Source organism: Brachyhypopomus gauderio, chromosome 12 (assembly GCF_052324685.1).
Source record: "Brachyhypopomus gauderio isolate BG-103 chromosome 12, BGAUD_0.2, whole genome shotgun sequence".
Classification (NCBI taxonomy): domain Eukaryota; kingdom Metazoa; phylum Chordata; class Actinopteri; order Gymnotiformes; family Hypopomidae; genus Brachyhypopomus; species Brachyhypopomus gauderio.
Window position 1 is genome coordinate 14,923,514 of NC_135222.1, and position 576,716 is coordinate 15,500,229.

The following is a 576,716-nucleotide window of genomic DNA, read 5'->3' on the forward strand; positions in this document are numbered from 1 at the left end:
CTCCCTCTCCGTTCTCCCAACAACCACAACCATTTTAGGAGCTTCTAATTAGCCTGCAGTGTGTGGGTGTTGTGGCCCTATGGGTGTGGGGTTTGTGTTCAGAGAATGCGGGTGTCAAACGTCAGCCAGGTTCTGAGCTGGCTTTGATCACTGCCAGTGAGTCCCAGTGTGTTTCGTTAAACGAGCCCTCTGGCCTCTAAATCCCCCCCCCCCCCGCACCCCCACACACTCCCTTTCCTATCTCTCATTTTTCTTCTCCCTCCCTCCCTCGCTCTTTCTCTCCATTTTTCTCTCATTCCCCTACCCTCCCTCTCAATCTTCTCAGTCCACCATACCACTGAATGTGGAAAAAGGATGATTTTATTTATTTATTTTTTCCTTATTAGCACAGAGTGATGAAGAACAGGTAGTACGGCAGGAGGAGGGGGGAGGGGGGGTTCTGCTGGCTCACCTGACCCAGCGCCGTTGTCAGGACTGCGTCTAACGCCCAGCCCTGGGAAGACGGGAGTGGGACCGTCTGATGAATAATGATCGACTGACTCCAAAAGACCTGCGTTGGTCATGGCAGCAGCTTTCTGAACTGAGCTGCAGGCAATTACTTTGTATTATATTAAAAAAAGAGAGAGCAAGAGAAAGGGAGGGGGAGAGAGAGAGAGACAGACAGAGGGGCTATGAGTAAAAAGTAGAAAGAGGGAAAGATAACACTGCCATCTAGTGGACGCCAGCTGTAGTATTTTGCATTCTGAGCTTTATCTAGGAGTTTGGGAACACACACTATGTGGGGTCCTGCTGGCATGAAGTCATTTTTCAGAATTGACAACTTTGATTATACCTTGATGGCTACTGCCCTGGGTTAGGCAGCCATTTTGTTATAATGGCTCCAAGTTGAATAGGAAATTCTGACACAGGTGAAAAAGACAATTTGTCACCTCCCTGTCAGAGGTTAATAATCCCTCACCTTCCTGTCAGAGGTTAATAATCTCTCACCTCTCTGTCAGTGGTTAATAATCTTGCACCTCCCTGTCAGTGGTTAATAATCTCTCACCTCTCTGTTGGAGGTTAATAATCTCTCACCTCCCTGTCGGAGGTTAATAATCTCTCACCTCTCTGTTGGAGGTTAATATGAGGCCAGGCATGTCTAAGAGTGTTATACTGTAGTTTGATTATCTCCATCTGCTGGGACTAATGGCAGTGGTCCTGAGGTTGAGTTGTGCAAGTGTTAGGGTTAGGATTAGGGACAGGTTTAGTGTTAGGATTAGGGTTAGGACTAGGATTATCACATACATCACAATGGTTGTGGTATGGAGCTTCAGTGATGCTGTCAGGCTGGAACCTTCCATGAGTTCTTCTGCCAGCTGCTGTCAACAATCCTACAGCTTCCAGTCACCATGCACTCAATATATCAAACACACACTCACATTCACACATACTCACTCACACACACACACCCTGCATCAGTAGCTCTGGGTATCACAACTACTTACATACATCAAAACATACACATACACACATGCATACATATACATGTACTCACACACACACACAAACACAAACACAGCTTTATGTACCATCCTTGTACACATTCACAGCATTCTGGGTGTTGGATTAGACACTCTGTCTGTGTCTGTGTCTGTCATTATGCTTCTATACATATTCATGTATTCATATTCATGTATTCATCAACACTATTTTTCCATAGGAATGTAATTTATTCCACCTCCTTTAAGGGTGTCTTATTCCGTATCTCAAACTGGGGCCCAGTCCGAAGTGAGGTAGACCTGAGTAAGCTTATCTCTCAGCCACATATACACAGGAACAGGCATGTCTCATGGAAGATTAGAGCTTTTCTGGGGGTTGTGTGTGTGTGTGTGTGTGTGTGTGTGTGTGTGTGTGTGTGTGTGTGTGTGTGTGTGTGTGTGTGTGTGTGTCTGAGTTTGTGTCTGAGTTTGTGTCTGAGTTTGTGTCTGAGTGTGTGTCTGAGTGTGTGTCTGTACAGCGTAGTTGAGTCAGCATAACTCTGTCACTAGTGCTCAGTGTAGTTTAATACAGCAGTGAGCATGATACACAACATCTACCCATAAGCCCTTGTGATGTCAGTAACAGACCCCTAACTCTAGCCCTATGCACCAGACAAGGAATGGACAATGCCACCTGGTTTATACCATCTGAGAATTAGAGCTGGGCTGCAGTCAGACTTACTGGAATACTATCACATCCATCACTAGTAAATTGTAAAACTACTCTGTGAACAGCTAGCAAGACAGACATGACATCAGAGAGATAGAGAGTAGCTGAATAGACACTATAATAAAAACACAATATCAAAGAGGGATTGTGGAGAGTGTGTATACACTTGCACACATACACACACAAACATAAATATATACTCAGTTGTACATGGGCTCACAATTCCTCAGTGCTTTGTGACATCAGTATTTGTTGGTCTGGGGAGATTGTGAAGTCCAGGGAGAACAAACACAAATCAACCGATAGACAAATCAGCTGATGGACAGACTGATGGCCTGCCACTCAGCCGATGGGCAGACTCATGGCCAGCCACTCACCTGATGGGACAGACTGAAGGCCTGTCACTCACCTGATGGGACAGACTGAAGGCCTGTCGCTCACCTGATGGACAGACTCACGGCCTGCCACTCAGCTGATGGGCAGACTCACGGCCTGCCACTCACCTGAGGGGCAGACTCACTGCCTGCCACTCACCTGAGGGCATTCACCTGAAAGGAGATATGCCTCAACAGCCCAAAATAAGATTTGGTGTGTGCAGCTCCCTTAATTACAACCCATTTTTTTATTAATGTAACAATAGTTTGATGAACTAATCACAGTGTCAGTCCCAATTATTATGAATCTTCAGAGACACAAACAGACGAAAGGAAGAAAACCCCTTCCTGTAAATAAAAGGATCAATAAATCACAAACTAACAAAAAAGGTGTCATTACTATATCACTGCACTATTTATGCTTGAAGCACATTCCCAGTTGGAAGTAATGTGACACTAATTAAAGGTTTGTGTATTGTGCAATGCAAAACAAAGGAACAGACCAAGCGGTTGTCAGGGAGAAAGGCGTTTATAGCTGCGTCTAAACATGGAGATTCTTTTTTCACTCGTCACATCTATTGTCATCTCTTCTCCTTTTTAATTAACAGTGATTTAAATGGTGTTTATGTGTCAGTCATGAGTGTGTACTGAAGAACAGGCTCAATGAAGCCACGCCAGTGATTCATTCGCAGACAGCTGTAGTGGCCTCTCCTCTCCATAATGAAGAGGAGGATGTTGAACTGCTTCATCGTTAGTGCTGCTCCTTTGACTTCTGCTGCTGCACACCTCCGGCTGCTTGTGGAGGAGACGTGAAGTAAATGAGCCCCTTTCGTCCAGATCTGAAACAGAAGACAGAGGATAGGATGATCAGGACCTTGGAGAGCGGCTGAGAGCTGATGTCGCACTGCTTAGACACCACATCGAGCTGTGAGCGGTAAAAGCACGCCTCCCTCTTCTTGTTAGTTTAATGCACTGGCATGGCGGCGTGTCATGCTGAGGCGTTTGTGAACTTTGCCTGCAAATCCCCTAGCAAATCTTCACTCAAAATAGCTTTTAGATAAGGAACTTCCCAGAAAAGCCACGGTTACAGACTCAACCCTTCTCTCCTTGACTGACGACACTTCTGTTCACTTAAAACTCTCGGAAAGAGGCGGCTCTTATCACGGGGCCGAGTTTTACGTCTTGGAATCCTGTCGCTGTCTGACTTTAGGCATTCATCCTCTCGTGCCTTCTCCATCCCTGTTATCTCCGGGGAGCTTGGCAGCCAACCAGAGTTCTCTCTTGTGAAGGATTTGAGAAAAGGGGATAAATGAATGATTGGGCACTCACTCAAAGGAAAGCAATTAAAGGCTCTGTTCACGTCTCAGAGGGCCTGATTCTCTCCAGTGTTTATGATCATTCTCCAATACTTTAAATCATTATTCCTGAATAACACAAAGTAACTTTTTTTTATTTACTACCAAATACCGCGCATTTGGTTTTGCATCTAAAAGAAATACAAAACAGTCAGACTGCAGTTTGGAGAGGTCTGCAAGGCATCGTAAATCTGTTCAAGTAGATGATGAGAAAACCGAGTTAATAATAAATAACAATAATTATACTAAATTAGCCCCTTTCAGTTACAAAAATAGAAGAGAGTTCAGTCTAAGCTGGATGTGATGACGGCATGCTGCTGGACCCCAGCGGCTTCATAGGAAAGCACACGGCAGAGATGAGTGATGAATCACTGTCATAGTCAAATATTTTAAATATGGGTCAAAGGTTAGATAAGCTAGATACGATTCGATAAGAGGACTCCAAGGTGTTGTACAACAATAAAGGGGCTGTCAGAGTATTCTGAGATACCAATGATCATACATTTGTTCTCTTAGCATTTTGATTTTAGAAAATTAGTAATAAACCAGTATTTTAACTCCTGAAAACAGTGTGGTGGATGGAAATGACTCTATGGGATTGGTGTGAAGGTATGAATATCATCAGAAAAGCAGTGACATTTGAGGTGCTTCCAAGTGGCAGAATGTAAATGATAAACAACTAAGGGTTAAGAAGAGAATCTTGGGGAACACCCTGAGAAACATGAGTGGAAGATGTGTGTCACCAACTGAATCCAAATCAACACCTGTTATATGGGGTCTAATACCAGACAATGCAGTACCAGTAAGGCCAGTAATGGAATGTCGAGCTGTGAGTGTAATGACTATGTTGATCATTGAGCTAAGGTAAAGAGAAAAACATTGAAGCTGAATGAGATCAAGAGGAGAGAAATTATCATTTAGCACACATTCAAGCACCTCAGTGCTGTGGTGAGTGAAAAATAGACTGAAGAAGTTATGAGCAATATGGCTAGGTCACTGTAAACCTCTAAAAATCTATAGTGAGGTTAGAAATTAGAATTTAGAAATTTTCCTGAATTACTGAACTGACAAGATCCAGTTTCTTTATAAAGGGGCAGCTGTTTTCACAGCATTAAGAGGATGGTTAGATGTAAGCAAGAGGTTGATGAGATGAGAGAAGTCGAAATATCAGATACAGAGAGTTTTAATAGTCAGGTGGGGGCAGAGTCAAGTTGACGTGACCAAAGCTGATGCTCTCAGAGATGATCTCAGAGATGTAGTAGTACTCAACAGGGTAAAAGTCAGAGAAGCTGCTGTCCTGGAGAATCAATGATTTTACCTTGAAAGTATTTGGGGAAAGCAGTAAATTTTTCAGGAGACTTCGAGAATGCTTGAGTAGAAGGCTGAAGAAATTTGCTGACAGCATTGGAAAGTTGTTTGGGGTTGGGACCAGAGTCACTAATTACAGTAGAGGAACAGAATGAGGAGCATTTAGAGCAACATTAAGTTGAGCATGTGATGTAATAAGGTGAGGGAACATATAATCCAGTTTTTTAGAAAGATTCTCAAAACATCAGGTGGTGGTTTTCATCACACAGAGTTCAGGAATCATCCAAGGGGAACAGAGAGAGCAGGACAGTTCTGCTCATCAGGAGAGCTAGAAAGCAAAGGGTAACAGAGACCGGCTCATTTTAGATAGAGAGAGCATCAGCAGAAGAGGAATGCATGTTGACCACAGAGATAGAATAGGAAAGGGCAGAGAAAGACATAGGCTCTATAGCAGAATGTTCCTGAAAAGAGGGAAGTTTCAGAGGCTCTATAGCAGAATGTTCCTGAAAGAGAGGGAAGTTTCAGAGGCTCTATAGCAGAATGCTCAGAGGCTCCAGAGTAGAATGTTCCAGAAAAAGGGTAAAGTTTCAGAAGCTCTATAATAGAAAGTTCCAGAAATAGACTGGCATTTTAGACGCCATACAGTAGAAAGTTCCAGAAAGAGAGCTCTATAATAGAAAGTTCCAGAAAGAGAGTGAAGTTCCAGAGGCTCTATAGCAGAATGTTCCAGAATGAAAGTGATGTTTTAGTATGGGTCGTAGAGTTGTGAAGAACAAAAAAACAGCTGAGTTAGGTTTATGATCTAAGATATCAATATAAAGGCCAGACACAGCTTTACTTTACAACCGAAACAGCTGAGCAATGATATTAAATCAACAGATATGGCAGAAACAGAGCCCAGATGAATGTGAGTCACCAAGTACAAGAAGAGATTGGAACATGGAGCTAGCAAGAGTGACCAACTCAATTCAACTCAACTTGCTCAATTCAGACAAAAAGTCAGGGAAGGAATGTTTTGGAAGCAGATGTGACAAAAACATTTAGCATTGTTTAGCACTGTGCTAAGAACTGTACCCACTGTTGACCACCCAACACACTGCTATGCACTAAATACACTATAAATCTCCACAAATAAATAACCTCCACACTACTCATCTCCAGAGTAGGATGCTCATAACACCGAGATCAAGGGTTCAGTTGTCATGGGAGTACATGTTTTTTATAATATTGATAAACCAGTCTTTGGTCTAGTCATTGGTCTGAAGTTTTATTCTACTGTTTCCATCACAGAATGATACATTACATCACAGGCAACAATGAGTCATGGTAGAACTATTATAGACCTGTAACAAAGTCACAGAGGGAACAGCTTGGAATACAGAAGCATCTGACAGGGGGTTGAGCAGACAGATGAGTTTATCGAAGAAGGTAATGAGGCCTTTGAATCCTCCATCCTCCTATCAGGACCCCAGCCATGTGGGTGCGGCAGAAGAGTCAGTTTAGAGAGTCGTCATTGCACAGCTGCTGTGTGGATAACAGCAAGGATGACAATGAGTCTAACGAGACACACATTATTGCAACAGGGAACATCAAGGCAAAGAGAACTGAGCGCTCCATGGTGTATATCGTTGTAAATCAATAGGTGTTGTGTAAACAGGAAATTAGTTTAGAGCCAATAGATGAATTGTTCTTAACCTTATGACACCACACACAGGGATGGTGATTATTAGAGTCAGGCCTGGTGATAAAAGATTAAAGTTCTAAAGGCTTGCATTTGCTAAGATTCAAATAGTTGTATTGCACTGTGAAAAAGCAATATTTTAGCAATTTAACACACCTCTATCTACCACATCTGTAAAGTATAGCTGTTTGCAACAAAGAACAATTCTGATGCATTTCCCTGATAGTACAAAGGACTAGAAAGCCTACTGAGTCAAAACACACTCAAGACACATTAATTAATTATTGTATTAAATATTTCTTATTGCCTATGGTAATTGACAATCTGATAAACTGCTCTAGTATATGGTTTACAGTTCCTGGCAGTAACCTGGTGTTTATGCTATTGCATCTGGCTTTGTAATGTAACTAAAGAGGAACACTTTAATATTAATACTACTTAAATTGAAAAGTGCTAATATGAGTGATCTTGAGTCTAGGACAAACTTAATAAGGGAAGCAAAAGAACATGTATAAAAGGTTCCTACCAAACATCTGCTTTCAGAAGAGGCTGCAGGATTTGCTTGACTTCAGCTCATGTTTTAAAGGATTCCTTATGTGTGCAGTGCATCTAAGAGACAAGAAGACATCCTGCCTGTGAGAGCAGTTTGTCTCTAGTACTGATAATCTTGAAACTTACACTGCATAGCAGAACCAAACATACTGATGTCACAACCCCGCGAACATCCCGCCTGCATAATCAAGTGTCTTTCTGCCAGCAAGCATGAGCTGCATGCAAATGAAGCCAGCAGCATCCAATCACAAGCAAGCTGTTCCTGCCTGAGACAGATATATGTATTACTTATTGGAGAGATGTCATACTTATTGGACATATGGCCACAAATCGAAGTTTATGAGATCTGTATCTGGAAAATGTCTTTAAGGAACTTTCTTTGGATTGTAAAGTTAGGTGAAGGAAAGTTAATATGAATGCTTTGTCCATCTGACCTTGCTGTTAGGGTTTACTATAGTCCTTAGGTTTAGGATTAGGGTACATTATACACACACACACACACACACACACACACACACACACACACAGAATCTTTGAACCCCATCGCCAAGAAACACTTTGAACATCTTGGGCAAGAACTCTGTAACTCCATCACTAAGGACCCTCAAACAACAATGAATACTTGAATACCATTGCTGAAAACCCTTAAATCATAAAGACACAATGACCAAGAGCTCATAAACACCACAACCAAGAACTTAAGACTCAATAACCAAAGACTCACAGACACCATTACCAACAGCTCATAGACACCATGACCAAGAACTCATAGACTCCATTACCAAGAGCTCATATACACCATGACCAAGAACTCATACACACCATGACCAAGAACTCATAAAGTCTATGATCAAGAAGCTGTTGGAAACAATGTGTATGAGATGGATCTGTGAGATGTGCAGGTTGCTCAGTGAGAGTGGTGGACATCTGGACGTATTACAACAGTCCACCTGGTGGACCTCTCCACCTGGAGGTAGTGCTTCACCTGGTGTAGCTCTCTCTTTCTTGGTGAAAACATCAGAATGCTTAGGGGGGTCTTCAAAAAGACTCAAGGAAGTAGTGGTCTGATGGAAGGAGTGCCCAAACACAAGTTTCTCTTTGTTGACAATAATGTTGCTAACAATCTCAATTTGTCACTTCAGATCAGAACCAGGTCCTCTCTCATATAATCAAAACAAGGTTCTCTCTCATAGAATCAGAACAAAGTCCTTTCACTATTAGGAAAATAGAATGTTTGAACCTTGTCTGTCTGGCACAGGGTTTTGGGGATTTTTCCAAATAAGTCAATTTGTGTTAAAAGCTATGCACTTGATGATTCTAGGAGGCCTTTCCAACTTCTGCAGACCATTTGCCTGCTGTGCTTCTGCAAAGTTTTTTTAGCCCCAAGTGATATTAGAGTGAACACACATTTATACAAAAAGGTACAAAAGGTTAGAAGCTTTTGTAAAAGCCATTAGTGAATATTTCACCTTTTCACCTCATATTTCACCTCATATTTCATCTTTCAATGTAACAGTTCATATAAAAGTTCATATGAACCCTGGGAGGTATTAGCATTGTGTCTACATGATTCAGCGAGTCATGATTCAGTGATTCATGATTCAGTGAGTGTGTCCAGACTTGAGTTCACAGCAAATGTGATTTGGAATGGAGAGCTTTAACGTCCTCAGCTGGATACGAGTCCTGGTCTCAGCCAGAGTTCAGCCACTCCTCCACGTCCATCCCCACTTTATCAGACTACAGCAGAACTATGTGTGTGTAAGAATAATCTGGAGCTTTAAGTCCCCAGGTTTGGAAGTCTAGCCAGTGTATTATCTGGTTGAATAAACTGATTTATTGCAGTTTACAGTGCAATAAACACTGTCCTTGGGTATACTGGAAGAATTAGAATCAGTACGTTATTCAGCTCTAATTCTGAAGAGGTGAATAGCATTTAAGTGTGTGTGTGTGCGTGCGTGCGTGCGTGCGTGTGTGTGTGTGTGTGTGTGTGTGTGTGTGTTTGTGAGTGTGTGCATGCACGTGTGGGCACATATTCAGAATATAATTAATTGTTTTTCTGCTAATAATCTTTTGAAATTTGGAAGAATGACTTTATTCATTTTTAAGGCTGAGGTGTTGGGTTTTGTTTGTTAAATTAATTTCATGTGCAAACCATCTCCTGTCGGTTATCTCCGCACAGTCATTACACTGTAATAAATGTGTTCAGTCAGCACTTCTGCACAGTGATGTGCTGGATATCCATAAACAGTGTGTGTTCTTCCAGCCTGCACTGGTTCAAGCTCGCCCTTCCGCTGAGTGGCCGACCTCCAGGAGTCAAATGGTACGATTTGTTCCCAGTAACGTTGGTGCACTGAGACAGTCGAGCAGTACAGGTGCTCTGGGTTTATTATCAACACTGCACGCAAAACTCTGGAATGGATCTACTAGAGTGTAACATATGCGTCCGGTGCAGGGCACAGAGAAGCAGACATTCTACATAGTGCAGAACCAAACACAAGGTGGATGAAGGTGCATTTCTCATTTAGCCCAACCAGAAGAAGCAGCTTTTCTCCATTTTTTGACCATCCTGTTGTAGAAGAGAGTTGTAGAGTATAGAGTTATAGAGTCACCTGCACTGTCTAATGTCCGAGGACCCACCTCAGTGGGACAGAGGGAGACTCACTTCTCTCTAGCATGGCCACCAAACGCATGTGATTTCTTCACTGCAGCTGATCCTCCGCCTTCAGCCACAGGTCTCAGATCAGCTACCTACTATTAATATCAGATCAGTGTCTGCCTTCAGCCACAGGCCTCAGATCAGCCTTCTGCTGCTGACATGAGATAAGCAGTTGGGGAAGATCTGTTACTCTGCCAAGATCTGTCAGAGAGAGACGGACTGTGTTATACTCCCTCTGTTAGGTAGAGGGCAGGACACTGGTCTTTATTTTACTCTGTGAGCATGAATGGATAACACAGCTAGCTTGCATTACGAAGTCACTGGCACAGCGTCAGGCTGATGGGAGGAAGTCGGGTTGGAGTAATCCTTCACGTGCCTTCCTCCTGCTCCCTCCTCCTCTTCCTCAGGAGTGGTGGGTAGGTCTCCTGCATTTGTCTGCCTCTCCCAAACACCATAGTTTTCGCCTCGCACTCACTGATTAGATATTGATCAAACTCTACTCCCTGTCTGTGACTGTTCAGTGTTCCTGAAGTGCAGTGAGAGTTCTTTCTGCAGAAGATAAACAGTGAAAATATTCTCCCTTTCACACACACACACACACACACACACACACACACACACACACACACACACACACACACACACACACACACACACACACAAACACACACACACAAACACACACACACCCTCATGACACACAGTCATCATTCATAAAATGCCTGTAGGGGGCTATGAAAAGAGGGTGTTGGCACCTCCTGTTGGTAGGAAGATGAAGCTACCAGCAATTAGGAGTTCTCTGTTTTCTGCTGAGTCATGTTGGAGCTATAAAATTCAAGTGGCACACGCAAATATATTATTTTAGATATAGGAACAATAATAAAAAAAAACTCGAAAAGGCTTTTCAGTTTTTATTTAAGATTGTAGAAATTATGAAAGAACAATAACGTGAGGAGTGCTACACACAAATAATAGTAAACAAGTAATAGTAAACATAAATAATAAAGTAAACAAATAGGAATGAGGCATTATCAACAGACAAATAACAATTAACTAGCAATGATACATAGTTATTTGTGACATCACAAATAATTCTAAGTTATTAATTTACATTACTTAATTAATTAATTAATTACCAGTCATTAAGGAATTAACTAACAATCCCCTCTATCTTGTCCACGCATTATGGCAACATGTTTCTTATGCCCCTGTAGGAATTGTGTCAGCTATCACCAGTAGATCAGATCCTCGGAGTCTCAAGGTGTACAGAAAAGCCAAATGAGCGTGTTACAACATTTCATCAGTCACTTCCATGTAACAAATCACGGGGCGGGTGTGACGCAAACGCTAGGATTCAAATGATTTATTAAATAAATGAAACAAAACACTAAACAAAGCAGAGCAAACAAGCAAGGAGGCAAGCAGACAAGGGAGAACATGCAAAGGACTAGACAGAAAACCTATCAACCAAACCAACCGGGACAGAATAACAATACCGCGACAGACACCTAAGATAACGCAAACGTAATATAAACAGGATAGACCTACGCACAAACACAAGAGCTAAGACACTCGAGCATGAAACACCAACAACACCAGGAAGCTTACGAACTAGTAACGTATTGAATCATATATGTGGATCTGAGGTAAATAAACTGGATATTTTTTTTCGGCGTGAGATATCGGAAGTGTGGCGTGAGAGCGTGTGAAAACGGTCAAATGCGTGTGTCTCACGCTCAATGCGTGAGAGTTGGCAACCCTGCCACTAAGGTGATACATACTAACATAGGGGTAATACGCAAGAAGAAATAACAGAACGAACCACAAAGCGAAACGAGAATCAAAAAACCAGAAGAAGAAACGGAGACAACCAGGACAGCATGCAGAGGGAGCAACAGGTAGGAACAGGCTACTAACAGAGAGGGGAAACTGGCTCGGGGCGAAGAGGACACATAGGAAACACAATGACCGACAAAGGGGAGTAAAATTGAGGGGAATATATACACTGAACTAGGAGAACAAACGAGACGCAGGTGAAAACATTTAGACAGGGGCGTGACAAACAGAAAGTAAACCAAGGTAACAGGAGAAACAGGGTGGGGCTAGGGCAGACGACACAAGACTGGGAAGGAGGGCGGAGCTGGACGTGACATTCCATGAGTTAGTTAGGCAGTTAAGGCCTACTTGACCACTGTGGTGTTTTTAATTCTTTCTGTGTGATTCCAGGGGTAATATTGTTCTACAAATTCTGCTTATCTAAAGTGGTGTTATTTGAGTCATGTTTCCAGTCTGTCTGGAGTAGTCATTAGCACGTCAGTAGTCATTAGCATGTTGGGATTCATTAGCATGTCTGGAGTCATTAGCATGTAGGGAGTCATTAGCATGTCTGGAGTCATTAGCATGTCTGAGGCAATTATCATGTCATTAGCAAGTCATTAGCATGTCCAGAGTCATTAGCATGTGAACCGGACGTCCAGCATCAGCAAGTGCACTGCAGGGGTCTTTTCCCAGCTGGCCACCAACGTCACCAGACGTTGATTTTTGGTTGACTGTTGGTCATGACGTCGGATGACAAAAAATTAACGTCAGGATAACGTCTAATATTAACGTCAATTTGACGTAGAATTGTGACGACATATGATGCTGATATTTTGTTGGTTTTAAGTCATGATGTTATCTAACCTAAATCCCGCGTCTTCCAAACATCATATCCTGATGTGAAATTGACGTAAAATACCAACAATTAGTTGTGGGTTATGTTAACCAAAACCCAGCGTCTGGTAAACGTCGGAATCTTAACGTCTACTCGACGTTACATTCTAACATCATTAGACGCTGGTATTTTGTTGTTTTTGTGTCGTAATGATACGTAACCAAAATCCAACGTCACTCAAACATTGCATTCTTATGTCAAATTTATGTTAAATACAAACAATTAGTTGTGGGTTATGTTAACCAAAACCCAGCGTCTGGTAAACGTCGGAATCTTAACGTCTACTCGACGTTACATTCTAACATCATTAGACGCTGGTATTTTGTTGTTTTTGTGTCGTAATGATACGTAACCAAAATCCAACGTCACTCAAACATTGCATTCTTATGTCAAATTTATGTTAAATACAAACAATTAGTTGTGGGTTATGTTAACCAAAACCCAACGTCTGGTAAACGTCGGAATCATAACTTCTGCTAGACGTGACATTTTAACATTATCAAATACTGATATTAATATGAGTATGTATAAGATTATAAATGATATAAGATTGATATAATATTATTATACTTGACTTGGACGTTTGACATCTAATTTAAAACATTTGAAAGCAATGTCAGTTGTCAGGCAACAGAACTAGTCCCTCCACTCTGAAGTGATGCGGCGGAAAGATACAGGACTAAGGTGCACCTGTCGGACTTCACGCACAGTTCACGGTAGCGAGTTTGAGTTTGTGGACGGTGAAGGTGAACGAAGGTGAGGAAAATATATAAATTCATTTTGGTATTGGTTTTTTATTTTATGGGACATGGCTGTTGAGCTCGCGTTTTATGTGTTACTTTAGTTCTCAGCAGTTGCTTTTTGGTTAACTGGCGCCATTCATAGCCTAAAATAGCTATAGCTATTAGTGAATATATTAGCTAGCTAAAGTTTGACTTCATGGTATTGCAAAGCTTGCATAAGAATAATGTAAAATTTGGTCGGGTGTAGTTTGTAAAATCAACAATAGGAATAAATTCACTGTGGCTTTTGCCAGAGTTCTCATATTGCTCAAGACAAAATAACAGAAGCCTCCGTGAATGGTGTAAATTGCGTTATGGAAGGTGGGATGTGGTAGTTAAAATGAAAGAAAAGAAAAAGTGTGAATTGTGCTATAAAGTTCATTCAAATTTGTTAGTATTGAGTGATGCTGTGGGTAGCTTTAAGTTGTTAACTTGGCGGTGGGTAAGTTCAAATACTTTCGCGCGTTTTGCATTGACCGAGTCTCTGTACAGCCAGGGCAGCAACCATTTTTCCCAACAGCGTCAGGCCGTAGAGCTCATTTCCCGCCAAAATGTATGAAGCGTAGTTTTTATCAGAGTGCCTCTCAACTTTGCGCCGGGCGTATTGCAAATGGCGTGTTCAATGGATTTGATTTTCTTTGTACAGTATGTCCATTGTACTACAGGTTTTTGTTTTTCTATTTCTTGTAATACAAAATGTACTTAATCCTTATGAAAGCTGTTAAAAACGGATTGGTGTTGGTTTATTTGAGTAAAGTAAAAGTATTAATAAACACTACTTATTGCTGTCAACGTAATTGATTATGTCGCCAAATTGCAGCAGCCTTATGTCTTATGTCTTTGAATAGATATGGACTTTCAAATGCTGTTACTGGTAGTTAAGGGTAAATATTCTCATAAAAGAAATTAACCTGTTTACATTTTATGGGTTTGTTGGTTAAATTAACACTTGAATTCTGAAACTAGTTTTATTGTAGACCTAACTACTGGATTTGTCATTTTTGTAGAAAATGGCATGTCTTATCTGAGGCGCTGGCGAAAAATTCGATCAGAAGCTGCAGCAATTGCCCTGGAATGTAGCAGTGAAGATGATTGCCCTGAAAATGTAGATTTCAATCAGTGTGATGTAGAAAATGAAGTTTTAACACCAGAGGGAAACGGTACCTCAAATGAAACGGTTGAACCTGGTGATGCAGATTCAGATTTTGGATATAGAGCAAATGTGTCAACTGATTCTGAAGAACACACTCAATCTGCCAAAGAAGATGAGGTAACCTTTCAGGAAAAGCTTGCTTCTTGGGCTACAAGAAGTACATGTGGAAGAAGCCAAATTGATGAACTGCTGGGTATTTTGAGGGATGAAGGTTTAGAAGTACCAAAGGATTCTAGGACATTATTGAAAACACCCCGCCGAATCCAGACTGAGGACAAATGTGGTGGACAGTATGTTTACTTGGGGATTGAATGCTCTGTTGTAAAAATTCTTTCCCAGAACAAATCATTTTTGAAACGTTCAAACTTTGTGGATCTATTGGTGAACATTGATGGAGTTCCTCTTTTCAAATCATCCAATGCCCAGTTATGGCCAATCCTCTGTTGTTTTGGTGATTTTGAACCATTTGTAGTGGCAGTTTTTTATGGCAGATCAAAACCTAGCTCTGTTGATGATTTTCTTGAAGACTTCTTAGCGGAATATGCAGAACTGCAGAGAAAGCAAATCACAGTAGATAGCAAAATAATCCATGTGCGGATCAAAGCTTTTGTGTGTGATGCTCCTGCTCGAGCATACTTAAAATGTGTAAAAGGACACACTGGCTACCATTGCTGTGAAAGATGTACAATTAAGGGAGAGTATAATAACAAAAGAGTTGTGTTCTTGGGAGAATACCCATTAAGAACTGATAGAGATTTCTCTAAAAGACTTTATGTTGATCATCAGGTTGGAGTGACCCCTTTACTTAATGTAGGAATTAGGTGTGTCAGAGATTTTCCTCTGGACTATATGCATTTAGTATGTCTTGGGGTTGTGAAAAGACTGCTGTGCTTTTTAAAACAAGGACCACCTGAATGTAGACTGTCAGTTAGACAAGTAGGTGAGATTTCAACTCTTCTTGTGTCTCTATCTGGAAAGCTGCCAATTGAATTTGCTCGGCAACCCAGACCACTAACAGAACTAGATCGATGGAAAGCTACAGAGTTTAGGCAATTCCTTCTCTATACTGGACCTGTAGTTTTGAAAAAGGTGTTGCACAGCAATGTATATGAGCATTTTTTGTGCCTAACAGTAGCTGTATCGATTCTTCTGGACTCCTGTGAGAGGAAGCGTGCTGCTTACATGGACTATGCTCAACAGCTATTAAACTATTTTGTAGACAACTGCAAGCATATATACACAACATCATTTTTGGTGTATAATGTTCATAACTTGAAACATCTGTCAGATGACACTAGACATTTCCAGTGTTCTCTCAATGACATATCTGCATTTCCTTTTGAAAATTATCTACACAGTCTGAAGAAATTAGTAAGAAATGCCAAGAATCCCATCAGTCAAGTTGCAAAGAGACTTTTTGAACTCGAGAGGGCAGAAAGCCACACACAGAAGATGACAAACAAAAGTTGGCATTTTGTTTCAGTAAAAAAGAGAAATGGATGTTTCCTCTTACACAATGAAGACTTCGCATTTGTAAAAGAAAAACGTGATGATGGCAGCTTGTTATGCGAGATCATTTCACAAAAGAGCCTGGAAAGCTTTTTTACTGTACCTTGTGACTCCAAGCTTATTAATGTTGTGTTCGTCAGAAACTTGGAGAGAGTACAGAAACATCGCAGGCTTCTTAAGGTTGAAGAAATGAACCGTAAAGTGGCTTGTCTTCCCTATCAAACAGGATACGTGCTTATGCCTTTACTGCACAGCATGGAGAGAAAAGAATAAAAGGGTATTTACTGATTCATTTGTAGTAATAATACTACTACAATCTAAAATGCATTTTTGGTTCATGTACCTATTTGTCATTCAACAACTTAATCGTAAAATATATATTACTTCCCCTGTGATTAACAACATAAGTGTTTGGTTTCCCCAAGGCTCTGCATTGGTGTCTTTATCTGGAACTATACATACCACTTATGGTTTTTAGGGCCATAGCCAAAAATGTAGTGGCACGACACAAAATAGGTGGGGAAAAAAAGAATAGGCGGTATTTAGACTGCCGAATTGTGCTGTAAATACGTGAAAACAACACTGTGCTCACTTTAGTTTCTCAGCATCGTCTGTTGAACGGATGTTGGCACTTCTGCATATCAGTATCACTGGTCAGTTTAAGTGTCCTCCATGAATTGCATGGCCACAATTGACTTAACTGGGCATTTTCATCAGATATAATGCGTACACAGAGGTGAAATTGTGATGATGCCATGTTTTGTAACTTCTTTTTTTTGCCAGTGCATCCACTGTGCTCCCACAGACTTTTGGGTGCTGGGTAGTTTGATATATCCCTAGTATTTTTTATGTAAAAAGTTGTTTATATTTTTGTTTTATGGGAAGTGACATAGATTAGCCTGTTTTTGAGAAACTGTAATGGCAGTATTATTTTCTTAGCAACAAAGGATGTTTGCTTTGAGTTATCTATACATTTATTTCTGTTTTTAAATGCATGTTTTAATTTATGCCAGTTTGTGGTGTTTCAGGATGGCTTGGGTTAGGGCAGTGTGGCAAGAGAAGAAAAGGCAAGAAGAAGGAACAGTGCCAGACAGCTGGGTAGACACACAAAACATGTTACTGTACTGGCCAAATGCTGCAAATGCAACAAGGTATCGGAATGACCGTCGCAAACCATCTGATGGTTGGAGAAAGTTTCCCCTTCTAAAAGAGAAGATGAGATCTGGTAGGTACAGTTACATGTTAACAGGGCCTAAGTTTTACAAAAAATAACATTCTTTAGTCAGAGTTACAAGATTTGCCTCTACAGCCCACCTTAAATGATGTGGTAGTTACAAAAAAATCTGAAACAACGAGTGGTGTGAACTGTAAAAAAAAAAAAAAAACACACAGGCACATGGCTAACGAAAACAAGAGAGACTAGAAACAAAACATGGACAGGATTAGGGAACAGGGAGACACGAAGGGAAAACCTGGAATGGAGGCGGGACAGGAGGGCATTCATGACAGGGAAAAAATAATTTCAGCCCCTGTTTATGCCTGTTACATGCTTTGTCACAAGATACACCTGCCATATCAGTGTTATGCATTAACAGACTTGTTGCTTTGCTGTTTGTTCTTATTTGTGACTTATAGATGACTTCAACGAATGTGACAATTGTGACTTCACGAGTAGTGCAGAAGTTGAAGAAAGTCCTGAAGCAAAGCGAAGAAGAAAAACTAAGACGTTTGAGGATTGTTTGACAGGTAGGTTTTTTTTGCATCCATCTATGCATACATGTATCTCTCGCTGTCTTATCTGTCATCCTCTACAACGGTATCTATCAATTTCTAGTAGTTATCTTCCTGATCTTTAACTTTGCCTTATTTATTTGACATCTTACATTTTTTTGCGTTGTGAGCAGTGGTATTTCCTTCATAAATTGCATATAATCTTTTCCGTAATTTGTCTATTGAATTAGATGATGCTTCTGACAGTGAGGTAGAATTTGATGATGTTTATCAAGGAAATGGTCAACATCCCAAGAGTAATAAAGGTTAGTTATTTTTAGGTGTCATAAGAGCATATAAATGAAAACAACAAAAAATGTGACAGTTACAATTACATACATATTGCCTTTGTTTTTGTTTGACAATACATCAATTGAGAAATAAGATTTTTTGTTAACAGAGCTAGAACTTCCTGCTCCTCCAAGGAAACTGGAACCTCTTCAAGAGAGAAAATCTACACTATACTCCAAAAAGGCAAACTCGTCGTCATCATCATCAAGTTCTGGCTCTCCATTTACACCCATTAGGAGGAAACAGACTTCAAGTGAACAGGGTTCTCCTTCTTCCTCACCTCACCTTAGATCAAGGGATTCTTCAGGTCTGTATCTTAAATTGAATTTTAGAAATATTTGGTCTTAAAGTGATTATCTGGGTTCATATACATAGAGTTGTATATGCAAGTGAGATGCACAAACACAACAACACATTAATTTGAGATTCAGTGTTTGATTCTAGCCTCAGTTTGCTAATATGTGTAACAGTTTTGTTACTGTCACTACACAGTAGTTCCCCTCAGAGCTGTGTGTTTGCATTTAGTGGGTAAATACTGAAATTAATGACCAGTAAGCAAAAGAGCATTGGGTTGCTGCTCAGAGTACAGCATATACTTCATTTTGGAGAATGAGTATTGCTCTTACTACAAGGAAAAAGAAAATTGACTTTTATTTACCTGCAATGGTATTTTGTGTTAGAGAAATAAGTTATCCATAAATGAGTCCTAAAATGAAAAAGTATTTGTCTGTTATTAAATTTCCTCTATGATTCTATTAGCTCCTCTGCAAATTCAGGAGCCCACCTCAGAAATGGAGACTAGATCATCTTGCCATGGAGGCCAGTCTCAGAAAAAAGAACAAAGAAGATCAAAATCACCTTTTGTTCAGCAGTCTACAGAAGCAACATGCTCTGTACAGCAGACTCCATCAGCACAGAAAAAACACGTCCCATACCCAATGCCAGAAGCAAGTAAGTGGATAGCTGACTTTGCATTTTTGTAAAATGCAAAAAATGTTAAATTAAGTACTATTTTAAAAATAAAATGTAAAAATAATACTCCAGTAAAGTACAGATACAGCATTTTAGTACTTAAGTACAGTAGCAAAGTAGTTCTACTTTGTTACTATACATCTCTGCTGAGCACTGAATGGCAGCACAAGACTGTGCCTTGATAATATTTCTAATTTTGATCAATTTTTTTTCAATGCATTAGAATTTCAGAGAAAAGTCATGGAGCTGCTTGTTGATATCCGTGAGGAAGTCCGCAATTTGAAGACACAGTCTGGAGTTGCACAAAGGTGCGAAGACTCAAAGATTCCTGCACAGGCTTCAACACTTGAGGCCCTAAACCTCCTTGAGAAATCTCTTGAATCCCTTGAGGAAAAGCAGAAACTGGTAAGACCATACTTACTGTAGTGTAAATAAATAAATGTAAATAAATATTATAATCAGTGGCGGACTTAGCAATTTGGGGGCCCATCAACATTAATATGCGAGAAATAAGTTAGCTAATCAGGGGGCCCCTACAGTGGGCTGCAGTGGGAGGGGCCCAAGGCAATTGCCTAGCCACGCCTCTATGCAAAGACCGCCTCTGATTATAATGATTATTTCTATTGTTCATTGTTTGTCACTGTGTGTTAATGGGGATATACTATTTTTGATTTTTATTCCTCTAATTTCAGATTAATGGCTTGTCCAAGGTGGGAGGAGTACACTTGAAAGACAATGTGAAGAGGGTTATGGAGAAGTAAGCTTTTATTTCATTGTCAATTAAATGTCAGTTACAGTACATAACAAAACCTGTTGACTTTTGATGACATTCACCATTTTGATTGTTAAATGCTGCCTTTTTCTGTCCATAGGTTGATGACAAATGAGGTCATGGCCAATTTCAACATGAAGGGGGGGAAAGGCAAACATGCCTTTACCAAGCTTCGTCTCTTCACTGTTGTCACAGGTGAAAAGCATATATCCTTTTCTTAGTATAAACATGCGGATACTAGAAAAACCCGATTACATTCTTTGTTATCTTGAAAAAAGGAAGCTGCTGGCATTCACATAATTATGCCTAAATTTAGCCAGCTGGACTAAGAATTAGTTTTAATTAATACATTAGAATGTATTAAATGTGAATGGCCACCAACAACGTCTACAACTTGGTGATTTACTGCTTACTGTATTCTGTATTACTCAAAGATTTACAAATGCAATTCATTCTTACAGAAAGTGTCCAGAGGACCACGGATGCAACGGAGGCAAACATTGCAGCGGCTGTGTCCTTTTGTTTAAAGTATGCCCCAGATAGAGTGGGTGGAGGCGGCAGAAAAAAAAAAACTTAAAGAAAGACTGCTGTGGAGTTTGTGTAATTTCTGTTGGTGGTGGAGTTCTGATAGTTATTTTGAATACTGTTTTTGAATACTAAACTTTGTTTTGGGAATATACTGCTTAAAAACAAGCATATCATTTCAATAAAAGGGTTTTGATATCCTGTTGTATATGCCATTTAATCCACACATTAGTAAAGGTTAACTTCTCTGCTTAAAATTAATAACTCAGGTTTATATTGTTAATTAAATTAACATCCAGTTTTCATTTCCAACCATTATTCAACATCTGTCTAACATTGGAGCTTGATGAAAACCTGACATCGGTTTTCGACAAATATCTGACTTTGATTTCCAACTGAAATTCAATGTCTATCTATTCTTAGAGTTTAATGTCAAGATAACTTTGGGGTGTAACGTTAGCTTGACTTATTTCCAACTTAAGTCAAATGTCTAAATAACATTAAAAACATTGATGGTTTTTGACTGATAATCCAACTTTTGTTTCTAACTAAAAATGAACATCTGTCCAGTAGTGAAGTTTGAGGTCAACCTAACTGACTGATAACCAACCCTAATTTTATGTCTCCATAACGTTAGATCTTGATGTCAACCTGACGTTGGGTTTTGACGTCAACCCGATTTTCATTTTCAACTAAAATGTAACGTTTATATAACGTTGGAGCTTGAGCAATAACTGACTGATAACCAACCCGAATTCAACGTCTCCTCAACGTTGGATGTTGATGTTAATATGACGTCGGGTTTTGACGTCAACCCGATTTTCATTTTCAACTAAATTTAAACGTCTGACCAACGTTGGAGGCCAACGTCTGGCTGACATCGAAGTGACGTCCTGTGCCTGCTGGGTTGTGTGTGCTCTTCTGGATTATATAGCCTTTATCTGGAACAAAAGTGTCAGGGTAAAGCTCAGACCTACAGTTCCACAAATCACAATCTCTGACAATACCAAGAACTCTTATCACAGAAGAGAACATAAAAGCACACATTCTCTCCACCTCCTCCTGTCTTTGTATAGCACTTTCCACACACTTGTTTGCTATTATTTATTTTGCAGCCAAATGCCACGTACTTCCAAGCTTGTGTTTGAAATACCAACGTCCCACCCCTCGCATCACCTGTGTGCAATGAGACAAGGTGCCATCGGTATACACCCCAGAGTATAAACCCTTAAGTAAACAAAACACATCTAAACAAATCACTGCCTTTCTCATTATAGTTTTACTGTTTCTCCTCTGTCTTCCACAGTGGGACATCGTAAGAGACGCACTCCAGTGGTGAAACAGAACATGTTGCGATTTCGGGTGGCAGACGCCACAAAGGCCCGGCACTTCGGCATAGCAAGGGCACGAGCTGAATGAGTAAACCGCGGCGAAACGCTCCACCGAGCAGAATCACTTTCACTCAAGCCACTAAGGAAAGGGATGGAAAGAGAAAAAGGGGTGAGCTGGGTGTCTTTGTGTCGGGTTAAGCCCAGCATCTCCTCCTTATCCCACGCTAATTTGCGGCTTCGCAGGAAGGCAAGAGGACACAGGACGTTAAAATCAGAGCATGGGGCATTAGAACAGGTTATAATCTCATGATTCCTTCACAAGGCTCACCGGAGTCAGACTGTTGCAGTTTAACAGGAGAAGAATCAGTGACAGATTACTGTACCCCACAGTAATCAACAAAGACAAAGCAAAGACAAATGCAGTTAGGCAGTCTCTATTCATAACGCAAAGACAGATGGTCCTATTAATGTAACACACACCTACAAACACGTACCCAGTGACACATCCCCAGTGCTGTGATCTTCCTTCCAGCTCGTGTGCCTGGAAAGCACACATAACCAAGAGCATCCAGTCGGGCTGATCTGCATTACGCAGTTTGCAGCTGTGATGTTCGCAATTTTCTCTTCAAGCATCAGAAAAGCAAAACAGCTGAACATGTGTGGTTATGTTTATATGTTAAAGCGCTGTGTCTGAACATGTGTGGATATGCTTAGATGTTAAAGCACTATGTCAGAATGTGTAGTTATGTTTATATATTCAAACCACTGTGTCTGAGCATGTGTGGATATGTTTATATGCAGGGGTGCACATAACTTTTTTAGTGAGTTACTCATGTGAGTACCAGCAAATAGTGTTTGGTACTCACCTCATCTGTGATAAGTCTTAAAAGACTAACCCTAACCCTCCGCAAATGACGACATGGGACGGGTGTGTTTCGCTTTATGGAAAGCAAGGAGAAAAACGTTAAAAAGGGCTTACCTTTGTTGATCAGTAAGCTTGTCTCGCCATCTGCTAAGTGGACGACTTGCTATGTCTTCTCAGCTAGCTTGTTTATTAGCAATGGCTTGCGCCACAGTGGCATGTTCCTTGCTCTTTTCGTGTTTGTTAAATAACGGATGATTGAAATTCTTCGACCCTTTATAAAATGCACCTGTTTTGTCTGCTAGCTGTGGATGGGCACGGCAAATCTTGCACCACATTTCTGTTCGCTCATCATTAGCCTCAAGCCACGGCACTTCTTGCAGCCACTTCTCCGAAAAAAGTCTTTTCTTCTGCTCTGGCTCCAGTTGCTGTTTCTTAGTTGGGGGCGAAACTCCAAAGAAACTGCTTACTGTTGTCTGTTTCTTCTTAGACATGTTTGACTATAATTACCAACATTTACCGACATACACTGGCGACTTGAGCAGTCATGTGAAATATTTCAGGAGGGATCGTCAGTACGCAAGAGCGCGGTAGTGACCCAAGTGGCAGTACGCGTTGCTAATTTTTGTCGCGCATGCGTACCTACGTACCAGTTATGTGCATCCCTGTTTATATGTTAAAGCACTGTGCCTGGACATGTGTGGTTATGTTTACATGTTAAAGCACTGTGTCTGAACATGTGTAATTACATTTATTGCTTATTTTATGTGTCTGATATATGTTTATATGATATATGATTATTGCATCTGTATCTTCATTTTGTATAAGGTGGCAGAGGTGGAGTGGCTGGGAAGAGGTGGGAGGAGCTGAATGAGAGTGGGAGTGGCTGGGTAAAGGTGAGAGTGGATGACTGAGAGTGGGTATGGCTGGGTGAGAATGGGAGTGGGTGCATAATAGTTGTAGTAGCTGGGTGAGACTGGAGTGGTTGAATGAAAGTGGGAGGGGTTGAGTGAGAGTGGGAGTGGCTGGGTAAGGGTGGGAGTGTCTGGGTGAGAGCGGAGTGGCTCGGTAAAGGTGGGAGTGGCTGGGTGAGAGTGAGTGTGGCTGGGTAAAGGTGGGAGTGGATGGGTGAGAGTGGAATGGCTCAGTGAGAGTGGGAGTGGCTGGATGAGACTTGATGTGGCTGGGTGAGAGTGGGTGTGGCTGGGTGAGAGAGTGGGTGTGGCTGGGTGAGAGTGGGTGTGGCTGGGAGAGGGGTTAGTTTAGCAAGAGAGGGTGTGTCTGGATGACAGTGGTATTGCAGAGAAACACCAGACAAGATGAATAATGTAAGCATTTGATATTTTGATGGAAAATACATTCTAATTCAAGTTAAAAATATTAATTGCACATAGCAAAACAAGTTGTGAGAAGAATTGGGCTGCAGTACTTGTGGTGAAGTATGACTCATAATATTCCAAATCCACTGAAAACAGTCATTGTAAAAAAAGTCAATGGATAGCACTGGTATAAGAGGAAACATTATTTGTAGACACCAGAGCATGTGCACAGTGTCTGAACATGCCCTCCATCTGAACCCTCATTCGGCTGAACCCGGATTCAGCAGAACCTGACTAGTTGTTGTGAATGTTCCCCATGCTGTAGTGAGAAGATCCAGCACTGCTCTTGGGTGTCATCACCACTGCAGCTAGCGGTCCATTAGCACTGCTGTCAGCTCTCCCGCTACATTGTGTTTAGCTGTGTACCATGCGTGCTCCAAATAGAACTACTAATTGGTTGTCACTGAATAATCTTAGTGTCTACCTTTACTAGGTTCATAATTTACTGCCATAAGATCTATACCAAGTAAACACAAAAAAGCAACTTTATTCATGTTATTTTGCCACCCTGTGTGCACCAGAGGAGGACAGGTTACCCTACAGAGCCACGCTTCCTCAGGGTTTCTTTAGCTTTGTGTGTGACCATGGGATTTGTTTCTTGTGGACTTGAGATTTGTTTATCACAATCACAGGAAGGGAGTGCTCTTTTGTGTTTGATGTAGATGAATTGCATTTTACTGGTGTTCAAACTCTCATTTTTCTCATGTAAACAGTCACTATCAGGTCATAAACTCCTGCATATATCTCATGATAATGCATGGAAAGATTAGCGAGGATAACAGGATATTTGTGTGCAGTCTTTAACAACAGAGCAAAATCAGAAGACATCAGCTTCTCTATGTGACGGGCACGGAGCGCGAAATAAAAAGGAAGCGATCGCGCCAAGTCTCAGGGGAAAAGGATGAATCACTGAGAAAAGTGCACAAACCAAAAACCCGTGACTCAATCCAAATTAAGGATATAATGACCAGCGGTCAACTGGTGCAAAGACAAAATATATAAACAAACAAACTACCCTCAGGTGAGACGGATCGCGGGCCCCGCCCACCCGAGGGACGTACACAACAACCACAACAACAACAACAACTGCCGCTGTGGACGGAGGCAACCAGTAGGTAGGCCGCCGTACCGTGACAATCTAGGTTCCAATGGCAGGGATTTAGTTTGATCTCCCCTTATACTTCCCTTATACTCCTTATACAGTAGCAGGAATCTGGCTCTCTTAAACCTCAGTGGAACCTGAAGATTACATCAGAACGTAAAATGGACATAAATTAAGTGTTATATCGCGATCTATCGCTCGCCGGTGGTTGGGGCCAGAGCGAACTAGTAACTCATTGAATCATAGATATGGATCAGAGGTAAATAAACTATATATTTTTTTCTGCCGAGAGATATCGGAAGTGTAGCATGAGAGCGTGTGAAAACGGTCAAATGCGTGTGTCTCACACTCAATGCGTGAGAGTTGGCAACCCTGCATTAAGCTGCAGTCACGTTACAGCCCCTGACCCCTCCCCTTTGGGCGTGTTTATGTTGTCTACGTCTAGTCGTCTGCGTCTGTGGATCTCCGTGGGTGTGGTTGTGTCTGAGTGTGTTCATCGGTCTCACCTGTGGCTCGTCTCGTGAACACTTGGGGCTTATGTGGTTTGTCTATTTAATGTGCGTTCGCGCAGATCCCGTGCTTGTCTTTGTCAGAGTCACACGTGTTAGTGTGTGATTGTTATATGTGCGTCGTCTGCGCTATTTTTGTAAAATAAAAGTTACGTTAGTGTGTGCAAGACTGGACTCGTGCCTCGTCCTTCTCCCAGCGCCTAGTGTCACAGCTGCTAGCATGCTAGCATGCTAACACAAGTGAATTGCTACACACATTTAGCATTCACACTAGCAAACAACACTACAGGTAGAACAGTCCATTCTACAAGATAACAATAGTTTCCTGCTGTAACCTTCTTAGATTTCTCTACCATCTTCACCTCTCAATTACTAAAACATGAACTATAAAATAAATATAATTGAATTAATGAACTTATTTATTTATTTTGACAGGGTTACAGAAAGTAAACTTTTAAAGCTTTTTATCAAGAGGCCAACAGTAAGTGTGTGTGTGTGTGTGTGTGTGTGTGTCTGTGTGTGTGTGTGTGTGTGTGTGTGTGTGTGTGTGTGTGTGTGTGTGTGTGTGTGTGTGTGTGCATATATACATGCGTGTGTGCATGCATGCATGCTTGTGTGTGTGTGTGTGTGGGAAGCCTTCATTTTTGTATCTGGCTCCGAGGTTGCCTTCTTCAGAAATGGCCACAGACAAGGCCAAGGTTTCAAATCCATTCCAAGACTTTACAGAGTCTAAAGCCATGTGTGAAGGATACTTCCGCCCTCTGAGCAAAACGGATCTGAGCGATAAATGGCTTCTATAGTCCATGCGCTCTTTTAAGGTTGTCATGGAGATTTTTCTGCTTCTCTGAAAAGTGCATTAACAGATAAATAAATAGCTACTGCTATAAAAAAAGATTTCACTGAAATCCCATCATCTTTTCAGAAGGCACTACAGAAAGTTGGTTGAAACTCCATCCTCTGAATTAGTAATTTATGGTGAATTATGGTTCCTTTAACACACCGATGCAGCTCGTGGAAGACGAATCAGATGCTATAGATTTGAATAGGTCCTCATTACATTTGCAGAAGGTTTAATAAGACCAAGAGCAGACAAAGCACATGTTGTTAGAATCGATGTTACGGCATTTACTGATTTCAAGGAATGTTCGACTAACCCGAACCCTAGTTCACAGAAAAACTGATGTTCACCAGTTTGACTACATGATGCCATAATTTCTAACAAAATGAGAGCTGTGCTTTTATCTTAATAAACTATATAAGATTCTTTATGGCACGTTGCAGTACATAATTTCTCTTCAAAAGCAGTTCCCCGGGAAGAATGTGGTCAACATCATCTTCTGCAACAGGAGACCTGTACATCTCCCCAAATATTTTCCCCAAATACGCTAACTCAGAGATTTTCCTCACAATAATAATCACGCTCACCCTCATCATCACCCTCATAACCCTCATCATCACCCTCTTCATCACCCTCATAACCCTCATCATCACTCTCATCATCACCCTCTTCATCATCCTCATAACCCTCATCATCACTCTCATCATCACCCTCTTCATCACCTTCATAATCCTCATCATCACCCTCATCATCACCCTCTTCATCACCCTCATTATCACCCTCCAGTCTGGAGTCCTTCATGTCTGTATTAACACTTTGTCTCCTCTCTCATCTGGGGTTTTTCCTGTTAAATTTTATTTTATCTTTTCACAGTTTCCTTTTTCCTTCCACTACAGGATTACAATGCTGACTGGGTCTTGTTGGTTAGGTTTGGACCAGGTCTTAATAATACAGGCTACAGGCACTTAAGTCTGTGTCTGTGTGTGTAGGTGTGTGTGTATATGTGTGTGTCTGTGTGTGTGTCTGTGTGTGTAGGTGTGTGTGTGTGAGCGAGTGAGTGAGTGAGTGAGCGAGTGAATGAGCGAGTGAGTGAGCGAGTGAGTGAGCGAGTGAGTGTCTGTGTGTATAGGTGTGTGTGTGTGTGTGTCTGTGTGTGTTTAGGTGTGTGTGTGTGTGTGTGAATTCATGCACATGAGTGGCATGTCACACTCAGATCAGAGGGGCCTTGCAAACATAGGCATAACATGTGTGTGTGTGTCTGTGTATGTGTGTGTAGGTGTGTGTATATGTGTGTGTCTGTGTGTGTGTCTGTGTGTGTAGGTGTGTGTGTGTGAGCGAGTGAGTGAGTGAGTGAGCGAGTGAGTGAGCGAGTGAGTGTCTGTGTCTGTAGGTGTGTGTGTGTGTGTGTCTGTGTGTGTTTAGGTGTGTGTGTGTGTGTGTGTGAATTCATGCACATAAGTGGCATGTCACACTCAGATCAGAGGGGCCTTGCAAACATAGGCATAACATGTGTGTGTGTGTGTATATGTGTGTGTCTGTGTGTGTGTCTGTGTGTGTAGGTGTGTGTGTGTGAGCGAGTGAGTGAGTGAGTGAGCGAGTGAGTGAGCGAGTGAGTGAGCGAGTGAGTGTCTGTGTGTATAGGTGTGTGTGTGTGTGTGTCTGTGTGTGTTTAGGTGTGTGTGTGTGTGTGTGTTTAGGTGTCTGTATAGGTGTGCGTGTGTGAGAGAGCGTGTGTGTGTGTGTGTGTGTGTGTGTGTAGGTGTGTGTCTGTGGGTGTGTGTGTGTGTGTGTCTGTGTGTGTAGGTGTGTGTGTGAGTGTGTGTGTGTCTGTGTGTGTAGGTGTGTGTAGGTGTGTGTGTGTGAGTGTGTATGGGGATGTTTTCTGTCTCATAGATGAATATATTCTGAATACCCATTCACTTCCTGTGATGGTCACGCTTGACCGGCAACAACACAGATGTAAAACGTTGGTTTAAAACACTCAAAATTCAATGAAAAAGATGATCATCACTTTTATATGTTCCAGTGCATAGTGTGGAGGATGGCATAAGGCCTTGCAGCAATCAGATGTAAAACACAATATTTATCAGTGGTTCAAGTTGTAAATCGGTCAGATTTGACCCGAACACGACAGGAGGGTTAACACCTCTCCCAAGACTCTCTGGTTGAAAGCCTCTGCTGTGAATTAGCATGACAGCTGGAATGACTATTCTGGGTCTAGCTGGACCTGGGTGCTCAAGAGCTCTTGGTTCAAGAGCGAGAAAATTGTGGACTAAAACATGTGTGCTCATGGGGTATCAAATATGTATTTTAATTATTCTATATTGAGAATAATCAAGTATCACAAAATCACAAATGATTTTTTTTATTATCAACTCTAAAAAGAGGTTTTATCCATGTTAATATTGTTTATATACGTATCGTAACTTCACTTATTTAATATTGTATTCATGTGTATAAAGAGAGGTGGACTGACTTAGCTCTGCAGACAGAACAAAGGCATAATTGCATTATCTGAAGTTGGGTTAGCCAAAAAATAATTAGGGTTATGGATGGACTGGCTCTGTTGGGTTTAGGATTAATGCACTAGGGATGGGGTTAATGCACTAGGGTTAGGATTAATGCACTAGGGAAGGGGTTGATGCACTAGGGTTAGGATTAATGCCTTAGAGTTGGGGTTAATGCACTGTGGTTTGGGTTCATGCCTTAGGGTTGGGGTTAATGCACTATGGTTTGAGTTCATGCCTTAGGGTTTGGGTTAATGCCCTATGGTTTGGGTTCATGCCTTAGGGTTAGAGTTAATGCACTGGGGTTAACATGTGGCAATGGCCAACCATTATTAAGCACTAGGGGACGTGACCCCCAAACTGGGAGAATGGCTCCAATAAAAAAAATTATAAAATGATCTGCTGATATTGTAAAGGAATCAGGATTTCTGTTATCATCCATCTTTCCTCATTTATCCCCCTATTGGCCTTCTGAAGCCACCTTTAATATCTGAACTCTATTCAAATCAAATCAAATCAAATTTTATTTATATAGTGCTTTTTACAACAGTTGTTGTCACAAAGCAGCATTACAAGTGTCTGAGTCCAAGCCCCCAGTGAGCAAGCCAAGGCATTCGAAGCCCAGGCATCCCAAGGTCACATCGGCAGGAAGTTGAAGTGATACCTTCGTTGGCAGGAAGTTGAGAACTTCTACAGGCGATAACTGTGGATGAGGCAAGAGGGAGAAGAAAACAGCCGGAGGTCAAAATGGGCATACGGGGTGTGTGTGTGTGTGTGTGGGGGGGGGGGGGGGGGGGGGGGGGGATAGACACTGGCCTCGTACCCCTCCTCCACTCTCCTCCTGCACTGGATGGTGTGGCTGATGCCTATTACTCAGCCTGCGCTATTTTGGCAGCTTGCATCTTTAACCGCTGCACTGATTAAGGTCATCAGAGCAGTTCAGCAGAAGCTGTATCACATTACGGGAGACTTATGAGGTGGAAATTACATTTTGCTGCAGGCTTGCAGACTCTAGGGAGGTCGGGCATGAGGAGGTGGATGCCCACCACTGACTTCCTGTTGCTTTTTCCCCCACACCTTGGGCCATTTTAGCACAGCAGGACAAGCATTATCATCCAATAATGTGCACTAGCTCCTAAGCAGACCAGCGCACACCAGTTATAGGTCAATAGTGATTGGTCTACACACTAAACGTCTCTGTTGAGTAAGTGTCCTTTGCTCTGTGTTAAAATACCAGAGATTCAGTCAAAATGTTATGAGAGCTGTGGTCCTTCAGCTCTGCCTGTGTATGATGGATTTTGGTGGGTTTATCTATAATCGTCTAGTTTGACCTAGCCATTGTATAGGTCCAAGTGTGTGTTTGCTGACCTTGGACACGGGATTACAGTGCAACGTTTTACCACAATGCACTGGACTGTGTGTGTATGTATGTGGGTGTGTATGTATGTATGTGTGTGTGTGTGTGTGTGTGTGTGTGTGTGTGTGTGTGTGTGTGTGTGTGTGTGTGAGTGTGTGAGTGTGTGTGTGTGTGTGTGTGTGTGTGTGTGTGTGTGTGTGTGTGTGTGTGTGTGTGTGTGTGTGTGTGTGTTCAGCACTGTGGCTAATTTAAGGTTGTTATTAGAGCCACAGCATTCTTATCTGAGTGATGGGGGAGAGCCTCTCCAACAACACAGATACAGGCCTCCCACAGTGGTTGTCATGGTGATGACAGCTCACTTAATATCTCCCGATCAGTGTTTTTCAAAAACATTTTACAACTGGAGGTTTAAGCAGAAGATGGAAAAATTACCCACTCGGTTCAGTTCCACTGCAAGTTTGAAAAATCTCTTTAGATCTCTTTATCTAGTCATTCATTAACCTGTTAACCTGATCATTCATCTGGTTATTCATCTGTTAACTGATCATTAATTTGATAATCGGGTCATTCATTCATTAACATCATTCAAACTTAACAGCTTAGTCACACATGTGGAAAAATTTATTTTTTTTGTGAGGGAGAGTATAATGTCAGTAGCCACCTCTCCATCACATTGGGCAATGGAACAAACCTTCATAAGAACACATTAACACTAGTCAGATTATTAGAAGAAGAAGAGTAGTGTTTCTCTGCTATTAGAAAAAATGCACCGAGGCTGCAGTCAGTGTGGTAATGACTGTCCTGGCTCAGAATGATCCAATCCCTCACACTTATAACGATGTAATATAAGCCACAAAATCCAATCAGGAAACTACCTACATATCTCAACTCCCCCTAGTTATCTCAACTCACCACAGTTATCACCACTCTCTCTAGTTATCATAACTCCCCCTAGTTATCTCAACTCCCCCTACATATCTCAATTCACCACAGTTATCACCACTCCCTCTAGTTATCATAACTCCCCCTAGTTATCTCAACTCCCCCTACATATCTCAATTCACCACAGTTATCACCACTCCCTCTAGTTATCATAACTCCCCCTAGTTATTTCAAATATCTTGGAACTTATTTCACATTTTATGTGGAAATACAATGAAAAATTTTATTGAACTTATTGCAGTAGGATCATTTAATTCACTTCATTTTTTAAGTTTGCATATTTAAGTTGCTCATCTTTGAACATTAATCTGATTTTTGGCTTGAAACATTACATCATATTTATTTATTGACAGTATTATTTTTCTTTCAGTAAATAGCTTGGGATTTGGTGATTTTGAAGTCTGAAATAGGCTTCTTAATGCAACTAACATACAAATCAATGTGTTAAGTTTGGTAACACTGCAGTATGGATGAAGAATGTGGAGTTAACTATGCTAATTAAGCTAATTAAGTTGATTAGGGGGAATATTTACCATTGAGCCTACACACATAATTCTGACTCTGTTGTATCTAAACACAGCCATCATCTCACTCTGTAACTGAGAAGTTTATAATGAACTTCCCTCCCCTTCGCCTGATGTAAGGTGGAACCATATGGCATATGGCACTTTATAAAAATGCTTTGATTTTAATACACAATTCAAAACATAATTATGCATTCAGGTGATGCTGTCCATTGCTTTGAAAGTGAATAAGAGATAGTCTGAAGTCACTCAGATAGTGTCACTCCTCACATCTTTCATTCATCTCTAACATGCGTCAGAATAGCTCTCTGGTGCTGGGGGAAGACCCAATCCCAGTAACAAGGAAGAAGTATTCCCCAGGAGAATGTGAGATTGCATCATGAAACAGCATCAGAATCGTCAGTGTGTTGCCACCACTCCAAACACGCCAAGCCAGGAGCACCCGCATCTGTCAGTGGAGTTCAGGAGTTCATCATCTGTGCTTCATGACAAGCAGAGGCAACATTTACCAAAAGAAAAACCTTCAAGTGTCAGTGGGTGTAGGCTTCTTGTCAAGTCCGAGGTCCCAGTTCTCTACTGATTAGGTACAAACACTCAGCTGACATCTGGATTCAAATGGTGCTTTAGATATAAAAACGAAACTCCTAACAGTTTTTGTAGGGTGTTTATGAACAACAGGAACTTCCTGACAAGAATCTGATAGGCTAGTGATATAGGAATGTAGGATCTTTGGAATGTAGGACCTTTTGTGGAAATTTGTTTTGCCTTTTGAACATAAAAAAAATATATTACTTCAGAGAGCAGAGTTCATTGTCATACTGGGGTAGATGGTGGTGTTGATAGGGTATTGGGATGATGGTGTGGGTGTCTGTGGGTTTGGTGTGAATGATGATGTTGGGGGTTCAGGGAATGATGGTTGGAGTGTTGTGCATACCAATGATGATGGTGATGTTTGTGGGGTTGATGGTAAATATTTAGTCATATTTCAAAGCAAGCCTGGTTCTAGACTAGAAATTTTAATCTTTGTGTCTCATGATGGCTTTTTCCATATTTGGTTAAGCTTTCAGCACTCAGCACTGAGACTAAGAGGCATTCAGCACCCAACAGTGGCTGCAAAGCTAAGAGGCCAACATATCTGCCCCAGAGATTTGCCCCAGTACTGTTCATATAAAACCAGACACATGTGAATCATATTATATATATTTTTTTTCATTAAAAACAGCAATATCAAACAAAATGCATAGTTCAAAGACTTTGTAAATCAATATGGAGGTGCTTTTGAAGTAATAATATCCTGACATTTGGAGTCAGTTCTGTAGGAGACCTATAATCAGATTCATTCCAAGTCCTACAAATTCCACTAGCACATACTCAAACTCAAACTGTCATTATAATTCCAGAACACGTGCACTTGGTCTGTAATGTTTGGTCAGATTTTCAGGACGGGTTATGTGTGAACATGGATGAATCTGTGTCTAATGTAACAATGTGCAATTTTTTAGGTTATTAATTATTAAATTGTTATTTTGTTTTAAATTGTCATTTTTATTACGTTCACTTGTTTTAATGTGCAGATTTAGTCAGGTAAAGGCAATGGAGATGGAACAGTGGTTTGAGGATAACAGCTTCCCATCTTAATATAACATGGGTAGAACATGTGTCCCAAATCACTGGTCTGTGGAGACTGGTCAAAGGACTGCTCCAGTCATTCTGGAACCTTCTCCAGTCATTCTCTGGAAAGACGCACTGAAACATGGAAGCTTTATGGTGTCATGCTCAGAACATACAATCCCTCCTTCTCACCTGCAAGCCTAGGGGCAGTCATGGCCTGGTGGTAGGGAACTGGTCTTGTGACCGGAGGGTCGTGGGTTTGACCCTTGACCCTTGACCAGACCTGAGGTCATGACTGAGGTGCCCTTGAGCAAGGCACCTAATCCCAACTGCTCCCCGGGCTAGGGCTGCCCACCGCTCTGGGTACGTGTGATCCACAGCCCCCTAGTTATCACTACTGTGTGTGTGTGTGTGTGTGTGTGTGTTCTAACTGCACAGATGGGTTAAAAGCGGAGGACAAATTTCGATTGCGATGTAAAAATCACAATTGACAAAATACAGCACATTTACATTTACAAATGGTGCCCAAAGCTTTTTCATCCACCCTTCTGGTGTCCTCATTTAGAATGTTCTAGAATCACTAAACAATGCCATGCTAAGTCCAACGCACCCTTCAGCTCAAAGAGGACATTATGTTGCTTCCTCCTCTGGGATCTCTCGGCAGTTCGGAATGATGGGTGTGCCGATCCTGGTGAGCTGGAGCTCTGAAATGCTGTGGTCTAGAGAAGGCCTCTTCAGCTCCATCCTTGAATCCTGGCACACATCCTTCTCAAGCTATGCGATCAGACAGGGGCATTTTTTTTGCTTAATTACAAGGCTTCAACATTTCTCCCATAGCTAACAGCTCACTGTGGGACTCCAGTAGTGGGTGTTCTGTAAATGCTTTCTCTTCATCGTTTTCTTCATTGTTGTGTTCTCCCTTTTTCTGTCTGTTTGCCTCTTTCCCTGTCTGCATGTCGTTCTGTCTGTGCATCATTCTGTCTGCCTCTGACACTTTTTCTCTCCACACGTGCACACACAGAAGAGATTCTTTGTGTATATTCCAATCTCTGCACCACTCTCTTGATAACCTGCACACAATCAACTTGTGAGATGTGAACGTGTGCCTGCACAGTAGCAGAAGTCCCTGATGAACACGTGTTTGCAGGGCCCAGATTGACATAGTGTGGTTTGTGGTTTTGTTCTAAGCACTGTGGAGTGTGCCAACATCAACAACAGGTATGGCTCCATAAAAACCACTCACACACACACACACACACACACACACACACACACACACACAAACACACATGCACACACACACACGGACACACATACATACACAAATACACATACACATGCACACATATTCAAACACATACCAAATTGCATATGCACAGATACATACATACACATACATGCATACACACACACAAACATACTACACTGAGCAGTTTTGTTACTGAGAACATTATTGCCAAAAAGCACAGATATTGGAATATCTGTGAAGGTGGAATGTTTATGTAAAATGTTTTTGTAAAATGTTTTTGTAAAATGTTTTTTAGTACACTTCAGTTCATTATCAATTACCTGAGTATAATAGCTCTGCTTTTTAAAAAGCTGTAATAGCACCACCACCACTATCAACACCATGTTGGTGATGGTGATGATAGTGGTGATGATGACAATGACAATGATGATGAAGATGATGGTGATAGTGATAATGATGATGATGATGGAGATGATGGTGAAAAAATTCATTTTTATCCTAAACTTGGCCTGTAACACCACAGTATTACATCAATCAATCAATCAAATTTTATTTATATAGCGCTTTTTACAACAGTTGTTGTCACAAAGCAGCTTTACAAGTGCCGAGTCCTAGCCCCCAGTGAGCAAGCCAAAGGCGACAGTGGCAAGGAAAAACTCCCTAGTTTTTTGCATGATGAAGAAACCTTGAGAGGAACCAAGACTCAGGGGGGGAGCCCATCCTCCTCTGGCCGACACCGGTCACCATGACAACAACAACAATATAGACAGAATGTAGACAGAATGAAAAGATGCAATAATGTCAATTTAGACAGAATATAAAAGATGTAATAATGTCCATCATGGTGTAGGCATCCGGTTAGGCAGGAGGTGGCCGGCCCAGGATGGATCGCTTGTCTCTCCTCATCTCATTATTCCTCAAGCAGGCGGGCAGCCATGTGGGAAAATTAGCTCTGTATGAGGACATATACAGGACAGGTAAAATTATAAACATTTCTGGAGTGTGGCAGCAACTCCGGCACTAAGTTAAATTATTACAGCCTAGCTAAAAAAGGCAGAACCAGAAGGTAACATAGGCTTGGGGGCATTCTGAGACAATGGCATCCGTCCACTGCACTGTCAACAAACTTGAGTGACCACGAGCAGTGACAGGATGACAGCACCAGCACCCCAGTCTACCATAAAACCCTTCGTCTATGAACCCCTGGATCTGTACCTTTATCTAAGGGGGATATTAATTATCAAACGCTAGACTAAATAAGTGGGTTTTCAACCTAGATTTAAAGATTGTGACTGTGTCAGAGTCCCGGACAGATTTAGGAAGATTATTCCAAAGCTGGGGGGCCTTATAAGAAAAGGCTCTTCCCCCTGCTGTTACCTTGTTAACATGCATTAACTCATGCTCCTAGTACAGTGCAGACTAATCCAGGCATCCCAAGTTGCAAAAGTTGATTTCAGGGAGGTTACCCCCCCGGAGTTTAGGTTGTTGAGCGGGGGGGGGGGGGGGTTGGCGAGTGAAAGTTGTTGAGCGTTGGGGTGGCGGCAAATGTAAGTAAGTTGTTGAGCGGAGAACAGGCCAATCAGAACCTCCTCTCTCCTTCCCACTCGCGATTAGAGGGAAAAAAAAGTCTGTCGCCTGTGTGCGCGTTTGTGTGGGGCACTCGTTCTGAATTCCGGGAGATTATATGTGACTCGCAGTCGCGGGTATCAGGGAGCCACTACCAAAATGCGGGAGACTCCCGCAGCTTCCGGGAGACTTGGGATGTCTTGGGATGCTAATCTATGTATTAATATTTGATAAGAAGTTTTTCAATAGTTTTAAACACAATTACAATTCAGGAGCTCATCTAAATGTTCACAGTGGACTGCTGAAGATAAGATCCGAAAATAAGCTTTGAGAGGCGGAAATGTATTCATTTGCAAGTTGTGTAATATAATTACAGTAATGAACAAAGGGTAGTCCAGGCACTGTATTGAGAAACAAGCAGTGGTCAGTAACAGCACAGACAAGAGCTGAGATTAACAAATCAGGCAGTCATGGTCTGGTGGTTAGGGAACCGGTCTTGTGACTGGAGGGTCATGTGGGTTCGATTCCCAGGCCTGAGGCCATGAATGAGGTGCCCTTAAGCAAGGCACCTAACCCCAACTGCTCCCCGGGTGCTGTGCTAGGGCTACCCACCGCTCTGGGCACCACTCTAGTAATCATGTGTGTGTTCTAACTGGATAAATGTGGAGAACAAATTTCGATCAAGGTGATAATCACAATTGACAAATATAGCAGGAACACATTCGTTGAAGTATATTCAAAGAATGCTCAGAATCATTTGACAGGCAACACTGTATACTGTATATATATATATATATATATATATATATATATATATATATATATATATATATATATATATATATGTATATATATATATATATATATATATATATACACCGTATAGTTTATATATGTTATATATGTTTTCACATATAGTTTGTGAGTTAAATTCAGTGCAGCAGTTACCAGGTACCTTGCAGGTACCTTGACACCACAGGAGACAGAACAGAAAAAGAAAAAAGAAAAGAAAACCAGAGAAACTAAAAGGAGACAAATGACAAAATAACCTTCATCCTGCTAGAACAAATACAAGACAGAGAAGTGTACGATATAGAAGAATAAATACAACAGTGAGAGAGGTGTACGATATAGGAGAATAAATACAATAGTGAGAGAATTGTACGATAAAGGAGATTAGACAACAAATTAAAAGAGCATATGAAGCACAAGGAGACAAAACCAGCAGCACCAAACCTGCACCAGTACTGGGTTCTGCACACAGCCCAATAATATACTGTTTAAGGAAACAACCCCACTTCTTTACCTTGCTACGTTGGCTAACTAATTTTACTAAATTTAGCTTGCTAGCTCTCCTCTCTCGCTATCCTTCTCCTACTCTAACTTTTCTATTTCCTCTCTCAATCCTGCTCTCTCTCCATCTCTCTATGCTTCCATTTAGTCTATTGTTGTTGTTTCTATTGTTGTTTATATTCTTAGTTTATCTCAGTTGTCAGTCTTTGTATTTTGTAATAATGCCTTGTCGTACCTGTGCACTCCATGTTGGCTAACGCAGTTCAGCTAAAGGAGACTATTAACACCCTGGTTAATAAACCTAGTGTTCGCCTCCTAACTCCCCACTGCTTCACTATCTTTCTCTCTCTTCTCTCTCTATCCTCACTCTATCCATCTCTCCCTCTCCTTCTCTCTATATCCTTCTCTTTCTCTCTGCTCTTTCTATCATTCTATCTCTCCTTCTCTACCTCTCTTATTCTCTCTCTCCTGCTCTCTCTCCTTCTCTCCAGAGATGTATAATGTAGTGACCTTGGGATGTACATACCTCTGTGGTGGTGTAGGGTGGTGCCTCTCGTGAGTTCATTCTGTGCTTCAGAATGTATTCATCAAACAGGACCTATTCATCAAACAGGGCATATTTATCAAACAGGACGTATTCATGCATTAGAGAGCTACATATAATATCAGGAGTGACAGTAGTAAATCTCCAATTTACCGAAGTCTAACATTTTCATCCCATTGGTCCCCACTATACTACCACAAAACCCATATTGTTTGTCAGTGTTTTTTGACACCTTTTGGAGAGTCCACTCAGGTGAAGTTGTGGACGAACAACAGTGCTTTGAATTTCATATTCAATATCACATCATCAGATCTAGATCCAGCCTTTCATTCATCATCAGATCTCGATCTAGCCTTTCATTCATCATCAGATCTAGATCCAGTCATTTGTGCGTAGAATCTTCAGTGCTAGTGTAGAAGGACTCTGCACAGGTCCATATGATTATACATGAGAGTGTGTATATGCTGAAACGTCATGAGAGATGTAGGCAGGCAGGTAGACCAAACTTTTCATTCACTCTGAATAAAAATTTTTCATTGTTTAACAGCTAGGACATTCATTTATTATCAAAGTACTTTATTTATTGATCTACTCCATCTTTAATTTGAAGGAAGATAAAATAAAAGTCCTTAATCTTGGGCCGCATAATCTCTCTAATGAAAAGATTATAATATGCACAATTATATAATACAAGTATTAGAATTCTAATAATACTATTCATCAGATAAACAAAAATAAAATAAACCTGTTGCGCACTATAAGCACCACTAGAGGGAGTAGTGCACACAGTACATCGCTGTAGAGACCAGGTGTTGCACTAAATGTGCCATATGTTACATTACGTGTCCCAGTTGGTCTTAAGTACATTTTGCTTTTTAACTGAAAGCAGAGGCTGACTGTCCTCATTTCAAACAGCTGCCCAAATTATTTGGATTCAAGGGTGTAGCAAATGATAGTAAATCAAACTTTTTGGTTCACATTTTGTTACATGCAATAAACAGTTGTAGCTACATATAGTCTATTGTATTCATTTTACATTAGACGAAATAGTAGGCTTAATGCAAAAACTGAACGACCGAATTCCTAATCGTCACACTAAGAGTATGATTTAATGAGTGTATTGTTACTCTTACATTAGCCATAAAGTACAAAAACTGGATAAAACAAGTCTGGTGAGTTGTTCGGCGTATTATTAGTAATAGTTGTAGTAGTTGTAGAAATAGCAGCAGTATTATTTATATTATAGATTGTAGACTAGACATGATTCAGGTCGTTACACATCTTACAGGGTACCAAACTCGACGCGTGTTATTTTTCAGACGCAGACCCACTTCAGCTTCACCGTCCGGACGCCTGCGGCACTTTTCTGGCACAGGGAGTGAAAGCGCGGCTCGCTGAGCCAATGAGCCGGGACCGGATACGTTATATCCTCTGGGACAACAACTACTCTGTTCCCCCCCTTCCACATGACGCCATTTACAGCATAGACCCGACCTTCTCTCCGGAAAGGAAAAAAAACAAGACGAGAAAAACTTGAAAGCACCACAGTGTGCGACGCAGCCAGACGCCCAAAAAGACACAGCGACGTTTTTTTTGCGAACCGTCCAGCACGCGGTTAAAACTCGCAACAGTTTCGATGCGCTGTTTATTATTGCAAAAATAGTGCCGCGGCTCTTTGAGGCATCGGCGCATTTTTTCCTCGCGTAAAGTGAATAACAACATAGCACTTAAGACTTGGCTTTAACCTGTTGGCTTTTACTCGCTTGGTTCTGACGTGAGATTTTGTTGTGCGAAACGTTTTGGAACCGTCAAGTTTTGAGATTTTGTGAATGGGTTCCCGAGGAAAGTGAGGTCTGAACTTTTTTTTAAAGGCGATTCTCAACACTGGATACTGGGGTACTTTACCAAACAAGTAGGGATTCAAAGCAGTGAAATCACGGTAAGTTTTGTAGGTGCTATACAGGGATATCGCACCATTAAGAACTCGCAAATGCGCGTGGCTCGTTGGTGCACGAGAGCTGATATTTGTTTGCTCTCCAAGTTCCCGGATTTGTCCCACAGTGACTTTTCCCCGGCGCACGCGTGCCTGCCCCGCGCCATTCCTGCAGCTACAGAATGGAGTTTTGCTGTATATTTCTCTTCCTCGCCATGTTATGTCACTGCACGTTTATTTTGGCCTACTCCTCAGGTCAGCAGCTGTGCGCTTAATAGTTTTGAGATCAAAACAATAGCGTTCCTTAAATCCACAAAGTGCACTTTGCTGCTCTGAACATTGCACGAGCAGGCTGATCACTTCATATTTATAACCGAATTATTTCTTAATGATTAAAACGGTCCTCAGTTTTATGGTCATTGATGTTATTAGTTAGCGTGATGATACTGTTCCTTAGTTAGAGATATTCGGCATCTTACAAAATTACAACTTTTACTTTAAAAATCATTAAAGTCCATCATTAACTCAAGATGAATACTTCTGTCAAAGACCCACCCTAGTCATTTCTCTCTCTCTCTCTCTCTCTCTCTCTCTCTCTCTCTCTCTCTCTCTCTCTCTCTCTCTGTCTTTCTCAGTGATTTTACTTCTTGCAAAAAAAGAATATGGTTATCACCTATTTTTGCATGCGGAAGTATTTTTTCTGAATTTTCTATCACATTTTTGTTACAGTATACTCATATGTCATGTAAAGCACAGAAAATTGTTACCAAGGAGACCGGATCCCCTCCGTGTTGGCAGACTACTGCTGGCCACTGAGGAGGGACCTTCCTGAACACATACATTGTACATTTTAGAATTTTAGTTTGTATGAATTTTAATTGTAACAAAATCAATATTTGCGAGAAATATACACTGTATATTTTGATGTTGCTTTCAAGAGCACCTTCAAAAGCCTTTCAGGACGATCTTTTAAAATAATTATTTTAAACATGGCACTGGGCTAAAGTGCATTGAATGTACCTCATGCAGAGGTGAGTCAGAGTCAAATCAGTGTCAGACATAGGGAAGTTCACTCCCCTACCTGGACGGAGGAGAGAGTGGGACAGGGATGAGTCTTGATGCAGAAGCCTGTCTTCTTTGTGACTTGAGAGATGGTGTTTGAGGTAGAGCCGTACTCTGGGCTAAAAGGGAATGTGGTGCAGAATGGGTTCCTAATCCTAGTTTAACCATAACATTGGTTTAACCATAACCCTGGTTTAAGCCTAACCCTAACCTTGGTTTACGCTTAACCTTGGTTTAACCCTAAACTTCTTAAGATGAGCAGTCCAGGTCTGGTGAAGCAGACACTAGTCTTCTGCTGCAGCTGTTTCAGACTGTGATGACAAAAGCTGTAATCCAAGGCCCATCACCCATGAGTCCTGGGAGACTGTGAGCTCGGGGAAACTGTGAGCACATGCAGTGAAAGGATTCAGCACACATATTACACCACTAGTAATATGAATAATTTTGAACACAAATCTTCAAACTTTGTATGAATTATAGCTCACAAATATGAATTATAACGAAAATCTATATATGAATTAAAGCACATATATTAATTAGTGAGAACCCCAGAGGCCAGTGGGATCATAAGTAAATGTTGCTTCACTATTTGTCATGGGTGCAGATACTGTGGAAAATAAGAGACACAGTATGAATGTCAGACTGTTTGGTGGCTGTCGTGGCTGTTCAGGTCATGTCTAACCTGTCCCAGCTGATGACAAATGCATGTTGGGTGATGACACACACATGTTGACAGAAAATACAAGAGAAATGTTTGTATCTTTAATTAATGGAGGTGCACCTGAGTGGAAATAAAGTAATTAAAGGAGGTGTTCTAGAGTGGAAACAGTAATTAAAGGAGGTGCTCTACAGAGACGTCACAGAGTAACAGTAATTAAAAGTGTTCTAGAGAGGAAACAGTAATTAAAGGAGGTGCTCTAGAGTGTAAAGAGTATATAAAATAGGTGCTCTACAGAGAGTACACAGAGTAACAGTAATTAAAAGTGTTCTAGAGAGGAAACACAGTCATTAGATGTGTGAGCCACAGATGCCAAATGCTAACCACTTTGATGATCAGATCAGGCATGCAGGGGTTTATTAGACAAAGGAGAGAGTGAGATTGTGTGTGTGGGTGTGGTGGAGGTTGTGAGGGTATTTGCATGGGTATGTTTAATCAGCATTTCTGTTGGCTGTGCCTGTCAGTGTTTTGCATGTGGGAACATTTTTAACGTCCTCTCTCTCTCCTGCAGGACTTCAGATGTGGTCCAGCCGTGTGGGAGACGTCCACCTTCAGAGCACCGATGGAGACGAGAGCTCAGAGCGGGAGAGGGGAGGTGCTGCCACCTGGTGGACACGGCGTCTCAAACGACGAGGGCAGTGAGACGCAGACCCCCGTTGTGCTCTCACTGCACCAGATCTGCGCAGCCCACATCAGCAACGAGTACACGCAGGGTCCCGCGCTCTCCGAACAGCCCCGCAACCACCCCGCAGGGCAGGACCGGGCCCTGGCGAGCGGCACTGACGGGATGGTGTACACGTCGCCCCGGAGTACCATCAGCAGGTCGACGAGTGGCACGAGTGACACCTCCCTCACTACAGCCCGCATCAGCACTGACAGCGCCTCTTCGGACCAGAGGCTCCTGGGAAATGTAGGCAGGACGGGTGAGAGGCCAGTGGTGCGGGCGCAGCCCAAGTGCAGCGAGGTGCAGCGGGAGGAGTTGAAACCGCCACGTGAGGGGATCGGGGCGGGGGGGAAGCACGCGAACCGCTGCGGCCGTTGCGGCCGGTGCAGGTGCCGTGAGTGCACGGAGCCCCGCCCCCTCCCCTCCTGCTGGCTGTGTGGCCGCCGCTGCGTGTGCTCCCCCGAGGCAGCGGTGGACCACGCCACGTGCGTGTGCTGCCTGAAGGCACTCTTCTACCACTGCTCCAGCGACGACGAGGACGTGTGCGCCGACAAGCCCTTCTCCTGCCACCAGCCCCACTGCTGCGTGCGCTGGGCGGCGGTCGGCACCCTCTCCCTGCTCCTGCCCTGCCTGCTGTGTTACCTCCCCGCACGCGGATGCCTGGCATTGTGCCAAGCCTGCCACGACCGTGCCCACAGGCCGGGGTGTCGCTGCCACGGCATCCACCTGACCCGCTGCAAAAGCATTAATGTGTAATCATCAGGAGGCGGTGCCGACACGGGGCTCTTGTAGGGGTCGTTGTAGTTTTGGCACTGTGGTTAACCCTCTACACTGACTGGCGTAGTCGTCAGTGACTTTGGGGGGGGTTGGGTTTGGTTCTTGTGTAGATCATCTCTGTTCTCTCTCGTTCTTAATCCGAGGAATGTTGCCAACACTGGCGTTCAGTACATGACCGGCGCTGTCCACGTTTCTGTGACTAACCTTCGTGCCTGTAGAATCCACAGAGTTTTGGAAATTAGCGAGCTGATTCTTTTTCTCAGATGTTTTATTTTTGTATATAATATTCCAACTGTGAAAAGCCTTGTGCCAGTTAAGGCACCTTGATAGATCTTTTGATATAAAACATTTATCATGCATATATAGTGCTGTGCATTCACTCTGAATGTATGTCAATCATTTTTTTAATATTTTTGCCTTACAGAATTCTCCATACATGAATTATCCCTACATCTTGTAAAATTGTACAGTGACCCTCAGAAAAACTTTATTTTCTAATTTCAACACATTGTTTAGTGTAAAAATATTTATTTTAAGTTTTATTATTTTATTAAAAAATATTTATTTGAAAAAGCATCCTATAAACATCACCATGACTGAGATAAAAAAAAATATTGTTACAAAACCTGAAAAACTGATGCAAAAGGGTGTTGTGTGTCATGCATTTGTTCACTATAAATTAGAAAATATATTCACATTTCTGAAACAGAGTGGTGTGGTTTGTCTGTATCTCTCTGTCCTGCCGCAGATCTCTCTGCTGTGGAACCGCTCCACACAAAAGGCCCGTTGTGGGTGGGGGGGGGGGGGGCTTTGTTTCCCATGAACCCTTTGTTCTTCAGTATAGTTGTGTTTCACCGCTGGTCGAAAACACACACACACAGCTCGGCACGCTGGCATGGCTGGTAGGAAGTAAAACAGTGAAACAGGCTGGTGAGATGCTTCGGTTTGGGAAATGTAGTTTTTGGAGGGCGACGTTGTTTTTTAGATCCAAAGGTGAATATTTGCAGAAGCTTCTTGGTGCTACCTGTGAACTTTTGGGCTCTTCTGTCCTCATATTGGAACATTTATTCTATTTTATTTTGAAGATTTGTTTTTGGTGAGCACACCTGCCTCTGTAGCAGTCTCTCACATCCAGAGGTTCCGTCTGTTTGAAACCTGTCTGCAGTAAGATGACCTCTAAAATGACCTCCAACAGATCAGAAACTCCCACGTGTTGTGGCTTTGGTATAGTTCAAGTCACATATGTAAAAGCCATATATATAGGCTACTGTGTTTTAAAGAGCATGGTGCTCTTAAAAATCAGTAATAAAGTTATTTTCACTTATGGATGCAAACACAGCCTTTAAGCTCTTAGGGTTGGTCCAGTTAGGGTTAAATCAGTTAGGGTTATTCCAGGTTATGGGAAGAGGGTTAGGGTTAGATCAGTCAGGATTAGTCCGATTATGATTACATCAGTTAGGGTTAGATCAGTTACTGTCAGTCCAGTTAGGATTTGTCTGGTCATGCACACTAAAACAGCTGGATACATCAATTGACACGCAACACAAATTTTCGTCATGACTACTTAATTTTGTAGGAAAAATCTGAAAAAAATTGACTTATTTATTTTGCATGCTTAGTTGAAAAATGAAGACAAAAGCTGATTTACAATTGTGTGCATGATACAGCAGTATATACCTAGAACAGCGAGATACATCAATTGATGCAGTTGAAGATTATAGCGTGCAGATTGAAGACGTTGTAGCTTGCTTTGCGCTGTTTTGCAGGCTGACGCGACTGTGACTAGTCACAACGTCTGCAGCTGCAGTATGATAGCAAGTAGTCTAGTGAGTGTGGATGAACTGCACCAGAGTAATAGGCCTACAGTATCCTTGACTGGCCTGAGTATATACAGACTCACTTCGCTTCTCACGCTGCTGAATATTAGTAGCCTACTGTAAACAAACACTGCTAGCACACCTAGCTAAAAAGATGGACGTAATATATCTAAACAATTTACTCTGCTGCAGTGTGACAGTAGCATGTAGTATCGGTGGAGTGACAACTGATGCAAGCTGCCATTAGTGGTAGATCAAAACAGCCATTGTTTAGTGTTAATCTATTGTGTTTGGTCTGTTGTATTTGGTCTGTGGTGTTTGCATCCGTTGTGTTTAGCCTGTGGTGTTTGTGACCATTGTGTTTGGCCTGTGGTGTTTCTGACTGGTGGTTGGCCTGCTGTGTCCAGGCTGCTGTTTATAGTGTGTGCTGTAGTGTGTCTCTGCTGTAGTGTTTGTGTTGTAGTGTGTCTGCTGTAGGCTGCCTGTGCTGTTGCGTGTCTGTGCTTTAGTGTTTGTGCTGTAGTGTGTCTGCTGTAGAGGGTCTGTACTGTAGTGTGTTTGAGCTGTAGTGTTTGGGCTGTAGTGTCTGTGCTGTAGTGTGTCTGTGATGTAGTGTGTGTGCTGTAGTGTGTCTGCTGTAGGGTGTCTGTGCTGTAGTGTGATTGTGCTTTAGTGTTTGGGCTGTAGTGTCTGTATTGTAGTGTGCCTGTGCTGTAGTGTTTGTGCTGTAGTGTATTTGTCAAATCAAATTTTACAACACATGTTGTCACAAAGCAGCTTTACAATCGTATGGGTCCAGATCCCTAATGATCAAGCCAGAAGCGAAAGTGGCAAGGAAAACTCCCTGTGACGGTGGGGATTAGGAAGAAACCTCGGAAGGACCAAGACGTGATGTAGTGCTTGTGATGTAGCGTGTCTGCTGTAGGGTGTCTGTACTGTAGTGTGTTTGTGATGTAGTGTCTATTGTAGTGTTTGTGCTGTAGTGTGTTTGCTGTGGTGTATCTGTGCTGTAGTGTGTATGTGCTGTAGTGTATTTGTGCTGTAGTGTCTGTACTGTAGTGTCTCTGTGCTGTAGTTTGTCTGTTGGTTTAGACAACAGTCCTTCCACTTTTCACAGAATTAGAAGGAATTACTGAGGAACGAAGGAAGAAGCCCATTCAATGGACACCAGGGCCAGGCAATCAAATAGAGAGAGAGAGAGAGAGAGAGAGAGAGAGAGAGAGAGAGAGAGAGAGGGGGAGAGAGAGAGTGTGTCAGGGAAAGCCTGAGAAGTCCCGAGGAAGGCACAAAGAGAGGGAAGAAGAGTTTTGTTTTTTTTATGAGGCTCTGGGGTAGTTTATTCACACACAATTAACACTGTAAAGACCAATATGATTACAGTAATAACCTTCGTTTCCTTTAAGCATATATGCACCAAATATTTATTTCCCTTAAGACTTATTTTTGACTGTGAAAAACAAATTAAATATATTTTAAACTTAAAACATAAAACTTAAATGTTCCAAATGAAGTAACTGAACAGAGCATGTGGGTGATGTGTTGTGTTGTATAGTTTCCTTTAGCTGCAGGAAAGGAATCTTTCCCTTTCTCCTCTGTGTGTGTGTGTGTGTGTGTGTGGGTTTGGGTTGGTTTTCTTTCGTGAATGAGGCAGCAGCTCCCTGAAGGCTGTGGCAGATTAAGTTTCTGAATGAAAGAAGGATGAAAGTCCATAATTGTGAAACTTTCTCTCTCCTACACCTCTCTCTCTCTTCTACCTCTCTCCTATACCTCTCTCTTCTCTACCTCTCTCTCATACAACTCTCCTCCATCTCTCAATTATGTCTTTCTCCACCCCTTTCTTCTCTATTTCTCCTATACCTTCTGCCCCACCTCCCTTTCCTCCACCCATCTCTCATTCTCCCTCACCTCTCCCCTAGAGTTATGGTTAGAGTGACCCTTGTCCTACCCTGAACCCTCCTGTTACAGTCCTACATGCTGTCCCTACCCTGAACCCTCTCCTCTGCACTGGCATAATGCATTTTTGCTTCGTATAGTCACTTGCTGATATTTCAGAAAGGTTTGAATTGATATTTCAACAGAATCTGTGTTTACAATTAGAATCCAAAGCTTGTGTGTTGTGATCATGTCATAGCTTCTCCAAACATAATATTACACATGTTCTTACAGGAAGAAGCTATAAAAACATAATACCAAGAAATACAGGTAGCTGCAAATAACTAGGTCTTCTCTTACACACACACACACACACACACACACACACACACACACATACAGGATATGGCCATGAGTCGCTGTAAGCAGCTTCAAAACGGCTCATACTCTCACGCACATAAACACACACACACACTCACACACGCCTGTGCATGTGTACACACGTTTCTGCGAACTGTGTATGCTGCTTCCTGTGGAAACTAACCACAACACTGATACGCACACACACACACACACACACACACACACACACAGACAGTTTGACTGAGAAGATCCTTGCATTTCACAGACTTTCATGCATTCTCAGTGCCATGACATGTCCGTCCTCACAAACACGAACCGCACGTAATGTGCTGTGTCTGTCTATATGGTTCACTGTAGTATCAGCAAAACAGAAACACCACCAATCGTGTCCAGTACACAGTTTTAAAAAGACTAGTGAGAACTGTTGGGTAAGGAATACTGTTGAGTAGCTGCACATCCTACACCTCCCCACTCCAACCACCCCCCCCCTCCAACCACGCCCCCCACTCCAACCACGCCCCCAGGCATGTTTAGATCCTATGTCATTAGCAGGTTTAAAAAAAAAAGGATCTTCTCACAACTCTTCTCAAAAGAGTTAGACATTGTAAAATGATCTTTGAAAAACTATTTTACCCCCACTCAAAACAATCTGTTAGATCTAACTTTGATTCTGTCATTTCAAGCCTATATATCTGACCTTCTACTTTTGATTAATATACTACAGTAAAATATATTTCCAGTTTAAAGATTTTAAAAATTCAATGAAAATCAAATCATTTAAACATGTATTTTGCTTATGATTTGCATTTGTTGTGTTTGTGTTTTTGTCTTGGTATCTTTATGAGAGATAAATTATTTTCAACAATAATAAACTTTAATATTCTGAGTTCGCTGGACTACTTGACTGTAGGACACTGATTGTAATCTTGGAATTGTGATTAGGTTGTACAGAGTAAACAGAGTATTACAGATTAAACAGAGTATTACAGAGTAAACAGCAGGACCTGCCACATGGGCTCTGTCTGCAGCCTGGGGGACTCATCTCATCGTTAAGGTTAGTGTCACACCTCATACATGGACACTGTCTCATCTGAGCATCTGCGTTAGGGTTATTGTCTCACCTCACACATGGACACTGTCTCATCTGTGCATCTGTGTTAGGGTTAGTGTCTCACCTCACACATGGACACTGTCTCGTCTGTGCATCTGCATTAGGGTTAGTGTCTCATCTCACGTCTGCATTATGGTTAGCATCTCATCTGCACATCTGCGTTAGGGTTAGTGTCTCACCTCACACATGGACACTGTCTCATCTGTGCATCTGCATTAGGGTTAGTGTCTCACCTCACACAGGGACACTGTCTCATCTGCATGGTCCGCTTCATTCAGCACGAAGAAACAAAACCATCCTCACAGGACCCTGATACGGAATCATCCACATGCATTTGCCTGTATGCAAATCTACTGGGAGAACCAGACAAACTGTGGATTTGACAGACTGATCTGTGTCCCATATTCTGAAAGTCCAGTGAAAACATGTCTGATGAAGGGATTAAACTCACTCTTACCAGTAGTGAAATGTTACCTGAACAGAGCTTCCATTATGAACAGCAGAGGCAAGTAACATAGAAATAAACACATTTGCACATGCACACACATGCATGTGTCTACACACACACACACACACACACACACATTTTGCTTCGCTGTATTCTCTGAACATGAAAACTAATACATGTGAAAATACCCTCTTTCACACACACAGACTGCACCAATACTAGCATGTACTGCACTACTACAGGTTTATATCAGACTAATACAGGTGTATACTACAAGTGTATACTACACTAATACAGGTGTATACTACACTGCTGCAGGTGCATACTACACTACCACTACTAATACTGCACTATGTTTTTCCACTATTGTCCAGTGTTGGTGAGTCTGTAGCCCTATTGCCTGTTCGTAGTTGACTGGAGTGGCACGTGATGTTCTGCTGCTGTAGCTCAGCTGCTTGGAGAACTGGCATCTTCATTCAGACATGCTCTTTTATTGTGGTTATTTGAATTACAACAGTCTCAGATGTAACGAGTGGTTGTTTGAGTTACAGCTGTTTTTCTGTCAGCTCAAACCAGCCTGGCCATTCATCTCTGACCTCTGGCAATAGCAAGGCATATTTGCCTCACTACCATTCACTGGATTGGTTGTCTTTTTGATTCGTTCTCCCTAGAGAAACCCTAGAGATGGTTGTGTGTGAAAATCCCAGTAGATCAGCAGTTCTGTAAATACTCAGAACAGCCTATCTAGCACCAACAACCATGACATATTCAAAGTCACTGACATCTTCCTTCATCTCAGTTCTATTACTCAGTTTGAACCTTGAGAGGTCACCTTGACCACGTCTACATGCCTAAATGTTCATCAGATCATTTTATTATAAAAATTGGGATATTTAAATCAGAACATTAACTTCACAAGTTTCTGCAGTTCAGAGAGCGAAGAACAGTTTTCTTTTAGTTTCCAAAGTTCATTGCTGCCATAGCAACAACTGGCTATACAAACAGATATGCCATTAATACAATGTTCATTAGTATTAAAATGCCAAATTTCTACACTGGATATGACATATGCAATAATTCTGATGATCTGAAGGTGTTCAAAAAAACTGATTAGCAAGTCTTCTCTTCTCTACACTGGTTTCTCCAGTGTACACCTGATTACATCTCTGGCAGGTAAAACATACAGTATAATGCCTGGGAAGAAGAGTAGAATGACAACTGATTTCTTCTTGCTTGTTATTTTAGTGGCCGTGTTAATATATTTGAATGTGTATATGAAGAGCAGTTGCAGACTGTATCATAGACCTCTGTACCATAAACCTATGTACCATAGACCTCTGTAGTGTGGACCTCTGTGTCGTAGACCTCTATACCATAGACCTATGTACCCTGAGTGCACTACACCAGAGCCATAGACCTCTGTATCACAGACCACTGTATCATAGATCTCTATATCCTGAGTGTCCTATACCTACTCCGTAGATCTCTGTACCGTAGACCTTTGTACTGTAGACCCCTGTATCATAGACTAATGTACCATAGACCTTTGTACCATAGATCTCTGTACCCTGAGTGTCCTATACAAGCACATTAGACCTCTAAACCCAATGTCCTATACCACTACCATAGACCTGTGACCCTGATTGTCCAATACAAGCACCATAGACCTCAGTACCATAGACCCTCTGTACCTTGAGTGCCCTGTAACCGTACTTTAGTGCTGCACTATAGTAGACTACTGTACCATAGACTTCTGTACCTTAGACCACTGTACCATAAACCTCTGTACCTTAGACCTATGTACCCTGAGTGCCCTATAGCAGCACTATAGTCCTCTGTACCATAGACTTCTGTACCCTGAGTGTCCAATAGCAGCACTGTAGTCCTATGTACCATAGACCTCTGTATCGTAGACCTCTGTACTGTAGTAGCACCGTAGACCTTTGCACCATGTTTGTTGTACTCCCTCCAACAGTGATCATCTAGGTGTCCCCCCACCACACTATAGTGTCCATCACAGCATTCAGTCAGGATTGCTGAAATTTGCAGAAAATGCAAGGCAGACATTTCAGCTGAGCATGTGTGTGTGTGTGGATGTGTGAGTATTGTGTGTGTGTGTGTGTGTACCTCATTCTCATCAACACCTGAGGACAGAAATTTGAGAATGCTATGAAAGGTGGTGGACATGCTTGAAATTCCTCCTCGTCCCTGGTGAGGCCATGTTGAGGGGGGGATGTCCTGCCAAAGGCATTGTCTGTGTAAATTAACACAGGTATATGATTTGACTGTGTAAATTAAAATATAAAACCTGTGTAAATTTCCATAGACAAATCCCTGTGATGATTGTCTGTGTAAATTAACACAGGTGTGATGTTTTGTCTGTGTCTGTTAACACAGGTGTGATGTTTTTTCATCATCTGTGGAAATTTGTTTCTCCGCGTTTCACCACATAATAATTCAACTGACTGATTTTAAGATCAGCACTTATTTATGTATAAATGTCACCACATAGCTGGAGTTACCTTGTCATCATGGAGTTACCTGGTCATTCTGGAGTTACCTGGTCAGCCTGGAGCTAATCTCATAGACCTGTCTCTCCATTTACTTCAAATAGGTAGAATATATTGTGAAGATACAACAAAAACTTTCATAGGAATAACATTTTACCTAAAATAGTGGGGGTGGGGGGAACCCCCTGCTATTTACCATTCCCTCCATCCTGAATGTGCAGTGGGATGAACCTAACAAAGCTTACTGATCACTTCAGTTACATAGAATACCAGCACCTTTATGAATGCTAGCTATTCAGGACCTTGAAAACAAGAAGCTGCTGGTCTATATCTTAGTAGTAACAGCAGTGTAAACAGTACATGTATCTATAGTGTAAACAGCACATGTATCTATAGTGTAATCACCACATGTATCTATAGTGTAAACAGCACATGTATCTATAGTGTAAATACGTGTATCTATAGTGTAAACAGCACATGTATCTATAGTGTAAACAGCACGTGTATCAATAGTGTAAACAGCACATTTATCTTTGCTGAAAGACTGCCGTAAGGGTTGATGAAATGCAACAAATATTTTAAATACAGGCAACAAGCAGAGGACAGAACTTTATGCAAATATTTTTCAGAATTTTAGTAGGGGCAATGGTGGGAGTGTTCAGAGGTTATTAGCTTTAAAACCCTGGAAGTTCCCAACTAATCTCACTCTGTCTCTGTGTTTCTGTTGTCTCAGACCCAACACAGCCCTACAAAATACTAGTGACTCTTAACCAAAACCCATGAGTTAGTATGTAGGTCTCAAAGCAAATGGGATCTTCACTGAAGAGACCAAACATATTTACTCTCTTCTCTGTCCTCTGGCTCTATTCCCTTAGTGCCGCCCCTACCTCGGCCCCTCCCCTTGCTTTGCAAGCCTGTCCTCACTTAGGAAGTGGCATGGCTGTCAAGGTGCCAAGATCCTGCACTTGAATAGAGAGACTGCTGCTGGGGTAGAACATGCCCAGAATGTTAGCAAGAACACGCCACTCACACAGCAAGAACACGCCACTCACACAGCAAAAGCATGCTACGCACACAGCAAGAACATTCTACTCACACAGCAAAAGCATGCTACGCACACAGCAAGAACATGCTACTCACACAGCAAGAACACGCCACTCACAATAGCAAGAATATGCAATTCACACAGCAAGAACACGCTACTCACATAGCAAGAACACACTATTTGCACAGCAAGAACATGCCATTCACACTCCAAGAACACGCCACCCACAAAGCAAGAACACGCTACTCACACAGCAATAAAAAGCTACTCACACAGCAACAACATACTACTTATACAGCAAGAACACACCGTTCACACAACTAGAACATGCTACTCACACAGCAACAACACACCACACACAGCAAGAACACACCACTCATACAGCAAGAACACGGCACTCACACAGCAAGACCATGCTACTCGCACATCAAGAACACGCCATTCACACAGCAACAACATGCTACTTGCACAGCAAGAACCCACTACTCAGCTCACAGCAAGAACATGCTAACCATACAGCAAGAACAGCAACGACACGCAACTCACACAGCAAGCATATGTATTTATACAGAGAAACACATTATTCACACAGCAAGGACAGGTTATTAATAAAGTAAGCACACATTATTCATCCAACAGAGTTGGGGGAGAAAGTGAGGGAGAGAAGTGAAGTCCACACCAGGCATCACGTTCATGGCGTTCAGGCCATGGCCTACTGGGTACAGGACAAAATGGCTGCACATTTCTTTTCACTCTTAATGCTCACAATGATCTGTTTCTTTCTCTACATATACACACACACACACCCATTTGACAGGGGTTGTTTTTCCTCTCTGTTTCAGGATGGGATGGATGTAGTGTTGAGGGAGAAACAGAGCCAGCTCTGTCTGTTTCGAATCTAGCCATGCCAAGGCCTCAGCTGGCCAGGGAGTGTGTATGGGTGTGTGTGTGTGTGTGTGTGTGTGTGTGTGTGTGTGTGTGTGTGTGTGTGTGTGTGTGTGTGTGTGTGTGTGTGTGAATGAGCAAGAGAGAGAGACAGATCCTGAAGAGTAGGGAAGTTAGGTCGGGCATGAGAGAGAGAGAGAATAGAGGGAAGAAGGGATTAACAGAGGAGGAGAGGAGATGTAACAGGAGGGTAGGTAACAGCAGGAGAGGTGACAGGAGGGGAAGAGAGGTAACAGGAGGAGGAGCAGTAACAGGAGGAGAGCTGACAGGAGGAGAGGTAACAGGAGGAGGAGCAGTAACAGGAGGAGAGGTAACAGGAGGGGAAGAGAGGTAACAGGAGGAGGAGCAGTAACAGGAGGAGAGGTGACAGGAGGGGAAGAGAGGTAACAGGAGGAGGAGCAGTAACAGGAGGAGAGGTAACAGGAGGGGAAGAGAGGTAACAGGAGGAGGAGCAGTAACAGGAGGAGAGGTGACAGGAGGGGAAGAGAGGTAACAGGAGGAGGAGCAGTAACAGGAGGAGAGGTGACAGGAGGGGAGGAGAGGTAACAGGGTGAAGAGCTCGAATAGATGAAGCTCTGCAGAGCTACAGAATGCCATATTGTTCGAGCCAACAGACAGCTGAACAATTCCAGCTTTGTATCCAGTGTTGGCAACAGACAAGTCACCTCTCTCACTCCCCATTACACTCTCCTCCTTTTCTCTCTCTCTTCCCCTCCCCATTACACTCCTCCTTTTCTCTCTCACTCCCCCTCCCCATTACACTCCCCCTTCTCTCTCTTACTCCCCGTCCCCATTACACTCCTCCTTTTCTCTCTCTCCCCCTTCCCACTACACTCCCCATTTTCTCTCTCTCACTCTCCCTCCCCATTTCACTCTCCCCCTTTTCTCTCTCTTCCCCTCCCCATTACACTCCTCCTTTTCTCTCACTCCCCCTCCCCATTACACTCCCTTTTCTCTCTCTCATTCCCCCTCCCCATTACACTCCCCCTTTTCTCTCTCTCATTCCCCCTCCCATTACACTCCCCCTATTCTTTCTTTCCCCCCTCTCTCTGTCTTTACCCTCTCTCTCCCTGCCCCCCTTTTCCCCACTCTCTCCTTCTCACTCCATCTCCTGCACTCATCTGCCTGTTCTCTCTCATTCTTGTTCTCTTAACGAAGCCTCTCTTCTTCTTTCCACTGTCTGTGTGTGTTTCATCTTCCAGTTATGCCTGTGCATAGGACAATATTTTATGTCCTAAATTGAAAAGTCAAACAAAAATGTGCAAAAGTCAAAGAACAAAAAGAAAACTAAATATTAGCTATGCCATGGCCAATATTTCACTGTTATTGTAAATATTAATTCCCAATAAGTAAAAACAATCAAATCAGCATCCATTCTGCAGAAAGTCAACCTGCCCTGTCACAGTTCAGTGGACCTGTTACAGTTTCCCGCCTCACACTGAGCCGCACTGTGATCGCAAGCGTCATATGCAAATGACAAGCGAAACGCTACCTTCTCCCTGTGAGGCTTTGCATGGGGCATAACATTACACAAAAGCTCCTCACTGGCATCCCGGAAACCGCTCGGACGCATGCAAATGAACGTTACTCCCCATGAAGATGGATTTGCATGAGCGTCAGTGTGGATGTTGTTCTCTTCCTATTCATTCATCTCGTGCTCACAGAATGAAAACGTGTTTCCAGAAAAATCTAGCTTCATCAAGTGACCTGTTGCCTGGCTTCCCAAGTTTTATACTACAAGGTTCCCTGATGGTCACAGGAAGGAATGAGAGATAACTGTTACTCTTACAACATTCAACTTACAACTGTGACTGTTACAACCTTCAGCACTGCAAACCTCTGACCTCAGGAAAAACATGCTGGGAACAGGATCCAGCTGAGGAAAAGGGAGAAGGGAAGGAGGAGAAAGGACATACACACACCGGCCCCTTTATTAGGTACACCAGTCCAACTGATCATTAACGCAAATGTCAAATCAACCAATCACATGGCAACAACTCAAGACAAGGCCAATAAAATCTGCTGCAGTTCAAACCGAGCATCAGAATGGGGAAGAAAGGTGACTTCAGTGACTATGAACATGGCATGGATGTTGTATTTTAGAAACTGTTGACCTACTGGGATTTTCACACACAACCATCTCTAAGGTTTACAGAAAATGGTCCGAAAAAGAGAAAGTATCCATTGAGCGTCAGTTACGTGGGTGTAAATGCTTTGTTGATGCCAGAGGTCAGAGAAGAATGGCCAGACTGGTTTGAGCTGATAGAACGGCAACAGTAACTCAAATAACCAGTTGTTACAACCGAGGCATGCAGAAGAGCATCTCTGAATGTTCAACATGTCGAACCTTGAGGCGGATGGGCTACAGCAGCAGTAGACCACACCGGGTGCCACTCCTGTCAGCTAAGAACAGGAAGCTGAGGCTACAATTTGCACAGGCTCATCAAAACTGGACAATAGAAGATTGGAAATCTGTTGCCTGGTCTGATGAGTCTCGATTTTGGCTGCGGCATTCAGATGGCAGGGTCAGAAACAGGAGGGTGGAACAGGAGGTTCACATCATGGACATGCAGCCGACAAATCTGCAGAAACCGCGTGATGCTATCATGTCAATATGGACCAGAGTCTCTGAGGAATGTTTCCAGTACCTTGTTGAATCTATCCGACAAAGAATTTAGTCAGTTCTGAAGGCAAAAGGGGGTCTGTGGGACTGTGATAGGTTTGTGAAGTTCATGGTATCTCATAATTTCAAGTAACTCAAGAGTTTTGCATAAAGCAGTTATACATAAGAGATGTCACAGCCCGTTTGCCAATGAGTTGTGAGAAAAGTTGAACAAATGGACAAACATGAAATTAACAAATTATATAAAAAGGGTTAATTTAATATTTACTTTTCAGTATTTAATCTACTGAAATATAATTCAATGAAGTTGAAAATATAAATTACAGCATTGTGACACTGGGGTATCCAAGTGGAATTAACGATGTAGTTATCAAGGCATCTGGGTGTTAATCTGGATATTATTTGCATCATTTTCTGTGCATGAATGGGGTGATTGGTTTTTATTTAAAAATAGAGGATGAAATGAGATGGAGAGGGAGTGGTGACAGGCAGGGGGATAACAGATTACACACACATACTCACACTCACATTTACACACGTGTGCACTCAAACACACGCACTCACACACACTAACACACACATGCTCGTGCACGGTGTAGCTGTTCTTTTTACTTACTGAGTACATCAGGCAGCTTCTCATTACTAACAGTGACCCTAGCACTAAAGATCTACCAATTACCTTTAAAACGGTCTTCTCTGAGCAGCACAGGGCCACAATGTAGATGTTACACTCATCTTTTATACAAATTCAAATTAGGATTAAATAAATATCAATTTAAATAGATCTCATATTTAATTAATAAATGTAATTATTAAATAGCTAAACTTAAAAGCTGAAACACATCGCTAGCATTACCATACAAGAAATCAGAAAGCAAGTAGCAGAGATCACTAAGCACATTTCGAACTTTATTGGCATTTTGCAAGACGAGAATTAAACGCACAGCACACAATCTTCGAGGAGGAAACTACATTTACCCCAAACAATCATCTGCGAAGAAAAAACAGGCTTGTCGTTTTATGAATACTTAATAAGAATTGCTTTTTGTCCTCTCAGGCTTTATTGGTGTCATTATTATTACTATTATTATTATTATTATCATCATTATGATTATTTTAATCACAGCAGCCAACTGATTCATGCTCATACATTATGGAACGGGTGATATTGCTGAACAGGCTGCTATGTTATCGATTAGATACGTGGTCAGACGGTTCATGGCAACTCGTTCATCATGACCGACCACCAGATCATCACAGATATTTTAAAAAGTAAATAAACAAAACAATCAACAGATTGGAAACCATAGTAGTTCAGAATTGCACTTCCAGTCTTCCACATTTTAAAGCTACCTACTTACTAACCAGTAAGATTAAACTAGCGACTAGCAAACTTAAGAAGGAACCGAGAAAATTCTTAGCAAATGTGCAAAAACATTATGTTACATTGGCGCAAGTTTGACCATTCATTTTAAATAATCAAATCATTAGTCTAAGACTTAACACTGCAGTGCAATACAACATGCCAAGGTCCTGATTCCAGAGAGTGTGTCGACTGATCTGTGTGCACCGCTGCCTTAGTTCAAAACAGAATTGCATAAGACGTCTTGGCTGCATATTTCAGTTCATTTCCGTTTTCTGTTCTTTACATTTTTTTTATAGATCCATATAATAAATTATGTTATGCGCGTGCAGTTAATAGAACATACTTCAAAATAAAAGTCCCGTCACCCCCCCCCCCCCCCCCCCCCCCCCGACTAATCATATTAGAAATAAAATGACTGTGCAAATAAAAAAAAGATGCGAAGATGAAATGTTAACTTGAAGTGCCAAATGTCTGGACTGTTTGGCAAAGCTGACACACTGCTTCTATCTTCCTGGAACTCCGGCCACGCCAGAGAAATCCAGCTCACCTGCCAGCCGACAGACCGCTAGGAAACGTCATATGACAAATGTGTGGGGAAGCAAATCCTAGAAAGAGAAAAAGAGAATGAGCATCTGACAATTGACAGGATTGAGAGGGAGAACAAGTGTGAAAGAGAAAAGATGAAAAAAGAGTGAGAGGAAATTAGTGTGTGAATAAACATGAGTGAGGTGATATTAATTAGGTGATATTAATGAAATAGTGTGAAGATGGCAATATGAGACAAATGTGAAGGAAAAGGAGATATACATGAGTGTACAAATGAGTGTAAAGAAGGCGATATAAATGAGACAGTGTGAAAGAAGAGATATAAAGGAGACAGTGTGAAGGTGGCGATATAAAAATTAGAATGTATAAATATGAGTGTGAAGAAAGCGATATAAAATTGAGTGTATAAATGAGACAGTGTGAAGGCGATTCAGTAGAGTCTATATGTGCCCCTTTCTGAGTATCTGTATATACTCGCCCCCTAATAGGAAGCGTGTTCTCTGTGTATGTAGTGTGTGTGTGTGTACATTCACCCCAATTGAGGAAAAACCGTGTTCTGTGTTTAGTATGTAGTGTGTTTGTGTGTGTATGTGTGTACACTCATACCCAATACAGAAATAGGAAGCAGGTTATTTGTGTAGTGTGTAGTATGTAGTGTGTGTGTGTGTGTACACTCACCCCTAATATAGGAAGAAGAAGCGTGTTCTGTGTGTAGCTGCCATACTCTCAGACATGTTTCGCACCTTCAGGTAATTAACAAAGCCTCTGAAGAACAGCAGCAGACCTGTACACACAAACATACATACACATGTGTTTACATTAGCAAATATAACCATTATCCAGTGTTAGCATTAGCCAATATATCATTAACCAACATTAGCATTAGTCAGTGTGAACATTAACCAAAATTAGTCTTAGCCAATATGAGCAACAACCATAAGGAATTGTCAATGACAATTGTCATATACAGTAATATAGACTAATGTTAGCATTAGCCCATATTAGCAGAGGACCAACCAAGCAATAGCGCACATCCCGTATTATCCCATCTTATTTTAGCCCACATTAGTACATCCAAAGTTGTACAGGAACACCGTTCATTATGCAAAACATTTTCCGTGAATTGTGAACTTTGAATTGTTCACTTTACAAAGAATGAATGTGAATGTGAGTGCTCATATTTTATGGCAGTTTCACTGCACGCCGCATGGTGCTTCCGTAAACACAGCCTATGTCCATTGCTAGTGTAAAAGATGTAACTGCTGATGCAGGTTTGTTTGAGCATTTAAATACATTTTATGAACACACGTGTGGACACGTTTTTATGCAAATTGTGCCCACTCAGTCTGAGAAAACAAGTACGGACATCGGACACATCGGCATCAAATTTAAAACGACATTTAGTGTTGACATCACGGTCATCTTGTGGAATACATGCAACTTAATGAGTACAAGAAATTAAGAACTACGATGCACCAACCACAAAGTTCATTCACCCAAATGAAGCTCACAGCATTGTGCACAGGACCTGCTACCTTCATTTACCAACAAGATGTCAACAAGCTTGTACTGGATTACATTGTGGGCGATCTGCAGTGTTTTAAAAAATGAACTATGAACGTAAACAAGTTAATTTTCATTAATATGAACTGAACTTTGAACGAACTCATTTTTAGTCCGAACTGGCACATGACTGAGCACATCTGTCCAAGTAGGTGCAAGTGACTACAGTAATGTCTGCGACAGTCTCTCCGTGACAACAGTAATGTCTGGGACACAGTCTCTCTACAATACAGCTCTATTTCTTTGACGTTTTCGCAGCTGAAATCATTAATGCCTGTCTTGGCAGATGTCATTACACTACAGCTAGATCTCTACACGAGTCTATTATTAGCTCTCTACACCTTTGGCTACTGTTAGATTTCTATAAATTAGGCTATGAGCCCAACAACAGTGTTTTATTCGACCTACAGTCTGAATTAGGCAAGTCCCCTTTAACCAGAGTAAACAAGCCCCCATTCACTTACCAAGGACCAAGAATATCCACCAAAGCCAGTACTGCCCATTGAAGTATCCAGTGAAATACTCTGAAAACTGAAACACACACCCACAGTAAGCCAGTGCTCCTTAACAATAACTAACAGCTACTTCTGCATAGATATGCATTTTTTCTCATTCTCTCTCTCTCTCTCTCTCTCACACACACACACACACACACACACACACTAATATTCATATGCAGAAGTAATTTCTAATAATTTCAAATGAAGCACTCTAAAAACAGGAATTAGGTTTCTATTTCATTTATCTTCAGTTTTCTTCCTGTGTGTGTGTGTGTGTGTGTGTGTGTGTGTGTGTGTGTGTGTGTGTGTGTGTGTGTGTGTGTGCGCGCGCGCGAGCACACGTGTCCATGTCCTCACCCTCACAATGAGGATCCACTTGATGAGAGACAGACCAAAGCCACAGATGGCCCCATAGCGGCCTGCGATGGTGTTGGTCAGACAGAAGGACAGACAGAAGCCAATCCAGTTGAACAAGAAGGCCACTGCAGTGAAATGAGGTAAAACTCAGATCAGTCTCAAGCTAACCCAGATGCTCACTCGGATCAGACCCACATTAACCCAGACGCTCACTCAGATCAAACCCACACTATCCCAGTGAGTAAATAATAACTTGGCCATAACGCACAAACTGTTAGTGTTACTAATACTCAGTGTTGGGAACGTTACTTTAAAAAAGTAATTAGTTATAGTTACTCACTACTTGTTCAAAAAAGTAACTGAGTTAGTAACTGAATTACTCTATAATAAAAGTAACTCGTTACCAGGGAAAGTAACTATTTGCGTTACAGTTAAAAAAAGGTTATATGCCAATTAATTAAGTTTTTTTTAAAGCAGTTTTCACAGTCAGTTGAAATGAGTAGATCAGAAAATTGTTTAACTTTTGATATTTATTGCACATCCACAGACCAGTGCAGGATAAAATCGACTCTGACCTATCATTTGATAAATACATAGATAATACTACTAGGATAGCTTTTCTACATCTCCGCAACATTGCCAAGTTAAGAAATGCATTATCACAGGATGATGCAGAAAAATTGGTGCACGCCTTTGTTAGCTCCAGATTAGATTACTGTAACTCACTACTGTCAGGATGTTCAAATAGGAATTTAAATAAACTTCAAATAGTTCAAAATGCCGCAGCCAGGGTTCTGACCAGAACTAGAAAATTTCAGCATATCAGTCCAGTCCTATCAGCCCTGCATTGGCTCCCAGTTAAATTCCGTATTGACTTTAAAATCCTTTTAATAACTTATAAAGCATTGCATGGGCTTGCTCCTGAATACCTTCAGGAACTTATTTCCTATTATGAACCCCCACGTCCACTAAGATCACAGGGTGCTGGTCTTTTATTAGTTCCAAAAATTAACAAGGTAACAGCAGGGGGAAGAGCCTTTTCTTGTAAGGCCCCCCAGCTTTGGAATGATCTTCCAAAATGCATCCGGGACTCTGACACAGTAACAATCTTTAAGTCTAGGTTGAAAACCCACTTATTTAGTTTAGCGTTTGATAATTAATATCCCCCCTTAGATAAAGGTACAGATCCAGGGGTTCACAGGCAAAGGGTTTTACGGTAGACTGGGACGCAGGTGCTGTCATCCTGTCACTGCTCGAGGTCACTCAAGTTTGTTGACAGTGCAGTGGACGGATGCCATTGTCTCAGGATGCCCCCAAGCCTATGTTACCTTCTGGTTCTGCCTTTTTTTAGCTAGGCTGTAATAGTTTAACTTAATGCCGGAGTTGCTGCCACACTCCAGAAATGTTTATAATTTCACCTGTCCTGTATATGTCCCCATGCAGCGCTAATTTTCCCTGTTTCATTTCTCCACATGGCTGCCCGCCTGCTTGAGGAATAATGAGATGAGGAGACCAGCGATCCATCCTGGGCCAGCCACCTCCTGCCTAACCGGATGCCTACACCATGATGGACATTATTATATCTTTTTCCTTTTCTTTCTCTTCTTTCTGTATAAATTGTTGTTGTCATGGTGACCGGTGTCGGCCAGAGGAGGATGGGTTCCCCCCCTGAGTCTTGGTTCCTCTCAAGGTTTCTTCCTCATGCAAAAAAACTAGGGAGTTTTTCCTTGCCACTGTCGCCTTTGGCTTGCTCACTGGGGGCTAAGACTCGGCACTTGTAAGGCTGCTTTGTGACAACAACTGTTGTAAAAAGCGCTATATAAATAAAATTTGATTGATTGATTGATTGATTGATATCTGAATTCCTGATCAAGACCAGGTGAAATATTCACTCCACAGGTGCTCATACAGACTCACAGCTGCTCGCCCAGCAATCAATCGCATTTATGATAGACAAATATTTATATAGAAATGTCGCCACCTGGTGGATGAATTCTGAAATCCATCCCAGTTGCATATACCTTTACCAAGTGTTAATGAATTCTAATTATCAGCCACACAATATAATAACATTACAGATAAATCAACCCCTCCACCATATAGGCACTCATACACCCATGCATGAGTGCTCTCAAACACACAGTCAAACTCACTGAAGAAGGCCAGCATGAAGATGCCATCGTTTCCCACCCTCATCTGATCACCGTCACTGAAATCACTCCTCAGTGGAAAATCATCGTCCTGAACGTCCGCCAAGAGAGAGATAGAGAGAGATAGGGAGAAAGAGAGAGATACAAGCAACAATCAGATATAGAGATACAGTCATGGACATATACCAGACTGAGTCAGACAGAGTTCGAGATAAACAGAGTAAGAGAGAGAAAGACAGAGAAAAAGAGAGACAGAGAAAGATAGAGAGAGAGAGAGAGAGAGAGAGAGAGAGAGAGAGAGAGAGAGAGAGAGAGAGCGCTAACAGATCTGATAAGCTGACAGCATCAGTCTCTACCATCACAGCCTGTTTTGGCATTGTGTCTAATAAACATGTCACTCTGGATAAATCCAGCAGGTACAGTGCTGGAGATGCAAGATGCTGTGTACAAGGCAAACACACTTCAGTCCATGTTTATGTCAGGGTAGTTTTGCAAAAAAAAAAAAAGTGTAGTGTATACGTGTTTCTTACACGTGGCATGGTATCCACACATACGTGTACGTGAGGGTGTGTGTGTGTCTTACACGTGGCATGGTGTCCACTGCAGAGGCTGCCATCTCTGCAGCTTTGGCTTTCTCCACTTCATCGTAGGTGGGCAGTGACGTGGCCACACTGTAGGGGGGAGGCACAGGGAAGTCCTCGGGGAAGGTGTGCTCTGCATGTACACACACACACATCTCTCTGAGACCTTCTTTCATCTGAAGTAGGCCAGCATATTTCCCAAGGCACCTTATTTTTCTGATGTAAGGACACATGGCATCTAACAGGACCTCAGGGCCCAGTCCCTAGCCCTTGTTTTCAAGTGTCATCTGGACCTTTACAGCCAAGAAGGGTTGTGGTTGAAATCTTCCCCTGCAAAATGGGGCAACCCTTCAAGAACCTGACATGTCATCAATAGTCAGCGATGGCAACGTTATGGAAAGATTCACAAAGTGTTGTTACCAGAAGTGTCTGATCAGCTGTGGAGATCCTTCTTCCGTGCTCCCTTTGTGCTCATCAACTGTTGTCATTCACAATTTCAAGTGTCAATCGGTCACCATATAAAGATCACTGCTTTGTTGCTGGGTCGGCAGCCCTGCCTATCTGCAGTGATGGGCTGTCAGGAGCAGCATAGTTCAGGGACCTCTCTGCTTCATTTCAGTTACATTTTAGGCATTAAAATCTTTCAAACTGGGGCAGTGCATCATAAAAAAAATGCAAAATACAGGACTGTCCTACACAGATCTGCAATAACAATGCAATGTTAGCAAGCTGATGCATCTCCTTTTTCAAGGGAGTCTTGAATAAAACTGAATATCTTACCAAAAGAAACACAGAGCTACAGAGAACACATAGAGCCCATGCAGTAGCTGGGGATAAAATGCTCTAAGCAGCAAAGTCCTGTTCTGCAGACCTGTTCTCCACAGGCTTCTCTGTCTTCACTGCCGTATCTCATGAACTTATTTGTTAACTGGCTGGTGAACTGACTGCAGATAGGAAACATTTCTCTACAGAGGCACTGCTTTACAGAAGCCCTGCAGGTCACAGAGGGTGGGAGATGATGCCAGAGGTCAAGAGATAGAGCCACAAGCCTCCCCTGGGTGCCTCTTTGTTTATGATGATGCTCTCTGCCTCTTCTCGCCACTTTTTTAACTGATTTCTTTCTACAGCTTGTGAAGCCAACAGTCAGACAGAGAATGTTTTCACCACGTTTCATTTTCCTACATTTAGAAAGAAAGAGTTTAGTCATAACACCTTTCAGTGGAAGGAGGGCTGTGTGCCACCTTTCAGAACCAAATCAACCATCGCCTTAAGCAAAAACTATACTGGAGTAAACTGCGTCAGTACCAAGACCTGAAAAGACAACGGTTATGTTGCAAACTGCATACCTTGGGCAGTAGCTCCTAAAGGAACACTGGTATAGGGAGGGGGCGGAGCCTCAGCATCCGTTGATGCGGAGACAGGGTTGCTAGCAGCAACCACAGAGGCGGCAGCCTGGGTGGAGGTGGACGGCTCTTCGGCAGAGGCTGCGTCATACGGGTCGTCCTCATTGTGCAACTACAAAGAACAACCAAAGATGTGAACCATCAGCATTGGCCAATCAGACGAAAGCCAACCAATCTACTGCTCACGCCATGACAACACTCAAGCACCTGACAGCGGTACTCTGGCGTCAAGATAGCAACATCACGGAATAGAACCTGACTTCATGGCGATGACGCAAGCAGCAACAACGGCAGCGTTTGCTGCCACGGTGACTAGCCACAATGGCTGGTTTATTTAGGACTGTACCTTACAGTGACTGCATCCATATTCAAAAATGTCCTCCTTATAAGGTTTAATTTACAAATTTTCATTCCTTTTTTTTTTAAAGTATGTAAAAATATTATTTTTATCGTGTCAGCTAATTGAACCTAGTCATGCCTAATGAAGGCCATTACTGAATAACTGAAGGTCATTACTGAATAACTTCAAGGTTCTGAGGCCTTGAAGTAGGTTTTATGGCTTATAGTCAGAATTCACCACAAATGGTGAGTTTTCCACACACATTCCAGTACAGGTAAGTAAGATAAAAATAAAATAAAAAGGATCCAGTGCAAAACCCCCCTAACTGCCACTGACTGACCACACACACAAATGGGAGGAAGACTCAACTCAACAGCTGTTCATAAAATACATCAGCATCAACAGCATCACTGTTCGTAAAACACTTGAGCATCACTGTTCCTAAAACGCCATCAACATCACTGTTCCGGAAACACCATGCTACCAGCCCTGCTGGAACTGGACAGCTTTACAAATAAAAATGTTTTTATCTTAGAAAATTGTGTGTGTTAACCATCAACAGCAACATTGGATCTGAGTCTGAGGCAGAAAAAGGCCCAGCAAAAACAGAAATCATAATGTAGGTTGTCACTGAAATAAAGGCAACTTCTCAGACAAAGCTGTTCTGATGTGCTGAGGTTTGGCTGGGTACCACAGAGCAACCTCCAAAGTCCACCAGCCCCTCCCAAACACAGAGGTTCACGCTGTATAAGAGGGCATCACAGAGGGGCTAACAGCAGTTTACCATCTTTATCATGACAATATGCAGTTGTTGTGTAGTGAAGGCCAAATTTATTTTATTCTGCTCACATACCGTCAAGCGAATGGTAAAGTGATATGGCTGTTAAACAGCACGTCACTGCTACATGAATGAATATGGTTTAGGCTACTTGCCATGGTAACATTGCTATGTTAACACTTCCTCCCAGTAAAGGGAAATTTTGAAGCTTACACTCGCATCTGGTTTTGTAAGCGAGCTCAGACGGACACGTGTGCTTGGCTTGTTCTCGTGAATGTTTTCTGAGTGCTCCACGATGCTTGTAGGATGCCACAAGGATGTGGATTTGGGATATCTCAACAGCTGATATACTGTGGAAAAGCAGCAATCCACATTTCTAGGGAATAGGCCCTACCATGCCAGTTTTAACTGTGTTAATAAGATTCTTGCATTTATTTATTTTAATTGTTCTTGGAAAAGTTCCTGTTGACTAAAAACCTGCAAAGTTTGTTGTGTAAATATTCCCTTTTATCCCCATTATGAATACAGAAAGGGTAAACAGTACAAAACTGTGATGAACCAGCACACACCCATACACACCTCACTGCTACCACACACACACGCCTCTCACACGAACAGCTTCAGGCCACCAAAACTTAGGCTGCTTAGGAAAAACAACAGAGACTTTCCTAAACAAGCAGCCATGCACGGTGTGGAGCAATGTTGATCTCAGAACAAAACGGCATTCACACACAGACCCCCATTAAAAATAGCCAAGGAATTATTTCGCAACACCCTGCACACATGAGGTCTAACTGGGGCACTGATGTAGTACAGATGTGATTCAGGGCAGTGCTCAGGGTTGAAGAGTCCCTATATGCAGTTCATTGGTATTTATAATAATGAGACCGAACCAGGCCATATAAAAGATGGGGTGGAGTCATGAAATGCCAAGGAATGCAAAACCACAGTAACGTAAAATAGAAAGCTCCTCCATGACACAAGCAGAGAGCCCTACTTTGCAGTTGTTGCATAGCAACAGCCTACCATGAAGAAGACATCCAGAGATGTAATTGACTGTTTCTTCACATCCACAAACACAAAAACATACAGCAAGAACCATGTCAAATTAGCTCTAACCCTGAAACACTGACTCTACAAGTCTGAAGATTCAAAATAAAGATCAAAAGAAAATGTTACATGTCATCAAATATGTAGTATATACAGCCCTGTGTGCCTGTTGTACTATATCTCATGTTCAGCTGGCCTGATTAGGCTGTGTCTGTGGTCACTTCAGCTGCAGTATGCTACAGTACAGAAAGGCTATATCTATATACTGGCTATGTAAATAAATAAATCCTACCAAAACACACACTATATATATATATCACACACACTCCCAATATGTTTTTTCACCACATACATTTTCCATATATTCATATTCCTTTGACTGATAATAGTTGCAGCTGTTATTTACAATAATTTTCAAGAGCATGATCGCATTTATTTTCTGCTCCAAACTTTATCACCTCCTATGTGGTTCTCGAGCTGACACTTTGGCTCAGTTGATTATTGTTAATAATTAAGTTAGTAATTATTATGAACTTCGCCTTGTCACATTTAATGACAAATCTTTGTAAGAAAGAAATAGCCTAGCTTGGGTTGCCCTTCCTTCCTACCCTACCTGGTCGGTGTTATTAGTTGCCCACATTCATTTCCACTCGTCTTACGTCAACATCTCTATGCTAATGCTAATGCTACCGACATACTTCAATATGGCGAAACGCAAACGAACGGTTTAACTAACTAGCCACTTGGCTAACTAGCTTGCCACCTAACTGATTAGGCACGAGCGCCGAAACGCCGCCGTCATCAAGACGTTATCGGACCCGTTACGGTTATTTTAGCCTTTTTAATCCTCTCCGCTTCTCACCCATCGGCTTTAAGGCCGCACGCGCTAACGCGGAAGTAACGTCCGGCTGCCTAGAAACGCCGCCACGGATCAGCGCGCGTGTTGGACGTGTGTTTTTAACACACGCGCTTCTTCACAACATGGTTGCGTGTCGGCTTCTGAAGTTGGACACACATCTGTCGCTCCACCACGGCTTAGTAAACCTAATAACTTGATAACGTACCACTCGGTAGCGACTCCCCGCCTGGTCCATCGCAGCGGTTACAGTCGGTGTGATAAAACAAAAAACGCAGCACACGTTTAGTCGTCGATATTCAGAGAGTTCAAATCATGTGTCTGTTGTGAATGGAGAGCAGGTACTTTCCCCATTTATATGAAGCCAGAGTGTAGATAAATGTTTTCCTCGCTACACGGGCCAGGACGAGTGGGCTGTTATTTCTGTGACGTACCCGCTACGCACCACCAGGAGGGGCAAAAGAAAAACAGTGCAGAAAAAAAATCTCAAAAACCAAACAATTCAGTCGTGACGATTATGATGATATTAATGCATGAATAATAATAAACGATCAAATGCACTCACCCCTTAATTAGAAACAACGGTGTTGTAGTTACACCCCCTACCATGCAACCCTGAATCCACTAACCCCGGCCCCCATTCAATGGACAGATTCTGACCACACCACTGCTATGGTATAATACTTCTCAAAACCCTCTCAACCCACTTGCGATACTGACAAATACAAAAACTTCAGCGCCGCCGTGTCTGATGCGGTTGATCAACTATCAATCTATATAACGGGCGACTCGCAATGACAGTGGGCTGCCACCAGAGGGAGACATTTGACTGTTTTTGTGACTGGGTGATTGCTCGCCTGTGAGCCTATCCCAATTGGTTGGGTAAGCATCCTTCCTCCATTTATGTGTCCACCAAGCACTCTCCACATCTTCTATGTAACTCGTGCTCTGACCTGGATTTTAATTTATTTTGCCTCCCACCTCACCAGGGACCTCATGTACAAAGACTTGTATCAAACCGTGTGTACGCCGGAATCCACGCACATTTCTTTTGTACATCCCAATCAACGTGGAATTGAGCGCAAATGGTGACACGCCCCCTTATAAATATGCAAATCCATTTAAATTTGCCCTGCACCGGAGAAGTTTCCTCTCTGATCTATCACAAACCATGTCTAAACAGGGAAAGAAAAGGAACTTCACCGAATGTGAAAGTGGAAACGCTCCTGAATAAGGTAGAGGCGCGGAAAAAGTGTTTGGCACGTTGTGGCATTATGGCAAAGCGCAAAAGGTCTGAGTGGGACAGTGTGTGTGAAGCTTTAAATGTTGTGGGGTCAGAACAACGAACACTGGGAGAATAATACAATTCACCTAAAAAATATCAGTGATACGCTCACTAGCATCAGCGACTCAATAAAAGAATTGGTTAAAATTTGAATGCTGTCTCTTACCTTTTTATATTTTAGCTATGATTTGTTGACTTGCTTGTATGGCACATAGATTAGGCTGCGCAGGACCCCACATGCCCTCACAATACGACACACCTTCTCTGGCCGATACAAGAGCATTCCCCCGGTCCTGTCCAGCCAGCGTCACCGGCTTTTCAGCTGCCCAATCGCCCTCCACGACTGACCAGGTGTGAGAATGGAGAGAATTGTAACTCCTCTCCCGGTCAGTCTGTGGATTACAAAGGGTCGTCAGCCACATCTTGATGGCGTAGCCGCTGTTTCCCAAGTAATGTAACAATTACCCATGTTTTAAATTAATTATTCTAAGCTGGAAATGTCAAATGCTTTTATTTAAATGCTTAAAATGTGTTGCTTACCAAGAAGCCACCCGTCCGATTATATTAGGGAAACCGGCTATCGCTGCAAATTGCGCTTTAATGTTTGCCTGGTCAACCGCATCATATGGGAACTTTATATAACTAGCTGACATGCAGATGATCCCATCCAAAACAGCTAGCATGGCCCGGCTCAAAGATGACTGGGATATCCCCAGTTCTCTTTGAAACGAGCCAGGCGCCAGGAAGCTAAGCGTTGTCAGCACCTGTAAAGGAACTGGCAATGCGCGGCGACTCGTCGTTTCTCTCTTCAAAACTGGACCCAACTCAGCACAAGAGGACAGCTCTTGGAAATCTGAAATGGCTTATAAGCCACTCATCATCATCGGCCAAAAAATCATAATGGTCATGGAAAATGCACTCTCGGTGAATTCAGCCATTAGCAATATCTTCCAGTAATGCCAAAGCTGCCATCTCCCAAGAACTCCAGTGCAACATTTAATGCATGTTTATATAATCTAGACTAAGTGGAAACACGTTGAATGATTATTTCAGTAAGGTAATGACATTGTCTGATTAATTTACTATTTAATTGTCTGATTAATTTACTTTATTTTACCTAATAAGGGCTTACTACAATGTGTGCATGAAGGATATCTTAATAGTTGTAATTTCAATGCATCACCTCTAAGTGTTGCTAATTCACGAAAATACATTAGAAACATGCGTACGCCTGAGGTGAAAGTGTCGTGGGTGTACACACTTTCTCACGTTCAAATCACATTTACATCTGACCGTTTGCGTGAAACATAGCGTACGCAATGTTTTTGTGCATACGCACCGTTCGTACATGAGGCCCCTGGGGTGTACTCTGTCTGGGTTCTTCACTCCTGATCACCCTGAGACCCCTGCTGGCCCATTACACAACATCCATAACTATGTGAGACAAGGTCAAAGGTATTTAACAAAAATCAAATCCAGACCTGGGTTGTCCTAATTAGTAGAGGTAGTCAACTTACCTGCTGGGCCACCAGATTTTTTTTTTTTTGCTAAAAAATTTGCTAAATTTCCTTCGGGATCAATAAAGTATCTACCTACCTACCTACCTACCTACCTACCTACCTATCTACCTGACTCCTAGTTTCAGAGAGAAAACTACAACATAATGCAACACTACAATATAATACAATAGTTAATAAGAAAATCTAAAAAATACTAAAAATAAAATATGAATATATTAACTATTAGATTCCTAATAGTTCAATATGATGTTGGTGCAGCTTGAAGAACTCTTCTGGGAAGGCTGTCCACAAGGTTTAGAGTGTTTAAGGGAATGTTTGACCATTCTTCCAAAACACATTTGTGAGATCACATACTGATGTTGGATGAGAAGGCCTGACTCTCAGTCTCCGCTCTAAGTAATCTCAAAGGTGATTTTAACACAGTAGCCCCCCATAACTTGGTAGAGAAGCTCAGCAACCTTTGATTAACCACCACAATCTTCTCATGGATCCTGACTTTCTCACTAACACACACCAACGCACATTGTTCACTCTCACACACAACACAGGAGTCTGGTCCTAAGGACCAATGAAACAAAGGAGAATGACACTTCCCCCCTCAGCATGAATGTTGAGGACATAGAGAGGGTCAGCGACACCACATTTTTGGGATTCCACATCACAGTGGATCTGCTGTGGGCTGTTAACACCTCATCACCTTTGGTGATGAAAGCTTGATAATATAGATGCTTTTCTTCTTCAATAATAATAATAAGCTTAACTAAGTCAAACTTCTATCTCAGCTCTTAGAGAATGTCAGCAGGAGCACGACAGAGAGCATTCTGTAGTACTGTGTCATGGTGTGGTACACTATTTCCACTGCAATAACACAGAGACACCTGGAGATCTGGCCCAGATAGTTAAAATAGTTGTGGGAGCCAAGCTCCCAAATCTGGGCACAATTTATGCTTGCTGCATACATAGCAGGGCTAGCATCATTATCAAAGACTCAGATCACCCAGGTCACAGACTGTTTGCCTCCATTCCATCATGTAAAGATACGGGACCATCAGGTCACACACTAACAGACTGAGGATCAGCTTCTACCCTAGCCTCTATTAAAGTTGTAGCCTCTATTAGAACTGTAGCCTCTCCTGTCTTCTCCACACCATATACAAATATCCAAAGCTCCTAAAGACTGAATACAGCAAACAAATCAGACTGTGTCACCCCCAATGCTAATGAATTAACACTTTTCATCCAGGACTATAATACAAGTATTCTGTAGAATAGTATAGAATAGTATAATATCTATTGCCCACTGCTGACTGTGAAATACCTGTTCACATCTCATTGTTTGCACTTACCGTGTGCACTGCATACTTATGTTACACTTAATTGTTTCACTATCCAAGTTCACTGTTTATGTAGGGGCATGGTGCTGTGGTAGGGAACTGGTCTTGTGACCGGAGGGTCGTGGGTTTGATTCCCAGGCCTAAGGCCATGACTGAGGTGCCCTTGAGCAAGGCTCCTAACCCCAAATGCTCCCCGGGCGCCGGGATAGGGCTGCCCACTGCTCTGGGCATGTGTGCACCACAGTCCCCTAGTAATCACTAGTGTGTGTGTGTGCTTGTGTGTGTGCACTAATTGCACAGATGGGTAAATGTGGAGGACAAATTTTGATTGTGGTGACATCACAATTGACAAATATGGCACTTTTCACATGTATGTTTTTAATTAACTTTTATCATTTTATTATTGTTTTATTTCTGCTTACTTCTCTGGGAGCTAAGTTTAATTTTACAACATCATCAAAAAGTCTTATTGTCATGTTATAGCCCCGGATGCCTCCCCTTGAGCGTGGGTAGGAGTAGTCTATGTCTGGTTATGTTCATATGTCTATTTCCTTGGGTGTGGTTCAATGTGAGTGTGTTCATCCATCTCACCTGTGGCTCGTCTAGTCATCACGTCATCATCTTATTTAGTTAACCTCTATAATGTTCGTTTACACAGTGTCCTGTTTAGTCTTGCGTATATTAACCCTGGGTTTGGTCTTTTGCTGTTCATTGTTTGTACTAAAGCCCTTTTGTCAAGTCTGTGAGTTGTTCCTATTTGAGTGATTAGGTTTGTTCTTTTTATTATCATGTTTAACTCTTTGTCGGATTTGACCCAAGCCTGTCTTTATGACCCTTTTTATGGAATGCCCTTTAATAAATCTTGCTCCTCTCAGTGTGTCCGCCTTATCCCTCCTTGACGCCTAGTGTTTTACCCATGGAATGTGATCATGTCAGTTCCTGTCACACCTGCATGATTACCAAAGTTTGCTCAATGGCATGAGACATTTCAATGCAATGTAATCAAACAAGTCTTGAAGTCAAGAATCAGCAGGTTGCCACCATAGAGTAAGGCCCTTAACCCTCCACTGCTCAAATTGCACTTGGTCACAATTATAGTTAGATAAGAATTTCTGCTAGATGCCATAAACATCTAAAAAAGTTAAAAAATACCTGAGCCTTACCTGACTAATATATGGTATTATCAGTACAACAACTTGACCCCCCCCCACCCCCAAATTTCTGAATTTTCAGATGATACATGACCATCAAAAGCACACACATCTATAAAAAAGATAAAACCTTCCACTTAAACAGGATCTGTTTCTTGGATTTTGAGCAGTCTTTAGTTGGTGGGTCAGGGTCAAAATGGACACTTTTGGACTTTTGGGGAGTGACCAATGACATCCACCATACCACCATTTTCCAGCCAATCGTTTTCCAGCCAATCATGTTTTACAGTCACCCATGAAATGTGATCATGTCTGTTCCTGTCACACCTGCATGATTACCAAAGTTTGCTCAATGGCATGATACATGTCAATGCAATGTAATCAAACAAGTCTTGTTACAGTAGCAGGAAACAAGAATCAGCAGGTTGCCACCATAGAGTAAGGCCCTTAATCCTCCACTGCTCAAACTGCACTTGGTCACAATTATAGTTATATAAAAATTTCAGCTAGATACCATAAACATAAAAATACCTGAGCTTTAACTGACTAATATATGGTATTAACATACCATTACCCCCCTCCCCACCCTCCCACAATTTCAGAATTTTCAGATACATGACCATCAAAAGCACAAGCATCTATAAAAAGATAAAAGATTCCACTTAAACAGGATCTGTTTCCTGGCTTTTTGAGCAGTCTTTGGTTGGTGGGTCGGGGTCAAAATGGAGAATTTTTTTGGACTTTTTGGAGTGACCAATCACGTCTGCCGTGCCATTTTCCAGCCAATCATCACTAACAGTTTCTCCTTCCCCATCGTGACAGGTGAAACGCGGCGGCTCACTCGTATCTCGTACCCGGGTATTTTAAACCAACGAATACCAACGGCGAAATGGTGAGTGTTTAAGATTTTATTCAATTCACTACTATACAGATAGACACAATTATTGTAGTTTTTATTCATAAAATGTTTCGTGTTGTCAAACCGAGTTAATGCATGCATGGCGTTCTCATCAGAGATAGTTTTATCCTTTATGTTTAGATAGTTAGCAAGTTAGCTACCTCGATGTGTGTACTGATGCATATTTATATTAACCTATAAAGGTAGTCCATGAATGTTACGAATTGACCAGGCGGAGAGGAATCCAAATGCGGAAGTAGGTCGCTTTTATTTACATAATTCACATACACAGAGAATGACCAGTAAATTCGCTAGCATAACGCTTAGCAGTGGTAACGTTCTCTTGGGGTGGTCAGGACGGTCCAGGGTTGTAACGGGAGAGCAGAGTCCAGGAGGCACAGAAGGGCTAAGCAGGAGACGATGTCTAGGGAGTGAACAAGGGTCAGAACACGGTAGATCAAACGGGAGAGAGAAACGCTCGGTATGTGGCATGTGTCAACAATACTTCGCGACTGAGACGTGCTGGAGAAGTGCTTAAGTAAGACTGAAGGGGGCGTGGTAATGAGGGGCAGGTGAGGCTGTTTAGGGAAGACCAGGTGGCATTCCTTACAATGAATATAGCTTATAAAGTAATATGCAATGTTACATCCTGGCCGGTTGTAATTCCATGTTTATAACACATTTATCCCTGAGCAACATACCCAAATAACGACAAACATCAGGTCAGATAATGGAGACCAGTATTAGCAGCTGGTGGCTATTTAGCAAGCTAGCTTTGCCCTAGATGGCTGACAACATTAAAATACTTCTAAGTAGTTATTTGACAAATTTATTTGTTCCATAACAACAGTAAATCTTGTTCTGTTATATCAGTACATGCAGGATAAAAAAAGAACGACATTGTGTTTTTCACCATTGTGGTTACTTTTCCCATTAATTTTTTAGATGCAAAAATATTCACTGTTACGTTTATGTAGTTAAATTAAATATCTACTTAGTCTAAAGGCAGGTCTTCCAAGGGTCACAAGGCGATGGCGGACTCCAAGTGGGTTTGCAGACTGATGTAACAACTTAGACTCGCAAAAACCGGAGGGCGAACATAATTGCGAAGAGAGCTTACTTTTATTCAGTACACAAGGGGTTAAACTCTCCGTAACAACGGAGAGAGACGAATAACCCACACGAACACTTGACGAACCCTTCCGGGATCGACGAGGCATGATTAACCCAATATACAGCAACAAACAATCCTAGAAATCACACACACGCACAACTCACAATCAAAATATACACATGTACAACATCATAGCAATTCTAATACAAACGGACACCAATTGAACAATACACTAGACACAGGCATAAAGAATACGGCTACATAACTGAATCAATCTGACCAAGTGCATCAGGCAAGACAACTATCAAAAGAACACTCAACACGATTACTTAAGCAACATAGGGATCACACAGAACACTTATATTTACAACAATTACAAACAGTCACTCTTTAAACAAGAGCAACAGGACGAGAGTAACTGAAGACTTCTCAATCACATAACACCGCGACTCAAAACAACTCCGATACACAAACAATTCCAACAGAGGACATGAAAAAACACCGATTACTTCAAAGAGACAAAACATAAACGACCAAATGACAAAAACCATCAAATATAACTAGACAAGAGCGTGACTAGGATCAGGTTAATCTTAGCAGATTTTCATCAGTAATTCTTACGTGAACACAGACGTACATACATGGCCAAGACGAAATAACAGACAACAATGGAGAAACGCGAGAGAACTAAATAGAAGAACGACACAGAATTAAATGCAACACAGGTGAAAGTAATAACAACCCAAATTAAATGAAAGGCATGGAAAACCAAGGAAAAACAAAAGAGGCAGACACAGGGAGGGGCTACTCGTTACATAGCCTCCCCTCAATGCGCGCACTCCGGGCGCGCAACAACAAAACACCAAGAACACCCCTGGAAACACCCCTAAAAAATTCAAAGGGCAAAAAGTACCAGGAATTAGAGGCCAAAAAACCCACACCACACCAGAAGATAAATGTAGAGCCCCAGCATAAAGCAGCTCCAACTAGGAGCAGGCACAGGAACCCTAGAAATGGAAAAAAAAAATCATAGGGCAAACACAGATGTCGACATCACGTCCGGGTCACGTACGGACGTGAAAGACAGCGAAGCTGAAATCACAGGACCTGGATCAGGCGAAGGAACAAAACTAGATAAAGCAGGGAGAGAACTCGACAGAGACCTAGATACAGAACGAAAGCCCCTCTGAGGCATTAAACAGGGGTACGTTGAAAACCTATCAAAGGTACATCGACAGCCAGAACAGGATGAAACGTGAGCAAAACCATTCACTACAGACCTACAAGAGGCAGAGACCAAACACAAGGGATGACCAGCACAAGAACACACCGGGGGGACATGACATGACAAAGATCCAGTAGGCGACAATTGAGCGAGAGGTGATGTCAGAGATGCTGGATCAGAGTCAGGCACCAAAGCCGACCCCAGAGGCCTAGAATCAGATGGAACAGTACTCCCACTCAGAGAGAGAGAGGCTGCAACAATCGGACTAGAGACATCAGACATAGACACCGATTCAGATGCAAAATGAGATGGATCAAGGTCAACATTAGAAGATAACACAGTAATACAAATCTTTACAATAACCGACATATGTACAGGAACCATATAAACAACAGTATAAGGGACTACCGCAGACAAAGACACATTCACAAGAACAGGGACAAAAATAAACCCAGGTACAGGAGACAAAAACATAGGCAACGACATGGCACTCATACAACCAAGAAGTCCATCAACATTCTTAGACAATGTCAAAAAACCAGTGTCCGAAGTAGGTAATACTGTTTGTGAAACACAGTCCTTAACCTGATCTGTCCCTTGAACAGGACCTGCCTGGAATTCAGGAACTTGTGTTAGGTTGGCTTCAGATACACAGTCCTGTGGAGACTCAGAGGTCTGAGCAGACAGCAACCCCTCCTGAATCGCACAAGAGAACGATGACCCCTTCTGAGTCTCATGTATCGTTGCCGAGCCAAGTTGCGAATCAGAAGGTAACAGAATCTCTGACTGTGGAACAAGGCACCGACGAACGGCTGACAAAACCCCGGGTAGCATGATGGTCGACAAGGGGACGCCTGGAAGCACTGGGATCGACGGAGGGACGCCCGGAGGGGCCTCGCCGACCGGGCGGGCGTCGGAGAGCAGAGCGACGCCCGGAGGGGCCCCGCCGACCGGGCAGGCGTCAGGAGACGCGGCAGCAGCAGGAACGGCGTCGGGAGACGCGGCAGCAGCAGGAACGGCGTCGGGAGACGCGGCAGCAGCAGGAACGGCGTCGGGAGACGCGGCACCTTGGGGGGGGACAACTGTAGAAATGGCACCCAGGGGGGCGACAACTGCAGAAACGGCCAAAACATCCACTGGTAGCACAGTCTCAGAAGTCCAGTTCCTCGAAGAGACATGTTCTCCGAATGAGGTAGATGTCGGAGAAAAAAGATTTCCAATCCGTCTCCTTAACCTCAGTATCCTCCCTACATGTCCCATGGGATCAACAGTATGAGCACAAAAAAAAGAAGGTCGAGGTACCCCCACAAACCCAGATAAAGGCTCAAACCGTTTCAACATTTCATCTAAAAACAACTGTAACGTCAGTTTCACACCAGGAGTCCGTTTCACAAAGTCCTCTGCCCACAAAAGGGCCTTACCAGTAAGAAATTGGCATAGGAACTTTATTTTCACACTCGCTGGCGGCTCAGAACATGACAGGGACAAGAAAAAAAAATCCGCTTGTCGGACGAATTCTATAGCTGACCCTTCACCAGAATAAACCTTCGGGGGGTCAAACGTCCCATGCAGCATTAAAGGTTCCTCTATATTGAAAACACTCTCGCTATGTTCTGATTGAGGTCTGTTATTCTGTAACAACTTAGACTCACAAAAACCGGAGGGCGAACATAATTGCGAAGAGAGCTTACTTTTATTCAGTACACAAGGGGTTAAACTCTCCGTAACAACGGAGAGAGACGAATAACCCACACGAACACTTGACGAACCCTTCCGGGATCGACGAGGCATGATTAACCCAATATACAGCAACAAACAATCCTAGAAATCACACACTCGCACAACTCACAATCAAAATATACACATGTACAACATCATAGCAATTCTAATACAAACGGACACCAATTGAACAATACACTAGACACAGGCATAAAGAATACGGCTACATAACTGAATCAATCTGACCAAGTGCATCAGGCAAGACAACTATCAAAAGAACACTCAACACGATTACTTAAGCAACATAGGGATCACACAGAACACTTATATTTACAACAATTACAAACAGTCACTCTTTAAACAAGAGCAACAGGACGAGAGTAACTGAAGACTTCTCAATCACATAACACCGCGACTCAAAACAACTCCGATACACATAAACAATTCCAACAGAGGACATGAAAAAACACCGATTACTTCAAAGAGACAAAACATAAACGACCAAATGACAAAAACCATCAAATATAACTAGACAAGAGCGTGACTAGGATCAGGTTAATCTTAGCAGATTTTCATCAGTAATTCTTACGTGAACACAGACGTACATACATGGCCAAGACGAAATAACAGACAACAATGGAGAAACGCAAGAGAACTAAATAGAAGAACGACACAGAATTAAATGCAACACAGGTGAAAGTAATAACAACCCAAATTAAATGAAAGGCATGGAAAACCAAGGAAAAACAAAAGAGGCAGACACAGGGAGGGGCTACTCGTTACAACTGAGAAGCTTTGCCAGCACTTCTGCTCCAAGGCAGAAGAAGTGGCACGAGTTATATCAAGGAGTATATACACCACACACTGTATGTTTTGACTGTATTACGCATTTGTTTGCTTAGATCACTTGCAAGTATCTTGGTAAAGTTCGTTTCACGTTTGCATATTCGGAATTATTTCTTCAATACCTTTAAGTTAAAAGTGCCAAAATATGCAAATTCTTTTCGCTCACCCTGCCCGTCACAAATTAAAGACGTTGATGACATAACTTGCACTTTACTTTGTTTGATTCATGTTTATGTTTGATTTATCTTTATAAGTTTTTTAGTAGCCATTATAATCTCGGCAGATTCTGACTCCTGTAGCGTGTTCAGCTCCACTTGTTTGGATTGTGCAACTGCAGGGTGTGATTTATTAATGTGTAGTAAGCAAGATGCCTATTGGTAATGCGCAAACATCATTTTTAAATATTTATTAACAGAAATTAGGATGATTTTATTTGACAAAAGTCTATATATAACGAAAAACAAAAGACATTTCATGTAACAACTAATGCTTAGCTGCATCCTTGGGCACCCCCATGCAGTTAAAATGGTACATTCGACTATGACGTTCATAGTCGACTAGGGGGTATAGCCGACTATAGTCGAATCAGCGACTATTGCAGGTCACCCCTAATTTTAAATATACTCCTGTCAACGCTGCAACGTCTAAAGCACCATCTACAAATGACTTTAACATGGACGCAAGTGGCGGTCGTAAAGGCCCCAGAGCACTGTGTACACTGTTTTTTGCAATAATTTCAATAGCTTTTAAACTGTCCATCTAAGACCACCAAATAAGTTGGATTACATTAAGTTTATCTTTAATAACAACCTACAACTAAAAGATGGGTATTTATACCTTGCACCAATTTGTGGTGGTCAGTTTTTGTCAAATATTTCAATAGCTTTTAAACGGGCCATCATAATTCCATAAAACAAGGTTGTTAATTGGGATGCGCTTAATGTACTATAACTTGTTTTATGCTCTTATGATGGACATTTTAAAAGCTATTGAAACATTTTTTTGTCAAAATGTGCACTTAATATTTATACAAATTGTTTTTATCTTATGAAGAATCGTTTAAAAATTATTTAAATCTTTGCAGAAGAACAGAGTGCGCAGTTCTCTGGGGCCTTTACGACCGCCACTTTCGTCCATGTTAAGGTCATTTGTAGACGGTAACAGTAGTAATTCCGAATACACGAACATGAAACTACAGTTACAAGGAAGAGAAAGACATCAATCATGTTAGACAACAGATATCCTAAATAACAGCTGACCTGATGTGAGTGCTTATTAGTTTATATTATGGCACCCAGAACAAGTTATTGGTGCCTGATTTTTTCCTTTTAGGACCTACTGACTTATTGAGTATTTTTTTTGTCTGTAGCCCAGCATGCGAACCATCTTGTTGCCATGGTAACCACCAATTGTTTACCCTTTTAATTTGTTCTAACATTTGTACTGTATAAAACTGGGTCGCGACTTAATGACAATGAGAAAATGTGGGTCCTCGGGCTGAGACCAGTTGAGAACCCCTGAATTAAATGATCAATTATGACAGAGGCTGCGGGCTGGTGGAAATTTGAACACTGACTGCATTTGGCCTCCAGGCCGGAGTTTGGACATGCCTTAACTAGACCTAAATTAACACAATAGCTCAAGTGGATGACAACTTGGTGACAACTGTCATATTAATAGTCCACATCTGATCACATATCCTTTGTATACAACTGCATGTAACAACTTAAACCTTATACTCAACTGTGTGAAGGGTTTCTATGCATCCTTGCATTCAAGTCAACTTTCTCACCTGAAGTGACATTTTCTTCCACAGTCCTGTTCCAGAAACAGTCAAGCTTTAAAAGGGACTACCCTTATAATAATTTAATGTATTCCATGGCATCTATCTATGTTGGAGCAACTAAGAAGCAACAAACATTTAAACAAACTAAATTTTAATCTAAAAAGATTAAATGCTGGACTTGTTCATTTTCATGTGCATTAAATGGTTTTTTTGTCACCATTACTACGCTCGTCATGCCTTCTCCTTCGTGCATAACATAATTAAACTGAAGGTGCTGGAAAATGGTGCTGAAAATGGATCTTGAAAGTTCCGTACAAGTGCTTGAATTCCACCTTGTAAAGGTGTATGAACACTGCAAACAATATACATACATACTATATTTCTATATATACACAATTTATTTACATAGTTATATTGAAATATAAATATATATAAATTTTATAAATATATATTTCATAATACATGGCTGTATTACACACATATAATGTAATTTTACCATAATCTTTGGTTGCTAATGCTAAATCCAACTGTAATAATTATTAAATGTATGGAAAAGTTTCCATTTTTGTCACGTAGGGCTTCCCCTCGTCTGCCACGCCCATGTCGTTATTGTCTTCACCTTATTCTAGTCCAGTCCTATGTATTTATAGTCTGGATTGTTATTTTATAAAAAATAAATAAATAAAAACTTTTTGAAGCATATTGCATGGTTTGGCTTCTGTTTTTGCTTCTTTTGTCTAATTGTTACAACTTACCAGAGGTGGGTAGAATATTCAACAATTTTACTCAAGTAAAAGTACTTTTACTTGAACCAAATGTTACTCAAGTAAAAGTAAAAGTATGTATCCAAAAATTTACTTGAGTAAAAGTGTAACGTTCAGCTCGACTGGAAGGACGAGACAAGAATCCTCTCGATGATATAAACGTCACTTTATTTTCACAAATAAACACAGCGCAGACAGCGCAAAAAAAAACTGCTTTCACACTTGGACATGAAAGACTCAGACAACGACGAGCACAAGACGAACGCACATTAAATAGACAGACCACATAAACCCCACGTGATGACGAGACGAGCCACAGGTGAGACCGTAATGTGACAAAAAGTAAAAAAGTACTTTGATTAAAAGCTACTCAAGTAGTGAGTAAATGCATGAGTACTGTCTCGTGTCAATAAATTACATCATGCGAAATTGTATTACTGGAAACAATGACTTTTAATAATAACAACAATAATGTATTATAAATAAATATAATATATAAAAAATTATTTATAATAAATAATATGTATTTTTTAGTTGTGGGACTTTAACGTCTTAATTTCGATTAATTAATTACAAGAAAATTTACGAACTAAAAAAATTAACGCATTTAACTCACGAGACACTTTTGCACCGTGGAATGTTTCTCAGTGCACGAGTTCCAGGCAGACAGATTATATGGACGCACAATAAGATGAGCATGATGGAGATGACTGAAGAGGCTACGCTGGTGGATGAGACATTTAAATATAAGAAACTTCCAGATGGAAGTACAAACAAAAATAATGTTATTTGCATTTTATGTAGGAAAGAGTTCGCTTATCACAGGAGCACTTCCACCCTTCGTTACCACCTCAACGCAAAACATGTTGGTGCTAATGTGCAGGTCAGTAATGATAACTTAGTTGCTAAATGTATTCCTAGTGCAAGCAAACAGTGTCGCCAGTCAACACTCGACCACATGTCGGGGTTCAAATTAAGAAACAAAATGTCAAAGTCCACGTCAGACAAATTGACCAATTCACTGGTTGATTGCTGTGTACTGTAGACCGCTCTCTGTGGTCGAAGGCTTAAGTAAGACGCAGCAAGTTTAAACGAGGTTCACGCAAGGTGTGCGGAGTTGTGCGCTACGGTCACTCGTGAAAGTATAATCCAGGCTTTTATCTATTATCTATTTACCTATATATTCAGGGTTGCCAACTTTTCAAGATCGCTTGGAGTAAGATTTGAACCTGGAGGGGGTGGCGAACGTTAATTGTTGATGGGGGGGCGGGGTTAGCGAACGTAAGTTGTTGCTGGGCGGCCTGTAAAATGGACACAAATTAAGTATTATATCGAGATCGATCGCCAGTGGTTGGCGCCAGAGCGAACTAGTAACTCATAGATATGGATCAGAGATAAATAAACTTTATCTCTGACTTTAAACTTTATCTCAGTTTAAAGTTTAAACTTAGAAACTTTATCTCAAACCCTCACCGCTTGCGTGCGCTGCAGTGACTTCGCGGGCTACCGTTGCATTGTGGGGAATGTAGTGTTTGTGCATGCAAAACACCATCGGGCAGCTGTGGCCTGCGGGCCGGTTCTAATAGTAATTAAATATCATCCAGGGGGCCATAGATAATCAATTCGCGGGTCGGATCTGGCCCGCGGGCCTTAACTTTGACATATGTGCTCTATGTGGTATGAAATAGTTTGGGCAGGAATGATCCCTCTCAAGATTTTGTATGCCCCGCCCCTTGAAACACAGGTCTTGGGACCTTCTTGAAATGATGATCCCTCGAAGTGCAACAGCTCGGTGGCAGAAATGGACTTTCCGTCTCTTAAAAGACTATGAAGTGGATGGGCTGGTGCTAGAAATGTTAAACTTGTTGGAAATACATGTATGAACCTATCGTTGTGAAACAATAAAACACTGAAAACAAAAAAAAAACAGTTTATCCCCGCTTTCATGTAGTGTACCGATCTTTTTGTCGTTATTTTGATCGCTCATGCTGCTTTCAGTCTGGTCTGATCCTCTTGAACGTATATATGGAAGTAAGGCGGGAGTTTGTCGACGTCACATCAAGACGACATCAGCGATTGGTCAAATTTGCGGGAAAGTTGCGGTGATTGGCTGAAGTTGCAACACTGCCCTGAATCACGAATTCAGGGCAGTGTTGCAACTTCAGCCAAGGGTTTGAATCCGTGTATCATTCGTTCATTTGATATTCAACTGAAAATCAAAATCGGAAAATCAAAAAACCATTCATTATTTTGTTTTTCGTTTTGAATATAAAAACAAAAAAACAAACCAGGCTTGTATTTTTCAGTTTTTTATTTGATGATCCAAACAAAAATAGCAAAATAAAAAAACGGGTTCGGAGCCGAACTTGATTTTGATTTTTTAACTTGACCCATTTGTGTGCCCCGGAAGTTACTGATATGTTTATTCTTCGTGGTCTTCGTTTGTGCGGGAGTGCGCTGCAGTGTTACTTGTTCTACTCTGAGCCTAGACATTGGAACATAGTCTATATTGGTATAGACAACGTGACCATATTGGAACCACATTCTAGATTAATTAAATATTTATTTGAAGGTGGTAAGACGCATGCAGAGATTTCGTGCACGTTGCAGCAAATGGATATCCAGTGATGATCCGGTGTTAATATTTGTCATTGTGTTTTGTAGTGTTCGTTTACTTTAGTCTCTGCTGTGTTTTCTGTGCCTTGTATTATTTGTATAAACGTGTTTTCCTTTCATAATCGCTGTGGTCCTTTATATTCCTTCGTGAGTGTTTCTGTGAAGTGTGTTCTGTATGCCTCGTAAGTTGCGCACTCTCCGTGTGGGCGCGGTTCACTTAGAGCTAGGGTGACCAGACGTCCTCTTTTTCCCGGACATGTCCTACTTTTGAGACCTAAAAAATGTCCGGGGGGAATTTGTTCGACTGCCTCAAACAGAATACATGTACAGTGCAAAAGTGTTTACAAGCGAAAGCACGTGTGTCCGCCGGTTCTACGGCGATGAAACGAAAGTGTACGTTTACGGAGGAGTTAAAGAGAAAAAACATTCGACACACACACACCATCCACCTAAATCATTCACCGATACACCGATGACCCCCACCCAGCACAAAAGGTGTCCTCCTTTTCAGAAACCCAACTCTGGTCACCCTACTAGAGGAGACTAGCTCCGTTAAAGTATGTGCCAGCCCTTTATCGCGATTGTGTCCAACCCACCACGTTACACAGATATTGGTATATTATTTATTTCAGTAATTCCATTCAAAAGGTGAAACTTGTATATTATACTCATTCGTTGCACACCGACTGATATATTTAAGAAAATTTGAATATTGTGAAAAGGTTCAATATTGAAGACAATATTAAATAGCTAATGAACTAAAACTGGTCTCTCAGTCTAGTTCTGTATGCTACACAGTCATGGGGAAGAAAAACAAGTAGTTATATATATTAAGTGCATCCTAAACAACAACCTACAACTCTTACATGGGTATTTACAGGTGCTGTTCATAAAATAAGAATATTATGAAAAGCTATTGAAATAATTAGATAAAAACTCACCACCACTATTAGGTAAGAGGTAGAAATACTCATATCTGAGTTGTAGGTTGCTGGTCATCATGGGCTTAATGTAATACAACTTGTTTGGTGCTGTTCTGATGGACCGTTAAAAAACTATTTTAATTAAAAGATAAAAACTCACCACCACTATTAGGTAAGAGGTAGAAATACCCATATCTGACTTATAGGTTGTTGCTTAGGATTGCGCTTAATATATAATAGCTTGTTTTATGATCTTATGATGCACCATTTAAATTGACATAATTAGACAAAAACTGACCTCCACAAATTGGTGCAAGGTAGAAATACCCATATAAATGTGCCATATTTTGTCAATTGTGATTTTTTTTCACCGCGATCGAAATTTGTCCTCCACTTTTTACCCATCTGTGCAGTTAGAACACACACACACTAGTGATTACTAGGGGGCTGTGGTGCACATGTGTCCAGAGCAGTGGGCAGCCCGGCACCCGGGGAGCAGTTGGGGTTAGGTGCCTTGCTCAAGGGCACCTCAGTCATGGTCTCAAGCCTGGGAATCAAACCCACGACCCTCTGGTCACAAGACCAGTTCCCTACAATCAGGCCATGACTGCCCGTTGTATTACACAAAGTGCATCCTATATACTATATACTTTGTGTAAAACAACTTGTTTGGTGGTCTTATGATGGACCATTGAAAAGATATTGAAATTATTGAAAAAAAAAAACCAGAGTGCGCAGTGCTCTGGGGCCTTTACTACCGCCACTTGCGTCCGTGTTAACCGTGTTAATGTAATTTGTAGACGGTGCCTTAGACGTCGTAGCGGTCACAATAGTACATTTTAAATAAAATGTTGTATACAACTTAAATATGTATCTTCCTGGCGTAAACAAAGTTGTAGATATTTATTTTGCACATTTGGGCACTTATTATTGAAGAAAGAATTCCGAATATGCAAACGTGAAACCAACTTTACCGCAGTCAAACGAAGACCACGAAGAACAACTTCCGGGGCACACAAATGGGTCGAGTTAAAAAATCAAAATCAAGTTCGGCTCCGAATCCGATTTTTAATTTAGCTATTTTTGTTTGGATCATCAAATAAAAAACAGAAAAATACAAGCCTGATTTGTTTTTTTTGTTTTTATATTCAAAACGAAAAACAAAATAATGAACTGTTTTTTTGATTTTCCGATTTTGATTTTCAGTTGAATATCAAATGAACGAATGATACACGGATTGGTTTGCTTGAAGTTGCGTTAAAGTTGCAAATCGCAACATCGCGACTTTCTGGAGGGTCTGATGAATGGAAGATCCAGTCATATGCTTTGAATATGCAGAAGACCACTTCTAGACACTATGGAGATGCCTGTGGCAGAGGTCTGGGAAATTAAAGAAAGTCTACCATCTAAAATGGTATTAAAAACATCTTCTGATTTACTTCAGTTCTTCCTATTCTTCCAATATCTTGAGCAAAACTCATTTTTGGTCAGAATTTCCAGCGTTCTGAAAACTGTTTGCTGTTTTCTGCACTCATCTATTGGTCTGTGTAGTAGACTGATGGAAAAATAAACAAGATGTTAAAGTTTATGATTATGTTCATTGATTCATTCATCATTCATCCATCCATTATCCGAATCCCACTAGCCGGGGTCACGGGGGGGCTGGAGCCAATCCCAGCATCTCCGGTACACCATGGGCAGGTCGCCAGTCCACCGCATGGCCAACGCACACACACCTACGGGCAATTCAGAGCGACCAATCAACCTAACACACGTCTTTGGACTGTGGGAGGAAAACGGAGTACCCGGAGAAAACCCACACAGGCACAGGGAGAACATGCAAACTCCACACAGAGCAGCCCAGACAGAGAATCAAACCCAGACTGCCTTGCTGTGAGGTGACAGTGCTAACCACCACACCACCATTCATCATTCAAACTTAAATTAATATTTCTCATGTTAAATAATGAAATGTGATTAAAATGCAATTGATTTCGTTTAATTAATTACAAAGCTTCAAATTAATTCGATACATTTTTTTATCGCTTCCCACCCCTAGTATTTTTGTTTGTTCCTAATTATTAGGCCTGTGTAACTTTAATGTGTTCCATGAAGACACTAACTGATGAGACTGTCAGCCAATACGTGTACATACAACTTGACGCCAACTGAATCAATTTGTAGCAAACTTAATCATCGTATATTGCTAGTGTGTACACTCAGAGTGTGAACTGGTTTTTAGTATTACACTGCGTTACATTTAATAATTACATCATACAAACGTTATCAGAGATATAGCATTACACAAAATTATACATACGGCAAACTTATCGCATCGTGTTTCCTCAAATTTGATGTCGAGTTCTTGTAGACTGATATGTCCACACGTTGGCAGACACAACTGACCGCGCATTATATAACTGTCCTTTTTACACATTTGTAACATTGGCTGTATGTGAGGCCAGGGATGCTCAGTAGGTTTTTCTGTCACCATACTTTCTTGCTACAGTGGAGAAAGTTTGAGTATGTGATCACGTGACTGACCGGCTTCATTTGATTGGTCACTCATACTCAGGTGACAAGACGTTGGTCAGTCTTCTCACTGAAAATATGAATTATTTACAAAACTAAAGTAACGGTAGCGCATGGCTCAAATCCGATTGTAACAGAGTAAAAGTCGCGTTTTTCTCAGCATACATTTACTCAAATAAAAGTAGAAGTCTTTCATATTAAAACTACTGTTAAAAGTACATTTTTGTCCAAAATTCACAATTGACAAATATGGCACATTTCTTTTTTTTTTTTTTTTTTTTGTGGGGTTGTAACAAAGGAACACCATGTATTTGACATCAACTCATGGTGGCTGTGACATTTGAATTGAGGTTTGAATTGGTGCCGTTTGTAGTAAACAAATGTGTGTATTTTGTATAAAAGTTTGAGAACTCTAGCTCAAAAATTCAGTGAGTTACAGGCGCTGAAGCAAAAAGTGTTACAACCATACCCGGCCTCCCCCCTACTTTAAATATTTTAATTCATAGTTTAGATTGTTAGTATACATGTCTCTCCCCTCAGAGACAACAACGCCATGGCCCTGCAGGCAGAGAAGACCAAGAATAAAAATGAGTGTGACGGGCAGGGAGTGCAAAATAAAATGGAAGCGATCACTCCAAGTGGAGAAAGTGCGCAAACCAAAAACCTGTGGGAGGTTACCTCCCTGGGGCGCGGCTACACCACCCAGTAACCGCTCCCGTATCCACCTCTCGACTTGGGGTGCCATGACCCTGGGCAATCCTAACCGGCCAGGGAGAACGCCCCTCATGAGGAAGTTCATAGCATGGACTCCTCCACCCCTCCTGAGGTTCCAGGGGGGAAGCACTCTTTCCCAACCATGGCCGGTCACATTCTAAGGCCTTCCTCCTGGTCACCCAAACCTGAGGGGGAATATCTATCGCACACTGTCCAGGAGAGCCGCCACTCGCCTCCAGGGGCCTGTACACAACAGATCTACACAACACAAACGTATGCGTGTGTGCGGGCTACCTCCTTGTGGAGCGGCTATATGCCTCACAAACCTACCTCTCATCTCGGAGCACCATGACCCTGGGCAACCCTAACCGGCCAGGGAGACTGCCCCTCACGGGGAAGTACATAGCAAGGTGGACTCCTCCACCCCACCAGAGGTTCCAGGGGGGAAACACTCCTACCCTGCGGGGGCCAGCTACACCCCAAGACCTCCTGGTCACACCAAGCATGAGGGGGGGACCTCTGTCTTCAGCAGGAGCTCTTCAGACAGGAGCCCTCAGGTCCCCACACATCTGGAGAGCCCTCACCCTCCAGGGGGGGCTCTTTAAGACCGGGCTCCTGTCACCCCATCACATAAGGGGGCTCCTGCCTACTTGGGAGATTCCACAAGGTCCAGCAGGGCTGCTATCCACTGCCAGGGAGAAGCACCAGCACATAACACACAAACACACACCAACACAAAACACATACGCACACATACCCTGATCCCCCTACCATGGGGGAGGGGTCTCCATCTCAGCAGAGGACGTCCACTGGCTCAGGAGAATCCCCCACGTTCCTGGTCAGGGCCTCCCTCAGGAGCTGCGCCCTCCATACCACACTTCGTGGCACGGGACCACCACTGGTCCACTCCCAACACACATTCAAGGGGGAGGAGCATGTGTGGAATTACACCAAAACAATTCACGCAACACACTAGGACAAAACAAACACGCATGAGACCAGTGTTGCGAATAACGCCGTTAAAAATAACGGCGTTAGGTAACGTCGTCATTTTGTCAGTAACGGGATAATATAATTAGTTACTTTTCCTGTCGTTACAACGCCGTTGACGTTACTGGTCATTAAAAGCGGTGCGTTACTATATATTGATATACTAATGCGAGCGGACCGCTGCCCAGGCTAGTGAGGAGTAACAGATCCCGATAGGTCACAGTTCTCGGTGTAACACCTGTTTAACTTAACAAGTCAGTAAGCGATTGCCAGCGTTATGATAGCCAATCAGAGCCAGTGTTTTTACACGCGCGCCGAAGCACGCGAGTGACACGACACAAACGGAGAAGAGGCCGAAATGGCGTCAGGTGCAAGCCGAAGAAAACTAGAACTTTCAAGGCGAAATATACATTATTTTATGAAAATACTTGAAGTTCCTGAATGTCTACCAGACTGGGTATTTGATTTATTTAATTAAGAATAGAGGTTTTATTGTTAAGTTTACTTCTGTTGTAAACAAACCAGTTGTCTCAGGTTGAGAGAATTTAATTTAATTTCATAGATGTAAATGCACTTTATATAGTGTAACTGTTTACTTTTGCTTTTTTTTTCTCAAAGATTTGGGATTTTAAGGGATTTTATCCTGCACTGGTCTGTGAATGTGCAATAAATATCAAAAGTTAAACACCTTTATGATCTACTCATTTCAACTGACTGTGAAAACTGCTTTTAAAAAAAACTTAATTAATTGGCATAGGCCTATAACCTTTTTTTAACTGTAACGCAAATAGTTACTTTCCCTGGTAACGAGTTACTTTTATTTTAGAGTAATTCAGTTACTAACTCAGTTACTTTTTTGAACAAGTAGTGAGTAACTATAACGAATTACTTTTTTAAAGTAACGTTCCCAACACTGCATGAGACAGACAACACGCATGTGCAAACAATGGACAGGACCCCCACAGCCAAACTCCCGCTTGCTTCAGTCCTATCGTCACATTCATATATCGTCACAAGACATATATAGACAAACAAACAACCCTCAGGTGAAACGGATCGCAGGCCCCACCCACCTGAGGGATGAACACAACACAACAACAACCAGACAACTGCCGCTGTGTACGGAGGTGACCAGTAGGAGGCCCAGCGTACCGTGACAGAGACAACCACAGAAAAAACAATAAATTTATAAGATTTAATCCATATGAATAAACCATATTTAATCTATATAAATAAAACATCAAATAAATAAGATATAATCCATATAAATAAAACACATCAAATGAATATTATATAATAAGGCTAAATAAAACACATAAATAAATCTAGAGAAATGTTTGGGAGTATCATGGGTACAGTTGCCTGAAGAGCCCCCTGATCATGGGCTGAAGTGCTGGGATGAACCCCAACTGCTCACAAAAGCTGGATCACAAAAGTTGCGTCTTAAACCACATGGGGTGGACCAAACCACTATAGACAGGTGGGACAGCAGTCTACTGTTTGATGAACATGAAAATGTTCATGTTTAAATGAATGGCTCTACATGAGACAATGAACCACACCTCCTTTTCATTTAACCTGGTATGAGCTCCAGGTATGAAGAAATATCTTGTCTAGCTGGTTTTCTATTGACAAAGACATTGTATTTTCCATTCCTTCCTAATTATAAGAATTGTCAGTACTCAGTTGCAGATTAAGTCATTGTTGGTTAGACAACCTGTGTTTCTTTCCCCCACTTCTAATAATCTCCTGACTGAACCCAGAGGAAAAGCTTACACGTCTTTCGGGTATTTGATCCATACTTTTTCAGTATTGTTTATTTATGTTGTGTTTATTAAGACAAGAGATTTGTGTTTATTTACTAAACAAGAGAGATTTATGAATGGAAATGAAATTCTTATTGTATTTTACTGTTTAAAATGAAGTGAAGAAGTAAATACATGAAAAATGCAAATGAGAAAAATGAATAATAATTCCCTATTTACACCCTTTTACAATATTGAAATGGGGAATGGGGAATTATTATTAATTCACTTAGAATATGGAACCAAATGGAGTCAGAATTATTTTTGTTTAACTATGTCAGGGTGAGTGTACCTATAACCTTCTAAACAAACTGTACAGGTCCACAGTGTACTCATAAATATTTAAATAGGGAAAATAAATAACCGCGAGTCTTAACGCAGGATGCCATGCTGAGAGCGTCTTTTAGTTTCAATGTAGTCACGAAATGCATGTAGCGACATACACATGCACAGTGACACAAAGGCAAACAAAGACTAACAAAGAACGTTGAGCGCACATTTGAGCGATACAGACGAACAAGACAGATCATATATGCAGAGGTGGGTAGAGTATTCAATAATTTTAAAATAAAAGTACTGTTACTTGAACCAAATTTTACTCAAATAAAAGTAAAAGTATGCATCCAAAAATGTACTTGAGTAAAGTAAGCCTAACAGGTGATAAATCAGTCTACAGAAAAGTACTTTATACTTTCATTTAGTACAAGTAGTGAGCAAATGCAGTGTACTGTCTCATGTCAGTAAATTACATCATGGAAAACATGATGTAATTTAGAAAACAATGCCTTTTAATGATAACAAAAATAATTTATTATAAATAAATATAATATATACATATAAATATAATTTATTATAAATATGTATTTTTGTTTGTTCCTAATTATTAGGCCTGTATAACTTCCAGTGGCAAACCGTACTTACTGGCCATGGTCCTTCACTAGACATAGCCAAAAGAAAAAATTACCGTAGTATTAAAACACATCCACAACACTGTTGTCATCATCGGATCTACTATGTGCAATGTACTTACACAACGTCTGCATCATTTAACCACCAAATGTAATAGAGTAAATGTAATGTGTTCCTACCTACCTCTGCATATATGTAAGCATGCGCATAACGTTGCTTTGAAAAGTGCTGGGGGCAAAAATGCAGAAAGGATGCAGCACAACACAGAGACAAACATACAGCGACGAGCATCAATAACAATTACCCGACCACACAAAGGGTGTGACGCTCGCAGGAAGGAGGCACGACGAGCGTCGCAAGGTACAACACACAACGTTTATTACGTAAAAACACAAAGCCCAGCACAGACGGGGCAAGCACGCTGACGCGGATGCTTACACGGATGCTTACACGGGCATGAACTTTAGACAAAGACGAGCACAAGACACTGCGCGAACGCACATTAAATAGGTGATTAACACATACCCTCGTGATCTCGAGACAAGGCACAGGTGCGACTACGAACACGCTCACGAACGACCCACACCCACGGAACTACAAATATGGACATAACGACACGCAGACAACGTAGTGGCACGCCCACAGGGAAGGGTCCGGAGCCGTGACCGTGACAGAACCCTCCACCAGGGGCTCGCTACTCCCGGAGCGTCCCGCGTAGCTGGAAAGCCCCGAACCAACACCAACGGGCAGGTCCAGAGCCGTCGGGTTCACGAGCCTCCGAGAGCCGTCTCCCCCGATGGTGGGAACCGCCGCGAACAGCTCTAGGTCACCCTCCCTGGGAAGACAGGGGAACATACATTAAACAATGGCACGTTAACAAACACACACACAGGTACAAGAAACTTGAAAGGCACAAAAGGGTAAAGGAGATTAGGGAAGAACAACGGGACAGACAAACAGACAGGTACAGGCAGCCATGGGACCGCTCTCCCTGCTAACAGGCTTGCAGTCAGCAGCGCAAACCCCTCTGGGGTAGCAGGACCGACAGGAGGCGGAATCCCTCCGGTCAGGATGGATCCCCCAGCGCACGCAGCGCTGGGTGTTGCTCCGGGCGCACCTGCACCCCCCTGCTGCGATCGCAGCGGCTCTGCCGCTCCTCCGGGCGCCACCGGTGGACCCTTCTTTCGCCGCGCGCTTGCTGCTGTACGAGGCGGCGCTGTTGCCGCTCTTCTGGGCACCACCGGAGGTCAGATCTGTCGCCTTTCCTGGCTGCTGTACGCGGCGGCGCTTTTGCCGCTCCTCTGGGCGCCACTGGAGGTCGTGTCTTTCGCCGCGTACCGGTGGCTGTTCGAGGCGCCTCTGTCGGAGCCCTGAACCCCCGCTTCTGGCCGCTGGCAAAGCCAGTGTCCCCGCATGCCTTTCGGGGGTAGCGACCTCTCGTCCTCTGACGTCTCCATCCCTTCTTCCTCTGAGAGCTCCTGGTCCAGAGCCATCGGCTCCTCGGAGTCTGGATAGCGCGATCAGCTCATCTCACTCACCTCCCAGGGAGCACAAGGGACCTCCTCTCTGTCCGAGTGCCCCTTCTCCGACCTAACGGTCTCCTCAGAGCAGACAGAGAGGCTCTCCTCCTCTTTGCCTCTGCTGTCGTGCACGGAGGGAAAAGGACTAACGGGCAGAGGAGAACTGTCATCTTCCTCTTTCCCGCCGTAGCAGATGGTGGGGGCGGAATACTCCGACGGCGGAGGGCTGTCGTCATCCTCGCCGTAGAAGACGCTGGGAGCAGAGTACTCTGACGGCGGAGGGCTGACGTCTTCCTCTTTCCCACCGTAGCAGACGGTGGGGGCGGAATACTCCGACGGCGGAGGGCTGTCATCTTCCTCGCCGTAGAAGATGCTGGGAGCGGAGTACTCTGACGGCGGAGGGCTGACGTCTTCCTCTCTCCCGCCGTAGCAGACGGTGGGAGCGGAGTACAACAACGGCATACAACTGGCTCTGTCATCCGTCTTTTCCTCTCCCGACTCTTCACTCCCTGAGTTGAGCTCGGGAGGGGTTGCAGCCGCCATTCCAGCGCACACCACTAGGGGGTCCTCTTCGCCCTCATCACCGCTTGCCAGGGGGGAGGACTCCCTTCTCATCGCGCGGAGACCCTCTCTCCACGCAGCCTCAAAGAAGGGGTCTTCTCTCCACTCCTCCTCAGGATACGCCGGGGGTGCGTATCAGTGCCTCTCTCTCCACACACTCTGTGCGGCCAGCCGGAAACATTCAGCCCCTTCCTCCGTTTCGGCCGCCAGAGCCTGACGCAGCAGGTACGCACTGACAGGCTCCTGCTGCTTCACCCCTACTGGGACGGGGGTGTCGCGGTGGCGTGCAGGGGAAGAGGAGTGGTGGTGTTTCGCCCTCTTCTTCCCCTTCTTACGCGCAGACGTGTAACCCGGCATCTTGTTGGCTCGTCTTTCTGTGACGCTCGCAGGAAGGAGGCACGACGAGCGTCGCAAGGTACAAATATAACTTCACTGCCAATGAGATTGGAGCAGTCATACATATATGCAACATCAATTTAGAAAAATATAAACTACACCCACCTCCTATAACTTCAAAAGCACTGGTGATGAAGGAACTCCATAATGTCCTGTCTCTCTAGAAAGATTGTGAATATAGTATGATCTTTGTGACTGTGATTTAGAATAAGGAGTAGAGAATAACATTCAGAATAGAATTTGTTTCTATTTTTATTTTACAAGATAGCAATCTAATTCTGTATTTCATAATGTGACGAGACGGAATTCCAAACAGCATGTGTACCCAAGTAGCCCTAGGTACTAGGACTGTGCTGAGCTGTGTGTGTGTGGGGGCATTGGGAATTTATGGAATTTGTCTGAGTGTGTATGTGTGTAAACACGTGTGTGTGTGTGTGTGGGGGGGGGGGATGCATTGGGATTGTGCTGAGTTATTTGTGTATATGTATGTGTATGTATGTATATGTATTTGTCTATGTTTGGAAGTGTGCTTGGTTTGTGTGTGTGGGGGGGGCATTGTGAGAGTGCTGAGTTTGTGTGTGTGTGTGTGTGTGTGTGTGTGTGTGTGTGTGTGTGTGTGAGTGGGTATTGGGGCTGTGTTAAATATGTGTGTAAGTGTGGAGGGCCGGTGTTGTGACTGATTTAGTTCCCCCTCCAATTCATGTTTCTGGTGTGAGTGAAACATTTATTTACTGATAATTAAAACAAACTTTGATTCATTCCAGTGAGTGCAAGAGACCTGCCTCTGTGGGGGGGTGAGGGGGAGTCGACACACAAGAGACCAGCTTCTGTAAGGGGGGGTATTTTTAGACAGGTGGAAAATCTCTCCCATACAAAGCGCAGAAAAGTATTTTTCAATACACGTAGTAAGGGTAAACGTGTACCTTTTAATCAGTACAACAAATTATTGACATTTTTACATTCAAATACATGCTGTGCATACGTAGTCTTTATCCAGTGGTGGATTTTTCACACAGCTAGTATGGTATGGTACCTTCCACATCTGTCACAAGCAATCTGTGTAGGATATTCATTTGTTGAAAGTCATGTTCAAAATAACACATCATGCCAATTCTTTGATATGTCTGACATTATTATTACTTACAGTTTCTGCAGTTGACTCATCATGTGCTTCCATCTCCCCACAGAAGTGACATAGGTTGCTAATGTCATCTAATGAAATAAACTTTAATACCCATATATATTTACAACACAATTATTTTTTAATTGTTAATAGTTTAATGTGATTTATTTAAACTATATTTAAACATGTGGATATGAATGTGCATGAAACATAAACTATATTTAAACATTGCACATTATGCCAGTGTCACGGTACAGCCCCTGACCCCTCCACTTTGTGCATGTGTTTGTCGTCTATGTCTGGACGTCTGCGTCTGTGTATCTTCGTGGTTGTGGTTGTGTCCGAGTGTGTGCATCAGTCTCACCTGTGCCTCATCTCGTCATCACTCGGGACTTATGTGGTTTGTCTATTTTATGTGCGTTCGCGTAGTGTCCTGTGCTCATCTTTGTTTGAGTCATTCACGCGTGTGTGAGTTGTATGTTCTATGTGCGCTGTATGTGCTTTGGTAAATAAACAGACGAGTTGAGTCTACATTCTGTGCCACCTCATTTCATTGACGCGCATGCAGCGTCACAGCCAGGTTATTAAAAATGTGTACATGTAATTCCTTCGCCCTAGTAGTAATTGAAAATACATTTAACTGTGTACCAATTTACCACCACATACCAGACTCACGCAGCAGTGTGGTTGCCATGTCCCATTTACTGCATTTACTGAGTTGCATTCAGATGGAAACACCATTGGCTTTGCAACCAGTACTTGCTCTGCAAACTAAATGAATTTAATGAGAATATAGGCACATTACTTTAATAAAAGTGACAAAACTGATTTGAATTCATCCAAAAAAGTCAATTATTGTTTAACTCAATAATCTATCAACACATTAATGAGTAACAAATAATTATTACTCTTCCTTTAGTTAATCTTTGTTCAATTACTTACATTTTTCTTAAATAAGAAACCTACATTTTTAAGTCAATTGTAGTTGTTGAAAGCAATATTACAACTTTTCAAACGATGGTAATTAATTTAACAACAAAACAATTTTGGTAAATTAGCAGAAAATACAAGAAATACCTTCAGTGCAAAAACGCCACACGATGTGCCATCTTGTTGGAGACGGTGGGGGATCGTTGCGCACGTCCACCTTGAGACTCACATGCTTTGTTGTTCTCATGAAGACTCGTAAATTATATAAATATATACTGCTCAAAAACACATCATAGATCTCAATGAATAAAATATTCCAGTTGAAAATCTTTATTTATTGTATAGTGGAACAAAAAAAAACTAACAAAAAATTATCAATGTAAATCAAATCATCCCATGGAGGTCCAGATTTGGAATCATACTCAAAATCAAATGACAGGCTGATCCAACTTCAATCGTGTCTCAGTATTGTGTGTGGCCTCCACGTGCCTGTATGACCTCCCTATAATGCCTGGGCATGCTCCTGATGAGGTAGTGGATGTTCTCCTGAGGAATATCTCCCCAGACCTGTATTAAAGTGTTCATCAACTCCTGTGGACAGTCTGTGGTGCAACGTGCCATTGGTGGATTGAATGAGACATGATGTCCCAGATGTGCTTGATTGGATTCAGGTCTGGGGAACGGGTAGGCCAGTCCATAGCATCAATGCCTTCATCATGCAGGAACACACATGTGCTGACACACATTATCCACATGAGGCCCAGCAATGTCATGCATCAAAAGGAACACAGGGCCCACTGCACCAGCATATAATATCACAATCTGAGTCTGAGGATCTCATCTCGGTACCTAATGGTGGCTGTGCGCACTTTGTAAATATGTAAATAGATATGTCACTCCTGTGGGCAGATGGAAGCACACGATGAGTCAACTGCAGAAACTTTGTGGGTGTAACGTATTGACCAGACAGAGAGGGATCCAACTGCGGAAGTAAACTGCGGAGTCACGTTTACAGAAAACGGCACGAGTATCACTAGCGCTAGATGTAGTAGCAACAATAGCAATTTCTTGGGACGGTCAGGACGGTCCAGGGTCATAACAAGAGGGCAGAATCCGGGAGGTACAGGAGGGCTAGACAGGAGGCGAGGTCTGAGGAGAAAGCAAGGGTCAGAGCACAGGAGATCGAACAGGCAATGGAAACGCTTGGTATGCTGCATGGAAACGGCAATACTTCGCGACGAGGAAGTGGTAGGAAGGTGTATATATGTGACTGAAAAGGGGGCGTGGTGATTAGTAGCAGGTGAAGCTAGGAGGGACATATCAGACAGCATTCCTTATAGCAGTGGTTCCCAAAGTGGGGGGCGCGCCCCCTAGGTGGGGCGCAGAGCTATTGCAGGGGGGGCGCGGAGCTTGGAAGTGTCGCCCTTGGCTTGCTCACTGGGGGCTTGGACTCGGCACTTGTAAAGCTGCTTTGTGACAACAACTGTTGTAAAAAGCGCTATATAAATAAAATTTGATTGATTGATTGAAGTAAAACGTGCACATGTGTCAATATTAAGAGGAGAGGTGAATCACTGACTCGTACTCGCGCTGGTGGTATTCCACTTAGTCCGTTTATTTGCTGGTTGACCAAAATAAACCTGGGCTCTAGCACTACTTGACTGTTCATACATGAACTGGTGAGTTGTCCAAAGCTCATTTAATGCATTACTTACAGAAATAAAATAAAGAGCAGTGGTCTGACTCGGTCTACGGCAGAAAGCTAAAAAAAACAACAATATTCCATACGCACGCTCAACTCGCTCCCTTAAAGAGACAGTACACATATTTCTGGCTGTTACATGCTTTGTGCTCTGCGTGATGTCTGCGCTTGCAAACTAGCCACATATGTATTGTTGTTTCTCTTATTTCATCTCCTTATTTATTTTAAATTATATTTAGAATTCTTGAACTATTTAAAAGGTTTCTTGCAGTTTATTTTTTTCATGTTTGACCAAAGTTGTGAACCTATTGTTTTTGTAAGTTTCAGGTTCTTTGGTATTATTTATTTTACATTCAATTTTATATTCATAATTGCACTGACTGAACAAATGCAAGTTGTGTTGTTTTTACATATTTATATGTGTGTTTAAGTGTGCTATACTGGTGCAGAGTTTTCAATAAACTTGTAATTCAGTATGTCTGTGTTTAAAAAAAATGTTTTAAGTCGATTCAGCACTGTTTTAGATTTTCAGATTGGTATCGGATATCTGAATACTCAGATATCTGAATCGGTATCGGATTCGGATTTGCAAGTGCAAAGCGTGAATCGGTGCATCCCTAGTCAATATGGGGGGGGGGGGGCCGCAAAAATATTCTCATCTACTAAAGGGGGGCACGGCAGAAAAAGTTTGGGAACCACTGCCTTATAGTACCCTCCTCTACGACGAGCCGGGGGTCGACCGCGGTGTCGGGGCGCAGGAAAGTTAGGGTGTGCAGCGTGGAAGTCCGCGATCATAGTGGGGCAGAGAACATCCCTCGCCGGGATCCAGGCACGTTCCTCGGGGCCATATCCTTCCCAGTCGACCAGGTATTGGAGACCCCCACGTCGGCGTCGGGATTCCAACAATTCCCAGACTATTTAGGCAGGACGACCATCGATGTCCAGAGGGTCGGGAGGCCTGGCAGATACGGGAGGAGTGGTGAATGGGCTGTAGTGAACCGGCTTCAAGAGAGAGACGTGGAAGACAGGGTGAATGCGGTAGTGTGTAGGTAAGATGAGTTTATATGTGACTGCGTTGACTCTGCTGAGTATCTTAAATGGTCCGATGTAACGCGGGCTGAGTTTTTTGCTCCGGTGTTTCAGATTAAGGTCCCGTGTCGATAGCCATACCCTCTGTCCCGGGTGATAGATCAAAGCAGGAAGACGACGGCGGTCTGCGTTGAGCCAGCACGTATGTAGGGCGCGACGTAAATGAACATGTGCCATCTCCCAGGTGTGGGCACTGCGCTTCAACCACTCGTCCAAAGCCGGAACTTCAGCAGGTGTCTTGTCCCAGGGAAAGAACGCAGGTTGGTAACCATAAACACATTGAAAAGGTGTAAGTTTAGTGGCGGAGTGCACAATAGAATTCCGGGCGTACTCTGCCTATGGGAGGTACTTGTGCAAGTCGTGTTGGGAGACGCAATACTGTCGTAGAAACCTCCCTAACTCTTGGTTGTACCGCTCTACTTCACCATTGGATTGGGGGTGGTAACCCGAGGTTAAACTGACTGTGATACCAAGAAGCTTGCAAAACTGTTTCCAAACTCGGGAGTTAAACTGCGTCCCTCTATCAGAGACAATATCTTCAGGTAAGCCGTATCTACGAAAGACATAATTAAACAGATCAAGAGCTGTTTCCATGGCTGTAGGTAGCTTCGGGCGTGGAATTAGATGACACATCTTAGAGAAACGGTCTACGATCACAATTATCACTGTGTTACCTCCTGATGTGGGCAGATCAGTGACGAAGTTGATCGCGAGGTGTGTCCATGGTCGGAGAGGAATGGGCAGAGGAAGAAGTTGTCCCGCGGGAAGAGTACGAGGAGTACGGGACTGGGCACAAACAGAGCATGCCAGCACGTAATCATGTATGTCATCCTCCCAGGACGGCCACCAGTAACGTTGTGAAATAAGATGTCGTGTGCGTGTGATACCTGGATGGCCTATGCCTGCTGTGTCGTGGGCGAGTTGGAGTAAACGCCCCCGGAGGGAGACAGGCACATACTGCTTACCCTCAGGACATTCGTCTGGACTAGGATCAGTGCGTAGAGCTTCGTCCAGTTCTTTTTGTACGTCCCATCGTATGGCTGCGAGGAAGCAGGAATCTTGCAGAATACGCTCAGGTACTTTGACTGCCTCGTCCTTCTCGTAGATCCGTGAGAGTGCGTCTGCCTTGACATTCTTAGACCCAGGTCTGTAAGATACAGTGAAGCGAAAATGGGAAAAAAACAGTGCCCACCTGGCTTGTCGTGGATTCAGGCATCTGGCTGACTTCATGTACTCAAGATTCTTGTGGTCAGTATAAACTATAAAGGGATGTTCCGCTCCTTCTAACCAGTGACGCCATTGTTCGAGGGCGAGTTTGATAGCCAGGAGTTCTCGGTTACCAACATCATAATTCATCTCAGCGGGTGATAATTTCCTGGAAAAGTAGGCGCAGGGGTATAAATTAGGTGGGTTCCCCTGCCGTTGAGAGAGAACAGTGCCCACTCCTACTTCAGAGGCATCTACCTCCACGATGAACTGGAGCTGTGGGTCGGGAAGATGCAGATTGGGGGCGGACGTGAAAGCTTTTTTGAGGAGTGAGAACGCTCGGTCCTCTTCGGCTGTCCAGGTGAAGCGCCGATTTCTCCCACCCTTCAAGAGATTAGTTAGAGGGGCTGCCAACTCACCAAAACCACGGATGAAACGGTGACAGAAGTTTGCAAACCCCAGGAATCTTTGTAGTTCTTTCATGGAGCGGGGCGTCGGCAACTTCGTGACAGCCTCCACCTTTCCCGAATCCATGGAGATCCGACCAGGGGAAAGAGTACATCCCAGGAACGTCATCGAGGAGCGATGAAACTCGCACTTCTCTGCCTTTACATAGAGATTATGTTCTCGTAGGTGTTGTAGTACCGCAGAGACGTGTCGGACGTGTTCCAAGACAGAAGGGGAGTAAATCAGGATGTCGTCAATATAAACAATTACAAATTTATCAATCATGTCGCGGAAGATCTCATCCATGAATGCTTGGAATACGGAGGGGCTGTTTGTCAGTCCATATGGCATTACTAAGTACTCGTAGTGCCCTCTGGCGGTAACAAAGGCAGTCTTCCACTCATCGCCCTCTCTGATACGGATCAGGTTGTAAGCACTCCGTAAATCCAGCTTTGTGAACACGTTAGCTCCCATAAGGCGTTCCTGTGACACGGCGATAAAAGGGAGAGGGTACGCATACTTGGATGTAACGGCGTTCAGGGCACGGTAATCGATACAAGGACGCAATCCCCCATCCTTCTTTTCAACGAAGAAGAAACAGGCCGCTACTGGAAAGGTGGAGTGTCGAATAAACCCTTTCTGTAGAGCTTCAGTGACATAGGACTCCATCGCCAGATCTTCAGGATGTGACAGAGGGTAAGGTTTTGTCTTGCGAGGTAAGGGGGCTCCAGGTAGAAGGTCTATTGCGCAATCACAGGGACGATGGGGAGGCAGACGACAGGCGCTGTCTTTGTTGAAAACGTCAGCGAAGCTTCGATACTGCACCGGGACGACGTCAGACAGAGGAGTCGGGGCTTTCCACCGAGGAGGACCGGATGTGACTGAAAAGGGGGCGTGGTGATTAGTAGCAGGTGAAGCTAGGAGGGACATATCAGACGGAATTCCTTACAGTGGGTAAGTAATAATGTCAGACATATCAAAATGATTGGCGTGATGTTTTATTTCACTTGTTCCTTATCTTGTTATTGTGTTGTGGTGCACCTGCATGGTTTCGTCAGTTGTTTGACTTGTCATGTAACTTTAGTGTGCATGTCTGGTCTTCGTTTAAGTGCAATCATTGTTACTATAAATAAATCTAACATTTAGGTTCATGCTTTCATCCCAGTGTCCTGCTCTCACCTCCACACTATTACAAATACCACGCACAGCATGTCAAATAAATCATTTTACTATTTTAAAATAGTTGGCTGCATGCAAGGGAACTGACTTTAATCTTCAAACGTTTCTTTACATCCAAACTTAGTCTGTAGTGACACTTTAGCCAAAATTTATTAAGATTAACTGCAGATTAAATATACTTTCAGCATATATTTGATGTAAAAATTTACATAAATGTATGTGATGGGTAGTCAAGATCTGTGGACTTTCTGCATTTTGCCCAATCTGCACCTCTTCTGGTAATGTGTTTTATTACTGTATGACAAAGCAATTTAAAGGACCTGTTTGTCAAGAAAGGAAAGAACTTGTTGCTACTTGAAAATCATGAGCTGCTCATCCAAATTGTAAGCCCAGTGGAAGAAACAGATGCAGAAAAAAACACACAAAATAACATTTAATGCCTCCAGCTCCAGATGAGCACATGTTGTCTGGTAGATCGTTCACCTACCAAAGGTATTCCCAGGAAACATGTGATGTCATATTTTGAAATATGTCTCTATGGATATGAGTAAAAGCACTTGATGTACTTGTTTCTTTATTGCAGGACTGAAGCAAATTCTTCACCATGCAGCAGAATATCCACCTGTTTGTACTAGCATTAGTGGGATGTGTGGTGGTTTGGTATGTAACTGCAGCGTTAATGTTTCCTTCAAAACATTTGCTAAATGCATCTTTAGTCTAAAAACTCCTAAAGGTATGCTATTGTTAGCCTACACAATTATTATGGTATCAAGAACTGAAATAATATTGATTCCTTTCAAAAATCCATCCACATTTTTTCAAACTGTAATGAACCATGAGCAGAGGCAGGACTCAAGAGATGAGTGCATTTTCTTCTGTTTAAAAAGTTAGAAACCCCTACGATTCAGATAAAGCAAGAAGATTCAGATAAAGACAAAAAACTAGACTATGTTATGACAGAAAGAAGGAAGAACTACAGTCCCTGACATAAGTTCTGTCGCTTATACATGTTGTGGAAACAAAAGCTTATAACCTGACTTTAAATTCATCTATTGGTTTTAGAAATGACTCATATGAAAACTGAAACCCTCCCAAATGAGATTTAATTCACGAAAATAAAATTGCTTCACTGCAGAAATATTGATAATTTAATTAACACAGAAAAGTTAGATTTTGGCAAGACAAAAAAAAAATTTTCGCCCACAGAACGTAAGGTGAAAATCAAACAAATAATTCACTTGATATACAAATATATGCAGAGGTGGGTAGGAACGCGTTACATTTACTCCGTTACATTTACTCAAGTAGCTTTTTGGACAAAAATGTACTTGTAAGAGTAGTTTTAATATGAAAGACTTCTACTTTTACTTGAGTAAATATGAGCTGAGAAAAACGTTACTTTTACTCCGTTACAATCGGATTACTGTTACTTTAGTTTTGTAAATAATTCGTCTTTTCAGTGAGAAGACTGACCAACGTCTTGTCATCTGAGTATGAGTGACCAATCAAATGAAGCCGGTCAGTCACGTGTTCACATACGCAAACTTTCTCCACTGCGCTGTCAGTTGTCTCTGCCAAAATGTGTGGACATTTCAGCCTACAAGAACTCAACATCAAATTTGAGGAAACACGATGCGATAAGTTTGCCGTATGTATAATTTTGTGTAATGCTATATCTCTGAGGCAAATGTTTGTATGATGTAATTATTAAATGTAACGCAGTGCAATACTAAAAACCAGTTCAAACTCTTGTGTACACACTAGCAATATATGATTAAGTTGAACCAAAGTTTGCTACAAATTGATTCAGTTGGCATCAAGTTGTATCTACACATATTGGCTGACATTCTCCTCAGTTAGTCCCTTTGTGGAACACATTGAAATTACACAGGCCTAATAATTAGGAACAAACTAAATTCCATATTATTTATAATAAATAATTTTTATATATTATATTTATTTATAATAAATTATTATTTTTTTTTTTTTACTTTTCATCACTAAAAGTCATTGTTTCCAGTAATTCAATTTCCCAAGATGTAATTTTGTGACGGGCAGGTGTGAGCAACAAAAAGGAAGCGATCACGCCAAGTCTCAGGGAAAAAGGGTGGTTTAATATAAAGCGTGCAAACCTAAAACCCGTGCAATAGATCCAAATTAAGGATATAATGACCAGCGGTCAACTGGTACAAAGACAAGACATATATAGACAGACAAACGACCATCAGGTGGGAACGGATCACGGGCTCCGCCCACCTGAGGGGCGTACACGACGTCACAAAAACAACAACAACACAGCCGCTGTGGACAGAGGCGGCCGGTAGGGGGCCGCCTCACCGTGACAGACCCCCCCACCAAGCCGCACTCCCCTCCACTGGGTGTGTGGCACACAGCGGCTGCACAACAACACGAAGGGGCAGGAAGGCAAGGACAGGCAGGGACACACCTCCTGCAGTCCACGAGCTGAAACACAAAACACATAACATTAGTCAGCTCACCTCCCTGGGCGGGACCCTGGACCGACCGGGCCGTTAACAACACAAAACCACGCCCCAGTCGGTCACAGGGCCCTCACGCCCTAACCGGCATTCCGCTGGTAAGCCCCATGAGTGTGAGGACGAGGGGCTACGGCTCCTCTCTCGTCCCTCGTGTGTGTGTGGGTGTGCAGGCTACCTCTCCAAGGCGTGGCTACTTCACCTCCTGGACCTACCTCCTCCCAGAGCTGACCCCTGCCTTCTGCTAGGGGTCACCCCAGCCTCCTGGGGAGCCAACCCCTCCCGGGGCCTCTCATCTCAAGGTGGACTCCTCCACCCAACCCAGGAGCGCCAGAGACCGAGGCCCAGAGCACCCCCGACGCGGGCTAGGGAGCAGCCCCAAGGGCCTCCTGGTCACCCCGGGCAGGAGGGAGGATCTCCATCCCCAGCAGGAGCTTTTCAGACCGGAGCCCCATGGTCCCCAAACATCCGGGGGCCCCAGCCCTCTGGGGAGGGGCTCTTCACGACCGGGCTCCGGTCACCCCACAACACAAGGGGGCTCCTGCCAGGTGGAGACCCCCACAAGGTCCAGGAACACTGCCAAGGAGAAGCACCTGCACAAAGAACACACCCTCACACACACACACACACACACACATACAAACACAAAACACAAACGCGCCTTACCCTATTCAGGGCCTCCCTTGGGAGAGACGCCCTCCGTGCCACACCCCATGGCACGGGACCACAGCCGGTCCCCCCCCAAACACACATTCAGGGGGAGGAGCATGCGTGGAATTACACGCAAACATTAGACAACACGTTAGGACACAACACACACGCAAAGACTAGACAAGCAAACAAAAAACGGCGTACACACAAACAGACGGGACCCACAAACGCGCGCTCTCCATAAACAGACACAGTGACGCGCCGCTCACGTTCGCAGTCGCTCCCCACATGAAACACAAGACAACACGGGGAGCGAGGCGACGGTGAGGAGCGGCACCAGCGTCACACACAGAACATGTAACATATAACACAACGAGCGCGCATATCGATCGACACGTCCGTTCACGCATACACACATTCACAACAACACGAAGAGTTATCGCCAGGAAGACATTCCTGGTCTTCGCCGTGCCACGGACACAACACGAAAACACGGCGGAACTCTTCACACACACAAACAAACAACAAACACGAAGAGTATTTCCAGGGCGAGAGCCCTGTCCCTCGCCGTGCCACAAACAACACAAAAGCACGGCGGATCTCTTCAATCAGACACCACGCAGACAAACACTTACCACGAGACATGACCACGAACGAAGGAGAAAGAAAAAGAGACTCGGCGGCTTCCGAAGGGTGGCTGGTCATTCTGTGACGGGCAGGTGTGAGCAACAAAAAGGAAGCGATCACGCCAAGTCTCAGGGAAAAAGGGTGGTTTAATATAAAGCGTGCAAACCTAAAACCCGTGCAATAGATCCAAATTAAGGATATAATGACCAGCGGTCAACTAGTACAAAGACAAGACATATATAGACAGACAAACGACCATCAGGTGGGAACGGATCACGGGCTCCGCCCACCTGAGGGGCGTACACGACGTCACAAAAACAACAACAACACAGCCGCTGTGGACAGAGGCGGCCGGTAGGGGGCCGCCTCACCGTGACAAATTTATTGACACGAGACAGTACTCATGCATTTACTCACTACTTGAGTAGCTTTTAATCAAAGTACTTTTTTACTTTTACTTAATTAAATTTGTGGATGCATACATTTACTTTTACTTGAGTAACATTTGGTTCAAGTAACAGTACTTTTACTTAAAATTGTTGAATACTCTACCCACCTCTGAATATATGCTTCATAACACTAGTGAATGACGTTGTAGAGCCATATTTAATATTTTGTGTGACTTCCACAAGCTTGAAGGACTGCATCTATGCGATTCGACAATGATTGATACAATTTATTGGAGAAGTCATCAGGAATAGCAAAGAATGCAGTCTTACATGCCTCCCAGAGTTTATTAAAATTCTTTGGTTTTGTCTTCCAAGCTTCCTCTTTCATCCTACCCCAAACATGTTCAATGATGTTCATGTCAGCAAGAGCTGGGGTGGAAGATGACTCACAGGTGGATAACACAGTTACGGACTTTGGAACGGACATGACTACAAGAAGTGGGAGCATAGAGGCAGGCATGGTGGTAGGTGAAAAGGCACTGCAGACTTGTTTGTGTGGGTGGCGCAAGGTCACGTCAGTGAGAGGGCTGAGGATTCACCAAGGGAAGATGAAATGCTTGAGTGAAGGAGTGCAGGGGCCCCGCATTGAACAATACTTTTCACAGAATTGTTAGAGTCAGTCGGCTGAAGTCTAGCGGCAGGTTATATACCACAGTCCGCAGGATATCAACACTTTTGTTACAATGGAGGCCAACTCAAGCACAGGAGGTGGAGAGGAGGATAGCGGTGATGGGCCAGGGGTTAGTGGAAAGCAAAAGAGAAGAGAGAAAGGGTTAGGGCACATATCGAAGGTTAAATGGCCAGGGGCAGGTGATAAAATGCTGTGGAGGAGTGTTAATGATGATTTGAAAGGGATGTTGGAAGGGTTGAAGGGAACAGCGGAAAGTAAGTTGAACAGGCAAGGTAAAGTTATCTTTGATTATGGTGTGGCAAGATTTGGTGTTGTGCAGAAGAAAGGAATGAGTAAGGATGTTTGTAAATCAAGTAGGCAGGTAGAAATAGGAAAACTTGTCAAGGAGTCAAGGTTATTGAGGAAGCGGTGGAAGCGGGGTAATGAGCGGGAAAGAGAGGGCATTGAGTTACTGCAGGACGAGTTGAAAAGTAAGTTAGGGAAATTGCGGAGAGCAGAAGCTATGAGGAAAAGAAGGAAGAAGAAAGAGCATGCTAGGGAGGTATTCTTTAAAGATCCGTTTAGATTTGTTAAAACGTAGTTTAGTCAGGAGAAGTCAGGGAGCCTAAAGGTAGGAAAGAAGGAGCTTGGATGTTAATCCCCTTAAGTGGAGTGAGGTACAAGATGTAGTGCGGTGCGCAAAAGCAGGTTCAGCACCAGAGCCTAATGGAGTTCCATATAGATTATATAAAAGTGCGCCAGATGTTTTGAAGTTTATATGGAAGTTGATGATTATAGTGTGGAAGAAAGGGATTATCCAAAAGGACTGGCGAAGGGCAGGTGGTGTTCTTATTCCGAAAGAGAAGGATTCTGTAGCCATAGAGCAGTTTCGTCCCATAAGCTTGCTTAATGTGGAGGGTAAAATATTCTTTAGTGTAGTTGCACGTAGGCTGGCAGCGTTTCTGAAAAAAATAAGTGCAAGAACATGCAAACTCCACACAGAGCAGCCCAGACCGACAACCGAACCCAGACCACCTCGCTGTGAGGCGACAGTGCTAACCACCACACTACCATGCCGCCATTACGAGGCTAGTTAAAGCATATTTTGGAGTTTGTTACATCTTGGCAATGTCTGGGAGTAGGTATAATGGCAGGGTGTACAGTCTCACAATTAGCATTTAAAATGGCAATGGAGGTGATTATTAGGGCTTCTAAGTGGGTTGTAGGTGGGGAGAAGTTGCATAATGGCACCTGGCTCCCACCGATTAGGGCATACATGGATGGACATGTAGTCATGGACATGACTACATTAACAACTACTGTTCCATGTACTCGACGGCTATTGGAAAAGTTAAGTGATAATCTTAGGCTGGCTAGGATGAAGGTTAAACCCAGTAAGTCTAGGAGTGTTTCAATTGTGAAAGGGAAGTTGACACAAGAAAAGTATGTGCTGGAGGGAGAAGTAATACCATCTATTCTGGAGAAATCAGTTAAGAGTCTAGGTAGGTGGTACACCGCAGCCCTGAACGACAAAGAGCAGGTTGTAGAAATAAGGAAGGAAATGGGTGAGGCTATTAATAGTATCAATAAGTCCTTTTTGCCAGGTAAATTAAAGTTGTGGTGTTTGCAGTTTGGATTGTTGCCTCGTCTAAGGTGGCTACTGACAGTGTATGATATTCTGATGACTGAAGTTGAGAGGCTAGAAAGGATTGTTAATAAGGCTGTAAGAAAATGGCTTGGGGTTCCACATTGTCTTAGTAGTGTGGAATGGTTTGGTAGAGGAGTGCTAGAACTGCCACTAACAAGCTTAGTTGAGGAGTTTAAATGTGCCAAGGTAGGCCGAGAAATGTTGTTAATAGAGTCGAAAGATGCACTGATCAAAGCAGTGGCACCAGTGACACATACAGGAAGAAAGTGGAATTCCCAAGAGGCTACTCAGGCAGCAAAGAGGGCATTGGAGCATAGAGAAGTTTTAGGGCAGGTGCAAAATGGGAGGGCAGGACTAGGGTCAGGTGATACATGGAGGGCTTTTAGCAAGGCCACATCACCTGAGAGAAGGCGAATGGTGACTGGTTTTATTCGAGAGCAGGAGGAGGAAGTAAGACGGGCAAAAGCTGCAGGACAGAGTAAGCAGGAACAGTGGATAAAATGGGAAAGTGTGGAGAAGAGGAGAATCACCTGGCCAGAGTTATGGGCATTGGATGCAAGCCATATAAAATTTCTTGTGGGAGCTACCTATGATGTGCTTCCAACTCCACAAAACCTTGAGCAGTGGTTTGGTGAGGATCCAACTTGTAAGCTATGTGCAGGAAGTGGTACATTGAAGCACATCCTGTCGGCATGTAAGGTGAGTTTGTCACAGGGACGTTACACATGGAGGCATAATCAGGTACTCAAATCATTGGCAGGTGCACTTGATAAGAGGCGGTTGGAAGTTAATGGCATGCCAGCTGCTAGTTCCAATAGAGTAATTAGGTTTGTGTGTAAGGGGCAGCATAGCAAGGAGCCAGCACAGTCTTCAAAAGTTGGCGGTAAGTGGGTTGATGCAAGAGATTGGAAGCTGTTGGTTGATGTAGGCTGTAAATTACAGGTCCTAGAGTGTATTGTAGTCACAACCTTGAGGACAGATGTTGTGTTGTAAGCGGATAGTGTATTTCATAGAGCTAACTGTTCCATTTGAAGACGAAGTTGATGCAGCATATGAAAGGAAAAGGTTGAAGTATGCAGATTTGGTGGCTGAGGTAAGAGAGAGGGGCTGGGAAGCATATATTAGACCTGTAGAGGTAGGGGCTAGGGGTTTTTTGGCAAAGTCTGCCACAAGACTGCTGGCTGAGTTTGGATTTAGAGGCTGTGTGATGAGAGCAGTGGTAAAGGAGTTGTCAGCGGTAGCTGAGAGATCTACTCAGTGGGTGTGGCTAAGAAGGGCTGAGGTTAGGTGGGGTAAGGATAGTACTTGAAGAGATAAATTGTTTGGTGTGTGTGATGTTGGGATATGGGTAGCAAGGTTGTTAGCAAAATCTTGTGATGGGGTACATTGTGAGCTTGGAGGGGGGTCGGTCTGGGACGCCAGACTCCACTGATGAGCCTTCTGGAGGTGTTGGGGGCTCAATTCATCAAAACACCAACGAAGGGAGGTGCCTTCCTGATGACCCCAATGAAAAGTTTGCAAGGTATTTTGTGTGTCCTTGTCACTTTGTTTTAAAGGTCAGTACAGGTTTGTGTGGTGGTCTGAGTACTTGGCAATTGAGGCAATGGACCATGAACATAGAACGCTTTCCTTCTGGATCCTTGTCGAGCCAATATCAGATTGTAGCTGCTGCTGTGTTCTGTTCAAGCAACTAGTGTGTGCATAGGGTGTGTGAAATCTATCTTGTCATCGCAGTGGTTTCTTAGTAGTATTGGGTAGTTGAGACGATGGGTCATGAGCATTGTAGTAGGTTATTATTAAATCATAGTCGTTGGTTGGTTAATACATCCTAGCCAAGCCTTTTGTGTGACTGGATTGTGCAGGATGCAGGATTTTATCATTTTCCTGTATTATGTTACTCTGGTGACTGGGCTGGCCAGTCCTGGAGCACCTTTATCTTCTTTGCCTTGAGGAACTTTGATGTAGAGATGGATGTATGAGATGGAGCACCATCCTGCTGCAAAATTTGACCCCTTTTATGATTGGGAATGTAAGACGTAGCTAATACTTCTTGATATTTTAGGCTATTGATATTGCCTTCCACCTTGCAAATGTTTTGCACACCCCCATACTGAATGTAACCCCAGACCATGATCTTCCCACCACCATACTTGACTTTTTTCTGGGTGAATCTTGGATCCATACTGAAGATTCATCTGAGAAATCCACCTTCTGCCACTTTTCCAGCTTCCATCCATTTAGCAGGCTGTGGGCCTTTTGTTTAGTGCTGGCTTCTGGGCACTGATTCGACCATGGAGGCCATTTCAAGACAGAATCCTACAAACTGTTCGAGTTGACACAGGGACTTGAGGTGACCAGGCCTGATGGAGCTATGCTGCAGTGGAAGAGGGACTGGCTTTGGATTTTCTAACCAACAAACATTCCTCCCGAGCAATTGTCTTGTGGGGTCTGCTGGACCCGGGCTTGTCAAAAACATCTCCAGTCTCTTCAAATATTTTTTTTAATTCTTTGTACTTGATGCTGAGACACATTAAAGGTGCCTGCCACCTCTGCAGTGGATTTTGTTCTTCAGCGTCTTGATAATCAAGGCTTTGGTCGCAGGATGGATTTTTGGCATGTTGTCAGAGGTCAAGTTGCAGTGCAAGTGAAGGTCTGAGGTGCTGGAGTTCTTTTTATACACACCCACTAATTAACCAATCAATTAGTGAGCACAGATGAGGCTGTAAACTAGGATTGGGTGCATTATATGACAAGGTGACAAAACTTTTGTCTTGCCAAAATCTGACCTTTCTGTGTTTCTTAAATTATCAGTATTTCTGCAGTGAAGCAAATTTATTTTCGTAAATTAAATCTCATTTGGGAGGGTTTCAGCTTTCATATGAGTCATTTCTAAAACCAATTGATGAATTTAAAGTCAGGTTATAAGCTTTTGTTTCCACAACATGGATAAGCGACAGAACTTATGTCAGGAACTGTATGACAAAAATAGAACCTAATAAATAAAGAAACTCATTTGTAACCCATAATTGTTTGATAATTATTGTTGTTATTATTTTATTATTAAGCTGTAACACAGTGATAGCAAGGTGGGCACAAATGCTGAGAGAACAGATTTAGTAAAATCCAATCCACAGAGGCTTTGAAAAAAAACAAAGGCAATACAGTCTGGGACAAAACTGACAAAACAGAATTGTCAGGGCATATACAGAGTCATGAGGGAACAAACAAGAAATAAGGTAGAAGGCAAGAAAAAGGAGGGGGGGTGACTAAGAACCAAAACAAAAAGCACATGGAGAACGAAAACAAGGAAGTGAATGACAGATAGTTAGGGGAGCAATCGGGGGAGGGGACATTATCAGGGCTCTCAAGTTTTGACATTCATGTCAGAGTGTGAGAGTTGTTGACGGGGTGGCGAACGTTAATTGTTGAGCGGGGGGGGGGGGGTGGCAAACGTAAGATGTTGAGCGGGGTGGGGGTTTGTATATCGCGATCGATCGCCAGTTGAGTGCGACATAGATATGGATCGGAGGTAAATAAACTAGATTTTTTTTCTCGCCGTGTGAAATCGGAAGTGTGGCGTGTGAGCGTGTGAAGACGGTCAAATGCGTGTGTCACACGCTCAATGCGTGAGACTTGAGAGCCCTGGACATTATATAATGTTGTTCTAATATTATATAACAGCTCTTTGTAAATGTTTAAATGTAGCTCTTTACAGATTGTTGTTCAATATCTAATCTGTGTTTAATGTTCACAGTATTTTCATCCTTGTTGTGATGCTGGTGCATAGTGGAACAATATTTAAGGTGTACACATATGCTGAAAAGAGTGAGATTTATTCAGGGCAAATCCATAATAAGAGTCGTCAGAATGGTCCAGGGTCATAATGGGAGAGCAGTCAAAAACAGACACATGTCCAACACAAAGATATGGCATAAACAAAAATACAATATTCAGCAAACATGAAATGAAACCAAAGAACAATCCAGTGAGAAGACAAATGTGTAAAAACACCCCAAATAACAACCTTCCAAGTAATATAATCATCATGAAAAAAATAGCAAATCCAAAATCTCAGATTGAATAACCGGTAATGACCAAGACAAAACAAGGGGTATATAAACACTGGGGATAATGAGCAGACAAACTAAGAACAGGTGACAGCAATGACATGAGGTGTGCTATCAAGTGATAAGCATGAACAACCAAATGAAAACACAAGCGCACAGAAAAAACAAATACAAGCACGTGGAAAAGCAAAACAAGAGACATGATTTACAGGTGGGGATGGGACCAGATGTGACACATGCTTTAATGATGCAGTTTCAATCAGTATCTGTCTGTATCAATATACTGTTACATTTCAGCTGGAATTGATCTGTTTTGTTTGTCAGGGTTATTTTCTTAGGATTTACACCTGCCTGGATAAGGTAAGTGATAAATGGTACCAGACACGTCAGTACACACACTTGTTTTAATATGCATTCTTTGTAATAAGAGTCCAATGCAAAGGCACATACAAATATACAGAGTGTCTGTGTTTGTGTGTGTGAGAGAGAGAAAGCTTCTTTATTAATTATTCCGTTTTCAGCCTAAATGAACAACTGGAGAAACGCATGCTAGCACACTCAAGGAACTGCGACATGTAAGTACTTATGTTAAGAACACACGGTGGAATTGATCTGTGTGGCACACACTCAGGATGTTCAGACGTGGTAGCCTCAGTTAAATTAAAATTAACCCTCATGTGATTGCTCTGTTAGTGTGGCTCGTTAAAGTAAGTGCGAATGCTTCCTTTCGAAATCATATAAGTGGATTGGGACTGGCCAAAAAGGGGGATCTCTGTCCATTTCTAAATGAATTCTGGTGTTCTGGTGTCACATTCTTTTGAAGTATGAACATCATATAAACCAAATGCATGTAAATGAACCAAACACAGGTTATGATGTCACAACATGGGACACTGAATTCACTGTGAGAATAGAGAGCACAATTTAAACAAAAAATTAAAAGAGGATAATTCTGGGGTACTGAGGACTAAAAATACCTCATTAACATTTGGAATTTCTTGTGCTGTTTTGTTGTGTTTCCAGATAAATCACCAGATATACACAACCCTGATTAGTGGATTAAAATCAATGTGGTGCATTTACCACTGACTTGCAATATATTTGCAATATATTGGTCATAAATGGGCAGGGACGGCACAACCCTTTATGGGGCTCTAAGCAGAATCTCATCTGGGGGGCTGCCATACCTCCACCTCAGCACCAAATGCTTACATAATTAATAAACTCATCATAAGAGGACAAATTTCGATTGCGGTGTAAAAATCACAATTGACAAAATACGGCACATTTACATTTACAAAGATCTGAACTAAATTAGCTTAGCTTAAAAAAATACTTTACCATAAAGCATGGCCAGTGGTGACCTGGCTAACAAACACTAGCAATGTACTACTATACATAGGACAGCATGGGAGAGTTTGTGAAATTTATGGGAGAGTTTGTGAAATTTCCTCACTTCTAAATATTCCACTGTCAGCTGTAGGCCTATTATAAAAAAAGCTATGAAGTTGTAGACAGTATGCGCTGTTAAGGTTTCTGAAATCATCTTTAGACGTAGATTAAAACCATCAGGATTCATAATCAAGATTATAAATTTGTTCAGCCCTCAGTGTTCCGTAGCTGGTACCAGGAGAACAGATTTAGAACACATGGGTGTCAGGAAAGAGTTCTAAAGTTTAATGATAATACATGTAGTTAAATACAAAATGAAGAAGATGTGTCAACACAAATGAGTAAGAATAATAAAACAAATGTACGATTGCTGTTCTAATCAGGAGAGGAGGTACAGTAAACGGGATCTAGGGGTAGTGGAAAAGTACAAGGAGATACAGAGAGAGAGAGAGAAAGAGATTGGGGGAGGAGGAGAGAAGTTCTAATTGAGGACCAGTCACAAGGAAGTGAACTGAATGTGAGTGTTTTGATTGAGGGCCACAGACAGTAAATCACAAAATCCCTTACATGCACAACATGCAAGTATAAACTACAGGTCTGAGATGCATGAAGGACTGTATGAATAGGACAGTAATACTGGAGTGTAAAGTACAGTACAGTGCAGTGAGTGCAATGATTTAAATATAATTGGTTATTTGAAACTTATTTTCGTTTGCATTTTGACAAGTTTTTGGTTCCATTGTTTTTGTTTTTTTGGATTTTCCCAGTAAGGTATTTTGCTTCTGGAATCTCTCTTTGCTTCTGCTTCGTTCTTTGCTTCTGACTTTTGGAACACATTTCATGTGTGGGAGGGTCTTAGATGAAGGCGTTCCTCTGCAATCTCCATTGGTCACTGATTCCGGACTGACACAGAGCTCTGAAACCGCCTCTGGGACCAAGCCACGCCCATGACTGCCCCCAAACATTGGACGTTTCACGATTTAGCACATCATCCTGTCACAGGAGCCATGTAAATCTACTCTGTATTCGTCACTGTATATGTGCTGCTGTAAGGCGCACAAAATTTGGGCATGGCGTGGGCGTGGCTTGGTCCCAGAGGCGGTTTCAGAGCTTTGTGTCAGTCCAGAATCAGTGAATCTAAGCCCCTCCCACACAGAAGCAAAAAACGAAGCAGAAGCAAAATACCTTACTGGGAAAATCCAAAAAAACAAAAACAATGGAACCAAAAACTTGTCAAAATGCAAACAAAAATAAGTTTCAAATAACCAATTATATTTAAAATATATACTTTTGATATATTTTTTTCTGTTTTGCATTCATAACATATACTTTCTGCTCTTGGATTTACGTTTGCTTCTGTGGAACTATTGAAACAAAAATCACTCCATAGAAGGCTACTAAAACACCTACCAGAAGGGAGACGTCTGTGTCTTGGTTAGCTTGAGTCTGTGGGTAGGATGAGAAGTGTCCTTGATGATGACAAATGGGGCTGTGTAAAGGAGAACTCCCCATATCTTATATTCAAATGTAACCCTTGTCCTTAAATAAGATTACTTCATTAGTAATAAACATTTGCATACAGACCACTGAAATAACTGCTTATTGGATTTTCACTTTGGGTATAATTGTATTTGTTTGATTTTGTTTTAGGCCGTTGTACAGTCCAAGTTTTCTGGAGGGGTACGTAAAGCATACACACCAATGGGTCTCTTACTGATTAGATCATTTTCAGTGTTCTCATCAGAAATGTTTGTAAGTGCAATACTGGGCATGTGTTTGCACACTTTTACACTTTTACTGCATCAACCAGTCTCTCTTTGTATGGGTCTGTCTTGGTTTGTCCATTAGCCGCAAGGACGTTGTTACAGTGACACCATGGCTGGCTCCAGTTGTGTGGGAAGGCACATTTGACAAGGATCTCCTTGACACCATCTATAAACCAAAGAACATCACTGTGGCTATGACTGTGTTTGCTGTGGGCAAGTATGTGATCACCACATTTTAATATGTAAAGCAGAACAGACTTAACGTTCTTTATGAAGTTATATTTGAACTTCGTATAGGTTATACAATAGTCAAAATATTGCAAGAAAAAAATGTCTGATCAGATTGTTGGCCAAAAAGTTTGTCTCAGCAGCTAAGAATGTTAAAATACAGACAGCAAAATTGCATATTGAAAGCCTGAAGAAAGGAAAAAGCCTGTTATGAATTTTATTTAATTCCTCTTTCCACCTTTCTCTTATGTGTCTTGTATGCCCCCACCCTTGATTACATTCAGGTGTTCCTTCAGTTAATCTATGTATTTAAACCCATGGTGTATCAGACTCACTGTGACGATGAAGGTGTTGTGTAAATCAAAATGTGGATGCTGAGAAAGGCGTTTTATTTATTCTGTGAGATATATCAGATAAATAAATAAATCAGATAAATTAAACATTTCCTATCCCATCTACTTGAATACTGAATTTCATTCATCTACATGTAGCCGATAGTGAGAAATCCAGTTTGTAATTTCTTGTTGTTAACACATGGACCACATGGGTCTCTTTAAATGTCTGTTTAAAGGGCAGGTTTACTATGCAAGATGACCATGTTTTGTCACCTGAAATTTATTTACTATCAAAGCATCAGTATCATACTTTTAAAAAGTGCATAAATACATTGGTAAATACCTTTATTTGCTTTCTCACTTCATCACAAAAAAATTGCATAATCCTCTCCTTTGCTGAGAACAAACAATTCTCGACCTATCAGTGACCACACAGTGTTTTTCTCAAATTGCAAAGCTGTCTGCTCTTGAGAACTGTCTCTTGATTTCCTTTGGTTTTATTGGACTAGAGTAGTGGTAGCTTTGAATGACAGCGTTTCACACCTCTGCCTGGCAAGGTGTGAATGGGGAAGGGGTAGTGGACCAACCAAGTAATTGCAAAAGTGACAAGCTTCAAAGTGACTGATACCTGTTCTAACCAATATTTCTCTCAAAGCTGAAAAGATTAACACCTCTCTTGCCATGATTTGTGCCATGATTTTTTATCTTTGAGAAAGACGTGCAATACAGCAAGACAGCTGGGTTGTAAACATGGAAACCTAAGCTAGGCTAAGCTAAGATAAGCTAAGCTCACTCTGTTTGGCGAAACTGAAACAGTCATGGACTGGGTTGCCAACTTTTGACGTTCACTTGGAGTGAGATTTTAACCTGGAGGAGGTGGCGAGTGTAAGTTGTTGAGCGGGGGGTGGTTAAGTGTTATATCGCGATTTGTCGATCGCCGGTGGTTGGCGCCAGAGCGAACTAGAAACTCATTGAATCATAGATGTGGATCAGAGGTAAATAAACTAGATTTTTTTTCGGCGTGAGATATCGGAAGTGTGGCGTGACAGCGTGTGAAAACGGTCAAATGCGTGTGTCTCATGCTCAATGCGTGAGAGTTGGCAACCCTGGTCATGGATAATTTTGTTAGTTGATATTTTGATTGTGTATACTGTACTTTTGGACATCATAGAAAAGAAAAGGCTTACTTTGGCTGGGGTTTATGTCGAGCTGTTTGTGTGCAATGTTGACTCAGAAGTTAGCATGGACAACAAGAACTTGGCTACGAAGTTCTACGAAGGGCTCGTTTGTGTTTGTGAGCATCAATAAAAAATTGAGCATAAGAGAAGTCGTAGTAAATATCACCTAAAAATTAGATGATGAACAGTATTAGAACATGTAAGTACTGTAGTGCTTCCTCAGCATCGTGTAGTGTCTTAGCTATTGAAATTCCAAAGTAAACAGATGTAGCTTCGCAATTCGGGAACAGGGGTATTCCAAAAATTCCAGTTTAACAAACTCTAAACTTAACCCTGAAGTCTGAGTATGTCAGTTCGGGGTAAGACAACTCAGAGTTTTCGGTTCCAAAATGGCTGATCGGAGTTAAAGTAATCAGGGTCGCTCAACTCTGAGTAGGTTCACCCAGACAAATAAGACAAATAAGATTTATCATGGACTTAAATACAAAAATCAGCCAAGCATTGGATTTCACACCATATGCAGATTGTTTAGATATTATTAAATGTAAATGTAATACTGCCGTAGCTGCTAGAGAAAGGCAGTCAGCATGTCAAAAAATTGCCAACAGAGTTAATGCGTGACTGAAAATGATATTTTTATATTTAGCAGAAGGGATACTGCTTCTGCTACATACTTTTTGGACAGACCGACATACAGCAGCTTTGCTAACAGGACTTGCATCTCCTACACTATAAAGAAAACTTGAATGAGCGATGTATAAAAATCTGGAGAAAATTAAGGGCTGATCCGCGATGTGTAATATTTGAAATGTGACACTTAATAATGTTACTAATGTAAGTAATGGATTGTGGTGAAAAATGATAATGTTCATTAACACTAGTCCCCCGACAGCCGCGGAAAATGTCGCAAGGCTTCGTAAGGTCCATGTAGCCCACTCCCGTGCTGTGAAGGGATTAACGCCCATTGTCCATTGGCTCATACGCCTGCCAAAGCACAAGCGGCTCACCCCCAAGCTCATACGACCAAACGTGATACAACTTCATGAAAAACTTGAAGTTACAAGCAGACTGTATATGTTACCGATCCTACAACAAACAGCGAAAAATTTGTAGACTCGTGTTTCAAAAGTTAAAATTCAAGCGCACGTAGAGACGACGTTAATTAGAGTTTCTCTAATGAGTCCCGTCAAACAATAAAAATAAATAAATAAAATTGTTTGAATCTTGCTCTTTGTATATTTCCTATACTACAGTACTATATAATATTTGTTGTAATCGAACACTTTCTGTTTCCGCGTTTGAATTCGCATTTGAAAAGCTAAGAAATGATATGGCGCAATTAGCTTGATGCTAATGTTATCAAACTAATTATGGGAAATCCCATATGATTGATAGCGGAAATTAGCATGATCGCGTTGCATCACTGCATCACTGATAAATGTTTGTGATCTAAACAGCAGGCTGGAAAAGGAGAGGAAAAGACAGGAAAAAACTAATTCATGTGCTGCAAAACAACTTTATTCTGATCAAATATGGATGTCTATTCCGGCTGTCGTAAAGTGCGACTCTGGAACAGAACGAGAAGAGATTATTGGAGATTATAATAAGAGATTATAGTGTGTATGTGTGCCTCTTGTGCTCGCAGTGTTTTTGAACTTTCCTTTCCATGATGTCGACAGGTGTAAGTGCCTCTTGTGCTCGGGTATTTGAACATTCTGGTCCATGATGGCAATGCCACACTGAAGAACAATTCAAAGTACACCTTACATTTTGAATAAGATCTTTCAGAAGACAAAAAAATACGTACCACCACATATACTTATCAACGTACCTTCATGTAGTTCCGCCAGGGACCCTCTCTCTTACACACATGTTGATGCTGTGGTTGCGGTTGCAGTGTGACTGCACCTGACACTGGGTCTTCTTTCCAGGAGATGGCGAAGAACGTGGCGTTTTCTTCAACTCCTTTTCCTGTAGATAATGATGACGAAGATCCCCAGCAAGAGCACATAGAAAAATACTCCTGCTCTCTGTGGACCCTGTGCATGCTGTGTACAAAACATGCGCGTTCATCGCTGCCAGGTCAAGTAGGTTGTAGAAAACTGCAACTGGCCACCGGCGTGTTCCTGCGCGCACTGTGTATGCATGCACCTTCTGGTCCATGATGTCAACGGCGCACTGCAAAGAACAATTACAAAGAAGTACATTTTATATTTTGAACGAATTCATTCATGTAATAATTGATTTAGCAATGCCAACACACATGCATACCTTCATCCGTTTGTAGTCTGTCATGGTGTTTGGCTTCTTTTTTCTGTTGTCGGCAATCCTCACGTGCATGTGCATAGTGCTGAGAACGCAGACGGCTTTATTAGCCTTGGGGGCATACACCATCAGCAGCGCATCGTGTGACCTGTACACCACCGTTGAACACTTGTCATGTCCCTTGGTGTTTTTAGCTTCTGAGGGAATTTCCTGTCGAATCTTATTCATCGTCCCAAGCAGAGTTGTGTTGCATTCCAGCAGCTTTTTAGCCAGTGACAGAGATGTGAAGAAATTGTCTGTGGCTACAGTTCTGCCCTTGCCCAGGTATGGCTTCATGAGTTTCATCACCACATTCTCTGACACTCTTTCACCCTTGGGATGATCGGGGTCATTTCCCAGATATGGAATGGAGTTGCACATGAACTTGGTCTTCAGGTCTGAAGCAACCCAAAACTTTATTCCGAATTTGTCCGGCTTAGACGCAATGTACTGTGTGAATGGACAGCGAACCTTGGTAGGGAACAGCTAGTCGACTGTAAGATTTTGACCGGGGGTGTAACACAGGTTGCAATTCTTCACAAATCGCTGCCAGATGTCCGAGATCGCAGCAAACTTGTTGCTCTTCGTACGCTCCGCACGGGTGTCCTTGTCATCAAACCGCAGGTACCGCATAATTTCCTGGTAGCGGTCCTGCGGCATTGTCTCCTTGATTGAAGGCACAGTGAACATTGCCGACCAACACTCCATCATCGCTCCAATAGGACAGAGGACTGCTCATAGAAAAAGGATTGCTACGAACGCCGTCAATTCACTGACCGAATAACTCCAGGTGCGGTCTGTTCTGCAGGCTTCAAGGACTGTGCAGTCAGTGATGATTCTCAGCATCTCAATGTTGAGCAAACACAGGAAACTCTGCAGTCTACTTGTGATCCTACGCTGTATGAGTAAAAATAAATAAATGACGCAAGGTTAATTACACGTACGAAATATCAGTCAAACACAAGCATAAACACTGCAAAAAATATTACGTTACTATACCTTTGCATGCTCTGTAGGCCCAGCTGGCTCAACGAATGTTGAATTGGGCAAGCGGCTGGCACGAGAGCGTTTGATGCCAACCTTCTCCTAAACAGTTCCGTCTTTTGCCCGTACGCTTGGTGCAGGTGTGGTGTCGGCCTGTGTTGCATCGCTTGGTCCAGGTGTGGTGTCGGCCTGTGTTGCATTGCTTGGTCCAGGTGTGGTGTCGGCCTGTGTAGAAGCGCTTGGTCCAGGTGTGGTGTCAGCCTGTGTACGATGCCTCTTTCTTGGAGGGCTCTGCTTTTCCGATGAAAAGTTTGTGTCTTCATCCGATGAATCGCTGTTAAAACTACAGGAAGAAATTTCCTCTCCCCCATCGGACTCACAGCAGTCCACGTTTGTAAGGATAGTCACAAGTTCTTTAGCAATGTACCTCCTCTGGCGTGCCATAGTGCTTTCCGTCTACTCCACACAGGATAGTAAGGAAAATGTAAGTCACCTGCATTTGTGTTTCTGCTTTTATCATGACTCTGAAGAACACACCCACAGCAGCTCACACAAATGTAAATCTGGGATGTTTCTTACATAACGCCGAAACCACGCTAATGACATGCATACACGGGACCCGTGATAATGGTTCAAATATGTAAATATGTGGTGCTAATGAAGTGCATACACAAAAAAATCTGGGACGCTTCATATATAACGCCGAAACCACGCTAATGACATGCATACACGGGACCTGTGATAATGGTTCAAATATGTAAATGTGTGGTGATACTGTGAATTGTGTAGATCCATTGACTCAGATGGAGAAGAAAAAACCCTGGCCTCCCCTTGGGGTAGGAGTGCAAAAAGTACCATCTTTATAAGTTAAAATTGCTCAAGAATATTATTCTATTTTAAGTAGCTGAGGATTTTTTTGTATAAATTTATGTAAACATATCTTTACCTAGTGGCAGTTTTTCAAAAGACAAAAACTATTTAAAATAAGGTAAAAAAAAAATCAGAGCTATTTTGACTGATGAAAATGCCACTTATAAGCCACTATAATTCAAATATTATGTTTGTGTCAATTTCACATTATTTCAACCTTTCACAAATCAAATCTCAAACATATCCTGAGATGACCAGACTTCTTGCAAGAGAGCAAGAATGAGGCAGCCAAAGGTGTGTATTGAATGATGTGTCAACAGCAATCACCCACAGCTGACACATGCCTCATTTACATAACACTGGAGGCAAGAAGGGCTTATCACTCCTGCCAAGAGAGCAAGAGAAATATGTCATTTGACATAAGTTGGGAGTCTAGTTGGGAGTCTGTCAAAAGCAGGAGGTTTGGTAGTTCTAGTGTTACAAAGCCAAAAATGGACAGGCCCCATGCTTAAACTCCATGCTTAAAGTCTCATGGAAGACAAAGCTCCAGACTATTCTCCGTCCTGGCTCCAAGATGGTGGAACGATCTTCCATTAGCTGCCAGGACTGCAGAGTCTATTGCTATCTTCAAGCGTAGACTGAAGACTCACCTGTTTGTGGAGTTCTTACCAGAGTACTAACTCAGCTGATACCACTTGCTTTTGTTCTTAAATTGTATTGTATTTGTGCTTCTTGGCAAATGTCTAACTTGCAAAACACTAGGTAATGATATTGACTCCTGTAGTTTAGTAGTAGTCCGACTCAATGGTGTCTTGAATTCTGGCCTATCTGTACTATTACCTAGGATGTATTCTGTGATCAGAAGCAAAGCACTTTGTAAGTCGCTCTGGATAAGAGCTTCTGCTAAATGCCCTAAATGTAAATGTACCCACAGACAGCAGCTTATACTAACTGAACATACCCCTAACTGAAAAGAAAAAAATCAATCAATCAATCAATCAATCTATCTATCTATTGGTGCCATTTTATATTTAATAATTTATGCTCATATTTAGGTATTCCTGGGATGTATATAGTATTTGTATAGTTTAGAATATTTATGATTGCAGTATAATTATATTAGTGTTTATCATTTATATTTAGTTCAATCTGCATTCATGTGTAGAATTTTCTAGAATGGATAGGAACTGATGCTGAGCAATGACGTTTCTGGAGCTCGCGCATCTATCAAATGTAAAACGGTTTTTTTGTTCTTGTTATGTTTTAATCTTCAATAAAGACGGGGCGAGCTCACTGTTTTCTACCGTCGTTCAAACTTTAACACGCGTAGACTCGTTCATTCCGTCTGACTGAGTGGTTATTTGTAGGAATAATAAGAAAGAAATTGACAACAATTTAAGAACAAACATTTAGCCACTACATTAAGTAGAAAACAGTCGCCGAGTGCGAGAGAAGATTCGCGGAAAACTGACGGCTAAGGAGGACTGAACGCGGTGTACACCATCGGATCTCCAGATGACTTCAGTGATGCTGGATGAGTACAAACACGTTACGATTGAATGAACAATTAAGCTGTCATACATGACGGTGGAGAAACGTGCTATTGTTATCAAGTCATATCAGCGTAGAAGAAGCTCACGTTTGCTTCTGGAAATAAAGCCTTAAATCTTATTTTGGAAAACTACGTGTTTTTAAGATTAAAGGAAAGCTTATTTTGGTTTTCAGAGGTTCATAAGAGTTTGCTGAGACTTATCTAACATAAATAGCTATCCAAATGTCTGAAGAGGGAAATAAGACGGAGGGCAATGTCGAGCTAGACACTAAAAGGAGGATCAAGATAACTCCAAAGGCACTACAAGAGAAACTTGATAAGCAAATTACTTTAAGAAAACGTTGTTTAGCACGCCTTGTCTCCAAAGCAGAGGAAATTGAAAATTTAATGACAAATCATTCCAATGCTCATGTAGTAGAGAAGGATCATCTGCGAGAATACTCAAAATTACTTAATGATTTTATTGAAGTGAATAATACAGTAAGTGAACTGTTGTCAGAAGAAGAAAGAAAAGCTGACCAGCTGTATTGGAGTGAGCCTAATCTCACCAAGTATGAGAACTTCTTGACCACATTGGAGCAGTGGATAATAGAAGTAAGACAGCAAGCACAGGACGTAGTGTCACAGCGTGCTGTTGAAGAGCCTGCTGCTGAAGAAGTGCATCCGGAAGACAGTGCGTCCATGGTGCAACAGAAGCATGCTTCAGTCTCAGCACAAAGTGTAAGCAGTAGACACTCAAAGGGATCCAATGTGTCATCTCGTGCCTCATCTATGCGTAGGAAAGAGGAAGCTCATCGAGCAGCTTTACTGGCGCGTGCAGCCGCAATTGATAAAAAGGAAGCACTGCAGTTGCAAGAGGCTCAAATGGAAGCACAGCTAGCTGCACAGCTGAAGTTTCAGAAAATTCAGATTAAAACTCAAATGGAGAAGCTAGATTTCGAGACTGCTCTTGCAGAGTCCACAGCAAAGCTACAGGTGCTGGAAGAGCATGAGAACATGGAAGATGGGACGCATTCATACCTGAACAAGAACATGCATGCAGCAACAGCCATCCCACGTCATGGTCCAGACACTAGACCAAAACCAACTAGCTATCCTCGAGTGATCCCAGATAACAGTGCGTTTTATGTTCCAGCTAGGCATGTGTCTCATGTGCACATCAAGACAGAAAACGAAGATGTTGCAGGTACATGTCCTGGTGCAAGGCAAGTTGAACTCGGTGAAGTGGTATTGAAACAGAAGGATATCACTGAAATGTTAGTCACACAACAAAGACTAGCCAACTTACCTCAGCGAAAAGTTCCTGAATTCAGTGGCGATCCTCTTGAGTTTCTGCCGTTCCTGAGGGCATTCGAGCACATCATTCACAATCGGACAGATAATGATGCAGATAGTTTGTATTACTTAGAACAATTCACCACAGGTGAGCCAAGAGAACTGGTGAGAAGTTGCCAACACATGAGTGCACAACAGGGTTACGGGGAGGCAAGAAAGCTTTTGGCTTATCACTATGGCAACGAACAGAGAATAGCTGCGGCCTACGTCGACAAGGTTGTCAAATGGCCTCAAATCAAAGCAGAAGATGCTAAGTCACTTCACAGCTTCTCTATCTTTCTCACTGGATGCAACAACGTGATAAACAACTTGGAGTACCTAGAGGAAATGAACAGCCCGAGCAACCTTCGAATCATTGTACACAAGTTGCCCTTCAGGCTTCGCGAAAGATGGAGAGTCGTAGCTTTTGACGTCCAAGAGAAAGAAAGAAGAAGAGCAAACTTTGCAGATCTGGTGAGGTACATTAACAGACAAGCTAAGATAGCTTCAGATCCAGTGTTTGGTGATGTCAAAGACCCATCTGATGCAAAGGAAAAGTCTAAGCCCAGCATTAAACCTGCAACAGGTTTGCTGAAAAGAACCACTGGCCTAGCAACAAGCGTAATGCCAGTAGATGATTCATCTGAATCAAGAAAGACCAAGCAGACTAGCAATGCATTTAAAGAGCCATGTCTGTACTGCAACAAGAAACATGCTCTGAGTGCATGCAACGAAATTAGAAGTATGCAGAATAAAGAAAGAATCGAGTTCCTTAAAGGAAAAGGCCTTTGCTTCGGGTGTCTGACTCAAGGGCACATGGGAAAAGATTGCAAAAGGAAGGCAACGTGTGACATTTGCAGTAAGAAACACCCTACTCTGCTCCACATGAAAAGAGAGGAAGAGGCCAACCAAGCAATTGCCAAGCCTAAGAAATCAAGTGAAGGCTTTGCCAGTGAACACTCAACTCCACAAGAGCAAGTGTTATCCAAGAGTGAACTCTCAGCAGTCACCGAGGCCGGAGGCAGTGACTGTATCCTTTCCATTGTGCCAGTGCGCATCAAATCTAAGAAGAGCAACAACACTGTAGAAGTGTATGCGTTCATGGACTCAGGAAGTTCAGCAACGTTTTGCTCCGAAAGATTGATGAGGCGACTTGGTGTCAATGGTAAGAGGACTCAAGTGCTACTCCGTACCATGGGCCAGGAGAAGCCTCTGTCCTGCTTCGTCCTTTCTGATCTAGAGGTGTGCGGTTTGACAGAGAGCAAGTACATCAGCCTGCCAGATGTGTACACCCACACGGACATACCTGTAACAAAGGAGAATGTTCCAGTAGAAAAGGACTTAGAAAGATGGCCGTATTTGCATAAAGAAGTGCAGCTACCACAGATTGACGCAGATGTGGAGATGCTCATCGGAATGAATGCTCACTCTGCAATGGAGCCATGGAAAATAATCCACAGTCAAAATGATGGGCCTTATGCCATAAAGACAACCCTTGGCTGGGTAGTAAATGGCCCTCTGAAGAAAGTCAATGAGCACAAGTCAAACCACTTCAGCCATGGTGCTTTGGTCAACAGAGTGTCAGTCAGCAGTGTGGACAGCATGCTCTTGTGGCAGTACAATCACGACTTTCCAGAGCAAGCCTGCGAAGAGAAGTCAGAAATGTCGCGAGAAGACATCCAATTCATGCAGCGTGTGACTGAGACGACCAAGAAAATCGATGGACACTACTGCATTGGTATGCCTCTAAAAAACAAAGACGTGGTGTTGCCGAACAACAAGTGTGTTGCTGAGCAACGAGCATCGAACCTGAAAAGAAAACTCAGTAAGAACTCCAGCTTTCATGATGACTACACAGCCTTCGTGTCAGACCTGCTGAGCAAAGGATATGCTGTGGAAGTCCCTGCCAACGAGCGCAACCGCAACGATGGCCGAGTATGGTATATTCCCCATCATGGCGTGATCCATCCGCAGAAAGGGAAGTTGCGGGTTGTTTTTGATTGCGCCTCTTCTTTCCAAGGGAAGTCGCTGAACGAGGAGCTGTTACAGGGGCCGGACCTCACAAACAGTCTGGTTGGAGTTCTGACAAGATTTCGCCATGATCGCGTCGCACTCATCTCCGACATTGAAGCGATGTACCACCAGGTGAGAGTCCCTGATGAAGATTCCGATCTTCTGCGATTCCTCTGGTGGCCAGAGGGAGATCTGAACCAGCCTCTGCGTGAGTACAAGATGGTTGTTCACTTGTTCGGAGCCAAGTCAAGCCCGAGCTGTGCCAACTACGCTTTGAGGCGGACAGCAGAGGACGGGAAACATGTGTCATCGCCTGAGGCAATAACTGCAGTTTATGAGCATTTCTATGTCGACGACTGTCTTGTCTCAGTGTCTGATGAGAAGGAGGCTATTTCCTTGACTAAAGATCTCATTGCACTCTGTGTGAGTGGAGGATTCCATTTGGCTAAATGGTCTAGCAACAGCCGTGAAGTATTGGCATCACTTCCAGAACATGAGTGTGCAAAGGAGATCAAGAATTTAGATCTGGACAAGGATGAGCTACCCATGGAGATTCCTTCAAGTTCCGCATCCTCGTGAAGAACATGCCTGTCACCAGAAGGGGTATCCTATCAGTCGTAAGCTCGATTTATGACCCCCTTGGCTTCCTGTCGCCGTTCATTCTTCTCGCTAAGACCATCGTGCAGGATCTGTGTCGAACGAAACTTACCTGGGATGATGAGATTCCTGAAGATATAGTAAACAGATGGTTTGCCTGGCTGTCCGACTTGAGCCAGTTCGCCAGCTTTTCTGTGAAGAGGTGCATCAAACCTGAGGGATTTGGTCCAGTAGCATCAGCACAGCTGCACCATTTCTCTGACGCTAGTGAGAAGGGCTACGGAGTTGTCAGCTACTTTCGCATCGAGAACAGCCACAGTCAAGTCTATTGCTCGTTTCTTCTTGGAAAATCCAGAGTGACACCGCTTAAGCCAGTCACTGTGCCACGTCTAGAGCTGACAGCTGCTACCATCGCGGTGAAAATGGACAAGCTCATGAAGCGAGAACTTCGGATGGACCTCAAAGAGTCTGTGCTATGGACAGATAGCACCACTGTCCTCCGATACATACACAATGACGGTGCTCGCTTTAAAACCTTTGTGGCGAATAGAGTGTCAATAATCAGAGAGAACACAAGGCCAGCACAGTGGAGATATCTCAACACTTCTTCTAATCCAGCTGACCACGCATCACGAGGAATGAGGGCAGAGCACTTCATGAGGTGTCAGAGTTGGATGGAAGGACCTGACTTCCTTGCCAAGGATGAGTCTCACTGGCCAGTTCTTTCAGAGTTCTCAAGAAATATAAATGATGATGATGTTGAGGTGAAGCGCAAGGTCACAGTGAACATCGTCAAAGCCATCAAGTCAAGCACAGATCCTCTCTTCAAGCTGATTCATCATTACTCCAACTGGCACAGTCTGAGGAAGGCTGTCACTTGGATGTTGAGGCTGAAGGAGTTGCTTAAAAATCTGTGTGAACAAAGGAATATCTTTGAGTCTCAAACCCAGTCTCTAGACAGTCAAAATGTGAAATCCAAGATCATTGAAGACCACATGCAGAAGTGGAAATCTGGCCTAAAAGGAGCTCGTTTGACTGTCCAGGACATCAGGAGAGCAGAGACTGCCATCATTCAGTTCAGCCAAAGGCAAACCTTTCATGAGGAGCTTTGTGCACTGCAGAAGGGTAATAAGATCAAGAGAAGCAGCTTCATCGTAAGATTGGATCCTTTCCTCCAAGAAGGTGTCCTCCGGGTTGGTGGAAGACTGCACCAGGCAGCCTTACCGGAACACACAAGGCATCCGGCTATTCTAGCCAAGAGTCATTACGTTACAACCTTGGTCATAAGAAATGGACATGAGGAGACAGGACATGGAGGGAGGAACCGTACTCTCGCTCGGCTGAGACAAAGAGTGTGGATATGCAAAGGGAACGCAGCGGTGAGAAGTGTGCTTTCAAAGTGTGTGAAATGCCGAAGGAGTCGAGCTGCTGTTGGTGAACAGAAGATGGCGAATCTACCGCCAGATCGTCTTCAGCCAGATCACCCACCGTTCACTAACGTCGGCGTAGACTATTTTGGTCCCTTTGAAGTCAAGCAAGGACGAGCGCGAGTCAAGCGTTATGGAGTGTTGTTTACTTGCCTTACAATCAGAGCCGTCCACATTGAAATCGCACACTCACTGGACACAGGCTCTTGTATAAACGCAGTGAGACGTTTCATTGCGAGACGAGGACAAGTAGAAGTTATGAGGTCTGATAACGGTACTAACCTGGTAGCTGCAGAACACGAGCTCCGTAAGGCAATGAAGGAATGGAATCAGTCCCAGATTTCTGAAGCTCTGCTGCAAAAGGGAGTTACCTGGATCTTTAACCCACCAGCTGGATCGCACCACGGTGGGATTTGGGAGCGTCAAATAAGAACAGTGCGCAAAGTGCTTACTAGTGTTCTGAAGCTCCAGTCTGTTGATGATGATTGTCTGCACACTGTGATGTGCGAAGTGGAAGCAGTGATCAACAGTAGACCCCTTACCAAGTCATCGGATGATGTCGACGACCTCGAGCCACTGACGCCGAACCATCTCCTTCTGCTCAAGGGAAAGCCGGCACTCCCTCCGGGCACATTTCGGAAGGAAGATTTGTACTGCAAACGGAGATGGAGGCAGGTGCAGTATATCTCTGACATCTTTTGGAAACGTTGGTCTAGAGAATACTTGCCCCTCCTACAAGAAAGGCAGAAGTGGCTGGAAAGGAAGAGAAACGTGAAAGAGGGTGACGTCGTACTCATTGTAGATGAAAGAGCTCCAAGAGGATCCTGGTTGATGGGAAAAGTGGAGAAGACTATTCCCGATGCCCAAGGGTTTGTTCGTCGGGTCCTTGTGAAAACAAAGACCAACACCCTTGATAGGCCCATCGACAAGTTGTGTCTATTGTTGGAGATGGAAGAATCTCATGGACAATGAAAGACATTTTCATTCAGTTAATTATTTGCTGAATAGTGTGATTTAAGTTAGTTCATGTTTTAGACCTTAATACAAGTATGTAATGGGATTAGAGTATAGAAAATAGCTCTTCAGTTTGTTTAAGTTTGTTTAGTGTAATTGTCATCCCTATGATGAGCAATTAGGGGCCGGAAATATTGGTGCCATTTTATATTTAATAATTTATGCTCATATTTAGGTATTCCTGGGATGTATATAGTATTTGTATAGTTTAGAATATTTATGATTGCAGTATAATTATATTAGTGTTTATCATTTATATTTAGTTCAATCTGCATTCATGTGTAGAATTTTCTAGAATGGATAGGAACTGATGCTGAGCAATGACGTTTCTGGAGCTCGCGCATCTATCAAATGTAAAACGGTTTTTTTGTTCTTGTTATGTTTTAATCTTCAATAAAGACGGGGCGAGCTCACTGTTTTCTACCGTCGTTCAAACTTTAACACGCGTAGACTCGTTCATTCCGTCTGACTGAGTGGTTATTTGTAGGAATAATAAGAAAGAAATTGACAACAATTTAAGAACAAACATTTAGCCACTACACTATCTATCTATCTATCTATCTATCTATCTATCTATCTATCTATCTATCTATCTATCTATCTCAAGCGCACGTAGCAGCAGACATAGAGATGACTGTTTCTCTAACAACAGCTTGAGGCTAATGTTATATTGGAAATCCCATAGCATTGCTAGCGGAAATTAGCATTATGATCTAGACAGAATATACCCAATAAAGACAATGAGAGGATCAAACAAATACATGTGCTATACTTTATTTACAGATATACAACAAAAATTCAGCAGTATATAATATATTTACAGAGGATATCAAATCAAATCTATTTGTATAGCGCTTTTCACAACACATGTTGTCACAAAGCGCTTTACAGGATTTACAAGGTTAACAATACTATGGGTCCAAATCCCTAATGAGCAAGCCAAAGGCGACAGTGGCAAGGAAAAAACTCCCTATGATGGTGGGGAATAGGAAGAAACCTTGGGAGGACCAAGACTCAAAAGGGAACCCATCCTCCATTGGGCGGCCCATTAACACACAAATTACACAAAAACAAATTATACAGATGAATACACAAGTTACAAACAAATCACACAATCAGACTAAGTCCAAGGTAACTAGAATGAAAGTTCTGGGTGTTGATATTGTCAATGTAAATGTCTTGTGATGAACACCAGGTTTTTATTCCGTGTCTGAGTGATGATACTGTATTGTAGGCTCCAACTGCAGTGTTACTCCCCAGGTGAACCTCGGAGAAGAAAGATATGTGATGTGGTAAATATGTAACAGATTAATCAAAGGCCAAAGTAAACAGATGAGTCTTTAGTCTAGATTTAAACATTGAGACTTTGTCTGAGTCCCGAATAGAGGCAGGAAGATTATTCCACAGTTGTGGAGCTTTAAAAAAAAAGGCTCTTCCAACTGCTGTGATCTTTTTGATCCTAGGAACAGTTAATAACCCTGCGTCCTGCGAACGAAGTGAACGTGCTGGGTTGTAATGATCTCACTTCATGTTGATTATTTTATTTAATTTTAATTAGATTTTTAAAACATATCGCCCTGTTATTCCTATATCTGCCATGGTTAACAGGCACTGTCTCTGGTTTGGTAGGTAGGGAAGTAAGTTCTACTTAGCTGGGTAGGGAAGTAAGTTCTACTTAGCGAATGGTCGTTGGAAACCGTTTTTTTTTTTTTTTTTCATTTTTGGGTGATGTTGTCCTTAACCGTCTGTTTGTCTGTTGTCAGTTGTATGTATCGGCACTGTTATTTTGTTGTTTTTGTTGTTTTGTTAGCGCTTGCTAACACATTAATATTGCTAACAACTGTCCGGTCGCTGCTACTCTGTTGCCGTTATTATTAGTACTGCTAGTAGTAGTACTGCAGGGTATTAGTAGCAGTAGTAAACTGCAGTAGACTGCTGCCTCAGTCTTGCTCTGTGAATTAACATAATAAAGGGTGATGTTTGGTCTTGCTAATTGCTGGCAAGACAGAGGGGAAGGAGGGGTGATGTCCTGACAATCTTGAAATTTCAGGGGGACTAGTGTTAAAAAATAATCAGAAAATGATAGTAGGCCTATGTCTATTCGGGGTTTTATGAGGCGTTCCCGATGAAGAGCTCGGCGAATAAACTGAGCTTCAATATCCACAGGATCCTCGAGGAAAGGACACATCATGAAGAAGTGTTTGCAACTCGGGTTTAGGTTCAAGATAACCTGCCAGCGAGCAGGTTAGCTTCAGAGCATAAGTTGCTATAGTAACTGACTCAGGTTCTCTCTAAGCTAGGTTTCTGGAATGGAAAACCTTGAGTTTTTGTTAACTCTGAGATTACTTACCCGGTTCCGTCACTTAACCCGCTTTCTGGAATACCCCTCTGATTACGAAAAAAATGACTGCGATGTTGCTGATAGGTCGAGAATTGTTTGTTGCTCTCAGCAAAGGAGAGGATTACACGTTTGTATAAGATGTTGTGAGCAAGCAAATAAAGGTATTTACCAACATTCTATATGGTGTTTGATGCTGTGTGATACTGATGCTTCGATAGTACAGTGGTACCTCGAGATACGAGCTGCTCTATATACGAGCGATCCAAGATACGAGCACCGAGACGAGCAAAATTTCTGTTCGACACCCGAGTGCACGCTCGAGATACGAGCATGAACCGGTCATCACAGCCATTCGCACGTGTGCTTTGCAACGAGTAACAGTACATACGGTGTATACAGTACAGTATTTCAATACTACAAATGTTTTTTTTTGCATTATGGCTCCAAAGAAAGGCTCTAGTAGTGGAAAGTCCAGTGAGAAGAGAATGATAACTATAGAAACTAAGCAGGAGATTATTCACCTGCATGAGAAAGGCACTCGTGTAGCCGAACTCGCTCGTCTGTTCGGCCGGAGTACATCCACCATTAGCACTATCCTGAAGCAGAAGGACAACTTAAAAAGTGCAAACACGGCGAAAGGCTTGACGATATTGTCCCAACTTCGGACACCGGTTCATGCCTTTATTAATAAAGATCATGTCTTTTTTTCCACATTTACGCTAGTTTTGTGACTTTTTTAAGAACCGGAACCAATTACAATACTTACAATACAAAACGAGTAGTTCGAGATACGAGCACGGGTCTGGAACGGATTAAACTCGTATCTCGAGGTACCACTGTAAATAATTTTAGGTGACAAAACATGGCCATCTTACTTTGTAGACTTTTTAAAAGGACAATTTAAAGGATGAATCAAGTTGCACATGTAAACCACATGATGTAAACACGCTGTGTTCATAACATGATTTCTCGTGAACAGTTACTTGTAGATGGCTGAAAATTGGTATGCAGGCAGTTATACTAGTTTTAAAAATACATTTAGTGTGATGGACTTTTTAAATTTTATTTAATTAGTTCTTTTTATGCAGAAAAACAGCATGCAAATAAACAAAAAAACCATACTCAGACTCTTAGGCATCAGATTAAGTAGAGACTAAAACCATGAACATAAACTTTACAGAGACCATGACAAAGACTTAATTCGTGGCATAGACCATGTAACACAAACCAAGAAGCAACACTTAACCCTTATATGGTCCAAGGGTCTGTGGGACCCATTTTGAAAAAATCAGCTTAAAAAAATTCTACAATTTTTTTTTTTTCAAACTGAGATTCATTGGTCCTTGGCTCATTTTCCGTGAGCAACATAAGTCAGAAAATATTTTCAATGACCACCCCCCCGTACCCCCCCCTTCACATTTGTATTACATACAGGGTCCAGGGTCCACTGGGCCCTGGGCTAGTCAAAGTGGGCAATCAACATTGGGTTGGGTAGTTGATAGTCGTCTGTATGACTTTAAAGGATATACAAACAAAGGACAGAGGTGTTTGGCATGCAAGGGTGGGCAACCATCAACACTTTTGATGGTTGTCACATCAGGGGTTGATTGCATATTGTCAGACAGTGGACGAAGAATCTCTATAGAGACAAAGGGGTGAGATCTGAAAGAAGCATCTTTTCTCTCAGCCCTCATTATCCCTCCCTCCTCTCTGGACCTGTATGTTTGTGTATGTATGTGTGTGTATGTGTGTGTGTGTGTGTATGTGTGTGTTTGTGTGTGTTTCACCCAATCATGGGGACATGATGCTAAAAATGCTAAAAATGCTATAAAAGATGGCAAAGCAATTCTCAGTTCAGACTGCCTTACAGCTGATATTGGAAGAGACAGAGGATTTTGATGATGATTCAGAAGAGGAAATTTCAGGATCACATTTCTGAAATATCAGAGTCTGATACTGATAATGAAAAGGAGGATGAGCAGCAGCCAGCTCCGTTAGCACCAGCCCGTGAGCAGCTAGCCATAGGACCAGCCTGTCAGCCAGCATGATTTATGATTGATTTCCTTATTGTGTTACATTTTAATAAAAAAGTAACTAATAAATAAATAAGAGAGCAAACTAATTTAACATATGTATTGTTTATTTTACTTGCAATTGGGCTGAATCTGCTGATTATTTTAACAAAAATTGCAATGGGTCCCCCACACCCAGCTGGACCCCAAGAATGTAGACCACGCCTGGATCTCATCAGGGTTAATATTTAGTCACAAGATATGGCCAAAGGCTAGACAGACAATACACAACCTGAAACCAATACCACGACGCAACACTGAAGATAAGTAATGAACCCTGAGGGTGAACTCCAGATTGCAGCTATTTATCCCAGTTTAGCTAGAGTCTTAACAAGCTGCAGCTGGAGTATTTATGCCTAGGGGCATGTTCATAAACCCTAAACTGGGGAAAGACCAAGATGACCAAATCTGAGGATGCGGGGCTAAATGTGACACTCACTGAGTGTTCATTGAACAAGTGTTATTGCAAGACTAAAGCATAACAAGTTATGTTTCCCATTTATTTCTTAATATTATTCTTTATACATTAAAGCTTTTGTAAACCAAGAGATCACAAACTTACCAAGTGTAGTGTGGTGGCTAAGCAGAGGTGAAACGGGTGAGCCACCACAGAGTTTTAGGTAGATTGCACCCAAATGGAATGATAGGACCCTGATTTGACTTGCAATTAGGAGCGAGAACAAAAGGGACAAAAGGAAACAGCTTGCTTAGCCCCTCGGTTCCCTTTGGTGGCCGGTGATTGTATGGTGCTGGGTCCAACATTTACACCAAGACATGCGTGTGTGACTAGAGAAGTCTTAATCAGGGAAAGTGCAGTCGAAATGCTGCCGAAGCTCTTTGGACCTGTTTACTGTTGGTTTAATTTGATAAGAGGAAATACCACCATCTCACCTATGTGAGATCCAAAAAGCTGAAGAGTGAAGAACATTCACCACTGTCGCTCTAATGGGACAAAAATATATGATTTCAAAAATAAGATGAATTTTAAGAATCTGCATTAAAACAGCAATGTTGGCTTTGCAAATGATGCTAACTTTACTGAAGCTTTGTACTGACCATTGACTGAAATACTGTAAACCATAACTGTTGTTTTCTCACCACCTCAGATATGTGCAGTTCCTGAAGGACTTCCTGGAGTCAGCAGAGAGCTACTTTATGCTGGGTTACCGTGTGCATTATTACGTCTTTACAGATCAGCCAGAGGCCGTTCCTATGGTAACGCTGGGTTCTGATCGTAGATTAACTAAAGTTAAAATCCCAGGCTCCAACCGCTGGCAGGAGATCACTCTAGGCAGGATGGAGAGGATTGAGAACTTCATTGAGACCCAACTAATCAATCAAGCTGATTACATTTTCTGCCTCGATGTCGATACAAAATTCTACGGTCACTGGGGGGCAGAGACTCTGAGTCGCACTGTTGCAGCCGTACATTTTGGCTTCTTCACTAGATCACGTGACGCTTTCACATACGAGCGGCGCCCTGAGTCCCAGGCCTACATCCCATATGGAGAGGGGGATTATTATTATGGTGGGGCAATGATTGCAGGGCTTGTGGAAGAGGTGTATAAAGTCACTAAAACCTGCCGTATGTGGCTGGAAATTGACAAGGTTAATTCCATTGAGGCAGTGTGGCAGGAAGAATCCCATTTGAACAAATACTTTCTTTACAACAAACCCACCAAGTTGTTATCACCTGAGTACCTGTGGCATGGCACATATCACACGGACGTGGTGAAAATCGTCCGTTTCACACAGGTGTGGAAAGATGTTAGTAAGGTGCGGCCAAACTAGTCTTGCAAACACTATACACTTCTACACTTCACTTTCCTTAAAGAGCTTTGGGATCAGTCAAATCAACAGTGGCTGAAGCCTTTTAATTTAAATAATGTTAGGCTGTTTCATAATATAAATGTGTTTTCTAAGGTTTCATTAATAAAAGCTGTTGAGTTCTGCTTTTTAAATGTTTTCACTTGTATAGTCAAAGTCAGTTTTATTTACTCAGTGCTTTTTCCAACATATGTTGTCTCAAAGCAGAATTACAAACACATGGGTCCAGATCCCTAAAGAGCAAGCCAGGTGTTACAATGACAAGAGAAAACTGTCTGGGCAGGGATGAGGAATAAACTCTGGGAGGACCAAGACTCTAAAGGGAACCCATCCTTCATTGGGTGGCTCAGCTAGTAGCGGTCCATATTTATAGTTCTATTTCTAGACTGAGCAGTACCTCCAGTGTTGATGTTGGGCCACAGGTAGGTGGCAGCATTGGTGCTGCTGGTAAACTGTAGCATTTTCTAGGTGCCTTGTGGCATTGTATTTGAATAAACATGTAAGCAGAAAACAAAATGCAGGTTAAATATGTAGAGATAAGCGTTGCATGAACCATCCACATATATAGCTAAACGATGGGGTCATAAGCGAGGGACACAAACTTTATAGAGAGCAGGGTTTATGACTAGTAACACACCCCTGCTCAACTAGGGTTACTGTACCGACATGAAGGGCATGATAAACACATGGCAGAGACACCAAGGTAAGTATGTTAGGAACAAATCTTGATACATTTACTGGAACAGACAGTTGACAGCAGAAACATAATGACAATGGTACACAAAAACAACCTACATTGAATGAACCTGGATAACATACACAGGCTGACAAACAAAAACGGATAACCGCCCAAATACAACATAACAGCGCAAAAAATAATGGGGAGAAACAAACACGAGTAGCACACAACACGGCTGAATAGGAACTAGAGAAAAGACAATAACGCAGGGGTGCCCACACCTTTTCAGCTTCCGAGCTGCTTATAAGATGACCAAGTCAAAATGATCTACCTACAATAAAAATGCAAAACAAATGTATTTCTTCTATATTATCATTATTTAAGTTATTATTATTATTACTATTTAATATTGTGTACTCTTTCTTTCATTTTACTTTTAGGATAAATAAGGTATTTTATTTATTTATATTTATAAAGTATTTTAAAGTATTGCTAATTGTAGTGTGAAACACTCACAGTCCGTAATATCCTTCCATATTTGCTGGGTCAAATCCTTGGTCATATGGTTTCAGAGCGCCGTGTGACTGTATTCCTCGATAGCTGGAGAGCTTTGACTGAAGATAATATTTCAGATTTGTTTTTAAAGTCTTAGAACAAGGAATCAAAAGACAACCGTCAGTGCAGATGAATGATAGCCTGTCATTCATCTCTTTTTTGTCATTCATCCCTTACTTTTTAATGTCATGCGATCTACCCACACTTCCTTCGTGAACGACCAGTAGATCGTGATCGCCGTATTGGGCACCCCTGCAATAAAGCAAAGTGACTAAAGACAGACACTAAAACATAAGCAAAAACACAAGATAGGGGATTACTGACCAGGAGAACACAGACAGAAACGGACTTCACGAAACGGATAACACTACTACAAGATGAAGACACTAATGACTTGCCAGGGAAGACTGGGGAACCAGACACTATATACAGATTCACTGAGTAACAGGAACAAGGACCAGCTGAAAACAGTTACAGATGACATGAATCGACTGAGGGAAAAAACCATGGGAACTGAATACAAGGTGGGGCTAAGGGGAAAAAGGAAACAAGATAGACTGGTCTAGCAGAGCCAGATGTGACAATAGTACACGTGCCAGTGATTAGCATGTGGCTCTGACAGACTTATCTATGCCAGCATATCTAAAGGGAGGGGCCTAGAGGTGACCACAGTCCACTGCTTTCCCAACCAAATTATTATCACAAACGCCAGACTACATTTGCATCCAAATATCCAGCATGGAACAGCAGGAAGAAATTGAGTTATACTCAACAATTTATTTTATTAACTGTAGAACGTTGAAGGGGGCTTGCTATTTTGACACTGCAGCTACCATATGAATAAAATAAATTTACTGCATCGGAAAAACTCTATATGGGTGCTTCCTATAGCAGCTGGAACAAATAATATTTTTTTCTGATACAGGCCAAATAGATAAGCGTGGAAAATGGTCACTTGCCTATACAATTAAATTACTTTAAGAGATGTTTTAATATGGGTGTCACGGCACAGAGGCCCCCTGCTGGCCGCCTTAGTATGCAGCAGCAGTATTTTATGTTGTCCTGTTGTTACGTTGTATTCGTCCCTCAGGTGGGCGTGGCCTATTAGGATTCCAGACACCCGAGGGTCATTTGTCTATTTGTGACGGGCAGGGAGTGCGAAATAAAAATGGAAGTGATCACGCTTCAAGTCTCAGGGAAAATTGATGGTTTAATGGAGAAAGTGCACAAACCAAAAACCCGTGACATGCTCCGAATCAAAAATACAATGTCCAGCGGTCAACCAGCGGTGAGACGGATTGCAGGCTCCGCCCACCTGAGGGACGAACACAACATTAACAAAAACAACGAAAACTGCCGCTGTGGATGGAGGTGACTGGTAGGGGGCCGCCGTACCATGACGGACCCCCCCACCAAGCCACACTCCCCTCCACTGGGCGTGTGGCACACAGCGGCAGCACACGAAACAAAGGGACGGGAGGGCGGGGACAAGGCAGGGACCTGCTCCCTGCGGTCCAGGAGCTGTAACACAAACACACACAGATAAGTTAGCTCCCCCTCATTGGGCGGGGCCCTGGACCGACTGGGCCATCAATGAGATGACAACCACGCCCCAGGAACAGGAACATCGCACCCTAGCGGGATCTGACCGCTTAGCCCCCCCCATGGTGTGCGGATGGAGAGCAACAGCTCCCCACTCATCCGTGGTGCCTAAGTGCGCAGGGTGCCTCCCTGGGGCGCGGCTACTCCACCCACTAACCGCTCCCGGCTACCTTACCTCTCAGAGCTGAGAGGTGGCCCCTTTGCTAGGGGCCACCCCAGGCTCCTGGGGAGTCAACCCCTCCTGGGGCCACTCATCGCAAGGTGGACTCCTCCACCCAACCCAGGAGCACCAGAGACCAGGGCCCTGGGGAATCCGCCACAGGAACACCCTGGTCACCCCGAGCTCGAAGGGAAGGGTCTCCTTTAGGAGAACCCCACGCTGTCCGGGAGATCTGCCTCTCGCCACCAGGAACCTGCACACAAAGCACTACACAACCATGAGTACACATATAGGTGCCAAAGCGTGAGGATGGGTAGCAATGGGTCACCACGCGTCCAACCAAACTATACACACACAAAACACGTAGGCGCATAACCCTGACCATTTTAACCCCACTACACAGGGGGGAGGACTCCTTCTCAGCAGGAGGTTACACCCTATTCCACAAACCCCCAGGCATACCTTGCCTACTTAATAGGGTTTTGCACTCCTTGCCCATCACAATGTGTTTTAAGAGCTTTTGGGAAGTGCATTGTTTAGTTTTTATGGTTTCTGCCTGTTTCATTATTAATGCAACAATGGTGTAGCAATATTGATTAATTATGAATAATAAGGGGGCACCACCCTGAAATTTCAGGGAAATTTTTATAACTGGATAAATCAGTCTTATTAGTGAAGGTGAAGCTCAGAGACCCAATACCACTGGTTGAAATATATTTGCAACAGTAATTGGTTTATGAACAAATGCCAATTTTATTGATCAATAGATATCAACAGTTTATTGTTATAAACCAATGATAACCAACCCAACAGCTACGATGACTAAAGTAAATGAAAATGGAGGAAAATGCTACTATTAACTGGAAGATACTGCCGTCTTATATCTAAAATTAGATAAAAAGGTAGGTCTGGGATGCAAGCAAAGAACTGGCTGAAATGTATGCATCAAGCTACTTTGGTCAGAGAAGTTATTTCTATATAGTGAGTACAAACAATAAGAGCAAACAAGTCTGGCATCAAAGTGGCATGATGAATGAAGGCACCTTACCATACCTGTGATGTCTCCTGTTTTGACCGGGAAACTACTGTATTTTCCATCTTTACCTATTTACCTATTTTCTCGTAAATTTCCCCTATTGTAATATAATTAGGGGTGGGCGTAGATACATTTTTAAAATCTAAATTAATCTCACTGAAATCTTGAAATTAATCTATATTAAAATGGCTCATATGCGTGCTACCCAAGTAATGACTAATGGCGCATTTCCACTAGGGCCTGCTTGGCGCGGCACAGTTCGATACGGATCGATTTGCAACGGAACGGTACGGTCGCGTTGTGTTTCCATTACAATGGTGGACCACCACAATGTGGGTGGAGTCGCTGTTGGTGCGTGGGTTGTAGTGTCGTGACATCATTTGTATGCGACCACAACACCGGTCGATGCCCCTTAACACATACCATTATTGTATCTTATTTATCTTTATCTTCATTATTGTATGTGGTTGCTCTAATTATTGATAATAATTTGGTATTACTCAAACAGGCTGAACACACCCTGCATAAAAAGCATCAGTCATACAATCAAATGAAATCAAACTTTATTATGAAATATAGATATTTAAAGTACAAAATATGTAAATAATATAGTTATAGTTAAAAAAAGTGCAAAAAGCAAATTACCTAAAAATAACGTATAGCTTTATATGAAATAAATATTTATAGTACTACAAGCAACATTTTGTGTGCTTTTACTGGCGTCTGTCTCGCATGGTGTTCACAAGTTCGCCAAGCACCCAGAGGAAAGCCCGGTTGAAGGAAACATTTTCCACCAACTCCGCTCGCCTCGTCAGTGGAAGGGGAATCTTGAACGTAAAAAATAACAAATATTAAACACAAGTATTCCCGTGAAAGCAACAACAATATAGCGCAGGGGTCTCCAACACGTCGCTCGCGAGCTACCAGTAGCTCGCCACCCCTTTCCGAGTAGCTCGCCAAAGGTCCAATGAATTACATATAAATTTGTAAACCTAATTGGTCCTATCGAGAAATCTACTTAAATTTATGTCCAATCAAAATTCACAGTTGTCAGGGTTCATACACTTTTTTGATAATTAATTTCCATGACTTTTCCATGACTTTTCCATGACTTTCAGACAAATTTCAATGACTATACATTCTCTAAACATATGTGTAGACATGAAAAATAAGAAAAAATTCAGGCCAAAATTCCACAGTATATCATAAATTAATGAAAAGCCACGTGGTTTAATTGAAAAAAATAAACATTTACCGTATTTTCAATATCAATATAAGTCGCATCTACAAAGCTGGTGAGTCCCCGCTTAACGACGGGTCTGGTTAACGACGGACCAGAGTTACCACCAACTTTTCTTAATTTCGCGCGGAGGTGCAGTGGCAGCACTGTTGAGTGTTGTGGAGTGTAGTGGAGTGTTGTGTACGATAAACTGAGGCAGCGCGATCGCTCTTTCTCATGCTGTATGCACAAGAACATTGTTAGTTTTTTCTATACTGTATTTAGGGATTAAAGTGTATCTAAATCTAGAGTCACGCTTAACAACGAAAACTGCTTTACGACGGACATTTCAGTCTCTAACCCCATCGTTAACAATTGGTTAACCACACAGTGCACATTTTGCACGCGTCCTTGTCTTTCACAAGCCACAGCTTGTATTTGTCCAACTGAAGCAGCCATAGTTGAATCGGCATTTACCAGCATTACGCTGATTTACATGTCATCAAAGTACAATCTACAGCTCCGCTTGGAGTCCGACGCTAACGCAGTGAACTAATGTGTGAAGTTACGTTAGTGGTCCGCACAATGAAAAAAAAAATGGCTATATTATATATATTTATTTTTTCTTCTGGTTATTGGAACGACATACATTTATTGTGTCAAAAAAATTTCCATGACTTTTCCAAAACATTTGAGTATTTTTAGTTTTTCCAAAACTTTTCCAGGCCTGGAAATTGCTATTTTCAAATTCCATAACTTTTCCAGGTTTTTCATGACCGTACGAACCCTGAGTTGTCCATCCCCTTCTAACACTAAATGATTATTCGCCAATTATACAACAGTTAGTTCACAATCCGACTGTTTGAGAAGTGTTCTAACCCTGCAGATATGTGTGATAACAGCACGGTACTCTCATTCTCTGTATCATTCCGCGGACGCGTTGTCAAGTAACGGCATGTAGCTACATATATTCACAATAACGCACTCCCTCTCGTGTTCTATTGCTCAATTAGCTGTCAATCAAGTTAGGCTGCAGTCAACCACCCCCCCCGCTCAACAACTTTCGTTTGCCCCCCCCCCGCTCAACAGCTTTTGTTCGACGACACCCCCCCCGTAGCCCTCCGCAATAACTGGTATCCAAGAAGTAGCTCCCAGTTCTAAAAAGGTTGGAGACCCCTGATATAGCGTAACTGCACAAAATGTGTAGCACGTCATCGCTGCTCATGCTTTGTTTATGGCTACTGCTAACTAGCAACTAGCAAGGCTAAGAGCTAGCTATTGTACAGTAGTGACTGTAGTGGTAACATTAACTACAAACACAGCTCTAAATTCCTGCGTTTACAATAGATGCGTTCATATTACGTTCATATTACGTCTTTTACGAGCCTAGTAAAACTGAAATCACAATACACTCACCATTCTCCGTGGCCTCCCGCACCGACATTGTCGTGTCCAGCACGTTTTCTCTTCCGTTACTGGCTGGCCGGTGACGTATATGGCATCCATTTGCTGGAACCATTCCAGCTGTAACACAGTCTTTGCGGTTTGCTCTGCTGCGTCCGTTATGGTCCTTCACCGCCCGGTAATCGCTTTTAAGCGATTTTAGCTTGGACCGACTGGCACTGCTGAACGGACCGCTGGTAGCCATGAGTGGCCATTAGCGCGGAAATCTTGCTAAAAACCTTTACATTTATAGTGGCCCCGTCCAGATCACCCTGGATTTTTTGATTGCTGATTATTAACAGAAAGGCTTGTACCTCTGCGTTTGACCAGGGAACAGACTTCGCTCCTTGGGTTTTAAAAATGGCTGTGGAGTCCATAGCGGAGGAGTCGCTCTTGTTGGGAATTTTCTTCTCCGACCCAGACGGGCCCCAACACCGCCCCGATGAACCGACTGGTTTTTGACTGAGTGGTCCAAGCAAAGTCTTGACAACAAAAGTTCTTTTAAAATGATTTATATAGAATATTAATGAATGCAATATAATAGAAGTATTCGTGGTACAAACTCTTCAGTGCACTGGTGCTAGTTGCCTAGGAATCTACCTAACCCAAGTGGATCTCAGCAGTGTCCAAGCGAAAAGCCTCTCGTGCTGGGCGATGTCCTTTCTTTCATACTCTCTGTCCATAAGTTTCGATTTGTTAAGTTTCGATAACTCCCCAATCCTGGCTGCTCTCCATGGAAATTCACCTGCTCCTCTTCTCCCAGCCTGTGTGCCTGGTTATCTAAAAACTGCTTGCTACACATCCTGCACTGAATAGGCCCCTTCTGTTCTCCTCAAGGCCACTGAGACCTCCTTACTCCTGCTTTCCCACAGTCTTCCTGAAAAACACTAAATTGACACATCAAGTTATTAGCCTTTAATTTTCTTTTTTCCAACATTCCCCCTTTTAGACCAAAACATTGGTCTAACTCTAATCTAATACTAAAATCTATCTAGCCCAGTGCACTTATTAAAAGAAAGACAATCATAAAAATCCCTAAATGTGTATACATTCATAGTGTGACTATGTCAGTTAGTACAACGTCTATGTGTTCTTTTATGTGATTGGTGGGTTCTGGATCACTCCCCAGTCGTGGGCCGAGACCTTTCAGACTATTCGGAGATGCCCCCCTTCATCTCCCACGGTCTCGTGACTTGACGTTGTCCCCGAGACCCAGGTCCCGCCTGGTGGGAGATCACCTCGACCCGTTCTATTAATGTGCCCATGTGTCATGCATATTACTTTTAAACTAGTGAATCAGCTTTCATGTGCTGTTGGTTGTGCTCTAATGTGTGGTGCGTCTTCATTCTTCATCAGTCGCAGACGCTGCCAATACCTACAAAGCAAGCATAATTAATCAAAAACAACAAGTTTTTCACACAGAATCGTCTTCTTCAGATGATATGTCATCATCATCCTCCGCCATCAGTGGCATAGTGTATGGTGGTGGGTTCTTTGCGTCCCCCTTCTCAATCGCGGCTGTGATCAACCTTTGGGTGAGAGATCTAATACATGGTATACAACAACATCCACAAATAACAACAATTGCAATAAACACTGCTACTGACATAAACAAGGACATAATTAGTGCCTTCCATTTCCCAAACACCTTCGTGAACCACTCCTCCATGGGGTTACTGATACCTGAGGCCTCCTGCATCTCCTTAGATAAGGCCTTCAGTCCGTCCAGAGCTCTGGTCACCGACCCGTCCGGTGCGGTGTTATTGGGAATGAAGGTACAACAGTTGTCGCCAAACATGAAACATACACCCCCTTTTTCCGCCAGGAGCATATCTAGAGCCATTCTGTTTTGTACGGCCATCAGTGTGGTAGCTCTCAGTTGTTCGCTCAGCCCCTCTATTGCGTCTCTCGTTAGGTTGGTTAATCTCAGCACATTGTAATGGACAAAGTTGATCCTATCTACATTCTTGTTCGGTGTTACTGGAAACAAGGCTGATATAATTGGAATGTTCTCAAAGCCCGTAGCTATTTGATCAACTAGCTTGTATTAATTGGGAACCCCCCGAGGCACTCCTATGGAGTCGATGTACGTTGGGGATCCTATGGACAAATCAAAGGCATCACGCTTCTTTCTCCCTTGGGCTGTAGCAGGCTGCGGTGTGATTTCCCTCAGCCCTATCATTGTTATTGGTGTAATTAGTCTAACCATAGCACAGATTCCTTTAGCTTTTCCTGGTATTAATGCCAACAGAGTGTGTCCTCCGCAGTACCACCAGATCCCTGCCCGGGCTACTCTCCCTATCCCCGGGACCTTCGTTGTGGCGTTACACCAATCTGGTTCAATTTCTCCCACACTCATGATTGCGTCTTTCTCGGTCAAGTTAAAACATTGGTACTGTCCTTTAAGTTTCACTGGCACGAAAGGAGCGTTACCTCCTTCCAAATTTTTGACATACGGAAAAATACTGTCCAGGTTGGAACAATTTGAGGTCGTAATACTTTTCACCTTAGTTAAATTCAACATACACTGATATCCTACTGGATCTGTTTCAGGATTCAGTGGGGCTGGTGAGGTCATTAACGCGGGTCGGGCCGCTGCACAGGCCACACAACCTTCTAACCCATTTTCTCTACTGTTTTGTTCTAGCCATGACAACCACAAATTCGAGCCGCTGTAACCGGTTGCTAATTCTATTAACTGCTGGGACGATAATTTAGTGAAATCTGTGGTTAGAGTGAACTTGTCTGCTGAATCCTCCATCTTCTCTATTTTTGCCTCAGGTTTTGCTGGGCTGAGTGGCTTGGGTTTGGCTAAATAGCTGAGTTTAATTATTCCCCATATGTCACGTCCTGATTGCTCCACCCCCAGGGTGAAGTACAACGGTCTGTTATTACCCCATATCTGCCCATTCCATTTGACAGAAAAAGTTACTGGATTTTGGGACACGTGATAATCTCGCTGAAACGACACATCGACCCACCATTTGCTCAAAGAGGTCGTGGAAGGGTTACCTTTCTTATCTCCTAATGTCGGTTTCCATCTCCCCGAGTACTTTATCACCGACCCCCAACCAGGACACCAGTCTGCACTATAGAAACTTCCCCTTCCTTGACAGCCCGCATTAACTTGATTGGTCCAACATATGTACAAATCACATCCTCTGTATGAGGCATTGGCTCCCCCGCAGTCCACTACCTCACATAAGTCAAAAGTCCAGCTCGAGGCTGTACCATCTCTATAACTCAATTCCACACCTCCGTATGTCTGTACACACCGGTCCTTGGACTGTCCTACTGGCCTGGTTCCAGCTTCTCTTGGTTTTCTTACTTTAAAGTCTATTTTCTCTGGTTTGGTCGCGTTTACTAGCGGGTTAGGGCTGTGGATCTCATCGGGCCTCACCTCTTTGCAGGCAGTGTGATTGTCGTCCCACCGACATAAAGTCACGTTCACGTTATTGGATTGTTTCTGATTTCCTACACTAAATATCACCACCGCTCCTATTATCACCGCGGCTAGAAATGTTCCCCCCCATAGCCAAGTCCATGTTCTCAAAGTTAATCTCCCTACTCTAACATATTGTTGGTACTGAGCCTCATCTGGACGTCCCACACGTCCCGACAACATGTCTCTTATTTCCCACAGTTCCATCCTAGGATGGAAGATGATGCACCACCACCTTGGTACCGGTTGGTTTAAGTAAAGTTTTAATGATCGGTTTCACAGTCCTCCAGTCTAATCCGTCTAGTCCACAACCCAGCTTCGGTATGGCTAGAGTGTTAATGTTCAATGATATTAACAATGTGGCCAGGTGTTGTATGCTTGAAATCAGATCTCCTAATTCTGGCTTCTCCCTGTAGTATCTTTTGGTCACTAAATGGAATATAATGTGTGTCTGTGTGGTTTGTGTGGCACACTTGCCTATGGGCACCTTGGCTATACCTGTAGTGCCAAACGCTTGTCTGATCTGCAGAGCCACTCCAGCTCCCAGGTTCAGGTCCGCACTCACACAGTGTGCTATAGCCTCACAGTCAGTCTCCAACAGGTCTCCTTCACCTTCCTCCCACCAGTCCTCGGCTGTGATGTATTCTCTGTAAAAAGCTACACTGGGGTCGGTACTCACCACCAACTCCTTCCCTGGGGCTTTTCCTGTCTCCTCCAGGTGTGTCTTGATCTCTCCTGTGGTTCTTGTTGGTTCTTTTGCTGCAACACAGTGTGAAATGTGGTACCAGGTCTTACCTTTATCTTTCCTCACTTTCACTGAGTGCTCGTTGGCACCTTCGACCTCCCACGGGCCTGTCCACCGTGGCTCGTTCCACTTCCTCTTGTGCACCTTGATCCTTACCCAATCCCCTGGCTTCACCTTCACCTTGGGTGATTCCAGGTCTTCTTTTCCTTTTTCCTGTTGAACAGACTTATTGATTTCACAAAGCAACTTGGTTAATTCTCTCATGTACTCTGACATCTCCTGTTCCTGGACTTCCAAAGCTGGTCCCTCAATCCTCGGTCGAGGGCACCCTGGCATGGGTCGTCCTGTCATGAGCTGGTGTGGTGAGAGATTGTATTCTCCCGTGGGGGTTGCTCTCATGGACATCAACACTAGTGGCAGCGCCTGAACCCAGTCCATGTCTCCTGCTGCGCACACCTTGGCCAGTTTAGTCTTAATGGTCTGGTTGGCTCTTTCCACCAACCCCTGTGACTGCGGGTGGTAGACAGTGCCAAACTTGTGGGTTAGGCCCAGCTTTTGTTCTACTTCTGCCAAGTGTTTGTTATCAAAGTGGGACCCATTGTCACTTCTAATCACTTTTGGTAGGCCGTACCTGGGAATCAACTCATTTTGCAACCATTTTATGACTGATTTTGAATCTTCCTTTTTGGTGGGTATAGCTTCTACCCACTTGGTGAATCTGTCTACCATGACCAGCAGGTACCTGTACCCCCTTACCCTGTTGTCTGGCCCCATGTCTGTGTAATCGATCACAATCTCCTCAAATGGCCCCGTGGGCACTGGGTATCCTCCAATTCTCACCCGGTATGGTTTCTTCACATTGTATGACTGACAGATATCGCATTCGCTCACGTATTGCTTCACGTGGTCTCTGAGGTATGGATGCCACCATAAACATTCTAATTTGGTCACCATGGCCGACACTCCGGAGTGAGTAGGCCCATGTGCTTCGCATAGTATCAATTTCATCTTCTCTAAGGGCAAAACTACTCTCCCTTCTGGACTCCTCCAGAGTCCTTTAGTGACTGTGGCTCCCCGGTCTATCCACAATTGCTTCTCATAGACCGTGGCTTGTTCTTGGATCTGTGCCAGGTGGCTCTCCGTCAACTCAGGCATGTTATGAGTTTCCAGCAACAACAAGCTCTGTGGGTTGTACCCTCCAGCAGCTTTGGCTGCTCTGTCAGCAGCTTCATTACCTCTAGAAACAAAACTGTCATTACCCTGATGTCCTCTTACCTTTATCACTGCCACTTCTTTGGGTAACATGATAGCTTCACTCAACTCATGTACTGCTCTCAAATGTTTGATTGGCTGTCCTGTGGCGTTAGTGTACCCATTATCCATCCACCTGACTAGTTCATGGTGGATGACCCCGTGCACGTATGCTGAATCTGTGTAAATGTTCACAATCTGACCTGACGCGTGTTCCAGTGCTCTAGTGAGTGCGACCATTTCTGCCAGCTGAGCTGAAGCTGGTTGTGGAACCACTCCTGATTCCACCTCCTCCCACTCTTCCCCACATGCTTGTACCACAGCGTAAGAGGCCTTCAGTTCGTTACCTTGTCTCCAACAACTCCCATCTGAACAGAGTTCCCATGCTCCTGGTTTAGTAATTCTGACCTTGTGCAGTTCTGGTCTGAGCTGAATGTATCTTTCTGTGGCGTCAACGCAGTCATGTGGTGTCGCATCTTCGGCTACTTCAATGTTATCAGTCAGATTCACAAGTTTTGACGCAGTGTTGTACGTGATGTGTGGCTGTGTGAGTATGGCTTTTATCTTGTTCTGTCGTGCTCTTGACAAAGAAAAGGCTTGTGAGTTTATGAACGCCATTACTCCGTGATTGGTGCTGACTATTAGTGGGTGACACATTACCAAGTGTGCTGTCTTCTCTATCGCTGTGGTGAGTCCTGCCATGTATGTTGTGCATGGTCCTGTTCCTATCACTGGTTGATCTAATTTGGAACTGTGAAAAAATAAAATGTTCCTTCCTTCACTCTCCCCCTTCTGAAAGAGACAAGCATGAACATGATTGTCTCTTACAGAAACATTTAAATGAAAAGGTTGTGTGTAGTCTGGTGCTGCTAATTCAGTAGCGCTAGCAAGTGCTTGTTTCAGAGTTATAAAATCCCTCTCTGCCTCAACCGTCCAGTCAAGCTCCACCTTCCCGTTACACAGACCTTTTGACACTGCGAGTTTTCTGAGGCTGTGAGCTAAATCACTGTAGTTAGGTATGTAGTTGCGGCAGTAGCCTGTCAGGCCTAAAAATGACATCATTTGGGACACTGTAGTGGGCTTTGGAAATGACAGTATTGACTGTCTCTGATTTGGAGTCAGGGTGTGACCTTTGTGTGAGATGTTTCTCCCCAGAAAGGTGACCATCGGCCTGGCCACCTGGAGTTTTGACTTGTTCACTTTGTAACCTAATTCAGCTAACAAGGTTAGAATGGTTATGGTGTCTCTAAGGCACTTATCGGGTGAAGTACTAGCTATTAACAAATCGTCCACGAACTGTATTAGTACGGTGTTAGAGTCAATCAAATCATTGTCAGTTAATCTAGACAGATCTTTCAACAGACATTGATTGAAGATGCCTGGTGAGTCTTTGTAGCCTTGAGGTAGCCTGTTGTATGTGTACTGTTGACCTTTAAAGGTAAACGCAAAAATGTCTTTCACATTCTCATCAATTGGTATAGAAAAGAAAGCATTAGCTAAATCTATGCATGAAAAGCTGCAGTGTTCAGTCGTTAGGTTCTGCAAAGATCGATAGGGGTCAGGTACTGGTATGTTCTCAGTTACAGTGACATCATTAATGCGCCTCAAATCATGCACCATACGATACTCATCTTTTCCAGGTTTTTTAACAGGTAGTATGGGCGTGTTCCACGGTGACGTCGTGGGTTTCAGAACTCCAACTTTGATTAAATCTGCAATGGTGTCTGTAATACCTGCCATGGCTTCTGGCTTGATTCGGTACTGTGGCTGATGAACGACTGTTTCTCCTGGCTTTAACCTAATAGGAGCCATGTGGTGTGATGCACATCCTACATCTACCTTTGTCGTGGTCCACAAGTTGGCTGGGACCGTCTCTAGTTGTTCTTTGGCCTGGGGGTGATCCAACAGTGCTCTGCCGTGTGTGGCTGTCAGGGGCTGGTTACAGAAGTACGCCAAGTCACTGGTGTCACATGCGACTCTCCAGTACTTACCATCCGACGTACCCTCTACCCCTGGCAGACAGGTTGGGCGAAACTGTTCCTTCATGGCAGTGGCCAGCATGGGGCCCAGCTCACGAGGTTCGTGTCCAGCCGAGACCAACAGCGAGACATGTGGTAGTGAATCCTGCTGGTCCGGGTTTCTCCAGTACGTCATCTGTTCTCCTGTTAACACAACTAGTGCAGCCACACCTTCAGGTCCAACAATCATTGATTCACAAATTATATTTTGTAATTGACCTTCAATGTTATTCCACAGCTGTCCATAAACCCCATCCTCCCCTCTGATGTAATTAAAAGTGCAGTGTGTGCTGTCTATTGGTGGGGTCATACTCTGAAGTGACAGGAACCATGGTTTCCATAAATTAAACGTGTAAAGCAAATTTTTAGCAGTTGCTTGTTCCTCAGGATGTTGTAATGTGGCCCAGTAAATGTGAGCTGGGCCGTCTGCTGCTTGTTGATTAAGTATTCTGAGGCGCTCATCGTGGTTGGTGACAGAGACAGCTAATTTACCTTCACTCGGTGTGCATTCAATAATGGCTGAAAATTGACACAACAAATCTCTACCTAACAAATTAATTGGGCACTGTTCTGAAAACAAAAATGTGTGCTCGACCTGTGGGCCTGAGCCCACTGACACCTTCAAGGGCACAGTCAGTGGCTGCAGTGTAGTTTTTCCCAGAAATCCAGTAGTGGATAGTGACATCTTCGACAAGTAGCCTTTCCACTTCCTGTCTGTTAAGACTGACGTGGTGGCTCCCGTGTCGACTAAGAACTCCACTGGCTCCCCCTCCACCAATAGACATACAACTGGTTCACTGCATGTGGGGGAACTGGACATCGGGCAGCTTCATTGGCCACCAGGTGGCGCTGGCATGTATTGCATGCCAGGAGGCACAACCTGTTGTCCTTGTGTGAGTGCGGGTTTCTGCTGGTAATTTACGTTTTGGGGTTGCTGGTACTGTATTGGCTGTTGATACTGTACTGGTTGTTGCTGCTGATACTGCATTGGTTGCTGGTATGCTGGCTGTTGCTGCATCGGCTGCTGGTACAGCATTGGCTGCTGCTGCTGCGTCATCGGACAATCTCTTGCCCAGTGGCCCATCTGGCCACAACCAAAACAGCCGTTGCTTTGTGTGGTTTGGAAGTTCCCTGCTCTGCCTCCCCTGAATCTACCTTTGGACCTACCTCTGCCTCGGTATGGGCCTGCCTGGGCGTAGTAACCAGGCTGTTGTGGCGCCGCCCAGCTGTTGACCTGTTGTGGCATAACATAAGGTTGCATCATGGGTTGTATGGGTTGCATCACTGGTTGCGCGGGTGGCTGTACGGCCGCTACCTGTACTGGAGTGTCTTCCTTTGACACTAATTGCTTTTTAGGCTTTGAATTGTCCTTCTCCCTCAACAATTTGAGTAATGCATCCTTCATTAACTTATCAGTGTTTTCGCCCTTCTCTGCCTCACGCTTCATATGGTGTGTAATTACAGCTTCCCATTCACCTTCTTCCTTTTGATCCAGCGCGACCACATCTTTTAGTTTCGTTTGCACTCCCTCAGATAAACTCGCCACGACCGCTGCTCTGTACATAGCCCGCACTGGGATTGATTTATCATGCCTAACGCCAGTTTTAGCTTGCCAGATTTCTTTGCACCTATCTAAGTACGACATCGGGTCTTCATCTTCTTTAGGTTTAACCCCTGATAAGGCTGCCGTGTCAAACGTGTCCTGATTTTGCAATCTCAGCTGTCCCCACAAAGCACTTCTTATTCTACCGAACGGGGCCTCATCAGCCAGATGCTCTGTTCCAGCCGCCTTCTCGGCTGTAGACAACATACTCAAAACTCCCATGGCTTTAAACAATGTTCTTATGTCTCCCAAACCCAACATGTCCCCAGCCGTGTACTGTTCAAATTTAGACAAGAAATACTGAACGCCCTTTTTAGGATTGGGTAATTTATCTATCATAGTGTGCAAGTCTCTGTGTGTCCACGGTGCGTATGTGTGTGCGTAACTGCTCCCTGGTACTGCCATTAGCGGATAATGGCCACCAGGGGTCGACGTGTTCTTGGCTTTTGATCGCGTGACCACACCGTGCCTGTCATAGTAGGCGGGCACTCTCACCCATTGCTCGGATTCAGTCAGGTTTATACATTCATCTCCCACCTCGCTCTCCTCTGAAGAGGGAGTTTTCACTCGTCTGTTCGCCACACCCTCGTCATTCTCCACTTCCCATTCTAAATTTTCACCAGTCACAATCAATGTATCTCTTCTGTCAGGTGCACCTCTATCTCTCCTCCTATCATCCGCAGCGCATTCCTCTAGCTGTCTCGCATGCTCTTTTTCCAACTTAGCTTCTTCTTGCCTGATGGCTTTCTCCACATCACAGACCACTTTCTCTGCTCTGTTCAACGTCTGTTCGAACCGTGTGGGGGCACTCAGACTCAAACTCTCAGCCATTCGCTGTTCAATTCTTTGCAATGCATCACTTATCTCTGTTTCTCCAGTTTTCTCACGATCACGGTCTTCGAGCCTCGCTAGTCTACTCTCTATTTTATCCATAGCCACATCACTGACAACCTCCATTACCACTTGTCTCCCCTCATCACATTCACGCTCTCTCACTGATTTTGGACGTGCAGAAGCCCCGTCCACATCAACGTCACTCATTTCACTCACAGACACAGGCGCCATCAGCGCTGCACGCGGACATTGAGGAGCACTGGGTTCACACGCTTTTTCTGCATAGGGAGGGGGCACAGGGAGTTCTGTCTTTTTGGTTTCAACTCGTTCTTTATCATTAATCTTCTGACAAATTTTCCGAAATGTTCTCACATACGACAAATAAGTTTCAGCTTCTTCCAGCTGGATTTTACGCTTTTGCTTAGTTAGGGCTCCGCTAGCCTCTAATCTTTTTTTCTCTTTATTAACCTGTGTGACCCAATGCTTCTCGATGTGCTCCCAATCAACCTGATACACACCACGGTCGTCCGGGTCTGGCCACAACCCTTCGGATCGCATCTTTTCAAAACATTTTTTCACATACATCACTGTGTCAGACCTCATTCTCGGCACAGCACGTTTCTCCATAGTATCAACCAAATAATCCTCCAAACCCTTAATGTTATCCATGATATAACTCTGATTTTTAAACTACTTCCAAATTACTTTTGCTTCGATTCAGTAAATTTTAAAACTTTTTCGTTGTACTCACTAGCACTTTAATACCCCCAAATTAATTCAGTAAACTTTATCACTTTATCGTCGTGTTCGCAAGCGCTTTGATTCGCCAGCGCGCACCCCAAGGGCAGACAGACACAAGTTAATATCTCCACACTCCAAATAACTCCAGCTCAACACAGCTCGCGCGAGTTTCACTTCCAGCACTTAAATCGTACGTCTACGGAGCGTCATAAACCAAATTATAATTTCATGCATGAAAAAAATATATAATAATTTTTGTTTTACACTTTAACCTCTTATGAAATGTTTCTCTTGTGCTTGTGTACACAATGACGAACGTCTTTCTTGGGGGCTCATGCAATTTACTCAGGGGTTCAAATGTCCTCTCATAAGAGGCTCATGGATTTATGGGCGTGGGTTTGTAAGTCCCCCAATGAAAGGCTCTCAAGTTTTATTATAGCACGTATGCTCAAACAATTTATACAGGTCTTTATTCAACATAAAACCACACGGTACATGAAAACCAACCCAACACTGCAAATTTGCAAACACGCATACACAGATACAGCTGTAGTTTCACCAATCACGCACGCAATTTCAACAAAACACACGGGGGCCCCCCAAAACCGGCTGAGCGCGTCCTCCGGGATTTCTTTTGAATAATCTGTTATTTTTGAAATCCCAGGCTACCTACTCATTCATTTAACCGTGACCGAGCGCGTCCTCCACCGTTCTCTTTTTTTTTTTTTGAACAATAGTTCCCTTTTTTTGAACGTGGGCTACCTACTCGTCACCTGAGCGCGTCCTCCACCGTTCTTTTTTTAGAACCAAAGTTCTTTTTAAGAACGTGGGCTACCTGCTCTTTCTCTGGGCACGTCCTCCACCGTTCTCTTTTAGAACCAAGGTTCTTTTTAGAACGTGGGCTGCCTACTCTTCAACCGTTTACTGCAGTTTACAGGGCGTCCTCCTCCCGACTTTATGAGTCGTAGGGCAATCCTCCTGTCTATATATCGAGTTTGTAACACGTATACAATTTCAATACTAAATTTACAGAGAGTATTTCGCCTCGACCATTTAGTGACTGAACTTTAATTTAGCCTATGACGTAGTAACATCAGCCAATAGGAGAGAATGGCTCCTTACCTTTTTTCAGACCGCGCGGTTTAGTTCAGTCACCTCACGGACGGATTGACCTCCTCTCTTGTCCTAATTGCAGAATTCGACTCCAGCCAAAAACCATCCTCTGCTACCAATTTGTTGGGAATTTTCTTCTCCGACCCAGACGGGCCCCAACACCGCCCCGATGAACCGACTGGTTTTTGACTGAGTGGTCCAAGCAAAGTCTTGACAACAAAAGTTCTTTTAAAATGATTTATATAGAATATTAATGAATGCAATATAATAGAAGTATTCGTGGTACAAACTCTTCAGTGCACTGGTGCTAGTTGCCTAGGAATCTACCTAACCCAAGTGGATCTCAGCAGTGTCCAAGCGAAAAGCCTCTCGTGCTGGGCGATGTCCTTTCTTTCATACTCTCTGTCCATAAGTTTCGATTTGTTAAGTTTCGATAACTCCCCAATCCTGGCTGCTCTCCATGGAAATTCACCTGCTCCTCTTCTCCCAGCCTGTGTGCCTGGTTATCTAAAAACTGCTTGCTACACATCCTGCACTGAATAGGCCCCTTCTGTTCTCCTCAAGGCCACTGAGACCTCCTTACTCCTGCTTTCCCACAGTCTTCCTGAAAAACACTAAATTGACACATCAAGTTATTAGCCTTTAATTTTCTTTTTTCCAACACTCTCCTGTCGCAACCTGTGACGACACTCCCTGGCCAATCAGTGTCATGCTGTTCTTCCACGTCACAGAACTGTACCGCTTTGGAACGGTTAGAACCTCGAGCGAGTAGATACGAAAAAAGTACCCGAAAGTACCGGCAAACTGGGACCTGGTACTAATGGAAACACTCACAAACCGTCGCGAATCGAACCATACCGCGCCAAGCAGGCCCTAGTGGAAATGGGCCATAAAAGTCAGTCATTGAGATAGGGTTTCTTAATACAGAGGGTGCATTAGACCAGGGGCTCATCTCCTGTTTCCAAAATGCATCAATGACTGCTTGAGGAAGCTTTTCTACTTTGATACTTGAAGAAAAAAAAACATGCTCAAAAAATGTAGGCTACTCGTGTTCAACGGTTTATTCAGTTAAACATGAATTTGTAAGCCTACATACTGTAGCCTACATTAAAAGGGGTTGATAACATGTTTATTCAGCTAAACATGATATTTGAAATGTAAGCCAACATTTAGTACATTTAACCTCACGGACGTAATTTGGACATAATTACGTCCATGAGGTTAAATATACACTTGTTCAAAAGCCGGTTTTGGTCCTCTGCAGTTTTAACGGTTAAAAAGAAATATTTAAATATTTAGCGACAAATCTAGCGCTAGGACCATGCAGAAAATGACCGCTGCGAGCTCCGCTCCGGTAACATTTTACGTTCCTAAAAATGAATTTTCCATGAAGCAAACCTGGCGACTTCGTGGCTGCATCCATGTAAACACACTTACGATTTGTAACTGACAGGTTTGAAAACACATTTTCGCCCCTACTGTGTAATTTGGTTAGGAATACACCCGAACTAAACTATCAAGTTGAAAGTCATAGTTTGCTTATCCATTTTGACCCAGTTCCCAACCCAACTTTAAGAATAGATTAACGGCGATAATTTTTATATTGTGTTGTGATTTTCATCTTAATCCCTTCATAGTTTGTTTACATTACAGTATTAAATCAACAGCTTATCATAATTTATATATTTTGAATAGTCATAAAGTATGAATCAAATCTCTGATATTAATCATTATATGTTTTGCATACATTATATTAAGGATCAAGTTGCTTGTTAGTAAGAATGTCAGTGTAAGCGCTTGTGTGCCACTTCCAATACACCATGCGTTTGCAGTAGGCTAAAAATGGAATGTGTGTAAGAGAAGGCTCAATGTTCAAAAGTATCCACAATCCGCATAAAAACGAACAAAATAATCCATGGCTGCTTGAGTTTCGCCGAACAGTGTGTTCTGGGGAGCTTAGCTTAGGTTAGCAAAGGGTTAGCTTAAGTTGCTATGCTAGCGGCCGAAATTGGAAATGAAGCGCCAGTTTCCGAGGGCTCAATTTAAAAATATACTTGACCAATCATGTCATATGAGGGCTGGTTAGCTTCGGAAGGAAGTAAACTATTGGTTAGAACAGCTTTCAATCACTTCTGAGGCTCCAGCTTGTCTCTGTGGGCTTATTGGTTCACCCTCCCCCCCTCCCCTTCGCACATCGCCGTGGGAGAGGTTGTAAAACCTGTCATTCAAAGTCACTACCCCACTTTAGACCAATAAAAACCACTCAAATCAAAGCAGATCCGCTGCAGCTTTGTAATGAGGGGTCAAATCAGCGTTAAGAATGCTTCTGTGACGCTTAGGGGGCAGATTTGTCGGAGTGTCTCATTCAGGAAGCGGATTTCGGAAAATTTTGCAGTGAGGTGAGCAAGCTTTTTAAGGTACTTAACCACAACAGATTTACGCTGTTAAGGTCTTAAATTAAAGCCTTATTAGTAACATAAATATGTTTTGTAAACAGATATGTCGGGAGACCCCCTCGCGGGGTGCACTTTTGTGGTCAACTTCAAAGCCGGATATCTCGCGATCGGCTGCACGTAGACGGCTGAAACTCGGTAGGCATGTAGATGGGATAGGAAATTTTGATTTAAGTGCTTTTGTTCGGAGATTCATTAATGTTTAATATGTTTTATATCACCGTAAAGGAGCTGGGCCCGGGTTTGCTTTCATAGGACTGAAACAGTGTCATTGCTTCAGTGATGCTCTTTAGAGGTTGCCAAGGCTTCAGTTGTCCACCAGATGTCAATGTCACTGAAGCCTTGAAGCTTTGTATCTTACTTAAGCAGTAGGCACTAGATTCCAATGCAGTACGTTCTGCTCAGCCTTTAAAGCAGTGCATTCTTTTAGTAGGTGAATGGGCAGTTTTCATAACCTCGGGCATACTACGTCCGCCATTTTACCTTTATGATATGGCATATGACATCACACTACTACATTTTCTACAGTTAGATCGCTATTCATTAAAAGCGCCATTCCATATTTTTATGTTTTATATTTTCGCAACATTTACCTCGTTTGGTCATGGATTTAGAATCAGCATCAAGGTGTCGTCGAGGAGTTACAATAACCATTAACCTCAATTTAGCCTTAATAATCCCAAAGCTAGATATATTTATATTTGCAAGGGTTTAGCATTTCACTAACATTACTGACGAGGTGAGGTGAATCCCCCAACTTTGTTATATCAGCATGACAATTAGGCAAACAAATCAAATCAAATATATTTGTATAGCGCTTTTCACAACACATGTTGTCACAAAGCGCTTTACAGGATTTACAAGGTTAACAATACTATGGGTCCAAATCCCTAATGAGCAAGCCAAAGGTGACAGTCGCAAGGAAAAACTCCCTAGATGGTGGGGAATCGGAAGAAACCTTGGAAGGACCAAGACTCAAAAGGGAACACATCCTCCATTGGGCGGCCCGTTAACACACAAATTACACAAAAACAAATTATACAGACGAATACACAAGTTACAAACAAGTCACACAATCAGGCTAAGTATAAGGTAACTAGAATGAAAGTTCTTGTTCTTGAAAGTTTGGTGTTGATATTGTCAATGTATATGTCTTATGATGAACGCCAGGTTTTCATTCCATGTCGGAGCGATGATACTGGTATTGTAAGCTCCAACTGCAGTGTTACTCCCCAAGTGAACCTCGGAGAAGAAATATATGTGATGTGGTAAATATGTAACAGATTATTCAAAGGCCAAACTAAACAGATAAGTCTGTAGTCGAGTTTTAAACATTGAGACTGTGTCTGAGTCCCGAATAAAGGCAGGAAGATTATTCCACAGTTGTGGAGCTTTAAAATAAAAGGCTCTTCCACCTGCTGTGAACTTTTTGATCCTAAGAGCAGTTAATAAGCCTGCGTCCTGTGAACGAAGTGAATGTGCTGGGTTGTAATGATCAATAAGTTCACTAAGATACTCTGGAGCTAAGCCATGCAGTGTTTTATATGTTAATAAAAGGAATCTAACTGACAGCCAATGTAATAATGATAGTACAGGACTAATGTGATCAAATTTTTTAGTTTTTGTTAAAACTTGCACTGCTGCGTTCTGAACCAGCTGGAGTTTGTTTATCGATTTACCAGAACATCCAGCTAGAAGACTATTGCAATAATTTAGGCGAGAGGATATGAATGCATGGATTATTTTAGCAATGTTGCGTAAGTGAAAGAACGCTACCCTAGTTATAATATTAATGTGTGAATCGAATGAGAGATCTGGGTCTATTGTGACACCTAAGTTCTTTACCTCTGCGCTGGGGGTTATAGTAAAGGCATTATTAGCTCTATTTTATCTGGATTTAGTGCTAGAAAGTTACACAGCATCCAATGTTTTATCTCTTCTACACACTTCTCGATTTTATTGTTTACACCTAAATCATCGGGTTTAGCCGATAAATATAGTTGGGTGTCGTCTGCGTAGGAGTGGAAACTGATGTCGTGCTTATGCATAATCTAGCCTAAGGGTAACATGTAAAGTGTAAATAGAAGTAGTCCTAGGACTGTCCCTTGTTGAACACCATATTTAACCTGAACAGATTTAGATGTTTTATTATTAACACTTACACATTGGAAGCGGTCGGTCAGATATGATCTAAACCAGGAGAGTGCAACTCCTTTAATACCTATCGTGTTTTCTAGTCAATCCAGCAAAATGTTGTGGTCTACATTATCAAAAGCTGCGCTAAGATCTAACAGTATAAGGAACGAGATGAGCCCATTATCGGACGATATTAGTACATCATTCACTACCCTGAGTAAAGCTGTATCAGTGCTGTGGTTCGGTCTAAATCCTGATTGGAACTTTTCATGGATACTATTTGATTGGAGATAATGGTTTAACTGATTGGAAACTGCTTTTTCTAGAATTTTAGAGATAAATGGGAGATTAGAAATTGGTTTATAGTTGAGATTCTGTTTTTTAATCAAGGGTCTAATTACGGTGCATTTGAACTGTTTGGGCACATACCCTAGGTTAAGGGAGGAGTTAATCATATTAAGTAAGGGCGAATACATGGGCGGGCGTGACGCAAAAGCAAGCAATATTAATATTTAATAAATCAAACAAACACCAGAGCAGAACAAGAGAGAACAACTACAGAAAAGAGACTACACGTAGGGAGAGTATACTAGAGACAACACAACCACCACGTAAAACACTAAAGAAAACCACTTTACACACGTAACTGATTATACTCTAACACGTTACTGGAAGGATCGGTAGACTGCAATGACGGACATCCTAACAACCATGAACACAAGACAAGTACTACTTAGACCAGACAGTAAAACTAAACGAACCAGAAGATAGAAGCATACAGGGCAAAACATACACAACCTAGACAAGAGAGACGAACATACATCTAAACCAGATTGCATGGGGATAATATACTGACAGGGAAATCTCGAAACATTGAAGCGGGGAAACAACACGCAAAGGAAACACGCATAACAAGAACCGACTATATTAACTACAGGGAGAAACGGAAAACACAGGAGAGAAAGGGAGAAAACAGAAGCAAAGCGAAACGAGAACCAAACAGGACCGGTGTATGGGAGAAGCGAAGGGAAGCACAAGAAACAGAACGCGTAGGCAAGAAACACGAGAACCTCACAAACACAATGACCGACAACGAGTGGATAAGACAGCGGGGAATAAATACCTGGGAACAGGGAGGAGAAACGAGACACAGGGAGGAGAAACGAGACACAGGTGTGGGCACTGAAGACAGGGGTGTGACAGACAGAAGGGAAACAACAGAAACGGGGAAACTGGGCTGGACCAGGGAGGAGGGCGGAGCTGGACGTAACAGATTCTAAACACTTCTAGTGAGGTGGATCTCCATTTGCACTCTGCTGCTTGAGCTGCCTGTTTTAGAAGACGAGTGTGGTCGTCATACCATGGTGCAAGCTTTTTCTCCCTAATTAATTTTGTTTTAACTGGAGCTACACTGTCTAAGGTATTGCTGAGTGTGGAATAAAACTGTTGTGTTGCCTGTTCTAATTCATTGGGCTGCAGTGGCATAGTGCTCGGTAGCTCTGGTTGTATGTTTATAAATGTTGCTGCGGTGTCGGATATGATGGTGCGTGTGGTTTTTATATGGCGCATCTGATGTAAATCGTATAAAGCTATTTTATATATCAGTAAGGAATGATCTGAGATGGCGTCATTTTGGGGGATAATTGCCAAATGTTCTATGTTTAACCCGTAAGTAAGTATTAAGTCTAAGGTGTGTTTACTAAGGTGTGAGTAGGTCCTGTGACATTTTGGGCTATACCTACTGAGTCTAGTATGGAATCAAACGCGGTTTTCAGTGGGTCTGATTTATTTTCATAATAATTGAAATCACCCACAATTACAAATCTTTCAATTGTTAGGACTAATTCCGAAAGAAACTCAGCAAATTCCTTAAGAAATTCTGAGTAAGGACCCGGTGGTCGATAGATGGTCACTAATTTAAGCTTTGTTTTATTGCCTATGAGATTATTTCCCATTTCACCTATCAAAGCTTTGAATGAGTTAATAGAGGTGGTTGGTTTTACAGTAAAACCTATATCTGTGTCATATATTGTGACTACTCCACCTCCACGCCCTGTGATACGGGGCTGATGAACATAACTGTATCCAGGAGGAGCTGCTTCATTAAAACTTACATATTTGTTTACTCTAGCCCATGTCTCTGTTAAACAGAGTGCATTTAGTCTGTTATCTGAGATTATTTCATTTACTATCACAGCTTTTGATGCAAGCGATCTAATGTTTAGAAGTCCTAGCCTTAGCTTAATATTGCTCACTTCATGTTGATTATTTAATTTAATTTTAATTCGATTTTTAAAACATATCGCCCTGTTATTCCTATATCTGCCACGGTTAACAGACATAGTCTCAATGGTTTGGTAGGTAGGGAAGCAAGTTCTACTTAGCGAATGGCCATTGGAAACCGTTTTTTTTTTTCATTTTTGGGTGATGTTGTCCTTATAGATATCATAGTCTTTACAATGAACCATTTCACACCAAACTATTCTGAATATTTACATGTCAAACACTGAATTATGGAGGGAATTTGAAAACATATGGAATTCTTTATTAACATTAAGGAGGAAAAGGTTATAGTAACGTTCTCATGAATGGATTACTACAACCTTTAAACATTCCCACATTTAAGCAATTTTTTCAACTTCCATTCACAATGAGAACCTACCACGAAGAGATGTAATTATGGCTTCATCATCAATTTCCAATCTGGCTGTCTTTGGTCGATGACTAACCAGGATTTCATCTTCAAAGAGCTGCAACAGATGACGTACCATATTAATTACATGACAATTTATTATGAACATCCAGAGAATAGCAAAATATATTGTACCACAAATAAAAACATTACATCACTCTTGCTCCAAAAGCATATCTGGTCTTCATTATCTGGTTTTAGGACTTCTCATTTAATTGAATATTTTTGTCCCATATCCAAAGCAACTTTAATCTGAAATGCAATATATTTTACTATTCACCTGGAGTCTCTCTACATTTGTATAAAAACCCTTACCTTTCTCTGACTTGATGCAGCATATGGGCCATGGAATTCATCAGGATCACAATAATCTTCATGCTTAAAAACAGAGGGAACTGAAAGTTGCTCACAGAGAAAAAGATAAATTGACAAAGTGAACAGAATGGAATAAATGTATAAAACATTGTACATTTTCAGACAGACCTTTCTGCTCAAATATGTCAATATCTGTGTCAACATCTGTCTCAGAACTATCTTGTGTGGATGTCAGGGGCTTTTTTGACTAAGGGTAGTCTTCAGAGTCTGCATCACTTGAGCTGTTGCTGCCTGTGTAAGCTTTGCATTCTTTGTCTAAAGAAGATAAAAGGAAAAACTCTCACTCACACTCTGCACATTTATTTTTTAGGTGTTGTTTTTTTAGGTGTTGTTTAGGTGTTCTTGTGGGTGTGGTTTTGTGTATGTGTTCACTCGTCTTGTCACCTTAATCAGACCCTCCAGAAAGTCGCGATGTTGCGATTTGCAACTTCAAGCAAACCCAGCGAATTCAGGGCGGTGTTGCAACTTCAACCAATCACCGCAACTTTCCCGCAAATTTGACCAATCACTGATGTCGTCTTGATGTGACGTCGACAAACTCCCGCCTTACTTCCGTATATACGTTCAAGAGGAGCAGACTGAAAGCAGCATGAGTGACGAAAATAACGGCAAAAAGATCGGGAAAAGCAGTATCCCGGTACACTACATGAAAGCGGGGATAAACTGTCCAGATCCGACCCACGAATTGATTATCTATGCCCCCCTGGATGATATTTAATTACTATTAGAACCGGCCCACAGGCCACAGCCGCGCGATGGTGTTTTGCACGCACAAACACTACATTCCCCACAATGCAACGGTAGCCCGTGAAGTCACTGCAGCGCACGCAAGCGGCGAGGGTCTGAGATAAAGTTTATAAGTTTAAACTTTAAACTGAGATAAAGTTTAGTCAGAGATAAAGTTTATTTATCTCTGATCCATATCTATGAGTTACTAGTTCGCTCTGGCGCCAACCACTGGCGTTCGATCTCGATATAATACTTAATTTGTGTCCATTTTACAGGCCGCCCGGTAACAACTTACGTTCGCTAACCCCCCTCCAGGTTCAAATCTCACTCCAAGCGATCTTGAAAAGTTGGCAACCCTGAATAAATAGGTAAATAGATAATTAAAATGGAGTACTAAATAGAGGAAACCATACAACATTTACTCCCTATTGTAATGTACTCACAAAAAAGCAAAAACACACCGCAACTTCCATCGCAATTTTTTTGAAAAACACCCGCAACATCAAACATTTTAGCCCACAACAATCACAAAAAAGGCCCGCAAAATCCTGGTGGGACTGATATATTGTGACTACTCCACCTCCATGCCCTGTAATACGGGGCTGATGAACATAACTATCCAGGAGGAACTGCTTCATTAAAACTTACATTTGTTTACTCTAGCCCATGTCTCTGTTAAACAGTGAGCATTTAGTCTGTTATCTGAGATTATTTCGGTTACTATCACAGCTTTTGATGCAAGCGATCTAATGTTTAGAAGTCCTAGCCTTAGCTTAATATTGCTGTTTACTTCATGTTGATTATTTAATTAAATTTTAATTAGATTTTTTAAACATATCACCCTGTTGTTCCTATACCTCCCACGGCTAACAGGCACAGTCTCAATGGTTTGGTAGGTAGGGAAGTAAGTTCTACTTAGATGATTTGCGTGGTTTGTTGTGGCTGGTCAGGCCTGGCGTAGCACGTCCTCGATGTTCCTGGAGAGGACTGCCAAGCCTAGGCGACTGGGGTGAAGTCCATCTCGGCGGTAGAATGATGGACGCTCCCGGAAACTCTCCCAGTTGTCGACGTAGTTCACGCTCACGCTGCCACAGGTGTCCCGGAGCCAGCTGCCCTTACGAAAAAGAAGTTTATTTAAGTGTTGCTATTAGTATACTTCTTTTAAACTAAAAATAAGCAAGTATGCTTTTCGTTTACTCTTTATGCACTTATCAGTGATGTACTTAACACAGTTATACTTAAGTATACTTGATTTATACTGACAAGTATACAGAATAGTTCAAGTATATGTGGCCTTTAGTTGTACTTAAATCTTTGATCAATATATACTTAAGAAAAGTATAATTAAGTATTCTTGCCTTATACAGAAGTATACTTGACTTGTAGTTTGGGGTGGAATAGCTTAGAGTAAATAGTACATGGGCGGAAGTGAATCAGATCTTTATGTACACAGAGTTATTAACCAGTACAGAAACAGATAAACAATTGGCTAATTCTATTGATGTCACGTTGTGGGGGGGCCCCCTGCCGGTCGCCCCCGTTTACAGCGACAGATGTCCTGTTTTTGGTCACGTGATGTTCGTCCCTCAGGTGGGCGGGACCCGTGATCCGTCTCACCTGAGGGTCGTTTGTTCGTCTATATATGTCTTGTCTTTGTACCAGTTGACTGCTGGTTATTATTTCCTTCATTTGGAACAATGCACGGGTTTTTGGTTTGCACACTTTCTATTAAACCATCCTCTTTCCCTGAGACTTGACGTGATCGTTTCCTTTTGAGTTGCTCACCCTGCCCGTCACAATTGACAGTAGTTTTCCAAGGTTTGAGAGGATTTTAACAAGCTCGATTCATATTATAATACATAACATTATACACATGCACACACATATATAAAACATATTTTTGTAAGCTCATCACAAAACATTAAGCCAAACAGCAGTACGTATCTTAAAGTAATACAGTGGCTACAACACTCAATTTTTGATTAAACTCATGACTGCTCTTTTAGTCCCGTTCATGGCGATTTGGCAAAGGTGTAATGTACAATTTGTCAACTGTCAACTGTTGTCAACAACACATTTCATTGTTATCATGTCTGGCCATATAGCACTGACATTTCCAGTCTTCCTCACCTCATGTGTAAAAGTACACTGTACATTTATTTGTGAATCTTTACACAATGGCCTGCTAGATGTAGCAAGTACCTCAACTAATACACAGCAATGTTTGGTACATGCACAATTTGCAGGGCTTTGATGTGCACAGTGTTGTTTAAAAATGACTAAGTCATTAATTAAACACAATGTACCATCTTTCAAGTATACAGCACTGTTATACCTTTTCTATAGCCTCTCATATTTTTGACTCCATCAACCAAAAAACGGCTGAAAGACCAGAAGCAATTACTTAGATTTCCACATAACTTGGTGATGGCAAGCCTATACGAAGCTGTGATGTTTTCTTTCAATGGGGGATGTCCAAAACCCTTGACACTTTCATTTAGTATTTCACATTTTTCGCTTATTAAAGGGAAGTTCTTCCACAAATGACCGAACCTTTGCATTTGTGATAGTATGCTTGGTCTTTTTTGGCAATTCTCTCCACAGCAGAAATTTTCTAGCCATTTGTGAAGGGATATACTGTGTTCCATGACAATACTTAAGTAGAGTGCCCATATTGGATTCAAACACGAATGTTGACGTAGCCCATAATGGCCCCCAGTTTTTTACACTTTGAGTAACGTGTGAGTAAGTGTATGCTGAAAGTCATGTGATGTTTCCCGTACAATCTTTGAAATTCAATGACAATTTTTTTAAGAGCCAGTTCTGACATCAAGATGCTTCTAGTTTTGATCTTATCCTGAAGCAATGTATATATACCAAACACCAAAAGGAACAAATGATTCCAAAATCTGGCAGGGAGTATGCCTTTCAAGACAGGCAGAGCATAGAAAAGAAGAAATGCTCGCCATTCTGAAGCTTTCCAGAACTCCCGTTCACTCATTGACCTTGGTGTCCTGGTTATCTCAACAGGAGATTTTATTTTTATAAGTCGCAAATCAACCTCTTCGATCTGTTTGCCAATGTACCAGGCAGCTTCACTGTTTGCTGTATCAAACCACAGTGTGGACAGTTGCCGAGTGACTCCAAGACACACATTGTGTTGATATTCAGGAATAAAACCATTTATCATTTGGAAGTGGCAAAGCTTCATTAACGGAGATGGCCCTTTGACGCCAAACACTGGCTCATTATCTGAAGCTGAGATCGCATGACTAAAATGATCTCTCTCATTTCGAAGCGGGGGTTCAGGTCGATCATATGGATAGGATTTACCACCTTTATGATAACAAAAATCACATCCATAAAAACCATTGAACTGCTTTGTGTTACGAAGCAATGGACGAGCCATCGAATCAGAGCTACAAACCAGCACAAACACTTTAGAAACATGAGAGTTCCCTTGTATGTCTTGCCACTCGATACCTGCAGTCTCTAATAAAGAGGCTTCTTTAACAAAGGGTGTTAGTAATGTTAACATGGATGGTTTACTTGGTCCAAACCATAACGCTGACATCAAAATGTGCTTTTTTCTCACTTCTGGTTTCAGTTCAATTACCTAACACTGAATAGGCCAAATGCTGCATTTAGAACTTTTGAACACTGGTGCGCCATCAAAATTCCAAATTAGTGACAAGTCATCTTTTCCAAGAACTCCACTGTCATGTAATGTTTGATACTCTTTGCCAGACTGTATGTCAGAGAGAACCCCAGAGGTTCTAGTTTTTTCATTAGGACTGACAATGTGTTCTTGCAGTAGTTGCTGAATTTGTGCATACAGGGGCAACACAAGAAAATAGAAGCCATTCTTTAGATTTGCACTGGCGTCAAATACCGTGTTGCAAGAGTCACACTGAAAGGGACACTCTGCTCTAATGCCAAGGTATTTTGAACAGCTTTCACAGTAAAAGTGAACTTCAAAATTGGATGAACTTCCAAATTCTCTGTGGAAAAGGTAATGTGAAGATGGGATAAGACCTGGAAACATTATGTTAAACATTTCCAGTAAGTGAGTAAACGCTTCACCGGTTAAATTATGCCACAACAAATAGGACATCAGCATCAATATACTTTCTCCTTTAGAAAGAGGTGCCCCAGGATACAAGGGCTTGTCACCAGCATCAGCTCTATCTTCGTTGCGCTAAAGAGAAAGAAAGGGAGACAAAAGATGTAAAAATGTGAGCAGCTACAGAACAAAGCAGGAATATTAGTCCAGCATGTTTTCTTCTATTTTATCAAATGTAATTTTCTAGAAATGCTTACCCTAGGCTATCACAAAATTAATGATAATTTCATCATATTATAAAAATCTACAAACCCAATAGAAGGAGTAGCGACCTGTATGTGTACCTGTATGCTCAACTTTAGTAGAGTCTTCGTTTATATAATTACTCAGGCATACTATGAGTCCTAAAATATCCTTCGTAGTTTATTTGTGAAAAGTGGATCATGCAAATATAAATAATAAGTCACGTTTATTTTTTATTGTGTAATTACAATTATTTTGCTATCACTTCTGCTGAATGGTGGCATAAGGCTGCTATTTTTGTCACGTTGAGGACCCCGGCCCCTCCCTTTTGGGCGTGTGTATACGTAGTCCACGTGCTTTGTCTGCGTCAGTGGGACTTCATGGTGAGGGCTATGTCGTGTGAATAATGTGTCTCACCTGTGAATCGTCTCGTAATCATGTGGGGCTAATGTGGTCTGTCTATTTAATGTGCGCTCGCGCAGTGTCCTGTGCTCGTCGTTGTCTGAGTCTGAATGTTCTCTGTGAACGTTGTCTACGTTAAGTCTTTAAACGTGCGCATACTGCGCTATTTTGTGTCGCAATAAACGTGACGTCTGTGACCAAGCCGGGATTTGTGTCTCATCCTTCACGCTGCACCCGACGTCACAGAACGACGAGCCGTGTGAGACACCATGCCGGGCTACGCCACCCGACCGAAGAGGGGCAATCGAGCCAGCAAGCGGCGCCATCGCGCCTCTTCTCCTGGACAGCACTGCCAAGCCACCGCCAACCCCGAGCTCATGGAGCAGGACCCGCTATGCGCCTATATGCTGCGCATGGCTCGGGAATCCTCCGTCCCCGAGATAGCAGACAACTTCCTCGAGCAGGCACGGCGGATATGGCGAGAGCGACACCCCTCTCCTTCCCGCGAACCCTCGCCTCTGAGGATGGGTGCGTTCTAGGGATGCACCGAAATGAAAATTCTTAGCCGAAACCGAAAACCGAAAATGAGGAAACCAAGGCCGAAAGCCGAAAACCGAAACACCGAAATACATAAAGCACTTTGAGTTACATGTATGTATGAAAGGTGCTATACAAATAAAGATTATTATTATTATTATTATTATTATTATTATGCCAATTATTAGTAACATTGGATTTATGGCTAACCTCACTAAAATCAAGGCATTGCTATTCAAAGAATAAATCAACTACAAAATCTGATTTGTATATATTTATTTAGCACTGACATTACAGTAATGCATATTATAAAATAAAATTAGTGGTGGGCCGTTAACGGCGATACCGCTGACAACGGCCGACCACTAATTAAATTAAACTCGCTTGCAGACCGTTTTTATCTGAGAGGATAAATATATGTATTTTATACGAGTTACATTTAGTTATAACTGACTGGCCTGAAAGATAAATATAAATTCTCTCATAAAAACGTGACGTGAGTTGCAACAACATTAAACAGCTCAGGTAAACACACTTCTGAGAAATGTCGTCTGCTCGGCAAAACATAACGGGGCTCAATGTGCTCTATTAGCCTACGAAATCCCTACGACAGAGAACGGCTGAACGTCTCAAGCTGGGCGTACACTGTGCGATTTTTGGCCCATTTTCAGCCGATTTTTCACTCGTGCGACTATTTTTGCAATCGGGCAGAGTTTCGGCTTAATCGCGTGTCGTGCATCGTATAGTTTACACAGGTAAACGAGGAGCGATTCACACCTCACGACCAACTCCCGATCAGAAATCGCAGCGTCGCAAGAATATCAAACATGTTTAAAATTCAAATCGCTCCTCGTGAGATCGCATGAGAGCGTCGGGTCGTATAGTGTGAGTATATGAGTCGTGAGCTGTGAACTTTTAAACCCTGCGATTTAGTCGTACAGTTTGAGCTGGAGCGGAGTACACGATTTAAAATATCGTACAGTGTATGCCCAGCTTTAGGCAACGAGTTCCATAATTTTTGGTGTAATGTCTTTTGCCTCGGCGCCATCACTGGAAAACTTTTTTGCTAGCTTTATCCAAATAAGCGCGTGCAGGTGGCGATTTTTGCTTGCGTCATCACAACACATCGTTTCGGCCGTGTTGTTTCGGTGATGAAAGTATTTCGGCCGAAAACCGAAAATGCAAATTTAAGCCATTTCGGCCGAAAATTTTCGGTGGCCGAATTTTCGGTGCATCCCTAGTGCGTTCGTGCTTTGCTCTACGGAGAGCACTCCAGAGAGCTAGTTTGGGGAGGAGGATTCGCCAAGCGAGGGGGAGGAGGAGGAGGACTATCCTCCGTCTGAGGACTCCACCTCCACTGTGGACTACGGTGGGAGGGAGGAGGAGGAGGACTATCCTCCGTCTGAGGATTCTGCCTCCACCGTGGACTACGGTGGGAGGGAGGAGGACTATCTTCCGTCTGAGGATTCCGCCTCCACCGTGGACTACGGTGGGAGGGAGGAGGAGGAAGACTACCCTCCGTCTGAGGACTCCGCCTCCACCGTGGACTACGATGGGAGGGAGGAGGAGGAGGACTACCCTTCGTCCTTGTGCTCGGGTGGCTCCGGGCGCACGGATGATGGGTCCTACACGGAGGAGGAAGAGGAGGAGAGTCCACCCCCTTCGGAGCTCTCCACCGGGACGGTGAAGGGGAGGAGGAGTCCGGAGGCGGGCTCATTCCCCGAGAGCTCCCCAGGAAGCGATATGGACCGTTCCCGGGGTGGTAGCCCGGAGCAGCCCATGAGCTGGAGCCGTGGCAGCGAAGAGGCTATGGAGGAGGACACTCCCACCGCCGGGACCAGAGGGCGATCGCGGGGCGGGGACGGACTCCCATATGGCCCACCGAGGGGAGGAACTAGCCGCGCTGCACCCGGCACGTCGGCCAACCGCGCTGCACCCGGCGCGTCAGCCAACCGCGCTGCACCCGGTGGAGGGTTTGCAGCAAAGGCAGGAGGAGCACCGCAGCACCTGCAGCAGCAGTAGCTCCCGGTCTCTCTCCCCTAATCGCCCTCCTCCTGGCGCGCAGCCTGGCGCCTGTTTCATGTGTGTGTGTGCCAGTGTTCGTAAGTCTGCCCGTATGTTTACCAAACCCCCTCTTCCCATTTGTGCCTATGTGTGTAAGCGTGCCTGTTTGTGTGTTTGTATCTGTTCCGTTGTGTTTGTCTAACGTCTTTTCCCCTGTATTCTCAGGGAGGGTGTTCTAGGCGGTCCGTGGCGGACGCTTCCCCGAGGGCGGTCACCTCCCAGACGCAGGACTGAGCGTGTCGGATCCGCCCATCGCCGTGGGTTCGGGGCACTCGGTCCTGTTGGCACCCCGGGACGAGTAGTGCCCTTGGAGGGGGCGTCTGTCACGTTGAGGACCCCGGCCCCTCCCTTTTGGGCGTGTGTATACGTAGTCCACGTGCTTTGTCTGCGTCAGTGGGACTTCGTGGTGAGGGCTATGTCGTGTGAATAATGTGTCTCACCTGTGAATCGTCTCGTAATCACGTGGGGCTAATGTGGTCTGTCTATTTAATGTGCGCTCGCGCAGTGTCCTGTGCTCGTCGTTGTCTGAGTCTGAATGTTCTCTGTGAACGTTGTCTACGTTAAGTCTTTAAACGTGCGCATACTGCGCTATTTTGTGTCGCAATAAACGTGACGTCTGTGACCAAGCCGGGATTTGTGTCTCATCCTTCGCGCTGCACCCGACGTCACAATTTTGGCATAATCCATATTGCTGTCTTTTATTGTCCATTATGTTCATATGCTAAAAGTGTTACTTTGAGACTGTGCAATGAAAGTGAATAAACAGAAACACTGCAGTGATAAAACAATTAATTGATATTTCACAACTATGTACACTCAAATTGCGACCAAACCCAAAACACTACCAAAATTCAATTCTGTTCGATTCTGATCTACACAAGCAATTATCTACTTCCCTCACAAGCCCACACAGTGCAGGAGTAATGCCACATTGCTGTATAGATATTTAACAATTTAACTCATGACTCTGTAACACCTTAAGCAAGTTTTATTTTGTCTCTATTTTGAAATAGTCTGATATTCAGAATGCCTTGCACTACTACCTGCCTCCTCAACTCCACCTCACACAACTTAAATATAAAGCATCATGTCAGGACAAAAACTCCAAAAAACAGCTGCTACAGTCAGTCATAGCTATTTTATATTGTCTACATTACACTCATTTTACAAACTGATCTTCTTTACATGAGTTATTAAACTTAATTACTAGCACTTTGTCATTCAACCATTTACTACATACCACTGAAAATTCTGAGGTGCTTCCTCCACCAATATTGTCCTCCATCAAATCTTCACTGTCCCCATCATTTCCAGCTTCACTCCTGGTAGCATGAAGCATGCTTCCTTCAGAATCTGACAGGTCTTCCCCATACTACAGGTTAAAGAATATCAATATAAATGTCTAAAAGGTATAAAACTGTGTGATGTATAATTATTTATGTACCTCTTGAATGTCAGCACCAATCAGGCTACTTGTGGAGGAGTTTTCATTGTCCACTTCACCATCATCATCTTCACTGCTGGATGCATTGCTCATGTCATCTTCAATGTTGTTCTAAAGATTAACAAGGGAAAAAGAATAAACAACTGAATTAATGGCAAAATATTGTTGAATTTATGAAGGCCCTCTGCTGCCACTGGCTTGGTGCATGTTGGGAGGAAATAAGTAGTGGAATGAATGAAGAATGGAGTTTGTCATTTAGCCATAATAAAGTGGAATCTTTCTGTAAGGGGGATAAATGCTCTCACCAACTATCACAGCAATCCACTAACTACAAGTAATATCTTGTGTGGAGTTAGCCCAGCATATTTTAAGATTTGTTGTTGGAGCAATGAGTTGGATGAAAAGAAATAACAATGCCAGTAGACAAAACTTGTGTATGTACCTCTTGAATGTCAGTACCCATAAGGCTAGTTGTGGAGGAGTTTTCATTGTCCACTTCACTGCTGGATACAGTACTCCTATCATCTTCTGGGTTTAATGTCCTCAATGTCTAAAGGCTAACAAGGGAAAAACATGAAAAGTAAATTGTTAAGTAACATAAAAAAACACCAGACCTTTATTGTACCACAAATAATCGATACTAGAACTGGGCCGTGTTTGTTAATCACTAATGGGTGACAGATACTGTTTATGTGAAGGACAAACAGAAGTAATGTAAAAGTTTATTTGACAACTCAGACATATAAAGTGGAAGTCATGAAAACAAATCATGTAGTACAGTATGAAGAACATTACTACTGCTGTAAAAAGAGATGCTCTCCATGGGCAATATGGACAAAATTAAGTATCACAGTATGTCTGACTGAACACCTTAGTATCGATATTATAATAACACTGTAGGGAATAATAGTGTTAATACCTCTTGAATGTTAATACCTCTCTTCTCAAAGTGCTAATTTCCAATTTTTTCATCTTCACTGTTGGAAGTGTTACTACTGTCATCTCCAGTATTTCTTGGACCATTTTTATTGTAGTTCTACTTGTAGACAAGGAAAGATAGAATGTTTAAAAGTTAGGGAAAAAAAGATAGTAATTTCTTTCCCCATGGTTAATATTATTGATTAAATCCTTGGTTTCCAACCTGGGGTCTGCGCCCCCCCAGGGAGGGCACTAGAGATCACAGGGGGTCCGCGGAGCTCTACCTGATTTGAGGTTATAAAATATTTTTGAGCATTTTTTAATACACACATTGAATAATATTTAGCTATTTATGACAAACAACTTTTTCACCTCTGAACCTCAGATTTGCGAACTAAATAAGCTAGGGCTGCGGCACCGCATCACGCAGACATGCACTTTCTGCCAGCAGCACTAAATATGGCCGAGAAACGTAAACGTGTAGACGAGTCCTCCTCGTCATCAAAAAAGACAAGGCAATACCTTGATGGCTACCTGGACTTAGGGTTTATGGAGGGACAGGACAAAACTAAACCAGAATGTGTCATTTGTGGTGAGAAGCTAGCCAATGACAGCATGAAGCCGAGCAAATTAAAATGACATCGTAAACGAGTTTACGCGCCATATGAGCCTTCTGCGAGATGAGATTCAAAGCCGCTTCGCTGACATCGATGAGTATTTATCCAGAGAAGGATGGGTGTTGGACCCACGCAATAAGAAAAGTTATTCTCCCATTTAGCACTACGTACCTGTCGTAGTCAGCTTTCAGCGCTCTGGTAACAATAAAAACAAAAGCAAGAAACAGACTCGATGTCCACCAGGACTTTAGACTGGCTGTCACAACCATCAAACCAAACATCGCATCCCTGGTCAAAGATATGTAAGCCCAAGGTGCCCATTAGTTTATAAATGAACTGAAGTGGGGAAATTTTGTACGTAACGAACGTAAGTTGTTGACGGGGGATAGCAAACGTAAATTGTTCAAAAATAGACACAAATTAACTATTATATCGCGATCGATCGATCGCCGGTGGTTGGCGCCAGATCAAACTAGTAACTCATTGAATCATAGATGTGGATCAGACGTAAATAAACTAGATATTTTTTCAGCGTGAGAAATCGGATGTGTGGCGTGAGAGCGTGTGAAGACGGTCAAATGCGTGTGTCTCACGCTCATTGCGTGAGAGTTGGCAACCCTGTAATGAAACAGTTTTGAAGTTCAAATGTTACATTTTTTTTCATTGTACACCTGTTGTAAATGGTACACTTGTTGCCCTTTATTCTTTATTGTTATATAAATAAATGTTAATTTCTAATCCCTTTAGTCTTTTGACATGTTTGTGTAGGCTGGGGTTAGGTGGGGGGGCTGGCTTTTTTTGGACTTGAGTAGGGGGGGCTCCAAGGAAAAAAGGTTGGGAACCACTGGATTAAATCATAAGAAATAACTTATGCTGTGCGGCATGTCATAAATAACACATTTTAATTCATTACGTCTGTCTAAAGGCATGTGTGTAGTATTTTAATGTCTTATAATAAACGTTACTTACTTTTGCATTCCATCTGAACTTGGTTCGCCTTGGGATTCTTTCTGTGTTGTTCTCCAAGTATCGTTTGTAAGGTCCTGAACGTTTCGCCATTTTTCGCTTGTTGCACAGAAGCTAGAGAACACGCAGAGATATGTGTTTGGAGAATCTCCTGCTTCCCGCAATTCTTTTCGTCGCAGTCACGAATATCTCGCGAGAGCAGGCCATTTGATCTGTTCGCCAGTGTTGCCAACTTAGCGACTTTGTCGCTATATTTAGCGACTTTTCAGACCCTCTAGCGACTTTTTATAGTAAAAAGCGACTAGCGACAAATCTAGCGACTTTTTGTGGTGTTATTGGATACTTTTGGAGACTGAACAAACACGCTCTTTAGTTGCTGTCCTCTGGGCCGTGAGCCCCGGCGGCTGCTGCCGTGAGCCCCGCCCACAACACTCACACTCTCAACACTCACAGTCTCACACTCAGAGCAGACCCTCACCGCTCCACGTCCACACTGCACATGAACTGCGCATGCCCAAAGCTGCCGCCGACGGGGGATGTAAATATAAATGGTTTAGTCTTCAGTGAGACATGAAAAGAAAATCACTGCATTTAACTCACACAGTCTCAGTCATTCTTCACCTCATTCACGTAGCCGGTCACTCAAATCGTCCACAGTGCATCTCTGTGAAAGCTAAACATCTAGCTTAAACATTTAGCTATCTCTCCACAGTATGTGCGTCTGTGTGAAAGCTTAACATCTAGCTAACTTGCTCATCATGTCTCACTCTAAACCAGGGGTACTCAACTGGCGGACCGCAGTCTGGATCCGGACCCGAACGCAGTCCTGTCCGGACCCAATCTCATTCCTGATTAACTGGATACGGACCAAAAAAAAACCGGAGCATTTATTTCAGGGCTATTGAAAAAACACTCCGTCACGAGTGTAACGTTTGCCACCCCCGCTCAACAACTTACGTTCGCCACCAACCCCCCCGCTCAACAACTTACATTCGCCACCCCCGCCTCACCGGACCTCAGGTCACAGGTATCTGCCAAAATTGGACCGCGGACAAATTTAGTTGAGTACCCCTGCTCTAAACTCTATTCTCAAAAATACAGGAAAGAGTGGGAATCAAATCCTGAATTTAAAGGCTGGCTGAAGCCGTGTATTGGAGATGATACACGGGCATACTGCCTGTATTGTAAGGTTGATTTCTATGCCAACTAGTTCCTGCTAACTGCTACTTGTATACTAACATTTAACAACACAGCAAAAAAACTATTTATGTAATTTACGTAAAAATTATTTATACAAAGCATTAAAGTCATGTAGTTCTTTTGAGAAGTGACTGCCTATTTCAAAGGCAACAGATGTTGTTCATTAGTAGTTCTAACATATTTAGGGTGTTTTTTACTCATTTTCTTCTCTCCCAACGTTATTCCTTTAGCCTACAGCAGAGGTCACCAACAGGCGGACACCGAACGCAGTCCTGTCCGGACCCAGTCTCATTCCTGATTAACTGGATACGGACCCAAATGCCATCCCATCCGGACCCAGAATAAATTGTTAAAAATATTTCGTAATTTTGACGGGAGAATTAATTTTAAACCAGAGCATTTATTTCAGCGCTATCCACCTTTTTCCTGGAATCCCAATGGGGGTTGCCATGACGTCTCACTATTTCCGTTCCCCGGTTTATTAGTTCCGGTCTCGCTAGCGTTTCAGCATCGCTAACCAAAACATTGCTAGTGAGACGAATAAAACTGGCTTTGATACCGATTACGTGCTTCAAGTATGAGCTCAGGCTCGACATGTTCCCTTGTCGGGTGCCATAACAACTCAAAAAATTGAAGTTGTTGTTGGAAAGTATATGCTTTGAACACCAGCAGCTTCGTAAACACTGTCCGCGTCCGGCTCCTTTTGTAGTAACTTGGATATTTTTTTCAACATTACTTAATCACATTTAAAATAATTTTATTAGATGCAGTACAATATAACAAAAAAGATGCCTTAATTGTCAAATTTGATCAAGCCAGTCCAAAAATATTCAAATTTAAATCGTCTGTATTTTTTAATGCAATTAACCTACATCTTGTGATCAAGAAATGTGCGCTAGTTTTACCATGTGGCTAGTGCCCGCCGTGATCATGGTTCATCGGACCAACACGTTGTCTTGGGACCCTTAAAAACTACCTTAAACTGTACAGACTGGGATGAAACGTCAGGAAACAATAAACAAGAATATAATGTAACGGTCCACGTATCTATTAATATCTTTTGAACAGTCCCACAATGTTTTTGAATGGTCCAAATGCGAAGTTAAAATTCAAGCAGGCTCAAAAAGAAACAGGAGCACGAAATGCGAGTTCTTCTAACGGGATGAGAGAAAGTGGACATTCAATTATGTCATATTACCAAAACTCTGGGAAGAACCTCCTACAAACCGATTAAAACAGCGATTTATTTACAGCGCGCTTGCGATCACTGACCTCGCTTATGCCCGGTTCACACTACACGATCTTAGGCTGGTTTTTCAGTCGCCGACTGTTTTTTGTTGATCGCCGACAGAAACTGTGGTCGGAGGCAAATCGGCGATCACTCGTCGCTCGCTCAGTTCTGTAGTGTGAACTGCTGAAAGACGCTCGCCGAGCCATCGCCGACTCATCGCAGACGACCGGCAGATATCTAGCATGTTTAATATCTAGCCCGGTCGGCGACTGAGAGTCTTTGTGAGCCCGCGTCGCCGATCAGTCATGTAGTGTGAAAGCCACAACAACTGAAAGACTCGCGATTACAGCACAACCAGTCATGTAGTGCGAACGGCACAAAAACCTGACGACTGAAAAGTCGTGTAGTGTGAACCTGGCATTAGACAGCGCGACCGGAGAAAAATGTCCGCGGCTCAATCATGATCATGCGGGGATATCCAAGTAACTACATTTTGCTTTGCATTCCATACCGAAGGGAAGGAGCCTAGCGTGGCTTGCAGTTTTAAAACTGAAATACCATCCGAAGAGGATATATGTTTGCTCGTTTCACTTTGTTGAAAAGAAGCCTATAGGCTGTATACAGAGCTGTATACAGAGCTGCATCCTGACCCGGAGCTGTATTTGGGTTACGATAGACCACCCCAAAAGAAGAGACGAATAGTTCGCATGAGCCAAACGGATCTACAAACAGTTATAGTAAAAGTAAAACTACAAACAAACGAGATATTATACATATAATTTATTGTTTTTCAATGTTTCACAACATACGTTCTGCAATGCACGAGTAACCCACTGTCTCCACTACTCCACTCTCCCTCAGCATTACCCACGCCTGATGTTTACCTCGGCTCACGGTCTCACTTGGCTCTACCTCAGCTTAAAAAAAATGAAATCACCATGTTTTTTATACAATACATTTCCTATTTTGTTGCTATAAAGGTAGTTGTATGCCTCTGTTCTTTTATAATTCCGTAGCTCTTCGCCATCTACGCCTTCGGGAAAGACGAAGTAATTGACTATATCAATATCGCTAACTTCAGGCCACAGCTTCATGTTATCAACCCACTCTGAGAGCGTGGAGGGGTGGGGCACTGTTAAAACACAGTCACCACAACTTTTTAAATCGCTCGTACTGTGCAGCCACCTAGTATTCTTGGCCATGTTTTATTAATAAATCCGCAACGAACGTCCACTTTCTGATTCACTCTTAACGTAAACACTACAACCGGAAACCAACAACCGGTTTCAGCTACGAATCATGGGAAAGGTTAAAGTTCAGGAAAATCGTGGATAGAAAAAAACATTCCGTCACGAGTGTTACGTACAACCCCCCCCACCCCCCGCTCAACAACTTAGGTTCGCCACCCCCCCCTCCCGTCCCCCGGACCGCTGGTCAGAGCTATCTGCCAAATTTGGCCCACGGAACAATATAGTTGATTACCCCTGGCCTACAACGTCAAAAAACATGTATTATGCAAATAAGGTGATGACATCATTTAGCGACTTCTAGCGACTTTTAGGACAACCAATAGCGACTTTCCTTACTGAGGAGTTGGCAACAGTGCTGTTCGCGCGCTCATTAGACCGTTGAGCATCTTCTGCCGTTAACATATACGAACAATATAAAACAGACGACCGCAGTATAACAGTATTGTGTGTCACAATGGCATTTGCCATATATTACTTTAAGGACAAGACCGTGGAAGTTGGGAAAACTGATTGGTTGAGTACTGAAGACCAGCAATGTACATCTTCAGAAATGATCACACAGTGCCCCAGACTCGATGATGAAGATGGATGGATAAATGTAAAGTGGAACAAAGGCAGAAAAAAGAAAGATGGTTCAGCCTTTTTTCCTGCAAAGGTTTTAATGTTCAGTGGTAAGTTACTTTCTAAGTTCTGTATTTGAATTTGGCTACATCGACATTACGCTTTAGTTTTAAAACGCATCAATTTTGCTACGTTTACTCCTGGCCTCCATATTACTCCGGAGTTTTCCAGCCTTTACAGAGACTTTTGGCGCCATAAGGTTTGAAAACTCTGGTGTTCCGGTCAACAGTGAGAAACAGATTAAACATTATCAGACGTTACATATCCAACATTGTACGTTACTTTTGGCCAGTTGATGTTTTATTATTTGTAAGGACAGCAAATTCATATTTAGTTTTCTATGTGGAGGTCGCTAATGTAGTGTAGTCACATAGTCCTGGGTGTGGTATGCTAGCTTAAGAGTTTCACCCTGAGCAAAGCTCTCTTTAAAAACCTTCACAGTAAAAATAAGAATAAAACTGGAAAGTTATGTTCTAAGTGCTACTGAAGTAGAGATTTCTGACTCAGTGTATGAGAAAAGACAAAGTAGATAAAGTGTAGTAAGAGTATGAAGAATTCTATAAGGTTATGATAGCGTAGTGACAGCATTACCACTACGTTGTTACAACATTGTGACAACTTTCTGAGAAATTACATTTCAACATTGTGGGCACTAAAGCAATAGATTGTTACAATGTTGTCACATCATAACTGTGTTTGCAGGGAAGTGTAGTGTGTTAGGTTGCCACCAATGAGTATGTTAGGGAGAGTGCAAAGATCACACATAGCTTGATGACCCATTTGGCATTTTATTTTGCTCAGTGTACACAAAACTTTTTCACACAGACAACTACAGTGACCTTTGCCATAAGAGAGAGGAATTCATAAAGGGTGTGGACATCTGGAACCAGTCACACAAGAGGAAGACCAAGCCAGCAGGTGGATGAGGGATGTGGAAGAGGCGGACGAAAGACCAGTAAAACAGGTAATTACATTCATACAGTTAAGGAACAGTAGAATTAAATGCCATCTTTTCCCTTATGTCTATCCAACAACATTTAAATCCAGACAGAGGCAGTAAGTGAAGAACACAGTGGAGGAGATGGAGTTGAGGAGTCTGTGCTGCACTAGTTTAGAGGATATCAGGAGAGAAAGATACAATCAGAACATCACAGTAGATGTTAGACGTGATGTTGGTGTGATGAATAGAGATTTGAACTGAACTGAAAAATGAGCTGCTATTGAGCAGCAGATATAAGGACCTCCAAGAAAACAAACCACAACATACAGAAGTGTTGAGCTACAACTTGTGTGTTGACGGTTGGTGGACCTCGAATCCGAGGAGCATCACAACGTCTGTGGTTTGGTTTTCTTTTACTGTCCTGTGGATTAGCCAGCAACACAAACTCAACTCCGCCCCTTTCATCATTAACGTTACGGTTTTAAATCTATCACCAGTGTTCACCCACAGATCAACTGTTCACTGTTCAATACTCACTTTTATCGCATGAGGGTGAAGTCAACTTTTTATTCCTGTTGTCCCTTTCCACCTTAAATATTGTGGCAGTTAGCCAAAATTTTGGCTTCTGCTGCACTATTTAAGGTGGAACAGGAAAACTGGTGTATGAACTGCTTCACCCTCGTTTGGTCAGTAGGAGTGAGTATTGTATAGTGAACAGTTGATTTGTGGGTGATGTGACAGGTCACTGTTCATTTTGGTATCTTGGTTAAATTTATTTAAATTTAAATAAATGACCTAAACTCCCCTAAAGGGCAGTCATGGTGTAGTGGTAGGGAACCCTGCTCCCATGACCGGAGGGTTGTGGGTTTGATTCCCAGCTAGGCCATGACTGAAGTGCCCTTGAGCAAGGCACTTAACCCATACTGCTCCCTGGGTGCCAGGCCTAAGGCTGTCCACCGCTTTGGGCACGTGTGTACTCACAGCCCCCCTAGTGTTCGTTCACTGGTGTGTATGTGTGTGTTTCACTGCACGGATGGGTTAAATGCAGAGGACAATTTTCAATGTGATGAAAAGTCACATTGACAAAAAATAAGCACATTTTACCTTTTTTTTTTTTTTTTGAACCATAGATGTGGAAAATCACTTCCGGCCCTCAGTCTGCAGTTCGCACCATAGCGATGTGGTTGGGTGACATCAATGACTGACAATCCATACTGTTTATTTATGTGCAAAAAAGCAAAACTGAAAAGCAAATTATCTTTCCACACATTTTTGTGACTACTCTTAATCTTAGTTTTTTAAGAAATAAATCCTGAATTTTTGTCAGACATGAATGTAGCCCACTTAGAAAAGCAGTCCACATTGCCTCAATGTTTAAAATTTGCACTAATTCATATTACTTCAAATTGTTTCACTTTTTTCCATTAAGAGTGGGACAGAACTGTTCATCATTAAATTGTAATCACTGTCAAACATCTTAAAAATTTGACTGTTTTTCAATAAAGAAATCAAGTGATTATCTGCCTATACCATAACTCCAGCAATCATGTCAGTGGTATGGAAATATTTCACAATTTCAGACAAAGACACATTTTGCATCATCAAAACCTTTTAGACCTTCAATGATGAGTGTCATTGCTGGCATGGCTGTTTGAGTACTTGGTGGTTTCCTTATTTTTATTTTTTGTTTTGCCCAAACATTTTCACTTAGGTACTTCCCTAAGCTGATGTTTAGTAAAAATGTTATTGTTTTTGTAAATCCTGTACTGGTCATTGAACAATAACTTTGTCTCACTATCAGGGCCAATTTGGGTAAATGCTATGTGATTGTCTTTCGCTGAGTGTCTGAAAGCCTGGTGAATAGGAACATACACTGCATATTATTTTTTGGGAGACCTAAGTGACTAAAGATAGTTACGTAAAGACAAAGTTCCCTGATTGCAAACTGATTATTTTGGTAAACTGTAGAAATCAGACCTATCTGTAGTATAGCTGATTCTTATAATACACCCATGCTATTGAAAAACTTTTTTTTTTTTTACAGCAAAAGAGCAAAAAGGCACCCAGTACTTCAAAAGAGGCAGCAGATCAAATAATTGAAAAACTGAAGAAGGAGTTGATGGCAAAGCAAGCATATTTAGAGGTAAATTATTTACACAGTTTGGAGTTTAAGTTATGTGTTTAAAGGAGCAGTGTGTGACCCATAGCGAAACCCCACTTACCCACCCCTCCCTTTCCAAAGCCTATAGTCACCTGTCCTGATTTCATTTCACTTTTACATGTTTTCGCTTGTTTTGGTGGCAAGCATTCACAATTTCTTGCTTTTTCTTGTACTAAATAAAAAGTATAATCCTTCTTTTATGTTGTAACCTCCATCACCTGTCTTCTAACAATGTATCCTACTGAGCATGCTCATATCATAGTACACCGTAGCAACTCAGTCTTTTACACATTTAATTGTGTTTTTAATGTTAATTTAGGTTAGACTTAGTTTAATAATCACTGCTACCTCACTGATAAACTTGCTTACACCAGCAAACATCCTAATTATTCTTTTAATGCTGGTACTTTCTTTTAATTTCCTGATAAGAAAATAAGCTTCTTTAAGGTGGAAGAGGAAAATTCAGAGATTTGGGGATAAGGAGATTTAAGCTATCAAGATATGCCACCTGCAATTTTATGTGAACTCATACCTATAAATATGCACTACAGTCTGAAATTCTGAGAAGGATTCTGCTTTTGCCACATCTTCCAGCCGGTGCTATAGCGCGACAAATTCCAGCTTCCACTTCAACATAAAAGCACAAAAGGCACTCTTTACAGCCAGTGTGTGGTTTGTCCTTTCTGGGCTACTGTAGAAACATAGTGGTGCTACACTGTTGGAAAATGAGCCGCTCCTAATATTGGTTCCGAACCTATTTAAAGCCAGAGAGCTGAATGTCTGTAGAACAGATTTTATACATACAATACTGGATTGCATCCCATCACTATATATATATATATATATATATATATATATATATATATATATATATATATATATATATAAAGGCTCATTCTAAACACAACACTCCCTAATGACTTTATAATTATATGCTAATGAAAATGATGATGATTTTCTTTTGGTGTAGTTATCTACCGAAAAAGAGGACTCATCAGATGAGGACTTACCGCCTAGGAACTGGAGTAAGGCGCAGCAGAAAATAAAGGAGCTTAAAAGGACAAGAGGCTGAAAGAAGGCAACGCTAAAGAGATACTAGGTGCCTTGAGAGGTGATATTTTTTATTTGAAATAATTAAATTAAATCAGTACCCCATTTGTATGCAACCTCACAATGTAGCAAAATAAATCAACATAAATGAATGTCGCAACCCTTACCAGATCACACTGAAACGATGTGGACTCATAAACTGCAGTACAGAAACATGAAAAATATATAAGCCTCGCTGGAAGGCAGAGCGTAAGAATGGCAGTTTCGGTTGGTCCTTCTGTCCATCAACACTTAACTTCAATACATTAACTTCAGGGTTCATAGAGGTCCCCCTAAGTTTCACGAGAATCTAAAAAATCCATCTGTTCTCACTCGCCTTATCTTTTGAATGTTACTTATATTGTGTTGGGGTCAATTTTGACCCATTTTCAAAGTTCAGGTGTGTAAAAAGTACTGTTTGCTTTTTTGTATTGGAATAGGATTTCATGAGATCTTCAGAAACAGCTATTTTAACACAATAAAGGTTTAACACAATAAAGGCATTTGTATAATTTTAATAAATTTTAAAATGTCTCAAATTCAAAAGTACCCTTCATGGTGTTACGGGTCACCACTGACCCGGCATAGAATACTTGCTGTTGCTCCCATCACATAAAAGGTGTGACTCACCGCACACACCCAAACACCCACCCACACAAACACACACCCATCCACACTCCCACACAAACACACACCCATTCCAGATGGAGAGGGCTTGCTGTGCTTGTCTATGGCAGGGAAACACTGTCTCATTCTAGTTTGACAGGGAGACAATCAGGGGCACACAAAGACGTGGAATCAAAGCCACAACTTGATAACACAAAACTTGATGCTATAATAGGTAACTGCATTTAAATAAAATAACATTTTATTCTAAAATAAATTTCTACACATTATGTTTGTATAGTTTTTAACAAAGTGACTGGAATGTTTCATTTTGGAAGTGACCACGATTTAGTTACTGTCACCTCGCACATGGAACAAAAATGGAAAGTTCCAAACAATGATTCAATGTTGAGTTAAATTGTCACGTAGGGCTTCGCCCCCTCTCGTAGCTGTCACTCTGGGTTCCCTCATGTCTGTATTCCCCGCCTGTTCATCCCGCCCTGCTCGTTGTCTCTGTGATTTCCCATTGCCTGCCATGCCCCTGTCGTCATTGTTTGCACCTGATCCTTGTTTAGTTCAGTGTATATATAGTCCTTGTATTGCCCTTGTCGGTATCGGTCTTTTTGTCAAATCCTGTTCGTTGTGAGTATTGTTTCCGCTGCAAGTATTCCTGCCTGTTCCGTGTTTCCCCCGTCGTGTTTGGTTTATCTGTCCGAGTATGTCTCTTGTTATTTCATGTCCTGATTGCCCTCCAGTTATGACCCGTGCCCGTTATATCGACGCTGCTTTTGGAATTCCCTGTAATAAATCTCGCTCTCCTCAGCGTTTGTGTCCACCTCCCTGTTCTGCGCTACGCAGATTGTTACATAAATCTCTCTGTATGTAACTGTAATCTGGGATCATCAGTTTATATTTGTGAATGTGGCAAAAAACATTGCTGCAAACAAAAGAACCTAAAAATGAACTTTAATTTATGTGAAGGAAGACCTTTAAAGGACATTTTCAATTATTTGTAGGTAAACGTAGTAATTTTGCCAATTGCATTAGTCCTCAGATACTTGCCTGATAAAACTGAATTTCACATTGTAGAGACATACTGCTTTGACTGTTTTACTATGTTAATTCTGGATGTTGATCATGGTGTGATAGAAAGTAATGAGGTTTTTTTGTTTTGTTTCTGTGTGTCCCAGGCCATGCCCTGTCAAAGTTTCCTGACATCAGCATCCAAGATGTGAGACGCATTATAAGAAAAAAATGCAACAACGAAAGCTATACAAGGCAAGTCACTGCAAAGAAGACCATGTGAAAAGAACATTCTTTCAATTTTGTTTAACACTTTTTGGTTGGATTTGTGGTTCCTCTGCCTCTGGATGACCATTTATCAGGGCAAAAACCTGCTTGTGGGCAGCCAGGGAGTGATTTCAGAAAGGCTGCATGATAAAGTTTCTAATACCAAACATTTCTAAAGACTTTGTGTTTCTGTCTTGTCCTAAACTGGTGTTAATTTGAATTATGTTCTTAATTTGGCATCCAGTGTTATTTGTTATATTTATTTGTTACATTTTGATATATAAAGAAATATGTTCTTAACCATGAGTATGTCTTGTTTATTTTTATGTATGTAATCCACTGGTAAGTCTACTTAAAGTACAGTTAAAGGTATATTTAAAGTGTAAAAAAATTGAAAGTAAATTGAAATTATTGTATACTTAAAACATATAAGTGGTAAACTATAATTATTATGTTAAGTTCAAAAGTAAGCTTATTTGTATACTGTTAGTTTACTAGTTATATACTTATATCCCACTTTTAAGTGTATGAAAGTACCCTTTTAAGAATACTCTTAGTAAACTAGCAGTATACAAATAAGTTTACTTTTAGTATATTAACAGTACAAAATAAAACCTGTAAACTAGTTGTGTACTCAAAGTTTACTATTCTTACGCTTAAAGTATAGGCCTACTTAACAGTGTACTTTCATAAACTAAAAACTAGACTAGAAGTATATAACTAGTAAACTAACAGTATACCTGTAAGTTTACTTTTAGTATAGTTGTAGTACAAAATAAAACTTGGATATAAACTAGTTGTGCACTCAAAGTTTACTACTCTCTCACCTAAAGTATACTTAAAAGTATACTTTTATAAACTAAAAAGTGGGCCAATTTAGTCCCAAGAAGTATTGAATTAGTAAACTTACCAGTATACCATTAGTACATTGATATTAGTATACTTACTACATAAAGTATACTTGAGAAATATACTTAAGTTTACTTAAAAAAAGTAACCTTTAAGTATACTTTTTTTGGTAAGGGTGTGGAGACAGAAGAGACGACTAAATGACTCGCAGCCTCGCGGGAACGTTGGAAGCGGCCCGGAGATGACGAGTCTGGCCGACGTCTTCTTCCGTGCGGTGTCCAGAAGCGAGCGGTAGTGCTCCTAGAGGATCTCACTGCGCCGGGCGAAGGTGTCGACTAGAGCTGGGCAATATGGCCCTCCAAAAAAATCTTCGATTAATTTTTTTTTATCTGATTTTCGATTTTATAGATTTATAGATTTTATAGAATAGATTTATTTTCCTCTACTAAAAAACTACAGATGATAAAGGAATGGTTAATAAATGTTTTCATTTATTTTTCACTTAAATTTCCCCTTTGGGGTTAAAGTGCAACCAAAAACAAGCAAAACAATTGTAAACAAGTGAGAACTGTCACATTGTGGGGGGGGCCCTGCCGGTCGCCCCTGTTTACAGTGGCAGATGTCCTGTTTTTGGTCACGTGATGTTCGTCCCTCAGGTGGGCGGGACCCGTGATCCGTCTCACCTGAGGGTCGTTTGTTCGTCTATATATATCTTGTCTTTGTACCAGTTGACTGCTGGTTATTATATCCTTAATTCGGACTATTACACGGGTTTTTGGTTTGCGCACTTCTTCATTAAACCATCCTTTTTCCCTGAGACTTGGCGTGATCGCTTCCTTTTTGTTCGCACCCCCTGCCCATCACAAGAACATTCAGTAACTTTTAGAAGGCTTTCTCCAACATAGTTTAAGCACTGACACAATGCAACCTCAAACTTAACATAAATAAATAAAACACACCCTCAAAAAATAAATAGATATAAATAATTTGGCGCCCTTTTTAATAAAATGGAAAACAAATACAATTTAACAATTGTTGCATGTTGTGTACTGACAGTCACGCTGTCTACATTCTGATTAAGAACAGGGCTGCCCTCACTTTAGCCTAAATTCCAGCACTTTTCAAACCTGGAATACAATGCAACATTAAAATTCGTCAGGTAAATGTTCCTTCCCCTGTTTTTGAGGGGTGTTTCTTTATACTACCATAGTTGCCAGGTTCGCGGTTTCACACCAAATTGGGCTTGTTTGAAAATCCAGCCGTGGGTAAAAATTCTGGGTTTTTTGGGCTACTTTTGAGTTGGGCCATGCGGGAGTTACAAGTCAACACTAAGAATGGATCGCGATATAATTAATCTGTCTCGATTTTACACACTCACCCCCCCCCCCCCAACCCAACCCCCCCCCCCCCCCCCCCCCCCGCCCCCGTCGGGTTTTACCCTGATTTTGTGCGGGATATTTTTGTAGCACCTGGCAACCCTGCCTCCACCGAGGTGTGCGGAGCCACGCGCTACGGTCACTCGCGAAAGTTTAATCCATTGAAGTGGGTTCGGTAACTGAGGCAGAAACTGCTTAATCCAAAATATCCCGTGGAGGGAAACTTTATTCACAACGCAACTGAACAATAGTACCCTTCCAGGACACAAGCACCTGGAAAACAGGACCCAGTGGGGTTTCTTTTTGTGCCTGGCACATTTATTTTATAGATAAGATGACAAGATGTCCCATTAATTTTACACCACACACTGAATACCTGTCATGTTGCGGTCCCCGAACCCTCCTTCTGGGCGTGTGTTTGCGTCGTCTGCGTCTACTCGTCTGCGTCTGTGGATCTCCGTGGGTGTGGTTGTGTCTTGTAATAATCCGTCTCACCTGTGGCTCGTATCGTCATCACATGGGGTTTATGTGGTTCGTCTACTTAATGTGCGTTCGCGCAGTGTCTTGTGCTCGTCGTTGTTTGAGTCAACGTGTGTCTGAGTGTTCTATGTGCGCTGTCTGTGCTTATTTGTACGTTTAAATAAAAGTGACGTGTGCCTAAGCCGAGGATTACCGTCTCGTCCTTCGCCGCGCTATAAACATCACAATACCAAAAGAAAGAAAAAATGTAATAATTTACATCAACACAAAGTTTGGTTCTGAGAAGTTGCGATTTCTTCAAGTATTGAGTTTTGATTTGAAGATATCCTGGTGAGTTTTAAGCTAATTGAATACATTGTTCATTAAAAAAAAAAAAAACTAGCTATTCTATTCAGAATACCTACAAATGAGAAATTTACCAGTCACAACATATTTTAATTTTTTTTTATGCATACTGTGGCATGGTGCGGGAGAAAAAAGCTGCAGACAAGTCCATTCTCAAACAGAACAGAACACGGACATGAGGGAACCCAGAGTGACAGCTACGAGAGGGGGCGTTGCCCTACGTGACAGGTTTTATTCTTCTTTGCAATAAAACTGGCACTCACAGGCACAATCTGTATGACTCGAGGCGTAAATTAGGTACACCTTGCACATGCAAAATTTCATAATGTTAACAGGTACACAGGCAGGGACATATTTGCATAAACAAATATGTTTCCACTCAAGGTATAAAGGTGTCATGCAATGTGAGAAAAATCTGGTTGAGCTGGTTTTCTCTTTCTAAAGAGATCATTTGTGTATTTCCCAAATGTACTTAATCTTCAGAAGCTTCAGTACTCAGTTGGAGATTAAGTTATTGTTGGTTACAACAATCTGTGTTTGCTTCCCCTACCTCAGAACTAATAGTGTTGATCCTGATGAACTCCTGACTGAACCCAGAGAAAAAGCTGACACATCTTTCAGGTATTTGATCTATACTTTTTCAGTAATGTTTAGTGTTTATTAATGTAGTGTTTACACAGATGCACTAAGCCTTGGTACTGCAGAAAAGTGTAACCCTAGAGAAAGAAGACTGAAAAGTTTTAGTTAAAGATATCTGAATTTGATTAAATAAGGTGAAAGAAAGAAATTTTTAGGTTTTAGAGGTTGCTAAACCAGAGAGGTTAATGAATGGAAATTGTTACTGTATTTTACTGTTTAAAATGGATTTTAGTTTAAGTAACTACATAAAAAATGCAAATTAACTTGAAGGATGAACAATGTCTTGATATATTTAACATGAAAAGTGAAACGTCTCAATTGTCAAAGGGTGTAAATGGGAATTTATTACTAATTTGTTTAGAATATGAAACCAAATGGAATCAGAATAGTTTTGTTTAGACATTTTAGGGTGAGTATACTGTTACATTCCTCCTCTAAAGGCAACCAAAGTAGTTATTTAAAAAGTGTACACGAACCAACACAAGGGTTTTCTTAATCTATACTGTATTTACCTATATAATATACAAATATAATATAATATGTACAGCAAGCCATCTCTCCAGGGGTAAGCCAGGCCAAAATAACAAACAAACCAAAGAAAATCCCACTCTACTTCCAAGTACAAAACTAGCTGCCCTAAATAAGGAAAAAGAAAACAACCAAAGAACAGGTGACTACACTTACTCCCTAACTCACACAAAAAAAAAAACAGGAGAAACAAGACATTTACCCCAAAGAAAATGGCACTTACCCCCTTCTGGCATTATACAATAAACTAAGACACACTGTTTAACCCTGAACCACACACACAGAAAACTCGGGTTACAAGAGTCACACCATCTACACACAACTGCCAAACAATTCTCAAAAAAAAAAAACTCGCTCCCTCTTCCTCTCTCTCTCTTTCTGGCTTCTTGCCATGTCTTTTGGGGATTGGGACATGGAGAAACAACAGACAAGCAAATACAACAAACATCCAGACAGCAAGAACACAGAGCACAGTCGTAATATTACCTATAACTTACTAAATAAACGAAGGAAAAGAAGGGGAAACACACAGTCGGAATAGGGAGTAGGGAATAGTAGGGATTGTGCTGAGTTAATATGTGTATATATGTGTGTGTTTGTGTATGTTTGGGTTTGGTGTGCTGTGTTTGTGTGTGTTGGCATTGGGAGTGGGCTGAGTAGTGCTATTTCCTATCATAGAGAGATGAGGGAAACACTTTCCAAAGAGCCAGTGGTTTGTTTATAGATCCAGACTCTTTGTGATATGTTAATAATGTTTTTTAAAAATAATGCTGTGTTCTGCATTTGACCTGAACCACAACTGGAGATGGGAGAAATCTCTCCATCACCAATGAGAGACAAGCAATATAGCCTTTTTAGAATATGGCTGTTAAGATACACAGCTCGAATGTCATTAGGCTAATTAAGTAACTTTAGATGGAGTTGGGAAGGAGTTTGAGATGAAGACTATCCATAAAGTCCTCCCACTTTAACCCCGATTCACCCCCACACGTGTTTTGTTTCACCTGTTCCTTTGTGTTTGTGTGTGTTTATGCGTCTTTCACCTATTCCTTGTCTTGTTATTGCTCTTGTCCTGGCGTTCTGCTCCCACCTCTGCACCATTACAAATACCATGCACAGCATGTGATATAAATATATAACATATTGCAGGTTAAATGTATTTTCAGTTATGAAAAGTAAAAAAATATATTACATACACTACATGTACAAAGACTGAGTTACAACATGGCAAGAAATGTATGATGGCTAGTCAAGATCTGCAAGTTTAAAACTGGACTTTCTGCATTTTGCTTATTTTGTACCTCTTCGGGGAGATGTGTTTCATTACTATATGATAAAGCACTTCAAATGACCTGTTTGTCAAGAAAGAAAATAACTTGTTGCTACTTGAAAATCCTGCTCATCCAAAGCATGGTGGAAGAAACAGATGCAGAAAAAACACATGAAACAATAGCTTCAGTGTCTCCTGCTCCAGATGAGCAAGAGACATGTTATCTGGTAGATTGTTCCCTACCAGAGGTCATGGTCTGTATTCCCAGGAAACATGTGTTGTCATATTTGTAAATATGCCTCTGTGGAAATGAGGTAAAGCACTTGATGTACTTGCTCCTTTGTTGCAGGATTGGAGCAAATTCTTCACCATGCAGCCGATTATCCACCTGTTTGTACTGGTGTTGGTGGGATTTGTGGTGGTTTGGTATGTAACTGCAGCATTAATGATTCCTTCAAAACATTTGCTAAATTAATCTTTTTTTTTTCTAAAGGCTCCTAAAGGTATGCTATTGTTGTACTACACAATTGTTATGGTATCAAGAACAGAAATAATATCAATTATTTTCAAAACCCATCCAGTTTATTTCTGACTGTAATTAACCATAAGCTGAGGCAGGACTCTCAAGTGCTGACATGAGTGAATGTTTTTCTGGTCATAGAGTCAGAAAGCCAAATGATTTAGATAAAGCCAGGTGATTCACATAAAGCCAAAAGAATCAGATTAAGCCAGAAGATTTAGATAAAGACACACAACTAGAATATGTGATGACAGAAAGGAGGAACAACTCTGAGAAAAAATAGAACATAATAAATAAAGAAACTAATTTGTATCCCATAATGGTTTGTTGGTTTGTTTTTATTAGCATTTTATTATTATTTATTATTAAGCTGTAACACTGATAGCGAGGTGGACACAAATGCTGAGAGGAGTGAGATTTATTAAGGTCAAATCCACAGTCTTAGAAAAATCAAAGGCAATACAGAGGCTGAAACAAAACTGACCAGTGACAGGGAATTGAAAACAGAGCATAAACAGTGTCATGAGGGAACAAACAAGAAATAAAGGAGAACAATAACGAGGGGGCATGACTAAGAATCAAAACAAAATGTACATGGAGAACGAAAACAATGAAGTGCATGACATAGCTAGGGTAAGGGGGCAATCAGGGGAGGGGGTAATGTTTGTTTTAACATTATATTACAGCTCTGTGTAAATGTTTAGCTCTTTACAGATTGTGTAGCTGTCACGTAGGGCTATGCCCCCCTCTCCTTGCTGTCACTCCGGTGTCTCTGTTCCCCATGTCTGTGTTGTTCCTTGCCTGTTAGTCCCGCCCTGCTTGTCTGTTGCCCCGGTTTCCGTCTGTTTGCCACGCCCGTGTTCTCAGTGTTATCAGCTGTGTATTGTTAGTTCCATGTACTTATAGTCCCTGTGTTTCCCTTGCCCCTTGTCTGTTATTCGTTCTCTCATGGATCGTTCATTGTGGTAATTACTGTCTTCGTGTTTGCACCTCGTTTCGTGTTTCCCTGCTTTGCTGTATTATCGTTTTTGTCATGCCCTTGTATTTGTCAAACCTGGATGGCTCACCCGTTAAGACCCCTGCCTGTTTGTATGACTTTGACTATGGAATTCCCCCTATTAAATCTCGCTCTTCTCAACGTTTGTGTCTGCCTCCTTGCTCCACAGCGCAAGCTGCGTTACAGTAGCTCTTTACAGATTGTTGTTCAATAGCTAATTTGATGTTTACAGTATTTTCATCCTTGTTGTGATGCGGGTGCATCATGAGTGAGATTTATTCATAATAAGAGTCGTCAGAATGGTACAGGTACAGACACTTGTCCAGCACTTAGACTTTTATGTGGCATAACGAAAAAGAAAATATTAAACATGAAATCAAACCAAACAAACAAACCAGGAAGACACTAGAACACTCCAGATTGTAACGAATCAAGGGGTTAGGCGTGATGCAAATGCAAGTTCTTAGGTAGTTTGACGAGAACTACAAAGCACAGGAGAATGTACGCAACAGAACACCACGTAACACACACAACCAACAAGATGACAACAGAACCAGTAAGAGACAAAACTAATCATGATAAACTACGAAGACACACACATACCATACGACAGAACTAGAAACCACGAAGTACCAAACAATTAGCTACAAACGCTCAGGGTACGAATCAGAGGTGGGGACTCGAATCACATGACTTGGACTCGAGTCAGACTAGAGTCATTAATATTAAGACTGTTGACTTGGAAAAATATTCAGAGACTTAGACTTGACTTGGACTTTTACTCCAATAACTTGGGACTTGAATTGGACTTGAACCTGTTTGCTTTGCAAAGACTTGATTTTTTTTAACCCAAATCTAAATTTTAAAACGCATATTAATATTTATAAAGTGCGCCCCATTAATTAATTTCATTTCCGTCCTTCTGACGCAGACCGGCGTTACACCAGATTCTGTGGCCTTCGAGTTTTGTGACCACAGGGGGCGCTATTTCACAGTTTCTGTTCAGAGGCACAAACGCTTTACGAATGCTACGTAAACTACGCTGATGCACTTTCTTTACTCGTTTTGTTGGTGTCCACGAGCCAAAATATGACAGATGTTTATATTTACATTTATCATCTCAATTACATAAATGTACTTAAACAAGATTTACCATCCCCTCACCATTGCAGCCAACAAAGAAATCATGAATGGGATGTACAGGTGAGCCAGGTGAGAAAAACTGCTACTAGGTAAAGATATTTTTACATAAATGTATACAAAAAACCCCTCAGCTACTTGAAATAGAATAATAATCTTGAGCAATTTTAACTTATCAAGATGGTACTTTTTACAGTGTGTCTCAATAACACAACAGCCATAACCAGTAAACAAAAAAGGACATTTATTAAATCTTACCAGAAGAGTTTTCAGAGTCACTACTGATAGCCAGGATGATTTCTTCTCCCTCAGAGTCACTGGGGTTGACATCGTTGAGGATTATCTCCAAAACCTGCTGTGACTTTTAGAACTTTGCTTCTCAGTCAAGAGTTAGTGAAATGAGTGGTAAAATGAGTGGTTACATGGATTTTTATCCACATGTGGGCGGATACATACATAATTATGTATGTATCACCATCGTTCACTCTATCACCCATCACGGCCATCCCTTTTCATCACTGCAAAAGGTGATACGCTGATTGGTCAAAATAGCTAAAGTTCAGATTTTTTTTTTTTTGTTCTCCATCTGAGTCAATGCATCGTCACCCTATCACCCATTACCAAGTGGCTGCATGTGCATAACAAAGAATGGGGGCCATACAGGACAGGATAGAAATGAGGGGGAGAGAAAAGTAATTTTTTTAACCTTATTTTCAGTAGTTTTTAGCACATGCATGTATGTATGAAAGGTGCTATAGAAATAAAGATTATTTATATTATAAAAAGGGAAGGGCAGAAAAAACACAGCTCAAATGACCACTGCAATGCTTCACCAACTGCTGCTACATTGGACATCCATATTCATCCAAACACAAAGACAATCTCTCTCAATCTCCCCAAGGGGAGGCCAGAGTTTTCTCTTCTCTATCCGAGTCAGTGAACACATCCAGCAGAACAATGAACTGATGGTTCACACCATCACCCCCCCCCCCTCCACCCACTCCCCGTCTACCTATAATGGCTGCATGTGCATAACAAAGGGTGGCCTAATGGGATGCAAATGTCCCCAGAACTGCCCCCTGGTGGAGGCCAGGTAGAAAAGTTTGGAATTAAAATGGTGGTAGTCCTAGTGTTAACTGGGGTCACCAATTCTGACGGCAGCCACTGAATCTCCAGGTAACAATAGTAGCCTACACCGTGACCCCACAATAACAGAAAACAATGAAAAAATAACCCTAACCTTTTATTAGTCTATATTTAAACATTTTATCCAAATGTTTAGAATAACCATTCGTAATGACAGCATCTTGCCTACGATGAAGCTTGCTATTTTCGTGTAAAATGATGTAACGAAACATTCTTGTTTAAGTACATTTATGTAATTAAGAGAAGATACAATGTAAATGATCTGTCATCTTTTGGCTGGCGGACACCAACAAAACGAGTAAAGAAACGCATCAGCGTAGCATTCGTAAACCGTTGGTGCCTGTAAAAAAAAGTCCTCGAAAGGACTTGAAATTCCAAGTTTCAGACTTGGGACTTGACGGTTGCTTGTCTTGACTCGAGACTTGAGGATAAAGACTTGGACTTACTTGAGACTTGCAAAACACTGACTTGGTCCCACCTCTGGTACGAATACAAAACAACTGTAAAATCAAACAGACTGCATCTACTGATAAATGGTGAACATGACAAGAAAGACAAAGCTAAAAGACTAACTAAACACAGAAGCAAACACTGGCAGATGAAACAAAAACACTGAAGGGAACTACTGAACACAGGGAGACGGAACAGGAGGCCAGAAACAGACACAGAGCACAACTAGAACATTAGCAGAAAGGAGAACCAACTCAGGAAAGGGGGAAAATGGAACTAGACCAAAGAGTACTCACAAAACACAATGACCGACACGGAGGACTGAAACAGATGGGATGATATAAAATGAACAGGGGAGTGAAACGGGATTCAGGTGTGGGCACTCACGACGGGGGCGGGGCAGACACGAGGGAAAGCACAGAAACAGGGAAACTAGGCGGGACCAGGGAGGAGGGCGGAGCTGGACATAACACAGATATTATACCAATCTAAGTAATGCAATCATCATGAAGCAACAACCAATCCAAAGACAAAACACAGGTTATATAAACACTGAGGATAATGAGCACACAAACTAAGAACAGATTGACAGATGGGGGCGGGACCAGATGTCACACTTGTGCTGTAATGATGCAGTTTCATTTAGCGTCTATCTGTCTGTATCATATAGCCTACTATTACATTTCAGTTAGAATTCATCTGTTCTGTTTGTCAGGTTCCTTTACTTAGGATTTGCCCCTGCCTGGATGAGGTAAGTGATAAATGATACCAGACACATACAAACATATAAATTGTGTGTGTGTGTGTGTGTGTGTGTGTAAGAGAGAGAGAGAGAGAGAGAGAGAGAGAGAGAGAGAGAGAGAGAGAGAGAGAGAGAGAGAAAAGAGACTGAGAGAGAGAGAGTATCATTAACTGTTCTGTTTTCAGCCTAAATGTCCAACTGGAGAAAAACATGCTAACACACTCAAGGCACTGTGACATGTAAGTACTTATGTTCAGAACAAACAGTGGAATTGATCTGTGTGGCACATGTCACAGGTGGGTGGGATGTTCAGATGTGGTAGCTTCAGTTAAATTATAACGAACGATAATGTGATAACTGTTATCGTTTGAATAAGTGTGAACGCTTCCAAATAATATAAGTGGACCGAGACCACCCAAAGAGGTCGGTCTAGGTCCATTTCTAAATGAATTCTGGTGTTCTGGTGTCACATTCTTTTAAAGTACGAACACAATATGAACCAAAGGCATGTAAATGAACCAAACACAGGTTATGATGTCACAATATGGAGCACTAAATGCACAGTCAGAATAGAGAGCACAATATAAAGAAAATAATGAAAAGAAGATTATTGTGGTGTACTGAGGACTAAAAATACCTCATTAACATTTGGAATTTCGTGTGCTGTTTTGACTTCTTTTCCTTTCTTTTTGGAACATTCTTATTCCATATCTAATGTATTGCCTTTTGTTGTGTTTCCAGATAAATCACTAGATATACACAACCAGGGCCAGCACAAGCCTTTATGGGGCTCTAAGCAAAATTGTATTTGGGGGGCCGCCATACCACCACTTCAGCACCAAATGCTTACGTAATTAATAGGCTCATCATGATATCTTGGTGCTCTTGGGGGCCCTCAGTGTGAATGCTAGGCAAACCAGGACTAAATTGTTACAATCTTTTTCCTGTTTATTTGAGACCAAAGGAACCAATCTACATGCATGAACACATGATCAAAGATCTGTACTAAATTAGCTTTTAAAAAGTACTTTACCATAAAGCATGGGCAATGTTGGCCAGGCTAGCAAACACAGAGAAGCGCACAGAGAAGCGCATGCTCAAGCGCACAAGAGAAAATGTGTTTGAGAATATCTACACATACATAAGTATAGAGAATAATACACAGCAGCATGTCCAGTAGTGTTGAAGACAGTATGCACTGTTAAGGTTTCTGAAATCTTCTTTAGACGTAGATTAAAACCATGTGGATTATAAATTTGTTCAGCCCTCAATGTTCCGTAGCTGGAACCAGGAGAACAGATTTACAACACATTGGTGTCAGGAAAGAGTTCAGTTTAAGGAAGATGTGTCTTGACACAATTGGGTAAGAATAATAAAACATATGTAAAATGGGTGTTCTCCTCATTAGGAGAGGAGGTACAGTAGACTTTATCTAGGGGTAGTGGAAAAGTACAGAGAGACACAGAGACATAGGTTCTAACTGAGGAGCAGATACACAGATAAGGGAGTGAACTGAGTGTCAGTGTATTCTGATAGAGGGCAACAAACAGTAAATCACAAATTCCCTTACATGCACAACTTGCAAGTATAAACTACAAGTCTGAGATGCATGAAGGACTGTATGAATAGGGCAGTAATACTGGACTGTAAAGTACAGTGCAGTGCAGTGAGTGCAAAGATGTGTTAAAGTGACGGTGTGGAGTTCAGCAGGGTCACTGTCTCATGAGTGAGGCTCTTCATGAGTCTGCTGGTGTGGGAGTGAAGGCTACTAAAACACTTACCAGATGGGAGATGTCTGTGTCTTGGTTAGAGTGAGTCTGTGGGTAGGGTGAGAAGTGTCCTTGATGATGACAAATGGGGCTGTGTAAAGAAGGAGAACTCCCCATATCTTATATTCAAATGTAACCCTTATCCTTAAATAAGATTACTTCATTAGTAACTTTTGCAAGTAGTTTTGCATTATTTTATTTACTACTGAAACAACTGCTAATTGTATTTTCACTTTGTGCATAATTGTATTTGTTTGATTTTGTTTTAGGCCGTTGTACAGTCCGAGTTTTCTGGAGGGGTACGTAAAGTATACACACCAATGGGTCTCTTACCGATTAGATCATTTTCAGTGTTCCCCTCAGAAATGTTTGTAAGTGCAATACTGGGCATGTGATTGTGTGTAAGATTACTGCATCAATCAGTCTCTCTTTGTATGGGTCTTTGATTGCCCATTAGCCGCAAGGACGTTGTTACAGTAACACCATGGCTGGCTCCAGTTGTGTGGGAAGGCACGTTTGACACAAATCTCCTTGATGCCATCTATAAACCAAAGAACATCACTGTGGCTATGACTGTTTTTGCTGTTGGCAAGTATGTGATCACCACATTTTCATATGTAAAGCAGAACAGACTAAACATTCTTTATGAAGTTATATTTGAACTTCTTGAGGTTAATAGTCAAAACATTGCACATAAGATATGACCAAAGGCTAGGCAGACGATACACAAACAGAAACCAATACCATGAAACAACACTGCAGATAGATATTGAACCCCGAGGGTTAACTCCAGACTGCAGCTATTTATCCCAGTTTAGCTACAATCTTAACAAGGTGGAGTATTTATGCTTAGGGGCGTGGCCATAAACCTTCAACTGGAGAAAGACCAAGATGACCAAATCTGAAGACGCAGGGCTAAATGTGACATTCACTGAGTCTTCATTGAAAAAGTGTTTTTGCAAGACTAAAGCATGACTAGTTATGTTTCCCAATTATTTCTTAATATTATTCTGACATTAAAACTTTTGCAAACTTTTTACAAACTTACCAAGTGTAATGTGATGGCTAGCCAGAGGTGAACTGGGTGAGCCACCACAGGGTTTTAGGTAGATAGCACCCAAATGGAACAATAGGACCCCGAGTTGACTTGTAATTGGGAGCAGGAACAAAAAGGGACAAAAGGAAACCGCTGAGAAAAAGGAAATAGGCAAAATCCCTGAAAGGTTCAAGCAGGAAAAAAAAACAATAAAGGACAACAGGGGAAGGACTGGCTCTCTCATACAGTGAGGCAAAAACTGAAATAAACTTTCCAACAATAAAAATTGCCAAATGCAGTTGAGCAAACTTGTTCTTTTGGTTTTAAAGAACATACACCTCTTACTGTTGCTTTAATGGGACAAAAATATATGATTCCAAAAATAGGAAAAAATTTAAAAATGTGAATCATTAAAACAGCAATGTTGGCTTTGCAAATGATGCTAAATTTACTAATACTTTGTGCTGACTGTTGATTGAATTACTGTAAACCATAAATGTTGTTTTCTCACCACCTCAGATATGTGCAGTTCCTGAAGGACTTCCTGGAGTCAGCAGAGAGCTACTTTATGCTGGGTTACCGTGTGCATTATTACGTCTTTACAGATCAGCCAGAGGCAGTTCCTATGGTAATGCTGGGTTCTGATCGTAGATTAACTAATATTAAAATCCCAGGCTCCAACCGCTGGCAGGAGATCTCTCTAGGCAGGATGGAGAGGATTGAGAACTTCATTGAGACCCAACTAATCAATCAAGCTGATTACATTTTCTGCCTCGATGTTGATACAAAATTCTACGGTCACTGGGGGGTGGAGACTCTGAGTAGCCTTGTTGCAGCCATTCATTTTGATTTCTTCACTAAATCACGTGATACTTTCACATATGAGCGGCGTCGTGAGTCCCAGGCCTACATCCCATATGGAGAGGGGGATTATTATTATGGTGGGGCAATGATTGGAGGGCTTGTGGAAGAGGTGTATAACGTCACTAAAACCTGCCGTATGTGGCTAGAAATTGACAAGGGTAATTCCATTGAGGCAGTGTGGCAGGAAGAATCCCATCTGAACAAATACTTTCTTTACAACAAACCCACCAAGTTGTTATCACCTGAGTACCTGTGGTATCCCACATATCACAATGATGTGTTGAAAATCATCCGTTTCTCTCAGGTATTGAAAGATTATAGTAAGGTGCGGCCGAACTAGTCTTGCAAATACTTTGTACTATTCTACACTTCACTTTCCTTTGGGATCAGTCAAATCAACAGTGGATGAAGCCTCTTAATTCAAATAATGTTAGGCTGTTTCATAATATAAATGTGTTTTCTAAGGTTTCATTAATAAAAGCTGTTGAGTTCTTCTTTTTAAATGTTTTCACTTGTATAGTCAAAGTCAGTTTTATTTACTCAGTGCTTGTTGCAACCATATGTTGTCTCAAAGCAGCTTTACAAACACATGGGTCCAGATCCCTAAAGAGCAAGTCAGGTGTTACAGTGACAAGGGAAAACTCTCTAGGCAGGGATGAGAGAGAAACCTTGGGAGGACCAAGACTCTAAAGGGAACCCATCCTTCACTGGATGCCCCAGCTAGTAGCAGTCCATATTTATAGTTCTATTTCTAGACTGAGCAGTACCTCCAATGTGGATGTTGGGCCACAGGTAGGTGGCAGCATTGGTGCATCTGCATCTTGCATCTTGTAGCATTGTATTTGTATAAACATGTAAGCAGAAATCAAAATGCAGGTTAAATATGTAGAGATAAGCATTGCATGAACCATCCACATATATAGTTAAACGATGGGGTCATAGGCAAGGGACACAAACTTTATAGAGGGCAGGGTTTACAACTAGATAGTAACACACCCCTGCTCAAGTTGGGTTACTGTGCCGACATGGAGGGCATGATAAACATATGGCAGAGACACTAAGGTAAGTATGTTAGGAACAAATCTTGATACATTTACTGGAACAGACAGTTGACAGCAGAAACATAATGACAATGGTACACAAAAACAACATACATTGAATGAACCTGGATAACATACACAGGCTGACAAACGAAAACAGATAACTGCCAGAATACAAGATAATGGTGCAAAAAATAATGGGGAGGAACACACTCGAGTAGCACATAACATGGGTGAATAGGACCTACAGAAAACTCATACTAAACAGGAGACAGAAATGGACTTCACTAAACAGATAACGCTACTAAAGGTTGAAGACACTAATGACTTGCCAGGGAAGACTGGAGAACCAGACACTATATACAGATTCACTGAGCAACAGAAACAAGAGGAAGGAACAAACCAACTGAAGTTAAACTATGAAACAGAAAACTCCACTGACCATTTAAACCAATGTTAACCAACCCAACAACCACGATGACTAAAGTAAATGAAAACGAAATTATATCTATGGTAAAATGAGATAAAAGTTACACAGCAAATGTGCCAGTGTTAATTTTTCTGTGTTGGTGTAAATTAACAGGGGTTACTAGTAATTTTACTCGGAATTGATCAATATTAACTCCCGCTGGAGTTAGCCCCCATAGTGTCAGAGTTAATATCTGTCGTTATGAGGATCACTCTGAATTTACACTGTGGCTCGTTAAATTGGCCACACCCAGCCTGCCGGAGCATTACCTGGGACACTGTCACTCAGCAGCAGCAGCAGTCATACTTCGTCGTGAAAATCTCTCCTTTCTATGGTAAGTTAAGTTTTGGTTGATAAAATTATCCCTTTGGGATTGATATTACCGTTTTGTGGTTGATTTTGGCTGCTAGGTAGCTAAGCGCATTAGGCTAACTAATGAACGTTAGCTTAGCTTGCTAGCGCTGGCCAACACTGCACTGGACCAGGGTTTAGCAAACAATCCCTCAAATGGAGTCAGAAAATAAATCAGGGTACCACAGGCCGAGGATGAGTACAGTTACTCCCAGTTTTTGCAAGCAGGTACCTGTTAGGCTAATTTGACTGTCATGTTTATTTGTGCTTTTAAAGGGGCACAATGTAGGATTACAAGCGTTTTCTCTGTGGAAATGCACTCTATAAAACATTAAAGGGGCATTATGTAGGATTAGAAGTTTAACTAGAGTGCATTTATTGGAAACTACAGATGAAAATGATATTTCCTGCTAACTCCAGTGTATGTATAGTCCACCAGCTTTGCTCAATGCATGTTTGTCGCTCCCAAACCTTGCTTATCCACAGTATCTTGTGTTTCAGTGCTGGCAAAATTCAATTCGGCAGATTCTGCTTCTTTGAGGCTGAAGGATTCATCTAATGTTGAAGTGGGTTCAGACATATTTGATGAACTTTTAAAGTCATGAGGTGTGTTTTTCAAGGCAGAGGAATGTTATGGTAAGTGACTGCAGGCTTGTTTTTGATTAATTAATTCTTGAGTTTGTTTTACACAAAAGGTAAATTGAGCTGTAACTCATTTCCTGTCTCAAGTTCAGGAAGCGGTAGATGTGTATAGCCAATTGTCATTTACAATGTAATGCTATGTGTTTTCTTAGGTACCCATACTGAGGTGACGTTCTTGGAGGGCTCATCTTCATCAGACTGGTCACCATCACCATCATGTGCATCCCAAGGGTCATCATCAGGTTCTGACTCAACACTGATACTGGAATCTACAAAGACTCTGAGAAGACAGCCGATTGAAGGACCCCTGGCTGGCAACGTTGCAAGAGATGTAAGTTAGCCAAATGCTATTGACCCTGAGGTCAATTAGACCAATGTCAAACTTTACAGGGTATCTGCACATTTTTAAATCTCAAATTCAATGACTTTTAAGACCTTTTTAATACCTCTCACAAGAAAAAATAATACTATTACTGGGGATGCAGGTGTGTTCCACATCGTTGACGCGGGGGGGGGGGGGTTGGCAAACGAAAATTGTTGACGTTGTTGAGTGAGGCCGTATACTCCAACGCTAGAAATCTAGCACTAGGACCCTGGAGCGGTTATTTTCTGCATTAGCGCTAGATTCGGCAAAGTTCACATCGCGCCAGAACAACTGAACAACACACACTTATAATAATTTAATGCCTCCCCTCATAAAATTCCAGACATTTTAAGACATTTTTAGGCCTTGAATATGGAAAACTAAATTTAAGACATTTTAAGACTTTTTAAGGACCCGCGGGTACCCTGCTTTAATATAAAGTTTCACAATAAGTATATTAGTACTGTAACTTCAGTAGGTGTTGAACTGAAAATGCAGAGCTTTGCTATGATAGCTAATTCTCATTTATCATGCCAAATAACTGTTACATCAGCTGAAATACACACTTGCAGTGTGATTGATATGCAATTGTTGTTTCAGAATGTTAGAGCTGCTCTGTGTTCAAAGCCTGGTGGAAAAGGAATACTAGAAGAGTACGAGAAAACAAGCACCATCAGTGATATAACAGTGAATAATGTAAGACAGGAAACCAGGAGCAAACTCAAGTTCAGGAAGTAGCGGATGTGTGAATATAGCCCACTAATTAGTAGATACAGTAGATTACTCATGCCTTCAGTGCAAAAAGAAAAGAGGACATTGTTGTGTTCTCTCATGTTTTTGTCCCCATTACTACAAATTACATACTGCGTCTTACTGCTAACCATATTCAGTCCATCATGTAATTAAAGAAAACTTAACTGTAACTGTGTGTCACTTCTATTTCTGCAGTCTGGCATTCTGAGGAGTGGGATTCTGAGATGGCTGCCATCCTGCTTCTGCTTCAACTCTTGCCTCCAACAGTTAAAGGCAAGAAGGGTGGCAAGATGAGTGCATCAGAGGCTACTCGACGCCTGATCAAGTTCATGAAGGTATTTTCTTAGGACTGTACATCACTGATGCAAGGTTTTCAGGAGCCAATATGGCATTGTAATTCTTGGGGTGCAGTTAAATAGTTTTCAAAAAGTAATAAATCCATTTATCACACAAAAATAAATGAATATTGTGTACATTCATAGATCCATGCCCTGAATTCATCAATAATTCATCAAGTGTATTGCTCACATCCATTCATACATTCATTTGCACGTGAATTAAAATGACTTGAGTAAAAACATTTCATCACTCACACTCACTTTTCCACTCACAGGTGGGAACAAGCATGGAGACCTTCCTTAAAGAAACTGGCCCCAATCAGCCCTTCCTGCTCGGTGTCGGAGAAAGAAGCAACATCATCCAGGACTTCTACATCATCCTGGACCAGAAGGCCATTCCCTGCAGGATGCAGACCCCGGTTGCAGCCTTTGATGAGCTCTTCAAGGCGCATTATGCTTTTGCTGTGTCGTATGATGATGCCCTGTCCATCTTCTTCATCTTCATCCAATCCACTGTTTATGGCATTGACGTTGGCAAAGTGAAAGAAAGTCCTAGGGTAAAAGAAATCTGAGCAAGGCTTCTTCACCGTGAGGTTTGAAGATGGGTACATTTTGACCAGAAATGTACACATGTTACTTTTGTAAACTACACCACACCAGTTGTTCAATGTTGTTTAGACATTTGAAGTTTGAGCATGGATTGTATCCCGCAAAGTCTCTGCGATTGAACTGTGGAGAACCTGGTTGTTTGAACACCTTTTGTACATATTCTGGTTATCAACGTCACCTTTCTCGAGTGCATAAAGACTGTTTTGATCCAGATCCTGCCAGCAATTTTGAATTTGAGGCTGTGGCTGGACCTTCCACACCAGTGAATGTGGATCCTCCTGTGAAGGTCACTACACATGTTCCAGTTGAAAAGAAACATATTTGGGACATATGCAGCTCCGTTATTGCTCAGGTTCAAGCCTCAGGTGTTCCAGAGAGCACTGTGCAGTGTCTAGTTGATTCAATGGAGGAACTGGTTAATGATGTTCATGCTCACACAAAGGAAGCTGTTAATTGTTTGTCTTCTGATGCATCAAGAGAAACTTTGGAGAGAGTTGAGAGTTGTTTTGATGAACTAGAAAACCCATTTTCGTGTCTGAACACAGAATCTAAAAGGATGAGGCATTTTTGAAAAGAAATTGAATATAGTAGAACCTGTAGAGCATGTTCTGGGTGTCCGTTTTGATGTAAGAAGAGACAGAATAACGGGCACATATAGGCAAGTTCCAGTCAATGATAAATTCATGTATGTGCCTATCCGTGGGTCTCTCTCATCAATGTTTAGTAACAATGAAGTCTGTAACAGTTTCAAAGAAGTAAAACCACACCAGGAGGGATTATACAGAGATATAAGTGATGGGTCCTACTTTAAAAATCATAGTTTATTTTCTCACCATGAACATGCTCTTCAGATCCAACTCTACTATGACGATTTTGAAACTGCTAACCCATTGGGATCAAAAAAGGGAGTGCACAAACTTGGATGTGTTTATTTTGTTTTGAGGAATTTATGACCAAAGCTCAATTCCGTGTTATATATATGAATATTCACCTTGTCGCTCTTTTTCACTCAGAGGATCTTAAGAAATATGGGTTTGAGCCAATTCTGAAGCCACTTATTGATAATCTGAAGATTTTGGAGAATGAAGGAATACAGTTGCCCTTTTTAGCTACACCTGTGAAACGTTCAGTCATTCAGGTCACAGGAGACAACTTAGCTCTACATGCACTCTTTGGTTTTGTCGAATCGTTCAGTGCGACATACTGCTGTAGGTAATGTTTAAAAGTAACTGATAAAAGTGAATATCAGTCAGTTTTCAGTGAAGATCACCCAGGTTTAACCCTATGTACAAAATACCTTCATATAGAGCATGTTCGTGTTATCCAGGAAAATCCTGCTTTGAAATCAACATTTGGTGTCAAACGAGACTGTCCACTCAATTCCCTTCAGTTTTTCCATTCGTCAAACAATTATGCTGTAGACATAATGCATGACCTGCTAGAGCAGGGGTCACCAACGTGGTGCCCGCGGGCACCATGTCGCCCGCGAGGACGTTATGAGTCGCCCGCGGGCTTGTTTTAAAAACAGCTCACTATATCGCCATGCACCAAAGCGCTGCATCGTTTGTTTTTGCTGCTATTAGCGATTGTCCGCGGTTGCTAGCGTTCTTCCCGCTTAGCAATTGACACGCGCACATGAACCCAATTCCCCCCCGCTCAACAACTTTCGTTCGCCACCCCCCCCCGCTCAACAACTTTTTTTTTGGTAGCCCTCCGCAATAATTGGTTAGCTCCCAACTTCAAAAAGGTTGGTGACCCCTGTGCTAGAGGGAGTGGTGCAATATGAGTTAAAGCTTGTGTTTCAGTATCTGATCAAGAAGTCAATATCCCTGAGTTCGTTGTCTTAAAGAAAACAGCAAAGATCTTGGACTCAATGCTATCCAGTCTTGGTGCCTTCTCCGCAATGCCCCACTGATATTTGGAGATTTGGTTGAAAGAGAGGATACCTGTTGGCAATTGTTACTCCTTTTAATTCAGATTGTAAACATTGTGTTTTCACCCACTGTATCTCATGGAATGACTTGTTATTTGAAACATCTCATTTTTGAACATCACACCCTTTTTAAATCCATCTTCCCAGAGCACAATCTCATTCCAAAACATCACCATATGATCCACTACCCTAGCACGATTAGAAGAATTGGGCCACTAATACACATTTGGTGTATGCGGTTTGAAGGGAAGCACAATTTTTTCAAGAAATCTGTAAATAACTTCAAAAATATTGCTAAGACTCTAGTTAAGAAACATCAGACTCAGTTGGCATTTCATTTTGAGAACTTTTATTTTCAGAGATTACAGTTTGGTCCTATCTTAGAAGTCCCAGTCAGCAGTATAGAGGGTGGAGAGGTGCTGAATGAAGCGTTTGATGAGTCATCAGTTTCTACCACTTCCTGGGTCAAAAACTATGGCACAGACTATCAAATTGGGATGTATGTGATTACTGGAGTTGAAAATGAGATGCCTTTGTTCAACAGGATTGACAGTATCATTGTTAAAGACAAAAATGCCTATCTGTAACGATTCACGGGGCGGGGAGATAGCAAGAGTGACGCAAGTGCAAGATAGAAAGTTTAATAAAATAAACAAGGAACAGACTAGACAGAAAAGACTAACAGGTACACGAACACCAGCGTAACAGAACGTCAAACAACAAGACGGCAAAACAGAACCACAACACGACAGAACACTCTAGACTTAATACAAAACTCAAACACTCGTAACTGTAAGACAAAACAAAACCCACAGGGGACTGACTAACAAAGACTCAGGGTTAACCACACAGGAACAGCTAACAACTCTAACGTGAAGTGTTTGGCTACAGACAGTAACATAACACAAGGACACCACCGACTATAAACTGAACAACAATACAGAGGAGAAAACTACTAAGTACAAAGAGACCAAACGGGAAACTGAAACAGACACAGAGAACACGTACGGCAGGTAAAACAGCACGGGCAAGGAAGACAGAGGGATGCACTTACTAACAATGACCGACACGGGAGCAAAACACTAGGGGGGTTTTATACACTGGAAACAAGACGGTGAAACGAGACTCAGGTGTGTGTGACCATTGACGAGGGCGTGACAGACAGAGGGAGGGACAAATGGGAGCGGGGAGCTAGGCGGGACCAGGGAGGAGGGAGGGGCTGGACGTGACACTATCTTTTGATTTGTAAAGTCTCAAATATTTTTTTTGATGATCATTTAAATGCATTTGGTATTGAGGAGAAAAATGAGGTTTTCACAGTGATCTCTGAAAATGATCTGGTATATTACAGACCTTGTGATAGGCAATTTTCATATGACACCGATGATCAAGTGTACCTTGTTCCATATTGTAATTATATGTGAATCCATGCAAACTGTTAATTGTTAATGTGGTGTGGTTGCCATTTAATAAGAGAATTCTTCTAAAGAAGTGTTTGCCTTGTGTATTTTTGAGATGGGTTTACTGGGTGGTTGTGTTGGTTAAAGGTGGGTGGTTTATTAGTAGTCAAATTTTACACCCATTGGTCTGAATGCATTGGAAGTCAGTGTAGCATTTTCATCCGCAGTAGTGTAACATTTTATTAAAATGACACTAGTGGAAAGTACTAGTGACACTAGGAGGTGTTAGATTTTAACTCCCTACAGTGTTGAAATTGCTAGATTTAAGTGTAAAAATATACTAGTGTGGTGTAAAATTAACACTTAACAAGTGTTAATTTTAACTCCTTAAAGTGTTAAAATAACTATATCTGAGTGTAAAAATATTAACACGGACACTAGACATACGTTAGTCAGTGTTAATTTTTTACTTCCTACAGTGTTAAAAAATAACTGAGTGTAAAAATATTAACACTAGTGTTAGTGTTAAATTAACACTGAAAAGAGTGGACGCATATACACACTTTTTCAGTGTTAAATTTAACACTCTCAGAGTTGATTTAACACTGGCATTTTTGCTGTGTAGGTCTGAGATGCAAGCAAAGAACTGGCTGAAACGTATGCATCAAGCTACTTTGGTCAGAGAAGTTAATCCTATATAGTGAGTATAAATACTAGCAGCAAACAAGTTGATGACATTCGAAGCTTTTTCTCTTTGCGCTTCATTGCTTCAAAATGTTTTGAATCTTTTCATTGTCACTCCTCCAATGAGCAATTGCTATCAGACACGTAGGCTGTTGGGAGACACGGCTTACCTGTCTCTGTGTGTATCCAGACTCCCCCACCATTTTGCACCCACCTTTTGCCCATCTCTGTTTTTCTTTCACTGTGGCTTGTGTTTGTATTTCTTTGGTTGTTAGGGGTGTGTCTTCTCTGTTACTGTGATCCATTAGCATCATTTGTGTGTGTGGAGCCTGCAAAGCTGTGTTGGGCTGTGGCATCTGTGAAGGCATTGCCTTTTGCTACTGTGTCGCCTGTTCTGGTGTGTGCGGCACATTTGATTATTGCAATTTGTGAAGGCGGTAGCACGGCCTCCAACAGTTGTGAGATTAGTTGGTGGTTAATCTTTGACCCTGAGCTGATAAGGAACAGTGAGCTCAGCTGCTTGGGCAAAATAACGTGTCGGGAGTGATATCGTTTCCAAATACCTTTGTGGACAAATGTGCTACTTTCTGGTCCTGTAAAAAATTGAGAAACTGCATTCTTGACCAGAAGTGTGAGTTGGGCGTACCTCACTATGTCTCTGGATGCTACCAATGCCTTTTCTGCAGCTGCTATCGCATCTAGTTTTCCTGAGAAGTAGGCTACCGGTCTCTGTCACCGTGAGCTTGTGTCAAAACACTTGTCATGTAGGCTCCCTTAACGTCAACACTCCCCACACACATACGAACACCGCATTCTATTTCAGAATTCAAAAACTGCTCTTAAGTCTCATTTGTTTAAACTTGCTCATTCAACAAATGTTATATAAAATGTTAAATAGGCAAAAGACCTATAAAAATATTATACTGACACCCATACACACACACACACGTTGAACAAACCTAGCTAATCTGTGGTTATTGTACTTATTTTATTGCTTAATTTACTGTATGGAGACTTGTATAATCTATAAACATTTATTTTATGTGATTATAGTGGTGTGGACTATGTCACCATAGTGTTTGGACCCTAAAGCTGCCAGTATCATGTTAACAATTCATAATGTACACTGGTACACAGGCAGGGCCATATTTGCATAAACAAATTTATTAGACAGGCTCATTCAGCTCCACGTATGAAGGTGTCATGCAATGTGAGAAAAATCTGGTTGAGCTGGTTTTCTCTTTCTAAAGAGATTATTATTGTATTTTCCAAATGTACTTTATCTTCAGAAGCTTCAGTACTCGGTTGGAGAGTAACTAATGTTGGTTACACAATCTGTGATACTTTCCCTACGTCAGAACTAATAGTCTTGATCCTGATGAACTCCTGACTGAACCCAGAGAAAAAGCTGACACATGTTTCAGGTATTTGATCTATACTTTTTCAGTATTGTTTAGTGTTTATTAATGTAGTGTAGTTAGCTAATGTACCAATGTAGTTGCTAAACCAGAGAGGTTTATGAATGGGAATTGTTACTGTACTTTACTGTTTAAAATGGAGTTTAGTTTAAGTAACTAAGAATTGTTTTGTTTAGCCATGTCAGGGTGAGTGTACCTATAACTAAACAAACAAATGTAAAGAAGGGAAACACACAGTCAGAATAGGGAGTAGGGAATAGTAGGAATTGTGCTGAGTTAATGTGTGTATACGTGTGTGTGTGTGTTTGGGTTTGGTGTGCTGAGTTTGTGTGTGTGTGTGTGTCAGCATTGGGGGTGTGCTGAGTTGTCCTATTTCCTATCATAGAGAGGTGAGGGAAAAACCTAGCCACTAGGGTGCACACACCAGTGTATTTTAGCGCCGGTCCCAAGCCCGGATAAATAGGGAGGGTTGTGTCAGGAAGGGCATCCGGTGTAAAAACTGTGCCAAATCAAATGATGTGGATCAAAAATAGAAATTCCATACTGGATTGGTCGAGGCCCGGCTTAACAACGACCGCCACTGGTGCTGTTGTCCAACAGGGCATTAGTGGAAATTGGACTACTGTTGGGACAAGGTGGAGGAGGAGGAGGAGATGGGAGAAGAGGGTTCTGAAGCTGAAGGAGAGGAGGCAGAGCAGGAAGGTGGAGGTTAGAGTTGGTACGTTGAATGTGGGCTCTATGACAGGTAAGGGGAGAGAGCTAGCTGATGCGATTGAGAGGAGGAAGATAGATCTGGATTCTTAAAACCCTACATAGCACAGAAACAGCACTGATCAGGGTTTTTAACGATATCCTCTTGGCCAATGATTCGGGTGACCACGCAGTCCTTATCCTGTTGGATTTAACATCCCGTTGACCATAACATTTTAGTCTCTCTGCTACAGCACCTGGTGGGCATTTCTGGTAGTGCTTTGAAATGATTTAGATTAAGCTTATCACGATACTAAGAATTATGATACTTAAAAAAATATTGAAATTCAATACCATTTTCGATACCAAAGTCAGATACTGTGCTCATTTCCGTTTCAAAGCCTTTTAATTTTTTTTAATAAACAAACAAATGAATATTGTATTTCGTTTCACAAATGTAAAATAAATAAAAGGTGTAGTCCTTACCACATTAAAACAGAAAAATTTGTAATTGCACATTAATATAAATTAACATAAATAATAGTAGTGCACTCTGGAATTCACATTTAGAAGTCTAGGCTAGTGCAAAAAGGCTAGTGCAAAAAGTATTTAAGTATACTTTAAACAACTTTAAGTAACTTTAACTTCAGTATTAGAGTCGAGTTCAGTATTCATAGATCAGTGTTTCTCAACCAGGGTGCCGTCTGTCTTCATCGGGGGTGCCTTCAAAATATTCTGATGTGAAATAAAAAAACTATAGTTTTAAAAATTGAAGTTATTATACGCTATAAAAATCATTAAAATTAATTTCATCTGACCAGATCTCTCAAGTTTGATGGGCGTGGGCTTTTTTCAGGCGGGGGGGATTGGAATCTGTCGCGATGGTTAGTGTAGCGGGTGTGTGTGTCTGTGTGTGTGTGTGTGTGTGTGTGTGGTTGGGGAGCGGGCTGGCTAAAGTTTACCAAGCAACAGCACGATCTATATTCTGATTGGTTCAACCTGTTATAATATACAACCGATGGATTGGCTGAATATGCTGCGGTGTGCGGCGATTAGATTATTTAAAAATAAATAAATAAATAATAATAATAATAATATTCAAGCGTGAGAAATTCCATGTGTGGTGTGAGAGCATGTGAAATCGCTAAAATGCGTAAGTGTCACGCTCAAAGCGTGCATATGACCTGCATATGACCCTTACCAAGGTCAGCACGTGATTACGCAGGTTTCCCACTGACTGTAAGTTATTTACCTCTGATCCATATCTATGATTCAATGAGTTACTAGTTCGCTCTGGCACCAACCACCAACGATCGATAGATCGCAATATAATACTTAATTTGTGTCCATTTTACAACCCCCCCCCCCCCCCCATCGACAACTTACGTTTGACCCCCCCCCCTTGGACACTTGGGTGCCTTAAAATTTTGCTTGCATATAAAGGGTGCCACAACTGAAAAAAGGTTGAGAAACACTCATAGATGATTGATCCATTGTAGTATGATCACTCTTTTTTTCTCTTTGTATGCTGTCGCAATTACGGCTCTTAAACCAAGAATATAACTAACATTTGCTAGCATACCATAATCGGACATATAATCTTGTATGCTGTAATAATACTAGAAATGGGAATAATCACCAACCTCTTGAAATTCTTTGTACAAATCTGCATGCTGGTCCTTCAGGTGTTTGGCCAGATTCGTTGTGTTAACCTAAGATCACCCAGGTTTAACCCTATGTACAAAATACCTTCATATAGAGCATGTTCATGTTATCCAGGAAAATCCTGCTTTGAAATCAACATTTGGTGTCAAACGAGACTGTCCACTCAATTCCCTTCAGTTTTTCCATTCGTCAAACAATTATGCTGTAGACATAATGCATGACCTGCTAGAGGGAGTGGTGCAATATGAGTTAAAGCTTGTGTTTCAGTATCTGATCAAGAAGTCAATATCCCTGAGTTCGTTGTCTGAAAGAAAACAGCAAAGATCTTGGACTCAATGCTATCCAGTCTTGGTGCCTTCTCCGCAATGCCCCACTGATATTTGGAGATTTGGTTGAAAGAGAGGATACCTGTTGGCAATTGTTACTCCTTTTAATTCAGATTGTAAACATTGTGTTTTCACCCACTGTATCTCATGGAATGACTTGTTATTTGAAACATCTCATTTTTGAACATCACACCCTTTTTAAATCCATCTTCCCAGAGCACAATCTCATTCCAAAACATCACCATATGATCCACTATCCTAGCACGATTAGAAGAATTGGGCCACTAATACACATTTGGTGTATGCGGTTTGAAGGGAAGCACAATTTTTTCAAGAAATCTGTAAATAACTTCAAAAATATTGCTAAGACTCTAGTTAAGAAACATCAGACTCAGTTGGCATTTCATTTTGAGAACTTTTATTTTCAGAGATTACAGTTTGGTCCTATCTTAGAAGTCCCAGTCAGCAGTATAGAGGGTGGAGAGGTGCTGAATGAAGCCTTTGATGAGTCATCAGTTTCCACCACTTCCTGGGTCAAAAACTATGGCACAGACTATCAAACTGGGATGTATGTGATTACTGGAGTTGAAAATGAGATGCCTTTGTTCAACAGGATTGACAGTATCATTGTTAAAGACAAAAATGCCTATCTTTTGATTTGTAAAGTCTCAAATATTTTTTTTGATGATCATTTAAATGCATTTGGTATTGAGGAGAAAAATGAGGTTTTCACAGTGATCTCTGAAAATGATCTGGTATATTACAGACCTTGTGATAGGCAATTTTCATATGACACCAATGATCAAGTGTACCTTGTTCCATATTGTAATTATATGTGAATCCATGCAAACTGTTAATTGTTAATGTGGTGTGGTGGCCATTTAATAAGAGAATTCTTCTAAAGAAGTGTTTGCCTTGTGTATTTTTGAGATGGGTTTACTGGGTGGTTGTGTTGGTTAAAGGTGGGTGGTTTATTAGTAGTCAAATTTTACACCCATTGGTCTGAATGCATTGGAAGTCAGTGTAGCATTTTCATCTGCAGTAGTGTAACATTTTATTAAAATGACACTAGTGGAAAGTACTAGTGACACTAGGAGGTGTTAGATTTTAACTCCCTACAGTGTTGAAATTGCTAGATTTAAGTGTAAAAATATACTAGTGTGGTGTAAAATTAACAGTTAACAAGTGTTAATTTTAACTCCTTAAAGTGTTAAAATAACTATATCTGAGTGTAAAAATATTAACACGGACACTAGACATACGTTAGTCAGTGTTAATTTTTTACTTCCTACAGTGTTAAAAAAATAACTATCTGAGTGTAAAAATATTAACACTAGTGTTAGTGTTAAATTAACACTGAAAAGAGTGGACGCATATACACACTTTTTCAGTGTTAAATTTAACACTCTCAGAGTTGATTTAACACTGGCATTTTTGCTGTGTAGGTCTGAGATGCAAGCAAAGAACTGGCTGAAACGTATGCATCAAGCTACTTTGGTCAGAGAAGTTAATCCTATATAGTGAGTATAAATACTAGCAGCAAACAAGTTGATGACATTCGAAGCTTTTTCTCTTTGCGCTTCATTGCTTCAAAATGTTTTGAATCTTTTCATTGTCACTCCTCCAATGAGCAATTGCTATCAGACACGTAGGCTGTTGGGAGACACGGCTTACCTGTCTCTGTGTGTATCCAGACTCCCCCACCATTTTGCACCCACCTTTTGCCCATCTCTGTTTTTCTTTCACTGTGGCTTGTGTTTGTATTTCTTTGGTTGTTAGGGGTGTGTCTTCTCTGTTACTGTGATCCATTAGCATCATTTGTGTGTGTGGAGCCTGCAAAGCTGTGTGTTGGGCTGTGGCATCTGTGAAGGCATTGCCTTTTGCTACTGTGTCGCCTGTTCTGGTGTGTGCGGCACATTTGATTATTGCAATTTGTGAAGGCGGTAGCACGGCCTCCAACAGTTGTGAGATTAGTTGGTGGTTAATCTTTGACCCTGAGCTGATAAGGAACAGTGAGCTCAGCTGCTTGGGCAAAATAACGTGTCGGGAGTGATATCGTTTCCAAATACCTTTGTGGACAAATGTGCTACTTTCTGGTCCTGTAAAAAATTGAGAAACTGCATTCTTGACCAGAAGTGTGAGTTGGGCGTACCTCACTATGTCTCTGGATGCTACCAATGACTTTTCTGCAGCTGCTATCGCATCTAGTTTTCCTGAGAAGTAGGCTACCGGTCTCTGTCACCGTGAGCTTGTGTCAAAACACTTGTCATGTAGGCTCCCTTAACGTCAACACTCCCCACACACATACGAACACCGCATTCTATTTCAGAATTCAAAAACTGCTCTTATGTCTCATTTGTTTAAACTTGCTCATTCAACAAATGTTATATAAAATGTTAAATAGGCAAAAGACCTATAAAAATATTATACTGACACCCATACACACACACACACGTTGAACAAACCTAGCTAATCTGTGGTTATTGTACTTATTTTATTGCTTAATTTACTGTATGGAGACTTGTATACTCTATAAACATTTATTTTATGTGATTATAGTGGTGTGGACTATGTCACCATAGTGTTTGGACCCTAAAGCTGCCAGTATCATGTTAACAATTCATAATGTACACTGGTACACAGGCAGGGCCATATTTGCATAAACAAATTTATTAGACAGGCTCATTCAGCTCCACGTATGAAGGTGTCATGCAATGTGAGAAAAATCTGGTTGAGCTGGTTTTCTCTTTCTAAAGAGATTATTATTGTATTTTCCAAATGTACTTTATCTTCAGAAGCTTCAGTACTCGGTTGGAGAGTAGCTAATGTTGGTTACACAATCTGTGATACTTCCCCTACGTCAGAACTAATAGTCTTGATCCTGATGAACTCCTGACTGAACCCAGAGAAAAAGCTGACACATGTTTCAGGTATTTGATCTATACTTTTTCAGTATTGTTTAGTGTTTATTAATGTAGTGTAGTTAGCTAATGTACCAATGTAGTTGCTAAACCAGAGAGGTTTATGAATGGGAATTGTTACTGTACTTTACTGTTTAAAATGGAGTTTAGTTTAAGTAACTAAGAATTGTTTTGTTTAGCCATGTCAGGGTGAGTGTACCTATAACTAAACAAACAAATGAAAAGAAGGGAAACACACAGTCAGAATAGGGAGTAGGGAATAGTAGGAATTGTGCTGAGTTAATGTGTGTATACGTGTGTGTGTGTGTTTGGGTTTGGTGTGCTGAGTTTGTGTGTGTGTGTGTGTCAGCATTGGGGGTGTGCTGAGTTGTCCTATTTCCTATCATAGAGAGGTGAGGGAAAAACCTAGCCACTAGGGTGCACACACCAGTGTATTTTAGTGCCGGTCCCAAGCCCGGATAAATAGGGAGGGTTGTGTCAGGAAGGGCATCCGGTGTAAAAACTGTGCCAAATCAAATGATGTGGATCAAAAATAGAAATTCCATACTGGATTGGTCGAGGCCCGGCTTAACAACGACCGCCACTGGTGCTGTTGTCCAACAGGGCATTAGTGGAAATTGGACTACTGTTGGGACAAGGTGGAGGAGGAGGAGGAGATGGGAGAAGAGGGTTCTGAAGCTGAAGGAGAGGAGGCAGAGCAGGAAGGTGGAGGTTAGAGTTGGTACGTTGAATGTGGGCTCTATGACAGGTAAGGGGAGAGAGCTAGCTGATGCGATTGAGAGGAGGAAGATAGATCTGGATTCTTAAAACCCTACATAGCACAGAAACAGCACTGATCAGGGTTTTTAACGATATCCTCTTGGCCAATGATTCGGGTGACCACGCAGTCCTTATCCTGTTGGATTTAACATCCCGTTGACCATAACATTTTAGTCTCTCTGCTACAGCACCTGGTGGGCATTTCTGGTAGTGCTTTGAAATGATTTAGATTAAGCTTGTCACGATACTAAGAATTATGATACTTAAAAAAATATTGAAATTCGATACCATTTTCGATACCAAAGTCAGATACTGTGCTCATTTCCGTTTCAAAGCCTTTTAATTTTTTTTAATAAACAAACAAATGAATATTGTATTTCGTTTCACAAATGTAAAATAAATAAAAGGTGTAGTCCTTACCACATTAAAACAGAAAAATTTGTAATTGCACATTAATATAAATTAACATAAATAATAGTAGTGCACTCTGGAATTCACATTTAGAAGTCTAGGCTAGTGCAAAAAGGCTAGTGCAAAAAGTATTTAAGTATACTTTAAACAACTTTAAGTAACTTTAACTTCAGTATTAGAGTCGAGTTCAGTATTCATAGATCAGTGTTTCTCAACCAGGGTGCCGTCTGTCTTCATCGGGGGTGCCTTCAAAATATTCTGATGTGAAATAAAAAAACTATAGTTTTAAAAATTGAAGTTATTATACGCTTTAAAAATCATTAAAATTAATTCATCTGACCAGATCTCTCAAGTTTGATGGGCGTGGGCTTTTTTCAGGCGGGGGGGATTGGAATCTGTCGCGATGGTTAGTGTAGCGGGTGTGTGTGTGTGTGTGTGTGTGTGTGTGTGTGTGTGTGTGGTTGGGGAGCGGGCTGGCTAAAGTTTACCAAGCAACAGCACGATCTATATTCTGATTGGTTCAACCTGTTATAATATACAACCGATGGATTGGCTGAATATGCTGCGGTGTGCGGCGATTAGATTATTTAAAAATAAATAAATAAATAATAATAATAATAATATTCAAGCGTGAGAAATTCCATGTGTGGTGTGAGAGCATGTGAAATCGCTAAAATGCGTAAGTGTCACGCTCAAAGCGTGCATATGACCTGCATATGACCCTTACCAAGGTCAGCACGTGATTACGCAGGTTTCCCACTGACTGTAAGTTATTTACCTCTGATCCATATCTATGATTCAATGAGTTACTAGTTCGCTCTGGCACCAACCACCAACGATCGATAGATCGCAATATAATACTTAATTTGTGTCCATTTTACAACCCCCCCATCGACAACTTACGTTTGACACCCCCCCCCCCCCCCCTTGGACACTTGGGTGCCTTAAAATTTTGCTTGCATATAAAGGGTGCCACAACTGAAAAAAGGTTGAGAAACACTCATAGATGATTGATCCATTGTAGTATGATCACTCTTTTTTTCTCTTTGTATGCTGTCGCAATTACGGCTCTTAAACCAAGAATATAACTAACATTTGCTAGCATACCATAATCGGACATATAATCTTGTATGCTGTAATAATACTAGAAATGGGAATAATCACCAACCTCTTGAAATTCTTTGTACAAATCTGCGTGCTGGTCCTTCAGGTGTTTTGCCAGATTCGTTGTGTTAAGCTAGATTTATATGTAACGGGGTGTCAAGCCCCGTTTTGTGGGGGTAGTAGCAGCAACCTCACCTTGGACGACGGGAGAGCGGAAGGATCTGGGTCCCCAACCTCCAGTACAATTAGCCTCGGTGCTTATTTGTTTAAGTATGGATAGCCTGCCCTGTTCTACACTATGGCTTCTAACTTCCCCAATAAATAGATGTAAGGTGAGCCATTGCCTGAAATGGTGAGGTGGGCTTCGGTAGACCCTGACACGGTGGCGACCCGAAGGATTGGTGTTAACCACACTGTGAATGGCTACAGGTTTGTTAACCCCCCTTTCCCCCTCCCTAGATCAGGACAGGACAGGTGAGACGCCCCCACTCCAAGGTAGGTATATCAGTAACACAGTAAATACCCTGTTGGGCATCCAACACATACACACAATATAACTCAAACAGTGACTATACTTAAACAACTATAATTTGAACAATTATTAGCATAGTTTATTCATTTAAAACATATATAAATCTGGGTGTTCCTCTGAAATTAAATAAAACAAATGACAATGACAGCAGTAAATAATCCACAATATTATTTCTGCACTCCCACTCTGGGTGTATTTGGCAGTCCACGGTTTGAGAGAAAGAGTCTACGAACGGTCACGTGGATCTCAATCTCTGATCACAGTCTCTGATCACGAGGCAAAATACTCTTTCTTAACGTAGCCTCATAAATAAAATACCCAGGAAAGACAAACAAATACAAAATAAATCACTTCCCTTCAACTGAGGAGGCGAACTGCTGAGAGGATGTCGTCTGGATGGCAGGGTACAAGGCAACAGTCTGACACGGAGAAACAGTCTCTGAAGACCGGGAACACGCTGAGTCTCTGTGTGGCGCTTCCCCGCTGCCGCCGGACGGTAGACGCGGTCGCAATCCCTCGCGTTGTGCGTGAATACGGCTCCTGCTCAACTTGTAGCTAACGCTAGCCTAAACGTGCGCACACGGACACGTAGGAAAGTGTACAAAAAAATAAACCAACAGCCTTCCCCTGCGGCAACGCCGTATCCTCCACCACATGCACGTTGCAGAAAGGGCCTCACGCGCTCTTCTTGCTACACGAAGGTGGGCACGTCCGCCATTTCGTGCGCTACGCAACAGCTGAATTTTCCCCGAGGCCAGTCCTGACTCAATACGCACCGGAGTCTAGTTTAAAGAGCCCTCAGACCTGCTCGTCTCGCTCTCAACGCTGGTGCTCACAAAGACATACTTTCTCTCGTTTGAAAACACGTAAATACTCATTTGTTCTCTCTATATGGCTGGAGAGCAAGCATACACGTTTACTGCTCTTAACCCACCGTTCACTTTCGATTCCCTTGACCCGCCCCCAAAGTGATACTGGGACCTCACATTCATCTTCGGACAATACTTTTAACCCTTGCATGCCCCGGTACACACAGTACATTGTTGGAGATTGCAGAAAAGTAACTAAAGCATCATAAATATTTGTGTACTCCACATTCCCCCCTGCTAAACCCTGCCATACCAGCGACCATCCTCCAGCAGGCCTCATCTCTGAAATACAAACAAAACAGATAGATGTGAACAATAGTTACACTTCAGGTGTGGAAGCCATAACTTCAAACATTTTTATTTTTATTTTTTTTTACATTCAAACAACAAACTCGTTTTCTTCAACCAAGAATATCGTACATTTAACATCATTTATTTCAAAACATAATCGTTCCTGTACCTCCAAGGAAGCGTGCCCCTGCCCTGCCTGTCTGAGCGCCTCAACGTGCCAACATGGTCACTCCCTGTATCTGACTCATCAGCATCTTCAGATCCCCCTTCTGTCCCTGTATCTGCATCTACATCCCCAGCTGAATGGGGTCCCTCTAGTGCTACTCCCTGTCAGGTGTCTGCCTAGTTCCTGGTATGTAAATAACATTGGCGTGATCTGAATCGGAATGTTCAGAATCCCTATGGAATGGAATGTGCAGTGCCTGAGTTGATCCCTATGAACGACTTTAGTGGGCCCTCCCTTTTCAGGCTGTATGGTAAACACTGGTGTATCTGTGTGATTTTGCTTCAAGACAATGTATGGCTATGCTTCGCATTTATCCTGTATCTTATTTCTGCCCCTAGGTTTGTGGTTCCTCAGGAGCACCCGGTCACCGGGTCTGACAAGGGCACCGTAAGACCTACGATTGTACGCTCTCTTTCGCCTTTTAGAGGCTCCCTGTGTGGCCGCTCTTGCAACCTCTACAGCAGTCCTCATCCGCTCATGGTGATCCTTTACCCAGTCATCCAGATTGTCAATGTCACTATTTTCTAAATCCTTTCCTCCAAGCACATCCAAGGGCAACCTTGCATCTCTCCCAAACATGAGGTAGAAAGGCGAATAACCCGTGGAGGAATGGACATGACTGTTATATGCCATTACTAATTCGGGAAGATGTTCTTTCCAATCCCTCTTCTTTTCCGGAGGCAAGGTCCGTAACATGTCATGCATCGTCCGGTTGAATCTCTCGCACTGAGAGTTCCCTTGTGGATGATACGGGCTTGTACGGCTCTTCGCTATACCATAAACGCCACAAATTTCCTTGATTAAGCTGGACTCAAAATTCCGTCCCTGGTCTGAGTGTAATCGAGCAGGGCAGCCATAATGAACAAACCAGTGCTTCAGGAGGGCTTTAGCTGTTGTGTGGGCTGTTTGGTTCTTGGTTGGTACTGCAATGGTAAATCTGGTGAACATATCTGTGAGCACCAACACATTCTCATAACCACCTTTGGATCTCTCCAGCAGGGTGTAATCCATTGCAAGCACTTCCAGTGGAACACTGACTTTACTACACGTCATGGGTGCACGAATCCTTGGAAATACATCCTTTGCCAGTGCACATCTCCTGCACTGTGTGATCCAGCGCTGGACGTCCAAAGTCATGGTTGGCCAGTAGTAACTCTGTCTCATCATTTGCAGGGTACTCCTCTCACCGAAGTGCCCGCCATGTTCGTGATGACTTTCGTAAACCCTTCTTTGCAATGACTCTGGTACAATCAATTGCCATACATCCTCTCCATCTCTTGGGTGGCATATACAACGAAACAACACCCCTTGGCGCAGTCTCAACCTGTCAAACTGTCTACACAGTTTCTTCTGTTTCAAGCTCATAGCGCGTTGTTCAGTAGGGCTAGGCTTCTTCTCACTCAGCACAGCACCATAGATTAGTTGGATGACAGGGTCTTCTCTTTGCAGTTCTTCGATCTCACTCCAGCTATATCCACAGGCCCCCCTCTTAACTGAAGCTTTAACGGCAGCCTGTACAGCGGACTCATTCCTCATCCCCTCTGTGGCAGGCCATAAACATGCACGCACTTCCTCTGTCTTAATCTGTATGAAGTCTTTGTCCACATCAGTCACTTCAGGCTCTTCTTGGGAAGGAATCCTCGACAGGGCATCGGCGTTGGTGTTTTGCCTCCCTGGTTTATAGTGAACATCAAAATCATACTCTGCCAACTGAGCTACCTATCTCTGCTCGACAGCCCCCAAATTGGCCGTCCCCAAATATCGTAGTGGATTGTGATCTGTGACGACAGTGAACTTTGTGAACATCAGGTAGTCCCTGAATTTCTCCGTTATGGCCCACTTAAGTGCTAGCAACTCTAATTTGAATGCACTATAGTTTTTGTCATTCTTTTCTGACCCCCGTTGGCCCCGGCTTGCGTAGGCTATTACCCGCTCTGTCCACCCCTGCTTTTGGCTAAGCACAGCCCCTATGCCCTGTAGGCTCCCATCAGTGGTAAGTGTGAAAGGTAGTGTTAAGTCTGGGTAGGCAAGCACTGGTGGAGACATTAGGCACTGCTTGAGACTCTCAAATGCTCTCTGGCATTCCCCACTCCAGGTGATTGGTCCAGGAGCTCTCTCCCTGGCCTTCACTCCTCCCAACAAGCCATACAATGGCCTGGCTAAATGTGAAAAATTGGGTACAAAGCGTCTATAATAGCCCATGAACCCTAGCACCTGTCTCACTTCCTTCACTGTCCTTGGAGTAGGCCATGTGTGCAGGGCCCTGACCTTTTCATCATCTACTTGGACCCCTTCGGCAGAAATCACATGCCCCAGGAACTTCACTTCTGAGCGGAAGAGGAAGCACTTGCTAGGTTTCAGCTTCAACCCATGGTGCCTTAGACGAGTGAGTACAAGTTCTAGTCGCTCACAGTGACTTTCAAAGTCCTTTGAAAAAATGATGAAGTCATCAAGGTACACCAGTAATATGTCAAAAGCAAGGTCAACCAGCACCACCCCCATAAGTCGTTAGAAAGTGGCTGGGGCATTGCAGAGTCCAAACGGCATACGACACCACTCAAAGAGCCCAAATGGTGTTGCAACAGCAGTCTTCTCTCTGTCTTCCTCACAAACTGCCACCTGGAAATATCCTGCTGTCAGATCCAGTGTCGAGAACAGCTGAGCATTTCCTAGGGCGTCGAGTGACTCCTCCACTCGTGGAAGGGGGTATGCGTCTTTACATGTGACCAAATTCAGCCTTCTATAATCACAACAGAATCGTACTGTCCCGTCCTTTTTGACAACTATAACTGCGGGGGATGCCCATGGACTGGAACTCTCTCTCAGGACCCCCTGATCAACAAGGCTTTGCACATGCTTCTTAAATTCCTGGAACACGTGAGGTGGGACCCGCCGGTGCTTCTGTTTAATGGGTGGGGCATCACCTGTGGGAATACTATGCATCACAGCCGTAGTATAACCGTAGTCGTGGTCACCTTTCGAGAACACATCCTTGTACTTCTCAAGCAAGTTTAAAAGTTCCTTATACTGCAATGGAGTAAGGGCATCGGAGTTCACCTGGACTGGAATAGGCATGTGATTTGCATCACACTCCTGGGGGTGACCGTCACCCTCTTCAACCACCTTTACATGTAAAGCCCCGTTGCTCTCCTCAAGCTCCACCATTCGTCTTGGTAGCACCTCCTGTGGTTTATGTACTGATGCCACCATGGCCCTGGGTTTTAATCTTATGGGCCTCTCACTCGAGTTCAACACTCTCACAGGCACTCTGCCCCCTTCTGTCTTGGCTAACACGTTTGCGACCATAAGCCCCTTCGGAATACCTGCTCTAGGTGTAGGCTCCACCAATACTTGGCACTTTACCTTGGGTGGCACTCTGCAGCGGCCTTCTAGTACCTTCTCACTAAAGGGTGGAATAGTAACTGCATCTCTTCCAGCCACTCTAACAAAGCCAATCTTGCCACCAGGGCCAATAATCTGCGATTCTTTTTCAACTCTGGCGAGCACATGTCGTACACTCGCCTCCCCCGTGTGTCGGCTATGCTTATCCATCGGCTTTAATCCATCTCCTGTAATGAAAAGGTCTCGAAGTCCACTTATCACATTCATTCCAATGATGCCAGAGAGCCCCTTCATGTCTGCTACATCTGGACTGGTGTCTGTTAGCACAAACACACACTTCCCATAAAGCGTCCTCCCCATGCACTCAATGTCTGCCTCCAGGCATCCAAGAACAGGTATGTCTAACCCATTTGCGGCGGTAAGCTTTACCCAGCTAGCTGATGACAGCATCAGTTCCTCTCCTTCAAAATGTCGTTTGAAGTGAGACTCTGTTATTGTAGTGACCTCTGATCCAGTGTCTAAGAGGCAGTTTGTCTTCACACCAGCTATCTTAACCTCAATGGTTAAGCAGTCCCCAAATGCATTTTCTCTAAGCGTGCTAGGCACTTCCTGTGAGACTGTCTTACCTGTCCTACTCCAGACTACTGAAGAGTCTTGACTGTTCTGTCTAACTTGCGGGCTCCTGACTGCAGCTTCACCTGTTGCTTCCCCCTGTTTAGTTTGGGCAGCATGATTTTTTACTTATTCGCTACGGGGGCAGTAACGACTGGTATGGCCTGGCTCTCTGCATGTATAGCAAACATACCTTCCTTCGCTATCTTTCAGAGGCAGCTTCCTTGGCCTCTTTTGCTGAAGCTTTGCTTTCTCTTGGCTGTGAACAACTTCGTACAACTCTTTCTGATGTGCAGCTATCTTTTCTATAGCCTCATGTAGCATCTCAAGGGTTAGTGTTGGGGAAGCACCTGCAGTTGCTGCAGCAGCATTCACAACGCCTCTAGAACGGGAGCTACTCCTTGTGCCACTTGATGCTGGCACCTCCTCCTCCTCAAACCAGGTGATAGCGGCTTGCATCAGTTGGGCAAAAGTTAAATCTTCCTCGTCCTTTACCCTCCTTTTCATCTCACGCCTCAAGAAGTCATCCCGTAAGCCCAGTACCAGTTGTTCTTTGAGCACAGCATCAGCATCAGGTACATGCTTGGAATCCCTACTGAGGACTCGACTAAGCTTCTCTTGCAGATCGTATGCGTAAGAGCGGATAGTCTCACCAGGCATCTGTATCCGATCATAGAACTCCTTCAGTCTTGTGCCTATAGGCACCTTGTCCCCATAAGCTTTCAAAAGGGTGGAGAATATTTCATCAACACTCTCCTCCTCTCCTTTCAGCATAAACTTCACTGTCATTTTGGCTTCATCCTTTAATTGCTGCCTGACTAGTTCAATACAATCCACATCTGTAACCTTCATGACTTTAAATGCAGACTTCATCGCTGCCACCCATTCCTCAATGCTCATGTCACCTGGCTTTGTCAAGCTCCCACTAAACTCTGGCAGCTTGCGATCCCGAGGGATATACACAGCAGTTGGACTCCTCTGGGCAGCAGCTTGCTGATCTATAACAGCCTTGGCCAGGGAGAGTGCCTCTCTCTGCTCCTCTCTAGCTTGCTGCAAAGCTCCAGACTGCTCAGCCAGCCTTCGCTGCATCTCCTCAAACTCTCTCTTTAACTGTTCCAGCTCAGCCATCTTAAGATTGACAGATCTGTAACCAACAGCTACAGCCTACTTGAAATGCACCTACTGACTATCCTGTTCGTGACGCCAATTGTAACGGGGTGTCAAGCCCCGTTTTGTGGGGGTAGTAGCAGCAACCTCACCTTGGACGACGGGAGAGCGGAAGGATCTGGGTCCCCACCCTCCAGTACAATTAGCCTCGGTGCTTATTTGTTTAAGTATGGATAGCCTGCCCTGTTCTACACTATGGCTTCTAACTTCCCCAATAAATAGATGTAAGGTGAGCCACTGCCTGAAATGGTGAGGTGGGCTTCGGTAGACCCTGACACGGTGGCGACCCGAAGGATTGGTGTTAACCACACTGTGAATGGCTACAGGTTTGTTAACCCCCCTTTCCCCCTCCCTAGATCAGGACAGGACAGGTGAGACGCCCCCACTCCAAGGTAGGTATATCAGTAACACAGTAAATACCCTGTTGGGCATCCAACACATACACACAATATAACTCAAACAGTGACTATACTTAAACAACTATAATTTGAACAATTATTAGCATAGTTTATTCATTTAAAACATATATAAATCTGGGTGTTCCTCTGAAATTAAATAAAACAAATGACAATGACAGCAGTAAATAATCCACAATATTATTTCTGCACTCCCACTCTGGGTGTATTTGGCAGTCCATGGTTTGAGAGAAAGAGTCTACGAACGGTCACGTGGATCTCAGTCTCTGATCACAATCTCTGATCACGAGGCAAAATACTCTTTCTTAACGTAGCCTCATAAATAAAATACCCAGGAAAGACAAACAAATACAAAATAAATCACTTCCCTTCAACTGAGGAGGCGAACTGCTGAGAGGATGTCGTCTGGATGGCAGGGTACACGGCAACAGTCTGACACGGAGAAACAGTCTCTGAAGACCGGGAACACGCTGAGTCTCTGTGTGGCGCTTCCCCGCTGCCGCCAGACGGTAGACGCGGTCGCAATCCCTCGCGTTGTGCGTGAATACGGCTCCTGCTCAACTTGTAGCTAACGCTAGCCTAAACGTGCGCACACGGACACATAGGAAAGTGTACAAAAAAATAAACCAACAGCCTTCCCCTGCGGCAACGCCGTATCCTCCGCCACATGCACGTTGCAGAAAGGGCCTCACGCGCTCTTCTTGCTACACGAAGGTGGGCACGTCCGCCATTTCGTGCGCTACGCAACAGCTGAATTTTCCCCGAGGCCAGTCCTGACTCAATACGCACCGGAGTCTAGTTTAAAGAGCCCTCAGACCTGCTCGTCTCACTCTCAACGCTGGTGCTCACAAAGACATACTTTCTCTCGTTTGAAAACACGTAAATACTCATTTGTTCTCTCTATATGGCTGGAGAGCAAGCATACACGTTTACTGCTCTTAACCCACCGTTCACTTTCGATTCCCTTGACCCGCCCCCAAAGCGATACTGGGACCTCACATTCATCTTCGGACAATACTTTTAACGCTTGCATGCCCCGGTACACACAGTACATTGTTGGAGATTGCAGAAAAGTAATTAAAGCATCATAAATATTTGTGTACTCCACATATACTTTCGCGAGTGACAGTAGCGATTCGACCCTGTGCGAACCGCGGAGGCGTTTATATTCTTTGCAGTCTCACATTCTTTGCAGTGTTGTCCGAAACGATATGTGGTAGTATAAAGAAACACCCCTCAAAAACAGGGGAAGGAACATTTACCTGACCAATTTTAATGTTGCTTTGTGTTTCAGGTTTGAAAAGTGCTGGAATTTAGGCTAAAGTACTTGAAAATGCTTGAAATTGTAACTACTTCATTTCACAACAAATATCTATCTGACTGAACAGTTCTCTTGTATTACGTTAACAAATACTCTTGTAATTCCAGGACGAAACATGAGAGAACGTGAAGACGTTAAGATTGGGCGTTTTGAAAATAAACAATCATTAAATAATGTGATAAAAAGCGAATTATTTCGAGTATATGTATTTAACTTATTTAAGTTTAACGTGCTGGGAAATATTGAAATGGACCTTGAAAGTGACGTACAGGTGCTTTAATTCCACCTCATTAAGGCGTATGAACCCTGCAAACATTGTTCATTGCGCTGAGGTGAACGCGCGCGAAGTTACAAAATTTGAGAGGTGCACGACCTTACGAAGCGCGCAAGACCACCACGATTACGTCATTTTCGCCGCGCGGACCCTCGAGACGCTCGCAGCGCGTCAAGTATAAACCAGGTTGTAGCACCCTTCGTTGAAATGTTCCGAAAGCACCGCTTGGTTTTCCATCTGTATCTGCTTCGAATCCAATGTATTTCCACACAGCACTTCAGCTTCTACTTCGATTTTTTGACAACACTAGTTTAGATCATATCTATCAGACAGAACTTGGTGTGTTAGTTTTGCTGGCTCAGAATCTTCCACAGCTTCATTGTCATGTGGGGTTCCCCAGGGCTCAATTTTAGGACCCCTCCTCTTCTCACTCTATCTGCTCCCACTGGGTTCAATTCTGAGAAAACATGGCATCTCATTTCATTGTTATGCTGATGATAGTCAGATTTATGTCCCTCTGAAAATGAAAGATGCCTACTCCATCAAACCACTTCTGTTATGCCTTAAAGAAATTAAAGAATGGATGGCCTTAAACTTTTTAAATTTTAATGAACAGAAAACAGAAGTGATGGTGTTGGTGGTGGTCCTAGTGGTTTTTGTGATGTCTCCTCTGTTGATTTGGGCCCCTTGGCACTATATTTGAAACCAATCATTTCAAATCTGGGTTTTAAGATGGACAGTGATTTTAAATTGGATTGCCAGATTGGTGCTGTAGTCAAGTCCAGCTTCTTCCACCTGAGGCAGCTGGCAAAAACAAAGTATTTTTTATCACGTAAGCATTTTGAAACAGTAATCCATGCCTTCATTACGTCTCGGCTGGATTACTGTAGTGCTCTATATTTTGGAGTCAGCCAGTCCTCCCTCAAGCGCCTTCAGTTGGTGCAAAATGCTGCTGCCCATCTTTAAACAGGTTCACACAAGAGGGAACACATTACTCCAATCCTGGCCTCCCTCCACTGGCTACCTGTACATTTTAGAGTTCATTTTAAGATTCTTTTATTTGTTTTTAAATCTTTAAATGGACATGCGCCTCCATATCTCACCGAGCTACTTCACCCTCACACCACCACTCGGTGTCTTAGGTCAGCTGATCAGCTGCTCCTGGAGGTGCCATGGTCAAAGCGTAAGCTTAGAGGAGATAAAGCCTTTTCAGTCACGGCTCTTAAATGATGGAATAGCCTACCACTTGACATCAGACAGGCCTCTTCACTGTCCACTTTTAAAACTTAAAAGTTCAGATTAAAGACGTATTTTTATTCATTGGCGCTCGAAAATACGTGAGCCTCTGCTCCTCTTGTTTTATTGTTTTAATATTTACTTATCTAACATGTATTTATTCTATCTAATATCTATTTACCTATTGTACCTATTGTACTTGTGTGTTTTATAATTTTATAATATATATATATATATATATATATATATATATATATATATATATATATTAGGGGTGGGACGCGATTAAAAAAATTAATCGAATTAATCGGAAGCTTTGTAATTAATTAATCGAAATTAATCACATTTTAATCGCATTTCAGTATTTAACATGAGAAATATTAATTTAAGTTTGAATGATGAATGAATCAATGAACATAATCAAACTTCAACATCTTGTTTATTTTTCCACCAGTCTACTACACAGACCAATATATGTGTGGTGTGCAGAAAACAGTTCAGAACATTGGAAATTCTGACCAAAAATGTTGTTTAATTTTGGGAGTTTTGCTCAGGATATTGGAAGAATTGAAGTAAATCAGAAGATGTTTTTTAATACCATTTTAGATGGTATACTTTTCTTAAATTTCCCAGGCCTCTGCCACAGGCATCTCCATAGTGCCTAGAAGTGGTCTTCTGCATGCTCAAAGCAAATGACTGGATCTTCCATTCATCATCTATAATATGAGCTGTCACACCAAGATCATTCTTGTTGCTAACAGAGGTCCAGTGATCCCCAGTCAGAGCCACATTTGTGGCGCTCTTCACAATAACCTGTTTTACTTCCCTTTCACAATAACCTGTTTTTTTTCCCTTGTTCTTACGTACGAGGTTAAGAAGTACTTGGTGCTAAGAACGTTTTGGGAAACTCACCCCTGGACAGTAGTTCATAACTTGCATCAGTTGACGCAATGTGCAGCGCTTCTTGTAAGCCTTTCTTCGACCACAGAGAGCGAACAACACAAATAATATGACTCGTCATGTATAAACTCGCGAAAGTTTAATCCAGTCTTAATGGTCCAATGAAGGTACTTTAAAAACCAGGACATTTCCTCACTTTTAAAAAAACCCGGGACGACCGGGACAGGATGTGAAATGCGGACGTTTAGGTCACCCTATCGTACTAGGAATACATTTAGCAGCTAAAGCTGGGCGTACACTGTGCGATTTTTGGCCCATTTTCAGCCGATTTTTCACTCGTGCGACTATTTTTCGATCGGGCCGAGTTTCGGCTCAATCGCGTGTCGTGCATCGTATAGTTTACACAGGTAAACGAGGAGCGATTTACACCTCACGACCAACTCCCGATCAGAAATCGCAGCGTCGCAAGAATATCAAACATGTTTGAAATTCAAATCGCTCCTCGTGAGATCGCATGAGAGCGTCGGGTCGTATAGTGTGAGTATATGAATCGTGAGCTGTGAACTTTTAAACCCTGCGATTTAGTCGTACAGTTTGAGCTGGAGCTGAGTACACGATTTAAAATATCGTACAGTGTACGCCCAGCTTAAGTTATCATTACTGACCTGTGCGTTAAGCTGGGCGTACACTGTGCGATTTTTGGCCCATTTTCAGCCGATTTTTCACTCGTTTCGGCTCAATCGCGTGTCGTGCATCGTATAGTTTACACAGGTAAACGAGGAGCGATTCACACCTCACGACCAACTCCCGATCAGAAATCGCAGCGTCGCAAGAATATCAAACATGTTTGAAAATCAAATCGCTCCTCGTGAGAGTATCGCACTGTTGAAGCAGCTCCACGAGCCGACTCTCCGCAACGAGTTAGTCGTACAGTTTGAGCTGGAGCTGAGTACACGATTTAAAATATCGTACAGTGTACGCCCAGCTTTAGCTGCAACATGTTTTGCGTTGAGGTGGTAACGAAGGGTGGAAGTGCTCCTGTGATAAGCGAACTCCTTCCTACATAAAGTGTAAATAACACTATTTTTGTTTGAACTTCCATCTGGAAGTTTCTTATATTTAAATTTCCCATCCACCAGCGTAGCCTCTTTAGTCATCTGCATCATGCTCATCTTATCGTGCGTCCATATAATCTGTACGCCTGGAACTCGTGCACTGAGAAACATTCCACGATGCAAAAGTGTATCGTGCGTTAAAATGCGTAAATTTTTTTAGTGCATTAATTTTCCTGTAATTAATTAATCGAAATTAACGCATTAAAGTCCCACCACTAATATATATATATATATATATATATATATATATATATATATATATATATATATATATTTTTTTTTTTTACTTATTTTATTTTTTTTATTGTTTTGGTGTGATTGCCTTCCTTACATATTGTACAGCATTTTGTGTCAGCTATGGTTGTTTTAAAGTGCTCTATAAATAAAGTTGAAGTTGAAGTTGATATGCTGTGTGTACAGGAGTCGAAGGGGAGCAAGGCCAGGAGCATTGGTGGTGGCTTCAAACTCTTCTATCATGGTGTAGACAGGAAGAGAAATGGAGTAGGGGTAATCCTGAAGGATGAGTTTAGTAAGAGTGTAGTGGAGGTAAAGAGTGATGGGGTGATGATGGATGTCATCAGTGCTTATGCTCCTCAGGTAGGATGTGATTTGGAGGAGAAAGAGGAATTCTGCAGAGAGTTAGATTAAATTGTTTTGCAGGTTCCTAAAGAAGAGAGAGTGTTTATTGGAGCAGATTTAAATGGACATGTTGGTGGAGGGAACAGTGGTGATGAGGTGTTGGGTAGATATGGTGTTAATGAAAGGAATACGGAAAGACAAATGGTGGTAGATTTTGGTAAAAAGATACAGATGGCTGTAGTTAACACTAAGAAATAGGAAGAGCACAGGGTAACATATAAGAGTGGGGGAAGATGCACACAGGTCGAATATGTCCTCTGTAGGAGACGAAACCTGAAATAGGTTAGTGATTGCAAGGTGTTACCAGGGGAGAGTGTAGCTAAACAGCATAGGATAGTGATATGTAGGTAGGTTTTGGAGGTGAAGAAGAGGACGAGAATGAGAGCGGAACCTAAGATCAGGTGGTGGAAGTTAAAGGATGAGGACTGTGGTGTAAAATTCAGGGATGAGGTGAGGCAGGTACTGGGTAATGGTGGTGGTGTTCTGGATACATGGGATGAGACTTCAAATGCAGTGAGGAATGTGGCTAGGAAGGTACTTGGTGTGACCTCAGGACAGAGGAAGATATACAAGGAGTCATGGTGGTGGAATGAGGAAGTTCAGGAAAGTTTGAGAGGAAAGCAGTTGGCTAAAAAGAATTGAGATTTTCAGTGAGATGAAGACAGTAGACAGAGGTACAAGGAGATTGGTCGTAAGGCAAAGAGAGCAGTGGCAGAAGCTAAAGAGAAGGCATATACAAATATATTTGATATAGAAAGCTGTATGAGAAGTTAGACACTAAGGAAGGGGAAAAGATCTGTACAGATTGGCCAGACAGAGAAACCGTGATGGGCAGGATGTGCAGCAGGTTAGGATGATAAAGGCCCTGAGTCCCAGGCCTACATCCCATATGGAGAGGGGCATTATTATTATGGTGGGGCAATGATTGGAGGGCTTGTGGAAGAGGTGTATAAAGTCACTAAAACCTGCCGTATGTGGCTGGAAATTGACAAGACTAATTCCATTGAGACAATATGGGAGGAAGAATCCCATCTGAACAAATACTTTCTTTACAACAAACCCACCAAGTTGTTATCACCTGAGTACCTGTGGCATGGCACATATCACACTGACGTGGTGACAGCTAGTAGCAGCCCATATTTGTAGTTCTATTTCTAGACTGAGCAGTACCTCCAATGTGGATGTTGGGCCACAGGTAAGTGGCAGCATTGGTGCATCTGCTGGTAAACGAGCATTTTCTAGGTGTTTTGTGGCATTGTGTTTGTATAAATGTATGCAGAAAACAAAATGCAGGTTTAATATGTAGAGATAAGCATTGCATCACCATCCACATATATAGTTAATCAATGGTGTCATAGGGGAGGGACACAAACTTTATAGAGGGCAGGGTTTATGACTAGTAACACACCCCTGATCAACTAGGGTTACTGTGCTGACATGGAGGGCATGATAAACACATGACCGAGACACTAAGGTAAGTATGTTAGGAACAAATCTTGATACATTTACTGGAACAGACAGTTGACAGCAGAAACATAATGTTGCACAAAAACAACCTAAATTGAATGAACATGGATAACATACACAGTCTGAAACATGTAAACGGAAACTGCCTGAATACAAGATAACGGTGCAAATAATAATGGGGAGGAACACACACAAGTAGCACACAAAATGGGTGAATAAGAACTAGAGAAAAGACTACAATAAAGGAAAGTGACTAAAGACAGACACTAAAACATAAGCAAAAACTCAAGATAGGGGATTACTGAACAGGAGAACACAGACAGAAACGGACTTTGCAAAACTAATGACTTGACAGGGAAGACTGGGGAACCAGACACTATATACAGATTCACTGACCAATAGAAACAAGGAACAGCTGAAAACAGTTACAGAGGGCGTGACTAGACTAAGGGAAAAACCATGGGATCTGAATACAAGGTGGGGCTAAGGGAAAAAGGAAACAAGACAGACTGGTCTGGTGAAGCCATATGCGACAATACTACACGTGCCAGTGATTAGCATGTGGCTCCGGCAGACTTATCTATACCAGCATAACTAAAGGGAGGGGCCTAGAGTTGACCACAGCCCACTGCTTTCCACCCAAATCATCCTCACAAACTAGAGTGAATGCACAATGTGGGTGGATGCTGGATTGATGATCACACAAAAATCATCAATGGAAATCAAATGTATTAACCAATGGAGGACTGGATTTGGAGCCACACACAAAATTATAGGCTGATCCAACTTTGATGTAATGTCCTTAAAACAAGTCAAAATGAGGCTCAGTATTGTGTGTGGCCCCCATGTGCCTGTATGACCTCCCTACAATGCCTGGGCATGCTCCTGATGAGGTGGCGGATGGTCTCCTGATGGATCTCCTCCCAGATCTGGACTAAAGCATCCACCAACTCCTGGACAGTCTGTGGTGCAACGTGATGTTGGTGGATGGAGCGAGACATGAGTCCCAGATGTGCTCAATCGGATTCAGGTCTGGGGAACGGGCGGGCCAGTCCATAGCTTCAATGCCATCATCTTGTAGGAACTGCTGACACACTCCAGCCACATGAGGTCTAGCATTGTCCTGCATTAGGAGGAACCAAGGGCCAACCGCACCAGCATATGGTCTCGCAAGTGGTCTAAGGATCTCATCTCGGTACCTAATGGCAGTCAGGCTACCTCTGGTGAGCACATGGAGGGCTGTGCGGCCCTCCAAAGAAATGCCACCCCACACCATTACTGACCCACTGCCAAACCGGTCATGCTGAAGGATGTTGCAGGCAGCAGATCGCTCTCCATGACGTCTCCAGACTCTGTGACGTCCGTCACATGTGCTCAGTGTGAACCTGCTTTCATCTGTGAAGAGCACAAGGCGCCAGTGGCGAATTTGCCAATCCTGGTGTTCTCTGGCAAATGCCAAGCGTCCTGCACGGTGTTGGGCTGTGAGCACAACCCCCATCTGTGGACGTCAGGCCCTCATGCCATCCTCATACCATCCTAACCGTTTGTGCAGACACATGCACATTTAAGGCCTGCTGGAAGTCATTTTGCAGGGCCCTGGCAGTGCTCCTCCTGTTCCTTCTTGCACAAAGGCGGAAGTATTGGTCCTGCTGCTGGGTTGTTGCCCTCCTACGGCCTCCTCCACGTCTCCTGGTGAACTGGCCTGTCTCCTGGTAGCGCCTCCAGCCTCTGGACACTACGCTGACAGACACAGCAAACCTTTTTGCCACAGCTCGCATTGATGTGCCATCCTGGATGAGCTGCACTACCTGAGCCACTTGTGTGGGTTGTAGAGTCCGTCTCATGCTACCACGAGTGTGAAAGGACCACCAACATTCAAAAGTGACCAAAACATCAGCCAGAAAGCATAGGTACTGAGAAGTGGTCTGTGGTCCCCACCTGCAGAACCACTCCTTTACAGGGGGGGTCTTGCTAATTGCCTCTCATTTCTACCTGTTGTCTATTCCATTTGCACAACAGCAGGTGAAATTAATTCACAATCAGTGTTGCTTCCTAACTGAACAGGTTGGTTTCACAGAAGTGTGGTTGACTTGGAGTTATATTGTGTTGTTTAAGTGTTCCCTTTATTTTTTTGAGCAGTGTATTTACTACATTGGCAAATCCTATATAGGATCATCCTAGAGCAGCTGGAACAACCACAATATTTTTTCTGCTACAGGCAAAATAGATATGCATGGAAAATGGTCACTTGCCTTTACAATTAAATTGCTTTAAGATATCTTTTAACAGAGGTGGGACCAAGTCAGTGTTTTGCAAGTCTCAAGTAAGTGCAAGTCTTTATACCTCAAATCCCGAGTCAAGTCTCAAGCAAAGACACTCAAGTCAAGTCAAGTCTCGAGTCAAGACAGGCAATAGTCAAGTCAAGTCCCAAGTCTGAAACTTGGAATTTCAAGTCCTTTCGAGTCTTTTTTTTTTTTACCAATGTTGCAGGTATATTTTAAATGTAAATAACAGACATGCGTTCTTTTTAAAATCTGTATTCTCCTCAAATCTTGATAAAACATGTGCAACTGAAAACACGAAGTATAAAAAAAATTAAAATTACACCTCTTTATTGCACAGTTCAATTTGTTAAACTTAGCTGCAAAAATATTCATACTTTAAACTACAATTTTCCAGAAATAAATATTCTGTGAAAAAGTCATAAGTAGAACTCCATGTTCAAATAAAAAGTGCTGATATTTTCACAGTACAATACAAAGAACCATAACAGCATTTTCCCTCTCTTCTCTTATCTGGTTTCTTGGAGAACATGTGTGAGTGACACAAGACAAACAAATATAAGAACTGAACAATTAACAGGAATCTGCAACTTTAGACATTTCAGTAAACTATTCTGCATTGCATTTGCTGGCCAAAAGTCTGTATGTCATTTGTGCACGATGAATGATGTCCCCATAGCTGAAAACTCGCTCCACTTTTGTCAATATATTTTTTTCTCGACGTAGATGTCTTCAAATACACAATCCATGCTGAGATAGAACTGGATATTATGATGGTGACAGAGAGAGGCTCTCTTCCCCGAGTTCAGATACAGAACACAGGGTTGCCAACTCTCACGCATTGAGCGTGAGACACACGCATTTGACCGTCTTCACACGCTCTCACGCCACACATCCGATTTCTCACGCCGGAAAAAAATCTAGTTTATTTACCTCTGTTCCACATCTATGATTCAATGAGTTACTAGTTCGCTCTGGCACCAACCATATGTGTTTTAAAGTTTAGATTTGGGGTAAAAAAAAAACAAGTCTTTGCAAGTAAACAGGTTCAAGTCCAATTCAAGTCCCAAGTTATTGGTGTAAAAGTCCAAGTCAAGTCTAAGTCTCTGAATATTTTTTCAAGTCAAGTCAAAAGTCTTAATATTAATGACTCGAGTCCAAGTCATGTGACTCGAGTCCCCACCTCTGTCTTTTAATATGGGTGTCACGGCACAGAGGCCCCCTGCCGGCCGCCTCTGCCTGCAGTAGCAATATTTCATGTTGTCCTGTTGCATTGTGTTCGTCCCTCAGGTGGGCGGGGCCTATTAGTATCCCCGACACCTGAGGGTCATTTGTCTATCTACATATGTCTTGTCTTTGTACTAGTTGACTGCTGGTTATTGTATCTTTAATTTGGACCATGTCATGGGTTTTGTGTTTGTGTGCTCCATTAAACCCCCCCCCCCCCCTTTTCCTCGAGACTGGCATGATCGCTTCCTTTTAATTTTTGCACTCCTTGCTCATCACAATGTGTTTTAAGAGCTTTTATTGGGAAGTCTATTGTTTAGTTTTTAAGGTTTCTGCCTGCTTCATTATTAATGCAAAAATGATGTAGCAATATTGATTACTTATGAATAATAAGGGGACACAATCCTGAAATAACAGGGACATTTTTATAACTGGAATAGATGAAATGGTGATATCAGTCTCCAGACATGTGAACAAGTCATTAAGTTGCAAGTAACAAGTAAGTCTCAAGTCTTCACAATCAAGTATCGAGTCAAGTCCCAAGTCAATACAATCAAGTCTCGAGTCAAGTCCAAGTCAATACAAGCGAGTCTCGAGTCAAGTCCCAAGTCTTAAACTTCAAGTCCTAGTCACGTCACCAGATGTAATTTCAATATTTAACACAATTGATGCAATTGATTAGTAGTATATTAAGGTAGTCAGACTAGCTTTTACAAGGGTCCACATGAGCAACTTGACTTGTATCAGCGGTCCGCACCAACAATAATTCGAAAGCGGGGGGACGGATGGACGGACGGACAGAAGAAAATTACTGAGGCGAACGGGGGGTGGGGGGGTGGCGGGTGAATAGGTGATGACGACGACAACTCACTCAAGCGAACCGAATCACTCAAATGCCTAACGTTAGTTCATTTCCGACCCCTGAGTTATCACATCCCAGCTAGCTAGCTAACCGTTATAGCATTATGTGAAATATACATAGCAGAGACTTACTTTTGATTGTGCAGCCTCAAATGTCAAACACAGTTTGAAGTGGTTGCATCTCCATCTCTTATGCTGACTCCACATGTCTTGCATGTCACAGTTCTTCTTTTATTCACAACAGCAGTCTTTATAATTGAACAGGATAATTTTTGGGAGCATGTTGCTTGTCCTCTCCGCACAAATTCAAAGCTGCTGCCCGCTCCCCCGATCGGTTACGGATAAACTGAGATGAGCAGTTCACATTTTACGACACCATTTAATACAAAATGATCCAGTTATGTGATTCTACACATTACATATTCATCTACATATTACTTATTTATTATGTTAAAATAAGGATTTCAAGTCTTTTCAAGTCTTAAAGCTCAAGTCCGATTCCAAGTCCAAGTCAGTAAAGGTAAAGTCTAAGTCAAGTCGCAAGTCTTCAGTGATGTTGTCGAGTCAAGTCACAAGTCATCAGTTTAGTGACTCGAGTCGGACTCGAGTCCAAGTCATGTGACTCGAGTCCACACTGTGTCACGGTGACAGCTCCGGACCCTTCCCTGTGGGCGTGCCGCTATGTTGTCTGCATGCAGTTATGTCCATGTTTGTAGTCCCGTGGGTGTGGATTGTCCTTGAGCGTGTTCGTAGTCTCACCTGTGCCTTGTCTCGTCATCACGATGGTATGTGTGGATCACCTATTTAATGTGCGCTCGCGCAATGTCTTGTGCTCGTCTTTGTCTAAAGTTTGTGCCTGTGTGAGTTCTCCTGAAAGTGCTTGTGCTCTCGTGCTGAACTTAATGTCCTTTCTTTTTTGTTTAATAAACGTTCGGTGTTGCACTGCATTATTCGTCGTCGTGCCTCCTCCTCCACGTTACACTATGAAACAGAAAACCACAGACCATTTAAACCAATGTTAACCAACCCAACAGCTACGATGACTAAAGTAAATGAAAATGGAAGAAAATGCCTTATGGATGAAACTATTAACTGGAAGATACTGCCGTGTCTTACATCTATGCTAAAATTAGATAAAAGGTAGGTCTGAGATACAAACAAAAAACTGGCTGAAATGTATGCATCACGCTACTTTGGTCAGAGAAGCGAATCCTATAGTGTGTATAAATAATATCAGCAAACAAATCTGGCATCAAAGCAGCATGATGAATGAAGGCGCCTTACTCAGGACGAGAGTCTTCCTGGTTCGGATGGTTGTCCTCTGGTGCCGGCAGGAATACATGGTGTTATATCACAGTGAATGCTTTTGGCAATGTAATGTTAGGCAAAGTGAACCTTATCAAACACATCTAACTAAATTGTCAGTTATTTACTGAGCAAAGTTGTCCAGCTTGTGAATGTGTAAAATTAAGTGGTTCTTAAGATTAGTAATCAGTTACAAGATCTTTAGTGTAACAAGGGCAAGAGGCTTGAGGATGCGGAGATGAGTAGCGCGAGTATACAAAGAGGTTTATTCGGATCACTGAACAAAGTGCTATTAGTGTACAGCAGGAACATGTAACAAATACCCAGACTCCAAGAAGAGTGCCGGAGGATACGAACACACACAATTTATACACCGACTGTAACAAGCACTTCGTGCAGCACATTACACTAACAAGATGAATGAACATGCACACAAACAGCCACACCCACGGAAATACATATTAAGACATGGAAATGAAAATGAAATGAAATGTGCCATATTTTGTCAATTGTGATTTTTTACACCCCAATCGAAATTTGTCCTCTGCTTTTAACCCATCTGTGCAGTCAGAACACACACACACACACACTAGTGGTTACTAGGGGGCTGTGGATCACACGTGCCCAGAGCGGTGGGCAGCCCTAGCCCTGGCGCCCGGGGAGCAGTTGGGGTTACAGTGGGGAAAATAAGTATTTAGTCAGTCACCAATTGTGCAAGTTCTCCCACTTAAAAGGATGAGAGAGGCCGGTAATTGACATCATAGGTAGACCTCAACTATGAGAGACAAAATGTGAAAACAAAAATTGAGAAAATCATTTTGTCTGACTTTTAAATAATTTATTTGCAAATAATGGTGGAAAATAAGTATTTGGTCAATAACAAAAGTTCATCTCAATACTTTGTTGTATATCCTCTGTTGGCAATGACAGAGGTCAAACGTTTTCTGTAAGTCTTCACAAGGTTGGCACACACTGTTGCTGGTATGTTGGCCCATTCCTCCATGCAGATCTCCTCTAGAGCACTGATGTTTTGGGGCTGTTGGCGGGCAACACAGACTTTTAACTCCCTCCAAGACTGGCTAGGCCACTCCAGGACTTTGAAATGTTTCTTACGAAGCCACTCCTTTGTTGCCCTGGCAGTGTGCTTGGGATCATTGTCATGCTGAAAGACCCAGCCACGTTTCATCTTCATTGCCCTTGCTGATGGAAGGAGGTTTGCACCCAAAATCTCACAATACATGGCCCCATTCATTCTTTCATGTACACGGACCAGTCGTCCTGGTCCCTTTGCAGAGAAACAGCCCCAAAGCATGATGTTGTCACCCCCATGTTTGACAGTTGGTATGGTGTTCTTTGGATGCAACTCAGCATTCACTGTCCTACAAACACGACGAGTTGTGTTTTTACCAAATAGTTCTACTTTGGTTTCATCTGACCATATGTCATTCTTCCAATACTCTTCTGGAACATCCAAATGCTCTCTAGCAAACTTCAGACGTGCCTGGATATGGACTGGCTTAAGCAGGGGGACACGTCTGGCACTGCAAGATCTGAGTCCCTGGCGTCGTAGTGTGTTGCTGATGGTAGCCTTTGTAACGTTGGTCCCAGCTTTTTGCAGGTCATTCACTAGATCCCCCTTGTGGTTCTGGGATTTTTCCTCACCGTTCTTGTGATCATTTTGACCCCACGGGCTGAGATCTTGCGTGGAGCCCCAGATCGAGGGAGATTAGTAGTGGTCTTGTAGGTCTTCCATTTTCTGATTATTGCTCCCACAGTAGATTTCTTCACACCAAGCTGCTTGCCTATTGCAGATTCAGTCTTCCCAGCCTGGTGCAGGTCTACAATTCGGTTTCTGGAGTCCTCCGACAGCTCTTTCGTCTTCACCATAGTGGAGTTTGGAGTGTGACTGTTTAAGGTTGTGGGCAGGTGTCTTTTATACTGTTAACGACTTCAAATAGGTGCCATTAATACAGGTAATGAGTGGGGGAAAGAGGAGCCTCTTAAAAAAGAAGTTACAGGTCTGTGACAGCCAGAAATCTTGCTTGTTTGTAGGTGACCAAATACTTATTTTCCACCATTATTTGCAAATAAATTCTTTAAAAGTCAGACAAAATGATTTTCTCAATTTTTTTTCACATTTTGTCTCTCATAGTTGAGGTCTACCTATGATGTCATTTACAGGCCTCTCTCATATTTTTAAGTGGGAGAACTTGCACAATTGGTGACTGACTAAATACTTATTTTCCCCACTGTAGGTGCCTTGCTCAAGGGCACCTCAGCCAGGGCCTGTCTGGGAATCGAACCCACGACCCTCTGGTCACAAGACCAGTTCCCTAACCGCCAGACCATGACTGCCAGGCCATGTAATGGACTACGTTAACACACTTGTAAGGTGAGGTCCGGGGCTGTATCGTGACATTTAGCAGTAATTACTAAATAACATTCTTTTAATTTGATGAAAATGTATTTCTGAAAGCTCAATGCCCTTTTAAAATGGCTTAAACTCTTTTTGTCCTAGTGAGATTGTATCAGGGTGGCATATCATTGCTGTTCTTTATTCTGTCACTTAACAACACTCTGTACATGCTCAGATATGCAGGTGTGTCTACAGATGGTCATACTCCGAGGCTTGTCAGAACGGTGTTCTAAATGTGGTTATACCTGTATTACCAAGAGGAAAAAAAAAATCTCTGCATGGCCTTGGTGAATTCTCCCAGTCCGCCGATCTGAAGCACTATCTCTCATCACTCGGGTTAGCTTGTGTCCCCCACTTCGCCCCCAAAAAATAGCACTCTACCTGGTAATCCTTGGACTCCAAAAATAAAAAAAATAAATTGCAGTCTCTAAAGTCTTGTGGTTAGGCTAAACACTCTTATTCATTTATGTTTTCTACATGACAGAAACATGATGGTCAAGAGGTTCACAGCACACACTAAGTGATCTCTGAGTCTATCGGCCTGCATACCCCAATGCTGAAATGGCACAAGGGCTACACTTAAAACAACAATACAACTGACAATGTACTTTAAAATTTAAGTAGAATGCATATAAAGATATTAGAGTACATTTATTCAGTGTCACTGTCCTGGAAAATAAATACTGTAAATGTATTTAAATATAGTGCAGATCAAAGAAATAACTATAATATCCACACTCCCCTCTCCACTGACATTTTTTCAGTAACTGAGGGGCTTTAAAGGAGAAGGTTTTGCCTCTCGCAGGAATTAAGAGAAGCCCTGCATGTTGAGAGCACAGCAGGGTTATGGAATGGAATGAGTTAATTCAGATTTTGCTGTAGCAGTATACTTGTTGAATGACATCAGGGGGGGCAATAGGCAAAAGACCTATAAAAAATATTATACTGACATTCACACACAGACATGTTGAACACACCTAGCTAAACTGTGGTTATCATATTTATTTTATTGCTTATTTTACTGTATGGAGACTTGTATAATCTATATACATTTATTTTAAGTAATTATAGTGCTGTGGACTATTTTACTGTGTCTACTTCCCAGTTTCATTGTTGTCTGCTTATGTGATATTGCGTGATGTCAGCATAGCACCATGTGATGGAGAAACTACATTTCAGTTCATCAGCAAAACTGAGACTGACTTCAAGTGTTTGGACCCTAAAGCTGCCATTATCATGTTAACAAATCATAATGTACACTGGTACACAGGCAGGGCTATATTTGTGTAAACATATATGTTAGACAGTCTCATTCAGCTCCAGGTATGAAGGTGTCATGCACTGTGAGAAAAATCTGATCGAGCTGGTTTTCTTTTTCTAAAGAGATTATTAATGTATTTTCCAAATGTACTTAATCGTCAGAAGCATTAGTAGTCGGTTGGATTTTAATTTAATGTTGGTTACACAATCTGTGTTTGTTTCCCCTACCTCAGAACTAATATCCTGATGAACTCCTGACTGAACCCAGAGAATTACCTGACGCATATTCCAGGTATTTGATCTATACTTTTCAGTATTTTTTAGTGTTTATTAATGTAGTGTTTACACAAATGCACTAAGCCTTGGTACTGCGGAAAAGTGTAACCCTAGAGAAAGAAGACTATGAATAGTTTTAGTTAAATATATCTGAATTTGATTAAATAAGGTGAAAGAAAGAAATCAACACAGTTTTAAAGGTTGCTAAACCAGAGAGGTTTATGAATGGAAATTGTTAATGTCTTTTACTGTTTAAAATGAAGTTTATTTTAAGTAACTAAATGAAAAATGCATGTGAACTCGAAAGATGAATGTCTTGAAATATTTAACAAGAAAAGTGAAACATGTCTCAATTGTCAAAGGGTGAAAATAGAGAATTATTACTAATTCATTTACAATATGAAACCAAATGGAATCAGAATTGTTTTGTTTAGCCATGTCAGGGTGAGTACCTATAACTTACTAAACAAACCATACAGGTCCACAGTGTAGTCAAATATTTAAATACTGAATAAGGAAAATAATTAAAAAAACGTGAGGCTTAAAGGAGAATACCACATAGTGACATACACATGCACAGTAGGGGTGACCTGCAATAGTCGCTGATTCGACTATAGTCAACTATACCCCCTAGTCGACTATGAACGTCATAGACGAATGTACCATTCTAACTGCATGGGGGTGCCCAAGGATGCAGCTAAGCATTAGTTGTTACATGAAATGTCTTTGTTTTCGTTATATATATATATATATATATATATATATATATATATATATATATATATATATATATATATATATATATCCTATATATATGTAATGGCTAGTCAAGATATGTGAGTTTAAACTGGACTTTTTGCATTTTGCTTATTCTGTACCTTTTCTGGGAGATGTGTTTCATTACTATATGATAAAGCACTTCAAATGACCTGTTTGTCAAGGAAGGAAATAACTTGTTGCCACTTGAAAATCCTGAGTTGCTCATCCAAAGCTTGGTGGAAGAAACAGATGCAGAAATAACACATGAAACAATAGCTTCAGACTGTAACGAGGTCGAATCACGAGGCTCGTTGGGATCCGTGTGCAGGTTTTAATAAAGGAGGGCGAATCTAGAAAAAACGTAGTGGTACAATAGCAAAGGTCAAAAATCCAAATATCCAAAATAATTCAGAGGCAATAGAAGGTCTAGGCAAAGACAAGGTCGATAGAACAAGGCAGAGATCATACACTAAGAAACGGAATCAGAATAAACGCTCGGTATGCAAACTCAGAAGGAATGGCAATACTTCACAGTGTGCATGAGGACTGGGCAGGTTTAAGTATGCATGTCAATCATACTAATGGAAAACAGCTGGGCTGTCTAGAACTCTGGAGAGTTGGACCTCTGGTGGCAAGAATTGGGAGTGCAGGACCTGACACAGATGAGCAAGAGACATGTTGTCTGGAAGTTTGTTCCCTACCAGAGGTCATGGCCTGTGTTCCCAGGAAACATGTGATGTCATATTTTTTAATATGCCTCTATGAATATGAGTAAAATCACTTGATGTACTTGTTCCTTTATTGCAGGACTGAAGCAAATTCTTTGCCATGAAAATTCACCTGTTTGTACTGATGTTGGTGGGATGTGTGGTGGTTTGGTATGTAACTGCAGCGTTAATGATTCCATCATACCATTTGTTAAATTAATTTTTTTTTCCAAAAGACTCCTAAAGGTATGCTATTGATATCATACACAGTTATGGTATCAAGAACAGAAATAATATCAATTATTTTCAAAACCCATCCAGTTTATTTCTGACCGTAGTAAACCATAAGCTGAGGCAGGACTCTCAAGTGCTGACATGAGTGAATGTTTTTCTGGGCATAGAGTCAGAAAGCCAAAAGATTCAGATAAAGCCAGGTGATTCACATAAAGGCAAAAGAATCAAATTAATCCAGAAGTTTTAGATAAAGATACAAAACTAGAATATATGATAACAGAAAGGAGGAACAACTCTGAGAAAAAATAGAACACAATAAAGAAACTCATTTGGATCCCATAATGGTTTGTTGGTTCGTTTTTGTTAGTATTTTATTATATATTATTAAGCTGTAACACTGATAGCAAGGTGGACACAAATGCTGAGAGGAGATTAATTAAGGTCAAATCCACAGAGTCTTAGAAAAAACGAAGGCAATACAAAGGCTGGAACATAACTGACCGGTGACAGGGAATTGAAAACAGAGCATAAATAGAGTCATGAGGGAACAAACAAGGAATAAGGAGAACAATAATGAGGGGGCGTGACTAAAAACCAAACAAAAAGTATGACAGATAGCTAGGGAAAGGGGACAATCAGGGGAGGGGACAATGTTTGTTTTAACACTATATAACAGCTCTGTGTAAATGTTTAAATGTAGCTCTTTACAGATCGTTGTTCAATATCTAATCTGTGTTTAATGTTTACAGTATTTTCATCCTTGTTGTGATGCTGGTGCATTGTGGAACAATATTTAAGGTGTACACATATGCTGAGAAGAGTGAGATTTATTCAGGGCAAATCCATAATAAGAGTTATCAGAATGGTCCAGGGTTATAACAGGAGAGCAGTCAGAAACAGACACTTGTCCAAAATGAAGACTTTTGTGTGGCATAATGAAAAAGAAAAAGAAAATAAAGAAAGTATTAAACATGAAATGAAACCAAAGAACAAACAAACCAGGAAGAAGACACTAGAACACTCGAGATATCATAACCAATTTGATGATTGCATTGAGTAATGTAATCATCATGAAACAACAATCGATCCAAAATCTCATATGGAATAACCGGTAATGACCAAGACAAAACATGGGTTATATAAACACTGAGGATAATGAGCAAAAAAACAATGGCATATGTTGTGGTATCAAATGACAAGCATGAACAACCATATGAAAACACAAGCGCATTGAAAACAAAATATAAGCATGTGGAAAAGCAAAACAAAAGACATGATTGACAGCTGGGGGCGGGGCCAGACGTGACACTTGTGTTGTAATAATGCAGTTTCATTTAGTGTTGTAATGATGCAGTTTCATTTAGTGTCTATCTGTCTGAATCAATATATGTTACATTTCAGTTAGAATTCATCTGTTCTGATTGTCAGGTTCCTTTACTTAGGATTCACCCCTGACTGGATGAGGTAAGTGATAAATGATACCAGACACAATGTCAGTACATACACCTGTTTTAATATGCATTCTTTGTAATTAGAGTCCAATGCTAAGAGCCCATGCACATACAAACATATAAATTGTGTGTGTGTGTGTGTGAGAGAGAGAGAGAGAAAGAAAGAAAGAAATGCAGAGAGATTGAGCATCATTAACTGCTATGTTTTCAGCCTGAATGTCCAACTGGAGAAACACATGCTAGCACACTCAAGGAACTGTGACATGTAAGTACTTATGTTAAGAACACACAGTGGAATTGATCTGTGTGGCACATGTCACACTCAGGGTGTTCAGACATGGTAGCTTCAGTTAAATTATAATGAACCCTAATGTGATTGCTGTTAGTGCAGTTCGTTTCAAAACGTGTGAATGCTTCCAAATTACAATCCGGATTCCAAAAAAGTTGTGACACTAAACTAATTGTGAATAAAAACTGAATGCAATGATGTGGAGGTGCAATCATCTAATATTTTATTCAGAATAGAACAAAAATCACAGATCAAAAGTTAAAACTGAGAGAATGTATCATTTTAAGGGAAAATATGTTGTTTCAAAATTTCATGGCGTCAACAAATCCCAAAAAAGTTGGGACAAAGCCATTTTTGCCACTGTGTGGCATCCCACTTCTTCTGTGGATCATGTCTGATACAGGCCTCTAAATGTTCAATCATCTTGGGCCTTCTTTGTCGCACCTTCCTCTTTATGATGTGCCAAATGTTCTCTATAGGTGAAAGATCTGGACTGCAGGCTGGACATTTCAGTACCCGGATCCTTCTCAAATCAAATCAAATCAAATCAAATATATTTGTATAGCGCTTTTCACAACACATGTTGTCACAAAGCACTTTATGTGATTGCTGCAGAATGTGGTCTGGCATTATCTTGTTGAAAAATGCAGGGTCTTCCCTGAAAGAGATGATGTCTAGATGGGAGCATATGTTGTTCTAGAACCTGAACACAGTTCTCTGCATTAATGGTGCCTTTCCAGACATGCAAACTGCCCATGCCAAAAGCACTCATGCAACCCCATACCATCAGTGATGCAGGCTTCTGAACGGAGCATTGATAACAACTTGGGTTATCCTTGTCCTCTCTGGTCCGGATGACATGGCCTCCCAGTGTTCCATAAAGAACTTCAAATCGTGACTCATCTGACCACAGAACAGTCTTCCATCTTGCCACACTCCATTTTAAATTACCCTGGCCCAGTGCAAACGTCTGAGCTTGTGGAGCTTGCTTAGAAATGGGTTCCTCTTTGCACTGTAAAAGTTTCAGCTGGCAACGGCAGATGGCACTGTGGATTGTGTTCACGATCACGATTGATGATGATAACTTAAAATCCTCTTGGCTTCAGAGAGACACTTACACTCTGAGAAGCTTTTTTTATACCCATTCAAGCTGTCAATTGACCTAATTAGTGTTAATTTGTCTTCCAGCTCTTCGTTATATGCTCAGTTTCCTTTTTCCAGCCACTTATTGCAACTTTTTTTGGATTTGTTGACACTGTGAAATTTTGAATTAACATATTTTTCCTTTTTCCATGTTACATTAACTCAGATTAAACTTTTGATCTGTCATCTATGCTCTATTACAAATAAAATTTAAATAAAAATCTCCACATCATTGCATTCAGTTTTTATTCACAATTTGTTTAGTGACCCAACTTTTTTGGATTTCAGTTTGTATATAAGTGGACTGAGACTGCCTGAACAGGTCGGTCTAGGTTTATTTCAAAATGAATTCTGGTGTTCTGTCACATTTGTGACGTTGCAGGCAGGGTGACGGACGAGGCACGGAGTCCAAGGTTACAGCACAACGACACTTTATTGTCAGACACGAAAAAGCGGATACAGCGCACGTTTAACATTAAGACATGAAACGTTGACAGACTCAAAGAAAGACGAGCATGGGACACTGCGCGAACGCACACTAAATAGACAGACCACATAATCCCCGCGTGATGACGAGACGAGCCACAGGTGAAACTGATTAACACACAGACACAACCACACCCACGAAGATACACAGACGTAGACGACTAGACATAGACAACATAAACACACGACCAAAGGGGAGGGGTCAGGGGCTGTACCGTAACAACATTCTTTTGAAGTATGAACACAATATAAACCAAATGCATGTAAATGAACCAAACACAGGTTATGATGTCACAACATGGGCCACGAAATCAGAGGTGTCAATTCCAGGTTCAAAAAGTAAAAGTCCTCACCAGGATTTTGCTCAAGCTTGCTAGATTTTCTAATTAGTGCAATCCAGGTAAAATTAGTGGAATCAATACAATCCAGGAAGCCTGAGCAAAATCCTGGTGAGGACTTTTATTTTCTGAACCTGGAATTGACACCTCTGCACAACATGCACCGTGAGAATAGAGAGCACAATGTAAACAAAAAAAAAAAAAAAAGAAATAATAATTCTGGTGTACTGTAAAATGCCTCATTAACATTTGGAATTTCTTGTGCTGTTTTGACATTCTTATTATTTATCCATTTTGTTGCCTTTTCTTGTGTTTCCAGATAAATCACCAAATATACACAACTCTGATATGTATAGTAAAACCAATGTGGTGCATTTACCACTGGCTTGAAATATATTGGTCAGAAATGGGCAGGGCCGACACAAGCCTTTAAGGGGCTCTAAGCAGAATTTCATTTAGGGGGCTGCCATACCACCACCTCAGCACCAAATGCTTACGTAATTAATAGGCTCATCATGATATCTTGGTGCTCCCTCTCGTGGCATGGGGGCCCTAATGGCCATGTAATTTGAGTAATTCAACTTCATAAATGGGTCATAGTTTTGTTTTACTTATGGTTCAACTGTAAATTTGTGAGTGTGAATGCTATGCAAACAATGATTTTCCTGTTTCGTTGGGACCAATAGAACCAATCTACAAGCATAAACACATGATCAAAGTTCTGTACCAAATTAGCTTTTAAAAAAAATCCTTTACCATAAAGCGTGGCCAGTGTTGGCCAGGCAAACAAACACTTACAAACAAATGTACACACATACTACACATAGGACAGCCTGGGGGAGGTGCCAGTCTAGTTTTTGTCATGGCAAAAGGAGTTCAATTGTACTCAATGCTTCCTTCTCTCTCTATTTAACAGTGAGGAAAGTTAACATATTTGCAAAATGAATTACACTAGTGTGGTGTGGAATGAAGTCCAGAGAGAGATGATGTAGCCTCTGTTGGAGACCTAAACTTGTCGTGAACAAACAGAAGTGTGTAAAGAAGGAGAACTCCCCTGTGATGATGCCAAATGAGCAGAAGTATATTCTAAAAATAGAAGGCTAGAGACTTTTAAACATAGGAGCAGCGTCACAATTCACAAGCAACAACTAACATCAGCACAACACACAATTAAGTACACAGAAGACAATGAGTAACACCTGCAGCACATTACCAAAAAGAAGAGACACACACATAACTCTAGCGAACACACACATATGGAGCACACACGAATGTACATATATGGACATGGATGAACATAACCACACAGACAGGCCCACAAAGGCAGGGGTCCAGGGCTGTACCGTGGAATCCTCACCTCTTAAAATCAAATGTAACCATTTTCCTTAAATGAAATATTGATTCATTAGTAACCTTTGTAATTAGTTTTGCATTATCTTATTTACATTTGCGTACAACCTCGTGAAAGAGCTGCTTATTGGTTTTTCATTTTGTGCATAATTGCATTTGTTTGGTTTTGCTTTAGGCCTTTGTACAGTCCAAGTTTTCTTGAGGGGTAAGTAAAGCATATACATCAGTGGTTCTCTTACTGATAAGATTATTTTCAATAATTCCCATAAGAAGTGTGTGTAAGTACAGGATTGGGCACATGGTTGTGTTTGCACACTTTTAAGATTCAACAACCAGATTCACCAGATTTAAGATTCATCAACCAGTCTCTTTGTATGGGTGTTTCTTGGCCATTAGCCGTAAGGACGTTGTTACAGTGACACCATGGCTGGCTCCAGTTGTGTGGGAAGGCACGTTTGACACAAATCTTCTTGATGCCATCTATAAACCAAAGAACATCACTGTGGCTACCACTGTGTTTGCTGTGGGCAAGTATGTGATCACCACATTTTAATATGTAAAGCAGAACAGAGCTAACATTCTTTATGAAGTTATATTTCATAAGTAATATTTTAACTTCCTGGTTAAACATTAGCCAAAACATGACATGAAAAAGATGTCTGGCCAGATTCCTGGAGAAATATTAGTGTAAGTTTGTCTCGGTAGCTAAAAATGTTAAAATTCAGACAGCAAAATTGCATAATAAAAGCCTGAAGAAATGAAAGAGGTTGTGAATTTATACAATTAAAACACATTGAAATATTTTTTTATTCCTTTCTCTACCTTTCTCTTATGTGTCTTGTATGTCCCCACATTTGATTGCTATCAGATATTTCTAGTTTCTGTTGATCTGTGTATTTAAACCCATGGTACATCAGACTCACTGCGTATTAATTGAATATGAAGTCTTTTTTTAATAACTGCAAGACTAAAGCATAGCTAGTTAGGTTTCCCAATTATTTGTTTTTTATTGTAATGCTTTTGAAAACCAGGAGATCACAAACTTACCCAAACATGCTTGTGTGACTAGAGTAGTCATAATCAGGGAAGTCAGCTGATGAAGTGCCCCTGAAGCACGTTGGACCTGTTTTCTTTTGGCTTAATTTGAGAAGAGAAAATACTACCATGTGATTATTTTTCCCAGTGTTTGTGCATGTACTATGTGAGATCCAGTTGAAGACTGAAGAACATACTGTAACTCTAATAGGACAAAAATATATGATTCCAAAATTAAGTCTATTTTTAGCAATCAGCATTAAAACAGCAATGTTGGCTTTGCAAATAATGAGGCTAAATTTACTAAAGCTTTGTGCTGACTGTTCATTGAATTAATGTAAACTATAAATTTTTTATCTCATCACACTAGATACGTGCAATTCCTGAAGGACTTCCTGGAGTCAGCAGAGAGCTACTTTATGCTGGGTTACCGTGTGCATTATTACGTCTTCACAGATCAGCCAGAGGCAGTTCCTATGGTAACACTGGGTTCTGAACGTAGATTGACTAATATTAAAATCCCAGGCTCCAACCGCTGGCAGGAGATCTCTCTACGCAGGATGGAGATAATTGAGAATCTCATTGAGACCCAACTAATCAATCAATCTGATTACATGTTTTGCCTCGATGTTGACACAAAATTTTATGGTCACTGGGGGGCGGAGACTCTGAGTCGCCTTGTTGCCGCTGTACATTTCGGCTTCTTTCGTGCGTCACGTGACGGTTTCACATACGAGCGGCGCCATGAGTCCCAGGCCTACATCCCATATGGAGAGGGGGATTATTATTATGGTGGGGCAATGATTGGAGGGCTTGTGGAAGAGGTGTATAAAGTCACTAAAACCTGCCGTATGTGGCTGGAAATTGACAAGGCTAATTCCATTGAGGCAGTGTGGCAAGAGGAGTCCCATCTGAACAAGTACTTTCTTTACAACAAACCTACCAAGTTGTTATCACCTGAGTACCTGTGGCAGGGCACATATCACACTGATGAGGTGAAAGTAATTCGTTACTCACATGTGTGGAAAGATGCTAGTCAGGTGCGGCCAAACTAACCTTGCAAATATCTGTCTGTCTGTCTATCTAAGGATAGGGATCAAAATTATGATTAGGGTTATGATATAGAGATGAAAACCTGGGTTACAGTCTGGATATAAGGATGAAAACCAATGTGCTTATGATGAATGGCTGCAATTTTTGACAAGAAGGTGATAGAGACTTTCAGAAAAAAAGGGTACTCTTTCCAATTATGCCATCACCAAGTCTCTCTGATGCATGAAAGTGGCAAAAAACAATTGTAAACAAGTGAGAACATTCAGTAACTTTTAGAAGGCTTTCTCCAACATAGTTTAAGCACTTAAACAATGCACCCTCAAACTTAAAATAAATAAATAAAACACACCCTCAAAAAAGAAATAGATAAAAATAATTTGGTGCCCTTTTTAATAAAATGGAAAACAAATACAATTTAACAATTGTTGCATGTTGCGTACTGACAGTCACGCTGTCTACATTCTGATTAAGAACAGGGCTCCCCTCACTTTAGCCTAAATTCACTTTTCAAACCTGGAATACAAAGCAACATTAAAATTCGTCAGGTAAATGTTCCTTCCCCTGTTTTTGAGGGGTGTTTCTTTATACTACCACATATTGTTTCGGACGCCTCCACCCATAGTTGCCAGGTTCGCGGTTTTCACACCAAATTGGGCTTGTTTGAAAATCCAGCCGCGAGTAAAAATTTTGAGGTCGCGGGGTGCGGTTTTTTGGGCTACTTTTGAGTTGGGCTACCGTGGGAGTTACAAGTCAACACTAAGAATGGATCGCGATATAATACTTAATTTGTCTCCATTTTACACACTCGCCACCGCCACCCTGCCCCCCCGTCGACAACTTTGGGCTAGTTTAGGCTTCTGAAGGGCGGGTTTTACACTGATTTTGTGCGGGATATTTTTGTAGGACCTGGCAACCCTGCGGTGTGCGGAGCCGCGCTCTACGGTCACTCGCGAAAGTATAAACCATTGAAGTGGGTTCGGTAACCGAGGCAGAAACTGCTTAATCCAAAATATCCCGCGGAGGGAAACTTTATTCACAACGCAACTGAATAGTACTCTTCGCTCTCTCCCTCTATCGGTTTCAAACACACCTTACAGCAAGGACTTGTTTGGTCTACGTCTGACTGTGCGTTCACACCGAAAGCGATAAAATCGCTCTCCGTCGCCGAGTCGCCAGCATCGCGTCGCGTGGGGTCCAACATCGCCGGCATGCAGCACGTGACAGATATGCAAATCACATTTTTAAAGCAGGACGCAGTATTTATTTTAATCTATTGATGACAGGACACACGATTATAAAGGAGTGCGTGTATAAAACATAGTGTGTGTATAAAACACATATAGTATATAAACCAAAAATATTTATGTAATTTTTTTACTTTTTACCCCAGACCCGAAGATCAAACAGGAATAAAAAAATCATAACCAATAATAGGGTATATGCTAATTTATTGCAGATGTTTTTTAACAAATGAACAGTATTCCCTCCAAAAATAAACATTTTGTACTGTAAATAAACATTGACACCTCGTAAAGTGCGGGACATCCAGAGACAGCCACTATCAATCTCTCCTCCATTTTGCAATCGGAACAAATAATCAGTAGGAACCAAAGTCAGAGGTGCGGTTTCGGAGTAGGGTGCAAATATACTTTCTGATTGGTAGTCGCCGCCGCGCGTCACTGCTCATTTGCATAAAGTTGAGCCGAGCTCAACTTGTTTGCGTCGCTCAATTCGCGTCGCGTTGCTCACGGTCGCGTCGCTCACGGTCGCGTCGCGTTGCTGGCTGTCGCTCACTCTCATTGAAAATGAATGACTTCCCGTCGCCGTGTCGCTCTCGTCGCTTTCGGTGTGAACGCACAGTGACGCCGCAAAACCGAACCAACTCCAGATCACGGAGCTAGTTGCTCTTTTCTTGGGCACAAGCTCTGCCGTCATGTTTATGTGTGTGTTATGGAACAGCTCCGGACCCTTCCCTGTGGGCATGCCGCTACGTTGTCTGCGTGTCGTTATGTCCATGTTTGTACTTCCGTGGGCGTGGGTTGTCTGTGAGCGTGTTCGTTTGTTACACCTGTGCCTTGTCTCGAGGTCACGTGGGTCTGTGTAATTCACCTATTTAATGTGCGTTCGCGCATCGTCTTGTGCTCGTCTTTGTCTAAAGTTTCGTGTCTGTGTGAGTGTGGGAATCGCCACGTTCATCCTCCGCACGGAGCTCACATCATTGTCCATTAAAAGTGTTGTCTGTTCACCGCAAGACGTTCGTCGTGCCTCCTCCTTCCAGCACCACAGCGTCACAGTGTGTGTGTGTGTGTGTTGAGGGTGGATGGGTGGGAGGTGCTAAACTCACTGAACTACGGGAGCCTACAGTGCAGCGTCGGTGGTAAAAATTTAAACTCAGAAAATCCATTTTCTTAAAAACACATCATCCTTAACTGTAAATTCGAATTAATAGATAATATTGATTAATCGCCCAGCTCTACTCTCAGCATGTTCAAGGCTCAATTAGTTTTTCTCAATTGCCAAGACACATGCATCTATTTCTCCAAATTGTAATCACAAAACCCAATTCACACACTAAATTCACAAAAAGTCTGACTCTGACTACGGAACCAAACTTTTGTCTCAAAACAGTTCAAGCAGTGCTCCAAACCAAACAATGTTGTCAAATCAGGCTTTGTTTCAATCAAAATGAAAAACAGCACTTAAGAGTTATTACACACAACACCGAAAAAAGGAAGCTGTAAAAATAATCTTTATTTTCCAAAAAGGAAAATGCTGTTTCAAAACAAAACTCTTGTTTAGCAAATATGAGTAATTATGTACTGTGTAAAAATATATATATTATATATTTCACACTGTGTGATTGCATTGTTCTGATGGGCCATGTCATCAATGAGGGTCTCTTGGCTTCAACATAGACGTCCTCTCCTCCTGTCTTTAAGGAGTTTTTCCTTGCCACTGTCGCCTTTGGCTTGCTCACTGGGGGCTAGGACCCGGCACTTGTAAAGCTGCTTTGTGACAACAACTGTTGTAAAAAGCGCTATATAAATAAAATTTGATTGATTGATTGATTGATACTACAAAAGTACACACCATTACAAAATAGTACAGCAGCACTAAGCCTACAAATGTTTTAGGAAATTCATGTAATGAAACACCTTTTTACAGATCTGTATTGAGTCATACTATAAGCATGTATGAAATGAATACACCAATTACCAGGTCTCCTCTTTGAATGTTCGGACTATGGTAGACATGGTGAATCTACTCAGGTTGGGCTGAACTCGAAGTCCTGCTTCCCTCATAGTCAATCAATGGACAAGAATGTGGTCAATGATGGTTGCACGTAACTCAACTGAAATTATCATTCTTTGTCATGTCACTCCTCTTATTCCTCCTCTTCCATCTTACTCTTACCCTTACTCTGCCTCTCTGACTGTTTCTATCCATAGTGAAATTTTTACAACCAGGCCTCCTTGCACTTATATTGGTTTCTTCACATCATTTGTCATATGTGTGATCAATTTAGAGTGGCTGTATTTAAGTTGTAAGACAAGTGCTTTATTTGAGTTTCACTTTTGCTACCTGTGCTTACCATTATGCAAAAAACACAGTGCAATATGTGTTTTAGTGGGTGAAAATGTGTTTGCAAACTGTGTCTTAATAGGTGAAAAGTGCTTAAGGTTTTGCCAAAAGGGTGAACCTGTTGTGACTAACTAGGTGAAATGTGCTTATGGTTCTGCCAAATGGGCAACAATTTCAATAAATGGGTTTAGGGCACCAACAATTTGCTTCAGTGAACAGAGTTTTGTGTTTATTTGCAACTGACAAAAACTTTAAAAACCCATCTATTTACTCAACATTTTCTCACAATGTCTTCAACTTAGATCTGTTCTATGGGATTTCTGTTTTTCTTTGTGTTTTTGTTGTTTTTTTTGTTGATTCTTTTTTGTATTTCTCTGTAAAGCGTCCTTGGGTACTTTGAAAGGCGCTATATAAGTGGAAATAATAATTATTAATATTACTTCAAGGGTCTGTATGCAAAGAAACAATAAACGGTCAATGAAGACAACATGTACAGAGAGTGTTTTCTATACAGGCGAGCTGTCGGCAGACACACTCATGCATTGAAGCCTACATCTCCCACCTTCTCTCAGCTTGTAACCCACAAACTGAGTTACTATTCTTTTTAAAGACAATGTACACAGTTCCCTTCAGACTAGGGGAATGCAATAACATTTAACACACATAAAATATCATTGATACAAATCAGTCCCACCAGGATTTCGCGGGCCTTTTTTTGTGATTGTTGCGAGCTAAAATGTTTGATGTTGCGGGTGTTTTTAAAAAAAATTGAGATGGAAGTTGCGGTATGTTTTTGCTTTTTTGTGAGTTCATTGCAATAGGGAGTAAATGTTGTATGGTTGCCTCTATTTAGTAGTCCATTTTAATTATCTATTTACCTATTGTTGAGGGCTTTAAACTTCTATCAACCACTATAGCCCAGCACGTTCATTTGATGGGAAGGAGATAGCAAGAACAACCATACCAAAATTATAGCAATACCAAAAAGGCATTTATTAAAACAGAGATATCTCTGGGGATCTCACATCCTAACATTTACATCAGAGAGACCCAACAAGTGTTTGTACATGCCGTCTTTATATATGATTTCTCCGCCCCCAAACGCTCAGCTCTTCCATACCTTGAACTTGAACTTTCCGTCTCTTAAAAGACTATGAAAAATCACTTAGAGTGGATGGGCTGGTGCTAGAAATGTTAAACTTGTTGGAAATACATGTATGAACCCATCGTTGTGAAACAATAAAACACTGAAAACAAAAAAAAAACAGTTTATCCCCGCTTTCATGTAGTGTACCGGGATACTGTTTTTCTCGATCTTTTAGCCGTTATTTTCGTCGCTCATGCTGCTTTCAGTCTGGTCCTCGTGAACGTATATAAGGAAGTAAGTTGGGAGTTTGTTGACGTCACATCAAGACGACATCAGTGATTGGTCAAATTTGCGGGAAAGTTGCGGTGACTGGCTGAAGTTGCAACACCGCCCTGAATTTGCGGGGTTTGCTTGAAGTTGTGTTGAAGTTGCAAATCGGAACATCGCGACTTTCTGGAGGGTCTGACAAATACCCAACTAACAGTGTTACATGCACACACTACAACTAGCATTTGTTAGGCAACAATAGATGGATAGAAACTGTTAGTCAGTCTTGTAGTCCTGGACTTCACACTCCTGTATCGCCTGCCTGAGGGTAAGAGTGTGAAGAGCAGGGCTCTCAAGTCTCACGCATTGAGCGTGTGACACACGCATTTGACCGTCTTCACACGCTCACACGCCACACTTCCGATTTCACACGGCGAGAAAAAAAATCTAGTTTATTTACCTCCGATCCATATCTATGTCGCCCTCCACTGGCGATCAATCCCCCACCCCGCTCAACAACTTAGGTTCGCCACCAACCCCCCCCCGCTCAACAACTCACGTTCGCCACCCCCACGTCAACAACTCTCACACTCTGACAGTGCTGGGTGTGTGTGCTGTGCTTATTGATGTTGTGGGACCTCCTGATCACTCAAAAGTACAATAGAGTATAAATGTTCTGTAGTGATGTGAATGTCCTGAGATGGACTGGGCAGTTTTGATGACATGCTGGGGAGCTTTTCTGTCCTGCGCAGTGCAGTTTCCACACCAGACCGTGATGGAGCTGGTAAGAACACTCTAGATCAGACATACTCAACTGGCGGACCTAGGTCCGGATGCGGACCCAAACACAATGTCATTCAGACCGACAGAGTTGGTCAGTGATGAGTTATGAGTTATATTTTTGGCAAACAGAAATAAACACTGGCATGCTCTAAACTGGAAAAGAAATGAAAGGTGGATTCAGAAAACCGAGAGTTTAAGGTGGGAGCTATCCCCATAACACCGAGGTGGGAACCAGAAAAATAAATCAAACACAAGAATCATATCAAGCGTCAAAAACTGTGTAAGGTCAGCAACCCAGCAAGAGCGCATGACTGAAGCACCACTGCGAGTGGCATGGGTCTTAGGCAAGCACAAAAAACCATTCACTGACGCCAAAGTTGTCAAAGAAAGTATGAACGAGATAGCGGCCGCTCTGTATGAGGGAACCAACCCTGGAGGGAACCCAATTTAAAGATGACATCACTCAAAAAATAAGCCAAATATCCCTCTCTGATTCAACTGCAGCGAGACGAACCGAAATGCTTGCCAATGATTTTCTGCACCAAATGAAAACTGCGGTGAAAAATGCTAGTTGCATTTCATTGGCTTTGGACGAATCCACTGACAATACAGATAATGCCCAACTTATGGTGTTTGTCAGATTTTTTGATGCAGAAAAGGGGAAATTATGTCATAATCTTCAGAAATTCTGTCAACAGTGTTGAAGCTCATTAACTTTTTGAGGATGTCCTCTGCTTTGCAGCATCGCCTGCTATGGTCATTCCTCACAGAGGTGGATGCAGAATTTGATAATTTACTTCTCCACAATAATTTCAGATGGCTTAGTAAGGGAAAGGAGTTAGAAACATTTCTACTGAATCAGACCAGTCCCAAGCAGGGCTGGACTGGGACAAAAAATCAGCCCTGGCATTTTTGGTTTAGACCGGCCCCTCATAATTAGTGGAGAACAACCGACTTGTAATTTATGTATGTGGGGTACGACAGCTCAGTTCTAATTCTTCAGGTTAAAGGTGCTCCCTCCTTTAAACAGCTATAACATGTATTTGTATCCAGCTACAAACAAAGCTGCTTTATGAATTCATGCAACACAAACATGTCTTAAAAGCATTTGACACCGTTTTACTCTTATTCAGTGTGGGCATATCTTTTGCTAATTTTACTTTTAGATTTTTTTACACTTACTGTAGTCATGCTTAAATTGCATAGCTTTTATACATTTATAAGTTTTAAAATCTATAATTTTACTTGTTTGAGTGCTTTTTAAAACATGTTGAACCACAGCATAGATGCTACAAATTCAAACGTCTATGCAGCCTTTCAACACACCTAAATATCTAAAATGCTATGATGGCCTAAAATGGACTCTTGCTGCTTATCCAATACTTCTCAGTCTTGACCATTTGCTATTTTATCAGAATAAGGGCGCGTGGCTGCAGGATTTTGGGAAGTATGCAAATACCTATTAGTATTGATACTAATCAATCGCCATTGCTCATCATTCTCATGTAATAAAGTCCCTGTTTTATCCTAACATTACTATCTGGTACCACACTTTCCTGTTCAGTCTGTCCCTAGGTTTCTCTTTCACAAGCCTGCATCTCTGACTGCTGCTCTCCATCTGCTGCTGCTGTCTTCACCTACAGAGGACGCGGAGGCTACAGCAGCGAACATGTCTGTGATTTTTACACATTTTGTAGCATCTACATTGAGTCTTCAATTTCCTCTCGCGTAACTTCTCTGCACCCCCTTTCTGCCACTTCTGTTGCTCCATGCTGCCTCTCCTTTAACGACATGCTCAACACTGAATGTAGCGTGAGTTACAGCGGACCACGCAAAGAAAGGGTGGGGCCGCTTTCGTCCTAAATCCTGATTGGTTCAGTCTACAGTCTATATTGAAGATGGGCCAATGGGCCGCCCCCTCTAAATTGTGGGCCGGTCTCTTAGAAAAAAAAGGCCATCTGCCCCTGAGGACTGTCAGCTCACCGGGCAAATGCCCGGTATGCCAGATTACCAGTCCAACCCTGGTCCCAAGGCTAAACCATTTGTAGAATTTCTCCTAAACAATGAAAATATGGAAATTGCTGCATTTCTGACAGACATCACTTACTACCTCAATAATTTGAATTTGAAGCTCCAGGGTAAAAATAACACTGTGTGCAGCCCAGTGGGGAACCGTCAGGGCCCTCTACGCCCTCTCAGAGGGCTTAAAATATTCTTAAAACATAAATATATATATAATTTATTCAATTTTTTTATCTACAGTTTGACAATCAACATCTAAACAATTACAAAAATATAAGCAAATAAATTATTCACCCGTGTCTGTTCAATCTGTGTTGGAAGGTGAGGGGTTAACTGGAAGCCTGTGAGTCTGTGCCTCCGCCTATCAGGACTGTGATGCCCGCTGTTCGTTTACAGAGGGCCTGGCAGTTATAATTCAGCGCAATACCAGTTTCAAATGACAGTAAAATTGACCAATCATATATTCCCTCTTAGTGGGCGGGCTTAACTGAATGATAATTTCTGCCCGCTGTGGCGACGCTAGCTGGTGTTAGCGTACCACCGCTAGGTAGTTTCGATTCAGGTTTTTGATGCCCTCGTGTGCGTCGTTTACATATTCCGCTTCCGAGGAACATGGAGCTGTGAACCTTATTTTGTTGGAACCTTGTTTTGCTTAAGAAGTTATCTAGTACAGATATTATTGTTTATTGCATTTCTAAAGCTGTACTGTCGTCTAAGTTTTTAAATGTATTTATTTATTGCAGTTAATTTGGAAAGGAACACAAATTTTCGGGACGGACCCAGGTTTAATGGTCATGGTTTGCTACTGAGACAAGATAAGAAAAAAGCTATTCCTTTATTAATCCCTCACTGGGAACATTCAGTGTTTACAGCAGCAGAGAGACACAAGTGCACTCAGTAGTAAATTCTAAGAAAAAGAGAAGCAATAAACAATATAAAATAAAAAATGAACAACAATGAAGAGTTTTCAGATGATTTACAATAATCAAAAAATAATTCCTTGCTATGAAAACTATGTTTTATTACAAAAACCCCATTTGCACCGCATTTCAGTCCATAAAATGACTTATTAACACAATTTCTGTGATTTTCTCATAACCTCAGTGAGAAATGTTAATCAGGTAGAGGCAGCTGATATCACTCTCTCATGCTGATTAAATTCTAATAGCAGACTGGTTGCTTCAAAGGTGGCTGGTGCTTGAAAGTATTGTCTTCTTCTGTTACCCATGGTTATCTCCAAGGAAACATTGTTTTTCATATTTTTACTTGGTTACATTAGTTCTAATAAAGGCCTTATGTACATTTTAGACATATATACAGTGTTCTTCACTAAAAACACTTTACGAAGCACTTGATTCTTCTTGCTCAAACACATGTCTACACATGTGTTTGTAGAGGAGTGTGTGTAGGTTGATTTTGGACACAAGAAGTTATTCTATCTTACACAGACATACTGAGGATTCACAATCACAAATCCAAAACCCTGCATAGAGGGGCTCAGTGAATGTGGAGTTGAATGTGTGTAAGAGGGTCAGTGTGGGTGTGTGAGAGGAAATGCTGTAGAAGGATAGAATGCCAGCTGGCCAGTCCAGATACACCCCTACTCTGTTGGACCTGGAGGAGGGGGCTGATATGGCCGTGCATGTTTCATTATGCCAAACAGAGAATCTGTTATGAGAGCTGAAGAGCATCCAGGACTTTATATTCCGTCCAAAGCCACTGTGTCTACCGCCTCCTTTCCTCTGGATACCTTTATATGTCACTGCAATAGCAGCCCTCTCCCCAGTCCACTCAGCCTCCCAGTAACAGTGTCCACACAGACTCTCTTTACAAAGAACCTGCTGCCAGGCATCAAACCTCTCTGGATAATCAGGATATGACTTCCTCTCCACACAAGTCACCTTTCTGTTCCCCTCAGACAGTGAGAGCCTAGCGTGTGCTGTGTCTGGGTCCAGCGTCAACTCCCATGCATCTGCACACAAGTAGAGACATTAGAGGAGAGGACAGAAACACAGTCCATGTGTGTATTCACGAGTCCATGACATTTAACACTGACTGTATTCATGTGTATGTTCATAACATTTAACAAACTGAATGCTGCTCACATTTCCTTGGGCCCGGGTTGATTCTGATCTTCCCTGCATGCTTCATTCTAAAGGAAATAAATAAAAGACACACAAACTCATTTAAGGTACCCATAAAAAAATCAACCATCGAGCCTTCAGTATAGTAGTAGGAAAGGGTTGTACTGGTTTGTATTGACATTTAATATCAGTGTTAAGACAATGAGGACCTCAAAGAGGGCATTTCATTGTATGAGATGGAACTGAAAGTCACTCTATGCTGGGTAGAATCATGACATACACACACACACAGGAACAACAGCTCAGCACATATAAAATGTCTAATTTATTAATTAAATTCCTCTTGGTCTCTCTGTTTTATTTCTCACTCACACGCAAACATCATTTGTTCACATATGTGAAGAAGTAAAGCAAACTAATGTTGGGGACACTCCAAACTGAGACTGAAGAACAAACACTAACTAATGTTGAGGACTCTGCAAACTGAGACCGAAGAACAAACACTAATTAATGCTGGGACCATAACAAACAAGCACTGAAGTAGAGGTCTGCACTCCCGCAGTAATCCCGCGGGACCCGACAGAATATCTTGCGGCGCGGGACAGAATTTAATTGTTATTGGCGGGAGCGGGAGTTGAATTAGTCCAGGCGATGCGGGAGCGGGACCACATATACATGTAGAAAAATCCCGCAAATTAATAGTCTAGAAAATTATAATAATAACAATGCAATGATTTCCATGCATAAGGAACAGGACGAAAACAACTAATCATTCAGTAAGTAAGCAATAAACTAATTCAAAATATTGGCTAAGCAACTGATCACGTGAACATGAAGTGGGCGTCATTTTGTCAATTTGATACAGAAATGGCAGAGACTGTAGTAGACGGTCAACCAGTTTCAGCTGTGGAAAATTCAATTAAAACAGGCGAATACCCCACAATTAAGCCAACTTGTAACGATCTGCGAAGCGCAGAACAGGGAGGCGGACACAAACGCTGAGGAGAGCGAGATTTATTCAAGGAAATTCCGTAATCAGGGTCGTAATAACTGGCGCAGGTCATATTGGGAGGGCAGTCCATACACGAAATGTACAAAGGCATGATACAAACACGGGAAACAACAAGGCTGACTAATAACGGGAGAACAGGCAAAACACACGGAAGACAAATAACACGGAGGCGCAAACTTACGAGCAGGCATAAACAAAGGCAACGAACAGGTTGGAACAAAAAGACCAATACGGACATGGGAGACACAGGGACTTTTATACACAGAACTAAACTAGGGACAGGTGATGACAATGACACAGGGGCATGGTAACAAACGAGGAATCATCAAAACCAACGAGCAGGGCGGGACCAACAGGCAGGGAACACGGACATGAGGGAACCCAGAGTGACAGCTACGAGAGGGGGCGTTGCCCAACGTGACACAACTACAGGAAAGTGATGTATGGAAGTCATATTCCGTTGTAATTATTGGAGAGGGAAATCGGCTTGTTGTGACTGATATCAGAAAGTGTTGGTGTACGTCACCTGACGGCATGTGTTTGGACTGTGGTAAGAAATGGGACAGCGCGATCCATCGTTATATTGCTGTTTTAATAAATACATAAGAAAATTTCAAGTACTAAATCTAATTAATTCAATTCATATTAGGATTGCGGGCGTGGGCGACAGAAATGTGTATGTGGCGGGCGGGTGCGGGATTAAAACAATCGATTTTTTGGCCGGTGCGGGCAGGAGCGGGACTAAAACAAACAGGTGCGGGCGGTAGCGGGATTAAAACAAGCAATTTTTTGGCGGGAGCGGGCGGGAGCGGCTCTAAAACAAGCGGGAGCAGGCGGGAGCGGGATTAAAAAAGCAGTCCCGTGCAGACCTCTACACTGAAGAACACTACCTCTAATTGACACTTGGTGGCAGCAAACAGCAGTTCAATTAAATCCCTCAGCTCAATCTAATCCCAACCACTAGAAAAGAATGGTGTAAGCATACTACTGCCATTAATGGTCTAAAACAGTTTCAAAACTCTGCCTCTATCACACACACAATACACACGGGAAAAGAATAACATAAGACACACAAACACAATAATAATACACACAAACACAATAACAGTAGACACAAACAATACACACAGACACAATAACACAATACACACACACACACAATAACACAATACACACAAATACAATAACCTGACAAAGTTTGCACAGACTCCCTTCAGTCTATTTTTGTTATTATTCTTGTTCCTTCTTAAATATTTTGTTTGTTTATTACTGATTTTACTGAATTTTAGCCAGATTCCTACAATTCTGTCAGGGCAAATAGAGGAGAACTGATTTGAATTAACATCTAGGAGAAAAAAACCAGAGAGAGTTCTACACAGGTCTACATACCTGAGGTTGGAACGATCCTCCAGTCTAGCAGAGAGCAGCTTCACTCCCAACTCTCCTGGGTGGTTGTAGGTCAGATCCAGTTCTTTCAGGTGTGAGGGATTTGAGTCCAGAGCTGAAGCCAGAGAAGAACAGCCTTTGTCTGTTATCATACAACCTGACAATCTGCAGGAAGGAGGAAAAAGGAGGGAAAATATGTCATGTCCAGTGCAGAGATACATGTCCAGTGCAGCCAACATGGGACAGCTAAAAAGGCCGAAATGAAAGATTCACCATGGGTTTTAAAATAAACAAAGTTTAGTCTCATATACATTCCTCACCTATGAATTTATAACATCAAATGCCCCTCAACATTAATAAAGGTCTAATAATAATCTAATAATAATCTAATAATAATCCACATTAAGTTCTATAACAACAGTGCTATACACTTTTATATCCAATAATAACCTAAGCAGAAGTTCTGTAGTGTGTGCTCAACACAGCAGCTTGTTTATTCATTCATGTCTCATGTCTTTATTTCCAAAGACAAAACTTAGAAGCTACTAATGGTGGTGGAAGCTTTTTGCTATTTCTTAAACAACTGACACAGACAGGGCGGTTCCCCCATTCTTCGGTCATGATTTTACAGCAACAAACTCCTATCTAAAATGTTAATAATTAAAAAATAAACACCAAATTATCACAGCAATATTTATTTATTGTAGCCTATGCCAGTGTTTGTCATCAACAATTCATATGTTGGCATTGACATATCACTCTATATTACACTAAGAAATGCCTTCTTCAAAAGCACATCTTATGAGTACTGTCATGTCCACACAGCAAGCTTGCATGCCAATTCCAACCAACTCCATTTGTCTACAGGCATGGCAGGGTACTGGCAGTGTAATATAGGCAGTGTAACATGGCAGTTTTTTAGTACAATCTGGAGAATAATTAATTTGCAGACTTTTCAATGTATAGCTATAAATGCAAAATAGTGTTAGAAAGTATTTTAAAGATTGATATATATTGGACTTTTCGGATATTCAAGGTGAATTAGACATTGAGTTTGTGTGTGTGTGTGTGTGTGTGAGTGTGTGTGTGTTGACATTAGTGTGGCTCAATAATGTGATTAAAGTATTATGCATACTGATGAAATTGTGGACAAATAATGTTTTACTGATTGCTGTATCATGTCACATTTCCCAATGACGGTGTAGTGGAATCAGCCTGCTCATTTCTTTGGGACTAATTGTCCCTCTCCCACTCTTCAACAACTGTCCAAGTTTAATAGAAATTGGGGACACTCCCAGTTCCATTATGTCTAGTACCCACCATAAATAAGGACGGAAGCCTGAAACACAGCAACACTTTTTAGAATGGTCCTTTTAAACACTGGCAAGACTGAAATTTCAGGATCTCCAGGACAGGATTTTCACAAGGCAAACCAGACACTGACTAGCCCATTTTATACATTTCATACGCATTTCATGCTTACTTCATTGCACTAAAGAATAAACAATGCATTTGCGGTCCGTGTAGTGCGATGGCAAATTCACAGAATTCACAGAATCTTGCTGCAGAGAAAACAAATATACATTTGGAATCCACCTCGCTACAAACTTAAAATTTAGAAGTTATTTGTTTTTACTATCCAAGTGTAATCTAAAATTAAGTAAAAAACGAAATTGATCAGTACAAATTATATATATTCTATCCGTATCTAGATATTTAGACAGAATCAAATGTAGTCATTGTATGTATGTTATTTCTGCGATTCTGCTGTTATGAAACAGCACTAATTTACAGGTAGAATGTATATATATAATTTGCACTGCTACATAGAGAGGAAACACCATAAAATAATCTCAGAAATATCATAAAAATTATATATATTCTATCTGTATTTAGAGAAAATCAAATGTAGTCATTGTATATGTTATGTGTTATTCTGCTTTTATAAAACAGCACTACTTATATAAGAATTCTAACCATATCTATTTAGTTTTTTTTTTTTTTTAACCTAATTCCAGATTGTACTTTGATAGTATATAACAGAGGTGGGACCAAGTCAGTGTTTTGCAAGTCTCAAGTAAGTCCAAGTCTTTATCCTCAAGTCCCGAGTCAAGTCTCAAGCAAAGACAGTCAACTCAAGTCAAGTCTCGAGTCAAGACAAGCAACCGTCAAGTCAAGTCCCAAGTCTGAAACTTGGAATTTCAAGTCCTTTCGAGTCTTTTTTTTTTTACAGGCACCAACGCTTTACGAATGCTACGCTGATGCGTTTCTTTACTCGTTTTGTTGGTGTCCGCCAGCCAAAAGATGACAGATCATTTACATTTTATCTTCTCTTAATTACATAAATGTACTTAAACAAGAATGTTTCGTTACATCAATTTACACGAAAATAGCAAGCTTCATCGTAAGCAAGATGCTGTCATTATGAATGGTTATTCTAAAGGCTAATATTGTTACCTGGAGATTCAGTGGGGTCACATATTCTGATGGCTACCGTCAGAATTGGTGACCCCAGTTAAAAAGGCTCACCTGTACATCCCATTCATGATTTCTTTGTTGGCTGCAATGGTGAGGGGATGGTAAATCTTGTTTAAGTACATTTATGTAATTAAGAGACGATAAATGTAAATATAAACATCTGTCATATTTTGGCTCGTGGACACCAACAAAACGAGTAAAGAAAGTGCATCAGCGTAGTTTACATAGCATTCGTAAAGCGTTTGTGCCTCTGAACAGAAACTGTGAAATAGCGCCCCCTGTGGTCACAAAACTCGACGGTCACAGAATCTGGTGTAACGCCGGTCTGCGTCAGAAGGACGGAAATGAAATTAATGGGGCGCACTTTATAAATATTAATATGCGTTTTAAAATTTAGATTTGGGGTAAAAAAAAAATCAAGTCTTTGCAAGTAAACAGGTTCAAGTCCAATTCAAGTCCCAAGTTATTGGTGTAAAAGTCCAAGTCAAGTCTAAGTCTCTGAATATTTTTTCAAGTCAAGTCAAAAGTCTTAATATTAATGACTCGAGTCTGACTCGAGTCCAAGTCATGTGACTCGAGTCCCCACCTCTGGTATATAACAATTAAATTTGATTAGAGACTGACTGACTATTCAACCATTCATACTTATATTCATCCATCTGATATAAAGAAATGGAAATGCGGTAGTATCGGTTAGCGTGTGATTAGCGGGTATCGATATGCATGTCATTAGCGCCTTTGCATCTGCCGACGTGAAGGTCCACAATTTACACTTGTTGAAGATGGGTGGGGTGTGGTCTTCTCCCAGCTGGGATAAAAACGGACACACAAACACAGATGAATCATTTCAAGTATTGTGGATAATACATTTACAAGTATTATGATTACAGTTAGTTTTAATATATAAAATATTTAATAAATATTTTGTGTTGGATTATTAGGACATACATTTTGTGCTTTTGTTCATGTATTACACCTTACGCCGTAAGGCGGCCATGATGAACCAGATCGTTTGCATACACGTCAATTTCTTCATGTAATGTACACGATACTTAACAGTAGCTGCCACTATTCATAACTGTTTATATGTGAACAAAATTTAAAATAATGATATTCTATATATAGAATATATATAGAATATCATATATATGATATAAACCTATAAATATGTTTTAGTTGCAGAGCTTTCTGCGTTTGATCGACATAGAGATGCTGAGGACAATCACACACTGCATGGTCCATGAAGCCCACAGAGCAGATCAGAGCTGGAAACTGTCTGTCAACGAGTTGATGGCTTTCATCGCAGTGCTTTTTCTGCGGGCAATACTCTGCCCGGTTGGAGCCATTGCCGATTGTTGGTCTAAGAATTATGCTGTGCCCGCAATCAAGGACACGATGTTGCATGACCGCTACAAAGAAATCATGCATGTCATTACTTTGCTGGTAACAAATGTGTGAAATGTAGTTTTTGATCACTGCAAGTATTTTACTTTTTTAATATTATTAGGCTTTTTAAGCTTTCGTGGGCCACACGACGCTACAGGACACATTTGGCACGCGGGCCTTGAGTATGACACCTGTGATTTAGAGTATCTGTTACATAGTCATGAATACATTTTTGGATTTTGGGTACAGTCACAGTCAAGTTTGCTCAAAAGTGGAATAATTCAAAGGTAGACAGACCTCAAACTGATCAGACCTCAAACCAACCCAAAATTATCTTCAACCCAAAACTTTCTCCTTACCATAACCATATTGCTAATTTCAAGACAAAAGCTAATAATAACCATCATCCTGCCCTTAACCTTGACTCTAATCCTAATCATGACCTTAACATCATTCAGTTGAATTCATCAGAGCACTCTGATGGCATTAGTTAAAATAATTATTTGTAACTTTGTGGGTGGTTTTCCAATTCAGTTGATCAGTTGTTACACTCTGACTACTTGAGACAAAAATAAAATCAAATAAACTTAGTACAAATTATTATTTAAATATTATTCTGCTACAATGGCGATTTCATGTTGAGCACAAAGAGTAAATGTGACGACATAGATCTTTCTGTATTTCTGCTCCATTGTTTGAGAATTAGCGTTACTACTATTTGGCCAAAATATGCCCAGTGAATTTCATTATACACATTGATTTGATATGAAGGTAATTATTGTTTAATGTTACCTGACTATTTCCAGTTTACAGTGTGAACTCTGCAGTCCACCACAAAGCAGCTTCACTCCTGAATCCTGGATCTCGTTGTCACTGAGATCTAGTTCTCTCAGGGGAGACGTTTCCTGTTTTAAAGCTGATCCCAGAATTTCACATGTCTTGTCATTAAGATGACAGCTAGCTAGCCTGCAAATAGATATACAAGATATTACAATATACTCTTTGCAATACTTTACATGCATTATTCATTCTTCGCCCCTTGATAAACACAATGTTTAGTAAGGTACCTACATAAATATATACATATACATATAAAGACACAATATATATATACACAGAAACATGCAGCTCTGTACTTATCTACAGACCTTAATGTGTGCAGTTTGCAATTTGGATCAGAGAGCAACTTGACTCCTAAGTCTCCTGGCTGGTTGTAGTTCATATCTAGCTTTTTGAGGTGTGAGTCGTATGAACTCAGCACTGAAGCCAGATGCACACAGCCTTGCTCTTCAATCGAACAACCAGACAATCTGTAGAAAGGAGGGGAACACAGACTGAAATGCATTTACATGCTTCAAAAGGTTGCTTGTCCCATCGCAATGGCAACAAAATTTTATGACCTACACAGGAACAGTGATAAGAACAAAAGTCACTGAAATGTTAATTATAAAATGTAGACACACATCCACAGACAGGCGAACACATACCAAGACTCAAACACAGACGCATAAACAGACAAACAAATGTGCATACACATCAGTGGCGATTGCTCTAAGACTGCAAGGGAAGCTCAGCTTCCCCTAAAATGTCAAAAAATAAGTGATCAAACATATACTGTTGTGTGTACATGTCATTGATTAAATATGCGCTACAACGCGCTCAACTTTTGTTCAGAATCAGCTTCTTATCACTGGTAACGACGCGGCTTTCCTCTCACTCAGTCCCGCAGCTTCACAGTGCTTTAAACGGTGTGGACGCTGAGCGTCTACAGAGTTCAATAGCGAAGCAAAGAGTGCAGCAAAACAAGATGAGCCATTGGATAAATGCTGGGCTTTGTCCCGCCCATCAGACGCTCAGCGTCTCTGGGGGTCTATGGGGCAGTGAGCCTGCCTCGGCTGGCCCGGACGCTCAGCTTCTGCATGATGATTGGATGATCTGTCTGAGGCTGAATCCCTTTTTGATTGACAGCGAAATGAGCGAATCAGCTATCTTTTGGCGTAAACCTCCACGGGAGTGTTTAATTTAATACTTTTTTTTTCATTCTGTTCTGAGTTGAACCGGAGATTTTCCTAATCCCCTTAGAGGAATTTTCGTCATTAAAAACGACTAGCGACAAATCGAGCTTATATTTCTGGTGGTTTTTGTTGTAGTTGCTTGTGTTTGCAGACTGAGTTCTATCACTCAAGCCGAAATTGAGCTTCCCCTCCTTGAAAAACCAGCATCCGCCACTGAGACGCATACATACACCAAGATGCATACACACAACTAGACACACACAGAGGCAAAACACACACAAAGACGCATACATACACCTAGATGCATACACACAGACGCACAAACGGAAATGATAAAACACCAAGACACACAACAATTAAGCAATTACTTTTACGACATGTAGGCTATTGTCTTAGATATAATTAATTGTATGAATGACCATGTGTGAAAGATAGAAATTTGTGGTTTTAGTATCAAGTATGTTTAATAAAAGTAATTATTAAATTATTAAAATACATTTAATAACGGTCTACATAAAAAGAACAGCAAAACATGTATGAAATCCAAAATACTATTAGATGTCAGCAAATAACCTGTAACGATTCAAGGGGCGGGTGTGACGGAAATGCAGATATTTATGATTTATTAAAGAAAAGTAAACAAAACAGTAAACATAGGAGGGTTAACAGGGTAAGGAATCAGACGAATGACTAAACCAGACTACACAAACGAAACTAGGGATATGTACGGGGACAGAGAAACTAACAAACAATACAAGTTTAAACCAGGACAGACTACGCGGAGCTGGGAGGCACGGCAACGAGGAGAACAACGTAAATAACTAAAACTAGAATGGAGACAGATAACAAGAACAAGAAACATGGTAGCAGGGATTTCAAAATCAGGAGCAGGAAAACAGGAAGATACTCACACTACAAGACACACAATGACCGACACGGGAGTGAAACTCCACGGGGATTATATACACAGAACTCAGAACTAGACAGTGAAACGAGACTCAGGTGTGTGCACTAACGACAAGGGCGTGACAGACAGAGGGAGAAACAATGGGAACGGGGAAGCTAGGCGGGACCAGGGAGGAGGGAGGGGCTGGACGTGACATAACCTCTACGTGTCAACAATGAGTGTATTTAAAGGTCACCTGAGTGTCTCCAGCTGTGAACTTTTTAGTTCACTAGAGAGCAATCTCACTCCTAAATCATGAAGCTTGTTGTAACTGAGGTCCAGTTCTCTCAGGGAGGAGTTTGCCAGTTGTTTTAAAGATGATGCCAAAATTTGGAAAATTTTGCATACAGATATTCTGCAAAGGCAGAGAAAAATATTTTATAAAATAACAGTGACGATTGAATAGATTAATAGAATAATTTATTCAGATATAATATATTTTATTCATACATTTGCAATTTTAGCAGATGTAGAAAAATTATTTTCTATATTGCACATTTATGTTTAGTTTTTTTTTTCGTTAAACTTTTCAGTTGCATTGTCTTCCCCTTCTTTTACTTATCTGCCTGTAATAATCACGAGATTAGTGCCAGATCCACATGTCATAGTTTCTGCTCCCTCCATGAAATGACATTCTATTATCACAGTGATGTGCGTTTGCTGTTGTCAACATGCCAACTAAGTAGTCAGTCCAATTTATTCCCATGACGTGTCCCAATGTCAATTCTCAGCTTCGATAGTAAACGTGACAATGTGTGTGTGTGTGTGTATTAGACATCATATTGAAAATCAAATGGAATTCTGCATCATATAGGAATACATTTACAGACAGCCTACCTGAGGATTTTCAGTTTACAGTGTGGATTATTCAGTGCAGAAGAGAGGTTCTCCACTCCTGAATCCTGTAGATCATTGTTACTGATATCCAGTTCTTCCAGATTATTTTCAGATGTCAAAACAGAGTGGAGTGATTGACTGGATTTTATGGTGAGATTACAGTTAGCTAATCTGCAAATTAGAAGAAATAAAATAGCAGATGACAGTTAAAAGAGGGCATGTGGACCAAGTCATCCAGAGATCAACTCAACAGGCTGAGCAGGAAAATAAGTAACAAAAAAACTCAGTACTAGAGTAAAATGTAAGATTTCTAGGCATTCTTGCCATAATATTTTGGCTCCTACAGTTCAACAAGCCTGTTGGCTGCAAACATGGCTTATCTTAAATATGAAAAGCAAAATGGAATTTGCCTGTTGAATGATCAACACTAAACTGCTCACTTTTACATTAGCTACACACGTACAGGTTAAGTAGGGTTTTTTAAGTGATAATACAGCACTTAGGAATATGAATTGAATCCAACTGAAAGTAAACAACATGTTATGAGGAAATCAGATAAGATTGCGAAAACATCCAACTCATCATATTATAAGAAACAAATTTAAAATCCATCTCCTAAGCGAATGTAGACCCAAGTTCATGGATCCAGAAGACCTTTTATAATAATCTTGTCTTGGTCTGCCTTTTTTCTTTACATTATGACCCCCTCACCTTCATATTATGTCCGGCAAACATTAAAAAAAATGTTTTTAAACATTTTTATCGACACTAATTCAAAGAAAACACACCCGAGTTTCTCCAGTTTACAATGTGAACTCTTCAGTGCTGTACTGAGATTCTCCACTCCTAAATCCTGAAAGTCATTGTGACTTAGGTCCAGTTCTTTCAACTGGGAGTTTTCTGATTCCAAAGCAGAACTGAGAGGTTTACTGCAGACTGGTGTGAGATTACAGTCAGCTAACCTGCAAAGTCAAAGAAAATAAATGTCACAATATGAAGCATTTTTCGTTCAAACTCCCTGCCAGTCACAATAAAGTACAAACTCAAGTTTCAATAGGACATATTGAAACAAATAACAGAGAAAGAGTTCAAGCTCAGGAAGAAAAGAAAACAAAAAATATATACAATACCTAATATTCAAGATTAAATGTTATCCTGAGGCACAATGTTTAACACTAGAGCTCCTAGAGAAGCGAAAAATTTTCACAGGGCTTGGTAAGGTCCATGTAGCCCACTCCCTTGCTGTGAAGGGATTAACGCCCATTGTCTTGGTAATGCGGTGGAAGCGGCTCACCCCAAGCTCATACGCCTGCCAAAGCACAAGCTGGCTCACCCCCAAGCTCATATGACCAAAACACCAAACGTGATACTTCACGAAAAAGTTGAAGTTACAAGCAGACTGTTACCAATCCTACAACAAACAGCGGAAAATTTGTAGACTCGTGTTTCAAAAGTTACAATTCAATCGCACGTAGAGACGACAGTTTCTCTAATGAGTCCCGTCAAACAATAAAAATAAATAAAATTGTTTGAATCTTGCTCTTTGTATATTTCATATACTATACTATATAATATTTGTTGTAATCAAGCACTTTCTGTTTCCGTGTTTGAATTCGCGTTTGAAAAGCTAAGAAATTATATGGCGCAATTAGCTCGATGCTAATGTTATATAGGAAATCCCATATCATTGCTAGCGAAAATTAGCATGGTCGCGTTGCATCACTGCATCACTGATAAATGTTGTGATCTAAACAGTAGGCTGGAAAAGGAGAGGAAAAGACAGGAAAACAAATTCATGTGCTCTCTATCTATCTATCTATCTATCTATCTATCTATCTATCTATCTATCTATATTTGTGTTAGAAGCATTTGATAGAAGCATTTGTGTTTCTGCTTGTTTGTGATCTAAACAGCAGGCTTGAATCTTGCTCTTTGTACATTTCTTATACTACCTCTCTATCTATCTATCTATCTATCTATCTATCTATCTATCTATCTATCTATCTATCTATCTATCTATATTTGTGTTAGAAGCATTTGATAGAAGCATTTGTGTTTCTGCTTGTTTGTGATCTAAACAGCAGGCTTGAATCTTGCTCTTTGTACATTTCTTATACTACCTCTCTATCTATCTATCTATCTATCTATCTATCTATCTATCTATCTATCTATCTATCTATCTATCTCTATATTTGTGTTAGAAGCATTTGTGTTTCTGCTTGTTTGTGATCTAAACAGCAGGCTTGAATCTTGCTATTTGTACATTTCTTATACTACCTCTCTCTCTATCTATCTATCTATCTATCTATCTATCTATCTATCTATCTATCTATCTATCTATCTATTTGTGTTAGAAGCATTTGAAAGAAGCATTTGTGTTTCTGCTTGTTTGTGATCTGCCTGTTTGACTTTCTAAGTGCATCAGTCTTGCTCTGTGAATTAACATAATAAAGGGGGATGTTTGGCTTTACTAATTGTTGGCAAGAAGGAGAAGAAGGAGGGGTGATGTCCTGGGAAACCTGAATTCTCAGGAGCTCTAGTGTTAAAATAAACAGTCTGTTAATTTTTCTGCTGTCATCACATCTTGGTTAGATTTTTTTTAATTCAGGCATGAATTTACACAAAGCCCACCTGAGAATCTCCAGTTTACAATGTGAGATTTTCAGCCCTTCAGATAGCTTCTTCACTCCTAAATCCCGAAAGTCATTGTTACTGAGGTCCAGTTCTTTCAGGTGGGAGTTCTCTGATGTCAGAGCATTGTAGATAGTTTCACTTAATCTTGTGGTGACATTACAGCCAGCTAATCTGTAGGGTCAGAGAAAATAAAGTTCAGAGTTGAAATATTCAATTATAAAAGTTACAAAGGTGAGAGATGACAGTGGTAAAAAAGTAAGGTTTGCTTTATGTTTGTGGTGGGGTGTCATGGGATCTTTATTGTTAAAGTCTCATCTAGACAAAATTTTACTTTAGTTTTCCATCTAGCTGGATAGCAACTGAATGTCTAGCAAATGGTTAGTTTATGCTAACACACCACCCAGGAAATAGATGTTGTAGGGAGATTGATAGTTGAAATTGAAAACAGGTAACTTCGATGTAACAATTGAGATCACACTAGTATTCCGGTGAGGTGGACCTCTGGTGGCTAGAAGTGGTAATGCTGACACCTAGAAATAAATCCCTGTATCTTTGAATATTGTGCAATACTACTGTTTAATCAGTACACTATAATAATGTATTATAGATATTACATTAGTTTCATCACTCACAGTGCCTTTCTGCAGTTTGCTATAAGTGGTAACAATCTCCGATAGCCCTCTTCTGATGTGTTGAATTTCTTCAGTTCCAGCTTATCCAGCACCTTCTCTGACATCTGCAGCATGTAGGCAATGGCTGAGCAGTGTGCTGCAGAGAGCCATTTTTCTGACTGTTTCTCTGATTTTAAATACTCCTGAATCTCTATGAATAGTGACTTATCTCTCATTTCAGTCAGACAGAGGAACAGGTTGATTGATCTCTCAGTGGGGAGGTCCTTTGTTTTTATTTGTTTTATGATGTACTTCACTGTCATGTTGATGCTCTCTAAGCTGTTCAGTGTGTATGGCAGTAGTCCATATAGGAGTCTCTGATTGGACTCCAGTGAGATGCCCAACAGGAAACGAAGGAAAAGGTCCAGGTGTCCATTCTGGATCTTTACGGCTTTATCCACTGCGCACACCAGCAGATCATGCAGTGTGTCATCCTTAGTCCACACATTGGGGCTGGACCTCGTGTACTTTTGCCAGCGAAGTGGAATAAAATCTTTGACATGCTCCAAATTCTTATTTAGATAGCAGTGAAACAAATAGAATGCTGCCAGGAACTCCTGAAAGCTCAGATGTACAAAACAGTAGACCTTCCTCAGGCAATGTACAGATTCCTCCCTAAAGATCTCAGTGAATATCCCAGAGTACACTGAGGCATCAGTGACGTCAATCCCGCACTCTTCCAGGTCCTCTTCAGAGAACATCGCATTTATTTTTAATAGCTGTTTGAAAGCCAGTTCAGCCAGTTTCAGAATCAGGGATCTGTGGGATTGTGGAAGCTTTATTCGATCTTTCTCACTCTTCATGTCATATTTCTCATTCATTATATTTGTCTGAATGCACAGAAAGTGTAAGTACATCTCAGTCAGAGTTTTAGGGATTTCTGTTTGCTTGGTTTGTTTCATGATTTGCTGAAGCACAGTAGCTGAGATCCAACAGAACACTGGTATGTGGCACATGATGTGGAGGCTGCTTGCTGTCTTTATGTGTGAGATGATTTTCTTAGCTTTATCTTGGTCATTGATTGTCTTCTGGAAGTACTCCTCCTTCTGTGGGTCATTGAATCCCTGAATTTCTGTCACACGGTTGATGTACTGAGGATGGATTTGATTGGCTGCTGCTGGTCTGGAGGTTATCCAGATGAGAGCAGAGGGAAGCAGCTCTCCTTTGATGAGGTTTGTCATCAACACGCCCACTGATGATGTCATGGTTATGTTGGACACTTTCTCAGTCAAAAGGTTCAGGGAAATTTTGCTTTCATCCAGACCATCAAATATGATCACAACTTTGCATGAGTTCAATTTTTCTGGGTCCAAATCTTTTATTTCATGATGTATGTCACACAGAAGTTCATAAAAACTGGACTGCTTATCTTTAATTAAGTTCAGCTGCCGGAATGGAAACACAAACATGAAGTCTACATCTTGATTGGTTTTTCCCTCTGCCCAGTCCAGAATGAACTTCTGCACAGAGACAGTTTTCCCAATTCCACAAATTCCTTTAGTCAACACAACTCTGATTTTCGCTTCTTCTGTTTCTCGTTCAGGACTTTGTACATGTTTAAAGATGTCTGAACAATTAATTTGAGAGTCTTTCATTCTGTGTTTTTTGGGTATTTTCTCCATCTTTATAACCTCATGTTCTTCATTCACTCTTTCACTCTCTCCCTCTGTGATGTAGAGCTCCGTGTAAACCGTGTTCAGGAGGGTTTTATTCTCTGATATTTTGATTCCTTCATATAAGCTCTCATACTTGTTCTTCATGCTGGTTTTGTGTGTTTGTGAGACTTTGTGCAGGACGCCAGTATCCACTGATGTGTAAGAGGATGGATCCTCTATGAAGTGCTGCCTGATGGGGGTCAAACACCAAAACACAAACACCATTAACACAAATGGCCATGGAAAACTTCTCAGAATGTAATTGACCAAAACAATAAATTGTTACATCTCTTAATGTTTTGACTTTTCAAAAAGTCAAATAATTTGTCAAATCATTTGTTTAATGGTAACATTATTTTTGTTTTTGATGCTTTTTCTTCCATCAGATATGAATGCACTGATTTAAAGCAGAATATTTTTCTGACTGAAACACTTCACTTACTGAATCAGACCTTTCCCACAAGTTCTGTACAGTATATTTATCTACAATACTAACAAATGCAGGATAGAATGAGCATAGGGATTTCATACTAGCATATATAATAACATGCATATAAACTAGTGGTGGGACTTTAACGCGTTAATTTTGATTAATTAATTACAGGGAAATTAATAAACTAGTATTTTTACATTGTTAAAAGAAACCCTGCACAGGCTAGTTTAAATCGATTTCGCTCGTATCTCTGTAATATTGCCGTCATCGCCTACACTTCAAGACTGTGAATCTCTGTGATTGCGGCGCGGCTACACAGTTTGAGTGGAAACTCTGCTTGGGCCATCGAACAGCAACATAGCTTGCTTGAAAGCTTGGTTTGGGCGCAACACAGTTTGCTTGAAGGCTCGGTTTTGGTGTTTGAACGGTTGCAAAGTGCATATAAAAAATGGCACGGAGAGTGATTTTCACCTCAAAGCAAGTACTGGATCTGAATCTTGAATCTGATTTAGAATCGGACTCTGAAACTGAGTGTGGTGGTGACTCTTTTCAGGCCAAAGATGGTACGGTATGGTTTGAACAAACTGCTGGCAAACCTCGGCGTAGAGCACAAGAGTGCAATATTGTGAGAGAAACCCCAGGGCCTACGTGTTATTGCAAGGACAAAATTAAAAGTCCACTGACCAGCTTACTGTGTTTGATTGACACAGAAATGTGGGGCACAATTCTGAAATACACAGAGGCAGAGGCTGAACGAAATAATGCTCAGTTCAAACTACTAGCGAACAGTGATCATTAAACCTGGGCCCGCTACCCCCCCCCCCACCCACCCCCCGAAAAAAAAATGTTCCTCTCCTAACAAACTGCAATAAAGAATAAAGAAAAAATCGAGATGACAGTATAGCTTTAGAAACGCAATAAACAATAACATTTGTACTAGATATCTTGTTAAGCAAAATAAGTTTCCAAACAAAATAAGGTTTCACAGCTCCGGTTCGCGGAAGCGGGATATGTAAATGAGGACGTCAAAGGACTGAATCGAAACTAGCTAGCGGCGGTAGGCTAACGACAGCTAGCGTCGCCACAGCGGGCGGAAATTATCATACAGTTAAGACCGCCCACTAAGAGCGAAGATATGATTGGTCAATTTTACTGTCATTTGAAACTGGTATTGTGCTGAATTATAACTGCCAGGCCCTCTGTAAACGAACAGCGGGCATCACAGTCCTGATAGGGGGAGATGCAGGCTCACAGGCTTCCTCTTAACCCCTCACCTTCCAACACAGATTGAATAGACACGGTTGAATAATTTATTTGCTTATATTTTTATAAGTGTTTAGATGTCGATTGTAAAACTGTACGTAGATAAAATAAAATTGGATAATTATATATATAATGTTTTAAGAATATTTTAGGCCCTCTGAGAGGGCGTAGAGGGCCCTGACGGTTCCCCACTGGTTCAAACTAACAGCTGACGAACTGACAGCATTTGTGGGTCTCGTTTATTTGAGAGGTATAACAGCCTGAAAAAAGCATGAAACTTGATGAATACTGGTCTGCTGACTTGGGAAATCCCATTTTCAAAGAGACAATGTCTAGACAGACATTCAGAGATATCATGCGCTATCTGCGCTTTGATGACAAGAGCACAAGGGCTGCCCACCTTGCGACTGATAAATTTGCTATGATCTCGGAGATATTTGATAAATTTGTGAAAAACAGTATTGCTTCTTACCAGCCCGGTGAGAACATAACTGTTGATGAGCAACTGTTCCCAACTAAAGCTCGCTGTCATTTCACTCAGTACATCGCCAATAAACCTGATAAATTTGGGATGAAGTTCTGGGTGGCGCTGATATTGAAACAAAATATATGTTGAACGCAATTCTCTATTTAGGGAAAGATGAAAGCAGGCTGGCTGGTCAACGGTTGTCTGAAAATATTGTGTTGCGTTTGATGGAGCCTTTCACGGGTAAAGGAAATTGTAACGACTGACAATTTCTTCATTTCATTGCCACTTGCAAACACCCTTTTGGCGAACAAAACCACTATTGTTGGTACGATGAATAAAATCAGACATAAGATGCCCCCATGTACCAGTGGTGGACGAAGTACACCAATTATGTACTTGAGTAAAAGTACAGTTACCTTGCATTGAATATTACTCAAGTAAAAGTAAAAGTATTCACCTCATTTTTTTACTTGAGTAGAAGTACAAAAGTATCTGCCTTCAAAAAATACTAAAGTATTAAAAGTAAAAGTAAAAACATTTTTTTTCTTAGCGTCACATCAAAACCCCTAGGCCTACTCAATCAACAGGTGAACAGGAAACAGTGCCTTACATTTGCCTAGCAAACACAAAATACACAAAACTAGCCTGTATTATCCTCACGACATTCATTTCCAAACTTTATCCATATTAATAATTCACACTAGAAAGGTAGACAAGTAGATAAACCGTTTAATATGAAAACATAATTCACCACCAAACAGAACAATAATTTCGAACCGGCCACTTCGGACCTAGCTTGGGGGACTTTTTCTGAGGTTCTACGTTGTCCACCACATGGCGGGACAGGGAAGCTAGAAGCTCTAGCACCTAGAACTAGAACTGTGTGCAGCCCAACCAACTGAACTCATAATGTTAAACTTGGCCAAATAATTAATAATAATTAATAATCAGGGTTGCCAACTCTCACGCAATGAGCGTGAGACACACGCATTGACTGTCTTTACCAGAGACCGTCTTCACACGCTCACACGACATACATCCGATTTCTCACACTGAAAAAAAATTTGTTTATTTACCTCTTGATCTACATCTATGATTCAATGAGTTACTAGTTCGCTCTGACGCCAACCACTGGCGATCGATCGATCGCGATATAACCATTGACCGTATACAGTCAATGGATATTAGAGGTGTGCCAAAAAATCGATTCATATATCAAAAATCGATTCTCATTTACTACGATTCAGAATCAATTTTAAATGTCCCAAAATCGATTCTAAGTCGCGTTACATAATTACAAAATTACGCGAGACTTTACGCAACAGGTTCTGGGACACACTCGTGTGCGGAAAGGTTTCAAGACAGATGGAGGAAAGAGATGTTCAACCTGTTCCATCTTCATTTAAGGCAAAAATATGGGTTCATTTTGGTATTTACGAATGCCAGGGAAGACCGAACTTGACACAATGTAGCTCGTGTGCAAGGCGTGTGTAACGCGGTGAGCACGGGAACGTACACACAGCGTGAAATAATATAGAGAAGGATGGACACGAGTGCCGGCTCGCAAAAGCAATACGTTTGACACTCGTCACATGTATTAGCAAGAGGGAAACGCGCACAGCAACCCAGAACGAACAAACAAAACAACATGGGAGACTCAACGCGCAAGCGAATAGAAACCAAAACCGTGAGGGCATGGAGCAAATAGAAACAAAAAACAACATGCAAAATACAATGCGGGAAAACTCACAGTTAACCGTAGTGAGACGGGAGAAAGAAACAAAATAACAACAGTAACTAAAAAACAGCGCGGATAAATGCAACGCGAAAATGAAACCAAGGACACCAGAAGAAGTAACTGGCAAAAAACGCAGCAGCAAAATAAAACCCTTCCCAAAAATAAAGGCAAAACGGATAGGAAGAAATGCAGGATTGGGAAAACTTGAGATAGGTCAGGAAGCGACGCAGGAGATAGATACTCGAATAAGTAAAGAGAAAGCATAACAGAGAGGTGGCGAGACACCTTCAAACGAGAAGCAACCACAGAGAAAGCAGAGACTGGCTGAGAACGTATGGTTACGCCACCTATAGTCTGGGACTGACTCTGGTGCCCCTAGCCACGGCTGGGGGAACAGCATCCGAGCCAGCCCTGACAGCTTGTAAAATGAAGCTCAAGAATTTTGGTAACAACAAAAAGCATTTTATTTTACCAAAGCACATAATTTTTGTTAATTAAATGTGAAAGACACTTTGTTTTCTGTATTTGTCATTCTGTCTTGCAAAGCAGACTGTAGTAGATCATGCAGATTTTATAGACTTAAGCAGAAATTTTTATAAATCAAATCGTTTTTTGAATCGAAAATCGTTGAAACTCAGTTTATTCACTGAGTTCTTCGTCGGTAACGCCTTATAAAACCCCGAATAGACATAGGCCTACTATCATTTTCGGATTATTTTTTTAATGAACGTTATCGTTTTCAGCACAATCCATTACTTACATCAATAACTTTATTATTATAATAACATTTCAAATATTACACATTGCAGATCAGCCCTAAATTCTCTCCAGGTTGTTATATATCGGTCTTCGTTTTTTGCTAGTGGAAGTTTTCTTTATAGTGTAGGAGATTAAAATGACTAGTGCATTAAAATGACTAGTGCCTGGTTTTGTGGTGTTTCCTGGGCTTAAGCCAGTTATGGACATCAAAGAGGAATTCCATAGCATCATTGGTTTGTCTTTAATTCACACGGACAATAAAGAAATTAAGCAAAGGAGAGGCAACTGTTTTCTCCCTGTTTCTTTCTTTCTCCCTCTGTTTTGTCTCCCCTGATTTTCATGGCTACCGCTAAGGAACGGGCTCTCGTCAAGCTCGGCTCGGAGCTGGACAAGTTGGGTCGGCAGATCCAGCGTCTTCTGGAGAAGCAAGCGGAGCTCACCCAGGAGAAGACCAGGCTCGAGGCCGCCCGCAACGCTGCCTACTCGGCCGTCTCCACTCCCTCCCCACGGCGGCTCAGCGCGACCGCCATCTTGACCCAGGCACCAGGCTGGGAGCACCAGTGAGGACGCGGAAGGCAGCCGGTATTGTGACCCCTACCTCAGCCGGACTTCTCCTCTGCTAACCCATTCGAGGTGCTCAGCTCCGGGTCCTCCACATCGCCCTCACCCCTTGCTTCCGACACCACCTTCACCGCCACCGGCACCGAAAAAGAATAAGGGTGGTATCCTTGTTATCGGCGACTCGATAACAGGACACTTAAAGATTAACCTGCCAGGCGCAAAAAGAACCCCCACTGTGTCCTGTTTTCCAGGTGCTCGTGTCCTGGATGTGGCCAGGCGGCTTCCCTCGGTGCTGAAGCAGAGAGACGACTTTGGCACCGTCGTCCTTCACGTGGGGGCTGTCGACACCTTCGCCCGGTGCAGCGAGATCCTCAAGGAGCACTACCACTCGCTTCTGGACACCGCACGGAAGAAGACGTCGGCCAGACTCGTCGTCTCCGGGCCGCTTCCAACGTTCCGGCGAGGTTGCGAGTCATACAGTCATCTTTTCTGTCTCCACAGTTGGCTCCGGGACACCTGTGGCAGCGTCGGCGTGGACTACGTTGACAATTGGGAGACTTTCCGAGAACGTCCATCACTCTACCGCCGAGATGGACTTCACCCCAGTCGCCTAGGCTCGGCAGTCCTCTCCAGGAACATCGAGGACGTGCTACGCCGGGCCTGACCAGCCACAACAAACCACGCAAATCAGCTAAGTAGAACTTACTTCCCTAACTACCAAATCATTGAGACTGTGTCTGTTAGCCGTGGCAGGTATAGGAATAACAGGGCAATATGTTTTAAAAATTTAATTAAAATTAAATTAAATAATCAACATGAAGTGAGCAGCAATATTAAGCTAAAGCTAGGACTTCTAAACATTAGATCGTTTGCATCAAAAGTTGTGATAGTGAACGAAATAATCTCAGATAACAGACTAAATGCACTCTGTTTAACAGAGACATGGGCTAGAGTAGACGAATATGTAAGTTTTAATGAAGCAGCTCCTCCTGGATACAGTTATGTACATCAGCCCCGTATCACAGGGCGTGGAGGTGGAGTAGCCACAATATATGACACAGATATAGGTTTTACTGTAAAACCAACAACCTCTATTAACTCATTCGAGACTTTGATAGGTGAAATAGGCAATAAAACAAAGCTTAAATTAGTGACCATCTATCGACCACCGGGTCCCTACTCAGAATTTCTTCAGGAATTTGCTGAGTTTCTTTCGGAACTAGTCTTAACCATCAAGAGATTCCCATCCCATTCCCAACCATCGCGTTCGATTCCATCCCATTTATCTCTAAAATTCTAGAAAAAGCAGTTTACAATCACTTAAACCACTATCTCCAATCAAATAGTATCAATGAAAAGGTCCAATCAGGATTTAGACCAAACCACAGCACTGAAACAGCTTTACTCAGGGTAGTGAATCATTTACTAATATCGGCCGATAATGGGCTCGTCTCGTTCCTTATACTGTTAGATCTTAGTGCAGCTTTTGATACTGTAGACCACAACATTTTGCTGGATAGACTAGAAAACATGGTAGGTATTAAAGGAGTTGCACTCTCCTGGTTTGGATCATATTTGACCGACCGCTTCCAATGTGTATGTGTTAATATTAAATATGGTGTCCCGCAAGGGACAGTCCTAGGACCACTTCTATTCACACTGTACATGTTGCCCTTAAGCTGGGCGTACACTGTGCGATTTTTGGCCCATTTTCAGCCGATTTTTCACTCATGCGACTATTTTTGCGATCGGGCCGAGTTTCGGCTCAATCGCGTGTCGTGCATCGTATAGTTTACACAGGTAAACGAGGAGCGATTCACACCTCACGACCAACTCCCGATCAGAAATCGCAACGTCGCAAGAATATCAAACATGTTTGAAATTCAAATCGCTCCTCGTGAGATCGCATGAGAGCGTCGGGTTATATAGTGTGAGTATATGAATCGTGAGCTGTGAACTTTTAAACCCTGTGATTTAGTCGTACAGTTTGAGCTGGAGCTGAGTACACGATTTAAAATATCGTACAGTGTACGCCCAGCTTTAGGCGAGATTATGCATAAGCACGACATCAGTTTCCACTCCTACGCAGACGACACTCCCGATGATTTAGGCGTAAACAGCAAAATTGAGAAATGTGTAGAAGAGATAAAACATTGGATGGCATTTAACTTTCTAGCACTAAATCCCGATAAAACAGAACTAATAATAGTTGGGTCTATGGCTGCGAGAGACAAGATACGTAATGTACCATTGAATCTACATTCTTTTACTATAACCCCCAGTGCAGAGGTAAAGAACTTAGGCGTCACAATAGACCCAGATCTCTCGTTCAATACACACATTAATAATATAACTAGGGTTGCGTTCTTTTACTTGCACAACAATGCTAAAATGTATTAGTATTTAATATAGAAACATATTAAATACTAGTGATGCGGAAAAACTAATCCATGCATTCATATCCTCTCGTTTAGATTATTGCAACAGTCTCCTAGCTGGATGTTCTGGTAAATCGATAAACAAACTCCAGCTGGTTCAGAACGCAGCAGCACGAGTTTTAACAAAAACTAAAAAGTTTGATCACATTAGTCCCGTACTATCGTCACTACACTATCGTCACTACACTTTTATTAACATATAAAACACTGCACAACTTAGCTCCAGACTATCTTAGTGAACTTATTGAACAATATAACCCAGCACGTTCACTTCGCTCGCAGGACGCAGGGTTATTAATTGTTCCTAGGATCAAAAAGATCACAGCAGGTGGAAGAGCCTTTTCTTTTAAAGCTCCACAATTGTGGAATAATCTTCCTGCCTCTATTCGGGACTCAGACACGGTCTCAATGTTTAAATCTCGACTAAAAACCTATCTGTTTACTTTGGCCTTTGATTAATCTGTTACATATTCACCACATCATGTATCTTTTCTCCAAGGTTCACCTGTGGAGTATCACTGCAGTCGGAGCCTACAATACCAGCATAACTGCTCCGACACGGAATGAAAGCCTGGCGTTCATCAACAGACATTTACAGTGACAATATCAAAGCCAAGAACTTTAATTTTTACCTTTACTTAGTCTGATTGTGTGATTTGTGTGTGACTTGTGTATTTGTCTGTATTTTGTGTAATTTGTGTGTTAACGGGCCGCCCAATGGAGGATGGGTTCCCTTTTGAGTCTTGGTTCCCCCGAGGTTTCTTCCTTTTCCCCACCATCATAGGGAGTTTTTCCTCGCCACTGTCGCCTTTGGCTTGCTCATTAGGGTTCTGGACCCATAGTATTGTTAACCCTGTAAAGCGCTTTGTGACAACATGTGTTATGAAAAGCGTTAAGCACTTTGGTTCGGCTGATGCTGTTTTGTAAAGTGCTATATAAATAAAGTTGAGTTGAGTTGAGTTGAATTAAATAGACAGACCACATAAGCCCCGAGCATTGTTGGGAACGTTACTTTAAAAAAGTTATTAGTTATAGTTACTCACTACTTGTTAAAAAAAGTAACTGAGTTAGTAACTGAATTACTCTATAATAAAAGTAACTCGTTACCAGGGAAAGTAACTATTTGCATTAGTCCTACAGTTAAAAAAAAGTTATATGCCAATGAATAAGGATGTTTTGAAAAAGCAGTTTTCACAGTCAGTTGAAATGAGTAGATCAGAAAGGTGTTTAATTTTGATATTTATTGCACATCAACAGACCAGTGCAGGATAAAATCCTTTAAAATCCCAAATCTTTGTAAAAAAAAAAAAAAAAAAAGCAAAAGTAAACAGTTACACTATATAAAGTGCATTTACATATATCAAATTAAATTAAATTCTCTCAACCTAAGTCAACTGGTTTGTTCACAACAGAAATAAACTTAACAATAAAACCTCTATTCTTAATTAAATAAATCAAATACCCAGTTTGGTAGACATCCAGGAACTTCAAGTATTTTCTTAAATAATGTTTATATCGCCACCTTGAAAATGCAAATTTTTCTTCGACTCGCTATTTCTGCCTCTTCTGTGGCTGTGTTCGAAATAGACTACTACATACTGCATACTGGACTCAGTATATACTGGATACTGCATACTGGTCCTCGTAGTGGTATGCAGTACAGTTTCCAGTATGCGACAAAAGCAAAGCCCACTATGGGGTCACGTGAACGTAGCTTTGCATGATGGGATGCAGTACACCACGAAGATAGCTCTGTTCGCGTACTGGAATATTTTGCGGAAGTAGTAGGTCATCCGGGTATGTTTCGCATACTGGAAATTTTCATTTTGGTCACATACTGCATACGACATACTGATTTGGGGCTCGATCAGTATGCCAGTAGTATGTAGTAGGCTATTTCGAACACAGCCTCCGTTTGTGTTGTGTGTCACTAGAGTGTTTCGGCGCGCGTGTAAAAACACTGGCTCTGATTGGCTACCATAACGCTGCCTTAGCCAATCGCTTACTGACATGTTAAGTTAAACAGGTGTTACACCAAGAACTGTGACCTATCGAGATCTGTTACTCCTCACTAGCCTGGGCAGCGGTCCGTTCGCATTACTGTTAGTATATCAATATATAGTAACGCACCGCTTTTAATGACCAGTAACGTCAACGGCGTTATAACGACAGGAAAAGTAATTAATTATATTATCCCGTAACTGACAAAATGACGCCGTTACCTAACGCCGTTATTTTTAACTGTGTTATTCGCAACACTGGCCCCGAGTGATGACGAGATGAGCCACAGGTGAGACGAATGAACACGTTCAGAAACAACCACACCCACGAAGATCCACAGACGCAGACGACTAGACATAGACGACATAAACACATGCCCAAAGGAGAGGGGTCAGGGGCTGCACTGTGACATCTCCGTTATAACATTTTTTGTTCCTGAGCAATCAGAATGGTGCCCTGTTCATAATCCATAAATAACCAGTGTATTTGCTACAGTTTCATATCCTAGAATCCATTTTAATTTCTCTATCTTTCATTGTCTGAGTCTGTAATGTGTCACCCACCTTAGGTCAGAACGTGTGGATCCACTGCTGAATGTAAGAGGCTCCTTTTTGAAGATGTCACTCTGCATAGACACACAGCTGGGCACTGGAGATGCTGCTCTCTGGGTTTCAGTCCTGCTATATTTCCTAAAACAAGGCAAATAAAGGGTTTTCTTTCAAACCTTTATTATGTGATATATAAAATATGCAATGTAGGTATAATGCCGTTTTTAATGTTCTTCTAAAGAATTTATGGTCATATGGTCTAAGTCTCCCTGTGTGTGGCTCAGTCATCATCTTTGTGTCTGTTACAGTTTTTACCTTAGTATCCTTGACCCTCTGTTTGTATGTTTGTTTGTGTATGTGTGTGTGTGTTATCTTTTCCAAATGACTTATCTCATTAGCATCATATGTTGCATTTGTTTTGTATTTGAATCTGTTTGAAAACTTTTGAAAACTATTCATTTGTTTCATATCCTAGAATAAATTTTAATTTCTCCATCTTTCATTGTTTGAGTCTGTAATGTGTCATCCACCTTAGGTCAGAACTGCTGAATGTAAGAGGCTCCCTCATGGAGCCGTCACTCTGCATAGACACACAGCTGGTCACTGGAGATGCTGCTCTCTGGGTTTCAGTCCTGTTATATTACCAGAAACAGAGACAATAAAGGGTTTTCTTTCAAACATTTACTATGTGATATATAAAATATCACATGGGTTATAATACAGTTGTGATGCTTATATAATGCTTAATGTTATTCTAATGCATTTATGATTGTTAATTGTTTGCAGTGTTGTACCCTGACACAGAGACATTTAATCCATGGCTGATGTTGTCAGGATCTTCTTTATGAAGAGACATATCACTCTTCAAACACACAGTCCTGATAATATTAAACACAGTGAGAGTACTTAGATCATGTGTATATCATGTGCTTCATGTTTATAGGGCAGATTTCAGTTGTTCATATCTTTTAGTTGTCTCCCTGTGTGTGGCTCAGTCATCATCTTTGTGTCTGTTACAGTTTTTACCTTAGTATCCTTGACCCTCTGTTTGTATGTGTGTTTGTGTATGTGTGTGTGTGTTATCTTTTCCAAATGACTTATCTCATTAGCATCATATGTTGCATTTGTTTTGTATTTGAATCTGTTTGAAAACTTTTGAAAACTATTCATTTGTTTCATATCCTAGAATAAATTTTAATTTCTCCATCTTTCATTGTTTGAGTCTGTAATGTGTCATCCACCTTAGGTCAGAACTGCTGAATGTAAGAGGCTCCCTCATGGAGCCGTCACTCTGCATAGACACACAGCTGGGCACTGGAGATGCTGCTCTCTGGGTTTCAGTCCTGTTATATTACCAGAAACAGAGACAATAAAGGGTTTTCTTTCAAACATTTACTATGTGATATATAAAATATCACATGGGGTATAATACAGTTGTGATGCTTATATAATGCTTAATGTTATTCTAATGCATTTATGATTGTTAATTGTTTGCAGTGTTGTACCCTGACTCAGAGACATTTAATCCATGGCTGATGTTGTCAGGATCTTCTTTATGAAGAGACATATCACTCTTCAAACACACAGTCCTGATAATATTAAACACAGTGAGAGTACTTAGATCATGTGTATATCATGTGCTTCATGTTTATAGTGCAGATTTCAGTTGTTCGTATCTTTTAGTTGTTTATATCTTTTAGATTTTTATATCTTTCGGTTGCTTATATGTTGTAGACTAGTTTCCAGGTTGCAGTGATTTACTGTGATGTACGATGGACTCTATGATGAGATTAGTCAGAACTCACTTTGGGTCCGAGATTCCTCTTCTACTGCTGGAGTTATGACATTCCATCATGGATTTGGAGTAATCCTTAAAAGATAATGTCCTAACAAAAAAAAAAAATGCTGCTGGGAACCAGGTATTTGGTCCCCCTATTCCTGGGACATGTGAGCCCTGTCTGGTAAAGGTCCTGTCACTAACACCATGTAAACTCTACCCATAAAATATGTTATCCTCTATCACTAACGCTGGGTGAAAATCATCCAAATGCATGCCTCTTGAAGAAACCATACCATTAATGACATCAATTAGTGCCCTGAAGCTACCCAAAGTCCCATGCAACTCAGACAGTAGCAAGACAACACTCTTGCTCTCAACACTCAACACAAGACAATCACTTGACAAAAATTGTATGGGTGAAAATCACCTGGTGTTAAGCATTTTAGGGTTAATTAACCATCAGCATGTCAGGAGTGATACTGATTGTAGCCACCAGAGGTCCTCGTCCCTACAATATTAGTCATCTCTATAGTTACACTCATCTTGAGCACTTGGCTCTAATCGTCTCCTAATTATCTTCCCTATAAATATTCCTCTGATCCCTTCATTCATTGTGAAGTGCTGCTGGTACTTCCTGTTTCTGCAGTCCTGGATTCTTCTCCTGCTCCTCATTGTTCTGGTATCGTTCTCTCTCTTCTGGTACTGGGTTTGTGTTTAGAGTATTCACACTCTGGAATGTTCTGCTGCTTTACTTCTTCTGCCTGCTCTCCCACTTGTTTTTTTTCCTATACTGTTCATGTTCCTGTACTTTTCTTGTACTGTTCGTGTGTTGTTCCTGTACTATTCCTGTGCTGTTCCTCCCTGTCCATAACACATAACACACAAATAACTCTAACTTAACTCTCCTGCAGCCTCTGTGGTTCTAATTGTTTTACTGCTTTAAATTATGTCATGTTTTACTTCTTATGCTTAATACATTTTCATTATATTTGTACATGTATTCAAATTTCCATTTAATTGAATACATATCAAATTGAATGTATCTGCAGTTTTAATTGTCTTGTGCCTTATAGATTTTCAAGCCTCAGATTTTTTAAACATAATTCTTAACCATCACAGTGAGCTGGCTCAATGATCAGGGGAGACACCCACACCCACACACACATAGGCGTGCAGACATAGACATCAGTTGGTGCTAAAGCACCACCAACTCTGTCCTTTATCAAAGAAAGTGCCCTTTTGAAACTTCGGGTTTTATTATTATTATTATTATTAACATTTTACTGAGGTTGGTTTGAAATTATCTTTTGAAAACCTGAGCAATTAAAAACAATGCCCTGAAATGAGATTTTATGAAAATCTCCCCCACCTCACACACACCCGACCTCTCTCTTCCTTTGTCACACCAGATGCGCTGCAGCAGTTCAGTTCAGCGAGTGGAAGGAAACGTCTTCAGCACAGCACGCACTGTCACAGATAGGCTTCTTCTCCTGTGCCCCACCAGCCAGGTCACATACACATCAAGTAAAATTGTACCGTTTGCCCTCTAAGCCCAACGTGAAACCATTTTGTTGTGCAGTAAAATGTCTCATACAGCACCAAACTACTAAGCATTTTTAGCTGACTGGTCACCTGATAAACTAGTCGCTCTAGCCCAAATCAATGATAGATAACGTGAGGACGACCACATACAAATAATTAAGGTAGAGTTTGCAAATCTGTGTGTTAAGCTCAGGCCCGTTGACAGTCTTGCTAGGGCCCGGGACAAGAAAGTTTAATGTGCCCCCCCCCTCCCCCCGGCGCACGTCATTTGAATTTCGTCATTTGACAATCATTCTGTTAGCTCATATAGTATATAATATAGCCACACATCAAAGCTGTTTCTGACAGCTGACTGGTTATATACTTGACGCGCATATACTCGAAATAATTCGCTTTTTATCACATTATTTAATGGTTGTTTATTTTCAAAATGCCCAATCTTAACGTCTTCACGAGAACTGTTCAGTCAGACAGCTATTTGTTGTGAAACGAAGTAGTTACTTTCAAGCATTTTCAAGTACTTTAGCCTAAATTCCAGCACTTTTCAAACCTGGAACACAATGCAACATTAAAATTCGTCAGGTAAATGTTTTCCTTTCTTTTCTGCGCTCCAGATTTCTGTATTTACTTTAACTATCCACCACTGTATTTCCCGCTGTTGTGGGGGTACCAGCCGGTTACGGTCGGTGCTGGATCAAACCATTTTCCAGTGGGATGCCGGGGTGTAAGCACTTAATGGAAAATATGCAGATAGGTTAAAAAACATATATATTTTAGCCATTGAGTTTATTTTGAGTACAGAATTTTATATTAATGAAAGATTTCAAGATTATTTAAAAATTATAGACTTTAAATAAAAAATAAATTGCTGGGCTCTTTGATGGGCCCCCCTGGCCCTGGGGCCCGGGGACAACAGACCCGGTTGTTCCCCCCTGTCGACGGGGCTGGTTAAGCTGAACGTTTTCCGTTGTATAGGTTTTGTTAGGCAACATAAATTAACACATTCATTTGTGAAAGAAGAAACGGGAAGTTTCCTATTACCTGTGAAATATGCCCATCTGCATTCATTTAATGACAACACTCAACAGCCTATAACTCCTTCTCGTACTTTTTGGTCTTTTTACTGTCTTAATTGTAGGCCTATATTGATTTACTAATTGCTAAATATATGCAACAAGAGCTGCAGACAGTGGAGGGTAAACAGAAGTTAACTGAAGGACTTAACAATGTATATAGTTAATATTGGAAATGGATTTTATCAGTTGGTGGTGTGACTTCTTTCCATTGAAAACTCATTCAACATATGCGTGTAATTTTTTTTAAATAATGAAGTGTTCAACGTGCGCTAAAAAGTGCCCTTTCCCCCCCTGAGCACTTGCCCCCCAAAATGTCTGTGCACGCCACAGCGAGCACACACACACACACACACACAGTGCTGTTGTACTATCACACTGCTGTCTCTCTGTGCTTTGCACTTGTATTATTTGTTTGATGCTTGTTTGTTTAATGTCAGAGACTTGTCAGAGTGTTCTGTGAGAAGATCTGCTGTCACCCTCACACACTGCTTCTCCTTTACGAATGACTCCACCGTTACATTAACCTTTAACACATACAGTGACACTAGCAATATAATGGTAGATCAGTGCCATTTTCCAGTAAAAATGTAAGACTCATACATTTAAGGTTGTAGTGCTAGATTTAATTTTTCCTTACTCATGAAATACATGAGAAGCAGCCAATACTCAGGAAGCCAATTGAATGTTTTGCTTTTAGAGGGTGGGGCAGTTTGTTCAGTACCCTGGAATTAGAAAACATTCAGTGTTTATACACTGGCTTTTCAAGCTGAACCTGTTAAGCTTAAAAAGTTATAAAGTGAAACTACTGATCCAAGCACAAGACGACATGTTGCACTGATAGCACACACATTTAACTGTCTATAATATTTGCAATGACAGCCGCACTGTAACAAAAGCAGAAACACAATTTAGTGCAGTATTCAAATGCACACATCTTCTCTTCATACTTATTGAGTTATTGGGGTGTTTTGTATAAACAATTTGCTTATTTATTTCCAGTTAGATAAGCAATTTCTTTGTTTTTTTTTTGTCACTTTACTCATTATTAACTGAACGGTGACTTGCCAGGATTCTTAGTTGCCAATTTAGTCAGTGTTTTCAAGTGATCCTGATGTCACGTTGTGGGGGGGGCCCCTGCCGGTCGCCCCCGTTTACAGCGGCAGATGTCCTGTTTTTGGTCACGTGATGTTCGTCCCTCAGGTGGGCGGGACCCGTGATCCGTCTCACCCGAGGGTCGTTTATTCGTCTATATATGTCTTGTCTTTGTACCAGTTGACTGCTGGTTATTATTTCCTTCATTCGGAACAATGCACGGGTTTTTGGTTTGCACACTTTCTATTAAACCATCCTATTTCCCTGAGACTTGGCGTGATCGCTTCCTTTTTAAGTTGCTCACACTGCCCGTGACAGAATAACCAGCCACCTTTCGGAAGCCGCCAGTCTCCTTTACTTTCTCCTTCGTTCGTGGTCATATCTCGTGGTAAGTGTTTGTCTACGTGCTGTGTGTTTGTCGTGTATTGTCTGAGAGTGTGTTGAATCTGTCCCCACTCGTCCCGCCGTGTTTAAATGTTGTTTGTGTTAAAACCCGTAAGTCACACGGCGGTGACTAGAGCTGGGGACCAGTAGACTCCGCTCTCGCCCAGCGAAACTACCGGTGCCTCACATTGCGCACGTCCGTTGTTCGTTATCGTCTGTATGTACGTGTGTGTGTGTATGTACGTTGTGTTGTGTTTTAATAACGACGCGGACGTGAGCGAGTGTGTGAGTGTGCCGTGGTGTGTGTGTTTCGCTGGTGGTGTTTGTGTGTGTATGTAGACGGGTCCACCGATGCGTGCTGCGCGCTAGAATGTGTGAGACGCGAATCTCTCTGCTCTTTTCGCCTCGCTCACCCGAGATCCCGCGGTGACGGGGGTGAGCGACTGCGAGCCAGAGGGACGCGTCGCTGTGGGCGTGGCGCGCAAGCCGCTCGCGCATAGCTCTCTCTTTCCAAAGATCTACGGATCCCGTGGTGAAAACGGTGAGAGAGAGAGCTGGAGTGGGCGCGTTGCGCTCCGCAGAGCGCGCGCATCGGTGGGTCCTGTCCGTTTGTTTGTGTTCTGTCTTTGCGTGTTCGTTTTGTCCTAGAGTGTAGCATGCTTTGTTTTATGTAATTCCTCTCTTGCACCCGTCTTCACTGTGTGTGGGGAGGGGCCCATTTGAGGTCATCTTAGGTGCGTGTGTGTTATATGTTGTGTCTGTGTTTTTTGTTTTGTTGTTCCCCGGAGGGCCCCCCCCTAAATAGGTTTTTGGGGGGGAGCTATGGGGTTCCTGAGCCACGACATGTGGCTCAGAAGGCACTGCTCCATCAGGAGACCTGACCGGTTGGGAGGGACCCCTGAGCAGGGAGGAGCCCCTGTACCCCTTTGTAGGCTGAGGATGTCTGGGGTGTATGGACAGGGTGTCTCCTCATGCCAAGAAGGGGTCCCTTCCCCCCTGTGTAAAAGGGGGGTCAGTGGTCAGAGCAGTGCGCGTTATGTGTTGTGTGTCGTCTGTGTACGTGTGTGTGTGATGTATTGCAGGTCGCTCCTGGTGGTGGACTGCGGCACTCCCGGACCTAGTGGGGTCTCCAGGAGGAGACCCTCTCCTTTGAGCTCGGGGTGACCAGCGTGTCCCTGATGCGGATTGCCAGGGCCCTGGTCTCTGGTGCTCCTGGGTTGGGTGGAGGAGTCCACCTTGAGATGAGGGGCCCCGGGAGGGATTCACTCCCCAGGAGTCTGGGGTGACCCCTAGCGAAAAGGGCAGGGGTCAGCTCCGAGCGAGGAGGTAGGTTCGGGAGGTGTCGGTAGAAGCCGTGGCCGGACCCCAGTGTGGCGGCCTGCACACATCCACACCTGTGACGTTTGTTGGGCCATGTGCTCCCAGTCCGCACTCAGCGGTGGGGCTTAAGCGGCCTAAGGCCGGTTAGGGCACGAGGGCCCTGTGACCGACCGGGGCGTGGTTATTGTCTTGTTGACGGCCCAGTCGGTCCAGGGTCCCGCCCAGGAGGCGAGCTAACGTGTTTGTCTGTTTTTTGTTTCAGCTCCAGGACTGCTGGTGGGGGGGTCTGTCACGTTGTGGGGGGGCCCCCTGCCGGTCGCCCCCGTTTACAGCGGCAGATGTCCTGTTTTTGGTCACGTGATGTTCGTCCCTCAGGTGGGCGGGACCCGTGATCCGTCTCACCTGAGAATCGTTTGTTCATCTATATATGTCTTGTCTTTGTACCAGTTGACTGCTGGTTATTATTTCCTTCATTCGGAACAATGCACGGGTTTTTGGTTTGCACACTTTCTATTAAACCATCCTATTTCCCTGAGACTTGGCGTGATCGCTTCCTTTTTAAGTTGCTCACACTGCCCGTCACACCTGAACTGTCACTGGAAGCTTTAAGTGTTTTTTCTCAAAACGTTCCTGTTTAGATCTGCTTTTAGTTAAGAAACTCTAACTCTGTTCTAATTATTTTAATAGTTTCCAGCTTATTATTATCTTATTTATTTTATTACATTATTTTATTTAGTTACATTTTATGTTATTTTAATATTTACTTTATTACATTAATATTTTATAATTTGTCACTTTAATACTGTCACGTTGAGGACCCCGGCCCCTCCCTTTTGGGCGTGTGTTGACGTAGTCTACGTGCATCGTCTCCGTCTATGGATATCCGTGGTTATGGCATGTCGTGTGAATAATCAGTATCACCTGTGACTCGTCTCGTAATCACGTGGGGCTAATGTGGTTTGTCTATTTAATGTGCGCTCGCGCAGTGTCCTGTGCTCGTCGTTGTCTAATGTTTACACGTTCTGTATTGCAGTCTATGTTATTCGTGCGCTATATTGCGCAATACTTGTTAAAAGTAAAAGTGACGTGGATGAAAAGAAGGATCTGTGTCTCATCCTTCCCTGCTCCGCCGCGCGTCACAACTACATTATTTTATGATGTTTGTTTCCTTTTTATCTTTAATTTCTTTTAACATTTTCTTTTTGACTTATCTTTTCTTCCTTTTAATGTTTCTTTTTTATTTATTCTGTAAAGCACTTTGAGTTGCATGTATGTATGAAAGGTGCTATACAAATAAAGATTATTTTTATTTGTCACGGTGAGGCCGCCCCCTACCGGTCGCCTCCGTCCACAGCGGCTGTTGTTGTTGTTTTGTGACGTCGTGTGCGTCCCTCAGGTAGGCGGAGCCCGTGATCCGTCTCACCTGAGGGTCGTTTGTTTGCCTATGTTTGCCATATGTCTTGTCTTTGTACCAGTTGACCGCTGGTCATTATATCCTTAATTTGGATCTATTCACGGGTTTTTGGTTTGCGCACTTCTTCATTAAACCATCCCTTTTCCCTGAGACTTGGCGTGATCACTTCCTTTTAGTTCACACACCCTGCCCGTCACATTATTATTATTTTGATGCAGCATCAATGTTTTAATTTCTATAACAAACATGTAGGTGCTGTTATATCTGGTGTTTCCCTTTGTAAACTGATCCACAGTCAGTTTTGTATAAATATTAAAAAAGAAAATCACTCATATATTCCATTTAAATACAAACAGCACAAAACCCAAATATAAACCATTTCATTCAGATTCACAACAATCTTTATAGACCACTGTAGACATTTCAGGAAATGATAAAATGACTTGATCACATGTCTCTCCTGTTTCAGTCTGAAACCCTGTTTTATATTTCTGACCATAATTACTAGCAGAGAGATATACGGGATTCTATAGAATGATGAAAGGACAGTTACCTTCACTGGGTTCAGTCTACAAGTCTTTTGTAAGAAAGTCCAGGTTCATCTTGACCAGGATGTCCAGGGTTTACAGACTTACTGCCTTCTATTTCAACATTAGTCGATTCTCATAGTAGATGACTTGGTTACTACATATAATCCTGCACACAGGCTCTCTTCTTCTTCACTTGAGTCCACAGTTACACACACACACTCTTCTTCGTCACTGGGATCCACCTGTACACACACTCTTCTTCTTCACTGCAGTGCACCTGTACACACTCTGTGCTTCCTCACTGGAGTCTGAACCAGTCTAACTGCTTTTTAGACAAACTCCTTTAAGGCAAACGTCCAACCGAAAACTTGAACTGAAGTTAAAATAATCAGTCTTGTTATACACCTTCCACACTTCTTATTGTTAAAGAATGGCACCTTGATATGCTGGAATGTGTTTTTGTTTTGTTTTGTATTGAACTTTTACATAGTTTATCCTCATGTACAGTACCAGTCAAAGATTGGGACACACCTGACAATGTATGTTTTTAATAATAAAGTAATAAAGGCATTTTCAATAATGGCATTTAATACCCTTAATATAGAGGACACTAATATAGTTGTCACTGGACCCCTCAATATAGAGAACAATAATTCACCACTGTACTGTTACCATTGGACCTCTCATTATACGGCACAATATTTCACTGTAATGTGCAATAAAGGACTGTTGAACTTCACTTGATTTCTGTAACATGAATACACTTCTGCAAGTCACACCTACCATAACATTACATAAAGATTCAAGACCGCTCATGTAAAGAGACCAGTCCTCTCATGTAAAGAAACATGGACTCTCATGTAAAGAGACCAGTCCTTTCATGGTAAGACCCTGGAACGTCAGCTTCTACACCAGCTCATACCCAAGGTACAACATGCAATGGACCCCCTGCAGTTTGCCTACAGAGAAAAAGTGGGGGTGGAAGATGCCATGCTGTACTTTCTCCACCGGACCCACTCCCACCTGGACAGGGGGGGTAGTGCAGTGAGAGTCATGTTTTTTTTTTACTTTTCCAGCACCTTCAACACCATTCAGCCCCTCCAACTAAGAGACAAGCTGGTGAGGATGAAGGTGGATCTACACCTAGTCTCCCGGATCACTGACTACCTCACTGGTAGACCTCAGTACATCAGGCTGAAGGACTGTACATCAGAGACTGTGGTCAACAGCACAGGAGCTCCCCAGGGGAATGTACTCTCTCCATTCCTCTTCACACCTCTACACCTCAGACTTCCAGTACAATTCTGAGACGTGCCACATACAGAAGTTTCCGGACGATACTGCCGTTGTGGCCTGTGTACGAGGAGGGCAGGAGGAGGAGTACAGACACCTTGTGGGTGACTTTGTTGGCATGGTGCAAGAGGAACAACCTGCTGCTAAACACCTCCAAGACCAAGGAGATGGTGGGTGGACCAGACCACCCACACAGCCTGTCTCTATTGAGGGGGTTGATGTGGAGATGATTAAGACCTAGAGGTATCTCGGACTACACCTGGATGATAGGTTGGACTGGTCAACCAACACAGACATCCTGTACAGAAAGGGGCAGAGCCAGCTCTACTTTCCGAGGAGGCTGGGGTCCTTCAACATCTGTAGGAAGCTCCTGCAGATGTTCTATCAGACTGTGGTGTCCAGCTGTCTCTTCTATGCTGTGGTGTGCTGGTGAGGTAGTATGAAAAAGAGGGATGAGATGCGACTGGACAAGCTGGTCAGGCGTGCAGGTTCTGTAGTTGGTGTGCAGCTGGACTCTATGGTTATGGTGGCAGAGAGGAGAACACTGCACAAACTGCTCTCCATCATGGAAGATGATGGTCACCCACTGCACACCATCATTATGGACCAAAGGAGCAAGTTCAGTGGCAGGTTCCTGCACTATAACCTTACAGTACATCTGCCCTTCTGGACACTGGTAATTTTACTGTATGTCCCAAACATTTTTTACTGTATGTCCCATACTTTCACACTCCTGGACACTTTGACACTTTACAGTACATCCAGTACATTTGCACTACTGGACATTTCACATACTAGTTTTCAATTTTACCAAATTTCCCTTTTACTGCACTACCTCTTATCTCTGGTCGGGATATAAGTGTCCAGGTACAGCCCCTGACCCCTCCCCTTTGGGCATGTGTTTGTCGTCTACGTCTAGATGCCTGCGTCTGTGGATTTTCGTGGGTGTGGTTGTGTCCGAGCGTGTTCATCAGTCTCACCTGTGGCTTGTCTCGTCATCACTAGGGGCTTATGTGGTCTGTCTATTTAATGTGCGTTCGCGCAGTGTCCCGTGCTCGTCTTTGTTTGAGTCTCGCCTCACTTAATGTTTAAGTGTTCAACGTGCACTGTCTGCGCTATTTGTGTTGTTATTAAAGTGACGTTTGTGCGTAATCGCTGGACTCGTGCATCGTTCATCGCCCTGCACCCAGCGTTACAACAAGTGAATGAGTGCTTGAATATTTTCATTTCTGTGCAATTCTCAGTTTATGAGTCCCTGAGGTAAAACATGCATACTGTAAAACATATATCATTTATTTCATATATGCCATATAACATACATCATGCTATCTGCAATGTTCAATGTTCAATGAAATGATCACACACGACAGGAGGATTATTTGTTTTGTTGTTTTTTTTCAGTTAAACCAGTTTTTAGGCAAATGAAAACAAAACCTAACTGCCATTAAAGAACTTGAAGTAGAGCCAAATAATTATTCTTCTTTCTCTTTCTCTCTCACACACAAAAATAACAGCTCTCATACCCTTCACACACACCCTCTATACACACTTCATACACCTCATGTTTTGTAATTAAACTCCTATCATACTCTCTTATATTTCTTTTGTGCCTATTTATACATAGTGACCTCTGTCACTGGTTCTGTGACCTCTATCATTGAATGGTGGGTCTACTGATACAGCAGAGAGGTGCATCGTGAGAAATCCCAGAATGCCATGCACCTCTACATGTACTTTATCTTTGGTTCATTAGAAGTGTTAGATTAGTGCATTAGTGTGTTAGAACCTAATCACCATGGACACAAACAGCATTTACTACTGTCTAAATATTTCATTTTCATCATACAAATTACATTTTATACTTAGATGTTATACTCTTACTTCACTTGTAGAAGGCCACAAGTATAATTCACAATATTACATAATTGTAAATATTTGTCCTTTCATTTTATTTCTCAATTTGCAAGTCTTGGCATTGAGCTAATATCATTACTAATTTCTATTTCAGCAAAAAAGGTGAATATATCACCTCATATCAGTTCAATGCAGCACTCTGTCATGGTGAGCCGGTCCCTCTATTCATTCCACTGTGTTGATTCGTTTAAGCAGTGTTGCACGTTCTGAGTCGTTACTGTGCACCTACGGCACACCGAGTCTTTAAATTGTTTTGTGCTTCCTATGTTGTGCTTCCAGACATGGGCATTACAGACACTTCCACCCTTGTCTACTCCTCCTTCTTTTCCTCATGCGTTACACACTCATTCATTAAATGCATGTATGTAAAATATGTGCAGCACATGTGTGTGCAAACACTCAAAGCCACATATGCCCTGAAGGGTAAGTAAAGGTATATTAAGACCTTTATTATTATTATTAATAATAATAATAATAATAATAATAATAATTGTCAGCTATCAAAATTCACTTGGAATTATATTTTTTAGCTGGTAATAGCACAGTGCTCACTCTCAAAAAATGTTTATCCATTCTTCAACTCCATCACTGTTTAATTTTCTCTTCCTTGAAAGACAACAGAAAAAATATCATGGCTAACACTTAGCATTTTACTGTTTCCCTTCCAGTTCCCTTCCCTTCCGTTTTTTGTCCTTTCAGGATATTGCAGTGTTATAATTTTTTCAAAAGTCTAGGCACTATCATCTCTATCACTTTCTGCTGAGAGCACTCTTTTCATTCTATCACAATGAAAAGTGACTGCAGCGTGTTGTCAGAAGCACCACTTCCACTCCTCACTGAATCAGACCACCAGCCTTGATAATTGTCTGCCACAGACGTCCCTGATGTGGAAAGCTCCCCTTGGGAAAATACATAAAAGAACCTCACAGAATACAAAAACAAAGAATGTGAGTACAGCCTGAGAAAAATGAGAGCAAAGTAAAACTTCAGAACATAGTTTAAACTAATAATAGTTCTTTAAGGGAAGACCACTGAACACTCACTATAAAGAGCATTTTTATTGTTGTTTTGAGAAGGAAGGTCACAAAATGTCAATCTCGAATTTCCACCCAGATTACCAACCTCATATTCCTGCACTCTGGAGTACTGACTGAGCTTGAAAGGTTGTGGGCTATTCTCATTTTTACCCTGATGTTTTGCCACTTAATTTATTCTCCTGTCACATTATAGCTGTCATGTGGACCTCACTGGTTCCTGTCAAGGCACATGCAGCCCTAAGACACAATGCTGTGCCTCCCTCTAGTGACCAAAGATTTATATAGTACCTATCAAGGTACACAAAGACAGGACAATGCATTTACAATAGCCAGTTTACCCAACCTTATTGTTTTTAGACTGAGATGAAACTGGAGTTGCTGGCTCAAACGTCAAGTTGACAACCTCAAAACCTTCAGGATTTGTAGAGTTTCTGTAATGAGGATTGGACCACATTCTCCCTGAGATGTAAGCAAACCTAGTGAACAACTACCAGAAACATTTGTCATCTGTGCCAACAAGGGTTTCTCCTCCAAGTACAGAACCTTTTGGCTTGAGGATCATATGCTTACTTCACTTAATCAAATACAAATGAATTTATAACCTTGGGCAGTCATGGCCTGGTCGTAGGGAACTAGTCTTGTGACCAGAAGGTTGTGGGTTTGATTCCTAGACCTGAGGCCATGACTGATGTGCCCCTGAGCAAGGCACCTAACCCCAACTGCTCCCCGGGCACCGGGCTAGGGCTGCCCACCGCTCTGGGCACGTGTGCAAAACAGCCTCCTAGTAATCACTGGTGTGTGTGTGTTAACTGCACAGATGGGTAAAAAGTGGAGGACAAATTGCAGTGTAAAAAATCACAATTGACAAATATGGCACATTTACATTTTTACATTTTTTTACATAATGTTTTGGAATGTGTTTGCTAATATTCTATCTCTCTGTCTGTTAAAATAAACCTACCATACAATTATAAACTTTGTAAGGGGGTAAAGAAATAATAATTTTCCCCACTATATCTGTACATACTGTACATTTAAAAGCTTCTTTGTGTATAGTAGGGATGGGGAGATTCACCGATTCACATCGGTGAATCGGCACACATGTCTGCGATTCGACTGCACCGGTAGATTCAACATGCATCGGGTTTAATTTGCGGGCGAATTAACTGTGCATCTCCTCTAGCCTTTTTGCATCGGCAAATACCATGGTTAAATCGGGTGTTTTGTTTTCCAGTATCCATTCCTTATTCTAACGTATTTACAGAGGCAACATACTTTTTATTTTTATTGATTTCTTTTTTTTTTCGAGGCAACATTAATGCACCATCGTGTCCTCAGGTACTGATGCAAACACGCAGACGTACACAACAAAGATGGAGGGAAACGAGAGCATTAGTAACGACAAAGATATTTAATGTACCAAAAAAGACACACAAATCAAACGTGTGGCAATATTTCGGGTTTTTTAAGCGAGGTGGTCAACTTGACAAGACGCACGCAATCTGCAAACAATGCCATGGGGCTATCAAATACGTAAGTAGCGCAACGAACCTGGCGACACACATGAAAAGACAGCACGGTGTGGACATCTCTGTGGCCGCTACCCCCTCATAAGTCTAGCAGAGAGTAGTGTTGCAGATCATAATATTCACTATGTTAATACAGTACTTTTAAAAACTGTTCATCTTGTGTTTTAAACATTTTGTATAAATATAGATGGAGAAAATAACTGAATAATTCACTTGAATAAATTAATGCTCTGTCTGAATATACTGAATTATGCATTTTTTTTATATTATGTATTGGTTTTGCTCCATTGAAAACAACTAGGGGTGAGTTTCCCGAAACGTTCTTAGCACTAAGTACTTCTTAACCTCATACGTTTCATACGAGGTTACGAAGCGCTACAAACGTTTCAGGAAACCCACCCCAGATGCATACATCCCTTAAATTGTTAGAGAGTAAAGTAGAATTGTGCTATTGAGTTAAGAAAACTGATGGTTTAGGCCAATACATCCTCAAACCTCAACTAACCTCAACAAACCTCGAATGATCATTTATCAAACCGAATCCTCATATAATAAGTCATATTATTATCAAATCATTTTGAATCACATCATATCGTGAACAGGAGTGATTTGTATCGCATCGTATCGACAAGGGGTTTCAGAGTATCGCAGTTATATCGTTTCGGTGACAGTGTATCAAGATGTGTATCGAATCTACCTTAGTGGTGAAGATATACATCAGGGGTCGGCAACCTAATCAGTGGCACGCGACACGCTGGACCAGCATCAGCAAAAAAAAAATTCGTAACAAAAAATCTCAGACAGAGCACGATCCTCCAATCGAAATCGCTCCTCAACGCTCTGCTAAGCAGAGGCATTTATACTTGGCGATCGATTGCGATATATATACTTGCGATATAATTGTGTCCATTTACACCCTCGCTTACATTTGCCATCATCCCCCCCCGCTCAACAACTTATACATTAGCATACATATACATTAGCATGCATATACGTATAGCAAACATTTGAGGAAGTAATGTTCTGGCACTGTGCAGGCTACTCTCTCAGAAGGTTTTCCCTCCTCCCGGACATCCCTCTCATCCTGGGGGGATACCCTGCTCTCGGCAGAGCTTCCTGAGTCTGGGGCTTTGGGTGTCCCTTGACTCTGGGGGACACACTCACCTAGGGGGAGTCTACTTACGAGTCTGATTCCTCAAACTCACCCTGGAACTCAGGGGAGCCTCTGCTACCGTGAATGTTGCTTAGGAGCCAAGGAAACCTTTACTGTCCAGTGAGGCTTTTTATGACCAGGGCCCCGGTCACCCCATAACATCAATGGGCTCCTGCCTACTTAGGAGACCCCTAAAGGCCCAGAAGAAATCCCACACACTTCCGGGATGCAATACCTGCTCATAACACACACATATATCAACACCCAGAATTTTCATTCTAGTTACCTTATACTTAGTCTGATTGTGTGATTTGTGTGTGACTTGTGTATTCATCTGTATAATTTGATTTTGTGTAATTTATGTGTTTTTGTGTGATTTGTGTATTTTAACCAGGCCACCCGAAGGGGAGGGGGCCCTGCTGGATACACGCACCTATCCGGATACAAGCACCTGCCGGTGGATGTACTGATGCCAGGGTTGGATGTGCCATTGCTACAAGAGGTCGTGTGGATGCTAGCTCCTATCAGAGGCTCACCATCTGCACCGAAGGGATTGTGACTACTTGGTCGGGGAACAAGAACTGTGACTACTACTGTGGACTGTAGAACCACCCTGCGCACCACGGACTTGTGCTAACTTGTGCCCAATGGAGGATGGGTTCCCTTTTGAGTATTGGTCCTCCCGAGGTTTCTTCCTAATCCCCACCATCATAGGGAGTTTTTCCTTGCCGCTGTCGCCTTTGGCTTGCTCATTAGGGATTTGGACCCATAAGATTGTTAATCTTGTAAATCTTGTAAAGATTGTAAACCTGCTTTGTGACAACATGTGTTGTGAAAAGCGCTATACAAAAAAAAAATGCAGTTAGAACACACACACACACACACACTAGTGATTACTAGGGGGCTGTGGTGGACACGTGCCCAGAGCGGTGGGCAGCCCTAGCCCGGCAGCAGTTGGGGTTAGATGCCTTGCTCAAGGGCACCTCAGTCATGGCCTCAGGTCTGGGACTCGAACCCACGACCCTCCAGTCACAAGACCAGTTCCCTACCTCCAGACCATGACTGCCCCATGTAGATTAATGTACTGTATTTTCCGGACTATAAGGCCCTACTTTTTTCCCCACGATTTGAACCATGCGGTTTATTCACCCGTTGGGGGGGGGGCAGAAAGTGAATCAGGTGGTAGGTCAAAGTTTTAAATCAAAGAAGAACATGCTCAATTTCATTTAGCACATGGAAGCAGCAGGCACGACAGAGAATGTGTGGAAGAAATATGAGTATTTGCAATATTTACAGACCATTTAGCAATTAATTATAACCTTTGTATAAACTTTTATGGTAAAACTCTGTTTATCTGCTGCTGTGAAACAGAACCCCAGTGTTCCACCATGTTTGAAAACGCTGGGAAGCTGGTGGGGTGGGCGTGGCTTGGTCCCAGAGGCAGTTTCAGAGCTGTGTGTCAGTCCGGAATCAGTGGCCAATGGAGATTGCAGAGGAACGCCTTCATCTAAGACTTCATCTACGCCTAATATAGCACATTACATGTGGATACTTGGTTATAAATCTAAAATAATACTACACCGGAATACAAGTGTATTTATAGGTCTGAAATAATACAGCACATGAATATGGGAATACGCTGAACATGCATGTCTAAAATAGCAGAACACACAGGAATATATATATGCATGTGTAACGTTCTGCACGGGGGCAGAACAGGTAGGCGGACACAAACGCTGAGGAGAGCGAGATTTATTAAGGGAAATTCCATAGAGAGAGTCGAAGTGACGGGCATGGGTCATAACGGGTAGGCAGTCAGGACACGAAATACGGACCGACATAGCGAACACAACAAGGAAGACTCACGGAACAGCAGCACTGGGGCGAACAGGCAAAACACAGAGAAAAAAACAAAAAGACCGACAACTAGACCTGGGAGACACAGGGACTAATATACACAGGACTAAACTAGGGACAGGTGATGACAATGACACAGGGGCGTGGTAACAAACAAGGAATCCATCAAAACCAACGAGCAGGGCGGGACAAACAGGCAGGGAACACGGACATGAGGGAACCCAGAGTGACAGCTACGAGAGGGGGCGTTGCCCTACGTGACAGAACCCCCCCTCAAAGCGTGCCACTCCGGGGCACGCAAGGGCAGACAGGACAGGGACAGCGGACACAGGACAGACCGGAGGGACAGGACCAGACAAAATAGGACGAGGGACCTGGGACATGGCAGGGACTGAAGACAGGGAGACAGGCAAAGAGCTGGGCCGGGACATGGCACGACACGGGACACAGGGAGAGCGGATAGGGCCAGGGCGAGGCACAGGAGCAGGGCTGAACAGGACAGGACCGGGGACAGACACTGGAGCGGGGCCAGGGGACAGGGCAGAGGTAAACACTGAGACAAACACGGCTTGGACGACGGAGACTGGGACAGGAACGAAGTGGGTCACAATCTGGGGAACAGACACGGGAACCGGGACAGAGAGGACACCACCGGAAACAGACACGGGAACAGGAACACAGATCTTGACAGACACAACCACAGGGACAGGAACCAAAACAAAACCAGGGACAGGACTGGGGAACATGGGGAACCCGGGCACAGGAGCAGGAACACAGGGCGGAGCAGACAGTACACGGAGTCCATGCCCAACAGGGGGCAGCACAGTCTCTTGGGGGACAGGAGCGGCCGGGCGGCGGGCAGCGGGCACAGGCGCGGCCGGGCGGCGGGCAGCGGGCACAGGCGCGGCCGGGCAGCGGGCACAGGCGCGGCCGGGCGGCCCGGCAGCGGGAACAGGAGCCGGCAGACGGGCAGCGGGAACAGGAGCCGGCAGGCGGGCAGCAGGAACAGGAGCCGGCAGACGGGCAGCGGGAACAGGCAGGGTCCGCTGGCGGGCAGCGGGAACTGGAACAGGCACGGACTGCCTACGGGCAGCGGGGACAGGAACAGGCACGAACTGCCTACGGGCAGCGGGGACAGGTTGCTGAGGCAAGGAGATATCCTCGGGGGGCGTGTACGCCAAGCCGACGTCCTCGGGGGCGTGTACGCCAAGCTGACGTCCTCGGGGGGCGGAGCCACCAAGCCGACGTCCTCGGGGGGCGTGTACGCCAAGCCGACGTCCTCGGGGGGCGGAGCCACCAAGCCGACGTCCTCGGGGGGCGGAGCCACCAAGCCGACGTCATCGGGGGGCGGAGCCACCATACTGACGTCATCGGGGGGCGAGACCGCCAAGCCGACGTGGCTTGTACTCCCCCCCAAAAAATACTTGGGGGTGTCGTGATGTGTAGCTGGCGGGATCAGCGGCGGTAGGTCCTCCTCCTCAGGGTCCTGGCTGAGCCTGGAAGAATACACAGACACAGAAGCCCCTCGGTGGCTCTCTCTGCGACGGCTCCGCCTCCTCTGAGGCGTCGGGAGCTCGCAGAAGCCATCGAGAGCCAACCGAGGGTTAAGCAAACGCCAGTCTGTGCACTCAATCCGTCTGCCCGCGACTTGTACTACAGGTTTCTCCTCCCTATAGTGATCAAGCCGGGCAGACACGTAGCGCTCAACAGGAGTCTCGACGCAAAAGCCAGTCGAAACTGAAAGTGACTGGGCTTTCGTTGGTGCGCGTCGAGACTTCCGTGTTCCCACAGCGCCAGGGGAATTTCTGTCTCTGGTTCGTTCACGCTGCGATATCGGAGAGTCGAGCTGGACCGAACCAGCCGACATCTCATCGCAGCGATTAAACTCACCAGAGTCTCGCTCCCTCGCTGTGTCCTTGTGGGGTCGGTCTTTATGTAACGTTCTGCACGGGGCAGAACAGGTAGGCGGACACAAACGCTGAGGAGAGCGAGATTTATTAAGGGAAATTCCATAGACAGAGTCGAAGTGACGGGCATGGGTCATAACGGGTAGGCAGTCAGGACACGAAATACGGACCGACATAGCGAACACAACAAGGAAGACTCACGGAACAGCAGCACTGGGGCGAACAGGCAAAACACAGAGAAAAAACCAAAAAGACCGACAACTAGACCTGGGAGACACAGGGACTAATATACACAGGACTAAACTAGGGACAGGTGATGACAATGACACAGGGGCGTGGTAACAAACAAGGAATCCATCAAAACCAACGAGCAGGGCGGGACAAACAGGCAGGGAACACGGACATGAGGGAACCCAGAGTGACAGCTACGAGAGGGGGCGTTGCCCTACGTGACAGCATGCATGCATTCACAATACAGTTCATGTAACGCTGGGCTCAGGGAGATGGACGAGGCATGAGTCCGCTGGTTTCAACAATGTTACTTTAATCACAACAAATAACAAAGCGCAGACACGCACATAAACCACGTTTACAATGAACGTGTTACATTCAGACGACGAGCACAGGACACCGCGCGAACGCACATTAAATAGACAAACCACATAAACCCCACGTGATGACGAGACGAGCCACAGGTGAGACGGATTATCACAAGACGCACCCGCAACCACGGAGATACACAGAAGAAGATGATCAGACGCAGACAACGTAAACACACGCCCAAAGGGAGGGTTCGGGGACTGCAACGTGACAGTTCAAAACTACAAGGACATGTATATCTAAACTACGGAAACACACAGGAATACATGGATATGCATCAATGTGGGGTATTTAAACAAAAAAGATATTCTGATAAAATCAATTATTGCTGAGTATATGAAAGATCATAAGTTGTGTCTTTATATCAACAACAGATCAAATAATGTTCAAATTTCAGAGGCACATGGTTCAGCTTATACATGGGTCCTTTGTCCTGAGTCCTTAAGGGCTGGAAAACTGATTACTGGTTTTAGGAATAATTACCCAAACTCAGGAGATCAGATAAGCTTTGGGAGATGAAAACCATTGTAAATGTGAATTCCTTGTAACGGTGATGGGTGAACAGCCAATGTTTACCTTTACATACAATCAAAGGGATTTAGATGAGTTAGTCTCTCACAGTCTGTGGGAGGTGTCCTCTCTGGGGGTGATAGTGAAGAAATACTTGGCTGTCTCCACTAGAAGTGCAAAAAAAGAAGGACATGATCACACCAGTCTCAGGGAAAATGGAGGATTTAATGGACAAAGTGCACAAACTCAAACCCCATGAATTAATCCAAATTAAGTATACAATAACTGGTACATAGACAAACCATAGACAGACAAACAATCCTCAGGTGGCCAACTTACTAAAGGGTCATGCCCACCTGAGGGACAAACACGTCCACCCGAGGGATGAATACAATGCAACAATGACAGGACAGACATAGAATACTGCCTTTGCTGACAGAGGTGGCAAGCAGGGGGCCTCTGTACTGTGACACTTCATAGAGAAAATGACATTGTAACATATTCGCATCATGTTGGACAGTTAGATCATAATTCAGTATTGAAAAGAGATCATAATATATTCTTAGCAAGCAATCCAGTTTTGTTTGGGACACATTCAAAACCAGTGTAAGAATGATAATTATTGGCATACAAAGTTATACTATGTAAATGGTTGTGTATGTGTTTCCTCCACTTCATGTCTTCATTTGATCATGTTACCCATTGCCAACTGAACCAACCAATAGCCCAAGACTGAGGTGAGCTAGCCTAATATACACAGAGACTCACGTACCCGCCCATTTTACATTTCACACCAGCAGGAGAATTTTCTAACATACATCAGCTGCATTTTAATTCCATGTTTGTATCCTAAACACTGAGGGAGGCTATTTTATTTCGCACACATTTACTTAGGATCCTGGACACTGAATCAAATACCCAACCCCTGCATAGAGGGGCTCAGTAAAAGTGGAATTGAATGTGTGTAAGTGGGTCAGCGTGTTTGCATTAGAGGAAACGCTGTAGAAGGACAGAGTGCCCGCAGGCCAGTCTAGATACACTCCTACTCTGTTAGAGCTGGAGTTTGGTGCAGGGATGGCAGTGACATCATTACTGTGCCTGGCAGTGTACCCATTATTAAAGCAGACCAGACACCAGGACCTTTTGCTGGGTTCAAAACTGCTACTCCTAAGGATTTTATCATTATATGCCACTGATACAACAGCCCACACACTCCAAGTAACTTCCCAGTAACAGCATCCAGACAGACGCTCTCTATACACTGTTCTAGAAGAGTAAATAAGTCTCTTTGGATGATCAGGATCCAACAGAAGATCTCTCCAAAGTTGTTCCTGTTCGTTCTTCTCGGCTAGAGAGCCACATGCAAATGAACGTCCATGTTTGAGTTTGCATGCGTCTGTACAACAAAAAAGGAGAATCTTAGAGAAGTGGAAAACACAATTATGTCACTCAGGCCCGTTGACAGTCTTGCTGGGGCCCGGGACAAGAAAGTTTCAACTTTCATTAATTAAGTTAAATATTTATACATATAATCGAAATGATTGGAAATAATTCGCTTTTTATCACAGTATTTAATGGATGTTTATTTTCAAAACGCCCCCAAATCTTAACGTCTTCACGAGAACTGTTCAGTCAGACAGCTATTTGTTGTGAAACGATGTAGTTACAATTTCAAACATTTTCAAGTACTTTAGCACAATGCAACATTAAAATTCGTTAGGTAAATGTTTTTCCTTTCTTTTCTGCACTCCAGATTTCTGTATTTACTTTAACGATCCACCACTGTTTCCCGCTGTTGGGCGGGTACCAGCCGGGTCAGTGCTGGATCAAACCATTTTCCAGTGGGAGGCGGGGGTGTATGCACTTAATGGAAAATATGCAGATAGGTAAAAAAAAAACATATATATTTTAGCCATTGAGCTTATTTTGAGTACAGAATTTTATATTACTGAAAAATTTCAAGATTATTTAAAAATTGTAGACTTTAAATAAAAAATAAATTGCTGGGCTCTTTGATGGGCCCCCCTGGCCCTGGGGCCCGGGACAACAGACCCGGTTGTCCCCCCCTGTCGACGGGGCTGATGTCACTGTAACGCGTCGCCTCCGAACACGGTGGTGACGCGCTGGTTTTAACGTGATGTGGATTCAAGTGCAAACCTAAAACTAAATGCCAAAAACAGCCAACGGAAACCTCCGCGATCGCGGGAAAACAAAAACAAAAACCCCGAAGGGATGACAGCAGAACGACACGGAGGAATCTCGACATGCGAATAAACCAGGTAAGTAAACAAACAAAAAAACACTCGGAAAAGAAGTCAACGCGTCACTGAAGAGAAACAGGGGAAAAAAAAAAACAAAAACTACACGGAGGACTGCTCAACGTGTCACACGGGGAAAAATAAGAAACGAGAGAAAGAAAAGATGAGACTTAGGTAACAAGACCTAAAGCCTCTACCTGGTACCTGTCAGCCTGTCTACCAGAACACTGGAAGACAAACCGACGCAGAAACAGTGAGAGAGACAAACAGAAAACGAGAGAGACCAACCTGAGAACCAGGGCCGGAGTGGGCCACTTTTTCAGCCCGGGAGTTTCATGCCCAAATCTGGCCCAAAATTATTTTTCCTTCCCAATCGGCCCAAACTAGAGATTGACATGAGCCGGCCCATCGGGAATCCTCCCGAACCTCCCGATTAGCCACTCCGGCTCTGCTGAGAACACTCAGGGGTGAAACGAGAAAAGTAATCACTGCACGAGGGCAAGAGATACTGGCTTAGGCTGCGAGTGAAAAACTAACAACTTCAGCAATGAGTTGCTGAAGTCGCTCGTATTAAATAGGCTGCTTACAGCTGCAAACTATTGGGCTTGATTGCCCCTGGTTCTAGCTTGCGTGCTCCGCCTAGTGGCAGCAGGAGGCACGTGCCTGGGTCGAACCCTGACAGTCACATAAACAAAATGTGAAAACAAAAAAAAAAAAAACAGAAAACAGTAAACTTGCATCTTCCTGGGCCCAGTTTGAGTCGGTTTATCCCTGCATGTTCCACCCTAAACAAGAAATATTCACACAAAGAAAAAGCAGTATTATCATTTATTATTATTGTTGGTGATAGAATTAATATATGTAGAAAACCTTTAATATAAATGAACACTGCATTATTGACATTCGTTTGCTTTGCCAGGGTCTTTTCAGATCTGAATGCATTGCTTTCCAGTCAGCTGATTAAATCATTAATTAAAGGGGCGTCATACAACATAAATGGCTAAGTGCACTTTACAGAAATGAATATATATATTATTTAATTTCATTAATTCATTAATTTGGAACAACCTTCTCTGACATAGTGAAGGTATGCGGCCTACATCGAATGCAGCCTAGCCATTGGAATGCAGCTACTGTGTTTTGGTTTCGTTTTCCACACCTAATCATTTGAAACTCCGCCCGTTGTTATTGTATTCACTTGTGTCTAGTTTAGTTCCTTGTTAGTCTAGTGTTTACATAGTGTTTACATCTCCCTTGTTTGTAACTGGTTGTTTGTGTGACTGATTTGTAAGGAGTTTGATGTCTTGCTGTGTAATTTTAGTCATATCTTGAAATATTAATCATATTGGTTTCATGTCTGTTTCGGATGGATCTGGCAATATGACCTTGGAGTCTGCTAACGGATTTGCCCATAATAAATGTCACTATTCTCAGCACTCGCTTCCGCCTTGCAATCACTCCATGTTACACACACACACACACACCTCACAAAAAATTATGGAAATTATAAAAAGTTCATGCTACAGTCATTTTAATTAATTAAAGTAAGGCATTTAAGAAGAAGCATGCAATGGTTTTCTATGGGATTCAGGTCTGGAGAATGTGCAGGCCACTCCAGACCTGCCTAATGATGCAACCTGGATGAGCTGGAGCATTGTTGTCCATGAAATGAGGCCTGTGTTTATCATGCAGAGGTACAATGACTGCTTAATCATGTTATCCAAATAGTATGGCCTTGTCACTGTATCATTCACAAAATGTAGGGCAGTTCTATAATGGCTAGACACACCTGCCCACACTGTGTCTTGGTATCAGGATGTAAAAATGTGAACAGCATGAGGAGAACTGTATAATTGAACCAGGAAATGTACTGGTCGATTCATGGATCAAACACCTGTTGTGAATTTTGCTATTAGTAAGCACCTTGTTAGAGAACAAGTTGTTAAAAAAAATACTTTAACACTGAACAGTTGGATATGTGCATTCAAATGCTAGAGAACGCCACATTGAGTTCACCTGTAAATACAGAGTGCATTTTAGGGTCATCCTGAAATTTTTACCCCAAATCTAAATATACCTAATGTTTTGTGAGTAGTGTTGTCACGTAGGGCAACGCCCCCTCTCGTAGCTGCCACTCTGGGTTCCCTTATGTCCGTGTTCCCTGCCTGTTCATCCCGCCCAGCTCGTTTGTCTTCGTGATCCCTCGTTTGTTACCACGCCCCAGTGTCATTGCCATCACCTGTCCCTCGTTAAATGTCATTGTATAAAAGTCCCAGTATTCCCCCTGTCTAGTATCCATGGTTTTGTTTGTCTACCAGTCGGCTTCTGCTCTGTTCATTCTGTATCGTGTTCCTGTTACCCATGTTTTCGTGTTTCTCCGTTCATGCCAGTCATCCTGTTGTTCGTGAGTACTCCCCGTTTGCTGCCCAGTTGCCCTGTGTTATCTGTTTGTTTTAGTTATTCTACGTTTTACCCGTGTTTTGTTTTCCTAGTCCTGAGTTATGTCAAGTCGTGTTTCGTGTTCGGATTGCCCCTACGTTATGACCCCTGCCTGTTCTTTCGACTCCGGTTTTGGTATTCCCTGTATTAAATCTCGCTCATCTCTGCATTTGTGTCCGTCTCCTCGCTCTGTTGCTTATGCAACGTTACATAACCATGGATCTAACCAGGACACAGCGAGAGAGCGAGACTCCGGTGAGTTTAGTCGCTGTAACGAGTTGTTGGCTGCTTCCGTGCAGTTTAACTCTCATGTGTTACAGCGCGAACGAGCCGGAGACAGGAATACCCCTGGCGCTGTGGGAACAAGGAAGTCTCGTCGCTCACAGAAGAAAGTGCAGTCACTTTTAACTGGCTTTCGCGACGAGACTCCTATTGAGCGCTACGTGTCTGCCCGGCTTGGCGAACACCACAGGCGTGAGCAAGCTGTGGTGCAAGCAGCGGGCCGACGGAATGAGCGCACAGACGAGCGTTGGCTTAACCCTCGGTTTGCTCTCGGTGGCCACTGCGAGCTCCCGACGCCTCGGAGGAGGCGGAGCCGTCGCAGAGAGAGCAACCGAGAGGCTTCTGTGTCTGTGTGTTCTTCCAGGCTCGCCCAGGACCCCAGTGACGCAGACCTCCCTCCGATGATCCCGGAAGCCGCTCCCCTAAGGCTCCCAAATAATTTTTTGGGGGGGAGTACTAGCCACTCACCCCAGGAGTGGCCGGCTCGGAACCCAGAGGATGTCAGCGCGGCGGACACGCCCCCCGAGGACGTCAGTGCGGCGGACACGCCCCCCGAGGACGTCAGTGCGGCGGACACGCCCCCCGAGGACGTCAGTGCGGCGACTCCGCTGCCCGCCGCCCGGCCACGCCTGTGTCCCCAGAGACTGTGCTACCCTCTATTGGGCCTGGACTCTTTGTGCCCCCTGCTCTGCCATGTGCCCCTGTCTCTTTGCCCATGTTCCCCAGTCCTGTCCCTGGTTTTGTTTTGGTTCCTGTCCCGGTGGTAGTGTCTGTCAAGGTCTGTGTTCCTGTTCCCGTGTCTGTTTCCTGTGGTGTCGTCTCTGTCCCCGTCCCCGTGTCTGTTCCCCAAGTCGTCACCCACCTTGTGCCTGTGCCCGTCTCTGTTGTTCATGCTGTCTTTGCCTCCGTGTTCTCCTCTGCCCTGTCCCCTGGCCCGACTTCCGTGTCTGTCCCCAGTCCTGTACTGTCCGGCCCTGCTCCTGCTCCTTGCCCTGTCCGGTCTCCCTGTGCCCCGTGTACCGCCATGCCCCAGCCCAGCTCCTGGCCGGTCTCCATGTCCCCTGTCTTTGTCCCTGCCATGCCCCAGGTCCCATGTCCTGTTCTGCCCGGTCCTGTCCCTCTGGTCTGTCCTGTGTCTTCTGTTCCTGTCCCTCACCGTGTGCCGTAGTTCCCTGTCCTGTCCTGGTCGGTGTCCCTGTCCTGTCTGCCCTTGCGTGCCCCGGAGTGGCACGCTTTGAGCGGGGGTTATGTCACGTAGGGCAACGCCCCCTCTCGTAGCTGCCACTCTGGGTTCCCTTATGTCCGTGTTCCCTGCCTGTTCATCCCGCCCAGCTCGTTTGTCTTCGTGATCCCTCGTTTGTTACCACGCCCCAGTGTCATTGCCATCACCTGTCCCTCGTTAAATGTCATTGTATAAAAGTCCCAGTATTCCCCCTGTCTAGTATCCATGGTTTTGTTTGTCTACCAGTCGGCTTCTGCTCTGTTCATTCTGTATTGTGTTCCTGTTACCCATGTTTTCGTGTTTCTCCGTTCATGCCAGTCATCCTGTTCGTGAGTACTCCCCGTTTGCTGCCCAGTTGCCCTGTGTTATCTGTTTGTTTTAGTTATTCTACGTTTTACCCGTGTTTTGTTTTCCTAGTCCTGAGTTATGTCAAGTCGTGTTTCGTGTTCGGATTGCCCCTACGTTATGACCCCTGCCTGTTCTTTCGACTCCGGTTTTGGTATTCCCTGTATTAAATCTCGCTCATCTCTGCATTTGTGTCCGTCTCCTCGCTCCGTTGCTTATGCAACGTGACAAGTGTGTATATTATAAACAACAAAACACCATGTCTGACTGTCAGGGCACCATCTTGAGGTGATGTAAATAAATCAGTGTCAACGCCGGATATCCTGGTAGTTGAAGATTGTGTATCTGATTTTTTAAGTGAAAATTGTGATCAGATTTTTTATATTGCATTGTATCTTGTCCGCACAGCTCTAAAACAAATCTTGTCAGATAAAAAACTGGACATTATCAATGTGGACACAGCTTTGAGCTCAGTTAATTTTGCTCTACACCAGACACAGACCTAACAGAATTAACAGCATCATACATTGATGTGAAATTCTGTGTGCATATTCTACATTGAAATATATATGCGCACACATGCACACACATGCGCACACACACACACACACACAGAAACAAAATGTTCACTTTAGTGTATTCCCTGCGACACCACATCTGATTCAGCATTCAGACAATTATTAGCTTATCAGGATGTTTAAAAGAAGTATAAACAAAAACATATATTTTACTTAGCATGTAGACAATGTGATCAGGATGGTGGAGTGGAAACCAATAGGGCTGCATTGCAAGTTTCCAGATATGATCTGCTGCTTTCCAAATCCTGCCTAACATAGATCATTTTTCACTGGTGCCCTAAAGTTCAGGGAAATCCACACACAGGAGACTTCCATATTGCAGGTCATTCCTGATGTGATCAGTGGTGTTTGCTGTGGTGATGTAGCCATGGTGACTAGAGCTCTTGATGTCATCAGCCAGGCCATAGATAGCATGAAGGAGGCTCTCAAACTAATGCACGGTATTCCACTGAACATATAACGCACCAATAACATATAGTAAATGCATTTAAGGAAATGCATGGGTCATATAGCATATGATGCATCATGATGAAATATGTTAACATATTATCAACAACTTTATTACAGCTCATGTGGATCCCTCCGTTTTCTATGGTACTGTGAGGATCTTCCTTTCAGGGTATGTTACTGATGCTATAAACTGTGATTTTGTGTGATATCTGCGTTTGTGTTTGTATGGTGTAAGTAATATGTGTGGAAGGTATAAGAACAGTTTACTTATTTAATATTAGGAAGCACTTGCTGTTATAGTTGCTATAGTTACTCTGTTCTGAGCCAGGGCTGTTAGCCCACAGGGTGTTGGCAGTGGCAGAGAGCAAGGTCAGCACCCATAATCCTCACTGCTAATTAGTGTTGAAGAGACTTTTGTTTATTGTTAAGTTGGTAAATAAAATTTGTTTAGCTGTTAGAATGAGCAAAGCGCTGATGTCAGAGAAGACGTAGGGTCTGACTGTGGTTCAAACACATATGACTCCACTACTGTTATATCCAGCTGCCGGGTTCACACCGAACAGTTATGATGGTAGTACAAGGCTAAACTTGCAAACCACTCAAGACCAATGGCTCATTATTATTTAAAGGAACAGGTGCTTGACCCAGTATTAGTATGCAATAATGAGACAGACATGTCATTAAGACTCCAGAGAACTGTGTTGACTTGTGTAAAATAATAGTAAGTGAATGTCTATGATGAATCCATCGTGTATGCATGTTTATGCAATTGTGTTTGTGTGTCCATCCTCACGCCTACTCTTGTACACCTGCATTGCAAACATGTCAGATGGAAAAACATGTTTAAAACATGTTTAAATCATAGCAGACTATTGATAGCTCTGGTTTCTCACTGGCTCAATAACACACTGGCAGTCTCTTGCTATTTTCACCCAGTAAATTGTTCTGATTAAAATACACAAACACATGGGTTCTTATTGGTGCTTGTAGTGTAAATGAAAACTGGTGTTATAGACATAATTTGTGTTAAAAATGCCATGATTTTGTCCAACTCATAATTTGAACAATCAACAACAATCTCAGCCCTCATCCTAATGAGGTCACATGTGACTTAGAATATTGCATAAATAAATTATATGGTCCTAAAGCCGAAAATAAAGCTGAAAAAATTCTTCTCATATCTTGTCTGAAACCACTCCTTTACTGAATGAATGCACTATACTGATGTTTGAAATGAGTTCGCAAAGGTGTTGGCTTCACAAAAATTGTAAAATAATTAAATAAACTAGTATAGAAATGTGTAAAAATAATGCATAATATTTTTTTGTGCAATCACTTATTGCATAAAAGTGTGGTCTGAGGGACCGAGATAAAATGTGACTGATCAATGATTTTTTTAAATTACATATCAAGCTTCATGGAGTATCAAAATGACAAGATTCATGTGTGCAAATGGAAAAAACATTACAGCAACTATACAACCAAATAAACAAACAAAAACTGGACAGAGCTGTTTTCAGCATAGCCAAAACATATCCACTCCTCTTATTATTTTATACTATACTTTCACACTTGGAAACGTACAAAGTAAACATTTACTAATGGACAGTCAAAGTAAGCAAAAGTAAAAAAACAAAATCATATTTTATAATGAATCAATGACAAAAATTTTGCACAGAAGCTAGCTAGCTAGAAGCACACGTCGTGTCTAAAGGTGAACCTAGCGTGTATGTCCAGTATTATAGTGAGCGATATTGTAAAACAACATTCATTTAGCCTCTTTTAGACAAGATCCTGAAATTTCAGTCTTGCTAGTATTAATTTGGAGTGAGTAACGTTTATATGAAGTACAACTAACACAACAGATACTGATAAAGATAGCATAGTTACAAAGTTACCAAGATAATACACATGACAAGGCGATCCAAGAAAAATACAAAATGCAGAACAGTGAAAACCAGAATGGCATAAAGTGCATATTATTTGTTTTGACGTGTACAAATCTCGACAAAAAGGAAAACTCTTCCCGTGAATGTGTGAGTGGCTCTTAAATGAGCCTTTGGGTTGGTTAAATCGCACCATTAGACCATTTACTTGGAGCTGGTGTACTTGGTGATGGCCTTTGTGCCCTCAGACACGGCGTGTTTGGCCAGTTCACCGGGAAGCAACAGTCGCACGGCGGTCTGGATCTCCATGGAAGTGATGGTAGAGCGCTTTTTGTAGTGGACGAGACGAGAAGCCTCACCAGCAATGCACTCGAAGATGTCGTTGACGAAAGAATTCATGATTCCCATCGCCTTGGAAGAGATACCGGTGTCGGGGTGGACCTGCTTCAGGACTTTGTACACGTAGATAGCGTAGCTCTCCTTCCTGGTCTTTCTGCGCTTCTTGCCTCCTTTCCCGGCCATCTTGGTCACAGCTTTCTTGGATCCCTTTTTCGGGGCGGACTTAGCTGGCTCAGGCATGATGTTCGTCGTTGAGTAAAAACACAATTGAATGATCAACAACTCACCAGCACCTCCTTTATTTAGACTGTGGTATTGTAATTAGATCACGCCCTCCCCTCCACGGTCATGACAAATCATCATTGGCCAGAAACAAGCCTCCTCTCACAGGAACCTCCTATCGTTGCTCCTCCAACCAACTGTGCCATAGCAATTTACCTCTCAATCTCACCTCAGCCATTTCTGACTTCAGCTTTCAAATAAAGATTATTAAAAGAGCCTAAACTCCCTCCTGTTTAGTTCTGCATTGTTAGGGAATTTCTATGGTTTAGCATTTTATTATTTTACTACGTTTAGTTTCCTTCTATTTATTTTAATGTTACAATGACATTATAATAACGTTGTGTTTTCTCCTATTTATTATAATCATGGCTGACGCTGCTGCGGAGCGAATTTTGTAATTGTTTTTCTAAAGTGTACTAATCTGTTTACGTGCTAATCTTTACTTTTTGCCTTCCTAGATAATTTTTTACAGATAGTACTTCCACCGTCAAGACGGGCAGTTGAGTATTCCGGCCGCTGATCAACTTTCTGCTTCTAAAAATCAGCTAGCGTAAGTTTGTATAACTCAGCTAGACGCGGTAAGTGTTCTGATTTATTCATGGCTGGTGTTGGTTTGTTTCCCTGTTCGGAGTGTGGCATGTTTAGTCTAGACCCTTTCGCCACCAACAGTAATAGTTATAGCATTTGTGAGAGGTGCAAACTAGTTCTCTCGTGGCGAAAGTGGAAAGCTTAGAGCGCCGCGTCCACTCATTATTGAGGGATAGAGAGACAGGGTCAGTAGCAGCTGTGGATGCACCAGGGAGAACTAGCGCCTCCGCGACTCCGCGATAGAGCCCTCACAGCGGGGCGAATGGGTGACGTCTCGGCGGCGTAGTCGGAGAGCAAGGGCGGCAGCTACCGCTAACACCAGCGCTAGCCCACCAGAGCACCACTCCCCAGTTCACGTGTCCAACAGGTTTGCCTGCTCAGTGCTACACCCGCTGAGGAGCCTGTCTCATGGACTTTGGTGATAGGAGACTCTATAGTCCGACACGTGAAAGTCGCTGTACCTGTAGGGGCTCCAGTGGTTACAGTTAGCTGTTTACCGGGAGCCAGAGCGCCGGACATTAGTGGCAACCTTAGACTGTTAGCCCATAGGAGATTATCTAGGATAGTCATACATGTAGGGGCCAACAATATACGTATGCGGCAGTCAGAGGTGACTAAGGCTAATGTTAAAGAGGTGATTAAATTAGCCCAGACGATGTCCGATGCCGTAATCTGCTCTGGCCCCATCCCAATGCGGCGTGGTGATGAGCAATACAGCAGGCTCACGTCGCTAAACTGCTGGATGTCCAAGTGGTGCTCCGAAAATCAAGTGGGCTTTATTAATAATTGGAAAGAGTTCGAGGGCAAGCTTGGTCTTTTAGGCAGGGACGGTGTCCACCCCACCCGGGATGGCACCGCCTTGTTATATTGCAGCATAGCCCATAGCCTGTTAGTTAGTGGGCAGTGTAGTACTAGGAGCTGCTGACTAACCAGAGTCGCGACCAGGCCGCAGACTGACGGGCTAAACCTGTCTGCAAGCTGCTTAGAGGCGTCACCAAGTTCCCATAGGATTGAGACTGTGTCTGTGCCCCGGGTTAAACTAAATCATAAGAAAATCCGTCCTAAGTTTTTAACTAATATTCAGACTTCACATCCAATTATTACCTATATGACTGAGCTGAAAATTGGATTAATCAATATTCGATCACTCAACTCTAAAGCAGTTTTTATGAATGAACTTATAACTGACCAGAAAATTGATATTCTATGTCTAACTGAAACGTGGTGACTATCTGGTGACTATTTATCTCTAAACGAAGCCACTCCTGTGGGATATAGTTATATACATAAACCTAGATTGTCAGGCAGAGGAGGAGGAATATGTATAATATATCGTGATTGTTTAGAAATTCATCAGAAATACTTGGATATCTTTAATTCATTTGAGATGCTGTCTATTAATGTAACTAGTCCATCTGAAAATAAAAGTTCATTTTCCCTAACAAATGTATATAGACCACCAGGGCCTTACTCAGATTTCTTAAAAGATTTCACAGATTTTACAGCAAATTTAGCAGTTAGTAGTGACAAAATAATAATGGTAGGAGACTTTAACATACATTTTGATCAAAATCATACCCTAGATTTAATCTTAACTTTGGGTATCGACGTAGATAATATAAATATACTCCCGCAAACCGTAGCTATCTCTGATCACTATTTAGTCCAATTTGAAATTCATCTTAACATAAATACCCGCCCGTCTCCTCGGCAGTGTATAAAGCGCTCAATAAATTCATTAACAGCAACACAGTTTATTGAAGCCCTCCCTGATTTAACTGCTCTAGCCCACTCACCATCCAATCCAGGAGAGTTAGACAGTCTAACCAACTGCATAGAGAATACCTGCAGATCAGCTCTAGATATAGTAGCTCCACTCAAATATAAAAAGACTAGATCTAAAAAACTCGCCCCGTGGTACACTTGACAAAACTAGAAACTTAAAACAAATAGCACGTAAATTAGAGTGTAAATGACGATCTACTAAGTTGGAAGTATTCTACTGTGCCTGGAAGGATAGCAATATTGACTACAAATGGGCACTCGCTAAAGCACGCTCAGCATACCTAGCCTCACTGATAGAGAAAAATAAATACAATCCTAGATTTCTTTTTAATACTATTTCCAAACTTACAAAAAATCAAGCAGGCGCAGAACCTCAGATTCCAGTAAATCTCACTAGTAATGTATTTATAGATTTCTTTGATAATAAAATAGAGAATATTAGACAAAATATAAAACCTTTTATTAGCAATACAACTGGTATGTCATCTGGTTTGGTCGATATCGATTTAAATTATATACTGATTAGATGTTCTCTCAACATGGTGGCGCGTGCACACGCAGCGGCTTCTCTCTCTCCCGAGGAATCGGCATTTTCGTGTTTTTTGTCTCGTGATTCGCAGTGTTTTTGTACGTTCTTGTCATGCGCTCATGTCTCGGAACGCACATACAGCCGTGAGTTTCTGCTTGAAGCCGGCAGAAACTCATTTTTGGAATTTTTGGAATCCAACCAAGAACTCCGCAAAGTGCTGCGAGCCTGCGGCTTGCTCAGGTCATGGGCACCCTCACCGACCCCCTCCGCCGCATCTCGCCCACCGGGGAAGTGCCACAAGCGGCGGGATAGGAGGCAGAGACGGGGCAAGCGTGGAGGCATCCGAGCGAGGCTAGCGGCTAGCCCACACAAACCAGCTATCCCCGCGGTGGCGGGGTCTGTGTTTATATTAGCGATGCTTGGTGTCGTAACGCTGTTGTGGTCTGCAAATTCTGTTCACCGGTAGTAGAACTGATGGTTATGAAGTGCCGACCGTTCTATCTACCGAGAGATTTCTCAGCCGTGCTAATCGCTGCGGTCTATCTCCCTCCGAGCTCCAACAACAACATCAGGAGTGAGGCACTGAATGAACTGTACCAGCACATCAGTGAACAACAGACAGCACACCCGGATGCTTTTCTCATCCTGGCTGGAGATTTTAATCACGCAAACCCAAAGTGTGTTTTCTGGTCTATATAAACACATAGACTATAGACCAACCCGTGGTAACAACACACTGGACCAGGTCTTCACCACAAGTAGAGGAGCCTACAAAGCCTCCCCCCTCCCCCACCTTGGTGCTTCCGATCACCTCACCATCATGCTAACGCCAGCCTACAGACCACTGGTTAAAGTCACCAAACCAGTTCTTAAGCAGGTACGAGTGTGGCCAGATGGTTCCTCAGAGGCACTTCAGGACTGTTTCAGCACGACAGACTGGAACATGTTTAGAGAGGCTGCTACCCACAACTCCACAACAGACATTCATGAATACTCAGAAACTGTCTCGGCTTACATCACCAAGTGCATTGATGATGTGACTGACCTCAAGACCATCACTGTTCGTGCTAATCAGAAGCCATGGCTGACAGGAGAGGTCCACAGGCTCCTGAAGGCCAGAAATGCTGCCTTTACAGCAGGAGACCAGGAAGGCCTGAAGACAGCTAGGGCCAACCTGTCCCATGGCATCAGGGAAGCGAAAAGGCAGTACTCCAAGAGGATATCTCTACGCTTCAGTGACAGCAGAGACACACGGAATCTTTGGCAGGGAATTCAGACCATCACAGGCTACAAACCCCCTCCACAGACCTGTGACAGCACCATCTCTCTGCTTAACGACCTGAACGGATTCTTCGCACAGTTTGAAACACCCAACAACGCAGCTGCCCAAAGATCCATCCCTCCTCCTGGCGACCAGGCGCTGTGGCTGTCTCTAGACACCGTGTGGAGAGCTTTCAGTAGGGTCAATGCTCGGAAAGCACCTGGGCCTGACAACATTCCCGGTCGTGTGCTGAAGAACTGCGCCTGGGAACTCGCAGAGGTCTTCACGGACATCTACAACACCTCCCTGAGTCAGGCGGTGGTTCCCACCTGTTTCAAAGCCACCACCATAATCCCCATCCCTAAGAAGGCATCGCCATCCTGCTTCAATGACTACCGTCCGGTTGCATTAACCTCCATCCCCATGAAGTGCTTCGAACGGATAGTCATGCACCACATCAAGTCCTCCCCCCCCCCCCCCCCCCCCCCCTTCCTGGACCCCTACCAGTTTGCATATCGGTCTAATCGCTTGACCGATGATGCCATCTCCACTGCCCTACACTCAGCCCTTACACACCTGGATAGAAAGGACACCTACGTCAGAATGCTGTTCCTCGACTTCAGTTCGGCATTCAATACAATCATCCCCCAACAGCTCATTTACAAACTGGACAGTCTGGGGCTGAGCACATCACTTTGCAACTGGCTGCTAGACTTCCTGACCGGAAGACCACAGGCAGTGCGGGTTGGCAGTAACACATCCAACAGCATCACAATGAACACAGGGGGTCCCCAAGGATGTGTGCTGAGCCCCCTTCTGTTCATGCTGACCCACGACTGCACACCAGAGCACCCCTCCAATCTCTTCATCAAGTTTGCGGATGACACGACAGTGGTGGGTCTCATCAGCGACAACGATGAGACGCACTATAGGAGCGAGGTGAGCCGCCTGGCCTCTTGGTGCGAACACAACAATCTCTCTCTGAACACCGACAAAACCAAGGAGATTGTTGTGGACTTCAGGAGAACTCGCACACAGCACACTCCCCTGTTCATCAACGATACTGCGGTGGAGAGGGTGAGCAGCACCAAGTTCCTGGGTGTGCATGTCACAGAGGACCTCTCCTGGACCACCAACTCTGCATCATTAGCCAGGAAGGCTAATCAGCGGCTCTACTTTCTCTGCAAACTAAGAAGAGCCGGTGCCCCAACCCCCATCATGAACACCTTCTACAGTGGGGCCATTGAGAGCATCCTGACCAGCTGTTTCACCGTGTGGTATGGAGCCTGCACGGCATCCTGCCGCAGGACCCTCCAGCGCATCGTGAGCGCAGCTGAAAAGATTGTAGGTACGTCTCTCCCCTCACTTCAGGACTTATACAGCTCCCGCCTCACACGGAAAGCCCTCCGCCTGACGGGAGATCCAACACACCCACTTCACAGCCTGCTGCCGTCAGGGAGGAGACTGCGGAGTCTCAGGGCCAGGACCACCAGACTGAAGGACAGCCACATACACCAGGCTGTGAGGATGCTGAACTCTCTCCCAACTCTACCCCCCCTCCCCCTCCTAACCCCAGCACACACTCATACAGCATCCTGACCAACACAGCACTGAAACTGTACTTACAAGGACTGTTATGCACATACAATCTCATACATGCACTACCGCACACACTGCACATTGCACTTCTTACCCTCTTGTGAACTGCACTAAACTTCTCAACTACCAGCCATAAGCTATTTTATTATATTGTACAATGGTTCATTCTTTACACTGGTACTGTTATTCCCTCTTAATCCCCCATCACTACACTTGTATTGCACTATTGCACTAAAGTCCCATTTCATGTCTTTTGTCATATGTTTACTCTGTACAGTTATCGTTGCACAGTATTGTATCACTCGTATTATTGATAATTTTATTTTTACTTCAGTATACATTAGTGTTGTTTTTTGTGCTGAAAATTGGAAGGAGAGTAACATAATTTCGATTCTCTGTATGTCCTGTACATATGCAGAATTGACAATAAAAACTACTTGAACTTAAATTTGAACTGGGAGAAAAACTTGATGCTTTTCATCCACTCCCACAATCAGAATTAGAGAAAATAATTTCTTCCTTAAATTGTGCTACCTGCACATTAGACTCGGGTTCCCTCAAAGTTATTAAAAGAGGTATTACCAGCGGTAACTGAACCTCTAATTATAGTTAACTCATCCATTACAATAGGTCACATGCCCAAATCATGTAAATTAGCAATTATTAAACCTTTGAAACCAAATCTTGATCCTACTGTGCTATCTAATTATAGACCCATTTCAAACACATAATTTATATCTAAGATCATAGAAAAAGCTGTTGCTCAGCAATTATGCCTATATCTGCATAGGAATCACATATTTGAAAAGTTCCAAACTGGTTTTAGGCCCCATCACAGTACTGAAACAGCATTAGTTAAAGTAACAAATGATCTCCTCCTTGCTTCAGATCAAGGCTATGTATCACTGTTAGTGCTTCTTGATCTTAGTGCAGTTTTCGACACAATTGATCATAGAATCTTGCTAGAAAGGTTAGAACGCTGGGTTGGAGTCTCTGGCACAGCCCTTTCATGGTTTTATTCTTACTTAACAAATCGCTCTCAGTTTGTAGAGCTCAATAATATTCCATCCAAATGTACAAAAGTTAAATATGGGGTCCCGCAAGGCTCCATTTTAGGACCACTATTATTTACATTATATATGCTACCATTGGGCACAGTTATAAACAAACATGGTGTCAATTTTCACTGCTATGCAGATGACACTCAACTTTACATATCAGCCAAACCTGATGACAAACTCAGTTTAAGAAAAATTGAGGCCTGTGTAAGAGATATTGGTAACACTTTCTATGAATCTGGTATCTATAATGCATTATAAGGGCATTTATAAACACCTATAAAGCATTCATAAGGCTTTATAATGTTTGACATAAGCATTTGTAACTGTACACAAGTGTTCATAATTACACACATAACATGTTATAAGACTATATTATAAGGCTTTATAGCACTATAATGCTATTAAGTGCTATAATCCCCTATAATATATGTATGTTCCTGTTCTCTTGAATGTTGGTGAAACCAGCATCATAAAGCTTAATAACAAATGCTTTGTTTATTCTCATAATTCTTTATAAAGATTCACTGTGATAACCCCATTTTCACTGGCATACTCTATAATGTTCATCAGTATATTTAAAATAAAAATGACTTTGTAAGTGCACATAACATTTAATGAACATTTATAAGCACTCCTTACAGACTGTAGGTAAAGTGATGTTATTGATCAGCTCTATATTAACTTCTAACTACTTATGAATCACTATAAGTGCTCTTCACAGACTTTAAGTAAAGTAGGATTGCCATATGTATAAGAATGCCTAAACAGAGGACATTGACTAAATCTTTGGACATTGAACATGGGTTTATTTGTTGTCAAATGTACAGTTAATAAAAAAACAGCATGTATGTATAAATATGCAACTTTGATAAAGCAACTTATAAAACATACTACATGCCAATATCAATACATATAAATATACAATTTCTCTACATTTTATTTTATCAGTAACAAAACTAGACAGACATGAGATGTTCAGTGCTGCAAAATTCAGAATGCTTATCAAAACTATTTCATTAACATTGACTTTTATACCATGTTCCCACTCTATAATCTTTAGGTATTCTTTCAGAAGTTTTGTGTTTCGGTTTGCTCAGTGTCGCCACACATCAACCTTGAATTTTTGCCAAGCCCGCTCCAGGTGCTGGGTGTGGGCCCTGGTAAGTGGACGTACAAAATGTCTCTTGTACTGTATGGTGATCATCAGTAATATTACTGGTTCCTCTTCTCACGTAGCGCCTCACAATAGGTAGCAGCTGCTCACTTGACCTGCTGGAGACGATTTTCAGTATGGGCTTCCTGGTGGTAGCACTCATTTCCAGAATTCCTAGTACCCACTTTTTGCTCCGTCGCCAGACAGAGCCTACACGTCCACGGTTATACTTTAAAAAGTATGGAAAATAATTTATAAAAATGAGGAACCTTTGAACAAAGGATAAATATTAATGGTGTCAACTGAGTAAAAAATAATCTGACTAACAACATTCTGATATTAATCACTGTTAATCACACCTGTTCTTTTTAAGACTTAAGCTTTTATAGTGGATATTTAAATGTATAGCAAATGTATTAATGTACAGCTGCTTTGTGTCAACCTCAGTTGTAAAAAGTACTATACAAATAAATTTGACGTGACTTCACTCACTTCAACATTTTAATATAAATTTCTATATATATTTTTATTGCATTTGGCAGACATTTATGACACATTCAGTTATCAATAATAACTATTATTTAAACATCCTTTTATGGATCTCATACTTGTGCTAATTTAATGCATTATTGTTTACTAACTGAAGTAATTTAATTAGAAAGCAAATGAAAATGTGTTCTGTGCCCATAAGGTTATTGCACATTTTATGCATTTAAAAAAATATTACTCAGCAAATAAACAGTACTTGTGCACCAAAATAAGATATTCACTGTCTGGCCACTTCATTATGTCCACCTCCTTGTTTCTACACTCACTGTCCTGGTATCACCTTCATGTATCATATAGGAGGACTTTGTAGTTTAGTTACAGACTGTAGTACATCTGTTTCTATGTATACTTTATTCATCATTCATCACAGACCAGTATTATATTGGTGGATCATTCTCAGCACTGTAGTGATGCTGACATGGTGGTGTGTTAGGGTGTGAGTGGATCAGAAGACACAGCAGTGCTGAACTGAGAATCGTCCACCAACCAAAAATGTCCAAACAGCATTCTGTGGGCAGCATCCTGTGACCACTGATGAAAGACCAGCAGCAGATGAGCTATCATCTCTGACTCTGACAAGCAAGGTAAAAGTGTTTAGAGTGAACTTTGAGTGGATACAGTTTTTAAATATTCCAGCAGCACTGATATATCTGATCCATTGGGCCATGTGGGGGTCCTGAACATTGATCAACAAGGTAATACAGAAAATCAGATGTACAGTCTATAATTGTACATCTAAAAAGTACACCTATACAATAAGCAGAACTAATGAAATAGACACTGAGTGTAGAAACAAGGAGGTGTACACACAAGGTGGGTATAACTACATTCTTTGTAGAATTTACTTTCATCTATCATCACAAAATGGTGTGGGCCACCAACACGCAGTCTTCCACGCTGACGAAGTTTTGTCATCCCTGAGATGCACACTTTGAGCACAGACATGTTGCCATGGTAAGAACATTGTTATTATTACTACTTAATTCAACTTTAATTGGAAAATCATTTGAAGTGAGTTTAAACACTACAGGACTGTAACATTCTTACTTTTCTCAGTGTGGATGTCATCTTGGTGAGAGTTCTGCTACTGCCTGCAACTCCATCCTCAATAAGATCCATCTGTCTCAGTCTCAGTCCCTGAGAAAATCTTTACATTTTATATTCTGTAATTTGTAGCCATACTGTTATTATAGCTGCTGTTCATTAGTATTAATAGTCAAATAATTTCTTAGTGACCCTTAAATTACAAAATATATTTTCTATATTTTATACAAAGGAAATACAATAGCTTACCTGTAGATGAACTCTATGTGCTGTAGAAGAGATAACCGGGAACGAAAAAACATAGACCCTTTCGGACAGAAGAGGTAACATCGGTACGATGATGCGCATTTCTTGTGCAGCACCTAGCAATATTTGTTTGGACAACCAAAGCAACAAATCTTATGTGAAGTAGTTTACACTGAATGCAACACACTACAACGCATTTAACGTCCATGTTTTAAAAACAACCATCAAAATCTCACCATTGATATCCGTCTCCCTGGGACCGTTTGTGTAATTTCATTTTTTTTCTTGCATGAGTTGCATCTCATTGCTCTGCGCAAAATCTCTTTTTTCTGCATCCATCGCACAATTTTGCATCTGTTTCGAAGGTTATCCTGTCCTCGTAACAACCCAAGAATTTTTATTTTAATTAATGACATCTTCCAAGCCACTATGAGCTGTTCAGAAAACCTGTTCAAATTTTATCTATCCGGAAATCGCTCCGTTCCCGCGTTTGACCTGGACGATCTGGAGTCACGTGATACAGCGCCGTACTGTACAGAGTAATTTCAGACAGGGAGAGTAAAGAAGAGCTTTTCCCTGCTACAAAGAGGTAAGTCAAGGTAACGATGTTACCTCGTTAACACCATAACGATGTTTGGCATTTTATTGTGGCATGTAAACTATGTAAACGTAAAAATCTTGTTCTTTAATCTTACCTGTAGCAGAGTAAACATTAGCAGCTGTAAGTGCGAGTTCATTAGCATACACCATTGCGCTGCTAGTTCAACGATTAGCATAGCCAGAACGCACTGATCCTTAACTAGGCAGATAGCAATAGGTAGCATAACTTTGGTTAGTTGAATACATGGAAATGTAGCTGTCTATAAAATAGACCAACACAACATGCATGGAAATGTATTTAAATATGGAACAACCGAAACAGCCGTTTTATTAGCTACTAATTGCAGTTTAGTGTTACCTTATGATTTAACTCTCCTAGATGGATAATCGTGGACGGAATCAAAAAAGCCTATCTCCAAAACATGTGATGCAAAGTCATGTACTTCTGACGTGACTTCAAGCAAAGGATCTGGTATTCAGTCACCAGAACCAGTGGGAACACTGGTTGGCCAAAAAGCACAAATGGGGCATACTCGGAAGACTGCTCCATGATGTTAGAAAACGGTATAAAAGTCAATGTTAATGAAATCGTTTTGATCAGCATTCTAAATTTTGCAGCACTGAACACCTGATGGCTGTCTAGCTTTTTTACTGATAAAATAAAATGCAGAGAAATTGTATATTTATATGTATTGATATTGGCATGTAGTATGTTTTATAAGTTGCTTTATCAAAGTTGCATGTTTATTCATACATGCTGTTTTTTTTATTAACTATGTACATTTGACAAAAAATAAACCCATGTTCAATGCCCAAACTTGTGATTCCTGTACTCCTCTGTTTAGGCATTCTTATACATATGGCAATCCTACTTTACTTAAAGTCAAGTTTGTTGACAGTGCAGTGGACGGATGCCATTGTCTAAGAATGCCCCCAAGCCTATGTTACCTTCTGGTTCTGCCTTATTTAGCCAGGCTGTAATAATTTAACTTAATGCCGGAGTTGCTGCCACACTCCAGAAATGTTTATAATTTCACCTGTCCTGTATATGTCCTCATACAAAGCTAATTTTCCCTGTTTCATTTCTCCACATGGCTGCCCACCTGCTTGAGGAATAATGAGATGAGGAGACCAGCGATCCATCCTGGGCCGGCCACCTCCTGCCTAACCGGATGCCTACATCATGATGGACATTATTACATCTTTTTCCTTTTCTTTCTCTTCTTTCTGTCTAAATTGTTGTTGTTGTCATGGTGACCGGTGTCGGCCAGAGGAGGATGGCTTCCCCCCCTGAATCCTCTCAAGGTTTCTTCCTCATGCAAAAAACTAGGGAGTTTTTCCTTGCCACTGTCGCCTTTGGCTTGCTCACTGGGGGCTAGGACTCGGCACTTGTAAAGCTGCTTTGTGACAACTGTTGTAAAAAGCGCTATATAAATAAAATTTGATTGATTGATTGATTGATGGCATTTCATTCATATTAATTTATTTCATGAAACCATTTTTAACAAGACTGTGTAAAGAACCCTTAATTGAGGCAAAAGGAAGTGACTCCTGAGAACGGGGAGTTCCTGGTATCAGACTTGGCTATGAGTGGCGCCACAGAGGAAAGACGGAGGGTGACGATAGCGGGAACAGACTATATGTGAATGCCGATCATGGGTTCAGGAGGAATTTCGCTGGTTTGTCCGAACGACGAGGCTGACGGATTGTAAACTGACCGTGCCGCCTGGCGTATGTAGAGATGCGGTTAACCGGGAGGCGCTGTTGGATGCACCCAGGGCGAAGACTTCCCAAACCAAGCTGGGTCAGTCTATCCTTGGTTAGACTCTTTATAGAGATATACTCCCGTGATGATGAACTGATTACGCCTTCCCCTTTCCCCCTGTTTGGGTTGAGTTAGGTTTTAATGTGTGTTTCTCATAGTGGATTCCATGGGTGTTTAGTTTCTCTGTGTCCAAATTTACTCTAAATGTTGAGTGACTGCTAGCTTTTAACTTAACTTAGCTTTTAACTTTAACTTAAGCATCTTATAGCTATGTAGGAGGGCTGAGCTAGAGCTAGGCAATACATATATATGATAGTGTGCTCCATGTAAAGTGGGTGTGGTGTTGTGTAAGTCGGGTGGTTGATTTTGAGTGGGGGTTACTTTGTGGTGGTCATTAATATGGCGTGCAGTGCTAATGTGTGTAATTATACATTGAAGTGTGTGTGATAAATAAATCCTCAGCAGTCATCCGATAGTGTGTAGGACAACAGGGGATGTAATGAAACTTTTTACTGTTGTATTAAAATAAATGGTGTATTTTTATAGTATTAAGGTCCCTTTGAATCATTATTAAGTCCTCCTGGCCAGACCTTCCTGGCTTATCAAAGGTGGTGGCAGCGGTTAATTAGATAATTAATACCCAGGCAAAACCCAGGGATCTTATCCAGGGGTGGAAGGTAAGGTCGTAGATATGTTGGCAAAGCATCATTTTATCAGTCAGGTGGGAAGGGGTGATATAAGGGTGCAGTTGAGGACAGCCAAACTGAAGAGCTTGGAGGAAGCCATTACCTTAGCTACAGAGCTGGAATTGTTTTGAAAATGGGATTTAGAGAGGGAAGACTATGTGCCAGAGGAGTCTAAGGTCCAGAGTGTTCAGGCACGTTGTGAGAAGGGGGATGCTTACTGAGGTTCTGAAAGCTATTGACCATTTGACTCAGGAGGTTCAGAAGTTAAAGGAGGAAAGGGCCCACTCACCAAACTTTTATGTGGGGAATAGGGGGTCTAGGTTTAGGAGTGACTCAGACCCATCCAGTCGGCGGTGTTGGTGTTGTGGTGACCTTTGTCATATAAGCAGGAACTGTACAAAGGCAAAGCTGTCGGTAAACTAGAACGGGTGGGTGTTCCGGGCTGCTCACCCACCCATCCAGATATGTCCAGTCAGCCGCTATTGTGCTTGGAAAGTGCTGGTATGGGATTTTATATCCATGGAAAGGTATTAGAACAGCCTGCCAATTGCCTTATAGATACAGGGGCACAAGTGTCTCTCTTAAGCAGCACGTTCATTTCTGATTTGCAGGTTAATGCTCAAGCAGAATTACAGACTTATAAGGGGAAGGTGCGGGTGGCTAATGGGGAGCTGTTGGACATTCTTGGGCCTTGGGAGGGCCCTTGTGTTTTCGACGTGTTACGGGTGAAGCTCCAATTTCTAGTTTGTAGAGATATTAACCAGTCAGTTTTGTTGGGTACTGATTTCCTGTCCAAGTTTGGGGCTGTCATCAATTTTAAATCAAATACCTGTTCACTCTTAGGAAAGAGTCTGCCGTTGCTCGGGGCGTTTGGGAGAGGTGAGGTTGGGAAGGTTGTGGTTAAGGAAAGCGTAGTCCTTTCACCCGTTCTGAAGTAGTGGTACCTGGATTGGTGCCATGGGTACAGTTGGGTGAGGTTTATGGTCTGTTGGAGCCCAGTGAAGTGCTCTTAGAAAGATATGACCTGCTTGTTGCTCGTTCTGTCGGTCAAGTTATTCAGGGAGAAATTCCTGTTAGAATCATGAATCATGAATCTCCACCGAACCAATAGAGTTGAAGACAGCCATGTCGTTAGGGGTTTTTACGTCGGATATAGAACTTTGTCAATCCCTTGACACTGCTGGAACAACCCCTGATGACCAAGTAGATAACATCATGAATAACCTGGGACTGTCTAATAGAGGCTTCAGCAGGGAATAGCTAGAGGCCGTTAAAGAACTGGTACAGTCAAATTTGTCTGTTTTTAGTATGGGCCCCCATGACCTTGGTAGAACCCCCCTCTGTTTGCACCGGATCAACACTAAAGATGCCCCACCCATTAGAATGGCCCCGAGGAGAGTGCCTATTCATTTCCAGGACGAGATGAACGGAGAAGTCCATGCCATGCTTGTAAACCTAAACAACACCTATTACTGTATTATAGGGCACAATACAGGGTATAATCACAAGTGACAAAACAACATATTTAGTTAAACTTTTTGCACAATGTTTTTGCACTGTTTGCATTTGTATGACTTTATAAATGATGAAAAAGACAAGGACAAAATTATGAAAAACAGTTGGTTTAATAGAATGCAAGTTTACATTTAACCAGAGGCTTTCTTTATGCTTTTTTTTTAACCCTGGTCAGAAAGTGCCACTTAACTGCATTTGCACAGACAGTGAGATTGACCATTATAATACTTATCTCTGTGTAATAAAAGTCTCTTCTCTAAGTGAGTGACACTGTTTTGTTTTGTCCTCATACAAGAATGTAAATTTGAACAAAAATAGTACCAGAAACTACTATGAAAATATTTAATAATTCTAACAAAAGCTGAAAAATGAAAATAGGAATCTGTAGTTCACACATTCAGCACATTAATTAGTTAGCAAATAAGATTTAGTTAATATTATATTGTTCAGGTGTTTGATAAATAATACTTGTATAAAAGAAAATGTATTTCCCAAATTAGGTTTGTTTCTTGCACAAACCAGTTCACTGTCTGCCTGACGAAACCAGGAAAATATTTCACAAATATGTTTTTTGCTAGCAAATATTTATTCACAGACTCCGTGCTGGATCTAGGGGAGAGCACAATAAAAAAAATTACAAAAATACAAAGCATAAAATAATATGCATAACCCACTCTCCCTGAATCCAGTGGTGCATCTCCTCTCTCTCTCTCTCTCTCTCACACACACACACACACACACAATCTACTTTGGGAGAGAACAAACTGGAACGAAATCTCAAGCTTAACGATAATATAATAAAAACATTATAGTAAACATGCAAACATTCCTTCAGGACCAAACCTCTCTCACTACTCTTTGTAAATGCAAAAATCCCATCCTGTTTTGGAGCCACTGAGCCACTGAAGAGAATGAGTTAAAATGTTTTCTTCAGTCTTTTCCCAAAGCTTCAGACGTATTACTTGACTTGTATTTTATCCAGGACACAGGAAGCTATTATATCTGACACACATAAATTGAGGAGTTGGACGTCCAAATCCTAAACCCTGCATAGAGAGCCTCAGTGAAAGTTGAGTGGAATGTGTGTATGTGGGTCAGTGTGTGTCTCTCAGAGGAGATGTTGTAGAAGGACAGAGTGCCAGCCTGCCAGTCTAGATACACTCCTGCTCTGTTAGAATGGAATGTACTGGCTGGTATTTCTATTCTCTTCTTGTTGTGCCATGCAGAATAACCATTATTAGTGCATATCACACTCCAGGACTTTTCATTCCATCCAAAGACACAGTCGCCACTATCTCGTTGCTGGGTGATTCCTTTATATGCCACTCCTATTGCAATGCCTGCCCCACTCCACTCAGCTTCCCAGTAACAGCGTCCAGACAAACTGTCCCTACACAAGAACTGCTCTGACCAGTAATCATATCTCTCTGGATCACAAGAATGTGAGGACTGCTTTTTCACCCATGTCACCTTTCTGTTCCCCTCTTCTACCAGAACATGTGCTGCCTCTGGGTCCAGTGTGAGTTCACAGCCATCTGCACAAAAGAGGAAATACAGCAAAGAACATCTTCAGTGTGCATGTGTGTGTGTGTGTGTGTGTGTGTGTGTGTGTGTGTGTGTGTGTGTGTGTGTGTGTGTGCGCGCGTGCATTAATGTGCATGTATGAACTAGATGAATACCCATGAACAAACATTTTTTTAGGCCTTGTTTGATCCTGTTCTTCCCTGCATGTTCCATCCTAAAAACATGAAGAAAACAAACACTCAAATACTATATTTAAATTACTATATTGACTATATTTAAATGACTCAAATAACTATATTTATATGAACAATAGTTCATTGCTATTAATCCAGATCATGTGTATGGTAGTGGGGGGGGGGAGTGGAGCTGACTGCCCAGGGCCTGAGTAGGGAGAGGGGCCCATTTTGCTCATGTGCCTTTTTTACTGGCATTTATAGGGGCCCACTGACATTGAGAGTGTTCAGGGCCCAGAATTTGCTGCTACGCTCCTGATCCAGATACACAGGAGACCAATATAACATAAAGCATAAAAATGGGTTTTAAGCTATCCCTTAAGCAAACATAGAATGCCAAGGGGAAGACTATTAAAACATTTAGGAGCACATAAAGCAAAAGCACATTTTTCCGAAGTGCTGGGAAACACATGGCTTCAGATCTCTGGCCCCCAAACTCCTCCTTGTGGTAGTTTCTAGTGATACTGAACTAAGATGCAAACATTTCTCTTACGCTCTAGGTAGGTTGTTCAGGGCTGACAGACACTGCACTCGTTATTTTCTTAAATAATATTAGGAGTCGTTAACAATCTCACTCACTACACCAGAAACATCCAAACTCAAACACAGAATGTATTTATTACAACTGAAATAATCTTTAGAAATATTCAACATGCATTTGTCTCCAAGACAAATTTTTATGTTTCTGCTCTACAATTACAATTCAATACCCTTTCAGAAACTCAACATACTTGAGTATTTCCAGTTTGAATTGTGGATCCTCCAGTCTAGCAGAGAGCAGCTTCACTCCTGAGTCTCCTGGGTGGTTGTAGGTCAGATCCAGTTCTTTCAGATTTGAGGGGTTTGAGCTCAAAGCTGAAGCCAGAGAAGAACAGCCTTTCTCTGTTACCATGCAACCAGATAATCTGCAGAAAGTAGGGGAATAAGTAATATGTTAGGGTGACCATATTTTCATTTGGGAAGACCAGGACACCTTGGAGCAGGGGGGGGGGGGGGGGGGGGGGGGGGGGGTGTTGTTGCATGTTGCCTGTGTACTGACGGTCCCGCTGTCTACATTCTGATTAAAAACAAGGCTGCCCTCACTGAATGTTAAAATTGGGCGTTTTGAAAATAAACAACCATTAAATAATGTGATAAAAAAGCGAATTATTTCGAATAATTTCGAGTACATGTATAAATATTTAACTTAAGTTAAAATTAAAGTTTAAGGTGCTGGGAAATATTTAAATACACCTTGAAAGTGCTGTACAAGTGCTTGAATTTCACCTTGTAAAGGTGTATGAACCCTGCAAACATAACTTTGCATGAAGTTACAAAATTTGAGAGGTGCACGACATCGACGAGAGCGACATCGCGCGGAGCCCTCGCACCGTGATGACATCATTTTCGGTGCATGGACCCTCACGCCGGTCACGGCGCATCAAGTATAAACCTAGCTCAGGGATTACATCACACGCAGCCATGCACAGTGCCCTAGTGTCTGTAAATTAAAATTTTTATGGTTCAATGAAGGTAATTCAAAAAACAGGACATTTCCTCACCTAAAAACAAAAAAATCCCGGGATGAATTGAGTGATTCCATTTTTTTTCCCTGTGCTTGCACAATAAAAGTAACATTTACTTTGTTTCCACAATGTTTTTTATTTCTTTTTGTGTTTCTGAAAGCCAACAAGTTGCACTTTGGAATGACCTTATTATTGTATCATGTTTTTCATCTGAGTTTGTTCTACAGAATAAAATGTCTGATCCCATCCCAGACTATTGATTCCATACTTTTTGCCAGGGGTTGAACATACTTGGGCAGTCAGAGATGTTTTCCAAGCATGAGTAGCTGTCAGCAGAGAGGTTCAGCTCAAAAAGATATAGTGGGCTCATACAAACAAAGCAAGTGTTAGCACTCATCCTCACTCTGACAGAAATCTCATGCCTTTTTTTTTTACCTCATTTGCGTTTGTGACCCTGAAAGGAAACTTCCATATCTTATTTTGACTTTATTTCCTACATTATTGTACAACTTGTAATCAAGAAACGTACCTGAGAATTTCCAGTTTACAGTGTAAACTCATCAGTCCAGCAGAGAGCAGTTCCACTCCTGAATCCTGCACATCATTGTTACTCAAGTCAAGCACTCTCAGTACTGAATGTGACTTGAAGACTGATGCCAGTAATTCACAGCTCTCCTTACTCAGGTAACAGCAGTCCAATCTTCAAAGCACATATTGTATGAACACAAAGATTCAGAGTAGTATCTAAGCAATAACAGACGCTTCCGATTTATACTGTAGTATATGGTTATTAGAGCTGCTGTACATACTCAAACATTTTTTTATAGGTAAATCACATATAAAGAGTACTGTGCTAATATCTAAGGTGACCAGTGTGACGGGCAGGGTGAGCGACTAAAAAGGAAGCGATCACGCCAAGTCTGAGGGAAAAAGGATGGTTTAATTGAAAGTGCGCAAACCAAAAACCTGTGCAATAGATTCAAATCAAGGATATAATGACCAGCGGTCAACTGGTACAAAGACAAGACATATATAGGCAAACAACGACCCTCAGGTGAGACGGATCACGGGCTCCGCCCACCTGAGGGACGCACACGACGTAACAAAACAACAGCCGCTGTGGACGGAGGCGACTGGTAGGGGGCCGCCTCACCGTGACAACCAGTAAATTCATTTTTAAGTTGTTTATCGTTTAAGCTGTGTTTTAACAGTTGTATATTCTGTAAGTGCTTCTGTAAGGGTGTCTAATTTGAAATAGCTATTTTGTTGATAGAACCTCTTCCTGAACTTCAAATATACTTATACATAAAGATATTTACATTTCCAAATCAACATTTAGTGCTGTTAGCTTATAGATATTGGGTGCCAAAGATGTGGCACAGTAAGTACAACCAAAAGACAGCACCGTTTTGCAATAAATAAATGCATGAAAGGATTTGTAGGCTACTCCATAGTATTGCAAATGTTGCAAGCAAATGGTATCAATCGAAATTGCAGTATTTCTAAAAGTTATACTTACATAGCTTGTCTTGTATTTTTCACCACACTCAGGAGTCTAGTCAGTCCTTCATGTGATGGTCTGTATTTCCTCAACTCAAATTTCTTGTGAATCTCATCTGACATCAGCAACACAAACACCAGAGCTGACCATTGTGTAGCCTAAAGTGTCTGTGCTGAGAGATTACCTGAGTTCAGGTATTTCTGGATTTCACTTGTAATTGAGTTATCATTCAGTTCACTCAAACAGTGTAAGAGATTCAGGCTTTTGTCACCTGAGACCTCCTTCAGTTTCTCCTTAATGTAGTCAGTTGTGTTTCTAACACTCCATTCTGTGATCTTCAAACTTGGCAGAAGTTCCTTTAGCTCACTCTGATTGGCCTTCAGAGAGAAGCCAAGGAGGAAACGGAGAAAAAGGTCCATTTGTCCATTCTCATTCTGCAAGGCCCTTTTTATTGCATATCTGTGGATATCTCCTAACTCTTTGTTCCTCCATGTTAGCTTGTTCCAGAATGTTCCCTGTTTAAATGCATTCAGTTTTTTCTTACAGTGTGAATGATGCACATATAAAGCTGCAAGACTTTCCTGAATACTTAGATGCACAAAGCTAAAGATGTTCTTCTCAGAAATCCCCTCCTGCGGATTGAAAATCTGAGTGCAAACTCCTGAAAACACAACACCATCTCTGACATCGATATCACATTTCTTAAGATTTTCTTCATAGAATATCAGAGTACCATGCTCAAGGTTTTGGAAGGCCAGTTTACCAAGCTTCAAAATGATGCGCTCAGTATCATCTCTACTTATAGCCTCCTCAGAGTATTTCCTTTTCATTAAGTTTTTCTGCTGAAGTAGGAAGTTTGTGTACATCCCTGTAAGTGTTGATGGGATTTCCTTACTGTTCTCCAGCCCCATTAGTGATTTAAGCACAGTGGCAGAAATCCAGCAGAAGACTGGTATTTGACACATGGTGTGTAGGGTTCTTGATTTCTTTATGTGCGATATCATTTTCATTTTTAATTCCTGATTGTGATTACAGTATTTGTTGAAGTACATCTCCTTTTGTTCATCATTGAATCCTTGCACTTCTGTCACTAAGTCAGTGTAGTCTCTGGGAATCAGATGGGCGGCTGCGGGTCGGCAGGTTATCCAGATGAGAGCGAAAGGAAGGAGGTTTCCATTGACAAGATTAGTGATCAGAGTGCCCAGTGAGGCCTTCTGGTTGACATCTTTCAGTTCCTCACAGTTTTCAAAGCACAGAGAAAAGCAGCATTCATCAAGCCCGTCAAAAATAAATAAAACTTTGCCATCTTCCTCTGGGAGGGTTTTCAAACTAGTCGTTGAAGAGAAAAAACATTGATTCAGTAATTCCATTAAACTGAACTTTTGCTTTTTCTTTAAATTCAGTTCACGGAAGGGGAGAGAAAAAACAAAGTGTATGTCTTGGTTTTCTCTTTGCTTTGCCCAGTCAAGTATGAATTTGTTCACTGACACAGTTTTGCCCACTCCTGCAATTCCCATTGTCAGCACTTTTCTATACCGTCGACTTTTATCAGACTGGACCTTGAAAATGTCACTGCATTTGACATAAGTTTCCTCACCACCAGGTTTGATGTGTGACATTTCAATCTGCATCACCTCATGCTCATGAATGACTCCTCCACTCTCATTTTCCACTATTATAAGATCTGTGTAGATGTCATCCAAGAACTTCTTATGGCCTCGCAGTGAACTCCCAATGAGTACACGTTCATATGTGTGGGTCAGAGTAGTCATCAACTTGATTCTTTCTTGTTGTTCTTGTTGGAGAAGAATGATAGATGTTTTAAGGAGTTTAAAAACATTTTTAAACATTTTGCATTTGGTTTTAAAAACACTTTTGCATTTTAGTGTCATGACTGCATCCAGGTTTACATTTCAAACAAAAGTCAAATATGAAATATAACATCTCAAACAACATTTAGTCTTACATTAAGGTCCTCCCTGTATTACATGAGACACATAATCTGCAGAAAACTATTTTAGTCCACCTGAACTTATTTGTACCAATCTGAGCCAGAAGTAGTTTCAGGATTAGTGTCTGATGGAGTGTCAATTATTGGTTGTGTATGTGCGTGCTCTCACTGAATGGCTTCAGGAACTTTGAAAAAAGGAATGGTGTTAAAAAATACAATTATGGTTAAAGTAATAATATGGAGTGCATTTTTTATTTTACTGTGATGTTGCAGTTGGGCTGATGTTAGCTTGTTTGCAATGCACAAGATAATGATTAATATTGTTTTATTTGATAGTTGCTGAAAATATCGTGAGTTTCTGACATTTTCCTGATATTTTTGTGTGCTTGAACTCTCAAAGCTAAATGCTCTCATATGTGGTTTATTCCTTATAGCAATTTTCATATATTTCTGTACATGTGTATGTGTACATGTATCACCATTTGTTACTTTGGTGGAAAGACATTTTTGGGCCTGTTCAAGGTGGATGGAGCAGTGCAACAGGGGTGTGATATTTATATAGGAATTTAGCTTGGGTGCAGCCTAGTCATAATAAAATCATTTGAATCAAATGGCCTGGTCTTGTGAAGCTGCATTGATTTACATAGAGAAGGGAACTAATTGCCTGTCCTGTGCTGTCTGTCCCCTCTTGTTGTGTATGCAGTGATGCCACTCTGAAAATGACTTGCTACATTACATACCCTTATGTGTCTTCATAGTGTCACTTCGGCAAATGTGTACAGCAGGTTTTTTCATCACGTCAGTCGGAGTTGAAGTGAAGACATCTTTTGAATTCTCACCAGATATGTCCACAACTGTGAGACAGATAGGGGGCAAAAATTTGATCATGGATTTTACTGTTACTTTAATAATGAACACTGTTAATACATTAACAGATTTACCATTGTGTTATTTAATTTTCATCAACAAGCATGCTTTGACTGTGACTTTTTAGTCTTGAAGCTAATAATTATTGCACCTTCATCTTTTACAAAGCAAGAATTCAATTTGATGATCATTCAAAACAATATTCATGCTTTTTTAATGCTTGGATAGTACATGCTTTTTCACTTTTCAGTGGAATTTTTTATATGGGACCACAAAGATTTCTTTGATTTTCTTGAAACTGTTCCGTCAGAGGATTTTTTTTCTTTACTTTTGCAAACAAAAAAACCATCAGATGTTTATCTTAAACATTTAAAGGTATGTAATTTTTTTTTTGTTTGAGTTATGTCTTCCAATGTGGAGCCTAAAGTTTTAAATACATGGGTTCAATATGTGTATGTAAACCTGAATCAAACCATTCAATAGAAATGTGACAGTTGTGAGGGAAATTATGCCATTTTGCTAATGTCATTTAAGATTACAAAAGAACATTATGATTTAGTACATGTCCTTCTGATTAGCAGGAGTGTGAAGGTGGTTCAGTTTGTAATCATGCCCTTTGTATATGTGTAATCGGTGCCAGGAGAATGTGCAGAGACAGAAAGCACTATGATATCTGTCTCTCATCCCTCTGCTAAAGAGCTGACCATCAGCACTTTCTGTGTACAACTGATATATCGGTTTCATCCGCTAAAAAGAGGAAAGCTCCATATTAGGAGGAATACATATGTGAGACAAAAACAACCTGTTGTGTGTCAAAATGTTGGAACATGTGCTTAGGATAACCATAACATTGACTCGCCTGCATGCGCCTGTATTGAAGTCTGCACTCATCTGCAAAGTAGTATATATAGTATATATGGGGAGTCATGGCCTGGTGGTAAGGGAACTGGTCTTGTGACTGGAGGGTCGCAGGTTCGATTCCCAGACCTGAGACCATGACTGAGGTGCCCCTGAGCAAGGCCCTAACCCTCAATTGCTCACTTGTATAAAAATGAGATAAAAATGTAAGTCGCTCTGGATAAGGGTGTCTGCCAAATGCCATAAATGTATATACACGCCCTCACATTATTAACTTTGTTCATAGTAAATTAATTGTGATTCATTACCTTCTCTCGTTCTGGCCCGAAGTTCTTCAGCCAGTTGATTCTGATTCATTTCTTTCAGGGTGGCCAGCATTATCTCCACAGCTCCAACTGAACCATAAGTCTGCACCATCTTGTCAACAGTGACACATCTGTCATCTTTCTCCAGCAGAGCCTTTGGAATGTGTTTGAAATCTTTCACACCACTGGTCAGATGCCACTGGAACAATTTCAGTTCCTCTGTCTGCAGTTCTTGTAGAATGCCCAACAACTGCTTGGGAATGTTTGCCATCGTGCATCACTAGACAACAAGAAAGAAACTGACTACAGTTCAGTACTTTGATTATTTGTTCATTGAATTACATCATTTTAGGGAAGTAAATAACTGGACATTTAGACTGGTGTTTCCCAACCCTGTGTAACGATTTGCACAGGCAGACATGACGCAAATCCAGGTTTTTTAAATATTTATTAAAATAAACAAGACAGAACACTAAACAGGCAAAGCACGAGGCACGGGAAAATACAGACAAAAGAGGGACTAAAACTTAAACGAGACAGACAGGCAAATGACCAACAGTAACAAAAACGAATGCATTACAAAACATACACATAACAAAAAGCAAACGCAATAATAAGCAGACAATACACAAAACAGCTTAACTAACTGGGAGAACGGGAAACTAAGAACTAACGGAAAGAAATGCACTAGGTCAGGGACGAACTGAACTACAATAACAGAGAATCAACTGCCAACAGCGATGAAACACAGAACGAGCCAGGACACAATATTTACCATATTTCCTGTTAACTAATTTCTGTAGAAATAGTTAATGTTCTGTCTATACATTAGAACTAATCCAAAGCACCAAAGTTGCATTACTCACAATGACAGTATATATCACAGCATATATCTACTTGTAAATGACAGGATCCAGTGGTCTCAGACTTGTTATAACAACAAACATTAACACAGGGGAATATGGTAAAAGCTTCATGAAATAGGTTTCAGTGGCCAAGCAGCGAAACAAGTGTAGCCTAAGCTAGAATGGTGTAGAGCACAATATTGAACATCAGCAGTGGAACCTAAACCTGCTAAAACCTGCTAAAACCTACCACCTACCATGTAGGTGCACACATACACAAACAAATGCCTTCACCTTATTTGGGTTGAAAGTGTAAACCCTATATCCATTAAAAGAAAAAAGTAATAATATCCTTAAAAACTCAGAAGCTTATTAAGTTTTAAAACTTTATTTAAAGTAGATTAGCATGTTTTCAGACTTACCAGTTTTTCACAAGAATAAAGTCAAATTTGGTTTGGTTTCCTGGAGAACCAAAAGTCAGACTAACATTTCCAGTCACTCTACACACACACTGAGCTCTAAGCAGCCCTTTGTCAGATCAACGATATTTTGGGTGTGTGTGGGGGGGTGGTTGTGAGCATGCACGTGTCTCTGAACTAACATTCTGTCAAATATTTACTTGGCAGGGAAAAAAGCAGCTTATGTGTTCATGAACATTGCTCTTTTCCTGCTTATTTTTCTTTTTAATAAAAATATATTTTGTCACTCTCACTACATTTTATTGTGTCCCTACTGGTGCCTTTTTTCAAAGTGGTTCCCAACAAACAGTGAACGTCCCGGGGACGTTCGCGGACGTTCTTATTAGAGGTTTTTTATAACGTTCGCGATAGGACGTTCCTAGGCCATAACGGACGTTCCCAGCAGGTCCCCTCGAAGTCCTGGCGGAACGTTCCCAAAGATACATTCACAGGACGTTCGGTGACGTCCCCGTATAGTCGTTGAAATAACGTTATTTTTGTTACATTTAGAGAACGTTTGAGAACGTCCGGACGTGGTCCCGCGACCGTTGTCATGGTGCGTGCGTGAAAGGCAGTCAGCTGATTTAGAGTTTTACTCACTAGAGGATTAGCAAGCGGGAACATAAACGCACGAGCCGTCTTCTCGCGACGTAGGAACGTTAGCTAACATGAATATTCTGACAGAAGTCGTTATTTTAAATTCAAGGTGAGTCACCTACATTTGATTAAAATATGGTTAGCTAGTAAATACATATCTTAGTAAATTTATCTTCTGAGTTGCGGCTAATGTATGAGGTGATTTTAATAAACCCTCAGCTAACCCCTCTGGATAATCATAAAACCCGATCAGCAAAATCAAACAGTTGTACCAAAAACGGATGCCCATCTGTGGCTGGACATTATTTCTATATGGTCATGGCTAGAGCTAAATTATCACTACGCTACGCTACCAAATGATAAAGTTATATGAATCACTGCATTAAGACTTCAATAGTAAGTTACGTTAACTGATGTTGATGGTCTCAGCCACAGATAACAGCCGACGATAGCATTCGCTATAAGTAGCTAGCCACATTAACAAGTTAATGCCAACTATAGCTACCTAGCTGGGTTAGCATTGATTTGAGTAGCTGATGTTCTTCAAGCAAAATGTTCAAATTACTTCATTTATCGAACGCTTTATTATAACTAGAGGTCACAAAATTAAATGTTAACAAATGTGTATCTTTGTCTATTTTAGGCTTCACCCCAAGAAACGTGTGAAAAGGAGGCTTGAAACGGCGTTCAAAATGCGCACATCAGACACTTTTTTCGCATTTCAAATAAAAAATAATAACTTGTTTACAGCCTATCACTTCTTGTGTGTTCATTTTTATTCCATATGCAATACCCGGATTTACTAAATCAATAAAATCTAAGTTGTTTTAGAAGTAACATAAGAAGTAGACCTAAACAATTTAACACATAAGAGACGTTTAAAGGACGTTCCTTAAACGTCCGCTCATTGTCCTCTGGATGTTTCCAGGTGGTCCTACAAACGTCCTTTGTAACGTCCACTGAACGTCCCCTGAAACATTTTGGCGACCCTACAAAAAAACGTCCAGAGGACGTTCGCAGTGTTGGTTCGTGGGACGTCCTCGGGACGTTTTTTTGTTAGCTGGGTTGAGACTGCTGTTAGCACACTCAATCTAGCATGTAGCTACACATACTCTGAGGTGTATATGTAATAGTAAAAATATTAAATTCACTTCAGTTTTTCATTTCATTTTAATTTCTGTCAAAACAAGAGAGAGTATGTTGACTTGTTTGGACTGGTGTAGATAGTTTTTTTAATTATTATTATTTTGTTTGTTTTTTTTTACAAGTTTGGACTTTGACTTATCTTTGACTCTTATTGTTTGTCATTGTGGGATAGGGTGTTTAAAGGGTGTGCCTTTAAATCTAGGAGTGTTCTTGTTACAACTATGTGTCAGGTTTTATTGTCATTCCACATTCCTTGTACTTTGGCACGTTTCATGCCATTTATCCTGATCCATGGTGCCACACACACTTTGTTATTTCTTATACACAGTCTTTGTCTTGTTATCATGATATGTTAAATTTGGACCTTCTTGTTGTGTGTGTATTTAAGAGTGTGTGTAGTTTATATTCCTTGTTAGTCATTGATATCATTGTTTGATGTCATTGTTGGATGTAGCTCTCAGTGTTTAAAATGAATAAATGGCTAGTTGAGTTGAACCATTTCTTGCCTGCCTTGTGGTCTCTGTCATAAATATGCATCACAGAACATATTCACATCCCTTATCTTGCGACACAGTATGCTGTGGATTTGATTTGTAATGGATTACCCATTACTCTATGTAACTCTCTGCAGGTCGAGTTAGAATGAGACGGATGCATTCGCTGAGAGAAGCAAGATTTATTATGGGCAAATCTCAAGAACATGAAATCATTCAGAAAAACAGAGCCATTACTTACAATAACCGATGACACAAAATACCAAACACAGGGATTAAATACTCAGGCTTAACAAGCACGCAAACCAGGAAGAGGTGACAGAATTTAACAAGAGACGGGACGAGAAATGAACAGGAGGGAATGAAATAATTTTCTTGTGCAGTAAAATGTCCCATACAGCACCAAACTACTAGGCATTTTTAGCCGACTGGCCACCTGATAAACTAGTCACTCTAGCCCAAATCAATTATAGATAACGTGAGGACGACCACATACAAATAATTAAGGTAGAGTTTGCAAATCAATGTGTTAAGCTGAACGTTTTCTGTTGTAGGCCTAAAGGTTTTGTTAGGCAACATAAATTAACACATTCATTTGTGAAAGAAGAAACAGGAAGTTCACCATTACCTGTGAAAAATCACTCACTAGCCTATAACTCCTTCTCGTACTTTTTGGTCTTTACTGTCTTAATTGTAGGCCTATATTGATTTACTAATTGCAAAATATATGCAACCAGCTCGTTGCCTGGTTTCATGCGGCTCCCCAGCCGGTCCACGCACTCACCTGCACTACTGGTCTGTGTCATGCCCTGGTTACCTCATCAGCTCTGAGGGCGACACACTGCTACATCTTTGTGCTGCGCGGTTTGTTTACAAGCCTAGCGAGCCGCTAACACTTTTAAAACCGGCGTAGTGGAAAATACGCATTTGACTGTCTTCACATGCTCACACGAGTTACTAATTCGCGATATAATACTTATTTTTTGTCCATGACACTCGCCCTCCTAAACAATCTACACTCAACACCCCCCGTCAGTACTTTGAAACATAAAACATAGATCAGCATAAAACATAGATCAGCCTTCTTCTACTCCATCCATGAGATAATGACAGGTGAAAATGACTCTTAGTTGATTTTTTTCCAACTTTGGGAATTTTTTTCTATTGACACAACACAACTTACAGCACCAGGTATACAAGTTTCTAAACATACAAAAAAAATTTCAACCTTCTAGCTGTAATAGTTTTAGAGATATTCACATTCAAATATTGCTATTTAGTCACTTTTGCAAAAGATGCGTCGGGGTGGGGTTGGTTACAAAAACGGCTGTAACTCTTGAAATATTGAACATGGAACAGAAATACTTATCTGCCTACAAATGGGGAAAGTTTGAAGGGATTCTGAGATGGTCAATCTAAATTTTGGTTGATTTGACATGGAATGACCCTGATGGGTTCTGGGCAGGTAAGATGCAATGTTCAACATCTAGCCATTGTGATGTCTAGACACACTAGGAGAGTAGTGAGCACCAGTCTCTTTGTTTTTACGTTTGGCAGGAAATGGTAGAATTTTGGTAGTTGTCACGGTACGGAGGGCCCCCTGTTGGTCAGCCCCGTCCACAGCAGCAATTGTCCTGTTTTTGTTGTGTTGTGTTTGTTCCTCAGGTGGGCGGGGCCTAAGATCCCCACCACCTGACAGTCGTTTGTCTGTCTATATATGTCTTGTCTTTGTACCAGATGGTTGACTGCTGGTTATTATATCCTTAATTTGGATCGTGTGACGGGTTTTGGTTTGCGCACGTTATACATTAAACCCTCCTTTTTCCCTGAGATTTCCTTTTTCGTTCGCACCCCTGCCAGTCACATGCTCAGATTCTCAGGAGTCATAACTTAATGTGCCCACCTGCTGCTACATTTTTATAATGTTATTATATAATGTTATTATATGTTATTTATAATTATTATTATATTCATCTTACAGAAATCCTTTTTCTGTTTTCATGTGTGCAGGTGTTGGCTAACCCACATCACTGGCTGTGCAGTGTAGTGTCTCATGTGGACACTGGGTGGACATGTCAGTTCATACATTATATGTGCTTATTTATAATAGCCTACTTTGTTTATCTTCAACCACTAATCAATGTTTAATTCACTAAAAGTTTCAGCAACTCAATTTTCAGACTCTACAAAAAAAACTGTAACCCACTATATGATTTCAATAATCCACCTTGAATTAAGTTGAGAGATGGGAGAGTTTGAGTTAATGTTTAATTTATTGTAAAGAATACCTCAGACATTATACTGGTACTGTTCTCAATACCTGCATATGCCCCACTCCAAAACAGGGAAGCCCAGAGGAAAAAAAACATCAAACACACACACATACAGAACCTGAGTCAAAGAATAAAAGAAAGTGCCTAATCAAAGTGCAGAAACCTACATAACATAGCAATTTATTAGTGTGATTCCTGGAAAATTCATATACATATAGTTGGAATAAAAAATAAACCCAATATATACCCACAACTAATATTCAAAACTATTTTCTGGGAGCATTTTCTGGATTTTCACATCTAGCCATTGGGTTTTCTCTATGGTGTCAGGCATCAGTTACATAAACAGATTATATAATTAGATTATAGGCAGCATTATAGACATGTATTGCATTTATTATATCATTTTCAATCTTATTTTGGAAAAATCTTCCCAAGATAATTTTAGTTGCTAGTATTTCATCGCTTATAATAGCATAACTGAAATGATGGAAATAATTCAAATCTAAGAGGTTACATGCTAAATCGTAACATTTAGTTATCCTCTAAAAGTTTCAATATAAACTTTTACGAATACCTTGGCAAGTGGGCAACAGCAATTAGTGAATATGTTCATAAAATAAGCTTGACTGTTAAATTGTTAGATAAATCCAAAATTTGATTAGATTTTCTAAAATTTTATTGTTTTTTTTTCCATAGATAAAACCAAATACTGGCTTGCCTGTCTACATAAACATTGTCTGCCATCTTCTGGTTTCTGCTTTGCTATGGTGTGCGGTCAGTCACAAAATGCGGAGCCTTCAGCCAATAGTATTTGCTGATAGAAGCAGCCATGAACCTGGCCCCAAACTATCAATCCACCCCCACATCAAAGCTCGATCACAGACCAGCTGAATGTAATTTTTAGAAATAAGGTCACCTAAGGATAATGTGGATTACATAAGATTATTAGCAAGTGATGCAGCTTTGACTTTAAACGTCTGGTCAGTTAACATTAGTGTGGTCTTTCATTTCAAATCATACTGTCATTTTTCATTTTGATATCTTTTATATTTACACCCAAGTATATGACATCAAACCTCATTAATGTTTATTAATAGCCTTTGACCTGAAGACATCAATCATTCTTGAATCAGTATGAATTAGTAACTCTTCTATATGATAGTGAAATACGGGGGTCACTCACAAACCAAACTTTAGCTAATTTAAACACTCAAAATTATGCATTTTCTAATATGATTCTATATAGAAAACATCAAATTGTGATTTTTCATAATGTTTAAAAGTAAAGACAAGCAAAAACAAAACTTTTAAATATAGGGTTAACCACTTATATAAAGAAGAGTCCCCTTACACACTGGAATCAAGTAGTGACTGCTGAAAGAAATAGTGTTAGCAGTGCAACATCAATGCGATATAATTTCCCACATCCGCTTCCCCCTAACATTAACAATCTTTGCGACAGAAAGGAATGTAATGCCCTGGCAAGATGGTATAAATCTGCCAGCCATAGCATGATCATGTGAGTAATTTGTGCAGACCTGAATGTCTGTGTGTGGATTATAAAATAATCCAATTGTGTGTGCTGTAGAGTGTTTCCATGAAGGGTGTTCCTTTAGGACTTGGGAGATTAATCTATCACACAAATACTGACTGAGGAGCTATGACTGAATAATCCAAACCCAAACCCTGCATAGAGGGGTTCAGTGAATCTGGAATGGAATGTGTGTAAGTGGGTCAACGTTGGCGTGTCGGAGGAGACACTGTAGAAGGACAGAATACCTGCTGCCCAGTCCAGATACACTGCTATTCTTTTGGACTTTGAGGTGGGGACAGGTAGGACAGTCTCTTTTTTATTGTGAAAGGCAGAATATTTGATTTCAGTACAGGTCAGCTTCCAGGATTTTACATTCCACCCAGCTTCACTTTCATAACTGCGTCCTTTCCTGCTCATTCCTCTATATGCTACAAATACTTCTGCACCCTCCCCACTCCACTCAGCCTCCCAGTAACATCGCCCAGACAGACTCTCTTTACACAGCACCTGCACGCAGCAACCAAATCTGTCCGGATGCTTAGTATTAGAGTATGACTGTGGATTCTGCATACATGTCACCTTTCTGTTTCCCTTTGCCAGAGAGAGGAGTATGTGTGCAGTGTTTGGGTCCAGTGTGAGCTCACATGCATCTACGCACAAGAACAGATATTAGAAAACATATTGCATGCTTTGTATTCTATATAGAATATATATATATATATATAATATATAGTATATATATATATATATATATATATATATATATATATATATATATATATATATATATATATATATATATATATATATATATATACACACACACAAATATATGTGTGTGTGTGTGTGTATATGAAGTGAACTTACACTTGCTTAGGCCAGGCCTGATTCTGATCTGCCCTGCGTGTTCCACCCTGAAGAAACACATCATTAATGCAACACTTTACAGTATTTAAAAATAAAACATTGTTCATATTTCTCTCTTCCTTGCTTTCAGACACAAATAAAGGGAAACTTTCCATTTTCTCTCTCTATCTCTCACACACACACATACACACACACAGGCCACTTTATTAGGTACACCTGTTCAACCTCTCGTTAATGCAAATATCTAACTTAATTACATGGCAGAAACTCGAAGCATTTAGGCATGCAGATATGGTGAAGAGAACCTGATGAGGTTTAAACCGAGTATCTGCATCGGGATGAAATGTGATTTAAGTGACATTGAGTGGTAGTTGGTGCTAGACAGGCTGTTCTAAGTATTTCAGAAGCTACTGTTTTGCTGAGACGTCAATAAAGTGACGTTTGTGTGAGCCGTTTGGACCCTGTGCCTCGTCCGTCACCCTGCGCGCATCGTCACAATCCCCTAAGTGTCACAGTTTCTAATATGGAAACTCAAAATTTCCCTTGAGCTCTGAAAATTATAACTAATCAAGAGAACAGTGGCTGATAATTTTATTATAAACTAGTGTGTTCCAGCTGTTTTATATCTTGCTTAGTCTGCTTTGCAAAATGAAGGGAAGAACTGTGTTATAGAAATAATAAGTGAGTATAGAAATATTGTAACATTGTATTGTTTTTTTTTAGATATTCTTCATCGTTGAGTGAGGACTCACTGTGGGACATGATGCTATGGGACAAGAATTAAGAAGTTATTTTAGAAAATGTGGTTTTATTTATGCTTATTTGTTTTTGAATTGTTGTTTTTCTTTATTTCCAGATTCAGCTGATTTCTGGAACTGATGCAGTGTTACAGTTTTCAGGCTTAATGTGAAAGACCATTTATGTCTCCTTTAAATGAGTTTGTTGCCCACTTCTGTGCAGAAGCTCATACTGTGCAATCGTGGGTTTGTTTTGGTATATTCTATGCATATTGTATTTTACCCACCTTAATAAAGTTTTTTTTTTTAATGCTCACCTTGTTTCATAAAGATTGTTCTTTACTACTTTAGCTTAAAATATTAAGGTAACCAACTCAACTGCCAGCAGTAATGTCAGTCACAGGAGCTCACCATCTCCTGTCAGAGAATCTGTCAACAGTCTCAGAGGTAAACTCCAGGAGACTGATGAGGTTCTGCAACACTACATTCTGCAGTTTTGTAGGAATTCACCTACTTCTGCACACTCAGTGAATTCTCAGGTCTGACACACTGGAACCCATGCTCCTAGTCAGTGTTACATTCCAGTTCTTTTAAATAGTTAGTGGCATGGCTAAATGAAATACGTAATCAGAAGAAAACATTGTAACAAACAAAATTTGATCCCAGTGAAATGTCACTTCTATGCCAACAAAAATCTGGCTCACTCACCAGCTCAAAGAAGGAGGTTGAAGAGTTCCTTGCTGAAGCCCACAGCGATCCTAACAGGAGTCAGGGTCTAAGGGCCAACCACAATATCTCTAGACCTGAGAAGCCAGCGATTGAGTTGAATGGTATACCATTCAATACCATGAGTCAAGTGGTATACCATACAAGGTATACAAGAAATGCCCCAAGCACAGGAGGCTGTGGAAAATCTTGAGGAAGATCTGGGCCAAGGCGACAATCCTATCAAGCTGGAAGTTGGCTGAGGTATGTTTTGTTCCGAAAGAGAAAGGGTCATCCGCAACCTCCCAGTCCAGAACAATCTCTCTTTTGAGCGTAGAGTGTAAGATCTTCTTCTCTGTTCTGGCATGAATAATTACCTCCTACATGATGCAAAACCACTATATCAATCTGTCCATCCAAAAAGGTGGCATCCTAGGCTACAGGTGTTTTCTGCTACACATCTCAATGATTACCCAACTGATCCAAGAAGCAAAACAAAAGAAAAGCGACTAAACAGTCGTCTGGCTAGATTTAGTCAATGCTTATAGGTCAATTCCCATGGTGTTGCACCATCTCCCCCATCTTGTTTATTATGGGCATGAACATTCTGTTATCTGCCGCAGAGGGCATAACCCAGGGTCCTAGATTGAAGACTGGCGTCATGCAGCGAGTGCTGTGAGCATTTATGGACAATATCACAGTAACCACTGTGACGCATGTCCAAGCAATATGGGTGCTGGATACATTGGGCAGCGTTGCTTCCTGGGCAGAGATGCTGTTCAAGGCCAGGAAGTCCAGGAGTATGATCATGAAGAAGGGCAGAGTCACCAGCTGGTTTAATCTTCAAGTCTAGGGTGAGGTCATCCCATCCATCGAGGGCAACCCAGTAAAATGCCTTGGAAAGGGGTTTAACGCGTCACTGACGGATGGTGCCAATGTTGCTGAGGCGGTGAAGCAGACCTTCTTCAGAAGGAGTGGCTGAAGAAGATTGATAAGTCTTTACTCCCGGGCAAGTTTAAGACATGGCTGTATCAACACAGCCTCTTGCCCAGGCTCCTCTGGCTATTCACAGTCTACGATTTTCCCATGACTAACATCGAGACCATTGAGAGAAGGATCAACAAGCACCTGCGGAGGTGGCTGAGCATTCCACCAAGCTTCTCATCAGTGGGCCTTTACATCAGGTCAGGTCAACTGCAACTCCCCCTGTCTTCAGAAGTTGAGGAGTACAAGGTGGTGAAATGCAGAGTTGTGCTAAGTCTGAGGGACTCCAACGATGACCTCATCAGACAAGCTGGTATGACAACCAGGCCTGGACGCAAGTGGGCTGCCATCGCAGCTGTGGAACAGGCGGTCAGCTCTGAAGTTGCGGAATATAGTTAGCAACCAGGGTATCCGCGACAAGGCCTTGGTTCTGCACAATTCCAAACCTGGGGAGGTGCAAATACAGAAACCAGGAGAGGCATGGTGCAAGCAGAAGTGAGGACCAGAGAGAAGGAGAAGCGAGTAGCTAGAGCAGTGCAGCAAGGTTCCCAGGGAGCCTGTACAAAATGGGACTTGCCCAGGCACAAAGTCACATGAAGGGATCTGTGGCGCCTGGAACCCTATTGCATCTCATTCCTATTACGGTCTGTTTATGACACCCTCCCCTCCCCAGTACATCTGCACATGTGGGGTCTAAGAGAGGATCTGCTTTGTAAGCTGTGCGACAAGAGGGGGACCTTGGCCCATATACTGTCTGGGTGCAAAGCATCTTTAACCCAGGGGTGGTATAGATGGCGCCACGACAAAGTACTCCTCTCATTGGCAGACACCAAAGAGCGGGAGAAGGTCAAGAAGAAACCAGCCCATACAACTGTACAGAAACCCATCACATTGGTTAAGGAATGAGCTAGACCTGCACAAACCACCAAAAAGGAAAAGAACTACCATTCTCCATGCTGCAAGTTCCTGGGAAATGAGAGTGGATCATGGGAGGAGGCTGCAGTTTTCGGAAGTGGTGCAAACATCCCTCCGCCCTGACATAGTGCTGTGGTCATCCAAGGACCAGAAGGTAATCCCAGTTGAATTGACAGTACCATGGGAGGAGGGCTGCGAGGAGGCCCATGAAAGGAAGACTGCAAAGTACCAACAGCTGGCCAAGACTGCTGAGATAGAGGCTGGCAGGCATGGGTCTTCCCTGTGGAGATAGGGTGCAGAGGCTTTCCAGCAAGGTCTGCATGGAGTCTTTCTGCCATAGGAAAAAAGCAAGCAGCTCGCAGGATGGGGAGGAGGCGGAATGTGCCTCATGCTGGTTTTGTAGTAAGAGAGAGGAGGAAAGCTGGAAGCTGAAACTGTTTCAGTTTAAAATTGTGATGAGTTTGCAATATTTTTTAGGGACAAGATTACTAGTATAAAGCAGAACATAGCAACAAGCATTAATAGACTCTCAACCCTTATATCAGTTACTCAGCCTAACTTTAATATGTCTTCTTTCCAAGAAGCTGACATGGTAACACTACTTGATGTGATTTTATCACTAAAATCCTCTACATGTGAACTGGACCCTTTACCAACATGCTTTTTCAAGCAGGTTCTGAGCTCATTAGTTAATGAAGTTCTAACAATTGTTAATCAGTCTCTGCAACTGGGAAAATTCCCTAATATTCTTAAAACTGCAATGGTTAAACCACTATTAAAGAACAGAAATCTTGATCCCACAATTCTCAATAATTATCGACCTATATCTAGGGTTGCAGTGGTAACCGGTTTCACGGTATACCATGGTATTAAAATGCACGGTTATCATACTGTGTGCTTTTGCTTATTACCGGTAAAAGGCAAGCCAGCGGAGAAACTGACCCATGCATGTGCAACTCCGCTCCTGTTCAGCTACTCAGCACACAGTGGTGAGAATGGCAGAAAGTGCATCAGACTTAACAAATTTTTAAACAAATAAAAAGGCTAAACTAAAATCAGTGGCGAAAATGACGTAATCATGGTGGCTCCGCCCGTGCGCGAGGGCCTCGAATTTTGTAACTTCTCGCGCGCTGCGCCTCAGCGCAGTGAACAAAGTCATGTTTGCCGGGTTCATACACCTAAACAAGGTGGAATTAAAGCACTTGTACATCTCTTTCAAGGTCCATTTCTATATTTCCCAGCACGTTAAACTTAATTAAGTTAAATATTTATACATATACTCAAAAGAATTATAAATAATTCGCATTTTAATCACATTATTTAATGGTGGTTTATTTTCAAAACGCCCAATCTTAACGTCTTCACATCCTCATGTTTCTTCCTGGAATTACAAGAGGCTCATAACGTAATACAAGAGAACTGTTCAGTCAGATAGCAATTTTTTGTGAAACAAAGTAGTTACAATTTCTTTAGGCTAGATTCCAGCACTTTTCAAACCTGAAACACAAAGCAACATTAAAATTCGTCAGGTAAATGTTCATTCCCCTGTTTTTGAGGGGTGTTTCTTTATACTACCACATATCGTTTTGGACAACACTGCACAGAATGTGACGTGGCAATTATGAACGCTTCTGCCGTTCACGGAGGTTCGCGCGAGGTGTGCGGAGTTGCGCGCTACGGTCACTCACAAAAGTATAACCCTAGCTTTTTAAGGTCACTGCTACTGCTTTCACTGGATGTGAAAGACGCCATTAATTTACATGCGTTCATTTTCAAATTCTGACGTGCCTGTTTTTCATATGTTAAAACCAGACTAGGTGTGAAAGCCTTAAAATAGAAATCTCTATTGTGAGGATCATGTCAAAAATAAATCCTCTCTTTCTGCAGTATCTGGTTAAAGGAGACATTTTGTATACAATAGTTCCAGGTTTCTACAATAAATAGTTAATTGAACAAAAAAAAACTTTTTGTTGTAATTTCTTTAAGGGTCAGTGTATCTTTTAATAATATATGTAACAAACTGTGATACCGTGATAACAGTGATACCGCGGTATTTTCTGAGATGGTTATCATACCGTGAAAATCTCATACCGTTGCAACCTTACCTATATGTAACCTTTCCTTTCTTAGCAAAATCAATGAAAAGTTGTGTCAATCCAGTTGAATGATTATGTCAAATTAAATCAAATAAATGAAACTTTTCAGTCTGGGTTCAGAGCTCTCCACAGCACTGAAACAGCCCTAGTTAAGGTAATAAATGACTTAGGGTTGAATAAGGATGCAGGCGAACTCTCAGTCCTTTTTCTGCTAGATTTAAGCGCCGCTTTTGACACTGTTGATCACGAAATACTTCTTGATCGACTACAGAGCTGGGAAGGCCTTAGTGGCTTAGTCTTAGACTGGTTTAGATCGTATCTAACTGGGCATGATTACTATGTTGCATTAGGTACCTCTTCCTCCACACGTCAAAAAATAACTTGCGGCGTCCGCCAAGGATCGATTATTGGGCCGTTACTGTTCAACCTTTATATGCTTCTATTACCACATATCATTAACAAACTGTGATGGGCAGGGGTGAGCAACTAAAAGGAAGCGATCACGCCATGTCTCAGGGAAAAAGGATGGTTTAATAGAAAGTGTGCAAACCAAAACCCATGCAAAAGATCCAAATTAAGGATATAATGACCAGCGGTCAACTGGTACAAAGACAAGACATATATAGGCAAACAAACGACCCTCAGGTGAGACGGATCACGGGCTCCGCCCACCTGAGGGACGCACATGACGTCACCAAACAACAACAACAACAGCCGCTGTGGACAGAGGCGGCCGGTAGGGGGCCGCCTCACCGTGACAGACCCCCCCACCAAGCCGCACTCCCCTCCACTGGGTGTGTGGCACACAGCGGCTGCACACAAAACACGAAGGGGCAGGAAGGCAGAGACAGGCAGGAACACACCTCCTGCCGTCCGGGAGCTGGAACATAAAACACACAACATTAAACAGCTCACCTCCCTGGGCGGGACCCTGGACCGACCAGGCCGTTAACAACACAAAACCACGCCCCAGTCGGTCACAGGGCCCTCACGCCCTAACCGGCCTTCAGCCGGTGAGCCCCACCGGTGTGAGGACGAGGGGCTACGGCTCCTCTCTCGTCCCTGGTGCATGTGTGTGCGTGCAGGCTGCCTCTCCAAGGCGTGGCTACTTCACCTCCTGGACCTACCTCCTCCCAGAGCTGACCCCTGCCTTCTGCTAGGGGTCACCCCAGCCTCCTGGGGAGCCAACCCCTCCCGGGGCCTCTCATCGCAAGGTGGACTCCTCCACCCAACCCAGGAGCGCCAGAGACCGAGGCCCAGAGCACCCCCGACGCGGGCTAGGGAGCAGGCCCAAGGGCCTCCTGGTCACCCCGGGCAGGAGGGAGGATCTCCCTCCTCAGCAGGAGCTTTTCAGACCGGAGCCCCATGGTCCCCTAACATCCGGGGGCCCCAGCCCTCTAGGGAGGGGCTCTTTATGACTGGGCTCCGGTCACCCCACAACACAAGGGGGCTCCTGCCAGGTGGAGATCCCCACAAGGTCCAGGAACACTGCCAAAGAGAAGCACCTGCACAGAAAACACACACTCACACACACACATATATACAAACAAAAAACACAAACGCGCCTCAGACGCCCTCCGTGCCATACCCCGTGGCACGGGACCACAGCCGCCCCCCCCCCCCCCCCCCCCCCCAAACACATTCACGGGGAGGAGCATGCGTGGAATTACGAGCAACAATAACATTTCACAAGCACGCTAGGACACAATGAACACGCAAAGACTAGCACTAGAGCTCCTAGAGAAGCGAAAAATTTCACAGGGCTTGGTAGGGTCCATGTAGCCCACTCCCCTGCTGTGAAGGGATTAACGCCCATTGTCTTGGTAATGCGGTGGAAGCGGCTCACCCCCAGCTCATACGCCTGCCAAAGCACAAGCTGGCTCACCCCCAAGCTCATATGACCAAAACACCAAACGTGATACTTCACGAAAAAGTTGAAGTTACAAGCAGACTGTATGTTACCGATACTACAAAAACCGCAGAAAATTTGTAGACTCGTGTTTCAAAAGTTACAATTCAATCGCACGTATAGACGACAGTTTCTCTAATGAGTCCCGTCAAACAATAAAAATAAATAAAAATGTTTGAATCTTGCTCTTTGTATATTTTATATACTATACTATATAATATTTGTTGTAATCAAACACTTTCTGTTTCCGCGTTTGAATTCGCGTTTGAAAAGCTAAGAAATTGTATGGCGCAATTAGCTTGATGCTAATGTTATATAGGAAATCCCATATCATTGCTAGCGAAAATTAGCATGGTCGCGTTGCATCACTGCATCACTGATAAATGTTGTGATCTAAACAGCAGGCTGGAAAAGGAGAGGAAAAGACAGGAAAACAAATTCATGTGCTCTCTATCTATCTATCTATCTATCTATCTATCTATCTATCTATCTATCTATCTATCTATATTTGTGTTAGAAGCATTTGATAGAAGCATTTGTGTTTCTGCTTGTTTGTGATCTAAACAGCAGGCTTGAATCTTGCTCTTTGTACATTTCTTATACTATCTATCTATATTTGTGTTAGAAGCATTTGATAGAAGCATTTGTGTTTCTGCTTGTTTGTGATCTAAACAGCAGGCTTGAATCTTGGTCTTTGTACATTTCTTATACTATCTATCTATCTATCTTTCTATCTATCTATCTATCTATCTATATTTGTGTTAGAAGCATTTGATAGAAGCAATTGTTTTTCTGCTTGTTTGTGATCTAAACAGCAGGCTTGAATCTTGCTCTTTGTACATTTCTTATACTATCTATCTATCTATATTTGTGTTAGAAGCATTTGATAGAAGCATTTGTGTTTCTGCTTGTTTGTGATCTAAACAGCAGGCTTGAATCTTGCTCTTTGTACATTTCTTATACTACCTCTATCTATCTATCTATCTATCTATCTATCTATCTATCTATCTATCTATCTATCTATCTATCTATCTATATTTGTGTTAGAAGCATTTGATAGAAGCATTTGTGTTTCTGCATGTTTGTGATCTGTGATCTCTGTGATCAGAGACTTTCTGGGTGAGGCTGCTGCCTCAGTCTTGCTCTGTGAATTAACATAATAAAGGGGGATGTTTGGCTTTGCTAATTGCTGGCAAGAAGGAGAAGAAGGAGGGGTGATGTCCTCAGAATCCTGAATTCTCAGGAGCTCTAGTGCTAGACAAACAAAATAGTGCTCAGACAGTAAACGAACGGGACAAACACGTGCGCGCTCGACATACACATAATAGTGATGCGCCGCTCAGAGTCGCAGTCGCTCCCCACATTAAACACAAGACACACGGGGAGCGAGGCGACAGTGACGAGCGGTGATCGCGTCACACACACGGAACAGGCGAGCACGCACACAGATCCTCCGATCGTTCACCCGTACACACTCAAGACACCACAAGAGAGTTTCCCCAGGCAGACACCCTGGTCCTCGCCGTGCCAAACATAAACAAACGCACGGCGGAACTCTCACAACAAACAACCAACACGAAGAGCCTTCTCAGGGCAGACTGCCCTGGTCCTCGCCGTGCTACACATACACACACACACAAAACACAAAAGCACGGCGGAGCTCTTCAAACAAAACACCACGCAGACAAACACTTACCACGAGACATGACCACGAACGAAGGAGAAAGAAAAAGAGACTCGGCGGCTTCCGAAGGGTGGCTGGTCATTCTGTGACGGGCAGGGGTGAGCAACTAAAAGGAAGCGATCACGCCAAGTCTCAGGGAAAAGGGATGGTTTAATAGAAAGTGTGCAAACCAAAACCCGTGCAAAAGATCCAAATTAAGGATATAATGACCAGCGGTCAACTGGTACAAAGACAAGACATATATAGGCAAACAAACGACCCTCAGGTGAGACGGATCACGGGCTCCGCCCACCTGAGGGACGCACATGACGTCACCAAACAACAACAACAACAGCCGCTGTGGACAGAGGCGGCCGGTAGGGGGCCGCCTCACCGTGACACAAACATGGTATTAGTTACCATTAATATGCAGATGACACTCAACTTTATATTTCCCTAGAATCTAAAGCCCTAAAATCAATTTGCTCACTGTTTGACTGCATAGATGATATACAGACATGGATGTCTGACAATTTTCTTCAATTAAATAAAAAGAAGATAGAGGTTCTTGTTTTTAGTAGTGATTCACAAAGGAATGATGTCTAGACTTATTTAAATCAAATGAATCTGAATGCCAAACAATGTGTTAAGAACCTGGGTGTCACCTTTGATAATGAGATCAGCTTTAAATCACACATCATGACTACATGTAAGACAGCTTATTTTCATCTTCGAAACATCACTAAGGTCCGAGATATGCTCTCTCCTGCTGACAGTGAAAAACTTGTCCATGCATTTATCACATCAAGGCTAGATTATTGTAACACTGTTCTATCTGCTCTTCCAAAGAGCTCTATTTGTCACCTACAGCGAGTTCAGAATCCTGCTGCAAGGGTTCTGACCCGCAGGAGAAAGAGAGATCATATTACACCTACACTCCACTCACTGCACTGGTTACCTGTCAGCTTTAGAATAGATTTTAAGGTTCTAGTGATGGTTTTTAACACTAGAAGCGCCAAAGCGCAGGTCATTTGACCGCTGTGACGTCTACTAGAAGCGCCGCCTCTGGTCGACCTAATTATACCTAGAAGCGCCGAGCACTGTTCACTTGACCGCAGCAGCACAAAAAAATAATATCTTTGCACTGGATCCAATTTCAGAACCCTCCTTTCATGACTTTTCCCAGAATTGTCCTTTTAATAAACTAGTATTTTTACATTGTTAAAAGAAACCCTGCACAGGCTAGTTTCAATCGATTTCGCTCGTATCTCTGTAATATTGTCGTTGTCGCCTACACTTCAAGACTGTGATTCTCTTTTCTGCCAGCGGGTGTCGCAAAGATTCGTATGTAAATGCATACCTTTGCGAGCGAAACTGAGATGATGGCATGGGTGGTGCTGTTATGAACACTTTATTCACAATAGCATTCATGAGGCAACACGAGCTATAAATTCGTCGGGACGCGGCTACACAGTTTGAGTGAAAACTCTGCTCGGGCGATCGAACAGCAACACAGTTTGCTTGAAAGCTCGGTTTTGGTGTTTGAACAGCAACATAGTTTGCGTGAATCCTCGGTTTGGGCGTTTGAACAGCAACACAGTTTGCTTGAAAGCTTGGTTTGGGTGATCGAACAGCAACACAGTTTGCTTGAAAGCTCGGTTTGGGTGATCAAACAGCAACACAGTTTGCTTGAAAGCTCGGTTGGGGTGATCGAACAGCAACACAGTTTGCTTGAAAGCTCGGTTTGGGTGATCGAACAGCAACACAGTTTGCGTGACTCCTCGGTTTGAGCATTTGAACGGTTGCATAGTGCATTATAAAAATGGCACAGAGAATCATGTACACCCCAAAGCAAGTGCTGGACATGCTGTGCAATATTGATGAGATGGAATCGGAGGGCTGACCAGGACCATGAATACTGGTCTGCTGACTTAGGAAATCCCATTTTCAAAGAGACAATGTCTAGACAGACATTCAGAGATATCATGCGCTATCTGCGCTTTGATGACAAGAGCACAAGGGCTGCCTGCCTTGCGACTGATGAATTTGCTATGAACTTGGAGATATTTGATAAATTTGTGAAAAACAGTATTGCTTCTTACACGCCCGGTGAGAACATAACTGTTGATGAGCAACTGTTCCCAACTAAAGCTCGCTGTCGTTTCACTCAGTACATGGCCAATAAACCTGATAAATTTGGGATTAAGTTCTGGGTGGCCGCTGATGTTGAAACAAAATATATGTTGAATGCCATTCCCTATCTAGGGAAAGATGAAAGCAGGCCGGCTGGTCAATGGTTGTCTGAAAATATTGTGTTGCGCTTGATGGAGCGCGTTTGATGGAAGAAATGTAACTTGCAAACACCCTTTTGGTGAACAAAACCACTATTGTTGGTTCGATTAATAAAATCAGACGTGAGATGCCCCCATGTACACAGGCACAGTCTGAAAGATTTTCCACCAAGGTGTTGCGGGCTGGAAAAATAACTCTAACGATTTACCAGGCAAAACCTAAAAAAAATTTATGCATCCTGAGCTCAATGCATCAGACAGTTTCAATTGATAATGGCGCAAAGAAACTGTCTGAAACTATTTCATATAACAACACGACTAAATGTGGTGTTATTGTTATGGATCAAATGGCACGACTGTATTCGGTGAAGGGAGGCACCCGTTGTTGGCCTGTCGCGGTTTTCTACAACCTCATAGACCTGGCTGCAATAAATGCACATATATTGTTCAAACAGTGCATGAACGTTAACCTGAGCAGACGAAGGTTTATTCTCGAGTTGGTAAAGGAGCTGTGTGCACAGCAGAAAATGGCGAAAGCGGCTAGGGCATTGGCACAAAAGCGAATTTTACCTGAAGCTCCTTGCCCGCCCTCAAAAAGAAAACAATGCCAAGTCGGCAGATGTTCAGGGAACAAAACGTATGATATCTGCCAGACATGTAAGTGACTGGTCTGTGGCAAATGTGCAAAGACTGCACCTAAGCTGTGTTTTGAATGTTGAGTTCTGTGAAGCTGACACACAAATCAAAACAAAGGGAACATAATTTGAGGTGGGGAACGAAACTTATTCAATATACGCTAAAGAGAGACGGGATGCACCCGTTGTTGGCCTGTAGCTGTGTTCTACAACCTCCAAAACCTGGCTGTAATTAATAAATATTGTTCAAACAGTGCATGAACATTAACCACAGCTGTGGAGGTTTATTCTCAAGTTCACAATTCACTACATAAATGGAACTTAATTTGAAGTGGGGAACGAAACTTATTCAATATACGCTAAAGAGAGACGGGATGCACCCGTTGTTGGCCTGTAGCTGTGAACTTAATTTGAGGTGGGGAACGAAACTTATGCAATATAAGCTACATGTAAATCACTGAATGGTGATAACGCTTGGTGATAACACGGTCGGTGATTACACATCGGCTATTCACCGATCAAACACCTCATTTGAAACGGCAACACAATACAGCGAGATAAAAAAGTGAACATTAGAGAGGAGAGAGGCAACTATATTCGTGAAGCCATCCGTATCATTTTAATAATTTTGTGTTTTGTTACGCAAAGGTACATAGCCTACCTTTTATAATGATATTTTTGTAATTAATTTTGCCTATTTATGCTTTTTGTTCTTTGTCTAACACAAAACATTATAGACATTTATTTGTAGATTTGTTATGTTCACCATAGCCTACAATTCACTAACATACACAAATTTTAGACATTAAAACTTGAAATGGCGTAACATTGAGTATACAAACAAACTTGCTTTAGCTCGGTCTGCGGGCTTCACTTTGCTACTCTGAGTATCGAACAAGCTTTCTGTGGATGAGGGGGTGGAAGGCTGCAGCGCAGTCTGTAGCATTAGCAAGACAAAAGACGTGAACGCTTCACAGTGGGGGTGCGGGCCAGTGGGTTAGTGGTGTGGCGAACGAACATGATAATATAGTGACATATATGCCAACAGAATAACACACAGACAAATAAGCAAACTATTACACTAACCAAGCAAACTATTACACTAACCAATAAACAAAACTGAAACTATATTTTGCATTTACGTTTTCGCACAAACCAGGAAATGCAATATTAAACTAAACAAAACTGGCAATGGGGAAGCTACTGAGAACAAGGTCACAAGGCACTGATTCTAAAAGGTTTAGTCACATTAATTTGTTAACATATTGACGTTACGTGCAAATGTCACCATTACAAATATTTTGTTTGGGTGGCTCATTCTTCCTTTTGTGCAAAATGCCATCTAGCGTTAATTATGTGTCAGTACCAGCTCCCCTGTGTAAAGCTCCCCGAGGCGCGCTTTAAGTAGGTGAAAACAACACGGCGCTAGTAGGAGGTGGTGAAAGCGGTCAGATGACCGGCCCTCCGTGTTTCTAGGTATAAGTATGTAAATGAGGCGCAGCGCTTTTAGTGTTAAATGTCTTTATGGTCTTGCTCTTCTTTACCTCAGTGAAATGATGGTTAGATATGTTCCAGTCAGGTCTCTCAGGTCTTCAAACAGTATTCTACTGGTGATTCCTAAAAGCCAATTAAAGATTGGCGAGGGTGCTTTTAGCCACTATGGCCAAAAGCTCTGGAACTCTCTTCCTGAAGAGCTCAGAGGCATTTCAACCCTGCACAGCTTCAAGAAGAGTCTCAAAACCTACCTGTTTAGATCTGCTTTTATTATTATTTTAATAATAATAATAATAATAATAATAATAATAATAATAATCTTTATTTGTATAGCACCTTTCATACATACATGCAACTCAAAGTGCTTTACAGTATAAATAAAAGAAACATTAAAAGGAGATAAGACAAAAAGACAAAAAGAAAATGTTAAATGTTAAAAGAAATTAAAGATGAAAATATTAAAATAACATAAAAAGTAAAAAAGTAAAGTAAATAAGATAATAAAAAAGTAAAGTAAATAAGATAAAACTATTAAGATAATTAGATTTAGAAAATAATAGACAACATAATGTAATAAAGTAAATAAGATTGAGAGTTTCTAACTAAAAGCAGCTCTAAACAGGAATGTTTTGAGACTGTTCTTAAAACTATGCAGGGATGAAATGCCTCTGAGCTCTTCAGGAAGAAAATTCCAGAGCTTTGGGCCATAGTGTCTAAAAGCACCCTCGCCAATCTTTAATCGACTTTTAGGAATCACCAGTAGATTACTGTTTGAAGACCTGAGAGACCTGACTGGAACATATCTAACCATCATTTCACTGAGGTAAAGAGGGGCAAGACCATGAAGACATTTAAAAACCATAACTAGAACCTTAAAATCTATTCTAAAGCTGACAGGTAACCAGTGCAGTGAGTGGAGAGCAGGTGTAATATGATCTCTCTTTCTCCTGCGGGTCAGAACCCTTGCAGCCGCATTCTGAACTCGCTGTAGGTGTGAAATAGAGCTCTTTGGAAGAGCAGATAGAACAGCGTTACAATAATCTAGCCTTGATGTGATAAGTAGTTAAGCTCTAACTCTAAACTCTAACTCTGCTCCATCTTATTTACTTTATTACATTATGTTGTCTATTATTTTATAATTTGTCACTTTATTACATTATTTTATTGTGTTTGTTTCCTTTTTATCTTTGATTTCTTTTAATATTTTCTTTTTGTCTTCTTATCTTTGCTTCCTTTTAATGTTTCCTTTTTAATTTATTCTGTAAAGCACTTTGAGTTGCATGTATGTATGAAAGGTGCTATACAAATAAAGATTATTATTATTATTATTATTATTATTATTATTATTATTATTATTATTATTATTATTATTATTATTATTAACCATTCTGACTTGTTTTTTGAAGTTGTGATAGCTTTTGTTCTCCCAACTAAAATAGCATTGTTCTGAAATTGATTCTGTGGACAATTTTTTTGTTAAATGGACTCATTAATGATATGTTGACTTGGGCCAACTTTTGACTCCAAAAGTTCAATTAACTCAAAATCTCACTTGTAACACGTGGACATTTTATTTGAGTTGGCTGCACTTTTTTTTTACATACTTCAGTGTCTCCAGTTTGCTTTGTTGATCTTCCAGTATAGCAGAGAGCAGTATCACTCCTGAATCTCCTGGGTAGTTGTAGTTCAGGTCTAGTTCATTCAGGTGTGATGAATGCAGAGCTGAAGCCAGAGAAGAGCAGCCTTTCTCTGTGACCAGACAACCAGACAATCTGCAGAAAATAAGGAAAGGGGGGGGGTATAGTGTAGTGAAATCTATTTCTTTATATGCTTAGTAAGTGAAGTACTGTAACACCAGCCTATTTGCGACTTACACAATCATTAAAAAACCCTATAAAGGCTCCACTGGAACTATTTTAAATTGTGAAATGCATTTTTGTTAATGCAATGATGATTTTTACATTGTGATCCTGTATACATATTTAAGAAATTCAGTACATATTTTGAAATAGGCAATATCTAAAATACCATTTGAATTAAGCAAAGTAAAAGCATTACTTTGGCATATGGTCAATACATCACACTGCTGTTTTTCAACTAACGTTATTTTCTGTTATACTCTTAGCAGTCATATAAAATCTAAACTAACTACATTTGACTCTCACAGACTGCATTTTTTATCATTCTCTGTAACATGTTAAACTTGAACTGAGCTGCTCTGACTTCCAACAGAGGCCCACAGAGTTCTTAAAATTGAAAAAGTATTTCTTATATCAATAGATCCATATCTATAATCTATACTCTATAATGAATCTGATGGAAAAATTGAATAAGACATTTTAAAATATACATTTCAGAACAAATTTACAAAATTTTACCTTAGTATCTCTAGTTTACAATCTGTGCTTTTAAGTCCAGCAGAGAGCTTTGTCACTCCAGAATCCTGCAGATCATTGTTACTAAGGTCCAGATCTTTCAGTGGAGACTGTGCCAGTTGTAAAACAGATGCCAGATTTTTACAAGTTTCTTCACCAAGACTACAGCTAGCCAGCCTGTAAGAGATGCTAGGGATTAAAATTGTAATGCTAGGTATTTTATTTTGAGGCTTAACTATCCAGATTGATGTTTGGTCTGTTTTTTTCCTTTTGTTCTTTTAATCTTCCACAGTGAATCTTATGTGGTACTGATGACCAGAGCCGGAGTGGCTAATCGGCAGATTCGGGAGGATTCCAGATTGGCCGGCTCATATCAATCTCTAGTTTTGGCCAATTGGGAGGAAAAATTTATTTTGGGCTGGATTTGGGCATGAAACTCCCGGGCTGAAAAAGGGGCCCACTCCGGCCCTGCTGATGACTAATCTCACCATATTCATGCTCACCATCAGGAATTAAGGACTTTTTGTTCATTTGCATGTTCTTTGTGAATGTACCTTAAGAACTTCAAGCTTGTATAAATATAATATGGAGTTGCATTATAGAGGCTGATGTTATAGGCTGATGTGTTGCACTGGAGTGGTACCGCAGTGATCTTGGATCAAGAGAAAACACCAGTGCTCCAAATTTATGAAAACACACTCATCACTCCAGGTAAAATTGCACTGCTCTGCTCTCACTCAACATTGCTCATTCTATGCCATTTTTTATAGAGGTACCATATGCAAAAAGGACCAGTGATCTTGCACCAGTTCCCATCCTTATTGAGTCAATATAAATGTATAAAAGGACCAGTTCAGTCATTTCAGACAATTCACCAAACAGGATTGCATGATTAATAAAGGATTATATTATTATAAATTCCAAACACAATAATTTACATCCATATTACTGTACAGTAGAATTACTGTGGATACACACATAGCTATATACATATATACATACTTGATTGTCTCTAGATTACAGCGTGGATTCTGCAGTATAGCAAAAAGCTTATTCACTCCTGAGTCTCCTGGGTGGTTGTAAGACAGATCCAGCTCTTTCAGCCACAAATGGTTTGAATTCAGAGCAGAAGCCAGAGAAGAACAGCCTTCTTCAGTTACCAAACAACAAGACAATCTATAGAAAGTAGGGGAAAAAGAGGCAGAGATAGTGAGTGACAGGCATTAGTTAGATACCTAATAAGCTACAGTATAAAGTATTATGTTGCACTGCTGTCACTCCATAATGCTCACTAACTCTGGCACGTGTGTGTTTTTATCATAGATGTACAGATATACACTATATTGCCAAAAGTATTCACTCACCTTCCTTGACTCACATATGAGCTTAAGTGACATTACATTCATAATCCATAGGGTTCAATATGATGTTGGTGCACCCTTTGCAGTTAGAACAGCTTCAACTCTTCTGGGAAGGCTGTCCACAAGGTTTAGTAGTGCGTTTATTCGGATTTTTGACCATTCTTCCAGAAGTGCATTTGTGAGGTCACACATACTTATGTTGGACGAGAAGGCCTGGCTCTGATTCTCTGCTCAAATTCATCCCAAAGGTGTTCTATCAGGTTGAGGTCAGAACTCACTGCAGGCCAATCAAGTTCATCCACATCAGACTCTGCCATCCATGTCTTTATGGACCTTGCTTTGTGTTCTGGTGATTAGTTATGTTGGAAGAAAAAGGGGCCAGCTCCAAACTGTTCCCATGGAGTTGGGAGCATGGAATTGTCCAAAATGTCTTGTCTGAAGGACTCAAGACTTCCTTTCACTGGAACTAAGGGGCCAAAGCCCAGCTCCTGAAAAACAACCCCGCACATGAAGTTTGGATGTCTGCAGTGATTGACTGCAGAAAGTTGGTGACCTCTTCGCACTATGCGCTTCAGCATACGCTGACCTCACTCCGTTTATGTGGCCTACCACTTCGTGTCTGAGTTGCTGTCATTCCCAAACACTTCAATTTTCTTATAATACAGCTGACAGTTGACTGAGGAAAATTTAGGAGCAAGAAAATGTCACGACTGGATTTGTTGCACAGGAATTGACTGAGCACCTGAGAGACCCCTTCTTTCACAAATCTCTGTATAAACCAGAGACTGTATATATAATGGACGGTATGTCACCGTTGACTCCCATTGTGAATTTTTGAAGCTACCAAGATGGCATCATGGACGCTGCCATCTTGGATGCATCTTGTAGATGAAAATTGGAGCCAGAGCATGCACATTAGAGCCAGTAGGTAGGACAGTATCTCTGCCAAAACTCTGATCACATTTGTTAGGATACGCACACCAGTATAGACACTTTTGACATTTTACAAAATAAACAAAGGTAAAAGGTTTTAATACTGCTGTCAAGAGTTTTGCTGTACAGAGTTTTGATACAGTTTTGCTGTTGAGCACGTTCACATTTGAGCATCTGGTATTAGATGTCAATCAACGCAGCTATTAACAACGCAGCTATCACCTTATTGTCACACCCCTTTAAGTAACACTTAATAATGTCTATAAAATCTGTTTATTGTAGAGAAAAACACTGGGAGAGGTACTAACGCAATGGGGTCTTATAGAATTGACGAAATATAATTGCTCAAAAAACTTATTTTATGTGTAATAAAAATTCAAAGTTTCTCCACCAGCCCGTTCACTTAAATGGGAATGGGCGGGGTTAAAAGTTGTACTGCAGCCAGCCACTAGAGGGCAGATGACACACGGAGGCTTCACTTTTCACTTGTGTCCACTTATATATACGGTCTCTGGTATAAACAGTCTGCATGTCTACATGATTTATTTTTTACACCTGTGGCCATGGAGGTGATTGGAACACTGATTCCGATCATTTGGATGGGTGAGCAAATACTTTTGGTAAAAAAAAGCTCTCAGGAGCTAAGGGAATGCTAGATGGACTCTGAATGCTTCAGCATACCAAGATATTTTGGACAATTCCATGCTCTCAATTTTGTGGGAGCATGGCTCCATCTTCCACCATGACTGTGCATGAGTGCACAAAGCAAGATCCATAAAGATATGGATGGCAGAGTCTGGCATGGATGAACTTGGCCTACACAGATTCCTGACCTAAACCCTATATACAAATTTGGGATAAATTAGAGGAGAGACTGAGAGCCAGGCCTTCTCGTCCAATATGTGTATGTAACCTCACACATGCGCTTCTGGAAGAACGGTCAAAAATCCCATAAACACACTCCTAAATCTTGTGGACAGTCTTCTCAGAAGAATTGAAGCTGTTCTAGGAATGGGATGTCACTTAAAAGCAAGAGGGGGGTAAATACATTTATAAAAATTTACAATATGAAATACAGCATTTTGCAATGATGTACTTCATCATCTGTGCACGGAAAGTGCTTCTTATATATGACCATTAACCATCATCATACTAAATATACTAAATCTAACAAGACCAAAATCAGCATCATCTTATAGTTGTGCCTCTCACAGCATAGTTTTCATGTTATTAGGATGTGCTCAAGTCTAAACTGAGCTGCTCTGACTTCCACCGATAGTCAAATTGAGTTCTTAAAACTCAAACATATTTCTTATAGAGACAAGTATATCTATATGGAATCAGAAAAATAAACTTATATAATGAATTCACAAAATGCTTACCTTAGTATCACCAATTTACAGTGTGAATTTTTCAGTCCAGCAGAGAGCGCTATCACTCCTGAATCTTGCAGATTGTTTTTACTAAGGTCCAATTCTCTCAGTGGGGACTTTGCCAGTTGTAATACAGATCCGAAAATTTTACAAGTGTCTTCCCTAAGATCACAGCTAGCTAGTCTGCAATAAATACAACAGTTGTGAATATTACAAATCTTTTTTTAGACCAAACAGATGTGCTTGTTATTTACACATAGGCATGCTGTGATTGTCACCTAATCACCTGACTATAGTTCTTTGTCCATGAGTCAATTTTAAAAACAGAAAGAGAGGGCAAGTGTCCATACTTTCTCACACCCTCTTGTTTTAATTGCTTATTCTCCTGTACCCTTCATCATGGGTGCTCCCCCATGGCCCCATGTTTTTAACATGATCTTGGCGATGAGATACTAGATGCTGTTCAGCCTTGAAATTATTTAACTCCACAGGCATTTAGCCTTATGCATACTAAACAAAACATTTTGCTTTATTAGCCAGGTATTGATATTAACCACACACACAACTTTAGTAAAAACAAGTTTAGATATTTTTTAAATCTTTGCAATTTTTAAAAATATTTATATTTGACTGTACATTTTGCAGATGTATTCTGTATACACTTGTATGTAGATATAATTGCTGTAAACCTTATTGTTATTATTAGCACTTTGCATTTCAATGCTCAATGAGGAAAACTTCAAATTTGAGCACCTTCAGTGTTGCTGTGCAGTGTTGCTATTGCTTCAAAACTGTGGCCAGCTCCACCTTACTGGTTGCAGAACAGTGTAAGCGGAACCTGTCAGCAGACACACATTCACAGCTTAATGTATTTTCCACATACCTGATTGTCTCTAGTTTGCAATATGAATCCTCCAGCCTCTTCACTCCCAAATCTCCTAGGTAGTTGTTGTTCAGATCCAGTTCTTTCAAGTATGATAGGTTTGAACTCAGAGCTAATGCCAGAGAAGAACAACCATCTGATGTGAGATAACAATCAGACAATCTGGAAGGAGAGAAAGAAGAGATATAGGAACATCCATTTGCTTTTTACACTGCAGTATTGACACTATGTAAACAGCATATGTGAACACTTATGTGATAGTAAAGAGTTATTAGAAATATACAAAAGGGCTTAATAGTTTTTGTCTGATAATTCCCATTCTACTGTATGGCTAAGATCTTCTTAATTGAGAGACAAATTCATGAGGCTGATACTCCATCATCCATTTAATGCTGAGCTTTGTGTTGCAGTGCTTTGGGGAAACCTGGTGACTTACAACATGTACAATCAGCTGATTCTTTGTTAAGAATGGTAAACCTCAAAGTAATAAAAACACAAATGTACATTTTGCATATATAGGTAGTGTATATGAAAAAAGCATGACTTTTGCAATAAAGAAACTTCATGAATTATATGAAATGCAATAATCGATATTGCCTTGTTAAGAATACTGACTAAAACCCTCGGTAGAGTGGAAAAGAAGACAGCGAATGTTTCTGTTTTGTACATGCGTATTTAAGGCCTTATAAACTAATTGAAAATGTGAGTCTTCAGTTTTTCTTTGAAGTGACAGCCAGCTGTATGGACAGCCAGGTACAGAGAAGAGCCTTTATGCCTTAATTAAATTTTGAGGGATGGTGTGTCAGCTCAAGCAGTGCTAAATGCTTGAAAGCAGTGAAGTACAGAATGGCAATTGGCTTTAGGTATGTGGGATTCTAGATTCAACATAATAATATATAACAATAAAATAAGCGAAAATAAAGTTTGTTAAGGTCTCAAAACATTGGTTCTGTTGTACAGAATAAATAAAGAGATTGATATTCACAGTATTATTTGAGCAATTTGTTTTGTTAGTTATTTTATTGCGATATGTATATGTGTATATGTAGTCCGTGTCCATTCATGTTCATGTATATCCTGTGGGTGTGGCTGTCTGTGTATGTGTTCACTCATCTTGTAACCTAATGTGTCACACTCGGGGTCAGCCTGCCATCACTTCTATCTCTTAAAATCATCTCTTAAAATGATGAGGTTTTGAAGTGGGGCTTCCAACCCTCCCTCCTCAGAGTGCCCCAAGGAGGAAGTCAAGGGAGATCCCGCCAGCCCATGGTCCCATCGCAAGGACTGGGACTATAAAGCTAGGTTTATACTTGATGCATCGCGAGGGTCCGCGCAGCGAAAATGACATAATCATTGTAGCTCCGCCCATGCGTGAGGGCCTCGCACGGTGTCGATTTACGAGGTCGTGCACCTCTCGAATTTTGTAACGTCACGCACGCAATGAACAAAGTCATGTTTGCAGGGTTCATACACCTTTACAAGGTGGAATTCAGGCACTTGTACGTCACTTTCAAGTTCCATTTCAATATTTTCCAGTACCTAAAACTTAATTAAGTTAAATATTTATACATATACTCGAAATGATTTGAAATAATTCGCTTTTTATTACATTATTTATTGGTTGTTTATTTTCAAAACGCCCAATCTTAACGTCTTCACGTTCTCTCATGTTTCGTCCTGGAATTACAAGAGGCTCATATTTGTTAGAGTAATGCAAGAGAACTGTTCAGTCAGATAGCTATTTGTTGTGAAACAAAGTAGTTACGATTTCAAGCATTTTAAGTACTTTAGCCTAAATTCCAGCAGTTTTCAAACCTGAAACACAAAGCAACATTAAAATTTGTCAGGTAAATGTTCCTTCCCCTGTTTTTGAGGGGTGTTTCTTTATACTACCACATATCGTTTCGGACAACACTGCAAAGAATGTGACGCGGCAAGTATAAATGCTTTGAGGAGGTTTGCGCGAGGAGTGCGGAGTCGCGCGCTACAGTCACTCTCAAAAGTATAAGCCTAGCTTAATGCAGAGTAATTTCCTCTTCCCTCTGGTGGCCTGGGGTACTGCATGCAACCCTCCAGCGGTGGTCTGGGGTACTGCATGCAACACTCGGTAAGCACCTCCCAGGGGTGTCTCAGGGAATTGCACATGCTCTTAAGCTGCCCAACGCTGGTGAGTACCCCCCAGCGGCAGGGAACTAGATGTGCTCCTGTAGCACTCAACACGGCGCACACCCAGCTACACTGGACACTCCGGGAGGCGCTGCTCTTGATGGGAGAGTACTGGACCCTCCCTTCGGTCATGTGTATGTAGTATGCGTCTGTTCTTATATGTACCTTCTGTGGGTGTGGTTGTATGTGCATGTGTTCACTAGTCTCGTTAACCTAACACTCAGGGCTTGTTTGTCTTAAGTATTTAATGTACATCATGACTATGTTCCATGTTCGTCTACTTCGTGTCAGTCTCACTACGTGTTCAATGTTGCATGTTTGTTAAACAAACATGCAGGAGTGATTTTTAGTAAAGCTTTGATGAACACTTGCCTCCGCATCCTGTCTCATTCCTCGCATGTTATATTTGTGTTTGTCCTGTTCACTTTCAGTTAAGAACAATTATGAATAGCAAAAAGGGTTTTCTGTTTTAGACAAAATTAACTTTTTTCTGGCCTAGTAGTAAAGAAATTTAAGGATTTACAGATTAAAAAACAAAAAATCTCAGCTCTATGTATATATATACAGAATCAGTGGGGAACCGTCAGGGCCCTCTACGCCCTAAAATATTCTTAAAACATAAATATATATAATTTATCCAATTCTTTTAATCTACACAGTTTGACAATCGACATCTAAACAATTACAGAAATATAAGCAAATAAATTATTCAACCGTGTCTATTCAATCTGTGTTGGAAGGTGAGGGGTTAAGTGGAAGCCTGTGAGCCTGTGTCTCCCCCTATCAGCACTGTGATGCCTCCGCAGAATGTTGGTGATTGGTGGGCCCGCTGTTCATTTACAGAGGGCCTGGCAGTTATAATTCAACGCAATACCAGTTTCAAATGACAGTAAAATTGACCAATCATATCTTCCCTCTTAGTGGGTGGGCTTAACTGTATGATAATTTCCACCCGCTGTGGCGACGCTAGCTGTCATTAGCGGACCACCGCTAGCTAGTTTTGATTCAGTCCTTTGACGCCTTCGTGCGCGTTGTTTACATATTCCGCTCCTGAGGAACACGGAGCTGTGAACCTTATTTTGTTGGAAACTTATTTTGCTTAAGAAGTTATCTAGTACAGATATTATTGAGTTTCTAAAGCTGTACTGTCGTCTCAGTTTGTTATTTTTTATTTATTGCAGTTAATTAGGAAAGGAAACAATTTTTTTGGGGGGGGGGGGGGGATGATGGGAGCGGGCCCAGGTTTAATGGTCACGGTTCGCTACTGATATATAAATATATACACACACACAATTAATCATTAATTTCCAGGAAGCTCACCTGAGTATCTCCAGCCTACAATGTGAGATCTTCAGTCCAACAGAGAGCTTCTTCACTCCTGAATCTTGCAGGTCATTGTTACTGATGTCCAGTTCCCTCAAGGTAAGGTTTGCTGGTGTCATAGCTGTGCAGAGAGCTTCACCAGAGTGTTCTGTTAAATTACAACCAAATAGTCTAGAAATGCAGAGTGAGAAAAGGAAAAAGTGAGTATAGAATACCAGTCACAACACAGCAGTAATACAGGATGATTTGCAAGATCATGCAAATATCAAACACTATGTGTTTCATTTGTAAAAATGTATTCATGCAAATATCGAACACGATGTGTATTATTTGAAAAAATTTATTCTCTATTTTTAATGCCTTTTTTCCACAGATATATAATGCATTAATGATGTATGAGGTTTCCTACACTTGGATGAGCAATATGAATGTCTGTGTATCTGCACTTCTTCTATACATTCCAATATATCACAGATCGTTTCCTTACCATAATTCAAAAACATAGTGCTCATTTTATAGATAACCTTAAAGGGAACCCTAACCTTAAACCTGAACCTCTCAGCCAGATCAAAAGTTCACAAGTGGAACTACCACCATTCCCTTCCGCATATTGATGAAATCAAGTTGAATGCCAAGATGGAAAATTGAACTGTCTCCCTGATACAAGTATGAAAGACATTGGAATGTCATTTAGGCTTGGCTTGAGAATTGAAGTTAGCTGATAGTATGAACTGTAAAAGTGATTCTGATAGAGGGAACTGAACTACCAACAGGTCATATAACAGACCCAGACGACAGCTAGAAATACCTCAAGATGTTTCAATCACACAGAAACAATGAGGAAACAGGATTGCAACATTCAAGTAGCTCCACAGGGTCAAAAAAGTCTTCATGGCAAGATGCATGGGAATAAAGAAATCAAAGACATAAACACGTGTAGTGCACAGGCAGAGATGATCACTCGAGTGAGCAAATGAAGTCAAGTCGAAGTGGCACAAAAAGATTTCAGACTTGACTTGAAACTCATCCCTAATGACTTTCAACTCCACTCAGACTCATCCAAAATATCTTGTGAACAATACGAGTCAGTGCTTTATCCAGACGTTGTGTGCCAGTTATAGTGTGTTTATTTTGACATTATTCCTTGTTTTTGTTTTGGTGATTTGGGATGCAACCCCTTTTCTCATGTAACACAACATCATTTATGGCAAGCGGGAAATCAGAGAGAAGTATAAAATATAAACAAACAATGTTTCCATAGCTATGGCTCGAGTACCATATGTGAAGCCTTTGGTAATTTGTTGACCGGGGGGGTTTGGGGGGGTGTTGCCTAACGTAATTTGTTCGGACATATCCAAAGGACTCAACGTGTGAAGGATGTGGGAAACAAATACACTGGAAAGACCACATCAAACTTCATAAAGCACCTAAAAACAAGGCTTGTTTAGTTTACATTAACCAATTTTCCATAATTACAGCTAGCATAGTAGCCCCAATTAAAGTAGTGGCCACTTGTAAACAAATGACAATTGTGGAAGGAAAATCAGTGATGTTTTCTATATAGTTTTTCAGCATGCAATATTACACCAATGTTAGTGATTTTTAAAAAGTTTTGATATGCGTTTTTTTTTGCTAAAATAGTTTAAATGTCATTATTTTTTTATTCTCAAATGTAATGACAATAAGAAACAAAAATGCAGAATACATGGAAGTCGCTGATAATGGGGGATGGCCGACAATAGGAGGTATCAAGATAGTATATAAAATTGTTATTTTCCATCTCCTGTCCCTCAGTTTATCCTGGTGTTGACTTCAGACTTGACTTATACTCCGGCCTAAAGATTAATGATTTCATTTGGAGTTGTATTTTGTGACTTTTGAACATCTCTGCCCACAGGTCATTAGCAGGTGCTATAATCTGGCAATGAGAAGCTGCCAGAGAGCAGAAATATAGTTATATGGAGAATAGAAATATACATTCACCCCATCCAAGATGCATCATCCAAACCTGGTCACCTTTCTATCTCTACATAGACATCTTATAGATTCTTGGATATTGGAATTCTAATAAACCTGTGGAGAAATGAGCAATAAAGGTATTTTGACTAACTTTCTTATATACTGTAGCTGTTTTCACTGCCAGATTCAGTCAGACATTTAAAATTACACCAAACCGCTCCCTGCCTCGAGCCGGTGGGGCAGTGAAGCTCGGTGCTCAATGAGCTAGCTGGCTCTCCTCTTCCAGAGGACCATTTCCTCTGGACCTACGTATTACCACCCACCCACCCACCCCACACACACACACACACACACACACACACACACACACGCACGCACACAGTCCTTGTACATTTAGGATCCTGGGGGGCAGGCGTGTAACCAGAGGTTGACGACGTGGGCCTGCTGCCATGGTTCACCCGTCTCCTCACCACTGTCTGTCCCTCAGTTTTTACTGCACCTTAGACATTGAGGGCCTTTGAGGGGACGGTGTGGACAAACGCTGGCCAGTGGCCCGGGGCTTTGTCCACGTTGGTCCCAACACCTGTCCCCTCAATTTTAACTGAACCATAGTATCACACACTACCACACATACATATACACCAACACCTACACACAACACAGCACTGGGGGTGGAGGGGCTCCTGGGGGGGGCTCTGTTTCCTCTGGTTCCCCTGGAACATTTATCCTATGTTGCACAACTAGGTTACACATAAACACACACTCACACATACATGACGTCTTTTGTGCTAAATGTCTTTGGTACACTTTCTGCTTTACTTTGCTGCGGTCATTCGAGTTGGTTGGGTTTTTTCTTTTTCTATATATATAATAATAATTATTATTTTTTTTTAATTTATTTATTTTTTCCCTGCCCTTCTGTCTTTTCCCTTTTTATTCTTTCTCTCCCCCTCTTTTCTTGGTCCACCTAACCCCAATAATTATCACTTTGCATATTGTTATAATTGTTATAATTGTCATTTTGTCACATTGAGGACCCCGGCCCCTCCCCTTTGGGCGTGTGTATACATAGTGCACGTGCTTTGTCTGCGTCAGTGGAACTCCGTGGTGATGGCTATGTCGTGTGAATAATGTGTCTCACCTGTGAATCGTCTCGTAATCACATGGGGCTAATGTGGTTTGTCTATTTAATGTGTGTTTGCGCAGTGTCCTGTGCTCGTCGTTGTCTAAGTTTACACGTTGCTGTGTGTGTGAGAGTTGTATGTTGCTCGTGCGCTATTGCGCAATCCTTGAAAATAAACAAAGTGACGTCAGTCCAAAGAGGATTCTGTGTCTCGTCCTTCGCCGACTCACGAACGTCACACATTTGAACTGTACATAAAAACAAAGTTGTCCTCCAAAGATGGGGGGGTGGAGGTGGGCCATTTAATAAAAAAAATAAAATAAAATAATAATAATAATAATAATAATTACATCAAATGGATACATTATAACTTTTTGGAATGTATTGCACACTTTATTGTGGTGTATGTTTTTACTCATTTTACTGAAAATACTTACAGAGCTCGTTGTGTGTTTTTTACCACTGGCAGTAGTCTCTTCAGTCCTTCATCAGATGGTATATATTTATTAAGCTCAAATTTCTCTTGAATCTCCTCTGACATCAGCAGCACAAGCAGCAGAGCTGACCACTGTGCAGGTGAGAGAGTCTGTTTTGAGAGGTTCCCTGAGTTCAAGAAGTTCTGGATTTCACTGGTAAGGGTGTTATCATTCAGTTCATTCAAACAGTGAAAGAGATTCAGGCTTCTGTCAGATGAGCTTTGCTTATTCAGCATCTTTTTAATGTACTCAACTGTGTCTTTCACATTGTTTCCTTTTGCATTCAAACTTGGCAGAAGTTTCTTCAGGTCATCCTGATTTTCCTCGAGTGAGAGGCCGAGAAGGAAGCGGAGGAAACGGTCCAAGTGTCCATTCTCACTCTTCAAAGACTTTTTCACTGCATACATGTGGAGATCGTTTAGGTCTTTCAACAGCCATGAAACCTTGTTCACAACTGAATTACGCTTGAGTCCATTCTTTTTGCGCTGGCATTGTGTGTAATGCACATACAAAGCTGCAAGGCCTTCTTGAACACTCAGATGTGTAAAGCTGAAGATGTTAGTCTCAGAAACCCGCTCGTGCTGACTGAAAATGTCAGGGCAGTCTTCTGAAAACATAGTGGCGTTGCTGACATCAATGCCACAATCTGTAAGGTCTTTCTCACAAAATAGTGAAGTTCCACTCTCAAGACTGCGGATGGCCAGTTTCCCAAACCTCAGAATGATGCGCTCAGTATCGACAGTTTTTGTGGGGTCCTCTTGGCATTTCTTTTCCATTAGGTTTTTCTGTTGAAGCAGGAAGTTTATGTACATTCCTGTGAGAGTTGAGGGCATTTCTTTTTCGCTGTCTTCCAACATCAGTGGCTGAAGTGCTGTGGCAGTTATCCAACAGAAGGCTGGTATTTGACACATGATGTGAAGGTTCTTTGATTGTTTTATATGTGCGAATACTTTCATTCCTACATCATCATTACAGTATTTGTTGAGGAATGCCTCCTTTTGTTCATAACTGAAGCCTCGTACTTCTGTCACCAGTTCAATGTATTTCTGTGGAATCAGATTGGCAGCTGCTGGTCGGCAGGTTATCCAGATCAGTGACAAAGGAAGTATTTGTCTCTTGATGAGACCTGTTATCACAGAGCCCAGTGAGGCCTTCTCATCAACAGTGTTTGGTCCCTTACCATCTTCAAAACAAAGAGGAAAGCGGCACTCATCAAGCCCGTCAAAGATAAATAAAACTTTCCCATCATCCTCTGGCAGTGTCTTCAGTACAGGATGTGATGAGAAAAAACAATGATTTAGTAGTTCAATTAAAGTGAACTCTTCATCTTTTTTCAGATTCAGTTCACAGAAACGAAGGGGGAAAATATACTTTATGTCTTGGTTTTCTCTTCCCTTCACCCAGTCACGAATGAATTTATTGATTGACGTAGTTTTGCCCACTCCTGCAATTCCCATTGTCAACACTCTTCTGTTCCGCCGGCTTTTATCAGACTGGGTTTTGAAAATTTTATTGAATTTGACACTGGATTTAGCTGTTTTACCACGTCTGCTGTAAGACATTGCAAATTGCATCATCTCCTGAATGGCTCCTCCAGTCTCATTAACCACTATAGTGAGATCTGTGTAGATTTTGTTCAAGCGCTTATCATTGCCAGTGACCATTTGCTTCAGTAATTGCGTCAAATGGGTCTGAGGTGCTTTATCTTTTGTAAGAGAAGAATAAAGAGTTATGATGTTATGAATGTTTATTTTATTCAAGACCACAATGAGTGCAGGCTAACTAGAGTTGGCCTAAAGTGGAGGCTGTTATCAATGCACAAAAAGGAAATAGGAACAATCACTTTTTCCCTAATCAGTGAAAAACACTAATCAGTGTATACATATAAAATAATTATAATTATTAATTATAATTATTATAATATCTGGCAATTTTGCTCAGGGTAAAAATTTATTCATGTGATTTGTCAATGTATACTAATGTATACACAAAACATATGGTGTAAATTTTACATAAAGGTATGAGGAGACAGGACATTTTCAAAGTTAATGTTATAACTTTCTATGTACTGTGGATTTCACTGGATATGTCACATTTGTCAGTGGTAAATACATTTGATAAATAGCTTCAATGTTTCTGACACTGAAAACAGATAGTACATATTGCATCTTAAGCATATGTGTAATCAGAGATAAATGTATATTATATATTCCTATTGTCGATGTAAAAGGAATGGTGATGATGTGGTTGAGTTTACCTGCACAGAAAGTAGTTTGAACTGCTCCTGAGATTTCTGAAGTTTGACCATTTATGTTCTCAGATATCTCTCCACCTGAGTGAAAAGACATCAGTACAGAATATGAAATATGAGACAAGAAATTAGTAATAGTGCTGTGATTGTAAGTACTTCTGTATACCTTTTTTGAAATTATTTGTAGATCTTACATGTAACAACAAATAAAACAGTAACCACATTCTGTTACAAATACTAATATTGTTATTTTATTGTTACTCCTGTTTACATGTGCTATTTTATGCTTTTAAAACATTTTAGTCAAGATTTAGGCAAGAAGAGTAAAATGTGTATTTTTTTCAATAACATCTTTATTCTTTGTAAAGTTATTTACTAACCTAATGGTTAGCTAGACATAAAATGACGGGAAGAGACTTAGATTGTTAATTTTTCAACAAAATATTGACTTAACAGTTTTATAGCTAGGGCTCTGAGAAAAAAACAGCCGCAATTATTGTACATTTGATCACATTCATGAAGTGTAGGTTGACATTGATACTGTTGCTCATACAAAGTGGACATTGATGAGTTTACCTGCTTTGTCAGGACTCTTAATATTCCCCTTCACATATTTGTTTACACCTAAGGATCAGAAAAATAAATATAAAATGTATATAAATCATATAAAGTGTATATTTTCCAATAGTGTTTTTAGGATAGAAACATAACATTTTGTCATAAATGTCTCCACAATGTCACGTATGGCTACGCCCCCCTCTCCCCGCTGTCACTCCAATGTCTCTGTTATCGTGGTTCTGTCATTCCTTGCCCGTTTATCCCGCCCCGCTCGTTTGTCTCCATGATTCCTTGTTTGTTACCACGCCCCGTGTTATTACCGTCACCTGTCCCTCGTTAAATGTCATTGTATTTAAGTCCCAGTATTCCCCTAGTCTAGTTATCCGTGGTTTTGTTTGGTCGTATCCGTCGGTGTGCGTTTACTGTCAGCCTGTTTTATCCCTGGTCCGTAAGTCCTCCCTGTTCTTGTGTTATTATGTCAGTTCGTGTTTCTTGTTCGGATTGCCTGCCTGCTATGACCCCTGCTTGTTTGTACGACTCTGAGTTTGGTATTCCCGGCATTAAATCTCGTTCGCCTCAGCGTTTGTGTCCGTCTCCTCGCTCTGCTGCGCGAGAAACGTTACACACAATCATGTGAGGTGTGTTGAGGGAGGGAAGACAATAATGGGTGTAGTTTCCAAGCTTTCCTTGTAAATCACCAAAATCATGACTAGAATTGGCTTAGAGTGGTGTTTATCAACGCTCTAATGAAAAATCAGGACAACCTAATTATTCCAAATTTAATATTTCTAATTGCTGTCATGCAGGTTTCTCCCTTTCAAAATTCATAGGATTCTTAATGTTCTCTTTAGGGAGGAGTCCAGGTGCTTAATCAGTCTCTTGTCAACTCTAAGTTTCATTATTGCATCATGCACCTTCTGGATCTTCCTACACCTGTCATGAGGCCCTTGCAACTGATTTAGCTACTCTTATGAGTTTAAACTCTGATGCTTCCCTACAAAGAAAAACAATTAAAAACCTGTTTGGTACCTCATGCCTTTCAAGCCTAGAGTATAGGCCTGGGCCAGCTTCACTTTTACAAGAATCCAAAAACAAAATATGGATTAATATTTGTAAATAAATAAAACCAGAAATGAGTAAATAGACAAAGAGTTTTAAAGCTTCTAATAATAAGAGCAAAAGGACTATAGTAAGCACATACTGTACATGAAGCACATGCATGTTCTTTAGGTTGAAATTGATATATTTGTCCAAATTATCTAACACTGATGAGTTCACCTGTAGTGAGAACACCAAGTCCAGTCTGGATGACAGCAGAGGGTGAGACTGGAATCCTGAGTAGCCTCTTATTTCTTACACCTAAAGAAGAGGAAATAAGGACCGAATAAGGAATATTCCAACAACATCAAAAGGGGATTTAGTATTGAGTATAATTTCTCAGTCATTGTATCTCTTTCCTTTTGTGCTTTTATCTTTCTGAACTTCATCATACTCACACCTTTTAGGTCTTCTATGGGCGGTGGGACATTTTTGCTCACTGGTTTCCTGGTATCATGCTAATGATATATTACTTGCTATTTCATCATGTTTGGATAACTTTTTTGGGACGCTTATAGCACTGGGATGCCTGTGGATTGTTCTCAGACCTTTGCACTAGCTTTTTACCACACATTAATTTTAAGTTCCAGAGTTGTTATAATTCAGTGTAAAATGTACCATTGACTCCAAGGACAGTGTAACGAGTAGGCCTACCAATATTTAGAAAATCCTAAATATTTTCCTATATGTGTTGTGTGAACAGTAGCACCGATAGAAAGCGTTGATGTTCACTGTCTGCACTGTTTCAAGGTTAGCTTTTGATAACAAATATACCTTACGTTAGTCATTATGTTATTAAGTTGACAAAACTTAATAAAAGCTCTTTGTCAGTAGAGATTGTTGTGCAACTCTTGTTGTGGTTTGAATGGTACTGGTGATGGATAAATCAGTGTTACAAGGCGTGTTCATTTAGAACTAATTTCTGGTGTGGTACAGTCTGAGCCATGGTGGTTTAATCTGATTTGTGTTCTCCTACATGAAGGTTACCATTACAGTATACAAAAGATTTTTTGTGTGCTGTATATGACATTAAATTGTTTAACAAACAACCATTTCATTGTAATCTGAATGGTAAACAAGATATGTTGGGGAGATGTAAGAGTAATTTAATAAATGTGCAAAATATGTAGAATGAGAAAGCAAGAGAATGCAAATGTAAGCAAATGTTTCCTGATTTGATATATTCTGAGTTGTGAATATGTGTTATTCTTGTTAATATGGATCCATCTTTATTACATGCTTTATTCCATCTGTGATCAAATAGAATATAATAACTATGATTCTCACAGCATTTATCTTGGAGTTCTTCAGCCAGTTGGTTCTGGTTGATCATCTTCAGTATGGCCAATGTGATCTCCACAGCTCCATCTGAGCCATAAATCTGCAACATCTTATCCACAATGTCATGTTTGTCTGCTTTCTCCAGATCACCTTTTGGAATACGAGCGAACCCTTCCACACCACTGGTCAGATGCCACCTGAATGATTTCATATCACTGGACAATAACTCCTTCAGAGTGTTGAGCAACTCTCCTGCAGTATATTCCAACCTGCATGATATCAAATAACAGACTCAAGCTTAATGTGGTGTTGTTTCTGAAAGGTCAGATAAGGACGTTTGGTTCATAGTGCAGGGATAGAGAGGTGGAGTGGATGTGTGATGGGTGGCTTAAGTGAGTGAGAAAGGCACATATCCATCAGGCTTCAGCGCATGCTATCAGGGATAACCATTGTCTGAGGCAAGACAAGAAAGCTCTCTGATGGACTGAGGTCATATACATAAAATATACATACAAATTTTACTGACCTCTATAGTATACAATAGAATAGTTTGATTATACTTGTGTTGATAATGGCAAAATAATAATAATAATAATAATAATAATAAGTTATCCATCCATCCATGTTCATCCACTTATCCGAGTTCGGGTCATGGAGGCAGTAGCCTAAGCAAAGAGGCCCAGGTTTCCCTCTCCCCAGCCACCTTTTCTAGCTCTTCTGGGGGGATGCCAAGGTGTTCCCAGGACAGCCGAGAAATTTCATCTCTCCACCATGTCCTGGGTCTTCCCCAGGGTCACTTCCCAGTTAAACATACCCTCCCCAGGGAAGTGCCTATGTGCCAACCTCCAAGCCTCTTGTACTCCATACCTTATCTTTAAGGGAGAGCCCAGACAACCTGTGGAGAAAACTAATTTCAGCCACTTATATTCACAATCTCATTCTTTTGGTCACTACCCAGAGCTCGTGACCATAGGTAAGAGTGGGAAAATAGATTGACTAGTAATACGAGAGCTTTCCCTTTTGGCTAAGCCACAATGGTCTGGTACAGCGTCCACAACACTGGAGCTGCAGCACCGATCCCCCTGCCAATCTCTCGATTCATCCTTCCCTCACTCATAAACAAGAGCCCAAGATACTTGAACTCCTCCACTTGAAGCAAGGACTCACTCCCGACCCAGAGAGGGCAGTCCACCCTTGACCGACTAAGTAGCATGGTCTCGGATTCAGAGGTGCTGATTCTCATCCCGGCCGTCTCGCACTCATCTGCAAACTGATCCAGCAAGAGTTGTATGTCCTGGCCCGATGATGCCAACAGGACCACATCATACTCAAAAAGGAGAAGCTTAATGCTGAGGCCACCAATCTGAACTCCCTAGACTGGTTGAGCAAATTCCCAGGCACCCTCTAGAACCCTCACAAGGGTGAAAAGCAGGTCCACTGTTCCATGACCAGGACGGAACCCACTATCAACCGGACTCTCTTTTCTAGTACCCCTGCATAGACCTTTACAGGGGAGGCTGAGGAGTGTGATCCCCCGATAGTTGGAGCACACCATCCAGTCCCCTTTCTTAAAAAATGGAATCACCACCCTGGTTTGTCAGTCCAGAGGCACTGCCCCAATGCCAAGCGATGTTGCAAAGACTTGTCAGCCAGGACAGTCCCACAACATCTAGAGCCTTAAGGAACTCAGGGCAGATCTCATTCACCCCCTGGAGCCTTGCCACCAAGGAGTTGACACAAGCTTTGTCACCTCAGCCCGAGTGATGGGCAAACCCCATGTCCGAGTCCTCCAGTTCTGCATCCTCTCTGGAAGGAGTGATGGCGGGATTGAGAAGATCCTCGAAGTATTCCTTCCACCGCCAAATGACATTCCCAGTCAAGGTCAGTAGATCCCCAGCCCCACTGTATACAGTGTTGGTCAGGAACTGCTTTCCCGGTTGCCTGAAGGTTTGCCTCGGAGCCAATTGAAAGTCACTTTCCATGGCTTCACCCACACACAAGTTACTGCCTCTGCGATGGTCAAAGCTGAGATCCGCTTGGCCTTCCTGTACCTGTCTGCTGCCTCCAGAGTCCCACAAGCCAACCAGGCCCGATAGGACCCTTTCATCAGCATGACAGCCTCAATTACCCAAGGTGTCCACCATCGAGTTCAGGGAATTGCTGACACAACAGGCACCATCAACCTTGCGGCCACAGCTCCAGTCCACCACATTGACAATGGAGGCCTGGAACAATGTCCACTTAGACTCAATGTCTCAGGGCTCCCTCGGGACGTGGTCAAAGCTCTGTCGGATGTGGGAGTTAAAGATCTTTCTGACAGGTTCTTCTGCCAGACATTCTCAGCAAATCCTCACAATATGTTTGGGTCTGCTATGTCTGTCTAACCTCCTCGCCCACCATCTGATCAAACTCACTACTAGGTGGTGATCAGTTGACAGCTCAACTCCTCTCTTTACCCACGTGTCCATATTATTAATATTATTAATATTATTATTATTATTATTATTATTATTATTATTATTATATATAACCATTTAGATTTACATAGATCTGGTACATGATGGCTGCCAATCATAATCAACTTTTTTTCACAAAATAATTTAAACAGTGTTTGACCTTCTGAGAGTCTAAAGGGGAGCAAAAGCAATTGTTAATTGTTCGAAATTTTGACTTACGTCCCCATTTCTGATGGTTGTAGCTGGTAGTCAGGATAACTTGATTATGCTTTCAAACGTTGTGAATTGTCCTTTTTCTCTCTGTTATGAGCATAGAGGTGAAATGTGTGGTTTGTAACTGTTAACCTGAGGTTAAGACAACACCAAATCATAAACAATATAAAGTCACGAATTTCAGTACTACTGGCCTTTACTAGGTATAAATAATTAATAGATTTATGTAGGTTAATGCAGTACAATATCTGTAATGGATAAAAGAGACTTAAAAAGTAAAATTATAAAAGGTTATACTGTATACCATATTGTGACGGTGGGTGCGGTGTCAAGGTACGAGACACAAATCCTTATTGCAGCAGACGTCACTTTTAATATAAATACGAAAATAGCACGTATAGCGCATGAGTAACACTTAACATCTACTGAGACGTGTATACTTTAGACAACGACGAGCACAGGACACTGCGTGAGCGCACATTAAATAGCAGAGGTGGGGACTCGAGTCACATGACTTGGACTCGAGTCAGACTCGAGTCATTAATATTAAGACTTTTGACTTGACTTGAAAAAATATTCAGAGACTTAGACTTGACTTGGACTTTTACACCAATAACTTGGGACTTGAATTGGACTTGAACCTGTTTACTTGCAAAGACTTGATTTTTTTACCCCAAATCTAAATTTTAAAACGCATATTAATATTTATAAAGTGCGCCCCATTAATTTCATTTCCGTCCTTCTGACGCAGACCAGTCCTCTGCTTTTCTACACTCTGTACGTGTGTGTGCATGAGCTGCAGCACAACCAATCAAATGGGGGGTTGGCGAACGTAAATTTTTACCGGGCGGGGTGTAAAATTGACACAAATTAAGTATTATATCGCGATCGATCGATCGCCAGTGGTTGGTGCCAGAGCGAACTAGTAACTCATTGAATCATAGATGTGGATCAGAGGTAAATAAACTAGAATTTTTCCGGCGTGAGAAATCGGATGTGTGGCGTGAGAGCGTGTGAAGACGGTCAAATGCGTGTGGCTCACGCTCAATGCGTGAGAGTTGGCAACCCTGGGTTCTGTATCTGAACTCGGGGAAGAGAGCCTCTCTCTGTCACCATCATAATATCCAGTTCTATCTCAGCATGGATTGTGTATTTGAAGACATCTACGTCGAGAAAAAAATATATTGACAAAAGTGGAGCGAGTTTTCAGCTATGGGGACATCATTCATCGTGCACAAATGACATACAGACTTTTGACCAGCAAATGCAATGCAGAATAGTTTACTGAAATGTCTAAAGTTGCAGGTTCCTGTTAATTGTTCAGTTCTTATATTTGTTTGTCTTGTGTCACTCACACATGTTCTCCAAGAAACCAGATAAGAGAAGAGAGGGAAAATGCTGTTATGGTTCTTTGTATTGTACTGTGAAAATATCAGCACTTTTTATTTAAACATGGAGTTCTACTTATGACTTTTTCACAGAATATTTATTTCTGGAAAATTGTAGTTTAAAGTATGAATATTTTTGCAGCTAAGTTTAACAAATTGAACTGTGCAATAAAGAGGTGTAATTTTAATTTTTTTTATACTTCGTGTTTTCAGTTGCACATGTTTTATCAAGATTTGAGGAGAATACAGATTTTAAAAAGAACGCATGTCTGTTATTTACATTTAAAATATACCTGCAACATTGGTAAAAAAAAAAAAAAGACTCGAAAGGACTTGAAATTCCAAGTTTCAGACTTGGGACTTGACTTGACTATTGCCTGTCTTGACTCGAGACTTGACTTGACTTGAGTGTCTTTGGTTGAGACTTGACTCGGGACTTGAGGTATAAAGACTTGGACTTACTTGAGACTTGCAAAACACTGACTTGGTCCCACCTCTGTTAAATAGACAAACCACATTAGCCCCACGTGATTACGAGACGAGCCACAGGTGAGACAGATTATCACAAGACATAACCACAACCACAAAGATCCACAGACGCAGACAATGCACATGGACAACGTAAACACACGCCCAAATAGGAGGGGCCGGGGTCCTCAACGTGACAGACGCCCCCTCCAAGGGCACTACCCGTCCCGGGGTCCCAATAGGACCGAGTGCCCCAAACCCACGTCGATGGGCGGATCCGACGTGCTCAGTCCTGCGTCTGGGAGGTGACCGCCCTCGGCGAAGCGTCCACCATGAACCACCTAGAACACCCTCCCTGGGAAGACGGGGGAAAAGACGTTAGACACATTTAACGGGACCTGTACAAACACACAAACAGGGACATTCACACATAGAGGAACAAAAGGGAAAAAGGGGTTTGGCACACACATGGGAAGACTCACAAACATTGGAACAGACAAACATGTAACAGGCGCCAAGCTACGCGCCAGGAGGAAAGCAATGAGGGGGGAGAGATCAGGAGCTGCAGGCACTGCGGTGGACGGTCCTCCTCCAACCTTTGCATCCGACCCTCCGCTGGGATCAGCGCGGCTGTCAGACCTGCCTGGTGCAGCGCGGCTGGCGTACGCGCCTGGAGCAGCGCGGCTGGCGTACGCGCCTGGAGCAGCGCGGCTGGCGTACGCGCCTGGAGCAGCGCGGCTGGCGTACGCGCCTGGAGCAGCGCGGCTGGTGTATGCGCCTGGTGTAGCGCGGCTGGCAGACGCCCCGAGCGGGCCACATGGGAGTTCCCCGTCGGTTTCCATCTCCTCCTCTTTCCTCCGGCTCCACTCCATGGACTGCTCCGGGCTGCCACCCCGGGAGTAGTCCATTCCGCTCTCGCCGGAGCGATCGGAGGGTGGACTCCTCTCTGAACTCCACCTCCCTTTAACAGTCCTGCTGGATCTCTCCGAAGGGAGCGGACTGTCTTCCTCTTCCTCCGTGTACGAGCCCTCCTCATCCTCCTCCTCCCCACCGTAGTCAACGGTGGGCGCAGAGTACACCGACGGAGGGTATTCCTCGTTCTCCTCTTCCTCCTCCCTACCGTCTTCTATGATGTGAGAGGGGCACACAGGTGGAGGGAGGTAACCCTCTTCCTCCGATTCCTCCTCCTCACTGTAATCCACAGTGGAAGCGTTGCACACCAACGGAGGGTAGTCCTCCTCTTCCTCCCCACCCTAGTCGACGGTGGAGGCCTCGCACACCAACGGAGGGTAGTCCTCCTCCTCTTCATCCCCCTCCTCAGAGTCCTCCTTCCCGAACTCGCTCTCTGGGGTGGACGTGGTGGCACCGACAAAGCATGAGCCAACCCTCAGAGGCGAGAGGGCGCGGGAAGGAGAAGGGTGTCGCTCCCTCCAGATGCGCACCACGCCCTCGCAGAGAATCTCTGCCAGCTCGGGGTCGCGGTTCTCGCACTCCCGAGCTGTCGCCAGCTGGTAAGCACACACCGGGTCCTTCTCCAGCTCCTCGACCGTCTGTGTGGTTTTGTGGCGCGGGAAGGAGTCCTCTTCCTCTCCTCCCTCCAGCTCGTGGATGCCCACCCGCAGGGGCGAGAGTTCCCGAGACGAAGAGGGATGCTTCTCCTGCCACACCCTTACAGCTGTCAGATGGTACTCCTCTGCCAGCTCGGGAATAGCGGTCTCCCGAGCCGCGCACAGCATATAGGTGCACTCCGGGTCTTGCTTAAGCTGCGCCAGAGTCGGCGTGGGTTCGCGGCGCGGGGGGGAGGAAGAAGCGCGATGATGCCGCTTGCTGGGGCGCTTTGCCTTTTTTGGCCGGGTTACGTAGCCTGGCATGGTCTTGGTGTCTCGAAATGGCTCGTCGTTCTGTGACGGTGGGTACGGCATCAAGGACGAGACACAAATCCTTATGGCAGCAGACGTCACTTTTAATGTAAATACGAAAATAGTGCGTATAGCGCACGAGTAACACTTAACATGTACTGAGACGTGTATACTTTAGACAATGATGAGCACAGGACACTGTGTGAGCGCACATTAAATAGACAAACCACATTAGCCCCACGTGATTACGAGACGAGCCACAGGTGAGACAGATTATCACAAGACATAACCACAACCACGAAGATCCACAGACGCAGACGATGCACGTGGACAACGTAAACACACGCCCAAAAGGGAGGGTCCTCAACGTGACACATATGTGTGTATATATGTATATGTATGTGCATATGTATCTGTGGGGAATCGTCAGGGCCCTCTACGCCCTAAAAATATTTTTAAAACATAAATATATATATAATATATGTAGCAGGTAGGGACCTGTGGCTATGTCTAATTGGTCGCAAAAAGTAATTGGCTGAGTTTCCTGTGGTTGTTTTGGACCAGCAGATATATGGGCAGCTTAAAGGGGGGGGTCCTAATTAGCAATAGCGGAGCTAGCGTCCGTGCACGGTAGTCGCAACTTCAGCGACAGTGGGAGAGAATATAAAGCAGGATATCCGATCGAAATTGAGATGCTGTGCGGATCAGTGTGGTTGGCGTGAGTGTTACTGCAACAGAGAACGTTGAGAACGCAGACGTTATTGAAAGATATTGTTGTCTTATCCGGGCCTCTGATTATAGTTGCTGTTTGCCCAGTAATACAGGTATTTTATTTATGTTCAGTAAAGGACTGGGGAACGTTAATGTGACAAAGTGGACTGGACGAACGGTGGAGAAGTACTGCCTGAGATTAATTTAATGGTAGCCCTTTTCTATTCTTTATTTCAGTGGTGCTGTTTATTTTTATAAATCATGTACGTGACCTGGTTATGTCCCTAATTATTGGGACTATATTTGAGATTACCGAACTGACCGTTATTTAATTTTAGCACTAGAAATGTACCATGCTGATGTGACGCTGCCCTCTCGCTTCTTTCAATTACTAGGTACAAAAAGTCGCGAACTGGGGATAGCTGCTGTTTTGGGGTTTTGTTTTTGGTTAGGTCTGTGTTTTTTTTTGTTTTTTTTAAGATTTTAGATTAACTTTTAATCTGCTCTGGCTCTTATTTCATATTGAGTTTTTGTTTGATTTTGTTTTATTAAACTTGTGCAGTAGAATGACTGCTGGGATCTTCCTTGAAGCTGTCTGAGCTTGAGGGGATTGGGAGGTTGTTTCTGTAGTGATTTGAGGTGTGTAGTGTCCAATTAAAGGTGGGTTTGCAGTGATATTATTACCAGTATAATGTTGTGTGTTTCTTTTTAGTCTGGGCACTGGACTTTTCCCTGGTGTGAAATTTTAGTAGTTAAGTACACACCCCACCCCCAGAGCTCAGTCTAGGGTTTGTTTTGAAGACCGTAGTCATATCTATATTCTTTCTAAAAAATTGTGGTATCCCTTGGCTATCATACTTATTAAAAAGAAGTGTGTTTTTTTTTTTTTTTTACGTCAGCCAAGTTTTTAGTAGTGACCAATGGTTAATAAAGAACCTGTATATTTTCTAAAAAAGTAACCTGAGTGCTTGTACTCATTCAGAGCTCCACTTTGCTCTTGGAGTAAACTAAGGGGTGGCGTAGTCCGCTTTAGAATTGGGCAATCGGGGTGCTGGTGCCACTCATAATTTATCCAATTTTATTTTATCTACTTACAGTTTGACAATTGTCATCTAAACAATTATAAAAATATAAGTAAATCAATTATTCAACCATGTGTATTTAATCTGTGTTTGAAGGTGAGGGGTTAAGTGGAAGCCTGTGAGCATTTACATTTATGGCATTTGGCAGAGCTACTTACATTTTTATCCTTTTTTTTGTACAAGTGAGCAATTGAGGGTTAAGGGCCTTGCTCAGGGGCACCTCAGTCATGGCCTCAGGTTTGGGAATCAAACCCACGACCCTCCAGTCACAAGACCAGTTCCCTAACCACCAGGCCATGACTGCACTGTTTTGACTAATTTTGACATAATTCCCTCCATTTGCTCACATTCCCATCTTAGACCCATTCCCATCTTTGTTACCTCACCCTCTTTGTTATAATTTATTTTGGACTCTGGATAAATGGAGCAAGTGCAGCCTCCAAGTGCAGCCTCCAAGTGCAGCCTCCAAGTGCAGCCTCCAAGTGCAGCCTCTTCTTGTTATGACTTATTATTAAAATTTTATTTTACATACAGTATGTATCTCCTCTGAGGTCTACACAGCAGGATGTCCACTCACACACACACTATATACTACTGAAGTTAAATTCCATTTTAGTAATAAAACTTAAAATATTAGAATATTCATTCCGTCTATAAGTCTTCAGTGAGGGTTTTCTATCCACATTCAATTAGATCAGTCCTGTCGGAGAGAAATGCATTTCTTCAGCTCACCACCCACTTAATCTCCATCTCTGTACTGAAGCATCTTGGACCATTTTGTGATACTCACACATCTACACATGTATATACATTATTCTTCTCATCTTGAGCCAAAACTGAATTATAATCCTTCTAGATAGAAACAGTTCTATCACATTCCTGGGAATGGAGCTATGATATGCAGTCAGAATGCAGTCCTGGGAACAGCTGCACACTTAATAGGTCTTAGTGTTTTGAGACATTGAGGCAATGTGGAAGTCTGTATCAAAAATGACAAGCATGTGACTATTATGTGACTCATTATTAATTATGTCACACTGTTACAAAGCATTTCAAATGTTTTCCAGCACTTCAGTATGGATCTGAGGAAGCTGCTCTGATGTGATGAATAAAATAATGTCAGGCCCACTTGCAGAAGTTTCATTTCACTATCATGAAATCATACTTCTCTCAATGTTTATGAAACAGATGTTGCTGGATTGACTTCTGGTTGGCCACCAGATGTCACTGTGGTGCAATGATTTGAGCCTTTCACTAGCTTTAATCTTTTTCTTTTTCCTGATCACTTATATAATCTATCTAATGGTAGGTATACTCAAATATAACTGAAATTTGTGTGTATTTATCTCATGAACATTTGTATATAAACTATTAACTTTAATGTCACATTTTAGAGCAATATTTATCTCGAACAATTTTATATACAAATGTGATGATATTTTAGAGTGACATTTATGTGAACAAATTATGTATACAGTTTTAAAATGTTTTTTGTGCAGTATATTTAAATGCTAATTATTTTAAGTGCTATATATTTGAATTTTAAATGTCTTATTTTGTTATTTGTGGTAAATTTGTAAAGTAGCACTCAAACAAAGTTTGTAGCAAATAAAAGAACTTCTGACTTCTATGCTCAAACCACAAAGAAAACACAAACATCCAAACCAAAACTAAAGAGCTATGTTTTATTTTATTCTCGTGTAGTGCCAATAAAATATTTTATGTACCTATAAAATATCCCATTTATTCAATTTGAAGTGTGACATAATTCTCAATATATAAATACAGCTATATTAATATACACTGTATCTAGAGAATGACCGAATGAGTCCACTGTGCACCTCACCATATTCTTTTACTGAATGCCATATTCACTGCCATACTAATCTATAATTGCAATAAAAAACAAACAGCATTACCTTTACTGGGTTTAATCTACCAGTCTTCATGGAGAAAGTCCCAGTCCACGTTTATCTGGATGAAAAATGTTTTTTGAATTATTTATTTTGAATCACAGCAGAATAAAAACTCTTGGCCAAACCACACTTGTTAAATCTGAAATTGAATATTTGCAAGATAGAACACATTGTTGCATTAAATTACACACCTATACACACTTTCTGTGCATCTCCACTGGAAAACAGATCAAATAATATTCACTCTGCTCTTCTCTGCTTTGAAAGACAAGTTCATCCACATCCGTCAACGTTTCCTAATTTAAATCCGCCCCCACCCCAACCAAAGTATATGTGGGTGTGTGTGGGTGTAGCATGTGTGTGTGTATGTTTGTCCATGCCAGTAGGGGTGTTCTCTTCTTTTTTAGATCATTGCTATGCTGAGGGGGGAATGGCTACAAATACAATGAAAAAATTAAATGATCACAATTTGTAAATAAATAAGTAAATAAAGATAAGCAATTTTATGTATGTGTGAAAATATTCAGTGAGCGGCAGTTCTGTAGGCAGAAATGCCTTGTTGATGCCAGAGATCAGAGGAGAATGGCCAGACTGGTTTGAGCTGATAGAACGGCAAAAGTAACTCAGTCGTTATCCAGTCGTTACAACCGAGGCATGCAGAAGAGCATCTAAGAAACAGACAACACATCGAACCTTAAGGCGGATGGGCTACAGCAGCAGGAAACCACACCCGATGCCACTCCTGTCAGCTAAAAACAGGAAACTGAGGGTACAATTCACACAGGCTCACAAAATGGACTATAGAAGTTTGGAAAACCATTGCCTGGCTTGAAGGGTCTTGATTTCTGCTGTGACATTTGGATGGTAGGGTCAGAATTTGGCGTCAACAACACTAAAGGATGGATCCATCCTGCCTTATATGAACGGTTCAGGCTGGTGGTAGTGGTGCGATAGTGTAGGGGATATTTTTCTAGCACACTTTTGGTCCATTAGTACCAACTGAGCATTGTGTCAACGCCACAGCCTACCTGAGTATTGTTGCTGACCATGTCCATCCCTTTATGACCACAGCAAACCCATCTTCTGATGGCTACTTATAGCAGGAAAATGCGGCTTGTAATAAAGCGTGAAATAAAGCAGCTCACACATGGTAAGAAACAAAAAGGCAGTAGACAGTGCAACAATTTCAGTATCACACTGTCACAAAATGGCACACAAAAGGGAAACTCTGGGCAGTCTCATTCGTGCTGACCCTGGCTCTCTATCACTGGCTCTCTGACGCTGGCTCTCTACACAGCACTGAATGACAGGACCTGCATGTGTTTTAAGCGAGAGAGTAAATGAAGAACGGGCGTGGCAGAGGAGGTGTCAGTACATTTAGTGTCAGTAGGCAGGTGACTGTGAACGAGGAAGTATGCGAGAGGTGGAGCGGTGGGTTGAGGGTGTCTCCCCTGAACCCCGGGACCGGCCTACCGTGACATATGCAGTACATGACCAATGTTTATTTGTTTCAGCCATCTTGTATTCAGAGTTTGTAAGAGTTCACAGGCTTGATCGCAAAATTCAGTAACATTGAACATCAATGTTGAACAAAAATGAGCTAATTGTAAAATACTGTAAATAGTAATATCAGTTATTTTGTTGTCTACTAGTATTTAGCCATGTAGTGCTAATTGTGTGTCAGGCTATTCTTAACTGTCTGATAACTGTCAAAAAAGTAGGTGTTTTGTACTAACATTAAACGTCTATTCCAAAATTAAACCTATACATTAACACAATTTTTGACTTGTGCCCCAGACATCTCAACAGAAGATCTGTCCTGAATTAAAGCCACTGTGAGAGAGCTGTCTTTTATCATTTCAGATGATGCAGGAGGGTGGGATGCCCTGACTTGTTTATAGGTGAGTTGGGCTTTTGTCCAGGTGGATGAATTGTGCAAAGGGTGTCAATGAACAGTGCTAGTACTCGGGGCTTTGTGGGACATACAGAAACCTTTCAGTATCCTCTATCCTTCGTCATAGATGGAATGAATCATAATAGTCGGGTACTCACTATAATGTACAATGTTCGTGGCCCTTCAGAGCAAAGATGATAAAAAGAAAAGAAATTCAACAAAGCCAAATATTTCTGCTTCTTTATTAAAATACACCTTCCCTGCATCCACACATTTGCATGTATAATCTCACATACACACATGGACACACATTATTTTGATATCTGTTTAGTTTAGAGCACTTTTCAATAGATGTTAGGGCCTTTGTACATATAAGCTCTGCATTTGCAAATCTGAGCATGTTGGTATAATGTGCAATCATACTTACCTGATATGGGAGATCATTAACATGTTCATTTAGAGGCATTGTCCCATTTATAAGATTTTATTGGCAAAAATGCAACATTTCATTTATTCAAGTAGGGACAGTAGGGACTCAGTACGATGATTGGCAGAAATGTATGTATACCTAGGTGTGTTCCTGGCCAGGATGGCACACGGCAGATATGTGTGCATATCAGCTCCTCTACTAGTACCAGTGAACTACAATTACCCATAAACTCACATTCTGTATACAAATCTCTAAACAAATAAAGCTTTTCTGAAGTATAAATTGGTGATAATATTCTGACACTGATTTTCTGTGATAACAAAAATGCATACTTAAATGTATGTATAAACTTAACATCTACTTTCTCACTAGTGACATTTGTATGCTTATGGGGCTGACTGTATGTGTGTCAGGTGTGTGGGTGTGCGTGTGTGTATGACCATGTGAGGGAGAGAGTGTGGGATGTTTGTTTTGTTCCCAGTGTGAGCACTGGAATCCAATCAGGATTTGATAATACATCATTGTGATGGAGCTGCCCTCCACCACGATGCACACAACACAAGTATGGACATTGGTTGCATTTAAGTTGATAACCAAATGAATACACATATGATTTAATTAACTTTTTATTGAGTAACATTTATCAGCTTACCAAGAGAGAACCTGCACAGAAAAAGCAAAAGTTATAAAATGTCTGTAATGAAATGTGGGAATTTTAAAGAAAACTAAAGAAAATACTTACCAGTGATTGTATGCAGAGGAAGGCAGCCATGTTGTCTTGTTGAGAAACAGAATGTGTTCTGTAGAGAGCTTTTATTGGTTGGATTTCCCGCCAAAAAAATAAAAAATACAGGAAGTGACATCACAACACTCTGGGGTAGGACTATAAAAGGCCTGATGGGAATTGTTTGGAGAGGTTTTTCTCTGGTGGCAGAGCAGGCAATGCTGAAAATAGCAAGTAACACGGTGGCTTGGTGGTTAGCACGTTTGCCTCTCAGCACTGGGGTCTTGGGTTCAAGTCCCTATCTGAGTGGAGTTTCCATGTTCTCCCTGTGTTTGTGTGGGTTTCCTCCCACAGTCCAAAAACATGGAGGTTAGGTAAATTGGCAGTCAACAAAAAAAAATTCTCCCTGAGTGTGTGTCTGTGTCTCTATGTTCAATAAAAAGTAGTGTCTGTCTGTCTGTGTGTGCGTGCTTGTATGTCCAGTGGTGGATGGTGCTCTGCCACTAGGGTCTGTCCTCTCCCCCCTTCCTGCACCCCATTCAGTCCCCCAGGGGGCTGTGGATCCCGGTTGAGAGTACGCTGTGCGCAATTGGCTGCCGCTTCTCACCGGTGTGTGTGTGATTGGTTGTCTGTGAATTGTACCTGTGTTAAATTGTAAAGCGCCTTGGGAATTTGGAAAGGTGCTATATTCATTCAAGTATCTTGATGATTGAACTGACAATTGATTTGAGTCTTGTGAGAACTATCACATTTTTGTTTTTTTGTATGTCTTAGTTTGTTCCTGTAAATAGTTTTCTTGCCTCTACATGAGGATTAAATAAACACCACTACTTCTTTGCACCCTACCTGAACCAGACCCTGTGCCTTGTCTGCCGGTCACTCACAATCATGTGCAACAACTGAGAAGGTTTGCTTTGCTTAAGTTTTACTTAAGGCATTTCATGTTTTGACACGTGTGCATAATGATTGCACGTTGCACAAAGTGTAAACACACCCCATCTGCTTTGTCCAAAACTCGTTAACCTACCTCTCGTACTGGAGTCAGTGAGAACCAGTCCGAAACACAGCCTTGTCTAAATACCCTGTCATGTATTAAAAACTGAAATCAGTGCAGCTTCAGACACATGTGTGGAGCCCCCTGACAGACCCAACACTTTTAAACCTTGATGTAAAGGCTATACATGTCACAGTAATATTTGACATTTTACCCTGCTACTCTCCCTTAACAATCTAAATTGTGACAAAACCTTTAAGCCATATACACCTGTCATGGTACACTTGGCCACACAGCCCACTGACATTAAATACAGTGACATACTAGTCAAGTAACATTCAGGTATGTCATTGAAGATACCATGATATTGGTGCAATCCTCCCTAGCCCATCAAGTTAATTTGATCATACCATATCTTATTTTCTGTAGTGTAACAACAAAAACCACACAAGCAATTGTTGTTTCTCATTTACCGACCTTCACATAACTGTATAATAGTCAATTTCCTTTTAGTGAGTGGTGTCATTGTTTTTAGTGAATGCTACCAATATTTATTAGACCAAGTGACACTTCCAAAGAAACTACAGATGGTTCCTCCCATGTGAGGTATTTTTGGCCAGTTAAATGTGCTAAAACAAACACCCAGATACCTGACATATTTACGAGGCATACCCGGCAGTTTGGTGAACTTGTGAGAGTTTTCTGAATTTGTTGTAACACCATTCTAGGAAGTTTATTAAAACCGAAGAACTTTATGACAAAAATGTTACCCATGTTAGATAGAAATACAATAATGTTCCTGTTCCTGTTGCTTTTTGATAAGGCTCCAACGGTTAGCTTTGCTACTTACAGGTTTCCTACCAGTTTTATTATCACAATTTTTCTATGTACTGATCCCCCCAACCATCTGTTGTTGATGTTGATTTTGATATTATGTTAAAACTTTAAACCATTTTTATATATTTTTTATATTAAAAACATTGATTTATTACCTTTTTTTCATTTATATTTTTTTAACTTATATTATTTGTGCCTTGCACAAATTACCTTCACCTTACTTTACCTTACCTCACTTTGCATTTCCTACCCTTTCTTGTAAACACACCAGCAGAACTTCTCACATATAAGTTTGTGTGTCTAGATATGCAGCCAAATAACTGATTGGTGTATTGCCAGAGACATACAGTATATCTGTACATCTATGATAATACAGTAGTGACAGCAGTGCCTGGACTAAGGAGCCTGTTTTCTGTCGACCCGAGACCGCTCCAGTGCAACACATGACAACAGCCCACAGAACATTTTATCAAGCTCGGAGGTCTCTGGGTTCACAGAGTCCATGAAAATTATCAAAAATTAGATAATAATTATTAATAATATATATAATAATTATTATTAAATTATTAAATAATTATTAAATTTAAAAAGTACCTAATCTAATTAAAACTTACGGTGAGGATACAGTGAGGTTATCACTACCACTTAGGATTCCAAAACATAACATAGTTAACTGTCTAGACAAATGTGACCCTTCATTGTTTGTTAAAATAACATAAAAATAATTTTTGCAGCCTGCTACTGGTTTCCCTACAGTTCAGTAAACACGACCTAAAGCCCCCCGCACACAGCGAGCAACTAGCTGAGCAAACGGGCACGTGTGGTACTGACGGTAGCGTAGACCAAAAGAAGAACAAAGGAGAGCAAATGCCAAATTCGATGTAATAAGCTATGTTAACTATCTTATATCTCATGGTTGTTATTTATTATTTGTTCAACTTCTTCCTTTACTTTTGATTAGTGGTGGGCCGTTAACGTTGTTAATGCCGAAGTGTCATGTGAAGTGTCATGTGATGTGAAGCGTGTGGTACACGCAAGATTACCGTTGTCATTGTTGTATAGCTGATGGTGTTGAACGCAACCTAATAAACCACCACCGACTTCTTATATGATGTTTATTTATTCATGCGAATACGAACTCCACAATATTTTAAAAAAGCATTCTTTTCTGGCATGAGTGGAGCTGGAATGGAGGGATTGCAAAATGCTCTGAGCAAAAACCAGGAAAACGGAAAACCTGGAGTGGAGTTGGAGCGGCATTAATACAGAGCACTTTGACTGAACAGCAGAATTTTCTGTTGCTCCACTCTGCTCAGATACACACACAACTAAGCACTCCTTCTGTCTTACTATCTGTTTCTGCTTCTCTTGTACATAAACACTTTGATCTGTAGTAGTTTGATCTGATTCAGATATACTTGTGCTATGACTCAGACATGCTACTGCATGCATTTTCTAAAGAAAAGTGGGTTGGGGCCAGATGGTAATTCCAGAGAAGAAACTGAGAGGGTTTGTATGCAAGCATGTAACCTCAAAAATGTTGTGCAGTTAGAACCCGCAGTACTAGATATTTCCACAGTACTGTGATTGTATACTTGTCTACAGAAATATATGCCCATGATGCCACTGGATGTGTTGATAAACAGGAACTTCAAAACATTTTTGGCAATGTCTCATTATGCAGCACTACATCAATAAAACAAATTTTCTCATCACGCAGCACTACATAAACAAAAATGTTGTAGAATATAAGGCAGAACTGAGTTGCAAGTGTGAAACATATAGTTAAGGTCAAAACTATCAGCCTCCTTGGAACCTTTGAATATTCCCCTACAATACTGGCCAATGTTTGCATTTTTCATAAAATGTAATATATTAAATTACTGATCAATTATATGACCCCACAATGGTACACTTTGGACCACTCTGGACTTAGGCCAGTTTCTCGCGCATAATTGCACGTATGACGTCACCCAGCACAAGAGCCTAACAAACTGTAACGGACAGAGACGTTGATAAGTATCACCAACCGCCTCTCTGTAAAACGTGAAGTAGTGTGTCGGCGTAAGTGTTTCAACAAAGTTTTATTAAATGTTTATGTGTCATGTTTATGTGGTAACAATGTAAAAATGAGTTTTATTGATATATATGTATCTTTGTTTGATTTAGAGGGTAGATAAGACTGTCCACTGGAGTGTGTGTCGAATGAACAGTCCACTACTGTTGTCTTTCTTTTTTTTCTGAAGTACTTGTTAATTTTATAGTTGTTAATTTAAGTATCCAAATCAAACAAAGTTAATGCTGTTTCCTTTTGGGATCAGTCGGGAAATAAAAGCCCCACATTAATTTTAGAGCTGTCTGGTTTGTGTGATTCCCTCCTACACCTGGCCACACATCCACCAGCCCTTTTTGGTACCAGGAGTGGGGTTTCCAGTTTGATTTGTTGTTTTTTTATTGGCATTTTTGACAGGACAATATTTAAAAAAATTTTAGTAATATAAGACAACAGTAGTGGTGAAGAGGAGTCCCATCAGGACTGTTGTGAGTGGTGCAAAGTTTCCCGAAGGGTTGAGTGAGGACGAGCTGAGCTGCAGGACAAGGCCAATAGACATCTAGAGACTTCCAGAGACTGTGTGACTCCAAAAGAGACTTCACAAAATGTCAGACAACGAGGAAAGGCTGGGCATGTCCATGCCTGGAACCAGCCAAGCAGATGTGGATTCTTCTACACCTCCATATGAGAGTGGTAATAGTGGTGATCAACTAATACAGTTGCAGTCACAAATTATTGAACTGAGTAAAAAACATGACGCTGTAATGTCAAGCATTGCATCATTAGGTGATGTACAAACTAGATCCATTGTGTATGTGCCTAGGGAGAAACAGATTGTGTCATTTAGTGGTGACCCGGGTGACGATGCTCACTCTGTAGATGAATTTATTGAAGAGGTTGAGCGAGCTCAATAGTATAGTAGACATACACATTGACAATGTCCCCCTGAAGTGCCTTTTTGATTCAGGAAGCAATGTGAGTACCTTAACAGAAAGCTTTTTCAGAGACCACCTCCATGGAGAAGACAAAGACATGCACTGTACATCTAAATGTATCTGCTTAAAATCACAGCTGCTTAAAATGCTTAAAATCACAGCTGCTACCAAGCTCCCATTGCTCTACCTAAGTTATGTAGAACTCGATATTGAAGTCATGGGAATAACCATCCCAGAATGTGGATTTTTGATAACAAAAGATGATAGCACCATAGACAACAAAGAACTTGATTCATCCCCACCTGGTATTATTGGAATGAACATTGCTAAACGATGTAAAGAGCTGATACTAGCAGAGTTTGATGCAGCATTAGGAGGAGAGCTGGATTCATATATGAGAGAGGCCTTTCAGCATGTACAGGAAACAGAAATGGTAGCAAAGACAGCCATGGCATGTGTGGCACAAAAAGATAAATGTCACCTGCCTGCTCGATCAGTCTCCACAGTTTACCTTAGGGGCCCTAAGAGACATTGTAATAACCCCTCCACTCTGGCATTAGAACCAGGCAACACCCACCTGCCTGGTGGAGTGATTGTTGTGCCCACTGTAATATCTGCCAATAGTCACAATTTTCCAGTCCAAGTAATCAACTTCTCACAAGATGATGTCTGGCTCCCAGTTAAAGCCAGGCTAGGTGTTCTTACTCCCTGTCAGTGCTTAGAAGGTGACCCTTATGAAGTTCAGTTCCAGCGCATAGCGGCTAACCATGAGGAAGTTACTGTCAATCAGAAGGGCAGTAAAGGTCCCAACAGAGACCAACAGACCCTGTTTAATCGGCTACATCTAGGGGGCACTCCAGAGCAGCAAGAAGAGTTAAAGTCACTGTTGTTAAAATATGCTGATGTTTTTGCAGTGAATGATGAAGACCTAGGCTACACCGACCAAGTCAGACATGAAATTCCTGTAATGGATGAGACCCCAGTTTCCCAGCCCTACAGACGTATCCCACCAAATCAGTACAAAGAGGTCAGAAACCACATATCAGAACTATTAAGAAAGGGTGTGATTCAGGAGAGTGCCAGCTCTTATGCTTCGCCAATTGTCCTAGTCCGAAAACCTGATGGCAGTCTAAGGCTATGTGTAGATTACAGAAAGCTGAACTCAAAGACCAGACGTGATGCATTCCCACTGCCACGCATAGATGAAAGTCTTGATGCTCTGTGCAATGCGAAGTTCTTCTCCAGTATTGACCTTGCAAGCGGCTACCACCAGGTTGCAGTCCATGAGAAAGATAGGCACAAAACGGCTTTCACAACTCCTTTTGGCCTATATGAATACCTGCGGATGCCTTTTGGATTATGCAATGCACCAGCCACCTTTCAACGTCTAATGCAAGCAACAATGAGTGACCTTGTGTTTCAGATAGTTTTAGTATACCTCGATGACCTCCTTGTGTTTTCCCAAACCTTCGAGGAACACCTGCTGAGACTGGAGACAGTTCTTAAAAGGCTAAAAAACACTGGTCTCAAAGTTAAAGTTGAGAAATGTCACTTTCTCCAGTCCGACGTCAAGTTTTTGGGTCACAGAGTATCAGCTGAGGGGATAGGCACTGATCGAGACAAAATAAATGCAGTAAAGGATTGGCCCATTCCTAGTATTGTAAAAGAGCTCAGGTCTTTTTTAGGTTTCTGTAGCTATTACAGGAGGTTTATTGAGAAGTTTTCCCAGGTTACAGGACCTCTCCATGATGTGGTCAATACCTGCCTCAGAGAGACCAGCCTAACCAAAGCCAACCAGTTGTTTCAGTCCGCTTGGACACCAGAGTGTTCCCAGACTTTTGAACTCCTTAGAGAAAAGTTAACAAGTGCGCCCATATTAGGCTATGCAGACTTTAAGCTTCCTTTTGTAGTAGAGACAGATGCTAGCAACCTGGGGTTAGGTGCAGTTCTGTACCAGATTCAGGGAGGGAAGAAAAGGGTCATAGCTTATGCGAGTCGTAGACTCAGAGGGGCTGAAAGGAACGACAAAAACTATAGTAGTATGAAATTAGAACTTCTTGCATTAAAATGGTTAGTTACAGAGAAGTTTAGGAGTTATCTCCTCGGGTCCAAGTTCACAATCCTGACAGACAACAATCCACTTTGTCACATCTCCACTGCTAAGTTAGGGGCTATCCAGCAGCGTTGGGTTGCACAGTTGGCTCTATTTAATTTTGATGTTAAGTACAGGCCTGGTCGCTGTAACTTGGCAGCTGATGCCCTTTCCAGACATCCAGCTTTAAGTGACTCAGATCCTTTTTCAGAGGATGCAGAGTTCGATGGTTGTGTTGCCATATGTGACAGCCTTAGAGTAGGCACTGGCTTACATCCTGAGTTAGTATCTGCAGGTGTTGAGCAATTTCAGGTGAGGCAGTTAAATGCCTCAAACCCAGACAGTGAAGACACGGATAATGGAATACATATAAACACACCTACACTCCCTGGTTACACAAAAATTGAGCTCCAGAACTTCCAAGCCTCTGACCCCACACTTAGGGTGTTGAAAAAGTTTTGGAACAGGAAACGAAAGCCATCCTTCAAAGAAAGACAAACCTTGCCTCTACCAGTACGTTCCCTCCTAAAACAGTGGCCCCGTCTCAAAGAAAAAGATGAACTCCTGTACCGTGAGATCGAAGATGCTCACCTCGGAAAATGTCACCAGCTGTTGTTACCTGCATGTCTCAAAGAAAAGGTGCTCTCCAGTGTACATGATCAGATGGGACATCAAGGTATAGAACGGACGCTTGGTCTACTAAAACAGAGATGTTTTTGGGGAGGGATGCATGAGGATGTGGAGCAGTGGGTTAAAAAGTGCCAGAGATGTGTTTTAACCAAATTGCCACAGCCCAAAATTCACGCACCACAAACTCCGTTCTTAGCTACCCGTCCACTGAAGGTTGTAGCTGTAGACTACACCACCCTTGAACGTGCCCGTAATGGTTGCGAAAATGTACTCGTTGTCACAGATGTTTTCACTAAGTTTAGTCAAGCATTCCCTACAAGAGACCAGAGAGCAGACACAACTGCTAAAGTCCTATTAAACGAGTGGTTCTTAAAGTATGGGGTGCCAGAGCGCTTGCACTCAGACCAAGGCAGAAATTTTGAAAGTGCTGTGATTGCAGAATTGTGTAGGCTGTATGGAGTAAAGAAAACACGCACCACACCTCATCACCCCCAAGGAAACCCCCAGTGTGAGAGGTTGAACAGGACCTTGCATGACCTCTTGAGAACATTGCCCCCTGAAAAAAAACAACGCTGGCCTAAGCACCTTGCAGAACTCGTGTATGCTTATAATGTGACACCCCACTCCTCCACCGGCTACTCCCCATATTACTTGTTGTTTGGAGTGGAACCTCACTTGCCAGTTGATGCACTATTAGGAAAAGAACAAATAAAAGTAGAAGGGTCTGATTGGCTTACAGCCCACAGAGAACGTCTGCAAGATGCCCATGAGAGAGCCAAGGCATTTGCAGAAAAGAAAGCTGCTGACAGAATGGTTCACCAGAATGCAAAAGTGCACTGTCCACCAGTGGAAATATGCCAGTATGTCTATCTTCGTCATCGCCCTATTGGTAGAAATAAGATTCAAGATGCATGGTCATCCACAGTGTATAAAGTTGTGGATGTACAAGGAACGACACATGCAGTGGTACCTGTGAATGGAGGACCAATAAAGAGAGTGCATAGATCCAATCTGCGCCTGTGTGTAAGTCCTATACCAGCTCCAAGACACATCCCCCAAGCAGCTCCTGTTTGTGAGCCTGAAATAGATTTGGAATCAGAAGCTGAATCTATTGAGTCAGAACCTGAGTTCCTGTTGGTGGATCAAGTCCGTGATCCCATTGGTGAAATGTTAAAGGACCTTGAAAGTCAACTTGAAGATGAAAGTAGAAGTGATGTGGGAAGTGAGCAATCACATGATGTTGAACTCTGTGACATCTCCAGTGAAGAAATGCCTCTTCAACCACAACCTGTTGAGAAAAGTCCAGGTTTGTCTGAAGAGGAACCAGTGGAGATACCTGTACCTGCTCCCCGGCTGAGGGTAGGACAATCAGATATAAACACACCTATGCCAACACCTCCACCACGCAGAAGTGCCAGAACAAATGCTGGCAAAAACAGAAACCCATTTAATTTACCCATGTCTGCATGTAATGCTGTGTCTTTCACCCCAGAGGCATTGTTTTAGGTGTTACCGGGAACGGTTCTTTACACGTCAAAGCAAAATGCTACAGTTAATGTTTAGGAAGTCATCGGGACGTTGACTTCAGGCAGGGGAGAATGTAGCCAGGTGAATAATAAAGTTATTATTTCCATATGAAATGGTCATCATTCTCTCCTTTGCCTCTCATGCTATTTTAAGTATCCAGTAGGTGGCACTGTTGAGAGGTAGTATAGGCCAGTTTCTCGTGCATAATTGCACGCATGACGTCACCCAGCACAAGAGCCTAACTGTAATGGACAGAGACGTTGATAAGTATCACCAACCGCCTCTCTGTAAAACGTGAAGTAGTGTGTCGGCGTAAGTGTTTCAACAAAGTTTTATTAAATGTTTGTGTCATGTTTATGTGGTAACAATGTAAAAATGAGTTTTATTGATATAGATGTATCTTTGTTTGATTTAGAGGGGAGATAAGACTGTCCACTGGAGTGTGTGTCCTTCCGTTAAAGAGGCTGTCTGTAATTTTTTGAATGAACAGTCCACTACTGTTGTCTTTCTTTGGGGTTTCACCTACTAATCCTTTAAAGTAGATATAATTTGTTTTACCTTAATTATTAATCAGTCTCATTAATTTAGAATCAGTCTCATATTCTAATTATGCCAGAACCATAACATTTAGTTATCAACTAAGGGTAATTAATGGTTTGGTATCTGAACTATGAATTCTTTGGAGGTTTTGGCAACAACCACTTTTGAATGACATCAACACAGACAATTTGGTGAAAATAAATGATAAATTTATTTAAAACCAACTATTCTAAAACAAACGGCATCAACAAGGATCAGTATATTTACAGTGAAGACTGGGTACTTAGTGTGTGTGTGTGTGTGTGTAAAAAGGGGAGGAGTGTAATGTGTGCACGCGCTTGTGAGGAGGCGGAGCTGTAATCTCAGTTCTCCTATAGAGAACAAAGCAACTAAAATGGCACCGACTTTAAACAGTAGAGCAGCGCGACTGTGTTAATGAGCTCAGCTGGTTTATTCCAACGTGGTCAGAACAAAGAGTAATGGAGCTGGCTTAATAACTAAAAATTAATGTGGTGTGTCTGAGAATGGGGAAGACTACAAGTTGTCCATTAATCAGATAAATAAAAGATGGTGGCATGCACAGCAAAGAGAGCTTTGTATATACAAATCTTGATGAAGATTATGAAAATAAAGTTAAACACATTCAGAATGTATTAACAGAAAGCTTGGTTAACTCTACAGTTCAAATAACTTTGCCCTTTTTTAAACTATGCCCAGCGGTTAGAGTCTCACGTGTTGAGGATTTGGGGTAGTGTCGTTGTCCTCCCTGAATTAGGAGGGAATTTCCACCGCAGGTTCCTCGTTGATAAAGCAATGTCATCCAGATGTGCTGGGAAACGTCCTTCTGGATATGAAGTCCAGGAATGAGAGTCTCGTTCACGGTTTAACTACAGGGAATTGATCGCCTTTGTTTCAGTCCGTGTGGCCGCGTTAACAAGCTTGATTGAAGTTGTTCGGTGAATCTGTTTCCGCGGTAACGTTGATCGGTTGCTCGTTAGATTACACCGTAACTCGGGCTCGTTAATTAAGTAATACGACTTTCAGCTGTTTGCTTTTAGTCGTAGCAAAGTTCGCGTGCTCTCAAACAAAACCGGAGAGAGAGAAATGGCAGAGCCTCTCTTTAATAGGTCTAACCTCGGTGTCAGTCAAACCAGAGAAAGAGAGATGAATGGCTGTCCAGGGTATTTAAACACCTGAACTGTAAACACACCCTTACTTCCGTCAAAGCAAGCTTGTTCCATGTGTTGGCAGTGGTACTGCCACCTGCTGATTTAGCATGGTACCTACATTCCCCCCTTGGTCTTCAGACTGGGGCTGATGTCAGTCCTGAAGAGCACAAAAGGTTATCCATGCAGTCCATGTTCCCTGTAGCATCCACTGGGAGGTGATCAATTCCATGAGTCAAGTTGTCCATCCCGCCCATAGCATGATCCATGAGATGGCTGGGAGATGCTGTAGACACACATCTGGGCAACAAGTTCACTACTGGGCAGTTCTCGAACTAACTAAGGTTAACCAAATCAAGAAAAACAATGAAAGGATACTAATGCATGGCTTAGATTGCACTTGACTTTACACAAGGAAAACAAGGTCACATGCAGGGTTAAATGCCTTTGATGGAAAAGAGGAAGTACATCAGGCATGGAGAAAGGTGTGGAGTTAGCACATGTTGGTGTTAGTCTGTTGGCTGGAACAAACCTAACAATGTTTTAAAGTGAAGGATCTCGTTGAACTAAGACATTTGGGTTAATGTCCAGTTAGAGTGTGGCTTCTTGTGAGATCTAGTAAAATGTAAATGGGGGTTCAACTGAGGTGTAATGCCTCATCCTCTATCCTGTGATAGGGAAGTATTTAAAACAACCAAAATACATTTCTAATGCCGCTATTGCTAAGTGTACACTTGAGCATCAGGAGCTGGCATCATACAATAACTAACATCTCTAGTGGTTCTGAGGAATAGTTATGCAATTTATGCCAGAATTATTTGCCAAGTTTGCACCACCGTGGTAGCAGATGTGCTTACCTATATTCTGTGCACATTTAATATGGCAAACGGTTTCACTAGTCTTGTTAAGACAAAGCTGGGCTGCCAAACAGTGTTGCTAAAGTATCTCACACTTGCTATACTGGTAGAGGGGAGAATAAGATCTGTGTGAGGGGTAAAATGTAGAATAGAAGTTAGGAGGTAACGCCGGGTAAACCCCCCTTAGTAAAGAACCTATTGCATTGAAATTACAGAACTGTGAGCGGAGATGATGCCAGGAACATCTCCCTTTAAAGGGTTAGAGATCTGGAAACATAGCTACATGTTTACAGGCTGAATGTTTACATGTAACTTCGTATAAAGTCAGTTCTACCTCCTCCTGGCTCAGGCTGGAGGTCCACTAACTGATCCTTATCTATGGCTGTCCCCCCTTCCACTGGTTCGGCCTCTCTTTCCACCTCTTGACTCTATCCTTGTGACGAGAGTAGTGAGAGGGGCCTGCAGAAAGAACAGTGTCTGAATCTACAGGGAAAACATAGGGAGGATCTTGGAGCTCTTTGGAGTCTCCTCTAGGCATACTGGGCTGCACAACAGTCTCCCAAACTGTCTGCGTGTTCTTTCTGTTCTCACGCATCGACAGGTCACCTTGGCGTGCTAAAAGTGAGACATGGGTTCTCACGCAAGGGTGGAGATTGTGCAAAAATAGGGATTTGAAGGTTCGGTCTTCTGTGAGACCGGGTCCATTTCTTCCCTGGAAAAATGTTTGTTTCAAGCGATTAAAGTAATCTCTGGGATGCTCTGAACGTTTGTGCTTAATTTTAATGGCCGACATGAATGCTGACGCTTCGTCAAAGAAAGGGGAATACTCCTCAGCGAGGGCTTTGCAAAGCTGAGTGTAACTGTCCCTAATGGAAAACGGCTGTAACTCTATGAACATGTGAACTGACCTAGAGGTGGTTTTCCAAATTAGCTTCACTTTCTCTCGTTCTGTTGCATAAGGCAAGTCCGAGAGGCTACACTCAATTTCTTTGAGGTAGTCTTCAACATGGTAGTTTGAACTTGCTGGGTCAAATGGCTCCATGTCCTTGGCTAGTGAATCTAGCACAGGCGTACTCAACTAAATTTGTCCGCGGTCCAGTTTTGGCAGATACCTGTGACCTGAGGTCCGGTGCGGCGGGGGGTGGCGAACGTAAGTTGTTGAGCGGGGGGGGGACGGGACGGTGCGCGAACGGTGGGCGAACGGTGGAGGCGTTTATACTTTCGCGAGCGTTTTGTCCGAAACAATAGGCGTTTTGTCCGAAACGATATGCGGTAGAAACACCCCTCAAAACAGGGGAATGAACATTTACCTGACCAATTTTAATGTTGCTATATGTTTCAGGTTTGAAAAGTGCTGGAATTTAGGTTAAAGTACTTTAAAATGCTTGAAATTGTAACTACTTGGTTTCACAACAAATATCTGTCTGACTGAATAGTTCTCTTGTATTAGGTTAACAAATACGAGCCTCTTGTAATTCCAGGACGAAACATGAGAGAACGTGAAGACGTGAAGATTGGGCGTTTTTTTTAACTTAATTATGTTTAACATGCTGGGAAATATTGAAATGGACCTTGAAAGTGGCGTACAAGTGCTTGAATTCCACCTTATAAGGGGTATGAACCCTGAAAAACGTGACTTTGTTCATTGCGCTGAAGCGCGGCGCGAAGTTACAAAATTCGAGAGGTGCACGACCTCGCGAACCGACAGCGCGCGAGGCACTCGCGCACACGGGGAGCCACAGCGATTACGTCATTTTCGCCGCGCGGACCCTCGCGCCGCGTCAACCAGGCAGGCTTGTTGTTGATGGGGGGGGGGGGGGGGGGGGGGGGCGATTGTAAGTTGTTGAGCGGGGGTGGCAAACGTAACACTCGTGACGGAGTGTTTTTTCAATAGCCCTGATATAAATGCTACGGTTTTGTTTTGGTCCGTATCCAGTTAATCAGGAATGAGATTGGGTCCGGACAGGACTGCGTTCGGGTCCGGATCCGGACCGCGGTCCGCCAGTTGAGTACCCCTGATCTAGCAGCTTTAAACGAGGGAAATGTTCAAGGACATGTCTATTAGAATAGGAAGGTGGACCTTCACTATCCAAGTGGTGTAACTCATGGTCAATAGGATGCCTTCTGCCTCCTGTCTCTCTGTGCCTAGGTGGCAGTGATGAGCCTTTATGCATCTCAAGTTGAGAAATATCTGTATTTCTCCTTGAGGGAGGAGCTAGAGCATGTACGTGACTGTGCCAGCCTGTGCGTGGGTCAGTGGAATGATGCTCAGCGTTTAGGTAAGCACTGTTATCTGCTCTACCTGGTGAGACGTCCCTTGTCTGTACGTTCTGCCAGTGGTGTACATCAGCATGCCTTCTGCCGTCCTGCTCTGTGTCTATAGGGGGCAACAGTGAGCCTTTGTGCATCTCAAGTTGGGAAATTTCTGCATTTCTTCTTGAGGAAATAGCTGGAGCATGTACGTCACTGTGCCAGCCTGTGCGTGGGTCAGTGGAATGATGCTCAGCGTTCATACAAGGCTTCCCAACTGTGGTACCTAATGAGATGTCCCTGGTCTGGACATCACACAGAGGATAATGGTCACCAGCATGCTTTCTACCTTCCTGGTTTCTGTCCATAGGGGGCAACAGTGAGCCTTTGTGCATCTCAAGTTGAGAAATACCTGCATTTCTCCTTGAGGAAGAAGCTGGAGCATGTAGGTCACTCTCCCAGCCTGTGTGTGGGTCAATGGAATGATGCTCAGCATTTAAGTAAGGCTTCCTAGCTGCTGTACCTGACGGGATGTCCCTGGTCTGGACATCATGCAGAGAATAAGGAGGACCAAAAGACATAGCAGGATTAGTATTACTCTTTTTGTTACTTGAGAGTAAGGGGGCAGAAGCTAGGGATGAGTAAGAGGGCTCTGCTGACTCGTAGCAAGAGGATGCAGACGGGGCATCTGCTCTAGGAGGGTGATTCTCCACAGAGGCTTCACTTTGAGCTTCAGAAGCTGAAGTCAGTAGTATCATATGGATACTCTGAGGAAGAGCTAGTTACATCTAACCCAAGACTCTTCATGGGGACTGGAGCCGGGGCCTTAGGATCTACAACAGGTGCATCATCGCCTGTGGAGTGCTGACTATATTGGCTTTCTACAGTAACTAATAAAGAAGGTCTAGAGGTGCCAGATCTAGTTGCAAGGAAATCTTGCACTCTCGCACGGGCAAGCTCACTCTCCCTTTGGAGGCGGGCAGTTTCTGTTAAGCCCGTGTGACATTCACTTACGGTGAGCACGTCATTCAGCGCATGAGTGGTCAGTTGGAGGTTGTGGCGAAGGCTCTCAACCTCAGAACTGAGCTTAGCGGTGTCCTGTTTGAGTAGTCTATTTTCCTTGCGTAGTGCCTCTAATTCTAAGCAAGCCTGCTGCTGACATAGAAGGAACATTTTAAAAACTACATCTGGAACGTTAGGGGTCTCCTCAAAGGAGTCCTTTAGAGGTTTGTCAACTTCCTTTCTACCTGGTTCAAGCATCTGAAGGAGCTGAACAACCAGAGATGGACAAGTATTCTGTTTTAGAAAAGCCATGGTTAGTCTCTCTAAGTGCACCTATAGACTAGTTCAAAAAAAGGACAAAATCAAATCAGCTTCAGTACAATCTGGCTTAGCTATTGTGCCAGGACCTTGTGTCTGGCAAGCGTGGGCAGGTAAAAAGGGTAATATCTAGGTGGACAAGCCAAATTGAAAACTGGGGTAAAAAGAATTGTGCAAAAGGTGATTACGGTCTCTGTAACTAAACACTAGAACACTGGACCATAGACTGCAATAGTGAAGTTATACAAAGACAGTGAAGTCTGATAACTGTGCTAAATAATTATCCCAATACTTCTGCAGTACAGGGGAAATCAGTGGGATGCCACACTAATTAAAGCAACCGAGTTACTATTGAAGTAATCAGAAATTAAATGAGTTAAATAAATATACTGATCTTCAGTTGATTGCTCAATGAGTGTGAATAGTAACCAAATGGTAAACAAATTAGAACAAGATATCACCAAACTAAAGTTACCAAGAATTAGCTTTCCTCTATAGGAAGACTTAAGAAGCGCTCTGGCGCCCTCTTCTGGCGAATTTGGAGATGGTCCTATTCTAATGGCTTGAAAGCCTTTGATATGAAAATATGGTTGATATCAAACAAATATGGTTGAGCCAGAAATCTCCCTCACGCAGGGGCACCAGTTATGTAGGGGTTTCACCTACTAATCTTTTAAAGTAGATATAATTTGTTTTACCTTAATTAATAATCAGTCTCATTAATTTAGAATCAGTCTCATATTCTAATTATGCCAGAACCATAACATTTAGTTATCAACTAAGGGTAATTAATGGTTTGGTATCTGAAGGATTTAACTATGAATTCTTTGGAGGTTTTGGCAACAACCACTTTTGAATGACATCAACACAGACAATTTGGTGAAAATAAATGATACATTTATTTAAAACCAACTATTCTAAAACAAACGGCATCAACAAGGATCAGTATATTTACAGTGAAGACTGGGTACTTAGTGTGTGTGTAAAAAGGGGAGGAGTGTAATGTGTGCACGCGCTTGTGCGTGTGTGAGGAGGCGGAGCTGTAATCTCAGTTCTCCTATTCACCGTATTTCGCCACGCCCACTTTCAAGTGTGTGTTTCTTCCGCCTTTGTGTTAGAACTTCCGGTCAGCTATTTTTGCATTAGTGTACACTACTACATTTTAATGATTTTTTTCATAAAATAGGCATTCTTGTCTATTTACTTCTTTACTTAATTACTTAAAATTACAAAATGAATGCAAGGAAAAGATGTGGCCACTGATAAAATAGTTACTTATCTGATAGCCTCACAAGCACCCAACGCGTTTGCTTCATCGGAGCTTCATAACCGAGCCATTTCTCGGGATATGGATGATCTGGTGTTGGTTTCCCCTCCACAAAATGATAAGAGCAGACGTTTGGACGTTTGGGTGGATGCACTCAGATCTTTTCGAGCTGTGTTCGTAACACTGTTGGTCAAGCACTGCTACATCTTTGTGCTGCGCGATTTGTTTACAAGCCCAGCGAGTAGCTAATACTTTTAAAACCGGCGTAGTGGAAAACTGGAGACTAGCGGTATGAAGTATCTGTGATATTGTGATTGTGCTTTGAGTCTCGTTGGTGAGACGCGGTTCTTCTGTCACACGTTTGGAATAAACCACATACGAGGATCAGCAAAGGCACCGCACATGACTGAGGGAGGTTTAAAAACTACTGACACTGTCTGTTATTTTCTTCCTAAAAGTGAGCACAGGTCAGTGGCGTTGTAACGAGTGTTGATAACGGAGTTTATCCACTTTTTACCTAGAAAACAACAGTTGTGTACATAACAGAGCTCGTAGTGTGCTCCAAACGTGACAAAGTCCTGAAGCATATCACGACTTATGTTTATGTCGAAGTTTGTGCTTGTTTTTTTACTTAATACTTAATTTGTGTCCATTTTACATCCCCCCCGCTAATAATTTACACTCGCCATCCCCCCTCTTGTGGCTCTTGGTCTCTGACGGGTTGGCCACCTCTGCTCTAACTGAACATATTATGCTAGTCATTTTGTGTTTTTGTCGTTTTGCTTGTAATCGGTATCAGCGTATCCGTAGCACCGGAAGTTCCAACACAAAGTCAACCAAGATGGCCCTGCCCAGCGTTGTCATGGAAAATAGCGTGAATAGAGAAAAAAGCAACTAAAATGGCGCCGACTTTAAACAGTAGAGCAGTGCGACTGTGTTAATGAGCTCAGCTGGTTTATTCCAACGTGGTCAGAACAAAGAGTAATGGAGCTGGCTTAATAACTAAAAATTAATGTGGTGTGTCTGAGAATGGGGAAGACTACAAGTTGTCCATTAATCAGATAAATAAAAGATGGTGGCATGCACAGCAAAGAGAGCTTTGTATATACAAATCTTGATGAAGATTATGAAAATAAAGTTAAACACATTCAGAATGTATTAACAGAAAGCTTGGTTAACTCTACAGTTCAAATAACTTTGCCCTTTTTTAAACTATGCCCAGCGGTTAGAGTCTCACGTGTTGAGGATTTGGGGTAGTGTCGTCATCCTCCCTGAATTAGGAGGGAATTTCCACCGCAGGTTCCTCGTTGATAAAGCGATGTCGTCCAGGTGTGCTGGGAAACGTCCTTCTGGATATGAAGTCCATGAATGAGAGTCTCGTTCACGGTTTAACTACAGGGAATTGATCGCCTTTGTTTCAGTCCGTGTGGCCGCGTTAACAAGCTTGATTGAAGTCGTTCGGTGAATCTGTTTCTGCGGTAACGTTGATCGGTTGCTCGTTAGATTACACCGTAACTCGGGCTAGTTAATTAAGTAATACGACTTTCAGCTGTTTGCTGTTAGTCGTAGCAAAGTTCGCGTGCTCTCAAACAAAACCGGAGAGAGAGAAATGGCGGAGCCATAGGTCTAACCTCGGTGTCAGTCAAACCAGAGAGAGAGAGATGAATGGCTGTCCAGGGTATTTAAACACCTGAACTGTAGACACACCCTTACTTCCGTCAAAGCAAGCTTGTTCCATGTGTTGCCAGTGGTACTGCCACCTGCTGGTTTAGCATGGTACCTACATTTTTGTTAATTTAAGTATCCAAATCAAACAAAGTTAATGCTGTTTCCTTTTGGGATCAGTCGGGAAATAAAAGCCCCACATTAATTTTAGAGCGGTCTGGTTTGTGTGATTCCCTCCTACACCTGGCCATATTATATAGTGATTAATCTCACTGAAATCTTTAAATTAATCTAGATTAATCTATATTAAAATGGCTCATATGCGTGCTACCCAAGTAATGACTGAGATAGGGTTTCTTAATACAGAGGGTGCATTAGACCAGGGGCTCATTCTCCTGCATCAATGACTGCTTGAGAAAGCTGTTCTACTTTGAAGAAAAAAAATCTCAATCTCAATGCTCAATAAAATGTAGGCTACTCGTGTTCAACGGTTTATTCAGTTAAACATGAATTTGTAAGCCTACATACTGTACATTAAAAGGGGTTGATAATATTTTTATTCAGCTAAACATGATATTTTAAATGTAAACCAACATTTAGTACATTTAACCTCACGGACGTAATTGGGGGGGGGGGGGACTTTTTCAAAAGCCGGTTTTGGTCCTCTGCAGTTTTAACGGTTAAAAATAAATATTTAAATAGCGACGAATCTAGCGCTAGGACCATGCAGAAAACGACCGCTCCGAGCTCCGCTCTGCTAACACTTTACGTTCCTAAAAATAAATTTTCCATGAAGCAAACCTGGCGTTCCTCCCAATCACGCCCCTCCAGGTGTCACTGTCATTGCCCACGTGAGCGTTGAAGTCCCCCAGTAGAACAATGGAGTCCCCTGTTGGAGCACTTCTCAGTACCCCTCCCAGAGACTCCAAGAAGGCTGAATTCTCTGTGCTGCTATTTGGTCCATAGGCACAAACAATGGCCAGAGCCCTGCTCCCAACCCTAAGGCGAAGACAGGCAACCCTCTCGTTCACCGGGGTAAACTCCAACACATAACGACTAAGCTGGGGAGCTATGAGAACGCCCACACCAGCCCGCCGCCGTTCACCATGAGCAACTCCAGAGAAATGAAGAGTCCAGCCCCTCTCAAGGAGCTGGGTTCCAGAGCCCATGCTGCGCGTAGAGGTAAGCCCAACTATCTCTAGCCGGTACCGCTCAGCCTCCCGCACAAGCTCGGGCTCTTTTCCCCCTAGTGTGGTGACATTCCATGTCCCAACAGCTAGCTGCCCTGTCCAAGGATCAGGCCGCCGAGGTCCCCGCCTTCGGCTGCCACCTAATCCACACTGCACCGGTCCCCTACGATAGCCTCTGCGAGTGGTGAACCCACAGGAGGTTGAGCCCACGTCACCAGTTTGGGGTGGGCAAAGGCCCGGCCACCAGGCACTCGCTTACGAGCCCCAACCCCGGGCCTGGCTCCAAGGTGGGGCCCCAGCTGCGCCATACCAGGCGACGTCACTGATCTTTTATTGATGTTGTTCATAGGGGGTCTTCGTGAACTGCTCTTAGTCTGGCTTGTCACCTAGGACCTGTTTGCCATGGGAGACCCTACCAGGGGACACAATGCCCCAGGCAACATAGCCCCCAGGATCATTCAAGCACGCAAACCCCTCCACCACAGTAAGGTGGCAGTTCAAGGAGGAGCCCATTAGTACCAATTGTGCATTGTGTTAATGCCACAGCTTACCAAAGCATTGTTGCTGACCATGTCCATCCCTTAATGGCTACAGCCTACCCATCTTCTGATAGCTACTTCCAGCAGGATAACATGCCATGTCATAAAGTGTGAATCATCTCAGACTGGTTCCTTGAACATGACGATGAGTTCACTGAAGTGCATAGTGTGAAGAGGTCGGCAACTTTCTGCTGAGTTAATCACTATAGATATCCAAACTTCATTTGACCTTCAGATTATCTCAAAAACAGAGAGCTTCATGGAATGGGTTTCCATGTTTGAGCAGTTGCATCTAAATCATACCAAGTGGGAACAGCTTGGAGCTGGCCCCTTCCTCTTCCAACATGCCTGTGCACCAGTGCACAAAGCAAGGTCCATAAAGACAAGGATGGCAGAATTTTGTGTGGATGACCTTGACTGGCCTGCACCTCAACCCGATAAAACACATTTGGGATTAATTATAGTGGAGACTGATGCGCTTCTGGAAGAATGTAGACAGCCTTCCCAGAAGAGTTGAACCTGTTCTAGCTGAAAAGGGTGGACCAATGTCATATTGAACCCTATGGATTAAGAATGGGATGTCACTTAAGCTCATATGTGAGTCAAGGAAGGTGTAAAAGCGAATACTTTTGGCAATATTGTGTATTTCACATTAATGAACTTCAAATGTAGAACCAACCCTATTTTTCTACCTAATTTCTGCAAAGACATGTACTATATGAAATAAGGACAATTCTGTCACATTTTATTTATTTATTAGATGCAATCGTGATAAACAGTGATGGCTTAGTTAGTGAAAAAGTAATCTGATTACTGGTTACTCCTTTTAAAAGTAACTTAGTTACGTTACTGATTACTTGATTTTAAAAGTAACTACGTTAGATTACAAGTTACTTTAGTAGTTACATTCAGCAGCAAAATAAATTTTTCCAATACTCACTTTATTGGAAGTGCATTTTTAACAGTAACAATGTATTCAAGCAGGTTCGGTAACCGAGGCAGAAACTGCTTAATCCAAAAATCCTGAGGAGGGAAACTTTATTGATAACGCAACCCTGGTGCACACAGGCGCCGCCCCCCAGTGTCACTTAACACTAGAGCTCCTGAAAATTCAAGACTGTCAGGACATCACCCCTCCTTCCCCTCTGTCTTACCAGCAATTAGCAAGAACAAACATCACCCTTTATTATGTTAATTCACAGAGCAAGTCTGAGGCAGCAGTCTACTGCAGTCTACTACTGCAGTCTACTACTGCTACTAATATCCTCTGTAAATATATTATATACTGCTAAATTTGTTGTATATCTGTCAATAAAGTATAGCACATGTATTTGTTTGATCCTCTCACTGTCTTTATTGGGTATATTCTGTCTAGAATTAGATAGATAGCACCGCAATCATAATGCTAATTTCGGCTAGCAATGCCATGGGATTTCCAATATAACATTAGCCTCAAGCTGTTGTTAGAGAAACAGTTGTCTCTACGTCTGCTGCTGCGTGCGCTTGAATTACACACACACACACACACACACACATATATATATATATATATATATATATATATATATATATATATATATGAGAGAGAGAGAGATAGATAGATAGATAGATAGATTTTTCTTTTCAGTTAGGGGTATGCTCAGTTAGTATGAGCTGCTGTCTGTGGGTGTGTTCTTCAGTCATTATTATGAACCATTATCACGGGTCCATAGTGTTCCCGTGAAACACATTATCATTAGCGTGGTATTGTCGTTATGAAGCATCCCAGATTTTCTTGTGTATGCACTTCAATAGTGCCACACATTTACATCGCTGAACCATTATCATAGTGTTCCCGTGAAAGACATTATCATTAGCGTGTTATTGTCGTTATGAAGCGTCCCAAAATTTCTTGTGTATGCACTTCAATAGCGCCACACATTTACATCGCTGAACCATTATCACGGGTCCATAGTGTTCCCGTGAAACACATTATCATTAGCGTGGTATTGTCGTTATGAAGCGTCCCAGATTTTCTTGTGTATGCACTTCAATAGCGCCACACATTTACATCGCTGAACCATTATCACGGGTCTATATTGTTCCCGTGAAACACATTATCATTAGCGTGTTATTGTCGTTATGAAGCGTCCCAGATTTTCTTGTGTATGCACTTCAATAGCGCCACACATTTACATCGCTGAACCATTATCACGGGTCCATAGTGTTCCCGTGAAACACATTATCATTAGCGTGTTATTGTCGTTATGAAGCGTCCCAGATTTTCTTGTGTATGCACTTCAATAGCGCCACACATTTACATCGCAGAACCATTATCACGGGTCCATAGTGTTCCCGTGAAACACATTATCATTAGCGTGGTATTGTCGTTATGAAGCGTCCCAGATTTTCTTGTGTATGCACTTCAATAGCGCCACACATTTACATCGCTGAACCATTATCACGGGTCTATATTGTTCCCGTGAAACACATTATCATTAGCGTGTTATTGTCGTTATGAAGCGTCCCAGATTTTCTTGTGTATGCACTTCAATAGCGCCACACATTTACATCGCTGAACCATTATCACGGGTCCATAGTGTTCCCGTGAAACACATTATCATTAGCGTGTTATTGTCGTTATGAAGCGTCCCAGATTTTCTTGTGTATGCACTTCAATAGCGCCACACATTTACATCGCAGAACCATTATCACGGGTCCATAGTGTTCCCGTGAAACACATTATCATTAGCGTGGTATTGTCGTTATGAAGCGTCCCAGATTTTCTTGTGTATGCACTTCAATAGCGCCACACATTTACATCGCTGAACCATTATCACGGGTCTATATTGTTCCCGTGAAACACATTATCATTAGCGTGGTATTGTCGTTATGAAGCGTCCCAGATTTTCTTGTGTATGCACTTCAATAGCGCCACACATTTACATCGCAGAACCATTATCACGGGTCCATAGTGTTCCCGTGAAACACATTATCATTAGCGTGGTATTGTCGTTATGAAGCGTCCCAGATTTTCTTGTGTATGCACTTCAATAGCGCCACACATTTACATCGCTGAACCATTATCACGGGTCCATAGTGTTCCCGTGAAACACATTATCATTAGCGTGTTATTGTCGTTATGAAGCGTCGATAGATAGATAGATTATATATATATATATATATATATATATATATATATATATATATATATATATATATATATATAGATAGATAGATTTTTCTTTTCAGTGAGGGGTATGTTCAGTTAGTATGAGCTGCTGTCTGTGGGTGTGTTCTTCAGTCATGATAGAAGCTGAAACACATTATCATTAGCGTGGTATTGGCGTTATTTATGAAGCATAGATAGATAGATAGATAGATAGATAGATAGATAGATAGATAGATAGTAAATAGATAGATAGATAGATAGATTTTTCTTTTCAGTTAGGGGTATGTTCAGTTAGTATGAGCTGCTGTCTGTGGGTGTGTTCTTCAGTCATGATAGAAGCAGGAATAGCGCCACATTTCAATAGCGCAACACATTTACATATTTGAACCATTATCACGGGTCCCATGTATGTATGTCATTAGCGTGGTTTCGGCGTTATGTATGAAGCGTCCCAGATTTACATTTGTATGAGCTGCTGTGGGTGTGTTCTTCAGAGTCATGATAAAAGCAGAAACACAAATGCTGGTGACTTACATTTTCCTTACTATCCTGTGTGGAGAAGACGGAAAACACTATGGCGCACCAGAGGAGGTACACTGCTAAAGAACTTGCGACCATCCTTACAAACGTGGACTGCTGCGAGTCCGATGGGGGAGAGGAACTTTCTTGCTGTAGTTTTACCAGCGATTCATCGGATGAAGACACAAACTTTTCATCGGATGAGGTAAAGAAGAGCCCTCCAAGAAAGAGGAATCGTACACAGGCCGACACCACACCTGGACCAAGCGCTACACAGGCCGACACCACACCTGGACCAAGCACTTCTACACAGGCTGTACGGGCAAAAGACGGTACTGTGTGGGAGAAGGTTGACATCACACGCTCTCATGTCAGCCGTTTGCCCAATTCATCATTCGTTGAGCCGGCTGGGCCTACAGAACATGCCAAGGTATAGTAACGTAATATTTTTTGCAGTGTTTATGCTTGTGTTTGACTGATATTTCGTACGTGCAATTAACCTTGCGTCATTTATTTATTTTTACTCATACAACGTAGTAACGTAATATTCTTTGCAGTGTTTATGCTTGTGTTTGACTGATATTTCGTACATGTAATTAACCTTGCGTCATTTATTTATTTTTACTCATACAACGTAGTTCAAAATGTAAGGTGTACTTTGAATTGTTCTCCACAGAATCAACGCGTGTGTTGCATGCGGCGAGTACACCTGGCGAATACACCCTGGCTGTGTAGCAAGTGTTAGCTACAACTACATGAAGGTACGTTGATAAGTATATGTGGTGGTACATATTTTTTTGTCTTCTGAAAGATCTTATTCAAAATGTAAGGTGTACTTTGAATTGTTCTTCAGTGTGGCATCGCCATCATGGACCAGAAGGTTCAAATACCCCGCGAGCACTAGACGCACTTACACCTGTCGACATCATGGAAAGGAAAGTTCAAAAACACTGCGAGCACAAGAGGCACACATACACACTATAATCTCCTATCGCTTTTTATAATCTCCAATAATCTCTTCTTTCTGTTCCAGAGTCACACTTCACCACACCCGGAATGGACATTCCACTTCAAGAAACCCGGAATAGACATCCATATTTGATCAGAATAAAGTTGTTTTGCAGCACATGAATTTGTTTTCCTGTCTTTTCCTCTCCTTTTCCAGCCTGCTGTTTAGATCACAATATTTATCAGTGATGCAGTGATGCAACGCGATCACGCTAATTTCCGCTAGCCATATGATGAGATTTCCTATATAACATTAGCATCAAGCTAATTGCGCCTAATAATTTCTTAGCTTTTCAAACGCGAATTCAAACGCGGAATCAGAAAGTGTTCGATTACAACAAATATTATACAGTATAGTATAGGAAATATACAAAGAGCAAGATTCAAACAATTTTATTTATTTTTATAGTTTGATGGGACTCATTACAGAAACTTGTCGTCTCTACGTGCGCTTGAATTGTAACTTTTGAAACACGAGTCTACAAATTTTCCGCTGTTTGTTGTAGCATCGGTAACATATACCGACTTTGTAACCTTGAAAAGTTTTTCGTGAAGTCGTATGAGCTTGGGGGTGAGCCAGTGCTTTGGCAGGCGTATGAGCTTGGGGGAGAGCCAGGGCTTTGGCAGGCGTATGAGCTGGGGGTGAGCCGCTTCCACCGCATTACCAAGACAATGGGCGTTAATCCCTTCACAGCAGGGGAGTGGGCTACATGGACCTTACCAAGCCTTGTGAAAATTTTCGCTTCTCTAGGAGCTCTAGTGTTAAAGGGCTAAGACACCTTGAATGGCCAAGTGCCTGTCCGTTAGGGAATTTGCCGTGAAAAGTAGTAGTCACTACAGTATCTCCTGACATTCTGTGTGTGTAGCTGCGCGGTATTATTTGTAAATTTATTTGTAAACGTAATACAAGCGAACTGTTCAGTCAGACAGCTATTTGTTGTGAAATGAAATACAATTACAATTTCAAGCAAGTTTACGTAGGCTACGTTAGCCAAAATTCCAGCACTTTTCAAACGTGGAACACAATGCAACATTAAAATTCTTCAGGTAAATGTTCCTTCCATTGTTTTTGAGGGGTATTTCTTTATACTACCACATATCGTTACAGGAGGACACTGCAAAAAATTACTTGTAAAACTTGCTCGCGCTCTCACAGGGTTGCACGCATCGTGCGGAGTCGAGCGCTACGGTCACACGCAAAAGTAGAACTGAGCCAAGAAGAAAGCTAAAATATATATTTTTACTAGGGAAAATAAAAATAGTAACGCACAGTTACTTGGATAAGTAACTTTAATCTGGTTACTGGACTGGAAATAGTAGCGCGTTATATTACTCGTTACCGAAAAAAGTGGTAAGATTAGAGTAACACGTTACTAAGTAGATAGTCTATCACCAGATAGTTGATTAGATTATAGCAGTAGCGAACCGTGACCATCAAACCTTGGCCCGCTCCCATCCCCCCCCAAAAAAGTACAGCTCCCAAAAAAATTGAGACGACAGTACAGCTTTAAGAACGCAATAAACAATAATATCTGTACTAGATAACTTCTTAAGCAAAATAAGGTTCCAACAAAATAAGGTTCACAGCTCCGTGTTCCTCGGGAGCGGAATATGTAAACAACGCGCACGAGGGCATCAAAGCACTGAATCGAAACTAGCTAGCGGTGGTACGCTAACGACAGCTAGCGTCGCCACAGCGGGTGGAAATTATCATACAGTTAAGCCCGCCCACTAAGAGGGAAGATATGATCGGTCAATTTTACTGTCATTTGAAACTGCTATTGCGCTGAATTATAACTGCCAGGCTCTCTGTAAACGAACAGCGGGCATCACAGTCCTGATAGGGGGAGACAGGCTCACAGGCTTCCACTTAACCCCTCACCTTCCAACACAGATTGAATAGACATGGTTGAATAATTTATTTGCTTATATTTTTGTAATTGTTTAGATGTCAATTGTCAAACTGTAAGTAGATAAAATAAAATTGGATAAATTATATTATATATATTTATGTTTTAAGAATATTTTTTGGCCCTCTGAGAGGGCGTAGAGGGCCCAGTGGTTCATGGGCAAAGGGTTTTATGGTAAATTGGGGCACTGGTGCTATCATCCCGTCACTGCACATGATCACTCAAGTTGGTTGACAGTGTAGTTGATGGAAGCTCCCAAGTCTGCGTTACCTTTGGGTTCCGCCCTTTTAGCTAGGCTGTAATAATTTAATGCCAGGGTTGCTGCCACACTCCAGAAATGTTTAAAATACCTCTGTCCCACATGTAATCCCATACAGAGCTTCTTTCTTTTCCATATGGCTGCCCTCCTACCTGAGAAATACTGAGACATGGAGAGACAAGCCTTTCCTGCTATCCACCCTGGGCCAGCCATCTCCTGCCTAACCAGCTATGGATAAAGGATCAACCCACTGCCCTGGCCCCTCTTACCAACCCAAATTCTTCCCTGCTGTGGCTGCATCTCCACGGCCCTGGAATATTACTGGCCATCAAGAAGTCTAGAACTCTTAAGAATAAGAATTACACAGAGAACACTTTTATAAATACACACAGATTAGAATTATTTATCATTCCCATCACTTCTTTATTTATGCATCTCTAATTATTGTTATCATGGTGATCAGCATCTGTCATGGTGGGTCAGCCCAGACGCCGCCAGAGGGCGCATGCACACATTCCTTCCTCCACACACACACCCACTCCGACTCTGCGTACGCCCTCTCACTCCCGGTGACTCCCTCACTCTCAATCACCAGAGTATTAGCACCTGGCACTAATTGGACTCGGGCTCTTTAAATCCTCACAGGTCATGCTGTCCAGTGCTGCGCATACAGCCTGCACCCCTCGCCTCGCTATGAGAGAACGCCTGCTCATCGCTGGATCTGCCATATGCTCTTGGATGCATTACTTACCTTTGTTTACTTAAGTATTCTGTTGTGTTTCATCTGCCAAGTGGCCTGAGTGTTTCTGTTATCGTTATGGATAATAAAGCCTTTTGCTCGCAGCTTCTGCTTCCTGCTGCCTCTTTCCCCGCATCACAGCATCAGCCAGAGGAGGATGGGTTCCCCCCTGAGTCTTAGTTCCTCTTAAGGTTTCTTCCTCAACCTTTTAGGGGAATTTTTCCTTGCCACCGTCACCCTTGGCTTGTTCACTGGGGACTTGGACTCAGACACCCGTCAAGCTGCTTTGTGACAAAAACTTGTAAAAAGCACTATATAAATAAATTTTGATTGACTGAGATGAAAACCTTCCCAGATACACAGCCTTCAAGATATTTAAGATCTAGAGACAATTAAGGAAAGACAAATACTGATATACCCACCCTCAGCTGTTGTGGACAATGAGGTATAATGCACCTGAGGGATTTGGCAAGTAAATATAAGAACAAGTGCTAACAAAAACATTCAAGAAACACTCAACTGTCACTGTATGCTGGTGACCTCTGGCACCCAGTCATGCACACACAAATACAGACAATCAACATAGTTTTTGCAACGTGGTGACATTCAGGAACAGTAATCACCGCGCGATGATCCGGAGATTAAGTGGATCCAAGAGCCGGCTCACACCACAAATAACCACAATGAACGCTGAATAGTGAGGGAGACAGGCTGACACAGGGAAACAGGAAAATCACCAACTTAAAAGACGCGGAATTACTACAATGCGTAAGACAGAAATAATCAATAAACATGAGGGGAAAAAATAAAGTAGAGTACGGGGAAGACTCAGCACGTAGTAAAATAGTAAACTCCACAACAAACGTGTAGGGAAATAAAGTAATAAAGAGAACTGAAAAGATCACAGAAATTACTTAACGCGCAAAACCAAACTAGACCGCAAACGTGCGGAAGAAAAAATAAAGAGAACAGAAAAGTTCTCGGAAAAACGGAAAAATACTCAACGCGAAAAAGAGAAAAACAACACCAGGGGAAGTAGCTGGCTGGCAGGCGGACTCTGCAACAAATGAAAAACCCTTCCCAAACTAAAGCAGAAATGGATAGGAAGAAAACAGCTGGGGGACAACTTGAGGAAGGCCAGGGAGTGGCGCAGGAGGTAAGTACTCGAATAATAACAGGAGACAAACAACAGACACAAGAGAAATGGTGGCGAAACACCAACAAATGTAACCAGGAACCAACAAGAGAGAAAGGGCTGAGCAACGTGAGGCATGGAGACATTCAGCAGTGATCTGTCACAATACCCTACCTTAAGTAGGAATGATAGCAGGTTTGACAGATCACTGCTGATTTCCGGAGTCTAGGGGTGTGTTTTAAAAAAAAAATCTTTCGATTCAAATCGATCTTCATTTGAATGATTCGATATCGATTTATGAAACCTGAGATCGATCTTTAGAATTAGCCAATTTTCCCAGGCATATGCGTACCGTTTTAACATCTCATGTTTTATCTCGCGAGATCATCTTTTTTTTCTCGAGCACCGCCACTTGGCTGGGGTGATCAGTTAAGCATGGCTGCAGCAAGAGTAAAAAAAATGTACCTCTGATCCACATCTATGATTCAATGAGTTACTAGTTCGCTCTGGCGCCAACCACTGGCGAGCGATCGATCGCAATATAATACTTAATTTGTGTCCATTTTACACCGCCACCCCCTCCAGGTTCAAATCTCACTCCAAGCGATCTTAAAAAGGTGGCAACCCTGCAGATGTATGGTTACATTTTGCATTCAGAAACCATGATGGTAGGGAAGAGTTGGATAAAAGCACAGCCGTGTGTAAACTGTGCAACATGGAGGTGAAATATTGTGGGAATACCACAAATATGAGAAATCATTTAACGCGACACCATCCTGATATTCAAAAAACGCCAGAACCCAAACAAACTCCACTAGAGAAGGCATTTGCGATTAAACTATCTACAAGTTCTCCCTGTGCCAAAAAAATAACCGAAGTGCTTGAATTCCACCTTTTAAAGGTGTATGAACTCTGCAAACATGACTATGTGCGGACCGCGCAAAGTTACAAAATTCGAGAGGTGCATGACCTCGTGAAGCGACAGTGCACGAGCGGAGCCACCGCGATTACGTCGTTTTCGGCGCACGGACACTCACGCCGGTTGCGATGCGTCAAGTATAAAGCTGTGAAGTTCTCAACAGCTGGCAATATTGTTACTGCAAAAAGGAGCTGTCTCACTCCTCAACATGTTGATCAGCTCCTTTTCTTGCAGAAAAATTGGACAATCTCCAAGATGTCAGAAAGCAGTCATGAATAAATCTTAGTTTTTGGACCTTAATGTTTACAATATTCAGAACTATGTTCATAAATGTTTTTGTTTTTTGTAAAAAAAAAACTTAATTTGCACTGTAAAAGGCTGTTCAAAACCGCTTTCAATGCCTTTTCTGGTAAAGGAGCTATGTGGAAGAGTGTGCATTAATTGATATTTAAAAAAAGAATGTAACTGTTGTTCACAGTATAAACACTTTAAAAACATTAATATCTTAATACCTTTTAATAAAGTTTGAGTGTTCCTTCATTACAACATTTCACATTCAAACTACACTTTTTATTGTAACTGAAATGTCCCTACAAGAATCAATATTGAATCGAAATCGAATCGAAATGGGAAATCAGTGGTGATACCCACCCCTATGTGGGACCTTTTGAGGTTCCAAAGAGGAGGTCCAGTATTATCTTGATCGCCAGCTACTGGCGAGGGGCGGTATTGCACTGGAATATAACAGTTGTCGTTTTCCAAACAAATCTGAGTGTCCTTAGGCTAGCGGTGGTACGCTAACGGCAGCTAGCGTCGCCACAGTGGGCCGAAATTATCAAATAAAATTGGATAAATTATATATATTTATGTTTTAAGAATATTTTAGGCCCTCTGAGAGGGCGTAGAGGGCCCTGACGGTTCCCCACTGATAGATATATACACTGCTCAAAAAATAAAGGGAACACTCAAATAACACATCCTAGATCTGAATGAATGAAATATTCTCATTGAATACTTTGTTCTGTACAAAGTTGAATGTGCTGACAACAAAATCACACAAAAATCATCAATGGAAATCAAACTTATTAACCAATAGAGACCTGGATTTGGAGCCACAAACAAAATTAAAGTGGAAAAACACTACAGGCTGATCCAACTTTGATGTAATGTCCTTAAAACAAGTCAAAATGAGGCTCAGTATTGTGTGTGGCCTTCACGTGCCTGTATGACCTCCCTACAACGCCTGGGCATGCTCCTGATGAGGTGGCGGATGGTCTCCTGAGGGATCTCCTCCCAGACCTGGACTAAAGCATCCGCCAACTCCTGGACAGTCTGTGGTGCAACGTGACGTTGGTGGATGGAGCGAGACATAATGTCCCAGATGTGCTCAATTGGATTCAGGTCTGGGGAACGGGCGGGCCAGTCCATAGCTTCAATGCCTTCATCTTGCAGGAACTGCTGACACACTCCAGCCACATGAGGTCTAGCATTGTCCTGCATTAGGAGGAACCCAGGGCTAACCGCACCAGCATATGGTCTCACAAGGGGTCTGAGGATCTCATCTCGGTACCTAATGGCAGTCAGGCTACCTCTGGTGAGCACATGGAGGGCTGTGCGGCCCTCCAAAGAAATGCCACCCCACACTATTTCTGTCCCAGTGCCAAACCGGTCATGCTGAAGGATGTTGCAGGCAGCAGATCGCTCTCCACGGTGTCTCCAGACTCTGTCACATCTGTCATGTGCTCAGTGTGAACCTGCTTTCATCTGTGAAGAGCACAAGGCGCCAGTGGCGAATTTGCCAATCCTGGTGTTCTCTGGCAAATGCCAAGCGTCCTGCACGGTGTTGGGCTGTGAGCACAACCCCCATCTGTGGACGTCGGGCCCTCATACCATCCTCATAGAGTCGGTTTCTTCTGTTTATGTAGACACATGCACATTTGTGGCCTGCTGGAGGTCATTTTTCTGGCACTGCTCCTCCTGTTCCTTCTTCCACAAAGGCTGAGGTAGCGGTCCTGCTGCTGGGTTGTTGCCCTCCTACGGACCCCTCCATGTCTCCTGGTGTACTGGCCTGTCTCCTGGTAGCGCCTCCAGCCTCTGGACACTATGCTGACAGACACAGCAAACCTTCTTGCCACAGCTCGCATTGATGTGCTATCCTGGATGAGCTGCACTACCTGAGCCACTTGTGTGGGTTGTAGAGTCCGTCTCATGCTACCACGAGTGTGAAAGGACCACCAACATTCAGAAGTGACCAAAACATCAGACCAGAAGTGGTCTGTGGTCCTCACCTGCAGAACCACTCCTTTATAGGGGGGGGGGGGGGGGGGGGGGGGGTCTTGCTAATTGCCTCTCATTTCTACCTGTTGTCTGTTCCATTTGCACAACAGCAGGTGAAATTGATTCACAATCAGTGTTGCTTCCTAACTGAACAAGTTGGTTTCACAGAAGTGTGGTTGACTTGGAGTTATATTGTGTTGTTTAAGTGCTATTTTTTTTAGCAGTATATATATATGTATATATATATATAAAAAAGAGGGGTCACTGTTCCGAACTAAACGCCTTGCTTTGATGGTGTCGTACGACGGAGCTCTCACAGGAGACACTGTTGTAATGGTGTCCAGTGCTTTTCGATCTGGAAGATGGAGTCATTGCAGAATTTCTCTTCCACTCAGGCTATCCCCTTTCTCAATCTCAACAGTCGATTACAGAACTGATAAAGAAAAAATGTGCATTCAGACACAATATGTGGGTGTATGTGCGATAAAACCAGCAAATATATTTTCACTGGATGCAAATTCCTGCGAGCAGCCACCAAAGCTGCATGTGACCTAAAGGGTGCCACTGCAGTACAACTCTCAGACCCACAATTATAGGTAATTAACACTAGAAGCGCCAAAGCGCCGGTCATTTGACCGCTGTGACATCTAGATGCTAGATTTCGGATGGGGTCAATATAAATCTGGGGGGGGACATGTCCCCCCCGTCCCCAGTGCCATCTGCGCCCCTGGTTTAAACTGCATGCAAACATGGATTGTCTGCATTGTCTTATTGTCACACAGTCCTACATAGGGCATACTATCATAATGCCTATAGCATTAATTCAAATTCAGTTCACAACAAAGCAACACAGGAGCACATGCCATGTACAAAATTCTGATATGATCTGCCTTTGATTGTGATACTTGATCTTTGCGCAAGTCAGTACCAATCAGATAAATTGCAGAACGTTATTATAGCTCACAAACAGGTTTCAGATACATACATTGTAGTTGAAATGATTTTCTGATCGCTGTGTTCTTTATTGGCAAATGGTCTTTAGTGTGAATGTCTGACTTTATACTGGTTGAAATGACTACATGTGTTCCATTTTCAATGTGTGCACCATGACACAGCACATCTGAAGCTGCATATGGAAAGCCAAAATGGTCACGGTGTATCTGGACTTCAGCCTCGGCGGTTTAGCAGTCCTGGTCATCTTCATCCAGCATACTATTATACCAAACTGACTGCAATAAAGGCAAACCCTTCTTATGTCCTGAGTTCTATCAGCCCACTAAACCATTGACACCTTAGAAACCTTGACATCATCTACAGAAACACACTTGGAATGGCCCCAAAGCAAAAGGAAAACTTCAGCAAACCATTATGCAATCCACCAGTTCATCCTTTCCTTGGTGTCAGTCTACCAGTTTCTGCCAGTAAACAGCAGACCTCAAGAAAAAGCCTGTATATCCTATGAATTACATACAAAAGTCAAAATTAAAAAAAAAGGAAAAACGAACTACAGATCATGGAAAAAATATATCATGGTACAGTCCCTGACTCCTCCCTTTGGGCATGTCTGTGTGTGCCCAAATCATTAGTGTCTTAGTGCGTTCATTAGTGTCTGTGTACGCCCATGTGTGTGTTTGCTGTTTATGGGTTTGTCTCTGTTACTTGTCCCTATTTCATTGCAACTGTTACGTGTTACTGTCTGTGTATGTCTCATCCGTGTTCATTGTCACTCGTTGTCTGACTTGTGACGTGTGTATTGTCTCATTTATCTATTAGTGCCAGTGTTCTCAAGTCTCACGCATTGAGCGTGTGACACACGCATTTTACCGTATTCACAAGCTCTCACGTGTCGTGGAAATTTTCTAATAAATGGATGAGGACTCAGACGTGATTAAAATGATTGATTTAATAAGACAAAAATCACGCAGACATGAGAGTCTCATTCAAGCATGACACTCTGAAGGAAGAGGGCAGTCCTCTTCCCTTTTATACACAGTTCAACAGTTCTAACAGGCAAGTTATTATTAGCACAGCATGTACCAAAACACAGGTATCCAGCAGGCTACTTTTACCTAACGTGTGTGTGTGTGTGTGTGTGTGTGTGTATCTCCTAATATGGACTCTCCTAGAATTAGTGGAAGAAACTGGTGTATCAATAGAATGCAAAGACAGCTGAATCCCAGGATAGTGGACTAGTGACACTCAGTTGACAAAGTGCTCTGACCCTCTGCACTTTGCCTGACCTTGGCCATAGTATGGAACACATGAGCTAAACCTGGTTACACTGAATCACACTAAGTCAGTATGTAGTCCTTCTGCTTAGCCAAAATGGACAAATACTAACTCATAAGTATTATAATAATCTCTAAATATAATCTAATCAATGATAATTAATCAATAATCGCGGTGTCGCGCTGGTTTTGCGGTGTGTAGAACTCAAGTGCGAACCCAAAATAATAAATGCCAAAAAACAGCAAACTGAAACCTCCGCGGTTGCGGGAAAACTAAAACAAAAACCCAACAGGGAAAACTCAACGGTACGGAGAAATCAGCGTGCAGCGGCAATCAGGTAAGTAAACGAAAAATACGCGGATTACAATCAACGTGTCGTAGCAGAGAAAAAACAGGGGAGAACGAAAAACACACGGAGTACAGCTCAACATGTCACAGGACAAATAAGAGACGAGGGAGAAGAAGTGAAGTTCAAGGACAAGTCCTTGAACTTCTACCGGGGTTACCCGTCGATCTGTCGGCCAGAACACTGGCAGACAAATCAACATAGAGAAACGAGGAAAAAGGGAAAAACGGGTAAGACAAAACGCAGGAGAAGGAGAACAACTGAGAACACTCGGCGGAAAAATGAAAACAGGCGAATAAAACGCAGGAGCGACGAGAACGAGAGAAATGGCTGGGCTGTGAGCGCATAGGCAACAAACAACAGCAATGAGCTGCTGAAGTTGCCCATTCTAAATAGGCTACAAACAGCTGTAACCTATCGCGCTTGATTACCTCCGGGTCTAGCTCGCGGGCTCCTCCTGGTGGCGGCAGGAGGAGTGCGTCTGGACCCAACCCTGACACTTTATCAATGTCAGAGAGGTGCAGAAAGCAACCTTGTCATGCAGGTGTTTGGTGGAGTGAATTGATGTAATGTTTTTTAAATAAAAAGAGGGACATCTTCCAATGGGATATAATGATGTCATACTCCAACTTGCATAATGATGGATTTCAATTTACATATATTGCTTGTTGGGCATTCTCTGGGGGGTCACTTTCTGGAGGGTGTCTCAGTAAAATTTGTTAAACTTATCTGCAATAAAGAACAGGACCTGTTGCATCTGCATGTTCATTCTTATTTGCATTTTTAAACTACATAAAATGGAGGGATTTCGGAGCACAGCAAGGTGGTCTGGGTTCGATTCTCCACCACTCAATGTGGAGTTTGCATGTTCTCCCTCTGCCTGCGTGGGTTTTCTCTGGGTACTCTGGTTTCCTCCCACAGTCCAAAGACATGCGTGTTAGGTTGATTGGTCACTCTAAATTGCCCGTAGATGTGAGTGTGTGCATGTGTGTTGCAAGGTTATAATCGTTAACGAAAACGAACGAAAAAACGAAAACTGATATTGAAAAAACATTTTCGTTAACTGAAATAAATAATAACGGTAATTAAAAGAAAAAAATGATAACTAACTAACTATATTACATGTTTAGAAAACTAACTAAAACGTTCTGAAATTATAGCTAGGATACCCTTCATTTTCGTATTTGTCAGTTTATTTATAAGTCTTGTGGACTGATATGAAATCGATTTTTTTGACTAGAAATTTTATATTAGCTGACAGAAGCGTACGACACCTCATGGTCCGTCACCTCTCTTGTTTAGAACTCCTGCGCGCCATGCTAACCTGCAAAATTACAACAAAAGTTGGGAGAAAACGGCGAGTCCTGTATGGGATTTTTAAAATATGACTCCACTACAAGACATGTAGTCTTTCTCGTAAACAGATGATAAAATATATGGAGTAGTTCTCAAGAGGAAAACACCCACGAATCTCAAAGCTCACACAATAAGGCTAACTGTCAGTGCCTTGGCAAGATAACCTCTGAGTAGCTCTGCCGAAAGAGAAGGACAATCCTGGCTAGGTAACACCGGGAAGGAGAACTGTAATGGACCATCTTCACTAGTGATCAAATAGCTGCTGGTTAGTTAATGTGCAGAAAAACTGCAAGCGGGTGGAAGCACTAGTTAATGTGTTGAGACTGGACGTCAACACAACTGTGTGACTCGATCGCTTTCAAAAAGTTTGGCTTTTTACTAGAGTAGGGCCGTTAACGGCGTTAGCACCGATAACGGCCGACCACTAATTAAATTTAATTCGCTTGCAGACCGTTTCGTTATCGGCGTTAACGGCCCACCACTACTTTTTACAGGAACCAAAATCAGGTTACGCTCCTATGCAGCCCCGTCGACAGGGGGGGACAACCGGGTCTGTTGTCCTGGGTCCCAGGGCCAGGGGGGCCCATCAAAGAGCCCAACAGTTTATTTTTTTATTTAAAGTCTATAATTTTAAATATAATTTTGAAATCTTTGTACTCAAAATAAGCTCAATGGCTAAAATATATGTTTTTTACCTATCTGCATATTTTCCATTAAGTGCATACACCCCCGCCTCCCACTGAAAAATGGTTGGATCCAGCACTGACTGTAGCCGGCTGCATGGGCGCAGATGGCAATTCAGAAGTGAGGGGGACCAAGCTGTACAATATATACATTTATGCTTGTAGATGCTAGATTTCAGATGGGGGTCAATATAAATCTGGAGGGGACATGTCCCCCCTGTCCCCAGTGCCATCTGCGCCCCTGGCCGGCTGGTACCCGCCGAACAGCGGGAAGTACAGTGGTGGATAGTTAAAGTAAACAGAAATCTGGAGCGCAGAAAAGAAAGGAAAAACATTTACCTGACGAATTTTAATGATGCATTGTGTTCCAGGTTTGAAAGAATTGAGGCTAAAGTACTTGAAAATTGTAACTACTTCGTTTCACAACAAATATCTGTCTGACTGAACAGTTCTCTTGTATTACGTTATAATTCCAGAACGAAACATGAGAGAACATGAAGACGTTACGATTGGGCGTTTTGAAAATAAACAACCATTAAATAATGTGATAAAAAGCTAATAATTTTGAATAATTTCGAGTATATGTATAAATATTTAACTTAATTAAGTTTAACGTGCTGGGAAATATTGAAATGGACCTTTAAAGTGACATACAAGTGCAGGTGTATGAACCCTGCAAACATGACTTTGTTCATTGCGCTGAAGCGCGGCGCGCACGAAGTTCCAAAATTCGAGAGGTGCATGACCTCGCGAATCGACAGAACGTGAGGCTCTCGCGCACGGGTGGTGCCACTGCGATTACGTCATTTTCGCCGCGCGGACCATCGCGCCGCTCGCGACTTGTCAAATATAAACCAGTCAGCTGTCAGAAACAGCTTTGATGTGTGGCTATACTATATGACCTAACACAAGGATTGTCTGCTACAGAGGAAATTCAAATGATGTAACGGGGGGGGGGGGGGGCACATGAAACTTTCTTGTCCCAGGCCCCAGCAAGACTGTCAACGGGCCTGCTCCTATGTTTGTGTCTGTCCTAGTCTGGCAATTTTCAGCAGCAATATTACACATTTTGCAATTAAGGCTTCTATCTTGTGGACTCTTAGTTGTTCAACAGTAATTGAGTGCACATTTTAAATGGTATCTTTTGATGAGTTTTTATTACACAATATTTACTTTGAACTTTTTGAATCCTGTACCTGACAAATAACCCAAAGTATATAAAAAACTAAAACTAATACTGGAACTAATAAAATAAAAATAATAAATAATAAAACTAATAAAACTAAAACTAAACTTTAAAAAACTAGCAAACATGCTCCAAAAATAATTAAAACTAACTGAATTAGGAAACAAAAAAGTCACAATGAAATAAAAACTAAACTATAATGAAAAATCCAAAACTATTATAACCTTGGTGTGTTGGCCATGTGGTGGACTGGTGACCTGCCCATGGTGTACCCTGCCATCGCCCAGTGATGCTGGGATTGGCTCCAGCCCCCCCGTGACCCAAAAGGTCACTCAATCTATGTAGGAATAAAGTTGTTAAATAATGGATAAAGTTATAATGGAGTTATAAATATGTAATTTATTAAAATTTCAACAGAGGCCCTCTGGTGTTTCCTTAATTGCTGTGATTGAGTTGATGCACAAGTTAGCTATGTTAATTTGCAGGTATGAAAAAAATATGAATTTTTTATTAGCCAGAAGAAAGAGTACAATCTCACAAGAGGCATCAGTGCAAGTTTGATCAAACATTAGACGCTTGAGAGAGACATGAGTAATTCCTTGCCACTGTCACCCCTGGCTTCCTTATTAGCAATCTTGACCGCATGCGCTTGTAAAGCTGCTTTGTTACATGTGTTATAGCGCCTTTTACATGAATAAATTTGACTTGACTTGTCATGAGGAGACAAGAGAAAGGGGTAGATAGGGAGAGGGTGGATAAGATGGGAGGGGGTAGTTAAGGAGAGGGGTCAGCTCAGAGCGTTTTCAACACCTGACTTTGATGCCTACTCAGAGGAACAAGGCACAAATAGGCATATAAAACAAAATCAGAAACAATATAAAAAGTAACTATACAAACACCTTCACATCTCAAACAATCTTCATATAACAGGCTAAATGTAAATGGTTTTTTAATTATTGGAGATATTTCTTAATCTTATACACTCACCGGCCACTTTATTAGGTACACCTATCCAAATGCTCTTTAACACAAATTTCGAATCAGTCAATCACATGGCAGCAACTCAATGCATTTAGGCATGTGCACATGGCCAAGACAATCTGCTACAGTTCAAACCAAGCATTCGAATGGGGAAGAAAGGTGATTTAAGTGATTTTGTACGTGTCATGTTTGTTGGTGCCAGATGGGCTGGTCTGAGTATTTCAGATCTGCTAATCTACAGGGATTTTTATGTTCAACCATCTCTAGGGTTTACAGAGAATGATCCAAAAAAGAGAAAATATCCAATCTCAGATTGGTTTCTTAAACACGACATTGAGTTCTCCATTCCCTCCACAGTCACACCAGATTTCAATCCAATAGAGCACCTTTGGGATGTGGCGGAACGGGAGATTCGCATTACGGATGTACAGCCGACAAATCTGCAGAAACTGTGTGACGCTATTGTGTTAATATGGACCAGACTATATGAGGAATGTTTCCAGTACCTTTTTGAATCTATGCCACAAAGGATTAAGGCAGTTCTGAAGGCAAAAGGGGGTCCAAACTGGTACTAGCAAGGTGTACCTAATAAAGTGGCCTGTTAGTGTATATTTACATAAATATATTGCTATTGCAATTCTTCAGAAGCAGAAGCACTAACATAACATAAAGACACAATTAAAAGACATTAATTTAGGTTTTTCATCAAATTTGATGACTGCAGTGCCTTATCAACATTTGGAACCAGTTTATGCTCAAAGTCCCATACCCTCGAATCATTAACTAGTTGCCCTTTGGTAAGATGTCCCTGTAGTGGTGTTCTCACATGAATAATATGACACAGGTCAAAAGGTACATTATAAACATCTCCATATTGATGCAGGGTGGAATGCACTGATGTTTGTACTACTCTTCTTGGATTGATGATCATTTTTCTTGGGTTGAAGACATCTTTTCTGTCTGGTTCTCTATAAATGTGTTTCATAATATTGATGCCAGGTATGCTTCTCCATTTGGACCAGTTTAATCTACCAGTTTCCTCAAACTGTGTCTTGGGGAAAATGTGGTTCTCAACAAGAAATACATCCACATTGTTGTGTTCCTTTTGAAGATCCTCCATCAGTAAAGGAAGGTTAACATGTTTGTAAGGCATGATGATCTCATCAATGTCATTCAGAAGAACATATTTAGACTGATACATGTTTCTGTAAATGCACTCATTGAGCGTTACCAACTGGCCATAATAGTGGAGGTCTCCGCCATGCTCTTTAAAGTTCCATCCTTTAGAAGGGTTAAGGAACTGGTCAATAGGCCATGAAACAATCTCCAGTATTCCTTCCCTCTTGTAATGCTGTAAGAGTTTCTCCAGGTCAGGACCACAGCTGCTGTTGTAGATCACTACATGTTGCACACCTAGAAGCTTATACATTTCCATGGATTGTGTAAATTGTAGAACGTTATTATAATTTGCAAACAGGTTTGAGATACATACAGTGTAGTTGAACCTAAATGATTTTGTGATCAGTGTGTTCTTTATTGGCAAAAGGTCTTTAGTGTGAATGTAGTGTGAACCTTTATACTGGTTGTAATGGCTACATGTGTTGCATTTTCAGTGTGTGCACCATGACACAGCACATCTGAAGCTGCATATGGAAAGCCAAAATGGTCACTGTGTATCTGGACTTCAGCCTTAGCGGATTGGCAGTCCTGGTCATCTTTACAATAGATGCAGTAAAGAGGCTGCAGATTGTCCCTCTTGATGATGCTGATAACTCGAATGGCCTTGTTGATTCTGTGATCGATGTATGCTGACACCATAAAATGTCCTGAGTGTTTAATGGGGGTTATGGAATTCAGAGAATGTTTGTCTGCTTCAAAACTACTAAGCTTATGGTCTGTTGGTAGTATAAAATTATATTTATCTTCAGAAAACTTTAGAAACACTATGACAACTACAATCACTAAAAGTAAAAGAAAAATAAACAAGTTTAAATGGGCTCTTTCCATTGTAATCCAGAATTCCCTCAGAATCCCTTCAGTTACCTGTAGATAAAAAAAAGAATTATTATATATATATATATATATATATATATATATATATATATATATATATATATATATATATATATATATATATATATATATATATATATATATATTAGTGGTGGGACCTTAACGCGTTAATTTTGATTAATTAATTACAGGAAAATTAATGAACTAAAAATATTAACGCATTTTAACGCATGAGACACTTTTGCACCGTGGAATGTTTCTCAGTGCAGGAGTTACTACGAAACACAATGACCGACACGGAGGACTGAAACAGATGGGATGATATACACTGAACAGGGGAGTGAAATGAGATTCAGGTGTGGGCACTCAAGATGGGGGCGGGACAGACACGAGGGAAAGCACAGAAATGGGGAAACTAGGCGGGACCAGGGAGGAGGGCGGAGCTGGACGTAACAAGTAAATTGTACATCTTAATGTAATAGTTTGACCATTGGGCCTAAAAACACAAATGGATGATTTTCACAGAGTAAGTGGTACTCGTTTGTGATCTCCCTCTCCTTTTGCCTGTCTGCATCATCCACTTTCTTTTGTCTCCGCTGAACTTTCTTGACCGTGATGAGGTGTAATAACTCCTGATCCTGTTTGACCTTTGTCTCGTGTTTGTAAAAGCACTGAAAATTCATCTGGAGAACTCTTTCAGTTAATCTCTCAGCTTGACAGAGACTAGAAGTTTGTCGATGACTGCAGATGACAGCCGGCATTTCCCCCCCTCCTGAATGCCTCATCTTCTTTACCTTCTCACGTACATGAGACTATTTTGATGGCTTTCTCTTTTTTCCAATAACTGCTATACGAACAGGCTCCTCTATACCATCAAAACCGTTCATTTTTGCGGACTTTGAGAGTGAAAAACAAAATATATTTTAACAAAGTGACAACAGGTCGCGTGCTATGATGTTTACATTCCATATCTGGTAGTGCACTGTGATTGGATGAGTGGAGATGTGGCATACTGCGGGAAATCAGGATTGGCGTTTGTTGAAGATTTACTGTGTGTACAGGAGACCAAGTAGAAGGGGAGCAAGGCCAGGAGCATTGGTGGTGGCTTCAAACTCTTCTATCATGGTATAGACAGGAAGAGAAATGGAGTAGGGGTAATCCTGAATGATGAGTTTAGTAAGAGTGTAGAGGAGGTCAAGCGAGTAAGTGACAGGGTGATCTGTGTAAAGTTAGAGATTGATGGGGTGATGATGAATGTCATCAGTGCTTATGCTCCTCAGGTAGGTTGTGATGTGGAGGAGAAAGAAGAATTCTGGAGAGTTAGATGAAGTTGTTTTGCAGGTTCCTAAAGAAGAGAGAGTGGTTATTGGAGCAGATTTAAATGGACATGTTGGTGGAGGGAACAGTGGTGATGAGGAGGTGTTGGGTAGATATGGTGTTCATGTAAGGAATACAGAAGGACAATTGGTGGTAGATTTTGCTAAAAGGATAAAGATGGCTGTAGTTAACACTTACTTTAAGAAAAATGAAAAGCACAGGGTAACGTATAATAGTGGGGGAAGATGCACACAGGTCGACTATATCCTCTGTAGGAGGCAAAACCTGAAAGAGGTTTAGTGATTGCAAGGTGTTACCAGGGAAGAGTGTAGCTAAACAGCATAGGATGGTGATATGTAGGATGGTTTTGGAGGTGAAGAAGAGGAAGAGAGTGAGAGCGCAACCTAAGATCAGGTGGTGGAAGTTAAAGGATGAGGACTGTGTTGTAAAATACAGGGATGAGGTGAGGCAGGTACTGGGTAATGGTGGTGGTGTTCTGGATACCTGGGATGAGACTTCAAATGCAGTGAGGGATATGGCTAGGAAGGTACTTGGTGTGACCTCAGGACAAAGGAAGATAGACAAGGAGTCGTGGTGGTGGAATGAGGAAGTTCAGGAAAGTTTGAGAGGAAAGCGGTTGGCTATAAAGAATTGGGATTTTCAGCGAGATGAAAAAAGTAGACAGAGGTACAAGGAGATGTGTCATAAGGCAAAGAGAGCAGTGGCAGAAGATTGGCCAGACAGAGAAACCGTGATGGGCAGGATGTGCAGCAGGTTAGGATGATAAAGGATAAAGATGGAAATGTGTTGTCTGGTGAGGAGAGTGTCTTGGGAAGGTGGAAGGAAGGAAGGTGGATTAAAACAAAACGTGCGCACAAATTACAGAAAACGTTCCCTCGTTTAATTTTTATTTTTTACCCATGTCCCCTCCCGGGCTCCGTAGATTAGAGAAAGAAAGAAAACTAGGAGAGAGAGAAACCGAAGAAAGAAGTGTGTTCAGACTTTCTGGAGCGCTTTTATTTACTTTCCATTCGCTCTATAACAACGTTACGGTGCTGTTGCACTATATAGTGGTATAAACTGCAGCGTTTTAGTTTAGTTTTACTCGAAAACTTTGAAGAGGCGGTTTGGCCGGACTGTGAGTATCAGAGCATAGCAGTGACTACGAGCTGGTGTCGCTGCATTTCCTCGCGCCTGTCTGGAGCGGCAAGGTCGGGCATCGTGTGCGAGTTAAACGTGGACAGTGCTTTGAACTTAGTCACGCACGGACTACGTTGTCGTGCGGCGTGAGTGCGAGGACTGCTGCGTTACGCCTGGGATCTCCGTGAACTGTGATCTCTATGTGAACTGTGAGTAACGAGCCAATTGACTGGGTTGACCCTTTCAATTCACTTTCATTTTTGCTGTTCGAAGTGGAGTAATAAGTGCACCAACGTACTGGGCCCCAACGAAAAGCGCTTGAACTGTGTTATGGGTGTTCTTTTTCTCTCTCATTCGTTTCCTGTTTACTAAGCTAAGGGTTTAATACGTACTGTTTAAATCTAGGGTGGTTCTATTTGTGCATTCTATTTTATGTCATAAACCACGTTTAGGGAACACATATATAATATACAGTGGGGAAAATAAGTATTTAGTCAGTCACCAATTGTGCAAGTTCTCCCACTTAAAAAGATGAGAGAGGCCTGTAATTGACATCATTGGTAGAACTCAACTATGAGAGACAAAATGTGAAAAAATTGAGAAAATAATTTTGTCTGACTTTTAAAGAATTTATTTGCAAATAATGGTGGAAAATAAGTATTTGGTCACCTACAAACAAGCAAGATTTCTGGCTGTCACAGACCTGTAACTTCTTTTTTAAGAGGCTCCTCTTTCCCCCACTCATTACCTGTATTAATGGCACCTATTTGAAGTCGTTAACAGTATAAAAGACACCTGCCCACAACCTCAAACAGTCACACTCCAAACTCCACTATGGTGAAGACAAAAGAGCTGTCGGACACCAGAAACCGAATTGTAGGCTGGGAAGACTACTTCTGCAATAGGCAAGCAGCTTGGTGTGAAGAAATCTACTGTGGGAGCAATAATCAGAAAATGGAAGACCTACAAGACCACTACTAATCTCCCTCGATCTGGGGCTCCACGCAAGATCTCAGCCTGTGGGGTCAAAATTATCACAAGAACGGTGAGGAAAAATCCCAGAACCACAAGGGGGGATCTAGTGAATGACCTGCAGAAAGCTGGGACCAACATTACAAAGGCTACCATCAGCAACACACTACGACGCCAGGGACTCAGATCTTGCAGTGCCAGACGTGTCCCCCTGCTTAAGCCAGGCACGTCTGAAGTTTGCTAGAGAACATTTGGATGTTCCAGAAGAGTTTTGGGAGACTGTCATATGGTCAGATGAAACCAAAGTAGAACTATTTGGTAAAAACACAACTCGTCGTGTTTGGAGGACAGTGAATGCTGAGTTGCATCCAAAGAACACCATACCAACTGTCAAGCATGGGGGTGGCAACATCATGCTTTGGGGCTGTTTCTCTGCAAAGGGACCAGGACGACTGGTCCGTGTACATGAAAGAATGAATGGGGCCATGTATTGTGAGATTTTGGGTGCAAACCTCCTTCCATCAGCAAGGGCAATGAAGATGAAACGTGAGGAGATCTGCATGGAGGAATGGGCCAACATACCAGCAACAGTGTGTGCCAACCTTGTGAAGACTTACAGAAAATGTTTGACCTCTGTCATTGCCAACAGAGGAAATACAACAAAGTATTGAGATGAACTTTTGTTATTGACCAAATACCTATTTTCCACCATTATTTGCAAATAAATTCTTTAAAAGTCAGACAAAATGATTTTCTCAATTTTTTTTCACATTTTGTCTCTCATAGTTGAGGTCTACCTACGATGTCAATTACTGGCCTCTCTCATCTTTTTAAGTGGGAGAACTTGCACAATTGGTGACTGACTAAATACTTATTTTCCCCACTGTATATATTGAAGTGGGAGTGTTTTATTTACTTAAGACTTGATTTTGGATTTGAATTTATTCTTTTGTTTTATTCATATATCAGAAAATAAAAAGACAGGAAATTGCTCCATCTTTTATTTTCTACAAACCCCCTTGTGTGGGCTATTTCTTATGAATGTCTGCATTTACACCGTAGGGTTTAATGAAGTATTGAAACCGTTATGGAGGCACCCTTGTGTTATCTGTGAATCATTAACTTATTTAGCTAAAGGGTATCTGAAACTTCAATTCATTGTATTTTGAGATGTACGCCCCCTAAATTTATATTGGGCGCCTTTAGGGAGGGGTTACACATATATACATACATATATATATAATATAAAATTGTGCTGTGACGGGCAGGGTGTGCAAACTAAAAAGGAAGCGATCATGCCAAGTCTCAGGGAAAAAGGATGGTTTAAGCCGCTTAACCCCACAGGTGCGAGGACGACGGGCTACGATTCCTTGTCCGTCTGGGGTGTATGTGTGTGCAGGTTACCTCCCTGGGGCGTGGCTACGTCACCCCTAGAACCCCGTGGAAGGGTCTCCATCTTGTGCAGGAGCTCTTCAGACCGGAGCCCCATGGTCCCCAAACATTCGGGGGCCCCAACCATCTAGGGAGGGGCTCTTTACAACCGGGCTCCGGTCACCCCACCACATAAGGGGGCTCCTGCCAGGTGGAGACCCCCACAAGGCCCAGGAACGCCACGATCCACCGCCAGGGAGAAGCACCTGCACATAAAACACAAATGCACACACCCACCCACACACACCAACACAAAACACAAACGCGCACTACCCTGATCCCCCCTGCAAAGGGGGGGAAGGGTCTCCCTCAAATCAGGACAACCTCCCACTTACCTGGTCAGGGCCTCCCTCAGGAGCGACGCCCTCCGTGCCACTCCCCGTGGCACGGGACCACAGCTGGTCCTCCCCCAAACACACACACACTCCACAAGGGGAGGAGCATGCATGGAATTACAAGCAACAATTCACAGGCACGCGAGGACAACACACACACGCAAAGACTAGACAAACAAAAAAACAGTGTACAAACAACGAACGAACGGGACCCACACATGCGCGCTCGGTAATATTGTGACGCGCCGCTCAGGTTCGCAGTCGCTCCCCCACATAAAACACAAGACGAAAGGGGAACGAGTCGACAGTGACGAGCGGCACCAACGTCACACACAAAACACTAAACATATAACACCACGAGCACGCACACTAATCCACATGCCCGTTCACATGTACACTTTACCCACACAACATGAAGAGTATTCCAGGGAAGACGCCCTGGTCCTCGCCGTGCCACACACACAACACTAACGCACGGCGAAACTCTTCAGACAAACAAACAACAGACATGAAGAGCTTTCCCAGGGCAGACTGCCCTGGTCCTCGCCGTGCCACACACACACAAAAGCACAGCGGAGCTCTTCAAACAAAACACCACACAGTTAAACACTTACCACGAGATATGACCACGAATGAAGGAGAAAGTAAAAGAGACTGGCGGCTTCCGAAAGTGGCTGGTTATTCTGTGACGGGCAGGGTGTGCGAACTAAAAGGAAGCGATCACGCCAAGTCTCAGGGAAAAAGGATGGTTTAATGAATAATGTGCGCAAACCAAAAACCCGTGAACTTATCCAAATTAAGAATATAGTAACCAGCGGTCAACTGGTACAAAGACAAGACATATATAGACGAACAAACGACCCTCAGGTGAGACGGATCACGGGCTCCGCCCACCTGAGGCGGGACGAACACACCACCACACCCACAGGACAAGCTGCCGCTGTAGACGGGGGCGACCAGTAGGGGGCCCTCCGTACCGTGACATGTGCTGTATAGTACCTTAATATCTCTAAAGAAGAACTAGTTGAGATACTGAGTTAGGGTTCCTCTTCATCGTAAGGTGTCTAATAATATATTAATAATATCTGCTTCAATAATCTTTATTCTTGTAAGTAGGCTACTGAGAAAATAGTATCACGTCTTGTACGTCTTGTATCTTACAGCACTTAACAATGAACACGTGAGGTATTACTAGCATGGACATTTCATATAATAATGGAAGTTCCCTGTCATACATGGTCATTTGTACTGAATATATATTTATTTTGTCATGTGTTAATGATTCTTTGAACGCCAGGGAACAGCACACACGAACGGCACTTGGGATCTTGATGCAGGCCCGCGTGATATCAAACTGTGTTTCTGAGTTGTGCCAGATGAGGAGGTTATTTGTACACAGAGCTAGCAAATTACTAATGCATTTCAAACTGAAATGCAGTACGTACAAATGGCGTCCTCCGTTTACTGTTTAGATCAATATAGTGTAAATATAATTAAATTGTGGGTTCGTATAAATGTCGCTTTTTAGATTACCGTTTTAAAGATGAGCGTTGTTTTACTACAATGCTTCCGGAGGAACCTAGCCCTGGTTGTTAAGCCCAATTATAATAATTATCGCGAAGGGACTTAAACTACATCGCTTTTGCTTTTGACCATCATCTTTCATTTATATGGGTAATTTCATTTTGAAAATTCTAGCAATGTAAAGGCAAATAAATCCATGTATACTTTGCTGTACTTCTAGCGACGAATTTACAACCGCACATTTTCTTCTTCTGAAAAACAAAATGTTTTGGGGGTAGTTTTAGAAGTACCAAGTTACAAATGTAAGTACAAATCTAAATTAACTTACCGTAAAATGACATTTCGATCAAACCGTTATATACGCGCGTTTTACTTTTGTTTTCTTCCGTGCTTGGTTTGTGGCAGAGTATGCAGTGAATGATACCGTAGTTATGTGATCTGACGTGTCTCGTTTATGTTATGAACTGAGCGCGCAAAGTGCAAGTCGTATCGGATTTAATTACATTTGAACCGCAAACACTATACACACATACACTTTTTAGTGCACGTGAAACACTTAATTATAAAAAAAAAAATTTACATGCACATGTTGAATGAAATTTTACTTTTATTTGTAACATTCTCTAAACGTGAGTTTTCAATGGAAAAAAAGTCACACCACCAACTGATAAAATCCATATCCAATATTAACTATATACAGTAATTGTTAAAGTTCCTTTACTTTTTCTCTTTTCGGCCTCTCCTTTCTTGACATTGTGATGCAATAAGTAAATCAACATAGGCTTACAATTACAGTTTTTCTCGATTGGCTTATTGTTTTGGAACATTCTGGAACTCAGTTTAAATGGCAGCAAAAAGCATGAGCTCCTAAACGAAAACAAACATTTAAGGTGTTTTCACCTAGATAATTTTGAAATATAATCTATCGATGAGATAAAAAGATAGAAGAAACACCAGAGCATCTTCCGAGAACAAAACCGAAAGTTTATTTTTAACTACAGCCGAAACCGAGCGGAACTTCAGCAGCGCACCGGTAAGGCAGAGCAACGGCTCCGCGTTTCTAACGGCAACAAAGTAGCAGCGACCGGACAGTTCTTAGCAAGCGCTAACACAACAAAAACAACAAAATAACGGTGCCGATACATACAACTGATAACAGACAGACAGACGGTTAAGGACAACATCACCCAAAAATGAAAAAAAAACGGTTTCCAACAGCCATTCGCTAAGTAGATGTGACCCCCTACTAAGAATACCAGGTTAAACGAGTGGATACACCACCTTGGGACTTACCTGGTATGGAGGGTGGAGCTGGGAGTCACGCTGCGTGGGTAGGCACGACTTTAAAAGTGTCGCGGGATTTGCCTCCAACTATCGTTTGGCTTATGGTCTGAGAGATACGCCGGTAGCACGCGAAGAGTTTTTACTAAGGTCCGTACGTTATTTATCGTTTGGCTTATGGTCCAAGAGATACGCCGGTAGCACGCGAAGAGTTTTTACTAAGGTCTGTACGTTATTTATCGTTTGGCTTATGGTCCGAGAGATACGCCGGTAGCACGCGAAGAGTTTTTACTAAGGTCCGCACCTCCGGGCACACGGAAGAGCGAAAGGTTGGGTTAACCAGATCTGATGCAGGTATGTGCTGTGTTTATAAAGTATTCACTGGCAGAATGGGTGAATGTCTATTAGTGCCATGTTTGCTTGTTGTTTAAATTATAGGAGTGTACATTTGTGGTTTTAGTGTGCTGCGGTTCGGACGGTCGTCCAGCGAGGCTCTGAGCGTTTTGTATAAAGTGAACCGGGTATGTGGCCTTGAACTTAGTATGCATCAGTGAGTCCCGAGTTATCGGTCGCAGTGAGCAGCAGCACTTATCGTTTGGGACAGAGGCTACGTTAATGCCCATGGGGGGGGGGGGGGGGGGGGGGAAGCCGAAAGGTGTTAATGTCATGTTTTTGTTTTACAGGCATGGTTTTCCCTACCAGTTGAAGCATTCACTGTTCTTTCCTTCCCGTTTAAAATTTTATAAATCAGTTTTTATTTTGTCTTAGTCGAGTGTTATTTCAGCGTGTCCATCTATTGTTGTAACAGGCCATTTCAGTGCTCAACCCGTAAGGACGTGTGCTTCGTCTATGACGTTGCCTAGAGTGAGTGACCAGCTTTGGGGCCCTTCCTTTTGCTAGTATGGTTCACGTGTGATTTATTTGCTGGTGTTGTAGTGAAGTTTGTAGTGTATACTTATTTATTGGATATTCTTTTGGTGTGTGTGTGTTTTATTTGCTTTGGTTGGGCCCTTTTAAGCTGGAGTACTTCAGGGAGTATACTCCATGGTGAGACGATCTAACTACACCCAATCGAGTAGATAATCAATATCTGGGGTTGTACTGATATTGTGTCCTGATAAATATTTGCTGTGAAATGTTTTTATATGATTGGATTCTGTAATAAAACCTTTTGAACGTCATTATCTCCATTCACCTCTGATATTCATATATCAGGCCTGGGTGGGAATTGGTGGGATCGGCTAGTGGTTGGCCGCGGTAGGAGGGTGGTCGGGACTAACAGCGACTGATTTCTAGCTTATCCTACGTAAGTGAGGGAGTGTGTATGTGGCCCAGCTGGTAGCGGGGCTTACATTCTTGGCGCTGCAAGCAGGAGCTTTTAAAGGTGAATGGGATTTTGATGATTAAGATTTTAAGTTGGAAGTTTTTTTATTTCGTGAAGGAAAGAACAGTGATTGTGTGAGAAGAACGGCACTGCATCACCGGACCGGCACGAAGAGGACGTGGGTGGTTGGAGTTTTTTTTTGTTTTTATACTTGGTGATCTCTGCTGTTTGCCTGTAGCCAAAGATGTCGAATACTGAGAGCGCTGTCACAGAACAGTTACGACAGCTGACTGAGAAAATTCAACAGCTACAGGCTGAAAATGATATGCTTAAAAATGCAGGTGGCCCTAGTACTAGCAGTGCTCGGTCAGGTCTGGATTTGGGACCTGAGCGATTTGTTTATGTAACTAGGGAAAGGAAATGCCCTAGATTCTCAGGCAATGGGAGGGGATCTGTACCAGTGGAGGAATGGGTAGAGGAAGCCCGTCGGTCCGTGGAATCTCGTCATATGTCTCGTGCTGAGCAAGCATCGTTTTTGCTTGATCATTTGGATGGGGAGGCTAAGAATGAGATTAGGTTTCGCCCAGCTGGAGATAGAAATGACCCAGACCGGATTTTCACTATATTGCAAGATATATTTGGGTGTTCACAGTCTTATATTGGATTGCAGAAACAATTCTTTCAGCGTAAGCAATTGGAGGGGGAGTCTCTTCGTGAATTTTCGTATAGTTTGCTGTCATTAATGGAGGCTGTAAAGCGAAGTAGTGGTGAACGCTTTTTAAATTCGGACACTTTAGTACGGGACCAATTTATAGAGCATGTTCGAGACGGGTTGCTTCGCAGGGAATTGAAGCGTTTCGTTCGTTCTAATCCGGAAGCCTCATTTTTAGAGGTTCGGGGGGAGGCTATTCGTTGGGTGGACGATGGGGAACGAGTGGGGGCTCCCAGGTCCCGGGTTTATTCTTGTGATTCCCAGGTGAGGTTTAGGGATAGCCCCAGACCGGATAGTACCATTTCCCTGCAGCAAAGCAGTGAATTGCAGGAGTTAAAGGAGTGTTTTAGAACTCAGCAAGCTCAGCTTGATGCCATTATAAGGCGTTTAGATTCCTCGAGTACTTCCAGTGCCTCGGTGGGGAGGAGACAGGCCTCCAATGGGTGTCCGTATCGTTTTCATTCTGATGGTCGGCCCATTTGCTTACATTGTCAACAGCCAGGTCACGTGGTGCGAGTCTGCCCTACAAGGGTAGGACAGTCACTATCCACTGGAGGGCAGGATGTAGCAGAGGGTAGAACAACCGGGGAATCGTCTCGGGCTACTGTTGGAGTTCATACTTTTTCGGAAAACTAATTCCCGCTGATGTCCTGAGCCAAACATCAGACGGGATTGTTCAGGGCTCCCCAGTAAATTCAGTCTGTTCTAATAAATTTGTTGGTACCTGTCCCGTGGTGGAAGTCACTATGGGGGGGGGTAAATATGTCTTGTTTGTTGGATACGGGGTCCATGGTCACCACTATCACAGAAGAGGCATTTCACCAACATTTTCAGGGTGGGAGTGGCTTGCGAGCTTGTCATTGGTTACAGCTTAGGGCCGCCAATGGTTTAGAGATTCCCTACTTGGGTTACTTGGAATTAGATATTCAGGTTCTGGGTAAAGTGTTACCACAGATGGGAGTGTTGGTAGTGAGGGACTCTAGTGACCTGTCGTTTCAGCAGCAGAAAGCCAAGGTTCCGGGACTGTTGGGCATGAATGTTATTCACAGCTGTTATTCAGAGTTGTTTCCTCAACATGGTTCTGCTCTTTTTCAGAGCTCGTTCATCCCGTTAGCTGGTGAGCCTTGGAAACGGGCGCTGATTGAGTGTCATCGATTGGAGTGTCTACCTCCTACCGGGTGCCTAGGCCAAGTGACCGTGCGAAGTCGAGCAGCAGTTCGGGTTCCGGCTGGTTCTGTTAAGTTGGTGTTGGCTGGGTGTAATTCCAGCTGCGGGACCACCTTATCTGCACTCTTTGAGCCGCAGACTGATGCTTTACCAGATGGTTTACTTATGTCCCGTGCCCTTCTTTCTATTGACTTAGGTTCTGTGGCGGTGCCAGTAGTCAATGTCGAAAACAGAGATATCTGGCTTCCTTCTAAAGCTGTGTTGGGACAACTGTTTGCGGTGGAAGTACAGCCTGGGTCTTCAACTAGTGAGGTAGAGGAACTTTTTCATGGCTTTGAGCAGGTGGCGGTGGTGCAATCTTCGACCGTGGGGTGCACTTCCTTAGATCTAACTGGCGTTTCGTGGCCTGCTCTTACTCCTGGGCAAGTGCAGTTAGGGAAAGGCCTTTTGCAACGCTATAGTTCTGTTTTTAGCCAGTCAGAGGGTGAGTTGGGGTGTACTAGTCTGCTTGAACACGAGATTCCTCTTGTGGATGATGCCCCAGTTAAACAGCGCTATAGGCGTATCCCCCCTTCCCAGTATGAGCTGGTCAAAGGTCATATTCAAGAGCTGTTAGATCGTAAGGTAATTCGAGCAAGTTGTAGTCCCTACTCGTCACCTGTTGTTGTAGTTCAAAAAAGGGATGGCACCATCCGGTTGTGTGTGGACTACAGACACTTAAACTCGAAGACCCGAAAGGATGCTTACCCGCTTCCACGCATTGAAGAGTCATTGGATGCCTTGGGGGGTGCTCGGTTGTTCTCAACCTTGGATTTGACTAGTGGCTACAATCAAGTCCCCATGGCAGAAAGGGATAAAGCTAAAACTGCTTTTTGTACACCCTTCGGACTCTTTGAATTTAACCGTATGCCTTTTGGTTTGTGTAACGCTCCAAGCACATTTCAGCGACTGATGGAGCGCATTTTTGGCGATGAGCGGTTTCAGTCTCTACTTCTGTATCTGGACGATATTGTTATATTCTCATCTACCTTTGATTCGCATTTGCAGCGTTTGGAGGTGGTTCTGCAGCGGTTACAGCAAAACAATCTGAAGCTTAAATTGACCAAGTGCCAGTTTTTCCAATCCCAGGTAAAATATTTGGGACATGTGATATCCTCGGCAGGCGTGGCTACAGATCCGGAGAAGGTTAAGGTTGTGGCTGAGTGGGAGCGGCCCCAGACGGTTACAGAACTCCGTTCTTTCCTTGGGTTTGCCTCTTACTACCGTAGGTTCGTGGAAGGATTTGCTAAATATGCCAGTCCATTACACCGGCTGGTGGCCACCCTACAAGGGGGAAAGAAAAGAGTGAAGGCCAAGTCGGTGGATGGACAATGGAGTGACACCTGTGAGGAAGCTTTCCAGACACTAAAAGACAAGTTAGTGAGTACACCCGTGTTGGGCTACGCTGATTTTTCAAAACCTTTTGTCTTGGAAATTGACGCTAGTCATGTGGGGCTTGGGGCAGTCTTATCTCAAGATCAAGGAGGCGGTCGCAAGCCAATAGCATATGCCAGCCGTGGGCTCCGGGGAAGTGAGAGGAACATGTCCAATTATAGTTCCATGAAGTTGGAACTGCTGGGCTTGAAGTGGGCCGTCACCGAAAAGTTTCGGGAATACTTATTGGGTGCAGAATTTACTGTTCTTACAGATAACAACCCCTTGAGTTATTTACACACAGCCAAGCTTGGAGCGCTGGGTGTCCTTGTTTGCATGGAGTGTCAACCAGCCATTGTCAGGTAAACTTGCTAATTTCATTTAAGATTACATAAGAACATGATTTAGTACATTAGCAGAAAAATAAGGTTGATCAGTGATTCGGTTCAGTGATTTATTTGTAGTCATGTCCTTGTTTGTGTGTAACCAGTGTCAGGAGAATGTGTAGAAAGTACAGAAATTACTATGTTATGTCTGTCATCCCTCTGCTGACCATCAGCTCTTTCTGTGTTCTGCTAAAAATAGGAAAGCTCCATATTAGTAGGAATGCACATGTGAGACGAAAGCTGTCTACTGTGCATTCTCTCCCCTCAGGTTCTCAGTGTGCCCAAATGTACTGTAAGCATGTGATAACTAAGGAATAAAGGAGATTGAACTGCCCTCTCTCCTCAGAGTTCTTGTTCTAGACGAGACTCTATTGCTTTTTGACTTTTGTAACAAAACTCTCTTTTAACCACGTCTGAGTCCATTTTCAGGAAATTTCCACAACCCCATCCTCCACTCCATCCATCCATCTGGACCATCGAGCATTGCATGGCACTCATCGGTGAACAAAACAGTTTTGAAGTCAGTCCATGTATTGTTTGGCCCACTGGAGCCGTTTCTGCTTGTGTGCAGTGGATAGAGGAGGTTGACAGGATGGCTTACGCACAGCTGCGTTGTTGTTCAGGGGACGTTGGAGGCACCAGTAGCTTCAAAAACTTGTTTGCTACTATGACAAGGCATTTTTGCAGCTGCTCTTTTAACCTGATGTAATTGTTTGTTGGAAAGAGTCCTCAATTTTCCCTTATCAGCACGCACACGTGTGCTCTGAATCAGCTACATACTTCTTGATTGTGTGATGATCACAATGAAGTGTCTTGGCAATGTTGATTGTAGTCATGCCTTGACCTAAACACTCCACAACTCAGCAGCCGACACATCCTTTTTCTTTCCCATTTTGGCTGAAAATGTAGGCTGCTTAATAATGTGGGACAGTCTTCTTAAGTAGTCTTGCCTTTAATTGGACACACCTGCCAAACTAATTAGCACAGGTGTCTGCAGTTGCTTTCTGTGATATAAAGAGCCCTGACACACATCACCATCAATGGGTTTAACTGACAAAAAAAATCTTACTTTATCACTCCTAAACACTTTTAGCATAATAATTTGGAACACAGTGTAATGTGCTGTAGTGTAGATAATTTACACTTCATCTAAATGTTGTTTTTAAATCCAATATTTTAGTATGTCTACCTTGATAACTATCAGATTTAAGCCACAAAGTGAGATTAAGCCTCATTTGTAAGAGTTTGTAATTCAGATTGTAATTCATATTTTTATATAGTTTCTCATCAATCAGTTCATAGCATTGTCTGTCAGAATTTGAAATAAAAAGAAAACACTGAAAGTCAACACTGTCACAATGCATCTTATCTGTGTTAAAAAGACAATATAAATATCTACCATCACAAAAGAATAGGCCCACCCAAATGAAACTTGTAAAACCACACCACTGCAGAAATGAATCACGATATTAAATTTCTGTAACACTTTATCAGGTGTAAGATAAAATATCATGGTAAAAGTGATAAAAGCAGGGACCAGTAAGCATAAGAAGAAAAATATTGTTCTGAAGAACTCAATTAATTTTTCAGACACAACAAGGCTGATGACAATGAAGATAAAAACTGATTTGCACTCTACAAGGATTTGTCTTAGTGCATTTAAGAAAGAATGCCAATCCTTTTCTATTATTGAGAACAAAGAGGAGCAGCTTGGCATATGTGGAAGATGTTTTGATGTATGCTATCCATCACCATGAACATCTCACTCAGCCTTCAGTAAGAGAGAGGAGAGAGGGTACCCTACAATCACACTTACAGTACCTTGCTGCATAAGGGAGACTATGCCATGATTGACCAGAAATGCATGGATTATGTGTCCATGTAAAGGTAAGTCTCTTAATGCCAGGAGGGCTAAACAGTGGAGTATGTAACCAAACTTATAGGTATATATAGAAAGAAAAGTTGAGGAGCAGAAACAAAGAAAATGTGGAGGGGGCATCATTATATTACTTGAATAAATTATATTAGACCTTTATTGCACAAGTTCATAAGCCCAGTTGCAGTACGGTCTTTTAAAGCTACTGTCACGGTCAGGTGGCCCCCTACCAGTCGCCTCCGTCCACAGTGGCTGTTGTTGTTTTGTTGCGTCGTGTGCGTCCCTCAGGTGGGCGGAATGTACCGTCTCACCTGAGGGTTGTTTGTTTGCCTATATATGTCTTGTCTTTGTACCAGTTGACCGCTGGTCATTATATCCTTCCTTTGGAACTATGTCACGGGTTTGCGCACTTTCAATTAAACCACCTTTTTTCCTTGAGACTTGGCATGATCGCTTCCTTTTTATTCACTCACCCTGCCCGTCACAGCTACTTGCTGTCACATTACAGCCCCAGACCCCTCCCTTCCTGTGGGTGTGGTGGTTTGTGTATGTGTTCGCACATCTTGTCAGTCTATGTCACATGGGGCTCGTTATGTGTTACCTATGTATTGTGTGTGATAGTCCTGTCCTGTGTTCATCTTTGTGAGTCTCTTATGTTCGCTACCATTAGTGTTGCTCGTTTACCAAGTCCTACTTCAGTATTTGCTATCATACTAATAAATAAATTAATGAATGTTCGATTTATATAGCGCCTTTCCGAATTCCCAAGGCACTTTACAATTTAACACAGGTACAAGTCCCAGACAACCAATCACACACACACCGGCAAGAAGTGGCAGCCAATTGCGCACAACGTACTTTCTACCGGAAGCCACAGCCCCCTAGGGGACTGAATGGGGTGCAGGAAGGGGAGAGAGGACAGACCCTAGTGGCAGAGCACCATCCACCACTGGGCATACAAGCAAACACACACACACAGACTCAGACACTACTTTTTATTGAACATAGAGACACAGACACACACTCAGGGAGAATTTGTCAGGGACTGCCAATTTACCCAACCTCCATGTTTTTGGATTGTGGGAGGAAACCGAAGATCCCGGAGGAAACCCATGCAAACACAGGGAGAACATGGAAACTCCACTCAGATAGGGACTTGAACCCAAGACCCCAATGCTGAGAGGCAAATGTGCTAACCACCAAGCCACCGTGGTGCCCTTCCTCGCACATTACACTTGCACAACAAACAGGTTAAATGCAAGACTTACTACTTGTTTGGAAATGCATGTGTAACATTACAAACATGATAAAACATCTTGTTATTACATGTAAACACTGTTTTCAAACAAAATATGAGTTTTCAGTTAATTCTTCAAAAGTTGCACTTTTGCTCCAAGTTATGCTCAGAAACACTGTTTAGAGCGCTTACAACACCAGCAAACGCTGTTTTGAACGCCTAAATGCAAGACTTACTACTTGTTTGGAAATGCCACCGTGGTGCCCTTCCTCGCACATTACACTTGCACAACAAACAGGTTAAAATGCAAAAGCTGTTATTTCAGACAGGACGTGGTTGTCGATTCAGACAGGATGTGGCAGACATGCACATTGCCAGTAAAAGGTTTGAACACACCAGACTAAATGCATTTTCTTTGTACAAAAATAAATAAATAATAAATATTTAATTTGGGAAGGTGTTATATAAGAATTTATTTTCAAGACACACACACTTTTAAATGCACCCTCAGTTTTATTTCAGGTCTTTATACTGCAAGTGCTCTGCATGTGTGAGAATGTGTTCAGGACTAATGGAGAAGCATCCATGAAGTGCTGCTTCATGAAGCTGGTGAACAGAACACCAAGAGTGTGCAACGCTGTCATCAAAATATAGGATAGTTACATTAAAGAATCTAATATTTGTTTATTAGAGCATAATGACATGCATTATTTCATTTGTTTGACATCTTCCCTGTTTATGTCAAAAATAATAAAAATAAACTGGAAAGAGTAGGTGTGTCCAAATTTTTGCCTGGCAGTGTATGTTTCAAAATAGCTCCCTTTGTCTTTCAACTTTGTGCACATTTTTAAAAAAATTGTGAAACCGAGACAATGTCGATACACCTATAACAGGAAATAACCCACAAAAACCATGCATTATTATGTCTAAGATGTTGAGAAGACATCTCAGTTGCAGTTGTGTAGTCTACTCAAGAGAATTCTCAAGAATTGATAGATGCAGACTGTGACGGGCAGGGAGTGTGAAGTAAAATGGGCGGGACCCTGAACCAACTGCGCCATCAACAAGACAGAAACCACGCCCCGGTCGGTCACAGGGCCCTCTCGCCCTAACCGGCATTTGGCCGCTGAGCCCCACAAAAGCACACTAGGACAAAACGAACACGAAAAGGCAAGACAAACAAAAAACAGTGTACAAATGACAAACATACGGGACCCGCGTCACACACAAAACATTTAACAATAAACACAAGTGAGCAACGCACACTGATCCACACATCCGTTCACACGTACACACTTGTAACAAGAAGACAACCACTCAACACGAAGAGCCTTACCGGGGTCGACTGCCCTAGTCACCACCGTGCCACACACAACAACATTTAGGCACGGCGGGACGAACAAAAAATAACCCGGCTCTTCAAACGACAACAAACACAGACAAACACTTACCACGAGACATGACCACTAACAAAGGAGAAAGTAAAGGAGATTGGCGGCTTCCGAAAGTGGGTGGTCATTCTGTGACGGGCAGGGAGTGCAAAATAAAATAGAAGCGATCACACCAAGTCTCAGGAAAAAGGGAGGTTTTAACCCATCTGTGCAGTTAGAACACACACACACTAGTGATTACTAGGGGGCTGTGGATCACACGTGCCCAGAGCGGTGGGCAGCCCTAGCCCGGCGCCCGGGGAGCAGTTGGGGTTAGGTGCCTTGCTCAAGGGCACCTCAGTCATGGCCTCAGGTCTGGGAATCGAACCCACGACCCTCCGGTCACAAGACCAGTTCCCTACCACTAGGCCATGACTGCCCTGTCAAGTATAGTCAAGTGAAGTGTGTTTTATCTGCATATTTGTTGCATGGACAATATACATGTGTCACAGGTACAACTTGAGGAGAACTGACTGGAGAAGAAGGATAGACTCCAAAGAAAGCGGAACCTAAGAGCAAATCTGGAAAGCTCTCTGAATATCACCAGCCAGTCAGTTTGCCAGAACACTGAACAAAGACAACCTGTGTCTGCTTCACAGCTCTTTACAAAGGCAGCTGAGCAGGTGTGGCTTTTTTGGCTTTATTGGCCTATTGGTTCCCTCTTGTGGCTGGTGGCGGCCTGGTGCTGGAGCCAACCATTAAATAACTGCTATGATTATATGTTGACTTATTTTTGTTTATTAGAATTATATATTGTTTATTTAATCTCATTTTATAGGCCAACAGATGACAGGTGAAAAACAGGATTAACCAGTCAGCTTGGTTTTCAAACTATAAACTATATGAAAACTAGAGCCAAATAGCTACAGTATACTAGCAATGAAAGTTTTTACTTAGGCTATGCCAGGTTCACACTACACGACTTTTCAGTCGTCAGGTTTTTTGTGCCGTTCGCACTACACGACTGGTTGTGCTGTAATCGCGAGTCTTTCAGTTGTTGTGGCTTTCACACTACATGACTGATCGGCGACGCGGGCTCACGAATTAAGCCAGGCAACTTCACACTACACGACTTTTCAGTCGTCAGATTGATTATATCTATGTTCACTGCAACGGAGAGATGAAATAATTCTGGCAACTTGGGACTATGGAGTGTTTAAACGGTAAAAAAAATAATAATAACAACGAAAATGTGGAGTACATGTACATTGTGGTGTTGCTGGTTCTCGCGAGAGTTTCGTTTTCGTGTTCTCGTGTTTTTGGATGGCAGCCAGATGAGTCGGCGATTCTCCAATTGTGTTCATGAGCCCGCGTCGTCGATCATGTATTGATCGTGTAGTCATGTAGTGTGAAAGCCACAACAACTGAAAGACTCGCGATTACAGCACAACCAGTCGTGTAGTGCGAACGGCACAAAAACCTGACGACTTTGACTCAACACCATAACTTTAATTTAAAATGTATATGCATGTCAGTTAGAATATACAGAAAAAATGTTATAATTATATCTCCGTATTAAATATAACAGGATGCACTGCTGTCAGGCCTCGTCAGTACATGATTTTTCTAACAGACTGAAACAAACACAGCACTCACATACAACACAGTATGTGTCGAACACAGGACATAACTATCCATGCCTTCATTGCAGCTGTTGTTGATGCTATCAATCAATCAAAACATTACTTAGCAAACTCTTTAATATGTCAACGTTTTGTAAAATCAAGGGCAAATAGTAACTGCCCACCCGTGGTAGATAGATCAGCACAGTAATTCCAATGACGCGCCCGCCGAACTGCGACGAAACAGCAGAGCATGTTAGTTCTCAGCGCACCACACTCACCGATAATCAGACGCAAAAAGAAGCGCCATACCCCGACGGTATTAAGCTGGTCCACCAAAGGAAGCCAGGCCCAACAACGATAACTTGCCACCGTTAGAGGTGCTGGGAAAACCGGATGACAGAAGGGAATCTGCACCCGTAACCACACCCCCGCTATTTATAATGCCAGGATTAACCTACCCCGCGACTCACACGGCTCCACCGCAATTTACAATTAGGGAGGGAGTGGGGTTGCCCCAAAAATCTCACTCTGCCACATCAGGATGGGAAACGTTGTTTTGACGTCGCAGCGATGCAATGGCGATGAATATGACGCTCCCGCTTTAAATCGTACATTAGATGTGCATATGATGTATATGCGACGTTCGAAAATGGAACGCGATGTTTTTACGATATACTGATGTAAATACGACGTCTCTGAGACGTACTTGTGCTGTCTGGGCTGTTGCCAACTCCTCAGTAAGGAAAGTCGCTATTGGTTGTCCTAAAAGTCGCTAGAAGTCGCTAAATGACGTCATCACCTAATTTGCATAATACATGTTTTTGAAGCTGTAAAGCAGGCATGGGCAACTGGCGGCCCTCGTCCTCACTCAGTGCAGCCCGCAAATAGATCAATAATAATTTAATAATTAAAAGAAGAAAAAAAACGATATAGCGGGACTTTTTTGTTCTTGTCACGTAGGGCTACACCCCCTTCTCCTAGCTGCATAGTTGCTAGGTTCGCGGTTTTCACGCCAAATTGGGCTTGTTTGAAAGTCTAGCCGCGGGTAAAAAGTCTGGAGTCGCGGGGTGCGGGTTTTTGGGCTACTTTTGAGTTGTGCCACCGCGGAAGTTACAAGTCAACACTAAGAATCGATCGCGATATAATAGTCAATTTGTCTCCATTTTACACTCGCCACCTTTCCTCTGTCTGCCACACCCATGTCATCATTGTGTTCAGTTGTGTCTAGTTTAGTCCTGTGTACTTGTATCTCTGTGTTTCGTCCGTTGTCGGTTATTTGTGGTTTGTTCGGTTTTGTGGATTATCTGTCATCGCTGTTCTGGTATTTTCCATCTCCGTTGTGTTTCTCCGTTGTGAATGGCTCTCCTGTTACGACTCCTGCCTGTCCTGTTGACCACTTGGACGGCTCTCCCGTTTTGACCCGTGCCTGTACAAACGACTTCGCCTATGGAATTCCCCTTATTAAATCTCGCTCTTCTCAGCGATTGTGTCTGCCTCCTCGCTCCACAGCAAGCTACGCGTTATAGTTCTTTGATATGAAGATTCAAATTCCCTTTTGCACTTTTTTATTAAGCAAATGTTTTGTCTTTGTTGCTTATTAAGGACATGTTAATGCATTTATATGCAGAAAATAGATGTATGTTGGTGCAATAAACATACAGATCTGAATTCATTTAAAATGTGTTCTTATTGAGAATAATTTGTAGTGTCTTTCATATCCAATTATTTGAAGTGCGTGGTCATGTGGCCCTTCAATGATAGTGCTGAAAAAATGTTGGCCCTCTTTATCATGGAAGTTGCCCATCCCTGCTGTAAAGGAATAACGTTGGGAGAGAAGAAAATGAGTAAAAAACACCCTAAATATGTTAGAACTACAAATGAACAACATCTGTTGCTTTTGAAATAGGCAGTCACTTCTCAAAAGAACTACATGACTTTAATGCTTTGTATAAATAATCTTTACGTAAATTACATAAATAGTTTTTTTGCTGTGTTGTTAAATGTTAGTATATGAGTAGCAGTTAGCAGGAACTAGTTGGCATAGAAATCAACCTTACAATACAGGCAGTATGCCCGTGCATTATCTCCAATACATGGCTTCAGCCAGCCTTTAAATTCAGGATTTGATTCCCACTCTTTCCTGTATTTTTGAGAAGAGTTTAGAGTGAGACATGATGAGCAAGTTAGCTAGCTGTTAAGCTTTCACAGAGATGCACTGTGGACGAGTCGAGTGACCGGCTACGTAGTGAATAAGGTGAAGAATGACTGAGACGGTGAGTTAAATTCAGTGGTTTCTTTTAGTGTGTCACTGAAGACTAAACCATTTATATTTACATCCCCCGTCGGCGGCAGCTTTGGGCATGCGCAGTTCATGTGCAGTGTGGACAGGGCTCTCAAGTCTCACGCATTGAGCGTGTGACACACGCATTTGACCGTCTTCACACGCTCACACGCCACACTTCTGATTTCACACGGCGAGAAAAAAATATATATTTATTTACCTCCGATCCATATCTATGTCGCTGTCCACTGGCGATCGATCGCGATATACAACCCCCCCCCCGCTCAACAACGTTCGCCACCCCCCGTCAACAACTCTCACACTCTGACATGAATCCAAAACTTGAGAGCCCTGAGTGTGGACGTGGAGCGGTGAGGGTCTGCTCTGAGTGTGAGGCTGCACTGAGTGTTGTGGGCGGGGCTCACGGCCCAGAGGACAGCAATTAAAGAGCGTGTTTGTTCAGAGTCGCCAATAACACCACAAAAAGTCGCTAGATTTGTCGCTAGTCGCTTTTTACTACAAAAAGTCGCTAGAGGGTCTGAAAAGTCGCTAAATATAGCGACAAAGTCACTAAGTTGGCAACACTGCATGCAGGGTTGCCAGGTCCTACAAAAATATCCCGCACAAAATCAGTGTAAAACCCGCCCTTCAGCAGCCTAAACTACCCCAAAGCCCAAAGTTGTTGCCGGGGGGGGCGGGGGGGGGGGGGCGGCGAGTGTTTAAAATGGAGACAAATTAAGTATTATATCGTGATCGATTCTTTGTGTTGACTTGTAACTCCCGCGGTGGCCCAACTCAAAAGTATCTCAAAAAACCGCATCCCGCGACCCCAGAATTTTCAAACAAGCCCAATTTGGCATGAAAATCGCGAACCTGGCAACTATGGCCACATGCTAAAACTAGCGCACATTTCTTGATCACAAGATGTCCTTTCATTTCAGGTTAATTGCATAAAAAATAGGGCAGATTTAAATGTGAATATCTTTGGACTGGCTTGATCAAATTTGGCAATTGAGGCATCTTTTTTTTTTGTTATATTGTGCTGTATCTAATAAAACTATGTGTGATTAAATGATTTTGAAAAAAAATGTCCAAGTAGCTATATAATATGATCCTTGTCCCCATAGGACAAACAGGGCAGGATAGCAGCACAGAAAATCATAAGGATGACTTCATGGCCCCCACCAAATGCCCATGACCACAACACTCTCAATATTCCACATGTTTGTTACAATTTGGGAGGTTTCTTTAAGTAAGGAGATAACTGAGGGCTGGATGAGACTGGCCTGTTGACATATATAGGTCTGTGTGTGTGAATCCAGAGGAGAGGCTCTATAGTTTGAGGGATGCAGAGTAGAATAATGTGACAAAGTCAAGACCTGTAGTTTTGTATTTTGTAGTTGAATTCTTCATTGTACATAAAATAAATTACTACGTTGGCCAAAATAATAAAATCAAATCAGATTTATTGTCACATCACAAGAGTACAGTGACACAGGTGAGTGTAAAACTTGAGTCGGAGTTCCACAAATTATGCAGAGAACAATATTTTTCAACATAAAAACTAAATAAATAGGATAATATAGGATAAACATATATTTATCCTAAACAACATAAAAACTAAATAAATAGGATAATAGTAAAAGAAAAAAACAATTTAAAGAATAGTATATACATATGGTCTTACACTGTAGATATAGAAACATTGCGCTGAGACATGATATTGCACTGAGAAATTAAGGTGAGTGTAAACTAACTATGAATAATATTACAATCCGGTGTAGATATGCAAATAATCACAGTAAGTGTGGAGGTTAGGAGGTGATACAGTAGTTGGCAGAGTATTGTAAGGTGCAATGTACAGAACGAGTTATGTTGAAGTGCAGGAGAACAGTCAGTGGCTAGGATGGGAGGGATCCTTCATGATCCTTCTGGATTTCCTCAGGCAGCGGCATATGATGGATGCTTTCCACAGTGCAGGTGTAGAAGGTCTTGAGGATGCTGTGGTTCAGACCAAACCTCCTAAGCTTTCTGAGGAAGCAGAGGCGCTTGTGGGCCTTCTTCACCATCTCTGAGGTGTGCACTGACCATGTCAGGTCCTCGCTGATGTTAACACAGAGAAACCTAGCTGCTGGCCCTCTCTACCGCAGTCCCATTGATGGAAATTGATGGGTGTACTCTCTCCTGCTTCCTGAAGTCCACGATCAGCTCCTTGGTCTTACTGACATTTAGAGAGAGGTTATTCTCCTGGCACCAGTTTTCCAGGATTTTAACCTCCTCCCTCTAGGCCAATTCATCATTGTTGGAGATCAGGTCTGCAATTGTTGTGTCGTCAGCAAACTCAGCAAATTGTTGTAGCTGTGTCTAGCAGTGCAGTTGTGGGTGTACAGGGAGTACAGGAGCTTACTGAGCACACAACCCTGAGGGGCTCCGAAGTTGAGGGTCAAAGAGAAGAATGTGATACTGCCCATCCTTACCACCTACCGTCGGCCTTACATTTCTATTGCATATAGTGCTGTTTCTGAATGAGCTCCACATTACCATTCCAATGTAGGCATTTTTAAACTTAACACTTCAAGAACAATACAAATGAAACTGTCTAGAAGACAAGTGACCCTTGGTTGAGGTGATTCAGATAGAGCTTGGCTACCATCTTGTGGCCAATTTTGTGAACTTTCACATTTCTGAATCTTTAGGAGCAACAGTTACAGTAGCATCAGCACCCTCCATATTTATTGCAGAAGTGTTCTTTGGCTTCTAATAAATCATTTAAAAATATTTTGAATGAAATCATGTGTGCCACAATTATTGGTGGTGTTAGTAATTTGTACAACCTCCTTTTGCCAACAAGACATCACTTCATCTTCTCATATAATTCTTCACAAGAGGGTAGAATGCAGAAACAGGGGTACTTGACCATTCCTCTTTGCACAACCTATCTAAATATTCCAGAGTCCTGGGTCTTCTCCTATGCACTCTTCTCTTCAGCTCACTCCACATGTTTACTATTATCTTGAGGTCTGGGGACTGAGATGACTATGAGAGGAGCTTGATTTTGTGACTTTTGAACCATTTTTGAGTAGATTTGGCCACTTATTTAGGGTCATTATCTTGCTGAAAGCCCAGTGACAACCCATATTCAGCTTTCGAACAGAGGCCAGCAGATTCTGATTCAAAATCAAGGTTCCCAGGTCCTTTAGAGGACAAACAGGCCCACAGCATCACCGATCCTCCCCCATTCTTAACAGTGGGCATGAGGTGTTTTTCTGCATACTCATCCTTGGTGTTACACAAGACCCGCTTAGAGTGTTTGTTGCCAAAAAGCTCTATCTTGGTCTCATCTGACCAAAGCATGTGGTCCCAGTTAAAATCCCAGTACCGCTTGGGAAACTCCACCCGTTTACACTTATTAGTACAACTCAGAAAAGGCTTTCTCCGTGCATGCCTCCCAAACAGCTTGTTGGCATATAGATAGAGTCTGGTGGTTGTTCTGGAAACCTCGTAACCCCAAGATGCAACCATTTTATTAAATTCTCTTAAAGTGAGCTTTGGAGAACATTTTACTTCTCTTACCATCCTTCTCACTGTGCATGGTGGCAAGATACACTTGCATCCTCTTCTTGGCTTGTTTGTCACAGTTCCAGATGTTTTACACTTTTTGATGATTGCTCTGACTGTAGATAAGGGCATATGCAGGGGAGTGTAAATTGTTAGCTTAGGGGGAGGTGTAAATGGACACAAATTAAGTATTATATCGCGATCGATCGCCAAGTATTAACGACTCCGCCGAGCAGAGCGTTGAGGAGCGATTTCGATTGGAGGATCGTGCTCTATTTTTTATTATTAATTTTTTTTTGCTGATGCTGGTGCAGCGTGTCACGTGCCAGTGATTATGCCTAGGCGTGCCAACGGTGGCCCGCGTGCCATAGGTTGCCGACCCCTGCTATATGCTATGAAACTAGAGCAGTCTAGAGCATGATGATTTGATGTGATATTTTCCATCTTCATGTATGAATCAGTAAATGGTGTGTTGTCTGTTAACTGGATATTAGGAATTACCAGTAGATTCTTATTTGAAAACATGAGAGACCTGACTGGAACATCAACAATCATTTCACTAAGGTACAGTAGAATGAGGCTATGAAGACATTTAAAAACCATCACCACAACCTTAAAATCTGTTCTAAAACTGACAGGTAACCAGTGTAATATGATCCCTCTTTCTCCTTTCAACAGCATTGGGAACTCACTGTTAAACATTATATCCCATCCCCACAAATAAAAAAGTTTATCAGTGTCATAGGTACAGTTATAAGATCATGCATCAGAAATATATAATGCTCATCAGGACTTCTGAAAGGTAGGAACTGAGTTTTAGAACATTTCACATGGATCCGTTATTCCCACAGACACAATAGATGAGAAGATTTGTCCCTAGTTAACGATTAGTATTGTCCGTATCGGGAAAGGTGGTGCATTTGGTATATTGTGATATTTTTATTTTCTGCATGTGTGTGAAGCTATATGTCAACGTTACATAGTACTTTCTAAACCCATAACACCATGCTGTCTTAATCCATTCTCTTCCTTAATATACATTTCCATATTAAATGCACATTATATGTGAATTATGAGTCATAGAGCTGGGGAACCGATCCTCAGGAGGTGCATGACATGTCACTAGTCTAACAGCAGCAGTTGCAGCACAATGGATATCACTAACAGTTTAGCTGTTTTAATTCGATTCCTTCATATTTTCACAGTGGATAAGTGTGATGGAAAATATCTGAATTTAAATGACTGAGCTTGCATGGTCTGCATGTTTACTTTACATATTCACATGGAACACTGTAAAATCAACAAACGTCCAAAGAAGAAAGGTGTGAAATGAATACAAAAAATGTGTGCAACTTCCATGAGGTGTGTCAATGTATGTGTGATGTGAGGGTATAGCAAAATAATATTTGCTCTGTGAGAACATTGTGTGTGTGTGTGAGACAGAGTTGGAGAGATGCGAGGGTCTGTCTGGCAAACAGGCATTTGCTCTATGACATCAAAGTATGTGTGTGTGTGTGTGTGTTCTGTATTCTTGACTCCTGGTAAATCTACTTGATACCTGGACCTCACTGTTCTGACATTACTTTTGAGCTGTTATGAAAAACCTTTGATATTGATAAAAGGATCCTGGACAGCATCTTCGGATGCTTCTAAAAGTTTGGAGAGGGTGCTTTTAGCCACTATGGACCAAAGATCTGGAACGCTCTTCCTGAGGAGCTCAGACATTTTATCTCTGTACAGCTTCAAAAACAGTGTTCTTGTTTAGATCTGTATTTAGATAGGGGACTAGATCACACTATTTTACACAATAACATGTTTGTCTAATTATTTTAAGTTTTACAGTTATTACATTTTTTCTTCTATTTTAATAATTGTAATTATTTTACCTTATTGTAATGTTTTTCAGCTATTTATGCTTTAAAGCACTTGAAGCATGTATACATGAAAGGTGCTATACAAATACCATTTCATATTGCATTCGCTTATATATAGCTACCGGTCTTATTGAGCTTTAAATTAGGTGACTTATCGTCCATTAACCGAGTGGAAAACTACACATAATGACGAGGCATGACCGCTCTGAGTTTCCATGGTGACTTGCTCATTTTGTAGTGAAATTAGGTGGCTCTTAAAAGAGCCTTTGTGTATTTTGGTATCTTAATTTGAACGATCAGTTTAAGCACGTTCTCCACGAATGCGGCGGGCCAACTGAATGTCTTTGGGCATGATGGTGACTCTCTTGGCGTGGATAGCGCACAAATTCGTGTCCTCAAACAGACCGACCAGGTATGCCTCACTAGCCTCCTGCAAGGCCATGACGGCGGAACTCTGGAAACGGAGATCGGTCTTGAAATCTTGAGCAATTTCTCTCACCAGGCGCTGGAAAGGCAACTTGCGGATCAACAACTCTGTAGACTTCTGATAACGACGAATTTCCCTCAGCGCGACGGTACCCGGCCTGTAACGATGAGGCTTTTTCACGCCGCCGGTGGCTGGGGCGCTTTTGCGAGCAGCCTTAGTGGCGAGCTGCTTCCTGGGTGCTTTACCACCGGTGGATTTACGGGCAGTCTGTTTGGTTCTTGCCATAGTACCTGAACTCTACTATTAAAAGACGAAGTAATACAATGAGAAGCAGCTAGAACGCCGTCCTTTTAAACCCTAACGACGACCAGCGCTCATTGGGCGTCTTCAATACGAACGCCATCCATTGGACAGTCGAGTGTGCGTCACTTCACGACAATTGGCCCATTATCTAGAGCGCGCACGTTTAAAATATCAAGCCGGTACGCCTACTTTTCAAGCGGATTCACAACACTTGTTTGGATTTTTCTGGCCTTCATTAGTTACCAGCAGCGTATGCGTCTGATTATAGCCTCTTGTACACGTTCCAACAACAGCGCCCCTTTATAAACATGTATAAAAAATATAAATTTGTGTATTGTGATTGTGTTGTATTATGATTTTGTTCATTTCTGGTTCGCAGTGTATGTAAGACAAAATTAAAATGTTATGTTTCAATGGTATCAATTGTTGTATGGTGTATGATGTATTGAAAACGAGTGAATTATCCCAACCAAAACACTACCTGGGGAAACACTACTGCACAAAATATTGATAGAATAATTAGTAAAAGAATTAATAAATGGCTGTGTGCGTATACTTTAACGAACATGCAATAGTCAAGATAAGAGGAAACGGGCACTGTTGAAAACTTGCACTTCATAAGTCACTGTGAGTGGCTCTTAAAAGAGCCGTTGGATTCTGACTGTAGAAAATGGGAATTTACTTGGCTTTAACTGCCTTCTCTGTCTTCTTGGGCAACAAAACAGCCTGAATGTTGGGCAACACACCACCCTGAGCGATGGTCACTCCTCCCAACAGCTTGTTCAACTCCTCGTCGTTACGCACGGCGAGCTGCAGGTGACGAGGAATGATACGAGTCTTCTTGTTGTCACGGGCGGCGTTGCCCGCCAACTCGAGGATCTCAGCAGTCAGATACTCCAGCACGGCAGCCAAATAGACGGGAGCACCGGCACCGACGCGCTGGGCATAGTTGCCTTTGCGCAAAAGCCTGTGTACTCGACCCACAGGAAACTGCAGTCCAGCACGGGAGGAGCGAGTCTTGGCTTTAGCCCTTGCCTTACCACCGGACTTCCCTCTGCCACTCATAATTAAAATAAGAGCACCGCGTGAAGAAAGCTGAAACGAAGAGCTCGTGCGAAGTGCTTAAGATATAGCACAATTAGGTGCTCTCCTATTGGCTAAAGAAAGTATGACGAATATCCAATAGCGAAGCAGTCGACTTCCAAAGCCCGCCTCCGTCCTTTCCCCTGCAACACTCCCTCTGGCACGTAATCATTTCCAGTTCCATAAATTCGCATTCATATTTTTCGAAAACGTCTAAGCTATTCAATGTACATATGTGTATGACAAGGACAGGAGACATTGGCGAACTAAAATATGCATAGCATTGTGTATTATTGTGTACGTGTCTATGTTGAATGAGATGCAAAATGTTTTACGCGCTTTTTGTGACTTTGTGTGAAGCCCTTATTCCAGTTCATCTTATTATGGTGCTGGAGGCGTTTGAAGGAGCTTGGCATTTAGCTCCGCCTCCTCCAGTGCTCTAGTGTCGTCAAGCAGGTCCTTTAGAGCAGAATAATAGTGGCGCGTTAGGACTTCATCGTTTAATTTGTCTTCGAAGACTGAAAGGAACAGCAGTTATGTCTGGAAGAGGAAAGGGTGGTAAAGGTCTTGGGAAAGGAGGCGCTAAGCGTCATCGCAAGGTTCTCCGCGATAACATCCAGGGCATTACTAAGCCCGCTATCCGCCGTCTGGCACGTCGTGGCGGCGTCAAGCGTATCTCAGGTCTGATCTACGAGGAGACCCGTGGTGTGCTCAAAGTGTTCCTGGAGAACGTGATCAGAGACGCGGTTACCTACACCGAGCATGCCAAGAGGAAGACGGTCACCGCCATGGATGTGGTTTATGCTCTGAAACGCCAGGGACGTACTCTGTACGGCTTCGGAGGTTAAACGTTCAGCTCAATCAACACGAAACCAACGGCTCTTTTAAGAGCCACTCATATACTCATTTAAAGAGTTCCGTGTGTTTGTTGATCCCAAGCACCCAATTACTCGAACGCCCATAAAGGACATTTTGTCCGACGTCTCCATATACTACCGCACGATTCCAAGTCCACGTCTCCGAATCCTAACGCCAACGGTCTTATAAATAGATTCATAAAATAAATTTGTTGATATAACATGTCTGTGACTAATTGAAAGAAAAGCAAAACACCTAAGGTGCGGAAATAATAGTATAACAGGAAAATAGTAAAACATCATGATTATAATAAGTAAGAAAACAAAACGGTATTGTCATTATAACATTAAAATGAATAGAAGAAAACTAAACGTAATGAAATAAAATGCTAGACCATAGAAAATCCCTAACTGAACGCAAAACTAAACAGGAGGGTGTTGAGGCTCTTAATAATTTTTATTTGAAAGCTGAAGTCAGAAATGGCTGAGGCGGGATTGAGACGCTACGGCACAGTTGGGTGGAGGAGCAGCGATAGGAAGTCACTGTGAGAGGAGGTTTGTTTCTGGCCAATGATGATTTGTCATGACTGCGTAGGGGGGGCGTGATCTAATTAGAATACCACATTCTAAATAAAGGAGGTGCTGGCGAGTTGTTGCTCATTCAGTTGTGTTTTATTCAACGAAGAACATCATGCCTGAGCCAGCTAAGTCCGCGCCGAAAAAGGGATCAAAGAAAGCCGTGACCAAGACGGCTGGGAAAGCAGGCAAGAAGCGCAGAAAGACCAGGAAGGAGAGCTACGCTATCTATGTGTACAAAGTCCTGAAGCAGGTCCACCCCGACACTGGTATTTCTTCCAAGGCGATGGGTATCATGAATTCTTTCGTCAACGACATCTTCGAGCGCATCGCTGGTGAGGCTTCTCGTCTCGCCCACTACAACAAACGCTCTACCATCACCTCCAGGGAGATCCAGACCGCCGTGCGACTGTTGCTTCCCGGTGAACTGGCCAAACACGCAGTGTCTGAGGGCACAAAGGCCGTCACCAAGTACACCAGTTCAAAGTAAATGATCAAATGGTGCGATTTAACAAACCCAAAGGCTCTTTTAAGAGCCACCCACACATTCACCCAAAGAGCCTCTTTCCGTTTTGTCACTGCATGTACAACAAAAATAGATGCAATTATAGTTTAAATGGGTGTGAAGCCGTTCTTTGTCATCTTCCTTGTACTTTAATCACACGTAGTTTTAGACAGTAGTTTTATACCTTGGGAATGTTCACTCCACATTGAACTATTGGTCAGAGCGCTGTTCCTAAAACCCAAGCATCAAACTCTTTCCATCAAACAATCTTTGCTTCTAACAAGTCACTGAGACAAACTGATGATTTAAACATTTTTAATTCATATGTAAACCCTCAACAGGGTGCCCATACCCCACAGGATGCATCTATAATGTTCCTAACCATGCAAAACACAGAGGGGTGAAAGGAGAAACAATGAAATCAATCCCTCTTTCTTGTAAGATGTGCAAACTCTAATTATTCCATATAAAACATGTGTGCCTGCATGAGAGATGTGTTCTGAAAGTATGTATATTCTGGGATTGTTGTCACAGATAATATCCTTATGTGTATTTGTCTTTACATTTACCATTGTTTCTTCAAAGCTTTCACAAAGACCAAGTTTTGTAGCCTAACCTTGCTGCTGTGTGCATATGTGGCACTTTACATATTTGCTGTCAATGCATGATCTGACTGTATGTCACTAAATTATTACATAATGACTGATGCTATTAAAGTGTCTTGCTAAGAGGCTATATATATGTTGCATAAAAAAAATAAACATATTGAACCAGTGCTGTGTGTGCTTCCTATGTGTACAGAGAAGTTGTATGCACTTGTGCTGTTGGATCACATTCTTTAAAATCAAGGAACCAAGACTATTACTGCCAAGTTGTTTCTGAATCCCACATTAAGTTGCAGTTGAGTTCTTAGGTTTTGACATTGTGACTAGGACATTGTTTAATAAAATTTCATTTTTATTGCCATATTTGCCCATTTGCCACCCTGATTGAAATTTGTCCTCTGCATTTACCCATCTGTGCAATGAGAACACATATACACTAGTGATTGCCAGGGGGTTGTGGTGCACACAAGCCCAGAGCAGTGGGCAGCCCTGGCAGGGCACCTGGTGAGGAGTTGGGATTAGGTGCCTTGCTAAAGAACATTTCATTCATGGCCTCAGGCCTGTGATCAAAGAATGGAGTTAAATCAAAATGTTACCTTCAGTACTTCTTCGGATATAATCTGAAATTTATAAGTGTTCTCATTTGTGTAAATTTTCACAATACCAAACTTTAGTTGGAAATGACTTCTACCAATATTATAGTGTCATATATTGTTAGGAGATGATCGTATGCCAACTGTAATCAGCAAACGACATAGGTTTTAAACAAATTAATAATTCATTTAAGGCTTTCAACACAGAGTACAATGTATAATGTTGCAGAGGTGATACAATGTTGCGATTCTACTTTCAATGGAAAGTTATGTAAAACGGAAATATCTGATACATGTGATCAGTGGCGTGCACAGACATTTTGGGGCGCAAGTGCTGGGGGGGTGTTGAAGGGCACTTTTTAGCGCACGTGGTACACTTAATTATAAAAAAAATTACAAGCACATGTTGAATGAAATTTAACATTTTATTTGTAACATTCTCTAAACGTGAGTTTACAATGGAGAAAAGTCACGCAGCCAACTGATAAAATTCATATCCAATATTAATTATATACAGTCATGTCCTTCAGTTAACTTCTGTTTACCCTCCACTGTCTGCAGGCCTTGTTGCATATATTTTGCAATTAGTAAATCAATATAGACCTACAATTAAGACAGTAAAAATACCAAAAAGTACGAGAAGGAGTTATAGGCTACTGAGTGTTGTCATTACATGAATGCAGATGGGCATTTTTCACAGGTAATGGGGAACTTCCCGTTTTTTCTTTCACAAATGAATGTGTTAATTTATGTTGTCTAACAAAACCTATACAACAGAAAACGTTCAGCTTAACACATTTGCAAACTTAACTACCTTAATTATTTGTATGTGGTCGTCCTCACATTATCTATTATTGATTTGGGCTAGAGCAACTAGTTTATCAGGTGACCAGTCGGCTAAAAATGCTTAGTAGTTTGGTGCTGTATGAGACATAATTATAAATGGTTAACTTAATTTTTTCTGTGAGCAAAATGTAAGCAATTGTTAACGAACAATAAATAACTTCTATTATTGATTTATGTATTATAAAAATATTATGGACAAGACCCCTAAAGAAAGAAACAGACAAATTTTGAGATTTAAAAGCAATTCATAATGTTTCATATCGATAGTTCTTGCGAATGAAATCAACACAATAGTGTCCTTGGCATCCTTGTGCTATGTATGGAGAATTGTGTGATCTGTTGTAAATTCAAATCTGATAGAATTTTGTAAACTGCTAGCACAATCTGGGATAGTCATGACAATGTCCCAAATTCCAAGTTTATAACCTGACGGTTCAAAGAGGACATGACAATCACTGCCAGAGAGCAGTTAGCTGCTTGCCAAGTCATAAAACCAGAGTTAATCCTGTTAATGGTGTGAATGGCAGACAGACATGATGGCAACAGCATTATCCTTTTGATAATAAACTGATAGTCCTCATGGAGAAGCAGGGAGACAGTAATTTTACAAGAACATATTTTTAATCCAACAAAATAAGAATCTGCTCTCCACTACAATACCTATTTTAGGATTAGGATTACTGCTTACTCTTCAAAGAAACATCCTTATTCATAAATCGTGCAGTAATCCACAAATTGATTTAAATGTCTATTTAAACTCTGTACTTCACTTTATACAAGATTACTTGGCGGTTATTCACAAAACATAAAGTATTCAAAACTGGCTTCTATTGCAACAAACGCTATAAAAAAAATAATAACATTGCCCATCGAAATTTATCAAGCCAATAATGCACACATCCTCTGCTATGTCCAAACTACACTACAAGAAAAGAACACTCATATGTTTACCACTAGATGGCAGGAGTCCATACGGCAGAAGTGGGACAGAAGTGCTTTGAAATAATAAATTGGCAGGAACTCCTTCAAATTAGTGGAAGATATGACAATCTGTCTCAGACAAGTCTGGATACATCCAAAGCTCCTAATAATGACGTTGCCTCTCTAGCGGGAGGGGGAGGGGGAGGGGGAGGGGGAGGGGGAGGGGGGAGGGGGGAGCAACACGTGCTGTGAGGTCGTGAGTTCACCAGACTACAAGCACCATGTCCAGGTGAGTGAGAAGTGTGAGGGAGGTCAGTAGAAGATGTGGGAGCTCTAACATATCAATGAACATAGCACAGCCTCACTCTTGAGAAGCATGCAGGCTTTTAGCCATAGATTAAGCTACATGTTGGTGAGTAAATAAAACTTAATTTTTATAGCACCCTTCTAGAGTGACTCACAAAGTGCTTTACAAATATGTACAAAATAAAATGCAATGCGGGACAATTTATATACATTATAATCCTAAACTCAAATGGGTGATGCATATAGATAAATAAATACAGTACTCAAATACACACCAGATTTTAAAGCACATCGATCAGAAATCAGAATCAGAAATACTTTATTGATCCCAAGGGGTAAATTGCACTTATTACTGTAGCAACCTAAATAGGTATAAGCACTCCCAAGAAGAAACTGTCAAAAGCAAGAGAATAAAAATGTTTAAACATGAATTGAATCAGAGAGTCAGACGCTAATGCAAGATAACTAAAAACATAATTCATAGCATTTGTCTCAAGATTTTAGGCTCATTCCCTGAGGGACCAGCTGCCTGACCTGGAAATAAAAACTGAAAGCACTCTTTTGTAATCTGTGAAGGAAATACTGCCATGAGTGCATTGTAATTTTTCCCTGAACACTTTTCATGTTGGATTCTAGATCAATGTGGTTTTACAACATCAAGCTGCCATTTCGGCCTTCGCATTGATGCATCACAATGAGTGACATAATGAGCACTTCTAGTATGCTTCCCACCACTCTGGGCATGTGTAGTCACTAGTGTGTGTGTGTGTGTGTGTGTGTGTGTGTGTGTGTGTGTGTGTGTGTGTGTGTGTGTGTTCTGACTGAACAGATGGGTAAATGCGGAGGACACATTTCGATTGGGGTGAAAATCACAATTGATAAAATGTGGCAACTTAACGTAGAGACATAGAGCTCCAAGCAGAAACACACCCTGTCTACAGGATTCCAAGCAAGTCAATGCTCCTTGCACTAGGGCAATCATGTCAGTGCATGCCCTCTCTCTCTCTCTCTCTCATCACAAAATAAATTAACATTTAAAATAATTTTTTCTGTAAGTGTTTGCCTGCCTGTCTCCACTTGTGGCCACAAAGTTTACAGCTAGTAATGGACATTGTATGTATTTCATTACAGTGTTTAATCCCTCTCTGTTTATCAAATCTCTCATTTTTTTGTGCAAATTTGCAAGATGCAGCAGTCATAAGGTACAATATTTTACTGTGTTATTGAATAGCATTGACTGGTCTCAGCTACTAATGGCGTCATGGCCAAAAGTTTTGAGAATGATACAAATATTAATTTTTACAAAGTCTGCTGCTTCAGTTTTTATAATGGCAATTTGCATATACTCCAGAATGTTATAAAGAGTGATCACCTTAACAGCAATTAATTGCAAAGTCAATATTTGCCTAGAAAATGAACTTTATCCCCCAAAACACATTTCAACTTCATTGCAGCCCTGCCTTAAAAGGACCAGCTAACATAATTTCAGTGATTGCTCCATTAACACGTGTAGATGAGAACTGGGCTGGAGATCAACCTGTCATGATTAAGTAAGAATGACACCACTAGACACTTTAAAAGGAGACTGGTGCTTGGGATCATTGTTTTCTCTTCTGTTAACTCTAAAGAAACATGTGCAGTCATCATTGCACTGCACAAAAATGGCCTAACAGGGAAGAGTATCGCCGCTCGAAAGATTGCACCTCAGTCAACAAGCTATCGGATCATCAAGAACTTCAAGGAGAGAGGTTCCATTGTTGCCAAAAAAGCTCCAAGGTGCCAAAGAAAGACTATCAAGCGCCAGGACCGTCTCTCAAAAGTGTTTCAGCTGCGGAATCGGGCTACCAGTGTAGAGCTTGCTCAAGAATGGCAGCAGGCAGGTGTGAGTGCATCTGCACGTACTGTGAGGCGGAAACTCTTGGAGCAAGGCCTGCTCAAGGAGGGCAACAAAGAAACCACTTCTCTCCAGAAAAAACATCAGGGACAGACTGATATTCTGCAAAAGGTACAGGGAGTGGACTGTTGAGGACTGGGGTAAAGTCATTTTCTCTGATGAGCCCCCTTTCCGATTGTTTGGGACATCTGGAAAACAGTTTGTTTGGAGAAGATGAGGTGAGCGCTACCACCAGTCTTGTCTCATGCCAACTGTAAAGCATGCTGAAACCATTCATGTCTGGAGTTGCTTCTCAGCCAAGGGAATCCGCTCTCAGTCTTGCCTAAAACAAGGCTTTATTCTTTGAATAAAGAATGGTACCAGAATGTCCTCAGAGCAGTTTGGTGATCAACAATGCCTTTTCCAGCATGATGGAGCACCTTGCCATAAAGCAAAGGTGATTACTATGGCTCAGGGAACAAAACATAAAGATTTTGGGTCCATGGCCTGGAAACTCCCCAGATCTTAATCCCATTGAGAACTTGACAAACAAACCTACACATTCTGACAAAATGCAAGAATTGACTTGGATTTGGTCCAGAAGTTGAAAACTGCAGAGGTCCTGAAGAAGGGTCAACACTGCAAATATTTACTTGCTGCATTAACTCCTTCTAACTGTCAATAAAAGCTTTTGTTACTCATATGATTGCAATTATATTTCTGTATGTGATAAACATCTGACAAACACACAAAAACCAGAGGGTAGTAGATCATGTTAAAATATAATTGTCATTCTCAAAACTTTTGGCCATGACTGAATGTCAAAGCCAACTTTATTGTCATTCAGACTTTACACAAGTGCACAGCTGAACGGAATAGCATTCCACCAAACTCCAGTGTTAAAGCACCAGAGCCCAGAGCAGCCGCTGCAACTAGTGCGCTGAGAATGTGGAGAATGACCAGGGTGGTTTGGTGGATAGTGTGTGAACCTGAATCGAAATCAACTGTTTAGAGTGGTGGGAAGAGGCAATCTGTGAAAGAAGTTCACAAGCCTGACTGACTGTGGCTACAAGCTGTTATCCAGTCTTGCTGTCTTGGTCTTCACACTTTCTATAGCACTTGCCCGATGACAGAAAAGAGGAGAGGTTAGTGCCTTCCTGTCCTGAGCAGTACAAGTTACATAGCAGACTACCATGGCGCCAGTAAAAATACTTTTGACAGCACTTCTGTAGAAGGCGCTGAGCACTTTGGCTGTCATGGCAAATTTTCTCAGTCTTATTAACAGAGCCTCTTGTGGCCTTCTTGATCAGGCAGTTTGTGTTGCACAAGAAGAGTCACACTGAGGAGTAGGAAGGTCTTTCTCGCTCCACATATGCGGGTGCAGCTCTCTCCTCCACCTTGGGTCAACAGTCAGCTCCTCGCTTTTGTTTGCGTTCAGGGAGAGTGTGTTGTTCTGGCAGCACGTCCACCCCCTCCCTCATGTATGCTGTCTCACCCCTCCCCAACCCCAAAAGTGATCAGTTCGATGGTTGTAGCATCATCAGCAAACATAAAAATACATAATACCACTTTTGCTTTGGAGGCTACACAGTGATACGTGAAGAGGGAATAAAGGAGAGGATTCAGGTCCCATGCTTGCAGTTCAGCCCTCCCCTCCCCTCGCCTGCCCCCAGGTCCTACTGCCAGATCTGTCACTGCATCAGTTCTGACTATATGCAAACTGGAAAGGGCTTAGAATGTAAAAGATTGGAGGTTTATCCTAGAGATAGATGAAACTCTTTCCATTTAAGCACAACTTTTGAAAGAGCATGTATAGCATGTGTACTGTATGGAACTGAGACAGGCCCCATGAATGTGTGTCTTTGGATGAAGCTGAGTTTAAAAGTGAGATCATGGCCCAACTGGTTATCATGCCATTACAGAAGGGTATGGCCAGTGTGGCAGCCCTGTGGCCCTATGGTCCTGTGTGTGGCCATTAGCAGCTATTGAGGTTCTCCAGCATCATGTTGCATTAGGGCAACACGGCACATAACATTGAACGTTTCTGGATGCTCTGCGGGGCATTTTGTGCGGCCTTGAGCTGGGGGTACTGAACAGGCAGAGAGGCCTGTTATCATTTGGAACAATGCCAGCTTTTACCTTGGTTCAAAAGTACATGAATGATTTGTCAATAGCCACCATTTCCAAAATGTTTGACGTACACCACGCACTCCCTTCCTAAACCCAACTGAAGCTTTTTTCCTCAGAATGATGGTGAAAGCTTTATGACCGGCATCTCTACACATTGGAAAATTGATTCCAGGCATTGAATATTTTTGAGGCTGGGTTCAGCACGCCAGAGGATTCCTTCTCCACTGTTTTAAATAATAAATGAATGATTGACACTTACTGTAATCATATAGTGTATTTTTGTTGCAGATTTTCTTTACATATAGGTTGCGATAAGGGCAGGAAAATATAAGTGGTCTACAATAAATATTTTTCTCACGCTCTGACTAAAGAGCAAAGTTTTGCATTATGCAGTGTGATGAAAGGGTTTATGGCTGGCTTTGTGTGTAATCTGATGCCAGTGTTTTGAGTAACGATCAGTGGAGGTTCTAGACCAGGGGTACTCAACTGGCGGACCGCGGTCCGGATCCGGACCCGAACGCAGTCCTGTCCGGACCCAATCTCATTTCTGATTAACTGGATACGGACCAAAACAAAACCGTAGCATTTATTTCAGGGCTATTGAAAAAACACTCCGTCACGAGTGTTACGTTCGCCGCCCCCGCTCAACAACTTACGTTCGCCACCCCCACTTACGTTGTTGTGTGTTGTGACAGGGGCACTGAACCGCCTCTGTTAAAGATATGCAAGTCAAGTCAAAGGATTGGAGTGTGTTGCTTGAATTTGGGTGGGGAGGGGGCGTTGTTTTAAGAAAATAAAGAGGAAATAACATGTGAAAAATGTGTTTTAACACTTTTATTGCAGAAAAAATGTAATAGCAAATGTAGCTTAAAAAATGTTTTAGTTTGTTCAAATTTGTATTACTATTTTATTTTTCATAGTTATTATTAATGTGAGTAATGGACTTTTATTGGTAGTAATCCTTATATGTACTGTCAAATCTTTCTCATCCTTAAGAGTTTGTGGTCATATGTGTTTTTTTCCCTCAGTCTTGGGCCTCGAGAACATCTTTCAACTGCTTGCTGAGTCAATGGTGTAATAAAAGATATTTGTTGCCGCTAGATGTCGCATGAATACAATAATGAATACAGGTCTTTTGCTCGGTTTGAACAGCAGGTTTTCATTGAATTCTTGACAATTAAATGGAAAACAGAGATAATTAGCAAGAATCATTACGAATGTACTAAACCTTTTAGTTTTCCTATGACACAGTAGACTATGTGTGTGACCAAATGAACGCGCTACGAACATCAAGGGCGACTTGAACAGACAGGAAGTTCACATTTTAAAGTCTCCTGGTAGTCAATAATACATAATTTAAAATAATGGACAAAAAGCAAACACAGCGTGCCCTGGGGCTTCGACTTAAATGGTTTTTAATGTATGCTTTCTCTGCATTATTACATCCTACATTCCAATGTGCGCTTAATTCAGTCTTCAGAGGCGACTGTCCCAGACGTGCAGCTTTGTAGAAATGTGGGTGCAGAATGTGGGTTCGCTCAACGTACGGTATAAGCAACCAAAAGAAACGCACAGAATATGGGTGCGTGTATGAAGTGATAAAGAAAAGAGTTCTGATTCTAACAAACATGCTTCGAGTACAGTTACTATGTACGATTTGTTACTATTTTGTGGTAACATTATATGTATATTTCCCACATTACAATTTGCTGGAATACGCAGAATGCAAGATATAAACTATCCAATCGTTACTTTCTTGAATTAAAACTCTTTCGTTTTTTGACATGGCGCCTAATGTCTTTCGCCCCGCCTCCTCCGCCCAGTAGTGCAGGTATAAAATGTAAGTGCCAGAGGCAGATGTTACTGACTCACTCACGCCCCATTGTAGGTACGTAGTGAGAGGGGCAAATCTTATTTGAAGTTTAGTTTCCTTCCTCGTGGAAAAACAAGCACAAAGTAAAATGGTGAGTAAAACTTTAAAATAAGAACATTTTTTTATTTAGCATAAAATAAAAGTTACGAAGTATGTTATATCGGTTATAATCTTCTAGTTCTGTCTAAAGCGCGAACACTCGAAGGGAACGTGGAGCATTTTCAAGTTGACTACGTTTCCAAGTTCTACAGCATACGTTTTGTTTACCAAGTCTGTTTGTAACCGATGATCACGTCTGGCAACGATTTAAAACGTATTCTCCAGCGAAATCACAGACTACGAGTATGAGTAAAATGTCTGCAAAAAAGTTACGATGACATTGTGGCGCAATTCGCAGCCACATACGCATTTCAGATCCAGGCAGGTCTTGCACAACGAGAACGCTCTTGGTTTGCAGCACATTTGGACGTGTGGAAGCACTAGCGCAATGCAGCAGCGCGAGAGCTGCCAGGTTTCTGTGCGAAAACGTCGACGCCGTGACGCAGTTCCTTCGCCGCGTCCGTGTGGCGTTCATTTATTGCAGAGAATCTCTCTCTCTCGAACCTATATAAACTTCAAATGTAAATATAAAATTTTTAGATATGAAGTTGATAACATGTCCGCGGAGTGCAATCGGACGTAACTACGTGCTCAAAACGCTACAGTTCTACTTTTCGTTACGTTTGTTAGCTTTAGGTTCCTGTTGTGCGCAGCTGGACCGTGAGTGCGTGCGTGCGTGTGTGACGTGTGGGGTACAAAATGATATACTAAGAACAAAGAACCATTCAACGTGATTTTAATCGCAAACCTCCACGTAGCTCCACTACCAAGCTGTAATGTGATGTCACTCAACCTAAAGCAGTTCACAATGGCCCCACATATGAGTAGTAGGCGTTTTTCTGAGACAGCACGAGTTGTTACCATATGTAGGTAGGGCTGTTAGAAAGGCAAATATTTAACTACTTTTCAATGCTCATATTCTACAGCACATGTCTGAAGAAAGGTTCTTCTCAGGGGTGTTTTTTTTCCTTCCTTTCTTCTTTTGCCCTTCATAAAACACTGTTTATGTTCATAGTAGAGAACTTGGAAAAAGAACAACTTCCGTAATCATAAATAGATCTCTCGTCTGTCTCACTAACACTGGAATAGTGTATGTTGAATTATTACTCGTTACCTTTTAAGACAAGGTATGGCCTGGCTCTTGGCTATTTCGTTCAGTCCCAGTATCCTCATGTCACCTCTACATACACTGAGGTCATCTGGTACAGGGCTATTGGCTGTTTGCAAATGCAGTCTTTCATCCTGGGGTAGTAGCGGTGTGACTTCTAAACTTTGAAATTCTCTACCTCGAAATGTCTATTTTACTATTTGTTGTTCTGATGTTCTATAAAGTGACTTTGAGCACTGGAAAGGCAACATATAAGATAATAGCAATTAATTGTATTAATAATATAAACAAATGATTTGATAATGATACTGTAATTATTAAAAATTAACATGGTGTTCTTAGGGGTTGACAAACTAATAACAGAATGTATAGAACCTTCAAAGAATTTGGTTTATAATATTCTAACCCACCCACAGAGAAGTTAACCATTAGTAAACTTTACCACATCAATAAGGTAAAGTCCTCTTGCACTGATAAGTACTGTAGGAATATTTCAACATATTAATAGCAGCACACTTGTATACAGTCGAGAATCTTATAAAAAGTAAAACCTCGACCTGCCATTAGTCCACAGGGATTTAGATTCACAAGGGCACTTAAGGTCTGAGTGATTGTCGGTGTGTAAGATTGGTGTGTTAGGGGATGGTTTGTAATCCACAGCCAATCGGAAAGGGGGGGGGGGAGCAATAACAACAGCCAATAACATGCCTTTATTTGCTGACCCCTTTGCTGTGAAATGCCTCTGGGGGGTTGTGACCGAAGCTGATGAAAAAACACCCTACAAGTGGGAGGCAAATTGTTGATGGGCTGTAAACAAGTCTCTTGGTCAAGAGGTGGTAGTAGAGGTGCTATCAGGAGAGTGCTGGGACCCCTGTGATGTGCCGGAAATGAGAAACTTGTTAGACAGGGTGTGTGTGTTCGAGGATGAGTAAGAGTGTGAGAGTAAAGCGTCAGTGGGGCGACTCCCGGGCTTAGCAGGGCGGGGGTTGTTTGGACGTGCTACTAGGAAAAAGGAACGGTTATAGGGGCCCATAAATAGCCTTGGTCTTCTGACCAGGGTGCCATTCCCAAACTAGGCAGGGCCATGTGCCTCAGTCATCACTTTCTCTAATGACAGACTACTGGCAGCCATGGAGGGGGGGTCCCTGGTAGCCTGAAAGGGATGACTTGGGTCAGAAGAGACACTGACAAAGAAAGAAACATACAAATGTGAGGCTGTGGGGTTTTTCTGGGAGACAGCCTTACTGTGCTTAAGCAGGCCACATCCCCAAAGGTCCGACACAGATTCCAACGCTGAGCACAGAGTGTTATGAAGCACCAATTCGCTCGACGGCCTCTTTTCCAACAGGCCTGCATGGCACACACGTGTTTGTGTTCACAGCGTTCACTAGGCCACAGGTCAGACCTTTCTCTTACAGCCAAAACTACAATAAACAGTCAGCCTTTCCTTTCTGCCTTTTGATTTTTGATAATTTGCACGACCTCTATTTGAACAATATTTATTAAATAGGTCATGATATTTAGCCTTTTGTGTATATGCTTAAAGAACTAGCTTCTTTTGCAAAATCAAGACATTTTGGACAGGTGTAGACTCCCCCAGCCTGCCTTTCTTGCCTCTCACTCCCTTGCTGAGTTTCTCATGCACGTTGAGGATTGTCGGCCAGGGCGTGAGCACACTGCACTCTCCCAAACGCCTGTGGGAACGTCCGTCAGCACACTGACCTCTCACAGACTTGTGTAGGCTTGCTTGGGGCCAGGGCACACACTGAGGGAGTTGAAGAGAAAGTATTTATACTTTACTGCTTTAACAACCCCCCTCTGGAACTGATCTGTTAGGGACTAAAGGGGCTACATGTCTCCCTGTGATGAACATTTTAACATTTATAAGTATATACAATATTTATATATTGAGTCAAGGTTAAATTACTGAGTTAAGCTTATGTTTAGCTGCAAGCTTTAGATTGATAGCTTTTAGATTACAATAGTTACAGTAATACACTGGTCAGTGGAAATGCCACACACACAACCCACTCAAACAAGATTGAACATGAGTGTGGGTGTGTGTCCATGAGAATTTACAGTATGTGTGGTAGTTGCTAAGTGTGTAAATGTAGCAGACTTGATATCTCCTGGGCAAGAACTTTCAGCAGAATTCTTTTTCAGAGTGATCATTTGTGGTGTGTTGTTTCACCTGTTGGAAAGTGTTGTGGCATAGTAAGGGACTACATTGTAATGACGTAAAGCAAAAGCTCAAGGTTCAGTGGTGGCCAAACTAGTTAGAAGGGTGTGTGCATGCTGGCCACTCCCCTTCATCTAACCTGTCACCTGCATGTGTCAGTCATGCAATGTCTCATGACATGCCTTTACAACTTGTCTATTGAGATTCAGCTTTGTTCACTTCTGCCCTCTGGTGGTGAAAAAAATCTGGTGCAAAATCACAACGCAGAAAGCATTTATGCTCTTTTGCTAACCAGTGTGTCCTTTGCACTTCCTGTAGCGTGAGTGCATCTCTGTCCATGTGGGCCAAGCTGGCGTTCAGATGGGCAACACGTGCTGGGAGCTGTACTGTCTGGAGCACGGCATCCAGCCAGACGGGCAGATGCCCAGCCAGAAGCCCGTTGGCGGCCACGACGACTCTTTCACCACCTTCTTCAGTGAGACAGGCGCAGGCAAATACGTCCCACGTGCCATCTTCGTAGACCTGGAGCCCACAGTCATTGGTGAGCCTAACCATGTCTTGACCTGGAAAATGTTAACAGAGCATTCAATTTTAAACATTTATGCTACATTTTGTCCCAAGAGGTGATGCTGTGCCTCATTCAGAGGTGTCAATTCCAGGTTCAGAAAGTAAAAGTCCTCACCAGGATTTTGCACAAGCTTGCTAGATTTTCTAATTAGTGCAATCCAGGTAAAATTAGTGGAATCAACACAATCCAGGAAGCCTGAGCAAAATCCTGGTGAGGACTTTTACTTTCTGAACCTGGAATTGACACCTGGCCTCATTTTTGTTAGACATAAAATTTGTAAGATGCAGCAGTTTGCATATATATTATATAGTCTAGCTTTAAATTTGTTGCCATGCAGATTTTCTCATTCACCCTAAACTGACTGTTCAGCCTTTGATCACTGGACCACTGCAGACCAGATGTTATTTGATGTTATACTGAGCCGTTTTCAACACAGCATCAGTGCTGACATGAGATCATCTACCAAATATTGTAAAAGTGTGTGTGTGTGTGTGTGTGTGTGTGTGTGTGTGTGTGTGTGTGTGTGTGTGTGTGTGTGTGTGTGTGTGTGTGTGTGTGTGTGTGTGTGTGTGTGTGTGTGTGTTGTGACTTCACTGGAACTGTGGTCTGCTGATGAGGGGACTAAAGTGCCTGAATGGTGTAACTGACATAAATCGGCTCCATTAAATAACAGTGACTGAACTTGCAGTAACCCCACTCCCACCCCCCGGTGTTTCAGATGAGGTACGCACTGGTACCTACCGCCAGCTCTTCCACCCAGAGCAGCTGATCTCAGGAAAGGAAGATGCAGCCAATAACTATGCCCGAGGCCACTACACCATCGGCAAGGAGATCATCGACTCTGTCCTCGACCGCATCCGCAAACTAGTAAGATGGTAGAAGGCATTTACATCTTCCTGACGATGCTTAATAGTGCATCATGGGTCAGTCCATAAATGGGGTTATGGTAATTGGTCCAAACCATGTTTTATCTGTTCTATATTAGTCATGCTAACAATTATGGCATAGTAAATAGAAAAAAAACTCAAGTTTAGTGACTGATGTATGACTAATCACATGATTCTGTAATCACAGAAACTAAGTACTCTTGAAAATGACTGGGATTATTTTAATACTGATTGTCAGTATCACACACAAGATATTTTAATATGGTTGAACAATAGGTGAAAGTGAATGGCAGTAAATGTGTCCCATCATATTTGCAGGCTGACCAGTGCACAGGGCTGCAGGGCTTCCTGGTCTTCCACAGCTTTGGTGGAGGCACAGGCTCAGGCTTTACATCTCTCCTGATGGAGCGCCTCTCCGTCGACTTTGGCAAGAAGTCTAAGCTTGAGTTCGCAATCTACCCAGCTCCCCAGGTGTCCACTGCTGTGGTGGAGCCATACAACTCCATCCTGACCACCCACACCACACTGGAGCACTCAGACTGCGCCTTCATGGTAGACAACGAAGCCATCTACGACATCTGCCGTCGGAACCTGGACATCGAGCGGCCGTCCTACACCAACCTCAATAGGCTCATCAGCCAGATTGTCTCCTCCATCACGGCCTCTCTGCGCTTCGATGGGGCGCTCAACGTTGACCTGACAGAGTTCCAGACCAACCTGGTGCCGTACCCCCGCATCCACTTCCCTCTCGCCACATACGCACCCGTCATCTCTGCCGAGAAGGCCTACCACGAGCAGCTGTCTGTGGCAGAGATCACCAACTCATGCTTCGAGCCCAGTAATCAGATGGTGAAGTGTGACCCACGCCACGGCAAGTACATGGCCTGTTGCCTGCTGTACCGTGGCGACGTCGTGCCCAAGGACGTCAATGTGGCCATCGCTGCCATCAAGACCAAGAGGAGCATTCAGTTTGTGGACTGGTGCCCCACCGGCTTCAAGGTGGGCATCAACTACCAGCCCCCCACCGTGGTGCCTGGCGGGGACCTGGCTAAGGTGCAGAGGGCCGTGTGCATGCTGAGCAACACGACTGCCATCGCTGAGGCCTGGGCCCGTCTGGATCACAAGTTTGACCTGATGTACGCCAAGCGTGCTTTTGTGCACTGGTATGTGGGCGAGGGCATGGAAGAAGGCGAATTCTCTGAAGCCAGGGAAGACATGGCGGCCCTGGAGAAAGACTACGAGGAGGTGGGCATCGACTCCTTCGAGGAAGAGGAAGAGGGCGAGGAGTACTAAGAAAAAGAAGCAACATGTGGATCTTGTTACAAAATATAAATACTGGAAGACCACTGTTAGCACATTGAGCTATTAGCCATCGTCATCTCTCCCTCGTCATTATTACCAAAGGTGGCACAAGGTGAAGGCTTCAGAATCATAATACCTGGATAATGAGGATGTTTCACAGTCTGATCATTTTACTTCCTGAATGGTTGTTTGCCATTAGATCTAACAGCCTTGTTTTTTTGGTTTTTTTTTTTTTTTGTTTGTTTTTTTTTTTTTTACCAAAGTGTCAAAATAGCTGTCATATTGAAATAAAGCCTTTAATTCCATTGTATTGCTTGTTTGCATGCTTAATACATATTATGTTATTTATTTGTTGCTCTCAAACTCATAACAGATCAATATAAAGGAGAATCAAGGTGAAATGGGGACAGAGGTGAGGTAGCCTACCGATTCAGTTCTGTACGTTGTAAGGGAATTAAAACGGATTTCACATGGTTATACTGACTCGATCAATAATTTATTGAAAGGGTGGCGGAGGTGCAAACAGCTACTAAGCAGGTTAAAGTATTATTAGTAGTAGTATTAGAAGTTTACGGTGTTCTTTCTGAAACTGGTGTATGATGAACGAGTGCAACCTGCGGAACGCGATCAGATTTGTGCTGGAAATTGTAGGGTTAACCTAAACAGACGTCTGTGCGTCAGAAGTACGTGAACGGTGTTCACGGAAGTGTTTCTCCGGAGAAAAAGAGCGGAGGACGTCGGACTCCTTATGTAAAGGTAAATTAGGTCAATTTTGTGGACCAGTAGGCTTCTAAGAAAACGCAGAGCACAAAGATCAGCAGGTATTAATATCGAATGCAACCCCAGCCTATTTTTTAAACATTTTAATTCATATCTGGCTGAATAGTGGGAGCAGTTTAATACGCAAGAACGACATGCCTACGCCGTTCAGCTGAGTGCCACGTTAGCTAGGGGTAGCTAGTTAGCGTTTGCGAAAAAAACAGGTGTAGCGTAATCATAAAAGTCCAATCTGATGCGCACTAATGGTCACGCAGTGGTGAGTTATGCCTTGCATCACAATGGAGTTCGTATCGAAGTCTTACGCAGTACATTTGCGAGTGTTGCGGCTTACGTCACAGACACTCGCAGCCAATCGCCGGCTGCTGCAACACAAGCTGGTTAGGAGCCCCGCTCTGTCAATCTAGGAACTCCAAGCCGGTGCGCCCACTTGAATGATCTAGCTGGGTTGCTCTGTCTCCTCCGAAATTTTTTTGCGGCTTCTTAGACCTAAGGTCAGGTTTCCGTATGTCATTTTATTGGGGGCGACCGCCATCACGTTTTCATGGGCAGCCAGAATTTTTGGTCGGCGGGACAAGGTAGGCTTTTGTTACATTTATTTCAAGCACGTAGTTTTGCAGCGTCTTGAACTGAAACTAGGACTAGGACCAGTCGACTAGGTAATACCGTAACGTGGAAATCTCACGCAGTGTCGCAGACAAATGAGCAGACAGACGCATGTTCTTATTGATCTTGGAGGGGAAATTCTGGTACTACGGCACCAATGAGAGAACGTGAGGTGCTCACATAACACAGACAGACGCATGTAGACACATCTGTATCTGTAAATTAATGTGGTCGTGCCACTAAAGCGAACAACTGCTACCGCTACGGATAATGCTTCCAGGTATTTGACTGCATATGCTGCAGGGGTAGGCTTTCTTCTTGTTTATTTGCACGTGAGATGAAATGTGAGGCGTGTCTTCAGCAGGTCTGCTCTCCTGCCCCCGCTTGGTCACGCGAGCGATGCTCCACCCAGGATGGGCCAGTCGCTGTGTATCTGCTCTCGCAGTGCCTTCACCATCGACAACAAGAGATACTACTTCATCCAAAAGCTAGATGAGGGGTAAGGTTACAGTGTTTACTGTCCTCATTAGTATCCCAAATAAAACCATTTATTTATCTTATACGCTAGAAAATAGGTCCACGTCACTCCAGTTCATCAGTTACACTGACCATGTATTTCACAACACATTCACTTTAAACTCCTCCTGCTTACATACAAATTGTTGTGTGGTCTTGCACTCCTTGATTTAGCTGAACTTTGACACCCGTTCTACCCTTCCTGTGCAAATCTGATGCTGGTCTCGGCAGGGGGCGGAGCTTTTCCCAAACTTTTGAAGGCTTGACCACCATTACCCTGTCTCTGCTCCTCACATTCCTCCTTCAAATTTGAACTTGAAAGCATTAATAAAAATATTTATATTTTATCTCCTTCCTCCTGTAAACAGTTGAAAGTTTTTCCCCCACCCCTCTTCCCTGTATTCCAAATGATAAGGGACCTTGAGTTTGTGAGAGGTACTATATAAATGAAACATATTATTACTGTTGTTGTTATTGTCCAAAGCAAGGCCAAGTGAAGGCTGTGTTTGGAGGGTCAGGTTTTGTTGTTACTGATGTTACTCTTCAAGGGTTTTAATGCTGTCTTGAAAAGTTTGCACAGTGGAGTCTAGGTACAGAACATTGGCCTAGGTCAGACATGCTCAAACACAACACTACACTGTGGCCTAGTGCCAAGTACCCTGAGCTTGAGGTTTGGGACCAAACATCAGGAGCTCCAGGAGTGGCCGACACTTAGATGTCCTTCACCAGAGTTCTGACCATGTGCCCTAGTTTGTCAAAACATCCTAGCGTATCACACAGAGCACAAGCGAATGGATTTATGAAACGTGTGCCGAGTACAGTTGTTACCCTCAGCAACTTTGGTCTCCATGTATGCTTTGTATTTATGCCACAGTAAATAGTGACACTACTCTAGATTCACTTAATACACTTGAAGGAAAAATTATAATTGACATTGCAAATTGAATTACTCTGTACAAAATCTACAGTAATTATTTATATACATAAAACCAAAAATGTGACAATGCAGATCCAGTAAGCTATGGTAGAGTCACTCAATATATATAAATAATCAGAATGCAGGTGTTTCATGCCAAGAACATATGGCTCCTTAGGGAGTCGAGGAGTGCGGTCTCTGAACGCCATTCCCCTCTCAATCCTCCATCTCCTAGGGGCTTCAGCTACGTGGACCTGGTGGAGGGCGCCCAAGACGGTCGCTTCTACGCCCTGAAGCGCATCCTCTGCCATGACGGTGAAGGGCGGCGTGAGGCTCAGGCGGAGGTGGACATGCATCGCCTCTTCCGCCACCCCAACATCCTCAGCCTGAGCGGCCACGCCTTTGTGGAGCGCAACGGCAAGAGCGAAGCCTGGCTCCTCCTCCCCTACATCAGCGTAGGTCCCTGCTACACAGCAGCAACTCCACCTGACGCTCCTCCCTCCGGCATGCTTCCACCCCTTATGATAGCAGTTACCCTTTATTCTTGTATTTTTGTATGTGCGTCATATAGTTTTTTTAGATTGAAAAGACTTGTCTTACAAGTGTCAAAATGTGTGGGCAAAATGGTGTCTGAGACATTGACTTCAAACAAGTTGGAAAATAAAGAAGAGTGAAATCCACATTTCAAATCTAACATTTTCAAGGATTTGCTTTTCATATGAACAACAACAAGCCTACCAATAAGTGAATTTCAACAAGTAAACATTAACAGCTCATCGATCACATCTATGGATGTATTCTTGTTTCACTTCTGTAGGATGTCTCGATTACACAACAGGCTGCGTGCATGTGAACGCTAGTTGTTTTTGTTTATGTAGAAAATATCCTTGGAGACTGGAAAACATGAATGTGGATTTCACATTTATAAATATTGCTATAGAGCAACACTGTATCCAACACCTCTCACTACAGAAGGATGCACAACAAAAAAAATTGCTTAATCTTTAATAGTGAACTGAACCCAGTAAAGGCTGGTTATAATACAAATACATGATTTGTATCTCAAATACATGATGCATGATATCATCTCTGTTTGCAATGGACAGCATAATGTAAGCTGGTGGGGATAAGCCACAATTCTAGCCATTTATGCTGTTCATTGTTACAGAATAGCTCCTACATAGGACTGTATTATGATGCCATTTCAACTTGTATACAACTGTTGCTATTAGCATTTGCACTAGCCAAATGAATAGCTCATCTAAACTATGCGAAATAAAAAGTTAAACTAAACTGCTAACATAGCACGGAAAGGCTAACCTTTGCATCTGTGTGGCAAAGGGCTGGCGTTATGCTTGTGTTTTGCTGTTCCCCTTTCAGAAATGAATTGTGCCATTGCTTAAGTTTCCTATGATTTCTCATTTTGAGTCTGATGCACACAGACCGCTTTTCCCTGTGTTTTGATTGCCTCTCCTTTCAGAAAGGAAGTTTGTGGTCTGTTCTGGAGAAGCTGAGGGACAAGGGTGGCTCATTGTCAGAGGCACGCATTCTGCACATCTTTTGCGGCATTTGTGAGGGCCTCAAAGCGGTTCACGACCGGGGCTATGCACACAGGTACTGGCTGAGGGGCACACTTTGTTGTTTGGTCCTGTTCTCTGTTCAATTGAGAATCTGCCAGGAGAATTGCATCTAGTGTGAAAAAATGTCCTAATGAAGATCTTTAAATAAGATCTGTGATCTGTCAAGGGCTCACAGTACTGTTGACCAGTTAATTCCCCTCCAGACAAGCTGCAAAGGCGGTCTAACCATTGGAATATCTAGGCTTTGAAAGCTTGTTGACGGCGTCGCTCTTTGCCTCCAGGGACCTGAAGCCTACCAATGTGCTCTTGGAGGAGGACGACAGGCCCCTCCTGATGGACCTGGGCTCCATGAACAAGGCCCGAATCGAAGTGAGAGGCTCGCGAGAAGCCATGACCATCCAGGTGAGGTCATATTAGTCATATTCACATTCATATTCAAGTCCTATTCTTTTGGTTTTTATCCTGGTTGGTGCAACTTGCTTTAGTCACTAGGTGAGATGCGGTCTTCCTCCCTCACACTACAACGTTTTTTCCCCTCTCCCTTACTCTCTCTTCCTCCCTAAATCCCCTCACTCCTCCTCTTCCTCTCTTTCCAAACCTCCCTCCTCCTTTCTCTCACTCTCAGGACTGGGCAGCTCAGAGGTGTACCATCTCATACCGGGCTCCTGAACTGTTCAACGTGGAGAGTCACTGCATCATTGATGAGAAGACGGATATTTGGGTGAGCAATCAAGAACTTTCCCCTGAAAGTTTGAGAGTTGAGTTTCTCCATCTCAGGCTCTTCATGACGGTGCATGTGCTCGTGTTGCATGTTCCTGTGCCCAGTCATTAGGCTGTGTTCTCTACTCCATGATGATGCTGGAGGGGCCGTACGACCTGGTGTTTCAGAGAGGAGACAGTGTGGCACTGGCTGTTCAGAACCCAGTGGCCATTCCTCAGGTGTGCAGGTTAGCATATCACCTTTTATAATCACGTTTTCTTTGTTTGCTCAGTTTTATCTATTCTTTTTGCCTTATGTACTATATTTATGAAAGCCACTTGCACACTTTTACCCACTTGTTAAGAAACCTTTTCACTAATCCAGAAATTAATTGGTAACTGAAGGTCCAGCAAGTAAAATGAGAAAAGGCTTGACTAACCAGTCAGTCTTACTATTGCACCTCCTTGCACAGATACTCTGAAGGACTGCAGACCCTCCTCAGCTCCATCATGGTGACCAACCCTCAGGAACGTCCTGATATCAACTGGGTCCTCGACCAGGTCAGGAACCTCCAGGGCTTAGATGGAGGAGTCACAGACGCCAGCCGGGTATGACACTCCAGCCAGGGGGGATTGACTGCTTCACTCCCTCCAATCCTCCTGGAGACTCCTTGTCTGGACTCTGCACCATGTTCCTCTTGGGTTCATCTGCTGAAGTGAACCCGTGGCCTCTCACAGGCATCTGCTTTTACCTCAGTGAACTCATGGGTAACATAGGAAACACACACACACACACACACACAGCACTCAAACATGTGAATGTGCACATAGATCTTAACACATCAGTTTGTAATATCATTTTTGATTTGATCAAACTAGGAGATCTGCTCATGGAGGACAGATCAGACTGGCGGGTAAAAGAGGGATTGTGTATTAGGACATGTGCACACCATCTCAAGTGTTAAAAACGTGTACTTCATGGTCATTGCCGACTTTGTGGAAGGATTGTCACAGCTATATGAAGTGACTGCCCACATACATTATAGTATATATATTACATCATTTGCTGTACAGGTCATAAAGGAGAAAAGGAGTATCTTTGATTCATGGAGAAGGAGCGAGTAAATTGGGTAACGTGAATTTGGAAGTTAAAGGTCAGAAGTTAGTTGGGTTTTCATGGAGTTTTCATTTTCTCTGCTATTTCTCTTAAGTATCCCCTTGGACAAGCCCTGGTTAAACAGTGAGCAACGATTGACCATCTTTTCCAGCATGGAAACCATATTCCAAAAAGGGACATATTACGTGTCAAGTCAAGATGAATGTGCATGATTTCGATGTATTGACCAGCTGGGAAGCAGCTCCAGGTAGTGATGTGAGTAGTGTCCCTGCTCTCCCCAGCAGTCCTTCCCTGATCCTGCAGAGTGGTTCAGGTTCCTGAGTCTGCAGTCTGCATGTCCCTGTAACACAGCTGGCTTGGGCTGTACGTTCACTCTGGCACCACTAAACTTGAGTATGCATTAGGATTGCCCTTCACTCGCTAGCCTAGATGAGCGGTCACGTTCAGTAACGTTTAGTGAGTGAATGGTACAACTAAAGGGACCAACACGAGTTTGGTTTTTTTTTTTTTTTATGAACGCTTTAATAGGGCATCACAGCTACATTCCTGTGAAACACAACACATCTTGGGTCGTGTACTCACTAAGGTCCAATTCAGCCTGAGAGATAATTTTGCCTTAATTCTGACTCTTTTCATCTTTCACTGAAGGAACCAGCTTCATTCAGGCTGTGTTCAGGTTAAGTTGTTCATTTTGGACCACTTATGTAGGTACATTTGTTTTTTTGTTGTATTCTTTGTTTTGGTACTGAGATGAATGGCAGTAATATTGGTGGTAATTTAAGAGCGCTTTGTGCAGTCAGTCTCGTGTTATCCTAACTCTTATTGTGCTACACATTAAATCTTTATTGCATGTGTTTTAATAGGAAATCATGTCTGAGTATGTTTTTTTCCCAGTGGATTCTCTGTAGAATGTCATCTTATTTATTATTTATGTAGGAAAAATGCATCTAACTTAAACCAAAAACAACTCGGTTTAATCTTTTGAAATTTGACATTTTGTCCAGCTCTCCAGACATTCGATGAACTTACTGCATGTCCTAGAATGATTTCTACTGCATATGAGACGACTTGTATGAAAAGAGCTTAATAATGCTGTAAAGTTTCTGACCAGCAGTGGGCGCTGTGCGCTCAGTGAAGTAATGACTCCTGGATAAGGCACGATATGCTTTTATGCTTCTCTCCACAAGAGGTCAAAACACCAAGGGAAAATCCCCCACATCACTTGAAATAAATGTACAGTATAGTCTGTGCATAAACATATGTATTGTAAAAGGTATTAAATTACATATCTTGAAAATACCACAAAATTACAGAAATTACTGTTGATCAGTAGCTTGTGTGAAGTGATGTTTCTGGAGAATTGCATTCTAGTGATGTAATGAGCAGGTAGCGCAAGATGTTAGCATCATCCAGGTCATAGGTTTAATTACCAAGGAACACACATACTGTCATAGACATTCAATACACGTGTATCACTCTGGCGTCTTCCAAATGCTGCCTCAAGCGTGTTTTCCACCAAGATTGTGAATAAACAATGTTATACTGTATTTATATCCATCCCTAGCAAACTTGGCTCTATTGCTGCCACTATAGGACTTGAGTAACTGGATCAGGTGTGTTGCTTAGGGTTGAACTCAGGAGATGGATCAACAGGGTATTTCTGCTGTAAATGTAATATAATATGATGTCAGCCTATGGACTTGAGCTATGACAACACTCAAGACTGGACTGATTTACTAGATCCAATCTACCAATTCAACAGAATATATGTGTATATTCTGAAACAAATAAGAAAAATATGAAGAGGAAAAAATTAACCAATTCCATTATACTTGACCTTAGACTGATAATAGTGTTTGCATTCATCATTTTGACTTCCATTGTGTTATTTCTATTAAGTTCCCAAAAAATAAAGGAAACATCCCACTCTATGGCATGAATATTCTGGGCCGTTAGGGCCACCGAATTTGTGACTGTCTGCAGGTCACCGAGGTCAAACTGATGTTTTGGCTCGGTCCTCATTTTAATCAATCTCTCCCATGACCTTAAGCCCCACCTTACACAAAGCATCTGCGCTACACAGGGGGCAGGTTTTATGTAACGCACAACCAGCCGCTACCTTCCTGTGTGCACACACAGAGTCCCCATGGAATAAATTACGCTTTGATTAGAATTTTCTCATGCTCCTCCTCCAGCATGTGAATCCTGGGTACCACCCTCTGGGTAACTGTTTATTATGCAGAAAGCAGGTTTATAGTGAGGTCCTCTCCCATTGCTCAGCCGTCTTTATTTTCTTCATCATGGAGGTTGTGCCTCCAGCAATGATGTCATGCCTAATCTGCAGCAAGGTCAAAGCAAAGTCATCGTCATCCTGTTTGTGAGTAATGAGTCTCAGTCTGCCAGAGTGCACATCGTTTGGCAAAGTTGTTTTTTTTTGTAGCCGTGAGCATGTTTACGCATGCTAGCCTCAGATTACTCCACACATTCATTTCTGCACATTATTTAACACACAAGGTATCTCAAAAGGATGGAAACACCCATATTAAGTGTTGAGGCTGTTGACTTCTCCATTCGTGCTAAACTTGGACCAAAACATCTGGCTGAATACCAAAACGTAACAATTCCATATTCAACATTTTATATATTTACAAAGTATATAATTTTTTTAGTGGTGGGACTTTAACACGTTAATTTCTATTAATTAATTACAGGAAAATTAACTAACTAAAAAAATTAACGCATGAGACACTTTTGCACCAGAATGTTTCTCAGTGCACGAGTTCCAGACATACAGATTATATGGACGCACAATAAGATGAGCATGATAGAGATGACTGAAGAGGCTACGCTGGTGTGTACAAACACAAATAGTGTTATTTGCACTTTAGGAGTTAGCTTATCACAGGAGCACTTGCACCCTTTGTTACCACCTCAACGCAAAACATGTTGGGGCTAACGCGCAGGTCAGTAATGATAACCTAGCTGCTAAATGTATTCCTAGTACGATAGGGTGACCAAACGTCCGTAGTTCCCGAGACATGTCCGTATTTCACATCCTGTCCCAGGCGTCCCGGGGTTTTTTTAAGTGAGGAAATGTCCTGGTTTTTAAATTACCTTCATTGGACCATTAAGACTGGATTAAACTTTCGCCAGTGACCGTAACGCGCGACTCCGCACACCTCGCGCGAGCGGCAGAGGCGTTTCAACTTGTCCGCTCTCTGTGGTCGAAGATAAATGCTTACAAGAAGCGCTGCACATTGCGTCAACTGATGCAAGTTACAAACTGCTGTCCAGAAAGACAATGTCAAAGAAAATCCAACAGCTGTATGATGCGATTAAAATGCGATTAATTTCAATTAATTAATTACAAAGCTTCTAATTAACTTCTAATTTTTATCGCATCCCACCCCTAAATTTTTTATATTAATATTTTCATTTAGATTGGAGATATGTATACATGACTAAAAATCTGGTCCTTAGCAGGTCTTAACATTAGGTAAACACAGCCTCAGATGAAGACTACCACATGACAAATTACATCATGTCATTATGTATTTAATAAAAACTAGGCCAAAACACAAAAGCAGTGTGTGAACAATTAAGTACACCCACACAAATTCATGGGGAATTTAAAAGGGCAAGTACAAAATCCTCTTAATGACTTTTAAAGCCCTCCATGGCCTCACACCTGTCTACCTCTCCAACCTGTTGCACCCTCACGTTCCATCACGTCAGCTCAGGTCCTCTAACTCTGGTCTATTAACCATTCCAAGACACAGACTCTCCACTATGGGTGGCAGATCTTTCAGTGTTGCTGCCACAACTCTCTGGACCTCTCTACCTTCCTCTCTTCGCTCCTCTGCCTCTCTTCCTATTTTCAAAGCTCAGCTAAAGACCTTCCTATTCTCCCACTACTTCCACTCTCGCTGATACTCCCAACTCTTCTCTCGTATGTTTGTTTATGTAAAGCGTCCTTGGGTTTGTGAAAGGTGCTATAAAAAATAAACTTATTATTATTATTATTAGAAGCCAGGGGCTGCTGATGCCCCTGATTAACTGAGCGTATGGCAAATGTGAACACCTCTATTAAAAAAAGCCATTTCTAAGAACTGTTTCAAGTCCATCATTTGACAAAGAGATAGATTATTCACAAGTGGAAAACATTGCTTTGCAAATGTTCACAGGAGCCCTTTCCTTGCACATCTGATGAGGGACATATATCTCAAACATGCTGGGGGTTTTTTTCTGGAAAAATTCTGAACTTCTTCTGAACTACAATTTTGAATATGTCAGACTCTGCTTATACCGTTGCCCCTAAAAACATTACAAATGTAATTACAAGCATCATGACATAATGATCACATTTATGTGATCCTTCAAACCAATGGCTGCTTTCTTGTGATAATAGTCACACATTACTGCTACCACCCTTCACGACCTCACAATGATTTCGCCACAGAACTCTATAACAACACCATAAACCAACTTGGGCTTCATTGATTTGATGATGAATCAATATTACAAATTATTTTATTAGCCAAATATTATTCTTAAATCACTTTTTTGCAGGATATGATAAGTGTAGGCCTCATAAATCCATGAAAACCATTGAATGGAAAAGAGGTGCAAACCACAATAACCCCATCCATGAAATGTACCGCTGACAGAAGTGTTTCCTAACGTAAGATATTCCTACCAATAGCAATCAAGGACCTATAGTGGATGCATGATGCAGGAAAGCATGCATTCGCCGTATTAGCTCTCAGATTAAAGCGGCCCTGTGCATCCAATGCAGCCACTAATTTGTATTGTAAACACAGGCCAATTTGCTCGTGCGCTTTCCGAAATCACATCTCAAGGATACATGTTTATTTATTATAGGGGGGAAAGACAAACATGCACTGAGGTGGCCAGTCATAACCGTCTTGCCTGGTAGCTAGTGGCCTATCTTAATTATTAAATCACATTTCGCGTCTAGATTTCACGTTAGCGTAATAAATGCCTGGCCGGGATATGAGACAAAAAAGGCCCAGGATTTTCAATAAAGTTTATTGCACCCAAACATGGCCTTTTTCTCGTTGCGATTTGAACGATGGTTAAAAGTCAGGACTGACGTGAAATATGGACCCCGTCCCTTACTTCACCCCTCCCCACCCGCACGCTCCCACACGCGACCATCACCGCCACTCCCATTAGATTAAGTGACACGACAAGGCCGAGGAAAAATCTCGACCAATATAGGTGATTACTTTAAAAGACCACACAATCTGTTCATATTCCCGTAATGAGCCTGACAATTTGCTGATTGATTAAACTACAGAGTATAAAATGTTTTACGGGGTCGTGCTGCAAGTTACTGTTCCAGATTTATAAGCTGCAAAGTTGAAGGAAACGCGTTTATTTAACTAGGAAATTAAGCTTTTTAGAACAATTTTTGTAGACGAGGGGGTGTATGTATGTATAAAGGGTGTAGACGAGGGGATGTATGCAGCGTATAGATAGGCTATAGTAAAGATAGCCTATAGTATTTTTGATAATTGAATTGACTAAAAATAGTTTATGATATTACTTTAGTAATTAGAATAAGCTGTAGACTGCACATCTGTCACATTTTACTCTATTTATATATAATAGTTTAAAAATCGAGAAATGTACGTTCAAATTTCAGTCACAAATTAGTGTTATCTTTCATTCTGAGATTCAGACAATGCACCTGTTGACGAGTATTTTATTAGTTGCACAATTCTTCTCTGTCTTTCTGTTTATCGCTCTCTCACTTTCATATAAAACCCATGTTCACATACAATTATAAACCAATGAACCAATAAATAGGACATAGTCTACAACGTTTTACAGTTTATACTAGCTTGTATAAATACGGTTTAAATTTATTCAAAAATATCATGCATTTTGAATATTATTATTTGTCTCCATATCTATATCTACCTTCTTCTCGTGAAGGCTGCCGTGTCTCGCGCGTGTAATTGCTTGTCTACCGCTTACACTGGCACGAGAAAACGTTTGACGTCTGCAGTGGAAAAACCAAATGCACACATAGCTCCCAAAATAGCGCTGCAAGGCCACGCGCAACTTGTTAATATTTGACGGAGCCAACGCGGGCGTTGTGATCGAGGAATTACCGACGTCACAACTCATGTGAGGTGTGGAAATTGTATATATGCAAATAAGCTTTGACGTTTTGACGTCAAATATTACTTTCTTCGTGCATCAAATATTACTTAGGCTACTTCTCATACTGAAGCACTGCACAATCTGCAGCAAAATCCACAGTGATGACTTTATAAGTTTGGTGTGGGAAATTGAACTTTGAAGGCACTCTAGGGATTTTGCCCTGTCGATTTTTGGTGCTTGTATGACTGCACACATTCTCATACAATTTGAACTATATAACCATATATATTACAATATGTGTTGGTAGTTCTATATTACATGTGTACACATTTATATTTTTAAAGAATTCTTTTGGTTTTAACCTTTGCTTATTAGTTGCACCTTGCTCAATGTAATACCATACACATTGGACAGGTTTTTTTTTTTTGGTTAAAACAAAAAAGTGCATTTTGAATGTCATCCAGTGTCAGTAATCATACTATGCTGGGATTAGAGTGGGTTATCTAGAGTGGGGTTTTACTTTGAACCAATCTTCACATGTCAAACACAATGGAAATGGACCACCGTTCTTTTCTGGTTCTCCCAACAAGATGCTTCCCAGAAAATGGATCAAGTTTTAAATCTTTCAAGCTCACTAGAGGAGGTGAAGGGCCATGAGTCTATAATCAGAGAGCCCAGATCACAGTTACAATAAAGCTGTGTGATCTACAAACCTCTCCAAAGCCCCATGAACTTATTACTTCAATATCTCAATGTGTTCCCCAAACTTAAGAGATTGTTATTTTTCCAATCTGGTGGGACTGCACAGCCCTCTAGTGCAGCAGTTCTGATCCAGCACCTTCCCATCTCACAATTTTTCATTTGCCCATCTACATTCAACTGCTTAAATCTAAACCCATTAATGAATTAAGACATCCAATAAAGTACAAAAAATATCCTGGTTTGCATATAATTTAACCTGACAGCAAAAATTGCATCAAAGGCTGCCCTGTGCATTCCAGTCCAAACACGAACCCCATACTGGGTCACTTGAAAACACTCAGCTAACAGCACAAGCAAAGCTTCTACCGCCTGCTCAGACCCTGGTGTCCAAGACGAATGCTCGGGTGGGTTTAACGACGCACAGCTGCTTTTGCTGTGGCCAGTTAAAAATGCATTTAATCACTATATAAATGTGGTGTCACATGACCTCCATGACAGAGAAGTTATGCTGCGATTGCTCATGTCCCGTATTTAATAACCGCCCTCATATGGACTCGCAATAAAACACCCCGTTTTGGTCACACACTCATCATTTTTGCATGTTCATCTGTTTTGGGTTATTTGGGGGGGCAGAATTCTCTTCACCCTGCAAATGAAATGGGCCTGGTGACATCACCGACAAGTGGCTGATTGCTTTACTTCACCTTCATTAACTTAATTATTACACTATCAGTAAAACCCGATAGGGTAATTCATATTTGAAAGGCGGAGCCATAAATAACACAAACCAGCAAGTTTATTATGCATTTTATCTCTCTGTTGTTTGTTTGTTGTATGTTAATCAGCATCGGGGTATGTACTTATGATGGGGATTTTGCATTATATGATGTGATGCATGTGTGATGTGTGTTTAAATGTTGTTGGTTTATCACCTGAGCCCGGTACATGAAACCCATGTGCGTCCCTCCCATTTCTGCCTCATTGGGAAAGGAGTGGGGACAAAATTTGTCTAGTGGGCGGAACTTCTTGCTACAGTCATTCAGTCATCTTCAGTTTCTCTAGCTCCTGAGCCAGGAATAGAATATATCTCATTGTGATTTGCAGATATTTCATAATCATTAGGTGATCAGTTTCCACAGAAGAGACTAATACTCACCTGATCTATGTTCTCAAAGATATGCTGTGCCAAGACAATGGTAGAATCACCACAGAAAAATTGGTAATAGTGGTCAGCTCGCCAAATGAAAATGATCCCCTCGCAGTTGTTAATAACTTTGGGATATGTGGATGAAATATCCCTTTAATTGTATAGGTAATTCTCAGATCTTGATGTCAAGTGATTATCTTTGCACAGGTACTTTGGGCGTTTGTGTGGTGGTATGTTGATGGGTATGAATCCTTAATCTATCATCCTTCTTTGCAAAAAATAAAACCAACTGACTGCATATTATGTTATACACACAGTAGATTATGTAGTATGAAACAGTATGGTAATTTCTAAAGTTAGGAATTAATACAATCATTCATTGTCATTCTTAACCTGAGTGTATAAAAAGAAGACACCAGAATTCATCCTGAACAGCATAGTTTAACATAGTAATTTTTCATCTTTATTACATAGACTTGACAACAAACACAGGAATTGTCCAATTGTGTCACATTCATTCTTAAAGAAAATAAATTAGACAGACTTCAACGAGTTTAAATAACCTCAAGTTGACCAGGAGTGCAAAATCATCATTCAGTGGTACACCTCAAAAACACGTCGCCCTTGGAAAACAGGTATGCAATAAGAGTCCACTCGAGAGTGGACTATCAAAGACCCACTGGCACCTATAACCCTAACCAATATGCTGGGCTATAGATCTGATTTGTTTTCCGAAGACGATTCAAGTTAAAATTGAAAGGAATTTCCATTCTTCTTAAAGCACATACACCCGGCCCTTACCGCCATTTCAGATCAACAGGAAATGAACCCTGTTACACACCTAAATACCAGGGGCTCTGAGACCATTTGGTAGTCACACGTACTTAGATAAATACACTTAAAGTTTGTATTTATGTACTCCCTTGTTTTTATAGCTCATTGGCTTCATTTAGTTCTGTTGGCTTTGTTAAGAACTATGGCATTTTTCTGTAATGTATATATAGAACAATTTATTTTAGTTGTTATATCAGTCCAATCATGAACTACCAGTCCAACATGGTTTTACTGATTTAAAATTGTTTATAAATGCAACATAGATACCAAAACATATTTTGGTATTTTTGCACAACCACACACATATTAATAGTCATATTACTTTATGTAGCATTTTTAAAAGGCTTTGTATGTTCATAACGGCAACCACCACAAAGTGTAACAAAAGCATCATCATGCCATTGGAGTAATACATATAGTGGCAATAAGGGAAACGTTTACAATGATTTTTCCAAGTGAAATACACTGAAGATTCATATGAATGGTTAAGGGTTTTCAGTCATCCTATCATTTTTTAGCATCAGAAATTCTCAGAAAGGTATGTATAATGAGGGGGTTATTTTATTCTGTGACATGACCAATTCCATAATGATCCTCATAAGCAGAAAAGCTTTGACAAATACATTCAATGTTATTTTACAACCGCCAGATACCAGGTTAAGCCATCGTTTCATTGTTAAGCACTCGTTAATCTGTAGCAGTATTCCAATTCCTTGTTCTAATCTTAACTCATATGCGTAATTTACGTTGGGGACATGAGATGGTTTCTGAAACGGCAGATTTCACCCCACAAGCCTGTTTTTGAATGTGTACTGTGGAAATATTAATTAGTGTTACCTCTATAAGCAGGTTTTGCTTCATTCATTAAATAATATTTGATTCAGCTTATTTTAGTCAACAAAACGAAATATGTATTATGTTCCTAATGAAAGAATCACAAAGTGTCCGCGCTTATATTATTTTCACGAGATGCTGAAATAATAAACGAAACAACTGAAATTTCATGAAACGAAAAAAATAATTTTTAATCAAAATAAGTAGAAATTATTGTATACTGCAATATATTTTAAACATTGTTCAACACCGACAGGACTGACCAACGCGGCAACAAACCTCACGAGAGCCCCGTCGCTGATTTATTTTCTATGAAAGCGCGCGCTTGGTTTCTTACAGGAAAACGAATTTGAGAAGCATCTGAACCGAATGCATCAGCCGGACTGCATTTATGTTATGTTTTCAAAATAAGTGACGTCCATGTCTTAACTACGTGACTTTGGGGAAACTCACTCGAAGATAAAAAATTGTGGCGCATTCCTGCACGTGTGTTATTTTATGAGAGTAGCTATTAGACAAGGAATCATATTTGAGGTGTCAAACTGAGATTCTGGAGCTCTGTACAAGGCAGAACATAGTGTTGACACTGATGTTACAGGATAACATGTATTTATAAAGAGCTTGGTAAGTCCTGGATGAGTTGAGGTTGATGTGTTAAATAAGGGAAAACTCAAAATTCCACAGTGATTTGGCTGCATGTACTGCAGTCTTGCAAACCTGTATTACAATTTTTACAGTTTCCTTTTTTAACACTGTATTACCACAAGTCACAATGGAGTTGGCTGAACTGTTCAAACGTGCCCATCAAGAACTGGCAGTTGATCATTTCGAAACGTGGAGGGTGGTGCTCGTCTTTTGACCTGTCTTGTCCTCTCATAATCCTGCCCCAATCTTCCTGTCCCCGCCTCCCATAGGCCCCATCTCATCATCAGAGAACGGGCTGTGGCGGTGGTACTCCACCTCTGTGTCACGGTGAAGAAAGTCCGAACCCTGCATGCCGATGTTGCCGTTCAAGAACTCATGCTGCTCAACCTCATCTTCATCCTCCTCATCTTCGTCTTCATCCGCATCCTCTTCACCGAGCCCATCTGCGTCCTGAGGACCTGCCCTCTGGGGTTCTCCGGCTGAGTCCTCATTGATGGGTTTAGCTCCGCCCCGCTGTCGCTCCGCCTCTATCTGGGCGGCTTGCTCCTTAGCTTTACGGCTGCGTTTCCATTTCATTCTGCGGTTCTGGAACCAGATCTTAACCTGCACGTACACGCGCGCACACACACACACACACGCACGAACACGCACACACGCACACACATAGATGTTGGTCATAGAGAACAAGGCCTTCAACTGAATAGATCCTCATGATCCGTGCTGAAACAATGCTGACGAGTCCTTTATGGACCCCCAAGTACTAAGTTGAAGCAGACAGGACAATTTTGCAAGGACAATAAAGTTTTTCTGTATTTAGCACAACTGATCTTTAATCGGATCCCTCTCTCTATGCCAGTTCTATCACAAGACGTGATCAAAGCAGCCCCGTTATAGAAATATGCACTTGACTAAAATCAGGTGCATACATCATATGAGAGTAGTCACAGACACACACACACACACACACGCACACACACACACACACACACACACACACCTTACCTGTGTCTCAGTTAGCATTAGTGAGGTGGCCACCTCAAAGCGCTTGGGCCGGGACAAGTACTTGTTGAGTTTGAACTGGTTCTCCAGCTCAAGCAGCTGCTGACTGGTAAATGCCGTACGCGGCCTCCGACATTTACCCATCAGGCCCGTTTGAGGACCATCTAAAGAAGAACAAAGAGGAACACAGGTCATTTGGTGAAGGCTTCACTCCTGTGCTACAGCCACCAGATTAGTTATACCATAAATCACGAACTAAACATAACCAATCTAAGCTGAACTGTCTATGCTAGTTGCACAGAAACATTTTATTAGTTAGAAACTAAGGATATCCCAACCAAGAGGCTGGACTTACTTACAAAAAGATTAAATATAAGTATACAAAGAGTAATAATAATAATACTTTTTTTTTTTACAGATTTTACTGTATTGTAAATAGGATTATGTTATTGTTTAGTGTTTGTATTATGTTCTAAAATGTTGTCCAGTTTAGTAATAAATAAGTGAAAATACATTTGCTTTACGTTTGATCATTTTTATTGATTTGTTAGGGGGAACATTCTCTCTTAAAAGCATGTACGTCATTGTTAAAACCCTAAATAGATTACAACTTAACATAAAATGTGTTCACAAACCTTAAGACTTAAGAACAAAGGGACAATTTCATTGCTCTGCAATAATTCACGTCCAAATTATTTCCGTAAGATTTGTATGTCTTTTATATAATCTAAAGTATTACAACCAAACACATACACAAAGCCAGAATTTGTCTGCAATCATTAAAGGTAATAGCTTTACTGCACTTTATTGTTGATGTGAGGACCATAAACGAAAGAGCACACCATTAACTTAATGAAAATTCAATGAACGCTTGTGGGATTTTATTGATGAACTCAAGAACACTTAAGGTGTTTGTTTATAGTCTCCTCCACACACAAAGGCATTTTCAAATAAGATGACGTTTATAGGTATATAAATAAGCCAAAAAGTGGACCATTGCAAATTGCTATAAATTGTGGTTTCACAAAACAAAAGGTAGAGCTCAGAACAGTTATGACACAGTTATGAACCCTGTACATGCAGGCTCCATTTTCAAATCAACAGATCCACAAGACTTGCCATCTCCCTTTTCACCATTATTTTCATCTTTTGTTTGACTGACAGACAGTGGATAATGTGTTTGCCATCTTTATGTTCTATATGCTATTATTATTGTTATTATTATTTTATCATTTGAAAGATATTTCATTTCTCTGTAGGCAATATGTTATCATATAACACATCACATAAATAGAAGGACAAGCATAGAAACAACATATTTTGCTAATTCTAATACCAGTAACATTCCCTGTGACTAATACTGTCACCTGCAATAAAATTACAAACCTGCAATTATTAAATAATCTATTGTCTCTCAAGTACTTGTCACACCCGAGCCTTTTAGCTTAACATTGGCAAAACGTCACAGTTATAAAAAACTCTTGAACTTAGTAGTGACACATTAACCCATGAAGGGCTTTCAATATCCGCAGGACTCTCTCTCACACACACACACACACACACACACACATTCGCGCGCACACACACACACACACACACACACACACACACACACACACGGACACATGCACACGGACACACACACATACACTCTCTCTCTCTCGCTCGCTCTCTCTCTCACACACACAAACACACATTTGTATATACAGTAACGGAGCACATGCGTCTAACATTCACAGGCTGTAATTTTGCGTGCCTTAAAAGTGGTACATTATTATTTGCTTTACGAGACACGTTGACTCTTGGGTCGTATTTGTTATAGAACAGGTTCCTGCAATTGACAGTCCTGACGTTTGCCCCCTAGATCTAAACTGCCTTTGTAAACACAAACACACACACATATACATGCACACACACACGCAATATATAGGCTATATATATGTATCCATATCCTATGTTATCCTGTAAAAATATGGGCTAATTTTAATTGTAATTAAAATTAATTTAAACATGAACGTCCTTTCGCCTCTGCTTCACAAATTAAGGAGTAACTCACTGCTGTAGTCTGGCAGGCGAGGCACCATGATTCCGGCTCTTATCCAGTGCTCCAACGGTAGGGATCCTGCCATTGCTGCTGTCTTCAGGTATTCTGGGTAAGTTTGGGTCAGTTGAGAAAAGCCAGAGTACGCAAATGCTGGGTGTTGGGCTCCCAACGCCGTCATAGGGTACATGGGCGCTGGGTACATGCCCGAGATTGAACCCTGCGGCAAAGGGGAAAGTCCTGGGTGCGGAAGATTGAGCAGACCTGGCTTGGGTATGATCCCTGTCTGAAGCTGAATGGTACGAGGAGACGGGGTGTCGGCACGGCGGCAGGACACCGGGCTACCCGTTGGACTGTCGTTACTCAGAGAAGGGGACAGTTCTCGGTTACCTCGATGCGTTTCGTCTGCCAGTAGAGCGTCGATCCTGAAGTTTTTTGATTTCTCCATAGCAGCTACTGTCCGGAACGTTGCTTGAACTGTTCAGAGTGCGCAAAACACCAAAAGTCACTACATGAAACTTATAGCCGCCTAGAAATTGAAATTCTGCGCACAAACGTGTTTTCCCAGAATGCGAAAAACGCACGAAACGGGCAGTTCAGCTTTTTCTTCTGACCGACAGCGTTCACACGTTAGACCGTGACTGCCACCACTTCGATCCCATCCTGTTTAAAAAGCAGACTAAAATAAATAAGACATAGACTACTACGTCCAGTTGGTTTGCGTCTACGTAGCCTACTGCAAAACACAACAAAAGCTTATCATGGCTGCTAAAATAAATAATATCTATTCACCTCTTTGCAGATTCCCGATATTTCTCTTCAAATTCTTCTCTAAAAGACAAGGTTGCCATCGCGTCTTACACAGTGCACTTCCTAGAGTAAATGCTTATCCACTTCAACGTTTGAGCAAGAGCCGATTGGCTCCAGCCCTTGTCTCGCGGGGGTTGTATAACTTGACAGTTTTCTAATTAACTAATCACGCTCTCGTTTTCCGCCACCGGGTGAGAGCTTTGGGGGAGCGCTCCTGTCACACCCAGAGGCCACTCATGGTTTCTTTTCTATGTAAACAGCTGACCTAGAAACTCTATCGGTTTGTCCAATTATGATTTAAATTTTGCAACACGCCAGCTAAATGTTTTATATTCCCAGTTAGTCTATCGAGAGTATTTCTTTATCTCTCAGCTAATTTTCGCGAATACAATTATTATTTACAAACAGTAAGTAGCCTACCGCTATTCACAACAAGCGCTACCACAAGAACAACATGAAGAAGAAAAATGTTGGTAATCACGCCAGTGGTTGAAACGTAATTTATCAGGCTTGTTCATAAAGGTAATAGACGGAATTATATTTTTAAAAGCTTTTAAATTAAACAACAATTGTGATTTAGTGACTATCGTAATATCTGATTATTGCTATAGGGCTACTCAACATGTATCCAGCTTCGTCTATTTTCATTTATGCAAAATTATGAAAGTAAATTAATGAATCACTAAAAAATAATGCTTCTCATAAATGACCACTGACAACTGCGCAAGTAACACGCAGGCCTCATGGTTGAAGACGCAGCCAAAACGTCCTTGTGAATTATTCACGCGTATTTGTCACGTGAACCTTAGCGCCAGTTCATAAAATTTTATTTTGTATTGTATTGTCCTTCTTCTCTAAAAAATGTTCGAACTTTTCATTCTGATGTTTAACTGGCTAAACCGCACCATTAAAGTTATATTGGAACTGATTTGAAATTAGATTTTTGGTATTGAGAATTGAGGTTGGAACATTGGGGTCATGAGAAAGAAGACAACGTCTAAGTGGGAATGGTTTAGGACAAAATTTTGACGCTATGGACTAGGAAATCAGCGAATCCAGGTGACAGGCGACGAGTTGAAAGTGAAGCACGGACAGCAGGCCCACGTTTAGTCATGAAGGCCTACATCGACACGCAAGTAATGGGGATTCTGCAGTCATCTCACGTAATAACTGTGCAGCAACCACACAGTGCAGATTACTAAAATCCAAGTTGTTGCCGTTTCTGAAAACGCGCTACGAAATAGCAATGTTTTGTAGCAGCTGACCCGAGAAGATTGAGGCGGTGACACCTTCTCCTCTCTGTCCCTATCACGTGGATTACCTGCTGTCGCTGTTACTGATAATAGAGCTAATTTGCTCAGGGGAAATCAGCGCCTACCGCCAAGTGCTTCGCGCCTATTCGAAGGCGCCCCCCCCCTTGACTCTTCCGCCGCCTTTATGATTTTAAACTAATTTAAATAGGCAGGCCACTGGTAAATCCGTCACTGGTACAATGTGACATAGGTGCACAAATTAAATTGAATCAATGCTTGGAATGACATCGCTGCCCTTGTGTCACGTCTCTGAATAGTGTAGCGCGCGCACACACACACACATTTCACATTTCTTGTAATACTGTCTTTGTAGGGTCTTTCCCTTTGTTTATGTAGGCCTATGCTGTTTGATTAACCCCTTCAGTTTATGAGCTCATTGAGTTTTTCAAATAAACTCAAGCAAATAAACACGAGGAAAATAAAAATGGTCTAAATGTAACCGCAAGATTTCACTTACAAACACAAATTCATCGCTAAAAACAGCTTAAAAATACTAAGACAATTACCTTTAGAGTTATTCGAAATCCACAATTCGAAACTCGAAATTGATCATCTCGCCTCGCTTTTTACCGCATCAAAAATAGCATTGATACACAGGCTGTTATCTTTATTGTACATCAATTTTATTGTAGAGGAATTGCATTGCATATGAATTGTACATGCAATTGAATCATTATTTGAGTATTTTTTTTATGTTATAGTTATTTTATTTTATTTTTTGTTTTCTAGATGCTAAATGGAATTCAGGAAGTCAAAAACCAGATTGAGGTTTTCTTTTTAAAGCTATGCTATCATAAATCTACCTAGTAAACACACACAAGCATACAAAACGCAACCACACATCGTAACTCCGGATCTTGCGATGCAAAACAAAGTTTATCAGTGAATCCATGGGCTGTAAAATATAATGCCTGTCTAGTTGACAGAACATTAGAGAACTTATCACCGATTACAAATATATTCCCCATCATTTTCGCAGCTGTCTGCTGATCCTGCTTTCTAATGAGTTTCCTCGGAACACACGACTAATCGAAGCTATACATATGCGCGTTTTTTTTCTTATATTTCTTTGCATGTTTTAGCTTGCCGGTCAGTGATATATTGTCCTGGACTGCATTAAACCAAGCTCACGTGCTGTTAATTGAAATAACAATTATCTCATCTCATTTACAAACCTTTCCTGATTAATGCTGGGGTGCACAATAATCTTATGAAGCCAAAAAAATCTTAGTCTTTTTTGCTGATTAATTAATTTCCTCTCTATTACAGTAATATGATAAATCACATGGTCCTCCAGCTGAACCTTGGGACCCTAATTGATGGCAATTTGTTAACGAGATAAAGAAATTTATTTGATTTTCTCACACTCAAAATGCCCATCACTCATTGACTAATGTTTGACCCCACAAAAACAACTGGAAGGTGGGTGTGCAATGTACATGTTAATGTGTGTGTGTGTGTGTGTGTGTGTGGGTGTGGAAAGTGAGGGGGTGCGTGTGTATATGTGTGTGTGAGTCCCACAGCTATTGGAAGCTCTTCATGAGTTAATGTGTCTGGGTATGTTTGTGTCAGCTGCAAAAAGCCAGAGTATACAAATGCTGGATGTTGGAGTCCCAAAGCCATCAGGGTACATGGACACTGGATACATTTTTCTCCCATGATTCATCTGGAGACAGCAAAGCCTGGCTCTACATTTCAGATCCAAAATCATAATTCTTCAGTTAATATCATATTAAGACACTAAAAAAGTGTCTTAATAAAAAAGTGTACCATAAACTCCTTAAAAGGAGTTTTCTGGTTCCTCTATCACTGTGCAGTATCTAATGTGCTGTAACACTTTTTGGAAAACTGCTATAGTTGCTAAATTAGTCAATTCTTAATTCCATAAGAAAGGTGAAGCATCTAAAGGAGTTGTTAATATGTTGCCTTTCAACAATGCTTCCAGTGCTGCACAATGTCTTTAGATACCATTTTGCCTTTTAGCACAGCAGAGCTAATTGACTTATTGCACCTTATCCACTGCATTTAAGGTACTGTTTTTTGCTTAGTTTTATTATGCCTACCACAGGATTCTCATGTCAGAAGGAAACTGGTAGTCCTGATTAACCAGCGATAAATGCAGCCCCTTCGTGACCTTTGACACCTTGTCTTCATCACCTTCTTCCTTTTTTCCTGTTAACCTAGGGGAGCTCACCTTGTTTGCTTTTTCCATGCAGGTAACAAAAGCACCTTTCATGGCCCAAGCTTTATGGCCATTTAACGAGGGGCCCTTTGAGTGCGCACCCTTTATAACCCGGCCCACACAACGGCCTCTTTGTGTGACGGCAGATAAACAGGGCTTTATCGCTCCTATCACCTCGGGACAAGGCATAATTACTTTCACCCTGCTCTCATCACTGACTGTGCACGGAACGATCACAGCCAAGAGAAGCATCTCCAAATAGCTTCAAGCCCCACTGCCCCTCCCCTCCAGTCCAGCATGGTCCTATGATGACCCCCTGTTTTTCTCGCTCTTTGTCTCAGCTTTCTATATGCATGTAATGCAGAAATGTGCCAATAACAGGATGGAACACCTGCATACAGGTGATTCCAGTGAGTCACCTTTCCTGCCATATGGTGGAAAGCCTGCTACGCACTTATTATGCATGTTAAAACTCAAACTACAATTAGAATTAAAAGGCATTACAGTGTTTCATGTTACTGACCTGTATGCCTGAGTATCACAGCCTCAGGAAACTGCCAAGTCGGAATGCTTTTAACTAACATGAAGCAAGTTATCAAGAGCTCACAGACAGTGATGTCACTGCAAGTTCAAGGTAATTATAACTGTAATTCCCACAGTAATGTCTGGTGTGATTTTACTGCCAACTGTTTGCCTATCACAGTCTTTTACTGCCTATTGCTGGGAATAATGTAACTTTGAAAACCTTTGATGTGTTGGGCTTTATCAATTTACTGCATGATTTTAAATGATGGGACCTCATCAACGTCATGTGCGCTACTTATATCCAATGGCTGATTTTTGCACAGTAGGTTGACTTCATCAGATGATTACAAGTCTTTCCAACACTTATTTCTGTTATTATTTTATTTATATTTAAATTTTTTTTGATCACTAAGGTAATGGTGCTCTGAGGTCTCTGAGGTCCCATGTCCTAATGCAGATGTAGTCATGTGATTGTCTTTACACTTGGTTAGTGTTTTGATTTTGTTTTGGATTTACTGCATGGAGAGATTACCTCCAAAGGGCCAGAATATTTGAGATGTTTTTACAGGTGTTGACAGGCATAGACCCTCCCTTGGCCCATCTGAAACTCTCCCCTCCTTCCTCAGACTCACTCAGACTCCCTCAGACTCCCTCAGACTCCCCCCTCTCTTGGCCCATCTGAAACTGTCCCCTCCTCCCTCCCTTGGCCCTTGAGAACAATGCACCTCTGGCTTTTTACATTCTACCATTGTTTCATTCACACGCTCCTTCTAACGCTGCTGGAGAAGTTAAAACTTCCTGCACAACTTGGGGGTTGGAATATCACATGAACACTGAAAAGGGCTTAATTATTTACATTGGTGTGTCTGGGGTGTGTGTATGGAGGGTGACCGATGTCATTCATTCTCTTAGCCACAATATATAAATACCTTATTTACAATTTTCCACAGAGCTACACACACATCCACTAAAAGATCAGATTGACCTTTCTCAGCTATTCATCATGAAAGCGTTTATTTTAGCTGGCTTCATTCGGAAAGTAAATGTTATGCTAGAACAGAACACGATGCTCTTTCGATATTTGAAGTATACCGAAGGCAATCTGAAGGTAGCACACTAAAGAAATCCCATAAGAAGTACGCTGTGAGCAGGATTCGAACCTGCGCGGGGAAACCCCATTGGATTTCGAATCCAACGCCTTAACCTCTCGGCCATCACAGCACGAGAACCTTCTCATCAGTGATAACAAACCGAACAATTGATCATTATGATCATTATGACGTTGACAATGCTGCTAGCCAAAGCAAACGTATGCGTTCATTGAAGAATAGATCTGCGTGAACCAGGCTGCTGCATTTATAGGAATTTAGGGATTAAAAGAAGGAACGTGTTCATCAGTGTGATGATACATAATCTGAGCAGACCTCAGTCATGCCAGGTGAACTCTCAAAGACTTGACCCGATGGTTTTAAGCTATCGAATAAAGAAGTATAACGACTTTAGTCATAAACACGTTAATGATTTTGCCCATGGGAACAACGTGACACCTCTCTGGCACCTGCAAATCAAGCGCCATCCTTTAGTTTTAAACACAGAAAAATCAATTGCTCGATCAAGCCAGTAATATTTTTACTGCCATAAATTGTCGAGTGGAGTCGTAGCATAGGTGGTGCTTCTGCACGGTGGCAGCTGTTCGATTGAGAAAGAGCCCGTGTCACCTTAGCGGTGATGAAAAACCCAGTCATCTCGTCCTGGAGCTGCAGGGCCTCTGAATGGTTTCTGTTCGTTCCTTTTAATCAGCCGTAATTAATAGCCTACTGTAAGTAGGGTCACGAGCGTGATTCATTTGCACCGACACGAAGTTAACTTGATGAGATCTACGACTAGAGATATTTTCCAATTTGTTTGTAATGGTTAAAAAGCAAATTTTAAACCCGTTTAAAAGCGAGCCTGTGCGGACGTGTACCGTGAAAACGGTCTATGAATACCCGTCACTAGTTCAAATATAGTCAGATTAAGGTATTAAATTGAGTGTAATGCCAACTCAGTTCATTACGCACAGTAAGGTTAATTAAGCAACGCTCGATTGGAAGAGTGTTAATCTGCGTGACGATCTGACACGTCGTTTTTCACGCGAACCACATCTTTTTCCTCCTTAGTCGTTCCAAACGGAAACAGTTACCCGGGCGGTGTTCTGGGTGCGTGATTTAGGCTTTAGGGCGTTCGCAGTGGGATGACATCCATAGGCCACAGCAACAGATAAAAAAAGTATATCAAAAGAATTTTAATTAATGTTCCAGCTGAACTGGGAAAAGGGTTCAACGAAAGACACTGATAACAGATGTTGTATGAGCTATATTTTTTAGTGATTTTCAGAATTCAGTGCCACTTCGTTCTGTAAGCAGAACAAATTGATTATAAACAAATGTAAAATATTTAAAGAACTATTTAACCGTCGTTTGCCCTATACACTTTCCTTTTACGCGTGCATTTTTGTGCATCCTGTCATTCCAAACAGAAATAAAGAGCGAGAGGAGGCTGGCACAACAAAACTGGCGCAGTATGAGCATCCAATTGTGTTGTGTGTGTGTTTATGCGTAGGTGAGGAAGGTATTACACGTCCCTTTAATTTACATGTCTCATCTATCAGGACACTTAACCCTGTGACTCGAAGCATTAATATGAACCGGCCACTTGCTATAATTAGGCCCAATAAAGGTACATCCTGCCGCCTCGCCCCTCTTCCTCACAATATACGCTTCAGCACAGAATGGAGCGCCCACATGCAAAATGTTTCCAAAAGTCTTTGAAAAATCTAATATTAGCACTTAAAGATAAACACGTGGAGCAGAACCAGAATATGCATAACATTTTACAGTTTTTGACGACTGCTAACATGCGTTTCCCAGTACTTGTGATACATTGTCAAAATTCTAAAGCAACACATTTACCTGACACAAATAGCCAAATAGTTAATATCGTGTTCAAAAGCACATTTTCTTAACTAAATAATAACTCTGCATTTCACAACGCAAACAAATTTTTCTCTTTATACACCAACTTTGTTAAAACACAGCAAACCTGGTTCAGTATCCAGTCATTCTTCCAAACACTAGCACAAATTCTCTATTCGAGATGAACATAGTTAATCACTGCACAACTACTGTAAAAAAAAAAAACACATTTGATGGCAATACAGAAACAGTATTACATGTAATATTTTACATTTTACAGTAACATCTGATGTTTCCTTGGTCAGTTCAATTTTACTGTAATTTTTTTTCAAATGTGTGCATTTTTGGCAACATACTGTCTACACAATGAGTGATATTTTACTGTTAGGTACTATATGGAATGTAATTAGACAAAAAAGGAGTCAGTAACAGTTTTGCAGTAAAGGGTATATTTTACTGTATTAGGGACATTACTGTAAATTGTGGCCTAACCCAAAAATATAATTACCATAATTGTAAACATAATTAGCCATGGTCCCATATGTGTAAAAATACACATATACAAAAAAGCCACACAAGGGGGAAAAAACAGAATACAAAACTGAACTGTCTTGTTATGTGTAATGTAAGTGGTCTTCAGCAGCTGTCCACATGTTTTCATCCTCATCACATCTGATGTTGGCCCTTGCCATGCAGCTGGGATAGAAAAGCTTGGTATGCCTTATTCACCCCTGGCAGTCTTCAGCTGAAATGTCTCTGCAGCCGGGATCCATTGCATCCAGGAGGGACATTTGGTCATGGGGCCGATGATCATACACCTTCCACCTCCAGACTGAAAAACGTTCCTTAGTGGGGTTGAGGAAAGGCGAGATGGGTGGGAGGAAAAGGGACATAACTCTTGGATGGTCTATAAACCAGTTTGTGATGACATGAGAATGACAGAATGCTACATTGTCCCATCACAAATGTCCTCGTGTTTCCTCCCACCTGTTCCATTTCTGCTTCTAGAACCAGTTGTTGGTAGAGTTCATTCAAAAACAAAAGAAGGTGGTCACCGGGACCAGTCTGGCATTTGTGAAGGACCAAACCAGCACTTGAGATTGCAGGAAAAATTGTTATATTTGTTCCTCTCTGAACCGGTACATTACTGTACTTCATTTTATTTCATTGATCTGTGCAAAAAATATGTATTACAGTAATGTATTACAGGCTGGTTTTCAGCTGCCTTTGTTTTTGCAGAACTTTGCATTTTATACAGTATATAAGGTTTTGAACCTTAGGGTTTCATTTTTGACATGCTGTGTGCAAGCAATTGTAAATAAGGCAAAAATGATCCAGAATTTTGTTATTGGATAACCTTGTGTGTATAGAAAATGTAAGGATGATAAAACATGTAAAACCACTGCAATTTGTGCAAAAACAACATGAATTGAACTAATAGTATAGCCACTGAAGACTGATGTTGTGTTCACTGTGTTTAGAGTTTTGAAAATGTGACTACAGATTTGACAAATGCATGTTAGCAGTCATCAAAAACTGTAAAACCATAACAGCTCATTAACATGCATGATACACCAAATGAAAACTTCATAAGATCTAGCCTACATGCTGGAAAAAATATATACTAAGTGTATGAAAGAGGCAAACAGTATGTCAAAACAGAAAAAATATGTATCTGCATAACGTGGTGCATAATGTAAGATACAATCTGTATTTTTTTAATACAACATGCATAAAGTCATGATCATAATTCATTCAAATGTAAACATTTTACAAAGTCATAATAAATATAGAACACAAATATAAAGCTATGAACATTCATAGGATGAACAATGTTTGGTAGAAAAGACAATGTATTATTTCTCATTAATATAAACAGAAATGCCATTTAGGATGTTTTATTTATTGTGATGTATGAAGCAACCTTAAATCCTCAAAATTAACAGAATATACATTTTATATACATATCTATATATTTTCTGCTCTGAACTTTTCCATGTGCAAACAGCCAAACTGAATAATTTCCAAGCTTCCTGTGTTGTTGTTTATATAGCTGACGATAGAGCCCATTCATTTACACATCACAGTAAGCATTTGCTGTGGTTTTCAGATATCAGTGCCACGTTTCTGGTGGCTTAGTGAAGACCAGATGAGTGTCTGAGAGGTTTCCTTTGCAGTTCATTTTCTTCTGTGGTTTCATGTCAGTGATGACGATGTATATCACCACCAGTCATCCCTGGCATTGATGAGGAGCATGACATTGCTCACAATTGTCCTTTATCTAACTAATATGTGAAGATTGGTTGTGCTTCCTGCCCCCCGTTTGTCTCTGTCACACAGTGACACCGATGTGTTCACTGTCTGATGGACCAAGAGCAGATGAGACTGGGAACCTTAATCAATAGAAGAGGAATAAAAACAGAACGCCATCACTGTACACACAGCAGTGACACCCCCCCCCCACACATTTCAAAGAGTTCAAACATGTGTTCTCTTATTAGCCAACTCTTCCATAACTATATAACTTCCATAACAACAAAATTAGCTGCTTGTGCTATTTTCAGACAAATCACTATATGCAAATGGAGGCTGTCTTCACAGTAATCACAATAAGTGACAATAAAGAGTGACTGGGGTCAGCGTGTGTCTGGGGGAGGAAGGGTAGGAGAGCGAGAGATGAGATAAAAGGATGAACGGGATGACAGGATATCTCTCCATCTTTTATTTTTCTCCTCCACACTCACTTTGTCAGCTTGAAATGACTGTCAGCGTCCTATTTCAGGAAAATTAAAGTGCTTTACGGTAAAGGTGTCACAGAAGGGTGTAGGGTGGGGGGCCTTCTGTGTGGGGGGGGGGGGGGGGACTTGCTTGGTATCAGGACACAGGAAGTAGTAATTCATGCATTGTGGACATTGCTTTGTCCAGTAGCACAAGATTTATTCACCCGTTAAGAGAAGGAGAGAAATAATAAGTGTGTAGTTGAATGTGTCAGAGAGAGAGAGTGTGAGAGAGAACTGTCTGCACATGTGTGTTTGTGTATATTGTTGTGTGTGCTATTGTGTTGTGTGTTTTGTTCTGTGGGTGTGTGTTGTACGTGTGGTTTAATGTTGTGTTTGGGTGTATTGTGTGTGGTTGAGTGTTATTGTGTGTGTGGGTGTGTGTTGTGTGTGTGTTCTGCTATGTTGGTGTGTGTGGGTGTGTGTTGTGTGTGTGTGTGTGTGTTCTGCTGTGTTGGTGTGTGATGGGTTGTGTGTGGGTGATTGTTGTTATGTTGTGTGTGTGTGTGTGTTGTTGCTGTAATTAATTACTGTTAGCGCATCCCAGCTCTTCTTCCTCCCTCTGACATGCTAATGGGTCTAAATTGATGAGGGCATCTCTGCTGCTCCCTCGTGGCAGCAGCCGTCGCTCACTCCAGCCTCGCGCCATCCGTCCCGCAGACCCAAGTCCTGCCTTGGCGCGTCCATGTGCCTCCTCACTGCAATCAGCTAATTCTCTTTCCCCAGCTCCCCCCCCCCCCGTCTGCCTTCACACTTAATCAGCTCTAATGAAGTCCTGATCCGCCAATTAGACCCAATCACAACAGGGCAGGGGATAAATATGGGGGGTGTCACTGGTCAGGCTGCCAGAAGTCAGAGTTATTAGCCTGATGCTAATATATTAGTGGTGGAGTTGGGCAAGGACAGAAGAAGGACTCCATGAATGGAAATGTACAGGAAATCACTGTAGCATTAGGCGAACACATTCTGTATATTGAACTGGCAGGTTATATTTATCTGTATTTATCATACTGAGAAATCTATACATTTGTGTACAGTATGATTAATAATCAAATTATATGGTTCAAACATATGAATTAATAATTTTGTTAAGTAAAATTACAATAAGTATGTTCATTTTAATGAATATTATTTGTTTATTTAAGTGAGCATTACTTATCCTTTGTTTCAGAGTGAGACGAAACCTGATCATAAAGAATCAGGTTTCTTAGAGAATTGAAGACCATTACTTAATGTATCCTTACTCTGATTAGCTGTGAAATATGAATGAATGTTCAATTTATATAGCGCCTTTCAATATACCCAAGGTCGCTTTACAACCTACAAATAGTCTACGTGTTACGTTCTTTTGGACGAACTAGCGAAAGAGAGCGGCTGTTCCCGGATGTTAAGGTTTACATCAGTCAATCAGACGCTCGTTTCAGATAAATCAATGATGAATTAACCTTTACAGTGTTCATTTGTATGACTACTCCACGTGTTAATTCCGCACTGGGGACTTTGCAGTGATCCCGGACTACAACAGACTTTTCACTTCTATCCACTGCGTATGCTGTAAACGACCTACACGTCTTAAGCGTTTGTGCTTCTGCATGACAGACCTGATGAACCGTATGCTAGAACTTGCATCGGAAATGTCCACTGTTGCACGTGTAACAAAGATAGCTCGAGATGCCTCGTTTTATTTCCGAAGCTTCTGCTTCGTTCTTCCAAAGTCACCTGCATGCTACAGAAGTTTCTGTCTTTTAATGCACGATTAATGGGTCCAGACAGGTTCATTTGATATTCATCCATCAACTCTTACAATTTTTTATGATTTTTATGAGTAATTGGAGGTGCTTGTGTATGTGCGCGCGCGTTGAAGTGAGCACGCGAGTGTTCCCATTCGCCGGTTTATACCACTTTCTTGCCCACCTCAGCGTTTTCTCGTCGTTACCGAAAGAGAGTTGTTATGCATTTAAAAGCATCAATAACAACCAACCTGTGTTGACCCTGACGCAAATAAAAAGTTATTGATTCACTCACCTTATTCCCGCGCGTAGACACCCATCCTCCAAATAAGACTTATTGTTGCCTCCATAGTACACTTTTATCTAATCACTTGGCAAAATATAAATAGGTAGACAGGAAAAAAATTAAATGCCCCTGGTGCAAACGAGTTGTGCTAGAAAAAAAAATGAGTGCTCACCTTTGAAGATGAAATTAGCCCAAAAGCCGTTGCAAATCAATGAAATCGATGCAATCAACTTAACTGACACGCACGGCGCGAATCGCCCAGTTGGGATCTCGCTCAATCTCCCGCCTCGTCTTAATTGCCCCCGAGAGCCACGTTTGCGCGTGCCATTTGTACACTTTAATTAAATTACAAAAGCAGACAGGTTTCCAAAACAGCATGAAAGTATTGGCTTGGCACGCGTCCAATAATTAAAACGACACCCCTCTTGATTACTGGAAAGCTCCTTAATGAACTCATTATGCATTTTAACCTAAACACTTTCCTCAATTATAGAGCTGGCAAATATGCATAGCCGCACCTCATGCTATATGAAACTGACAATCAAATGCGGGTTCAGTGCATTTATTTGACTGACCGGAAATAGATTTGAATAACAATAAGGCCTTCGGATGTTTGGTAGCCTGGAATGTAAAATAAACATTTGCTCAATTAGGTCAAATGGGGTTATGAAGAACCAAAAATATACTTTCTTAAGCGCATTTTCACGCTGATGAGGTATTGGCAGTATCCGATGCCAGACTCAAACTCATACGGAGTCACTAAGAGTCACTGCTCAAAAATACAGCTAAGCCGGTGTCTACCACTAAAAAAACAGTCAAACAGGTAGCACGGCGTGCTAGCTACACCAAGGTCAGGGTTTGGTTCCTAAGCTAATGGTTTACACCCCACACAATGTAATACTGATACCTACGCATGACTGCTCATTTGAAGCGTGTGTGTTGAATGTCATAAATATACATTACAGCTTGCGGAGGTTTTATGAATATTGAGGCCTAAAGCCTCTTTTCAGATCATGGCTTCTCACGTGGAGAAAGCGCCTTTGATGAACTCGCATGAACCGGACCAGGAAGATCACCTGTGCAAAGGTGCATTTATTGGGCGAAAAAAAATGTCCCAGACAAATGGCGCCCCTTGGTGGTAATAGTTCAGCCATAACGTAAACATTCATTTGGTTGATTTCAACAGCCCATCTATGCTGTTGTTCTTACATATTGGTTTGGATTCCCTGCTAGGCATATGCAATTGACTATAATACTAGTCCTATAAGTGGCTTATATTAATTTTAATAACTGCTCTAGAGAGTTCTTACACGGAATCAAGAAGTAGGCAGACTCAGTTGAAAACTACATTTCCCAGAATGCAATTAGCCGGATAATTTTTTTTCACCCCACGTGTTTTGATTTGTCGTACGGTGTCTCCCGCTGCAGATAAATCCTCATTGAGCGTGTTTTACAACTTCGTCTTGTCTGTAATTGGGCTTTCGCATTGCAATGGCTTCTGAGCTGGGTAAATCGTTCAGTTTTCTTTCTTTATGTCTTACATTGTGTCAATTTAAACTTTTCTGGTGTCAATAGTTTCGAAGTTAGCGGATGCGGACGTCCAAATGATATTATATTTCTTTGGAGATATCGTGTGTGTGAGACCTATTTAGAGTTTGTGGTTTCCACATCTGCTTTAGAGTCGGATGGCGGGAACATCTCGGCCACGTTGTCAAGAGCGAAGCTGTAGGTGCTTCGGTGCCATGGACGTTTATCTCATAATCTAACCTGACTCTCCCAGCTAACTTCACATTCGTAGCATCTTAGATATGTTCTTCACAGTAGACCTGCTGCAAGAGTTGTGTAAACATGCGTTTAGTGGGGTTTTAAAAAGCTTGTATCTGTTGTTGTCGCTTTTTGTTTTCTCCGCCTGTGCCCGGTAGCCGTCGTGAGCGTGTGGGATAAGACCGGGCTGCTGGAGTTCGCGGAGAGGCTGGTGTCACTCGGGCTGGGTCTGGTGGCGTCGGGCGGCACGGCCACAGCGCTGCGACACGCAGGCCTCTCCGTCAGGTATCACAACCGGATGAGGATACCAAAGCACACAGTTATTTACACCAAAAGAAATGCTCTAATCTTGGCTTTCTTCCTCTCCGTTGTCAGAGACGTGTCAGAGCTCACTGGATTCCCGGAGATGCTGGGCGGTAGGGTCAAGACCCTTCACCCTGCAGTCCACGGTGGTATTTTGGCCAGACATACTCCGTCTGACCAGGCTGACATGGAAAAGCTAGGCTTCAGTCTTGTGAGGTAAGACTGATGATCGTTCATGCAGCAAGACGCCAAAATGCTAGATAGATGAAAGAATGGTCGATGTTGAAAGTACAATCTCTGTATTGATCATCATGTGATGTCTGGCCGGAGGGGAAAAGTGACTGCTTCTTATTTGCTTAATCTGATCACCACAGTAATCTCATAATCAATCACTGTATTCTGTGCTTAATAGACAGAACAGATATTAACAGAAGTTTGATGTGTCAACTTGTGTTTATCTCAAAAAGGTTAAAGGCAATGGGGACTTTAACTATAGAATCTAATAGATTTTAAAGTCAATTCAGACAGTTTACCCATAACATCAGGTTAGTTGTAGTTAGTAGGCTAGCCTCATTTCCTGTTATCTTGCCTTCTCCTTTCTCCAGAGTGGTTGTGTGTAACCTTTATCCTTTTGTGAAGACAATCTCATCCCCAAATGTGACTGTGGCTGATGCAGTGGAACAGATCGACATCGGTACGTTTGGGAGCCGATTGGCTATCTGTTCCCATTAAGGCGTTGAATAGATCTTTGTGTTTTAGCTGATAAAGTGGGCCTGATGTTCTAATTCTATTGGCTCCTTCCAGAGTTGAATGTGTTGTGATGCAGGAGCTAGAACTCCATAGTTTGTTAGTGATTTCTATTGGCCATGTATAAACTGCCAGTTGTAGCATCAGGGTTCTTATCATGAGTCTTATCATGGTACTGATACAGAGAGCCTTTAACCCTTTCCTGTCCAGGGGGCGTCACTCTCCTTCGTGCTGCTGCCAAAAACCATGCCCGAGTGACTGTCATCTGTGACCCGTCCGACTACGAGATGGTAGCCAATGAAATGGAAACCGCCGACAATCGTGACAGCACCCTCGATACCCGCAAGGCTCTTGCTCTTAAGGTAACCATATCAACGGGTGCAAGTCTCCAGCTGGGCTGGAACTGCTACAGCTCTGTCCAACCTGCTTAACAAGGGTCCCACTTTGCCATATGGATTCATATTCGGGTGTAGGTTTCTGATGGAAAAGGACCCTAAATACCCTTTCTACCCACCTTATGAAAAGTGCTGTAGGTGTACAGTTGGAGATTCCTTCATTTGTTGGCATTCACAATATGTCTGCAATACAGTACAGCTCCTCACCGCTTGGCATAAGTGATTGCTAAGCAGAGGCATCTCTGGCAAGCTGTATTTAGGAAAAAGACCTAGCAACAACTACAGGAAAGCAGCTCTGGTTAGTGGCCTCAAAATGTAATTCTGAAATTTGGGTAAATGTGTCTAGGGAAAATCTTAATTTAATTCAAGTTGGGATTGGAAGCGAGTGAGTTCCAATATTTAGTTAAATCCTTTCCTCTTAGTTGGAGGTTAGAAGCTGTGGGCTGATTAAAAAAAAAAAGTTTTATTTGTTAATTATTTTAAAATGGTATAAATAATTTTTGGTAACGTAGATTTTTTTAAATGTAAATAACTAGTAACGTGTGTGTGACGCATCATTTACCTCATTGTACACTGCCTGTGTCTCAGTTGTGTTCAGATTTGTACCAATAGATTTCCTTAACTGTCATTGGTCAGTTTTATTTATTAATTTATTTTTGTCAGCTTGTTTGACGTGGCAATTGAACTGAATAGAGATGAACTTTGAATTGTACTTTGTGATCGACTTGTAGCCTGTTTTGCAGAACCTCATTGATCCCTGAAAGCTGCCACCATTGATAAACTCCATGTCCTCATCCACCTGGACTTTGCCCAGTGTCCCCAGTGTAATACTTTGTGTCTTGTATCTGTCCGTTTAGTGTGTTACACTTTGCATGTCCTCCTTTGACCTTTTTGAGGTGAACGACCTCTAGCAGAGAAGCTAGAACACACAACCATTAAAGACTGCAAAAACCCCTCTTGTGACCTTGAGAGATTTTCTGCGAGATGATAGTTGTGCTGAGGTTCTAACATTTAGTTTAACATGTTTAGTAAATACTTGTATTCACATGGTTTGAGAATTCTAGTTTTTTTTTCTTCTCCCTATTCAGGTTACAGTAGTAAGTCTCATCTGTTTCTCCTGTTGCTCATGGAGTATTCTGGCTCCCAGTTTTGGATTGTGTATAATTTACTCTCATGTGTCCCTGCACCCCACCTCACTCCTGCAGGCATTCACCCACACGGCCCAGTACGATGAGGCCATCGCCGATTACTTCCGTAGTCAGTACAGCCGTGGGGTGTCCCAGCTGCCACTGCGCTATGGCATGAACCCACACCAGGCTCCAGCACAGCTCTACACCTTGCGGCCCGCACTGCCGCTCACGGGTACACACATACACACACAATGTTGCACCAGAAAGCATCAAATGATCATTAAAAAAAATTTTGTACTGTGGTCAAATTATCTCTCTCTCTCTCTCATCTCTCTCAGTGTTAAATGGTTCTCCAGGTTTCATAAACCTATGTGATGCCCTGAATGGCTGGCAGTTGGTCAAAGAGCTGAAGCATGCTCTGGGGATGCCAGCTGCTACATCCTTTAAGCACGTCAGTCCAGCTGGTATGTGCATGCACGCGCACACACACACTTGCTAGCTGCAAGACTGCCTGGAACCCCTTCGTGTAGCCTTTAACCTTAACATACCTGTGTGTTCATGATCTCAGACAACTCTCCTTTGATTTCTCTGCTCCCTGCAGTGTGTGCATGAAACTAAACACCATTTAAATAACCAGAATAATTTTCGAATGACTTCTGTGATTTCTAAAATTGAAGACATGGAGTGCGAATGAAAGAAAATAGTTTATAATCCGGTTATTTATCAGTTCTAGGGGTGTCATGACATTTTAGAATATCTAAACTGTAGATATTCTATTCTGAATAGTTTTTCTCTTCACACTTTGCCTTACTGTGACATATTAAAAAAAAACAGCTGCTTTTTAATTTCCTCACTTAAGAGAAATGAGGTGTTGGTTCGAGGAGCCATAAGGGTGCTGTCGTGTTTGTCCACGTCTGTATTTGACGCTTTCTTGGCCATGTTGCAGGTGCTGCTGTTGGCGTCGCTTTGAGGGAAGAGGAGGCCAAGGTGTGCATGGTACATGACATGCTGAAGGACCTCACACCTCTTGCTACTGCCTACGCTAGAGCCAGAGGTACAGCACGCTTCACGTTCTTTTGGCACGTTTGTTCTTCACGTCTCAGCAGTTCAAGTGCAACTCGTCAGGAGTGATTGAGAAGCTGTGCAGTAGGAGGAACCTGTTGAGATGTTTTGGGACTGTCGTTTCAGGCGCTGACAGGATGTCTTCCTTTGGAGACTTCATTGCCCTTTCTGACCCTTGTGATGTTGCCACTGCCAAGATCATCTCAAGAGAGGTAGGTGGGTGTGAGTGCTGGGTGGAGCAACAGAGGTGGCCATTTTTACTCCTCATTAGACACCTTGGGTACCTGAACAGGAACAAAATCTTCTGTATAAGTGAGTGGTGTGGTTGACTGTATTCCAACAGTAAAACGACTACCACAACTTTTTGACATTAGGGAAAAGCAGCAGCTATAATCTTTTTGTGCTGATTATATCAAGGTAGTTGGAGCAGATTCCTAGAGAAGGAGCTGAAATCATCTGGCTTCATTGAGTTTGAGGGAGGAATTAAACAGAAAATAGACCTCTAGACCTCAGAGGGTTAAGAAGGGAATACAGGAGCGGGTCTAATTTAAAAAAGATCACGCAAGTCCTTTTCGTTTCTTCCATCCAGTAACGTTAGCATTGTATCCATTTAGCTGAAGCACAAGTTATGACTAAATGTTGCTTGATCGTTTGAACCACTTTCATCTTCCAGGTCTCAGATGGCATCATCGCCCCAGGATATGAGGACGAGGCTCTTCGCATCCTCTCCAAAAAGAAGAATGGAAACTACTGCGTCCTGCAGGTAGCGTCTCCTTTCACACACTTTCACTCTTCCGATCTCCCCTGATGCTTCAGCTCGACCACAATGAACAATACTGCAGATTTTGGCCAACTTGGTATGTTTATTGCAGGATGCATAGCTGCTAGTCAATTGGTGTCTGTCTACCTAGCATTTCCTACCATGTCTACCATGTGATGGTGATGAACAGCGCTGTTAATCAAATGAAGTCATGGAAGCACAGCCAACTGAATTGCTTCCATTGTCACTAGAAAGCACATTTCCAGTTCTTATCCTGAATAGATATGAAGCAACTTCTACTGTTGTTCAGAATGGAATGTTTTTCTAAATTCCATATCTAGATAGCAAATTCTATTGAAAATGTCTCCTCTTTAGTTGTTTTTAAGGGATGCACTGAATATTCGGGAACCAAAATTATTTGCCTGAAAATGGCCAAAAATCCATTTTTGGTGTTGGGCCATCTAATAATGAACATTGATGGTTTTTAATGATGTGATTGTTTTTCTATTTCCCAGCCGTAGACGTGAACCTGAGCGGGAGTTTTATTCCTTGGCTCTGGGGCTAAAGCTAAACGCTCTAGTGTAAAATTCCTACAATACATTCTTTTTTTTTTTTTTCTTACCAGAGCCGAAGTTTCCCAGATAATATTCGATTTCAAACATTCGATCCTAAAGTAACTAAAGAGTAAAGAAAACAGAGCTGAGCCACTGAGCTTATCGGCGTCTCTTTTATTAGGGTTTATTTTTATGTAGTGTTTATCCTTTATTGCAATCCTAGGAAGAGGTTAATTTTTGTAAAGAGGAATCTGCCACTTTGCCTGAAGAATTTAAATAGCTAAAGGACCACTGTTCATTTGTTGTGGGTTCATCCACTTTTTGTACTTTGCAATGCACTTTTTTTGTATGTTATGTTCTCTCAGCAGTACTAAGGTATTTTGGGGGACTAATGAATTAATTTTCTTGTTAATTATTGGTTATTGACCTTTTGTACTTTTACTGGGAGGATTTTTATCTGATTAGTTAAATAAATAATTTTAAATTGAATTTTCATTCACGTTGCTCTTCGTGTGAAAATAAACCCAGATGCTGATATGACTCTAGAAATAGTGCCTAACCTCATTAGCTGCACTAGCACTTGTGACTTCCTTTGACCTTTTGATCACACCCCTCTCAGATGGACCCAGCCTACGAGCCTGAGGAAGAGGAGGTCCGAGTGCTCTTCGGCTTGCGGCTTAAGCAGAAGAGGAACGGCGCGCTTATTGACGCAGGCGTCTTCGGGAACATAGTCTCCAAGGGCGCGGTACCGCCAGCACATGGCACCACTATTAGCGTGTGGCATTTGGTGGGTGTGGCCTATGCGGTTCAAAGCACACTGCCTCTGTCCCCTTCCCCGATTCCTGCTAGCTGCCGGAGAGGGCCCTGCGCGATCTCATCGTTGCCACTGTTGCAGTGAAGTACACACAGTCAAACTCTGTGTGCTACGCCAAGGATGGACAGGTAGGCAGACAGTCAACAAACATCAGAGCTGGCGAGTCGGCTGTGGTGGACGTTGCCATGTTTGGTGCTTGTTGCCATGTTTGGCCACGTGTGTGCAGGTCATTGGCATCGGGGCCGGGCAGCAGTCACGCATCCACTGCACGCGGCTGGCGGGAGACAAGGCCGATAACTGGTGGCTTCGCCAGCATCCCCGGGTCCTGGGCATGAAGTTCCGTGCTGGCGTCAAGCGTGCCGAAATGGCCAACGCCATCGACCAGTACGTTAGCGGCACCATCGGGGAGGTGAGTCACTGACTGCGCCGGCTTCAACAGAGCCAGGTTCCGGCGAGTTGGCTTTTTTGTTTTTTTTGTGCGTATCCGTTCTACCTTGTGTGTCTCTTAGGGCCCAGATCTGGTTGCTTGGACAGCCCTCTTCGAAGAGGTCCCTGAGCCTCTGTCGGAGATGGAGAGGAAGAACTGGCTGAGCTCCCAGCAGGCTGTAGCCCTCAGCTCTGACGCCTTCTTCCCTTTCCGAGACAATGTTGACCGTGCAAAACGGGTAAGACCTAGATTGTGGGGGGTTTTTTTATTTTTAAGTTTGTTAAACTTTCTGGTTAACCATTAAAGGACAGGAAAGCATTGGAAAGTTGGGCATGTGGTTGCTTATATTGGAGCTGGCGGTGTGTTTGTCATTGGTGTTTGTGGGCTTCCCTCTTTCCAGAGTGGCGTTGAGTACATCGCAGCCCCATCTGGCTCCACCGCTGATGAGGTGGTTACCAATGCTTGCAATGAGCTAGGCATCACTCTCGTGCACACCAACCTGCGTCTGTTCCACCACTGAACACCATCCTTCCTCCCACATACTCAGTCCCATGTCTAACCCTTGCCGCCTTCCTGAATCTGGACCAATTTGTGTCTGCTGTATCAGTCAACGTGCTCTTAAATTCTGTTTACCTCCACTAATGTCTTGCCTTGTCTCTGCCCGTCTGTTACATCTAAGCTCTCTGACTTCTGGGAAAGGCACTGCCTTGTTTGTCATTGCTGCTGCAACTAAAGAATGAAACATGTTTTGTGTGTGTGGCCTCATCTTTGAACAAGGCTCAGACATACATTCTCACAAGAAGCATAAATTATTGGTGTCTCATTTTAAATTGTGTGCTCACCTGCCCACAGGCATGAATGATTTCTCTTACTTATTACCAGGAGGATATTACTAGTTTAAGGTATTTTAGCCTGTAAATATGAGCAAACCTGGCAGGATTTTGGCTTTGTACAAACTCAATAAGGCCATAATGTTCTTTTGTAAAACTTTTATCAAAAACGGGAAGTTGACAGTAGTGAAGACTCTGCACCTACAGTACAAACAAAAGTACTCTCTTGCTCGTGTTTAGAAATGACAGTCCGAGAACCAAGGGGAACACACAAGTAAACAAATTCTACAAATTACCAAAATCAAGAGTCATAATCTTAAAACAGTGCTGGCAGCAAATAATCCTGAGCCATAGAAAATGAGCATTTTTTTTATAACCCATCAAGGGTGGAATGAAACCTAATTGGTACATTCTTGCAAAACAGGGCTTGATGTGTTAAAAACATTGTTTTTGGGTTGTTGTTTTTTTTTTCTATTATTGAACTGAATAACTCCAGCCATGCTTCACAAAACTTTCTCGTTCTTCAAATGCAGCTGAAAATACTGAAATTTACAGTCTGACAAACTGCAATAGTAACATTTGATCATTGCTTTCTTTTTATATATAGATATATGTAGTGTCTTAAAATGACAACAAAAACATGGCAGTCAATCAGTTAGCCTCAACAATACAACCAATTACAGTCAGCAAAGGGGTGGGGGTGGCGTTACTATCGAATCATGTCAGTTTGCTGGTTGAGAAGCAGCAGCAGGACAGCGGCTGCCGATAAGGTGAACAGTAGGAGGGCTTTAAGGCACTACAGCGTTAGTACAGTCGCAAAATCACATCACCATACAGCGCCATTATGTGGGGGTTGGGAGGAACATCCAGGAGATGTGACGGAACGGAGGGGGGGCGCTCTCCAACCTCACTCTCTGGGGTTGTGGTTGGCGACTGCATCAGCCAGAAGGTCCGGGCGGAGGCACTCGATGGGGCACTGAATGTTCTGTGGGAATGAGAAACAAATCAGTGCTGTCCTGCTGCAGGTGGTCCGCAGTGCCGCATGGGACGCAGACGTACCACTTTGCGCAGGGTGCCGTCCCGGTGCGGGCTGAGTTTGTCTGAGTGGACTGGCTGCAGCAGGCTGGCGTCGATCTCGGCTCCTGGCCTCCTGCAGTTCTCACAGCGCCAGCCCTGGCGACAAATGTGCAGTGTGAGGAGACATGTAAAAAAAAAAACTCCCCTTTTCTCTAGGCCGTTTCCCATAAAACTACACCAGCACTAAAAGGATTGTGAAAATCCTTTGAAGTAAATTAAATTCCCCATAAAACACTCATTGCCACGTTGAGCAGCCTGCCTGGCGGTCGTAACGCGGCGGTGAAACTGATGGCCGTACCTGCTGTCCTCCGTAGCAAGTGCATGTGCAGATGGCGCCGAGGTATTCCTTCTGCCACTGGTTGCCGACCTGATACGTCTTCCCGTCATCATAACACGTTGACTCGTCTGAAACGTGACATTTGATGTCACCAATCAGCCTTCGAGTGATATCACAGCTCTCGAGCCGATTTGAGGGAGAGAGCAGGTTGCCGGCCAGTGGCATGGTGAGTGAGGCGGGACTTACGTGGCTCGCATTTGAACTCTCCCTTGCCATTACCAAGGCAGGTGCAGCTCATCATGTGACCGTTCTCCGCCCGTCTGTCCCACCTCTCCCCGATGCGGTAGTTGTTACCATTGTCGTGACACCACTCTACGTGACATAGAAAGGCAGCAGCTTAGATGCAGGCTATGACAGATACGTTATTAAATGTGGGCTATGACAGATACGTTATTAAATGTGGGCTATGACAGATACGTTATTAAATGTGGGCTATGACAGATACGTTATTAAATGTGGGCTCTCAGCAGTGTGCTGATGTGTTCCCTACTCACTAATCACATGATGTAGCTCAAAAAAACTGCAGCTGACTGAAGCACATTTGGAGTCTCCTCTAATGTGTGTTAACAATATTCTGCATGTTGTGTTTTTGTTATTTCAATCAATTAAAAATTCAAATCAATTAGAAATAAGATTATTGTTATATACTTTATTGTTGATGTGATTATGGAACTACTACTAAACAGCCTGCTTTAGCCAATACCTCTGGAAGTTCCTCTCGACCTGAATGTCATTCCACATTCCATGTGGTTTGGAATATTCCTTCTTCACAGGAAACTACTGGCTCAGTTGGAATCTATACACTCTATTAGATGCATTTCAGTGGGTTTCCTGGGAGCTGAACTGGGTGTCTAGCATGGTTTCACGGAAGACATGGTTTTCATGGATGGCATTCCAGACTTGATGTCTCATCATTTTCAAAGAAAAACAGTACCAGGCTATTTATTTTTTCTTAGATTTTTTTTTAGATGTTACACATATGGCAGGTTGTACTTAAACGCAGCATGCTGGTAAAGTCCAGGTTCCACATTTGCACAAGGCTCATTGGATTACGTACTGGATGAGTCACATCTGAAGTGGCCACTTCCCAGACCCAGGCACCTGCACCAGAGCTTGAATCCCGTCTCGGACATTCTCTCCCACTCGTCCCCGACCTCGTGGTAGGTGGCGGTGAATGTATCGTAGCACGAGTCACGGTCGGCCGAAGCAACTCCACTTGTAACTGAGGTTTGTGGATGAGAAAGTGAAACAGATTTATTTGTGGAAAACATTATCTGAATGAGAAAAAGTCTATTGCTTGGGTCTACAAGTCAGTGTGAAAGAAATTATTTTTAAGTAATTTTCTTAAAAATGCATATTCTTACACTAAGCTCACATAAATGTATGTAGGGAAACGTTTGACTTGAATTCAAACCAAATAAATTTGAAGCGGATCTTTTTTCCAGTTTTCATGTTTTGTCACCATTCCGTGAATACAGATTTGAGAATTCAATGGGAACGTCATAAACAACAAGGATGAGCGCAAATCCCTTAGGCATGGTGACAACGGACACACGCATGGCATTTGCATCTCTCGAGCCGACTATGTTCGCTGCAGTGGTAGCAGTCCTGCTCCAGTTCCTACCTGTGTTGCCAGCGGTGATGATCTTTTCCAGGATCTTGTGCTTCAGCGCCCCCTTCAGGGCCTCCACGATAACGTTGTACGAGGCTCCAGATGTGAGGCCGATCAGCGTGGCGGTGGTGGTGGAGCCAGGCAGCTGCATCTGTAATGGAGGGCCAGTCTGGTGATGATTTTCAATAGCCTTCCTACCCCTGCTGTATACACCACGAGCATAACTTTGTTTGCGTTCAAGTGCATTTTTTTCAAATTCATTAAATGACTTAATAAATTATCTGCTTCCTCAATGTGGATTCCTGGAATCCTTCCATGCTCTTTACCTGGAACATTTTCTCTTCCTGGTGCGTGACTGGGTGGCAGGACACCAGGTAGGCGGAGCTATGCTGGAAGGGTGGCCAGGAGATGGTGGTCTGGGTCTGTGCTTCCTGTGGCGTCCCGGTCCGGTTCTCTGGAAAACCGAAAGGGAGGCCGTGACCGGCCCTCTCGCTCACCTGGACTACCACGGGCACCCTACCCCCATCCGGTCCCGCCTGAGGAACGTAGACCAGTGTCTCCCCAACCCCAGGGACTTGGGGCTGGGTGACGCTGGGTCGGTAGCCCCCGCTGGGCTGGCCTGGCCGGTTGTTGTACTCCGTGTACTCCACATGCTGCCCATGGCCGCCCAGATCCGGCTGGGCCGTGGGCCCCGCCACGTGTACCCTGTTGTCATCCACGTCCTCTTCGGGCACATCCAGGCGGTCATTAGAGCCATGGCGCGGGGGGGTGGGCAGAAGCGATGTGGCTTCCTCTGAGCGGAAGAGGGTGTTTAGCGGCAAAGCGTTAGTGGGAGGTGACTGCTGCCGTAGCGACTAACAGCCAGGAGGGGGCAGTGAAGATCCAACCAAGGAGACACAGCATTATACTGAAATATAGAATTGAACTGAGATTAAATTTTAAGGCCATTAACAAACAAAAGCTTCTCCTTGGTGGGTCTTGAAAGCACCAGCCACTGCAATGCAGCTTGCCTCCAGTTAAAGACAGACTTATATACAAGAGCATTTCTGCCAAGAACAGACTTCGGTCTATGTTGCAGCCCATCCACATGAGCTATATTCCAATGCGTTAAACTACAGTGGTTTTAGTCATCGGCTTTAATGCCACTGAGCAAGCCGTAACATGTTTATTCAGGAAGCAGTTAGGCAGAGTTATGCTAGCAACTCAAAACCTCTTTTCGTCTGCTTTTACCATAGCACAACAAAAAGGTGGTTTTGAAGGAGTACACTTGTTTTTCTCTTTTTCTAGTTTTTGCGTGTTTATATATATATATGTGTGTGTGTGTGTGTGTGTGTGTGTGTGTGTGATTTTACACTTACGGGTCCTGGCTTTGCCTACTAGCGGGGGGCTTGTTTGGGTGTTTTGAAGGGCAATGATCTTAATGATGTATTCAGTTGCTGGATTCAAACCTACAAAAGTAATTTAGATTGCCTGCTATGAGATGCCACTGTTATATTAATGTACGTATAATATTTATGTATATTTACATATGTAGGCAATCGTACCCGTGATGGTGGCATAGTTGATGCCAGCATGTGGGCGTGGGGAGAGTTCACGCGGGCTGCTGCCTGCCTCCTCATAGGTGACGTAGTATCCTGTGATGTAGCTGGTGGGCGGTTGCCAGGTGAAGGAGATGGAGGTTGGGGTGAGGGATGTGAATTGCAGGTTGGTGGGCGGCTGAACAGTCGGGGGAGCTGTGCATGCACACACACACACACACACACACGCATGCACACACACACACACACACACACACACACACGCATGCACACACACATACTGACTTTAATCATGTTTCATATTTAAATCTCTCCTAAACTGTCTTAAAATTCCAAAGCAGTAATCTCAAAGGAAATCTTATACCACCACATCAGCCAAACTGAACCCCCATGCAGAGCTGCAAATACGGTCTGTGTACCAGGTAATGTGAATCAGCAAGACTCACCTGGTGAAATGGAGCATTTTGGTGCAGCAGAAACTACACTGGCCTGACTGCATAACTCACGATGAGTGTGAGGGTGAGTGTGAGGGTGATGTTGGTGAGGGTGATGAAAGTTAGTATGAGGGTGAGTGTGAGGTTGAGTGAGTGAGGGTGATGAGGGTGAGTGTGAATGAAGGTGATGATGATGAGGGTGAGAGGCGGGTGAGTGTGAGGGTGATGAGGGTGAGTGTGAGGGTGGGTGTAGGTGATGAGTGTGAAGGTGAGTGTGTGTGAGGGTGATAAGGGTCATGGTGAGTGTCTTTAAGCTGCAGTATGTCAGTCGTTCTCCTAGTCTGCGTGCTGTAGGTGGAGTGCGTACCTGTGGTGACTGTGAGAGTGAAAGGAACGCTGCGACTCTCTCCGTTCAAGGTGTAGACACTGACGGTGTAAGTGACGGCTGGCTGCAGACCTGGAACAGTGGACACCACACCTGTCACGTCGCAGCAGAATGAGTCAAAGCTTCCAGGTCTACATCAGCACTAGCTAGGGATCTCACTCTCTTCTAAATGCCACCAAACCCCTGCAGCCATTTTAGCCTCTTCTTTCACCATGGTGACCGTGTCCTACCCGTGAGGGTGACAGAGCGCTCTTCAGGGTGCACCACCTTCCTTATGGGTACGTGACTTCCGCTGGTGGGTGTGGCCTCCACAAGGAAGCCTGTCATTGGCTCGATCTTAGCACGCCAAGCCAGTGTAATGCTGGAGTCCTTCAAGTCGGAGATGCGCACACGTCGAGGTGGGCTGATGTCTGCAAGGCCAATCAAAGGATTCATTAACTAGAATGATTCAAGATAAATAAACAACTGCCACCCCAAAATATTTTCACTAATTAGCTCATTCATATATGATCGTTCTATGAGTTCTCCAAGATATCCACAGTGAGAGAGAACACCCAGAATGTTCTGCACGACAAATATATAATAACAAATGATTTAATAATACAGGACAATTATGTGTTTTAAAATTCATTTTTTCAATATTAATAAGTTTTTACATATACATTTTCCATAATTATTGGCACCCCTAGTTAAAATGTGTTAAAAGCATAATCTCCCTCTGAAAAAATGTAGGAAAAAAGCCAGGACTGTAATTGCAGGTTTTTTTGTCCCACTCATGCGGTCATATTGTGGTGTGGGGGAAATGTGGAGGGCCAACAGCGCAGAACAGCCCACTGACCTTCAGCTGTGCTGACCTCTCCCACCAGAGGTCGGCTACTCAGGGAGTTCTTCAGCGCGTGAACGTGAACCTCATACACGGTGGCCACCTGCAGCCAGACATACCTCATTTCAGGAAACCTTTATTGGGTTTTAATCTGGAATTTTGCATATGCATATGGTACATATTCATGCTACTTGACTGGAATATGCATATTTATAGTGGATTTACAGTCAAGAGCACTTTTTGACCTACAACACACAAAGACATGTCCATATGTGTCTATACACACATATACAGTCTTATATATCCACACAGTATGAATGTGCAAATTCAGCATTGATTAGTGAACAAATGTACAATAGAGTCATGTGTATAGCAGTAGTTGGTAGTGTTTTGGTAGCCCATTTCTGAAGAGCAGCCAGCTGAGCAACGAATCTGATTTACCAGGAGTCCAGGCACTGTCACTTGTGTAGAGTCAGGAGACACATTCATCTCTTTGGGCGGGGCATGCTGGTTCTTGGGGGTGACCACCACGTGGTAGCCGCTGAGTCTGACCTCCGGGGCCCTCCACAGCACAACAAAGGAGGAGGGGCTAACATCCCCAAACTGGATGTTCGTAGGAGCGGGGACGGCTGGAGGGGGTGGAGCAACCGATCATACAGACACAACCAAAAATCCGTTGTGATGTTCTGATGTTGAAGTACCAAAGGAATTTGGTATATATATTATGAATGAATGAAATCATAAGTCATAGTGCAAAAATATATCATGCATAAAATGTGATTTCTTCCTATATTTTAATTTTTCCAAGTGTGAATGAATGGTCTCCAGATATAATTCACACAACAGTAAAAGTCAGTCAGTTTTCAACTGGCATAGCATGTGCAGTGATTGGTTCTCACCGGTGGACTGTGTGCCCTCCATACTCTCTCCGGCTTTGCGGCCATTCATCGGGATCACCTGGATGGTGTAGTCGGTGGCCGGGCGCAGACCTCGGAGGAGTACGTTGTGGTCGGAGCCCCGCGGGGACGGCAACCACTCGCGTATGCCCTCCTCAGGGCTGGAATACAGCACACGGTACGCGGTCACTGGACCCTCCGGGGTGCTCCACGACACCCTGAGGGTCGTGGTGTCCACGTCAAATGCCAGGTTGCCAGGATGGCCTGAATGGTCTGGATGGGTCCTGGATCCTGAAAGAAAGAGGTTCTGAGGTTTAGAAATCTAGTTATTCTAGTACCATTGGGGCTTAGATGGCTGGATTGGAAATATTGTAGAACCATTTAAATCTAAATTTAACGATCAGGTAAATTAATTTTTTTCTTCAAAGATGGACCATGTATACACCTGATTATAACTTTTGATCACTGAATTGTGTTACCTAAAGGTAACTCTTTAATTACTATTTAAAATCACTCAAATAATGTACATTTATAGTTAACATTAACATTGTGTCACAAATATATTTCACTGCTCTGTTTTAATTACTAGGTAAACTGGATGTCTTGTAAGATGTGCATATGTGAAAATGAGTACAGCTAAAACAACTAATAAACTATCACCTGTAGTTGCTCTTTCTACCACTGGGGGGCTCTCTCCTTCAGGGCTGATGGCAAGCACACTTATCGTGTATTCCACCGTAGGTTTCAAGCCTGATATTTTCAACTCTGTCTGATCTGAGAAGAGAAGAAACAACCTACAGCACCATTCGTGTATTTATATTATTTTTTTTTATATTTATGTAAAGTAACAATACCACCATTTCTAGAGGCTCTGTATGTGCTTAAGATACAACACAGTGTTACAGTGTAGGTTGCAGTGAAAACTAGAGTGACAGTATAGGCCACAGCAACACAGAACACCATAGAAACATAGTAGGCCACAGTGAATACCACATTAACACAGTAGGCCACAGTGAATACCACAGTAACACTAGGCCACAGTGAACACCACAGTAACACTAGGCCACAGTGAACACCACAGTGAATACCACAGTGGCTATAGTGAGAGAGCTGTAGAGACTTACCAGGACCAACCACCTTGGTGAAGGTGGGACCCTCTCCACTTTGGGGAACCCCTGTGACCTTGTAGCCTGTAATGGGCCCTTTGGCAGGACTCCAGCGCACGGTCATGACACTGTCTTGGATATTCGTCACGTCCAAGGCAGAGGGTGAGGGGACATCTGGGGACAGATTGTTCCTTTTACACCAAGCGCACCAAGTGTGAAATTATTCACACTTTTTCTGCTTCGTTCTTAAAAGTGTCTTCACTCAGAAACTCCCTCAAAGGTGAAGGAAAGCTGTTTAATTCTTCCCACTGTTCCTCTTGGTTAAAAGTCTATATCAATAAGTTCAGTATTATTTACTGTATGCTGGATGGAAACTGTTCTTAGGTCAGTTTTAAACAGTGTTATTTGAACACCTGCCCTTAGGTCAGTATTTCCTGCTGTCAGCATCATGGCAGCGAAGACAAAAGTGATCCTTGTTCGAGATACCCACCATGGCTGCCGGTCCTGTGTGTAATGATGGTGGGCGTACTGGAGGCGGGACTATCTCCGCGGCCAGTCACTGCGTATACGGTGATGGTGTATTCGCCACCTGGCCGCAGGCCGCTGATGGTGGCGCTGGATTCTGTGCCTGGCACTGTGAACTCCTTGGCAGGGCCACTCTCTCCTGTAATCCAGCCAAACCCAGATCAGCTGTTAGGCTGTGACTGCCATGTTATGCCTCATTAGAATTAATTAATAACTAAATAAATAGGCAAATTGATAAAAAAAATAAGCAAAAACATTCCAATCGCATCATCCAATCAGAGAGCAAAGATACTACATAATAATAAATTTATATTCGTAGCATTAATAGCCAAACTTAGAATGATGCGGTTTCTAGATGTAATATTCACTTTTAGGTAAGTCAAAGGTATCGCTTAGCATAACAAAGGTGGCAGCTAGCACCAACCTGTCTCGCCGTGAGTGACTCTGTAGTAACGGACTGGGACAGCGGGCGCCTCCCACGAGATGGTGATGCTGGTCGGTGTAGAGGAGGTCACCTCCAGGTCAGTGGGAGCATCAGAGACTGCGAGAAGAATGGTCGTTCCACTGGAGGGTTAGCATTCACAACGTGAGCAATCCTTTAAAGAGAAGATGGAATGGCAGGAGGGGGCGGGGCTTACTGGTGGCCCGGGTCCCGGTGAGCGGTAAGCTCTCCTGGCTGCCGCTGATGGCATAAACATGCACGATGTACTCGGTCTCGGGCTCCAGCTTCGTCAGCACATAGTGGGTGCGTGTCGGGGGCAGGCGCTCGTCCTTGGGGCGCCCCCCAGTGGTGGGCTGGTAGCGGAGGCGGTAACCCGTGATTTGGGCCCGCGGCGCAATCCAGTGCACGGTAAAAGAGTTGGTGAACACATCAGAGAATTCGAGGCCCGTGGGAGAGTCCAGCGCTGCAAAGAGCGAAAGAAAGTGTCAAACCAATTCACAAGAAAATTGTCCCTTCTCAAGTCTGTAATTGAATCATAGGCAATTGTTTTGAGACGGGTAAGTCCCCACCCCAATAATTACTGCTCACACTACTCATAAGATGTGTTAAGCTGGGAGGTATGAACAGTGTCCCTCCTGAAGCCGAAAGAAAATGTATACTGCTGAATTGAGTGAACTATGTGTGCGATGATCTTACTTGTTTTTTGTCTGCCCATCACAGGTGTGCTCTCTTTCTCCTCGTACACAGACACCACGCTCACTACATACTCAGTAAGTGGCAGTAAGTCTACACACAGCAGAGGAAGCACAACAAAACCGATTATTATTTTGCTGATAAACACTGGCCCTCTGAAAGGCGCTGATCTACTAAACTGGGGCTCCGAGGTTGTGTCAATCATCTCTTTAGGATCGGAAAATCAAAGGAAAGTAAGAGGTAAGCAAAAAAGGGCCTCACTCTGCAGGAGGAAGGTGCTGGTGGCTCCACCCACGTTGATTTCCTGAACGTCATCGCTGCTGGATGGGTGGTAGCGGATCACGAAGCGGCTGATCTGCCAAGGCTGGACGGACGGCCGAGTCCACGACACGCGCATGGAGTCTGGGCCCACCTCACCGAAGACCAGGCGCGTCGGGGATGGGACGGCTAGAAAGGAAAACGTGGAAGGTTTTGGATTCCTGGATTAAGGTACTGGCACGCACACTGTAGCAAAAGATTCTCCTGCTAACCTCCATTCAATTAAATGAATTTGGAATATTTAGCACCAAACTCACATAAGCTCCAAAAATTGTATTGCGTGGGATTTTTGATCTGCTGAACTGGCTCTAATGACCAACTGGTGAGCCATTGTAATAGCATAAATCCCTAAATGCAGGGTTTCCAATAATAGAAGAAAGGCGCAATGAATGTTTAAATGTCGGCTGTCAAATAATAGTTTCATACTTATCTCATGCATGTTATTATAGCACTTATATTGCATTAATTATTAATTAATTATTAATTAATCGCATTTCCTTGGTCATGTCACCACCGTCATGCCATCAGGTACTGCAGAGATGTCCGCAGGCAAGCCACACTTCACTTTATACGTCTTTCCACAGTAGAAGGAAGGCTTCCAAAGATTCTCACTATACCAGCCAGTAAGGAACGTAGAAGGCTACCAATATTAGTGTCCGGTTCTTTCTAGTGGTAGCAATACAAGCTATAAAAACTTAGCACTGTTAATATGTGAGAGAGGGTAAAGACACCATGTAACATTTAAGGTAATGGGGAGTATTTCGTGTTATTCAGTTATATTTTCATGCTATTCTAAGTTTCAGTAGAGATAAGCGCCTCAATGGTTCATTTTCTTGCTTAAATATGAGACTCCTAAGAAAAAAAAATTATGTTTGTTTTAATTGTTTGACAACCTTACTTTGAATACTGTGTTTTAAACAACAATTTAATTCATTGTGAGTCCATCTGCCCTTTCAACTACAACCTGTAAGAACAGTCAGGGGGATAATTCACCAGGTTGGGTCTGCTGGGTGATCGTCGCTGGCTCACTCTCGCTGTCCTCTGTGACCGCAGTGACGCTGATGTCATAATCGATGCCAGGTTCCAGCCCCCGAACTGTATAATAACTGCTGGAGGAGTCCACAGAATCCTCCAGAATGGGCAAGGTCTCACTGCTGGCCACTACCGTGATGTGATATCCGATAACGGCCGGATAATTTAGTGGGGTCCATCGAATTCCGACCGTAGTGTCAGTGACATTGATGTAGCCAAGGTCTCTCACCTTCGGCATGTCTAGAGTACGTTCAATTATAAACGCGAGCACGTTTATAAGGAAAACAGGAAGAGATAGAACAAGACACAACAGCAAGAATCATGATCAATCAGCAATGGAATTGTCCAGAAGAGCCAGATAAAAAATTAAAGAGCCAAGATTTAAAAGAGATTTAAAAGAGAGCTATCTACCACAACACATGCACCAACGTTAAATGATTCACAGATTAAATGGAATTATATAGAAACACTTCCGACCAAGCTCATGACTGCTATGCAGGTCTTATGCAGGTTTTGAACTATTATGACTGTGATCATATTAAAAGAAACATGTTAAACAGCCATGCAGCATTTTGAGTCTATGTCAATTAAAAAAAATTTGAAAGATTTGAAATTTGCAATCTGAAAAATAGAGCAAAAAACTGGTCAGCTTGCACATGTGGAAGAAGGTCGCATGCTTAACTAGCTTTGGCACTGTTGATTCGTCTTGAACTCTTTCAGCGATGAAATTCAGATAATTCAGATCATATTCAGTAGCAGTTTAGAACAGGCAATTATATTGTGCATGACAGCAGCGAGAATTAAAAAAACTGTTTGACGCAGCATCGTATGGCTCATGAGTGCTGGTCGGACACCAGCTGGTTTACAATCTTCTAACTCAACCTAGATTCAGGAGTCTGGAGTTTAGAGGACTCTGATTCTGCTCAAAGCAATTCTCATGTCTCATGAACACGGTTACAGGCATCCAGAGCAATATTTCAGAAAATGTTCAATATTAAGAGGGTCTTGCACAAAGACGTATTTGGTTTTATGGAAAGTGGAACGCTCGGGAACTGTAGGAGGTCTTGGTGTGGGAATGGAAGACTGGCATTGGATATTATCCATAACATGGCTGGAAATGTCAGCTCTCAATACCTCTACTGGAAACGTGTATACACATTCACTCATACGATCACACAAGCTGCTTTTGATGCTTTACAGACCAAACGGGATAGTCTTGCTTCATGTCATACAGGGACACAAATTTACTTCAAATAAAAAAATAATAAAATGGTGTCTTGCCTATATCTTTGCCAGTGTTTATAATACCAGCTTAACCCTACTGACCGTGGGAAAGGCCTTACCTTGGGTGACTGTTCCAGAGATTGGCTCGCTTTTCAAGTGGTCTTTGACTGTGTAAACGCTGACATTGTACTCCACGCCTGGGCTCAGGTTTTCCAGGATGCAGGAGGTCTGTCCTGCCTTCACAAACTCCTCCAGGGAATTTCCACGCTGCCCATTTGTCGGGGAGCATATCACTCGATAACCACTGATGTCTGAGTAGGTGACAGAAAGGGTTGGAGGGAGTGAAGGAAAGTTGGAAGAAAAAGAGTAGAAAAAGCAAATGTTCAATGGGGCAGAAAGGAAAGAACAAATTGAAGAAAAAAATCACAGGTGGTCAACTGGTTCACATTATATTTGCACATCCTTTCCACCCCCATTGACACAGAGGGTGAAGGTCTGAACAAGTTTCTTTGCTAAGCTCGGTCAAGGGCATGTGGGTATTTACCTGGTGTTTGGCTGCCACGCCACCTCACCCGGAGCTCTCCCGTGTCTGGATTGGACACCAGGTTCAGGTCGGTCGGGGGAGACAGCTCTGCAATGGACGAGAAGGCCGAGCGTGAGAAAAGAGAGGAAGCACCACTGAAAGAGGGTTTTCAAAGAGAGCAGAGTCTGCTGGTGGTCTGCTGGTGAATGAGCTGCTTACCTGTAACTACCGTGCGTGTGATTGGCTTGCCCTGCTTGCGGCCGTTCATAATGGGCTGGACACTGTAGGTGTACTCCACTCCGGGAGTGAGGCCAGAGATGTAAATGCTTCCTGAGGAAGAAGTCACATCTCTGGATGCCTCACCGCCTTGGCTTGGCTTCACTGAAAGCTGAGAGTAACACACACACACACACACACACACACACACACACATACACATAAACCAAGGAATAAGTTCTGAAACAAAGTCAGTAGATGAAGTCAGTAGATGAAGAATTTGATCTTTACATTCTGCTTTTTGTCACTGCTACAATTTGGCTCATAGACAGTTCAATATTATAACTGAAACATACCATAGACTGTAAGTTCCGTTTATGTTCAGTGCCTTTCTTGGAATTTATTCTTACTGTAAAATCCTGGATGCTGTAGGTGTCTACTGCGGGGTGTATAGTGCAGGGAAATTACCGCCTGACTGTGTAGCACATAGCACTGCAGGTGACAGTGTTTAACGTGTTTGACTGACCCATATTGATTAACTAGGATTAAAGTTAAGGTAAGGAGTTGAATCTGAGGGCTTAGATTAGAGGGATCAATAAATTATCTGTGGCCCTGCAGAGTCTGTGTTAATCAATCCTTATATGGAAGATTGTAGCACTATGTCGTTCTTGGATATGGAGTTTTTTTATTTCCTACCTTGTAGCTGAAACGTTGCACAGGGGTCCATGAGATGATGATGGAGGTGTCAGTGACGTCGGTGGTGAAACGAGGAGCATTGCCCATGGGCAGGGCTAAGGGAGAGAAACAGAACAATTAGGGAGCCTGCTAAATCGTTCAAACAGAAAGAAAATAAAAAATGGGAAAACGCTGATCATTTCAAAGCACATCTACCAAATGCAGATTTCAAAGCACATCTATCAAATGCAGTCTCATGCAGACACTATGCAAATGGTATGCTATTTGGTCACCACAAAAATTCTTAACAAAAGAATGAGTTTATACTTAACATAAGAATGTCCAACTCCTACCTTCTCTCTGCTGTCACTTTTGGCTAACACATTTGAGATATTTTTGAATATTTCTAAGTATAATTGTTCCTTTAAAAACTTTTTGACAGGTGATATTAGCAGGTTCCCTTTATTTATTTATTTATTTATTCATTTTTTGGTGGCACTAAATAATAATGGTGTCCCTTATCTCATTTTTCAGCACATTGTTGTCTCTGTTCATTAACATTAACACAACATGGCCTCTGCTCATTAGCGCCCATTGGCTCTCAATGGACCTTTTATGCCATGTTTAGCATGTTAGCTTTAGCACGTTAGCATAGGGAGTTTTTCCTCGCCACTGTCGCCTTGGCTTGCTCATTAGGGTTCTGGACCCATAGTATTGTTAACCTTGTAAACCCTGTAAAGCTGCTTTGCGACAACTTGAGTTGTTAAAAGCGCTATACAAATAAACTTTGATTGATTGATTGATGGTTAGCACGGTAACTCACAGGTGGTGAAGGTGCCAGTGACTCCCTCACTGAGGACACTTCCCTGCTCTGAGTGCAACACGACTATGTAGTCCGTGTCCGGCTGCAGGCTGCTGAGCTCGAACTGCGTCTCGCTGCCCGGGATCCGCAGCAGTTTAGGCGTGGCGCCGCCCATGGTGACAAAGAGGCGGTAGCCCGTGACCCGAGCCGTGGGTGCGGACCACATGACCAGGGCACTGTCCTCCGTGACATCGGTAAAGCGCAGGTCCCTGGGTGCGTCCGGCTCTGGAGCAAACACAGAGATCATGGGTCAGGTGACTATGGTTTTGATTTATGTTTAATCTATGCTCATTCATTTGAATATATAGAGTTGAGTATAGAGTTCTAAATAGATACTGTAAATCGCTCTGTTAATGTAAATTAAGAGAGATTATTTGTGACGAATATTTTGACACTTATTGGTAAACCAGGTTGTCATTTCTGTGTGTATTAGTGTATATATGTTTTATTTGTGCCTTTGTATTATCTGTGTGTGTTTACATGTGGTGTAAGCCTATGTCTGTCTACATGTGTGTTTGTGTGTCTGTCGATATCCATGTGTTATGTGTGTGTGTTTGCATGGGTGTCCATGTATGTATGGGCATGTGTGTGAGTATGCGTGTCGGTATATACGTGAGTGCGCACATCCACATTTGTGTTGAGGCATGTGCATGTGCGTTTGCGTCCATGTGCATGTGTGTGTTCGTGTGCATCCGTCTGTGTGCGTATGTGTGTGTGTGTGTGTTCGTATGCACTCACTCGTTGACTTCTCGCCCACCAGTGGTTCACTCTCTGCTGCTCCACTGATGGCGTAGACGTGGAAGCGGTAAAGCGTGCCTGGCTGCAGGCGCGTCACCTCAGCGTAGGCGTTGGGTGTGTTGGGCAGCTGCAGTGGCTTTTGGCTCCGCCCATCTGAGGTCACCGGCACAAAGGTCACCCGGTAGCCCGACACCTCGGTCGGGGGGCCCACCCAGGTGAGGATGATCTTGACATCAGTCACCTCATAGAACTGCAGGTCCGTTGGAGCAGAGACTTCCTCTGTGAACAGGTGTACCGAAGAACATTGACAGGTTCTATGAATGCACGACACAGCAGTTATTATTCATTATTATTATTCGTTATTATACATAGTTATAATTATTATTATTATTTCCCATATTACACCACCTTTACTGTATTTGTGTACAAGGTTTTAATGGTAGAACTTACACCTGGTTCATAACATTATCAATTATAAGCAGGCTACTTTTCCAATGGGACCCAGTGGGAAAACCAGTAGAGTCAATGAAACAGGCAACACGAAGAGAACTACCCCCAGAGAGCTATATGAAACTCTTTTCATTATAAAAATGCCTGTGTAATCACAAACACTCAAACTTCATGAAATGCTTTTTATGATTTTATGACCCTTTTATGTGTTCATCACTGGAACATTTAAACCATTGCTTGATGTAGTCTAGATTAGCTTGATATTTTGACATAGAAGTGACCTTGGGGCTGTCTGATCTTCTCAACCAGAAGAACTAGAAGATCCCATATGTTAGAAATGTATCTGTCCCATACTGGTAGAAAGTAAGGGCTGGATGGCTTTACCGTTTCAAGAAGAGGGACAACTGCATAAACAGTAAGATTTCCTTTGAAAGATGAGCAGGTGACTGTGTATGTGTGTGTGTGTGTGTGTGTGTGTGTGTGTGTGTGTGTGTGTGTGTGTGTGTGTGTGTGTGTGTGTGTGTGTGTGTGTGTATGTGTGTGTGTGGTTGTGGTTGTGGTGAAGTGCTAGTTGGCTGGTGCTGAGGAAAACAGCAGAGCAATGAACAGTCTGCAGTCTCTAGAAGCTGTTCCTGGCTCAAGAGCATTCTGCGAGTCACATGGCTCTTGGAGCTAGCCAGGACCTGGAACACCCAGCTAAGTGCACCATGCTGAGATAAAAACATGCAGAAACCAACTACAAGGAGGACTACTTCGAAAAGTGCTTGATTATTAACGTCGCTGATCCTGTGATCAATATGTCATGTGTATGTAGTGTTTTCTGCAAGCAATGTTATGAAGATCTGTGATCCCATCCACGGCTGGTTCACCCAAAGCTGAGATCCATAGGAAAATAAAAGCTCCGAAGTAGATTATACCCTGATACCCAGCCCTGATACTCGGTCCTGGCCCCTGAATCCAAACTCATTCTTGGTGTTTGTAATGACCACTGAGTCATCATGGCTCACAGTTGCCCTACCTGGCTGCTTTTCTCCAGCTGTGGTGACGGGCAGGAACACCTGCTCGCTCTCCTGGTTGTCTTCCACTGCAAAGATGGTGATGTTGTACACTGAGCCGGGGCTGAGGTCAGTCAGGGTCACAGAGGTCTCCGTACTGGGGAGGATCAACTCCGTGCTGCTGCCCTCGATGGATGGGGTGTACAGCACTCGGTAGCCTGTACACACACAAACACATTTACTACAACCTATTACAATCTGTACAATCTAGTATTTAGTATTAGTTTGCTGACTGTTGCAAGGTCTCAAGTTTGACTATATTGTCATCTTACTGTATTTGTCATGGCACTGCAGGACTTTTCAAATTTTACCAGTGATCGGTGCTTGTGGCTTTGTCCATGAGATCGCAATGGATGTCTCCTCAACATTCGTAACTCTGAAGTCAGTTGGTGCATCAGGAGCTGAGAAAAGAAAGGCCATATGATTGGACCGCGAGGAAGACTTTGAACTGAACTGAATGCAGAAACACTGCCCTCTAAGACGCAGAGGCGTAGTGTCACCTCTGAACAAGAGAAAATGAACAGGACACGTACCAGTGGTCTGCGTGGTGGTCAGGATAACATTGGTCCCTCCCTCTGGCTGTACTTCGAAAACCTGCACGTTGTATGTGCGGCCAGGAAGGAGGTTCTCTATGTTCACTGAGGTGGCCGTGCGTGGGAGATCTGAACCCACACATACCATTTGATTATTTGATAATATTTAAATATTTGCAAGAAACAATATTTCACAAATCTAAAACTGTAGATTAGACTTCCAAACATATAGAAGAGGCACTAAGAAAGGAATATATCAGTAATTTGCACATAATGTTTTTGTTTAATGTGTAAGACTGCTGGGCTATTTCAGGGTAATGCCTACTGATCACGTTCGACTTGGCTCCCTCCTCCGAGAGCTCGTACTCCACTCGGAAGCCCGACACGGTGTCAGACGCCGACACCCAGGAGATGACGAAGCTGCTGGAGGTGATTTCAGTGACGGACTCTGAGGTGTCGAGGACGGGAGCGGGCTGTGTGGTCACGCCCTCGGTGGGAATCACTGGGACAGACGGAGGAAAAAAAAAACACGTCATGGGTTCAGCTTTGTTGTTGGTATTCTGGTCCTTTACAGCAGACCTCAGGCAGCTTTACAGACGTCTGGTGTTAGTTCCAGAGTGAACATGGCGAGAGTAACAGTGAGAAGGGAAAGTGCCCTGAAGGGTGCGTCCACGTTCCTCCTGGCAGCTCCAGACAATGAAAGTATTCAAAGTAGTGTTAAGCAGTGAAGCTCGGTCCATACAGAGGAAAGACAGGCATGAAAGGTGTCAGCCAAACAAAGGAGCAAAGGAAACTAAGGAACAAAGGAAACTAATGAAACTTTTTTGACTGAAGCATTGATTGACACTTCGAAAGGAAGAGAGAAGAGAAGAACACTTACAAGAACCATAGGAGGTGGTGAAGTCAAATCTCGTGACCTCTCTGCGGCCATAGCGAAGGATGCTTATGAGCTGACCTTCATAGGTCAGACCCGGCTTAAGTCCTGAAATGGTGTAGGAGTTGATGTGTCCAGGGATGACGGCCTCTTTCCATGGGGTACGCGTGTTTTTCTGTCCAAAATAAAACAAGACAGGCAGAACACAGCAGGGCCGGTCAAAAACAGCTATCTCCAGTCCAACACCATCAATCCCTCAACATTCTCTGGCTTGATGACGGCACTGCATATTTTCCACAGTCTGCGTGATTACTCAAATGTCTGCTTCACATGTTTTGAACCTGTTTGTGATCCATTCATAGCAGTGCAGACTATTACCCAACAGCCAACCCTGCTGTGGCTTCCAAGTGCTAGGCCCTTATCCAGGCTTTCAGGCCAGTTTCCCAAATTGGAAAAAAAAACATTTAATAATACAGAAATGTCAAACTGGAGTCCTTGGGGAAATGAAGTCAAGCATCATCCGGTAATTCCTTGTGAATTTATTACCAGGTTTAGTAGTACAGAGAATTCACCAAACTGCTGGTGTTTGACACCTCTTAGCTAACCACTGGAAATATGAGTAGAAAGAGAGTATACTGTGTGCATGTGTGCATGCATAAGTTTCACCACATTCTGATGTATATTACACCTTCTCCTGTCCAAACCAATAAACCACTTCAAAGACTTCAAAGGACCAAATACTGGCCCTCTGAACAGGACGCAGCCTGACCAATAACACATTGTAATAAACAAACTAAATCCATGATGGTCAAGTCATGCTGTTGTTCTTAATGTTCTAAAGCAGGGGTGTGGAAGTCCAGTCCTGGAGGGCCAGAGTCCAGCCAAAGTTTAGCATATGCTCTGCTCAGACACATCTACCAAACCTGGCAGTTGATTGATGAATTGAATCAGGCATTTTTAATATTACTTAATGTAGTACTGTGGTGTCAAAACCTCGTCTGAGAAGAACAGGACACAGTGTGGTGACTGACCTGCTTTAACATGACTTTGACAGGCCTGTCCTAAACCCTTAGGAACCTTAATTGTTAACACTACAAATATATTTGTAATTGTTATAAATGTCAAATATCTCTTCAATAATATGTTTTTCTATCAGAGAAAAATGCATTGATGCCAGCAACAATGCTGAAATCTAACTACATCCATTCCACTTAATCTAAATGAAGATGTGACCTTCATGTTCAGCCTTGTGAACCCTACAGCAGGGTTTGGCATATAGAGAAACGTACCACTTTCCACTTGAGAATGTATTGGGTAATATGGGCCGTCGAGGGTGGATTCCACTGAATGGGGTGAGAGTTGGGCTGGTTTCCTGTCTCTGTGATGATCACACGTACTGGAACTGGTGGGAGAAGTAACAACCATGATCAAGCCTATGCAAACAACTCATCCACTGAGCCATGCATTCATCTAGCTGATTTGAATTTTGGCAGCATTTCAAGTCATTGTATTAATGTGTTAATTTTTCTGTGTAGCTATGAGCAAGTGACTTTTTTTAAACCCTCAGACATTTGTTGAGCATCAAAGTAAGAACGATGGACCAAAGCCAGTCACAGCTTTTGATTGTGTTGAGAAAAATTCTGCGTCCGTTTTTGGCTCATTTATTTATCACTCCTGACTGGCCTGATTAGACAGAAAAATACAGAGGAATTCCTAACATTTGCCTACGGCTGCAAATCACACATGGCTTACTGCGAGATGACAGACCACCCAGTCGATTCCATACAGAGCTGAAAGCAATATGACCACTTTTAGGTTATTAAAATGTTTTTGGTCAGTAAGACTCTGTCAAACACCTGTCTGACATGCAACACTTTCCATAAAAGTGTCAATAGCCTTAAATTTTGTAATATATTTGAGCAGACATAATTCTGCATAAAAGCATATGTTGAGACTGTAATTGAGAGCAGCCTGTCGATATCTGCTTTAAAAGCTGATAGTCAGTAAATACTGAGATAGGCACTAAACACAGAGATAGGCTCTGCCTGGTTGTTGACAGTCCACAAAACATTGTTCCTCTTCTCAAAACATTAGGTTAAATGTTAAACAAGCCAGCTAATATTGATTTGTACTAACAAAAGTAATTTACTGCCGGCTGTGAATCACTGACATCAATGTAACATTCCTTGTGCAACTGCAAGTTTAATTTTTCAATGAAAAAGATCTAACACTAACCATTGCTAATATCTCACCATAACCAACACTCCATTAATAATATCTCAGAATCCAAACACAACTTTTCCCAATAACTCACTCTACAAAAGGATACAAATGAAGGTCACACTTTACTTCTACCATTGAGTTGTCACCAAATGGAGAGAGAATGAATGTCCTCCTCACCAAAACAAACAAAAACAATGCTGTGAATTTCCACGTAATTGGAGCATTGCAAAGCAAAGCTGAGAAAACGCAGCACAAGTGGGGTGAGTGTGAAAGGCTATAAAAGTTGAAGGGCATTTGGGCATCTTCAAAGTGCCCCCTGCCACCCTATGGAGAGGGACATATTGGCTCGGCTTCTTTTCAAAATGTGATGTCAGTAATTGTGTGGGGGGGTAACTCTTTTGTTGGGGTGTAGTCAAAGTCAAACACTGAGTAATAATCAATGGAAGACTGGGGCAATGGTTGGTAGTGTCAAGACCAACACAGCAGTGCACTGACTAAGGTCCAAACTCAGTTCAGGATTAACAGCACATTATGAAATTCCCTGGTTCTTGGAAATTTGCCTTCTCACTACAATTATTTTACAATTAGTATGTTTTATCAGATTTCTAATATGTCTGACCAAAGCTAAAATAAAAACTCACTGACCACCTTGTATCACTGTAAAGTTAATTCGCAGACCTGCAGTAAACTGTAGAGACTATTTTGTAACAGACTACCATTTGTGACAGCACACTTCATGGTCCTGATGGATTTTCACGTGAAGCATGGAAAGTGTGGCCGCCCAGGTGTATAAAGTCCAGGCTAAGTAGAGGTGGCCATATTAAACGGCGTACCTGAGGACTGCAGAGGCTCACAGGCTAGCTCTCCAACGCCATTGCCATAGCAGGAGCAGCGGTAGCGGATAGCGTGGATGACTTTGTCCCATGTTTCACCAATCTGGTAGAATGCTTTGGTCTCGGGTTCCTGGCACTGATCTGGCGAGGCGAGAAAAACATTTGCCAAGCGTAAATGACCTTTCACTCTCAAGCAACACAGGAAACATCTGTGATTTGGCCTTCTTGCATGGTTTGCTTTGATGTGGGCTGAGTGCTTCGGGAAAGGTGCTGGTCAGGCCAGACGACTGACGAAGGTGCTCACACTCTCTCACACTCTCTCCCTCTCCCTTCCTCTCTCCTTCTCTCTACTCTCTCTACATGGTAGTGTCGGCAAGAAGCCAAAAGACATTGTCCATTCAATCTATCCCAGAAAATGTCAGGAAGCATGAGCCATTGCTGGCTGGACAGATGCAGAAAAAGCTTTCGCATACTACGAACAAAGTCTCAGCCGAACAGAACGCTGATGGTAAAGGAAAGACAAGTCAGAGACGGTCGAAGCGGAAGGGGCCGTAATGGGCCACCTTACCTACGGCATCGCACTTCCAGCGTCCGCGGCCCTGTCCGAAACACGTGCAGTTCATCATGTAGCCTTCAGTGTGGCGCTTGTCGAAGGTCTGGTTCACCTCATACGTCAGGCCGTCTACGATGCACTGGTCTGTAGACAAAGAGTGCAACATGAGGGCCATCAATGCAGCAGGAGGGCGTGAGCGAAACACACATTCCCGCAACACTGCATTGCTTGTTGTCTTTCCCATTGCATTAGTTGGATTGTTCACAGAATCAAATTGCAACTTGCAACTTGTCACTGAGTCATAGCCGTGAGTGGCTAAACAGCAGACAGGATGTGATGTGATGTCATGTGTTCAGAGCTTTAGCGACACTGTGGCGACAGCTGTTGCACCTCGGAGCTGCGAGTAGGCAATGCAGTTCCACTCGCCGCGGCCATTTCCCGCGCACTTGCAGCGCATCATGTGACCCAGTGTGTCGTGCCGTTTGTCCCACTCGTCACCCTGTCGGTACATCACGTCGTTGACGGTGCAGATCTCTTCATGAGCTAGAGCAGGGGAAACCAGGGCAGAGAGAGTTCAGGCTAAGTGTAAGCATGTTTGCTTGGTCAGAAGGAATATATATATAACTGGATCTATGTCAGCGCCTGTGCCTGGCACTTTCTGGATGTACGCCAAAGCAAGCAAGTGCTTCTTCATGAGAGTCGACCCTGCCACCCTGGCCAGTGGAGCCGCTAATCAGCAGCTCATTTTGACCAATTATTACATGCTCATAATGTGCTCATAAAGACTCCCATGCTCATAATGACCCTTAAAAGCCTGCTCTTGAACACAATTGTAGGGCCAGTAGTTTAACGACCTTGGGCTCCAAAGTGGCCGATTCCATTAAAAGGTAATTACTGAGGGAAAAGCCAGTTCAGCAAAATGGGCAAGTCAGTCCAGCAGTACCAAGGCCTGTCCAGCAGTACCTGCTCGCCTATGGAAGGATCTAATGAGCATGTAAGTACAACCTAAATCATAGTTACCATCTTCATGCTCGTTTACTCTGGTCTAGCCATATTTATGCTTTTCCACCCAAGGCACACTTGCCAGTTTCTGAAGAACTTTAGGGGTCCCGTAACTAAAACGAACTAAAAACACTTTTGCCGGCATTTAAACTAACACAGCCCATGTGTGTAACATAATGCGAAATTTCTCATGTGACACTGTTTTTGACCATTTATTACTGTGAAAACAAACTAACATAAAAACGTTTGTTAAAAGTATTGAAATTGCATGTTGGAGGTCTTTTGATGGAGTCTTTTTAAAACAAATTTCCATCTTGCCCCTCATCTGTGTCCCCACCCTGCAATATTTACACATCCCACTAGAGGGACACACCCCACAGCTTGAAAACCTCTGCTCTGGCTAAGTTACCCACCAGTGTCCAATAGAAGCTACATATAGATTTTCAGCATTAGTGTGCTTTGAGGACTTCTAGCATGGGTGTTTCTAGTGTGAGTCGCGTCAAGGGCCTCGGGTCAGAGACCTCAACAGTCTGCTAGAGCTCAACAGTCTGCTAGCCTTGGTTTTGATGCTATGTACAGTTAAATTAAATGCAGGTGTGTCTACAAAAGCAAACATGGTCGACTTGCCATCGCTAAACCCAAAAGCCGCAAGGCACACTCACCGGCCATGGGGCAGAAACCGAAGCGACGCTCTTCGTCGTAGTTGGTGGTGGTGCCGCACCACTTCATGCCATCGCGCCGACCGTCCGCCGTGCAGTCGGTGTAATTACGCCCATTGTAGAGGAAGGGGAACTGGCACAGAGCTCCGTTGGAGTTGCCACCACGTGTCGTCACCATCACTGTGGGAGGTGAGAAGCCAAAGGTAAAGCACGGCCTACAGGAGAACGTTTCTTTCAGGCCTACACATACCGCACTAAACAAAATGGCGTCGCCCAGCTGACTCTAAGCACTGCACTCTTCGGCTTGACAAGACCAAGGCATGATCTTTCTCTCACTACAAATGTATCACTTAAATATCTATGGTGACATGAATGGCCTAACCTCAGTTAAATGGTGGTCCAGAAAAAGTACTCCTAAGGTGATTATTTGGGCTTACAATCCAGCTTGTAGATGTAAGCTAGCTGAAATAATTTACAAAATTTATGAGTCTTAAATGGAATCTAGGTTTCTTAGAAATCAATCCTCAGCTGTTAGCAAGTACAGAAAGCCAAATATATGTCAAAAATATGTAAGGGTAGCCTTAAGCAATGCTTGACTTACAGTTCTTCTGGGTGCAGAAAGCATACTGTCCGTCGCTGTCGTAATCGGAGGTGGTGCTGCACCACAGCTGCCCATCAGAACGGCCTTCTGAGATGCAGGAGTAGTGTGTCTTTCCCTCAAACTGAAAGGGGAACACGCATGGCTGCCCATTGGAGTTCCCACCATACACCTGTGACTGATCGTCTGTGCAGGCAAAAAAAGTGGGGAGCATCTGGTCACGTGACTGCGTTTCAGACATACGGTATCCTTGGTTTGAAGGTTAAGCCTGTGGAGAGGCGTCTGGATTCACTACCGCACCCCACTCCTCGCAGCCAATGCCTCCATTGATGCAAGTGCAAAGCATCTGTTGGTTGCCCTGCGACTGGACCCAGCGCATTCCACTGTAGTAGACGATGTCGGTGCCTGTGCGACAGGAGCCCTCCTCCTCCACGAGCTGGGGCAGAATGTTCACCTGGTGGGTCACGGGCCTGACCCGGGCCACTGCAGTAGAGCCGGAGCCTGCTCACAGAACCAAGCCAGCATAGATTAGGAGACTTAGCACACCATGGCTTCAGTGCTCAGTGAAAAAGAGCTTGAAGAGTCTAGAGTTAACTTGATTACAACAGGACCCACAAATGCTCAAAAGATGAGCTCAGAAATTCTTATAATGCTAGTATGCAAGAAAATGATTAATGCTGGACTGGCCCCTTAATGATCTAATCAGTGATTTCTAGTAAATCAGCCTCAGTCTACATGCACAACACAAAATATACAAAGATTTGACAATACCTGCATGTTACCCAAAATAACTGGATGTTTTAAGTGTTATTATTCGACTCTTTAAACCACGGATGCCAGCTGTGTAGACACCTGGTAGAATTGCCTTATGGCTGGTGTGGAGCAGAATGCTCACCAAGTGCGGTGTGCACTGATGAGTGTCTGTCACACTTCCACTCGCCACGCCCATTGCCCATGCACAGACACTGTAGCATGTGCCCTTGGGAGTCCACCTTGGTCCAGGTCTGACCAATGCGGTATGACGTCCGGACGTCCTGGTCGTTACAGCGGTCTGAAGATGCCAAAGGTTTGAGGGAATTGGAGGTCACAGAGTAAATGGCAGTGAAATAATTTCTTTAGGTTATAAATAATGTATATATAACTTCAATGATCAGTCTTTCCTAAAGGACAATGTCTTCTTTCCTCATGACATTTTTTTAGACATTGCTGTCCTAAACATTGTTATCTTTCAGATGCCCAAGTAAAATGCTTTAAAGATGTAATCATCACTCCATCACTCCATCGCTCTCTTGTTTCTCTCCATTTAGTTTCTAATGTTCTTAACTGCATTTGTTTTCCCTCACTCCATTTCTCTTAATCCTTTAAAATGCCGGTCTCTCTGACGCTGGTCTCTCTGACACTGGTCTCTCTGATGTTGGTCACATCCCTGTGGACTTCTCTGGGAATGACGTAAGAAGGGCGCAGCTACAGAAAGTGTTTAAAGGGCTGTGAGGGATCTGACTGAAGTTGAGGTAATGCTGGGTGTGGAATGAAGTCTGTTAAATGGGCAACTAGCTTTAAGGTTTTTTTTATTATTAATGAGTAAGGGTGGTGCAGTGGACTAACATAAGGAAAATAATGATTCTTTGGATAAAGCATGGATGAGGGCATCTGAGGCCTGGTACCAAAATACTGCCGGTTGTGCTCTAGTGCAAGTGTCTCAGTCAAAGCACACTTGCAAACAACATACTGGCTGCACTTTTAGTCCAGTATCTCCATAAGGCAATTTGATTCCTATGAGATCACACGTTCTACCCAAATATGATTGTATAACAACTGGCCTTACCCTATAATCTTGTGAATGACTCTCTGTGCTTGCTACTCGAAACTATTTCAGATGTTTGCACTTTTTTATATCTGGCCACTGAGTACTGCTGACCTGAGGTGACTCCGGTCAAGGTGGTACTTCACCTGCTCAAATATCCAGTTTCAGTATAGATGGAAGATATATACTCATTTCTTTTTATGCTACTTACCATATTAGTATAATAAGATAGTAAAAACAGAATGTTTGTGTCCAAACATTATGATCTAAATGCATGTATTGTCTTATTCCCTCTCTCTCAGCCTACAGGCTGGCTGTCATATTGGACATGCTACTTACTCCTGGAGGTGCAGGTGATGCGTCCATGACCTTCTCCCATACAAGTGCAGTCTACAATCATCCAGCCCTGGTAGGGTTTCTCCCATGTCTGCCCAACCACGTACGAGGTGCCCACGGAGGTGTCGTAGCATCGCTCAGCTGCAGGGCACAGGGCAAAATGACTGTCAGCTTATTTCTGCTCAAGCTGAGATAACAGCTCAGGATTGCCTAAACAATCTCAAGAAGGCGATAACATAGCCTCAAAAATGTGTAATAGATGGAAATTCATCATGTCTGCCTCAATTTGACGTAGGCTGGTTTTACAGAGTCCTGAAAATACATTAATTTAAGATTAATCATAGGCTAAATAGCTGAACCTGTGGTAATCACCACTGGAAATTAACGACTAAACAAACAAGTTTACACATCGATAAAACACATCGATAAGTACGACGATCAAATGTGTAGCTCGTGCATGGCTGTTTAGCTGTCTCACTGTTCATATGGCGCCCACTGCCCTGGTAAATATTTGCCATTAGTTTAAATATTGTCCCGAGTTTCAGAGAATCGATGCTGTTGAACTACTGCAGATATGCGCAATAGGTCTTAAAGAGGACAAGAGGTTTTGTCGACGTCACTGCCTTTTTACTTGAACGTTACATGGTTCTTACCAACAGGCTTACAGGTCCACTCTCCCTTTCCGTTACCAAGACACACGCACTCGAGCATGTAATCCCCGGTGTCATGAGGCCGATTCCAAGTCTCTCCAATTCGATAGGAACGCCCTCCTTCGTGGCATCGGTCTGTCGGGGGGGGGGGGGGTGTTAATCAGCACACTACTAACAAGGGAGACACACGTCATGAACTTGTCTGGGGGTTGTACTCACTTGCTATGGTGCAACTAATTTTGCCCTTTCCAGAGCCAATACACGTGCAGTCCCAGATCATGCCATCCTTCGGTCGCTCGTAGGTTTCTCCGACTCTGTACGACCTTGAGTTGACTGTGTCGTAGCATGTTTCTTCAGCTGCAGGATGGTATAGACATGACGTTTTAGTGTGTCAGGACCCGCGAGTTTTTTAGCCGCAAACAAACTTGGAAGACTGGGTCACACGGGACCGGGTGGAGGCGCGCGCGTAATTGCGCAAGCACGGTAGCTGGACCAGCTCGCGCTTTACGACAACGCTCCAACATTTTATCCGTTTTACAAATTGTAATAAACTCTCTCACCTGCAGGCTTAGATTCGCATGTAATTCCCGATGTTCCTCGACAAGTGCAGACTAAAATACTTCCCATGTACGGTCTCTCCCACTGCTCGTTCATTCGATAAAAACGGCCATTCTCTGTGCAGCTATCTATAAAGAAATGTCCATGAGTCATTAATGCATGTTTGTAATTCGTCAAAGAAATCAAATGGCACTCATTTTTTCACTCTTATTATGTCATTGAATTATTGATGAAGGTAAAACTTAAAATAAATCCAGTTTTGTATATTTATATCCCCTGCGCAGGTTTGTTTGTAAACTAAAGTTGCCAAAAGAGGAATATTACCAGTTTTACATTCGCGTGAAACATAAAACTAAACTAACGCTCTCAGTTACTTCATGAAACAAACTTACTCTGAAGTGCAGGATGAAGTCCAGACTCTTCAAGAGCTGCGTCAAGCAGAATCTGTTCCTGGGCTTGTCTCTTATTCTTCCCTGTCGACTGCGGCATACAACGCACAGCATTGCTTATGCACAGCGCGACCAGCAAACCCGTTACTGTGCTACGGGTCATTTTTTAAATCCAAAATAATAGGTAAAAACTTATTGGCGTTTTAGTTTTCCAGTGTTTTTGTAAAATAAAAAAACAAGAACACAGCTGCAAAGGCTGCGTAGCTTATTTTAAGAAATTTATCGCCAGCTGCCCTCCCCGCCGTGCAGCCGCAGTTTTTAGGACGAAGGTTTGGCGACGGGGCGCGTATTTATGTTCGTGTGCGACGAGGGCGGTGGGAGGATCCCCTCCTGCCCGTACTGGTCCAACGCAATTATCGGGAAAGCTACGGGGTGACCACAGGGAAACAGCACCTGCAAAGTCATTCATCATCATTGATATGTTATGCTACAACCGTGGGTAATTCTTCATTGCATCCATTTCACCCTCAATTAATGGTAAAGTCATATATAAGTTCATACACTATGCGTTATTTATTATGAGAAAATATTAAACAACCTACTAAAATGCAAATTAAATGAAAACACACAAACACGCGTGCGCCCGAAACCACGTAGGGCCTACGCATAGTAGGTATATAGCCAGAAAACTAAAAATATCAGAGAAAGTTGAGCCTGTAACTCGATATGAAGCAATTAGTGGTTGCCACTATCTGATCTACATTAGCTGTAAAGTTTAAAGTGAAGTTTTCATTCATTCGTGTTATATTTTAATACACTTTAAAAGTTCATTTTTTCTTTGTTGTTGTTTTTTTTTACAATTCACAAGGCAAGACTAAAAAGGGGGAGAAAGCATTGGGTGATGGTGTAGGCGAAGGATAAGCAGAAAACTGCTAACTAAATGTCTTTACTAAATGTTTTTTATGTACTTAAATCCTAAATAAATAAATCTAAAAGCCCAACTTTTTATTGGTTAAACTCTTTAGCCTGTATTTCTGATATTTTTAGTGCAACAGCAGCTAGTAAATTGTAAAGGCTCTACACAATACCCAGGATTGTAATAGTTGAGTGCAAAATTGGCTGGCATAATTCAAATGGTATGCGGAGACCTGTAAATCGAGGTGCACTGTCTAAACTGTCCATGTCTGCAAGACATGTAGTCACCGAGTTGCGTAAAAGCTAAATAATCTGAACAGCTGCAGTTTATATATTAGGATCTATTTTTTAAACAGTCATTATGCAACCTGGGAAGAATAATATGTTATGCGAGATACCCAAGATATAGACTACACCTTTTGCGTATTGCAAGATTTTTTTCAGCATTTTCAGAATACGACTGAACGCATTGATCGGACACGGTCTGTCCAAGCCTGCTCGGAGAAAATTTGCCTGGGCTGTCAAAGCGCTTCTGTATTTCGTCAGCGCCAAGGGGAAAAGTTCATGCTATCGGGCCAGCCCCGGACTGAAAGGGGAGGGGAGGACCGGTCTCATCATGTTCTTATTAAACCGGGGCAACGCATAAACATATTCGGTTTTATTACTTAAATGCGGGATTCAAGCGATGCTTTCAGCGTGGCATTTTGTTGGGTTACAAGCTCCTCTAGCTGATCCTGTGTAATATCAACACCAGAGTCTGCCCGAGACAGCAGATCATTCTAGAGAGAACATAAACTACCCCTGCTCGCGCAAAACAGGCAGCGAGACTCATTCATCTTCGTAAGATATTATTTTTCCACCTTTATGAGTTTACCTGTCTACAAATGTGACAGACAACCTTAGTCACAGCCTGACCCGTGTATTTACCGCTGATTCATGAAGTCTCTTCTCTTCCGAATGGCTGACCTGTTCGTTCGCCTTGTTTACTCCTGATTCACCGGCTGAGCTATTGCACCGCACAGCCTACCCGTTAAGCGGGGGTGTATGTTTGAAGAACAGAGGGGATGTATTTGCGCAGTGTGTGCCCAGTGATGGGGCAGTTTGACAGTAATAATTGCCCAATGGTTTACGTGCATTAAGAATAGTGCAATATTCTTATATTCTTTTCTGTTTTTTGAACACAGGACCCCATCCTGAACACTGGACCCCATCCTGAACACAGGACCCCATACTGAACACAGGACCCCATCCTGAACACAGGACCCCATCCTGAACACAGGACCCTATCCTGAACACAGGACCCTATCCTGAACACAGGACCCCATCCTGAACACTGGACCCCATACTGAACACTGGACCCCATACTGAACACAGGACCCCATCCTGAACACTGGACCCCATCCTGAACCCTGATTCAACTAGTGGGACGTGGACTCCCACTTGTTGCCCTTGCATCTTTGGGGAGTCATATATTTCTTCCTTTATAATAATTCACCAATCCTCCTACTTCAGAGAGGGAGTGTTCATATGTGTGTGTGTGTGTGTGTGTGTGTGTGTGTGTGTGTGTGTGTGTGTGTGTGTGTGTGTGTGTGTGTGTGTGTGTGTGTGTTATGGGGAGGTGTTTACCACCGGTTCCCTGTTTTTGTCTAGCAACAAAAATATCAACTGCTAAAGATGTATATACACTGACTGTCTACTCTAGGTTTGTGGTCCAAGTGTGTCCTTTGAGTGTGTGGTCTAAGTGTGTCCTTTGAGTGTGTGGTCTAAGTGTGTCCTTTGAGTGTGTGGTCTAAGTGTGTCCTTTGACTGTGCACTCTGTTGTGGAAGTTGCATGACTCCTCCGAAGTGTTCCAAGAGTCATTTGCAGTTCTCACCCCTTTACCCAGCTCAGAAGATAATGATCTCATTGAAAATAAGATAATATTCTCATTGCAAAGTTTCTGGAAGCTAAGAGAGATGAACCCTGCTTCCCAGGCTGTGTCTGAGAAGTTATCATTTGACAAAAGTTTATTATATCTCAGTTTAGTCCAGGAATGTTTAGAAATTACAGCTAATATTCAGGAGACACAGCTGTGTCATGTGATACCTGTGGTTGGTTCTTATAACATGGAAACAGCCCATGTCTTCACCCAGAGTGAAATGTAGGCATTTGGGTATTTTATCACAGTAATTAATTTAATTTTGCAATCATGGAATGTTCGAATTAGCAAACAAACTGTCCAACAAATATTAAAGGACCAATCTCAGGCATTCCAGATGAGTGCTCCGTGGAGGCTTTTGATAAATTGCAGCATTTCCATAACTCGGCGAAACAAGCCCAATACAGACTGATGTTTCTGCATGTCACATCAAGGGTCACCAGCCTTTATGGTGCACGCTGCACTCATAATGAGCATCATTATATTGGAGATGTATTAATTCTGTCAGTACGGTGCATCTTGTACTACTGACCTGAGGTCAGAGGTTCAGAGAATGGAACAAGCGCATTTGTAGAAACTCAGGAATCCAGGCCTAGATGTTCTCCTGTCACGGTTAGCCCCACTCCCATCTGTCACTCACATCTTTGTTTTTGTTCTCCACGTGTCTATGTTTTGGTTTCCCTTGTGTTTCTCATGCCACTTCCATGCCATTTGTAACCCCATCTCATGATTATCATTCCCACTTGTTTCTAGTTGTTTCCCTTGCCAGTTCAGTGTATTTGAATTGTTGGATGTATTAGTTTGTTTGTATCTGGCTCTTAGTAAGTGTTGAAATCATTCTTGTTGTTTGTCTATGTAACCCGTCAGTTATTTCCAGTTTATGTTGTTTTTTTTCTGTCTAGTTTCCCTTTTGTTTTTTACTATGGATATTCTTGTTGCCTTTGTTAGCCTAGACCGTGACCCTGACTCTGTTTGTGGATTTGCCCTCAATAAACCTCACTATTCCCAGCATGATGCTCCATGATGCCCCTAGCGTTACATCCTGGAAGATCTTGACAGGTTCTGGAGAGCCATACTGGATGTGTTTATGTTGTGTTTATATCAAGTTGACATCAGCCAGCTATGTCAGTTCTCCTCCTGTGATATGTATTGGTAAGGATGGAGATGGACCACAGGCCCATACATTACCCAGACTGCCTAGCAGATAAATGGCTTGCCCTCTTCTCAAATAAAGGGAGGTGCATAAACAAACAGACAAACAGAGAACAAAATACAGCTGCTGATGACGTTAAATATGTATGGCTAGATTCAAACTTGTACTGAAAACTTGTGAATTATTTCCATTCTGTTATCTCCCTGGGGATCTATTGATCTGTCAATCTGTCAATCAAGGAGGAGGTATGAAGGGCACATCTGATATATCTCCCAGAGATGGCAGTGTGATAAAAAATGTCACCCTATGACGCCAGGTATGAACCACATATGGAAACTGCTCTATGGCTTTTACTGTGAATGGTCTGTTTACCTCTTTTCCCTTATTCACTAAGGTCAGTGATTGAGCAGTGAGCTGCTGACACAATTTTGAAAAGCACTAACATTTGTGATAATGCCACTGTGATATTATTACAATATAATTATAATGGCCATAGCACTGTTGTTTCACCATAGCCTTTGTTTCACTACTTTGTTTGGATGCAGAGAGAAAAGTTAGTGTGCAGTACTAAAGTAGCAGAAAGACTCATCCTGATTCCTATGACCCCACCAGTATGAAAGAGTTTCAGAGCAGAATACATTTCTTGTCTTTAAAATTGGACAAACACGGCTGTTTGGTCTCTGGCCCCAAAGCCAAGTACAACAGAACACAACCGGGTTACAGATTTTTGTCCATTTCCAGTGATTCTAGCTGATTCTGCCCAGGTGTGTTTGACCAGTAGTGCAAAACTAGACAGTTCAGAGGTAGAGACTGTGGGCCATAGACTGTGGACCATGGAGCTGTGTCGCCACAACCACCTTCACCTCCACCCCCACCCTTCCTCTCCACCCCTCTCCCCTCCCTGAGCTCTTCTCCTTAGGTTTTGGAACTGATGCGGGACTAAAGAGGAAGACAGATATTCTGCCAGACATCCACTCCAGGGTTGGCCCTCCACTCCCATCCACACACACAGCTCCGACCGGTGGGAGGTGGGTGGAGTGGAAGGGGTGTTGGCATGAAGAAGGCCATGTGGGTTCATCTGCCGAGATGTTAATGCAGATGATAACCAAATCACTGAAATGCTGGCTCCAAGAGTGTTGCTTTAGTTAACCAAGCTAGTGGTACAAATCACTTAATCATTTGGCTTGTGTGCAATAATTCCCTTGCATGCGAGCCTCTTCCCTCCCCTGCAGATATTTAGCTGCTGCATTGGAGTCCTCACTGTTATATCAACACAGTTTTAACTGAACGTTTACAACACCCAGCTGGTGAAATGTGAGCATCGCTTCCCTATTTTTTGGTTCTGCATACTCTGCCGTCCAGATTGGCCTTGGCGTTTTCTTACGGACTTCAGCTGTGGTTCGAGTTTCCAGAAACATCCTATCTGATCCACAAAAGGCTGACTGTGTGCCTGTAGATTGCCATAGCGACCTGAGCACAACACCAGCTTCCCTGAAACTGCTGAGTCATGCTGGTCTGAGTCCTTTAACATACAGATGTGGGGCGGTGAGTGCATGGCAATGCCATGAAGCAGCATGTCACACATGAAGGTTTTATTTAGAACATCAGAAAAGGACAGGGTTGCATACACCAAGTAGCTCATGTGTTAAAAAACAAATGCCTGCAAGTCAGACCAGTGTGGAACGGCTCCTCCGTGAGTTATTACCTCCAGTCTGTTTCCGACCATACACATATGACACATGCACAAATAAAGGGCATTCTGTGTAATTATTTCATTCCGACCTAACTAAAATTGTAGGTAATACCGAGCAGTGGAAACCACTGGAGTAGTATTCTTTGGTTGCCACCCACACATCTTTGCGGACAAGTGTCAAAAAAGTCATTGTGTCAACCAGGAGCGAGGTTCACTTAACACCACTGTGTGTGCCACCTTTCTCTCTCTCTCTCTCTCTCTCTCTCTCTCTCTCTCTCTCTCTCTCTCTCTCAATCTCTCCCCCCCTCTCTCTCTCTTATTAATCATGTTTGTTTTCCAGTCCTCTTCAAACGTTACTTTAACTGTTGCCCACGGTGACCCTTGGCGACATACTGTTGACCCAGCTGAGTTGTGAGGCCCCTGTCTGCCTGCTTGCTTGCCTCTGTGTGTGTGTGTGCCTTTGGCCATATGGGGCATATAGATGAATATTTTGGAAGCTGGGATAATTTTAAGATCACTCCATCAGCTCTTGTGAACTATGTTAGGCGGGTAACGCTGCAACTTGTGTTTACTGACAGCGTCCGTGTGTGCGTCTGTGAGGAAGACGCAAGATGTGACGTCTGTTTTAATCACCCATCAGTGTGAAGGACGTGTGCTCAGACCAACGCTACGTATGCTAGCACAGAGCCACCTCTTATGCCTATTTGTTGTAAAATGAATGAAGTTGTGTGTTGCAAGAACAGGACATCCCTTTCTTACTGAGACTGGACTCAAACATTGCCAGTATGTGGTTAGTAAGCACCTTGTAATAGAAGGTTTTATAAATTCAAAAATAATTCCCATAATTCTGTATTACATGAATGATTTCACTAATTAAAAATTGTTGGCTTGAGGTAAACCTGGCAGTTGGACTTATGCTTCTCAGAGGATTATTGTCTAGAGGCAAACTATCCTCCTTTGACAAGATGTATAATAAAATTAGATTAGAGTTTTGCTTCTCTGCTTCCTTTAACGTAGTTTTGTTGGTTTGAAACCTATACAGGCATATGATGCGCTTTTACACCCTGTAAAGGACTTGAAGGAATATCTTTACATTTTGTAAAAGAAAAAAACTAAATCTGAGTATACACTTACCACACACTCTATCAAACACCTCTATCAACCATGCAGTGACACTCATAAAATCTCCAGTATTATTCCTGTAAACTCCAGGAACATCAGAAACAAACCAAGCTTCTGCGGTCCAGCAGTAGCAGCTGTTAAGGAAGGAGCCAAGATGCCTGATGTAAGTCGCTCTGGATAAGGGCATCTGCCAAATGCCATAAATGTAAATGATGCATTCATACCAGTGCAGCACCTACCACCTGTGGTGAAAATGAGCAACCACCCAAACAACGTCTTCCTGCGGTCAAAAACGTGACAGCGATGAGCGGATGACAGTCTGCATGCAACAACAGCTGGGCAACAATAACTAAATGCTGTGTAAAACGTAGCTGGTGTGGAGGTGCAAGGCCATTGTTTCTAAAGGTGAGTGAAGAGTGCACATTCATAGCAAACAGAATCAATGAATAAAATGTTTTGTCATTAACTGCCACCATAGCTGTTGTCATACATTTGTGCCAAACTGCCAGTTAACAGTGAGGGTTTCAATTTCACTCCAGGAGCCTTACAGTGTTGGCCTCCCAAACCACATCACGCCATGCACGCTACAAAGAACAGGAGCTGTTTGAACAGAGCGGTACAGCGTGTTCGTGGTGGCACCAACTGTCTGGGCGAGTGAGTTAGTCAGTGGCTCCGGTCTAGACTGTGGGCCTGCCGGTACCAGACCAGGCTGTGCTGGGCAGGGCCTCCAGTGAGAGCCCTCCCCCCCACCCCTCCCCCCCTTGACTCAGGGCGGTGTATGTTATACATATTAAATATCATATTTTTTATTTATAAATTATGTATATCATATATTAGAAGGCAGCAATACACTTCCTTTCTGTAACTGCATAGCTATACATGAGTGCTTGAAAGAAAGAGATTGTATGTGCATTTGTGTGTGTGTGTGTGTGTGTGTGTGTGTACGAGGGAGGTCATTGAAAAGTTCAAATCAAGCAATCAGTCTTTTTCATTCTGTAGAGTGTCTGCAGGATTTAAGCCCCCCACACATGAGGAAAGTCTAAACAGTGTCTGGAAACTTTCACTCTAAACACAGACAGTCACACACACAACAACGACAGGGAGACAGCAACAGCGAGGTAATGAAGCAGACACCTCCAGAGGACCCTTGCTGTTCTGTTTGCTGAGGTGTCTGGGTATTTTTTATACTTTGTTAATGGTCAGAGTCACTATTATGTTGCCTGACATTTCTTGCTAATTCCATCTGTTCCGTTCTTTTTTCCAATATTACCCATTGAATATTTATGCTTAAACACTTATGAACATTTATGCTTAGGCCATTATATAAGCTAAGGTTCCCCAATGTTTTAGCCTGAACCTGCAGCAACATTAAAACTGTCACTAAGACTAGACTCACAACTTATTTGTATAATGATGATTTTAGCTTCCAGTCTTTGATCATCAGTCTTCATGTCACATCATTTTTCTCAGTGACATGATATTCAGAACTATTGAATGAGTTTTTTGCCTTTTCTGATTTTTCCGGTGTGGGTTGGTATGAAGATTTAATAGTATTTAATAGTAGTGTGACGGGCAGGGAATGCGAAATAAAATGGAAGCGATCATGCCAAGTCTCAGGGAAAATGGATGGTTTAATGAAGAAAGTGCACAAACCAAAAACCCATGAGTCGATCCAAATTAAGGATATAATATCCAGCGGTCAACTGGTATAAAGACAAGACATATATAGGCAAACAAATGACCCTCAGGTGAGACGGATCGCGGGCCCCGCCCACCTGAGGGTCGAACACATCACCACAACAACAGGACAACTGCCGCTGTGGACGGGGACGACCGGCAGGGGGCCCTCCGCAACGTGACAATTAGTTTTAAAGTAATAGTATTTAAAACAGACTGAAAAAACCTCTTTGGGCTTGTTTGTAGCTTCTGTTAATTCAACACCACTTTACTTGTTTCAGAGCTTTGTTAACTCTGGTCCTGCACGCAGACGGCTGTGGTCTTCCTCTATTTGGCTACTTCCAGACATCCAGACCTTTGAGGCAGGCCTGCCTGTGTGTGCTTGCCCAGGGGGGAGTTGACTTAGTGGGCGAGGACAGTTCACGTAACTACCCTGGAACTCCACCAGTGCAGACAGAGAACTGTGTACAGAGAGAAAGAGGGTCATAGAGAGAAAAAGACAGAGAAGTGTCAATGAACCAGCCAACAAGGAAACATGCACACACACTCAGACCAGTGTGTCAAAATGCAAAGATGGAGGTGTGAATCAAAGTCAGACATGTCTGAATGGGCTGTCTCTTCAATGAGAACCTTGCCAAAGACCTTACTTCTCACCACAGGCGGTTAATATCAAACCCCGAAACAGGAAAGTTGAATGGTTTTCAACAATTTTCAGTGACTCACTGAATTCTTAGTAAGGCAACAGGTGTTCAGTTGGCAATGCTCCTTAATCCAGCTGCTCCTTACCGGGGTGACTGCATGAGAGATCAAAGCATTTCTCTTTCATAAAATCCTTTTTCTTATAATGGATTAATCTGCTGGTAGTTCTCATTCAGGAGTACATTACATATAACTGAGGCTCATTTTTAGAAAGCTTTATACAGAGCTGGAATATATTTGAATATTCTGTTTGATTCCTTTTTTTGTGTTGGGATTTCATAGATAACATTCAAATAATAAGACATACAGTATATGCTCCCAACACAAAACATTAGTAGGGTCATTACCATAGAATCATCACCATACATTACAACAGTATGGTTCATTATCATCACTACTGTGGCTGGCTAGTGCTTAGAAATTCAAAAATGTCTTCTGTTGAAACAAAACAGCTGCTTGCAACAGTGTTAGAGAACATTAGTGGAGCAGTCTGAGTGCTATTTAAGAGAGCATAAAAAAAGAACCCAGTGCCAGTTTCTTCAGCCGACAGCAGTGGACTCGAATGTCTGGAACATAACGCACATCTGAAGGTAAGATCCAGCCAGATCGTCTGCTCCATAAACCCAATGATGGCTTGTGCACACTCACTTACCATAACAATGACCAACCCCAAACACAGCTGAGCATGGCTCCTTGAATACCAGACAAAAAAACGGATCATGCAGAAATTCCTCAGAATCGGACGTGGCCACATTTGGAAACGTCTGCATGTCTGCACACTTGAGCACCATACAAGGTGCTGCCGACCTTGACGTTCCAGCCCAACCAGGACAACGGAAACTCTTCAGGCCAGAAAGATGGCACACTGCAGGCAGTAGCTGAGTTTGTGCTGGACATGAGAGAAGAAGGAGAGTCTTATGTCCACTGTGGGGAGAGACAGTGTGTAGGAAGACAGACAGTTACAGGTTGTGAGCTCTCATTGTCATGTACCTTCAAACTTTTTTATGGTCCATATTCTTGTGTGCTAGGGCTTGGTGATTTACATATTTGCTGATGCATAAGCAAAAACACACGAGTCATGGTTTGCCACCAAACAGACATGATAAAAAGGAGGAATGATTCAGGAAGAGCCAAATACAGAAGAACGTTAATATGGCATCAAACATTTGTTCTTTTTCATTTTCCTCACAAACACTCTAAATTGGCTCTTACTACTTTCCAGTGTGAACTTCAGGGTCGGGCCAACCTTCTCAGATGTTAGACTAGATTTTCCTCTCTCTCTCTCTCTCTCTCTCCTCCCCTATTGATAGTCATAATAAAATAGTTGGCACTCTGTAGGAGGAAATGAATCTTTCCCCCAGTATTTCTCAGGCCTCTTAAAGGGTCGGCCCTCTCTTCCCTGAGAAATGCCACACTCTTTGAATGACAGAGTGGGGCCTGGTCAAAGCCTTGCCAGACCACCACTGCCCAACACCTCTTTTGGCACAGATTCCACATCCAGCCAGGCCTGGCTAACATACATTTATATGACATTTATTTTCCACACTGCTCAAATATTGGTGGGTTGGTATGGGCCAGTGGTGCAAAACTAGAACGGAGCAGTTATTATTAATTATTAATTAGTTATTGTAAATTTTGAGCCTTAACATTAACCTCCACTTGAAGTAGTTATTATGAATGTATGATATTTTGTGTGAAATAAAGAAGAAAGCAAAAAAGCCTGCACTAAAGGAGAATATGGAGGTATACATTTATAAAGGACAAATTAACAATATTCGGCCATGCTTTATCCTGACGAAACACAAAAACACAGAACTCCCTATTCTTTAGCACTCACCCCAAAAATGAACTCTTAGCATTTTAAGAACAGAAGCTACCCCCTTTTGCTACGTTTACCCCTAACGTCCATGCGACCTCTCGACAGGTTAATGAAGCTAGTCAGCACTGACACAAGAATCGCAGGAGGCTTAGAAAGGGACAAACGCTGACGTGACTTCACATGCAAGTCTGAGACACAGAAAGCAGGACTGAAAGGAATCGCGGCTGCCACCCAACATGTGACTCACCCAATATGGAGAGAGTCCCAGCTAATCTGAGCAGCGGTAACTGTTTGTACAGCTGAGAAAAGACCTCTATCCAAAACATGATGTTTCTCTGGAAACACTGTGTAAAATTTTGAATATGTCTACATTGTTTACTACAGTAGGCTGTCACATTCTGCCCTGTCTCCGCCCTCGGGGCTGTCTGTGTGTATGTCCGTGTGTCTCTTAGCGTTTGTTTTCAGTGTTATCTGTTTCACCTGTCTCTCATGTAGTTAACGTCACATGTTGCATCTGTGTGTTGTTAGTCTTTAAGTACTTAAGGGTGTGTCTCTGTCATGTCCTTACGTCTTTGTGTCCTCTCTGTAGATGAGTGTTCTGTGTAGCTAACTACAGTGTTTAAGAATAAACATTTTACTTCCTGAACTCTCATTTCCGTATCCTGCATTATCCCTCGATCCCTCAACACTGCAGCTGCTCACTTGGAATTTGCTTTGGATTTTTTGGATATATGGACAGTGCAAGTGTTTTAGGCAGGTGTGGAAAATGCTTCAGATTAAGAATGCTTTCAAAAATAGTGCTTTAAAAAAATTGTGCATTTATTTTCCCGCATTTACAAAATGCAAAGTGAATGAAGAAAATCTAAATCAATCAGTATTTTTTGTGACCTCCATTTGTGTTCAACACAACATGAGTTCTAGGTCCAGGGATTCTCTAGGAATATAGTGAAGTGTGATTAACCAATTACACCAAACAGGTGATAAGGTGATGCTTATCATTTTCATGTGTAGGTTGAAACACAGTCATTAACAGAAACAGAAACTGCTGTGTAGGAGGCTTAAAATTGGGTGAGGAACAGCCAAACTCTGCTACGACTGTTTGGTTGTGGAGGGTAGTTTCATGTCACTAGTTATACACCATGGCAAGACTGAGCAAAGCAACAAGGCATAAGGTAGTTAAACTGAATGAGCATGGTCTGTCCCAGAAGTCTAACCAGAAGAGGTCTTCATGGAAGATTTGTGGCCAAAAAGCCATACCTTCCACATGGAAACACTGTCAAGAGATTCTCGTCTTGTTAGTGCTGTATGTTGCGCATGTGTTTCGTTAGTCTTTGTGTATTTTAACAGCAGACCCCACTCTGCTGTGTTGACCCCACTCCTGCTGTTGTGTTCGCTGCTCTTTATGTAAGCATCTATGAACAAAACGGTCTTGACTATGCATCCTGCCTTCACAGTTTTGGCATCTTCCCTGTTTATTATGTCGAAAATAGTAAAAATAAACGGAGTATGTGTATCCAAACCTTTGAGTTTCAGTGTTTTATATATATATATATATATATATATATATATATATATATATATATATATATATATATATATATATATATATATATATATATATATTAGTGGTGGGACTTTAACGCGTTAATTTCGATTAATTAATTACAGGAAAATTAACGCACTAAAAATATTAACGCATTTTAACGCATTTAACGGACGAGACACTTTTGCACCGTGGAATGTTTCTCAGTGCGCGAGTTCCGGGCATACAGATTATGGACACACAATAAGATGATCATGATGGAGATGACTGAAGAGGCTACGCTGGTGGATAGAAAATTTAAATATAAGAAACTTTCAGATGGAAGTACAAACAAAAATAGTGTTATTTACACTTTATGTAGGAAGGAGTTCGCTTATCACAGGAGCACTTCCACCCTTCGTTACCACCTCAACGCAAAACATGTTGCGGCTAAAGCTGGGCGTACACTGTGCGATATTTTAAATCGTGTACTCAGCTCCAGCTCAAACTGTACGACTAAATCGCAGGGAGAGTCGGCTCGTGGAGCTGCTTCAACAGTGCGATACTCTCACGAGGAGCGATTTGAATTTCAAACATGTTTGATGTTCTTGCGACGCTGCGATTTCTGATCGGGAGTTGGTCGTGAGGTGTGAATCGTTCCTCGTTTACCTGTGTAAACTATACGATGCACGACACGCGATTGAGCCGAAACGAGTGAAAAATCGGCTGAAAATGGGCCAAAAATCGCACAGTGTACGCCCAGCTTAACGCGCAGTTCAGTAATGATAACGTAGCTGCTAAATGTATTCCTAGTACGATAGGGTGACCAAACGTCCGTAATTCACATCCTGTGAGGAAACGTCCTGGTTTTTAAATGACCTTCATTGGACCATTAAGACTGGATTAAACTTTCGCGAATGGCCGTAGCGCGCGACTCCGCACGCGTTTATACATGATGCGTCACATTATTTGTGTTGTCCGCTCTCTGTGGTCGAAGATAAATGCTTACAAGAAGCGCTGCGAATTGCGTCAACTGATGCAAGTTACGAACTACCGTCCAGGGGTGAGTTTCCCAAAACGTTCTTAGCGCCAAGTACTTCTTAACCTCGTACGTAAGAACGAGGTGACGAAGTACTTGGCACTAACGTTTTGGGAAACTCACCCCAGAAAGACAATGTCGAAGAAAATCCAGCAGCTGTATGATGAGGAAAGAATTAAAACAGGTTATTGTGAAGAGTGCCACAAATGTGGCTCTGACTGGGGATCACTGGACCTCTGTTAGCAACAAGAATGATCTTGGTGTGACAGCTCATATTATAGATGATGAAGATCTAGTCATTTGCTTTGAGCATGCAGAAGACCACTTCTAGGCACTATGAAGATGCCTATGGCAGAGGCCTGGGAAATTAAAGAAAGTCTACCATCTAAAATGGTATTAAAAAACATCTGATTTACTTCAATTCTTCCAATATCCTGAGCAAAACTCCCTAAATTAAACAACATTTTTGGTCAGAATTTCCAATGTTCTGAACTGTTTTCTGCACACTACACATATATTGGTCTTCGTAGTAGACTGGTGGAAAAATAAACAAGATGTTGAAGTTTATGATTATGTTCATTGATTCATTCATCATTCAAACTTAAATTAATATTTCTCATGTTAAATACTGAAATGCGATTAAAATGCGATTAATTTTGATTAATTAATTACAAAGCTTCCAATTAATTCGATTAATTTTTTTAATCGCGTCCCACCCCTAATATATATATATATATATATATATAGCACGTCTTGCTAGCGCATCTATGACCAAAATATCCAGGGTAATGTCAGCATACTCCCAAGAAGGACGAACCACATCCAACAGGATTAACTGTAGATGCAAGAGGAAGCTGTCTGAAAGGGATGTTCGGGTGCTAACCCAGATTGTATCCAAAAAACATAAAACCACGGCTGCCCAACCATGGCAGAATTAAATGTACACCTCAACTCTCCTGTTTCTATCAAAACTGTCGGTGGGGAGCTCCACAGGGTCAATATACACAGCCGGGCTGCTATAGCCAAACCTTTGGTCACTCGTGCCAAAGCCAAACGTCAGTTTCAATGGTGCAAGGAGCGCAAATTTTGGGCTGTGGACAATGTGAAACATGTATTGTTCTGTGATGAGTCCACCTTTACTGCTTTCCCCACATCCAGGAGAGTTACGGTGTGGAGAACCCCCAAAGAAGCGTACCACCCAGACTGGTGCCCAGAATGAAGCATGGGGGTGGATCAGTGATGGTTTGGGCTGCCATATCATGACATTCCCTTGGCCCAATACTTGTGCTAGATGGGCGTGTCACTGCCAAGGACTACCGAACCATTCTGGACCATGTGCATCCAATGGTTCAAACATTGTATCCTGAAGGTGGTGCTGTGTATCAAGATGACAATGCACCAATACACACAGTAAGACGGGTGAAAGATTGGTTTGATGAAAATGAAAGTGAAGTTGAACATCTCCCATGGCCTTCACAGATCTAAATATTATTGAGCCACTTTGGTGTGTTTTGGAGGAGCGAGTCAGGAAACGTTTTCCTCCACCAGTATCACATAGTGACATATGTCATTCCCAAGACGAATTGACGCAAAAGAAGGCCCTACACCATACTAATACATTTTGTGGTCTAAAACCAGGTATTTTCAGTTTCATTGTCCATATATCCCCAAATATATGGGGTCTGGCACAGGAGTTACTGGTCTAGCAATATTCCAACTCTTCTATTCTCCAATCTTAACGACGAGCATGAACAATAGTTCAACATAACACAGGGTCAGTGGCTGATGATGTTGGGTTTTGTGGTAGATACTTTTTGTTCTCCTTGATTTCTGCCAAAGCAGGTCTATGGTCTAATGCGGTCACCAGTTAGAGCATACCCAATCATGGGAACATTCTTCAAAACATCAGAACATCTGCTATCTCCTCCTACTCCTATGAGCAGATTCATTACTAAAGAGATTCAGTTGGATTCAGCAAAAGAAGATATGAAAAAAGAGGTGTATAGGTAGTATGTAGGTACCAGTAAAGGGAAAGACTCTTTCTTGGCTCAAGGGCAGGTAAAATGGAAAGGCCTTGTGATTAATCTGGTTCTGCACAACTAAGGACTCGTACATCTCGCTAGTGTGTGTTCCTAATGTTTGCCAGCTGTATTTATTAGTCACTACCCAAATGCCCAACATCTATGAAAACCCTATAAACCCTACATGGGAAATAGAATGCATGATACTTCAACAAATAAATATGTAGTGCTGTATGTAAATACCAGAGCTATTAAGCATGTATGGAATTTTATATTAAAAAACATATAGTACAAGGCAAATGGTTTAAACACTCAAGAGAGTATAATCTATTTACCTGACCAAAAGTTGCTTAATACATAAATCAGCATGACTACGATACAACTTTATTTTGTGTGTGTGTGTGTGTGTGTGTGTGTGTGTGTGTGTGTGTGTGTGTGTGTGTGTATCTGTGTGTTTTAATTAAATGTTGTTGGCACCTGACACCACTGCTGTTTTTGCAGGTATCTTCCAATGTCATAACTTCAAAACAACTTAACAAATAATTAATATATGTTGTGTTACAATTATAATCCAGATTTTAGAGAATGCTAACTAACCCTAACAAACCCTAACCCTGACCAGGAGGAGCACCCACATTTCATATTCACTGATGTTTTCCACTGCTTTCACTAAAATGTGCCACTAGGACCAGCATTAAGAAATCCTATATAAATACAGGACCCTTAAAAAGGCCCTATATATTTTATTTCATTTATTTTATGACGTGTAAATATACTGCATTTCCCAGAGTTCTTTGCTCTTTTCGCGCCAATTATCTGTTAATTTCCGTTTTATTTCATCCATTCAGGTGAGCTGTAAACATGAGTGTCATGCATGGTACTTCGCTTCACAAAACCATCTGTTAATAGAAATTAGTATAACTTCATCAGATTCAAAATATTGTTTACATTTGTATTTTTTGTTTACATATAATTTACTTCTCTGTTCATGTCACATAAATGCAGGGCTGGACTGGTAATCTGGCGTACCGGGCATTTGCCCGCTGGGCCGACAGTCCTCAGGGGCCGATGGATTTTTTGAGTGGTAAAGTGTAGTACGTAAGCAGGTAGTAACGTTGGGATAACACAGGGACTTTATTACATGAGAATGATGATGTCACGTTGAGGACCCCGGCCCCTCCCTTTTGGGCATGTGTACACGTTGTCCACGTGCTTTGTCTGCGTCTGTGGATCTCCGTGGTGATGGCTATGTCGTGTGATAATGTGTCTCACCTGTGAATCGTCTCGTAATCACGTGGGGCTAATGTGGTCTGTCTATTTAATGTGCGCTCGCGCAGTGTCCTGTGCTCGTCGTTGTCTAATGTCTACACGTTGCTGTGTTGGTTTATGTTTAACGTGCGCTGTATTGCGCAATATTCGTGGTGTAATAAAAGTGATGTCAGTCCTAAGGAGGATTTCGTGTCTCGTCCTTCAGCACGACCCCACCGTCACAGATGAGCAATGGGCATTTATTAGTATCAATATTAATTGGTATTTGCATACTTCCCAAAATCTTGCAGCCAACGCGCCCTTATTCTGATAAAATAGCAAATGGTCAAGACTGAGAAGTGTTGGATGAGCAGCAAGTGTCCATTTTAGGCTATCATAGCATTTTAGATATTTAGGTTAAAGGTGTGTTGAAAAGCTGCATAATAGTTTGAATTTGTAGCCTCTATGCTGTGGTTCAACATGTTTTAAAAGCACTCAAACAAGTAAAATTACAGATTTTAAAACTTAGAAATGATAAATAAAAGCTTTGCAATTTAAGCATGACTAGTAAGTGTAAAAAAATATAAAAGTAATATTAGCAAAAGATATGCCCACACTGAATAAGAGTAAAACAGTGTCAAATGCTTTTAAGCTTATTTGCGTTGCATGAATTCATAAAGCAGCTGTTTGTAGCCAGATACATAATACATGTTATAAAGGAGGGAGCACCTTTAACCTGAAGAATTAGAATTGAGTTGTTATATCGGAGAAATTCAGAGATGATTTCAATAAAATCATAAAAGTGATTGTGATATAATAATGCTAAGATTGAATCCAATGACTTTAACCAGTAATTTTTTTATTATTTTTTTTCCCACGTCGTACCACAAATGCATAAATTACAAGTCGGTTGTACTCCGCTAATTATGATGGGCCGGTCTAAACCAAAAATGCCAGGGTCTAGCCTGCTGTATGCTGTAGCCTGCTTGTATGTCTAGCCTACTGTTTTAGTTAAGAACTGTTTTTAAAGGGAACAAAAAAAAAACAGATCTGCACTTGATTGTGACCAACATTATTGTTTTTGTAAGCAATAATATCTCATTTGTTTTATTTAACTGCAGTAAAACATGAGCATTATGCAAGTAATTTTGCTGCTTGCTAATTGTAATAAATGCAAAAATTGTATTTGATGTCTGGAAATTGATCTATTTGAGTGGTAGTTAAGGGGGGTTATATTTTAAGAAATACAAAAGCAAAAAAAATTGAGGCAATAGTTTACATGAATCTTTCTATGTTGGTAGAATTTAAAGAAATTAGCACTGACAACTTAAATTGGAATGACTAAACTTTGAAATTATTTAGTTGTGTTTATTTTAAAAAACTTTAAAATTTTGAGTTGACGGAGGGTTGGAAATTAAGTTAACTCAACATATTGATTTTAGTTATACTGTGATAATTTATTTAAGTGACTTAGATAGGTTACATTTACTTAATACTACAGCAAATTTATTCAACTAAAAAAGATCCATGCAAACTATTGCCTTAATTTTTTAAAGTAATTAAAAAAATTCACCACCCCCTTTTGCCTTCAAAACTGCATTAATCCTTCGTTCAACAAAGTACTGGAAACATTTCTCAGAGGTCCATATTGACATGATAGCATCACGCAGTTACTGCAGATTTGTCAGCTGCACATCCATGATGCAAATCTCCCATTCCACCACATCCCAAAGATGCTCTTTGGGTGTGGAGGCCATTTGATAACAGTGAAGTCATTGTTGTGTTCAAGAAACCAGTCTGAGATGATTCGCAATGATGGTGCATTGTTCTGCTGGAAGTTCCCATCAGAAGATGGGTACACTGTGGTCATAAAGGGATGGAGATGGTCAGCAACAATACTCAGGCAGGCACTTATGGGCCCAAAGTGTGCCAGGAAAATATACCCCATACCATTGCACCACCACCACCAGCCTGATCCATGCTTTCATGTTGTTGATGCCAAATTCTGACCCTACCATCCAAATGTCACAGAAGAAATCAAGACTCATCAGACTAGGCAACATTTTTCCAATATTCAATTGTCCAATTTTGGTGAGCCTGTGCAAATTGTAGCTTCAGTTTCCTGTTCTTAGCTGACAGGAGTGGCACCCGGTGTGGTCTTCTGCTGCTGTAGGCCATCCGCCTCAAAATTTGAAATGTTGTGCGTTCAGAGCTGCTCTTCTGCATGCCTCAGTTGTAACGACTGGTTACTGTTGCCTTTCTATCAGCTCGAACCAGTCTGGCCGTTCTCCTCTGACTTCTGGCATCAACAAGGCATTTGCGCCCACAGATCTGCCACTATATACATATGTGATATATGCAATGTGTAAACAGCAATGGCCAAAATTTCGGAAATGGATTTAAGGAGTTTGTCTGTTATTTATGAAAGAAGACTAGAGAAGAAGCTGTTTGAGTGTCTGGTAGTTTTTGTGTATATGGATCTGTATGGATCTTATCCTTGTTAATTACAGTTAGAAAATAACTCATCAGCTGAATAAGATGAGCAAGACCAACATATGCATGGACTTGTAGAGGACTGAGGCTGGACGTGGACACACCTGCTTTAAAATAACTCTATTCCTGGTAAACACGCCCGGTACTTGACATAAAAGAAAATGTCTGATGTGGTTCAGACATATTAGCCTAGCACAAAATCATGATCTCCAGTTTCCCCTCTCTGTGTGTGTATGTGTACATTATGGTTAAGCTTTATCCTGCTAAAACATTCACCAGGGCTGTAAGATGTCAGGCCTTCAATGGGCAAATATTCAGTATGACACATTTCCCAGTTCAATCACGTTCTGGGGCTGTACGCATCACATGACAGAACCACCGCGACCTTACCAGAAACAGTGACATCATCTTCCCAAGAAGACCGTGGAACACGTTAAAATAACAAAAACATCACACAGCAAAAGAGGAAATGTTTGGAAACCTCAGGACTTTTAATATGTTCTCATATCTCCAGTCAACCCCATCTGGTGATGTGGCTGTTGTTAACAGACACTACGTAAAATATTTACTGAGTGAGGATACGGCGTCCTCTCACCCCAATCTCATCTCAAACGTTTTTGCAGCGTATTATTAAACCGCAGACAGACGAATGATAGTAGTGATCCGTTGTGTCATGTTGCTATAACTCATAAAATGACCATGACCTCACAGCATTCTCTAAACTCTCAGCTAGCTTTCTAATCTTAAGCACACAGCTTAATTATGTGATGACATTGAAGCAGCAGGAGGCAAAAAGTAGAGAAGATTTTTTTTGTATCCAACAAAATGGAAAAAACGGAACAGAAAAGCTTCAGGTTGGCTACAGGGATAAGCACAGCACAATAGCGCTAAATGCACAAGAAGCATGTCCTTTATAGCGTCAACCAGTGCTGGAACGAAGGGTACACGTCTAGGGAGCAGGCAACTCGAATACTCAGCACTGGACGGCGTAACCTGGAAGGCTTTAAAGGGCAAAGGTAACGTGCTACAGGTGCAAACGAGAGAATGGGGGAGTGTGTCAGTACGTGAGTGATTGTAAAAAAAAAAAAAAAAAAAAAAGTACGTGAGTGATTGTGAACGGGGGAGATGCCTAGCAGTGACGTGAGGTGCTGTGGGCGTGTCCCCTATTCTAGGAGTCCTGCCTACCGTGACAAATTTTATATAATTTGATACTACAAACAATCTGATAACAACTATGTGGCCACGTCTAAATGTTAATAGCAGTTTCTCAATATATATATTGAAACATTGTGTGCAGAGAGAAAAGGTCTTTAATTTTGGTTTGGTACTGTTTATGGCAATGTACACATCAGTGAGATTTAAACACTGTGAAAACCATTTAAGCAGTAGGCAAACATTGTAATATGTAAAAGTTCTGTAAAGTTATTCTGATGTGTGTGTAAAAAGCATGTAGGCCCAAAAGTGTAGTGCATTAGTGAATAAGATAAGTGTGTGTGTGTGTGTGTGTGTGTGTGTGTGTGTGTGTGTGTGTGTGTGTGTGTGTGTGTGTGTGTGTGTGTGTGTGTGTGTGTGTGTGTGTGTGTGTGAATGTGTGTGGGTGGGTGTGGGTGGGTATGTCTGTGTGTGCCCACGTGTCGAGTAGGAGCAATGAAATGTTTCCTCCATGACAAGGATTATGAGGTAATCTTTCCCCTGTCTCAATTATGGAAAACTCCAGCTGGATTAAAGCCACACACACACACACACACACACACACACACACACACACACACACACACATACACACATACACACACACACACACACACACACACACATAAAGAGAGACTCAGTCACACTCACCACGGGCATAATTGCTGAACCCATCGTCCACACCACATCAAAGGGGCACTCGTTCACCATTCTGAGGTCACCAGAAAGCACATCCATTATCTGTGTGTTCTTCTGGACTTGCTGTAGGCTTCCAGCTTTGTGTGACTCATGCTAATGGTGATGGATGGTTTTCTGGGGAGACCTGTGAGCAATGCTACTTATAAGGACATAAGTTAGATTACAGATCCAAGCTGGCCACTCTTTAATGCAGTAGGGTACAGCCCATTAAGTGGAGCTTTATCTTATCATTAAAATTTGTTTGGAACTTTTTTTACATTCAGATGTCACTTTTATGAGTAGTAATTCTACTGTGTTTGTGTTTGTGCTTTTGCAATGTACTTGTGTTGTACTTAACGTACTTGTGATGTGTTAAACCATCTCATAAAATTATATCACGTGCACGGCTGTGTGTATGGGGGTGGTTGTGGGTGGGTGCGTGCGTGTCTGTGTGTGTGTGGGGGGGGGTGCTGTGGGTGGGTGTGTTTGCATCCACCTACCACTCTCAAATGACTCTACTGGATACTATCTCTGTGTTTATGTCTGGCTTACAGCAGCTGAAGGTGGGAAGGGGAAGACCAACTGTGCAGGTTACCATCTCCTCACTTGGTGAGGTTCAGCAATACCACGTGAATGAATTAAATAATTGTGCATTGATTAAACTCCTGCATTACGTATAATGATAATAATAATGACCTGGAGTACCATAACTTCCATTTGTACTCTTTATTAATACAATTATTAAACAACAAACAGCAACATTTGAGGATGAGGTTTTAAGCATCTGCATCAGATATCAATAAAATTTGTTTGCCACAGTATACTGGTCTGTCATGTTGTTGTCAGATATAATATTAGCGTCTGATCATTTTTTCACTTATCACGACTCACATAACTTCAGGGTCTGCTACAAATTGCGTGACTGGTGGAACCTGCTTGTATGATGGAAGCAGGCCTGATTCACCTTTGCACGGTGGTTATGTAATAAGAAGGCAAAAGGCCTTGTGGCCTGAAACATCGCACTCCCCTTTCTCCACGGTGGGAGGTCTAGTTCCTTTCCAGAGCCTCACACCTACACTCGTTTGTTAACTCTTACTAATTAACTACTTGCCCAGCAAAAATAGAAATAAATAAACACGTGAAAAAATTATTTTGCAGGTAATTTGTTGATGCTAAACTGAGTAAAACGTATAGACATACTGTTACTGTGACTGTTACTATGAAGTGAAGGGAGCCACTATATTGCACAGGTGTTCAAGGGGGTTAATTTACAGAGGACTGTGGAAAATTACACAGCGCCCTGCCTCAGCTTAATGGTTGCAAAGGGGGACCAATGTTGACAGGGACCAGCATAGACTGGGACCAGCGTAGACAAGAACCAGTGTAGACGGGGACCAGCGTAAACAGGGACTGGCAGTGCCTTCATCAGATGGTATGATTGAAAAGGGGACCAGTGTAGACAGGGACCAGTGTAGACAGTGACAGTGTCTTCATCAGAAGGTAGGAATGCTGGGTACGCCTTGGCAGAGCGAGACTTGTTCTTGCTTGGATGTGGCAGTAAGGAGGAAGGAAAGAATGTGTGTGTGTGTGTGTGTGTGTGTGTGTGTGTGTGTGTGTGTGTGTGTGTGTGTGTGTGTGTGTGTGTGTGTGTGTGTGTGTGATGTTGTGTTTTTATGAACTGAACTATTTTTATGCTGTAGCAGAATTAAGATCACTCCCACAAGTTTAGCTAATTCCACCAGTTTTCTAAATCTTTTTCTGTCCAGTGGGAGGTTTCCCACAAACCTTGCTAATTTTGAAGGATCACATAGAAACAAACCTATATAACAGCAATAAACACTTATTTAACTGTAATTTGATGCTTTCTTGGTTGGGCAAAGGGATAAATTAACTTGTACACTACAACTGTAGTGTAGGCTGTTGCTGAGGCAACAGTGTTATTATTTTCTGGTACTGTGGTTTTGTTGACAGGAAATACAATGCAGTAAAAGTTAAGTGGGTTTGTCCTCAGCACATAGGTAACCATAAGGAGACCTAAATGCCCTGTCAGTCCCATCATCAAATTCAATAATAGAAAAACCCAAGCAGCTGAACGAATCAATAGCAGTATGAGCTGTATGTATGCATGTACCACTTTACACTGTATTGCATGAGATGGGGAGATACCACTGAAGAGACTTTTGGAGGGTCCCATTTTTCTACATCATGCCAACATTTGTGTGCATAGTTGAGAGCAGAGCTGAAGAACAATGCAAGCTCGCTTCTAGCATGACTGAGGCAGGTGGAATAAGGAGAAATGTCAAATGAAAGGTCCCAGAAGAGCGTCCTGCTGTTTGGTGCTAATAACTTCCTGGCATTTTGGAGGAAATTCCTAGGGAGGATACCTCGCCCAAAGGACTCGTTTATTAAAGAGCCCATGCTATTTATGACCCTTTTCTCTACCTCTCCCTCTTTCTCTCCCCCTCTCCATCTCTCTCTCTCCCTCTCTTTTTTTCTCTTGGCCCATGTGAGTGATTATGTCACATCATCCTTCTCAGACTCCTCTAGGTGGTTTGGCCAAATGTGGTGGAATTTATATAGCATGTGGGCCATTACACTCATGGCTGGGAAGTGATGAGTCAAAAGCCCTTTTCCAAGTTTGATTTATTTATTCATTTATTTGCAAGTAAATGGTGGGATCTATGTTCAGAGATGAATAAAGATAACAAATGTGAGATTTGAGAATGGTGCTACATTAATTAAATGATATAATAGAGGCCCTTCAGCTGTTTCGTTGTTCACAAAAAACAGCAACATGAAAGAACCGTTTGCAGGAGCAGCTAAATCCACCACATTGTCCCACGTGATGCCACCACACTGCCAGCTCCCTGAAGGTTTGAGCTGAACTGAAGGATTCACTGAGCTGTGAGGCTGCAATCAAAAACAATCTCAAAGGTCCAAGGTTTCAAGAGGGTTTTCAAGACAATTTTCATGATTTGTTGGGTTCTAAATTGATCTTGACTCAACTCCCAATAAGCAGCTGCTTGAATCCAGGGCTTTGAGATTCCTGCTTCATGTTTGGCTAGACATTATCATAAGTTCATCATGGCATGGTCTATTCAGAAAGCATTGTGGAAATCTCTATGAAGCCCACAGACCTCCTGATAGCGTGCCTGCACTTTTATTGAATCCGTTGCCTTTTCTATTCATCTGCAGTCTGATAAAATCTGCCAGGAAGCCTTGTAGCCAGACAGAGAACAATGCCCACCATATGAATCCACTCAGCCTGGCCATAAGGCTGTAAACATACAGTAATTAAAGGAGTCGTCAATCAGGTAGAGCTGTTTTCTGTAGCACAGCTGAAAAGTGAGAGTTCAATTATATTTATTTTGATACGTACTGGAGGTCTTCAGGACATTTTGGCCAGTTTTGTCTGCATAAAAATCATATTCAGGTGCAACTTGCAAGTTTGTCAGATTTCTCAAAATAAACAACCTTGACTGACTCATGTACTGTGCACTTATTGCATAAAACATGCAATCTCCTCCAGACATCTTATCACTGCGGGGCATATCTGAAGTGTATATACTCTTATAGGTTCAGCATCGTTTCACCTGTAGGTTACTTCAGACCATGTTTAGAGAACATGGACATTCCTACAGTGTGTATTATTGTTAGGGCGTGTTTTATCTGGTGTACTGGAGAGGGGCTGGGAAAATAGCCCAACCATTGTGGACCACACTGCTCTCCAAAGAGAAAGCTGAATCTTCTGACTGAACTTTTGACTGAAAAAAACATGTTATAAAACTAAGATCCCAACACAGAAAGACATTAATAAAAGCTAGAAAAGAATGCAGAACTGATCGCTCACCCTAATAAACACACCTTGGTGTAGGTGACTGTGGAAGTTGTGAAGAACAGCATGCTTGTGGTGAGTGTGACTGGACAGAGAAGAATCTCTCTCTCTCTCTCTCTCTCTCTCACACACACACACACACACACACACACACACATACACACACACACACACACACACACATTGAGCTGTAAAAGAGCAGGGTCAGTCCATTATTCCCCCTGCATTGGTGTGTAATAAGGCATTAAGGGTTCTTAAGCATCACTTCATTTGCAACCTCTCAACCTCGACATGAAATGGTGCATGGTGACATCTCACAGTGAAGATGCTCCACGACACGAACTTCACAACCCTAGCATTATATCATAACTTATAATAAACAGGGACTCCCTATCTTCCTCACACACACAGTATGCACTCCTGAAGACTAGCAGTCTCACGACAGACACAATGCATAATAAACTATGACCCTATGATACAACCTCGAGACCTACTTGTAATTTTTCATTTGGGCTCCAAACATTATCTCTGTGACAATGCCTTGATTTATTTCCACATTAGACTAAGAACTTAGATACGATGCAACTGACTGCGCATTATGTGGAGAAGGAGAATGCTCACAACCATTTGTAACTTGTTTTTGTGGGAACTCAGTGGGAGTGATTTTTATTCTACCCAGTGGGAAAAATAATAGAACGAGTGTGAGGGTGTGTGAGTGAGTGAGTGTGTGTGTGTGTGTGTGTGTGTGTGTACTAAGGTTTCCAGAACTCAACACATCCAGCAGCCTACTACATTGCTCATGCGTGATCATTAATCCAAACCGAAGCATTCAGAGATGCTTTTCTGTATAAACAGCAGTGACTAACACTCAGCACTGCTCGCTCAGCCCTCGGCACGTGGACGTGGAGTATGCAGGGCCAGCCATAGAGGTTTTATTGATTTTGCTGCTTTCTTGGTCGGTGTCGAGGGGCTTGTTGCTGTGAACCTGCAACACAAATGCATTCCATTCCAATTGCTCCAGATCTCCACTCCTCTCTTCAGCCTGTGTAACTTTGAGGTCAGAGGTCATCAGGTGTGGCTAATCGTTCAGTGATACTGAGCCCACCCCATTAGGCAACCTCTCCAGTTGGAAAAGTCTAAGTACAACAAACATTAGCCAAGTTGGAGGCATTATGCAGTTTTACACTTACTTATAATTGTTCAATCTCTTTCAAGGAAAGCATAAAAACAGGATAATAGTATGAATGTTCTGCCAGGTCTGAAACTTCGGATCTTCATGCAGCAAGGGGAAAAACAGAATTGCACTTAGCTCAGAGAGGAGCAGCGCCTGTGGTTCACACTGCAGCTCAATGAGTCATGTTTACAGCAGTGCTCCCAGGGCCACAGCATTTAGGGTCTCCTGCAGAATTCACACAATTTTGTTGCTCTGTCCAGAGTCTCAGCACTATGGTACCAGGTGTTTAGTGTCATTGGGAACTGAAAAAAGCATAAATGTGGGATTGGCTGTAACTGACCTGGGAGTCACTGGTGTGAATTGGAGGTTTAATGCAGGATGTGAAAGATATACAGCCCTGCAGCACACCTGTCTTACACCTACACCACACATTACTGCAGTGTACAACACAAAACAACTATGCTGGTACACTGGACTGATTAGCTCAGCTAATGGTTGGGCTCTGAAATAGCAAAAAACAATGGGTGAGATAGAGATGTCGCCGGGGTAACCTGGGAACTATTCTGTTACTCTTAAAAATATCGTTACCTTTGTCTGAGGTCTAACTGGTAGATGGCGCCATCTGCTGGTGAGTGTGGGATGTAAGCCTGTGATGTTAGAATTTGGTCTTTCACTTGGACTCTTTCTGTGCGTGTTTCTCTCCATATATGGAGGGTTAATTATAATTTATTAGCTAAATATTAGATTTCAATGCATTGAATGAATGCATTGAAATTTATTTTTAAATTATCAATTAACAAATTAACTAATTAAAATTTGACATGTTATAATACATATTTTGAAACGTTTTTTTCCCCAACACGTTACTTTATACGTATGTTTAGTAAACCAAGACATAGTGCTCTAAAACAGTGACAGAGCATGAGAACTCAGGAAAGTGATGCATTATGGGAACCGCATGCCCACAGAGAGGTTACTGTCTCACCACTGTGTAAAATCGCACGTGTTTCATAGCCAGGAATTCATGCAATTCTAGCCTGGCTTACTAACTTCAGGTAGAATTCTTCAACCTGCAGTGAAGGTCAGGCCAAACATACCATGCTGAGACATTGGATCACTCTTATTTAATCAGGTTAGGATTTCTGTAATGGTCTTGTAATTAGATGCTGTAAAAGATAATTATGCAAACTCCAACTTGTACAGTCCTGTTCTTTCAGCTCTGCACTGGTTCCAATTTATGAATTAACTTTAACACACGCTTGCTGATGTCTGAACAGCTAAGCGGTCTGGCCCAGTATCTGATTAAAGCCATTATATACAATAACCTACCGCGCCTTCTTGAAATGCAGGGTTTCTTTTAGTTCCTAGAATTAGCAAAATTACTGCTGGGAAGCCTTCTCATACAAAGCCCCTCAGTAATGGAACAGACTTCTAACTTTAACTTGCGACTCAGACAAACGCTCAATTTTTTAATGCGAGCTGGATCAAGACATTTCATACACTCACTCCCGCTCTGGTCCTCCATATGAAACATCTTTCTGTTTTATTTGCAAGTCGCAGACTTCCGCATATACACTGAGGTGACTACTTGGACTAAACTGAATGTAATGAAGCATAGATTATTTATTAGTTGGGTTGGCCATGGAGGAAGACCTTTCGAGTCCTCACCAAGTTTCTTCCTCAGTTTCACCCGGGGAGATTGTCTTTGTCATTATCAACCTCTGACTTGCTCATTAAGGATTTGTACCCATACATTTGTAAAGCTGTTTGTGTTTTAAATGGCGCTGTATAAATAAATGTGACATTGATCAGACTTTCTGTTTCTTCTCTGTTTACTGAAAATGCAGAGCGTCAGAAAATGAAGCGTTTCACTTTACAATTACATTATGTCTCCATCTGCTGGTTGATATAAGAAGTGAAAGATCTCGTTCATTATCCGAGTTCATTATCTGAGACAGTTCAGACTGCGTTGGGATTTCTAAACAGTTTTATTAACAGCATTAACAACAAGACACTTTTTTCAGACTTAAGCCACTAATCCACAGTGACAGTTATTAAACCCAGTCAGATGTGCAAGACTTAACCAGGAAAAGAGTAGAATGCAACCTGCCTTGTGCACACTAATCAAATCCACTACATAGCTTGAGCTATTTGGAAAATGTATGCCCATTTATCTCTATATTAATGTAAAACATGTTAATTACATCATGAACTGCATCAAAACTTTTCACTGTGCAATAGAAAATCAGCTTTGAATCTGATAAAGATCAACCTCTCCACTCACTCTTTTTTTAACTTAATCTTTTCATTTCCCACTTTCCAGTTGTTCTTTTTCTACCTCTTCAACTTTGTGATGTATTAATGATGGCATAAGGTTGGTTTATAATTCAGGCTTACTACAGACCTGTGGACAATAATGAACAAATAATTCTTACTGAATTACTGACACTATCACTTATTTGACAGTGGCGAATGTGAAAATAGTAATAAAAAATAGTAATTACTTCATAGTGTAATGGACACTGAGAGCTAAGGAACCTCTATAAAAGCAAGTCAGAGACAAGCAGTCACTGTCTGTACATCAGGTAGGCAGAGAGCAAGAAGTAAGCTGAAGTCAGACCCAACAGCAGGACCATGTTATCATTGGTGTTTCCAGTTTTGGTGCTTTTAGCTTTGATAATGCAGGACAGTTAAGGTTTCAGCATTGTCACCTACAGATGCTGTAAACGTGCAGCAACATCAGAATTCATTCACCTATCTTAATTCATGTGTAACACCTTGGGTGTTGGGTGAACAGGAGGCGGACACAGCTGGCGAGAGGAGCAAGATTTGTTATGGGCAAATCCATAACCAAAGCACTTAAATAGTCCATGGTCATATCAGGCAGTCAGACATAGAACAATAACCAATATGAAGAGACATAATTACATTAAGGGAAACACCAGACACATGAAAGAAAACTAGACTAAACACACAACCAAGAAAGATAAAACTAAACAATGCATGAGACAGGACAACAGACTAAACATAAAACACAAAAAA

At 42.1% G+C, this 576,716-nt stretch overlaps 21 protein-coding genes, 4 long non-coding RNA genes, 1 other non-coding gene and 1 pseudogene across 57 annotated transcripts; 12 read left to right on the plus strand and 15 right to left on the minus strand.

Moving 5' to 3' along the window:
• Positions 1 to 16,889: 16,889 nt before the first annotated feature.
• Positions 16,890 to 18,306, plus strand: LOC143528143 (uncharacterized). The gene is made up of 4 exons (XR_013134373.1): positions 16,890 to 16,923; positions 17,299 to 17,495; positions 17,906 to 18,016; positions 18,232 to 18,306. It is a non-coding gene; the product is annotated as an uncharacterized LOC143528143 (long non-coding RNA).
• A 170-nt stretch (positions 18,307 to 18,476) lies between these two features.
• LOC143527909 (uncharacterized) lies at positions 18,477 to 20,652 on the plus strand. The gene is made up of 6 exons (XM_077023290.1): positions 18,477 to 18,638; positions 19,091 to 19,282; positions 19,527 to 19,708; positions 19,996 to 20,060; positions 20,176 to 20,270; positions 20,537 to 20,652. The coding sequence occupies exons 2-6, from the start codon at positions 19,123 to 19,125 to the stop codon at positions 20,650 to 20,652; spliced, it is 618 nt and encodes a 205-aa protein (XP_076879405.1). The 5' UTR covers positions 18,477 to 18,638; positions 19,091 to 19,122.
• A 19,300-nt stretch (positions 20,653 to 39,952) lies between these two features.
• Positions 39,953 to 44,060, plus strand: spry2 (sprouty RTK signaling antagonist 2). Its single transcript, XM_077023225.1, has 2 exons — positions 39,953 to 40,153; positions 42,439 to 44,060. Exon 2 carries the CDS (start codon positions 42,490 to 42,492, stop codon positions 43,345 to 43,347), a length of 858 nt encoding a protein of 285 aa, XP_076879340.1. The 5' UTR covers positions 39,953 to 40,153; positions 42,439 to 42,489; the 3' UTR covers positions 43,348 to 44,060.
• A 12,930-nt stretch (positions 44,061 to 56,990) lies between these two features.
• Positions 56,991 to 68,029, minus strand: ndfip2 (Nedd4 family interacting protein 2). Its single transcript, XM_077023226.1, has 8 exons — positions 67,801 to 68,029; positions 64,512 to 64,680; positions 63,168 to 63,298; positions 62,588 to 62,675; positions 60,435 to 60,559; positions 60,042 to 60,108; positions 58,693 to 58,798; positions 56,991 to 58,073 (listed from the first exon to the last, which is right to left on the minus strand). The coding sequence occupies exons 1-7, from the start codon at positions 67,828 to 67,830 to the stop codon at positions 58,695 to 58,697; spliced, it is 714 nt and encodes a 237-aa protein (XP_076879341.1). The 5' UTR covers positions 67,831 to 68,029; the 3' UTR covers positions 56,991 to 58,073; positions 58,693 to 58,694.
• Positions 68,030 to 90,685: 22,656 nt separating this feature from the next.
• LOC143527876 (histo-blood group ABO system transferase-like) lies at positions 90,686 to 136,140 on the plus strand. 3 transcript variants are annotated; one of them, XM_077023227.1, is made up of 7 exons: positions 90,686 to 90,796; positions 102,460 to 102,536; positions 112,748 to 112,783; positions 112,945 to 112,998; positions 115,466 to 115,495; positions 115,664 to 115,798; positions 134,917 to 136,127. In XM_077023227.1, exons 2-7 carry the CDS (start codon positions 102,481 to 102,483, stop codon positions 135,599 to 135,601), a joined length of 996 nt encoding a protein of 331 aa, XP_076879342.1. In that variant the 5' UTR covers positions 90,686 to 90,796; positions 102,460 to 102,480; the 3' UTR covers positions 135,602 to 136,127. The 3 variants fall into 3 exon arrangements, with proteins under 3 accessions (XP_076879342.1, XP_076879345.1, XP_076879344.1); XM_077023229.1 differs by lacking the exon at positions 90,686 to 90,796 and adding an exon at positions 101,416 to 101,651 and having other exon boundaries at positions 134,917 to 136,133; XM_077023230.1 differs by lacking the exon at positions 102,460 to 102,536 and having other exon boundaries at positions 90,694 to 90,796; positions 134,917 to 136,140.
• On the minus strand, positions 118,823 to 162,161 carry LOC143527877 (uncharacterized). Of its 3 annotated transcripts, XM_077023231.1 has the most exons (7): positions 161,843 to 162,161; positions 161,675 to 161,737; positions 161,330 to 161,417; positions 120,626 to 121,066; positions 119,594 to 120,523; positions 119,154 to 119,500; positions 118,823 to 119,061 (listed from the first exon to the last, which is right to left on the minus strand). In XM_077023231.1, exons 5-6 carry the CDS (start codon positions 120,005 to 120,007, stop codon positions 119,156 to 119,158), a joined length of 759 nt encoding a protein of 252 aa, XP_076879346.1. In that variant the 5' UTR covers positions 120,008 to 120,523; positions 120,626 to 121,066; positions 161,330 to 161,417; positions 161,675 to 161,737; positions 161,843 to 162,161; the 3' UTR covers positions 118,823 to 119,061; positions 119,154 to 119,155. The 3 variants fall into 3 exon arrangements, 2 of the variants coding, with proteins under 2 accessions (XP_076879346.1, XP_076879347.1); XM_077023232.1 differs by lacking the exons at positions 118,823 to 119,061; positions 119,154 to 119,500; positions 119,594 to 120,523; positions 120,626 to 121,066 and adding an exon at positions 137,934 to 138,900; XR_013134298.1 differs by lacking the exons at positions 118,823 to 119,061; positions 119,154 to 119,500; positions 119,594 to 120,523; positions 120,626 to 121,066 and adding an exon at positions 154,767 to 157,773.
• On the minus strand, positions 136,595 to 137,929 carry LOC143527879 (uncharacterized). Its single transcript, XR_013134299.1, has 3 exons — positions 137,049 to 137,929; positions 136,833 to 136,930; positions 136,595 to 136,647 (listed from the first exon to the last, which is right to left on the minus strand). It is a non-coding gene; the product is annotated as an uncharacterized LOC143527879 (long non-coding RNA).
• Positions 162,162 to 162,774: 613 nt separating the features above from the next.
• Positions 162,775 to 171,747, minus strand: LOC143527881 (uncharacterized). 2 transcript variants are annotated; one of them, XM_077023237.1, is made up of 5 exons: positions 171,659 to 171,747; positions 171,217 to 171,327; positions 171,013 to 171,144; positions 166,592 to 166,661; positions 162,775 to 163,572 (listed from the first exon to the last, which is right to left on the minus strand). In XM_077023237.1, exons 1-5 carry the CDS (start codon positions 171,677 to 171,679, stop codon positions 163,544 to 163,546), a joined length of 363 nt encoding a protein of 120 aa, XP_076879352.1. In that variant the 5' UTR covers positions 171,680 to 171,747; the 3' UTR covers positions 162,775 to 163,543. The 2 variants fall into 2 exon arrangements, with proteins under 2 accessions (XP_076879352.1, XP_076879351.1); XM_077023236.1 differs by having other exon boundaries at positions 162,775 to 166,661.
• A 382-nt stretch (positions 171,748 to 172,129) lies between these two features.
• Positions 172,130 to 192,619, minus strand: LOC143527883 (uncharacterized). Its single transcript, XR_013134300.1, has 3 exons — positions 188,546 to 192,619; positions 173,721 to 173,831; positions 172,130 to 172,252 (listed from the first exon to the last, which is right to left on the minus strand). It is a non-coding gene; the product is annotated as an uncharacterized LOC143527883 (long non-coding RNA).
• Positions 177,844 to 184,253, plus strand: LOC143528497 (uncharacterized). Its single transcript, XR_013134481.1, has 5 exons — positions 177,844 to 178,069; positions 178,845 to 178,983; positions 181,004 to 181,102; positions 182,091 to 182,231; positions 184,006 to 184,253. It is a non-coding gene; the product is annotated as an uncharacterized LOC143528497 (long non-coding RNA).
• On the plus strand, positions 187,577 to 204,829 carry LOC143527880 (globoside alpha-1,3-N-acetylgalactosaminyltransferase 1-like). Of its 3 annotated transcripts, none has more exons than XM_077023234.1 (11): positions 187,577 to 187,776; positions 189,942 to 190,018; positions 194,561 to 194,596; positions 194,773 to 194,826; positions 196,626 to 196,655; positions 196,814 to 196,948; positions 197,912 to 200,752; positions 200,911 to 201,089; positions 201,723 to 201,818; positions 202,071 to 202,210; positions 202,489 to 204,829. In XM_077023234.1, exons 2-7 carry the CDS (start codon positions 189,963 to 189,965, stop codon positions 198,594 to 198,596), a joined length of 996 nt encoding a protein of 331 aa, XP_076879349.1. In that variant the 5' UTR covers positions 187,577 to 187,776; positions 189,942 to 189,962; the 3' UTR covers positions 198,597 to 200,752; positions 200,911 to 201,089; positions 201,723 to 201,818; positions 202,071 to 202,210; positions 202,489 to 204,829. The 3 variants fall into 3 exon arrangements, with proteins under 3 accessions (XP_076879349.1, XP_076879350.1, XP_076879348.1); XM_077023235.1 differs by lacking the exon at positions 201,723 to 201,818 and having other exon boundaries at positions 197,912 to 200,099; positions 200,618 to 200,752; XM_077023233.1 differs by lacking the exon at positions 201,723 to 201,818.
• A 3,274-nt stretch (positions 204,830 to 208,103) lies between these two features.
• LOC143527889 (globoside alpha-1,3-N-acetylgalactosaminyltransferase 1-like) lies at positions 208,104 to 413,040 on the plus strand. 8 transcript variants are annotated; one of them, XM_077023255.1, is made up of 10 exons: positions 208,104 to 208,263; positions 212,384 to 212,458; positions 216,593 to 216,628; positions 240,125 to 240,183; positions 241,734 to 241,804; positions 243,296 to 243,331; positions 243,530 to 243,583; positions 247,100 to 247,129; positions 247,321 to 247,455; positions 248,330 to 252,810. In XM_077023255.1, the coding sequence occupies exons 5-10, from the start codon at positions 241,755 to 241,757 to the stop codon at positions 249,012 to 249,014; spliced, it is 990 nt and encodes a 329-aa protein (XP_076879370.1). In that variant the 5' UTR covers positions 208,104 to 208,263; positions 212,384 to 212,458; positions 216,593 to 216,628; positions 240,125 to 240,183; positions 241,734 to 241,754; the 3' UTR covers positions 249,015 to 252,810. The 8 variants fall into 8 exon arrangements, 7 of the variants coding, with proteins under 7 accessions (XP_076879370.1, XP_076879369.1, XP_076879367.1 ...); XM_077023254.1 differs by lacking the exon at positions 216,593 to 216,628; XM_077023251.1 differs by lacking the exons at positions 208,104 to 208,263; positions 212,384 to 212,458 and adding an exon at positions 213,672 to 213,868.
• On the minus strand, positions 257,544 to 293,534 carry LOC143527884 (NACHT, LRR and PYD domains-containing protein 3-like). Of its 3 annotated transcripts, XM_077023238.1 has the most exons (17): positions 293,229 to 293,534; positions 285,873 to 285,953; positions 285,573 to 285,656; positions 285,309 to 285,410; positions 284,862 to 284,945; positions 284,598 to 284,699; positions 284,083 to 284,208; positions 272,164 to 274,047; positions 271,529 to 271,702; positions 269,686 to 269,859; positions 268,898 to 269,068; positions 268,257 to 268,415; positions 266,248 to 266,409; positions 265,892 to 266,065; positions 261,239 to 261,400; positions 258,859 to 258,905; positions 257,544 to 258,725 (listed from the first exon to the last, which is right to left on the minus strand). In XM_077023238.1, the coding sequence occupies exons 2-17, from the start codon at positions 285,920 to 285,922 to the stop codon at positions 258,184 to 258,186; spliced, it is 4,197 nt and encodes a 1,398-aa protein (XP_076879353.1). In that variant the 5' UTR covers positions 285,923 to 285,953; positions 293,229 to 293,534; the 3' UTR covers positions 257,544 to 258,183. The 3 variants fall into 3 exon arrangements, with proteins under 3 accessions (XP_076879353.1, XP_076879354.1, XP_076879355.1); XM_077023239.1 differs by lacking the exon at positions 285,873 to 285,953; XM_077023240.1 differs by lacking the exons at positions 257,544 to 258,725; positions 258,859 to 258,905; positions 261,239 to 261,400 and adding an exon at positions 263,221 to 265,122.
• On the minus strand, positions 314,264 to 315,059 carry LOC143527888 (histone H2B 1/2-like). The gene has a single exon (XM_077023249.1). It carries the CDS (start codon positions 315,042 to 315,044, stop codon positions 314,670 to 314,672), a length of 375 nt encoding a protein of 124 aa, XP_076879364.1. The 5' UTR covers positions 315,045 to 315,059; the 3' UTR covers positions 314,264 to 314,669.
• On the minus strand, positions 329,653 to 339,639 carry LOC143527887 (NACHT, LRR and PYD domains-containing protein 12-like). Of its 2 annotated transcripts, XM_077023246.1 has the most exons (9): positions 339,479 to 339,639; positions 338,215 to 338,491; positions 336,922 to 337,035; positions 334,502 to 336,025; positions 334,249 to 334,345; positions 333,259 to 333,429; positions 331,956 to 332,129; positions 331,159 to 331,205; positions 329,653 to 331,002 (listed from the first exon to the last, which is right to left on the minus strand). In XM_077023246.1, exons 2-9 carry the CDS (start codon positions 338,480 to 338,482, stop codon positions 330,464 to 330,466), a joined length of 2,934 nt encoding a protein of 977 aa, XP_076879361.1. In that variant the 5' UTR covers positions 338,483 to 338,491; positions 339,479 to 339,639; the 3' UTR covers positions 329,653 to 330,463. The 2 variants fall into 2 exon arrangements, with proteins under 2 accessions (XP_076879361.1, XP_076879362.1); XM_077023247.1 differs by lacking the exon at positions 334,502 to 336,025 and having other exon boundaries at positions 339,479 to 339,633.
• On the minus strand, positions 344,006 to 389,423 carry LOC143527885 (NACHT, LRR and PYD domains-containing protein 12-like). Of its 5 annotated transcripts, none has more exons than XM_077023244.1 (18): positions 389,302 to 389,423; positions 389,114 to 389,168; positions 383,806 to 383,897; positions 381,693 to 381,773; positions 379,885 to 379,912; positions 379,024 to 379,286; positions 377,917 to 377,997; positions 376,657 to 376,704; positions 376,087 to 376,161; positions 373,791 to 375,534; positions 370,269 to 370,442; positions 366,783 to 366,944; positions 365,909 to 366,082; positions 363,235 to 363,408; positions 362,236 to 362,409; positions 361,462 to 361,629; positions 346,429 to 346,475; positions 344,006 to 346,211 (listed from the first exon to the last, which is right to left on the minus strand). In XM_077023244.1, exons 6-18 carry the CDS (start codon positions 379,226 to 379,228, stop codon positions 345,655 to 345,657), a joined length of 3,783 nt encoding a protein of 1,260 aa, XP_076879359.1. In that variant the 5' UTR covers positions 379,229 to 379,286; positions 379,885 to 379,912; positions 381,693 to 381,773; positions 383,806 to 383,897; positions 389,114 to 389,168; positions 389,302 to 389,423; the 3' UTR covers positions 344,006 to 345,654. The 5 variants fall into 5 exon arrangements, with proteins under 5 accessions (XP_076879359.1, XP_076879357.1, XP_076879360.1 ...); XM_077023242.1 differs by lacking the exon at positions 379,885 to 379,912 and adding an exon at positions 381,991 to 382,054; XM_077023245.1 differs by lacking the exon at positions 383,806 to 383,897.
• Positions 413,041 to 430,297: 17,257 nt separating the features above from the next.
• Positions 430,298 to 439,893, minus strand: LOC143527890 (uncharacterized; annotated as a pseudogene). The gene is made up of 2 exons (XR_013134303.1): positions 439,779 to 439,893; positions 430,298 to 432,761 (listed from the first exon to the last, which is right to left on the minus strand). The product of XR_013134303.1 is annotated as an uncharacterized LOC143527890 (transcript).
• Positions 439,894 to 459,855: 19,962 nt separating this feature from the next.
• LOC143527910 (histone H3) lies at positions 459,856 to 460,266 on the minus strand. The gene has a single exon (XM_077023291.1). The coding sequence runs from the start codon at positions 460,264 to 460,266 to the stop codon at positions 459,856 to 459,858; it is 411 nt and encodes a 136-aa protein (XP_076879406.1).
• A 687-nt stretch (positions 460,267 to 460,953) lies between these two features.
• Positions 460,954 to 461,349, minus strand: LOC143528403 (histone H2A-like). Its single transcript, XM_077024117.1, has one exon. The coding sequence runs from the start codon at positions 461,347 to 461,349 to the stop codon at positions 460,963 to 460,965; it is 387 nt and encodes a 128-aa protein (XP_076880232.1). The 3' UTR covers positions 460,954 to 460,962.
• Positions 461,350 to 461,893: 544 nt separating this feature from the next.
• Positions 461,894 to 463,430, plus strand: LOC143528404 (histone H2B 1/2). The gene has a single exon (XM_077024118.1). It carries the CDS (start codon positions 462,916 to 462,918, stop codon positions 463,288 to 463,290), a length of 375 nt encoding a protein of 124 aa, XP_076880233.1. The 5' UTR covers positions 461,894 to 462,915; the 3' UTR covers positions 463,291 to 463,430.
• LOC143527911 (histone H4) lies at positions 461,904 to 462,215 on the plus strand. The gene has a single exon (XM_077023292.1). The coding sequence runs from the start codon at positions 461,904 to 461,906 to the stop codon at positions 462,213 to 462,215; it is 312 nt and encodes a 103-aa protein (XP_076879407.1).
• Positions 463,431 to 472,386: 8,956 nt separating the features above from the next.
• Positions 472,387 to 478,905, plus strand: tuba8l2 (tubulin, alpha 8 like 2). The gene is made up of 4 exons (XM_077023257.1): positions 472,387 to 472,543; positions 476,157 to 476,379; positions 477,125 to 477,273; positions 477,612 to 478,905. The coding sequence occupies exons 1-4, from the start codon at positions 472,541 to 472,543 to the stop codon at positions 478,584 to 478,586; spliced, it is 1,350 nt and encodes a 449-aa protein (XP_076879372.1). The 5' UTR covers positions 472,387 to 472,540; the 3' UTR covers positions 478,587 to 478,905.
• Positions 478,906 to 479,218: 313 nt separating this feature from the next.
• On the plus strand, positions 479,219 to 486,539 carry stk16 (serine/threonine kinase 16). 6 transcript variants are annotated; one of them, XM_077023261.1, is made up of 8 exons: positions 479,219 to 479,351; positions 480,340 to 480,477; positions 481,646 to 481,865; positions 482,891 to 483,024; positions 483,272 to 483,392; positions 483,616 to 483,711; positions 483,816 to 483,937; positions 484,163 to 486,538. In XM_077023261.1, the coding sequence occupies exons 2-8, from the start codon at positions 480,392 to 480,394 to the stop codon at positions 484,302 to 484,304; spliced, it is 921 nt and encodes a 306-aa protein (XP_076879376.1). In that variant the 5' UTR covers positions 479,219 to 479,351; positions 480,340 to 480,391; the 3' UTR covers positions 484,305 to 486,538. The 6 variants fall into 6 exon arrangements, with proteins under 6 accessions (XP_076879376.1, XP_076879375.1, XP_076879377.1 ...); XM_077023260.1 differs by having other exon boundaries at positions 479,264 to 479,351; positions 480,343 to 480,477; XM_077023262.1 differs by lacking the exon at positions 479,219 to 479,351 and adding an exon at positions 479,357 to 479,416 and having other exon boundaries at positions 484,163 to 486,539.
• An 8,155-nt stretch (positions 486,540 to 494,694) lies between these two features.
• mnx2b (motor neuron and pancreas homeobox 2b) lies at positions 494,695 to 499,058 on the minus strand. 3 transcript variants are annotated; one of them, XM_077024121.1, is made up of 6 exons: positions 498,933 to 499,058; positions 498,725 to 498,803; positions 498,531 to 498,617; positions 498,156 to 498,380; positions 496,103 to 496,263; positions 494,695 to 495,703 (listed from the first exon to the last, which is right to left on the minus strand). In XM_077024121.1, exons 3-6 carry the CDS (start codon positions 498,586 to 498,588, stop codon positions 495,329 to 495,331), a joined length of 819 nt encoding a protein of 272 aa, XP_076880236.1. In that variant the 5' UTR covers positions 498,589 to 498,617; positions 498,725 to 498,803; positions 498,933 to 499,058; the 3' UTR covers positions 494,695 to 495,328. The 3 variants fall into 3 exon arrangements, with proteins under 3 accessions (XP_076880236.1, XP_076880234.1, XP_076880235.1); XM_077024119.1 differs by having other exon boundaries at positions 498,156 to 498,617; XM_077024120.1 differs by having other exon boundaries at positions 498,531 to 498,803.
• Positions 499,059 to 504,109: 5,051 nt separating this feature from the next.
• Positions 504,110 to 504,191, minus strand: trnas-cga (transfer RNA serine (anticodon CGA)). The gene has a single exon. It is a non-coding gene; the product is annotated as a tRNA-Ser (tRNA).
• A 7,884-nt stretch (positions 504,192 to 512,075) lies between these two features.
• atic (5-aminoimidazole-4-carboxamide ribonucleotide formyltransferase/IMP cyclohydrolase) lies at positions 512,076 to 519,419 on the plus strand. Its single transcript, XM_077023267.1, has 15 exons — positions 512,076 to 512,224; positions 512,640 to 512,766; positions 512,857 to 513,000; positions 513,390 to 513,478; positions 513,742 to 513,893; positions 515,132 to 515,288; positions 515,395 to 515,520; positions 516,003 to 516,110; positions 516,245 to 516,330; positions 516,792 to 516,881; positions 518,052 to 518,177; positions 518,282 to 518,374; positions 518,473 to 518,655; positions 518,756 to 518,911; positions 519,074 to 519,419. The coding sequence occupies exons 1-15, from the start codon at positions 512,209 to 512,211 to the stop codon at positions 519,191 to 519,193; spliced, it is 1,773 nt and encodes a 590-aa protein (XP_076879382.1). The 5' UTR covers positions 512,076 to 512,208; the 3' UTR covers positions 519,194 to 519,419.
• Positions 519,420 to 519,901: 482 nt separating this feature from the next.
• On the minus strand, positions 519,902 to 547,805 carry fn1b (fibronectin 1b). 3 transcript variants are annotated; one of them, XM_077023264.1, is made up of 46 exons: positions 547,480 to 547,805; positions 547,090 to 547,215; positions 546,749 to 546,886; positions 546,533 to 546,664; positions 545,883 to 546,020; positions 544,635 to 544,790; positions 544,040 to 544,240; positions 543,743 to 543,925; positions 543,145 to 543,321; positions 541,871 to 542,023; positions 541,496 to 541,624; positions 540,928 to 541,068; positions 539,161 to 539,273; positions 537,878 to 538,046; positions 537,323 to 537,499; positions 536,998 to 537,126; positions 536,776 to 536,865; positions 536,428 to 536,622; positions 534,960 to 535,238; positions 534,183 to 534,446; positions 533,381 to 533,475; positions 532,688 to 532,856; positions 532,490 to 532,576; positions 532,065 to 532,256; positions 530,683 to 530,961; positions 529,633 to 529,818; positions 529,375 to 529,464; positions 528,875 to 529,141; positions 528,661 to 528,777; positions 528,202 to 528,375; positions 527,730 to 527,885; positions 527,266 to 527,379; positions 526,609 to 526,896; positions 526,151 to 526,338; positions 525,725 to 525,812; positions 525,117 to 525,296; positions 524,869 to 524,958; positions 524,074 to 524,262; positions 523,888 to 523,977; positions 522,856 to 523,322; positions 522,542 to 522,680; positions 521,975 to 522,139; positions 521,104 to 521,229; positions 520,879 to 520,985; positions 520,563 to 520,676; positions 519,902 to 520,488 (listed from the first exon to the last, which is right to left on the minus strand). In XM_077023264.1, exons 1-46 carry the CDS (start codon positions 547,637 to 547,639, stop codon positions 520,411 to 520,413), a joined length of 7,485 nt encoding a protein of 2,494 aa, XP_076879379.1. In that variant the 5' UTR covers positions 547,640 to 547,805; the 3' UTR covers positions 519,902 to 520,410. The 3 variants fall into 3 exon arrangements, with proteins under 3 accessions (XP_076879379.1, XP_076879381.1, XP_076879380.1); XM_077023266.1 differs by having other exon boundaries at positions 522,856 to 522,983; positions 547,480 to 547,804; XM_077023265.1 differs by lacking the exon at positions 530,683 to 530,961 and having other exon boundaries at positions 547,480 to 547,804.
• Between the last annotated feature and the right edge of the window lie 28,911 nt (positions 547,806 to 576,716).

Coding starts and splice junctions, on each gene's coding strand:
- LOC143527909 (XM_077023290.1), top strand. CDS start 19,123: ATGGAGACTAGATCATCTTGCCATGGAGGCCAGTCTCAGAAAAAAGAA. Junction 19,283..19,526: donor ATACCCAATGCCAGAAGCAA/GTAAGTGGATAG, acceptor TCAATGCATTAG/AATTTCAGAGAAAAGTCATG. Junction 20,061..20,175: donor GTGAAGAGGGTTATGGAGAA/GTAAGCTTTTAT, acceptor TTCTGTCCATAG/GTTGATGACAAATGAGGTCA.
- spry2 (XM_077023225.1), top strand. CDS start 42,490: ATGGAGACGAGAGCTCAGAGCGGGAGAGGGGAGGTGCTGCCACCTGGT.
- ndfip2 (XM_077023226.1), bottom strand. CDS start 67,830: ATGGACCAGGCGGGGAGTCGCTACCGAGTG. Junction 63,299..64,511: donor TTTAGGAGCTACTGCCCAAG/GTATGCAGTTTG, acceptor GTGTACATGCAG/AGCACACCTTCCCCGAGGAC. Junction 60,109..60,434: donor AGTGGATCCTCATTGTGAGG/GTGAGGACATGG, acceptor TGTGTGTTTCAG/TTTTCAGAGTATTTCACTGG.
- LOC143527876 (XM_077023227.1), top strand. CDS start 102,481: ATGCAGCAGAATATCCACCTGTTTGTACTAGCATTAGTGGGATGTGTG. Junction 112,999..115,465: donor CACTCAAGGAACTGCGACAT/GTAAGTACTTAT, acceptor ATTTTGTTTTAG/GCCGTTGTACAGTCCAAGTT. Junction 115,799..134,916: donor ACTGTGTTTGCTGTGGGCAA/GTATGTGATCAC, acceptor TCACCACCTCAG/ATATGTGCAGTTCCTGAAGG.
- LOC143527877 (XM_077023231.1), bottom strand. CDS start 120,007: ATGTGCAACTCCATTCCATATCTGGGAAATGACCCCGATCATCCCAAG. Junction 119,501..119,593: donor CAGACTACAAACGGATGAAG/GTATGCATGTGT, acceptor TGTTCTTTGCAG/TGCGCCGTTGACATCATGGA.
- LOC143527881 (XM_077023236.1), bottom strand. CDS start 171,679: ATGGGTACTGACATTCAAGAG. Junction 171,328..171,658: donor TGGGTACTGACATTCAAGAG/GTACATACACAA, acceptor GTTAATCTTTAG/AACAACATTGAAGATGACAT. Junction 171,145..171,216: donor TTGGTGCTGACATTCAAGAG/GTACATAAATAA, acceptor TTTAACCTGTAG/TATGGGGAAGACCTGTCAGA.
- LOC143527880 (XM_077023234.1), top strand. CDS start 189,963: ATGCAGCCGATTATCCACCTGTTTGTACTGGTGTTGGTGGGATTTGTG. Junction 190,019..194,560: donor GTGGGATTTGTGGTGGTTTG/GTATGTAACTGC, acceptor TCTGTTTGTCAG/GTTCCTTTACTTAGGATTTG. Junction 194,827..196,625: donor CACTCAAGGCACTGTGACAT/GTAAGTACTTAT, acceptor ATTTTGTTTTAG/GCCGTTGTACAGTCCGAGTT.
- LOC143527889 (XM_077023255.1), top strand. CDS start 241,755: ATGAAAATTCACCTGTTTGTACTGATGTTGGTGGGATGTGTGGTGGTT. Junction 241,805..243,295: donor GTGGGATGTGTGGTGGTTTG/GTATGTAACTGC, acceptor TCTGATTGTCAG/GTTCCTTTACTTAGGATTCA. Junction 243,332..243,529: donor TTCACCCCTGACTGGATGAG/GTAAGTGATAAA, acceptor CTATGTTTTCAG/CCTGAATGTCCAACTGGAGA.
- LOC143527884 (XM_077023238.1), bottom strand. CDS start 285,922: ATGATGGAATGTCATAACTCCAGCAGTAGAAGAGGAATCTCGGACCCA. Junction 284,700..284,861: donor TTAAATGTCTCTGTGTCAGG/GTACAACACTGC, acceptor GTAATATAACAG/GACTGAAACCCAGAGAGCAG. Junction 274,048..284,082: donor TCCACACGTTCTGACCTAAG/GTGGGTGACACA, acceptor GACCCCCATCAG/GCAGCACTTCATAGAGGATC.
- LOC143527888 (XM_077023249.1), bottom strand. CDS start 315,044: ATGCCTGAGCCAGCTAAGTCCGCCCCGAAAAAGGGATCCAAGAAAGCT.
- LOC143527887 (XM_077023246.1), bottom strand. CDS start 338,482: ATGGCAAACATTCCCAAGCAGTTGTTGGGCATTCTACAAGAACTGCAG. Junction 337,036..338,214: donor TCGGGCCAGAACGAGAGAAG/GTAATGAATCAC, acceptor TCTGTCTCACAG/TTGTGGACATATCTGGTGAG. Junction 331,003..331,158: donor CAAACAAGGCCTAAAAAAAT/GTTTGTTCATGG, acceptor TCTTTTGTGCAG/ATGGCTGTGAACTCACACTG.
- LOC143527885 (XM_077023243.1), bottom strand. Junction 346,476..361,461: donor AGCAAACTGGAGACACTGAA/GTATGTAAAAAA, acceptor GTGTTTCTTCAG/GGTGGAACACGCAGGGCAGA. Junction 346,212..346,428: donor CAGGCCTGGCCTAAGCAAGT/GTAAGTTCACTT, acceptor TCTTGTGCGTAG/ATGCATGTGAGCTCACACTG.
- LOC143527910 (XM_077023291.1), bottom strand. CDS start 460,266: ATGGCAAGAACCAAACAGACTGCCCGTAAATCCACCGGTGGTAAAGCA.
- LOC143528403 (XM_077024117.1), bottom strand. CDS start 461,349: ATGAGTGGCAGAGGGAAGTCCGGTGGTAAGGCAAGGGCTAAAGCCAAG.
- LOC143527911 (XM_077023292.1), top strand. CDS start 461,904: ATGTCTGGAAGAGGAAAGGGTGGTAAAGGTCTTGGGAAAGGAGGCGCT.
- LOC143528404 (XM_077024118.1), top strand. CDS start 462,916: ATGCCTGAGCCAGCTAAGTCCGCGCCGAAAAAGGGATCAAAGAAAGCC.
- tuba8l2 (XM_077023257.1), top strand. Junction 476,380..477,124: donor CCTGGAGCCCACAGTCATTG/GTGAGCCTAACC, acceptor CCGGTGTTTCAG/ATGAGGTACGCACTGGTACC. Junction 477,274..477,611: donor TCGACCGCATCCGCAAACTA/GTAAGATGGTAG, acceptor TCATATTTGCAG/GCTGACCAGTGCACAGGGCT.
- stk16 (XM_077023258.1), top strand. CDS start 479,880: ATGTCATTTTATTGGGGGCGACCGCCATCACGTTTTCATGGGCAGCCA. Junction 480,478..481,645: donor ATCCAAAAGCTAGATGAGGG/GTAAGGTTACAG, acceptor TCCATCTCCTAG/GGGCTTCAGCTACGTGGACC. Junction 483,712..483,815: donor ATGAGAAGACGGATATTTGG/GTGAGCAATCAA, acceptor TCCTGTGCCCAG/TCATTAGGCTGTGTTCTCTA.
- mnx2b (XM_077024119.1), bottom strand. CDS start 498,588: ATGGAGAAATCAAAAAACTTCAGGATCGACGCTCTACTGGCAGACGAA. Junction 496,264..498,155: donor TCGCCTGCCAGACTACAGCA/GTGAGTTACTCC, acceptor GTTCTTCTTTAG/ATGGTCCTCAAACGGGCCTG. Junction 495,704..496,102: donor TAATGCTAACTGAGACACAG/GTAAGGTGTGTG, acceptor GTGTACGTGCAG/GTTAAGATCTGGTTCCAGAA.
- atic (XM_077023267.1), top strand. Junction 513,001..513,389: donor CTAGGCTTCAGTCTTGTGAG/GTAAGACTGATG, acceptor TCCTTTCTCCAG/AGTGGTTGTGTGTAACCTTT. Junction 515,521..516,002: donor TAAGCACGTCAGTCCAGCTG/GTATGTGCATGC, acceptor GCCATGTTGCAG/GTGCTGCTGTTGGCGTCGCT.
- fn1b (XM_077023264.1), bottom strand. CDS start 547,639: ATGACCCGTAGCACAGTAACGGGTTTGCTGGTCGCGCTGTGCATAAGC. Junction 535,239..536,427: donor AGCTGGAGAAAAGCAGCCAG/GTAGGGCAACTG, acceptor ACCTGTTCACAG/AGGAAGTCTCTGCTCCAACG. Junction 528,778..528,874: donor CACCGGGACCCGGGCCACCA/GTAAGCCCCGCC, acceptor TTCTTCTCGCAG/TCTCTGATGCTCCCACTGAC.